Below are 525683 nucleotides of genomic sequence, written 5' to 3'. Positions count from 1 at the left end.
AGCAATAAAATAAATAAATAAAACAGGTTCCCAGTAGCTCTTTCTGAATGTAACACATTGAGTAAATAGTATTATTTACTCATCATAATTATTGTGTTGCTTTTTTTCATTGACCTTAAGAAACTCTCTGTGATTGTTTTGTGCAACCCTCCTGAAAGTTAGTTCAGCAGGACCACAGTTCTTAATTTTGTTTCATATTACCAACCTTTAAGTTTATATTTCTGACTCATTTCAGCTTTCAAGTTGGTTATGAGAGTTCACTGAAAGCCATCCTCAACTCCCCCACCCCACCCCACCCCTGGGTTCTATGAGACTATAATCACAACAAAGTTCATCTGGATTTGGGCCAACGCTTATAACATAGGGATGGGCATGGTGATGAGAGGACACTTGCCTGTAGCTGTTCATTTGAGAACATTCCTTCAACAAAGAAATGTTTTGCTATAATTTATTTCTATTGCAAACCACAATGTTACATAATTTCTAAGTATATGGAACTTAGGGTTGCCACCCATCCCTAGAAAATTGGGATCATCCCTTTTTGGGACAAAAGTGCCCCTTGTTCCATTTGGACTTCAAATGGGACACCTTCCCATTTTTGTGCTCCTCCTCCTCCAAACTGCAGGCAGTGGGTGGGTCCAGTGGGAGGAGGAGAGCAAGAACCTGAGCGGGAGTTTGAGAGAGCACATTTTTTCTGCAGGCAGAGAGTGGGTCTAGGAGAGCAAGAGAGGTCGTCTGCACTGCACGGGTCTGTTACAGTGGAGTCTTGGGTTTGCGTGGACAGGGGTGTTGTGGCGGATGGGTCACAGGGTGAGAGACGGGGGTGTGCAGGAGCCTGTTCCATCCAGTGAAAGGTGGGGGAGGAAATAGTTTTTGCTGTGGCAGAGGGGAGGGGAGGGTCAAAGAGCAAGAGAGAGGGGATTTGCACTTTGCATGGGCTATCTCCATCTTATCTGCATTCTGAGTAAACATGCGGAAGTCTACCTTACATTCGCCTGAATGCCACTCCTTACTAACAACCAACTAATTGATAAACTTAGATTGAATTGTCTGATACCAGGAGCCTTTTAGCTGTTTAACACATTCCCTCTCTACTAAGTACCCCTACACCTTTGTTTGATACATTCCCTCCCTGCTAAGCTCCCCTTTACCAAAGTCTCCTGAAGTGCATTCTAAGTTCCTGTAGGCACAAGCATAGATTTGTGAGATCTGTGTTTCCTTATTAAGCCATAGTTGTGAAGAGTTAGCTGGAATCCTATCCTCTGTTTGGATAGAGCTCAGAGTCACCTTGGGGTTCTCCATTAATTTAATAAGAATGTTTTCACTTACACCACCTTTTCTTTTCTTTTTGGCATAATGCTGTGCCTTCACCAGCACAAACATGTCACTATGCCAACATAGATTCACAGGGCCAGTATATATTCTGCCTCTATGGTACAGGGGGATTTAGGAGTGATCCTATCCTCAGCCAGCAGGTGTAACTCAGGATTGAGCAGTAAGCAGTTTTGTGCCAGGAAAAATTGAAACCTTATTCCTTCTCTTCAAGATAGAATTGCCATTCCATGAGATCCAGACCAGACCCTGCTTAGAACATACTTCTTCTAAAAATAGGGGATATCTTATATCTGCATTAAAGGTACAGTGATATTTCATTAACAATGAACACAGTTGCATATGGCATCCCCTATCCCCCCCAACTCCCTTTGGTTATTTCTTGGTTAATTCTTTCAATTAGCAGTTCAGTTGATTGTTGCCAGATAATTAAAATGGCAATTCACTGATTATTACCATAGAATTAAAATTACAATTATATATGTATTTCAACAGACTTCTAAATTGCATAATATGGGCTCTTTTAGACTTAATTAAAACAACAAAGAGTTGCAAATGTGGATAGATCAATTCCCAGCTGGTTTTCTTTCCCTTCTCCCACAAATAGGATTAGAATACTTATCACTCGCTCTCCAGTTCAGATTTTTATCACAGATTTTTAGTTTTGCTAGCTAATGAGAACATGAACTAATTATCTCCTCCTTAAACATACCTGGCCGTCCCCATTAAAAGTGAATGCAAAGCACAGCTTTCAGATGCCATATATAGACACATCTATATATTTAGATAGGCACAGAGGCACAGTTTGCAGATGTCATCCTCATTCACAGCTGCAATGAAAGACAAGGAATGAACCATGTAAGCTGCAAGGTGGGTCTTTTAAGGCTGCAATCTTCCTCCCATTTATCCAGGAATAAGAACCACTGAGCTAAATGGGATTTATTTTGAACAGAAATATATAGGATTGCACTGTGAATATATACTTAGATTCAGTATGCATCAGGTAACACAAGGGTGAAGACGGTTACAGCATATAGAATGCAGGGGCTGGATTTAATGTTTTCCAGTGATACATGTCCAACCATTCTTCAAATCTGCCCTGATTCCCTAATCAGAGGAGGGTATTTTTGGTGATACAGACCAAATAACATCAGGCACAGCCAGCTTCTACTTTGAACTTGCGAAACCACCCCCACCCCTGGAGTTTAATAATGGAAAGCATTAATACAGTTCAGGTTTGGAGAGATTTTCTTTTCTTTTTCTTTTCTTTTTTGCAAGTTACAAGCAGACTTTGGCTGTGCCTGTTGCGAATTGGCTCACTTCCCTAATCCCCAAACATGTTTTGCTTAAAAAAGAGTTTAATTTGCTCCATTCGGTTTCTGATATGCCACATACCCTCCAAGTGTCCTTATTTTCCAGGGACAGTCCCGGAATTACAAAAGCCATCCTGGCTTCTGATTAGATCCCGGAATGTCCCTGTTTCCCCCGCCAGTGCCACTGCTGCCAAGCTCAGGGAGGAGAATGAGCCAGCACTTGTCCTAAACGGCAACGATGGCGGTAGCAGTGGCTGTGAGGCAGCATCCTGTTGTCTCTCCATGACACCCGCTGCCAGCCTCCTCCCTTGGACAGCTCATAGAAGCTGCTGGAGAGCGGGAAAGGAGGAGGTAAAGTTGCGGCCGCGGCCGCCAAGGCCCAGCCCCAAGTGAGATGCCAGTTCTGAGAGGCAGAAAGAAAGGAGGAATCTCTTTTTTTTAATATTAAAAACACTTTCTGTGTCCGTGTCTAATCTTGCCCCTTTCTAAGATTCATTTACAGTGGTACCTCGGGTTACAGATGCTTCAGGTTACAGACTCCACTAACCCAGAAATAGTACCTCGGATTAAGAACTTTACCTCAGGATGAGAACAGAAATCGTGCAGTGGCAGCGGGAGACCCCATTAGCTAAAGTGGTACCTCAGGTTAAGAACAGTTTCAGGTTAAGAACAGACCTCCAGAACAAATTAAGTTCTTAACCCGAGGTACCACTGTATTGGCGTGTGTTTTTCTTTTTGTATATCTACCAAAGAATAAAATAAAATAAAATTGAGATTAAGGTGTTTCCTCAAGACGGTGGAGGGCATGTGTGCTGTGCCTCGCTGGTGATAGTGGCACCGGCACTTGTACTTCTTCTGATAGGAAATGCTCTGCCGAAGGAGGGAACACAAAAATATGGGGGTCGAGGAGGAGTTGGAGGAGTGAGAAATGTCCCTACTTTCATCTGAGGAATGTTACCAGGTATGTATGCCCATAATGTCTATGGTTATCGAGGGTGTGGGCTGAAGGCACATGAAGCCACCAGCTAATTGAACTCAACAGGTCTACTGGTCAGTGCTTGGAGAGGTGACCTCATAGGAACCACAGGTATGCTACTCTGAGTTCAGTGATCACGCAAAGCTGGGAAATGAACACAAGGACATAAAAATGTGTGGGAGGTTTTTTTTATTGCCAGGATCTCAAAATCCCCCATCTTGGCTTCAAGGCTGCTGGCGTCAACACAGAAACACCTATACGTTGTGCCACTCTCTAACGCCCTTTTCATGCCCTCTTTGTGAATACTTCTCTGTTAATGGGAGCAGCTTCTATGCCAAATATGGGGAGGGGGTACTGTTTTTGTTTATTACTATGGAATGTATTGTTGTGTTTTTATACTGTAAACTGCCCTGTGATTCTTGGGTGAAGGTGGTATAGAAATGTTAATAATAAGCTGTTCATCAGCAATATCTACTATACCGTAAATGTGAGATGGTTTTTGAGTGTAACCATAGAGGACAAAAGGAACAGCTACCAGCCTTGATGGCTATGTTTTGCTTCCACTGTCGGAGGCAGTATGCTTCCGAATACCAATTGCTAAGAATCCCAGGTGAGGAGAGTGCTGTCTGAACTTGGGTCTGGCTTGCAGGCTTCCTATGAGCATCTGGTTGGCCAACTGTGAGAAGAGAGTGCTAGACTAGATGGAACCTTGACCTGATGTAGCGGGGATCTCCTTATGTGTTTGTGTTCTTAGAGAGCCGCAATAGTCCAATAAACAACAGTTAGAATTACAGGACTTTGACCATTTTAAGAAATCAGGCTGTTCCTTGAGAGTATTGTTATAAACTGAATTCGATTGAGATGTGCAGCCATACCTCTCTTTTTGCTACAAACAAGGGGAAGAGAATAATGTGGGAAAGAAAGAAGGCTTGAAAGAAAATCTCTGGGCACATACTGAGTATGAATTACAATTAGCTTTTAGATGCTGTGTGAAGTTGCCTATGTATTGCCTGTGCTATGTTTTTGGTTGATGTATTGTGCAGCAAGGACACAGAGTTACCTTTGAGTGTACTGAAAGATATTATCAAAGTCACACAGTTAAACTCCCTTAAGTCCTACTGATTTCAACTGGGAGAGATTTAAACTTGTTTAGCGTAACTCATTTTCTGAAATTCATGGGATATAAAATTGTTTATATATTTTCTAAGCCCCACATCATTTAAAAGATGTCACGTGTCTTTTTATACCCATTCCAACTTGGATGCAACCAAAAAGTCACCCTAAAAAATCAACAACACCAAATAACAAGCAAAACAAAATTAGTATTATATGCCTACTAGTACACACTTTCTCCAAATCCCCACATTGTCTATTGGTACCATCAGCACAGGCAGGAGAAAGTCCCAGCAGCTTGCACACATCAGGTGTACAGAATAAAGGTACTGGATACAGAACAGAGGCACTGCAGATTTGTGTCACTAAGACCAAGAAAGGCACACACAAATTCCCACGTTCTTCTCTAGATAACAGTAAATATTAGCCAAAGCTACAGTGTTAGTCTTGGTGCTGTGCCAGACCAGTGGCGTAGCGTGGGTTGTCAGCACCCGGGGCAAGGCAAGTAATTTGCGCCCCCTAACCCATGGATTTGCGCCCCCTAACCCTAACCCCCAGATGTTGCGCCCGGTGCGGCCGGCCCCCCCTGCACCCCCCCACGCTACGCCACTGTGCCAGACTACCACATAGTTCAGAAAGGCATTAGCAGCAATAACAATGACTTGCTTAGCAACTTCCTCCAGGAGGAGAAGGCTTCGAGTGGGTTAGCTGGTGAATGAATACCAAAGTTTGGTCAGAAGTGGGCAGTCATAGCATTCTAAAAAGCTGCACTAGATCCCACCAGCAATGATGACCACAATTCAGTTGTGTAAAGAAGAGTAAACTTAATAATAAAAACAAAGGAGAAGTGAGACAATATTTTTGATGTGGCATGAATAAATTGTCCAGCATATGTTATAAAGTAAAAGTGTTTCATATTAAAAACTAATAAAAAATATTTCTAAGAACTAAATATTTTATTTTAAAATATTTTATTTTAAATAAATAAATACTAAATGATAACAACTAATCATTCACACAGTAAGACTAAAGGAAACTAAATTATTTGTTTCTAAGTAACAAAGTGAACCATACTGTTGTTTTAAAACACAGTTTTTGGATTCAACACACATGTAATACAGAGCTACAAAGCAGATTATATGCCTAATTTTAATTAATACAATAAAGACAAAATTATAATAAGACCAGGGTTTTCATCAGCCAGAACTCACCATTGCCATTCTAAGACACCAAGGGAGGTTTTTGTGGTGAGTTCTAGCAACTCTTTTTCTTAAAAAATAGCACTGAATAAGACAACATTATAAGACAAAATTAATTAAAACAAAATATGTGTGTCTACCTGGTGAAAGTCTGCATACTGTAGTGGTTGATTTGTTGGGATAGGACCAGAGAGACTCAAGTTAAAATATCTGCTCAGGCATAAACTTTAGTTAGTGATCCTGGATCCCCAGGATGAAATGAGGTGGCTGTGAAAAGCATGGCAGTTTGGGATATAAAGGCCTGGGATATAAAGACCCTAAGCTGCAAACTAATTAATTATTTAGAATTTTATGGGGAAAAGGACAGAAAATATAGTCCAGATCATCTCATATTCTTTTCTACTGGAATCCATGGAATTCATCTTTTTCTGTTTTGTGACTAATCAATATATTATGTAATAGGATTAACAGAGAACAGAACTGAAGTAAAAACAGATGGGATAACACAATTCTGAAACAGAAAGTTTATAGAAGCGAAAGACACAACAGGGCGGGTGGAAGCATGCCAAGACTGAGACACAGTGTGTCTGAAGAAAGAATGTCATACAATATATAGTTTGGCAAGCAGAGAAGAAATTGTTTGGATTGAAATAAAAAAGAGCAAAGGAATGATGATAGGAAACTATTATGAGACCATCTGGCGCAGATAAAAAGATGTCCAAAGTATTTCCACAGATAAGGGAGACTACGAAGAGTTCAAGACAGGCAACAGACGATTTCTAGATCTGGACTGGGACGGCAATAACCTATGATGTTTTCTTTTATTCCTCAGCAGTGTTGCCTCTGTAATGTTTTCCAGCTTTTCTACAATGCAAGTTATACAACCTTGGCAGTATTTTAAGGTTATAAAGATAGGCTGGCCCATCAGAAATGAAATGCTCCATTTTCTATGTTCTAGGAAGAAACACAAGAATGTGCACTGATAATCTCTTGTTCTTTTGGCTTGCTTCAGACAGATCTCTATAGATACCTAACAATTCAAGCCCTCCCACCCCTGCCAACTACGGGGTTGGTCCATTCCAAAACAAGTTCTCCTGCACAACTCCAGTTTGAATGTTAGAGCCATATATCCTTGGTTCTGTCTTGGGTCCTTTCAACTTCAGGGGCCTTTAGTGCTAATTCACCACAAACAACTGGAAACAGATTTATTAAATGGATTTCCAGTCTGCATTTTTAGGGCACATTGTTCTTGTAAAGCAGCTTACTATATATATCATCAAAACACAACACTACTATTTTTAAAAATACCATTTCAAAGTTCTAAATGATCAGCGGTTAATATTTCTCAGTACAACACATTAATTAACCAAAGAACATAACCATAAAAATGCAAAATATAATTTTAAATTAAAAGCCTATACCAGTTAGTAAAAGAACATTTGGAAATATTTTTATTATAGTCCATGTTTAACTAATTTCCCATCCTGGGTTGGGGGGGAATAACTGGTATAGGCTTTTAATTTAAAATTGTGCACAGTACACAAGGCTATTCAAGTTATTTTGGCACCTGAGACAGAAAGCACACCTTTCCTTCTATGGAATTTTGTTTTAAAATACAACAAACAAATACATTACAATTTGGTGCCTTTCCATGACAACCAAAATCAGCTGGCAGTCTGTCTAATAGTAGGGCCGGACCTAATTAACCCAAAGGCTCATCTAGCCCAATATCTTGTTCTTACAGGGACAAACCAGATGTCTCTGGGAAGCCTGAAAGCAAAACCTGAGTGCAACAGCACACTCCTCGCTTGTGGTTCCGAGCAATGGGTATTCAGAGGCATACTGCCTCTGACAGTGAAGGCAGAACAAACCAATCATGTCTAGTAGCCACTGATAGCCCTGAATGTATTGGTTTGCTTCTGCTGTACTAGGAAAAACAAAATGGGAAGCCTAGGCAAAGCAATGCATCAGCAACCACATCATAAACTGCATCACAGACCACTTATCATCTCAGGTGCATCAAGAGATCTTTGCTGATTCACACAGGACAGGCTAATGCTACAAGTGCATATACTCAAGAAAAACTATCACAGGACTTAAGCAGTAACATAGAAAACCCTAGAACATAGTAGTTTGGCAGTGACACAGTGCCTGAAATCTTTGTGATAACAAAGAATAAATTATATCCAATCTAGAAAAAAATAGCTAGTAAATAAGTAGTCTTACTTCCACAAAAGCCAGCTGGTCATCATTTGATTACATCTTGTGATACCATTTAAAAGTTCTTAATGTTGTCTTTGTGAAGAACGGTTTGAAGGGTGTTTTTAAAGCCAAGCTGAATAATCTGGGAGTAGGGGAATAGCAGACTTATCACAACATGTATTACAAGAACATATGGTTTTTTCCCAGGCAAATAATAGTACTATTTGCAGGAAGATGTGACTAAGAGAATGAGCAGGCTGCCAAGATCTTCAAGCATTGGAGCTGTTATGGCAAGCCACACAATTGTGTACTGATAAGGACAAAAAAACCAGTTCAGAAGTTGCATAATATTACTTGATAATTAAGTAGGCTTATGTAGCCAGGGCTCATTACATGATCTTGCCATACTTTCTCAGTTCCTCACAAAGCAGAATGAAATAGGTGGGGGAAAAGCACTGAAGCAGGTAAGGCAATCATAAGGTTTTCAACAAATAATATATGCGTGCATTTGCCACAGTAAATAAAGCTACAGTTTTAAACTCCGGACCCTGTGCAGTATTTTCCCACCACTATAAGTTAAATATGGTTGTGTAAAATATATTTTCTTGCTAATTTTTATGTTTCCATTCTTCACAAAAACCTTCTACTTGCTCATGTCTCTGTATCCAACATTGGACTGTATTCAACACTGAAGCTCTGCTTGTGCATCAGGACTTCCATGTGCATAACAGATCTGCTGCTGTTTCTCTTGTCCCAGCTACACCCACATGCTCATGCATCTTAAAAAAATCACCTTCAGACAGTTGTGGGGGCTCCTCCAGAGCAAAGTTTGGGGGGCACTCAGTGGAAGGAAAGGAAACAAAAATTCTGTTGCACCAGTGGAACTTCACACCCTGAGTGTTTCCTTTGGGAATTGTCACACCATATCATTGAGAGGAGATACAAACAATGTTTACTGACAAGTGGAAAACACAACTGATTAGACACCTGGGTGTCTCTTCTGAATGAGATAAATTGGGAGGGATGCATTATAATCCCATGATTAATAACATTCAGGAAGGTCTAGAAACACAGAAGGAAGGAAGATATATTGGTTTGCAAAGATTTATTGAATGAAAATGCATATAATCTCCAGACCTCTGCTTTTATTCCACATTTTTGAATGATAATGCAGGAATGTAAGGTGAAAAAATGGCAAAAGGTTATGGATTTTTGTAAAATGGAAAATGGCAAATGATTCAAGGGGAGAAAAACAATTTTAAAATAAGCAGAGTCAATTAGTTTTTCTGCAACTTAATAGTTATATTACTATGCAGCTCAATTATTAGACTTACTAGAGTGCATCAGACAAGATAATTAACACCACTATTATCTTTTGAACAGCAGACTATTAAAATGCCCCTGAACTATTTACCCTGGGCAAGAGAAAAAGAGCTGAAAATATAATTGTACAGTAATGTTATAGTAAAAGTAAATTTGCATGTTTGGAATAAATAAAATCTCCTGCCTGGCAGCAGGATAGTGTAGTATAAAGGAGCGGATAGCAGTTTATGAACCTCTAAGGCACAGCCCTAATTGGAATAAATCGGAAGAGAAGCTAAAATATATCCCTGGGAATCTTATAAGTTGGAGGAGATGGGAAGTACATTTGTTGATCACTGGGAGCTGTATAACTTGAGAAGACTACAGCATTAATCAAAACTAATTTAATTTACTTCTGGAAAATTAATAGAAATAAAAAATGAACAGAGATTATCCATTTTACGTACTGAACTGAAATAACACTACAGAAATCAAACAAGCAAATACTGAGAAGAGGAACAGTCTTTAAAACAGAGAGCAGCAGAGTCAGTAGGGATAAGTTATAGAAAAATATTTAAAATTAATCATGGAATTTTCTTTTCAGTAAGATTATTACTGTTGAATGTAATGCAGACTCTCAAGAAAAATCTTCCAAGAAGTATGTGGAAATATATTTGGAAAGCATTTGTCACCAGTGCATTATTAATCTGAGTGAGAACTACTTTAAAGGTGCTTGCTTATTGATACTGTGAGCATTGAGGAAAATCCTAGTGTTGCAATGCTGCAGTAGTCATTTGTACTGGTAACATATTTTTTAAAAGATGCGAGATGACTTATATAGAAATAAAAGTAGAATTAGTTAATGTTAAAGAGCTTGGATTTGAACAGAAAGTAGAACTAATATGTATTGTAATTTATTGGCAGCTGTTATTATTGTGGTTGCACAACTTTCTGAGGGTGGAGGGAGAGCAGAAAGCCAGACAGTCAAGAAAGTCAATGGAAAATATAACTTGGGTGATGATTAGCAGTGTGAAAGTAACATGCATGTTACATTACAGAAGATAAGAAATAAAGTAAACTGAGATCATGCAGGGGATGGTTTGCAGTTTACTTTGCTTATTCAGATAGGAACAATGGAAGTGGAACATTTGAACAGATATGCTGCAGCGATAAATAACTATGAAGAACAGATCAGAACTATGATTATAGAGAGTGGTATATTTATACACATCTCATATTATCTGATTAGATTATGGGTTGTATTTGGTGCTAGTCTTACTCAAGGTAAACTCCTTTAAAACCAATGAAACCAAGTTATTGTTTGTTTATTATCCACACTTCACCCTAAGGTCCCACGGCATGTTATAGCATTAGAACACAATATTAAAACAAAACAACTTACAATCATAAAAAGTAGGTCCCGGAACCTTACACATTAATAGCAATAAAGAAATGGGCAGAGATTATCCATTTTAAGTATTGAACTAAGAGGAAAATCACAACAGTCATATACATTAATTTCAATGGTCTCTTCTGAGTAGGACTAGCATTGGATACAATCTGATGAGCCAAATTCAACTAAATAGTTGTGCCGGTGGGAACCAGCGCAATGATCCCCACTAACACAATGGAGCATCCACACGCTCTCCTCCACATACGTGCCTCCTGCCCACCCCCCAAAATCAGCTCTGGGAGGTCAGGAAAACCTCCAGAGCAGCATATGGGGGAAGACAGGGGAAGATTGTTCCATCTGACAAGCAGAAATGCTTGCACCGACGAAGCAATCAGAATAGCGTGATGTGGAATTTCTCCCTAGATGTATTTAACATAGGGCTGCCATGCGTCTTGAATTTCCCAGACATAGCCAGGATTCGGCCCTCGGAAACAGAGTCTGGGTGAAAATTGCTGAAATGTCCGTGAAAATCCGGAAGTATGGCAACCCAGATTTTCACTTTTTGAAATACGGCAGCCCTAATTTAATATACAGTGGTACCTCAGGTTACATACGCTTCAGGTTACATACACTTCAGGTTACAGACTCCGCTAACCCAGAAATAGTACCTCGGGTTAAGAACTTTGCTTCAGGATGAGAACAGAAATCGTGCTCCGGTGGCGCGGTAGCAGCGGGAGGCACCATTAGCTAAAGTGGTGCTTCAGGTTAAGAACAGTTTCAGGTTAAGAACGGACCTCCAGAACGAATTAAGTACTTAACCCGAGGTACCACTGTGTATATGTATTTTCTTTTGTAATTTTATGGTATAAAATAAAAAAGGATTAAACAAATTTATAGAAGCTAAGGCTATCAATGACTTCTAGCCACAATGCTATGTTCTACCTCTACTGCTGGAGGCAGAAGGCCTCTAAATACCAGCTACTTGGAATTGCAAGAAGGGAGAGCACTGTTGAACTCAGGTGCTGCTTGCTATGACAGTAGGATGTTGGACAAGATGGGCTATTGGATTTTATTACATCATGGTTTAAAATTTTCGTAAGCTGCCCACTGGCACTACATGAGTGGGAGAGAAATCACTAAACAGATACAGTGGTACCTCGGGTTACAGATGCTTCAGGTTATAGACGCTTCAGGTTACAGACTCCGCTAACTCAGAAATAGTACTCAGGTTAAGAACTTTACTTCAAGATGAGAACAGAAATCACACAGCGGTGGGAGCCCCCATAACTAAAGTGGTACCTCAGGTTAAGAACAGTTTCAGGTTAAGAACGGACCTCCAGAACAAATTAAGTTCTTAACCTGAGGTACCACTGTAAAATAAAATAAAAATACTGTACCTTTTGATAACTCCTGTTTTTCCTGGAACTGAAAAAAGACGGGTTAACTGCATCCTAGTGAGCCACCATAGATAGCTGCTAGATTTTGTTTGTCTTGATGGATCAGAAGTTTATGAAAGGCAGATTCAAAATACTTGATTTTCTTTTTTTAGACATTATTGATTGCAGTTCGACACAGACAATTTCAGTCTCATTTTCTATTTTTGTGTAATAGGGAAAGATGTCTGGTTCATTAACTCTCCCATTCTCTCCTGCAGGAAGTAAACCATCTCAGCTAACACAAAGTCTTGTATGCTGAACATCTCCCTTAGGGTATTTGACTCATCTAAGTACAGCAGAAACTGCTTCGTGGCTGGGTCACATTCTATAAGTATTCCTTTCAAAACACTCACCATCTTCCCAACAGATTTTCTGATTTGTTTTATATGACCAGCAACATTGCCTTTTGATATTTCTATGAGATGAACACTGATGCAGGATAACACAGGCTGTTAAAGGTCTTGGGGCACTTCTGTAACAGCAGGATGGGGTCTCTCCACACTGATTAACCAACCAAAATTTACCACTGCAATTCTCCTTGCTTAATGCTTCTTGAAATGCCTGCTGAAAGATCCATTCAGCATATGAGTTCTTCCTTCACATGCTGCCATTAACTGCTGTTGACTGACATGGGAGTGTCAAGCAGCAGCTGTGTTCCACCCCAAATTAGGTGATATTACTGTACGGGTAGATATTTTATATTATAATAAGCTTTTGTCAGTCCAATCTGGCAGGTGGGATATACTGTACACTTCAATTAGCTGACATTCTTTAAAAAATTGCATTCCTATGGAAGATGCTAAAAGAGTATACATCTTTTAACCAAAAATAATACTGTACAGTGGTACCTCGGGTTAAGTACTAAATTCGTTCCGGAGGTCCGTTCTTAACCTGAAACTGTTCTTAACCTGAAGCACCACTTTAGCTAATGGGGCCTCCTGCTGCCGCTGCGCCGTTGGAGCACGATTTCTGTTCTCATCCTGAAGCAAAGTTATTAACCCGAGGTAATATTTCTGGGTTAGCGGAGTCTGTAACCTGAAGCGTATGTAACCTGAAGCGTATGTAACCCGAGGTACCACTGTAATAATGTTTGCTGATCACATGGCAGATTCAACAAACAAACACATACATACATACATACATACATACATACATACATACTACCGGCTTTTATTAAAAGAAGTTATAAACTTCTAGAAATAGAAAAACTGAGGTAGTCTCATTTGTCTTTACAATGTCTGTGCTTTTTTACTGGCTCAGACACTTACCGGTAAACACACACAACTTTCCTTGTTTCACATACAGTTTCTAGAGATATTGAGCACATGCAGTACAGGAGAACATAGTTTTCTAGGTCCTAGATTATTTATGATCAAGAACCACATTTCCTATTATTCAAATTTCTCTGGACTTGGAATGATTTGGTCCCTAATGATAAATTAAGCTACTCTTGGGTTCTTTTTTGGCTGCCTTGTACTCAAAGAACTGAGCATGAGTTTTCTACACATTAGAGTGTAATCTGAGGGCTACACAAAAAAAATCTAAGACTAAGATTTCCTGCATTAATAGGGTGGGGGTAGCTCACCTCTGAATTGGGTACTCCTTCCTTTCAATCAGGCAATAAATGTTTTCTTAGAACTGGGTCCCACAACTGCAGAATCCCAAGCACAAGAACCGGCACTGTAAATATAAAATTATAAACACACAAGAATGGCAATATTGGTATTATTATCTTCCATTTTTCTTCTTCGAAAAAGCAAACGGGACAAAGCAAGAATTAATAAAAATGAAAACCCATGTTGCTCCCATCTAACTAGAAATGGAAAATAGGCACTACACTATGAAACTTGTGGCAGATTAGAGCTAGAACAGAGCTAGCATGAGAGTTTTTAAAGGTCTGGAACAGATTAATCCATTTTGCATTACAGTGATACCTTGGGTTAAGAACCTAATTCGTTCTGGAGGTCCGTTCTTAACCTGAAACTGTTCTTAACCTGAGCTGCCACTTTAGCTAATGGGGCCTCCTGCTGCCGCAGCGCCACTGCAACACAATTTCTGTTCTCATCCTGAAGCAAAGTTATTAACCCGAAGTACTATTTCTGGGTTAATGGGGTTTGTAACCTGAAGCATCTGTAACCTGAAGCATCTGTAACCCGAGGTACCACTGTACTTTCTATGGGAAAGCACACCTTGGTTTTGGAATGCTTTGGTTTTGGAACAGACTTCCAGAACGGATTAAGTTTGAGAACCCAGGTACCACTGTATACAATTATATTAGCATCTGCAAATCTTTTGTGAGTATGTGTCCTCTTTTGGGGTACTGCGTTCCCTCTCCCTCTCTTTCTGGCAATGTGCAATTTGCCAAACTAGTCTGAGTTGCCACAGGCAAAGAAGAGAATGTACAAAACGGCATGAGTGACAGCAGTGCTGGCCTCCAGCATAAGGTTTGGCATGTACTTTAATAGGGCACTGATCTTACCCTAGCCTTACAAATAGCAACCTAATTCGTCTGAAAAGAAGGAAAAGCAATAGAGGCAGTTAAGAATTTTTTATTTTTTTTAAAGGCTCTTAGTCTTATTAAACTAATTGCAACATGTATGCAGAGGAGGACATGAAGATGTGCACCCCCTCTGCTGGCCTCCTCTTGATATGCACATTAGCAACTTTAAAAATAAATAAAAATAAAGGATGCACAAAGATGCAAAGGCGAACAAAGGCTCTTTTTCAGAGTGCATGATGAGCAACGAATCAGGATGTGGTAATGAGACATCCTATTAAACTCAGATGGAACTTTGTCTTTTGAAAATAAAAGAGTACAATACTGGCATATAAATGTGGTTTTTCTCAAAGACAAAAGGTGGGTGGTGTAAGTACGAGTACAAAATGAAAGAGCCATTCATCTGTGACCCACAACAGTCTACCTAGGATCAAGTAATTGAGTATCTCCACTCCATTTATGTCTTAATGGGGGTGGGGAAGGTACGTCACAACCATCTGTTTAGGGCCATTGTGTGAAGATGCATTACAGGAGAAGATTGCACAAGGCAGCAAAGTTTACTGTCAAGACAATATGGGATTATTTGAGAATATGTCAATGCTCTAACGCAAAAAAGGATCTGCTCCAAAAACCAGCCAGAGATCAGCAGAGAGGAAGCGTGGATATGTCTCAGACTATGAAATATCAGGCCACCCAGCATTTGAAACTCGAAATACTGTCCCAAGTGAATGTGATTTCTACACGCAGTCTTCTTTAGGCAGGCAAATTCATGTTAAAAGTAAACTCACAAGGTTCTATCCAGCTATGGCATACTCAGAGTGGACCCAGTGGAAATCAGTGAACTTAAGTGAGTCAAGTGAGAGAGAGGACCCCAAAACCCCATTTTTTTTTAGGGCAAGATCTTGGCCTGATATCACACGAGAGCAAGGAGCCCAAAATGGCCGCCATGCTCTTGTGGGGGAAAACAGGATGTCCCAGTTGACAGGTATGAAAATTATCCATATCTCAACCCTCCTTTGAAACTGGAAGATGTTAATCGTCCACTAGAGGATCATTTATGAGTGGATAAAAAGAGCACCCTGCAGAAAGGAAGGACAGAGCACTGATGTAGCCTCTCTCCTGAGATTATTTATTACATTTGTATCCCATCTTTCCTCCAAGGATCACAAGGCATACACTCCCCATGTTTAGTCTCACAAACTCAGTAAAGAAGCCTATTTAACAAGCAAGCAAGCAAGCAGGTATTTGAAAGCATTCAAATATGACTACTAGAACATAGAAAAACATTTTGAGAGTATACAAGCCCTGATAATAATAATAATAATAATAATAATAATAATAATAATAATAATGTATTATTTATACCCCGCCCATCTGGCTGGGCCTCCCCAGCCACTCTGGGCGGCTTCCATATCACTAATGTCTTCCTGATAAATTCCAGCCTCCCTGAGCCACTTCAGGTTGCCAGGGGCCTGCCATGCTGTGACTAAGGTAATTAGGCACCCAATAATAAAAAACAAAACAAAACCCCAACCCCAATGTTGTAAAGGCTTTTTGCAGCACAATATTCCCAGAGTTGTCTTCATAGTCCAGAAGATGCTTCTGCTTTTCACACACTAAAGCAAGCTTCCTCAACCTCGGCCCTCCAGATGTTTTGAGACTACAATTCCCATCATCCCTGACCACTGGTCCTGCTAGCTAGGGGTCATGGGAGTTGTAGGCCAATAACATCTGGAGGGCCAAGGTTGAGGAAGCCTGCACTAAAGCATCATTATCTCGTTTACTGCATTTTACCATGGAAGGAAATGAATTAAAAATAAAATGATAATAGAAGAGGGAGGAATAAGGACTGTGCCTTAGCCCTCTACAAGTGAAAAAAGAGGTATAGTGCTCTACTCAGCTATGTGCAGGGGTAAATAGTATAGTGTGCTACTGAGGCTGTGAGGAGCCCAAGGAAAATCATATTGGGTGGAGTGGTTATATATTTATACCCAAATGGTTTAACTGCAGCAGAGTGAATGTGGAGGGCCAATCATATCGCCAGCCCTGAATGAAGTTGTGACAAAGGTGAAACAGGTCACTAGTAGAGCATGTGCCTTGCATGCAAATGGTTCTTAGTTCAATCCTTGCCATCTCCAGGTAGGTCTTGGAGAGACACTCATAACTAAAACACGCATAAAGAGATCTCGGATAGCTACAGTCAGTCAGTGTAGAAATACCACTGATCTGATTTGATGAAAGGCAGCTTCCTATGTTCTATCCAGCAGACAGTGGGTAAGTGATTACATTCATGCTGGACCTTATCTGCAATGAGATTAGCCACATGCCCCCAACTCCTAGTTGCCAGGTTCCCTCTGTGTTTCTGAATTTCCCCAGAATTGGCCTTGTTAGATAATCTGTTGGGGCTGCTCCATTGGCTCCAGAGACTCGGCCACCCAGAAATCCAGAAGGAGAGAGGAGGGCCCACTAACACAAAAAAGAAATCCTTCTTTAATTAGTGCAGCCTGGGCTGTTGCTTCTGGCAAGTCCTGCCAATATGGCTGCCAACCAGAAAAAAACAACAACAATTGGACTGGCTGGATTCTTTTGCTTTCCAGTCAGCTGGCAGAAAAGCAAAGGGTGGCTGTTTCCTCCCCCGTTTTGCCCCACTCTTCCTTATCCTTTCGTCCTTATTCTTAAAGCTCCATACCTAGTAGAATAAAGCTGGAATACACACACTCACCTGGGAGAGTAAGGTATAGTGAACTCTATTGGACTTATTTCGGGTTAGATATGCACAGGTTTACACTAAGATTTTGTACTGGCTACTGTCTCTGAATCCACTAGAAGCCACTCTTTATTTTATTGTAGAATAGCAAGGGGGAATCTGTGGCCCTACAGATGTAGGACTCCAAGCTCCTGCCAGTCACAGCCAGCATAGCCAATGGTCAGGGATGTATCTTTGGTTACAAGGTAGCATTCAAATGCTTTTAATCAACGCCTTGGGTGCAACTAGAGCCTGCCAAAACCTGCTCAGGCTACATTCCAGGATCTTTTCTTGGGCCAGCTCTTGATCTGTTCCAGGATCTGTCCAGGTACCAGTGTTGTTGTTGTTGTTGTTGTTTTAAGTAAAGCAACATACAAGCATTGGCCATCCTACTTGCCAAGCAGGAAGGGAAATCAGGACCAAACTGTGTTTGGAATTATGGGAAGGAGGAGGAAAAACCCTCCTTTCCTTTTTAACCTTGGTGCAATCTAGGTCACCTCCAGACTCTCAGTATTCTGTGGGATGGATTCAAGCACATGCCAGAAATTTTGGCTTGCCCAATTAAAGTGGATTAAAGCTCTCTCTTGCCCTGATGTAACAAATCCACTTAAAAACAAGAAGTAACTTTTTGAAATTGGGATAGTGTCAGGGAAATAGACTGAAAAGTATGGAATGGATGATCGATCGATGGGAAGGTCTCTAACTATGTAAGCAAATCAGGATGCATTCAGAATGAATATTCCGAACAAATGCTCAATAAAACCAGACACTGGTTTTGAGATGTGTCTTTTTAGGACCCATCCTATTTTCTTTAATGACTGTGTTCTTTCTTATTTTGAGTTTTTTAAATTTTATAAATATTGTTTATTAGATTGTTGTAACCTGCCCCAGGACCTTAAGGTAAAGGGTGGGTAAACAACAACAACAACAACAAGTCTATCATAAGGTTTGTGCAAGTGAATCAGGATGAATGCCTAATGAACAGGTTGTCTGGAGTCCCAATTTTTTATTCTTCTCTCAAGAACCTTCCCTTCCATGACAAAGAGTATGTAAGGTAGAAGCTAAAAGTAAGGCAAGAAGCTAGGAAGGCAGAGGGCTGATTTCTCCTCAAATACAAAGCTGTGGCTATGGGAGAAGCAAGGTCCTCTTGGGGTGTTAAGGCTGTGAACCCCTCCACTGTAGGCCCAGGTTGTATATCTCTGTGAATAAACCATACATCATAAAGACACCACTGTCTCTGCTGTGGTAATTGAACCCTGGGTAAGTGCCTGGAACCCCTGGAATCTCACATCACTCAGAGATTGCTTACAGTATGTTTACACAAATAAGACATGACTCACAAGTTTCATGATGAGGATGGCAACTGAGGAAATGTTAGGCTACATTGGGCACATCTGCTTGTTAAGAAAGCTTGGACAATATTCTCAGCCACATCCTTATGCTGTTCTCTGACCAATGCATTAAACACTTCCAGTTTAACCAGGCAGGATGTAACAAGAGAGAGAGAGAGATTCATCAGCTATGATAGATTAAGATGGAATTAATTAGCTCTTTTTTCAAAGTATATCTTCATCAATAGCAGTGCCACACATGTCAACCATGACTATATACATGGGATGCAATGAGGGATGCCGAGAAGCTTATAATTACTTTGCATTAAATCAGATGGCAGATCTAAATGTGCCTTTACCTCATTCTCAGACCTGATACAGCCTCCTCTTTGTAGTCTACCTCAGCACTTGTACAGTGGGAAGGGACCAAAACAGAAGGGACATTAGTCCAACCCCCTGCAACGGACTATGTGCTATACAAATTCTCAGTCATAGTATAGTTATGACATTTTGGAATTAATGGTCCTATGTGAGAATAAGGGTCCTCTCTGGATCATAAAGTGTATTCCTTCCCTTCAAAATGTGATAAACTGGTGCATGCTGCACCTGAGTGCCCTTCTGCTGAATGGGGTCCTGTATGTCTGCCTCAAAGCCCCACACTCACAGCCCCACTGCTCCTCAATCCCAGATATTCCTAGCCTCTGAGTAGTCTTCATGAATCTTCCTGCAACTGTGAGAAAGGAGAAAGGGCTTATAGGGGCACCTCCCCGACCTGCATGTCAGCTAGGGTCATGGTTTCCTGGGGCACATTTCCTCCCTCCGATAACCCTGCCTCCCTACTCATTTCCCTCATCTCTTAATCCGACCTCTTGGTGAGAAACAAATAGTAGTAGGATTTTAGCCAGCTACTCACTCTTCTCTTTCAGGCACCTCTTGCATTTTGAAGCACCAGTAAAAGCAATATAGGAACCAGCACACCAGCTGAAGATAGGATATGATCCCATGATGCAACAGCACTACTGTTGTTGTTTTTTCACAATACAAAAAAGAGGAGGGACCACATGAACTAGAGAAAACAGTGAAAACCATTCTGAAGTGGGGAGCATGATTCTGAAATCTATTTTGCTGAGCGTGTGTAAGTAAGAGGTCTGGTGATTCTGCATCCTTGTACTGTACTTCATGCTGTGGAAGGATGGGATTACACTTTGTGCACAGTCTTTAATAATTATCCAATATTAAATTTGAGTCAATTTCCAGTGCTACAAGGGCGCTTTAGGCACTTTGTGCTTATAGGAGGATTTGTTTCTATTTAGCATCAATCATTTGCTGGTCTCCATTATTTTCTATCTTTGCAAAAGTGGAAATGAGTTCCACATGGATGTTCATTGCGGAACTGATGCTGTGCATTCACCCAAGTTTTTCATTCTGTTCATCAGATGTCACCATTATCAAAATACCAGCCACCACCTTTCACTTCAACTACTAGAAAATCACAGTTTCTATCACTGTGGCTAGGGTGTAAGTTCAGGTTTAGCTATTACCGTGCTTTTTAAAAATCTTTTTGAACATTATGAGGATTTAAAAAAACAAAAACCCAACCTCATGCAATTCTATTTTTTTGGTTTTTAAATTATTGTAAATCCTCTTGGAGCCCTTAGGATAGGGTGGAGAAAGAACTAATAATAATAATAATAATAATTAGAGAGAGAGAGACTTGCAACATCCTGTATATTGTTATGGTTAAAATATGCAATGGATTTCACAATTTATTCTTAAAAACAATGGTAATAAATTCCTCAGCCTTGGCAAAACATTGTTTCTTAACACAGATGGTCTCAGTTACGGTCACATGAAAAGCAGAAAGAATAAGCTCAGTTGTATTTGTTTATGTCTGGGGTGGGGTTCTGTGGCCCTGAATTCAAATCTTGCATTGGCAGCTAAATAAAACATTACCCTTTAAAGAACATTTTGATTTGCTCTGAGGAACCAGATTTAATATCCATGATGCTTTATGGAGCTACTTTGTCCTGGAATATGAAAACATTATACAGAAGGAGGGATGTCTGACAATATTATTCAGCACTATTTAGGATTACCCCTTGGGCCTAGCCTCACTCCCCCAATTTATAATAATCATTTAAAAGTGATGCACATTTTCTAGGGATGGATAAAAGCTGTGGCAAATAACCTTGTATGATTTATGCGGAGAAATTGAACTGTGTGCACCACAGTAGGATTATTCCGTTACCTTATCATAGTACTGATAATAGCTGTTAATATATGATAGCCTGTGAAAAGCCACGGGAATGTAGTCATGGAAGAGAAATGTGAGGTGACGCAACTGCAGGACACTTTTTCAGAGTGTAAGTGATGTGATCATTTGCCAGAGCACTTGAGCTGAGCATGGCATGCATGGGTGTGGGGCACCCCACTTTATCCTCTTAATAAGAGCTCTGTGAGGTAGACTAGTCTCAAAGACTGGACCAAGTTCAGCCAGTGAACTTCATGGCCAGCCAGGTCTTCCCAGCCAAAGTCCAACATGCAAGGTCCTTTTTTGCCAGTTTACCATTTTATGACTGCTAGCTGACCAGAATAAATTGGATATTATGCTAAATCAAAACATCTGAAGGGCACCAGATTGGAGAAGGTTGGACCACAAGTTCCTTTGGCAAACCAGCAGGGATGTTGGAATTGTAGCCCAGAACATGAGATTGGGGATGACCATGCTATATACTGCACACAAATGTGCAATTTATATATTCATCTCCTACCCCCTCACATACACATACACATACACATACACATACACATACACATACACATACACATACACACACAAACACATGATCAGTGCATCTGTTTGCATTTTTTGAAAGGCTATGAACTCTCCCTGGAGGTGTTCATCCTAAAGATGCTCCTGCACTTCAAAATCTACCACTGCACCTCTGGCTAAACAGGTTTACATGCTTTACTGCTGCAATGTCTGAAAGGGAGGTGTACATCAGTCAGTACTTGGACCCACTTCATGACAATTTAAGTGTCGTCCACAGCACATTTGGAGCTGTGTGTCTCCCTTCCACAGGGCACATGTAGAGTCAAGTGGTTCTGTCTGGACTGAGTGGTGAGCCCAGATAAGCTTTCCTTTAAAAAAAGTTGAGTTCAACCTCACATTTCCTAAGGATAGCTGGTAGTGCCCCCTTTCCATTTCCTGCTGCTGCTGGCTGAAGGCTTGAGCTGTTTATCCTGCAGCCATTGGGACTGCTGCAGACAGCCTTTCTTCTTCTTGTGAAAACTTAATCATTTAATAATAACCCTGGCAGAGTTCAGCAGAGCTCTTCCTTTGCCAGCAGCTCTCTCCTCTTCCACACTCGTTTCCACCCTGCTGTGACACTTCAGACAAAGCAGCTGGCCTTTATTACTTGTTGAATCAAATGTCTGTAAGAAGTGGCACAGAAATGTCTCATTTGCTGGCTTCTCTCTCTCTCTCTTTCTCCTCGCCCTATTTTCCTTTAATAGTAGTTCTTATATAAAAAGTCACTTTAGATCATTGTGATGAAAGGTGCTATTAAGTGAAAATGAATCTGAATGGAAAGTATAATGAATGCAAACCTCAACCACCACCCCTCCAAAAAAACCTGGTCCTTTTTCACAGGAGCACATCAGCCAAGGAAGGAAGGAGTATCACTTCCAAGTCAGTCTGAAACCTGGAGCCCAGAGACACACACCGTACTTCTCAAAGCAATGTGCCTGTTAAAACAAGGCAGACAGATGCTAAGATGATAGCTGTGGAATTTAGCTGAAGCTTTCACCAGCAGCAAGGGAGTATGAGGTCCATTAGAAGTCAGTTATTGACTTACGACATGTACCTTGGTCAATGTGTGCCCTTTTTCATCACGCCTACCATGCAGTTAGGGTGGCCACTTATGTATCCCCATGAATCATTAAAAAAAAGGCAGAAGAGGAAAACATTTGTATCAAATTTGCATATGCTGATTCATACGCAGCGCTGCAAATTCAGAAATAATTACAATAAATTGAAATAAATAAATTCCACAGATTTGGTGACCTGCGTGCTGCCCAAGTGTTAACTGTTAGCGGGCAACGTGAAGACCTCTGCTCTCCAATCTTAATGGCTCTTCATCTTTAAACTGGTCTTCCAACTGGACAGCCCTTTAAATATAGCACTCCTCCAAATAAAGGCCTGTCCACTGTATGGTAGGATATGTGGTCAGCCTAAATGTCATGTTTTGCCCTGTTCACACAATCAAATATAGGGGTAGGCATTCTGTAATATACGGATTAAACAAAGGTGAAGGCGCTTAATCATTCCGACAGACAGCCAAAACTTTCTGCTCCTACAAACAGATCTTCAGGGGAGAGACAGCGTCTCTGCAATGTTGTTAAGCTTACAGAGCCCAATAATCCACTTCTGTTCTCACAAAGATCCCCAGACTGCATCTGCTGGGAGGTGAGAAGATTCCCAAACACACATTATCTGAGCCACTGCTTATTATTCTGAATATTCTGCAACACTTCTGTATCAAAAAGTCACTGTCTAACCATTAGTACCTACGGAAACGTATCACCTAAACTTTTCTAAACAAAAGGATTTGTCTGAAAACTTTGCCACGAGACAGGGAATGTTTACTACACCATACAGGAGGAGGGAAAGGTGTTGAAAGCAAACAAACAGTAAATAGTCCAAGAGTGTTTCAAGTCAATTGAAGTCACATCAGATCAAGCCGTTTTCACTTTAGCTGCATGCATATTTTGAATGGGGAAGCCCACTCACTGTTTTCCCCCCAGACGCATCACCTTCAGGATGTGGGGAACTTGTTTCCTCTTGGTAGAAACTGGCTGTGCATAGCATTGACCGGTCAGAACTGATGGCAACATCTCCAGCCCATTTCTTCCCTCAAGCATTTTGTGATTGATTCTGCTTTTTAAAGGGGGATGGAGGTACATTCAACTGAGAGAAGCACTTTCAAACCAGCAGGTGAACCCCGAGGAAAGAAGAAACCTGTGACATGTCTATCTATCACAGGGAACGTAGCTCGAAGTTGGACTTACCTCTGGAAGGAAACTCTGTTGTCCAGATATTGAGGGGTCTTGTATTAGGTCTTGTTCACAAACACTGGTTCTCTGAGGAGCACAGACTTCTGGGTAAAGAGGTGAGCGCAGGAGAGAGCAGTTTTTCTCTCAGCAAGTTGCTCTCACTCTCGTTAATTACACCTGTGTTACTTAGTCAGCACCAGGGCTTCAAGGCTAAAGAGGGCTGGTATGCTAATTGGGAAGAATTCCACAGCTGTGAAGTTACACTTACATCTGGAGTTACTCTCAGCTCTGGAAAGTTGCAGCCTAGGCATCTTCTGATTGGCTGGGGAGAGTCAAGCTAGTCACTAGGTGAAAGAGTGTAAGTTAGCCATATGCCAGTGTGTGAGGCCTCGCCTTTTGTCTTTCCCTCCTTGACTGGCACCTGTGTTCCATTTTTATGGGGTCATGAATTCAGTGGCAATGTATTAGGCAATAGGAATAATAATAATAATAATAATTTATTATTTATACCCCACCCATCTGGCTGCATTGCCTCAGCCACTCTGGGCAGCTTCCAACACAAATAATAATAATAATAATAATAATAATAATAATAATACATCAAACATTGATAGTAACAATCAGATCCTATATAAAAAGTCACAATAACTTTAAAATAAACAACTTACAACAAACAAAGAAATATCCAATATTCTACTAGAATCCAACAGTAAATGGCAAATTTAAACAACAGCAAATAATAATTGAACGGTTTACACTTATCAATTGCAATAAAGAATCACTAATCTATAATCAACAAAATAACAGCAAATCACAAGGCACAAAATACTGTACAACAAAACGTACAGAACCATGCAAAAGGATGCACAACTTATCAGGTTAGCTCCTCCTTCATATGTTTTCAAGCATTCCCCCTCTTTTTTCCCTTCACAGTCTGCTTCTATTCTGTTTATCTTGCCCTGAATCTAGTTTTGATGACTAGTGAGCCAGCTAAAGGTCAGAGCCCCCTTAGTGCCTGCTACATCGCCCTGCATGTGTGCACTTTCAAACACCCTCTGCATTCCTCAGCACTATCTGACCAAGGTACTTGGGTTTTCTTCAACAAACCTGCCATCATCATTAGTCACATCTTGTCAAGTTGTTATTAATCCTCACAGTATGCCTCTTCTCATCAGGTCATTATTACCATGTCAAAACAGAAACACTCTCATAAATGTAGAGTGGGGGAAGGAAGAGCAGAGTAGGAGGCTCTGCGTCTGTCAGATCTCGGAAGGGCTTTGCGGTAATCTTAAAAGAGGGTTACTCATATTGTTTCAATGAGCGCTGCCTCAAAATCTGTCCCCCAGTTTCTTGGAAGTTTTCTTCCTCTGTAAAAGAGCTTTCCATTTATCTGCCTCATTCTCGGGGCATTTTAGAATATTGGTTGATATGCGGACTGGAAGTTTCCTTATGGTTTTAAGCAGTGTGTTTTAATGGCATTTTATTGTACATTTTATTTATGGGTGCTTATTTTAATGCTTTGATGAAACTGTTTTATTGTTTATTTTAATTATGTGGGGCCAATACTTTCATAACTGGTTTTTATACTTGTAAGCCTCTTAGAAGCCATTTTGGCAAGTAAGCAGTATATACAGTGGTACCTCTGGTTACGTACTTAATTTGTTCCAGAGGTCCGTTCTTAACCTGAATCTGTTCTTAACCTGAAGCACCACTTTAGCTAATGAGGCCTCCCGCTGCTGCCGCATGATCGCTGTTCTCATCCTGAAGCAAAGTTCTTAACCCGAGGTACTATTTCTGGGTTAGCGGAGTCTGTAACCTGAAGTTTATGTAACCTGAAGTGTATGTAACCCAAGGTATTACTGTACATGGATTGGTTTGTTGAGAAGTCCCTAGTATGTGAGTTTGTTTTTGACATACGCTGTGCAGGGTGCAATCCTGAGCTGAAACAGAGGGAAGTTTTAGCACTGGCTATAGTGGGGGGTCAGGACTGCATTTAAAAGGGTGGGGAATGGAGCCACTAAGATTTAACACTAAATGCCTTTATCTGTGAATAATATCAAGTGAACCAACTTTTTTTACCTTATGTCATCCAATTGAGAGACATCAAAACTAAAAACACCAATCTCTTAAGAGCTTCATGGGCTTTAATATGCTATGTCACATGGTGGACTTACTTTAAGTTACAAATTTTTAAGTACAAGTGATTGAAAAAAATAATATGAGTTTAAAAATTCAAAAACTTTTTATTGATTATTTAACATTTCTAAGAGCTGCCTGCAATATTTCATCTGGGGATCTCAATGGGATCACATTTTTTAAAAAATATTTTATACATACATGTCTGCCTTATTGGGTGCTATTTAGGATAAATGGGTCTTCTTGGAGTAAAATATAACAGAATAAACAAGATTCCAAACTATAATATCAGTTACGTCAGACATTTCTTTAGAAAGTCATTGAATTAAAAAGCATCTGAAAAGCTAGCCAAGCTCTTTAAAAAAACATGTTCCAAAGCAGAGTGTAAATTGGATCACTTGATATTGACCTGACTCAAATGTACGTCATTCAGTGATTTCATAGAGTCCTGATCACTGTGGTACATTTGTAGCTATGGGTGGGGGGCTGGCCAGGATTTTTTGCCCCAGGTGAAGCCTCCCGGCCTATGTGTGTATGTACGCAAATGCACATGTGGGTGCAAGATTGGGTCTTTCACTTGGGTGAAATAAAGCCTGGTTTACCCTGGGTACCCTGTTTATTTCCCTTGCAACTTCCAGAGTGTTTCTCCTATTATGTATATGCTTTTAAAAATATTTTATTTAATAAAGACGTTAAATAACTTTTCAAATACCAAGTTTAGATGCCATAATTCTTCACAGGATCCAACACTTAACAATATTCTTTAGATGTATTTATGTGTGTGTTTTTTTAAAAAAATTTGAGACGGTCCTTCACTTGTAAATTCCATCATACTGAACAAAACATCCTTTCCCACAAAAAGATGCACTGTATTGTGTTAAAATGATTAAAAAAACCTTTTATAATTAAGAGCAGGAAAACGATGATAACTGGCTTCAAATCAAGCAATTACAAATGGCTTATTTCCTAAGAGGAATAAAAAAACCTGTTAATTTCACAGTGATATAGTGCCTTCTAGAGGACATTGAGCTGAAGAACACTACACTGCAATCCAGTTCTCACTGCAAAAGAAGATATAAGCCCATAAGTGATATCAGTGCATTTACACTGGTTTCCTTCATGAAGGGATTTCTTCATATTCTTTATCCATAAATAGTATTGCACCCAGCTACACACCAATTTTGGTTTTTTACATGATTACTGTATGGGGCTCTATTCTAAGGTATGGGTGTCTATTCTCCAAGTAATGGTGAAACTTAAAACCACCATTTCTTTTTAAGCATGAGAAGCAGAATCATGTATGCTTTAGTGTGCCGGGTTTAGGAGGCCAGGCTAACCTGCCTGCTCCTATAAGTTCACATAGGAGGGAGGGAGGTTGCTCTATGGGTCACAGAAATGTGGTGGTTCAGCTCATGGTCTCCATTTCCTTTAATGTAGTAGCAGCACTGTCAGAGCCAGCTGCTGCAAAGCAGTGAATTTGCGGGCATTTCCCCATTCAAACAGTACCTGCCAATATAGCACCCCTCCTCTTCACATACAAAACATTGCAGTCAAAACTCAACAGCGCACCAGTCAATATAACTGATCCAGTGTGAATCGCTTACGGTGTGATTCTGTGCAGATGTCTCTTTTTAGGAACAGGCTGTTAAAGTTACGGCATGAAACTTCATCAACTGGAGAGTATGAGAATGCTGAAATTGGCAAAATACCAGCATGCTTCACCACGTTTGTTCGTCCCCATGCTGAGGCCAGTCACAGTATCCAGGAGTGTCAGGTAAGCTCAACTGACTTACTCTTCTCACATTCACATTGCTGGGTTTCATTCGGCAGAGCTGCTACTTGCCTATAATCGGTTGGAGCACTTAAAAAAAAACCCCACCACACGCACAAAGAATATGTTCTAAATGGTCCCAGATGTGCATGTGGAGCCCTGCTCAGCTTGACACTTTGTTCTTCCCACGTCCAAATCCTGGCTATGTCCCCTCTTTAAGCCTCACGATCCCAGAACTCATAAAAAAGGCCTGCAGTAAAATAGTGCCTATAAAAATGCACAGAACGGAAAAGCCTGGTTCTGCTCACAGAGTTAATGATCATTTGCTTAAAGCCTATTTTTGATTAAGCACTCCCGATGGCTCTAGTACTTTGAATTGAGAAATCTGTGATAATACTATCTTTTAAATTTGGAACTATCAGCCCTGTACTTCAAGGTAATTATCGCAGCACAAGATGCACTCAATAAACAGGCCTTGCATAGGACAAAGCACTTTGATGACCAGAGGCCCTAGCAAGCTGTTATTCTGAAAATATAATGTATTTATAGGGCTGTAGTTTCTGGTAATCCTGGCTGAGATCACAGCCCACCCAAATTAGGCACTGCACAAGCACATGGTGAGAGACAGACTGTGTTGTTGCCAAAGGATAGCTGCCCATAGGAAGGGAGCAGTGCTGGAAAGCTTTCCACCACCCAAGTCACTGGGTGGGGACATTATGACCATGTATGTCCAATCACGGCCATTCCTGCTGCGTACAGGAAAGACAAGGGTGGCCAGAACTGGCTGTGAATAACCTGACTCATTTCTCTCTCACTAGAAAGGAGATGAGGAAGAAGTGGTATATGCATATCCCTAGGAACCAGAGGCGAGAAGCGAAATTCAGTGGGCCCCCTAGTGATCAGTGAAGGATGCCTATCACTCCCAAAGGCATGTTGCACCAGGCATGTTGTATCATAAAATAATAATAATAATAATAATAATAATAATAATAATAATAATAATATTCTTATTTACACTCCACCCATCTGGTTGGGTTTCCCCAGGCACTCTGGGCAGCTTACAGCACATATAAAAACAGTAAAATGTCAGACATTAAAAGCTTCCCCATCTTGTGATGCATGTCATCCTCTCACCCTTCTGTCTCCTTTCCAATGCTCATCAAATCACCCTGGGATCTCAGACACAAGCCTTAAGGCACAAGCCACCTGGACAAACCCGATCAAAATGAATGGGAGTGGCTAAGAGCAGTCAAGTGCAAAAGCACATCGACTCAGGTTTTAAGGACAGAAAAAGTTGCCTTGGCTGTCATATGGGAGAGAAGTGGGAAAGGACACCAAGAGTCTGGTATCATGGCTGGCTGATGGGTGGCAAATGCAAAGGTTGATATATATTCTGTGTCTGGGGCTTGTGTGGCTGGTAAATGCTGTACCCAAATGTGTTATCCGGGCATCAGATTTTCAGGTGAAAGCAGAAAGAGGGCTGTGCCTCAGAGCACATGGGTTATATGGGGACAAGAAACAGAGACATGGAATAGTAAGAGAAATTATATTTTCTAACCATTAGTAGGGTCAGGAATAGCTAGTAAGTCATTATTAGATAAGGAAATATGTTGACAAGGGTACAGTGGAAGAAGCATGGATTTCCTCAGTTATGTTCTTGACCTGCTGAAGAAAAATAGGAGCAATGATGAAAATGTTTCTCACATATAATGAGCTAATACTCCTTCATTTATGCTCACAAATATATATGTTGATTTTTATATGGATGATATTATAAAAATAATAAGGCTGGACCTATGGCTGGCATGATTTTAGACTGCTTTACACCAAAGTTGACTTCAGGTCAGTAAAACCCAACAACTTGATACCAAATATAGGGATTTTGCTGGAGTCACAGGGGCTGGAAGGTATTGTTGGAAGTTTGCCACAAGTGACCAGGTGCTACATGTTTTATCACCTATGGAGCAAAAGATTGCATAAGATGAAAACTGACTAATGTACTCAAAGCCGGAGGTTCCAGGTTCCTCCAAACTTTTAAGTCTTTGGAACATCCCCCTAGTCAGCATACTCCATTCTAACTAAGCTTAAGTACGTGCAGTTGAAACAATCCCATGCTCTTCCCCTTTCTATCTCTGCATTCATTTGCCTCCCCTTTCTCTGGCTTCACTTCATCAAGCATCCTGCACATAGTTATATGCCCAGGTATTAAAATAAATCACAACAGCAGCACCACATTGGTGCTAAAGTGTGCGCACTTCATTTGTAGTCTTTATCTATAATGAAACACTTAAAAATACCCCAACCAAGGCTTACATGACCCACCATCAATCTCTGATCATCAATTTGTCAGTATTCACAGCCTCATAATATAGAACTTTGGGGGCTGTGATTCAGGCAGAGGACCCTTGACTATGAGAACATGCCACCCACTTATTAAACTGCACAGTTAATATGCAGATGATCTCCTTCATATTAAACTGTACAGGGTCTGGTTAATGGCTGATCCTACTGAAACAACAATATTGCTCTCAACCTTGATTACATTAGTGATTGTAGTTTAATCCAATTTCATGTGCTCAAGACTTGCAGACCACATTACTAGATCTTCCGCTTCCTTCTCCCATTGCTCCTCGTCCTGGCTCCTGTTCTTAGACTCTCTACCAGAAGTATTCTGGGATCCAGATGCTTTCATAGTAGGAATTATGCAAAAGGAAACAAGAGAATAAATGGTTTTTTGTGTGTGTAAAACTGTAAGTAAATTGGAGCACAACATTTGTGGTTTTTTTAAATTTTAAAAAGTGGTATGCTATATTAACATATGTGCTAGATAATTTTTCTTATATTTCAAAGAACTCAAATGGTGTTTTAGTATATTAGGAGTAGGGTAGTTACTTTGAAGTGACTTTTTATGATCATTTTGAGAAATAATATGCATATAATTATTTGTTTCTGGAAATATGGCTTAAGATGGTAGGACCTTTGATTTGGGTTAATATTTATTGTTTTAGGTATAAAATTTGTTTTGTTTATGCAAAAGTCCATCAGGTAGAGTGTATGCTCAAAATGTTTACATGTTGGGTTTTACAGAAAAAGTTAACACATTTTATAGAAATCTGCCCTCCATGCAGATAGTACAAAAGAGGAAACCAGATATCTTTATGCTACAGAAGATATGATTAAAGGAGAGTACAATAACATTTTCCATATGTTGAAAATGTACTCACAGGGAAGATTGAGGTTCACCTTTGCCACTCATGCAAGGACAAGAGGCAGCGTGGCAACAATGATTTAAGCCGCATATTATGGAAAGAATTCTGTCTTGCATTTCTGGGCCATAGACCTGACTGCCTAGGGAGAATGTGAAATCATCCTCTGGAGGTGTTACAGGGAAGACTGATAAGCATTTGTCAGGGATGGATCATTAAGTTTTGGGAAATATCTTCAATCTGGCAGATCATTCTTCTCTGTGATGGCTTACTGTTCCAAGCCAGGCTATGAGCCCTCCAAGCATTAAGCCACCACCTGGAAGGTCTTCATTTGAGGTTCCTGGTGCAATCCAGAAAGGAATTGGAATGGCACTCTCCATGTTTGTGCAGCAGTAGTTTGGTGCAAAATAGGAGGATTTTGTCCTAGTCCTAATAGGACCCCCCCCCCCAAATGCTCTTCACAAAGTGTTTAACACCTATACACCTTTTCATTCATCTAAATGACATGATCTTCAACAGTGAAAAGAGATGGCTATATTTTTATATAGTATATTATAAAATCAGTTTAGCTCTAAGTTCACAAGCAGCAGTCCCAATTACTTCAGGGAAAGTTGGCTATTTCTTCCGCCTACACATGTCGCTTCAAAGAAAGTAAAAAACAAAAATCTTGGAGTCTGAGAAGTACCTGGAGATGGGCTTAGCAGAGGATGATAACTTTTCTTGCTTTCTACCAATCTTTCTCTCTTTTGGTTTTTGATAAACTCAGAGATTAACAATCGATGCCTGAAATGATAAAGAACCAAAAAGAAAATGAGCACGGTTGAACGTAACTTGGGCCATGAACAGAAACATGGGCTTGTTTGCTACAGTACCAGAAGTAAAGTCTTAGAAACCGAATTGATTTTCAGTTAATCTTATCTGCAGCAGATGGCTTTCAGGTTAGGGCTTCAGAATAGTTCAAAGTTAATTCTTATCTGAAAAAAATACTTCAGCATGCATAAAAACAAAACAGCTGGGGGCAATGCTGGTACAAGAGATTGCATTGCTTGACCTGAGTGGCCACAGCCTCCTCACCTCTGCCCAAACTCCTCCTCCTCCTTGCCACTAGTGCCACCTTTTCCTTATCTCCTTCCTCTAGCCCCTGACATGGCCACCTACTCCACTTCCTTCTCCCCCCACTTATCCTCTTCCTCCCCTCCCTGCCACCATGCTAATGGTGGAAGCACTGGCATTCTCTCCACCTCCTCCCTACACTGCTCTGAGGAAGGGCCAAGGGGTCTTTTCTCAGAGCAAGGCATTCTGGGCAAGGTGACTGGGAAAGCCCCTGTACCACCACTGCTGCTTTGCTACTGCGCCTATATGTTGTACTTAAACCCACAAGGCAAGCAAGCAAGCAGAGGTCTTGGGGGCACCCATTTGCCAACCCCAGCTGAATGCAGCAATTGTTTCAAGCTTGCCTCATGAAAGTGTGGGCAGGTCCTGACTGGGGCTTTGCTCTTCAAGATATTTAGCACTTTACCCAACTTTCAGCAAGATAACAAAGCAGGTTCTTATCTGCTAAGCATGAAAGAGACCCTTTGAAGTAGGATTGGCAGGATAACCCACATTCCCAGGCATGCACTTATGGACTCCTGCGGACAAGAATGCGTGTGCCTCAGCACCTCACATGCTCTCACTCACAACAGCAAACACAATTCCCAGAATTCATTTACTTTTAATGCTCTGCTCATATTGCTTCTTTGCATTTTGTGCCATTGTTTTCAGAGCAATAAACATTATTAACAAGATGCTTTTTGCTATACCAATTGCAGTTGTTCACACCAGAATCTGAGCAACGGACAGCATGCGATGTAAAGTTGAATACTTGAACACTGTATATATTCCAGTGGAATAACTCTAGTTATCTGCCTTGGCTGTGGCAGAGGGAAATATGCACCAGATGTAGTCAGCATGGTGCCCTCCAGATGCTCTGCAGTTGGACTACAACTCACATCAGCTCCAGCCAGTATGAACAAGAGTCAGGACCAATGGGAGTTGCAGCCTACAACATCTGAAGGGCATTTTGGCTATCCTTACTGACTGTCGCAGCTAAAACAGACCTAACCTTGGAAAGAAATAGTACTCCTGTAATATTAGAAAAGCTATACCCTTACGCATCACAAACAATATGGAAGAGTGGTAACATTAAAAAAACTAGACAAAACATGGAAAATGACACTTTGAAATCCAATCAGATCTCCCACAACATGTGTTCTTTGGTCCTAAAAAGCAGATATGATGAATTATTCAGTTATCATTATTTTTTTGCCTACCCACACAACCATATGGGTGGATTGCTCAGAGTACCAATACAGCCACAATGAAAGCAAATTTAAAACAATACCACCCCCAAATTCTGGAACCACGTTCACCCTTTCCTTAAAATTAGACAACATTACTAAATGCTCTCCAATGCTACAGAGAGGGGCAAACAGATCTTTCAATGGAAATATACTTTTTAAAAAAGTTAGCAAGAACTTAATTATTTGCAGAGCAATGCTGCAATGGGGAGGGGTTAACCTTGAATTTTTCACTCTTTTAAATGGGTCACATAAACGCTTTAGTAGTATTAGTCTTACAGGTTCCTCCCTTATTTTTTTTTAATGTAAAAGTATTGTTCAGGCATAGAGAGGGGATTGAGTCTTGTGACACTGTTAAACAGATGTCTATGACAATCACAAAAGTTAACACACATACACTAAATTCATATATTTTGACTTCAGTGGTTTCTGGTGGGAGAAAATCTGTTTTGTCCAGTGTGATTTGTGGTTTGCTTGCCACCATAACTCAAATTCTACTTCCTGACAATGCATAACCTAGAAGGAAATCAACCCAAGAGCCCCTTGATCTTCTGAAAAATGAAAAGTCTGTATAAGCTCTTGATTTATCCATTCTCCTGCTCCCACTGACAAAACGGGGGGGGGGGGGGGAGTGACTTTCAATTAAATGTAAACTTAATTTGGTTAAATGAATTCTCCTTTCAGCCACATGGGGGCATAAATGGTTTAGATTTCCACAAAGAATTGCAGGGGACGTTTCTTAAAAATGTATTACATGCTCAAAGTGTTTCAATGATCATTAAGCTGGTAAAATCCCTGTGCTCTCTCTCAATCTGTTAACTGAATTTAAGGTACCCTTCCCAATATTAAAAAAAATAACCATTTCATCTTCATATGTACCTTTCTCGCTATTATTCGCCACTGCTGTTTTATACAAATAGTTACAAACTACATTGCCTGGTGCATATGGATAAATCAAGGGGAAACAAACAAAATCTAAGCCTCACTTCGCTGCAACAAGAATTTAGTTTAATGTCCTAATCACCACCTGTTCCCCAATGTGTCACCAACTGGAGCCAACTAACTTTGCCCCACAGTACTCAATGGGAGCTTATTAAAAAATGAGCCCACAGTTCCTTGTAAAACCTTATTCAGCATTTCTTGTTCCTGCTATGACCATGGGGCAGAAGCTGCCATATATATGTGATATACTTCCTTGCGGAAAGTCCAGTTGCCTAACATAGGACCTTCTAAACTTGCAAAAGCTGCTCATGAATGTCACCTGCAGAATGTCAGAACACATGACAACACACTAGTGTTCTGGGGATATTACCCAGTCATTGCAGGAGATATCCCAGAAAGAAGAAATATTTAGGATCAATCACTATGGCTATGAAGCATTTTGGTGCATAATGTTGCTTACTAGGTCTAGCAAAATGAGACTTGTGATGTCAAAAAGAGAGCAGTTTTTGTAAGTGAAGCTAGCGACTGCTTTGAAGCTTTTTATTTTCAAACAACTCATTTTAATTGCAGAATTCAGAAGAACTCTGTACATAGCAGAAGCTTGCATTCTGCAGCAGAGAGACTAGTTCTGTAATAAGCATTGCCCTAAGTACTTTATGAAGTATCCGTGTGTGAAATCCGATGACCACTTAACATGTGCTTATCAACTTAAACCCACCCCCACCCCGCAAGGCAACTGTAATTGCACTGAGAGACAGTAATCTATAGGCTCCAACTATTTAGTGAGCTGAATGGTATTCTCATCCTGCCCAACAGATATGGAAAGTCCACCAATGGCAAGGCAAAGCACACAGGGCCTCCAGAAAATGAGGGCCTTCAGACAACTGTTTATTTACATCCTTCAAGCTGCTACAGGCAAAGTTTGCAGTGGTGCCCACAAAATAGGTGGCTGACCATTCTCACCACAGTTTGTAGGAACAAATGCTACATAAAAACAGACTTATGTGCTGTTTTAAAATGTTTTATGAATTCAGCTTTAATCACAGAGATAAAATTACTGGTATATTTAGCGGAGCTGAAATTATGACTATCACTCTGCTCTTTTCTTCCTATCCAAATTTACATGTTAAAAGAGAAACTGCAAATGTTCAAACTTACTGTTCCCAGCTCTAACCCTGCGGAAAGCCATCTAATTAGACTTTAATTTGATTTTGACCTGTTTTTAGGAGGTAATTTAATTATTGTTTGATTTTATACCAATGTTATATATCTGATGTTAGCCGCCCTGAGCCCGACTTTGGCTGGGGAGGGTGGGATATCAATAAAAGTCTGTTGTTGTTGTTGTTGTTATTTATTGTTTTGCACAGAGGAAACAGCACAAATCCAGGGCCACGTCCACGAATATGTATTTGGGGAAATTCCCATTTCTGCATGTTAAGATGTGATCTTAATTGTCAGGGGAGTGCCTTATGTTCCTAAAAAAATATAAATCTAAAATCTTCTTATATACATTATACACAAAATATTGTATAAAATTAATATAGTCAATATACTAGCAAAACATTCAAAATACATGCTTGAGTGCTTCATCCTTGAGCAGAGCTTACTTAGAAGCCTGTACTGAATTATTGCTTTTAAGCACTTAGCTCAAGATGCCTATGACATATCTCTGCTCATGCTGAAGTGCTCCTCAGGCAGCCAATGCCACCTCAAGGCATTTCCTGCCTGAAGCGGAACCCAATTGGCACCTCCCTGCAAAAGACAACATTCTAAGATGCCTTGCTACACCATTCAGACGCCAATCTCTGCCTTCAGGTATGGCTTTATGCTGTGACACAACAGGGTCAGCCACACAGACAACTTTTTCACTACAAGCAAAACTGGATTGCTGCCGTCCTCATCTGGACACGCAATAGTTAGGGGAATCAGCTTTTTGCCAACCAAAAGAAGCAACAGATAAAAGAGACCAGATTGGAAAGTGTCTGTCTCCTACCGCCAGATGGCAGTGGGAGGTGGCCATTTCACTCAGGCAAATTCAAACGGGTGGAGGGTTCATAGCAAGTTTCTTTCATGTTCCTATGAAGTTAACATGAGAAAGCTGCTCTGATTCACAGCAAATGCTGCTTTCTCAAACAGTTCCAGCCTGTTCATGCTGCATTTTTTTAAAAGTAAAAAATGGACAGATGGGTCAAAAAGGACGTTCTCAGTTTTTTGGAATGTTTTCTTGGGTCACGTAGGATGCTGTGGTGCTACATAATGAAGCAATTATCAAATGCATAACACAAAGAACTTCTGTTAAGGGAAATAAAACAAGGAAGTTGTGTCAAAGAAAAATTAACCCTATATTCCTCGAGTTTCTTCAGAAAGAAAAATAAACTCATTTAGTCCCATAGTTTGCTTTCCTTCAATTTGAACTTCAAATTAGATATTCATAGAGTTTCTGTGAGTTTGTGGGCAAAACTATCTGGTGAAGTGCCTTTCCCTGCCCTGTATATATAAACATATATATGAAATAATTAGTTGCAATCTTCTTCAGCATGTTTCAAAACATACATTAAATACATAGTGCAAGTCAGGTAAAATAGATTCTTCCATATGGGTATAATCTATTCTATAACCTTTAGACATTATAATCAGACTGACTGATTATTTGCTCTGGGGTCAGAGGGACAGGGGTGCACATGCTTCTCTGTCCCCAGAGCAAGTCCCAAATAAAATGGAATGATTGGCCTTTATAATGATGAGGACGCACTCCCCACACAGCCCCAGGATCAGCCCATTCTACATATTCTGTCATATGCAAGTATTGAAAATGACAGGGGAAAATAAGTAGCAGCTAAAGGAGGGCTGGTTGCAATATTGGGGAAATCACAGGAATCCACTAGCAGTCAACTTCCTTGTCCCTTCCTCCTCTCCTTAATGAGACAAAATGTGAAATATTGCAAATTTACTTGGTTGAGTGCTGCTTCCTGACCATGATGATGCTCCTTGTGGAGATACAGAGGCACTAAGATCAGTGATTAGAGACAGAAAAGAAGCAGTAATTGTTATGTGTAACAAAGGAGGACCAGGCTGGGTGACAGGTAGAGTTATTGACAATTTATTTCTCAGATACTCAGTTGTTTGAAGGCAGCAAAACAATACTATCCATTTAGTCCTCTGTGCCACCAAAAGCCATTTTCTATAGAGCCAGTGAACTAAAGAAACACTGAACTGAGTCACAAAAACAAATAAAGGCAAGATTATTTGGAGATCCATAGGGACAGGTATGGGCCTCCTGCAACTTGATAGTCTTCCACAAATAATTAAGAACATAAGAAGGGCCCAATCAAACCTAAGTCCTATGCACCGTATTTTTCGCTCTATAAGACGCACCAGACCAAAAGACGCACCTAGTTTTTGGAGGAGGAAAACAAGAAAAAAAATATTCTAAATCTCAGAAGCCAGAACAGCAAGAGGGATCGCTGCGCAGTAAAGCAGCAATCCCTCTTGCTCTTCTGGCTTCTGAGATAGCTGCGCAGCCTGCATTCGCTCCATAAGACGCACAGACATTTCCCCTTACTTTTTAGGAGGGAAAAAGTGAGTCTTATAGAGCAAAAAATACGGTAATTCAGCATTCTGTTCTCACGGTGGCTAACCAGATACACATAGACCACAAACAGGACATGAGTATTATATCCCCAGTACCTAGTATCAGAGGCATACTGGAAATTCAACCCTCTTCTCCCAATCCCAAACAGACACAAAGAAGAAGAGAAGATTTTAAATCTATTTAGGAGGCAGCAACCACACACATTGGATAAAACAATAAAGAGAATTGTCCCCAAAACTAATTCTGAGTCAAACATGTCATTTCAGTTTTCTTTTTGCTTTTACTATTGTCAAAAGGTGCCTATATTTTCAGTGAGTTTTCAGCAGCCGCTTGACATGAAGGAACCCTACCCTAAGAGTCTAACTAGGGTGACATGGACTAATGAAAGGGTTTACAGAAAGAAATTATAAGGAGACCCTGTCAAGGTTTTGCTCATTTGGACAGACAAGTTCAAGGATTGCTGAGCTCCCTTGCTCCCAAGGCTCAGGAGCTGCCTCGAGATGTGCTGTAACTTAAGAACTCAATAGTTCCCTAGAACAATTAGCACCTAGGACTGGGATGAAAATAGAAATGAAATTTTGAAGAGCAGTTAAAAACTTACAGCTCATGCATATCCATAATCTCCTTTTATATTTTGACCCAGAGAAGACCTCTCAAGAAAACAATGCTGAATTCATAATACACCTGAGCATTATAAGCGAGACAAATTTGCATTCTGAACAACAGCATTATGAACTTTTGGGAACCCCTGCTTCAAACACCCCAGAAGTTTGTTTGTTTGTTTGTTTCTTTCTTTCTTTCTGCTGTTAAACTTTCACAAAAGAGACAGGTGAACTCATTGCTGATGGAGACCTTACACCGTATTATTATTATTATTGCTACATGATTACTTGACCCTGTGGCTTCATAATTCAAAGCATACATTTTGATTTACTGCGGATACCCTCACATTTTGCATATATAATCACTATAACACCAAGACCCCAAATTTGGCACCATATTTTGCTGCTGCTTCTAGATGTGCACAATTTGTATTTTCATAAGATACCTACGTAAGACTATCCCATTGTCCTTTGTCCACATTTTCTGCCCTCCATCCGTAGCGGTTTCCTATGAAGTTTGGGTCTTCAAACACTAGAAAGATAATTGCCAACAGTTTCAACAGGAGAACAGTTATGTTTAGTGGAAACAATAAGGGTCTGAACGACAAGCCTGATCCTTAAACATACTATGTCTTTCAGCATAGTATGAAAGCTGAAGGAATGCTAAAGGAAAACTTCAACGAGCAACATGAACCCTAAATAAAATCCTATATACAAAAGTGAAGTTAAGACATGTTTCATGGTTTCTTCTATGGGTGTTTCTGCCAGATGACATTAGGAAGACAGCAACCAGGAAAACGACCTTCTCAGTGTTTGTGTCCCACTTGTAGAATAACTGAGCCACCAACCTTTTATTATTCAGGAGACAGGGTTTAACCAATTTTCATAGACACTGGTGACTTCTATGCCTTGCTGTATTACTGCTGCTATTTTAAATTCTAACTTATTATTAGAATTGTTCTGTGTACACGTTTTTTGTTTTCAAAAATTCTGTTTGGGGGAATGGCAAACTGGTCCCCTATCTACCAGCCCACCCACCAGCCCTGCTGCTGCTGCATCAGAGCAGCAAAAAGCTTCGGTACAACCCCCTCTTCCCCCTGCCATGCTCTGAGGAAGAGCAAAGGCATTTTGAAAAAGGTGACTGGGAGAATGCCTGTGCTGCCATTGATTGGCAGCAACAGCTAGAAATTCTGTTTAAACTTAAGCGTAGGTGCCAACTCCCTGGGGCCCTGGGTGTCCAAGCACCCACAAAATTCCCTATGAAGGGACTGGGCACCCACAAATTCCAGTGCCAGGACCATGCACACTGCATGGCATCCACAGCCCCGGGCATCCATGGTCGCGGGGCCAAGCTGGCACTCCTGAACTTAAGTTTAATGTAACTAGTTGAAGCAAGGAAGGGGTAACAGTGGCAGCAGCAGAAGGGAAAGGAGGAGGGGAACTGACAGCAGAGGTAGAGGAAATGCGGGGGGGGGGGCAGGATGATGGCCACTGTCTGCCTCAGGTGACACAATGTAGTGCACCAGTCTTGCTCCTACATATCACTTGAGCATTTCAAGAGCACACGGTGGGTGAAAAATATCAATCATGTGGTACTGGCACATACATGCAACTTTAAAAAGAAGGTAGCTACGTTTGTCCATAATAAAAAAAGCAACTGCTCCAGAAGCTACAGTATTATAATACCTTTAATAGGACTAACCAAAATCTCACAAAGTCATGAGCCAGCTTTCATTCAAAAATTTCCTTAGTGTATGGAATAGCTCCTGAAAGTTTGTGCGGCCTGACTTAAAACTGCAGCTGCCGTACTGGGAGGTCATGAGAATGAGCCCTTGCACTTACTCAAATCTAGCACAAGATCAGAATCAGGCTTGCTATCTTTAGTTTTTGCTAAACCAAAAGCATCAGCTTACCTGGGCTTTTAAACTCTTCTGCAGCTTTTGATGTGGCCAATTTATACCATGTCCAGTAATATTCTTCATACGATATGGATGTAACATATCTGAAAACATACATTTGGGAGAAGGATGAGTTTTCAGAGAGGATTATGCAATTAGCTATCTGACACAAGTTTTCTGGCAGAATGTTCTACAAAGCAACAGAATCAGCAAGAAAATGAAAAAGAAAGGAGGCTTGGAAGGACCACATTTCTTACCACTCACTTTCCACACAAAGACAAACAGTATGACTTTAAGGAAACACAAGCCTACATATTTGCACCCAGTTTGAGTGAGCTGGATTGGTTATTTCCCAAATCCCTTTGTATGAATCTCCTGCCCCAAAACTAAGAAAAATGACCTTATAACTTGCTTAGGACAACATCAAGAGAAATAAGCCTTAAAAATTCATATTAGGGATGTGTTTAGCAAAGTAAGTTCACATATGAACCAACCATTTTTTCCTCAATTTTTTTCCTCTCTACACAACTCACAAACCTCCGTGTGAATCAGGCTGCTAGCAATCCAGACTTTTTTTTTTTTAAAAAAAAGTGGTAGCATTTTTAAAATTTTGCAGGATGGCAATATCTATGGAAAATCTGATTCATATTCCTGCTTCTCAACATGATCCTGTTTGTAGAAAGAGATCACATAAAAAAAGAAAAGCAGTTAACTTCCATCTGTGATCTGGTCTTTGTTTTTTAAAAAAAATCTAACACAATAAATACTGAATTCATCTTAAATCAGAAACAATGGAAAGGATGTATTTTGAGTCATAGAACAGAACCAGTGTTGGAAAGGACCTTGGAGGCAATTTAGTCCAGCCACTTGCTCAATGCAGGATCCGTAATGGAGAATCTGTAATGCAGCATACAACCGAAGCTTCCCTGAGAGATGGCAGTCCAGTTTCTGTAAAGTGATGGACAGCCCACATGAAGTAGATGGTGCCACAAGATCAGGGCCAGCCTTACCGTTAGGCAAACTGAGGCAATCACCTCAGAAATGAGCATGGGAGGGGCAAGTTAGCATCCCACAGGCCTACCTAGATTTCCCCCCACCCCCCACTTTGCTGAATTAAGGACCAAGAAGTTTATTCCACAGAATGAAACATTCTGGGTGCAATGGCTGTGAGATTGCCTGTGCTTTCTCTGTGAGTTGTTGTAGTGGTGATGATGCCAAAAATTAGTGTGGGAGGGGGAGTTTATAAAGATACTGAAACTTTACATTTTCACCCCTAATGATTGCATTTAAAGACCCCCAGAGCTGCACTGAAATTCCAACTGAAAGCTTTTCCCTCTTCCTCTGATACAAGTCGTCAGAAACACACCAACACACTTGGCTATAACACAGGGCAGGTTATGGCTTCTCAGAAATTCAGAAGCAAGCTATGCTGTGCTGTGCTGTGCTGTGTTTAAAGAAAAGTATAATCATGTCATTCATTCAAACAAACAAACAGACAAACAAACAAACAAACAAACAAACAAACAAACAGGTGAGAGCTAGGCAGCGGGCTTTTTCCTGACTTTCTGTCTGGTGCAAATGAAGAAAAAATGATGGTCTCTCTCTCTCTGGCAGGGGGACACTATGAGAAAGCAGGCAGAGTTGTATGCAGCCTTTGTATAGCTTAATGCCTAGGGCGTTCAGTGTCTTATTCACTGTTGGACACACTTCAATAAAATAGGCCTATCACCAAATCAAATTATTGAATAATTAAAAATAAAAGCAGCAGCATAATTTTATAAATAAGCCAAACAGAGGGAGCCATGTATAGGAGCTCCAAAAAACCCTCTGGGCGTGTTACTACCACAGATATTTCAGCAGGCTTCAAAGAATTCAAGAGGAAGGAGACCAGCAACGTACTATCTTATAAAATGACAAGAATATTGAGCACAAAGAACATCATTATTCTTGGTATATTTGATGTTCCTGCCCTGCTCTTTCCTCCACTTTTGTTTCTGCTGTCCTGTTAAGATGTTAGCAGCTGCTCTCCAAAGACTTTATACTTCCCTCTTTATTTAAAGTTGTGAGAAACTGTTCAACTCTGAACCTTCTTCAGCCACTAACAACAAGGCTGACACCTCTATACTTTCCTAGTACCCTCAACTCTAAAGCTTTTTGCTCTCCTGCCCCATAAAACTGTCCCAATATTTTTCTACCACACAAATTCTGGTGGGAATGGATGGAGTTCAAGAAGGGGCATGTTTGTAGCTTGAGGGTACTCCTGGAACCAATACTGTCACCTGAGGCCCAGCTGGCCTCAGTGGCTCGGCTGTTTCTAGATACATTTGGTTATTGGCAATGGCCCCCCAGGACAGAGATGACTTGGACACAGTATTCCAAATCCAAATTCCAAATCCAGTAATCATTAAAGCTGGATTATTGCAATGTGTTCTATGTAGGGCTGCCCTTGAAGACAAATCAGAAACGTCAACTGGTTCAAAATGCAGTGACCAGGTTACTGGATAGGGTTGCCTTTAGAATTCGTATAAACCTTCCTCTAAAACAGCTGCATTGGCTGCCGGTTCATTTCTAAGCTTAATTTAATGTGCTCACACTAGTGTTTAAAGCTCTAAATAACAGGTCCAAAGTATCCGAAAGCTCACCTTTCCTACAGACCCCCTTGTGTTTTCAGTTACTTTTGTAACAATATGTAGTGACAAGCAATGAATTGTGGAATGTGATACTGAATCACAGTTCAATCCTTCTCCCAGTCACATGGGACGAAGGGAGTGGGGAACATTGCAGCCTATGGCTTCACTTGGGCTTGCAGAGGCTCGTGTGTGTAACACTAAATCATGGTTTAGCTGTTACACACAAACTCAGGCATAATAAACAGTTATTATTATTATTATTAATGTTTTATCCATCCTGCTAAATATTTATGGTTTTGCTCTAATGCTTCTTCCACTGTTTCAACTTATAGAGGTTTTATATCTTTATTGTTTCTATCATTTTATTGTTATCCTGATTTTTTCCCCTGAAGGGTGGTTTACAAGTTTTCTAATTAACCAACCAACCAGAAATATACAAAATGAGTTAATTTATACAGTTATCCTAATTTGGATAGTTATAAAATTGGAAGCTTTTTGTGGCCCATTTACAGCCTCTTAATCATAATTTATTACCTTTCTTGGCCATATTCTTCATCTTCCTGGGGATGCCTGAATGTGCTGAGAGATCTTTCCAAACTGATAGCTATAAAAAGAGCAACTTTTAAAAATATGTGATTTGCTTATCCTTAATGTTCTGGGCACTTACAATCCTATCATGCCCCCAAAGGGCACACTAATACATAGTTCAGATGCAGTTGAACCCAGCGCACAGGAATGTCAGTGGTCTCAAAACCTGGCCAAAACTACATGGATGCAATGGTTCTGTGAATTGGTGTTTGCAAGTGTGAGGTGGACATGCAACTGCTGCAGTTTGCACAGTCACTGCAGCTTGAAGAAGTACTGCCATGACCATTCAAAGTGCAGTGGCAAATTGTCTACATACCATGTGCAACAAGTGACTCATTTGATCCTGCCTGGCTTTTGAGGCTACCCCATACTTAGTGCCAACCCATAGGAAATTGTATCGGGTCAATGAAGACCTCAACGGATTCTAACTTGTCTGAACAAACCCATTCACATCACAGGTGCAGAATTAAAATGATGTCTTGACTCAGGAGGCCTGTTGTATAGTGATAATGCTACAACTACCCTAGCTGAGAACTGCATCCTCCAGTCAAACACAACCTCAAGGAAAGAATGCTCATATAGGGTCTTGCCATATGAAGACCAAACCACCCTTGTGCTCAGCCTTTTTTAATCTTGGGTCCCCCTATGTTCTTTAATTGCAATTCCCATCATCCTTGACCACTGGCCATGCTGAAACGAAATGACGCGAGTTGTAGTCAGTGCTATTTTTCTAAAAAAAGAGGTGCCAGAACTCACCATGAAGGCCTCCCTCGTTCTCTTAGAATGACTGGAGGTGCTGGAACCCACAAGAGAGGTGACAGAACTGAGTTCCAGTGAGTTCCCACTGAAAAAAAGTCCTGGTTGTAGTCCAACAACATCTGGGGACCCAAGGTTGAGAAAGGCTGCTCTTGGAGGTCCAGTGAATGTGGCCTATTGTTACACATATTTTAACATGTCTGAATTATATTACACCTTTGATCTGCTCAGGTGAGATCAGAATACAGGGAAGGTGCAGGATACATCTCAGTTCCAATGTCAATATTTACTTGGGCTCAAACCTTAATGTAAAGTAGTAGTAAAATAGTGGCATTGCTATGTGGTTACTTTTCATTGTGGGTGATGCTGTAGGGTAAATGTGGCATCTAAAGAAATCACTGGCTAACAACTCTAACTTTCTCCTATTCCAGTGTTGCCCTTGCTTCATTTCCCAGCTCATGACCTCTGCACAACCTCTGAACACTGCCTGGCAAATATGCTTTGTGAGATCATAGATCTGCCTAGAGAACCCATACTCAAGTTACATTGCCAATCACACTAATTAAAATTTATTGCCTTGTGTAAAATAGTGGTTTTTTAAGAAAGCCATTTAAACGGGTTCTTCTAAAACTCCCCATGGTGCTCAAAGAATATATTTATGACTAAAAGCATAAAGCATGGAGGTTTATTACCTTCTAGGTGCTGGCTAGTTTTGACACACTGTATAACTTTTTTCCTATACAGGGGATAATTGTTCTTCAGCAAATTAGCTGCCTCCAAGTTCACTGGATTTTTCAGAACTGGAATAGAGAGCAAAACCTGCAGGAAGATACATGTGCGTACCAGTTTATAAAGCTTTGTGAATCACCAGAATTCAGAGAAAGTAAAAGCATTTCATGACTGTAAAGAAGGATACAAACATTTGCTTCTTTGGCAAATCCTGCTCTATGTATGTATGGACAAGGAAAACAGTATGGTCAGCCTACACCTCCCACTGTTCTGCTCTGTTTGCCTCAACCATGCCACTCCTGACTGCCATGGCTGAGTGGCAGAAGTGGGGTAATTGGGGGGGGGGCAGTGGAGTGAGCCAGATCTCTCTATGGCTAAACCAGTTAACAGGGAAGCGACTTCGCAGCCTCAACTTCCTTACAGCAGTGATTGCTGCCAGTCCCACCACGAGAAAAATCTATGGGTGAATAATTTGCGTGTGCAGAGCGTTAGGCTGCACATACACCATACTTTTAAAGCACATCCAGCCCCAGATGGACTCCTGGTAACTGTAGTTTGTTAAGGGCAGCTTTGTGAGGGGTGCACTACAGTTCCCATGATTCTTTTTTTGGTGTGTGTGTGTGCTTTAAATGTATGGGGAGTGTGCAGCCTAATACTCTGCACACAGAAGATAGGAATTCACTCAAAGCTTTTTCTCAGGGTTCCCCAACAAGATTCAGCTGGGTGTCTTTGCACAGCACCAAAGAAATGTAGGCACATTTTGTCCCAGAACACTCAAAAATTCATGATGGAAAGTTAGCCATGTTGATTACTTTGCCCACACTGGTTTGCTTGTGAAAGAGTGACAGAAAGAGCCTTAACATATGAAAGATAGAACTGGTAAAAGCTGCTGCTGGGCTATTCATGTTCACCATTAGAACTGTCTGAAGTTCTGTCTGAAACATACCGGTAATTCACATACAAATTAAATTCTTATCCAAATTAAGAACTGTTGTTACTGCTACAGCTTTTAAAAGGTGGCCTTTTTCTGCTTTTATTTTATTGCTTCTCACAACAGTTTTGTCCAAGCTGTTTCAGACAAGGATAATAAGGAGTAAGTGAAGCACATGAGCAAAATGAGGTGAATTAACAAAAGATGAACAAAATGAAAATGTGAATTGAGTTTCACATTTCATAGCTTAATTGGAAAATGGGGCCAAAGAAATGAGTTTGTACAAAACTGCTGATATATTACATCCAAAGCAACAACTACTTCTTGATTGAAACAGATTTCCTTTCTTTTTGGGTTTCATGTTTTGACTATGAAAATCAATAGCAAACTGCTATGGCGTTCAATGAAACAAATATATGAATAACGGTTCCTGCTTCGTACAAATACAATTTAGGTTTGAAATCAATACTGTGACTGGAATCCAAAAAACTGAGAAAACAATTCTTTGAAGCTGGTGCATGTGTTCTATACTTTTCTTCTTATAGGCCCTCTCTCCTACTAACCAGCAAGCTGATTCTGAAACTTGTAAAACTGAGGGAAGCTTCATAAACAGTTTGTGCTATGGGAGGGAGAGTGAACACATTTTCAAATGGTGAGTGGTGGCAAGGACTTCACTGGACTCATGGAAACCTATTACATGAACCTAAGTAAGCTATTTGAATCCTGGCATCAGACCCCAATTATCCTGATAACAAAAGAAAAGTAAGATAAATTATTTTTTGCACAGTTCTTTACCTGGATACAAAGTAGGATACCAGTCATTGTAAGTTTGGTGTCCCATTTGGTAGGATCATCTAGAAAATCCAGACAAGGTCTTCCAGTCTTTGGGTCCACTTGCATGGAAGACAAATCATTAATGTTCAAAATGGAGGTTCATACACTTACATGCCAATAAGACAGTTGAAACTTTATATCAGAATTATGCTAGATAGGTTATGATAAGTTTTATTCCCTACAGCTAGACAATGAAAGAAAGGTGTCTAAAGATCTAACTGAGTTATTTTTCATTTAAAATTTGTATCTAGCTTTCTATTAAATGATTCAAAGCGACTAACAAAATTGTCATAGCAATGAACAAACAACATAATAAAGGCAAAAAGTACACAACACCAGAAATAAAATAAAAATTGAAAGTGGTTGCAAATGTATCAGCAGAAGTAATCTATACAAAAAGAAGAAAGACAACAGAGTCACTGCACCTATGGCCTCCTTAAAAAGACATACGCTGACCTGTGGGTCTAAAGGGAGGCAGTAATACTGGCCTGGGGATCCAGTTCTATGGAATCTGCTCTACTACTAAAAAAGGATCTTCTCCTACATAGTAAGCAAACTTCAGCTTGTTGGGGTGGGAATGGAGCAGGACCTCAGATACTTTAAAAGTACACGAAAGAGTCTATATGGAAGAAAGCTATACTTAATGCATCAAGGTCCCAAAGCCATTTAGTGCTTTAAAAATGTGTCCCATTACCTCCAGTTGAGCTTGACAACAAACAGGCAACAACCACAGACCTAGCAGTGTCTTTTTGTACTAGTTGAAATTTCTAGATGCCTTTAAAGAGCAGCACAATTTAGAGTGCACTATAGAAGCAGCAATCAAGTCTACTGGGTACTAGATCATGAATTATAGTGGCCAGGTCTGATTTGGAGGAAAGGGCAGAACTGTAGTACCAGCTGAAGCTCATAAAGGACAATCCTAGTCATCACTGCCAGTTTGCAGGATCAATGGCGACTCCCAAGCTGTGAAACTGAGTCTTCAGCAGGGCTGTAACTGCATCTGAATCAACCTGTACACCTCTATCCGTATCAGACTGTCCACAAACCAACAATGTTTCTGCCTCATCTGGTTAGTGTACATATTCACAACACTTTTCTACACTAGAAGCTTAACTATCAAATAGATAATTATTAGAAAGCTATAACTGGTGAAATGACTACAGCTAGCTTTGGTTGGTTTTGGCAAGCCCACTTTATAGGGTTGTTTGAAGCTAAAATGCAGCTCTAAGGACCTGAGAGAAATGTAGCAAGTGAATAGATTCCTATCCTTAAGGAAAGGCTTTAGCATTTGAATTATGTGTAGCTGCTAAAAAGCACTTTGAAGTAGAACCACTCTGAAATCTAGGAGCATGACTGGGTCAAGGACACCTAACCTCTGCTGCTAAGCAATCACCATGGGAAGGACACCACCATCAGTGCCATCCTTACCATTGGGATGGAACGGAATAGTGTTGAAAGTGATGCTTGGAGGGACTCTGTTGTACTCTTCAGTGTACCTTAATGATAGTTGGAGTTCAGCTCCTAGTACAAAAAATAAATAAATCAGAACATCTAAATGCACGTGTAGCCCCAAATTGCATGCATTTACTTGGAAATAAGTCTTGCTGTCATCAATATGCCTAACTTGCATGTAAGCATGCACAGGCTGTAGCCTTATATTGGCATACTTTTAGAAATATTTTTAGCTAGAGTTGCTACTTTGCAATGCAGACACCGGATGCAAACCTTTTAATCTAATGCAGCAATGGGAGATAAGGCAGCTGCAGCTCCTCCCACCCACTCTCTTCCTGGTCTTGTTGCCCACTCCTTCCCTCTCCTGCTGTGGTGTACAGGACTTCAAATGTGTGAGAGGAAAGCAGATGACAGGAACAGAAAGAGAACGGGCAGAAGGAGCTTAAGGTGCATCAGGGGATTTAGAGAAATGCATACAGTGTCACATTTATACCTCTAAGATAGCCTTCTCTAACCTGGTGCCTATCAGATGTGCCACTCTCTTCTGCCACAACCAGCATGGCCAATGGTGAAAGACTATGGCAGCTGCAGACCCAAACAACTAGACCGCATCAGGTTGGGGATGGTAGCTGTATGGATGGCCACCTCTGAATTAGGAAATACAGTGGTGCCCCGCAAGACGAACGCCTCGCAAGACGGAAAACCCGCTAGACGAAAGGGTTTTCCGTTTTGGAGGCGCTTCGCAAAACGAATTTCCCTATGGGCTTGCTTCACAAGACGAAAATGTCTTGCGAGTTCCTGTGGGGTTTTTTCCCTTTCCCCTCCCTTTTCCTAAGCTTATCAGCTGATCCGCTGATAAGCTGCTTATCAGCTGATCCGCTAAAAGCCGCTAAACCGCTAATAGCGCTAATCCGCTAAGCTGTCAATGGGCTTGCTTCGCAAGACGAAAAAACCGCTATACGAAAAGCCTCACGGAACGGATTAATTTCGTCTTGCGAGGCACCACTGTAATAGAGCAATGAGCTTGAATTCATTGTGTTTAAAGTTTATATGCTATTCCATTCATTACATAAAGATATAGACATATTAATGCCTATGCTGTGATATTTCATAGTTCCAAAACATCTGCTTTTGAAAATTTGCAATACATGTGCAGTCATTTCAAAAGGTTACTGAAATCTTGTTTTTTTTCTTCTTTCAATCTTTTTCTACATCACAAAACATTTCAGGGAGGTGACCTATTATTTCAAAGATTGAACTCACGATGCAATATAAGAAAGCACAGGAGCAGTTATTTTCACATATATACTTGCACCGAGCGTGTGGACTTCATTCCACGTAATGGGAAAGTCTCTGGGTAGTGCTGGGAGTGTCCCTTGTCTGAAACCTGGAGAGCTACTAGCAGTCAACGCAGATAATACTGAGCTACATAGGACCAATGGTCCAACTGAATCTAAGGCAGCTTCCTATATTCCTATGTTACCTAACTGTAGTGAATCCACTGGCACTGTTCATGTAGTTAAGGACTGTCTACACACCTAATGACACTCATATATGCTTCAAATCTGTGTTGAGAAGCACTATATGACATAATAAAGCTATACACTGTATTCACAACCCAGTTTGAACTGTTCATTGGTGTTAAAATCAGACAAATATTTACAACAGGAATAAATATTTTATTGGATTGTAAAGAGTGAAAGGAGTAAAATTATTCTTGAAATGCTACTATTAAGATATTGGACTGAGATCTGGAAGTCACTGATTTAAGTTCCACTTCCAGACTGACTGGGCAATATAATATAATCCCTCAATATACTGCAAGGTTATTGAAGAGAGAACACAATAGAGACTGCAAAGCATTTATATGTAAAGGGTTATATATTTGGCAAGCCGTAGTAACGGTACATTAAAAACATTACATTCGTAATTGTTTTGGCAGTGCAATATCACAGTGCGACACAACATTTATAGGAAACAGTATGGCTACCTTCCCATAAGGTATCCTTCAGGCCTTCAATTTCAGCTACCCATTCCATCAAGCTGTCTCCCACAGGAGCAACAGTAATGCCCTGAGAAAAGAAAAGAAAAGCAGCCCAATTCAGACTTGATGGGACGATCACTTTACTTCTCCTTTCATGGGCTAGAGGAGATCATAAGCTTCTGATTTTAAAATAACCACAGTTCCCTGTGATGTTTGAACTTGGTGAACTGTGGTTTGATCAGATTATGACTAGTGACAACAAACTAGGATCTGAAACCACAGTTTAATTCTGGCTTATTCTCACTAACCCAGTTCCTTGGGTTCAGATGCAGTTAGTCTAAAATTAGAAGCAGAAGCTTCCCATCTCCTTCCCCATCACATGAAAGAGGAAGAGAAGATTGGGGTGGGGGTGCGCAAATCCAGCATTTGGACAGGCTCCATTCACAGACAGAATGCTGTTAGCCTATGTAATGGTCACTTTAATAATTGTTTTGTATTGCTATTAATTATTATATGGCTGTACATTACCTGGATATATATATATTGTGTGTGTGTGTGTGTGTGTGTGAGTGAGTGAGAGAGAGAGAGAGAGAGAGAGAGAGAGAGAGAGAGAGAGAGAAACATGGTTTCCTGGTGGATCTGAATCATGTTAATGTGTACATTTTCATTCAAAGTATGTCTGTAAGTTGTTTTATTGCAGTTTTTATCTATCAACATACCTTGTTTTATGCACACATAAATTCACCTAAATCACTTGTGAAATTAGTTATTATTTATAGATCCATTTGAGTTGATAGGGCATGCGCCCCTGTAGGCAAGGGGTGTTTATAATATTTTAAAAGTTTCCTATCATGTACATCTTTATTTGCCTCCTAATAAGGAAAGGATGGAATCCACATTCTTTGCAAGATCCATTCTTTCTATGAACAGATGTTTTAGATAAAATAATATTTCACACTATGCATTCTCCCACCATTTCCCTTCATTCCTACTCAAGCAAAACAACTCATCAACACAACTCACATACTGTATTTGGTTCATTCCTCTGTGTTCATCTTAACTCCAGATTGTTCCACAGTCCATTCCTTATTCTAAATTTATTACTTTAAGGACAGGTATGTAAATTATCTTCTCAATACAACATTCTTACTCCCCCCTCCCCCCCAGAAAAAAACTCAAAGGGATATATAATAAAAACCCATCCCTACATTGAGAAGTAGTATAGCATATACCGTTACCTTGAACTAAGGAAATAATAATTGCTTGGCTACTATTGGGGGGAGATGGGGTTCATCAACCTGGAAAGGTAGCCCATCTAGGAGAAGGAAAACTCTGATCCTAAGCCTCTGCTGCCTTATGCTGCCTTATGGGATATCTTTGAGAAAAGAAAAGGCTAAATAATAAACCCTACACAAATCCAGAGTGGAGTCCCTAAGGCGGTTGGATGACGCCTTGTATGCCTCCTTCTGGTGACTCCTGCAGCCAAGCTGGTGCCAAATGTATTGATCTGCTTTCCTTTGGACCACATCAGTGAGTGAGGCCAAGAGGAGGTCTTATCATCTGGGCAGCTGAGTACCTCCATACAAGCAGCCCAGGTTTGCACCCCGGGGAAGTCACTTCGGAGCTGCTAATGCAATGGTTTGACTTCACCCCCAGAGGTGCACTCCATTGTCTCTTGAGAGAGATATCATATAGAAAATATTGCAGAACCTCAGGCCCAGGGACTGAATGTGGCCCTTGAGGACCCTCAATTTGGCTCTTGGGACTTTCAGCCAGTCATGTCCCCTTCCTTGACATCACCCCACAATGGTCCAGCTCTGTGACCTTCAAGTGTTTTTCTCTGGTTGGATTTTTAAAAATGATTATTATTTTATTGCATTTATATTCCATTTTGCCTCCTAGAAGGAGCTCAAAGTGGTACACACACAGTTGTCCCCTTACCCATTTTTTTCTTTATAACACCCTTGTGAAGTAGGCCAAGCTGAGAGAGACTGGCTCAAGGAACCTTATGCCTGAGGGGGAATTTGAACACGGGGCTCCCCAGTCAAGCCCAACACACTAACCACCACACTACACTGCAATAATGCCTCTTGCTTGCCTGGAGGAGAGAGATGTGGGGAGGGAGGGAGAGGCGTATTCTGTACACTTTTGCCTCTGTCTCCTCTTACCACTGACATGGACCCCCTGGAAATGCAGCCCTTGAGCTGATAAAGATTAGTTGTCCCTGTATTAGAAGTTGTCCCCACACAAATGAAGGGTAGGTGGCTGCTACTGATCTGGCATTGCTGGAAAACTCCTACATGGCAGCAGGGTCACTCTACGACTTTTTCACTTGGGGTTGGCACAGGTTAGCTCTCCTGTGTTTTTAACTGCTGAGTGACCACGGTGCAGAGGATCAACAGGCAAAACGTCCCTTGCCATCCCACTGCTGTGCTGCAAAAGGCTGTACCGGTAAGGTTTCTGCCTGTCATGAAGTTTTTTAAGATGGCAACCTTATTCTTAGGAAATGGAGAAGGGAGGGCTGGTCTGTTATGCACCACCCTAAGCACTTTAGCAGAGAAGCTTTGAGACGCTAGTAAACTAATTCCCAGCATTACAAGAAGTATGAGGAATAAAGTTAGGTCTTTTTCAGAGAAAAGTGGGGAAAGGGTCAGAAGCTCAAGTTCTGCAGGTAGGAGCACCCTGTGAGCCAGCAGAAATGGGGAGATGACTTTCATTGACCTTATTTCTTCTCCCTGGAGCCCCTTTGTCCCTCAAAAAACTGTTCTAGGAAATTGGGGGACTCTTTGAACCACCATATGTGGCAGTATAGGAAGGAGAAATTGGCAAAAAAGGTGTCATGAGTGGGAGCGTCTGCTAGATCCTTCTGACCTCTACAAATGGAAGAATCCTCTCTATATGCAGAGGATCAGTTAGGATCCAAGTCAGAAACATTTTTCATCATTTGCTTACAAAATCAATGCACAACTCATTTAAAAAAAGAATCATAATAAACTGCCCTCTCTCTGTGTTTATTATTTAGAATATTTCTAGCCCACTTCATCCAGTTAGGCTCTTAAACATCACTTACCATGTGTAACATTAAAATAATAATAATAATAATAATAATAATAATAATAATAATAATTCTCTTGATTTATGGAACAGTAGAGAGGAGACATTACAGTACATCCCTTATTAACGATGAGGAGGGTTATGATGATGATGGATACAGTGTTATACTTCAGTCTTGATCTTGACCACTGTAAACAAAGTTGTAGGGGTTGGGGGTTGGGAATCCAGCTGTACTCACAAAGATCTTGGCTTCTTCATGTTCTATAAACTCTCTTTCCAGCAACAAGTAAGCTCTCGAGTGCATATTCATAGTACTCATGTTCTCCCACAGAATCTGTCCTAAAGACCACAAAAATAAAAGGTTAGAACATTTTGCCTTTTCAAACTGTTGAATTGAATTGAGCTGCGCTCTGCCAACACAAAGTTACCCTGGCAAAGCAATCCTGATATAGAAGAGCTTTTAAGCGGCAATTTATTTATTTATTTATTTTAAGACAGACAGACGGCAGAGCAAAGAAGTCAACCCTGATCCATTTCTTATTCTTAAATATAAGGTCAGCTACTGGCATAGATAGCACCCATAGGAAGGGGAAACTACAAAGGCAGAGCAAGAACTAGGCCATACTCTCTGTATGGAGTGTAACCTAGCAACAGCAGCGTGCCTTCCCTCGGCTTGGTTCATTAGTTTTCCCTCGTCCAACCAATCAGGACAAGCCTTTGTTTGCTCTTTTGTCCTCCCTCCAATCAGAAGCAGGCTTTCATCCAGACCTTGAAACTACAGTTCTACAACTTCTGCTGGGATCAGATTACAGAAGCGGGGAGGCTCTCCAAACGCAGCAAGTATTAAAAAAGCAACGGCGGGGCGGGGCGGGGCAGGGGGAGCAAGTGCTTTAAAATGCTATGGGGCGTGGAGGCAAAACGAAGGGGCTAAGCAGCCCATGCCATTCCCTTACTAACCCCCTTGGCCACATCCCTCAGACGCCTGCTGCGGGGCAGAAGCACAGATTGTAGGAGGAGGAGCCAAGGGGTTGGTTAAGGTCCAGCGCATCAAGAGCAGGCTTGGTGCCTCAGAGCAAGTCCTGGTACAGTTCCCAGGTGTGGGTTTGTCTGGAAGTCAGTGCTGGATTTATGTATAAGCTAAACAACTATAGCTTAGGGCCCCACTCTCTTGGGCCCCCCAAAAAAATTAAAGGGAAAAAAACCTGGATGTACATTTCCAAAATATAAGATAAAAAACAAAATAAAACCTACATACAGCAACAGTGTTTTTTGTGTTGTGTAGGCTCCTATGATGCAAGTCATGGGCCCCTCCTGCTAGCATGCTGCCTAATATAACACTGATTTGCTCATTTCTATATATAGGGTGCCTACATTCTGCATGTGCAAATGGCTTTAGATACCTATTAGGGCCATAAATTACCATATAGCGTGTATTCAACACAAAAAACAGCGACAATTTGTTGTTGACAAAGGACAGCTGGACATACAGTGGTACCTCGGGTTACATATGCTTCAGGTTACATATGCTTCAGGTTACAGACTCCGCTAACCCAGACATAGTACCTGAGTTGTGACAGAGTGTCAAAGCATGCATAACTGCATTTTTGGTATGGGCCACTGGCCAATTTAAAGTTTATAAATTGTGGCCTTCTCCCAGTTTTCAAAAGCTTTCACATTTCATCCTTGCTATGATTTCCCTCACTTAGTAGTTTATTGTAGTTTTTGTCATAAGCTAATGTTGAATGAAATGTTTGGATATAAGTGTGTCATCTCTACCCTAAAGGGGATGTAGTATTAGTCATAAAACAAGATAAAACTACTCCTGTAAGACTTGCTTCTTTAAATCATTCTACTGGCCATTAATTAAAGTAATTAAAGTCAGTGTGTGCCAGTAACATTTGCAAAACTATGTTCTCAACACTACGGCCTTTCTGCTTTAAAAGCATTTTTTGCAAATGCAGCACTAGAACGTGGGTGCTTTATTTTCATGGGACTGTGATGAAATCTGGATGCAATTTCCAGATAAGGAAAAGGATCCAAATAATTCTGAAGCTAAATCATATAACAGCCAGATTCTGGATATAAAATACTTTTGGGAGAGGTATGAACAGAGTGCAACTACACAGGGTGGGGGGGGGGGGGAAAGAGGCCAGCAATTCAACAATTCAAAAAACAAGATGTTGTCACAGGGCCTAAGCAAATATAGAGCTCCTGGGATTAACTTTGCAACAGACTTCTTTTGCAGATATCCCCACCTGCATGAGCTTGCTTTTACAGATCTAGTATAGATCTATATCCTCTATATCTCATGGTGGTTATACTCCCACATCAGTGGCAAGATCCTGCATGCTGTTCTGTGGTAGAGAAGCTTTTTTAAAAAGCAAAGATGGAGAAGTGAAAATGAATTCAGACTTTTTTTCTGGACACCTAATATTTCAAATATTCTGCAGTTGCTGTTCAGAGGAATCTCTCAGGATTCAAACAGGAACATAAATTGTTCTGCTGGATTCCTCTACTTTAAAGGTCCCTTGTTAATTCACATCCAGATTCATGTAAAGATTATATTTTATCTCACCAACCCTTAGCACAGCTGTGTGTGCAACAGCTCTTGTGTTTGTTTGGGTGGAATGCATTTGATTTTGTATGTAAAAGCTTTCATCTCACGTTTCTTTCATTGAAATTGCATTTGTTTTGCGTTTCCTTCATGTGCTCATTTTGTTATTCAGTATAGTTTCAAATCTCCATTGAAATTTCCCCTCCCCCCTTTTTTATTTATCTATTTATTTTGTCTATTGCTACACTAGAGCAGATATTGGAAGCCACCACCTAACCCCTCAGATGTTATCATGCAACATCATTCCGTTGCATTTTCAGCAAAAATTAGTAGCCACCAATGGAAAATGTGATAATTGCTGCAGCTGATGCCATTTTATCTTCCCAGGTATCCCAGAATTACCCTGTGTTGGAAGCTTCTGGGGAGATGGGAGGCTGCCGAGCAGCTACTGCTTTCTGCTCTGCTGCCAGCAAAAACATGTAATCCCCACCCACTGGAAACCTTTAACAGTGCTTCCATTCTTCCATGTTCCATCCTCTGAGCATTGGGATAAATGTGATCTGGACCACTAGTTGTTTAGTTTTCCATTCATCACAAAACATATGCACACCCCTAGATGCAATTCAACTGTAATCTGTCAGAACAGTTGAAATCCTGCTACTAAACACATGCATATTTAGCACTACTGGAATAAAATGGACAATTCCACTCAGAAATGAAATTGGTTTGAAATCAGTTGTCCCACTGCAGACATAAAGATTATTTTGATGATTCAAAGTTGTTCTTCTCAGAGACCAATTCAATACATAGTCTCAATGTGTAGTGTCTTGTATTTTCAGCATTTTTTACTACCTCAGCAATATAAATGTTCTTACTTTTTCAAGCTCAAACAAGAATATGATTGGGGTATATCAGCTGAATGAATCATCTACCCTCATAAAAATATGAAGTTATAAAAATTATTGCAGAAAGTTGCAGCTGCCCCATTGTGAAGTCAAAGGGTTTGTAGGCCCACAGAGAGACTGGGGTTTTGGTGAGTGATGATCCTTAGCGATTGAAGATCCAGCCAGAAGACAGACCTTTTCTGAGAATCAATGGATGTGGTTTTATGAGTAAGAGCTGCATAACCGGTCTCCAATATCATTAAATCTTTATGCTATAGCAGTGCTTTGCATGTGCAATGTAAGAGAATGTGACTGCTTTATTTCCTGTTGATGGAGGGAAATATTTGGAAAGGGGGGTGGGTAAATGTGCATACAGTGTTTTATTTATTTTTTCTTGCTCTGGGCATCACACATATGTTCTAAATAGGCTCTTTAAGTATTGTATTTGTTCATTGTTTCTGACACTTTCTTGAAGAGTTTCCTTAACCAGCTTGCAAAGCTGAAATGGTTGCTAAAAGTGGAATACCACTGAGCCAAGCAATTAGTATTTGTACAACCCACATAGTACTCTCTGGAAATTGTTGAATTCACCTTAGCCAGTCTTAGCCAGTATGGTCAGTGGTCAGGGATGTTGGGAGTTACAGCCCAACAACTGGAGAGCACCGTACTGGCTATCCCTGCTCTAGGCTGTAGTCCACACTCCCAAGGACTTTCCGGTTCATGGGTCAGTTGGTTAGTCAGTGCATTGATCCAGCTGAGCTATGTGAAGAAACAGCCTGCCAAAATAAATGTGCAGTTGGTAAAGTTGTTACTAGCGAGCATGCTGTTCACACATACCCATGAGTTTTGGAATGCACTGTTTCACTGTGTATGTAACATCAAGCCATAACCCCTGATTAAGCAAAAAGAGCCTGTGCATACAGCTTCCATTTTGTTCATTCCTCCAGTGAGCAAACAAACCACGTAGTGGCTGGCTTAGCATTAGTGGCTGGCCCAGGAATTGTTTCTCCCAAACAAGTTACAATTGAGATTTGGCTTTAGATTGTGGTTTGCTTGGAGCTAAACAAACCACAAGTGTTGGGTCAGATGTATATAGTAACAACTAGCCACTCTGTGGTTTGTTTGCTCACTGGAGGAAAAGAAGTGCAATGCGGGAGACTTTGAGCTGCAAGCACCAGCACATAGCTTGTACACAGCATAATTTGCTTAGCCATAGCATATGGCTCCGTGTTGCACCTGAATGTGGCCATAGTGGCCTCAATTTTATTGCTAGCAGCCTCATTGTTCCTTGGGGCACAACTGCATTGTATAGTGACTGGGCTGATAATATAGTGACTTGTGAAAGGTCACACAGTGAGCTTCATGGTTGACCATCCAAACTTAATTCTACTCACTGCATGAATTATTTTCTTGAGCAACTAACAACATATGTGAGAACTCATAATTGTCTATTCAAGGGGTAGCTAACTTGTGGCCCTCAGGTCGCTGGAGTCCAGATCCCACCAGCCAGCATGACCACGGTGAACAGTGATGGGAGTTGATGTCAAGCTACATCTGAAGGCCCACAGATGCCCCATCCTTGTTTACCCCACTGAATGCTTAAATGCAGAACTGGGTACAAGTATAGCTCCAGGTCCAGCAAGAGATTTGGTCAGTAAGTGTACAAGTCTTCTTGCATGTATTTCAAAAATAAAATCCTATTTTGCTGGTTTGTCAGATCCAAGAACCATGCAGTATTCAGACCTGTCACGTTCATTGTCATATATTTATTTTCAGTCCTTAACTCACTGCAGGGCAATTCCCAGTTCCAGCTGTGATGCTTGCTTTGTAAAAGTGCCCCTCTATTGAATCTTTGTGAAAGGTAAGGAAACTATTAAACTGTGTGAGGTAACCTTTAAATTAGCTGCTTTTTTCTGTTAGCAGGATTAGACAGGTTTTTGTCCTTTAATTTCGCTGTTTTTCTGAACTTACATTTGCATCTCTCAAGCTTCATAAGGTATAGTTTAAAGTATTATTATTTCATTCATGAAGGTTTGTGACATTTCTTCCTCTGTATGTCCAAGTTGCAGAAACCATATTTTCACCAGAGTTTGCAAAATGTTGATTCTTTAGCAAAGGTTCCCCCCACTCATATTATCCAATTGATAGTGTTGAACTGCTTTCTTGTCTTCATTAGCTCCTTTGTGAATTCCTGTTCCTATTTAAGTGTTGTTGTTTTTTTTAAAAAAGCACACAACCTCTACCTTGTGCAAGAAGAAAAAGATTTGATAGTTGGCATTAACAATTTTTTCTATTGCGCAAGACAACTGGCTCAGTTTTTCCTCAGAGCATGGTTTTCACTGCCAGTATTCTATATTTAAGAGACACACAATTGGCTTGCATTTTGAAGATGCTTAAAGCATCCACAAATTAAAATATAAGCAATTTGGCTTGTCATTCAGAATACATCTCATGAGAACTTTTGATCTGTTTAGCAATAGTGACTAGAACAGTAATAATAACAGTAATAGAAGAGCCCAAGGGGGCTTTTGAATTGTTTTTCCTCAGACAGGAGTCTCTTTACCTCATTGCATGGCAAATAACTCTGGAAAATGACGGGGATATTTTGTAGAGTCATGAAAGTAAGCAGTACACATAAAAACATAAAATAGCCCACTTTGTGAGATTGATCTGGGGACAGTTTGGGGATGGATGATGATTAACAATAGTCTCAAATGACTAATAACAATAGTCTCAATTGACTTATTGTATAAGGAAGGCTAGCAGGATGTGGCACTTAATCCATCTGAGATTTTCAGAACATTGATTATCATTCCGAAAATATGCATGTTCTTCTTTAAAACCATGTTTTAATAACCAGCAGCATATAATAATCAGAGTTTAATATCACTCTGGTGGTGTCTGAAATACAAAAATGCACTGAGCTTCTGCATAAAGTAGTCTGTGTTGCTACGTTTACATGCTTACCTTAGTGCAACATCCTCAATGAGTAGATTAATAAAGTAATACAGTAATCAAATGCATGCAATGAAAACAAAATATGTATTAAAACATTGTCTAAATGTCACCTTGTATATTTTAAAGACATATCCACGTAGTTAAAAAATGAGAAACAGACAAGAAATAAAAAGCAGGATGTATTTTTCACTTCTGCTATACAAAGACAACATTATTGTGCAAAAGATTTTGAAAAAAAGTACCGTCAAGTGTCTGAAAGATTTGTGTATATAATCCATACAAAAATTATTTTAATAAAAAAGTCTGAGAGGTTGTAATTTACACAGTATTTTTTCAAACATTACAGTGGTTTCAAAATAATCCAGATTGATTACACCTGAATAAAATTCAGTAATAAAAATGCAATTTTCTAGTAAAAAGTTAATTCTAATTCACATTATTTGAAATGACATACAAAAGTTATCATAGAAAATTTCTAAAAAATTGTTGTGTACAACTGATGGAATGTAGGCTTCCCATTTCAGGGTTATCACTACAAAAGCTATTTATTTTACTTGAAATAATAAATATTCTTGGGAAAACTGATTGTCTGTTATAAAATAAGAATTTAGAGTTTTCTTTAATTAAAGGGTTGCATAGCAACAAAGGGATACAAAAATTCTATTGCAACTACAGATATAACGTCAAGAAGTATAATTTTCACTCACTTATTGTATGCAGTTCCAAGAGGGTTCTATCGCTTGTCCTAGTTTATGCATGAGTTTGGACGTATCACTAGACAGAAACTGTTTACATACTCAAAACTGAATATGTCTGAACAAAATCCTTGCCTAAAAAGGAATTGTCATTTTGATAATATGTTGCACATCCACTACACTTCTGATTTGTGGATGCTGTTTAAAGGGGGGAAATAATAAAAGTCAATGCCCAATGTGTGCCATTAGAATGAAATGCAAGCAAATTTATCACGGTGTTTGGTTTCACCCTATCTCTGGATCAGGTCTTGTGGTGCCCTCAAACCACATTAGACCAAAAAAGAGTACAACTTCCATTCTACAGGAGCATATTTAATCGTCCTCAACATTTGTCTTAACCACATTCATTCATAAAAGTGACCAATATTAAAATGGGTTTAGAATAATAAGATTGCTGAGACAGAAATTACGGAACTGTGATTAAATAAAACGTATCACAGTTAATTTTCTTTTTCACTCACACACACACACACACAAATTTCTTTCTCCTTGGTAGCTGTAAAATAAGGGTTCACCCAAGATATTGAGTGTAAACTCCATTTTTGAAAAATACGGTTGGCACCTCTTTATCCTGTTAAGCACAAATAAACTTCACAGAAGATACTTATTGCAAATACCTCTTTATACAGCCAGAAGAATCTCCAATAAAATATTTGAATATAAATCTCCTCTAAAAACGTTCTATATTCCATATTGTAAATAGGTTTATTTACAAAAGTCTTGTTTATTTACATCTCTGCTGAAATCACGGTCTCATTATGTCCATGAATACTGGAATCTCCTAATAGAGATGTCTGTTTGGAGTCAATTCTGTAGGGTTTTTGAGTTTTGTTTCCAAAAACGGTTATACTAATCCCACTTGGATGACTCTGCATAGACATATGAGACAGCAAAGGAATATTTGCATCCTGATTAGATCCTGAAGAGGGTAAGCTAGTCACGTGCCCAGTGCTGGTTGATCCACTTGCACTACTTGGCGAACGACTCTTTGGTGGAGGACAGTGCTGAATTACTCTGGGTGGGCCTGCAGGCTGGTAGTGAGCAGCTGGGAAAGCAGCATATCCAGAAGGAATTGGATATCCATTTATAGGAATAAATCGCTGGTTTTGAGGTATTGGTGGGCCAATAAATCCAGCAATTTGGCCTTGTGGTATACCCTGTGCTGGAAACATGTAGTTAGGGTACCTAGGGTTACTCAGGTTGCTAACTGGGCTTGCGCTGAGAGAAGTTGTCTGAGTGGTAGCATTTCCACCAGAAGGAGTAGTAGAACTAGTGTGACTTGATAGCCCCTCCCAAGAACGCAGCCTAGCATGGATATCTTTAAACCTTGGTCTCCGAGATGGCAGCTCATGCCAACATTCGGTCATTAAGCTGTACATTCTGGGAGGGCAGTCTTCAGAGCATGGCAAAAGTTGTCGCTTCCTAACCATTTCTATGACCTCTTGGTTACTAAATCCATAATAGGGCTGGAGACCAAAGCTGAAAATCTCCCACAGGACAACACCAAAGGACCAGATGTCTGAATCGGAAGAGAATTTGCCATACAGAATTGCCTCTGGGGGCATCCAACGAATGGGTAAGAGGGACTTGTTTTGAACTCTGAAATAATCTGCAGAGTAGATTTCTCTTGACAGTCCCAAATCAGAAATCTTCACGTGGAGCTGTTCTCCAATTAAAATATTTCGAGCAGCCAGATCCTTGTGAACAAAAAAATGACTTGATAAGTATTCCATCCCTGCTGCAATCTGGACTGCTACATGCAGAAAATCTCCATGATCTAAGCTAGATTTAACAGTACCATCCTCATCGCTGCTGCACCCAACATCTGAATGTGGTGATCGCATTATAAGAAATTCATGCAGGTCCCCTTGATTCATGTACTCAAAAAGCATGCAGACTGGCTGCTCTTGAGTCACAACGCCAAGAAGGCAAACGATGTTGGGATGATGCAGTTCTGCCATCAGAGAGGCTTCCTGCTGGAACTCTGCCCACTGTTGTGGATTGTTGCAGTCCTTTAGGGTCTTAATTGCAACCAGCTGAGCATGGTCCATGCCTGGTAGATAAAGGTGTCCCTTGTAGATTTTGCCAAAGGCACATTCACCCAACTCTTCCATAAAACGGACAGCAGATAGAGGCAGCTCTTTGGCTTTGCTCTGTTGGAAAGAAGACGACATGTCAACAATAACTTTGGATGATGGCTAAAATCTCAGTGCCATACGTCTGATACTGTAGGAGGATACTATAACAAGAGTGGTGTTGCAGTGGTTTTCAAGACACCCCTTCCCATTTCTTTACTTTATAGATACAGAGTTAAAAATAATTCCATCATAAAGCATGTGAACTTCAATGTTTCCATTCATGAAGTAGGTGACAGTAATTGAGCGGGGAACTCAATGTTCAGGACCTTTCGGAAATTAAATTTTCCTTTACTTGAGATCCTTGCTGCTCTCACTCCAATTTTGCCAAAGCAGTATTGCAAACAAAAGAAGAAAAAGAAAAGGGGAGGAGCAGAAAGCCCCAATGCACTTTATTATCATTTGAAAGTGACACTCAGGACTGAATTCTAATTTTCCTAACCATTTACAAATTTTAGATAAATACTGTGTGAATTAATATATCGCAGAGGCATTTAAACAAGCAGCCAGTTGACTGTGCAGTGATGGCAGGAAATTAGCTGTATTGTTGAGACACAGATGGTTTATATTATACAAATCCTTTAGGCTAAAACTTGTTTAGGTCTGGCATATTGTAAATTATATTTTAGTAATGAAAGTGAAATGACCTCTGTCTGACCTCATGCAGGATTGTCTGTTTTAACCAACCTAGTGGAAAAGTATGAAAGAAAATGAAGTCATAAAGTTTTAGCAGGAAAGGGGTTCATTTTAAGTTAAGCAGTTATAAATCTGCTTAGTTTTTGTTTGACGGGTATTTGTCATATGGTGGTGTACAAAATGCAAAGAAGTGTAAAACACATATGAGGCACCATGCCAACGTAAACCAAGTACAAAGGAAATTTGTCAGGGGACACTTTATCTCTATCAGTTGCTTCTATTAAATGAATGACAAGAGCAGACACAATTTATGATATTATACTAAGCATGTAGCAAGTGCCTTGAGTTAGGGATTACTCGGTAGTAAATGTGCTTAGGATGGCAGCCTAACAGTGCAGTCTTATACATAGCCACTCACATGTAAGTCTCACCAAGTCCAATAGGACTAAGCTCTAAGTAAATGAGTACAGGATTTAGTCCCATGTACAAAACTGGGAATTTGGTTTATTTCTTGTTTTTATTGAATCAGTTAGCATATGTCCAAACTCAATACAATTTAATATTCACAGAAGAAAGAATATTTTATGGAGTGGAAACAATTGTAATATTGTCCTACTAGTATTTGTGAAATGCAGTCAGCTGGGATTGACACATCATTAGGAAAACTATTGCACCCAAAAGAGCTGGAAGAGACCAAAATAGCAAAGGTTCTTTGAACTAGAATACTAAGTGGAAACATTTCTCTTTTATGACATAGGCATATATGGTAGATTTCACCAACAATACCTTTGGTTTATATGCATTCAGCATAGACATCTCTACGTTCTGTCCTCTGACATGCTTAGGCTGCCTTTGCACTGGAGGCGAAGAAGACTTCTGGTTGTTGCGGCAAATACAGATGAAGAAAAATAGTAAGGCAATAGCCAGGGGAATTGTAACACTTGGCACCAATATATAGAGGATTTCCATTTTATTCTTTTCCTTGGAGTCTTTTGTGTCTAATTCAGAAAAAGAGGTGTGGGGAACAATGGGAAGAAAAGCATAAAATCTCATGCTAAAGAATGCAGTTTTGTACATGAAATAAAACACAAGTTTTGTGTGCCACATGAACTGTTTCTGATGACTGTTCTATTTCTTGACTGAGCAACAATAATACCAGATAGTTGTGTGCTATTAAGTTTGAGTGCAGTTCATTTGAAGGCACTTCGAGCTTCCAGTGTATAGCCACAGATCCTATTTGGAAAAAAGCCAGCTAAATCCAAACCATTATCATAAGAATTTATTCAGAAACCATGGGGTATGAAGTGCACTTGGAGGAACATTTTTTAAATCCCCAACAAATAATTATATTCACATTAGTGTTGGATTTCATGCTTCTCTAAAAGGCCTGACACATGGCAAAGGTATTCTTTAGGAAAAACTTGACAGCAGATGACAAAGAGTTGAGATAACCTGGACCAAAAAGATAGATACCCACCCAAACTGGCTATGGTTGCCCTGTAATCGGATAGATTAGACATTAAGAAAAACAAGAGCTTAGTGCATAGTTAATTGTTTTTGTAATGCTGTATTTTGGCAGAGCAGCAGTTTTGCAGCTCAAAACTGCCTTAATGGGGTGAGGGGAACCAATTGTTTTCTCTGCAGAGAGTGGGTTTACGTAAGTAACATCACAAAAATGTCCATCTGTGGTGCCAATGCTATAACCCATAAATGGGCTACGTGCCTCTCAATGCCTTCCACACACACAAAAATTGGCTGAGACTTTTTGATTATACTGAAAAGTTGCCAGCATATTTGGGAAGCCAGACAGGTATACAATGCCTTGGCCAAACCAAATGGGGTGGAATGTTTTCCATATCTTTTCAGAAAAAGCCACATAGATAATGTATACTATTTCAGAGAGCCAACAGATACTAGAGTTTAGAACCCTGAAGGAATGAGGCACTGCATTATCTTAACTGTGACATGAACTTCATTCCTAAAATTCAAGTGCAGGCTAGTTCTCAAATTTCTTTTAAGTAGTTCTAATTGTGCTTTTCTAGGTATGGGTAAAAGTACAACTCTTAATCTCTGGCTCTCTGATTCATTAGGATTTTTGTGTGCCATCCATTGGGTAATTAGTGGCACTGTTTGAATGTGACAAGTGCTGAGAAAGAATGGCATATAGGCTTCCATTGTATACATCGATAGGTTTATATCTCCCACTCTTGGGTGTGTTGTTCTTTTTAAAATATTTGAAAAAACGCCAAAGGTGTTGAGTAACATTCTGTGTAGAGTTCAGAAGACCCTAATGCTTCATGGTGAGAAAATGGAGCTGCTTTAGGACAGAAGGAAGGAATGGAGGATGTGGGGGGGGGAGAGAGAGAGAGAGACAGAGAAAGAGAGAGAGAGAGAGAGAGAAAGAAAGAAAGAAAGAAAGAAAGAAAGAAAGAAAGAAAGAAAGAAAGAAAGAGAAAATGAGACAGGTGACAAGAGTTGAGAGAGCCTACTGTTGTAGGTGGCATTTCGGACTTTTCAAGTGTCCAAGTGTGCCATAAAGCCCACTTAGAATAGGTCAACCTGGTGCTCTCCTGTCTTTTGCAATTGAGTAAGCAAGCCATGCAACAGAGAGAGAGAGAGAGCCACTTACATCTGTTGTAGGCATTTTATGTCTTGCATACTAGGTATAAGGGCCAGATGAAGGAAGGGAACACCCTGAAAGATCCTCTGGGAAGGATGGTAGTGGTGTGTGAATGTTATTTTGCTGTTGTTTAGTCGTGTCCGACTCTTCGTGACCACATGGACCAAAGCACGCCAGGCACTCCATTTAGTCCTCCTTAATTATTAATCTTGTGTTTTTATATGGCATATTTCCTTTTTGTTTCTGGTATTCTCAACTCCTAACTGCCCCCCCAAAAAAAAAACCATTGGAAAGAAAGAGAGGTGCATGTAGCTATTATACTGTAATAGGAGGAGAGTTGCTCTTATTTGTTCTTGATCATGCACACTTTGGAGTGTGGTGGGGAGGAAGTTAATGGAAACTTCCCTCTCTTGTAAGATGCTTGTTTGCATAATACAAATGTATCTATTTCCATTTTTAAAAATGCCTAAGGCTGTGAGTTTATCTTTTTAATTTCTCCAATATTAAAAGATAACGGTCTTCTCCATTCTTGCAAGAACTTTAACCTCACGGGGACTACACATCACTCCTGGATTGCAAACAGCTGATCACTGCTGACACCCACCACCCACTCACTCCTGAAGCAGCCATAACAAATGCTGGCCACTAAGGCATGCTGCCAAAAGAATTGGGGGTTCCATCCAGAAAAACCAAATGCTGGTCTAGTTCAAGCCCTGCCCAGAGAGGTGAGTGGGAGCTTGAACATTAGGCTGACACATCTTGACAGTAAAGTCAGACAAGTCGGAAGAGAAGATGTGAACTACTAAATCAAAGAAGCCACATGTACCAAAGTGATGAAAGATGAGAGAGACCAAGACCATCACAGCCATTTGATGAATCTTTCAAGGATAAGAAAAGAACAGAGACTCTGAATTTTTGGCAGCAAAACCTGTAGTAACATTTCACCTCTTTCCCTCCTTGTTTAATAACAGAAAGAAGTACATGATAGGAGGCATATGCTGAAGCTCAAGGAAGTACATGTTTCGAAAGCATTTTAAGTTCAACTCTAGCTGTATTTGACATTCCCTTTTATTCTGCCCTGTCATATTTGAAGGTTTCAACAGAAGACATCTGAAAAGTCTCAAGGACAGTGTTTCTGGAATGATACTACTGTTTTGTGATAGCCAATATTTTTCATCAGCCAATATTTTTCACAAGAATATGCAAATAAGATCCATGCTACGGATCAGTGCTCACTAGTAGAGCTTTTAAAATACTTTCAGGGTTGCTTTAAGGGCTGTGGTGATTTTATCCTTTGGATAAATTATAACTGTAGGATCGGAAGTTTGTTAAACATATTCAGGAGTTTATCTTGTAGAGAAGTGTTCTGGAAACCTATTGTCCTAGTTTGAATGTAACGTTCTCAGTTCAGCAATCTGTGTTTTGATGGAGCAGAACTGAACTTCAGGGGAGGTTATCGAGGGCTACTAGTCATGATGGCTGTGTACTACTACCTCCAGTATCATAACTACGCATTGCTGGGGAATACAGGTGAGGACAATGCTGTTGTACTCATGCCCTGCTTGTGTGCATCTAGTTGGCCACTGTGAGAAAAGGATGCTGGACTGGATGAACCTTTGTTCTTGCAATTGTATGATTTCCTGGTTTGTTAAACCATGGCTTGCAATAACATCTGGACCAAGAAACTGGTTTAAGTGCTCACAACAAACCACAATTGCAAACCACAGTTCGATCTTGGTTTGTAGAGATCCCTTTAAGTGATAAGGCAGTTTCTCAGTTCAGAAGTCATGGGAAACTGTAATTTAATAAACCAGAAGTCAGAGGTGTGTGTGGGAGAGGTGTTCAAGTTCACTGCTTGTTCCTGCTTTAATAAATGTTTTTTCTTGGTCTGGCAACTTCATGTATGAACCAGACCATAGTCTTACCAGTCTTTAAAACACACATTAGTTTCATATATTTAGATGTAGTAATATATATCGGTATGACATGAAGGCGGGCAAAAGTATGTATGCCTGCTAAGCTTAGCTAACGTATGTAAAACATACATTTCTAGGTACGGGTTGAGAAAAGGAGAGAAAAATCACTCCTTATATTCTTGCTTTCCCTTTTTATATAACTTCACATCAGAAGGTGGCAGGCAGGAGCTGCTTATGGTTAAAATTAGCTAGTACTGGTAGATATAATCGTAACACTGTACCTTAGCTGGCAGCTTCACATCTATTTCACAACTTCTTGGGCCTACTAAGAAGAGTGGAACTATAAAAAAACTAGAATACTGAGGGGGGGTATTCTCCTCCCCTACCTGTCCTTGGTGGCTCTTTTCCTTAGGGAGGAAGCAGAAATTTTGGGAATACTTCTTCACCACCACAGTATCATAGTCATGTTTGCACCTTTGCAATCTAAAATATCTTACTCCTGCTATTGTACATCAGGAGTCTCCAGTCAAGGTGAGATTATTTTAGTGTCCTTTCTTCTGAAGCTTCATGCACAAATTATTCACCAGTTATGTAGAATTATAATAATACCACAAAGCCTTGTTAGTTCTGAATAGATCTCAATCAAGTGAGTTTCCTTATTCAATCGGCCACCAATTCTGAGTATTCTGTTTAGGGGCATTACAGTCCTAAGATACGTCACACCAGTAAATGCTGAACAGTGCAACCATTAATCTGAAAATTCTCCAGCCCTAAGTAATATACTTTTCTGGAACAGAGAGGCTGCTTTGCATCTTACTTTTTACATAGCTATTTTTAGTAACATCCAAGCTGATAAAATAATAATTGAAGTCAGACACATGCACTATAGACCTGATGGGGAAATGGTATCAAGCTGCAGAATTCACAACAACATGGGTGGTAAAACTGGCATGTCAGCAACAAGAAGCAATTTCAACACAGCCCATGGGCAACTGTAGAAAGTGAATATATTTCTTTGTATGTGTATGGGTCTCTTTTGATAAGCAGGCTGGTGTGGTCTCACAGTTCCCAGAACCTGCCAGCAGCTTCCATAGAGATCCAATATGTTTCCCATCAACGCAGGAATTGTGGATGCTGCTTAGTATTAAGAAAGCTTCCCTGCTGCAAACTCTTTGAAGTCCAACAATGAGAAGATAGACATGATCCATCAGACACCTGTAATTATAATGAAGCCTGGATTGTCGCTTGCCTTCAGGCCTTTGTGTTCCTCATCCACACCTCTCCTGATGATTGCTCACCAGCAGAATATGAGTCCTCCTCAACTCTCTGCTCCTTATTCATCTTAGCTGTAGGGCTGAACCCTCAGCATGGCTCATCATTGTGTCAACTGTGGTTTTTGAGAATTCCTTTTGCTACACCCAGACTTGGATTTCCCTTTCAAAATGGGAGAGTTCTACTACACTTACCACAGGCAGGGATGTCACAAAGCTCAGATTTAAAATTTTCATCTAAGGTGAAGCACCATGGAGCCTCCTTCTGATTCCCTGGGTTTCGACAATAGGAGTGTCCCCCATTCAGCTCTGGGTATCGCACAGCGGTGAACGTGTGCGTGTGGGGGTACTGAGAATTCCATGGCTGGCACTGTCGCCCAGACTTTGTGACACTCATTGTCCCTCGGTAGTCTGCTCCTGTGCTGTTGTAACATTTGTGATCTGTAAATGACAACAGCAGTTCAATTGTGGTGAATCAGAGGGGAATTGTGCACATACTGATTGGTGTAAGAACATGAAAGTGAGAGAAAGTATCATTCTGCTGACCCGTGTCCTTCAATTTAATTCAGGTTCTCAATTTGCAGAGGCCATAATGCTAGACTTGCTATTCATTCATATACTTGAGAACATACAAAGTTTAGGTTTCAGGAATTAAATAAAAAAACACTTATCCCAAATATTTTAGAATAAAAGACATATAAGAAATCAAAACTGCCCTGGAAACCTGAAATTAATCCCTTACTTTGGCATGAAAGTAAAGAGCAGCTGTGAGATCCAATTGTTGTTGCGCTATCTTAGAAATACAGCCATTTGATATTATGTTAATTCTAATCAGTCTGTGATCTAACATGAACTCTACTCAGTGTCTGGAGTCAGGCCTACTAATGCAGCAAAGAAGCACTGCATAGCAACCTTTGGCCCTTTAAGAAGTCTTTACTTACCATTAGTAGTGCCATTTACTTTAATGGAATGGCTAATGGGGATTTTAATGAGCAAGGCTTGGGACGCCAGACACTAACTGGTGTAAGAATAGTACAAAAAGCAGTTCAAAATATAATAATGGTTAATTTATATTTTGAAATGCACTACAGTGGTACCTCGGGTTACAGACACTTCAGGTTACAGACTCCGCTAACCCAGAAATAGTACCTCGGGTTAAGAACTTTACCTCAGGATGAGAACAGAAATTGCGTGCCGGCGGCAGTGGGAGGCCCCATTAGCTAAAGTGGTACCTCAGGTTAAGAACAGTTTCAGGTTAAGAACGGACCTTCAGAATGAATTAAGTTCTTAACCCGAGGTACCACTGTATTCTAAATAATCAGCTTGCAAACTAAATCCAAACAAATGGGTGGGTGCATTGGAAGATGGATTCTGGAATAATGAGTGGGGCTTTCTACCAGGCTGAAAATATGAACTTCTGTGACCACAAAGCATATTACTAATTCTTATTGACATTTAGTCCTATCCAGAGATGGGTAGGATATTTTGTATGCAATACATCACGTTTATAGTTATCACTCACTCTTGTTGATCGGATCTGCCATAGGGATGCCAATGCGGATACAATTTACAGCTTCTGGGCTATCAGGCTGTGGAAGATCTTCACAATTAGGCAGCTTTAAACGCATCAGAATCATTGGGTTGGATCTTGCAAAGATGTACTCAGTTTGGCAAAGGACATTTTCCAGAATTTCACACTCATCACGGCACAGATCCCGTGGCTTTGCAGCTGAAGAAGTCTCATCGCAGTATGGGAAAGCGTAATGGCAGAGTGAAGGAATGGCAAACTGGGAACATTTATCAGATAAATGACTGGAGGTTCCAATCATAGTGAAGGCAGCTGTAATATACACATACCAAAAAAGTTTAGGCAATACAACGTGAAGTGACATATTCAGCACCATAATGCTTGTTCATAGCCTAACCAGGGGTAAGCAAACTTTTTTCAGCAGGGGGCTGGTCCACTGTCCCCAAGACCTTGTGGGGGGCCAGACTATATTTTGAAGGGGGAAAAAATGATGCAAGAGCACCATGAGCCCCGGTGGCTGCTTACCTGTGTCTTGCAAGTGGCAGGGGCTGGCAGTGGGGGGAAGATGAGCAGCGGACGATAGGGCTCCGGAGAGAGGCTGCTTAAAATGGTGGCTGCTCAAGCGCTGCTGCTGCTGGCACCAACAAAGCCCAGCCCCCTTCCTCCTCTAGGCAGAGCAGGGAGAAGCCAGGAGGAGAGAGGAGGCGCTGCCGCCGTGTGAGGGAGAGGGAAAGAACGCGTGCTGGTGGTCCACGTGGTGATTCCTGGACCGTCCATGGGCCGGATCCAGAAGGAAATTGGGCCTGACCCAGCTCGCAGGCCTTAGTTTGCTTACCCATGGCCAAACCACTTTCAAAATAAGATACGTAATGGGAAGTCTATCTATGTGGAGATGAAAGTCTGTTTGAAATTTTCAAAAATTATTTCACATTGAATATTGACAACACTGCATGAATTGTGACCTGACCATGCTGAAGGTCGCGTGCTATAGACTCCGTTCTCCTTTTGCTGCCTGTGTGGAACTGAAACAGGGTAGCTGTTAAGCAACTAGCAAGTTACAATACAAGGCCTGAGTTTGATGGGCTGACTGACAAATTGTGAAGCCCTGCTTTAAGGGACACTGGTCTATAAAGCAGGCATTGGGTGGAATCCAACTGATGGTCTTCACAGGGCTTTTGATACTGTGGTCACCTTCACTAACAAAAGAACCCTACAGCTGCTCCGTAGAAGGTTTTCTACACTGTTCTGAAGGTTTCTCCAACTTTCTGGAGCTGATGGAAGGGAGTTACTTGGGGCCTGCAGGGAGGAGGAGTAAGCAATAATAATCTCCCATCCTTTTCTATTAGCAGATGTGTTCACAGGAGCAAAAGCCCTTTTGTAAGTGCAGGGGCACCAACTGGACTTCACCCCTAGTGACATTGAAGACCCCATTAATGCAGCTGGAGTTAAGTCATTATAAATTTACTATTCTGTTTTCGATAGAACTTAAGCACCACTAACTTTGTCTGTAGCCTTTGTATATATTATAAAGTTAAATGGTTGTAAAAATACACACACAGTTGATAAAGCTTAAAAATATATACAAATATATTTTCATTTTACATCTTTTTAAGCATCAGTTTCGTTTTCATGATAGTGTTTCCAAAAGTTGTAATGTTTCTTTCCTTAAGAATATATTTACACAGAGCTAACCATATATTCTGCTGCCTATGAGTACATTAAACATACTAAATCCCAAGCAAGCTTGCTATAGTGTAGATTATGGTAAGGTCAATAATGATGGCAATCTAGCTGAAAATAAAAGCAAACTTTACATACCAGTAATCTGATTTTCTATTTCACCCTGCATATGCAAGGACTCCATATAAATGGTTCGGTTTCCAATAAACCTTGCACATGCTATTCCTCTGTATGGCTGACAAAATCCATCTTCTTCATATTCATCACTAAAATCAAATAGGCACAACTTAATTACACTCTGATGAGCACTGTAGAGGCTGTTCTCAGTAAAGAAGGAGAGTGTCATGGAACCTTAAGGACCAGGAGAAACTAAGCAGCATATAGAAATATACAGTGTGAGTAAACAATAATATTCAAAGATGGAAAGATCTACAGTTGCCTCAAGCTTCGAGTGCCATAGAAAGTCTGGGAAACAGCATTTCACAGCAAGGTTTATTTCCGTTCTTTGGAATCTCCAGCCTTTCTAACTGAGGAGCTGGGTCCCATGGCTACTGGAATTTATGGCTTGGAAGAGGACCTGAGTGAAGATTCCAGTCAGCCATGTCTGACTCCCACTTCCTGCTCCAGGGCTGCCCGCTATTGGTCCAATTTAAGGGTGGACCCAAATTCAAAAAATCTGTGGTTTCTGGGAGAGGATATGACATCTCCCATTGGCCATTTGGGAGATGGAAGAAGTGACCTGGAAATGGCAGCGAGATGCGCTAGGATGCAAATGCTGCGCCATGCCAGAGAACGCGAGTGGGCTTTAAATTTAAAAGAAAAAAATAGAAGGAACTTTGAGAATAAATGCATTCATTTGATTTACAAAACTGGAGATGAAACGAGTGGCAAAGAGTCTGTTCAATTGGGTAAGATTTTTATGGGCTTTCAGATAGGTAATTTTAATGTTATATATAGCAGAACATACCAACACACATGTATCAGAACCATAAGATTTATTTTCATATTCTTAAACTGTCTGCCATATTCTGTAATGTTGTTCCAACTCTATGTGGAGTAAAATGTAAAAGCTTTTGCTTGGCAAGAAAACATTAATGCAAATGGATAAATAATATTCCGTCATACTTTCCAAAAGAGTACAAAATGGTTACTTGTGTCCAACTTAAAACAAAATACATGCTCACTCTGTTTCATGAGAAAAAATTGGAAATTCAGAGCTTATATTTTACTTTGGAAGGGGAGAGAGAAAATTATCTCAGATACTGTTTTTGTATTATTTGAAGTATGCTAATATGTGGCCAGGGATTCTTTGAGAGGAATGGTGGGATATAAATCTAATAAACAAACAAATAATATTAAGATGCAGTTCTGAAACTTAGGTTTTTGCTTTGTCCACTTATAAATTGATATTTCTAAAGCCTGCATGGAACTACATTGTCTGAATGCATGTTGTACCAGGTACATTAGACAACACTTTTGTAAACTGCAAAAATGTATCTTTCTGAATGTGTGGTTGCTACCAAATCTACTGTCCACTGGAATCTTTTAGATAATGACACAATCCCATAAGTATCTCATTGTTATTGACTGAAGATGCAGGTAGTTTCACATGAGTTATCTGAAGCAAAAAGCAAAATAAAGTAATAAAACAGCTATAATAATGCTATGTTGACGTAATTTAATGGCTCATATGATACCTTAGAAGAAGAGATAATGAAAAATCCAATTTCTCCAGTGAACAAAGCAAGGTAATTTCACTGCTAAAGCATCCATGACAGATGGCCAACACCTAAATATGTTTATTTGAGATTCCTGCATTGCAAGGGGTTGGACTAGATGACAAAATCCCCTCTAAGTAACGGTTTTCAGGATAGTGCCTTGAATTCACAATTCTGGATGGAAGTTTAGCATATAAAAATATTTTGGGTAAGCTCTTGGTCATAGAGACGAGTAGGCTGTCCAGGTTTTCGTAAATACAAACAGCTCTTGCCACTCTGTAGCCATACAGCCAACAATTCTAGATAACAAACCCAGTGCTGGTAGTGAGAACGGGCCAAATCTAGCCCTCTGAAAATAACCTCCTTCCTTGCATATTAATGTTTTGCAGTAATCACTTCCTTTCCAGAAGTGGTTTCCTTCCCATTTCTGCATGGAGGCACAAAACTATGGTAGCTGCTGTCAGATCAACAGCAGCTGTTACTAGTTATGGAACAGCATTGATAACACTGCTTGGATCTTTCCTGGCAGCTTTCTTACATCATTTTTGAACGTGAACTACAGCTCGTAAGCTCACATTATAAAAATGGCAAGAAACACCTCGAATTTGCCTTTTTTGTTTGATGGAGCTATGCTGGTTTCCCTTGGAGAATGGCTAGCCTCCCAAACTTAGGATAAAGAAATCTGTACAACGGGTGTATTCAATGCTATCTCTACTCAGAGTAGATCTATTGAAGTTAATGGACATAACACAGGTTCATCCATTTTAACGGGTAGAATTCTAATGAGTAATTTAGTTGGCTACAACTCAACACGAGGATTAGACAAATAGGCTATGGCTATCAATGCTGAGCATTGTGCATGCTACTGGATTTTGTATTTTGTACGAAAGCCTCTGTATTTCATGCGCTTGCTGCATCAGCACATGAACATTAGCTGCTGGGATAGCTCAGTTGGTACAGCATGAGGCTCTTAATCTCATTTGGCATCAGGTGCAGAAACTGATATTCTGAGAATCTCAGTTAAGATCTAAAAACAAACAAAAATCCAGAAAACCAAAACTACAATAAAAGCTAGAAACAAAACCTGAAAATTTCTAGTTCTTATGATGGCCTGGATAACCTTGAAAACAGGTTGGGCAGTCAGGGCCGGCTCAAGTAATTTTGGCACCTGAGGAGAACCCACCCACACCCTGCCAGGGAAGAAAGAGTGAGTGAAGGTTTATATCAGGAACAAGAGCAGGGGGAATAAAGATCTACATCAGGAACTGCTGCCCCTGTGGATCCTGCTGCTTGAAGCAGTTGCCCCACCTTGCCTCATGGGTGGGCCAACCCTGTGGGCAGTATATCTGGCAACATCTTAGAAAGCCTAAACAGACTGGACTGGAGTTCTGGTTAGAGTGGAGCTTCAGTGCTCTGTAGAGCTCCTTGGCTGACAGAACCAGCATTATGCAAAAACAATCAGTTTGATTTGTTCGCACAATATATTCCAAGTGCAGAACTTAGGCTCCACTTGCTACAGTATTTGTAGTAAGAAAAACTCTTGCTCAGACAAATATTTTACTGCTCTATTGCTGTCTTCACCTAGCTATATGGAACTCTCATAATTTGCTCTGTGGGTTACAATAAGAACCAATACCAGTCTTATACTCAGTGTTCATTGATTTTACAGCTACAGATAGTAAAAATGCAGCTGGATTTGGTGTTACTTATCACCGGATAATCACGCTCAGTTGTTAGCCCAGGAAGTCGAAGTTAAATCCCAATTAAATTGAAATGTGAGAGGAAAGAACTTCCCTTATGGAACCAGCAAAGCTTTAGCCCTTAGGTTATTTTTAAAACTCTTGTTCTACCAAATTCCTTTTTAGCTGATACTTGATACCTTTTTAACATGAGCTTTATTAACAGTGATGAAGTGCAACAACTTCACAGTCAAGCAGTTGTATCTGTGCTGGCCACCCAGACAGCCACCCTTTCATGGCTTTGTTGTAGCTTTCTAGCATAAATAATATAGGTCTAATGTATCTGAGGTCCTCCTTAGTAAAACACTTCACTGTTTTTGCACATACAAAACCTATTTATCTGACACATTGGACCAGGAAGCTGAGATTCTCTAGAGGAATGCTGCACACATATATTCTTTGCCATAAGTAGGAATTATTATACGCACACTTTAACACAGTATGAGCCTTAAACTTTTTTTTTTTAAGCTTATGAGGTAGAGAACAGGATACTTTTTACCTCTTAGTATTTCTCCAGAATGATATACATGGCCATAAACATTGTGCCAAATCCCAAAGTAACTACTTAGATTCTATACAATCCTTAAGACAGAAGTCCTTTATACGTAAGATTTGGTCTACTGTTCTTTTTGCTGAATACCATGTGTGTAATGGACTAGTTATAACTCTAAATACTGAAGATAATGATGGCATTAATGAGGCAAACTTGGCATATATGAACTGCCTTTCTTTTCATAGGCAAGCCAAGTGATCAACAACTGAGACAGCAACGAACTCAATCTCGATTTCTTAGAAGGTCCCACGTCTCTTTAACAAGTTCTTCTTACGGAACTTGAGGCAATACATATGTTATTAAACGTAAATCAATAAGTGTATTGTAAGCATATCAGTAAGCCACATGCAAAACTATGCCTCTAGATATTAAGTTATATCCAGCAAAGTCTTCCCATTTGCACAAGGAATTCTGCTTCTGCAGTGGAACTTCGCTTGCTTCTCCTCCCTCTGTCTCATACCCAAATCTGTTCTGGATTTCACCCCAACCTCCCAGAGCAGAGTTGGTGGGGGTGGGCACAGTGTCACGCAGGGAGAGGAGAGGGAGGGGAAGTTCCACTGTGCACGCTGATCTCTACCACCAGTCCTGACTTCCTATCTAAAATAAATACATGTAGCTGCATTTAGAACATAATCTTGCTGACAATTACTTTTCCATCCATTTCCGATAGTGCCCACTTTGTAACTTGCACACTTGCTGGTCAAATACTTTGTATCACATGCTGGAGTCTACACTTCATTATAAAATGCTCATATGCTTTGCTGTGCTATTGAAGTCTCCAAATTACTTAACACTGGTATTTTGACAGAAACCTGAGGACAATTTGATATAGGGTGAGGAGGAGGACTTTTCCCACTTCTGTCCCAAATGGCAACAACATCCTAGCCTACCCAGCCACTTGATGTATCTCTGCTTTTCTGCATCACCAGATAGAAAAAGAGTGAAGGGCCCATAAGTGATCTAAAAGACGAGGCAGGACTGGTCCAGGTTTTTATTTTGATCTGTTAGACAAATAGCTCTTTGATTGTATGCTGAGAAGCGTAACAATCACATGTAACCATCAAGGGTTGATCAGGATACGATTTGCTCATATTCATTTGGAAGATCAGTAATTCAGCAATCACACTATGGTGCTGATCATTATCTTGACTACAGAAATCCCTTATCTTACACAGGGGTTCAGTTCTAAGAGTTACACAAGTATACACAAAAATCACACATAGTCAAACCCTTGGAGCCACCCCATGGCTAATGGGAGAGGAAGGGAGCATCCCTAGCACTGCCAGAGCTGATGTGCCAAGCTCAGCAAGCAAGGTGGAGAGCTTCAAAACTCTTTTTGTGCTTGGTCCACTTGAGTTACCTGCTGTGAAAGCAGCTTTTAAGCTCTCTTGCAGACTCTGGAAGGCCAGGGATGCTCACACGAGATCTCATGGGAAGTCACACTGTCTCACAGGAAGATCCCAGAGCTTTCCAGAGTTGGTATGCTGATCAGGCCTTGCTCCACAAGCAAGTCGGAGAGCTTAAAAGCTATTTCCATAGCAGGCAAAAAAAGTGTTTTTAAGCTCTCTCCTTTGTCTGGGACTTGACTTGCACAATTTCAACCAGCCCACCTTCATTGATGAATGTTTGAAATTCCACAAGTCAAATGTGTGTAAGATGAGGGATTACTGTAAATACTATCCTGAGAATCCTCATTTTCATCATTAACTAGTAGAATTCCCTTTTCACCTATGAACAAGCAATGCAAAAATCTGTTGAGCACCAAAATGGTAACAGTTAACCTTTAATTCAACAGAAGAAAATGGGAAAGTGCATCTTCTTTAGGTGCAAATGCCTGCAAATGTCAATTGAGGACAGCAGGAAGGTCGGAATGTATGGAGTGGTGGTTCTTGGAATGTGAGTGTCCTAGGCTTGTCTCCATGCTTAGCTGGCTGTGGATACTATACCTGGAAATGTGCAGTCTCAAAATAAAGAAAAGTATACAGAGTATAGTCTCACTACTTATTTCTTAAAGGTGGAGATTTATATTTATAAAGGTTTTCACTAACATTTCAATAGAATGATGACATACTATTTTAGTGGTGTCCCCAATTTTTATTAAAAAATTTTTTTAGAAGAAAAGCCAAATTATCCCATGTTTTATAAACAAAGGCAGCTTATCCATGGAAACCAAACCTCTAAAAATAAACATACCTTTCTGTTCTAAGTTTTCTTCTGTTCCTGCCAAAAAGAGACTGCTTTAGTTATGAAGGATATGAATATCTGATTATGTCACTCTCCAGGGGATGTTCTCAGGGGCTAGGGTACTAGTTACAAAATATATAAGCTTGGTACTCCAAAGTACTACAAATAAGGACAGGGTTGCAGATTCAGCACATTTCAGGAAAACAAAGGTCAAGCACAGAGAATCAGTCTAGGTTCAAACATCATCCAGAAACAAGATGGGGAAATAGTCCAAGGTCAGTACAACAGGGAGGTCAGGCAAGGTGCAGTAAAACAGAGAACCTAGAATCAGGAACAAGGAGCTAAAGACCCATGTTGCTTCCAACAGCTAGACAACTCAAGAGGGATGCCTTATATACTGCTAGCTGTGGAGTAACAGGCATGCCTTACTCACAAATAGATCCCTTACTTACAAGGAGGCTAACTACTCTGGGTCTGCAGACACATACTGCACCATTGTTCTTTGGCCTGGACCCAAATACTTTGGTGATCTTCCTCTTGAGGAATGCAGGGTTGCTGCACCTTCTGCTCAGAGAGTTCCAGGGGTTCCTCATCAGGTACCGATCCATAGAGCCCCCCAAGGGGATCCTCACCATTAGACTTAGAGGACCTGTCCTGCTCCTCAAGGTCCTTGTCTTGGGGGTGGGGTGGGGTATGCAGATTGTCATCCAAGGACTTTGTATCAGGTCAGAACATGGAATGAAACCAGTGGTTTCATCTCTTAGAAAGAAAGCTCAGGCTGCAATCCTAACACTACCTATGTATGAGTAAGCCCCATTGAATTCAGCAGGACTTACTTTTTGGTAGACATGATTAAGCTGGCACCATCAGCATCACTGGTGCCCTGCCTTAAGGGGGAAAAACACATAGTATAATAATATATTACTATGGCTATATGTTTAAATAAATATTGCTCTTGGTGAGCCAATATTACAAATTTGAGCATGATGAAAAACAGACTGACCAGATCTAACTATTAAATGAAAAGCAAAATACTCTAATTGACAAAACTTAAGATGTGTATGTTGGCTGGTTTCTAACGTAATACATATTACTAATTGCAAAAAACCAGAAAAAATACACTAACAATTCTAATTGAAGTCTACTGGAAAAACAGCTTTAAACTAACTCTTATTCTATGCCCCCTTAAAGTGTTTTCCCTGTGCCAAAAGTCTCTTTTTATACATAAAGATGGATGCAGTGTACCAGCAAATCTCATTCTACTTGGTCTTCTCTAGAGGTTGGCCACCCACCACCTTCTCCCCCTCCCTTACTCCCGTTGATGAAGTGCCCAGAAACAAATGACCTGAGATGGAATAAAGTGTGCCACTTCCATTTCATGTACTCAGTTGCAGAGTCTTTCTTTTTGGGCACGCTTACCCACACCGCCTGTGCCTTTTTGCTCAGTTCCCTCCTAGTTGGTGAGGAAGGCTTAGAAAACCCATGTGGTCTCTAGTGCAGGTGGTTGTATGTCACCAGTAAGCAGATCCTCTCATGTCTCTGTGCAGTCCCCTAGTACAAAATGGTTCACTGCCTTATATGGAGGGGGCTCCTGTTATTGTGATAAACTTTGCAGAACTTTTCATCCCAATGCAACCATCTGATTTGACTAGCAGACCTGGCACACAAACAGCCCCTATTCAGCTGTTCTTCCTCCCTCCTTTCCCAGCATGAATATTATCACATAAGGGGAAAGCAAGGATGAAACTTATTGTTCCCGCAGGCCCCCAGATGTTGCCGCCACCCCCCCTCCGAATATCTGCCTGCTCTACCCAGGGTTCTAAATCACTGAAGTAGAGCAAGCTTCCTCAGTAAAGATGTTCAACCATCAACATGTGAAGAGCAGTGGGAGGTAAAGGTAAAGGGATCCCTGACCATTAGGTCCAGTCATGACCGACTCTGGGGTTGCGGTGCTCATCTCACTTTATTGGCCGAGGGAGCTGGCGTACAGCTTCCGGGTCATGTGGCCAGCATGACTAAGAGCTTTTGGCGAACCAGAGCAGCGCACGGAAACGCCGTTTACCTTCCCGCCGGAGCGGTACCTATTTATCTACTTGCACTTTGACATGCTTTCAAACTGCTAGGTTGGCAGGAGCAGGGACTGAGCAATGGGAGCTCACACCGTCGCAGGGATTCGAACCGCCGACCTTCTGATCAGCAAGTCCTAGGCTCTGTGGTTTAACCCACAGCGCCACCTGTGTCCCCAGTAAAGATGTTTAACCATCAACATGTGAAGGGCAGTGGGAGAAAGCAAGTCTAAAAGACTCACCACTGCACTAGGACAAGGGAAGTGATCTTTCCCAGTTTCACGGGCAGAAATACACTTGCTTATCTAAGAGTATTGTGTCATCTTTCCTCCTTGGTATAGTGTTAAAGCACACCTGAATGATCCAGACCATCAAACTGCCAAAAGTTCAGTTTTTATAGAGGTGGGCACACTTGCTGATGATCAATTAAGCAAGGGCATTTTATTAACAGCCCCTGTCCGCTACTTAGCCTCTTAATTCCTATGGAAGCAGTAAGAGTGTACTTAGTTTTTCACACATGATTTCTCCATCTTGGCTTTATTTCTGTTAAATAAATCATGACACGGTATAATATGTCATGTGTTGTTGTTCATCTGAGGTTGTATTTATCTATTTTAAGACCTGCTAAGGAACAAGTGATTGCTATTATGTCCTGATATGTAAAATCACAGAATTCAAATAGGGTGCACTTTATTTTCCCCATGGCTGTACGTGAAGGAGAAATGTCAACTTTGCTGCTGCTAAATTATCTGGGGTTTGTTTGGTTTAGAGCCTTGGCTTTCTAACATTATTTGGGGCAGCTGTTGAGTCCCAATGTCTTATATGCAGTTACTCTTAGTTAAAATAGATGAAGTGGTTTAACAACTGTGAAAACATTAGCAGTTCACATAACTTGTGCGCCTTTCATAAATTCCACTCCTGATAGACACGTATAAATAGAAGCTATTCACTGGGGAATAACTGGTCAGCTTTAAGAATCTCAGGAGCTATATTAAAATGGTGTCGGAAAAAGTTGGAAAAGAGATTACTCTTGAGATAAGAAACTGATTCCTAAAGCAACAAACATCTATGGACATGTGCTTCATTGAAAATTAAGACCTGCCACTAACTCATGCCAAAGAGTAGGTGTATTCTTCAAAATTACCAAATTATACTTCTATCACTTCTAGTAAGTCTATGAAGGTGTGGGAGTGTGGGGAAAGCAGAAAGTAACTTATCATTCTCGGGGACAAGGAAGACCACCACTATAGCAGGCACCCACAACAGCCCCCAAGTTGAAAGGTATTTCATTCTATGTCTCAATTAGAGGGGTTTTTTTGTTTTGTTTTTTTTGTAAATGATGCTAGCTCCTGACTTTGGATTTTGGGATCTTGCTTCTTCATCAACAAGGAAAAGTGAGTCTTATACTTTGAAGCAAGGTGAAAGTCAGCACCACAGACAGAAACTTCAAAACAAGCCAAGAGCCACACACCCCTCCAAACACAAAGCCTAAAGATGGACATTTAAACAGTTCCTACATATGTCAGCCCCTGCTTTATTTTAAAACTTTTGAATTTTTATATTTCAGGACAATGTTATTTTTAAAGACCATGAGCAGAAGTCACAATATTACTAGTCATGTAGCCACACACTGATTCCTTATTAAAACCTGGTGGAAATGTGGGGCCGGCCTGAATGGCTTGGTAGATGATATGAGTCAGGGGAATGGAAGGAGTGGAAGTTATCAAGTGCAACCTTTCCTTCCCCCATAATATGCCTGCACAGTCCCAGTGCAGGGCTCTTAAAAGAGCAATGGCTCTTAACCAAAGTAAACTTAAATCCAAGCCATTACAATCCATATTACAATTTCTGTCACGAGCATGCAGTGAGAGTTTTGAAGAATATATATGTAAATATGCTAGTGAAATTGAACTTACAAAGACGTCAATAGCACAAAAACAATTTTAAAATGTACCAATAACTTGGAATGTTTAATACTTTATTCTGAAAAAAAACCTTTTCTCCAGCCAGCCATCTCTGTAGTTCCCTTATTTCTAGAATCTTGCCTAATTTCTTCTCTGCTTCCCAGGACACAACATGCTATTCAAAATGTTAGAGATCCTATCATCTGATTGGCCTAAGCAAACCTTTTGAGTTTTGGGCTACATAGAGTAAAATATACAATCACTGTGAAAATAATTCTGAAAGCCATTACCCAACATGGTGCTCACAGGTGTCCAGGATTTTTAATCCTAATTAATCTGTTTTTGTTGGCATCCCGTTATCATCTTAGACATGGGGATAAAATGTACTATACAGCACAGGAATAACAGCAGTGACCAGGTGACTAGTACAGCTTTGTTCAGTCCTGAACAGTCCTTTCTACTAGTCCTTTTCTCTCTCCCTACCTGTTTCTTCTGCACCCAATGGGCTGCCAGGGGAGGGCAAAATAACTGTTCCTGTTCCATTTGCAAAGAGCTTTGGAAATTAGGCCAAAGGCTGCATACAATTAGGCCTAGGTTGCTGATCCTCTGGGTTAAGGAAACCACGTGTTTCTGCCTTGTCTTTGGTTATGAAAAAGCTGTATGGAGCAGCATGTGTCCCTGCCACACCACTGTCTAGCTTCCTTTGTCCCTCAGAAGATACCCCAAGTCTTATTAGCTACATGTGGATTTCATGTGAGTCTGTCCCTAGTATAATAGATGCAAAAGGTTTGAGGATGGCACAGTAATGTTTCCCCATTTTTTTTACATGTTATGTCAATATTTAAAGGTTTCTTTTAAAAATAGCAAGGACATCATCTTTTTTTTTAAAAAAGTAAACAGTATGGCTAATGTCCTTCTGTAAAACGTTTTATGACAAGGTCAATTTTTAATGATATTCTAAGTAATGCTACAGATAAACCTGTGTGCATTAATCATTTCATTTATCTGACTTATTGCTGAAAAATTATTACCTGAGGTTACAAAGATGTTTCAAAGAAGCTGTCTAAGACAACCCTGTTTTAATAAACTTGGCTATGGCATACTTGTGTTGTTTTACTTTATCAAGTCCAAAAACTGGAATCTAAGGCTGGCTAGAAAGCTGGTTTATATCAAGCAAAACTCTTATCATGGGCTTGGTAATAGAAAACATGCATTTCAGAAATGCATAAAAAAAACAGCTTCAGCCAAGTATTGTTTAAAAAGATGCCTATATGCTACCAAAACAATGAAGCAATGTTAAATTTATGAGCAATATGCTTTGTATGTGACTCATAACATACAATGCCATGTCCACATCACTGGTTTTGTTAATGGACAGTTGCACTTGATTTTGGCATAGGTAGTATCAGCCTGTTCTTACAACAAAGGAGCTATCTAAATTAATACAAATGTGGAACAATTCCAAATGATAATAGCTGCTGTGCCTTGACATGGGTAGTTTAATCTTTGACCTCTGGGTATAGGGCAGTATATAAATTCAATAAATAAAATAAAAAATAAATCTCAAGTTCAAAACTAGGCAAGGCTGTCAGCCTATAGTGTACACAGTGGAGTTGGATGAGCCTCTTTTGAAACTTGGGGGAATTTGAAAAGCTATTGCTGATACAGTGCAAGGACCTGTTGGACCTTGTTGGAACTAAGAGAATAGCTCCCACCACTATGCAATCTGAACAAAAATCTTTCAAAACAGGACATGAACCTGAATAAGGAAGGTGAAAGTAACTTGCCCCTGGAATTGCATGGGATATAAATGAAAACTGGTGGCATGGGCATTAGTCGACTCAGAACTGAAAAACCATCTAGATAACAAGGGAGTGGATAAATGTTTTGCTTTCCCACAGAAATAACCATGCACATTTTTTTGCTGTTAACAAGATCAATAAACTCGTCACATTGTGAAGTCAATGTTTAACCCCGTTTTACAGCAATTGACTTCTGATAGGAACTCCTACCATTACATTTCTGTCACTTTACTTACTTAGATATGGCCAGCACTGTAGCACTGTATATGGTTTTAATTTTCGGAATAAATGATGTAACACCTTATAATCTTTCTTCTGCACCCTTAATGATTTTGTGATGAAGTAATATAAGTTGCAAGTGACCTCTGTAACTACCACTCAAGACCATAATATACACACTGGCTATGCAAACTATATTATCTTTACCTCTAAAAGTCCTTTCTAAATGTTCTATGGTTTATAGCAGCAGTGAAAGGCAGTTCAGGTCACCAGGGATTTATTCCCCTTTTTAATGTTTTTACTAGACTGAATAAACACATTCCCAAAGATTGAGACCACTGGCTACTCCAAAGATCGGTGAAGCACAGGGTAAACTTGTTTAAGTTGAAGTCTGCAAGATTGACACTTCTTCACAACAATGGGCAGCTTTGTTAACTTTAAGTGGAACTGGTTTGGGCCACATAGCTTACAATGTGCCCTGTTCCATCGAAAGCAATAAATGAATCTGGCCTTACTGGATTCATATTGAGTTTCAATGTCATCTTCTTCACAAGGCTGTCTGTTATAAAATGGTCTCATTAATACCATGAAGTCACCCTGCCCTGAGCCCCCAAAACATTGGTTGCAGTATAATGATTGTTTTCAGTTTCTTGTAGGCATCACAGAAGATAGACACTTTGGCAATGAAGCCAGACTAAGAAGGAGAAGTCAGCAAGCTTTTCTCCCATGGAAATAAAACTGGAATTTTTGTGGTGTGGAGTGAGAAGGGTGTAGAGCATGTGGCTTTATCAGATCAGCCTCTCAGTTCCGATATTCAATCACAGATAAAAGGAGCAAACCTCAGACTTTGCCTCAACTGGGTTGAATCAGCAATCGTTTTAAAAATTCAATAAAGTCTCCCAACTCTTTCAAGTCCATGGTATATGCATGACAGAGCAGGATTAACGCTGGACTTCTTGCATAGAAAACATATTTCTTGTCATTTTTGCAGTCCTTACCAAAACGGCCATCTGCATTAAGACACCCACAGTGGACTGAGTGGTTTTGTTTTGGGGGCTTTGAGTATTTGTTGCTATGATTCCCCTCACCCCTATGAGGAACTTGTTTGCTTGTTTTATAGCCCACCCCATTCTGAAAATTGTGAGTAGAAAACAAAATACAAGGATCCTATTTTTATCTATCGATAAAATTCCACAGTTTACAAACATGACCTGGCTTTTGAAGGTCTATCTGCCCACTGTGGGCAAGGCAGGATTTTGCTGTAATGGAAATTCAGATGTAATGATGCATTCACAGTTTCCGCCCTTCAGCCCTGTGGCTTTCTTGGCTACCCCCGAGTTTAAAAACTATGCATCATGAACCGATCAACTTTCCAGAAGGGAACACCCCAAATTGCTCAGCTTATTACTTCCTCCCACTCCCACACATTATTAATGAAATTCAGCCCTACACTCTCAAGTGCTAACCCCTGCATGAATTCTGCCAATCTGTTGAGTTCCTAGGATATCCAGATTTAACTGTTTTTGGCCAGCACTAGAGTGGGTTTTCTAATGATTGTAACTTTTTAGAAATGCTTCTAAATTTGAAAATGCACATGGTGGAGACATACAAGATTTGTGCCTTTTAATGAAACCTAATATTAAGATTTTGTATTGGAGAGCCATTCTTAGTTTAATTTAGTTTAACTCTTAGTTTAATTCTATGGCCAGATATCCCTGTGTGTTCCTCTTAGGTACAGCAATGTAAAATCCTTCAAAGCTTTCAGTGAGCTTGCTTCTGATTTATACTGGTGTAAGTGCACCATCAAGTCTAGGATAATGATATAAGAAGTGGGAAAGGAGAGGAAATGACATGAAGATGGAAAAGGCTAGAATTTCAACCCATTTTCCCAGGCTAAAAGTATTTTCTCCCCTTTTAAGAAATCCTCTTATCTCTTGGAATCTGCTATGCCATGTCTGCAGCTGCTGCTGCTGTTGTAGCACCAGACTGTTCTATCTCTCTTCTGACTGCTGATCCATCATGGTAGCAGCCAAACAGCTTGAAGATTAAGGAAGTAATACAGTTCTAAGGCCATTAAAAGAGTAGGCTGTCTCTGGGTCATGGAAATTATCTCAGATTTCAATGCGTGCCAAATGGATTACTACTGGGATATGATTTTAACACTTTGGGGGTCAAGTCTATTTCTTGGTAGTTAGAAAGATGCGTCGGCATCATCATCATCATCATCATTTTTATTTTAAAATGGCTGCCTTACAGTGAAAAAGACCAATGGTTATTCTACAGTGAAATCCTCTACATGTTCACTAGGAAGCAATCCCACTAAATTCAGTGATGCTATTGGACTCTAACCTTAACCTAGAATTCAGGATATTGTGTTATAAATGTATCATCCCTATATTAGTACACCAGAGAAAGAAAGCAGGATCAAGTAAGGTATACTATGACAAAAGTTGCTAGCAGCAGAATAGGAAAAGTAAAATGTTCCCATATGGCTTTATAAGCAGATGAACGATACATAACATACTACTTGGGAAAGTCAAAGATTTCTACATGAGTAAGTGGCAATTGAGCCACACTGCTTGCCTCATACCAGTGTCATGCTCACTCTCCCAACCTGGCCCTCCAACCTCTGTATGTTGAGCACAAAGATGCCAGCTTCTCCACATGACTGAGGCAGCCTCACACAATGCCTTGATCCAGGCAAGCAATTATATTTAAGATCATTTTTTGTTATTTTTACTGTTATTTTAATATGTTTGTATTTTAACGTTATATGATATTTAAATCTTATTTTTGGCACAGTTGTCAGAGGTGTAGCCATATTAGTCTTTTTTGTTTTTAGTCAAAAGCATCTTGTGGCACTCTGAAGAACAAGTTGGTAAAAACTTCACTAGATTCATGAAGTGTTATCTTCAATTAGCAAGAATACATATGCATGGTTTTAGGGTGTGTGTGGAATGTAGCCGGTGTGGTCAGAGGAAAAGGAAATAGTACAAAAAAAACTAGACAATAAGTAAAGATTAAATGTATGTAAAATAAGCACAGTGACCAGTCCTGAAGCATTTTGATGGTAACACAAACATCCTGCCATTGCTAGCTAATTAATTTTTTTTTTTTTACATAAAATGGTTATCCTTTTTTTTCATTTATTCCCAGAAAATACATGCATTGCTAGCTAATTAACATACATACATTGCTAGCTAATTAACACCTGCAGTGGGATTTAAAAAAACTTGTTATCTCTGTTCAGCTGATAGAATTGAACTTGTCCATAAGTTGTGATTTCATTCTTCTTTCAAGAATTCTCACTTTAAGGTCACCAACAGAGTGTCCTGGGAGGCTGAAATGTTCTCCAACTGGGTTTTGTTAGTTGCTTTTATAAGATTGTTTTAGCACTAAAGAAAGGGAGAGGAATGGTGCTAAGTATATCTTTCTGTCAGCATTTCTGCTTGTCTGACAGAAAGATCTCCAATCCCACCTAATTGCTTTGGGGGTTCTCCCAACCCTGTATAGTGAATTTGGGGGAGGCACAGAGTTTGTGCGGCAGAGAGGGGAGGGGAGGGGAGGGGGGGGAAAGCCCTGTTGTATAAGCAGGAATGGGTTAGTTCAAGCCAGCCCAATGATACAAATGCTAACAATTCAATGCTGTCATAACATTTCTAGTCCTGTTCCTCTGTCATATATTTCTATTGCTGGTAAGTGGCATCACAATTTCTCCACTCAGCCAAAGGGAAACCATATAACTGTGCATTAATACATTTGTGCAAGCACTCTTGCAAACATTTAACACCAAGCAAGATTCAATGTACATATTACTTGTTGGATCAGAACCTACCAGCACAAACTAGATGCATATCAGGATATGGGCACTATCTAGTTCAACTGAATTACTTTCACTTGGATATCAGTTTTACCTGGGAAATCAGCCATATGACCAGGTCTATGCTAGGTTCTAGGTGTGCAGACCTCATTCATATATTATGCCCTCATGAACAGCTGCTACTGTGGGAGGCAGAGCATGCATCTGGTGGGGATGGAGGTATTAAGGTTCTCTCTAGCTTCAACTCTTCATCACACATTTGGGGAGCTATCAGAAAAAGTACTGACTGATCTGCCACGTAACAATATCTAACTACTGCACTTTGGCTTTCTTTCTCTTAAAGCCATTTGAATGGGTACTTATGGAAAGTAATACATCATGTTCATTACTACTGAAATCCATGATTTATTATGGCTTAACAAACCTCTCTCTTTCTAGCTTGAGACCTTGAGAGTTCAAGGACTTGGAATGAGGGCATTACAGTTTTTAACTTTGTTCCAGTCTGGACACTCACTCCATATTTAGCACCGTTTCTTCCACGCTTTATCCATTAGCCCAATAAGATATGTGACTGGATTCTCAGCATTTCCCTTAAATGAAGCGGTGGGGTGAGGTGAGGCTCTAAGCAAAACCAAGGAAGCAGCACAGGAGGTGGGGGTATTTAACCATTTCATCATGCACCCCAAGCACTACTATTTGCAACATGGGGGCGGGGGGATACAGTCATCATGCAGGTGTCTGCATTATAAATGCAGAGCAAATGGTAACCTCAGAGTGATGATGGGGGGCGGGGAAGCAGACTAGAAAAGGGTTACATGTTATTAGCACTCACACTGCTCCCAGTGACAGATCTCCCTGTGCAATGTGTACTTTGGCCCACAGTTGCAGAGAGAGAAAGTGAGAAACCAACATTTATCAACTCTGTTATGCTGCAAATTCCAGAAGAAAACTTACTCAAGCAAAGTTTAAAAAAAACACCCCACACACAACTCCCAACCTTTAGTTTAGTTTTACTCATTTTTCATGTTCCTTCCCGCTATCAATCTACCGCACCTTGATTAACAGTAAAACTTAAAGTAGACAAAGGCAATGCATAACATGACAGAAGTTGTGCCTCTTCTTACAAGTCTCTTCTGGATGGTCAAAGCAAGCAAGCATATACCGGCCATGGGATTTTTGTTCAAGGCCATAAAGCTAGAAGAAGGTATGCTACTAAGTAAAAAGAAAATGCTTTAAGTAAATTGAATACTTTTATTTATTTGCTTGCCTAACACCTATAGGTGCATTTTTGTGATTTTTCATTAGAAATGATAGCAACATCTCACTTTCTTCTTTGACAGCCTTCCCCAGACTGACACAATTGTATTGCAATAGATCCTTGGTCCACTTTGCACAACACCACCTTTACTCAAAGGTAAGTCTCTTTGAGAATTGCAATCAAAACATTCCTTAGTCTCCACAATGTATTTAGCAGGCCTGACAGCATGAATTGTTTAATCACAGATTAAGAATGGGAATATTTAAAATCAGAGTTGTCCCACAGAAGATGCTGTTCAGGGCTAATTAACCATATATATTGCCTACTTCAAGCAAAACAATTTTGTTTTCATGTTGCTAAAGAATTTAACAGCTTCACATACTTTTTTTAAAAAAAATGCTAAAAGGATTATCCACATTGCAGTATAGTAATATCATTATTAGTGTTACATCGTAAGTAAAGATAGAATTATTATGTGCAAAACCATCAAGCAATTAAAGCTGTAATCCTGTGCACACATAATTTGGAGTAAGCCCTATTGAGGTTTACTTCTGAGTAAACATGTTTAGGATTGAGCTGGAAGCTTAAGTGCAAATACACAAAACTAGGCTCTGTTAAAAATCAGCAGGAGTTCTTAGAGAGTTAAAGTGAATATGATGGCAAAACCATTGTAACAAAAGTTTTCAATCATGGACAGTTCCCTTTTTCTGCATATCTTTTTTAGATTTTGAATCAAGTTGAGATTCCTTAATAGCATGAGTAGCTTAATTTTACTGGTCAACCATAGCTGCCATAGTATAAACAGGACAGTCCATTTGAATCTTATGCAGGGGTTCAGGTCCATGCATATGCAAAAATATGTAAACTCAACCCCTCACCTTGGAACCACCTCTGTGTGAGCATCCCTAGCCTTCCAGAGCTGATGCACTGAGTGAGCCTTGCTCCCCAAGCAAGGCAGAGAGCTTAAAAGCTCTTTTCATGCCAGGAAAACCCACCATAAAAAGAGCTTTTAACTCTTTGCCTTGCTTGCATTTAACTTGCTGGTTTTCAATGAGCCGGCCTGTAGCTTATTTGGAGTTTTGGACCATACTAGGTCCCTTGTCCCTCAATGATCATCAGAAAACCCTGCAGCTGAGTTCATTCTTAGGTCCTTCGGCTCAGGGCCTGTCAGGAAACCTAGATGGATTTCCTCAGGCACAGCAACAAGTGAAAGGTCAGGAATCAAAGCTTTGGACAACACACAGTGTGGTTAACAAGGGTGGCAGTGCTACCTGGTTCTGGCTCCTCCAAGACGAAATCTAGATCATTCCCCTCCCATTCAGACTGAAGTTAGTTTTTTGGGGGGGAACACATCAGAACACAGTATTTCACAAGAAGCAACAGGAGAAACAAGATAATATGGGTTGTGTACACCACTTCTCAAACCAGTAGTGGGAGTACACTGGATTCAGAGTCAGCAGGGAGCAGGGGGTTGTACACAGCCAAAGCCTTCCTCTCCTCTTGCATTTGACCAAGGCCAGTGTGATAGTAAACACTATGGGTGTTATTAAATTAAATAGTTGTGCAGACACAACAATCAGTACTAGCGCAAAAGGGTTTTCCTTCATGCACCCTGCAACATTCCCAAATCTGCTCTGGAGGACTGGGGGAACCCTGTGAACAGATTTAGAGGGTATGTAGTGGGAGGAGAGGGAGAGAATGTTCTGCTGCGTCTTCAACTGATTATAATCCTGTGTCTATAGAATTGGATTCTAAAATACTTTGAGATGTAGTCTACATTTTCCTTTGCCTGCAGCAAAGACTAAGAAAAAGCACAGTCTCTGCAAGCATCTGTCAAAAGTGGGTAACATCTCAGGTCTGTCATCTGCACTCTTTCCAAACATTCAGGAGAGTTAGGGTGGATTAAGGACCATGGAAGCAAGCAAACAATTTGATTTTACTGACGGAAGAAGCAGTGTCTAGCTTGGGCATGACCCACTGTACAACTCCTAGTGTGTGCATGCATGTGTGAATATATACATATAATGAACTTAAAATGATACCACAAATCTATTCTTAATGTTGAATTCAGAGCAGAATACATACGAACTATAAAATTACTTTTTTAAAAACATTACAAAATTAACATAGTAAGTATTTAACAACTCACGATGTTCCTGGACTTGCTGTTGGCGGAGGACCTAGAAAAATGAGAATTTTTTAAAAAAAAGAAGAAGAGGATGAGTTAGTTTTTACTAAGTTCACAGCAGGAAATTTTTTGTTTTTGCTGAAGTCAATTTTAATCTATTTTATTGTTCCAAATTTCTAATATAAGATTCAAAGCTATTGCTATGTATTTCTCTGCTATCAATAGGTATACATTTTGCTCTTACATCACTTAATATTTTAATGAGTGCATTCTATAAACAATGATAGACAGTGTGTGTTCGTGTGTGTGTTTAGTACAGTTTGGCTTTCACTCTGATCAGTATTGTAACCCCAGCATATGATATGAAGGCACATGAGGCAACTACCTTGCTAAACAGATTTGGGTCTGCTCAATGCCTGAATGGGTGATTGTCTGGGAACCATATGTAAGGCCAGCTTGGATTCCATGGTGGAAGAAAGGCAAGATATATAACAACAACAATAACAGATTACATGTTCTCATGCCCACTGGCCAGCAGTGCTAGGGGGAAAACAAAATGTGATGTTAAATGCATGCAAACAGTTTAAGGGCACATTTTGAAATTACTATTTAAATCTAGCCTGCAGAGGTTGGGGCCTCAAAGCAACATCAGGATGGACGTATCCTGGGATTTAATTCTTTTGCTGCATTTTGCATTTAGCCATGGGAGAAAAGCTTCCATTGGCACTAACAGCATCATATGTGGGAAATGGTTTCCCTGCCCAAGCAGGACAGCAGGAAAAGAAAACATTAAATCCCTGCACACCAATATCTCAGTGCTATCCTAGCCTGTGTGGCTGATATTTAAGTAATAAAAAATGCTTACACATTTAATATAACATGTAGTTTGGCTCTTAGTTATGCCTGCCTCCAACACTGTTTGTTTAACAAGCTGTTTATAATGTAACAATATCACAAGATTCTCCATTGCAACGGCTTGTATTAACATCAATCAGATTGCAATGGCTTGTATTAACATCAATCAGATGTAATCTGAAAAGTAAATAATTGAATAAAGTGATAAATCTGCTTGCTTTGTTATTCTGAATATGCAGTTTTGTTCAGCTACGTTCTGTGTTAACTTGGTTGGGCATGATGGGGAAACATTTATCTTTGCCTCCATTTTACCCAACTTTTCTTGAAAGAGGAACTTTTCCAGCAAGAGGGACTTCTTACCGAATTTCACAAACAGTACCCCAGTGGTAGAAACGGTTTTCTTGCCATTTGTTGCCACGCACTGAAAGTAGCCGGTGTCTGTGGTATCAAGGTTTCTGATTCGTAATCGGGATCCATAGTTCGTCGCACGGAAAGATATCCTTCTGGGTTCCTGTACGACGGGAGCATCATTTTTCAACCAACGCACAGTTGGAGGAGGATTCCCAGAAACCCTACAGTGCAGTTCTGCCGTCTGGCCTAAGGTAGTGGTGATATTGTTCATGGGCTCATCAAGCTTCAAGAAATAATCTGTAAAATACACAAGGAAGAGGGATTAGACAAAACAACTGTTCACTTGGCCACAGTTTTAAACAAATCAGTTTCTTGCACCCAAGAAATTCCTATTCAAACATAAATAATGTATTCTAGCATATCAACTGTGAATGAATCTCTTTTTCCTATCAAGAAAGATTAGTGGATGTATATCTATTGCTACATACAACACATACAAATATGTAAAGTAGTATAAGGGAAAGTGTCACAAATAATCTACTGAAGATGCTGTCTTACATTTAGATGTATACTCATAAAGCTGACTGTTGGAAGATCTGTTCTGTCTCTTTCGCATTCCAAATGTGCTCGTGGTTATGTTATTTAGACAATATAGATAACGGCTCTGCATTGCCTTATATAATATTTAGCTACTTCTGTCACTGTTCACCCAGCACACTTATTTCATTTTATTGCTATATGATTATTATCAGATTTCTGAAAGTGGAAACAACTTGAAATCATTTGAAACTTACATTTGGTACTAAAGCTAAGCTTTTCTTCAGTAAGTTTAACAACCAACATATTGAGTATGCATTTATATCTATCTGTATTTTGGACATAAAATATTGTGTGAATTGTCTTCTTAGTCCAGCAGATGAGTTTCAGGTGAAGGCAACTACCTAATTTGAAAAATTAATTGTCTTTTTTTTGGTAGCTTTTTATACATACTCACCCTGTTTTACCTCTGTTATGGTAGCTTTATTTATCCAAGCAATGTTGTTGAAAAGGTAAGCTGCCTATGGGAAGCCACAACTAAGTTTTCTAGACCAGATAAACCCAACTCTCTAGCAAGTTATGCTAGCTTGACCTAGGGATGCGGGTAGTGCTGTGGTCTAAGCCACTGAGCCTCTTGGGCTTGCCGACTGGAAGGTTAGCATTCAAATCCGCATGACAGGGTGAGCTCCCATGCTCTGTCCCAGCTTCTCCCAACCTAGAAGTTCGAAAGCATACAAGTGCAAGTAGATAAATGGGTGCCACTGTGGCAGGAAGGTAAATGGTGTTTCCGTGCGCTCTGGCACTTGTCATGGTCCTCCGTGTGCCAGTAGCGGTTGGTCGTGCTGGCCATGTGACCCAGAAAGCTGTCTGTGGACAAATGCTGGCTCCCTCATCCTGAAAAGTGGGGTGAGTGCCGCACCCCATGGTCACCTGTGACTGGACTTAACCGTCCAAGGGTCCTTTACTTTTTTTACCTTACAAGCTTGACCACTCATCTGTATATACATTAATATAATTTTATGGTAGCTGTAGGCCTTCACACATAAATGAGTAGCATGAAGTAACGCTGGTACTTTAACAACATTTAGCAAACACTTTAATATTCCCAATGTTCAGCTAAATAGGCACGTATCTCTGGATCTGGTCAGAAAACAGGTCTGTTGGTTTCTTTCAAGAATGAGTTTCTTAAAGAAAATAAACTTCTTCCCCCTCTTGAACTAGAAATCTAACCGCTTCTGATGTTGATGCATGTATTGGTTTCATTTCCACAAGACCTACATCCTCCATTTTTTCTAGCTTCTTTTTTTTGCATTGCATTAGGATTCAAATGTCCATTATTGGATCTATGTTCCATTTTTTGGCTATCAGTAGTGCCAATGTTTTCTTCCATGCAACACAACACCAACTGCTGCCTATCTCTATTAATTTCCTTCAAGTATGGCACGTTTACTCTTTAAATCCAAATTTAACCAGCTTCTCTCTTCAAAGGGCCACCTTTTCCTATCCAGATGTTCAGATTTGGTAGCCAATAGCAAATGCTGTTCCTGGACATCTTTACTAAAATCCAACCCACCTAAAAGTCAACTCTCAAAGTACAATTTTGTAAATATATGTGCTTTCAATTACAGAGCTACTGCGGAACTGTAATTTAGAAGGCAAAGGAGGTGATTAAAGAGACCTAATTTTACAAGCTTTTAACACCTTAACACAATTTTGCCTATGTAAACTTTGGTTAGATGTTTAGCTTCATATCAAAGACGTTGCAATATCATGAATACTGTGGGCAAAGAACTCACAAGGGGCTGGCAGTATCTATGATCACCATTTTACTGAAGAAGGTATTATAGCAATGAAGACAGTTGACTACAATTTTACAAGTGAGCAAGGGGAAGTGGGTTCACCACTCACTTAGGGGTCCATATAATCTGGCATCATGCTTTGAACACTTAAAAGAAAACTCATTGTTAAAGTATAGCCTGAGTCAGATCATACATTCTTGAATTCCCACAAAAATCTGCATTTAATAAAATCATACTAATAGTGCACAGCTTCTGAGCAACCGCATTCAAATTTTAAGTATTAGATTTCTTTACAATGCTGAACTTGATTACACTTCAAAGAGAGTAATTTAGCTGCTTTACAGTGCAATAGAGTCAAAGAGGGAAATATTAATTTTTCTATGATCGTCATGCTGACAAGGGTACAGAAAACTAACACAGAACATACAGTATTTCCAAAGAAGCACGGGTGAGGAACAATTAACAGGGTGCTGATTTATTTCTGACACGTCGATAAATGGATAATTTAATATACACTGTTATAATATGGTTGCATCATCACAAAAACACAGATATAAATTTTACAGAGATGTAGCTGCATTTAGATGTCCAGATATAGATAAAAGGAGATGTCATACGGAATCAGACCAATGCCTTACCTAGCCCTTTGTTGTGGAAGAAAATGGTTGCTTGCTGTATATCAGCAATGGGTAAGGACAAAACAACAGGGATACCTATTTTTGTCACCCCCTTCTCTCTCACACTTTCATCATTCATTCATTCATTCATTCATTCATTCATTCATTCTTACTTTCACACAAGCCCCCAACCCACAAGTCATCCATTCACACCCCAAGTATACACCCCAGCCATCCATCCATCATTCATTATCTTACTCTCTCACACACACATCCATTCACACACATTCTTAAGTTTCCCTCCCATCCTTTGTCTGCCTCTTATAGTTCCTGTAGTCTGAACTTATATAGGTTTACTTCGACATTAAGTCTCAAGGAGGCATTTCTGAAGCATCTTCCCAACACCACTGTAGAGTTTTCCTCGTTTCAGGACTGCACCAAGAAGTGTGGCAAAGCACAGGGTTCCCAGTGGAAATAAAATCTTCACAAGAGGAGCAAGAGGAGCTTCTGGATCACTATGTCACACCTGTGGTGTGTTGTGGGAGGCCATGAGAAGTCATCACAGAAGGCAGTAGCAAGGGTATCTTCCCTCTCCATGAAGTGTAGCAGCTAGAACATATTTCTAAAGGATGTTACGCTGCTCTGTTAGGCTGAGTCTCCAAGCTCCAATGCCACTGCAGGGTTTATGGAAAGGAAGGGAGATCCCTGAGTGCTACCAGATGCTGCACACATAAGGCCATGGATTACCCACCTGATTACAGCGTCAGGAAGATGCATTTTCAAGTAAAAACAGGATTTCCCAATTGGTGTGTAGAGGAAAGGGTGGGGCAGCACTGAGTAAACCTGAGTTTTGCTACCTAGGCCACTGTGTGCAGAGGGGGAGGGAGAACCATAGTATCAAGATGGATCCTCAGAAGGACAATTGTTTTATTACTGCTTCACCTGTTCTTGACATGAACACTGTCATTGAAAACAGGTTGCATAATGTAAATCCTGACCCAAATTATATCATCAACCCTTTAATATTTTTTTGGCTATGGCACTCAAGCTAATTGCTACAGAATACACCAATTATATGTCTGAATTTAGGAGGATTTAAGGATTGTACCATAAATCAGTTAGCATTTTCTTCATTTTTAAAAAACATATACCGGTATTCGCCTTTGTTTGATACCAAGCATGTATGACGACGCTTTCAGAAAATACTTTAATGTCAGAAATTTTGAGATGAAACCAGAAATCTAAAATTTAGACCACATATAATTTGATAACAAGTCAATTTTACTTTTCAATTTGTTAAAACAATCTGTTCCCAGTCTTAAATCCTAAATGCCAAGTTTCAACCCACAGAGACTTTTTTTCTTTATGCTCAAGTTATAAACCACTGTAAAATGCTGACAGACCCTTACTGTAGCAGGCCTAGTGGGTGCCCTATAATGAACTTCTAAATTACTTGAGATAATATCTAGAAAGCTTGGCCTTAAATATGTTTCTGGTTTTGAGGCATTGCCAAAGAAAACACTGCACATCATAAGTCACCTTCATGAGTCTAAGAGTATAAACTGGAGACAAAGAATGCAAAAACTAAATATTAGGTGTCTTTATTCTGCAACTTTCCCCCTCATTTTTTCATTATGGAATAGTGCTTTAATACACAGTTAAGTTTAAGGAGTTCTGAAACCACAAAATGTGCATTGTAAGAAGAAATATGTGCATTGTTAAAACAGGAAAGCTTTCAGACTATTTACTACTTTAAGTGGTGGCGTCCAGGTGCGTTTTAAAGTAAAACTGGCAAATTCTTGCAAAGGAATTTGAATATTTGTAGGATTATTCTAACTTAAACTTAAGTTGCAACTTATTCTGATGAACATTTGGCATGCTAAGGCAAAAGCAAAAAGCTCATTATCATTGCTAATGCTGCTGTTAGTACTACCAGGATGTCATGCTAGAATCTGTTCCAAGCCATTCAGCTGCAAAAATAAGAATTGAATGCAAGTAAAGAACCTTAGTTCCTCTTTTCTTTTTCCTTGGGGTAATGAAGATGGCAGCAAAAGAGGATGCAGGAGTGTCTTGAAAATGAATCATTTCATCATATTGATTAATAAAAACAAGGAAAATGCAAATTGACATTTCAGACAACAGAATAATGCTTTTTTATTATTTGGCAACCCACATGAAGCATATCAAAAAGTTAAAAGAGACGTGAATGGAAATATTTGGTCATCAGCATTTCAAGCAGGAAGCAAAGGCCAGCAACTCATTTTGCTCAGCCAGCTTGCTTTTATTTCACCAAAGTTCTCAATGAAGCATTCATAGAAAGCTTTATCCAAACACATAGTGCTGAATGGATTGTGTTTTCTCTTTATTGTTCCACTGCATATATTCCTTTCCGAGTTAATAATATACAGAAGCAGGCAGTAGGCATTAGGGTGGATATTTTCTGAAAGCTTAGCCATTTTCTTTCTTCCTTTTTTTCTCCCTTCCCTCTTTCTCTCTCTCTCTCTCTCTCTCTCACACACACACACACACCAGAAGCTAGACAGCTTTGCAGTGTCATACATCTCTATCAGCCTTTCTGATTTATTTAGACTACCAACACTCAAGCCACAGGATGAAAAAGGAAAAGACAGTGTCCCTTTGCAGCCAGCATATCAGCTTCTGGGGTTCATTTATTATATTTTTGTCACCCTTCAATTTAGGAGCTTAAGGTGGCATACATGGTTCCCTCCCTTCATTTTATCACAACCCTTTCACGTACATTAGACCAAGAGAGAGAGAGAGAGAGAGAGAGAGAGAGAGAGAGAGAGAGAGAGAGATGGGGACCGACTCACAGTCACCCAGTGAGCTTCATGGCCAAGTGGACAGTTGAATCGGTCTCCCTTGTCCTGGCCTGGCACTCAAACCATATACTCTAATCTCACTGTATGTTTTGGGAGCAGAGAAACTTCCTTATGAAGTTTTCCATTCTTTAAGTATAATATCTCCATTGGAAGCCCTGCTCTAAGTGCCCACACCTTCAAACGTTAGATAGGTGGCAACTCAGAACTGAATTTTCTCAGTGCTGGTATCCCAATAATGAAATGCTCTTCCTAGAAACTCATCTGTTGCCTGCTCTCTGAACTTCAGGTAGCAGGTGAATACAGTTTCCTTCTTCAAAGCTTTAAATGGATAAGTTAATTTTGCCTTTTCCTGTCAACCACTATTGCTTCATTGAGTTTTGTTGTCCTGGATGATTTATGATGAAAATCAAGTTTAAAGAAATGTTTTAAATAAATAAATGTCAATATTTGAAACAGGAAAGGAAGCAGAATAAAATTCCATGAAACCCCAGTCTCTGACCCCCACTGAAGGGAAAAGGCAGTAAAACAAGGGCAAAAGTATTTTAATAGTGCATTCCAGACAGCACATTCCTAAATGTATTAATTCAATTCAATAATATCCCCTTAGCACACAGTCAACTGTATAGCAGCAGAGTAACAGGCATGAGATGAACACACTGAAATTTATTTAAAAGTTAGAACAAATATATTTATATTTATTCCTAATTTTCATATAAAGAAAGTTAACGATACATGATGCCATATATGATTGGATGAATAATAACTCTTCACAAAAACAAAAATAAACAAAAGCAGTTACTCTTTGAGTGACTACCATTCTGAAATATTAAATGAGATTTCAAAAATGAAACATGACCAAACTTTAATGACATTATTTATTAATTTATGCTGCATCTTTTAAACTGAGATTTACTCTAGAACGGCCTTCAATATTTTCGAAGATGGTAAGGAGAACAAGCAAACTTTTAGCTGTCAATACAAAGTGGATTTTCTACCTGACTATACTCCTTTCGACAGTTTTAGATTTTTCATACTGCTTTGTTTCTGAATGCATTTTAAAATTTCCAAAGAGCTTTAGTGACAATTTTGATAAGTGAAAACTGGTGTGGAGGAATTACATTTTTCTTTACTTGAAATCTGGTTTGTAAAACAAGCAGGAGGTCTACACACTTGTTACTAATTTATAAAATGTATCAGTTCCAAAATGGCCCAAAGCAAATGCAAAAACTATAACAACAATTATGTTGTTAGCGGTACGTACACACACACACACACACACACACACACACACGTAGCATTTACAAATGTATGATTAAAGTACCAGGTTCAACAACTGTATAAAAAAAGAAAAGGAAATCACAGTCTAGAAAAGCTATGTGCTACAAATTATTGTTTATAACAAATAAGTAATTTGTGACTAGCACACAGAAATCCATATCATCTTGTAACCTAAACTACTGAAAAACATCAAGGAATTTTGTTGTCATTTTAGAAACCAAACTGTGTCTTATTCCAAACCTCAACTTGCTAAAAGTGTGTACAAATAGGTATATATGTAGAGGTCTCCTCTATATGTATATAGATATATATTTGCATGTGTAGATATATCACACATACATAAAGGATGGAGAATAGTGCAATGAAGTGGATTGTGTGTGTATATATATAAATAAATGTATGTGCCTACCCATCTACGTGAATAAAATGGCTGAAGAGTAATGCTATGAAGTCAAAGATAAGCAGTTATTTTTGACATTTTGACATACAATCACATTAGAATCTGCTTCTTATTAGCCCTTCCTTTGCCTGTTAAAGGTCTATTTTTTAAACCCCAAATGTCAGGAAATCTGGAACAGAAATGTACAATAAAACACGTCCCTTGGCCCTCTGATCTATTAATCTTTCAAATAAACCGAGATAGCTGGATGAGCCAGGGCAAGGTTATTATATATAGCTACCTTGTGTGTAACGTCAGACATTCATTATACACACTGGGGTTTATAAGGGGGAAAACCCAACCAAAGTCTGAAATAAGTTACACATTTTCTGAAACAGTTTAGCAGACTGGTGAATGGTACTTAGGTCAATTTCTTTGGTACCTTTTGTTGTACGACCTTCACATTTTACGTCCTATATTACCCATAAATGAGACATTCAAGAAACACAAATTCTCAAACAAAAACACACACTCTATCAGTGGAAAAGCAAACAAAAGAGCTAATGTGCTGTAACTAAAAAAATTCTCAAACAAAGTCATAGTAATTTACTGCCTCAGCTACTCATGGGACCCCACAAATAGAAAACACACACACACACACACACACACACACACACACACACACGTCCCATAAGGGGTACTTGATTTACTGAATATCCCTGTATAGCAAGAGAAAATGAAAAGGTAAATTGTGCATGAATATGAAAGCTGTAATTTTACCTCTTTTCACCACATGAAGCAATTTCACATTTAAAGATTTTGTGAGGAGAATCATGGATAATCTATGAACCATCACATAAATGAGTGACCAAAAGCATTAGATTTAGTAGAATATTAGAGAATCTGAACACTGGGGATTTTGACCCTCTCAAAACCAGCATTAACAGAGCCATCCTCAGCAGTACACCAGAGTAAGTGAGCATAGGATTCAAGCATTCGATCAAAAAGGAAAGGGAGCAAAAACTGCAGGGAGGGAAAGTTTGAGCAGTGACAACGATTTTACAGAATCCCTGCTGCTACAGAATTTTTATATATTAAGGAGTACTCTATCAGCTCCAGTCATCGTTGGAAGACTTTTGAAGAATGCTTGCCTGAATAGCAAGGTTTTCAGAAAGGGTCTGAAACATATCATGTTGCTGCTTGTCTAAGAGAATAGCCACTATCATCCTAAAAGCCCTACTCCTTATGATGGCGGAGCAGAAAACAGGGGCCATGAGGGATTACTAACATGCCCTTCCTAACAACTGCAGTTATTGGACAGGATCATAAGCAGTTAGGCAGCCAGTTCCTAAGCCATGCTAATACCATGTTGCCTATAGTTGGTATCCATCTGTCTCAAGATGGAGTGTGCTTCTAGGGGTGAAGTCAGACTGCTGTATTAGCAGCACTGAAGTGACCTTCCCAGGGGGCAAGCCCAGGCTGTATGTATGGAAGTTCTAAGCTGCTCAAACAACTGATGTAGTCCAAAGGAAAGGAAAGCAATACGTTTGGCACCAGCTTGGCTGCAGGAGTTGCCAGAAGATGCAAGATGCAATCCAACCATCTTAGGGACTCCACTTCAGATTTGTGTAGGGTTTGTACCTTAGCCTTTCCTTCTCCCAAAGATATCCCGTAAAGCAGCGGAGCTTTAAGACCAGAGTTTTCCTTCTCCTAGATGGGCTACCTTCTTAAGTTGATGAGCTCCAGCTCCCCAGGACTTTGTATATTAGCACAAGACACAAGAAACATAAACTTGGTCTGGAAGCATATTGGCAGCCAGTGCAAGTTTTTTCCTGCAAAGCCCCTTCAAGGATCAGCTGGCTACAGAGCTCCCCAAGGGGAATTAATAGTGAAGCTCATCCCAGTTGGCTCAATTTCATTGCCAATCAGCTGACTGGCAGTAACAGGAAGTCTCCCTTGCCAATACATAACAGTGTGTGTACTGTAAGGCTCCTGATGGTGCACTGGCAATCCCTTATTATGTCGGTTGTGTAGCATATGGGTGTGGTTTGGAAGAAACAACATTGTGGGCCAAATTGGGATCTGTACCATGCCTAATTAGGCATGTGTGCCGGAGGTCCCCCACCCCTGCTCTAGCCATGATTGACTTGTATATATGAACTGGTGCTCTGCAATCACAAGATCTTGTGTCTGTCCTCTCAGTAGTCCTAAGACAATCTATTGTTTCTTCATAACAAGACTCTATTTTCCCCAAAAGTCTGTAGACTCAGATTTCTAATGTGCAATGCCCTTTTGACAACTGTTAAATTCAGCAGCAGCAACAACATAATAATCTCTTCTCTGTAACAAATGTCTGCTGAAAAGTAGGAATAGAAACAAGGGTGGTAGGTAATGCACTTGATTAAAATGATTTTTTAAAAATGATTTTTTTAATTTAAAAAATGCAGCATTTATTTCTCTTTAAAGTTTTGGTGAGAAACCACCACCTCCCTGCTGCATCAATTGCTGCTTTCAACAGGTCTTCACGGGTGGTTGCGTCCCTTTTAAATTTCATTTCCTGATAAAAAGGATAAACAGGCAACTGTTTAATGCTGCCAATTTAGCTTATATAATCAAAACTGAAAGTTGAATGAGTCTCAGTTGGTAGACAGTCACTGGAGAAGTAGTCAGGTTGAGGGCAGGGGAGACAGAATAACAAGTTTGTTGTTGTTGTTTTTTAAAAAAATACTCATTCAGTTTTACAATAATTTAATAAGAACATGAAAAACATACCCAATGAAACACTGAAGTGTATACATTTGTGGAGTTGTTGGGGGAGGGAGTGCTTCTGAAGAGTGGCAGGAACTGTGAAGGTCACTGAATAGGGACATCTGCTTAATTGGGAGTGCTGGCTGGGAACCAATTTACATGAGGCGTTTAACAAGCTTTAAAATCCGGTTTATATGGATGCTTCTGAGACCACATGCCAGTTCTTGTGGAAAACAGGTGGAAGTTGATTTCTTTAAGCTGTATGTTTGCATGACCTGTCATTTCTCAATGCACGTTTAAAAACACTGGAAGTTCACTGTGGGCGAACTACTGACCTTGCTATTATATTTAATAAAACCATGGAGGCAAAAGCCCAGAAAAAAATTAAATATGGATACCAAATGGTTGAAATATTATGACTTATTAATAGAGGAAGAGGAAGGCTATAAATTAAGACCATTTGAGCAAATTAAAGATAAGTTAAATTGGCTACATTACCACCAGATTAACGAATTGTATAAACTGGATAAGAAAAATGGTTTTGCCTTGGAAAAATCTAAGTTGGAGATGGAGTTGTTAGATACTGAAGGTAAAAACTTATCTAAAATGTACAAGCTTTTGCTGGACTGGCATACGAAAGATGAACAAGTTAAATCGGTGATGATAGATTGGGCAAGAGATTTAGGACATAACATAATGTTTGAGGACTGGGAAAGATTGTGGAAGAAAGGGGTGAAGTTCACCGCATGTACTTTGTTAAAGGAAAATATTATGAAAATGATGTATAGATGGTATTTGTCCCCTGTAAAATTAGCAAAGATGTATCATAATTGTGATAATACATGTTGGAAATGTAAATAAAAGAAGGAACATTCTTTCATATGTGGTGGACCTGCTCCAAGGTGAAAGACTTCTGGGAAAAGATTTATAATGAATTGAAAAAAATGTTGAAATATACTTTTATAAAGAAACCAGAGCCTTTCTTCTTGGAATAACAGGTTCGGAATTGCCCAAGAAAGATGTTAATCTATTTTTGTATGCCACAACTGCGGCTTGTATTTTGTTAGCTAAAAAGTGGAAAACTCAAGAACTACCAACAGCAGAAGAATGGCAGATGAAGATGATGGATAGTATGGAGCTAGCCGATCTAACCGGAAGAGTCCGTGACCAGAAGGAGGAGGAACACCACGAAGAATGGAAGGAATTTAAAGATTATTTAGTTAAATTTGTTAAGCTAAAATAACTGGAAATAGCGTCCAGATACTTAAAGGGCTTAGGATTGTATCTATGTTAACTGATAAAATAATATGTTTAATACAAGAAGGAGAAGATTTAAAGATGTTAATGTTTAATTTAAAGAGAACAGTGGTGCCCCGCAAGATGAATGCCTCGCAAGACGAAAAACCCGCTAGACGAAAGGGTTTTCCGTTTTTTGAGGTGCTTCGCAAGACGAATTTCCCTATGGGCTTGCTTCGCAAGATGAAAACGTCTTGCGAGTCTTGTGATTTTTTTCGCTTTTTTCTCCCTTTTTCTAAGCCGCTAAGCCGCTAATAGCCGCTTAGCCGCTAATAGCTGCTAAGCCGCTAATAGCGCTAATCCGCTAATAGGGTTGCTTCGCAAGATGAAAAAACCGCTAGATGAAGAGAATCGTGGAACGGATTCTTTTCGTCTTGCGAGGCACCACTGTATTAAAATTGGCATTTGGAAAACCGTTATAAGGATGTGCAATGAAATTCAACTAAGGGGAACGAGGAAGTCGTTTTACAAAGTAAATAACTGTTATTTTCAATAAGGTTATGATTTATGTTTGTTATGTTTTGTTTGTTTTATGTTTTTGTTTGTCATTGATACTGTAAAAACTAATAATTTTTTTTTAGTAAAAAATAAAACCATGCTTTGCAGTACTTTAAAGGCCAGATAAGAGATTGGCAATCCCACCCCAGAACTGACCATTGGAAAAGCACATGTTCTGCATGTTTTAAACCTGGTTAAACTTTGTTTTTATAAAATATTTTAAAGAAAGGGCTAGGTAACAAGTGATGAGAAAGATCTCTGTCTGAGCCTTCCAGTAAGGGTGGACTGGAGAGGGACAAACTTTCCAGCCCAGTACAGTGGTACCTCAGGTTACATACGCTTCAGGTTACAGACTCTGCTAACCCAGAAATAGTACCTCGTGTTTAGAACTTTGCTTCAGGATGAGAACAGAAATCGTGCTCCGGCAGCACGGTGGCAGCAGGAGGCCCCATTAGCTAAAGTGGTGCTTCAGGTTAAGAACAGTTTCAGGTTAAGAACGGACCTCCGGAATGAATTAAGTACTTAATCCGAGGTACCACTGTATAAGGCAACTTCCTATTTTCTTCCCATCCCTTTGGAAGGGCTATAAGGCAACTTTCCCCGACCAGAAAGTGAAAGAAAGAAGGGTATTTTAAGAGGCCAAGAATTCCACCTTCCATGATCATATTTCTAAGCAGTGGAAACACACTATCACCAAACAGAAAAAGAAAAAAGATGCTTTGCATGGGTGAAGCTAGATGAGAAGCAAGAGAAACAAGTGTCAATACATTTTTCCCGGTGGAAGAAAATGACAGCTTTGGGAATGTGGGCAATATCTCTGTGTAGGACTGGAATGAACTCCTGTACATGGGTGTAGCCAGGATTTTTAGGGGGGGAAGCCACGCCAGATGTTTGGTTTCCAAAAATAATTCGAAAACCAGAACAATCACTTCCGGTTTCCAATCGTTCGGGAGCCAAAACGTTCGAGTTTACAGGTGTTCGGTTTCTGAGATTCTACTGTATTGATTATACACATATCTCGAGTTTACAGATATGTTTACAGGTGTTCGGTTTCTGAGATTCTACTGTATTGATTATACACATATCTCAGAAACTAACAGCCATTTGAAGACATGGAAAACAGGTATGCCAGAACAACTTCACGTTGTGTGTGCATGGGAGACTTGTTTCTCATGCAAGCACAAATGAAATTGCAGACCAACACATGCCCACTGTGTGTGTGTATTCAACATCCTAATTCTCTGCATGCTGTATACAAATATTAAAAGATTTTTCATTCCTCCTCCCAGTCCAGCAACTAACTGATTGCCTCCAAATTTCATAGCAAAATGTGCATGCAAGGCTACTTAGACCAAAGCTTGTTAACATAGAGTCCAGGCAGGTAATATTGAATCCAGATTCCAAGAGGCACAGATGAAATGTCAGGTAGGTCATAAACTGCTATAATTCACATCTTGACATATTTTCTTAACATGTGGAACGTGTTACTTGAAGTAAGAAAGGGGAGGGAGTGAATCCCAACATTCTTCAGAAATCACAAACTGGGGTGTAATTGAATATCAAATGATTGCTTGGCATACAAAACAGGTCTCAATTCCTCCTTCTTGTGACTTTAACAGCAGATTTTGATATGATCAAGCACAAAACAAAGGAACTTTAAGAATGGCTTCTTAAAATCTAGGATGATTTTTAATTCCTCTTTCCCCCCTGCATTTACCTTTGTCTAGTTCACTTGACACATTCCATGATGATGTAGGCATTAAATCAGCAGCAGCCGACACATTCATTGCTGAAAGAAATCAGAGAGGGGGGAGAAAGAGTTAATACAAGCTGTAGCCTATGTAATACCATAGATGGTTTTGAAAAGTATTTGGTATTAAGATATCCTGAGCAGTGCCAGCATTGTTCTGAATGCAAAGACAAGCATTGTTCTGAAGCACAAGATTGTTCTGTTGAAAAAGCAGGAGTCATGATGATGATGATAAGCAGGGCAGACTCAAGACACTTTGTTGCCTGAGGTGAAGGACAAGATGCCACCCTCCCCCAAGGCACATACAGAAGCCGGTTGGACTGGCAGTTTAATCATACTCCAATACTGGTGAAAGGGAAATACAGTCATACCTTGGAAGTCAAACGGAATCCGTTTTGGAAGTCTGTTTGACTTCCAAAATGTCCTGAAACCAAGGTGCGGCTTCTGATTGGCTGCAGGAAGCTCCTGTAGCCAATCGGAAGCCGCAGAACCCATGTTGGACATTCGGGTTCCAAATAATGTTCGCAAACTAGAACACTCACTTCCAGCTTTGCGGCGTTCGAGAGGTACAACTGTACTTGAGGGCAGAAGGCCAACCTAGGGGGTACAAGGTAGGCCACATGGCACTCACAGATCTGCCTTCCCTGCCCCTCAGCACGTACCACCTCAGGCAGCTGCCTCACTCTGCCTCGTCATAGAAGAAGAGGAGTTTGGATTTGATATCCCGCTTTATCACTACCCAAAGGAGTCTCAAAGCGGCTAACATTCTCCTTTCCCTTCCTCCCCCACAACAAACACTCTGTGAGGTGAGTGGGGCTGAGAGACTTCAAAGAAGTGTGACTGGCCCAAGGTCACCCAGCAGCTGCATGTGGAGGAGTGGAGACGCGAACCCGGTTCACCAGATTACGAGTCTATCGCTCTTAACCACTACACCACACCGGTGGTCAAAGGACCACCCCTGACTATGAGATTCCATACAAGCTAAATCTTCAGGGACTAATCAATGTGTGTGTATGTGTTTTTGTAGCTTTTGAGGAGAAGATTATTGCAATGCCACACTCACACTCAGTAGCTTAACACTGTATGTAGAAATGTAGAATAGGATACAAACAAAATAAAAGTACAGTGGTACCTCAGGTTACAGGCCCTTCAGGTTACAGACTCCGCTAACCCAGAAATAGTACCTCGGGTTAGAAATTTGCTTCAGGATGAGAACAGAAATCATGCTCTGGCGGTGCAGCGGCAGCAGGAGGCCCCATTAGCTAAAGTGGTACCTCAGGTTAAGAACAGTTTCAGGTTAAGAATGGACCTCCAAAACAAATTAAGTTCTTAACCCAAGGAACCACTGTAATGTAACATAAGAGGTTTCAGCTCAGGTAGCCATATGGCAAGCTATAATCTTCTACCGGAGCTTCCAAGTCTCAGAGTCCCTTTCCACTTCCTATAGCGCATCCTCATGACTTGCCAAAATTTGAAAAATGTGATGTGCTTTCAAAGGTCTTGAATGTTAATACCAGTTTTAAGACCAAAAGACAAAAGCAGCTGTTCAAACTACACAGGCATCCATGCTTACTTGTGTGTGTATGAGCACAAACAAATTATTGGCACAGTTGACTTTGAAAATACTAGGAACTCCTGCTAGTGTAATTGGGCTTCTCAACCCACCTTCCCAAATCTGCTTTGGGGGATCAAGAGAAGCCCTACGACAGCTTGGCAGTGGCAGGGTTGTGGGGGGAGAGACTGTTCTGTCAGCCAAGGAGTAATGTTTTTGCTGATTGTGGCACTGAATTCCACTCTGCTTGTATTAAAAAAGTTAGGTTTTAACTGAATCAGGTGTTTGTGTAAAGCCAATAAAGTCATGCATAGTAAGGACACTACACTCTCATTGTAAAAAAAAAAACCCCACAAACACATGAACACACACACACAAAAGGGAAAAAAAGTTCTCTTTCAAGCCCACCTGGTAGTAAAGTTTATTTAAAAGTCAGCCAAGTATTCCCAATGTAAACACAGAGGCTGAAAGCATTATAATTCATCCATAAATGTTTTCATGGAACCAGCTTTTAACATACATGGCACCATGAAGCCAAGAATTTTAAGGCAATATAAATGATATATTGTCTAAAAGAGGTACCATATAGTCAGGTAATCTGAATGCCAAAATTTCCATGAGATTTAGAAACAGGGAAATTGTCTCAGAATATTTTATAGGATTAATATTATATAAAAGTGTTTTGGATGGCCAGTTGGCTGTTGAAATAACTGAAAATATGCAAAATCAAAATGTTGTATGGATATTTATAAATATAAATGTAGATTCTGCTTATAAAACAATGCACATTTATGATGAAATATTTTTGTTCCTTGTCTATTGTTTGCTTTCTAGTAATAATAAGATAATACAGTTCTTTTGAGAGTCTGCCAATAAATAATGTGTTGGATGCAGGCTTTGAGTTCCATGAATGGAAGAGCTTCTTATAAAGTTATTTTATCCAGTGGGGGCATCTTGCAACTTGCACTCACACAGAGAAATCTGCTCTGGAGATTTAACCTTCCTAAACAGATTCTGGGATGACACAAGCAGCTGCAGGAGGCAAAGGAAAATCAGAAGAAAAAAAAACACCTCAGCACCACACACTCTTCTGAGCATATCTCTCTACAAGGGATGCTTGATCCAAACCACATTGCTCATTCTGTTTTTTACTTTTGCTTCAGCTTTGGCCAAAGCCGTACTCCCATGTTTCTCATTGCATTGCTTCTGTTATTTATTTACTTTTTCAAATTAGAATTTCTTGGTCTGCAGAAAGGTTGCAGAACCTCCAAGAATATCTATATACTTGATGCTGTACTATGGCCTGGGGCACACAATTTTCATAGCATAGCCCTTGTGCTGTCTGCTAATTTCCCCCTAAAAATTTACCAGGTAAAGGAGCCCTTCTCAGCAGCCAGGCTTAAGGCCCATAATTCTCATAACAGGATAGTGGTTTTGATGACAATGCCAGTGCTAAAGAAAAAAAAAATGTATTAGCATTTTTTAAAAGGTCCACAATTTTTTTTGAGAAGTACTGTGCTAGATTCCTTACAAGTTTCCAGTTAATTCTTTTAAAACAACATTTTGATTTTATTTGCTTTCAGCTTCATAAATATCTCGGTATTGTTTAACACTTGCGTATATATTTTATATATCACTTTTTAAATTAAAGAAAATGATTGTAAAATACACACTGATCATTTTTTGATTAAGAATTATGGGTTGTATCTGACTAAGGGTGGACCTACACACAGGAGGGGAAAACCCACTATAAATAAGTCAGAAATTAAATTGTTATAACAAAAGAAAAAGAAAGCTATGGAAGATCGCTCAGAATTATTATTATTATTATAATTATTATTATTATTATCCAGCGCCATCTGGTGTTGCATGTTTATAACATTCAAAACGCTGTTTTTTACTAATGTAGCTGAGTCTTACATGATACTTAGACACTTAACCCATTGGGATCAATGGACCAAATCTAGTTACACACTTAAATTCAGTGATCGTAATGGGTCTATTCAAAGTTTACTTGGTCAGATACAAAGCTTCCTCGCAGCATTAATAATAGAAAGTAACATGCATTTATTCCAATGGTATTTGCTTTAGAGATAATTATATTATATATGCCTTTCAGTGGAAGTCTGGTTTTCAGTATGGATATAATTGTCATTGCAATGACAACTCAATTGGAGTCTTGGCACTGATGAAACCAAAAGTGTTCATCTTTCATCACCCAGCACTAGATACGCCACTCAAGTGAGTCATCTATCTGAGACTGTAAAGAAGATTATTCTTTTGTGGAGACACACTAAAGAGTTATATTGATCACCTTGAAATCTCTGTTTTATGAAGAAGCCAAGACAGAGATGTTACTCAGAAAGAATCAATGGCCTAGAATGAGATAAGAATCTGAAGAAACATTGGGAGGCAAGATCTTCCACCACTAGCTCTTCATAGAGTATTTATCGAATATCTTTCTCCCTGCACTGCAAACCATAACTTTATTACCTTTTCCCTCTGTATAGCCACAGTAATCACCAGGTTTCTGTGTTGAATAGGTGAGGAAAGCACTGAAAGCCCACATATTTAGTTGATGTTTTTGCAAACTTCCCTGCATGTCTGATTACATATACATAGGTTCAAACACTGTAAAAAAAAATGGCATGGTGAACAAAGGCCTGACCCAGAATGGCACGTTGACAGGAACGGCTTCTTGGTAATAATTTGCATGTGCATGGCAAGTCAAAATTCTAAATCCAGTCCTCATGCTCATGTAAATCAAGGCCAGGAAGGAATTCCTGTCAATGAGTTTGCACCTGCCCAGATGTTATTTCATCCCCATGTCATGCCCGCTGGGATACTCATGGTTGTACAGAATGTGAATTTGACCCTAGTCTTGAGGTGTTTCAAACCCTCATATGCATGCCCATTTCCTGAAGTATACAATTTCTTAATCTAAACTTACCACTCACTGTATCTTGGGCCCATCAGCCAAATTCATGTATTACCTGCATGGGATATTTTCCGCTTCCTCTTGGTCCAAGTTGCTCTAATAGAGTTTGAAGGCCAGAAAGTTGTGGCCAAGCAGCTCATAATGGTAGCACCACCCATGCTAGTGTCCCATCTTATCTAAACTGGCAACCCTGTCATAAGCAGTAGAAGTATTATCTGCCTGTTCTATAGAATTCTAACCTTCAAATATTACCAGGGTGATAAGTTAGTTGGAGGTAAACATCATACTTCACTGATAAAATAGCAAATCAATTGGGCCAGCTTGAGAATAATTCTACATAGTCCAGTGGTGCTTCAGTTTGTAATTCATAATGTGCCATTTCTTCAAGGTGAGAAGCAATTCTCACCTTGGGCCTAATTAGACCCACCAGGCCTTTCCATTTGGCCACACCCACCAGTCCCAAACCTGATATTCGTATATGGGGCAGGTGAAGATAGGATTGGACAAAACAGGCTTTTGCAGGCAATGTCAATCAGCTGATTGGCAGTGCCTTCAAAGCCACTTGTGCAGCAATTCCCAAATGGTATCAGGTACGTTTGGGAAGTCTTATGCTCAGCACTTCTGTTATGCTCCACAGTGGTCATCTAACAGCTCACAGGGTTCACCCAACATCTTTGTGATGTCAGGTAACCGACAGGTAGGCAGAGCCTGAAGGGGTGTGTGGAGATAAGGATCTGGCCCACCTCCCAGATCCAGTCCCCACTCCTGCATTTCAGGGCTGGCCTTCTGTTCATTTAAGGGCCAGGCTTGCACTTCCCTGTAGTATCACAGAGAATAGGCAATAGCATGCAAATTTGATCTATTTGCATCTCTAAAACCCGAAGGGTCCATTCTCTTGGGGCCACAGTGTTTTCAAAGTGCAGTTCTCAGGAATCTTGATAGAAATCAGAATCAGTATTTTAGAAGAAGAACTCTAATCAGGTTTGAGTTTTCACCAACTATTATGAAAAGCAGGCTAAGGTTATATTTTGCTTAGGCTTTTGTTTCAGATTGGAATTTTTAACCCAAGAGTGGGAACACACACAGAGAACTGGGCCTTTTAAACCTCACAAGCCTCCACAAAATGTGAGTAAGCTTGGGGATGTGCTGACTGGATAAATTCTGTCAGTCATTTATTCTTGACATATATAGAGAAAGGAACTTGGCAAAACAGTCCTGGTTAAACCTCACTGCCATTTCCTTAATCCATACCAGGTGTGAAGATATTAAAAATGCTTGGATGGGATATCAGAAAGCAAGTCACATAGTGGTATATATTTTGTGCTCTATTTATGCTTGTCCCATGTATCCCACCGTTATGGCTGCTGCGTCACTCAGGGGAGTAGGATGGGTTACCCATTCCTTTAAATTAATGTAAGTTTTGGAACCAGTCATCTCACACTCAGCATAAACACTTCAGATTATAAATAAAGTTCTTGTTATAGGACGTCAATGCACCACTGAATGAATGTCTACTAAATCACATTGGGGAGAAAACTGTTGATAGTTCGTAAAGGTTTTTGTTCTCAAAAAACCACCACCAAAATATTCATCATACGGGGAAAACAAGGGTAGTTAGCGTTGTCAGATTTGACAATGATGATCACTTTTAGAGAAGGGAGGGAGTGCCTGGAATTTGTCCCTCTACTTTCAAACTGACTGGTGTTTGATGCTATTACTGCTGACAGGCCACTTGTCTGTTTAGTGGTGTGTGCATGATAGATGCAAAATCTTTCCCCATAACAGAAGTGGACTTTTCCTATTCACAACATCCTCTAATGCATCCGATAGGGATGAAGCCTGTTTCTGAGTCTGGACTGCCAATGCAGAATATAAAAGCTACGATTATAAAATATAGACTATAAACTGCTGAACATTAAATATAAAATGGCCATTGGCTGTTAAATATATAATGCTGTCAAATATCAAATAAGGGACACCAAATATTAAATCCCATTAGATATTGGATGTCAAATGCTAAACAAATACTCAACATCAGAATTTGTAAAGATAAATCCCTATGAAAATATATGGGGGGAAAGTTACTTTGAGGGAAAAGTTTAGTGGAAAGTATAGCAAATATGTGTTTGGCTACTTCAAAACAGGTTGCCATTTAGGATTATATAGTTAGTACATCAACACTTATTTCTTACGCAGCTCAAGGAAAGCGATTTTTCTATGGAACAGAGAGAGAGAGACTTTCAAAGCTGGAATTGTTGTTTTAAAGTGATTTGCAGGAGGATTTGAGACTAGGTTTCTTTTTTACCTCAGAACAAAGAACATGAAAATGTCTTGTGCCACTGGAGATGTTAAGTAAATCTTCTAAACAAACACACTTTGCTTGGGGAATTTAAGGGATACTTAGTTTCAAATAAGCATGAATACTAACTAAACATCACTAATTAAAAACCTAAAGAGCTTTTAGTGAACTGTGAAATAGGATAGAATGCCCATAAAAACAACTTTTATGTTTAAAGTGTGCCCATTCACCAGTGTGAAATAAAAAACTACCTTCCAGGGGCACCTTCAGATTTCAGTGGGAGAAGGAAATATATTTTTAGCAAGGAGCAGTAAGCTCCAGCAAGGTCAAATCTGAGCTCTTGGACACATTCAAGGTTAAACAGCAAAGAAGCAGTGTGTTAAGGCAATTTTTATAAATATCAGAGTAGCTATAGAAACATTGCCAACACAGGACTGCCACACCTTTTTAAGAAGCCAATAATTTGAGCATTTGGCATGCATTCCTTAAATTGTACATAGCACATTTAATTGTTTTAACATAATGCACTTAATTGTTTTAACATGGTTGCTTTGTGTGAAGTTAGAACCACTGAGAAATAATCATGTGTGCAGCGCTAAGGAGGGAAATCCCCCTCGCCCTCTCTAATTGACACCCAGGGCTACCATTGCACAGCAGTTTTACACAAAATACTAACTGGATTTACAGACAGAATCTGGAACAGAGAAATATCTAGAAATATTCTTTGATGCCTTCTTTCAGAGATAATGCTTTAGAGTCCATTGTAACCAACACCAAATTTCAGATAACACCACCGGTAAGAAAATGCATAACACCTCAAACCAAACTCCACAAACCTCACAGATTGGAGGCTAAAGCCAAGGTCTTAACAGATGTGCACTGTGATCAGCAATGATGCTATGCAATATCACAAAATGTGCTTGCTTACAACTTACACTCCAGGCATCCATGCTTTTCCTTTCAGGCCCAAATTCCAAATGAGGAGGATGGAGTGCTTAGGACAAATAAAGATGACTCATGTTGTCCTGGGCCTGTACTGCATTATGAAGCATCGGGACATTACTGTACTGCTAGGGGAATCATCCTGTGATTTCACCCATGCCTCTTTGCTGCTAGCCAGCAGGATGGGTTAAAGCAAGAGTCACCAACCTTTTAGGGCCAGTGGATGCATTTGGAATTGTGAGAAACTGCTGAAGGCTCCAGTCAAAAAATGATTGTCATGGGAGTGTGGTGTAACACAAAATGGCTGCTATGGAGACATGTAGAAGAAGATGAGCCAGTGCAAACAGGAATCTCATGCATTGTGGAAACCAAGACATTTCACAGCTGCTACAGGAGTTATTGGTGGACACACAGGCAGCCACAAGCACTACATTGGCATCCCCCTGGGTTACAAAGTAGGAGATAGGGACTCCTTTGATACATTAGGAACAAGACTGTCACTGCTACCAATGACTCTGCATGTGGTGCTTTTTGCCCTGTTTCTTACCACCATTAACATTTGATGGTTGTATCATGTAAGTTTCAAAAATACCGCACTCATTTAATAGATTTTAAAGAGCCAACAAAAAAGGTGCATCTTGGCAGTATGGAGGTGGAGAACCCACTGGTTCACACACATACTGAGATCTGCATCCTGGAACATAGGATTCTATAACACAAAAAATTATCCCATTCTGTTGTAAACGAATAAGCAACAAAAAGGCAAAACTTTGAGGATAGAAGACATGACTTGACCAAGATGGCATCTCTCATTTTAGAGAACAGTCTTTAAGCCTGAGCTTCATGGGGTCAGAAAGCAGAACCTTCTATACAAACTTTAACTTCTGCCCCTCCGAGTGTTAGATCCCTGCCAAGAGAAGATAGCAAATGGCACAGCTGCTGAAAGAGTATTTATGCCAGGGTCTTCTCCACAATGGCACCACGGGTCTAGAATTTCATCCCTTGGCTTGGAAAATACATTTCACCCCTTGTGTCTCTTCTTTTTGATGGTCACTAATAAAGGACACCATTTTCTGTATTTCGTCTTGAAGTTGCTGTGTTGCTCCCTGATTCTGTACTTTCACTGTTTTCTTATACAGTGGTACCTCTGGTTACGTACTTAATTCATTCCAGAGGTCTGTTCTTAACCTGAAACTGTTCTTAATCTGAAGCACCACTTTAGATAATGGGGCCTCCTGCTGCCGCTGTGCTGCTGCTGCACGATTTCTGTTCTCATCCTGAAGCGAAGTTCTTAACCCAAGGTAATATTTCTGGGTTAGTGGAGTCTGTAACCTGAAGCGTATGTAACCTGAAGCGTATGTAACCCGAGGTACCACTGTATTACAATTTAAAATAAAATAAAAATTGCTTGGAATTGTTATTTCTAATTGTAATTGAATAAAATGCTATTCACCCTGTGGGAAAGGGTTTGTGTGTGGAAAAGTGGCATAAAATCCAAGAGGAATAAATGGAAACGACTAACAACAATACAGGAGTCCCTTTTAAACTAACAGACATCTTCCTCAAAATATTGGGTCAATTTGGGGCACATAAAGAAAAAAACACAGCTGTAATAGTATCCATGAAACAGAACTATGCCAATGCATAGAATTCAAGGAAGCTGTTGTGAGAAAAATGATGCTCCATCTGGAATTTACATTGTGAAGTCAAAACAGAAACCTGTGTGCCAGCCAATCCAGTTTCCAGTGGGAACTTGATCAAAAGTACTTCAGGGAAAACCTGTTCTTCCTATCAGACCAAAGCACCTCTTGTGCCTGACTGATTCAGTTAGTTAGCTATGCCTGTAGGCACACCAGCCATTTAAACATAGTTATAAATGAGAACAGCAAAAGTACCATTCTCTATATTTAACCCTGCACATTAACAATCTGCATTCTGGTTTCCACAATCCACGAAATGAATTCATAAATACTTTTAAATATGCCATGAAGTCCCTTTGTAGGATGCCAAGTCAATTAACTGAAAAACCAATTATTTCAATATCATGCGCTTCAATCTGAGCGACAGCACTGAAACTATCTACATGAATGTGGTGGTTGTGCATTTAAGATACTTGTAAAGGAAAATATGAGATTAATATATATAATATCGCTTAAACAATGACAGCTAATAATTCTGGTTTGAAAACAAAAGGAACTGAGAAATGCAATCTGTGGAATGCTTAACTCTTCAACATCTAGGATTTAGAACACAGTTTCCAAGTCAGTGTAAAAATAAATAAATGAAAGTTTCACAGGCAAAGGACAAGATATAAAGAACTGCTCCATACCTTTCGTTGGACATAAAATTAAAAGCAAAATATAAATGGTAAAAAAGACCCCCAAATTTAGGTGAGTACAAAGGCTTACAGTAACTCAGTGTACTTTTTGACTTCTTTTATTTTCTTCCTTTTAACACCAGACACACTCCTTAGCTTTGCAAAACAACTCTGTGGCCCGGGCAACTGTTGTTTAAGAAACAGAAAATCCAAATATCCATTGGTAGCACAGAACTAGTTGCATGGTCCTTTGAATATCAGCCAAAATACCTACTTTATACACATTTAATGAAATATATGATGAGAAATTACTCTTGACTAATGAGACACAACTCTAATTAAATACTTCTTGGTAGTAAGCCAACTTAGTCACACACACACACACACACACACGAGAGAGGGAGAGAGAAGCTGGCTCATATCTAACTTTATTGATTTATTGCATATGCGACATAGGAGTTTCATGTGTGATCAAATCTGATGCAGCCTTTCATAATCAAACTATTTGTTGTATTGGTCTTCTCTCCCCCACCCCCACTCCAATAGCTACAAATTTACTGTCCCAGGTCAAAACAAGAGAGATGGGTCACAATCTAGACAAATCTGTACGCACACAGGTCAAGCAAGAACTTTTAAAAAGCCTATTCATTTTTGAACATCAGCTCCAATACACATCATGCTACAACACAAACAGATTTTTTCAAATTCCCTAAGTTTCAAAAAAGAAGCTTCAAACACTTCATGGAGTGTTTTCAGTGTGTGATGGGTGACTAAAAACTGTTGTTTAGTTCTCTGGATTGTGTTTCAGCATCTAATTCTCAAAAAAAAAAAAAAAATTAATGTGTGATGGACTTGAGAACAGGTTCATCAATCTTCTGTGCTTGGTAACATGCACTGGGAACATTACATGCACTCAACACACAGAAATGTTAGAAGGGTATTAGAACTGCATCAAAGGAAGAACTGTCAGATTAACTGTCTATCAACTGTCTTGGGTAGCATCTCCCTAGGTTCATTAAGCATCATACTGCCAACTCACTATGCATGCAGAAGCTGAGAAAGGGATGCGCTTTTTAGTGTGGTGTTATGCCCTATAAATAGAAACAAATGGTGAACACGTATACTTGTTGAACTGTCTATAATGAAGCACTGAACTGTCCATAATGTGCAACCTGCAAAGCCACCTGCTCAACCCATCATCTGCCTGCTGAAGTTCATCAAATGGAATCTCCCTCATGTGACTTTGGGAATAGGTCACTTTGGGAAGCCCAATCATCTCCCATTACAAGAGCTGGCATCAACCGGAGCCAAACGTAGATGAATTCACAACATACTGTACGTACTGCTGTTAGCCTTTGTTGTACGGCATGGCAAATGACTAAGCCCAGCTAGAAACTATGTTTCCATGGCAGATATGCCTCTCGCATGAAACATGGCCCTGGAATAGCTTGTACCAGAATGTCGCAGAGATTCAGAACTAGCTGATTACCCCTGCCCTAGAGGAACAACCTGAAGCACTTTGACCAAGAAACGAGCATAATGCATCCACTATGATATGTGCTACTCGAATATCACTTTGGTCTCAGACTGAAATCTGAACATGGACTTTCAAGACCTGAGTTCAAAACCAGCTCTGCCATGTTTCACTGTGTAGCCGCATCTGTAAACCCTTCTCCTCCTCCATCTATAAGGAGATGGGAATAATAGTGAGTTGTCTCATTCAATGAAATTTGGAAAACAATCTGCAATGGATGTGCTAATTTTTGTAACTCTAAAGGGTTTCCACTGCACTAATTTTGCGCTTTGAATTTCAAACAGGTTAGAGTGTCCAGGCTGCTGAAACAGTTAGTAGTGGTTTTAATAGATCTTTTCAATAAGAATTCACTGAAATAAACGATCCATAAAGTTATACACTACCCATAAAAGCTATAATGACGGCATGGATACATATTGTTACCTTTGATTAATCAGGAACTGTAATTATTATTATTATTATTATTATTATTATTATTATTATTATTATTATTATCATTTATTACTTATTATTTATTACCCATCTGGCCAGTCCTCCTCAGCCACCCTGCAAGGCTCCCAACAGAATATTAAAAGCACGATAAAACATCAAACATTAAAAACTTCCCTAAACAGGGCTGCCTTCAGATGTCTTCTAAAAGTCAGATAGTTGTTTATTTCCTTGACATCTGATGGGAGGGTGTTCCACAGGGCGGGCACCAGTACTGTTATCCCTGCTGTATAACACTACATTGAAGTTCAGACAATTATTTATTTATTTTTTATTCGTGGAAATATTTATATGCTGCTAATTAGTTTTTTTAAAAAAAAATCAGAGTGGTTTACAACAATTGTACCATTTCCCCTCAGGTTTCTGGATTTAATTTTACAGTTTATACATATCTTATAGACTTTATCTGCAGGGTACAATGGTACCTCAGTTTTCAAAAGTTTCCGTTGACGAATGTTTCGGAACTCAGCCGCCATAAACCCGGAAGTAAATGCTTCCATTTTTGAACACGCCTCAGAAGTCAAACAGCTTTCGCTGAGTGTATATATTATTGTTTATAAATTTGCAGACCGCCCTTTGCGCCTCGGTTTTCGAACATTTCGGAACTCAAATGGTTGTCCGGAAGAGATTATGTTCGAAAACCGAGGTACCACTGTACTACGGCACACAAGTAGAATCTATCAAAACACCACTTAGAGCCCACATCGTTAGCTAGCATTATAAGCTTCCTTCCCTGTGAATCTGAATGGCAGCAGACTCCCTATCTTAATTTCCAGAACCGGGACAAAGGCAGCAGTGCTATTACAACCACCACTACTGTACTTACGGCACATCAGATTAAACTATCATTTTATCTTTGCCACTGGGGCTTTCACTTTCATGTACACGCTAAGCGGTAACTCCATGCCACTCTTTGTTGTAGTAATGCCTAAAGCCACTGAGAGTGATGAATGAGGTGTGGAACTTGTTGATGATGAGACATCACAGACTGACTATCTAGGCTCAGCACTTGGGGGGTAGAATGGCAAGATACCAGAAGATTCTGGGCACACTGGTTTAATCTTTTGCAGGCCTGAGTTCTCATAAGGTTCTCTATTAAAGTCAGCAATATTATTATTAGACGAAGTAAAAATTAGTCTCAGAGATAGGACGTAATGATTACAGTGAATCCCGACAGAGCCAACACAACTCTAGTAGTATTTGCTCTGCGAATTTACCTTGGTCCAGGGATTACTTGATCAGGGTATATTCAGCCAAGATGTTAAGTGTCTAACTTAATAGAAAAAACAGTTGTCATACATGGCACACAAACAGAGGTGCTGTGAGAGCAAGTGAATCTTGATACACATTTAAGCAACTTTTTCATGAGTGGAATTCACACCTCATGATTTACTTATCTATTTTTAGCAGCTTGGTCTTTTAGTTAAGGTCAGATATAAGATCAACTTTAAGTTCGAAAACACATCCTATCAGTGTAAACAACACTCTCTGGAAGGCGAGATAGCTAACATCTTTCTCATCTCTGCAACCGAAAAAGTTGCATAAGAAAAAAATTATGCAGATCAACTGAAAGCTTTCAAAGGATATACTAAGTACATATATTTTCATATGACTTCATAAACTATGGAGCTTTGTTACAAACATCTTGCTGCAACAGAGCAATATTTCAAGTGATCCCCAAAATGTAACTAGTTCTTACTGGATGCTAGAGTACCCTAAAACATTGTTAAGGACTTTAAATGCCAAACACATTCACAAAGAAGGGACGCAGGTGGCGCTGTGGGTTAAAGCCTCAGCGCCTAGGACTTGCCGATCGAAAGGTCGGCGGTTCAAATCCCTGCGGCGGGGTGCGCTCCCGCTGCTCGGTCCCAGCGCCTGCCAACCTAGCAGTTCGAAAGCACCTCCGGGTGCAAGTAGATAAATAGGGACCGCTTACCAGCGGGAAGGTAAACGGCGTTTCCGTGTGCGGCTCTGGCTCGCCAGAGCAGCGATGTCACGCTGGCCACGTGACCCGGAAGTGTCTCCGGACAGCGCTGGCCCCTGGCTTCTTAAGTGAGATGGGCGCACAACCCCAGAGTCTGTCAAGACTGGCCCGTATGGGCAGGGGTACCTTTACCTTTACCTTTTTACATTCACAAAGACCCAGAACCAATTTGGGGCTATTATAAGGCTACTTACTGCAAACATTTGGCAGCACACAACATTCAAAAAATGTTTGGTCTAGGACTTCATGAACCTATTGGTCTATAGCAAAAACCTGAGCCACTGCCAAACATGATTGACACTTCAGTTTGGAATGATTAAACATAAGCGGTGCAGGGGAAGAGAACAAAACAAATCAGTCAGCAGGTAACAGGTGTGTGTGTGTGTGCACACAGAGGAAATAGAGATAAAAAGCTCTCATCTTTGAGAAAGGTGCAAGCCCTACAAAAACCAGGCTTCATCTGCCATCTATGTTTCACAGGAAGGAAAAACCTTAAAGGGAGAGAAGATCAACATGAAGGAGTGAATCCAGGGATACTGCTAGAATGAGCAACCTGGTACTTGTACTAAATTAACCCAGTATCAATTTGCAGCCTTGATAACAAATGGACTTTTGATGACAAACACCCTAACTTGGGAGTAAGCCTCAATGGGCAACAGAAGAATAGCTCCAAGTAAACATTCATAGATGTACAGTTTTAATGTGTGTTTCATTAAATATTTAGTAACTTTAAAACATTGGTCAAAATCCAAAATAGAGCTAATCAATTTCAATAGGTTAAGCATAATTAATGTTGTGCTAGATTGTGGTCACTGTGTCCAATGGTGATAATTCTCAAATACATGACTAGCACCCAGAAGGAACTCTTTCTAGCATTGTGGCTGCAACTGAAACACCAACTCCTGATCATGTGAATGGAAATTTGCTAGATTTTACTGACCTACATAGGAAGCAACATATTCCATGAATTCCAGTAATCAGAAGGTATAGATAATTAAAAGTGGAACAATACAGAAGGTTCTCTATTAAACACAATCTAAAAAAGCTTTGTAAGAAATCAGGAGGGAGGGAGGTGGTTAATTTTCTTTGGACCTTCCTTTACAGACACCCAGGTGACCCCACGGAGACAGTGCATTTCAGATAGCTTAGCTCATATTTTTAGAAACCAGTGCACAGCGATAAGCAAGAGTATCACACTAATGTGACAGGGAGCACAAGTCAACGTACCCAGTACACCCATGTTAAGACATTTGTGAAACCTGATGCCCTGGCATCTGCCAGTGAAATTTTTGATATACTCCAGTCCTCTGTAGAGAAGGCTTCTCTTTTAGCAACTCATAACATGCAGAACATTTGACTTAATTCAACTGCTACAGAGGAGAATTACATAACTTTTAGAAATTTGCTTTGGCACAGACTAAGGACACAGTGGCACCGTTTGTGTATACTTAGCAATTTCAGCATCCAAGGATTTTTCAAGCTTGTTGGCAATCTAGCAAGAGAATGCAACATGTTCCTGGACTGGCAAAATGCAGCAGGGGAAAAAATGGCTACTTTTTCTTTTTTATTATTTAGGTTGCAGTCCTATATACCCTGTGAGGAAGTCCCACTGAACACAATGGGCTTCCTTCAGAGTAGATAGGCAGTTTTTAATGTTGGAAGCTGCCCAGAGTGCCTGGGGCCATCCAGTCAGATGGGAAATAAATAAATAAATAAATTATTATTATTATTATTATTATTATTATTATTATTATTATTATTATTATTACAAAGTGACAGGAGGATTGAAAGTAGGTAAGGGTGATGATGGCCCTCTATATCTCACCCCTTGTGACTGGGCCATACAGAATGACATTTTTGTGAACATTTTCCCAAATATAAGAATTGCTGCCAAACTGCTACTTGCCACTGCCTGGCTATTTTTGCCTAGTTAGAATGTGTGCTGGATCTCTGATGGTGCCTCTTGTTTGCCGAGATTGAATATAAAGATGTGAGTTTGTACAGAAACTAGGCTACTGCACAAAGGTAACATAAATTTTGCTTCTGACTATGTATAACTTTGCTTCTGTCCCTGCTCACCATTGCCATGTGGCCCCTGGAAGGTTGCACAGAAAGGAGTGTGGTCCTCAGATTATTTTTTAAAATTATTATTTTTTATTTTTTTACGCATAAGGGGCTTTCTTTTTAATTAAAAAGTGAAAAGAAAAAGAAAGAAAAGAATATAGTATACCACTGTAACAATTGTTAACAGTCAACAATTACATTTTTTAATCTGCTGCATTTTGTATAAATGATTTCTAAATTTCATTATACTTCTCCATGCGAAGTCTACTTCTATAAGCAATCTGCTCCTAGGTAGCAAGTACAGTCATGCCTTCAATCCTTTGAATAAATGGAACTGTAAATTTATCTTTCCAATGCAGGAATATCAGTCTTTTAGCCATAGTAAACTTTAAGATGGCTCCCCATTTCTGATCTAGATAATTTAGACCTAATGAATCAATCTAGCATAACATGCTTGTAGCTAACTATCCAGCACAGTCTCTCAATGTGTGCATGTGCTATATGTACCAGGGGTATTTGTTTTTCTTTATTTTTTCTTTTTTTATTATTCAAAATTAAAACAAAACATATTTTCCAGAAACATATTATCCTTATTCTCCCCCCCATTTTTCCTCCCTCCCCCCACCCTCACACACAAAACCCCCCCACTCCCACCCCCCCGACTTCCCTCAGTTCCATTCTTTGATTTCTCTGAGAATGCTGATTTCTGCATGTTACAAAGTTGTATAGATCCTCAAAGGGGTATTTGTTTTTCTACAGAATCAGCAGCCCTCCCACCCTAACCTCTACAGGCTAGTTTGTAAACAGCTTTTATAAGTGCTGTCTATGGATCAGTTGTGAGGGTGGGTGACTCAATAAATGAACAAAAAACCTTGGATACACGCACATGTCTTGTGTACACACAATGCTCTTGACCATAGCTATGGATTCTGTTATCGGCCACATGTGGTTCTCTTTACTAAGGTCAAAAGAAGAAAGTGCACTGAACGAAGACGTATTTGCAAAATTCTGATTGTTAACAGAATGGTTTTAAAGAACAAGCGTGCCATCATTTTGTAATACACGAAAACTAAAGCACCTAATCTCCTTTAAAGAGAACTCTGTCTACTGTAGGTGATGTGGAAAATGCCTGAATACTAAGTATGGGAGCATGTATTAAGGGTGCATTGTTGGAGTGTGTGTGTGTGTAAAAGTGTCTGGTCATGTAAGGCGATCCGAAGTATAGACTATTTGGGAGGATTAGAAATACAGGAGCTTGGTTTGCTTCCAAATAAGGAGATTAACGTCAGTATTTAAGAGAAAGACAAGCTGCTGGCTCAGAAAAGGAAACAAAAATTTCAGTCATTTGAAACAAAATACTAGTTCGCCTCTCTATGAAAGGATTTGTCAAGACTGCCTTTGATGCTCTTTTTTTGTTGGTGGTGGTGGTTGTCATATAACTGTGCCCTTTCCAAAACTTTGGGGCGGGTGGGGGAGAGACACAGTCTAAACTACAGGGAGCGGTAAATAAGCAAGTCAGAATCTGAGCAAAAATCACACTGTTCCTTTGTACAGGAGCTTTTGACTACTGAAACTGCATCAAATGGGCACAGCACTTTACAGAGCAGCAGCTTAAAACCTTTAGTTTATGTTGGATGATAAAATCCAACGGGCCAGAGTTTATGCTCACAAAGCTATAAACACTCATAGCCATTCAAGATGCCTTTTGCTGGTTGGCAACTAATTTTCAGCATGGGCCATATTTTAGATGAGTTAGAGAGGGTGGAACAGCAACACTGACATCATCCCCATTCAAGCAGAAAAAAACAAGCAATGCACCTCTTTTTGTTGTTGTGTTCCACTGCTCACGTCCTTTTAATCCCTTTCTAGTACCACCCACCCCCATTTTTAAATTGTCTCTTTGGATAAACTCATTAAACACCACGATTTTACCCATAAAGGGCTGCTATAAAGCCCTTAGTTGAAAGTGTGGGGAACCTAGTTAGACCCACGAGGCTTCCCCATTTGGCCCTTAAAGCCGTTTCAGCCAAGCCATGCCCACTTGCCCTACAGGTAAAAAACCCCATTGTTTTTAGGTAATGCACATGTGTTACAGTTGGTAGAAGAGGCATTTCTTCCAGTGCAATAAAAAAGAGAAATGCTCCTCCTAAGGAGGAGCAATTGTATCCTGCAATTGTATAAGCAATTGTATCCTGGTGTTTTTCTTATCTTTTAATAAACCACCCAATTAATCAGTGGCACTTTTTTAGTCAATTAAAGGTTTTTAATTTATACATCAAATCAAGTAAACACTGGCGCCCTACTGATTTCCTGACCACAGTCACTTCCTACCTGCCCATTCTTTCCTTTATCTCTGTGCTACAATCCTGCACACCCAAATTTAGCTTAAGAAAACTTCCTTTATCTAGCCCTACCTTTAGGCACAGGGATTGGACAACCTCAGGCAAATCTTTAGTTATTTAACTCATTACTTCTGTACTCCCCCCACCCCTAGAAAGAGATACAGAGGAGTGCTTGTGACAAATTGTCAGCACTTTGGAGAGATGCCATTTTTTGTTCTGCCTCAGTCAGCAAAATATTCTGGGCCAGCCCTTTCATGAATTGAGGAGATCGGAACAAAACACAATATTTAATTAATCATTGCCCTGCATATAAATCCTGTGCAAATGCAACATAAAAAGTTTTCACTGGTGCAACACCTAAGAAGTATCAACATCAAACTCTCATTCTTTTATCATGAAGGCAAGCATTCTAAATTATTAATAATATATCTTGCACTTCAGTGCCGGCTGTTCGCCGTTCCCGTCAGCACACCCACCCAATGCATGGATGAACATTGTGATTTCAGTAAAGCGGGAATACGAGTTATACTTTTTTGAATGTCATGCTGAACTATGCAGGCAATGATGCACGGCTTATTAGTAGATTTAGGATTACAGAGGTTTGGTGGGAATGCTCCCAAACTCAAGTATGCTTTCCTTGGCTCATATGTCCCATTAGATGCTATTTTCCCTGACATTTTAAGAATTGTTTTATGACTGCACTTTCTATAAGTAATATCCATAGAGGTCAAAAAGGAAATTACTGTTCCAGGAATACTCAGATAGTATCCACAGCAGCGCAAAAACTCTTGAGTTAAATAGTAGCATTCTGACTAACCTGATGATGTGATGATTAAGAATCCTTTCTAACAGTCACCAGCCTGAGGCTGGGAATGTTCCCCACATGGCCTTTTCATCAAGCCAACTGGGTTTTGGGGGACATTTTTGTGGTTCAGCATCCCGTAGGAGACAGCTTTTCCCAGTTGCTTTCCTTGTTGTACATCTATTTTCTTTTACATTTTATTCATCACTGCTTTGCATGAAAGAATTTGAATCCCTGGGCAAGAAAAGGGCCCAAATGCAAAACAAAAACCAACAACAACAACAAAAAACCAACCCCAAAGCTTCTCCTCCCCCCTTCTTAAATAGATGTTCTTACTTGAGATTTTGTAAGAACAATGAATGAATGTCATTCATGATTAGGAAACAGTTCACAATGAATTTGTGAGGTGAGAAGATTACGCCATAATAAGACACAAATGAATCATAGCAAAATTAAAACTAAGCTTCTCTAAAACCTGCTTTTGAAATTTTCCCATTTTCCAAGTTCCAGTACTATTCTAATGTCTCAGCTAGGCTTTAGCAAAAGGAATTTGTGCCTAATATTCTTTGGAGGAATAACACCAGCAAAACAAAGGATAGAAATATTGAATAGCATAGTTACACTTCCCATATTTTATGCTCCAGGATTACCGTATTTTGGATCTAGGGCATTTCTTTTAGGTAACATTTGCTTAGAGTGCAGCTTGAGGCCACAGTTGCACTATACAATTAAAGCAGAATCATATCACTTTAAACGGTCATGGCTTCCCCCAAAGAATCCTGGCAACTGTTGTTTGTCAAGGGTTTTGAGAATTGTTAGGAGACCTCTTTTCCCCTCACAGAAATGATCGTAGTTCTGAGGAGATTTCACCCCTCCCATATCCAAGAATCTCCTGATGAGTCTGCTGATTCTCCAGAGAGGAGGGGCGGTGTTCTGCTCTCTACTTATTCTGCTCCAGCACCAAATCAAAGAGTCAGTCAGTGTGTCGGAGAGAGAGAGACTGAGTGTTACAGATCGTGTGTAGAGATAAGGTTGCTGCTAAGAGCAGCTGCATACACTCGGTGTAGTGCAGCATTCATTTATGCTTAGACCTCATTAAGCTCTGTATATAGTTGTATAATAGTTGTAGATAGAATAAAGAAGATATTCTACAGAGCTGCTCTCTGAATCATTTATACTCTGCTATACTCTGCTGTGCAACGACTGTCTTCTTGTTGGAGTGAATCCGGTGCTCACAACTCTAAGCTGTGAGTCCACAGCACTTTGACCTGTTCCTGTGCAGAAGGTGGTCTCTGGAAGTGATACCCAGCTCGCCTAGCCCAGTCGGGGCTGAAGTGGATGAGTCCAGTTAGTGGCACTGGCTCAAGGGCGATGCTGACAAGTTCATCAGCCAATGCCTCTTCCTGAGGAACTTTCTGAGGAACTGTAGTTCTGTGAGGGGAATATGGGTCTCCTAATAACTCTCAGCACCGTTAACAAACTACAGTTGCCAGGATTTTGAGGGGGCAAGACATGACTGTTAAAATGGTATAATAATGCTTCAAATGTATAGTGCAGATGGGGCCTGATCCACTTGTTCTGAGTAGTGCAGAATGGTCTCTGTACCTATGTATGCTATGACCCAGGCTACGCTAGATGAATCATGGCAAGTTGTATTGTAATACGTTTGGTTTGAGATCAATTGTTGTAGCCTTTTTATCCCCTGTGACACTCTTTATTCGGACTGGTCAAAGTTTTCAAAGAAATAGGTTCAAATGAGCCAGGTCAAGATCAAGATGACATTGCAACCAGGAGATGTTTTAATGAGGTTTGAGCTCAGTTATACCGTTAGATTTAATCTGGTCTTCTGCCAATTCTTATAGCAACTATTTTTGCTAGAAAATTGATATTCCTGGCTTTTTGCGAAGTATTTGCAGCAAACTGTATATGTGAAAAATATGAGCACTACAGTTTATCAAAGACCCAATGAACACCTAAGCACCCCTCTGATAAAGGATAAAACAGATCTCTTGCTTGTAATGAAGTTTATAGGCTAAACAGATAAAACAGGCACAAAGAAAAGAAAAGGATTCAACACTTAAAGAATATGACCCAACTAGGCTCATGTTTTATTAACTGCATCATTTTCCGCATGGGTCTCATTTCCGTACCAAAGAAAAAAAAAACGCTGCTCAATAATGTGTAATGCAGAGAAAGAGGGGAAATGACAAACAGATTTGAGGAAATAGTTTTTATATAAAGAGAGAGAATCAAGCGTGTGAAATGTAGTTATTTTAAAAACATTTTCTCTGCCTCTCATCTATTTCCCTTATCCTTTGCCCACCTCAAATCAGTATGCACGATCAAAACTAATTTCTCATGGATTCCCCCTTTGCATCACTAACCATTAGCTTGGAGAAAGGTTAACATTACAGATGTAAATAAATCACTTAACAAAATTACAAAGGAGGTTAATTCATCCCACCCATTCCGCCTGAAACTGCAGACACTGCAGACACTGGGGGAAGTTCTGCTTTTGTAAGTTTTAGTTTGTTTCTCTTGCATAGTCTTCAAGAGTACTTGCTACAATGAGGCCATTTTGTTCGCGAAAAGAGGTGCATTAAACTGCTGCTTATTGCAATTCCAATACCACTCCACTGGAAGTGGATTCCCCACCCCCCCACAGTAAAAGAAATACTGCAATCCTTTGCAACTTTGCTTCTATCACTGTAAACCACCCAGCCTGAAAAATATTAAATTTTCACCCCCCAAGTCTCTGAAAATACCTCCTTACTTTGATGGGATACAAATGGGCCCATGAAACTGGAAGAGAGAGGACAGTTACTAATGTATGTCTCGATCGTGTGTTCATGTAGAGCACAGAACAGAACAGCCTACTGTGCTGAATTCACAATGAATAAAGCTTACTTTGTTGTTAAAGTCCGAAGTGTTCCTGTGTCCGTGATATAACACTAATTCATTACAAAAGCCGACTATAATGTATCAGGTATAGCTTTCAGATGTCATAATGCCCATAGGAAAGGCCTTATTCATTTGCAGACCTGCCCTTGTCAGCCCACAACTGTACTCACTTGGCTTTATATGATACTGCTGGGTTGCAAATGATATTAGTGTCAATTCAGTATGATCCATTGCTGGAATATTTTGTATTGGCTTCCAACTGTAGCAAATAACACCTAGTCATGTAGTTATGATTCTATGGCAATGAGCGATACTCAGGTCTCAGTTTTGGCCTACTGCAACCTTTGCCAACCTCATACCATCCCAGTTTTTGTTTGGGATTATGACTTCCATCAAGGATGTGCTGACCAAGGATGATGAGAGTTGCATTCCAAAACATCTGAAAGGAGGACATAACTGAGATTTGAAAATGTAAGAGTAGTTCAAGGACAATGACCTTCTTTCCTATCAGTAGGAAAGAAAACAAGGATGGAGAGATTATTTTAAAAAATCTAAAACATATGAGTTGGAATTCAGCAGTGTTAAGGAGATTGTTGTTCTTGCAAGACAGAATTATCTGCCCTTTTCTCTTCCGCTACCTTCTGGTGCTGATGTGCTATTCTAAAGATTCTCCTCTTCCGGGTCGGCGCCATCGCCGAATGGCGGACTCCCTCCGAGCTCCGGAGGGAGTTGGCTGGGTAGGGGTCGGGTCCTGCCGTGCCGGCGACGCGGGGACCCTCAAAAACCATGGGCGGAGATGCCCATGGACTTGGTGACTCGGCGGGCACCGTTTGCGCCCCCCCGACCCGCGAAGGAGCCTTTTTAAAGGCTGCGGAGCGGGTGACGGGGGGGTGTGGTGCTGTGAGTCCAATGCTTCCCCTGCCCAGCGAAGCCGCATGCCATTCGGCGGAGAGCAACGACTTCTTCTTTGAAAATTTCGGATTTGGACTAAAAGGAACAACCCGTGAGTAAATTGATTGGACTTAAAAGGGAAATTTGATCTTTGAATTTGGAGCGAGCGGGGGGAGTGCAAAAAGGAAGTCCGCCCCCCCTGTTGTAGATGGCTCAACGCAAGGATTTGACAACTAAGATCGAGAGATGAACTTGTTTACCTGAAAAAAATTTTTAACTTCACGAAGGGAAATTACAATAATTGTGCTGGAGGAGAAGACTGATTTGTGGGAACTAAAATGCAACCCCCCCGGGAACCGGGAACGATCCGCTATGAGAGACTGGTGAAGAGACACAGAAACTTTGACAGCTGTCAAAGTAGCTGTCAAAGCAGGAAAATAAAAGAGAACTTTGTTACGATGGCTTTGCTGGTTAGATTTGTTACAATTTGGACATAAATTATTGGAAATAAAGGCAACAAGTTATTTGACTTTTGGGTCTGATTTTGAAAGAAATTAAGTTACCATATTCCCTCTAGAGGGAGGCTGGGGCATTGCAACAGTAGCAGCAAGTGGAAAAATACTATGCATTTGAGCAGGATCTGTTATCTCTTGGGAAAGCTGCAAAAACGAAGCATTATTTTGTCTACAGAGGTTTCTATACTAAAGGAGACAATGGATTTATCTATTGAAGAAAGGAAGGGACTTGACGCAAGTTATGTTCCTGAATAACAAAAGCCTCTGTGGAGAACAAGAAGTTTCTGAATTAGAAGGTTTCTGCAGCAGAACAGGAAAAAGCAACCTGAGGAATAAGAGCTGGACCAAATTTGAAGCCAGAGTATTTGGAACATCCAGACTTTAAAAGGACCAAGAAATAGAATTTAAGTTAGACTCTTAAACATAGAGGTCTGGATGGAAGAACAATGACTTTTTCTGAGAGTTTTTTCGAGATTGGACTTTCTGAAATTAAAAGCTATCAAAAGACGGCAAAGTGGAGTTGAGATATAGACATGGATACACCAGGCTGGCAGTAGACAATGGATGAACTTTGGGGATTGGAACCGGGGAATGGGGGGGGGGGAGATTTGGAATCCAAAGGCTGTAAAATTATATATTATTTCTTTCTTTTCTTTTTTCATGTTTGTTGTTTGAAAATAGGGGAATTCGTGGAAGGGAAATGGGGTCGATCTTAGGGAATTATAGAAAATATAAGGAGAAATGGTTCATTAAGATAAATAAGATAAATTAATTTGGAATAAATGGGTTATTTAAAATTACAAATAAGGTTTTAAAATTTGGCGTAAGAATTTGTGGAATCAATTTAAGGGAAATGGAATACAAGAGGGGGAGGGGGGGGAAGTCCGGGAAAGATGCCACTGAAACCAAGTGTTTTTTCTTTCTTGCTTGCTATCTTTCCTTTTTATTCTGGAAAATTTTTAATAAATATTATTATAAATATATATATATATATATATTCTAAAGATTCTCCTGACCCTCCAACGTGAATTTGGTGGAGGCCTAGTGGTGGCATGCAGGTAGGATGGGGGAAAGCCTCATCACACTAGCGGCGGCAATCCTTGTGCTAGCTTTCACTTGCAGAACATGTTAGTTGACCCTGTCTTATAATAACCCATAAGGGGCAGTTACTTTACATTTGTTTCACTCTCAGTTGAGTGAGCCAAATACCTTTCGTCCCAATGGTCCTGTAAGTTTTGCTCAAGCTATGGTGCATAACTTCACTTTGTAACATAGTGCTAGGCCTTATTCAAGTACGGGCAAATTCACAAAAACATTGCAAGTTGTCCTATTGAGTAACAGAAAAAGATTCTGACAAGTTTCTGGATTAGACAACAGTGCACAAACCAGAAGTCTTAATGATGGAATCATGAATACAGTTGTAAAACTCTGAAACACCACTAGTGGCTGTGTATGACAACCATACTTCACCTCCAATAGAGATCATCAAGGTTCAGCAGGTAGCTCAACAACTAAAGCAGGTACATGACAAGCCTAGATTACAATATAAAGAAGTACCTCCTAGTCCTATAAATCTCCAAGATGCAGCATGATGTTCATTTTGTAAAAAAAAAAATAATCGTGAGAAAAGGAACATGTTGCAAATCACTTAGAGGTGGTTTTTATGATGCAATACATAAAGCTATACAAATTTATTTACTTACTTACTTTAAAGTATTTTCACCCTACTCTAGTTAAAAAGGCTCCCCCAGGGCAGCTTACAAAGACAGTGCCTGTCTTTGAGCTTACTTTTTAAAAGACATTACCTACAAGAAGATTGGGGTGGGAAAGGAGGAGGGTTAAAACAAGCTCAGGCACTAGATCTTGAACTTGAAAGAGTTCAGGTAGCTCAAGTCAATGGTTGCTGTGAAGTGAAAGCCGAGGGAGAGAGCACACTGTAGCTCATGAATCTGTTGGTTGTGCTGCATAATCTCTGCTGAAAATCATTAGAATTGTTATCTGAAAGAAAGGTTTCAGGTTTATTTGTTATTTGCTAAATGCCACAGGAAAATTAAGTGTCCATGCTTACTGAATAAGAAACTCAATGAAAACAATTCCGCAGGATCTATATGTTATTTAGAGCACATGGTTACCACTAGGAACATAGGAAGTCAAACCCTTGGGTTCATCTCGCTCAGTATTATCTACACTGACTCACAGCGATGCTTGAGGCTTTCAGGCAGGGGACGTTTTCGGTCCCACCTAGAGATGCTGGAGATTGGGGATTCTGTGTGGATGGCAGATGCTCTACCACTGAGCTACAGCCCTTCCCCTGTGAGAACAGCCTCACATTCCCTTCTCATCTTCTACCCAATGGCATGCAGTGCTACAAAATGTGCAACACAATGTCATCACGTTTCAACATTTCCTGCCGCTCACTCCAACTCACTGGCTGATATCATGGGTGGGAAGTTCAAAGCATGGTGCCATCATGTAATGTATTTTGTGGCACTACATGTTTTGACTGTTAGCATGTAACATGTAGGCACTGGTAGGGGTTGGTGGAAACTAGTCTAAAACATCTGGAGGGCACTAGGTTGGAGGGAGCTAACATAAGGCCTTGAATCCTATCAGGCAATTGATGCGAAGGATTGGTAAACTGACAAGGGAATATAAAAATGACTTAGTAGTAGCCGCAGGAGTTTGGATGTTTTTGTAGATGTGCAGGTCTGGTTCATACATTATATTTCTGTAATCTTAACCTTGACTCACACAAAGTTGCATCTGGGTACAAAACTGATGGGAGAACCATGCTTTCCTTGTCTCTGACAAATCAAACATGATTATTATATATGTACGTCAGTTTGATGCTCAGAAAACAACTCAAGGTACATATATCTTATTTGCATTTAACTTTTATTCAGATGAGACAAAGCCCCCAAGGTGCTATTTAGAATGAAATTCCATCCAGACACAGGAGGAAATGTTGGGGACCAGCATCTTATTGCAAGAGACAATGAGAAATATGTTGAACAATTTTGTGTGATTCAATTCAGGTCTTCTGCATAAAGAAATTGTTTATGTAAGCTGTTGCAAGATTGTTCTGTCAAAGGAACAGGATATAATGGGATTAAAAGACTACAACTGCATAGCTTGTCATAGAAGAAACTAATCATATCATAAGACCTTGTTTCTTTAAGCAGTTTTCAAACTGGCATCCTACATATCACAAATTCAGTCCATTTGCCAAGTTTTTTGTCTACTGTTCTGCTTTTGAACATAAATTACTGCAACAGTCACAAAAAGGGAAACCCATGGGCAAAAGTAGAATAAATGTTGCTGCATACAACTGTAACAAAAAATGTTAACATCAAGTAGTTGTACTGTGGCACTGCTTCATTCATCAAAATAAGCTCAGGTACATTCATGAGTTTACAGATAAACAAGAGAACATTTAGGTAAGTTAATATGTGGGCAGTAAAGATTTCCATGTAGTTTACTGGAGATTAAAAGTAATGTCAGCACTTTCACATTTTTCACTCCACAGTGCTTTATTAAATTGCTAAATTATTCACTAAGGGACTCTCTACTGCTTTCCATATTGAGAAGACAGATTTTTAAAAGACCTGCAAGCCACCCACAAAACTGTGGTGATGCAAAGCAAGTATAGCTACTGTTCCTTTGCAAACAACAAAATTAATGAAGTATTTCAGCTTCTTTTAATTCAATTAAACAGCTGGCAAAGTAGTTGTAAAGCTACCATGGTTCCTGGCCACTGAAGTCAATTGGCATCATAACAGCCTTTGGAAGAAATCAAATGTCTTTTGATCAGCCAAGACAAAAGTTGAAGACTCTCTGGATTAAATTAATTCCCCATATCTCTGTATGGCAGGAGGTTTTTTTCAAACTTAAAAAGCAAAAACTCATAACTCAAATTTTCTCAAGAGAATTAAAAATTAAAAGTCTTATTTTAAGACCAAGAAACACAATACCCATATAACAGGTTTTATTTTATGTTAAGAAAGAAAAAGAATTGAGACAGATATATTTATCTGATAGCTAGATCAGTAATTATAGGCAGGACTTTAGACATCTAACCTACAGCTTAAAGTTAATGATACGTTGTAAAATCAAAAGCAAAACATTGAGAGCAAAATCTGGCTTACCTTGACATGTAATTATCTCATTGTTTATGTTTGATCCTATTGTTAAGCAAACATCCATATTTAGAATATACAGGTTCATAAGAGGCACAAATCAGATCAGATAGGCACATAAGCACAATTGAATGCTTCATACATGCAAATATATATTATAGGTAAGATGGTTACATTAGGTGGGTCCACAGATCTCTAGAGGCGGAGCCAGGCAGCATTTCCAATACCAGAGATGGGTCAAGCAAACCTTCCAAGTGTCCCTATTTCCCAGGGACATCCCTGATTTAGAGAAGCTGTCCTGGTTTCTGATTTGATTCCAGAATGTCCCCTATTTTCACTGGGGAAATGTTGGAGGGTATGGAGTTATCCAACCCCCGAGCTGTATAACCCCCGTATAGAGAAGGTTTTTTTAAAAAAATGTGCAATGTTTTACTATGTTTTTTATGTATGTTGGAAACTGCCCAGAGTGCTGAGGCAACCCAGTAAGATGTGTGATGTATAAATAGAGAAATTATCATTATGGAATTGGATGTCTCTATTTTCATTGGAGAAATGTTGGAGGGTATGGTCAAGGCCAGAGTGTGGTCCCACTTCCCAGCACTCAAGCATAGTGTCCCGTTCACACATGTAACATGAAAACTGAAACTGGTGAGAAACAGTTTTTATTTCAGTTTTCAGATAGGAGGCCCAGAACTACAATTGAATCCCTCCCTGGAATAGTCTTTTCAAACTTCTAAGAAGGAGAAGAACTGACAAAGCTGTGAAACTGACAAGACATGCCAGCTCTTCACTCAGAAACAAAGGAAGTATAAGTTCAAAGCTTCAAGAAGTCTCCAACAATCTGATGGGGTCTTGGAGAAGCTCTCTCTACAACCATCCCACAATCATACAAAGACCAAGTATTTTCTGTTTTAATAAACAACCACAGTCTACTCACAATCAGCCTCTTCACAATCAACCCAACTAGAAAAATAGCACTGCTGATACGTACAGAACTGGGAACTTTTGTCTGAAACATGGCAGGTTTGATCCTTTGGAGGTGTAGTAGCATGACTGAAAACATCTGTAGCATTTACATAGAAAACATCAGAGTTATGAGCAGTGGAATAAAACACAGGGTAGGTCACCATCAAAAGTAATAGGAAGTTTATAGACTATATGGCCCTTTTGAACTGTATGTAAAATGGGCTCTCTTTGTCCAATCTGTTTGAAATTTATCAGGTTTTAGGTCTAAAGGGTGGGGGCAACAGAATGCCTGCAAATGCTGAAGGCCACAGGAAGGCAGGGTGGAAATCTAATATTGTCCAGGGATGTTTCAAGCTAGGCCCTTATCCTACAGCACCTCCACTCCCTGCACTGGAAGCTGCTGTTCATTTCCTAAGCACAGCTGAAACTCACCAGAGAAGACGAAGCCCTGGGCTTCCTCCAGAAATTATTCCAGTCCCCATCAGAAACTGCAATTCTAGCCCAGATTTCAGTAGGGCAGTGCTCCAACCTATTAAAATTCACTTTGTATGTGGAACTACTACCACAGTCTGATTTTTGATGGTTAAGTGAAAACTATCTGCAATAACAACACAATCTTGTTATTATGGATGGATGGATATTCCACCACCCTTCCCCTGTCTTAGTAGATAGACCCAATGCAGAATTTATATGGCCATATGATATTCCAGTGAAAGAACACACACCAATATTATATGAGAGGAAAAGGAGTAAAACAGATTCAGTATATTTGGCATTAGGAATGTATGAACAGAGTTATATGAACACTGGATGATAAATATCAGTGAGTTTTGGACAACTCTCCATGACTATGAATGGTACTTTACAACTGTTCCCTCTAAAGTGCTGAGCTTAGTGATTTTTTTTAATGAATCACAGCAGAGGGTTAAGAACAGACGGTTTCATATGAAATAAAGTCCAACAGAAAATTATATATGGAGATTTCCCCCATGTAATTTCCTAAGTTTTTTTAAAAAAAAAAAATTAGCTAGACACATTAAGTATCAGCTATCCTGCTAACTGGATCTCATTTAATGAACACACAATACACATCCAATACTAATATTGATTACCATGTGCTATGAAAGTGTGCCCATCACTTTAAGAGAAGGAATGTCTTACATGGGACGTAAGAACCAGAAGAGAAGGAAGTTGCAAGCTAGGAAAATTTGAATTTTAGAACAATTTAAATAAGACTGAGCATTTTTGCAGGAACTGTTGAGATTTTGGAAAGAGATACATCTGAAGAGCGTGCTACTTGAATTGCAATCCATCCCTGAGAAGAGCTGTCCCACCCACCCACTTCCTCATCCAATGGCAACAGACAGGAAGGCAAGAGTTTCATACTTCCTCCTCCTCGGTCACCTTCCCTGGTACTTTGCATGCAGCTGCTGCAGCGGTAGCAGTACAGTGGTGCCCCGCAAGACGAACGCCTCGCAAGACGGAAAACCCGCTAGACGAAAGGGTTTTCCGTTTTGGAGGCGCTTCGCAAAACGAATTTCCCTATGGGCTTGCTTCGCAAGACGAAATGTCTTGCGAGTTGCTGCGGGTTTTTTCCCCTCCCCCCCTTTTCCTAAGCCGCTAAGCCGCTTATCAGCTGATCCGCTGATAAGCCGCTTAACAGCTGATCCGCTAAAAGCCGCTAAACCGCTAATAGCGCTAATCCGCTAAGCTGTCAATGGGCTTGCTTCGCAAGACGACAAAACCGCTATACGAAGAGCTTCACGGAATGGATTAATTTTGTCTTGCGAGGCACCACTGTATTTCAGGCACCCAGGAGAGTCAGAGTGGAGTCAAAAGGAAAAGACAGAGAAAGGGAAAACAGAATTCCTTCCTCCTGTCATGGACCCAGCTAATGCCAATGCAGCTAGATATGTAGCTTTGGAGCTTCACACAAAGGGATGAAGGAGGAGTTCAGATCTTGTTAGACTTCTAGCGTAACCAGTGGTTCAAAATTAATCAAGCCAATTTCCAATTTTAGAGAAAATAATAGTTTGTCCAATTCACAATTGAAATGAGTGGTAGGGTCCTGCCTCCCAGTCTGTCCTTCAAGCCTGACTATTGGTTTTGTCCAACAGTTCCTTGTTACCAGTTCCCACACAACATAGGGATGAGAGTGAACCAATGCAACTCCGACTTTCCCTTTGTCCATTCCTGTTGGTTAACAAATTGCCAGATTCACTGCTAGTTTCTCTAGTAGGCAATGAAAGGTTGCAATGAAGTTTGGATGTAGAAATCAATCCAGGTATGGGCTCAGAAGTAAGCAATTATTTATCTTTATATCTCACCCTTTTTCTCAAATGGAGCACAGAGCAGCAAAAAACAAACAACCCCCCCCCCCAAATGGGACATTAATAAAAAAAACCCATTTAACACATCAAGTAGATCCTCATCCATACAAATAGCTAGATTTTAGATAGATAATATCACCAGATAGATAGATAGATAGATAGATGGATGATAGATATCACCAGAACACCACATATTTCCAAAAGAACAAATACGTGAGGTATGTGCCTAAACATACCTAGAGTGGGAAACAACCTAGGAGGGGGTGCCATAAGCTGAATGCTGTCACCAAGAATGCCCCGTCTCGTATGTCTTCATCACCACCTTCACCAATGGGTTATATGTTCAGAGACTTGTTTATTAAAACAGAAAATACTGGTCTTTGTAAGTACAAATATGCGGCTGTGAAGCCTTGACCGGTGTCACTAGTAGGGAGCCTTATGCTCACTTAGCAATTGTGTCTCCCCTGCCCCCAGACTGTTTTCTCTGTGAGCCAGACAAACTGTACCACCACGTCCATTTTTGTCTGCTGCAGTAACATGCTGTTATCAGTCGCACAAAGGTGGTTGTATTTTACAGGGTGAAATGGGAAAGGGTTGTCAACCAATCTGCCCTTTGATCTTTAGGTTGGGAGGCCCATGGCATCCCCAGTACCTATGGAGGTTTCCCCCTGGACTATGAGCCCCTTCAGCTGCTCAAAGGCGAGCTCTGAGTGATGAAAACCTTTCCATTTTTTTATTGGCGCTCCAAAATAGCAATCAGACAACACCCTCAAGAATTAAGACTACTTAAGGAGTAAATTTATTTTTAAAGAGAAGGTAAAAAGTAGTTATTCCCCTTTAAAAATTCAATTCATCATGAATTATTCCTCCTGCCTTTAAAAAGAAACCTTTAAAATTAATGAGTACTCTGTGTACACCAATAAATTATTGCTTGGCTCCCTCCTTACCCTTTGATTTTGATTTTATGAAAAAACTAACTATGGGGCCTGGGCTAACTGCCCTTTAAATTGTCAAAATGCTTGAGAGGCATGCAGCTGTGCCTCCTATACAGCAATGTCAATAAGCCAGACTCTATCCCTCATGCCCCCAGGTCTTTTTAGATCCATACATCTCCATTTCAAAGGCTGGGTGGAAGATGTCTGCTAGTGTCCTGTTTAATCATGGATTCTTTTTCCAGGATAAAAATTCCACAGTTATTAGACCAGCCCAAAGTACTATTTCCCCCCCTTTATTCCAATTAGCCTAGATTTACAGCCATTAACAATGTTCACGTCATTATATGAAAACACTCAAGACACAAATGGCTATCAAATAAGGCCTGGTTTAAACATGATGGCTCCCCCAAGGAAATGCCATGTCAATATCCATGTGACAGCTATGACAATTCAAAAATAAAATAAAATACAAGACTACTGTATAGGTGCTGCCGCTAACAGACCCATACAAAACCACCATGCAGGCTCTGTATGCTAAGGGCCTGTGCAAGCTGTTAAAAGTATTTTAATTTACTACAACCCTCATGTGGAATGCCTTGCCACCACAAGGTAAGTTGTTTTGGTTGACCTCCATGTGGAAGTCGTCATGTTTAAACCACGCTTCAGGCTATTTTTTGAAACAGTAGCTACTGTGGAATTTACTGTGGGTTTTTATAGCTGAAGTGCCCATAATTTGGGGTGCTTTTCTACATTTCCCGCAATGGGCTTTAGACTACTGCAAGGAGGTCCCACACTAGTTCAAATCATTCCAAGTGAACTGCGTGCGAAAAGCACCAAATGCAGCCAGGAAAAGCAGCAGCAGCAGGACTCGGGGACCTGAGCCAGGCCAGCAATTATTTATCCATCCATCACAGCATCTCTTGTTCTGGCAACAGGTAGAGACACCATGCATGCCCTTGTACTGTCAAAGGATAAAAGAAACTGCTTCATCCCAGTAACATGAAAGAGGAGCAGGACCAATCCACCCACTCATCCTGTATTGTCCTGAAAATCAGGTTAGTGATAGTAACAGATCAGGCTCTACACTTGCCTCCCACCCTGTAGGAAGGAAGGAAAGCAGGAAGGAAGGCAATCGCCTAACTGGATCCCACTCTGCTTCTCTTATTGCAGATACTTTTGTACTGTGCAATTATATCCAGGTTGTGTGGGGTGGGGTTTTTTTAGCAGGATAGCAGCTGCCAAGGATTTGATTAGATACCTCTTTCCCACATTAAGAGGAGTGAGGGGGCAGGGATAAGGAGATCATCTAATCAGATCTCCCATTACTTGTCCTGACCAGCAGAAGACAGCTTGTAATGCTGTCTTTATGGGGAATGTTCTGTTCCAGCAAGCATGCTTCCTAGCAGGATACGGTATTCCCATGTCTAAGCTACTGAAAAATGGCAAGAAGCTGCCTTCTTCTGGTGGCCAAACAAGCAGAAGCAGGGAATTGTACCTACTCTCAAGAGGTGAGTATAGAAACTGATCCCAGCTTCTGCTTTCCCGGGCACCAGGAGAAGGCTACCCATATTCCCAAGGTGCCATTAATTGTTTGGCACAAAGGTATTTGGAATGCACTTTCCACAGACATGAATACCATATGGGCCTGGGCAGTAGATTCATCTTGCATCCTTCTTCCTGCACAACGTCTTAACCAGGACACTGTAGCCTGCCACATGATCTGCTAAATTCAGATACGATTTCCCCACGCTCCAAGAATGCCATCTAAACATTTAAACCATGCTTAGCTGAGACAAAATGGGCAGCGGTGGGCAGCTTCTTTAAAACTGGCTCAGCCCATCAAAGCTTCTAGAGCTGCTGACTGTGTGAAAAAGTGATCTTGCTACAGCCAACTATAGACAAACCCTAAGTGCCACAGGCTCAAACACCTGTGCAAATGAACCTAAAATGCCTCAAGTGATAGTTAATCTAACATGGCACCCCTGAGTATGGAAGGCAATAACACAACTACTGAGAAAGTAATATTCTAATAGGCTGCAGCAGAAAACCCAATTCAGCTATGTCTATATGATTGCTTTAATTCTCATATAAAATGGTGAGATAAATAAAAGAGGAGAAAAAGAATTAGGATTGAAGTATCTAATACTGATAATCTAGACAAGTTAGAAGAACATTAGACATATGCACAGTGCATGTGTATGCATATGTATGTACACACGGATTTTTTTACCTTTGTGAGGAATATTTTCATCAAATTTCATATTAGTTTCTCTTCCCTTCTAAACAAAATCTTCAGATCGTGCTAGAATTCATCACTTCCCTCTCTAATATTCCAACCCCCTTCCCAAAAAAAGTCTTTGTAAAATGTACAGAAAATTATTAGTGTGCCTCTGTAAATAAACTTGTGAACAGACAGAAGAAAAACTAATTATAGGTTCAGAATTCAGAACAAGCATACAAAGCAAGCCTCTCACCTGGATATATAAACGAAGTCATCATAAAAGTTCTATGGGAAAGCAACACAAAAGAAAATGCTGATCATGTGGATTGTAATAACCTACAGATTAATAGAATGAGCAATAACTTGTTCAGGCAAAATGATCCTACATATTTAGTTTCCCCAGTGCCACCCTCACTCAGTAGAGCAGAATACAAAAGGAACATTCATTCAGTCACACATTTCTCATCAGGGTCTAATAAATGCAGATGATAGAGGGGCACAAGCTTGTTGGGAGGAATTGAAAGGAGGGAGGGCTGACAAATGTTTAATAACATTGAAATGTGATAGCAACCTACAACATACTGTCTTGAACACGAACAATGGAATCTCAGAAATGGTTCTGATTTGCAAATAAATTCATTGTCATTAAAAAAAAAACCACCAGGTTTGATTTTTCAATTAAATAAATGGTCTTAGGTTTACAAGCCCAGAAAGAAAATTAATTTTGAGGACAGCCTGACAACAGTGTAGCTACCTTGACAAGATCCTCTTTGTCATGAATGAAACATACATTTACCCAGTCTATGCGAAGATAAACTGAAGTCAGTCACTCATTACAACAAAAGCTTCCCCCTCGAATGCTTCCCAGATTTAACCCTCCAGCTCAGACATTTTGGTTGGGTTGTGGGCACTGAAAAGATATCCTGGCTACAAAATTACTCTTGGGGTCTGGTAATGCCACTCACATCAATTCTGTGAAGGCGTCTGATCCATATGAGATTTCTAGATATTTTGACTCTATGGTCTCATTTACTTACAGAGCTCCACCATCCACAGCATTCTCATTCCATGGCAACTGTATCAATTTCTAACAATATAAATCCATAGGTAAAGGAACCCCTGACCATTAGGTCCAGTCGCAGACAACTCTGGGGTTGCAGCGCTCATCTCGCTTTACTGGCCGAGGGAGCCAGCGTACAGCTTCCGGGTCTTGTGGCCAGCATGACTAAGCCGCTTCTGGCAATCCAGAGCAGCGTACGGAAATGCCGTTTACCATCCTGCCGGAGCGGTATCTATTTATCTACTTGCACTTTGTGCTTTCGAACTGCTAGGTTGGCAGGAGCAGGGACTGAACAACGGGAGCTCACCCTGTTGCGGGGATTCGAACCACCAACCTTCTGATCGGCAAGCCCTAGGCTCTGTGGTTTAACCCACAGCGCCACCCGTGTTTCTACACACTGTCATACACCCCTCTATCATTCATCCAGACAAGCAAGAAGTATTATCAGAGTTCAAGGACACATTCTAGCACAGCAAAAAATACTTGAGCTGTGGTTGAGGTGTGTGTGCCTGAACAAGAGTCTCAAGGACTAGACAAAAAGGCCTGGGCCTGAGGTTCCTCACCCGTTATCTATGGCATGTAAAATTCCAGGCTAACGGGGGGGGGGGGGGGGTTGCAGGTGTTGTGGTTTTTCTTTTAATCCTCAAACCACTAAACTAAATATGGGTGAGTGGGAAGGCTTGTAAAACTTATTTGTGGACCAGTAACTCCTGTAGACTGGATGTGGCAACACCAACAATAATGGGTCCCGCATGTTCACATATAAAGTGACTATTCCTTGTGGTATGTTTTAATAAGAAAAGAAGTGCACAGGAAGTACACCCTGCTTTTCGCAATTGAAAGGGATTTGCACGCGAGAGAGAAAATTATGCATCTACCACTGTCCACATCAGGCTTATTCCTTATTTGAATGGTAACACTGTTATGTTACCCAAGATAAAGAGATAAAAGAAAGAAACCAGAATGGAAACAAAAGCAGGCAGTGATCTAGTTTACAAAACAATGCTTGATACTACTACAGTGAGAGAAAAATACAACTCAGTTCACATCTTAAGGCAATATCACTCAATTTGCATGTCCTGAAACAACATGCAAATCTGCACAGAGCTATCGCTTGAAATTTGCACCTTTCCAATTTTGTGATGCATTTCTTTAACCAAATAATGTGCAGAAAGATACATACACACACACACACACACACACACAGAGAGAGAGAGAGAGAGAGAGAGAGAGAGAGAGGAGAGAGAGAGATAGATAGATAGATAGATAGAGAGAGAGAGAGAGAGAGAGAGAGAGAGAGAGATTTGGAGCTGCTCAGAACAGCGTGTTGATTCTAAGCTGCACTTAGGTTCCATCTTTAACGAATAGGGCAAGTATGTAAGTCATGACTTAAGTTCCATTCCTTGTTATGGGAACTAAGCTCAACTAACTTTCAGTCTAAAGCAAGCCTCACAAAATTCTCCCACTGAGTATTCTAAGGGATAAAATTGCAGCCCTAAACTGGATCCAACCCAGAAATGTTAAGTTCATAGAAATAACTTCATAGCTCTTGTGTTTTCTCTATTGTTTATTCATTACTAAAGGTCAAGGTAAAGGTACCCCTGCCCGTACGGGCCAGTCTTGACAGACTCTGGGGTTGTGCGCCCATCTCACTTAAGAGGCCAGGGGCCAGCGCTGTCCGGAGACACTTCCGGGTCACGTGGCCAGCGTGACATCGCTGCTCTGGCCAGAGCCAGAGCCAGAGCCAGAGCCGCACACGGAAACGCCGTTTACCTTCCCTCTGGTAAGCGGTCCCTATTTATCTACTTGCACCCGGAGGTGCTTTCGAACTGCTAGGTTGGCAGGCGCTGGGCAAGCCCTAGGCGCTGAGGCTTTAACCCATAGCGCCACCTGCGTTCCTTTATTCATTACTACTTTATCTAAATCTTCTTTTGAGGGTTTCCTCATTATATTGTGTCCCAAAGCAAGTTGCACATAGCATACCAAGGTCAGCCACTAAGAGCACAGTGCAACTGTTGCTCAAAAGAATTAAATCCATGGAACACACACATCTAGCTTTCTGCAGAACCATACAAATAAACTTCCTCTGTGCACTAACAAATCCATAAGAGAAACACTCCCTAATGCTGATATTATCAGATAATCAAATCCAGCAGCTGAGCATCTTTAGTAGCAGATGAGACGGGAGACACAAACCAAACAAGGATACAAAGACAAAACAAACAACTGAAAATAAACAGGATAAACAGAACCACAACATGCCTTCTAAGAGCTGCTGAAAAAGCTACTGCAGCATCACAAAGACTGTGTGTGCTACAGGGAAAACATTTTCTACATTTGGAGTTCAATAATGGGCATAGATGAAATGCCAACGTTAATACGGAGCTGGGAGGTAATGCTTCTGTTGAATCCCTGTTCCAAAACCAGACTTGTAGCAGCCAGAACCAATCCTATATGCAATTATTTCAGTTTTGAAAGCCCTTAATGTGCTTTAACACCGCTTTTGTTATAAAAGAAAGACAACTTAGGTAAGAAGGTGAAAAGAAGTGTGTGAAATAAATGTTACCATAGTAACCTTTACCTTTGCCAGAATGCCTCTGGCTGCCGTACAGAGTGGGCAACCGCTTCCTATGCAGAATGTATATAGTCAAATTCATTACAGAGAATGTTGAGAAAACAGTGTAAGCCACTGATATATCCACCCAAATGACCTCCCTAAACTTGATCACTGTTGAAATACACAGAGAGCTATTCTGGGGTTGACAATTCTTAGTTGAGGGTTTCCCCTGGATATTTTCTAAAGCCCAAAACTGGCTTTGAAGCCAGGCTGTTATCCCATGAACACTTATTTTGGAGTAAGCCCTACTGAACTTGCATCTGATTAAACATGCACTGAATTGCACAGAGACTACATTTTGCAAAATGCTGAAAAATCCACTTCATGAAAAGTGATACACCAATCGAAGCATTTTGCTGATCTGCTTTAATACCACAAGCTTCTGACCCTGCTGGGACATTAGGTTTAGGGTTATTAGGCTTATTAAATGTTATACATCATTTCCCACTGAAAAAAAGTCCCAAAGCAATTTGCAACCAAGGTTTGAGTATAGTTTTGATGAAGAATCATTTCCTTCAATAAAAATAGCCTTCTTCCTGTTATCATAGCATATAAGAAATGGTTCTCCTTATGTGATCATCTGTGGTATTTAAACTGTGTACCACTGACAATATGTTACCTCATGAACTTCACTTACTCATTTCTTTCACATATTAGAAACATTATTCTGCACATTTTATGGTGTTTTAAGATCTTTTATTCCCTACGCCTTCAAAAAACCATCTGCAATACATCTAACAAAGTCACATTCTGCAGCAGAGAGCTGAATATCCCCAGTTGCTGCTGAGCTGGCAGAGAAGGGCTCAAATCCTTCTCACGCAGGGGTACAATTTATTTATTTATTTTGTGTCAAATTCTCATTCTGGGGATTCGTGTAAGCATCCATTCACCTATCCAGTACTCTTCTTTTATGATATCGCCATGATCTCCCACCTCTGCTTCTCTTTACTGCCTTAAAAATAATAGTAATAATCTTTTCAACTCCAATATTGCACACTTTTCAAAGGGTAGCATTAAGTTGCCTTAACCTTCGCCTCAGTTTTAATATTTCTTCATGTCACCTCCTTTCCGTGGATGGTTCTGGTGTTTATTTAGGGGGTTCTGAGGCTGCCAAGGGGATCTGTTGTATCTTCACCAATTCACACACTATTTATGCAACTGCTAATTTCAACATTTTCGAAACTCACTAGTTCTCTGTTGCTACACGGAGGAGGAATTAATAAAAGTTCTGATACTTTCTGCTTACATTAGACTTGGTTTCAGGTTTTTTTAAAATATGAACTCCTTCACAGCCTTTGAAGTTTTGGAGCCCAGCAGTAGTGTTGCCTTAGGTCAGTGGTTCTCAACCTGTGGGTCCCCAGATGTTGTTGGAGTACAACTCCCATTATTCCTAGCCAGCATGACCAGTGGTCAGAGATGATGGGAGTTGTAGTTCAAGAACATCTGGGGACCCACAGGTTGAGAACCACTGCCCTAGGTAGACCCTAGTTTGTTATTACTGGGGCAAAAACTAAGACAAATGTGGAACAAATATCCTTTGGCAGCATCCATCACTATAGACCTCCTATCATATGCATCAAACCTGATATAGGATATAGATGCATTTGACTAGCAATAGGGCCAAGTTGTCATGCTGAGTAAAGTAACATTCTATAAGTTCTGGAAATTCAGTGGTGCTTGTCAGGGCAGATATGCAGTTCTGCATAGTTACAGATTACCTGAAGTATGTTGAAATTACTTACCTTACTGCTTCACTTCCAAACCGCTAGGCAGCAAATCAGTTAGGTTTGTTATTAGAAATAATTGATAGAGCATTATTAATTGTAACTTTATCTGGTTTGCAATCACAACCATATGGTGATGTGATTATTACTACCTTTTTACAGAAGAACTAAGACTAAGAAAATGTGAATGGTCCGAGCAAGGCTAAGTAACGAACTCGTAACAGAGGTGAGACCCGACTTCCCAGTCCAGGTGGAACACACTAGCCCCTCAGCCACAATGGAAGTGACAGCACATTACTGAATATAATCCTTATGAAGCAGGAGCATCTTGTATTCAGAGGAAGCAGTACACAGAGATAAACTAAGACCACATAAGGAATGTCTAGGAAAGTAAGAAACTGAATCTTTTTTTAAAAAAATATTTAATCAAGTTTTTGATACAAACATCAACCGTGAAAGGCACATACAACAAAAACCATAATAACAATAACAACACAATTTGACAATTCAGATTTGGATACATTGATACACCTATGACTCCACCTTTTTAAACAATATTTTCCCACCCCTCTCTCCTCCCTCTACTTCCCACCACTATTCGCCTTATCGCTTAAATATTCGTTCCAGATTTCTTCATATTTATCCATTCTTATTTTGTGTCAACATGCAATTCGTTTGTATGTAGCTAATCTGTCCATATTATCAATCCATGTGCACAATGGAATCTTTTTGCAGCTCTTCCTAGTCATCAAAACAAGTTTTTTTGCTTCTATTATAGCACGGTACATCCATTTTTTCTGACCCCTTGAGATCTCCCATGTTTCCGGAATATAATTTAGAATTAAATTCAGTTCCCCTAAATAACAATTTATTTTTATTACTCTTGATATAAATATCCTCACCTCTCACCAAAATGATCTTATCATTGGACAGTTAATTAAGTTCACATTTTTACTCCCACATCTCCAGCAATTGTCTGCACTTGTTATTTTCTTCTGGTATAGTTTTGCTGGAGTCCAATGGACTCTGAATATTATTTTCTGTTGAATAAGTCTTAGTCTTAGATCCATAGAGGCTATTTCTGTTGATTTTATACTTGATTATATATCATTTGTTATCTGTACCCCTAACTCTTCATTCCATTTTTGTCTATCATACTCTAAATCATATTTCTTCCTGTTGAGTAGGGTTTTATATAGAGTTTTTTTGTTTTTGTTGCAGAGATTAAATCTTGTAGCAGCATGGGTGTTTCCGATGCTGCTATAGTGTCAGGGCCAAACTGCCTTTCCAACATATGTTTCAATTGAATGTATTGCCATTGTATAAGAAACCGAATCTTTATTTCTTACGTTTCAGTCTAGTCAAGACCCATTTTCCTTCTCATTTAAGTTCAAACTGCTGAAGGCAAACTTGTTATGACTGATCTAAATAATCCTTCAAACAAAATAATGGAAGTATTGGGGAAGAGGGTTGGAAAATACAGAGATATATCCAAAATGGTGGTATTTGCCTACATCTTGCTGGTAAGTTGCATACTTCTCTTCTTTCAACACCCCAGATTATTCCTGTATGCTCCAGAGACCATTGAGGAGGCCTATAAATATGATGAGCAGAATAATGCTCTTAAGCCTTTTGAAAAGTAACATTCTGTCAAGAAAGAAAGCAGTTTGGCTTATAGATGAAGAATTGCTTCTTCCCTAACTTGTCGACATGGGAATTTTGAGGTTTGGATATGTACAGTCTTGCACTACATGCAGATTAATTGCTATTCGTAGGATTTATGCCAACTTTTCTTTTTAAACTTTCTGAAACGTGTAATACACTTACAACATAAAACTCAAAGCAGTGCAGATAATATCAATTACTTAGAAGAACCTCGGGGATAGAATGAGTGATTGGGCACAAGGATTAGGAATGTCACAAATGCCGGATTTCATTTATAAAAATACTATTTAGGCTAACTGATATAAATACAAGTTTTTTGTTGTCCTGCCTAAACATTTGTTTTTTTCTGTTTTAGTTTGATCTTGTAATCAAATTCTGAATTCCATAGAGAACCTAAGACATATTGGTATTAAAAAAGCACATACAATAGTATTTTCTAAGGTATCCTAGATGGAGGGCTTAAATACTTATAATCAGCACCCGTGATTGGGACCTCTCATATTAATTAATTAATTAATAATAATAATAATAATAATAATAATAATACATTTCAGAATAGCTGTCTGAAGCAGTCAATTTGATCATGGAAGTAAACTGGTGTAAGGGAGTGTTAAATCTTTTCCTTGTGTGCCATTTTCCTGATCTAAATTACCACCGCCACTCCTTGCAGCTTCCATTAGCTAAACAGAGGTGGAAGATGCAGTCTTGAATTCAGCAATATAAAGTAATGTTTTTCTTTTTTTTTTGATGTTTGACAATTTAAAATAGTGCATATTATTTTATGTAAATAACATGGCAGTAAGCATGAAAACAAATTTTAGGAGATGCAGTATTACGCCACCTTATTTCAAAGTTATTTTAAAAATTACATTTCAGCAGCCAACAATGTAGCAAGCCTTTTTTTTCTCTTCATTTGTGTTTATATATTACAAATTATCCATCATTTCAGGCTTTCAAATAGATGCCTCCTGTTTGAATCCATTAACACCTGAAATCTGTATAATAAATATCCAAGTTAGACATCCGTCCTTACTCTGACAGTGAGAAAACACAGATTCCTACCAGTAGTGCACTTATACAGGGCTTTTGAAGCAGAATGTGGAATGTTTCTTCCTCTGCACTTCAAGTAGTAGATCATTCTTAATATGGAGGTTTCCACACACAAAACCTAAGATGAAACAAAGTCCACCAATCTCTTGGTGTGGTTTATTGCTTTTACTAATGTATGCACCTGTGTGAGCTCAGAGCAGCAGTCCCTCAAGGCCCGACACATGATTTATATACTCTTAACACTACTTAAACATTTTTGAAATGATGTATTTTGTCTTTGAGGCATCCGCCAATTTAATAGGAGCAACAACAACCAAAGACCGCATTCAAAAAGTCTGTTTATTCAATAACAATCAAAGACCACATTCAAAAAGTCTGTTTATTTATATGGCACTGGTTTGATTTCTTAGACCAAGTGGGCAGGGGAATTGGCTCCACAGGTGCATTTTTAAAAATTATTTAATTAATTAGTTTATTTAAATATTCATAAACTGCACTTTCACATAAAATACTACAGCGGGTACAAGAATTCCAAGTGTACTTCCTTTGGATGGTAAGCGTCACCTCCTCCTTTGGACAATAAATACTAATCGGCCTTCTGGAACTTAAAAATGGGTGTGTAATTTAACTTGTGGGCACACAAAACAAATAAAAGATTGATATATGGAGGACATCTCTGAGTCGCAAATTCTTGGGTGCTCATCAGAGTCCTGTTTTTCCTCTTCTCCCTGCCTTACTGCATGCACTAAGGTACTGTTGCAAATGTTTCTTGATTTTATTGTTTTATCTTTTTGTAAACCACTTTGAGCTTTTTTTGTTCTGTTTTTTCAATCTATCAGTGTGCAAGTAAATAATATGCAGGAGGTGCAATCCTCTTGATTCATTATACTGCCTACACATACATACACATGTCATTTGGGAGGATTGGGGGGTATAGGAGAAGTGGGACTCAGTTGAGCCCTATCTGTATCCTCCACACACAATTATTGCACATACAGTGCAAGCAGACCACAATCTTCTTTTAATTAATATGAAATAAGGATCCTCCATTTTTAAGCACTAAAATTACAACGACTTGGTACTACTATTACAGTGGTACCTCGGGTTACATACGCTTCAGGTTACATACGCTTCAGATTACAGACTCTGCTAAGCCAGAAATAGTGCTTCAGGTTAAGAACTTTGCTTCAGGATGAGAACAGAAATCGTGCTATGGCGGTGCGGCAGCAGCAGGAGGCCCCATTAGCTAAAGTGGTGCTTCAGGTTAAGAACAGTTTCAGGTTAAGTACGGACCTCTGGAACGAATTAAGTACTTAACCCGAGGTACCACTGTAATTTCATATGGTATACCTCATGAGCAATAGGGCTGATGATGGAAAAAAGAAAGTTGATTACTGGGGACTGTAACTCATACAAGGAGGCTCAGACAATAAGCAGTGGGTAATAATAATAATAATAATAATAATAATAATAATCATTTACAGCCTACTCTCCCCAGCCAAAACCAGGCTCAGAATAAAATCCAATCAGATGGCAACTCGCAAATTAGGGTTGGGGACTTTAAATGCTCACCAGGCCCAACTGTTTGTGCTGAACTTATATAAGCCTGTGAGAAAAATTGGGAGGCCGCTTTCATTCACGTTCTTATGAAAGGGGAGGTGGAGTCAGACTGAACCCCGACCAAAGGCCTGGCGGAACATGGTAACATGTTTATCCATCTACTTCAGAAAGAGAAAGGAACTGGGGGGATGCAACTGTGCACTAACTTATTTCAAAGTATATTTTTCTCTGAAAGAAATGACACAAACACCTGCTTTTGTGTGTGTGTGTGTGTGTGCGCGCGCGTGCGTGCGTGCGTATATATATATATATATATTTCCTCAACCACTGTGGGAAAAAATATGCACACCTTGACTGTGGCAATTTTACAGCACTATAAAGTTAGCAGTCTCCAATATCCAATTAACAGCTCACCATATAAAATTAAACCAAAGTCACATACCATTGTATTAGTAGGAGGCTGAGGTAATACGTCTGTCCTCAAGGTGACCTTCCACTGCACACTAGCTTATAAACCATTTTCCTCAGAGAACTTGAAAAAGGCCAGGGAAGATTTATCATCAAACAATAAGGAAAAGTTTCACACAGAAATAGGAATTCACTGCTGTAATAACCTACAATGTAATATGAGAAGGAACTAGAATGTTAAGGGTAACATTTGAAAAATAGTGTGCCGTGGAAGCTGCTTTTCACCCAACATAGTTCCTATGCTGTTATGTGTTCAGTAGGGTTTATAATAGCCCTATTTAGGTATCCAATGCCAAGCACATGAAGGAGAAAGTGGAGCCACGTTTGCTGGCCCAGCCCCTCTGCTACATCCCCCTCCCTCTCCACACAATGGAGTTAAAACTCCATTCATGAAGGCAGTGTAGCATGAGCTGAGAAGATCTCTGTCTGTAGCCCCTTGACTACTCTGTTCAACAGAATGCCCAAATTATGCACACTCATGGTTACTTTTGGTCTTACTTGCAATCATTCAATTAATGACCATGGTTGGCCCAATGGATCATAATCAGCCAACCAGTTTTTTAAAAATTACACAGATAAAATGCTTTTCTCCCCAACGACCTCCCACAGAACTTTGTGATAGGTCTCGGCAGTCTGAATTGGATCCAATGGACTGTCTTTATGTGCCCCTCATTGATCCACAGCTCTCTGGTTCTAAATAATATCACTTAAGGTAGATTTAGCAGTTTTCCGTATGTTTCCCCATCACCACCACCTCAATGTGTTTTCTTTTACTAAGAAAGTAATTATTCATCTTGTTGTCATTTATCACCAACTGCCATAAAAGTTGAGTGTATTTTGCCAGTAAATATATAGTCTCAATTTACCGGAATATTGCCTGCTATGAAGGCAGTTTTGAAAAATATGTTGCTGATTCAAGCAACAGTCACTTGCTAACCTCACAAGTGAAGTGTTTTACTGATGCTATCCCTCTAGTAAACACACTCTCTCTCACACACAAAAAACTTTGGTCACTGAACATGCAAGCTGAAACCTTCCCTTGGTGTCAGACAAATCTGTTACATCAGTCATCCCAGGTTATTTCAATCATATGGTGCCAGGCTCCCAAGTTATGGGATTAGATATGACAGCTAGAGCCAAGCTGATCGTGTTGCTTGTTACAAAATGACATGGCACTTCTGAGTTGGGTTCTTTGAGTTTAAGGTGCTTGGAAAAGGCATCCTCCGCTGTGAGACAGAGAAGGAAGAAATGCCTAACATCCATAGTTTGTGTAAGTTCCTGTACTGAATATAATTTATATATTCAAGAACATGTTTGTTTGCTTTACTAGGGTTCACTTTTTTTATTAATTTAACCAACTAGTCAATTTAACACAGCAAATTTAATTAGTAACCGAGGCTTAAGATTTATTTTTATCTGCCTAGCTGTACTGGATCAGGATAAGAATATCCCTCAGTATTTGAAGCTGACCTCCATTGACGAACACGAGATATCACATGCATAAAGCCGCATAGCTAATAGAAGCACCAAATTCTTTTGCATGTAACACCAGAAATTCATGCTAATCTATTATTAACACTAATTGTGCTTTTGGCAAACAACTCTCAGTATATCCTCCAAATCATGATCAAGTAACATTGTACTTGGACCTCTGACAACTTTCAGGCCAAAAGGGAGAACGGGAAGGAAAGACATTTTTACCCTTGTATGAGATGGAAAGGGGGCCAGTTTCAAGTATCACTGTGAAGGGTCAGAGAAGGTTCAGGAATCTTTTACTGCAGCACAACCAGAAAGGGCCCCGTCTATGAAGCCAAAAACTAAGAGAGGTGAGTACCAGGGGCAATTATTCTTCCACATTGTATAAACACATGCACTAGTTACTTTGAAAAGACTAACTGCTATTTTTAAAAAAGCCAACAGCATCAATAGAATAATGCAATGAGTATTTAAAACTTGCATTATTGCCTTAGTATCTGGTATGTGAACACATTTGATCAAGAAAACACTCTCTTATGAGCCACTATCCAGTGGGAATATTCAGTTTTTCACTTTAAATAGCAGGTGCTCACCCCATATTAAAAACTGTTTTGAAACTGAAGGTAAAATGCAGATTAAAAAAGAGAAAAAAATATAATGAGGATACTAATAATCTGTAATCTAATTAGAACACATATAAACCCCTGCATTTAGTTCTGAACTTCCACTCAATACTGTAGTGTAATTGCATTATTCGTTAATTTCCTGCATAAGAGTAGTTTAAAAGCTATTCAGGAATGAAATAGAGCAATATGTCATCTTCTGCACTCTTTACTGGTCCTGTGGCAAAATTGGAGACTTTCCACAGAACCTACAAATCTGTCATGGTCACACAAATTCAATGCCTAGGTTCCAAGGAGCCATCAATTAATTTTTTTTAAAAAAACCCTGCAAATGAAGATCCTCGTGTAATACAGTGGTACCTCAGGTTACATACGCTTCAGGGTACAGACTCTGCTAACCCAGAAATAGTGCTTCAGGTTAAGAACTTTGCTTCAGGATGAGAACAGAAATTGTGCTCCGGCGGCACGGCAGCAGCAGGAGGCCCCATTAGCTAAAGTGGTGCCTCAGGTTAAGAACAGTTTCAGGTTTACGGACCACTGTACTGCAAACTGCTTTGGAACCTATCTTCATTTTGAAAGTTCAGTCAGTACAGAATAGGACTCTTAATCTCAGGGTTGTGGATTTGAGCCCCACATTGGGCAAAAGATTCCTGCACTGCAGACGACTGGAATAGACAACCCTCATGGCCCCTTCCAACTCTACAATTCTATGAATCTATGAGTAATTCCTTGGATGGGAAGAACGAGTAGCACATTTCTTTCATCTCTAAGCCATAGGTCGGGAACTTGTGGGTCTTGGCTTAATTTCATGCAGGTGTAGGGAGCCTTGAGGGAGGGCAGGAGTGGGGAAGGGGTAGCCAAAACTGATAGAGCAATAGAAGACGGATAGGAAACCTTGCAAGAAACCAGTTCAAATTTCTAGCAAGGATGGAAGCCCAACTGAAAGGTAAGGGGAAAGCTCTTTTCACAGCATCAGTTCAAATGTTTGGCACAAGTCCAGGTAGCCCACTTGGAAGGAAGGAAGTGTGGCAAAAGAAGGAAAGAATGATAGGATAAGGGAGGTAAGGGAGGTCTCCTACACCTAATCTAAGTCAATGTGCATTATTCATGGGCTATGCAACATAGCAATCATCTATTTTTCAGAATTTGAACCCAATGTGAAATAAGCAACTTTTCCCACCGGGGTGCCAGCTTGAATAAAATATTGTGGGGCCCGGGTAAGCCCTGCCTCACATAATCGATCACATGACACAGCGCACACACACCATTTGAATGCCCATCAACTTTGGGGGTCCCTGGCCCCCTCAAGTATTTTATTGTGGGGGCCAAAGTGCCCCCCCCGGCCCCTAGGAGTTGGCTCTTATGTTTTAACACACTTTATTCAAACACCTCTTTTCCACACAGCCAGCTGTAAAATATGCTATAACCCTGTAAAGGGTGAATTTTCAGTAACTGAAGGCATGTGTTTTGTCCTGGAAGTAAAAGTCTGGGTTTAAGGCAGTCTGAGTTTCATATCTGGATTTTAACATTGCTCTAAATAAAAATATATGTCTGTGTTTTAAGCTATGGGGGTAATATTTTGGCCACTAGACCTATTTTGACCACAATTTGCTGATTTATTAGTACAAGGAGATATGGAGCAAAGCCAACAGGATAAACTACTCCGGGTTCTGATGGAAGAACCAGCCCACATGTGACTAACCACACAGCAGTAAGACAGAGAGCTGCATAGGACACAAGAAAGACAATATGCGCCTGTGAGTTTTATGAACACTTTATTTTTGAATAAAGTGTGTTTTATGCAGCCTACTACCACTGAGGAAAAGAATCAGCAAATATATCGAAACAGAAGTCTAGTAAGAAAAATGTATAGAAGGCAAATCTAATCCCCTTTGCCTGAAACCCTAGAGACGGAATAGCAATTAGGGGGGAGTGGCAACAGCGGAAAGGGGGGGGGCGTGACAAAGCTGTGGTTAAGCACAGATCTTTGCTCTGAGAGATCCCCTCCTGAAGCTGCTTTTGCCTTGCAGAAGTAACGTTGTGGTTTTGCTACACACGCTTGTGTGTAACTCTAATGCAAGCAATACAGACCTGAAAACACAGAGCTAAAAGCTAATACTATGAAAAAATACAAACCACAGAACAAGCGCAAGAGTCCTAGCTTGCAATTATGCATAACCATTCATGGAAAATCCAAGTTCCAGCTACTGAAAACTATTGAAGCATTTTCCAACAACATGGACTGAGGCATTAGAGCGCAATTCATTAAATGAATTCTGAGGACCTTTTGGGAAAGTGAGACTCAAACCATTCATTTTTTTTTAAAAAAATAACTGCTTTGGGCATTTCCTTCACCCCCTTGTCCTCCTCAGCTCAGAGCTCTTGAAAGTATCTGTGTGTCAATGGCCTGCAAGTTTACAGGTGATTTGTCACAAGAGGGAGGCCTGTTTCCAATAAAATAGGGAACTTATTTTGTATTGTTTGAAAAAAGCTAGTGTTTATTTGGGGTCTCTTTCGAGTCAGTCTGTGCAGGAAAATGAGAAAAGCCAGACTTTTCTTCACACACACACAAATTGTTCTCTTTCAAATATCTCTCTCCTCCCCCATTAGATTATTTTCTTGGAAGTAAAAATTTCCTTAGTTTGGAATAATCCAGTATTCTTCAACAGCTAAGATTAGGAACTCATGATCTTTATTTATAAGGAAAGCATTTGACCGAAAGAGTAGAAAACTCTTGCTTCATCAAGTCCTAAGGTTAGATCCCTACCAGACGACGAGTCTCCAAACAGGCAGGGAGAAGCAGGTACATAGTACCAATTCACAGCAGTGTATCATTGGTACGTGGTTTAAAGTCCTCCATGAGTTTGAGGGAAAGGTCTGCAGTGGGCAACTTTCTCTTTATACTTTATCACTTTATACTTGTTTAAATTGAACACATTTGACACTTTACTGCCCATTCACCCTGTTTGAAGAGATCCCTCTGGAATTAATTTTTGTTTTAACCATCTTGAAGGATTTCTTGGCTAGCTCACGGCTCAACACAAACTTCTGATAATCAATGGACGTGATAAAAAGTACTGGTCTTAATAATGATCCTTGGGTAATTCCACTTTCTATATCTCTCCATTAGAGGAACTGGTATCAGTTTCCATTATGTATGGCACCAGATCCCTATTTTATTTTACTTTACTAAGGACACCTATCAAGGGACTCTTCCCCCCCCCCCTAGATTGGGTAGACTCCATGAGTAGATAAGCGTTCCCACTGCAGACCTTTGCCCTCAAATGTATGGAGGGCTCTAAACTATGCATAGATGGCATGCCAGAGGGGGCAGCGATTGGTAGTCCCACCCCACATTCCTCCTCATGTGTTTTTTTTAATGATATTTATTAAAAGTTTAAAGATTACAGAAAGAAGAAGAAAGAAATTTTTTTTAAAAAAATTAAGCAAAACAAATCAATACATTACAATACACAAAAACAAAAACAAAAAAATACATCCAAAACAAAAATAAAAGCAAAAACAGTTAAAAACATCCAATTTTCCATTTCTTTGTCTTTCATTTATTTGTTTCATCGACCTCCTCACACCTCCCTTTTTTGTATTCTAGTTATTAATTATTTCAGCAAATCCATTCTTATCTTAATTTATTTTAACCTTATCTTACCATTAATACCATAAAACTTATTTGTACTTAACTCCTTATATCATTTCTACTAAAGCCATGTAATTTCATTCCAACATTTTTCTAACACTCATTAATTTTCTCCGCGAGCAGGGGAGGCGCAAAAGGTGCCAGCCGAATCCCACGTCCACAGGCTTCTCCCGCCTGTGGTTTTTAGTGGGTCTCCGCCTTCGCCGTGGCGGTCAGACCCTAAAATCCACGGAGCAAGTTCCTCCCGATCAGAGGAATTTAGCCATTGCCAGAGGCGCTAACCCGGAAGTCCTCGTGTGTTTGTTTACACACAAAGAGAATCAATGTCCAAGTAGGGCTACAGTCTCAAGATTCAGCATTAAGGCTAAAGTAGGGTTCATGCTGCAAAAGAAGAAATGCCCTCAAGAACATAGCTGCAATGGAAAGCTTCCATTTCCCCATGTCTTCCCTTGCCTGAGTCACTTGCTCTCTCCTTGAATGTATCTGGGGTCATAGGAAGCACAAGTGATTTTGCATTTTGTTTTTTTTCCTTCCTTCACTGTAATATGTCAAAATACACACACACAAAAAAACTTCCTGCAAGCAAAATGCCAAAAAAGCACAGAAGTGTAAAAACAAGTGCAGGCTGATTTGTGCATCCTCTTTCTCTAGTGTGTCTAACACCCAAAACCACTCTTGGTTGAGCAGTCACCTCTTTTCTCAACAAAAAGGTGAAATTCTGTCAGCATGGTAGTTTCAAAGACCCTTGAAGATATGTATCTGAAGTGCAGACAATAAATTAGGTCATTGTTTGAGAAAGCCTATTAAAATAAATGGTTTGCATTAAGGGTTAGACATCTTAAATGGTCTTGTATACTTAGCTTGTTCTTGCTCCTTTCATAACTCTTATCCAAACAGACCTGACAGCTAAAGTTGCAAGACTTCTGCAAACACTGAGAAGGTAGACCAAGTATGGAGGGTGATGACAGAATCATAGATTGCTTGTGGCTACTGTAAGCACTTTTAATTCTTTTCAAATTTATAATAGGTGAATAATTAGATCAAAAATTTTCTGGATTGGCTCTGTACTCTTCCTTAAGAAAAAAAGATGAATGCTTAAGAAGCCTTTCCTGCCCAGGGCTAGATTAAGCCATTGCGGGATTTCTTTGTTAATCCACATTCAGAGTCCCACACCTTTGCCTGTTAATCACACTATGCCCTGTGCCAAGAGCCATGCAAAACATGTTCATAATATATTTTTCTTGAGTGCTCAAATCACTTCATATAAATCATCAGAGTACAGTTGCAACACTCCTGTGAAACAGGCCAGCAATTACAGTTTTCCATATTCAACATGGGAAGACTGTAAGATAGCAACTTGCCTACAAGAAGGAAGTCGGTCCTTTATCAGATTGAAATCTCAACTGGGACTACCAAATCCATCAATTCATGCTGTTAACCACTAAGCCATAGCAATGATATAGCAGGACCCTACACTGTAGCCAACATGTTAGCCGTTCACTGTTTTATACTACAGTACACACACAAAGGCATGTAATACTCAGATCTGAAATTCACTGTGCTGAACGGACCTTTTGACCATTTAGCACTTTAAACTGGGAATGCTCTAGGTAGTTATCATAGTTGAGAAGTTGGTCACATTATTTATTTAAATGCATTTATAGTCCACGATTCACTATGGACAGTTTACATACAGCTCAGTGCAACAATAAACCACGCAAGACGTAAACATATCATATCAACATGAGTTAGAAGGAGCAACAAAACTATGACAGGACAGATGTTCTGATGTTATCCTCCACCTGCCAAGATCTGTGTAAAAGGTTTATCTTGTCCTGATGTCAAAATGTATAAGCCAAGCAAATAGCTGACCCAGCATTATAAACTCAAATGACTCTTAGTCACTTTCCCATTGCCTCTCCTATACAAAAGCTGAAATCCTATGAAATGATTAAGGAATTTATCACAGGGCTTGTCCAAGCAGCAGTTTCCCTTGCAGCTGGCCTCATGTTGCAGTGCTAAAAAGAAAAGAAAAAGCCAATTCTGGTTTATCATTGCATTCCCTTCTTTCCATTTTAGTTCCGTACACAAATATTTACCATTTGATGTAGCACTGCTGGCTGTAGCATAGGACTAATTCTGCAAGTCCCCATGCGGACTACAGGTGTCAGGTGTGTTGACACTTTAAAAAAACCCCACACCTTCCACCTGTGAAACAAGGATTTTAAACCCTTAAGTGCATCACTTTATACTTGTTTAAATTGAACACATTTGACACTTTACTGCCCATTCACCCTGTTTGAAGAGATCCCTCTGAAATTAATTTTTTTTTAACCATCTTGAAGGATTTCTTGGCTAGCTCACGGCTCAACACAAACTTTTGATAATCAATGGACGTGATAAAAAGCACAGGTCTTAATAATGATCCTTGGGTAATTCCACTTTCTACATCTCTCCATTAGAGGAACTGGCATCAGTTTCCATTATGTATGGCACCAGATCCCTATTTTATTTTACTTTACTAAGGACACCTATCAAGGGACTCTTCCCCCCCCCCCCCAGATTGGGACATGCTGGTTTCAACCACATTACCAGGAACTGAACTACTCTTCTCTCCAAACCTACAGCTGTCACTTGGCTCAACCAGTTATGAGACACTCTTGGTGGAACCCAACCTATCATCTGGGAATTGTCCAGTTTTATATTACTTATCTGTAAGCTATTTCAGGCTGCTTCCGACTCCTGATATTTGTGTGGGGAATTCATCACTCCTTCACATGTCTGGCAAAGTCTTTCAGTTAAAGGGGCACTTACACAAAAGAAGTTATCCAGAGAGAACAAGGCAGGGCAAGTTTCCTTGATCTCACCAGTACAGAACCGTTAACAAGGGACTCATAGTGAAAAATACTCACTGCACTTCCATCATTCCTTTTAAAAGCATTAGAAATGTCAAGCACATTGAAGAGTGTAACATTTCAAGGCTGCCCAAAACTCTACTCCCTTTCCCTTCACACCTGCATGGTGATGAACATGTGGTATGTGTATCCAGACTGCCTCTGGGATTCAAAAACTGAACTGATTCTGCTCCAGTGGTTTTAAAATAGGCCTCTTGGGGTGGGCATGGAGGTGGAAGACAGGTTATTACATTCCTTTTGGGCTATAGCTTTTCTTGTATGTATATATGTAAGAGTAAAATTGGTATTGGCAAACTTTAGGAAACATTTGGAAGACCACCTCCCCTTCATCTTTAGGTCAAGGGAGGGTTTGCAAGCTATTATTGCACAGAAAGGCTGGGCTGGATGAATCCCTAGCCGGAATTAAGATTGCCGGAAGAAATATCAACAACCTCAGATATGCAGATGACACAACTTTGATGGTAGAAAGTGAGGAGGAATTAAAGAACCTTTTAATGAGGGTGAAAGAGGAGAGCGCAAAATATGGTCTGAAGCTCAACATCAAAAAAACGAAGATCATGGCCATTGGGCCCATCACCTCCTAGCAAATAGAAGGGGAAGAAATGGAGGCAGTGAGAGATTTTACTTTCTTGGGCTCCACGATCACTGCAGATGGACCATAAAGAAGGCTGATCGCCGAAGAATTGATGCTTTTGAATTATGGTGCTGGAGGAGACTCTTGAGAGTCCCATGGACTGCAAGAAGATCAAACGTATCCATTCTTAAGGAAATCAGCCCTGAGTGCTCACTGGAAGGACAGATTGTGAAGCTGAAGCTCCAATACTTTGGCCACCTCATGAGAAGAGAAGACTCCCTGGAAAAGACCCTGATGTTGGGAAAGATGGAAGGCACAAGGAGAAGGGGACAACAGAGGACGAGATGGTTGGACAGTGTTCTCGAAGCTACCAGCATGAGTTTGACCAAACTGCGGGAAGCAGTGGAAGACAGGAGTGCCTGGCGTGCTCTGGTCCATGGGGTCATGAAGAGTCGGACACAACTAAATGACTAAACAACAACAAAGCTTCCATCCCCAACTTCTTACTGAGGAGGGTCCCACAGTGTAAGGATCCTAGATACAGAAGAGAGTGCCTAGCAAATTTGGGTACACTAGTTAATTTCACAATCTGTTCTGTTTCTAATTTGAATTGATTTGGCTTCACTTAGCCATTGAGTTTTTATAACAACCTTCTCTGCAAGAGCCTGTGAACAGCCATTATTACAGAAGAAAAGAAAATGAGGGGATAATGATGATGATAAATTATGACATGAAACTATTGTTTTAACATAAATGCATCTGGAAATTGCATCTTTTGCAATTTTTAAAAATATGGAATCAGCAAATCTGCATGTTATGGGTATTACTAATAATGCTTATATGGAAGCTTCTTAGGGGTGATCATGCAATGCCACATATTCATTTATCATTAAAATATGGATCTTGGACATATTTTTGCTCCAATAAACAAAACATTATGAGGAAATGTTGGGGAATGAAATGTGGCAAATCCATTTTTTGAAAAAGGAATAGTATTTTTGGTACTCAGGTTATTACATTTGCAGTACATAAACTTTAATATATATAATACAGTTATTACCACTGAAAAGAGGATGTCTCTGTGCCTGCCACTCTGATATGAAAAAGTATAAGCTGAATGAGAAAATGGGATACAATCACCTTAGAATATGAATTTCAGTATCTGATCTGTGCATAGTAAAATTCCAAATATGTGTTTTATATATAATTTGTTAACAGCAAGAACTGCAAATAAGGAAAAGAACTCCTAGACATGAGTTTGCAGTTGGGATTCTCAGTCATGCTTGCCCTCTGCTTCCAGAATCTGGAAACTGCCAGTGCAGCAATATATTTAACATTGTCAGGATTTGTATTATATTTTCCTCCCAAGAATTTCAGAGGGGGAAAATAAATGCATTCTCCAGAAACTGAATAGAGGCGTTGTTTTTGGACATGAACACAGAATCTGGTCTGAAATTCCATTGTCAGCTTTTCACCATGCTTAAATTAAGATAGTATCCTGCATCTGACATCCTTCCTATGTGTGCTTACCACCCTGGGCTCCTCTGAAAGTAAGGGCGGCATCATCATCATCATCTGAGAGAAATCCAGTCCAAATCCAAAAAGCTACTTAGGCTCACGCATACGATTTGTGCCAACCTAGTGGAATTTTAAAGCCCCTCCCCCTTTTAAGAGCTGATCCCTTTTAACATAACTGCTTTTGAAATTTCCTTTCGCTTCAAAAGTAGGTTGGCATGTGAATCGTTCAAAAATGACAATCCCATATTTGTTAACAGAGTGAGCTTCAATGTTCTTTGCAGAACCTTCAAAAGTTACAACAAGGCTTTCCATGACAAGGCTTCGCTATGAAGCATATGGTACCTTTAGACTAGAGTTGGAGCCCCTTCCAACTCCATGGGTCTATGATTATATCTGTTCAGATGACTGGAAAAGAGGATTCTTTTTCATAATGGAGTATGATGTGGTGCTGCCTTATACCCCATTAGACTACTTCTCCAGATAGTCTAATAATAACAACAGGATCAGGCCCTTCTCAGATTTCTCCCCACACCTCTCACTGACTTCTTCACATGCCTTGCTAGGTTTAGCGCCTCGTTCTTCCCTGCAGCTTTTCCAATTTTGGCTACTGCTGATTATTCTCAACTTGCTGTACCTATTATTTGTTCCAGCAATCAGTGTTTGAAGTCAGAAGGAAATGAGGTGTGGTAAGTGACAGGCAGATCCCACTGTGGGAGAAGGTAAGACAAACACAAACTCCACAGGTTTTTTTCCTTCTGAAATTCAAAGTTCACCCACCCAGATAACCATCTCTAGTCCGCAAGCCTTGAAGGGGGACTGGCTTAACGTGGTGGTCTCAAACACTCTGGGTCGTCATATACCTGACTTGGTATTTCTCTGTGTTCCTCTGCAAGATTGGGAGAATAGGAGCCTAAACTTGGCAGCATCTTTTCACAGTTAAGGGGTGGTGCTTCTGCAACCCAAGAGAGAAGAATTTGCCTGTCTTCCACAGTTGCTTGTCTAAATATTCAAAACTCTGCAATAAATGCAACATGTAACAAAAATATACATTATTATCTTCATTTTTGTGTTAACAGCCTTAGTATTCATTGAAGTTATATCCAAACAGCAAAGATTTGATTCAGGCCAAACGAGAGAAAAACTGAACTGAAGGGTGTTAATGTATTTATTTGAACCGTGAACCTGCCATCAAAGAGCTCTACTCTCATATACATATTTTGTCACCAGAATGTTTTAGGCACAAAAAATAAATGATGAAGCAGCTGTCTCATTTTTAAACATAATTAATACTTATGCTGCTCAACTCAAATAAAAATGCAACTTTCTGGAGCCACGTGATTATATGAAAAGTGCTGATTTAATTAAAACAGAGGCTAATTTCAAACCCACACAGTTACAAAGCAAAGCTGGAACATACAACACAAGCCTGCCCTGAAGGCTGAGAAGTAAATGGCAAATTACAAAGAGCTTTTTAAAAGCCACGTGACTTTAAAGCTGATCTCATTATTTTGGACAGCAGACAATTTTATATGCATTGTCAGTACCGAAGCTGATCACATCCTAGTTTTAAGCACTGAACATTAAGTTTATCACACAGTTGTTTTCAACACACCTTTTGTAAGCTGCCCTGGTACTTTCTCTCTGACAATTAGTGCTTAGTGTCAAAGGCCCGAAGGAAAAGTGACTACTAGGCAAACCCGTACAATATTATAAGTATAGTCTATGATACAGCTGTATGTTTTGCTATGATAGGTCAAGCCATGGTTTACTGGGATGTGGGTGCTCCTAGAGAACAGTTCACAGTTGGTTTGCTCCTCCCTCAGTCTATTTTACTCTCATACCATATGTGAGCTAACCCAAGATTTGGCTTAGTGTATGTCATCTGAAGCCAAGTTTGTGGTTAAGTTCTCTCCTCCTCAACCAAAAACTGTAGCCAGTGTTTATTTGTGAAGAGAGCACTATTGTACGCAGCTCCTGCTTGTGTTTCTCACAGCATCTGGCTGGCCACTGTGAAAAGAGAATGATAGACTTAATGGGAGTTTGGCTTGATCCAGCAGGGCTTTTCTCATGCTCTTGGCTAGAAAGCTTATATTTTCCAATTTATAAAGCATATGCTTTTCGGTATTCTTTTCTAAGCTCACCAAGTACCACTGCAGTCATTAATGAAGCTGTCCTAATATAGATACACTCAAAGGTGGAGGTAGCCTACATTGTATATGTACATTCTCCAAACAGCAATCAAAGAGAAGAGCTGTGTTAGAAGCTCAGATCAAAATAGGAGACTTGCTTGTTATTGGATGAAAGGAAAAGGAAGCAGCATCTGTCATCTTAAAGAATACAAAATAGGATCGGGCCATTAGCGAAATAATTGCTGAAACGAACCTTTCAATTCACTAATCACAAATTCGTGAGTTGTGAGCTGATGACAATATACTAAATAGTTTAATTCACTGCCTCTTGCAATGCATTTAGGATAATTCTTTAAGTAAATTATTCATTCATTCATTTAGCTTATCCATTCAAAATACACTTGCCATCATTAAATCTCCCAATATATATTTCCTGCACTGAGATTGATTTATAGATTGATTTATTAACTAAATACTTAAAATCAAGGCAAATAAGAAACTAAGTGAAACCTTTAAACTCAATTGTGATAGGAAAATGAAAGTTAAAGCATGTGATGCATATTTCAAGGATACAGAACGATGGTGAAATTTTAAGTTTAGACTATCCTTTGAAGTGAAAGGCATGTCTCTGACACATTAAATTAGGCAGGATGATTAAGAAATGCTTTAAAAATTGCGTCATGCCAACCTACCCTGACCTTTACTACAAACCCTCAGGTCTCCAATAAGAGCTGGGTGCTTTGTCAAAGCAATTTACCAGACATCTTATTAGCTGTGTCAGGGGGTCTCACTCTTTAATTTGTTGAAACTGTTTGTGAAGGAGTTCTGTGCAGCCTTTGAAGACAATGTATGCAGATGAACTTTCTAATTCGTTTCCCCTCTGAACTAGAGAGTCATCTGTTTTCTCAGAAACAATAGCTTTTGCCAACTGTCTCTTGTGGCACTCTCAGAAAAACACAGGTGTTCCCTCTGGCCTTCAAGGAAGAGGAAATACCATACTGATTAAAATTTGGGATGCACTAACCAAGGGAGACTTGAGCTTCTTCCCCCACTTTCCCATCACCTAAATAAATGAGTAGATATGTGACATGTAGCCTGCAACAGGCTTATTCTCAGCGTTCAAACACATAATTGGATAACCCCAGGTGGAAGCCAGAAAGATTATACCAAGGAGGCCAAGGAGGAAAGCTGTTCTATTCCACAGCAGCATATGCAGCAGCCTATAAAAATCATAGCCAACATGCTTCATATCCACATTCTAGTTTTTTCCTACAGGACTCTATTGCTTAATACCATTTAAAATGAAATGAAAAGCGGAGCCAAGAACACAAGGTGTAAGAGCCTAAGAGTTTTGCCACTGGCTTCTCTGCAATCAGAATTTTAGCCCTAGTTTCTATGCAGTTGCTTTTTTCTATTTTGATGAGCAGCACAGTTTTTTTGCACACATACACTTACGTGTATTCCAGCATTGCCTCATTTCTTTCCATCTAGGCTGAAACACACCCTTGAGCATGTAACAGTGAACACACCCATGGCTCGTAAAAACACTTTCCAACTCTCCTCCCCAACTCCTTTAACTATGAATCATCTGTGCCATTTACTACCAGGATCGACTAATGGAATTTTGCCTTCATGAATTCCTCTCCTGGATCTAGAAATCACTGTGACTTAGTACTTTGAGCCTCACTGTCCCCAGTGAATGCTACCTACAGCCAATGACTCATCATCAGGCTCTCAGTAAGTCTGTTGACTTGAGAATCACTGCTGCAGAGCTTGTGTCTTCAGAACTTCAGATATTCCTTGTCAGGATCAATCAATCAAAAGAAATGCAAAGTCATTCGTGCTAAATCTCTGCGGCTCTCACAGATCTTAAGAGGATGTTGAAATTTCATAGTGGTGAAATGTGTCCACCAGATGTCATCATCAGAAAATGAATCCATGAGCAATATCTACAGTACAAGATCCAGTCTGGACACGTGTAAGTGGTTTCTCATGCTTCCGGTACAACATATAAAGTGAGGACCCCTAATCTTGTTTCAGTGGGATGCACCTGTTGGCTTCACACTTGGCCTCCATGCATGTGCATGGATGGGCTCTCCAAGAATTAGCAAGTGGTTGTGCAAGGTGCTGTGTAAGTAGCCAATGTATGTACAGTGATATATGCATAGAAGCCTCTTTCACATTGTGGATTATTGGCTCAGAGTCTGGGAACACAGTTAGCAGATGCCGCCTTGATCCTCACCCCCCATATTCAGTGTATGTATTGAGGGAATTAGGAAGAGGCTTATGGCTGTCACTCAAATACACAAACTTAGCAGAATCATGTTATTTATCAGTCTGGAATCCTTGCATCTTGTAAACATCTGAATTGACTAGCCCACACTGCCAAAGAACCCAACTCCTTTTGAGCATCCTAAACACCTGAGTTCTCTTTTATTTTCAAATAAATGCCCAAGTAACCATGTTTAAGCAACACTATCCTCCATCAGCTGTTTTAAAGTACTGCCAAAAACTCTTGTTTGGAATCAAGGTTTTCGCCCTGGGCCCTTCCCAAATACCATAAGGTCTAAACTTCATCTTAGTGAACACTGTCATTCTGTTTCTCAAGGTTTCAGATGGGATTACAGTGTAAAAAACTCACATCTGTATGGTGGTTTTGAAAAAGGTCAGATGCGCATCCAACCTCAATACCTACACATGCCACCTTGGTCTTTCATGAGCCCCATCTATTCACAGCCAGAAATTACAGAGCCCATCGGCATGATATAATGCAGGTACTGTACTCCATACAAGAACAGAACTGATCTTTCCAGTGTTTCGGTCACTTCTTGCCCTTCCCATTCGGTGTTGGAGAACTCAGATTTTATTTTTCTGTTCTGCATGCCATCCATGTTTAGAAATAGTGTAAATAATTAAGTTATAACAGTGAGCCACCATAGCAATTAGAAAGGAGCAAATCACAGTCCTATCTTAAAACAAGACTGAAGGAATACATGCCATTACCTGTTTCTTTGCCCTTTGATAAACCACATGAAGGGTAAAGCAAGTTAACAAATGCAGTTCACCAAGCCAGAGTTTGTGCAAGTGTATATTTCCATACTTTGTCTTCTATGAAAGAGAACATTTCCACATGCCTGCCCACTGATACACAGACAGCAATGTCAAATACAGTATTTTTCAGTAAAAACTGCATCCCAAAAAAAGTCAGAGACCAAGCTGTGCACTGGGCCTATCAATGTTTCCTTTATGTGAGAGCCAAGTTAACATTCTTTGATAACAGTTCCATCTCTCAAGAAGTATAAATCACTATCTTATTAAAACCGTTTGAAATAAGGAAAGCGTTTTGGGAGCCAAGCATTTATGTAATGTTAAGTGTCCTGCAACTGTTGATGGGATTCAAATGCCTCTCTTTTACTGGCTTTAATTTAGAACTACTACATGAAGCCTATCCAGCCTTAAACCAATTTGTTACTCGCATAAACATATTGAAGCAAGTGCTGCATCTCACTTCAAAAACCCCCCTGCAACTCTTTAAAGCTATATGAAAAAGGAATTGTTCAAACACCCTTGCCTAGACTTTCCAGTTATCAGCATTTTACCCGGGCATTTTAGGTCAGCCCACTTTCATGGTCCTAAGAGTTTATGAGAATCTCAATCCGCAAATACAGTACAGTGGTACCTCAGGTTACATACGCTTCAGGTTGCAGACTCCGCTAACCCAGAAATAGTGCTTCAGGTTAAGAACTTTGCTTCAGGATGAGAACAAAAATCGTGCTCCGGCAGCGCAGCGCAGCGGCAGCAGGAGGCCCCATTAGCTAAAGTGGTGCTTCAAGTTAAGAACAGTTTCAAGTTAAGTACGGACCTCCAGAACGAATTAAGCACTTAACCTGAGGTACCACTGTACATAACGGTGCTAAACACAGGGTCGAGAAAGGTTACCGACCCTATGAATATGTTAAATTCTGCTTCTTGACAGGTCATTTTGTATGGGCAGTAACAAAACAAAAACAATGCTTCCCCCCAACCACCCCCGGTTCCACAAGGCAAAAAAGAAATCCACAACATCTAAAGACAGACAAAATGCCACATCACTGTAAGACACTTGCAATTAAATCTTTATGATGTAGAAAATATACCTGCCAGCATTTGTGTAGGCAGACACCTGCTATTCTCTGCCAGCACATCTTGCTTTCATTTCTCAGCTGCACAGCTCTGGAAGGCGGCAAGCTGAGTGTTCAGTTCCCCATCCGACCTTCTAATTAACAGGCACCAACAGCTAATCTCTACTTGCAATCACTGTATTTGCGTTCACAGTGAAAGTTGCACCACAACTCCCTCAGGAGATCACTGGTTTCAACCCTTTCAGAAGCTGTAAACTCCACAAGGGCACCCCAGATTTAAGAATAGGGAGCTCCTGCAAAAAAATAAAAAAATGGACATGTGAACATAATTGTTTGTACCAAACAGGGAATAACAAAGCACCTTAGGCAGCAGCCACCTCAGTTTTTCTCTAGGCATGAAGCATTCATACACTGTAGACCTGGGAAATCTGGGCTGAAGTCCCAACTCAGCCTTGAACTCACTGGGTGGCCTTTGCTAAGGCATTAAATCACAGGCCCTGAGTCTAAAACTAGAATAATGAATGATCAAGGTGTGGTTGTATAAATAAACATGATAAAAGATTACAAGGCACTAGTATGCTGATCAATAAAATTCTCTTGGAAGTTTGTGTTTATGATAACGCCACTGTGCACTGGCTCATTCCAGGTGAGCAAAACATGCTGAGGCACTTCACTCTGCCTAGGGTTTAGCTGTGAGTGATCTGTGCAGATCTGTGTGCAATATTTGTGCCCTGTCCCAATTAATGCTCCACTTGCAGGTTTTATGGCATGTTAACAAGCACTTTCTATATGGTGTCGTGCATTTTTTATGGTCTACTTCATCATTACCATTGCTCCAAGATTTCACATTCATCGCCCCTATGTTAAAATATTCTTATGAATTGTGGGGGGCAGACTCCCCCTCCCATAACCTCTACATTCAGTGAAGGGTTAGAATGTGAGCAAACCCATAAATTCAAGAATTTAGCAAGGCCTGGAAATATTACCTGCTAGCTTTTTCATGAGGCCAGCCTGGCAACAGCTCACTAGGGCTGGGTCACTGAAGAAACAGAAGGTTGATAACGGCCTGGTTTGTTTGATAATGGTAAGCCATCGCAAAGCATCTCACGACCATGCCTCATTCCAAAGGAACACAAACATTGGTTAAGTGCCAAGACCCCTGTAATCTTGCTTTGTTGTTGTTTAGTCGTGTCCGACTTTTCATGACCCCATGGACCAGAGCACGCCAGGCACTCCTATCTTCCACTGCCTCCCGCAGTTTGGTCAGACTCATGTTTGTAGCTTCGAGAACGCTGTCTAACCATCCTGTCCTCTGTCGTCCTCTTCTTCTTGTGCCCTCCATCTTTCCCAACATCAGGGTCTTTTCCAGGGAGTCTTCTCTTCTCATGAGGTGGCCAAAGTATTGGAGCCTCAGCTTCACAATCTGTCCTTCCAGTGAGCACTCAGGGCTGATTTCCTTAAGAATGGATATGTTTGATCTTCTTGCAATCCATGGGACTCTCAAGAGTCTCCTCCAGCACCACAGTTCAAAAGCATCAATTCTTCGGCAATCAGCCTTCTTTATGGTCCAGCTCTCGCTTCCATACATCACTACTGGGAAAACCATGGCCTTTACTATACGGACCTTTGTTGGCAAGGTGATGTCTCTGCTTTTTAAGATGTTGTCTAGGCTTGCCATCGCCTTTCTCCCAAGGATCAGGCGTCTTTTAATTTTGTGACTTCTGTCACCATCTGCAGTGATCATGGAGCCCAAGAAAGTAAAATCTCTCACTGCCTCCATTTCTTCCCCTTCTATTTGCCAGGAGGTGATGGGACCAGTGGCCATGATCTTTGTTTTTTTGATGTTGAGCTTCAGACCATATTTTGTGCTCTCCTCTTTCACCCTCATTAAAAGGTTCTTTAATTCCTCCTCACTTTCTGCCATCACCAGTAGTTGATGCATAAACTTGGATTACTGTGATGTTAAAAGGTCTGCCTTGGATTCGTATCGAGGTCATTCTATCATTTTTGAGATTGCATCCCAGTACAGCTTTTGCCACTCTTTTGTTGACTATGAGGGCCACTCCATTTCTTTTATGGGATTCTTGCCCACAGTAGTAGATGTGATGGTCATCCGAACTGAATTCGCCCATTCCTGTCCGTTTTAGTTCACTGATGCCCAGGATGTCAAATATTTATTCTTGCCATCTCACTTTTGACCACATCCAACTTACCCAGGTTCATGGTTCTTACATTCCAGGTTCCTATGCAATATTTTTCTTTACAGCATCGGACTTTCCTTTTGCTTCCAAGGCATATCCGCAACTGAGCGTCCTTTCGGCTTTGGCCCAGCCGCTTCATCAGCTCTGAATCTACTTGTACTTGTCCTCCGCTCTTCCTCAGTAGCATGTTGGACGCCTTCCGACCTGAGGGGCTCATCTTCCAGCATCATAACTTTTATATGCCTGTTGTCTTTGTCCATGGAGTTTTCTTGGCAGGGATACTGGAGTGGCTTGCCGGTTCCTGCTCCAGGTGGATCACGTTTGGTCAAAACTCTCCACTATGACCTGTCCATCTTGGGTAGCCCTGCACGGCATAGCTCATAGCTTCTCTGAGTTATTCAAGCCCCTTCGCCACGGCAAGGTGATCCATGAAGGAGGTAATCTTGCTACCAATAGGCAAAATTTGGGGTAGCTTGCAACAATGTTTGAATATGCAAGTTTATGCCCTGGTAGACACTTAATGTTGCTTTTGCGGAGTTGGAGGCTAGATAATGTTTTTCTGATAATGAGTAGCAACAGTAGCTCCAGCTGCTGTATAAGAGAGAGTTGTTAAAAATACTTCACTCCAAGTAAACAAACATAGGATTGTGCTGGAACAAAAGGACAGAGTTCTGGTGACCACAGATTTCGGCTTTACTACTACTATGATGAGCCACTGGTTATGTGTGAGCACAATTACCACTTATCTGAATTTAGTTGTACCTTGGATCCCGAGCTCCTTGGTACTTGGACATTTTGGCTCCCAAATGCTGCAAACACGGAAGTGAGTGTTTCAGTTTGCAGAGTCCAATGGGGCTTCCACGGCTTCTGATTGTCTGCAGGAGCTTCCAGCAGCCAATCAGAAGTTGCGCTTTGGTTTCTGAACGTTTTGGAAGTCGAACGGACTTCCGGAATGGATTCCATTCCACTTCAAAGGTACGACTGTCATTCCGGAGGTCCATTCTTAACCTGAAACTGTTCTTAACCTGAAGCACCACTTTAGCTAATGGGGACTCCTGCTGCTGCTGTGCCGCTGGAGGCCAATTTCTGTTCTTATCCTGAAGCAAAGTTCTTAACCTGAAGCACTATTTCTGGGTTAGCGGAGTGTGTAACCTGAAGTGTATGTAACCTGAAGCATATGTAACCTGAGGTACCACTGTATAGGGAAATTTACTAATTTTTGATGTTTTATTATGCTTTACATCTGTTGGAAGCCACCCAGAGTGGGGCAACACATATATTATTGTTATTGTTATTATTATTCAGTTCCCAGAGTTCGCCAGAAAGAGGGATGGGTTATAAAACTATCCAGAAATAGGAGGAATGAGAAATTTCTAGTGTAGATGGGACCAGAGTGGCTAAAGAGACTTGAATGAAAACAAAGCTATCTGGTTTCCTTTTCCTCTGATATTCTTGTGGCAAAGAGGTTAGTAGTTTTGCAACAGCACTACTGCAACTGGTAGTTGCTGGTGTTGACTTCACCACAGTCAATGAAGGACAATCAATGAGGAGAAAGACTGCCCCAGTCTTCAAGGAAACCACGTAGAAGCTGAAACAATATTCAAGCAAAGATCTGACTACAAGGGGATCAAATGCTAATGCAAATTGTTACCTCTGTTACCTCTGCCTGCAAGGAGGAATCTGATCTCTTATCAGCAAATTGGACTAAGTTACACATTCTGTCTAGACCTAAGTGACATGTGGGTGCAAAACAAAATACAAAAAAAGGATTTGAAACGTACACCTTGTGGCTGCAGTGCTGTCAACTATTCCCTTCCTATTGTTTAACTATTTCCTTATGCAAGTGATAACAAGATACTGGCTTATTATTCAAAGCTTGCACCTTTACATAATTTAACATAATTGTTCACAACACTTATTTGGCTACTTGTGTCTACATGATGTTTATGGCATGTGAATTCCATCTTTTCATCCAAGGTCATCTTAATCTGTTTTAGTATTTTAACTTTTGTACTTTTAAAGTAGGGGGTTGTAACTTCTTCTTGAATGTAGTGTTTTATATTTTGTAAACTGCTTTGAGGGTTGTTGGGTTTTTTTACCATTAAGCAGTATATAAATTTTATGAAATTAATAAATACAAAAATAAAACTAATATCTACTTTAAGGTGTATTGTTCAATTTCTGATTTATGGTCATATTTTTGTAAATATCTATCCAATTTGGACATTCCCTGCATCTAATTTTAAAAAAATGAGTTGGTTAACGAATATGCCATGTGCTTGAAATAGCTGTGTGTGATTGTTACCATGTTTTGTAATTTCTGGCTTTCTTCTCACTAGACCCCTCTCAGCACTTCACCCATCAACATTCAGCAATGGGTACAAGCTTCACATTCCCATTGTACTGAAACACAGGTGTAAAGATGAATGTGCATCCACGCCATAAAATATGAAAGGGGTTTTCACATTGCTTGATTAAAAGTACCCATGTGCAAACTAAACCTAGAAAGGCTACAGCTATCAATTCAATCCTGATACGGAATGAAGGAAAAACATTTCAGGTGCTCTTTTATTAAGAGGCTTGAAGAAAGATAAATCATTTCATGCATCCCAAACACAGTCAGAATCCACATTCTGGAAAACTTGTTATTCTAGTAAACTTCTCTCTCTCTTATGCAATGTTTTGTGCCTATAAGGCACAATGGGTACATTTCAACTAGGTAAGCAATCTACAGCTTCTGGGTTACCTGGAGGTTCTTTGGAACTTAATTAGAATCCAAAGAAACTTCCCATGCTATTCTTGGGGTATGTGTAGAGTTTGTGTGTATTTTTTTTCCAGGGGGGTGAGGGTTGTTTCCATGTGTTCCCAGTGTGTATTTGCTAAAAATGCATCATATGAAACAAATTTTTGATTTCCTATTTGACAGATGGGAAACATGGGCCTTGGCCATGCATGGCAATCCTTTAATAAAATCATATGGCATTGCAAGCAACAACTGAACCAACCCCCCCCCCCCAAAAAAAAGTTAACTGTGAGTTTGCCTTTAATGGTGGCAAATGATTAAAAAAAAATAGAACTTGACAGTTTTAAATCATTTGGGTCTGACAGGTTGTGCTTAGACACACAGGTGTTCCGCACTAGGCTGACCTTACTCTCAGGGTACATATGTGCCATAAATCATTGAGCATCTTGTAAAATCAATTACAAGGACAAGACATTGTGGATCTGCTCTTACAAGAGAAAGAAAGAAAAGAACTCTACACCTGCGCTGCTGAGAGCAGAATCAAACGCACAATGACATTCTTCTACCTTCCATTCATCCTTCTGATTTATTCTTGTCATTGAAGAAAATTCCCCCATTGTTTCATATTAAAGAACAATGGTGGAAACCAATAGCTTGCAGAACCCCAAGTCTCATTCAAATTCTCCTGCATTTGAGGTACTAGTTTCAACGAGCACTGCATAACACAAACAAACAAAACCCACAACATGAAATGAATGTCTGATTAAAAATCACGTGCCGAGGCCCAGGTTACTAAAAATGAAAGTACTGTTGTGATGAAGCAAGTTCAGAAAGCATCTTCAATTGGATTTGCTATTACAAAGGTATTGCTGTGCAATAAATATTTAATATTAACTTTCTGGATCAGTCTAGGCTGAACCAAACAGTGAGCATGGAATATTTATGACTAGTCAGACTGCTGGCTCTTATGCACCTCTTAACTGACATGGGAAAGGCCTTTCTGGTCGTGACCCACATTCCATCTATGAAGAAACATGGTTGGACAATGGCCTTGGTTGGGCTGGGTTATAAATAAATTACTGAGATTGCAAAACAGTTACATTGGTCACATCTTTTAAAACACAATAAAAAGAAAGCATTTAAACTACCTGGGCATACTTCTTGATTAGGGAAGGTCAAGCCAGTTAACACCCAGTTAACAAACAAACAGGTTTAATGTTATACATGGGTAGTGGTGAGGGGTGTTTCCTTAATTTTGAGTACCCCAAAATAGGGGGCGTCTTATACATGGGGGCATCTTATACACGGAAAAATACAGTATACATATATATCTATACATATCTATATTTTGCAGTCTTTCAAAAAGAGAGGGGCTGGAAACTAGTGTGTTGATATACTGATATGAAGAGGATACATATCAGTATACAGAAGCAGCTAAGTTACTATAAAAGGTAAAGGTATACCCTGCCCGTACGGGCCAGTCTTGCCAGATTCTAGGGTTGTGCGCTCATCTCACTCTATAGGCCGGGGGCCAGCGCTGTCTGCAGACACTTCCGGGTTACGTGGCCAGCGTGACAAGCTGCATCTAGCGAGCCAGCGCAGCACACGGAACGCCATTTACCTTCCCGCTGGTAAGCGGTCCCTATTTATCTACTTGCACCCGGAGGTGCTTTCGAACTGCTAGGTAGGCAGGCGCTGGGACCGAATGACGGGAGCGCACCCCGCCACAGGGATTCGAACCGCTGACCATGCGATTGGCAAGTCCTAGGCGCTGAGGTTTTACCCACAGCGCCACCCGCAGGTTCTATACTGCTTCCTATTTCGCCTATTTCATTCATTGGCAAGTTAAATATGGTGAGGGGGAATGACACAGTCCTGCAATGTCAGCAGGTCTGCCCCAATAGAAAGTGACCTGAGAAAGTGCTCTCGGTGTACATATGCATGCAGGAAGCGCTTGAGAAGTGCATTCTCGTCACAAAAAGAATTATAACCATTCCAGCAGAATGCACTTTAGATTGAGAAATAATATAGGATGCGGATGACATGGCAATGATATCATTTGTACAGGGTTCCAAAAAGGTGCCTCCATTCTGCACTGAATGCTCTTCATCATACAGTGTGTACATGTGCTCTTAATCTGCCTCTGGTTCCTGCTAATAATAATAATAATAATAATAATAATAATAATAACAATAATACAAAGTAGAAGTCACAAATAGAGCTATATTGCCAGGACCTGATAAGTTTTGCTTTAAAACAGTTGAAAACTTTTAAAGGGCCTCTTAAAACATGAAATGCCAGAATACCTTTATTTTCAGTTTTAGCTGTGCTAAGCTGCGCCGTCCAAATGTTTGTTTCTTTTTTAAAAAAAGTTTGGCGGGAAAGAGGAAAATGATAGATAGCTAAGAAAATTATGCAAATAATTTACAAATGGAAAAAGCAACAAAGAAATGTTGCTCCCAAGGGGAATTCAATTGAAACCTGGAAACTTGATTCAAGAGAGGATGACAAAACCAATTCTATACATTCCCTTAAAATACTCTATACTTGTTTGGGGAAAGTCTTCTAGGGATTCCATCTACCTTAATGAACAAGAGATGTGGAAAAGCAGGCTGGATTTTCATGTACCGTATTTTCGCCCTATAGGACGCATTTTTCCCCCTCCAAAAATGAAGGGGAAATGTGTGTGTGTCCTATGGGGCAAATACAGGCTTTCGCTGAAGCCTGGAGAGCGAGAGGAGTCGGTGCGCACCGATCCCTCTCGCTCTCCAGGCTTCAGGAAGCTCTGCGCAACCCTCGGGATACCGGCGCGACTTCGCGCTGGGCTCTGGAGGGTTGCGCGGAGCTGCCTGCGCTCCAGGGCTTGGCGCAGCTCCGCACAACCCTCCGGAGCCCAGTGCGATTGTATACAATCAAGTTGCATACAATGAAGTTCGCACCGGGCTCCTGAGGGTTGCGCGGAGCTGCATGCGCTCCCGGGCTTGGCGCAGCTCCGCGCAACCCTCCAGAGCCCGGCGCAAAGCCATACCAGGCTCCCGAGGGTTGCGCAGAGCTGTCTGCGCTCCAGGGCTTCCCGGAGAGCTGCCTGCATTCTGAAGCCTGGGGCGCGCTGAAGAGCGCGCCCGGGCTTCACGCAGCTCTCCACAAGCCTGGGGAGACTGGCGCGGCTCGCTAGGCTTGCAGATAGCAGGCTGTTCTGGGGGCTGGGGTCGGGGGAAGCTCGGGCTTCCCCCATGCCAGCCCCGTGCCTGGGGGGGGAATAAATTTTTTTTCTTTATTTCCCCCCCAAAAAACTAGGTGCGTCCTATGGGGCGAAAAATACGGTATTCACACTCTTGCTTTAGAGTTGTTATCCTTTGCATACAATCAAGTTAGCCCAGGATGTGCAATATTTACAAGATATGTAAATCAGGATTCTCTTCACTAAATATTTTACTTTAAAAATTTATGGGGGACAGCAATTTCATAATAATAAACAAGAACTGAATTTATTTTATGTTAATATAGGCACTTGAGAAATTTACACCACACACTGCAAAATGCTCACAGCATATTCAGAAATGTCAGGGACTGGCAGAGCTCTGAAGCGTGTGTGGTAGAGGCTGGGGACCAGGAGAGTGACCCAGGAGAAGGCACAAATAATTTATGGAGTGTGATGCCACCCAAAAAGCAGGAGTCAGGGGGAGGAGGGAGAGTCAAGGCAGGAGGAAAGTACACAGGATGTGTTAGAGGGAGAAGGGATGGGTCATGTGAGGAACGGGCCAGTATATCCCCCACTGTCTCCTAGAACCAGGAGCGGCTTGAAAAGGGAAGAGCAGTGAAGACTTCCATACAGGAGTAGTCTCAGGTTGTAAGCAGGCAACTCGACAGAGGAGGGTATATAAGCCAAAATAGGGCAGGGGCCCTCTGTTGCTGCAACAGCTCCCTACAGCTAAGACCTGTGGACCGCTAGAGGCTAAAAGTGTGTGTGTGCATCTGGAGCACCGTGGAACCTGCTGAAGTGTTTTTCTTGCTGATAAAGAGTAAACTAACAGATGTGTGCTTTTTCCTTATCAGGGATGGGCCATGACATGATATGATATGGAATACTAACATGAACCAAGTAGCAACCTGCTTAACATAACCATTAATGATTTTGACAGTTCATTTGATGTAAGATGTAAAATTTGATGTAAATAATTTTGCCACAACAGAAGTTAATTAACTTACATTTACAGAAATGTTGCTTGCAAACTCAGTTCCACCAAACTGAGATACTTTGAAGTAAAGTGACTGATTTGGCTCCAACTTTAAAATGACTATTGAATAAAACAGAGAGAGGCGGGAAGAAATTCAAACAAAGCCCAGCAAACCTAAGTGATTGCTTTGTTGTCCTGCGAGAAACATTGGCTTAGTTTGAACAATGTTAACATACCCTATTTTCATGCTGCCCCTTCTTTCCATCCATTTCAGCATGCTGCAATAAGCCAGGAAGTAGTCAATCAACCATAGTTTGCCATTTTGACCTAGCGATTATGGTAACCAGGTTTGGAACAAGCCAGTTTCCTGGTTGGATGGAATAGGAATCTATGGTAACTGCTGGGTTTAATTAAGGCATTATTAGAAAGGAAGGAGGGAAGTGCTATATGTGTAAGCAGAAGGCTCATACATATATTAGTTTATAAAGCTGAGATATGATTTCCCCAATGCTCAAACTAAGTGACAGGCTGCCACAATAGGAAAAAGTATGAATTGTTACCCTTCTTTCTGGCTTTCAAGTATGAGAATTTGGGATATCAGAAATTAACCCTTAGTGACATTTAATGGTTGATTTAAAACAAAAGCAACAACAACTCCAGCAGGATTTTCTAACAGACTGCAAACTCCAGTTGAGTTAATACAGATACTGATGTAATGCATAACAGGATTTAAGAACAGCTAGAAAAATGAAGCTGGGCAGAAGAGGGAGGCAGATTGAATAAATACATGATACCATAGTCTACTCTTAATCTCTTATGACATCCCAGTGTTAAATTAGCACTGATCCTAACAGCCTTCCTGCTATTATCATAAATTCTAGTAAGGATAACAAGCCTTTTACTGGACCAGTCCAGCTTCTTGTGAGACTATGCCATAAACAGCCAAGTCTGCATTGCCTTTGCCTTTTCTTTTTGTTGTAGACAAATTCATCAACTCAAACAATTAAAACTGCACTATGTTTATTTTTACTGCAACATAATCAGAGCATCCTTTTGTTTTTTCAGGACACTATCTAAAAAGGGAGAAAAGTTTTTAAGAGCAGCAAGGTATTGTTGTGTGTGCACTATACATAGAAAGCTGTGACCCTTGAAGTATGAAACTATGCAAACAGTTGACTTAGAGTATTTCCATCATAAACATTTTGACAGCAGGAATTTTTAGGAAAGATAGCCCTGAAACAGTGTACTCTATGATTATACAAAAGGAAATTAGAACTTGTGTGTGCTTGGTTATAAGAAGAGCACGAAATAGTCACTAAAGTAAACCTTTCCTCCAGTAACAGTGTATAATAGAATCTACCTGGCATGTGACTAGTAGTGCAAAACAATTCATTATTCAAATATAAATTGTAATAAATAATTTCAGCTTGTTCCCAGCCCTAACAGTGGATCACACGCCCACCTTAAAAACAAAATGAAACACTCCTGTAAAGGAAATTAAGTTGTGAACCACCTAGTCCAATGAGAAGATACACAATTGAAGGTGTGAGGGTTGGACTGATGGCCCTACTCCTACTGTGTTAAACCTGGGCTACTCCATGACTGACGTACACACACTGAATAAGGACACCTGAAGAGAAACCTCTACACCATGCCCTAACAAAAATACCTTCACTGAAGACCTTCCTCACTGTGACCCTGGGCTTCCAAGGTCAGCAAGAAGCATGACAATAAAGCCTTCATTGACTTTCAAAACCAACACAAGTTGTCTGAGGCCAAACTAGACATGACACAATCCAAGCAATTTGGGTTGCTGTGTATTTGAATGGATTGTGATTGTTGGTAGGAGGGTAGGGGAACACTGACCCACCTATCAAAGTAATCTCATTCTTGATAGAGGGAGCCTTCCTCCTCATGCAAATAGCTGCCAAAAGCACGTCAATCCAAATATTCAGTATGTAAATTTGGCAGGAGCATGACACCTGAGATCTGGGACACAATTCTCCATACTGCTCCCATCTTGAAGAAGGAGGGGGCTTCAGACATATCATGGATTATCAGGAAACTAACAGTAGGTATTAAAACACTGCTTTGCAGCTGGTTAAGAGAAATTCACTTCAAAAAAGTCAGTGATTGAAAGAGGCCCACAAATAAAGACAGAATATTTCTGACAGATTCCATAAGCAAGAGCTGCAAATCAATACTTGACACAATTTTGTGACATTTGCAGAAGGAACATATAGAATATGGTCCAAATCCAGTATCCAGCATTTATCCTGGCTTCCTTCTATTTAAGATGGAAGTATAACCAGCTAGGACCTGAGAACATTTTTTATAGCTTCTTTGTTCAGTGCTTGAAGTAGTGAGGACAGTTTAAATGTTTAGTGCGGACATAAAACTAAAACAATATCTCTGTGCAATTATTTCAAGTGTTTTGTATTACTTACTTTAAAAAGAAAGAAAATCAGTTAACTTTCAGAAAGTAAACAATGCAAAACTCCTTCAAATAACTCCTTAAAGCATTGTTCCAGAGTTTTAAACATCATTCCAGAACTCTGTTTTAGAAACCCTTTTATTTCTTGGTTTTTTCCCTCTCCTCAGCAACCCAATTTTCATGCCTGCAAATGGCATCAGTTGATGAAAAGCATTTGTTCCTTTTCAGTCCTAAGTAAAACCAGCCATGTTAAAACAGGTCAGGTAAAACACATACAGCTATTTGATGAGAAAGAAAAATGTTTTACTGTGCTAAGTTAGAGTGACAAGAGAAAATGTCTACCAGCTTGAGGCTACACTTCCTTTTAATAAAGTGTTCTGTATTTATTTAATTAAATAGACAGGAGTTTCCTTCATGGCACCTTACAAACTCATCTGAAAGGAAAGCAGTAATGATTTGAACTAAACTGTGTAGATGTTTTAGGTACTTTGAAAAGTTCGGGTTTTTGGAAGCCACAGTCTCATCTCGCAATCCATTATTTTTACATATTTTTAGTTCTTCAGTCACTCCAAGCAGGAAATCTAAGAGACTCTGAATAGTGCTTTTTGTTCCATATAGTAAGAATTTCAGCAATCTGCCCACCCACTCAAGTATAGTTAGAAATTTAGTCCAGACGTGAAGAATTTCTCTGTCAGATCTTGTAAATGCCAGCAATTTAACATTTGAGGGCACTGAGAAAACATCTGTGGAGCTCTGAAGCAGACTAGGTTGGTAACTTCCCAGTTTTTATTTGTAACATGAGGGCGCTGAGGAGACATCAGTGTAGTCCTGCAGCACACAGGGTTGCTAACTTCCCCATTCCTGTGGGGGCACTGAGACCATCAGTAGAACCCCATAGCCCCCTAGGGACTTGTGACAAGGTTGTTAACTTCCCATTCCTTTTTCCCTACAGTAAAGTAAGAAAGAGGTCGCTTAGAGAATAAAAAGCACATGTCCTTTAAAGCAAGACCTTAAATTGCCATGTCATATCATGTACCTCCAGCCCATTTCACATTTGAATATGAGAGCATTCAAAGCAGCTTGAAACAATATTTTCTTTTCCTTTTTTCTTGAAACCTGATCATAGACTGAACCAATTACTATTTCTTCTATATGATCTCGCACTGGGAGGGAGGGAAGGTCGCATATTTTGAAAGCATTACTGAAAGGAACTCTTACTCTCATCTCTATTAATACACGTTAAAAAAATGATGAGTTGTTCATCATTTTTTTAATTAATGGGAAAAGCAACAGACCAAGGCAGCAAGTGATTTATTCTCTTACTGTGTCTTTCCCAACACACAGCATTGTGGGACCTGAGAGCACTTTGCAAGTGAGAAAGGGCCACGAGGCCTTCATTACACATGGCTTCAATGTAATGCCTAGTGTGCCCCTCATTGTGCAAAGACCTGATATCAGGTTCTTAATGAAGATCACTTCTTCTCTGTGGACACAGTCAAAACAAATACAAAATAATACCACCATGTTATCACAGCTGGTCATACAAGTTACTCATCCCTCAATTTATTATGTGACTCCATCATTCTTCATGGAAAGAATCCTCGGGAGTCACCGACTGAAGTTGTGCATGTTTCTTATTTCATAAATTGTTCCATCTCAACCTATTCATCAAAGTAGGTAGTAACCATATATGAACCGAATCCCAATATAAAACAATTACAGGTTATTGAAATAATCCTTACTTATCTCTGGCAATTAAAGCCTATCAAAGTCTCCAAAAAGTGTTCAGACAGATTTTGGAAAACATTCAGAGAAAGAGTATGGACCATTGGGCTGAATTTCACTGCATGTAATGCTTTGAAAGAAAATGTAATGAAAATGATATATAGATGGTACATGACCCCAGTCAAACTTGCAAAAATATACCACTTGTCTGATAATAAGTGTTGGAAATGCAGGGAAAGTGAAGGAACGTTCTTTCACCTCTGGTGGACTTGCCCTAGGGTTAAGGCCTTCTGGGAAATGATATACAATGAGCTGAAAAAGGTATTTAAGTATACCTTCCCTAAGAAACCAGAGGCCTTCCTTTTGGGCATCATTGACCAGAGGGTGCTAAGGAATGACCGAACATTTTTTATGTATGCAACAATAGCAGCAAGGATACTCGTTGCGAAGCATTGGAAAACCCAAGATCTACCCACACTGGAAGAATGGCAGATGCAACTGATAGACTATATGGAACTGGCTGAGATGACTGGCAGAATTCGAGACCTGGGAGAGGAGACGGTGGAAGAAGACTGGAAGAAATTTAAGGACTATTTGCAAAAATATTGTAAACTGTATGAATGTTAAGGAGGATGCTTGATCACAAACAACTTGGCACCATTGAATTAGATAAACTGAACTATGAAGATAAGCTAAATTTAGGAAAAAATCAATTTTTAGATAATGATTAGGCTAAACTAAAAAGTTTTAAAAAGTCAAAGGAATACATCTAAAATTTAAGATATAACATTGGAAAATTAGATAAGGTGGGGACAAGGTGATAAATTGCTGAATTAATTTTTATATTTTGGAACGTAGGAGAGGGAGATGTGAGGAAGTCCAAAAAGGATAAGAAAATATGTTATGAAATGTAATGTTTTTTGTATGTTTTATTTATTATGTTATAATTTAAAAAAAAAAACTATTAATAAATATTATATATATATATAAAAAAAGAAGATTCTTTCTGGATCAGGCTAAAGGCCCATCTACTGTGCTCAAGAGAAGTCTTGCATTTCCTGGCAACTGGTATTCAGAAGCATACAACCTACAATAGTGGAGGCAGAGTGTAGCCATTTGATAGCCCTGTGCTTCATCATTATCATAGAGCAAGGAAGCAACCACTTGTTGTTGTCTAGCTTATCATACGGATATTATACATGGGACAGGCAATGACTGAGAACAAAAACTGTGGAGCCAGGTAAATGAGCTGTGCCATTTAGGAGTCTGCAAATCAAAACAAGCATCTTGAATTGTACCTAGAACATAACAGGAAGGCCAGTGCACTCACTGGAGCACTTACATAGTGTACTCCCTTCCAGATATCCACCAGGAGCAACACTGTGATATTCTGCACTATCACTAAATCACACTGAGGCAGCATAGTCTTAAGAGGAGCCCTACTGGATCAGGCCAGAGGCCTAACTCACCAAGCATCATGTTATCCACAGTAGACAGCCTATGGGAAGTCACAAGAAGGACATGAGGACGACTCCCTTTTCCCGGGAGGCTGCAAAGCAGGCTGGGCAGAGTCTCACGGGCCAGTTAGAGGGTTCCATTTGGCAACTGGGCCTTAGGTTTCCCCACCCCTGGCTTATAACAAGGGAAACATCACAGCAATAGTCTGAGGGCACATATGTATGACAGCATATATAATGCAGCCCTTAAAAAGTCCATGTTGGCTGTGGCTGGAAGGTTACAGGTTAGCCACCTCAATATATAACATTCAGTGAACTGCTCAGGCATGCCTTCTTCTCCCATGAATTAGGGAGCAAAGCACGGAAATTATTATGCAGCTCTGAAGACCAACGCGGACATATGGTAATACTTAGAAATCGCTCTCATGCAAGGCAGTAGAAAAGACTGAAATAAAAGGATGGTATTGCACTTTTTATTTTACAAAAGCAATGTCTCTCACAACTATTTTGTGCTTGGTTCAATCCATGTGTGGCAAATTTAGTAGGCTGAAACACACTAGTGAATGTGCCAACATATGCACAGATTGCAACTTCTTTGGAAAAAAAAGCGTTTTAAATCAAAACATAACTACTTACCAACTAACCATCTCATCATGTATATCCATTACTACAATCAACTTTTTTTACAATAGAGATGTTTTATTTCAAAGCTGAAAGTACTTGCATGTGCAATCAGTATTTGTAATGGGCATGCACAATCAGTGTTTGTTACAACACTACTGTGTTGGATACACACTAAGATGGCATTTTCCCATTTGGGAAAAGTTGAAACTGCAAAAACATATTTATGATGTGGGAAGAAATCTATTCTTAATTTGTATGACAGTTATACTGAATAATTAATTCCCAGAGGAGAATTTAATATGGTTGTGAATGTAAAGGAATTCAAGTTCTCATAATCTCAGAACACAGCCAGCCAAACACCATGAAATTTGCTGAGAACGTAACTTCGGGTCCTATAGACTGCATCTTCAATTTTTAATAATGATGGTGGTGGTGATGATTTTTTAAAAAAACAAAAAACTTTTCCAGAATATACAAATTGCTTTTTAATGAAATGATTTTCATTCTAAACACATGCAAATAAAAATAGATTGCCAAAGCAAAAGAAGTGCTTCTATAGAATATTTCCCCATAAACCTAATGCTTAAAAGTCTCTAACTCAAGATACCATCTCATCTCACAATGTACAATAGCAGGAAACTATTTCCATTCGGAGCCAGACTATTTATTTAACAGAATTTGCATTAATCATAAAAACCTCTAAGAAGTTTACATAAAATATACATTAAAATTACTGATATTGTAAAAAAAAAATGACCTAAACATTAAAATATAAATAAAATCAGCAATTAAAAATACACATTATAAAATAAAGTTACATTCACAGCATATTTACATATCTGGGTAGGCTTGCCTAAACAAAAAAGTTTTTTTGCAGGTGTCAAAAACAGTACAGCACCGGCCTAATGTCAATGGGCAGAGAATTCCACTTCTCCTTAGAGGTGCAGAACAAACATTATGTGCTGCTTGTAAAAGTTCTGGTTTTGCATACTGAAGTGGTCAAGTGAGATATGGGGGAAGACAATAATAAACTCTGCCCACTCCAATATATCAGAAATGTTCAGAAGCAGAACAATATCCATCAATCCATCCATGATGGTCCCCTAAAGGTAAAGGTATCCCTGACCGTAAGGTCCAGTCGTGGACAACTCTGGGGTTGCGGCGCTCATCTCGCTTTATTGGCCAAGGGAGCCGGCGTACAGCTTCCAGGTCATGTGTCCAGCATAACTAAGCCGCTTCTGGCAAACCAGAGCAGCGCACGGAAATGCCGTTTACCTTCCCGCCGGAGCGGTACCTATTTATCTACTTGTACTTTGACATGCTTTTGAACTGCTAGGTGGGCAGGATCTGGGACTGAGCAATGGGAGCTCACCCCATCGTGGGAAATCGAACCGCCGACCTTCCGATCGGCAAGCCCTAGGCTCAGTGGTTTAGACCACAGCGCCACACTACTAAAAGTGCTTACATAGAGATGCCCTCTGAAATCTGGGGGAGGGGGTGTTTCAGAGGACAGGGCTCTTGTATCATATGTGTTAAAAACAGTAAACCCACAACATGATTTACTTATGTGATTGCAGCTTTGCACAGGTGGCAGGAAAATAAAGAAATGGAGAACAGCAAGAAACAGCCGGAAGAGGCCATCCGAGATCTTGCAAGAGCTCATGAAGACCCCATGAGATTTCATGTGACCTTCCCAGAGCCTAGTAAGCAAGGTAGACCTCGGGAATGCTGTGGGTGGATCTCTCAGGAGCCACTGGCTTCCAGAGGCCTCGTACAACCTTCCCAGAGCCTGCTAAGGTTGGGAGTGGGCAATTCTGGGGTCTTCCTAGCTTTGTGTGATTTTTGCCTTTGCACATGAACCCCTGGAACATAACCCCACAAACATTTTAGCCTACTGTTCAGTTTGTGGTGCTGGAATAAGAAATGTATCTGCCAAATACCCTGATCTACCTAGCAAGAAGTGCAGGAGCACTATTCCTTTTTAAAAAAATTGTCACTGTACCTGAAATTAAGAAAGCTATTTTTTTGCATAGATCTTGTTTAGGCTTGTGTTGGAATAGTCATTTGGAATATGGATACTATGCTCAAGAGTACTCTGTTGTTAATCTGGAATGTATGAAAACACAATATGCTGGAGCCATGGAACTAAGTGCAGAAAGGAAATGGATGCAAATAACCATTTGACAAGCATCATAATACATGGGCTCTATAGCAGTTCTATTAATGATACTTTTACAAGAGGTTGCACAAGCTCTTGAGCCAGTGGAAGGTCATATTTGGATTTTGTTTCATTTTTCCTCCCACAACAAGTTGGCATGAGTTGAGTGGAAGACACTTTCTGCATGCCGAAGAATACCTTGGATCCAACCCAATACTGCTGTGATAATTAAAAGATGTCTCCTGATAAAAGAGAATGTCACTGAGGCAGTCTGCCATCAGAAAAAATATATATATAATGTCTGAAAGCTATCAAAAGCATGGGGCAAAAAACCTTCAAAATATATCTGGATAAGTGAAGCGTTCACAGATTTCTTTCATTCCTTTTCAGTTCACTCCTGTGTAGAAACCTCACTATTACTACACAGAACAGAAGCAGATTCATCCCCAGCACAATTAACTTCTCTGTTTAAAGAAGTGCTAATGACACTAACGAAGTTTGCCAGCTCAGCCAGCTATCAATTAGCTACTGTGTCTGGGGACACAGTCATAAAGCCATTAACACAGTGCCCACTTTAAGCTTTGAACTTCCTCTCTGCCACCCCCCTCTCCAAACCCAGTAAGAGGGGAAAAAGAAATAGAAATATTACTTTCCTCAAAATGTGTGCCTAAAGTTACTGCACCCATATTGAACAGGTATCTAGGTTAAAGCCCTGCCCTTATCATAATTGTTATTTGGACTTCCGAGACCATTATTTAACCTATAGACGCAAAGGCTGCTTAATGTCCAAGACTCTGCTGATTTTTAAAGGAACACTGCAATAGATAAAACCAGTTTGCTTATTTTCAAAAACATATTTACTTCAGCAGGCATGGGTATTACTAGCTTACTAAGCTCTCCTACATTCTACATAGGAATGGGCACACTTGTGTGTGTCATATAAATAAGGACCGCATAGCCAAGAAGTGGACAAATAATTTCCACAGTCGAATGGCTGTCAAAGAATTTTTGAAATATTAAGTTTAAAATATCCATACGCAAACATTCTTTCACATATTCTAGAAAGCATGTACAATGCTTCATTTGTAATATAGAAATGCTTTCAAAATTCAGCAGATTTGAGCATAGTTATGTGATCTAGACAGGTAGAGCCGTCTGGAAGGCAAGTACTGTAGAAGTACTGTAATAGGATTGCAAAGGGTGACCAGTGAAGGCTTACACAATTCCCCAGGGCAACTATGTATAGTAAAAATGTATAACAGTATCTAACACAAACAAACTTCATTTCAGGTGAACTAGTTTGCCAGCTGGATCCCAAAGCATGAGAGATGAGTTACCGGTACTACTTTGGTTTATGGCGGCAAAAGAGTAGATAAAACATTTGAGCAACAAAACTTTTTCCCAGGCTAAACAAGATGTAGATAACAATGTAAAGATTACATAAACTGACTGATGAACTGTGTAGCACCCACTACAGTTCTATAACATTAATCAACTTTATTTGTTTTAGATTTTCCAGCCCTGCCTTATATACTTCAGAGAGTTCTCAAGGTAGGCTACATAAATTACCTATGACACAGTGGGGAACCTTTGACCCGCCAGATGTTGCTGAACTACAACTCCCATCATCCCATTGGCTATACTTGCTGGGGCTGATAGGAGTTGTAGTTCAGCAACTCCTAGAAGGTCATAGGCTGCCCAATCCTGGCCTATGGAATAAAAACTATGATAGAAAGGCAAACTATGACAAAAAAACCCCAAATAACTTAACATCAACCCACAGCAACATTCAAGTAGCTCAGATCAAGCAGGAAATATAAGCCCCCAGAAAAAACCCATATCAGATCCACTTAGGAAGCACATGCTACAATAAGGAGGCAGTCACCAAGGCAGCCTTGTGTGTTTCAGCCATCCATCTCACTCCTGAAAACTTGGCATTTTGATCCCTGTTTGTCCCACTGGGGACGAACAGCTAATCATCAAATGGCACAGAATACTTCATGCCTTCCAACACTTCAATTTTAATTGACACTGCACAATGCCACATTTGCGACATTTTGGTGTCATCCAACTTTTTTGACATTTCCCTGCACCAAGACTTGGGAACTATCAGTTAGCAGCAGGCAGCCAAGTTAACTGGTGATTCCTAAAGGTACACAATATTCTTTATCATAAAGAGTATTTAAAAAGAAAGGGGGGAAAAACATACACCAGAGCTGCCTCAAGGAGTCAGAGCTACAACAGATGAAGAACTCAACAGTAGTTGTGGTCTTTTCAGAGGCATGAACAAAAGTGACACATGGAGCCAGCAGGGGGCCTGTAGCATTTGATACACAACCAGTAAGAGAAGCATAAGAAAAGAAGCATAAGAAAAGCCTTGGTGCTTTGTTGCCGGAATCAATCTGCTGCCCCAGGACAGAGGAAATGCTTTCCTTCTTTACAATGTTTTAACATCTATTGCAAGCTGGCTTAATGGCATCTTAAGAATAAAAAAGAAAAGATTCTCCTTCAAGTAATAAAAGTTTAATTTCATTTCGTCCCTTTAGTTTGGGTCATGCTTAATACAACTGAGAAGTAGTGAGTCAAACTGAATGAAAGCAGAGCAAACAACAACAATGAATGGTTCCAAGTGCGCTCTGTATCTCCTTTTTGGATTATCTGCTTTATATATATAGATTTCCACTACACAAGAGGCCTTAGCAAGTCCAACCACCCTCCTCTCCACAACTTACTTTTAACTCCTACATGCACAATTTTTGTGTTTTGTGTTATTGTGTTTTGCTGCTGCTCAAAGTGCTACCAGAGGTCTCTGAGAAACCCAATAAGATTTTTTAAAAGATTTTGGACACAATGATGGAGGGGGGGGATAGAACTCCCCCCCTCCACACTATTTCATTCCAAAGTAGAAACAGGAGACTCCCTGATCAGCAGATAGCTTATCATGTCTACAGAATACCTGCCTCCACTTAACCCTCTGGGGCTTTCTGCTTCAGCTGGTCCTTTCAAACAGGGTTTGTAGATCAACAGGTACTCTAAGTTCTTCAGAAACAAATACTCTCTCTTCCCTTCCCCCACTAAATAATGTCTTAGCTAACAACTTTCAATTCTAATACAGGGCTTCCATCTGTAAGGTTTTTTTCCAAAAGGCTCCAAATGAGGGCTCACAGCAGAGTTGGAACAAGCCAGATTTGTTTCTGTCAGTTCAGATACCCTTTTTTAATCTACAGAAGGGTATCTGTGATGGGTCAAGAGTTACACAAATGTTCGAAGCACAACACTCTGTTTGATGTTATGGATCCCTTTTATCATGGGCCTTCAAGGAAACCTGATGTTCCAGTCATGAATGTGTCTGCATTTTAGAGATTTTTCACAAGACTGTGAACAATAATATAAAGTTAAACAAACATATAACAGTAATTTTTTTTAAAGTATTCCAATGAAACACAAAAAGTCATTTCAAAATAGTCATAGATAAAATAATAAAAGTCAGCAACTAATAAAACAAAGCACCAGTCCAAGATTACCAAGATATAGCGGAGCCAAACAGTAGAAACCAAAGCCACCAATTCAGCTCTCCTTCAAAGAGGAAAACTTTGAAAAAGGCAAGTCTTCAAATATTTCTGATTTCAAGTATTCACTTCCTATTGTGTCCAGCATTCATTTTCTTTTTTAAAAAAACCCAACATGCAGCACAATGCTTTCATTTGAAAAACAAATAATTTGCACCATCAAACACACACATTATTTAGCAGCACACATTTTCATGTGATCTTCAAACCACCCACTGCATTTATCTAAGAGTCTGTGTATAGCCCCTGGAGATTAGCTGCCTCAGCACATTGGGACCAGTGAAGGAAAACATCAATAATTAACTGTATCAGTACAATGGCATTATGATGCCATCACAGGCAGAGGCACCAGCACTAATGTTAAGGCAATATATTACACAGCTTCATGACTCTACATATGTGTATTGCCACTGTAGGTGCCAGCATTTGACTTGGATTTATTTTCTTAGCATGCAACAAGAATATTTTAAATCTCAGCTGCCTATGAATGTTTGAAAATTCACTTTCATTGTATTATATACATTAGTTAATGCCTTCTGAAACGCACCAGCCCAAGTTTTGAAAGAAAGAGAAAACAGCAAAGGGAAGCAGTATAAATGCTGTTGCATAGAAACTGAATGTTTTCCAAGTCCCTTTCCCCCCTATTCTGACAGAAGACAGCATTATAGAAAGCTGGAATTAAAAGTACAAAAGGTAACAGAGCTTGGTGGGAAGTTAAGATGCTTGACTAGCCTGTTTAGAGTGAAGCAGAAAAGCTCTATTAGCGCCCTGCTGTTTCTGCCAAACCAGGCCAATCGCCCTGTGGGAAGACTTATCATTGTTAACTCTCTTTGTGATGCATAACATTCAGTTTGCTGCAAGCTGAAAGGGTGCTCTAAGTGCAGAGTTTTAATCACTTTGAAATTAACCATTTATTTCAAGGCAAATAAACATGACTGTGCTAATATCAACATAATGATATTTTAAATGCCCATAAAAGCTGTGTAGTTCTTGTACTATATAAGCCATTTTGAGCATTGGTATGTACAGTTTTGGCACATTTCTGCTACACTCACCACTGAATTCAGTGGGGCTTACTTTTGAGAAAACATCTATGCAATTACATTGTTCTGATCATGTACTGCTTAAGAGCATGTACCGCTTCGATTCCCTGAAGACCAGGATGTAGTGTCCTGTGTCCAGGAAGAGAAGTTAGAAGTTATCCTGTATTAATCAATGCTGTACAAGAGACTATCCATTATTTGACCCACCTAGTGCTTGTCTATAGAGATGAAGATGGAGGTCTGGCTGTCAGAGGTGCACTGCCTAGCAAATGCCCTTTATGCATACAGCGTGGCAGAAAACATTCATCAACAGAACAGGGCTTGCATGTGAATGAACATTTACTTATGTGATGAGACAAAAATATAGAACTTAACCAGTGCTGACATTAGCAGGTGACCATAGACATGAAAGTGAGGGCCTTATGAACATGGTGTCTGAGGAAGTGGGAAAATGCATTACAAGGGTAGCTAAAGGTGTTGTTTAAGATCTGAATATATTCATAGTCACAGGATACATTGCTGAATTTTTGTAAAGTCATTGGCCTGTTTCACATATAACACTAATTCATGATTTGATCTGTCATGTATGCTTTACTTGAGATTCTTGCATTGCAGGAGGTTAGACCAGATGGCAGCTCTACAATTCTAGGATTCTATGGTTAAACCATAGTTTGGTACTATGAGTGAACCTTCCTAAGTATTGCCACTGTGGTACGTTTACTTCCAACAAAACACAAACTGCAACCATGGTCTGTAGTCTGCTCATGAACCTTGGTGTATTATGTACAAACCCAGCACCCTTTTTAAAACTGTGATTATTATTATTTTGGCTACTCCATCCCAAATGCTTATTGAATTATAAAGGCATTGGGCAAGACCACCTGGAAAACAAACTCTGGAGAGACAAGCTCTGGTTTGTATGATCTTCTGTGGGAGAACCCACGGATAAATTGTGATTTGTTGAACAGCTCATGGCTTTGTATTATGTGCAAACCAGGCCACAGATCAGAATGCATAGACTGTTTGGCCGATACCATGATATCATTTGAATTTCATTTAAAAAAATACATATTCCAGTATTCACTGGGGGGCGACTGGTGAAAAATTTTAAACTGCCGTCTGTTCTTGTTTCTCTCAGTGTTTGTATACCAATTTTTAAATCAACCTTGTTCTGCAGAAAGAGTGGGAGGGTGAACCCTGAATCAGTTAGTGTTGACCTACATAATGTAAACAGTTTAATTTTAACAAGGATTTCAGTTTATATTTCATGGGTAGCAACTAATCTTTCCTTCTTCAGTTGGCAGTAACCACCTCTTCACAGGTTTGGGAATTTTTCCTCTCTGGCAGCATGACAGAGCTGTCTTTTGGCTGCAATTCCATCATCTGTTTATCTCCACCACCACCATCACGAAGGTCCAGTGCAAGGCTTTTTTTACTGCAAAGTCCAAAAATTCAGACTCCACAGCACTCTATAACAGCCTCCCCCAACCTTGTGCCCTCCTCATCCCTGTTGGGAGCTGTAGCCTAAAACATATGAAGGGCAACAGTTTGGGGAAGACTACTGTAGAATGTTTTTCAAATTTCCCTCTGTAGGGAGTTGTCCGCCAAGTAGCTCTTTTAGAGCTACTGAGGAATCCCTGGGTATTGTGTAGAGGAGTGTTTCTCAGTGGAGAATGAACCTTCCCCTCAACATGAACTGAGATTTTGATAACAGTGGGTGGGGGGAGGCTATGTCTGTATTTAAGAAAACAGGAGTATGTAGCTGCTTGCCACACATCCATGTGACATGTATTTTGAGCCTGAGAATTTCTGCTTGTGCAACAGCACATTCTCACCTTCTCCCCTACCCACCCCACCACAAATCTGTTCTAGGGGTTCCTCCAACCCTCTGGGGCAGATTTAGAGTAGGCATGGTGTGTATATGGGGGGAAGCGGGGTATGTCCCATTGTACGCTCATTGGGATAGTTATTAAAATACTGCCCTATATTTGACACACCTCTTAAAGGTAAAGGTAAAGGTACCCCTGCCGGTACGGGCCAGTCTTGACAGACTCTGGGGTTGTGCGCCCATCTCACTTAAGAGGCCAGGGGCCAGCGCTGTCCGGAGACACTTCCGGGTCACGTGGCCAGCATGACATCGCTGCTCTGGCCAGAGCCAGAGCCAGAGCCAGAGCCGCACACGGAAACGCCGTTTACCTTCCCGCTGGACACACCTCTTACCTGTTGCTTATTGCAAATGTAATTCAGTGGCATGTTGCAATTAAAACAAATATAGCATACATAGTGCAATGGTACTAGAAAACAGGAAGGGAAACTACAAATAAATAAATTCCGGAACTAAATCTCAACATAAGCAGGTACATGCAACCCCCAATTTATGCAGGGATTACATTCCAAGGCACCATGCATTTAAGAAACATCAAGTATATTCAAAACACTATTGAGAAAGCTTGCAAAGAGCCTGTTCCGCCCCTTATTGTGACGTTTTGTGGTCATTTCTAGGTTCAGCACAATGCATGCATGTGTGGTCCTGAACATATCAGACACATCTAAAATGGTCGCTGCCTGTATTCAACCCTTGTCAAAAACTGAAAAGAGTAGGTGCTAACTGTATCCCAGAGGGAATGCAGTCGCAGAACTAGAAAGGCTCTCCCCCTGCTAAAGATGGCACAGCTATGAGAGGCTCCCTGGCAGATCTTAGCAGATGTCCCAATATGCAAATAGTCACAGATAAGTTATTTGTTTAAAAATGTGCAATTTAAATATGTTAAACAGCATAATTATTAATACCATTTTACCTAGAATTGAGTAATAACTGAATAAACATTTCTCCACAATTTGATGGTCAACAATTTTACAGCCTTGTTGTTATTTGTTTATTATTATGGTATTTTTTGTGTTTTTATATTATAAATCACCCTGTGATCCTTGGATGAATGGTGGTATAGAAATTTAATAATAATAAATGATTGTTTTGACAACTTTGCCAAGTATTTTTTTTTTATATATAGTTTTCTCTGCTGAAAGTAGAAAGAAAAACACCCTACTAATTGTATTCACATTACACAATATCAGCCAAACCTGTTTCTGGATCTTTTCCAAGACCACCAACATGGTTCAAATTACTTTAAAGCATGCTAAAGCAAAGATAGCAATTGAAAAGTATTTAAAACATGTAAACAATAAACATAATGTATGGGGGGAATTAACAAAAGGGAAATTGGAAGTGTCCTACCTCAATAATTTATATTTTCATCCCCAAGGTAATAAAAGAACTGCTGAGAGCATATTTTGTTGATAGCTAGCAGCCTGAGTTATCCATTATCTGTTGTATATTATAAGTGGTTCCCATTGGAAAATTTCACATTATGAATGACCTGCACTCATATTTATGCAAAAGAAGATAAAGAAATGAGAAAAACACCTGTAGCTGTAGTTCTGCTTTACTACTTTCTGGTAATTAAAGACTATGAACAATCGCAGCAAGGCAGCCACCTAATCAGCTGTACCTTCTGGTTACAACTCAATTATATGTGTGTTTGACATTTTTGATAATGAACATAGTGTATATTAATCTCCGGTGTGGTCTAGTATGTAGAACATAGCCTTGGACCAAAAAGCTCTGGATTCATTTGCCATCCACTGAGTAAAATAAAACAAGCTTCCTATCTCTCCCCTCTGTAACTGGATGTACAATTCAGGTCATAAACCCAGATGCCAAACACTAGTTCAGGACAAAAACTTACGGATTGAGTGTTAAGAAAGCAAAAAAGAAAAGAAAAAAGGTGTACGCTGGCAGGATACTGATGACACTAGTTTCCAAACAGGTGTGTTAAACAATGGTGGCAACACTGCTAATCTCTGTGGGACATAACACAACACCTAAGTGAAGGAAATTAATTAACAGATCAATTCTAGATCTGTTCTTGGAATCTTGCAAAGTGCAACATGTGCTCTGCTAAAATCCAGTGGTCCACTATACATGCCAATATCCAAATCAAGGTAATCTGCCAGCCTCCATGCCATGTCCAAGCCAGGATGTATTATTTAATGGTGCCTGGAACTGTACTACAAGCACCACCTCAGTTATTCCACACATATATGGCTATTTGTGAATTAATGAGGAAACTTCATCGTGGGAGAAATCCAAGGGTAAAACTATCATGTCATGTGTTCCTGTTTATAAACTGTCATAGATGCTTTACATCTATTTTTGTACTTAAAAATAAATCCTGTATCACAGCAATCATTTATAGCATGTCAGTTATGAAGAGTACTCATGTGTGCAATTATAACCTTTGCATGCATGTTTGGAAGCAAGTTCCACTTTTGACAAATAATAGTTAAGAGTGGGCTGTTGGACAAAACCCAGTTCCCTAAGCACAGTTGTTGGAGCTGCAACTGATAGACTGTCAGTATTAACATTTCTTTCTGTACCTGTGGGTAATTTTTTTAAAATTACCTAAGGACTTCAGAGGTTTGCTTTTTTGCCAGGCTGATGATGTTCTGCTAACAACCAAACCTTTTCTTCTTTTTAAAATGTTCCTATTCCAGAAAGGTTTTTGGTTTGTTTGTTAACAATTAATCAAATCAGCCACTTGAAAATGATGACGTATCAAAATATTGTAATAATCTCAGAAAGGGCTGAAAAAGAAATGCAGGTTTGTCTCATTGGCTTTTCGCTTGCTAAGAGAAACATTCAGTTGTCGTAAAAGCTTTGTAGTGCTGGAAATGTTTTAAGTCAAAATGACATCAATTATTCTGACCCCAAATGGAAATTAAAAAGATCCTTTCTCAAGCTTAAAAAGACACTGGATGATAGTAGCCAGATAAGTACATATAGGTAAGCATTACAGGTAGAGGAGTTTCTGTGCTAAAAAAAAATTACAAAGAAAAGCAGAATCCTGTTTTTTAATTAACTCTTCTTCACACCTTAAAGTCTGCATCTCCTGTGGGGAAGAAGTGGAAGCTGAGAAACAGAGCTGATGCTATTATCTAAGAAGCAAAACATGCAGGAAACAAAAGAAGTTCTTTTTTTTACTTCATTTAGTTGTATAGCCTCCAACTTGGATCCTAAAACTAATTATTTTGAAAGCAGGTCCAACTTATTTTTAAATGTAACTGATTTTGTTTGAGTATGCATATGATCACCATATAAAATTCTACAAATGATGTAGCAAGCCTGAGGCTGTGTTTTGAAGTGTTGCTGAGAACATCTTTTTGTCTTGCACATTTTTGTTTGGAAGCTGTTTTCAGAATTTCTTCCAGAGGAGATAGTGCCAATTCACAGTTTATTCTAGAGTCTGTAGTGTAATTGTTTTTAAGATGTTTTAAATATGTTTTTACTTATTTATAACTTAATGTCTGCAATTGGGCTCTTCTAGGACAAAGGGCAGAATATAAATTTAATAATAAATAAAATATATCCATAATTACAAAGTAAACTATGAATTGTTGCCTCCTTATTTTAGGTTCAGTGTTACAGTTCAATCTTGTTAAAACAAAGTTAAAATCTTGCTACTGATATACTATCAATTTACTCACCCCAAATACATTTAAATGTATTTTCCCAAGTGTTCTACACTGATCTCAACTTCAATCTGTGTAAAGCAAAGCAAAGCAAAAAGGGAGGGTAAATTAATATTCTTGTTATAGTTAATAGCTAGAGCTGGGTGATATATCAATATGATCAGAACAAGATGTAACTTTAAAAAAGGTTTTAGTGACTGCATGCAATTTGAAGTATTAATTGTTGGAACACGCCTGGGGGGCACACACAGACCCCGGAATGAGACAGACCTCTCCGGGCGTCTTCCTGATGAAGCGCAGCCTGGGACGTTCACAAATCAGTCCTGGTGCGCACCAGCAACACATATCAAATGATATGTGCACGCTCAGCAGAGTATAGCAGAAACGATCGTGGAGCATGAGTGTGTGCATTCTAAGTATTTATTAAGCAATATATACAAGGCAAAGCAATCATGGCGTCCTTTCACTTCTTCTCCGAGAGAGAGAGAGAGAGAGAGAGAGAGAGAGAGAGAGAAAAGTACAGAAGTATAGTACAGCGGAAGAGAGATAAGACCAGTTTCTGTTCTTACATTTTCCAAGCCTAGAAAGCATACACAGACATGTGATGTAACAATCACACATCCAGCAATGGAGGAGTGAAATGCTGACATTAATATCAACACTCCTTTGTGTAAAGCTGTCTTTCGGTTGTGTCTTAGCTACTGGCAAATCCAAGTTCTCATCTGTACCACAAGGATAGAACATTCTGATGCTCACTTGGTCAGATCATGCAAGTCAAGATTTTGGATCTCCACCCACCCAGGAAGAAATTGAGGGCAAGTGGCAGGCATTGTACCTCACCAAATGTGGACTCTTAAGTATGTCTGCTGTGTGTTCATGAATGTCTCCAAGGAGCAGAAACTCAGGGTTCCCAATTGTCTGGAGACAAATATACACACAGGCACATTAGAGATGTGGAGGGCTGGAAAGGAAATATAACGCCAGCCTCTATCAGCGGTTCACAACCTGTGGGTCCCCAGATGTTGTTGGACTACAACTCCCATCATCCCTGAGCTCTGGCCTCGCTAGCTAGGGGTGATGGGAGTTGTAGTTCAACAACATCTGGGGACCCACAGGTTGAGAATGGCTGCATCTAGATGCATTCAATAAATATGTAGAGGAGAACCTGAGCTTCAAAAATAGCTCCCAAGTCTTGTACAGAGTCACACCCACAGCAGTGTCACATTAGTGATTCTTAAAGAGGTGAACTTACTTGATAAGATAAGCATGTGAGACAATCTGAGTCTTAGACCTACAGTGTGGCGAATTACAGGATGCTGGAATTGAGAACCGATACACAACATGTTTTGAAAGTTGCTACAGACATTTGGTCTGTGAGTCTGTCATGCTCTGTCAAAATGAAATCTAGAATCTTGGCCATGTAGTATTAACATCTCATTTAATTGGAAGGAAAAGCCAATAAAGATTAAAAATGATGTCATAACTTGGGGAAAGTATGTTTTTTTAAAAAAATACACACATTGTCCTCACTTTGACTCCCTTATATTGTAGGAGAGCTTTATAAAATTCAGTCCTCAGTACTGATAGGACCCTTAATAAGTAAAGCCTCCAACAAACTACACAGCATGGTAATGATACCATAGACTCTTCTGGGACCTTGCCAAATTGTAAACAGCCTCAACATATGTAGACTTCCAACAGGAAATTAAATAACTGCCGTGCTGGAAATATAAACCAATTTACAGTGGTCAAATGTGAGCTTTCCAAAACACTGACAGCATTTAAGGAACATAAAGCTCTAAGAAAATCAGAAGGAAACTAAATTAATGATCAGCCTAAATCGTTCATACACATTTTGCACCACCCTCTAGATTAAGGCAATTAATGCATCATGAATCTTTATGAACAAATGCATAGGGTAGACATATAAAGTCATGATCTTTGCTGACGAATTAACAAGCCAGGCATGGGCAATTCTCTCTGCCAACATTTAGATTAATGTTTCAAATTCACCATGATGCAATATTTGACACTTATAAAGTCCAATTTCATATACCTGCATGAACCATTACAAACAGAACTCCAGTGACCATTATAAGTATCATGTGTAGACTTTATTAGTACAATTCTTTTTTCCATCTTTACAAATTTGAGCTTCCATCCTAAGCTCACTTAACTGGAACTCTACTTAATACAGTAGAACCACTTCCAAGTAAGCAGGTGTAGGACCAGTCAGAGAATTCATTTTAATGTCCTCTTTCCACATGCACAATCCATCCATCAAAATAAAATTATAATTTTAAGAGTAGTTAATCTTACCAACTGCATGCAAGTAAGTGCATTCTCATTTGGGTGCTTGAAAGACGGTTAATTCTTCCAGCACTGATATAATGCATAGCCTCTGCTAGAATCTAAACCTTATAGCAATAAGGAGTGAAAATACAACCTCAAGGTCCTAGCAAAGGCCAGCATGCCACACAATTTTAGTCACGTGTTTAGGATATTTATATGTATACATGAGCACATATATGTATTAGCTCCTTTGGGAAGAAGGGGAGAATATATATTGAACTAATAGTAATAATAATTAATGATTAAATAATAAATATGTGAGGCTAGTGAGATATATGCACATGCACAAACACGCTGCCTTGGATCCTAACTTTCTATGAAAAGAACAAAATTCACATTAATGAAACACAGCTTTCCCCTTCCTGTGCCCCCACAAAAATCTGCTCCTAGGAGTTGGAGGATTCTCAAGAAAGGTGTAGGATACGGTGTGAGGAATTTGTAGAAATCACACATGTACTTTATGTAAAAGGAGAAGCAATTTAGGATCCAAGCATTCATCTTTTCTCTCTCAAAACACTCTCCTGCCCCGCTCAGTCAGCTGAACTTTTAATAAGTCTGCAGTACAGATCCTCCTCCTCCTCCTCTAGGGAAAAATGTAAAAGACTTCTACTGATTGCTGGTCCATAATTTTTCATGGCCACTAAATCATGTAAAATAAATATTCAAAAGTAATAACTGGAGACAAGAAGAAACAGGATTTCCATCTATTTTGTTCATTTTTTCCCAGTTTAAACCTTTTCTCTTCCTTTACAAAGGCAAGACCATGTTGTTCTCTGCTAAAACATTTTGCCTATTTGCGAAATAAACCGTTAACCTGCCCCATGTAGTCATTAAGTTTTTTCTCCATGTGAAATTATTAATAATGCTGCCTTGTGTTTCTTATACAGAAGCACCTTTCATAGATTCAAGGATGTGAAAGTGTGTTGCACAGGTGGATAAATATTATTAGTGCCCATTTTACAAATGAGGAAGCAAGAAACTTAGCCAAGGTCACATAGCAAGCCAATGACAGGCCTGGAAGGAGAACTCAGTTTGCCGGATTTCCATACTACAGGCAGACCCCATTCACACATCACAATAAACCAGAGTTAATGGTTTACCACAATCGAGCAACATGCTTTGGTCCTGTCCTGGCACAAGTGGAAGCAACAAGTCATGAAACTTAGCTGTATGTTACAACCAAACTGGGATGGCACTAACAAAGCACAACCACCAACAGCTATCCTTGGCTTCTTGCAACCACTGCTATAACACCCCTAATGGGAGGCATCTAGCGTTTCCTTAAAACCTAGAAAGAAGCAGAGTCCACCACCTTTCAGTGCATCCTGTTCCACTGTGAAACAATTCTTACCATTAGGAAGTTTTTCTGTTTAGTCGATATCCTCTTTTCTCATAATTTGAACACTTTGGCTTGGGTCCTACCTTCTGAAGCAACAGCAAACAAAGTATATCCATCACATATTTGGCAGTCCTTTGAATATTTGAATATGTCTATCATCTTACTTCTTAATTAGGAGGTTTGGGCTGGGTGTTCATCAGTATGCAGATGATACCCAGCTCTACCTCTCTTTTAAATCAGAACCAGTGAAGGCGGTAAAGGTCCTGTGTGAGTGTCTGGAAGCGGTTGGAGGATGGATGGCGGCTAACAGATTGAGGTTGAATCCTGACAAGACAGAAGTACTGTTTTTGGGGGACAGGAGGCGGGCAGGTGTGGAGGATTCCCTGGTCCTGAATGGGGTAACTGTGCCCCTGAAGGACCAGGTGCGCAGCCTGGGAGTCATTTTGGACTCACAGCTGTCCATGGAGGCACAGGTCAAATCTGTATCCAGGGCAGCTGTTTACCAGCTCCATCTGGTACGTAGGCTGAGACCCTATCTGCCTGCAGACTGTCTCGCCAGAGTGGTACATGCTCTGGTTATCTCCCGCTTGGACTACTGCAATGCGCTCTACGTGGGGCTACCTTTGAAGGTGACCCGGAAACTACAACTAATCCAGAATGCGGCAGCTAGACTGGTGACTGGGAGCGGCCGCCGAGACCATATAACACCGGTCTTGAAAGACCTACATTGGCTCCCAGTACGTTTCCGAGCACAATTCAAAGTGTTGGTGCTGACCTTTAAAGCCCTAAATGGCCTTGGCTCAGTATATCTGAAGGAGCGTCTCCTCCCCCATCAGTCTGCCCGGACACTGAGGTCCAGCTCCGAGGGCCTTCTGGCGGTTCCCTCACTGCGAGAGGCCAAGTTGCAGGGAACCAGGCAGAGGGCCTTCTCGGTGGTGGCGCCCGCCCTGTGGAATGCCCTCCCATCGGATGTCAAGGCGATGGACAACTACCTGACATTCAGAAAACATCTGAAGGCAGCCCTGTTCAGGGAACTTTTTAATATGTGACATTTTAGTGTATTTTTCATCTCTGTTGGAAGCCGCCCAGAGTGGCTGGGGAAACCCAGCCAGATGGGCGGGGTACAAATAATAAATTATTATTATTATTATTATTAATTACCTGTTGGGGGTAACTGTACTCAAGCCCTTCAACCTTTCATCTTGTTCTCTTGGCAACTCATCATCTTTGTTACCCTGTTCTGGACACATTCCAGTTTGTTAATATACTTCTTGAGCAGCTGTGTACTGCACACAGTACACCACGTGAGATGTGATAAAAAGCAGAATACAGTGGTACCTCGGGTTAAGAAATTAATTCGTTCTGGAGGTCCGTTCTTAACCTGAAACTGTTCTTAACCTGAGGTACCACTTTAGCTAATGGGGCCTCCCACTGCTGCCGCACCACCGCTGCGTGATTTCTGTTCTCATCCTGAAGCAAATTTCTTAACCCAAGGTACTATTTCTGGGTTAGCGGAGTCTGTAACCTGAAGCGTCTGTAACCTGAAGTGTCTGTAACCCAAGGTACCACTGTATGGTATGATACCACTATGTTTCATGATCTGGATACTATACTTCTGTTGATGCAAGCCATAATCACATTTGCCTTTTTTATTTATTTAACTAGATAAAGGTAAAGGTACCCCTGCCCATACAGGCCAGTCGTGTCCGACTCTAGGGTTGTGCGCCCATCTCACTTAAAGAGGCCGGGGGCCAGCGCTGTCCGGAGACACTTCCGGGTCACGTGGCCAGCGTGAAGAAGCTGCTCTGGCGAGCCGGCACCAGCGCAGCACACGGAAACGCCGTTTACCTTCCTGCTATAAAGCGGTACCTATTTATCTACTTGCACTTAGGGGTGCTTTCGAACTGCTAGGTGGGCAGGAGCTGGGAGCTGGGACTGAAAGACGGGAGCTCACCCTGCCGCGGGGATTCGAACCGCCGACCATGCAATCGGCAAGCCCTAGGCGCTGAGGTTTTACCCACAGCGCCACCCGCGTCCCACTTTTTATTTACAGCTTTGTTACAATAAATGAGTACAGCAGCCCAATACCATATTTTTTGCTCTATAAGACTCACTTTTTCCCTCCTAAAAAGTAAGGGGAAGTGTGTGTGCGTCTTATGGAGCGAATGCAGGCTGCGCAGCTATCCCAGAACAGCAAGAGGGATCGCTGCTTTCGCTGCACAGCGATCCCTCTTGTTGTTCTGGCTTCTGAGATTCAGATTTTTTTTTTCTTGTTTCCCTCCTCCAAAAACTAGGTGCGTCTTATGGTCTGGTGTGTCTTATAGAGCGAAAAATACGGTAAGTCCTGTCACATTTGCCTTTTTATCCTCTTTGTCACACAGACTTTGTTTTAGCTTGTAGTCTACTAAAAACAAAAGCCCCTGTATCTTTGCACATGTAATGAACTGTACAGACTACCTATAAGAGTGGGCTGCCCACTGCTAAATGCATAGCAGTGCCCTGCATAACTATGTGGAGGTCAACTTGGTGAATAGGCAGGACGATAAGGCATCCACTTTAACCTGGTATGGTTAGACCTCAGTTTTCTTCAGAACTCAAAAAGAAAAACCAGGGAAACATTGTTTGGGAATTCCAAGGGGTGTGCGTGCTTAGATTTCAAAGAGCTTGAGCTCCCAAATAAAATGAAACACAAAATATCAGATGCAGTTATTATCAGATGCAGTCATTTTTAGAAATACAAGATATCCAAAGTCAGTGTGATACACTGTTAGCACATCAGACTCACAGCCCGGTTTCATATCCCCACTCAGCCATAGAGCTCACTGGGTGACCTTGTTGCCAGTCATTATCTCTTGGCCCAACTAACCTATCTTTGCACAGTAGCTGTGAAAATAAAATGTTGCCTTGAGATCCTTGGAGGAAAGGTGGGGTAGAGCAGACGTTTGCAGCCGAATCTTATTGTCTACTCAGAAGGAAGTAAAATTCCAATTGTAAACCTGTAAGTGTAGTATGTGTAAAGAGAGATACACTCTGTTTACTAAACCCCTTGTAACTATTCACCCCTCACAGAGGAAACAAAGCTTCAAAAGCAAAAACAAAACAAAACAAAATCTTGGCCAGGGATCAATGTTCATCTGGTGACCGCATGTTTCGGGCTCAGATGCATTACACAAGAAGATGAAAGCTTAGAAAACGGCTGCTGTTCTTCATCCGCCACAGCATAAAATATACATTATTGGCATGAAAGTTGTCACTTATGCTCAGCAAAGAAAGTCACAGTGATTTGGATAGCAATCCAACCCGAAACACACACTATGGAAGGATTCTCCCAGGGGCATATATTTTGCAAAATGGTTGACGGTGTCATAAAAGATGAGCAGTGACACGAAGGGGGAGGGGGGAGATATCTGGTTACAAAACAACCTAGAGATTTAACAGGCCTCAAAGTTAACATATTACTTTATTACACCTCAGCCTTCAGCATTTGCACTGCCATATCTGCCCATGACAGAAACATAATAGGAGACATTACAATGTCGGAAATTAGTCCTAATGTGTTACAGAAGCTTATTTCCAGGTAAGTGTGTATGTAAATGCTATTTAGCCTTAGACTACAAAGATGATAATGGATTTACCTAGTTTTCAGTATACTCCTTCCAAAATACTATAAATTAAATCAGACCAAGGCTTCAAACATTCAAGATATCACATGAGATAGGCTCAAACATGCAACTTCTGCAGTGGGTCAACAGAGGCGCCACAATGGAGAATTCTATTAGCAAAGCATTGGTAACTTGGTGGTGAGGTCATGTCTGAAACTTGTGATTTGTTCGGTGTTGCTAGTAAGGGACACTGTAGGCCAAGGGGTTGACACAGACCTAACAGAGTTGTCAGAATATCTCATCACAGGTGTCCTAATTTCCCCCCATCCACTGAGTTTCACATATTTTTAATAACTACAGTATTCCTTCAAAGTCTTGACAAATTGAAAAACATTAATCAGCTAAGTACCACTTAATACAGGATCCTAAACATTGAATTTCACAGGACAGTTTGGTTCTCAGACAGGGACTACCCATAAATTGTGCAATACTGTATGAATAATCATCACTTTGAAACACAATAAAACCATTTTACTTTGAACAAAACCATGAAAACTCAAAAGGATGCAGAAATAACCTCAAGGCTATAGTCAACAAACACATTTTTGCGGACTAAAATGAATCTTTTCACTGAACAAATTGTGAGCAAGCCAGTATAAACAAAAAGGCCACACAGACAAGCAAAGAAAGCAACCATTTCCCATTCAGGAGAGCAAATTCCCTGAATTAAAATAACTTGGGTTTGGTTTTTCTATCATCCCCCCCCCTTAAAGAATAAAGCACAACGACATTTAGAATACTATCCACTTGTTCCACCATAAATATGTGACTTATGAAATAATTTTTTAGAGATATAGGTCATTTAAAAAAATACTTCTTTCAAGTTTGCATTAACTGTATGTTGTTTTAGTAGACATTATTTGGATATACTGTACAGACTGTATCTCCCTTACTGGACCAACCAGTACTTTAAAATGTTGAAAACCCAGATTTAAAACTAGACTGCATGTCTAGACTGATTATGGACACCTGGTTGACTCTGCTGTTCTTAGAACAGAAAAGACACAATCTCAAACTGATTTTTTAAGGTAATATTTCCACAGAATGTGAACTCTCCTCTAGCAAGAGCAGAACAATTAAGGGGGAGGGAATTAAATAGGAGCTAAGGGGACTTTGGGGTAACTAGACTATATTCCGCCACTTCTTCCATGTTGCTCACTCCAAGTATTATTATTGTCGGAAGTCAGGTGATAACTGTGCATGCAACATGTATTTTATGATCATGGAATAAAAGCAAACAAACAGAAAAAGAAGGTGCAGTGGGTGAATTTAAGTTGAGGAGGTGAGAGCCGTGAGAGGGCTCTTTGGGTGGTGCCACCCCAATTGTTGCATGCCTGCTCCAGAGCGGCTTGCCTGGCACTGGCCTTTTAGAATTGCTCCTTGGTATTCTGAGGAGCTGAAGACTTGGATCATGACTGCAGCACAGGCAGAATGGCTTTCATAGTGAATATCACTGAGCCAACATTGGATTTAGGGTGGTGTGGGGGCTTCCCCTGCAAAGAGCTCCAAGCTGAGGGGACACAGAACAGAAGGCAAGAGGGAGCAGAGCATGAAAATAATAGTTGTTGTTTTTTTAATAAAATTTTTATTGGATTTTCACATTTTACACACACACACAAAACAAAAACAAAAACAAAACATGTATAATTTCATATTCTTACTTTCTTTATCCCCTTTCCCTGACTTCCCCCCACCCCCTCTTCATACATCCCAATTCCAATAATTAATTCAGCAAGTTCTTATCTCCCATCTTTAACATATTATTATTATTTTTTAAAACTTAGCTCTTTTTACTTATCCACATTTAACTTATCCAATTCTATTATAAACATTAAATCCTTTTTCTAAGGTCGACCTAATTTCCCTTCCAAGAATTTCTCCCTTCGTATATTGATTAATTATATGTCATAATGGCCGAATGCAAAAATCATACAATTTTGAAATTCTATTCTCCCCTCCCTCCCTACCCCAGTTTCCATCCCTTCCCAAGCAAATATCCCCGAAAACAGTTCCTAGCCCGGATTCCTCACATCCGAGGCCTTCAAGTCTCTGTCAGTCTCTATCTGCCGATTTTGTTGATAACCCTTTTTGTTGGTCCTCAGGTCTCGAAGGAGTTCTGTCACAGTCACATCAAATTTTCTTCCATCCAGAATATTTAAAAGCAATTGCTGCAAAAGGTCAGCTGATCTCCCATATTCAAAGAAGTCCCAATCATATTTCTTTATTCTTTTAAATTCCAGTATTCCAAGGACTCCAGGGACTTCCTCCTTCATCTTTCTCATCTTTCGCAGATTTGTAATCCGAAAATCTTCTTCTTTATTTCCTGACAATATAGGCTTCTGATTGGTATTTTCCTGTAGTTTTTTCACTCCTTCTTTCCTCTCCACCAATTCCAAAAACGTCTCTTCTGGTTCAGCTGCAGATTCCTTATCAGTCAAATCCTTTATGCATTCAGCAGAGTTGTTTGTTTTAGAGTTCAAGGTCATAAGTTCTTTATTCATAGCCGTACTCTGCTCCTGCAGCATTCCCACGAGAAAGAACATTTTTTCTATCTCTGCCAGTAATTTTCCCTCTGCAGCCATTGTAATGTCTCTAGTTCCCCCTAGGGGGATTCCAATTACTTGATAGTCCTTTTTCCAACAGTCCGTTACTTGTTGTTTATAGCTACGTTGTTTCCAACCACCTCAATTCAAATGCAACACTTTTAATTCAGAGAGTCATTAAATAACAAAGTTCTTAACTTTAGCCGCCCGTTTGACAGCTCCTTTGACAGCTGTCAAACTCCTTATTCTTTTTCCTCCGGCTCACACACAGGACGCTCCCGGGTTCGGGGGGGGGGGGGGTTACACAAAAACTTCCAAAATTCCTCACTTTCTCTCCAGCACAAGACTTCTTCTGTCAAATTCTTGGAAGTATCTTTTATCTGACACCAAAAACAGTACTCTCCACCTTAGTTCTCCGATCCTTGCTTTAGATCATTTGTAGGTAGGGGGGGTGCGGACTTCCCTTTAGCACATCCCCCGGTTGTACCGAATTCAAAGGTATAAATTTTAAAGTCCGAATTCCATTCTACTCACGGGTTGTTCTTTTTCCAGTCCGAATTTTGGGGAAAAAGTCAGCGCTCTCCGGCCATGGCTGCGCGGCTTCGCTCCACTGAAGTAGCGGTCTACTCACAGCACCACGCCACTCCCCGTACCCTCTCCGTAGCCTTTAAAAAGGCTCTTCGTGGGTCGGGGAAGGCGCTTAAAGGTGCCCGCCGAGTCACCAAGTCCGCAGGCTTCCACGCCTGCGGTTTCTAAGGGTCCCCGCGTCGCCGGCGCGGCAAGACCCGTCTTCAGCAGAGCCGATTCCCTCCGGAGCTCGGAGGGAATCCGCCATTAGCCGATCGCGCTAACCCGGAAGTCGCATGAAAATAATAGTTATTAGGGGTGCACCAAATTTCGTCCTCATTCAGGGTGACATATTACCAAAGTCCACCCCTGACTTGAGAACAGTCATGAGTGTGTATAATCAAGCCTATTACATGGCAGCAGCAAAGAGAGCTTACTTTCCTGCCACCACTGCACCCTCAAGTTGACATCCGGCTGAACTTTTCACAATAGTGAAGCAGCTGGTAGGTCCCAGGCTATCTTCTGGGACAACAGAACTTTCTGAGGTCAATTGTGACAAAAGCTGCAAGGAACTTTGAGGACAAAAGTTGCTCATATTTACTATTAACTTGATGGTGCTGGAGTTGCAATATGCAAAGTGTCCAAGGTCTTAGTACTGTACAAGGGATCAGTTTCAGTTCTTATGGCCAGATTATGTTGACAAGGCACTTGAAGGAGGTCAACCCACCCCTGCTCATCTTAGCTTCTACGAAGTAGCTTGAAGGGATTGACTGAGTATGGCCAGGGAATTGTAAATGCACCTTACAGAATGTGGTAATGATGACCTTGAAAGGGATGTTGGTATGCTAAAGCTCTCCCTGAACTGTCAGGAGCTGAACACATACCATCCAGTGGTGAATATTCCCTTTTTAGGTCAAGTGGTGGAGAGGACAGTGGCTGTTAAATCATGCCTATCACCTAGTGAGCTTTGTAGGTGAGAAAGATTTTTGGGTTTCCCATGACTAAACTAACACTCTAAACATTACAAACATAAGAAATTAGTTCCCAGGATGAAAATTATACACCACACAACTATTGAAATCTGGCCAGCTCATTAAGAGTCTCCACTGCAGTCCTTTCAAAGTATGAAAAAATGGGGAGGGGGAATTTAAATTTCACTTGACAAGGGGATAATATCAGATCTTTCCATTGCCAACTGAAAGGAAAGAATTCAAGATAAGTTAGCATCACATACTTAAGATCATGAGCAGTTTTTCCACTTCAACCATGTCTTTAAAGAGAGAGTTACATTTATATAAAAGCAGAACAAAAATAAGAGCGTTGAAGGTGTAACATATGCATTCTCTTAAAGATCCAAATAGTTCTAACACTTGCTTTGACAGGTAACATGTGTAAGTTTAACCTCTTAAATAATTACATTTAATAGATACACCCGTAATCCCCTTACTTAGAAAGACAGGATTGTTACCCTTAGGTCTTTTTATCATCTTATGGGATTATCTGAAGTAATTCCAAGAGCAGCAGAACTGACAATAAGCCATGGTTTGAAAAATGGGCTCTTCACAGACTTGGCAATAAGCGGCGGGGTGGAGTGGGGGGTTGGATGCCATGTAGGCACACTGCTTGCAATCTCCCTCACTGGAAACCTGCTGTTCTTATTCTGAGCATTTTATTAGATTTGGCTCTAAAAATGGTTGAAATGGTCTTTTGGCACCATGTGAACCAATCTCAATCACTTTACCTTGCAACTGGCTTGGTATAATAGTTGCTTAGAAACAGCTGAACAAATTCAGTTGATCAAAGGATGTAACAAAGCTCATCTCTTCAGTTCAGCAAAGACAGTTTAAGTATTCATTTTGAAGTGGCCAGTTCTTAACTTATATATTTTTTATGCACAACCCTACATGAAACCTGAGGTGGTAAGGTCCCCTGTGCAAAAATTGTACAGTGGTACCTCAGGTTACATACGCTTCAGGTTACAGACTCCGCTAACCCAGAAATAGTGCTTCAGGTTAAGAACTTTGCTTCAGGATGAGAACAGGAATCATGCTCCGGCTTCAGGTTAAGAACAGTTTCAGGTTAAGAACAGACGTCTGGAACGAATTAAGTACTTAACCCGAGGTACCACTGTACTGCCTCATTACTAGCCTACAGTGGCCTAAGCCTAACATAAGATAGCACAGGAGGAGGAAGAAAGAGGGTGGACATATTCCATGGGTACTCCTTAATTATGGAATTGTTTTCTTCTGGATTCTCAAAGTACAATACATTATTATACACATTAAGCTGTGAGGAAATGGTATGTTACACATCCTGACAAATTATAATCAGAACAAAAATGAACCCAAATATCTCACCTAAGTATTCACTATGGGCACAAGAGTAATTCTTTGCAAGCAAGTAGACCATTGCATGAGCAGTTGAAATGCCAGAAACATCACCACTGTCCTCCACAGAATCCTAAGTGACTGAAGGGGAAGGCAGAACACCAAGAGTCAGTATTAATAAGGATTAATGCTACAGTTTCAGGAAAGGAGCCTATCCATTGTTCAGACAGCTGATGAAGAAAATACATATGTAGTTCTCAGTGAAATGCATTTAGAGGATCAAAAAGTCTTGGAAAACACAAGAGAACTTGCAAAGCTAGCAATGAAAAATAGCTTCCAATGATAGCAGAAGTCAAAGCTATAGCAAACAGTCATTATAGATAGTGTATGAGCCACACTGATCTCATGTAGCAACTCCATAAGGTGGTAATATATCTTAGTAGGCCTACAGGTTCAAGCTATTACCAGTTTTGTCTTCTTAGAATATACTGTAAATTTGTATCTCTTTATATTTTAATGCAATATTAAATTCTATACAGGCAAGCAACCCCTAACCTTAAATAAAACCCTCCAAGTTGTTGCAGCCAGCAGGAGGAAAGATTGGAATGCAACATACTTAACCTCATGGGGATTTGCTCAGTGAGGGTTTAATTCATCCAGGGTTTATCCAGATGTCTGCAATATCAGAGATTCCAGTGATTAGCAATTCTATAACATGCTTATATTTGCATAAAAATGCAGTATGCAGACTGGCTTCTATTAGCCAATTATCATCCAATGTATAAGATTTCACAACAAAAGCTTCAGGAATGAAAGTAAGAGGGAACAAAAACAATCTGCTTTAACACCACAAGAATTGCTTCCTGCTGCAACCCCTTAGGCCACAGAATTGAGCTTCATTTCTCAGCTCTTTTCACCAGTCAAAGGAATCCAAGCTTCACTACACAAAAACCATTCTAAAGGACATCGCTGGTAAATTGCTGCTTTCTCCCTATACCCACACAAAGTTTTAATAGCCAAAGGGTGGGGAGAGTGGCTTAGAAAAGAGGCAGTGAATTATGAGGGTTGATCCCTAAACCTATAGTGGCTATAATGCAATACAGCCAAAGGGTTCCAGCATAATCCTAAGCAAGAAAAACTAAGCACCTCTTCTGTAGCGATCATCCTGATGTATCACTTAGAGAAAAAGCACCAATGCAATACTGTATACCTTAGTAGGTCCTTCTCTCAATGGGATACCAGTTTTATTACAGAAGGATATGAACATCAGATATGAAACACAATTAGCACTTCTAGGCTTACAGTCTAGATTGCAGTCTCCAAGGTCATTCAAAAGCCCTGGGCTATCCAACTGCTCTGAGGGAATATTGGCAGAGGGAAAGTGCACTGCAATGAATTTGAACTGCAGACATAAGAAATGAAAAAAGGAAAAATCAACGGCCTTGCCGAACAGTCAGGGGTCTGACTTAACTGGCATCACTGACATATGAAGGCGTGAGGCACATGACAGAAATACAAACCCAGAGTTTGGCAACAGCAGAAGAGGAGATGGTGGAGATTGCTTGCAAGCAGCAGATGCCTGATATGGTCAGCCACTTTCATTATTATGATTGACATGAGAGTAGGGCCCTTCTCCTCCACAGCTGCACCTAAACAGAACTCTTTTCACATCATCACTTCTCAGCTTTAAATGCTCTCCAAATTACTTTGATGTCTGATTTCAAGTTTATAAAGGGTTGGAGTTTTTTTAAGGATAATCTATCACATGATAAGCCCATGACACCTAGATATATATAACATCATGACATAGGAATGCTATAATTCTATGCAAATTACTAATGTATGGGGAGGCTCCATGATGGGAAAGTATATTATTTGGGTGTGTTGGTGGGAAGAGTTCTTTATGAACCACATATTCAGCACTGAATCAAAGGGGGAGGGGGTTTGAATGGGGGAACGTGTGCCAGACAGCAGTGCATTAAAACTACCAGACTGATAAAATTGAAATCATCATTTTACTTAATAACTGCCCACCATAAACTGAATTCTGTTTAAGTCTCCCAAAATTCAATTAATATTTATTACAGTTTGTAGGAAATGGGGAATACCATAACGTCAATTTAAGTAACCCTCATTGTTAATTCTGATATAATTATTACATGCCCAAGGGGCTGGCCATCAATATGGTAGCACGTAAAAATAGACATGTTGCATATGCTTATGACCTAAATCACTGTCCAATCCACAATGAGAACCTTTGTGACCGAAGGGATGAGACTGAACGGAACCACCTGGTGGCAATCTCAGGGTCTAGGCCAGGCATGGCCTAACTTGGCCCTCCAGCTGTTTTGGGACTGCAACTCCCATCATCCCTAGGTTACAGGGCCAGTGGTCAGGGATGATGGGAACTGTAGTCCCAAAACAGCTGGAGGGCCAAATTTGGCCATGCCTGGTCTAAGCAAGCTTGCATGCAGCAGGGGCAGTCCACAAGGACTTGGGGTCCCAAGCCATGCAAGACTCCATAAGTCAAAGAGAGGCATAGCTATGGGTTGGCGAAGGCCTGGGCACCCCCATATCAAACACTCCATACATGGAATGCACGATGTATGGGGGGGGCACACCGCCACAGTCACAGCAAGATCAAAAGCTTCTCATACTTATCACACCGCAGTATGTGGGGTAAAGTGATATGAGAGGGGTGGGAGGCACCAATGCATCTCCTTGCCAAGGGTACCCTAGGTTCACCTCTGAAGTAAAATCAGCCCTTTGAATACTTCATTTCAAAAGTTGTGGAGATTCCTAGCTCTGCCTGAAACATCACTTTCTATTTCAGCTGCTTTACAATACCAGAATATTTAAAATAGCTAAATAAGTATATCCATAGCTTTTAAAGTGATAAAAATGCATTGTTTACCAGTTTTCTTAAGCAACGAGAACACACGACTTTGCTAACTCTGACAAGAGATATGCTTTTATTCGACCGATTTCACAGTTATTTGTTTTTATTTTGCATTAGGCAGCTTTATAGATATTCCTGGAATGCTAGATAACATCTGTGCAACAAGCACCTGCTTTTAGTTAGAGGTTTTTGAATCATTTTCAACTGTGAGATTTTTATGGTCTCAAATGGCCACTGCATTTCTCTGCCTGTCTCTAAAGAACAGTATCCAGTGTCACACCTCAGGGAAGGCATTTTTTCTCCAGGTTTATGTACTCACAAGTGATCTTCAGATGTCGAATTCTTGCTTGGGAAAGTTTAATTTAAGTTACCCAGACTTTTTTGTGAGTATATAAATCAGCACATACCTCCCAGAAGACATTTGTTAAAGTAACATGTGAAGATAATACTTCCTTAGGAACAGTTACTATTCCACCCCAATAGGTAGGGTAAAAATGGAACAAACAAGTTAGCTCAGTTGCTAGGGGTTGGACAACATTGCCCTCATGGTCCCTTCCAACTCTATGATTTGATGATGGTAAACATAAAAGCAAGGTCAGGGGTCAGCAACCTTTTGCAGCCATGGGCCGGTCCACCGTCCCTCAGACCTTGTGGGGGGCCGGACTATATTTTGGAAGGGGAAATAATGTACGAATTCCTGTGCCCCACAAATAACCCAGAGATGCATTTTAAATAAAAGGACACATTCCACTCATGTAAAAAACATGCTGATTCCCGGACCGTCCGTGGGCCGGATTTAGAAGGCGATTCAGCTGGATCCGTCCCCCAGGCCTTAGGTTGCCTACCCTTGAGCTAGGTCAGGGTTTGAACAAAAACATGCTGGGTGAAAAATCCAAATGCAACTTTTCACAGTCTTCTGGAGCTGCCTTGCTGTTAAGAACGTTACAGCTATGATTGTGGCCAGATCTGTCTTCCACTTTGCCACCATTAACAGTGCCCAAAATTTGTTGTGTAAAGTGACTTCACCACCATGCCTTATGCTCAGATAACCTCTGAGTCTGTTCCCATTTTCCCTTTGGTTGGCAACTATTAATGTAGATTCAGATGAGGACTGTACTACCTAAGAGACTGTCAAGGAGGCCCTGTAACCCCTTTTTTAATTTCATTTTCTTATATAGGCACACGACCTTTGACACCAAAAACATTCCAAAGAAGAGACAGTGTACATATTGGTCCACAGTCTGCACAGTTCTTTTCCTGAGGGTATGTTCCCCACTGTTAACTCTCAAAAGTCTCAAAATTTAGGGAAGACCTCCTTATTTCTTTATCCACTCCAGTGTGATAACTTTCTTCACATATTTCTGCCCTTGTTGATGACATCCACAGCAAGTACAACATGATTTATCCCTTCTATATGGGTGGGGGATTTTTTATTTTTTATTACAAGGCAAGGCAAATAATGCTCCAAACAGGATATAGGTTCAGAAAACTCCTGCAATGAAAAATGACTTTGTGTGGCCCATGCACAAGCCCCCTCAGTGTGCACCAAATATGTTCTTTTCATCATGGCAAACAAAAGCAAAACTAAGAGTTTAGATCCTTAACCACCATCACGGCTGGTTGGACTAGGCTGGAATCTACACACATACAAAAAACGTTCTGAAAATGCTTTTTTAAAAGAGTTTTTCAAAATACATTGAATTATCCATAAGGCTTACCATCGCCATCTAGTGTCACATTGTATATTGCACATAAAACACACTTAAAACGTTTTATTTGCAGCTCTCTATTTTAACCGAGCAACGATTAAAAAACGTTTCTCCACCTAAGACAGTGAGGTCAAGCTGGTCAACTGGCATCTCAACACACCCACCTTTTCCACTGATTGTCTTCTTTCTCAAAGGATACGGATCAGAAATTGAACCCTACCACTAATATTAAGAAAAGGGACGCAGGTGGCGCTGTGGGTTAAAGCCTCAGCGCCTAGGACTTGCCGATCGAAAGGTCGGCGGTTCAAATCCCTGCGGCGGGGTGCGCTCCCGCTGCTCAGTCCTAGCGCCTGCCAACCTAGCAGTTCGAAAGCACCTCCGGGTGCAAGTAGATAAATAGGGACCGCTTACCAGCGGGAAGGTAAACGGCGTTTCCGTGTGCGGCTCTGGCTCGCCAGAGCAGCGATGTCACGCTGGCCACGTGACCCGGAAGTGTCTCCGGACAGCGCTGGCCCCTGGCCTCTTAAGTGAGATGGGCGCACAACCCCAGAGTCTGTCAAGACTGGCCCGTACGGGCAGGGGTACCTTTACCTTTACCTTTACTAATATTAAGTGTTAAGTGTTAGCACCAGGAATCAAGCTGGTAAAAGCAAGAGAAATTGTAGAAAACCCTCTGCTGCACCAATCCTCAGGCCATCAAAGCTCAAAGAGGTGGGAATTTGGCGAGGTAGGTATTTTTACTTCCACATTAAATCCCCATCTTCACCCTGAAACTCCTTCTGAACAGCCTATGGATCTCACAATCTCCCTTGCAAAGCTGAGGCAGAAAGACTTGCACCAGCCAACACAAGCTGTTAAGATATTTGGGTTGTCTCCTTAAAGCATTTGACATGTGTCTGCTTGTTTTCTTTTGTTCCGATCTACTTTCCAATAAATACATGTCCCCCCTGTGAAGTTTCCCCTTTTGAGGTTTCCTGTCAATGTCACCAGCAATTAAGGGAACTCAAGGTTTGCAAGATGAAATATATTTCTTTTAAAAAAATGTAAACTATCTAAGCACAATCTTAAACTAGCATTCACTGTTGGTGCTTTAAGTTGTCTTCTATTTTCACCTTTAACAAGACACAAATGTGATCTGAATTAGCAGAACTATTAAAATACCATATCAGTTTATTGGCTTTACCCTTCACCTTGGGTCAAAGGGTGAGGAGCTCAGGGGTCAGGGACAGAGAGTTTCACAGATGGATTTTTAGGTCAACAGAAAGCATGTAAATCCACCTGTTTGGGATTTTGAAACACTGACAGGTATGCATCTATGGAACAGATGAAACTCTAAAGTTACGGAGGGAAAATGGGTCTGGGTCAACTCATGGAACCAATAAATGTTCATCACAAAAGGAGTATATTATGGCTACTTCCTTTCTGCATAGATAATAGCAAGCAGTCATATATGTACCACCATGTATAACAATTATATATACTTAGCTAAGCTGGAAAACTGCAGCTAACTTATCACTCCTGTGTTCCTATCTCAGTTTACTAAACCATTACAGTGGTACCTCGGGTTAAGAACTTAACTTGTTCTGGAGGTCCATTCTTAACCTGAAACTGTTCTTAACCTGAAGCACCACTTTAGCTAATGGGGCCTCCTGCTGCGCCGCAGTTGCACAATTTCTGTTCTCATGCTGAAGCAAAGTTCTTAACCCGAGGTACTATTTCTGGGTTAGCAGAGTAACCTGAAGCGTATGTAACCCGAGGTACCACTGTACATATAAATGAGCTTTTTGCCTGTACATGGAACCCCTTTGCTTATCCCTTCACAGCACAAGCAAACCAGAAGTCTTCAATTAACCATAGTTTCCTGGTTTCACACTGGTTACCTGCTTCAGAGCAAACCAGGGTATTAAACAAAATTCAAACCATGGTTTACTATCCTGGTTTGTTCCAAAACTGGTAACAAGAGCTTCACACTTTAATTAGAGGCCTCCTAGTTTAGTTATGGTTTGCCTGTGTGTGCAAGGAAAAGGCTTGTTCATAACTTGGCTGACGTGGAAGACACATGAACAAAGTGGAGAGAAGATTCACAAGCTTAGTGATATGGGAGTAACTTCAGAAGCAACAACTTCAAACTGCTAAGATATCACAGATGTCTTCTAAAAGTCAGATAGTTGTTTATTTCCTTGACATTTACTAATTGAGAAGTAAAATATTTTGTAATATCTTGTGCTGTATTTTCAGTGCTGTGGGTCTAGAATTATTTAAAAGATTTAATTTAAAGAACTACAATTAAATGTTTTTTTAAAACATCATATATATATATAAAATTAAAATCAAACTGGATAAACTTTATGTTACTACCTGTTGCAATTTCCTCCTGGCTAGAAATTTCACATGTGTAACATAAGAGCAAAGCTGCATCAGAGAAAAATAATTATTGACATTATTATCTCTGAGTCCTGCTCTGGTTCCAAAAGAATAACAATGCACCGTCTAACTTGGAATGATATTTTACAGAAGAAATATGAAGGAATGCTTGGAATCACAGGGAAACTCTCCAAATTTGTCTCTTAAGAGACAGCTTGGTTATAGTATTTTACAAGAAGAGTGATAGTGATGTGAAATGTAAAAACTCAGCAGAACATTATCTAAATACTGGATTAAATGTTTAAGCCTTCAGAAAGATAAATTATAGACTTAAAATTCCACAGAAGATATTCCTAAGAATAACCCACTTATTAGCTTTTACATTTTTCTCTGCATAGTATTTTCCAAAATAAAGTGATATTTTACTCACCCTTCCACATTAAAAGATGCATATATAATCATATTAGATCAGTATTGCACATGGCCTCCCAAATAGGAAATTCTTTCTTACTCCCTAATGTAAAAATCTGTAGCAACTAAAGTTAGTTGCCAGCACACACTTCAGCTGAATCAGAGAACATTTGCAAGCAACTAGTCCCTTAAGAATATTTCTAGCTATCTACTTTGCTTATATATGGCTATTCCTGGACTATTTCCGTGCCGTGATAACCTCACATCTAGATTACTGTAACACACTCTATTTGGGGCTGTCCTTGAGGGCAGTTCAGAGGCTGCAGAATGCTCAGTTCCTGAGACTTTTACACCTATTATCTGTGATCTGCACTGTCTGCCTTTTTGCTTCTGATTCTAGTTTGGATGTTTATATTTAAGCTCCTAAATAGCTTGGGACCCAAATACTTTCCTGAGTGCCTTAACCAATGTGGCACAGTCCAGCCACTGATCCTTGGGGGTAGGCCATCTCTTGAGACTATCTCTAGACAATGATGGTCTAAGTTAGAGCCTTCTTAGTGATGGTGTCCTCTTTATGGAAAACCCTACCTCTGGAGATATGTCAGCTAGAGGTCAAACTTTTGCAGAGGGAAGCCTACTGTACTCAACTCCCTGCAAGTTTCAGAATCCTGATTTTCCATGTATTGTGGAAAGAGCAAAGCCTGAAAAAAGTTCCAGCGATCAATGTTTTTGTTTGACACTACAAATTTAACACCACATACAGTGGTACCTCAGGTTACATACGCTTCAGGTTACATATGCGTCAGGTTACAGACTCCGCTAACCCAGAAATAGTACCTCGGGTTAAGAACTTTGCTTCAGGATGAGAACAGAAATTGGGCGGTGGCGGCGCGGCAGCAGCGGGAGGCCTCATTAGCTAAAGTGGTGCTTCACGTTAAGAACAGTTTCAGGTTAAGAACAGACTTCCGGAACGAATTAAGTATGTAACCAGAGGTACCACTGTATAAGATTTTCACATGACCTAAGACAACCTCATGTGCAATGTTTTCTAGTTCACACATTCAGCTGGCAATCATAAAGCATATAGCAATTAATTAATGCATGTGTGAAACACATATTATAACTATAGCGTCTAAGAATGTCTCATACAAAGCATATACATAAAATCACCCTCTTGTGCTCATCATTAACCCAGAAAAGATAACAATCCCAAGGTTGTCAATCACATTCAGTGACATATAGTAGAAAGCCTTACTTCACCCATCAAGCATTCACAGAAAGGATTGACTGTGATTAGAAGAGTAGTTGGATATGGCTGAGGTAGTAGTAACTGATTTCTGTTATTTATGCAGTGTTATCAAGTACATTGTCTTCTAACAGGGACAGAGGGAGAGAAGAAAATAGGTTCCTGCCTGCAATTATCAGACAGAAGAGACAAAGGATAGTGACCAAGGGCACATGCTTATACTTATGGGTGACACTCCTTATCAGGGGACCAAGCTATATATTTCCTCATGATCCAATTCCCCAGCTCAGCCAATGAGGCTTACTCCCAGGTAAATGGGGTCAGGACTGCAGCCTCAGTCACCTCTCTCAGCTTTTCACCTCCCCTCCTCCCATCCTTCAGGAACAGTTCCAATGAATCCACAGGAGCAAACCATCATCCCTTTCAATTATGTACCAGCCCAAAAAAGAAATAAAAGGAAGCCCTGAAATGCTTCCCACGGAGCCATTAGTAAGGCCTGGGCTTGCCTTATTAATTTAGCTTTAAATGTTGCCATTGTGCTTTCTTGTCTTTTCAGTGCCAATTCAGATAATGCTTAGGAATCCACAGATCAGCCTGACTAACCAAACAGTTACCATTAGGCTCTGCAGATGCTGTGCTGGCCTTTACAGATGCATGCACAGATCTCACTGAGCTCTGCTACAAAAGTGCGAAAACGGGTGAGCAATAAAGTAAACAACTGCCGAGTTCCAGGCTTTTGTTTATTCAGATTCACGCATCGACCTCCAGTTTCATTCAACAAAATGCAAACTCTTGCAAAGAGAGAGAGAGAGAGAGAGAGAGAGAGAGAGAGAGAGAGAGAGAGAGGATGGGGTTGAGGGGAGACACTCGGGTGGTTCCTGGCAAAGCTCTTCGAGAGGGCGAGAGAGCCAAACAAACGGAATAGGACGAGGCGGGAAAAGTCGAAGGAACCCTGAACAGCAGCGACTCCGAAGTGGAGAGACCCCTCCAGGCAGACACGGTCCTCCAGCCTCAGATTTTGTTTTCAGCGCCTGCTGTTGGAAAATGTGAGTTGCTTCTGAGCATGTACAGAGTATCTCCACACACACACACACACACACGGTCACTGAGTAAACACAACCACCCCAAACATATCTGGTGTTGGGCAGAGGAGACTCTCAGCGAACTGGGGGCTCCGGGACCTCTTGTTTTGCAAGTTAAGCATGGGGCAACGCCCACCCAATTCAGCTCCTGAGGAAAACAACTATAGGCACTCGGAGTTAGCAGGCACAACGTCAGCAACCGCGGAGGCACTTTGAACGAAGGAGCATCGTAGGAAAGGGAAGTATGTGCGTATAAAACGACTTATAGGTTCATTTTTGCAGTGACACATACCAGGACTCAAACCCTAGTTTTCGCTTCTCCCCACACTGGGAGAAACTGCTTTCTGCACATGTCCAGAGGCAACACTCCTGGCCCGGACAGGCTCTTATGCTCTAACACTCCGGGAGAGACTGAATCCTTGCTCCCAAGTTCTCAGAATCCGACCATCCATCACCCTCACCACACAGCAGACTTATTTGGAGGGGCGCCCCACGAAAACCCCTTCCCCGTGCGAGCGCGCGTGGGTTCGCACCCTAATGCCGCTGTGAATTTCGTGTACCAGGGGGATCCCCTGTTCATCTGCACTGGATCCCGGCGGGGTTGGCGGATCCAGCGCCTTGCAGACTCCGGAATTTCTCCTGCAACCCGCAGCTTGGACAAACCGGCCCCTAACTCTCTCAGCAACAACTTGGAGGAACGGAGAGAAAAGAGCCAGGAGGTCAGGCATTTGCAGCGCCGCCGAGGCAAAGGCAGAGGAGGAGAAGCGAGAAAGGAGGAGAAGAAGGGGAGGGAGGAAATCCCCAACCGGCGCATCCTCCAGCCCCGCCGAGAAAGAGGCGACGCCTGGGCGGTGGGGGGCCTGGCTTCTTCTTACCTTGGGCTGCGGGCTCCGCCAGGCTCCGCGTGTGCAGCAGCCACAAGAGCAGCTGGAGCAGGAAAGGGCTCCTCTCCCAGCCGCGCGGCCGGAGGTGCCGCTGCATCCCTGAGCCGGCTCTCCTCGCCTGCCCTCGCGCCCTCCACCATCCACGGGATCCGGAGCCGAGGTGCTGCTGCTGCTGCTGCTGCTGCTGGGACGGCGCTTGGGCTGCCCCGTCCCCGCTTCCCTGCCCTTCCCCTTCGCGGGGTTCTGCGCTGTGGAGCCGGCTGCCTCGAGGTGGCTGCCGCTCCCAGCGCGCTCTCTCGCTGCTCTCAGCCTCCTCCGCTTGTCACTTCCCCAAAGCGGCGCTCCAGGCCGACCCATCCCAGGCCGAGGCAGCCCCGTTGGCTGGAGGCGGCCGGAGAGGCAGCCCTTGTGCTCGGCTCACCAGCGGCCCCTGCTGGGCTAGCGCGGGAAAGCGGCGCGGGAAGTCCCTCGTCCCCCTGTCTGTGTGAGAAGGCCCAACGAGGCTCTGAAATACTTGGGAGTTTAACTTGTAAAGCACGCACACGTTCAAAATTAGTTTTAAGGCCGCACAGAAGGAAATAAAAATAATAAAAAAGGACAGCTCTCTAGTCGTGGTTTATGGGAAAGGCTGAGGCAACTAAGGGAAGGTCCTGCTATTAGGCAGAGGGAGGCAATGGATGGAGTAGGTGAGGGGTAAGAACAGAGCTGGGTGCTCACAGCCTGCCCTGCGCCCCCTAAGCTAACCTGCTGCTCTGGGGAGCTGTGGGGGATGCTGTTCCCTCACCAAGCTGCCAGTCTGCTTGGCTTCTGTATGAGTAATGGGGGGGGGGGGGTTACACGCGCCATATTGCCCTTTTGCCTCAGGCAGCAAAATGGCTTGAGCCAACCAGGAAAAGAAATGAAAGTAAGCTAACAGAAGACTGCACTTACCTAAAGTGGGTTTGTGGTTTTACCGGCCGAAGCAAGAGAAAAGTAGTCCGCTCCTGCTGAGGGGCATGGTGTTAAGTTTTGTTAGGAAGGCAGAATGAGGTACAGTATAACATGTGTATGGTTAGGGTCATGGGTCGCTGGATGGCACTGGGCTTTATTTGACTCTGGGTGGAGTCAAGACTTTCCTGTTTCCGCTTTGTTCTTGTTGGAGAGGAACAATAAAGTTCTTGTTTAGGTTCTTGGCTGGTATATCTTCTAAGTGTTCCCTGTCAGCAAGCTACTTTGAGCATGCCAATATGCCTACCAAACATTTTAGGCTGTGTTAATTGATTTAAGCTGCAATCCTATCCATACTTTGCAGCTCTGCTCCTCTCATTTTAGGAGTATGACATATTTTGGGGCCTCCTCAAATTATAATGTGACCCAGGGGCCCTATTCATTTTTAGTCTCATTCACATTCTGCCTCAGGATGAAACACATGGATGGAAAAGAAATAGAACTAGAAGCCGTTTCCTATTGGAAGTCTGTAAGGTGAGGAACCTTAGGCCTGGGGAGCAAATGCAGCCCTAAAGGCCTCTCTCTAGCATTCAGGCCATACCTCTCACTGGTCTTGCTCCATTCACACTCTCTTTGAATGTCTTTATGGGTGTAAAATAACTCTGATAATGCCTCTTGCTTGCTTGGATGAAAGACAAGAAAGAAATGTGTGTGTGTGTGTGTGTGTGTAGAAACTAGTCTACAAAAGTAAAATTCACATTAATTGCTCTGCCTACTTCCCTCTGGCCCTGCCCACCACCAGAATATGGCCCCCAGAAGGTTGTCTAAAATGGAATGCTGTTGTCAAACAGAAAAAGATCTCCAAGCCTGGTTTAGGCCTTATGCCTTGCTACAAATGGAGGCAACCTATGCTCCACGGGGGGGGGGGGGACCTTTAACAGGGACCTAGTGGGTGGGGCAACACAGGAGAAAACCCAATCCATTTCATTATGGCTCTGTATCTAGTATCACATTCTCAAAATTCTGCAGCTAAATCTGAGCTAGAATACTGTCTATTTATTGACACATCATTTTAAATAGATACAAGAGGATCAAGTTTACTCACCCATATCAGGATGTAAATTGAAGTAGAGGAACTTATTAGTACAGGAAAACATGTCTGAAATTGCTGACCGAAAACATTTCCGGTACTGGATGAGTCGCTTACCTAAGAAGAAGCAGCAGGGGACTGAACCCCTGAGCCAAGTCTGTCACCTTTAGAGACAATTTTCCACTGCTGCATCAGGGGCAAGAAAAAGGACCAGATTCATGAAGGATATATGTCTGGAATTTCCTAGATAAAGCTGGGATTTGGCCGTCAGAAACAGTGTTTGGGCAAAATTGCTTAAATGTACAGGAAAATCTGGATGTATGCCAAAAGTGTAGATTTTGTTGAATTTCCTTTACAGTAGCTCAAAATCTTCTCTTTTTTTGAGATTTTGCCCCCCCAAAATTTCAACAACTTTTGTTTCCAGATTCTCACTTTATGAAATATGGCAGCCCTAATATACATCCTTTTTTTTTGAAGGTACTGTTTTAACACTTTGCTAATTGCCGCCTAGGGGTCCTTTGGTAGGGATACACAACTATTATCATTACAGTGGTACCTTGACTTACAAACGCCTCAGGTTACAAACGCTTCAGATTACAAACTCCGCTAACCTGGAAGAGTTACCTCAAACTGAGAACTTTGCCCCAGGATGAGAATGGAAATCATGTGCCAGCGGCGCAGCGGCAGCAAGAGGCCCCATTAGTGAAAGCCTCTAGTTAAGAACAGTTTCAGGTTAAGAATGGACCTCCGGAACGAATTAAGTTCATAACTAGAGGTACCGCTATATTATTATTTCACTCCGCCTCCTTATTTAGGAGTGTGCTCTTAGTGCTTCCTTTTCATTCTATTCTCTCTTAGCAGGGCCTGCCCAAGACCTTTTGGCCCCTGAGGCAAACCACAAAATGGTGCCTACCTCCCCACCAGGGAAGAACAGGTGAGTGAATATCTACATCAGGTAAAAGAAGGAAATAAAGATCTGCATTGGTATCTGCTGCCCCTGTGCATCCTGCTGCCTGAGGTGGTTACCTCACCTTGCCTCATGGGTGGGCTGGCCCTGTCTCTTAGTCATGAAAGATGGGGGGAGGGTGGATTGTGGAAATATATGCTATTAATTGGTTTAGCACAGAAAGTTGACTGGTGCCTTGATGACAACTCTGTTGGAAAGTACTGCAAAAGTGTAATGCAAAACTGATCGATAGATTAAATGCACCAGATATATTCTGTTTGAGAGGCGGAACAAAATAATTTACAGTAATAAAACATAAAAACATTATTTTTAGCTCCCCATCTGCCAAGCTGCCCACAATTAGCAAATGCAATATACTTCCTGGCCTACAGAATGTTCTTCAGAGCACATCAATGAAAGCTGAAACACATGCTTGGGGAATACATCTGCTCTTAATCTGCAGCATTCTGAAGTCAACACAAATATTTTTGCTATTTTCCCCTTAACTCTCAACAATCAGAAAGCCTGTGGCATGCTACAGCGGAAGAGCTGAAAACCAAATGAGACTGCAATTCGATATACACTTACCTTGGAGAAAGGTCCATTGAATTCAGTGTGTCTTACGGGAAGACAAGCCCAGTGAAGCAGTGTAAACCTGGGAAGTAGTAGAAAGTAACAAAACGAGACCAAGTTAAAAAAATAATGATAATTAAAATATCAGATATCCAAATAACTCTGTAATGATATAGAATAAGTAAGACTGAGACCCCACCTGCACTATACATTTAAAGCAGTATCCTAACACTTTAAATCAGAGCTTTCCAAACCATGTGTCATGACAGGTTAGTGTGTCAGCTGCAGTGTGTAGGTGTGTCGTGTGAATGCTCCTTGGGCTCCTCCCAGAACTGGAAAGGAGTTTGTTTAGCATCCGGTTTGCTAGTAAAACTGAATTACTGTGTGGCAAAATGTTTCATGTCTAAAAAGTGTGTCACCAGCATGAAAAGTTTGGAAGGCTCTGCTAGTCATGACTTCCCTAAGGGATCCTGAAAACTGTAGTTGGTTAAGGGTGCTGAGCGTTTGTAGGAGACCCCTGTTCATCTTATAGAGCTACAATTCTCAGAGTCCCCTAGAAAGAGGGATTGGTGATTAAACTACTCTGAGAATTGTAGCTCTGTTAGACAGTCTCCTAACAATTTTTTGCACACTTCACAAACTAGAGTTCCTCCTTCCTGGGGCTCTTTGGTGGATGCCATGACTGTTTTAAATCATATGATATTGCTTTAAATGTATCAAAAAGACGGGGTCTCAGACAAAGGCAGACCCTGGTATAGCGGTTAGATTTCTCATATATAATTTACTGGAATTCGCTGAGACCTTATAAAACTATCAGAGGAAAAAAACTATGTAGGAAAAGCCTTAGAATTGTGTATTCCAACATTCTTTTCTGAAACAACAAACGGTTTTGTAGTTGATCTCCTTAATTAATTCCAGTAAGAAAAATTATGCATGACAGACTACTTTTTAATTGTTTTTTAAAAAATGATGATAATAATAAGAATACTATCTGGGAATAATTTGTAAAGTGAATGTAACTATGTGGAAGCAAATGTTGCAATGTGAGAAATTGGCTTCCCATAGATGACATTGCACATTTGTTGGTCACATAGGCTTACAACCACATTGCAAGAATGTCTGTATATTCCTTCCAAAATATGCCTCCCGCTTCATACTTTCCAATTATACTAATAAATAGTGTAATTTATGGACATTTTCCCCAAAACATCTAGTACAGTGGTGTCCAAACTTTTTTCAAAGAGGGCCAGATTTGATAAAGTGAAGAGCCGTGAGGGCCGACCAAAGGGCCAACCAAAGTTGTTGACCTTTTTTTACCCCACAGTTGTTGAGCTTTGGACATGCCTGATTTAGTAGAAAGATTCCTCATTCTTTGTCAAACATGCTTCTGGAACTGGAAGGAAAGGGAGAATAACCATGGAGGCAATGTGCAGCAAGAAAAAGTGCAGCTGCCAAATGTTTAAGGCTGTGCACACACCATGTGCAAAACAAAAAATAGAATTAAAAACACTTTTCACTACGCTCTGTGCTATGAAACTTTAATAAAACACTATCATGTGGTGTACTGCTGCCCCTAACTCCTACAAATAAAAACAATGTTGTAACACTTTAAGCATCCCATTTCGCCAAGCATGGCTATCGCACGAGCACCAGTGAGATACAAGGAGCATTGCACCCTTTCCACACATACTCCATTACCATTTCTGGAACGCTCACCACTCTGAAAGTAATGCTGTAAAAGAGATCACCATAATTCCTGCAAAACGGTGACTGGCTCAAGGCCATTGAATGAGCTACCCCCTCTTAAAAAGCAAGGCTAGCTACAACATTCACACACATATATTCTGGCCCTTGAGTCCAGTCCAAAATATTTATTCTGTAAGTTAAGATAATAATTACATCATTGTTCTCTAGCTGGATGAGACATGGGATACCATTCTTTCAAAAGTGGATTGGGGTGGTGGTGAAATTATTTCTATATTCATTATTGCCCCTTGAATGAGAAATGTTATTTCTGTTTATTAGCAGTGGAAACATGAGGTTTTCAGTTACAGTTGCAATCCAGAGATATCTGAGCTGATAACTTTTTACTTTTTTTTAATAAAAGGGTTTTAGTTATCACAAAGTCTTGCTATTTGATTTCTACAAGACTTGGAAGTTTTGCTCCCCGCTGTGTTTGAAGCCCTCAGGTACTGCTCTGTTTTGCAGCAGAAATGTCAGAGAGAATATATTCAGTCAGCCGCTGTAGACTGAATTTCATTTTGCTCTCCAAATGAATAAAGGCAAAAAGTGCAACGTCCGCTGGGTCATACACTCTGAAATGTGAGAGCCATCAACTTCTTAATTGAAGTTTATAAGAATGAAAAGGAAAAGCCTCTTCTAAAGAGTGGGGGGGTGCTGCTTGCATCAAGCGGAAACAATGGAAGAAGTGTATAATCTTGAGGGCTTGGGATCTTAGAAACTGATGTGACCATTTGAAATAATGTTGGCTTTGCTGTGGTGAGATACAGTCAGTCATCTGGTGAGCAGCACTCAAGATTTATAAACAAGGAACAGAAATAAGGGATTGGGGGGGAAGCAGACTCTTTTTAATCCTCCATCCTCTCCTATTAATCCCTTTCCTGTTGTTGTTCTCTGGATTATAAAAGGAGGAACATTAAATGGGGGGCAGGGAAGCATTATATAATGCTTCTTTAAACAGACTGAGAAATTCCCTCCCAACTCCCAGCACATGCATCACTTACCTTTCCATTTGAGAAACAGTTGCATGATTTTATGTTTCTTTTCATGTTTCTTTCACTTTATACAGTATGTGACAAAGTGGCTTTCCAAAACTTTTGATTGTTCTTTAAATACACCTTATCTGTTGTCTATTTGCAGTTTTTGTCCAAAAACACACACCTTTGTTTTCTGAGGTCACAGTTTGCTTCAAAGGGGTATTCTAAAAAACGGAAAACTTTCCCCCTTAATCTGTTTTACTGCATACTCTTAGGCATTATTCTGGGCTTGGTGGTTCTGCAATATTCAATCCTCTCCCATATTTTGTTGTTTTCAAGTTGATGGTTGTGTTAAAAGGGCACAGGGAGCAATTTACACCTGAGTTAAAATGAATGGTTTGTGTGTGTGTGTGAGAGAGAGAGAGAGAGAGAGAGCATGAATGCATGAATGAATGAATGAAACACCACATGCCTGCACTCTTGGAGTTTAAACTTTCATTCAAGTATTCTTTGCTCCAGTATTGAACAGCAGGGGCACAAGGAGCAACCCAACCCCTGGAATTGCATGCTCTTCCCCCACCATCTCTTGGGGCTCCCAAAACCACACCCCTCACTAGCTCAGCTTTACACCTATCTTAAGCACCTTTTGTTTGACTGGAATGGGCCCCTGAATTGTAATACTCTTGTTTGCCTGGATTGGGAGGTTTGTGTGCGAATGTAGCAACTCTGACTTGTGTGGCTGGAATGTAGCAACCTCTGACTTGTGTGGCTGGAACATAGCCTACTGTACAAAGGTCAGAATCTCATGCATTACTCTGCCTACTTTTGCCTCTGGCCCTGCAGACATTATCATGCAGCCCCCTATATATTATCTATGGGGGAATGTGCTGGAAAAGACTCCTCTAAATCATCTTCTAAATTTTGATTAACATTTATTAAACTGCAACCTTCATTAGGGTGGAGAAGTGGTAACAACATTCCAATAAACATATATTTTGAAATAAAACTAGCATATATTTTGAAATAAAACTAGCATATCCCTTTTTTTGTTTGCATATTTTATTTTGAAAGGAAATGCATGAAGACCACCACCCTAATGTTAACTTCAAATGTTATCCAGCATAACAATTACACCCGAGCTACTAGCTGGTTTAGGCGAACAGTGACAGTCAACTTGGTTAGATTGTTTATCCAGGAGATTTCAAAATAGAACAGAGCAAAGAAAGTCATTTGGGATAATTAAAATGTGTCCAAAGAAGTCTTCCTTGCAGAATTGGAAAGCAGCATTTAAGTTCCATAAATCAGTTAGATTAAACAAGTGAGGTTGCTATTTTATAAGATTCCAGCCTTTAGAATAGCAGCTGTTAGGCGCTTTTGAAATGTGTCAGTAAAATTTAAGGACAAATGGTAAAGGTTTCTTACCAGTTGGGAGCAGCAAAAAATGTTTACAGTTTTTCCAAATGTTTGACTATTTCAATTACATCAGCACAATTCAGAAAAAAAGCTTTTGCCTTTACTACAGAGCAGAATTAAAAGCTCAGGGTTGTTTAGAATCATGTTCTTTCATTTTGTGCCATGGATTTTAATAGCTGAGAGTCAGAAAACTGCTATTATAAAACTTTCTTCTTTGAGGCATTATAATTACAGAGCAACTTAATGCTTGTAGCTTCACAGCATGTGGAGGGGTGTGTGTGTAAATTTGTAGTCACTGTCTCCTGATTTGCTTTCAGAGTAGAAGGTGTATGTATTAAATATTTGCAAACTTTAGATATGAAGAATTTTCAACAAACTTTTCATTATGGTATTGCTGGGGGGGGGGGGTTCACCTTCCTTTGTTGGACCTTCATACACTAGATAGCCAATGTGGCCCACCACCTAATACACAGACCAGTGTTCAGAAAAGCCAAATAAATTAAAACCTGCAAACAGCATTATTCAGCAGTGTGATCCTTTGCATATGTACTCAGAAGTAACTCCCATTAAGTTCAATGGGACCTACTCCCTAGTAAGTGGCTTACTACTTCTTAGTAAGCCTTAGTAAACATACAGTGTTGTTGTTTGTCCAAGATCCTTTCCATTTATATTTCAAAGCCTATCTTCTTGTTTCATCTGCTGCCTGGTACCCAAGTACACAGAGCAAAAGGGTAGCTCAGCTTCTCCTCAGGCTGATGCATTACCTCTGATAAACAGCCATACACACAATCTTCTAATTTCCCAGAGACCTGCTCATCATTTGTGCTTACTCAATATGGAGTGCTAAAGTCAGTGAAGAGTTTTTGCAGTTCAGCACAAATTAATTCAATTGCTAAAATAATAAAATAAAATAAAATAAGCCTGTTTTGTCGAATATGCAGTTATCTGAAGAACTGAATTCAGACTAAGCCCAATCTTCAGCTATTGTCAGAGTAAGTTTTCAAACCAGCCTTAATCCAATTAACAGGATAGAGCCAGAATCCTCTTGCAGATACAAATGGCTTTAGCACAAATTCATGCCACATGGGTTTCAACCATAGTCTAGTTTATCTAGTCTTCTCCTCCAAAGATTGATGAAGGGCAGGACAGTTAAGTCAAAATTCTGTAGGTGCTTCTGATCTCTTTTGTGGGGTTCCAGAAAACATACAAATTGCATCCTGGGATCCTATATTTAGATTTATGGGCAGGAGAAAATGACTTCAGTTATCACCGCAAGATTAACAGATGTTCTAAACTACCACTAATGGAACATCAAGGCATGTTGCTCCATCAGATGACTGCTATATCTGAACACTATCTAAAAATCTGATTAATAAAGTGTTTAGTTAAGCATCGCCTCATCAGATGGTGGAATCTACTAACATCGCAGAATTTTTTAATTTATTTTGGGGCCATATATTGATTAACTGCTTTGTTAAGGATGAGAGCAAATGTGTTGCCTACACAAATGGATTTCCACAAATTAAGCCTTGTGGTTGTTCAGCTTTTTTGCCATACCAGTCAGATATATTAGGTGCAGTTGCAAAAGGGGGGTGGGGAGGAAGACAAACACAAACTCCCAAACATCTGGATCTAATTTGATTCTGGTGGGATGTGCAATAGCCGGTAAGGAAAGGAAAGTGTGGGAGGGATTGCTCAACTGCTCTTTTGCATAAGGAAATTAGGCCTTTGTGAAAATATTTATTGCTATCTCAAATCCAAACTGGGACTAAGTGTTGCATAAAACTAAAGATGCAGAACTCTATGCCATTCACTCATCACAAAAAAACTAACTAATAGCACAATGCATCTAGAGGCTGGGGCAGATGCAACCGGCCATTGGAATTAGCTTTCCCACAGCAGCTGCCCTTTCCCTTCACACCCCTCACTTGCACCATATAAGATTGCTCTACACATTAGTTGCACTTAACATGCATCAAAATCAATGGGACTTAAGTGGTGACCAACTTTTCATGGTGATTTCACTTAGATCTTACTGCAACTAACCAACCCAAATAATCACACGATTCACTTTCAGGTTTTTTGTGGGGAAATGTCCTAATATGGGCTGTTCGATTTGTTTTCTTCATTTTCAGTCTGCGCATTGCATTGCAATTTGCCACAACACTCTCCTGACTGACTGTCCAAGCTTTCTAAAATCAGATCGGTAGCTGCACAACTGTTTCCATTCAGGAAACAGTCAACAGAGAAGCTATGCACTGTCCCCATTATTTTAAATGGCCAAGATACTTTCCCCCTGTGCTTCCATTTCCATAGCTGAAAATGGTATTGTAGGGCTCTTTGGTGCATGTTTCCCAGCTCTGAGTAGGCATCCCACTCCATTTGATTTACGTATTAATGCTGTGTGCTGCCAGTACAGTAGATCTGGTAGGCTGAGGCCACTGGTGACATAGTCATATGCTGCATATGTGACCACTCTAGCACAATGCGCTACTAGAGGGCAGTGGTGATGCAGCACTGCCCCCGGGATATGGCCCAAGGCATACCTTGTGAGACCCAAGGCATACTCAGGCAAGTCTGGGATGGGATAACTAGAGATGAGACCTAGGAACCACATGCATAGCTCATTGCGTTTCATGATGGAAGACAGGTGGGACATAAATGTAAGGAAATGTAAATGTATTTGATTTAAATAGCACTTGAGCAAAACACTGCCTCTGCAAGAACTTGGTCATTTAGTGTGGCACCACTGACACTTTGGAACTCCCTGCCTATTGAAATCAGACAGTATTCACTGTATTCTTTTTGTTGCCTGATGAAGACATTCATATTTAAACAAACCTACCGAGATGTTTAGAAAGTTTATATGTGTTTTGATCTGCTTTAGTCTATTCTATTGAAGTTTTAACTTTCTGTATGTTTTAGATTATGGTTGTAAAAAATATTTAGTGATAATTTTATTGTTTTATCTTCTTTGTAAACCACGTTGAGGTTCCTTTTTTTCTTCCACAATTGAGCTATATAGCAATTTTATGAAATAAACACGCACTAAGCTGCTGCTTTTGTCAAGGCATGTCAAAGGTTTTGTCATAGTGACTAAAACAGAGACAGAAGAAACTTCCTAAGTCAACTAAGGGTGTTTGCAAACAGTCAACAAGTTTGCCTATGATTTGTGTCAGCATGATGGGAATTGCTACGTTTTGTGAAATAATTTAAAATAAGCATGCAACGTGTGTCCAATGCAAAGGCTATGTGCAGCTTGAAAAGCATTCAGCTATTACTGACCCATTTCTGCCTATAGCAATCTTTCTTGCCCCATTCAGGCATCCAGACCGATTGACCTGAATTGCAATAGTCAGTGGAAGCACAAATGACAAATTGTTTTTCTCTGCTCTCCCTCCCCCTTTGTTGTGTCAGGAAAGAAGTGAACATGTGGGCTATGTTAACTTTTGCCTCGCAGTGCTACAAGGGGAACTGGAAAGTAGTGTGTGTGTGTGTACCCTTAGCAACAAAATAACCAGCAGCACTAATTGCAATGCATATTTGTGCAGTCTGAAAATGAAGAAAACAAATTGAACAGCCCATATTAGGACATTTTCCCACAAAAAACCTGAAAGTGTATCGCGTGATTATTTGGGTTGGTTAGTTGCAGTAAGATCTAAGTGAAATCACCATGAAAAGTTGGCCACCACTTAAGTCCCATTGATTTTGATGCATGTTAAGTGCAACTAATGTGTAGAGCAATCTTATTCATGCTAACTCAAAAGAAAGGCCCAGTGTGTTGCTCCCAGATTTATGCATGGAATTGTGGACTTGATCTGGATCTAACTCCAATATGTTCATATGTGACCACTGCTGATGCAGTATAGTGGCATGCAAAAGGGAGCTACTTTAAAATTCAAATGTACATTCCAGCTTATGTAGGCTATCAACATGGGGGTGCAAATAGCACAGAGATTGATGGATGGATTATATTTCTATGCCGCTTTTCATTCAAATGAATCCCAAATAGGCTTAAACAACAACAACAACAACAACAACAACAACATGATAGAACATAATACAACATCACATAAATCACATAGAATAATTAATAAATCATCCCTGAAACAATTATGATCTATCAAACACTATTAACAAAGCAGCAACTAACAAAATAAGCTAAACATCACACTTAAAGCAAAAGTCATATTCTATGCTTAATAAATCACTACAGCATTTATAATCTATACAACAATATTAACAACGTCTAGCAACCAAAATCTAAACTAAGCAGCATTAAGTTCATACTCGCAGCCTCCACACCATCATGACTCATCATCTTTTACTTTTTTCAGCTCATTCAAATACACATCCACATAATGCCTATGGCAGCAACTCTCTTCTGAAGGTTCTTCAGGCTGGAGGTGGTGCATCGGAGGTGAAACAAGCCACCCACTGAGGGCAAAGAGAGCATCTTTCTCATCAGTTCTTCCTCTGGAAACAGGTCCCTTCTGAAGGCACCTAGGGCTGGAGGGTGGGGCAAGGCAGTGGGAAAAGCAATGACTTGCTGGCCAAGGTGAACACAGTGGGCAGGATTCACCTAACAAACTCCATCACAGCTTCCGTTTGCTCAACAGGGGTTCCCCCATCCTCCCACTGCACCTCTTCCATTGGCTTGAGGGAAGGGGGGTGTCAGGATAAACCCCAGAAAAGCATGTGGGGAGAGGGGGATAATTCCATCTGGCAAGCTGATATGCTTGCGCAGACATAATGTTGAATTCCACCCATAGTATTGAAAGTAGACTCAAAGCAGAATACTTCTGTATCCCCCAGACCCTGCATGTGTAGCGTGCAGGATTATTTTGGAAGACTTGACATGCTTGTTTAATGGGACAATTCTTTGCTTGTCACCTTCACTAACCCCAAATCCTTCTTCACCACCACTTCCACTATGAGCCTCGCTGTTTGCACTGCTGACTTAATGATGTGTCAGTGGAAGAGGTACCTGCCTTTTGCAAGGATGTATCCCATTTCTGATGTGAACTAAAGAAGGGAGCCAACAAGGGAGCATCTCCCTTTTTCAAAAATCAGAACTGATTGCATTTTCTTTTTTTAAAAAGGAGGGTACCTAGATTTTACTTTTAGTTATAGAGTATTATAATTTCTAATCGTTTTGCATGTTGCTTCATATCAGGATGAGCCCTTTGGGACGGGAGATAAGTACAGAGAACAAAGCACTGAATTCAACAGCGAAATGAGTACATGCTGTCCTTCTGTTCTTCCGCATAATCTTCTACTGTTCAGCTGCTCAGAGGATAATGGCAAAACAATGCCAACTGCATATCCACAACAACTGGGGAACAGCTGTAACCACAAGGAAACTCATGAGCACCTGGGCCTCATACGTGTTAGCTTAACATCTTGCTGGCTGGTACTAGCAACTCATACATTTATAGGCAGGTTTGGTTTTGTCCTTTGCCTAAAATTAGACACACAGACGCACCTAAGGTAGATTCAGTTGACAAGCATCTGGTTGCTTTAGATCCCACTGTATGGAAGGTTATTTTAGCCCTCTCTAGAGGTGCATTTTGACAGCAGCCATGCTTTTAAACATAGTGACATTTTCAATTAAATGTCTCAACACATGAAAACTGAGGTCTACGCTAGATACTATAGGCAGAGGTGTGTAACATTATCAGGACAACAATTTCAAATATTGAAATGTGGCTTCCAGAGGGAACAACAGAGATCACAGAAGTGGCAGGGGAGGGGTTACATAATATTTCCCCACCTGCAACTCCCCCCGTGGATTTCTCTCTGCAGAATACCAAGTATGTGTTATTATTTGGAATCCTGATCTATAAAGATCAGGAGAACCGCTTTCATGCCCAATTTGGAATTCTGCAGGGGGAAGCTTGGTGAGTATGATCTGAAACAGGAAATAGGGGGGGGGAAGGGTTAAGTTTCCTGTTCTCCCCTGATGCATCTCTCATCCTGATCAGAGATTCTTGAACTTAGAAGTTGCTTACCACATACAGGGAGATTTTGGCCTCTTTACTCCCAGCACTGAGCTTCTTAAAGTCTGTCTATGCACATTAGTTTAGAGCAGGGTTGGTCCAAGACATTTTGGCACCTGAGACAAACTGCAAAATGGTTCCCCCTCTCCGCCGCCAGGGAAGGTCAGTGAAGATCTACATTGGGAATAAGAAGGGGAAGAAAGATCTACATACAGATCTGCTGCCCTTGTGCATCCTGAGGTGGCTGCCTCACCTGGTTTAGAGGGTTGATGGCTGTATTTCAGAGTTGTCAGTGATCATTGTTCAGTTGCAAATGACTGTTCCGGTTTGCAAACTATTTTTGGAAGCCGAACGTCCGACGGGGCTTCCACGGCTTCCAATTGACTGCAGGAGCTTCCTGCAGCTAATCAGAAGCCACACTTTGGTTTCCAAACGTTTCAGAAGTTGAATGGACTTCTGGAATGGACTCTGTTTGACTTCCAAGGTACGACTGTACTTACATTCACATTGTATGTCCTGCCATCGTCACAGGAAGATCTGGTTCTGGAAGTTTTTGCAGCACTTTAAATAAGTACTTTGAAAAAGCTGAAATCTAGTACCATAACCAGTATTGCAGCAGTGCTGATAATGGCTTTCAATAATACTCATGATAAGGAGTCCCCTTTCTTCAAGGTCCAGAGCACTTTTGGAACTATTTTTAGCTTTGCATAAGAGAAAATGGGTGCATATTTGCAAATTTGCTAAAGGAGCCCTTACAAAAGAAATCAAAAGTGCATTTTTCCCCTTAACAGTTCCATTGGCTAGACTAGGTGTTATTTGCAATCCTTTCTATTACCCTTTTATTTATTTGAGCTAGACAGAGAAGCTGAAATCAGGAATTAGACAAACTGAGTAAACAACTGCACCCACCTCCGCCCCAAAGAAAAGTTCCCCTTCTTTCATCACAGTGGTCCCAGTGATCAAATTACTGACACTGGATCACAACGGTTGCCATGGAAGTGTTATTGGGGATGCTGCTTCTGTTTATTTAGAACACTGTTAGTCCCCAGGGGTCAAGAAATGTCTATTTACCAAAGTAACAAGATGTGTAAACATTTTGATCAAATCTACAATATGCCTCTTCTGCAGCGGCAACATTTTAGATTCCTGTATCATTATGCAACAAAACCTCATAGCTTTAATAGTCTTAACAAAATCAACTGCTCAGGTATATTAAATATACCTTTATCTCCTCTAAACAGAGTATATAGAGAAATAGTTGCCTGGACAAAGCTAAGATTCCTGGCAACTTTGAACATTCTGACTGCACAAACCCAGGAGGAAATGACCAGATTCTTACTGGAAGGAAATAATAATAGGTAAAAAGGTGGTAAAAGTGATCCGTGCCTTTTCCAGCAAGTAGAGAGAAACTCATTCAGGAAGAAGTTGCCCTGAAGAACTTGCCTAAAGGTAGGGGAAGTCAAAGGATCCTTCATATATTTTTGTCTCCAGAAAGTTTTGAGTTTCTGGTCTGGACATCCATATGGAACAGAGTTCTGTCTGTGCTGTGGAAGATGAGGTGAGGTGAATTTGAAGGAGGGAAGCTGTGCAAGTGAATAGGTGGACAGGCCTGCATTTGTGCAGGCTCTCTGTGTATTTGTGAATACTAGTCAAGTCAAGTAACTAGGAGGCAAGCAGAGTTATGGGTCAATGATGCATAGAGTCTAGCGCTACAACTTTTAATAGATTAATTGGTTTTAAAAACCCAGTAAAATAGTAACCCCCGTTAGTTGTGAAATATACTTTTATATTATTATTGCCTAGTGTATGCATAAAAGAGGCTGCTGGATCAGGCCAGTGGCCCATTTAGTGCAGCATCCTGTTCTCACAGTGCCAATGAAAAGCCCAGTATTTTATCATGGAAGCAGTTGAGCTGCCAAGATGCTGCCTTGAAAAACTACCCTTGATGAAAGTTGAATCATTCAGTCAATTAAGAATCATAGCATTCATTGGCTTAGATTTATTTAATTGGCTGGCAGCTCTAAGTAAGAAGCCCATAATCTGCTTTAGCATAATGCTTTAATCCACTTCTGCCTGCTAGTCTCTCCTGTCTCTCAGGTGTCCTCCACAGCCTCTTGTAAATTTTGGCTCCTGGTTGCCAGCCAGTGCCCAGTCACTGAGAGGCCACCAAAAGATGGTGAGGAAAGATTACAATGCTTGGAGCTTTTGAGGTTTGCGGGGGTGGGAAGCTGAATAAGGAGGGATTTGATGGAAGTCTATAAAATGATGTGGGAGGGGGAAGAAAGTGGATGGAGAGAAGTTTTTCTTCTTTGCTCTCATAAGACTAGAGCCTGTGGTCATCCAATTAAGTTGAAAGGTGGGAGTTGCAGGACAGATAAAGGGAAATGCTTCTTCACACATCATATAGTTAATTTGTTACCACGAGGCTGCAACCAGCTGGGAAAGATTTTAAAGAGGGGTTCAGAGAATTTGTGAAATATGGGTCTATCAAGGACTACGTGTCACAGTGGCAATATATAAGTTGTTTTAAACTGTTTTCAGTACAGTGGTACCTCGGGTTACATACGCTTCAGGTTACAGACTCTGCTAACCCAGAAATATTACCTCGGGTTAAGAAGTTTGCTTCAGGATGAGAACAGAAATCGTGCTCCGGCGGCGCAGCAGCAGCAGCAGGAGGCCCCATTAGCTAAAGTGGTGCTTCAGGTTAAGAACAGTTTCAGGTTAAGAACAGACCCCCAGAATGAATTAAGTTCTTAACCCGAGGTACCACTGTACTGTATTGTGCTTTAATGTTGTAAGTACTGTAACTCACTCTGGACCCTAGAGTGTGGGCAAAATTAATAATAATAGTAATAGATTGGCTCCAGTGTCAGAGGCATATTAGCTGCTGGAAAACATGAGCAGATTTCTTTTGTGAAACTCTCCTACTTGTGAGCTTCCCATAAACAACTGGTTGGTCTTTGTGAATGTTGGACAAGAGCAGGACTTTTGTTCTTGTGTTCTTATAAAGTGTATCACATGCAAAGGCCTGAAATTCGAGTTCTTTAAGGACCACAGTGACCTCTACAGGCTATGAACCATGTTGGCAGCCTCTACTAAATGCATCTTTCTACAAAGTAAGGAATAAGGTGGAAGAGATGGAAATATTATTATTTTCGTATGAGCTAGAGAAAAGAGCGATACTCCTAACTGAAATTGCACTCCTCCTTTTCCCAGAGAATTTCACTTCTGTTAATTGTGGCTCACACTTTGGAATATGTTTTGATCTTGCTCAATAGAAACCTAAGCAAAGCTTCACAGACCACTGAAGCTCTCACACGAAGGTTTTACCGAAAGCTACCCACACATTAAGTACTGCTTAAAGTCCAAAATAAAGGGTGAAAAAATGGAAAGGGATATGCTGTTGTTTAGATATGGTTCCAGCATATTGATAACACCACTCACCTTTTGATTTGAGAAATATTTATTCCAAAATCCACTGTTGGGCAATATAGTTATCAGAGCCAACCAAAATGTCACAAAATAGCTCAGATTTTTCTAGATTTCTTTTTATCAGGTTATATGTTACCCAAACTGGGTGGGTCAGACCCCACCCTGCAACAAAAGAAAACCACATCCTAAACTTAGGCTGGATGTTGAAGCCTTGAGGTCTGCATTTAGATGAAGTCTGAAGATGAAGACTGAATTAGACTGCTGAGTGCTTGCAGGTATCAGGTTACATGTAGGATTCAAGGTTGAAGAAGCAATGGCTGATGCCCGTTTTTTAAAACATACAGCTATTGTTCAGAATGTTAGCTAAAAGTCATCCATAGAAACAGAGGCTGCATTCTACACACATTTACCTGGGAGTAAGTTCCATTGAACACAGCAGGAATTACATGAATAGCACTGGTCTTCCTCAAAACTCTGAAAGGATATAATCCTAAACATGGCTTCTAGGAAATAAGTTTCACTGGGAATTATTTTGGAATAGACATGCTAGAACTAGGCTAGAGAGGACTTACCCATATTTGCAAAGCAATTCCACCACAGAACTGCAATGGATACACTCAAACTGGCATGCTTTGACCAAAATAAGTTTAGCATGTATTTTAAAGAGGGGTGTTTTTAAAATGCACCCAGATAGTGTGTTGCAATCTAGATCAGGGCTTCTTTTCCTCCACATCACACCATTTGCTGCTATTCAGGATAAACAAGGATATATATTTCACTATTAAAAGTTTGAACTTGTGTCACTGAATAAAAGCGAGAGCAAATATTTTCCTCCTTCCTGGGACTTGGTATTTAGAAGCTGTCATGTCCAATTATGATGGTAGTTTTCCCATTAAAAAGGGTAAGGGAGAGAAGGAGACACCCAAAAGTAATTTGGAGGCCTCATTACGTGCTCCATCTGGGCTCTTTTGGCTGTGGGGACGGGGCTTGCAGCATGATTAGTTTTCCCAAAGCCACAGCAACTGCTTACGTTAATGGTTCTTGACACTTGCAGGAAAAACTGTGCAGAGTAGATTATTGGGCTCCTCTGTTAGTGGCAAAGTTCAGGCAATTTGAATGCACAGCTATTAGAAGCCTTAGATGAAGGTCCTGATCTGTTTATCTCACTCTAACTTCATGTACATTTGGGACATGCTGTTAATGAAGATGGGGAAAGGAAACAGGGGTGCCTGTCAAATAACAGCGGATAAAAAATGTAGTCTAGTTGGAAAACAGCTGCCAGAGATGCTCGAAAATATATCCTGATTTAACCATACAACTCCTAAGGCTTCTGTACTTTCTGATCATTAACACAAGACAAGCCTGCTGGATCTGCCACTGGCCTTGCTAGTCCAACATCCTGGTCTCACAGTGCCTAACTAGATGGCTGCAGGAAATCCACAAGCAGGACCCGAGCACAAGAGCACACTTTCCTCCTGCAATTTCCAGCAGCTAGTATTCAGAATCATACTGCCTCCAACTATAAATCTCTATGCAATTCAGGTGAGGAGATTGATAAGTGATCTTTTTTAGGTTGGTTAAAAGTACGGAATTATTAGGTCTAGTCCAGTGGTTCCCACTTAGCTAAGAACTGCGGGCCCCAATTTTCAAAAGCCAAGCCATGGACTTTTGGAAATTCTGATTTCTCTATAGTAGCTTTTGATATGTGAATGGTGCCACGGACCACTGGGTGGGGGTGCCACAGACCCCCAATTGGAAACCACTGGTCTAATCTATTCTCTTGTGGTAGCAGGTCCCACACACATACTAGCACCCATCAGAACTTGGTGACTTTCCCAAGAAGAGAAACACCTGCCTGAGCATAAAGAGAAACATTTTTGAGAGAAGGGCCGATTTGCACTCAAGCTAGTTAGCCATCTCATTTGTGTATGATGGCTCTTATGGAAGAAATTCTTACATAGCTTAACCCTGTGTGTACTTTGTTGCACTGATTTCCAAGTAAGGATACTATTGAATTTATGTTTTATATTGTCTTGAACCTGAGGGTATGGATGTCTTCATTTCTCATCTATGATCCAGCTCGCAGCGCAGCTTCACAAGTGCTTTCCGATCCAGCTGAAGAACCTCTCTGCAACATTCCTTACTGAAATGTTGAAATGACAAGGGAAATCAAAGCAAGGACATTTGCAAACGTTAGAAGGGAATTTTAACTGCTACTTCCAGACTACCTGAAAGGAACTTCAGCTAGTGGTGGGGGCCACACCACCAGAGACATATTCTTGGCTTCCACAAGATCCTTTTCAGTGCCAGATCCTTTTTAATTCAAGAGTGTGGGCTGTGACAGCATTAGGAATTATGGTAGTTGGAGAGTGACAAAGGAAATGAGACACGGCTGAAAACCATGTCTCATCTAGCAAAGCATAGTGACAGAATTGAGAGTCTGTGGGCAGGAATGAGTGATGTCTTACACAAAACTGTACAGCGCCTAGAGCATTGACTTTGTGAATAATAAAATGATGAAGAAGATGACTGGAGCGAGTAGGGAGCTGGCATTCCAACAAGTATAATATAGAAATATATAGTAAAATGCTAATAATATCTTACCTAGTTTGGGGTTGGGGGTTTGTTTGTTTTTGCTCTACTTGCAGCATGACTATATAAGATTGCTATATGAACCTCAGATAGCTGATAATAAAAATAATCCATAATAAATAAAACCACTCCACAGTGATACTGCTTCATTTCTTTAATCTCTTGTAACATTTGTATCAATGGTGAATTTTGTGCAGGGCTGGCAGTGCAATCTGTGTATCATGGGACAAAGTTCAATTGATTCTTTGGGGTTCTTGTTTTTCTTTTGGAAACAAGACATTCCATGGCGATTGGAAAGACAGCTGTTCACAGTGATTGTACATTTTGTTGCACAAAGCTAAAAAGAAAGCCTACACATTGCCAATAAAACCAAAGAAAACCACCTTTGTGCAGAGGATCTCCTGAGAAAGGAAGAGTAATCTTTTTCCAGGCTTTACTCCCATTGTTGTTTTTGTACAGCCACATCTTACAATTCCTGCTAAACCAAAAGGCAGTGTATACTAAGTAAGTCCATTGCACGAATGATAAAGGTAACAGGTGACATTAAAAAGACAATGTATATCAGCATACACATAGTGTAAACTTTAAAAAAATATCACATCTATCCTTTTATAGGGCTTTTAAATACAGTGCTAGCTAGCATTTTTAGGAATAAACTTGATAACAGCAAGTAAAACTAGCTAATTCCAATTGACAGCTGCCAGTCACTCCATGAAACCTGTCCCAAATGGCTTCATGTGTTACATTTATGTGATGACTGTGGGGCCGGTGCGGCCAGTTCTCTCATGAAGCTGTGAAAGTTTCAGTGCAATGGAGATGAGGGGAGCCAACATGACCTGCAGTGAGGGGAAAGAGGCAAAAATTAGAGAAATAAGTCAAAATCCTAGAAACAGTGCAACGTTTATTATTTCATCCTATTCAGAAGCACTGCAAAGATGGATAAAGCTAAAAATCTAGAAACCTTCATGCAGTGGCAGACTTTGGGAGTTCAAATTTCAGTGGCACCCTGTGCAACACCAAAATTTGGGGGGGCCCTTCCTGCCTCTCACCTTCTGTTCTACATCATTGTTGTGGTATCCCCTGAGGCATCTTCTCGACTCAGCACCCTAAATCTTCATAGAATCATAGAGTTGGAAGAGACCACAAGGGCCATCGAGTCCAACCCCCTGCCAAGCAGGAAACACCATCAGAGCACTCCTGACCTATGGTTGTCAAGCCTCTGCTTAAAGACCTCCAAAGAAGGAGACTCCACCACACTCCTTGGCAGCAAATTCCACTGTCAAACAGCTCTTACTGTCAGGAAGTTCTTCCTAATGTTTAGGTGGAATCTTTTTTCTTGTAGTTTGGAACCATTGCTCCGTGTCCGCTTCTCTGGAGCAGCAGAAAACAACCTTTCTCCCTCCTCTATGTGACATCCTTTTATATATTTGAACATGGCTATCATATCACCCCTTAACCTCCTCTTCTCCAGGCTAAACATGCCCAGCTCCCTTAGCCGTTCCTCATAAGGCATCGTTTCCAGGCCTTTGACCATTTTGGTTGCCCTCCTCTGGACACGTTCCAGTTTGTCAGTGTCCTTCTTGAACTGTGGTGCCCAGAACTGGACACAGTACTCCAGGTGAGGTCTTACCAGAGCAGACCTCTGCTTCATGGCTATAATCATCCTATGCAGTGCAGACTCAATATTGGTTTTAACATTACAAAATGAATGACAACTTTCTAGCACTCATAGTTACACATTTAATAAGCTTTGGTACTTTGTATGCCTCATTATGACCCCTTTGTTCAGAAATATGCTAATATATACTAGCATCCCTGTTTCTTTCATTTCTGATGAGGACAGTCTATGCTTCCTTTTTTCACCTCCCACAGTCTTCGCTACAAATAAATAAAAAATTGAGCACATTTATGAAAATCTGTATCAGTTAGTCTAATGATGAGAATCTAAGCACTCCCACCCCAGGAAAGGAGTCTCAAGGACAGATGGAATAGAATGAGGTCCAAAATGTGGCAATGAAACCTACCTGTGGATCTTCATATATTTTTGGGGCATCCTTTTCATAGCTATCAATATACAGTCGCACAGTTGCTCCAGCACTTCCTGTACCACTTAGTCTGAAGATGATGCGAGAGCCATCAGCAAAGATCAGCCTCAAACCCTAGCAAGAGAAAAACACACAACAACAGTTTTCCTGGAAGGCCACTCCTTTCAGATTGCAGAGATACAAAAAAGTGTGTATATGTTTAGAAAACCACATCCGACAGCTGGTGAACTATCCTCTTTGGTGACCCTTGATATATTGCTGTTTGGGGGACAAGAGTCCCAAATATTATTTTTTGCTGAACAGAGCGACACATGCTTAAAATGATGCATAAAAGAAATAATATTATGTATGCCATAAAGTTATATCTCTTGTAGTTCCTTTGTCCGTTAATTATTATCCAGCTAAATGAACTACTTAGCTATGTTTATAGGAAGACTCAGGGAAGGCAGACACCACACAAAATAGAACTGGACAAGAAAAGGGCAAAGAAACATTTAAAGAAGAGCTTCTAGAGGGGCTAATATAAAGGCTGAGGCCAGTGAAACCAGGGCAGGCAAATTATTTCCAAGTGAGCTTAACTGCACCCAAGCAGGACAGATGATTTTGTCAGCTTCGCCTTTGAGCCAGTGCCACCGAATGGGCTCAACCTCTTCAGCCCCGACTGGGCCAGACGAGCTGGAAAGCACTTCCAGAGACCTTCCATGCAGGAAGCAGGTCTAAGTGCTGTGGACTCACAACTCAGAGCTGTGAGCACCAAAGTCAGTTCCAGTAGTCAGCCAAGCACAGCAGAGCATGAACCACACGAATGACAGCTTCTGTAGAATAACTTCCTTTATTCTCTACAGCTACTATACAAACTATCTACAGACTAAATGGAGACGCTGGACTGCACTGAGTGTTACAGCTGCATGAGCAGCGACCTTATCTATACACAGATAACACTCAGTCTCCCTCTTTGAAGTCAGGCTGGAGCAGAATAAGTAATGAGCAAAAATCTGCCCCCTCCTTTCTGAAACATCAGCAGATTCTTGCAATGGGAGGGATAAAATAATCCTCAGATTTCATAGTTCCTAGGGAAGCAACCCATTTTACTATTGTTCATTAAACAGACAAGCATTGTGTCACTTTAGCTCTGAAGTATATTTGCCTTCAATATGAGAGAAGCTCATATTGAATCCTAGAATCATACAATTGTTGAGTTGGAAGGGTCCCCAAGGGTCATCTTGTCCAACCCTCTGCAATGCAGGAATCTCAATATGCAGTTACCCATCCAATTTAAAACCAGACCAGACCCTGCTTAGCTTTGCAAATGTGCTAGCAGTTTTATTGCTGTACCACTAGGAGGATATGGCACTCTTTTTGCACAGTCTGCAACAACTATTTAGATCAGATGTTTTGAGACTACAATTCCCATCATCCCTGACCACTGGTCCTGCTAGCTAGGGATCATGGGAGTTGTAGGCCAAAAACATCTGGAGGACCGAGGTTGAGGAAGCCTGATTTAGATGATCAAGAGTCCAAAAGAAATGTTCTCTTGCTCTTCCAGATCAAGTCAAAAGGACCTCAGGAGATGGAGGGCAACATAAGAGGCATTCATTCTTATGACACTTTCCAATAGAAATTGTGATTATAAGGCTCTAAATTGTGCGAGTTATTGTTTAGCATAATAGCTCCTTGTAGCCATGGGAAGAACAAAGAAGTCTGATATGGCTTCTATGCTTCCCACAGGTGACCAGGCATGGTCTTACCATTACAAAATGGAACTAAATACAAAATTAATTTTTTTTTCTCTCAAGTAAGCTGTGTACATGTCTAAGGGCATCATTATAAATTGATTTATAAGCCAAAGCATATCTTTCTAGGAATTTAAATCTACAAGTCCGTCTTTATTCTACCTGGTTCCTTGAGATGCTTCCATCCACAGGATCACTGTACTCAAAATTATCAGCTTTCTCCACAGTGTAAGATTTGTCCCCCGCTGATAACTTCTTCCCCACAAAAGAACGGTCAAAGAACATCGTCTCTAGATCCTTCATCATCTTGTTGGCACCATCAGCATCCACTTCTTCATAGTCATACCTAGAAGTAGTCAGGGAGACTTTAATGAGACAGAGGGGCAAATATGACCAGTAACCACCACCATCCTGACATGCCTTTTCATGTTTAGCTTTTTATACAGTCTCTGCTGGGTGCTTTACTAGTAAACCTTCTTGCGCTGGATTAAAAATAAGGGGCAGTAGGGAGAGCTCTCTTCTTTGGTTCCTACTTAGCCACCCCAGCTCCTGAATCTGTAAAGTGGCTTTTGGTCCCCCTTCCCAAGTGCCACATTCAAACAGGTTGTTTGATCAGTATTTTAACGTTTGGTGCAGAATTTGATTCTCCAAATTTGCATATCAGTTCCTTTCAAGGAATATGGGGCTATGGGAGTTCTGCCTGTTCCAGCTAACCACATATAAAATGTGTGGCACTGCCATGACACAATTCTTACATGAAATGTGCTAATCCTCACCTTGTGAAGAAGTTCCGCCCATATTTTTGCCAGTGGTCTTTCAGGATCTCTTCCACACTCTGTTTACGGACAGCGATGATTGACAGCCATGCCAAGACTGCCCAGAGCCCATCTTTTTCACGGATATGGTCAGACCCTGAAGCACACACAAATCAGACAAATGGAAGAGCAGAAAAAACGGAGAAAAACTTGGGTTAACCATAGTGGGGGAAAACAATGTCTAATCTGCAACTCACAAAACTTGCACCTTGCACAAAATACAGGTGGTTGGTAGATGGCTGCACTAAAAGCATAATAAAGAGTAGGCAATTAATGCTTCACTGACTGAGAAACATGTGTTATGATCAGAGGGCTGAAACAAGTATTTTGCATACTAAGACCTCTCTCCGGTAAAAATGTTTTGTTATCTACTGGTTTGTACAGAAAACATAGTCAACAATAAGTTTGGTTTATAAACTTATTATATTAAGGGCAGCATGCAAATGAATTTCCCCTTCTACAACTTATTCTTCTTTGCTCTCCCCCCCCCCATCTGTTCTACCCTTAATCCTCCTGAACAAATAAGAGGTTTCATGGAGGCTGCAGGAGAAGAGTAAATTATGTTGCCCCAGTGGAAGTCCACTGTCATTGATGGGCGGCCACAATTAGATGTCACCCTAAGAGTTTAAGAAAAGAAAATCACGGGGTTCAATCCAGACCTCTGCTCCTGCTGGCTCTAAACTAGATTTCTCTGCTTTATAGCACAGTGATATGCATACCTACTCAGAAATAAGCCCATCAAGGAGAATGTGTCTTACTCTTACATAAATGTATATGGGATTAAAGCCTTCATGCTATGTCTGATGGAATGGTAGTTATAAAGCGGGCATACTTAGAATCATAAAGCGGCGGAGCTATCTTGTAGAGTGTCTTTTTGAGTGTTGAGATACTTTTGACTAAAGTATGCATTGTATTTTATAATCCCCTTTTTATTAAAATATTTGTAAACAGGAACTGATTTACTGTTTATGCATTTTGTATGGTGTCTTAACTGTTATCCCCCCCCCCCCCGGCAAGAACTGAATTTACATTTTATAGTAGCATTTTTATGTTTTAAACAATTTTTCATGTTGTTTGGATGTTGCTTTTTATATTATTGCAGTCAGTTTGGTATGTTGTGGTCTTCTGTTTACAATATATAAGGCGGGGTACAAAAATGGAAATAAAGCAACTGGATATTGAGGCTGTTTACTTACCAGTACCAAAACTCTCTTCTCCGCAGAGGGACAGTTTGCTTGCGTCCATCAGATTTCCAAAGAACTTCCAACCCGTCGGAGTTTCATACAAAGCAATCTTTGTCGCTTTGGCCACCCTGCAAAAGAGGTCAAGAGAGAATCACCAATGTTTTACTATAGAGAAGAACAGCTGTTATTGGGCATTCCACTTAATAAACCAGAGGTGCAAGCCTCATTTCGGAAGTCAGCCCCTTTGGGCCATAGCTCAGTGGCAGAACTATTTCACATGAGGAAGGTTCCAGGTTCAGTCCCCGGCATCTCCAGGTAAGGGTAGGAATGTCCCCCATTTGAAAGAGCTGCTGACAGTCGGTGTAGACCAGAGGTCAGCAAGGTTTATCTTGCCTTGGCTGGATCGGTCCTGCGGAGATCCCTTCGTGGGCTGGATCGTGTGTGTAAGCGCACGCGCCTGCGATTTTCAGCGTCTACATCTGCGCAGGTGTGATTTTCGGTGTCTGTGCATGCAGAGACGTGATTTTTGGTGCCGCGGAAGCGAGTCCCTGCACCGCGCTGTGCCAGTTTAACACAGCGTGCAAGTGGGTGGCTCGTGGGCTGGTGAAACAACCTCTGCAGGCCGCTTCCGGCCCATGGGCCTTAGGTTGCTGACCCCTGGTGTAGACAATACTGAGCTAGATGGAGCAACGTATAAGACGTGCTTTTTAAGAGCATGCTTACCTTACTCAAGCATCAGCTAGGAATGGATGAGCTGGAAGTCATCAGATTCCAACTTTTTAGACAAAGGGGGCCTTGAGAGCAAGGCCAGGTCCCAAAGGTCCAATGCAACTTGATCTGTGTGCTGAAAGGGGCTCTTTGGATTTGGTTTCCCTAAATAAAAGCCCCTCATGCTGCATGACAACACACTTTTAAAATGGGAGAAGAGTCCCAAAAGTAGCTTGCCTGGCAGATTGGTTGTTTATATAATAATATAGTAACAACAACCAGAACCTTACTAGGCATGTCCAGTATCTTGAATCCAAGCCAATACTGCTTGCATAACAACAATGAAAAATACACTAAAAAACCCAACAATTTCTCGTGTGTTCAAAAATTTTATCCTCCCCCTCAGCTAACAGACTGGTCACTGAAATGACACATACAATAAAGCCAATTAAAAACTGTTAAAAAACAAATCCATTTAATAGATGCTGTAATAATAATCTAGCCAACAGTTAAGAACCACTATTTTAAAAGAACATGCATCAGTTAAGAAAGTACCATCTTAAAGAGGAATTAGGGATGCTATAAATCTATTAATTTGGTTTCAAATCCCATGACTTCAAAGGAACCTTCAGTTCATGCGACCAGTTCTGTCTGCACACAGATCATCCTCACTCCTGTTATTACATCATTCAATCCCTACAAGCGTTCCCAGAGCACACACAGGAAAAGTGGGTAGACAGTGGCTCCCAGACATTTCATAGTTGTGGAGAAGAGTGAGTTTTCAACATGAGTAGTTTATCAATCAAGCCACGTCAACTGAAATTCTCTCTTGTACACAGCTATTAAAGGTGTCAGAGCCCTGTTCTCTTTTGCATATGTTCACCCTAATAGAATACAATGTGAGAGTGTAAAACATATTCATTCCTAGTCATGGTTCACCCATAATTTACATGAACCATCCTTGATAGTCAACTGACAGAATGGAGGAGCCATCCGAAGCAAATGAATCAAGCAGAAGGCCTTCCACATGTAGAATCTTACCTGTCAATTGCTCCACTTGTTGGCATGCTCCGGGCAAATCCTCGAACACCCGTCTGCTGAAAGTAAGGAATACTGAAGATATTTGCAGCGATAACAGCGACAGAGTCTGAGGGATTAACAAAGAATCCATGTTTTCCAAGTATCATGTTGCGATCCTAATGAAGACAGTAAAATAATAATAATAGTGGTAACAGATTGTTACCTCGTTGATACAAATGGCTGGAAGAAAAAAATCAAAAGCGTACTCCGCATAAACTCTGAGTGTAAGATCAAGTTTAAAACAGACTGACAATACAATCCAGGATTTCAAGAGAGAGAAGGTGGCAAGTGAAAAGCACCTCGGAACCTGTCCTAGCTGGACTGTCCCTTTCCACCTCCAGGCCCCCAGCTGTCCTGTGGGAAGGACTGAGAATCTCTATAAACATTGATTTTGTGGTTTTGAAAATCTGCATTTTGATGTTCCTTGCATAATGTGAGTAGGATGTTTATGCTCAGTTTAGCACCACGTTCACCTGGCACTCTCCAGATATTATGCAGGAAGATTGCCACTATAGAGCTTTGCTCAAAAAATAAATACAAATTACAACCCTCTAGCTTATAATTATTCTATAAGTAGCATACAGTCCTGAACAAGTTCCCCTTACAACTCCAGAACATAGCAAGTAATTCATCCTAGATTTCAATATACCATATTTTTTGCTCTATAAAAGCACTTTTCCCCTCCTAAAAAGTAAAGGGAAATGTGTGTGTGTCTTATGGAGCGAATGCAGGCGGGAGGCTCTACTCAGTGCTCCCTTTAAAGATCCACGTGGAGCGTGTGTGCGGCTCTTGGGGGGTTTTCCTCAAGGAGGGAGAAGGGCTGCCCTTCTCCCTCCTCAGGGAAAAGCCTCCAAGAGCTGCACACACGCTCCACACATTCTCTAAAGGGAGCACGGCTCTTGGGGGAGCCTTCATCCCGCTGCCCAGGAGAGGCTGCACGCGGCTATCCCATAAGCCAGGACAGCTTCTGGGATTCAGAATTTTTTTCCCCTTGTTTTCCTCCTCCAAAAACTAGGTGTGTCATGGTCTGGTGCATCTTATAGAGCGAAAAATACGGTAAATTCTGCCAATGATAGGTCTAGTCCAATTCTTCATGTTCCACATGTTGTCAGGAACAGTCCTATCCTCTCTTGAGAGAACCAGGAGGAAAATAGCTCCACATACCCCATCTCCATCAAAGGCTGCTCCAAAATCATATTCTCCTGTCTTCATGGTCTGGACCAGATCAGCAGCATAGGTTAAGTTTGGATCAGGATGGTGACCACCAAAGTCCTCTAGGGGTACGCAGTTCACAGCAGAATTTGCTGCTGCTCCAAGTTCTTCACAGAGGATCTTTTTTACATACGGGCCGACAACTGATTTAGCAATGAATGGACAGATAAAACAGAAACACGTGTAAATTACTGGCAATCAAAAGTTTATTGTATTCTTTTAAAGATTTTGCTATAAAATGCATGTGGTTAAGGAATAGTTGACTGCTCATACACGTTAAAGAGGTATTGATATGCTTCACACAAGGGTTTCAACAACATTTAATATGCACAAAATTGTTTGGGTACATGAAGTTCAAGAGCAGCACTGGAGCAAGACATTTTGCTGCCTGAGGCAAGATGGTGCTCTCCCCTTCTACAAACAGAGGCCAACCAAACTAGAATTTTCCTTGAACACTAGCAACGGAACATCTTCTTTCATTGCACCTGACAGCAGCAGGCTAACTCTGAGGGTGCAAGCCAGACACACAACTCCATTCACTCTGTGACCCTCAACACCTGTCTCACTCTGCCTAATGGTAGTGGCAGCCCTGTTCAGGAGAACTTCAGCTCAAGCTCATGGAACAAAGAAGAGGAAGGTGGAAAACTCGAAAGTATTGTAACACAAGTCCTTTTTTAAATGGCTTCCTCAAGCTAGTGATGGTGCTTGGAAAAAACAGTCTCTCTTTTTTTAATAATATTTTTATTAGTTTTCCAATTTTAAAACAAAACAACAACAACATAAAAACGTCAACAAATACAAACAAACACAGAAATATAAGTTCTTAACCTCATTTTCATAAGCCTCCTTTCTCGGACTTCCCCATACCTCACCCTTTTTGCATCCTTATTTTACATTTTTTCAGCAACCCTTTTAGCCAATTAAATTTAAATTTGTTATCTTTCTCAATTTCACCTTAAATCATCAAACATTTTCAGCTGTAATTCTGCATCTTCCTTCACCTTGACATTTTAGCACTCATCAATATTATAACAGTTCTTAAGATAAGCTTTGAACTTCTTCCAGTCTTCCTCCACCGTCTCTTTCTCTTGGTCACGGATTCTGCCAGTCATTTCTGCCAGTCCCATAAAGTCAATCACTTTCGTCTGCCATTCTTCCAGTGTGGGGAGTTCTTGTGTCTTCCAATACTTTGCTAGAAGGATCCTTGCTGCTGTAGTGACGTACATAAAAAAAGTCCTATCCTTCCTTGACACCAATTGGCCGACCATGCCCAAGAGAAACGCCTCTGGTTTCTTGTGAAAAGTACATTTAAGTACCTTCTTAATTTCATTATAAATCATTTCCCAAAAGGCTTTAATCTTTGGGCAGGTCCACCAAAGGTGAAAGAAGGTACCTTCAGTCTCATTACATTTCCAACATTTATTATTGGGCAGATGATAAATCTTCGCAAGCTTAACTGAGGTCATGTACCACCTGTAAATCATTTTCATAATATTTTCTCTTAGGGCATTACATGCCGTGAATTTAATACCGGTGGTCCATAACTGTTCCCAGTCAGCAAACATAATGTCATGTCCAATGTCCTGTGCCCATTTAATCATGGCTGATTTAACTGTCTCATCTATTGTATTCCACTTCAGCAACAAATTGTACATTCTTGATACATTCTTAGTATTGGGTTCTAACAGTTCTGTTTCCAATTTCGATTTCTCCACCTGGAAGCCAATTTTCCTGTCTTGTTTAAAGGTTTCCATTATTTGGTAATAATGAAGCCAATCTCGCACCTTGGGCTTTAATTTCTCAAAACTCTGTAGTTTAAATTCACCGCTTTCTTGTTCTAAAATTTCAGAATATTTTGGCCATTTGGATTCCATATTAAGTTTCTTCACCTCCTTAGCCTCCATAGGTGATAACCACCTAGGAGTTTTATTTTCCAACAAATCCTTGTACCGAATCCAAACATTATATAGTGCTTTCCTAACAATATGGTTTTTAAAACCCTTGTGAACTTTAACCTTGTCGTACCATAAATATGCATGCCAACCAAACTTATTATCAAACCCTTCCAAATCCAGAATATCTGCATTCCCAAGAAGTAGCCAATCTTTCAACCAGCAGAAAGCTGCCGATTCATAGTACAGTCTCAAATCCGGCAGGGCAAACCCCCCTCTTTCTTTTGCATCAGTAAGTATCTTAAATTTTATTCTGGGCTTTTTGCCCTGCCAGATAAATTTAGATATATCTTTCTGCCACTTCTTGAAACAATCCAGTTTATCCACAATTTGTAATGTCTGAAACAAAAATAGCATTCTAGGCAATACATTCATTTTGATCACTGCAATTCGGCCTAACAAGGAAAGCTTCAAATTCGACCATATTTCTAGGTCTTTCTTTACCTCTGTCCAACATTTATCATAATTGTCTTTAAATAAGTTCACATTTTTAGATGTCATGTTAATCCCCAAATATTTTACTTTCTTTGCCACCATTAACCCAGTTTCATTTTGGAATCTCTCTCTTTCAACATTTGTTAAGTTTTTTTCCAGAACTTTAGTTTTTTGTTTATTCAACTTGAATCCTGCCACCTGACCAAAGAATTGAATTAACTCTAAAACTCTTTTTGTACTAGTGTCTGGCTCTTGTAAAGTCAATACTAGGTCGTCTGCAAATGCCTTCAGTTTATAGTGTTTAGCTCCGACCTGAACTCCTTTTACCAGCTGGTCCCCCCTGATCATGTTCAACAAAACCTCCAGGACTGATATAAAAAGTAATGGGGATATCGGGCACCCCTGCCGTGTCCCTTTTTCTATGGAAAGTTCATCAGTAACCACGTTATTTACAATTAACTTAGCCTTTTGTTCAGAATATATTGCACTTATACCATTTTCAAACCTTTGACCTACCCCCATCCCATGGAGATTCTTCTTCATGAACTTCCAAGAGATATTATCAAAGGCTTTCTCCGCGTCCACAAAAATCAGGACTGCCTTCGTGTTAATATTTACAGTTAGCAGTTCCATAATATCAATTATGTTCCTTACATTATCTGATAAGTGTCTTCCTGGGAGAAAGCCTGCCTGGTCCTTATGAATCTCCTCCATTAACACCCTCTTCAGCCTTTTTGCTAAAATGTCCGCAAATATTTTGTAATCCACATTAAGTAGTGATATAGGGCGGTAGTTCTTAATCTGGTTTTTTTCAGTTTCAGTCTTTGGTATAAGTGTGATGAAAGCTTCTTTCCACGATTCAGGTGCCTTTTTCCCCTCTAATATTTCATTACAAACCTCCTTAAGCGGCTGTACTAACCATTCTTTCAATGCTTTATAATATCTGGAGGTTAGTCCATCTGGTCCTGGAGATTTCCCTAGTTGCATATTTTGAATGGCACCCCCCACTTCTTGGTCTGTTATTTTCTCATTTAAAATCAACATACTTTGTTGCGAAATTTTTTGTAGTCCATATTTCTTAAGAAAATCTTCCATGTCTCCTTCATTTTCCGGCCCTTGTGCATATAATCTCCTGAAATAACTCTGAAAGCAATTGCTAATCTCATTTGGTTTAAAAATGTTCTTTCCATCCACCTCCAAGCTTGTGACTGTATTTCGTTTCTGTCTCTTCTTCAATTGCCATGCTAGAAGTTTCCCACATTTATCCGCTGATTCAAATGTCCTCTGTCTCATTTGCTTAATTTTCCATTCTATCTCCTGGTTCATCAATTCCATATATTGCATTTGGTAGAGCTTAATTTCTCTCAGGATTTCATGAGACTTTGGTTTAGACCTCAGTTTCTTTTCTCCTTCTTTTATTTTTTCCAGAATCTTATCCTTCCTTTCATTTTGTTTCTTTCTCTTTAAAGAGTTCTGTTGTATCAGAAAACCTCGCATCACGGCCTTACTTGCATCCCAAATCACTCTTTTCTCGACCTCTGTCCTCAGATTTATCTCAAAGTAGTCCTTCAAGGTTTTTTGGGCCTTTTTGTAAATCTCCACCTCTCTGAATAGGGTGTCATTCATTCTCCATCTGAAGGATCCAGCTGTTGTTAGTTTCATTTCCATCTTCACTGCGTTATGGTCGGAGCATGTCTTTGGGCAGATTTCCACCTTTTTTATCCTTGGAGCCATTCCACTAGTAATCCATATTTGATCTATTCTTGTCCATGTCATTTGTGCCTCTGAAAAGAATGTTCCCTCTCTCTCAAGAGGGTTTCTTGTTCTCCAGATATCAATCAAATCTATATTTTCAGTCATTTCAAAGAAGGTCTTAGGTAGTCTCCCATCCTTAGAGACCACCTGTCTTTGTGCTTTATCCATGTTTGTAGAGACCACGCCATTCATATCTCCTAGTAAAATCACCTTATGATCCAAATAGTCCATTAATGTCTCATGCAATTTCTTGTAAAATTCTGCCTTCCCTTCATTTGGTGCATAGATGCCAACTATCAAAAGTTTTTCTCCTTGGATTTGTATCTCAATTGCCAAAGTTCTTCCATATTCATCTTTAAAAATCAATTTTGGGGCCAATTTTTCCTTTGCATAGATCACCACTCCTCTTTTCTTAACTTTATCTGATGAGATAAATTCCTGTCCTAATCTTTTATTTATAAGTAGTCTTCTATGTGCCCTTGTTATGTGGGTTTCTTGTATACATATCAAATCCAATTGTTCTCTTTTCAAAATATGAAAGACCTCGCGCCTTTTTCTGGGAAGGTTGAGCCCATTACAGTTCCAGGTTAAAAATTGCAGAGACATTATTAGTTAGTTGCCTCCAGCTGCTCCCTGCAGCTGTTCTTCTTCCGTAGGTGATTTCAGTCCAAATGTCAAGTTTCCAAGGTCTGTATCAGAGGTCGAGTCAAGCACTCCTTTCACAAGGTCCTCCTCGTTTCTGTCTAGGAATTGTTCTTTATCTTGCACTGTTCTTATTTTGACTTTTTTTCCTTTGAAGTTAAAAGACAAACCTTGTGGAAATTCCCACCTGAAAGGCATGTTATTCTTCTTCAGCAGGTCAACCAGATTCTTAAAATAAGTTCTTACCTCCAGAATGTATTTTGGGATGTCCTTGTAAATTTGAACAGAAGCATTTCCAATCTGAAGGGTTCTCTGGTAATGTAAATTTAGAATTTTATCTCTTTCTTCTTTGGATCTCAGAGTTATCAGACAATCCCTTGGGATCTTCCTGCCTTGCCTTCTGCCCAGTCTGAAGGCGGTTGTTATCTTAAAGTCGTCTTCCTCTGAATTTACCTGCCAAAATTCTGATAATTCTTTTGTGAGAAAGTCCACTAGGTTATCCCCTTCACTTTCAGGGACCAGCCTAAGTCTCAAATTCCTCTCTTTCCTCTGCATCTCCCACAAAGACAAGGCCGCCTCATGTTGGTCCAACTTCTTGCAGACTGGTATTAAACTTTCCTGTGTGTTTTCAGCAGTGGCTTTAGCCTCTTCTGCAATTTTTCGAATTGTAGCGTTTTCTTGAACCAATCTATTTATGGTTTCTGTATTAGATGTAATACTTTTTGTATTCAAGTCCAATTTTGTTGTAAGTTCTGTCAGTTGTTTGGTATTCTCCGTGCTCTGCTTGGTCAAATTTTCTAAAGATTCATTTATTTTGAGTAATGCTTGAGTCACTGATTCCATGAATGCGTTTATTTCTTTCTCCTGTCCAGCTAAGCCTGATATTGAGCCTCTTTTCTTTTGTGCAGCTTTAGCCTTAGATCTTGTTGTTATGTCTTCTGCGGAACCACTCATGTCCCAAGGTCGTTCCCACAGGAACAGCTCTTAAGTGGAAAAATCCAGTGACTTGTTTTTATTTGACAGTCTATGTTACAAACTGTAGCCTTTCAGCCCTCTAGAGGGAGCAGTACATTATATCCAATAAGCAGAAGAAACAAAGAAACCAAAAGCCCTCTTGGAGAAGGAAGCTTTCAGTCTTCCAATTGCAACAGTATTTATTTCTGTAAAGTCCCAAAAATTGTATCTGTAAAGTCCCAAAAATTGTATCTATTTAAGCTCTCCACTTTGCATCAGGTTCTATCAGACAGTTCCTGTCAAAGCGCTTCACCCAGGCAGTCCGTTCCCAGAGTCAGAGACAGCAGAAATTAATCACTTAAATTTCCTCTCACGCAGGTTAAGCCAAATTTCCTTTTCTTCCCCCCCTGCTCCTGCTTGCTGGAGGGGTAGTTAAAGTTCAATGCCAAAGTTAGGTAATTCAAAAGTTCAAAGTTACTTTTCCTTCAATTGCAGCTTTCCAGTTCCGTTGCTTTAAAAGCCATGCAAACCGGGGGAGGCAGACTTCCTTTATTTACCAACCCCGTTTTCAGCCAAATTTCAAATGCTTTTTTGTAATCCCAGTAGGTTTCCCAATCCTACTGACGGGTATTTCAGTTTCAGTCCAGATTTCAGGAAGGAATCGGCGCTCTCCGCTTATGGCGACGCGGCTTCACTTCACGGGCTGGGTAGCGACTCAGCACCGCACGATCCCCCGATGCTCCTCCGAAGCCTTTAAAAAGGCTCTTTTGCAGTAAAGGGGGGCGCAAAAGGTGCCCACCGAGTCTCCTTGTTCACAGGCTTCCGCGCCTGTGATTTTAGGGGTCCCCGCTTCGCCGTAGCGGTCAGACCTGAACTCGTGAAGCAGCCCTCTCTCCGGAGATCGGGGAGAGAGCCGCCATTAAGCGCTGGCGCCGACCGGAAGTCCGGAAAAAACAGTCTCTCTTCCTCTCCTTATCAAAATATGAAATATATCTTCAAGCAGTTTTAGAGTAGAACATTTGTACTTTTTCAGTGGAAGTGTCCCTATGTAATCTTTCTTACCTCCATGCATAGCATCTATCCGAATCTTTAGATGGTTTTGACCTGAGAGTAGTTCTTTCAGTGCACTAAAATCAAAAATATTCCTCAGCATGTTAGCATAAGCTTCTACTGAGTCCACAATTTCAACTGAAAAATAAAACAGAACAACCCACAATTATTTGAAGAATCTGATGATATAAAAGATACTACTAATTCAATACAAGTAGATACTTTAATGATCATTCAGCAACAGTAATAAGGGAAACGCCCAAGAGATGTGCTTACTGTATACAAATATGGAACATCACCACTTTGAGGGAAGAGTACAAAAGATGCGCAACGTCAGGAAACAATCCTCATCTTTCCAAACTTGTATGTGTTAATATAACCCCAATGGAAAATACTGTTTGAGATTTACAACTTGGTCCTTTGTGAAACTGCCCAACATTTTTGTGTACAAACCCACTAGAACAATGCCCCATGGCAATATTTCACAATTACCAAATTGTAAAAGTGGGATATGGACGTAAGAGGCAAACTTTGATAGATCAGTTGGTAGTTCAAAATGGAACCGAATAACTTAGCAATTTATAAAACCAAAAACATACAGGTATGTGTCTTTGTTGCCTGGGCTGATTACATGCCCTCTTGACTACTGTAATTCGCTCTACGCGGGGCTGCCCTTGAAGCTGTCCCAGAAACTCCAGCGGGTGCAGAATGCTGTAGTGAGGCTCCTCACGGGGTCTCTGCCATGGGAGCATATTCACCCAGTGCTTTTCAAGCTGCACTGGCTCCCGGTGGAGTACAGGATCAGATTTAAGGTGCTGCTTTTGACCTTTAAAGCCCTTCACAGCCTAAGACCCTCGTACCTACGGGACCGCCTCTCCCGGTATGCCCCACGGAGAGCCTCAAGGTCCATAAATAGCAACACCCTAGTGGTCCCGGGCCCTAAGGGAGTTAGATTGGCTTCAATCAGAGCCAGGGCCTTTTCAACTCTGGCTCCGGTCTGGTGGAACGCTCTGCCTCATGAGACCAGGGCCCTGCAGGATCTGATTTCTTTCCGCAGAGCCTGTAAGACAGAGTTGTTCCGCCTGGCCTTTGGCTTGGAGCCAATTTGATTCCCTCCCTCTCTTTCTTTTTTCTTTTCCTTCTCCTCCTGCGATGAGGCTACATTTTAATATTTTAATGTTTCAATATTTTAATGTTGTATTTTTAATTTTGTTTTTAAGTTGTAATCATTTAACTTGTTTTTATTATTGCTTGTAAGCCGCTCTGAGCCCGGCCTTGGCTGGGGAGGGCGGGGTATAAATAAAAATAAAAATAATAATTATTATTATTCAGGAGAATATGGGTTGGATCCAGAGTTTAGTCACGATTATCAGTAAGTCTACTCTAAGCAAGGAAATAAAGTAAGTCAAGCATGTCTGAACCCAGTCCAATGAATGTTTCCTTTTCAGACTTTCAAACTTGAAATAATACTACAATATTTAAATTGCTAGCTATTGCAAGTGAGAACCTTCATTAATAAGAGGAGAAAATGGATTTTACTTGCCTGTAAATGGTTTAAACTTATTCTCCAAGTCAAACTGCTGCTTTCCAATGGTACTGAGGTCTACATTTAGATCTGGACATATAGCATACTCTTCAATAGTCTTGCTAATTTGGAAAATTTTATCAGTAATTCCTTCGGGAGCAGGCCCTAGGGGGAAAACAGATTTTTATGGCAAACTACAAAAGATATGCTCAGATATGCTCTCAGAGTCAGAGATAGAAGAGTGTGCCTCTGGAGATAATGATAAAAGGAGGTAGATTTAATGTATGCGCTCAGAACATTAACCCAAAACTGTTTGCATAATTCCCAGCACATCAGTGGTAAAAGAAAGCTACAACGTCCTACAATACAAGAGGTGTGTATGTATGTGCATGCGTGTGTACACACACACACAAAGAGAGAGTTTTGTATTTAAATGGACAAGTCACTCCTGTCTTCATATAAAATGAGAATGTATTGGCAGTGTAGATCACAGAAGAAACAACACCTTAAATGGAGTTATATTATTGTTTTTCTTTAAGGAAAACCTTGTTTGTTTTTTAACCCAAGCAAGACGTGTCTGGGTAAAAAAGTAGTAAATGCAGCATTATCTTAAAACAAGGGTAGCCAATGTGGTACCAATGATTACAACTCCCATCATCCCTAACTATTATCCATGCTTGCAGGGACTGATGGGAGTTGTAGTCCAACAACCTCTGGAGGGCACCTGATTGGCTATCCTTGCCTCAGAACATGTATTGCTGGGCCACTGCTGAAACTAAGTGTCGCATTCTAACTGCACTGCTCAATTTCTACAATTCCTTCCTGGTTTCCCCTTCAAACTCCCTCCCTCTCCCTTTTCCTCAACTTCTGGTCTACCCTGAAGCAGGCCACCCAATGGATTTAAGAGTAGTCAAGAGGGAAGTGATCACAGCTGATGAGTGGGATTGGCGGTCAGAAGTACTCACCTCCATTTGAAGTATTGAATTTAATTCCAAAATCCCCATTAGGTCCACCAGGGTTGTGGCTTGCTGTCAAAATGATGCCGCCAATTGCTTTTATTTTTCTAATAATGCAGGACACGGCTGGGGTAGAAAGGATTCCATTCTGTCCAATGACTAAATGGCCAATCTGAAAGAACAATTCAAGGGAAGGGAAAACAGCAGTGCATTAGAGACATACAGCTTGTGAACATTAAAAAAAATGGTTGCTAAGCATCAGGGTAGCGAACATTGTGCCCTGCAAAAGTAGGACTATAGTTCCCATCCTTGATGGGAGTTGGAGTCCAACAACATCTGCAAAGCATCATGCTGGCTAACACTATATGAGCAAATCCTTTCAAAGATTCTTAGAAATACTGTGCTGCATTTTTTTAATTTTTAAGGCAGTTTTCCATGCACTAAGTAGAGTGCAGCAAGTTTGTTTTGAGCTCTAATATTCCACCGTAACTTTTTTAAGATAGGTTTTATTTATATGAAAGTTAAAATTATAAAAAATAAATACTTACAAATAATCAAAAAGAAAAGGAAAAAATTCTCCATAGCTTATGACTTTGTTCTTACTTAATTCATATATATTTGTATGGTCACATTCTATGTATTTGAAATGCCAAAAGACTTCTGATTACTTCTAGGTAGCCTCCATTGTATTACTGCACGTATTTAGGGCTTATCCACACCTCCTCTTGTCCTGGTGATTTCCCTGGGGAAGGAGACTGCTCTTTAGCATTCAATTGAGCAAACAATAACTGGGTTTTCTGCAGATTGCAGTTTGTTCCTATTTAGAGCTAAAGAATGCATTTTTGCTGGGAAAGGAGCGGCCAAGGGGAAAACCACTTGAGGTGGTGCTTTCAAGGCAAGCAGAAGTGTGGACAAGCACTGAGCGTATCTTGGGTGTTTCTGTGCTGCTTAAAGGAAGTGAATTTAGCAGTTGTCACTGTACTTCTTTTCTATTAAATATTCTCCAACAGAAACTTTAATGTACCTGTTTTTCTTTTGCAACCAGTGGCTTTTCCCTTATTAAGTAAACTATACAGCTAAGTTTTGGTTTTCACTAATATATACTTTCCGTTCATGTCGCTCAAGCCAACAAGTCAGCTCAGTTGGTTAGTGTGGTGCTGATAACACCAAAGTCATGTGTTTGATCCCTGTATGGTTGCATATTCCTTGGACTAGATAATCTATGAGTCTATGATTGTAAAATTTATCACAGTAATCCAGTATGGTTCATCAAGTTGCCTCTCACTACCAATGAAGCCAAAGAGCCATTGTACTTTCTTCCAATAAAATATGAGTTTGATCCAATCTTGCTCTTCCACAGACAGAACTCCAACTGTTATGGGAAGGACTGCAATCCAGTGAGGGTCTCCACTGGAGGGATGCAAGTCATGTTCATGGATTCCCCTTATGCAACCCCTCCCACAGTTCAGGAGGATCACCCAACTCTATAGCAGATTTTCAGGAGAGAAAGGAAGAATTCGTTGAAAGTATCCCCCCCCCCAATACATACAAACCTTTTCTCCAGGGGAAAGGTTTTGTGCATAGAACTTGTTCCCTGAAAGTCTTTATTCAATCCTTTGTATGTTCGCAAACATCTGCCGCCTTATCAAGACCTTGACCCATCAGAAATATTTGACCCATTTTCTCCCTGCCTCTGACACTCAAAAGCATGTAAAAGAGGAAAGAGAAGGCACCTGCACCAGCCATGGGGACTTATAATGCTGGCTCCAGAGAACATCTGCCACGGATTCTTACCCAAGCATCCTGGGTCAGAGTCAGAAATCCTGAAGAGTGGAGGCATGTTAGCTACCCAAGATTGTCCAATGGTTTAGCAAGAATTATGCATGTAAAAGCATGGAACGAAAACTATGAATCTCATAAGGAGGAATCAGTCAGGAGGGCATGGGAGCAAGTGACAATAGTCATGTTAATAATAGCATTAAAGAAGCAGGGGGATTATAAAGAAAGACTGAAGAAATGGAGGTCAGTTGCGTAATATATAAGCAAGCAACTTTGAATAGCTGTGGATGGGGCAGATCAACTGCGTAGGGAATGGTGTAAGTGTAATACTTTAGCCTTCTCTAAAAGTTATGTTATTTAATATTTGTTTTTCATTCTTTATATTCTATTTAAGACATCTGTATATGACTTATTTTAAATAATTGGAATCAATAGGAAATGCACTGGTAACATGAAAATAAATGCTGCTATATATAAATATATTATAAAAATGAATTGTTTTAAATATTGTTCGCACAAAAAGGGGCTAAAGGCTCAGCAGCTTTTACTGATATCATGTGCTTTTGGGGCAATCTTTTGGCTCACGCCCCAATTCTGCTGTTAATGACATATCGTTAACATACCTAGGGAATACCATGAACATGCCATCAATAGTAGTTAGCTATTTCGAGCTATGTCACTGACCTGGTTTAAGGATTAGATACTAACTCTGACCCCTTTTCAAAACTAACAGGATCATTTTTTATCTTTTAACACAGAACAATGCAACTGATCTCATCAATACTCATCAACAATGCAACTCATCTCATCAACACACTTTCTCAAGTCCGGCAACATTCTGATGTTTTCTGCCTGCTTTTAAGATAAATAGGGCTGGTACTTTTCTCCCCACTTAGGTATTCTGGTGCTTTCCTATTAAGAGTGAAGAAGAGCTTTGTGTCTCTCTTCTGAGCCCTTGGGGTGAGAGCTATGTGAACTTTGACTTAGCTGACCATATTCAGGAGCAGTAAGTATACTGATAGCTTGTTGTGACTCCTGTGTAAGTTCATAGGAACTTGCTCAATTAGGCCGCGACTGAGAGGGAGGGAGAATGGGAGAGGGCGGAAATTGGTGTAAGTTACAACTCAAACATTAGACATGCACATTTCAATCTCATTTCCTGCAGCTATCCAAACAGCTCATTTGTACATCCCAAAGGTAAAGAATGTCCCTTAGCAGAACATAACCATGAAATCATCCATATATATATATATATATATATATATACTCTCTCTCTCTCTCTCTCTCTCTCTCTCTCTCTCACACACACACACACACACACACACACACACACACACCACTGACAAGTCACTACTATCTACATTATAGCATTTTCTAAGCTCCAAGAAGGAGGGTTCATCATGTACTACACAAGAGTTCTCTGTAGATCAAGGAAAAATGTTTAAGCAAAACATATTTCATTTCCTGCATTTCCTAAAGTGGAAAATAAATTGATTATTTGAAATACCAATTCAAAATAGATCCATTTATACAACCTGGATGGATTCTGTCATTTTAAATTGCATTGTGTTACCTATGTTCTTAATCAAATTCATGTCAGAGCACATCTCCATTTTTCTTTTCACATGGCTGGCTCTTGGGCCCTTAAATAGTAAAGATCAGATTCCCCAGTCAAGCTAGTTGCTGTCTGTAGTACCATTTTCTTCTTTAGAACATCTATATGACAGGAAGGAAACCGGAACGACACATCAGCAGTCTAAATGTGGCTTCTACGGCCCTGTAAACCATCCTATAATTACAAGTCCAATTATAGATATCACTGCCTAGGCATGCCAAGTCAGGGAGCTACTAACGTATTAACTTCCCTTAATTAAATTAAATCATCATGTAAAAAATGGAAAATACATTACTTAACTGACCAACCATTTACAGTAGTGTAGTCCCATAGGAGCCAGTGAAAAATAACCAGAATAAAAGGCAATGAATCACTTCTCAAGTATTTGTGGTCTTATTTGGAAATCCTTTGGAATCATCATTCCTAAAGAGGTAATTGTACCTGCCTCTATCACCTACCACTGCTCACACCTAAGACGTGATATGTTCATCTCATAAGAAGTTTATATTAGCAGATGTCCTTGGAAGCATATTTCATTTAACCCCCACAACTACTGATGAATGAAGGCCATAAATATATTACCAGATGTTTAAAAACATTTCACAGAAGTAAAAACATTTAATAACATTGTATTTAATGTATGACACTCACAAATAATGTGAGGTGATCCTGGTCTTAAATTCCATGACCTAAAACACTGCTAAATTAAGAGATTTCTAGAACTAAAGCCACAAGTGTAGCAGCTGTGTACTAAATTACTTGCACAAAATAACCAGTTTCAACAGACTTTAAACAAGTGTGCTATGAACTAAGTTGCAGTCTAGTTATCATTTGGATTAAAAAGTCCTGTTTTTGGTTTCTTTGTTCTGTTATAGTTGTAATTTTTGGCAGGGCTCTTTTTCAGCCAGAATTCAGTTACGGCGCCTCTCAGGTGGGCACCATTGCCATTATAAGAGAACAAGGGAGGTGTTCCCGGTGAGTTCTGGCACTTCTAAAACAGCACTTATTTTGGGTGAGATGGAAAAGTAACCCTTTAAAAAAAATGTATCATGCTTTTTCAGTTGGAAGATACCGTATATAGGATTTTAGCCAATACTAGTCCGACTCAGAGGAGGCCATTGGAGTTCATACACATGACTAACTTAGGTTTATTACTTTCAATGGGTCTACTCTGAGTAGAACCTAGATGGATACAACCCTGCAGGAGAAGTCAACATAACACTCTTCCAGTCGCAAGCATTTCAGTTCACCTGATGAAATGACCCCCCCCCCCACACACCTCTCCTCTCCTTCTCCCACATGCTGTTCTGGTGGTTCTCCAGACCAGCTGATAATTGGGGCTGACTAGGGGTCCCATTGCACTAGTGGACGCAGGTGGCACTGTGGGTTAAAGCCTCAGCGCCTAGGACTTGCCGATCGAAAGGTCGGCGGTTCGAATCCCTGCAGCGGGGTGCGCTCCCGCTGCTCGGTCCCAGCGCCTGCCAACCTAGCAGTTCGAAAGCACCTCCGGGTGCAAGTAGATAAATAGGGACCGCTTACCAGCGGGAAGGTAAACGGCGTTTCCGTGTGCGGCTCTGGCTCGCCAGAGCAGCGATGTCACGCTGGCCACGTGACCCGGAAGTGTCTCCGGACAGCGCTGGCCCCTGGCCTCTTAAGTGAGATGGGCGCACAACCCCAGAGTCTGTCAAGACTGGCCCGTACGGGCAGGGGTACCTTTACCTTTACCTAGGGGTCCCATTGCACTAGTGGGCCTTGTTGCCCTGGCTCCTGCAAGCACACCTACTTAACTGAATCCAGTCCATAATGGCCAGTGTGTGTAGGTCTGCCAAGATAATTGGATCTGGGCTACTTTACTGACAGATTTGGAAGCTGAGCTCAAGAAAGTTAACACACCTAGTGGCCAATACCCTGAAAGAAAGACTAAAAGTAAGCAGAAAGGGGCCCAAATGAACAAATGAGCAGAGCAGTGGCAAAAGTGTAGAAGAAATGGCATGACAGTGATGGAGTAGAGGGCGGAGGGGGAGAGCTCTTCAATCTTTAAGAATAAATCCCACAAGTACAAGACATTCTAAAATTTGTTGACAATTGGTGCCAACTGCAGCACAACAGAGCAGAAAGGCCAAGTGTGGTTAAGTGAGGGAGTTTGTATCATCCAATGGCTACTGCACAATCTTTGTACAGCAAGCATAGGGTGCTTATCCCCAATCAGCTGCACAGAAGCACGGGATGGGGGGAAATAAACTGTACAAATTGTTGCGTCAGCATGGGGCAGGCACGGGCTCTGGAATTCTCCACCAAACAAATTCCTGCCGTGGCAATCAGAATTAAGTACTGCTTCACACGTGAGTTTTCTACAGTCCTATGGTCACTTTAAGGCTTGCTACAGAAGGTCTTAGATGACTGACATGCTCCCACGCTGAATAGCTTCGTGTTACAATTTTACAGTAACTCATTTCTGTTCCATTTATTCTCTTGACCTATTTGGCCTTTGTAAATCAGTGCAGACTTGAGTGCACTTTAGTTCACTGGGTTAGATCTTTGCCAGGCTTGGAGTAGAACTCGGTAATTCCCATTTATTTCAATGGAGCTACTGAAAGCATGGCTAAATCTTGATCCAATCCATTGACTTTAACATGATTAAAACACACACACAAGCTGTTCACTGTGAACACATCCTATGCCCCTTTTAAAATGTGTTTTTTTTTTTGGGGGGGTGTTATTTGGTTGTTGTTTTTATTTTGATTATGTATTTTGTGGTTTTATATTCTGATTTTATTCTGTACACTGCCCTAAGACCTGTGGGTATAGGGTGGTATATAAATTCAATAACATTAATGAAATGAAATGAAATAAATGCTCACAGCCTGTGGGTCTAAATTGTGAGAAGGAAACAACACACTTTCATCACTTATTTACTTTCCTAAACATTTTGAGATTCAGAGATGGGAGAGAGAGGGACAGCTGCAATTATTGAGTTTCTAACCATGGTTCCTCCATACTGCTGAAAACTTTAAGAGAGCCTGTTCCCTGCCCACCAACCTCTTTTGAAGCACAACAATCCTAAGAAGAGCCAGCTGGATCAGAACCATGGCCCATCCTGTTCTCACACACTGGCCAACCAAATGCCTATAGGAAGCCCACAAGCATTGTATCATGGAAGCTTTTGACCTGCTAAGATGTTGCCTTTAAGAACCACCCTTGGTAATAAATTGCCCTAATCTAAGGTATCATTTGGACAACAATGTAAAGTTCATTTCCCTGATTTTGAGTAGATACCTCCAAAATATTTTATTTGGGTTATCCCTTCACACATCACATTGTTATACAGTACAGCATTCACTGCCACAAGACACAGTGATTGGTGCCAATCTAGACGGCTTTCAAAAAAGGGATTAGACACATTCATGAAGGATAAGACTATCAATGGCTACCAGGAATGATTGATGTATATTGCCTCCAGGATCATGCCTCTCAATACCAGTTGCTAGGAAATGACAGCAGGAGAGAACTATTCCTCTTGTTCTGTTTGCAGGCTTCCCAGAGGAATCTGGTTGGCCATTGTGAGAACAGAATGTTGGACTAGATACACCTTTGGAATGATCTTTCTACAATATACATACTCAGCCCCCCCCCCAAGTTTACATGTGGTTTAATAAGCAGTTGCAATTGCCTGATCCTGAGAACTCTGAAGCCAAAACTGTCTGCATTAAAATGCAGCATTATATGAGAATCACCTACACCCTCTTATGCCTTGGGAGGGGGCACAGAAGTCTGAGGCTCCCTGGGGCTTGTTCTCAGCATGCTAAACTATGCTTGTGTATGATATCCAAACACAACCATTGTTTTCTACATGCCCTTATGAATTACTTGATATCAAATTCTGGTGAAAAACTATTAGTTTTAAAATTGAATTAACCACCAATGCCAGTTTTCAGACATTCGTGTATGGAAAAGCTCCATTGGCTAGAATGTATATTGATTTCTCTTTTGAGTTAACAATATTCACATGTACACACCAGAGGTTCAAATGCAATTTTAACATTATCCTTCCAAACTTACCAATCAAATCAAACGAATGATTTAACTGCCCTACACCAAATCAGTGTTTGAAACTCCCATTGTTCTAGGCGCATTTTGTGATAGGGAATTTCATTAGTGTGAGCTGTTTCTGAGCTCTGGGCACAGTACTGCACTTAAGATTTCAGATCAAAACTGCAGAGTGGAAGGAAAGGAGGACCTTTTTCTGCCTCTCCACTTCTAGCTACTCTGTGAAGATTGGAGAAGAGACCCTCTTAAGAATATTAGGGGGGTGGGCAGGGGAAGGAGTAGACCATGTGAAAAGTGAACATAATATTTTAGCTGCAGTTCATTCATTTTCAGCTTTGTATTCTTGTTTTAAAAAAATCACGCCTAGAGATTCTGTTGTTGCGTCCATAACCCAGGTTTAAGGTGCCATTTAGCTCCTAGCTTTCATATCTCAGTTTCTAACACTGTACCAAATGATAGAAATAATTCTTAACATAAGGATTTAACTAGAATGGAGGCTGACTCTGCATCGCTCTAACTTATCCAACACCATGGTTTTACAGCAATTCTCATAACACAGCTATTTATATCCATTGAGAAACTGAAAACATGCTTTGTCGATTCATCTACTGAGTAGCTCAGATGGAGAATGACAGAGCTTTGGCTACTCTAAGAAGAGCAGAGGAGGGGGATGATGACACAAAATCCTTCTCTCAAGCAATCATACACTTCTTACTATACTATACCGCAATATTTGCACATGTTAATCTAACACTGAAATCCACCGAACAGCCAACAATTTGATGTTGACAACACGGAAACAATAGGAAATATTTCTACGTTTCCATCAAAACCCAACTTTTCAAAGCTAGACTACAGAACAACATAAATTTATAGTTTCCAAGACTGCTAAGGCAACCCCCACCCCCCACATCCCACCAATCACCATATCTGACCCTAAGTAGTCAATCAGTAGCATCCAGATAAAAATGTGTTATTATTGCATTACAAAATGTTGAGAACTTTTAACACGTAAAGAGTCAGCACATCAGAGAGCTGTTAGGTATTAGAGATGCAATCACATTTATGATATACCAACCCCATTGGCAGCAGCCATCTGAACTATCAGTGTTATTGCAAGCTTATTAAAATATCTCCCATCTCCTCCAACTACCATAGTAGATCCTTGTCGATCTCTTAGGTCTATGGAGAAAAATATACTCTGGATAAAATTGTGCAGGTAGTTTAGGTTGGTCTGAAAAACATATGTCTTCTTCCGTAATCCACTAGTTCCTGGTTTCTGGTCATAGTAAGGTGCTGTTGGCAAAGTCAGGATTGGCAATGGACTGTCTTCCATGATCCTTTTTCATATAAATGCATTAAAAAATAAAGTTAGAAAAATACAACAACAGTGAAAAAATATATTTGAATCAGCCTTGATACTGGTAATAGCAGATCTCTTGGTTAGAGGTTCAGTTAAGTAGCTCTGTACCCTAAAATAGCTCCTTGAACCTTCTGCTGAATGTGGTTTCTGTAACTGAAGAACTTTTCTTGCACTTGCTCTGAAAGATCACTGTCAGAGAGAATACATCCAATTCCACACTGCAGTCCCTGAGGAAAAATGGATGTTGTAGAAGTCTTTAAAGCCTTTTGATCACGACAGCGGCAGGGCTCTGAGCTCCTGGTTGTCACCACAAGTGGGATTTAAACGCAATGAAATCTGTATGACATTCTTTTTTGGGTAGAGGAGATGGGGAGAGAAAGCTGTTTAGTAGGTCAGCTCCTCAGTCAGAAGCATTGATTGATTTGTCACCAGGCTGAGCTCTCTAAACCAATGCGAAGCTAGAATTGTTTCAGCCAGATAAGCAGGTTTATAAATTGACTGCCTGGTTTCCAGTTGTGGAGCCTACTTTAACATCGTCTTCATCAAGAGGCAAGTATGTTGAGAAGGTAAGCCCTGTTAGAAGTGTGGTAATGTAGTGCAAAAGTTATTTTGTGGAGTCTAGCATGTAAAAGGTCACTCTTAAAATGGAAGTCAGGACTTCTCAGTTACGTACAGTTTCCTTAGCCCTCTGTTATTTTAATAACTAGAAAACTCCAGTGTCAAAAAGGATTTGCTTCATACTGTAAGCTGAGCTAATATAACAAACAGAAGAGTTACTGGCAATGCCAAATTTTGCACCCAATTTTCAACCTTTCTTGGATAAAGTGCAGTATAATTGCTTTGATTTCAAACACTTCATTCCTGATACACCTAATTTTAAGCTGATCATAGCAACTTTATTAAAAATGCCATTTGCTTGACTACAATGCATATGACAATCTAAGCAACCCATGTGCTTTAACATTCGTATTACAAACAATTAAAAAAGAAAACACATCTCCATTCCATAGAATAAACCTGAAACATTGATCTTAAAAGACAGAAACACAATGCCTTTTAATGGGTTTTAGAGAGTTGTGTAAGGAGCTCAAAATATTTTGCACAAGGAATTAGGGCAACCCTGTAGCAGGTAAACGTAATAATAATAATAATAATAATAATAATAATAATATATTTATACCCCCCATCTGACTGCGTTTCCCCAGCTACTCTGGGCGGCTCCCAACAGAATATTAAAAATACAATAAAACATCAAACAGTAAAAACTTCCCTAAATAGGGCTGCCTTCTGATATCTTCTAAAAGTTGTTTCTTTCCTTGACATCTGATGGGAGGGCGTTCCACAGGGTGGGTGCCACTACCGAGAAGGCCCCCTGCCTAGTAAGTCCCTGTAGCACCACAACTTCAGTCCCTATATTCTGAACTGCTATGATAATTCGCCTTTCATGGAGTTTATTCCTCCCATTAGGGTTGACCAGACATGTGGCTCACAAGCCATGTATGACAATGGGCAGATGAAGTACAGTTTTGCAGGGGCAAAACTGGGGAAAAGGTAGAAAAGACTAGGAGTAGCTCCTAAACTAAACTGCCTGGGGGAAATGGCCCCTAAATCAGCACCAACTAAGCCAGAATTAGGTGAACGAGATGCCACAACTAACAAATCCAACACATAATTCCCCAACAAATCCAGAGCATAAGGTAAAGGTAAAGGTACCCCTGCCCGTACGGGCCAGTCTTGACAGACTCTGGGGTTGTGCACCCATCTCACTTAAGAGGCCAGGGGCCAGCGCTGTCCGGAGACACTTCCGGGTCACGTGGCCAGCGTGACAAAGCTGCTCTGGCCAGAGCCAGAGCCAGAGCCGCACACGGAAACGCCGTTTACCTTCCCGCTGGTAAGCGGTCCCTATTTATCTACTTGCACCCGGAGGTGCTTTCGAACTGCTAGGTTGGCAGGCGCTGGGACCGAGCAGCGGGAGCGCACCCCGCCGCAGGGATTCGAACCGCCGACCTTTCGATCGGCAAGCCCTAGGCGCTGAGGCTTTAACCCACAGCGCCACCTGTGCCCCATTAATCCAGAGCATACATAAATTTAAAAAGTCTTAGCCTGTTTTGATACCAGTGGGAGGCAGCACTCTTTTATAAGTGGATTTTACCATCTTTCCATCTCCTTTTAAGATGTATGCAAATCAGTAATTCTATCTCCAGGATGGAATTATATATATTCCCTCACTGTAGCCTCACCCTTGGGAAAATGACCGGCCCAATATATAGCATGGAAAACATCAAGTTTTAGGTAAGGGAAGAAAGCAGTGTTTTGTTTTGTTTTTTTGTAAAAACCCTGTCTGTATTGAAAATTGTGGAACACATGCACTTGAACTTTGCAATGTGGTTAAATTCATAGGCAGAGGCTTTCCTCTTGTGGTACATACGTGCAAGTGCACATCCCAAAGGGAAACTGTACATTCCTAACATAGAATAAGCTCTCCTTTCAGATTATTAAACAGCTAAGAATCTTGTGGCCACAAAAACTTGTGCCATAATAAATTTGTCAGTTTATAAGGTGTGACCAGACACTGTTGTTTCTGCCCTTCTGGAAACTATTTCTGGTTAATGTAGGCCAGAATTCAATTATGAAATCTTTGGTATGGTTGAAGCCAAAACTTTGGAAAAAGAAGTTTCCCCTACTATTTTCTATTAGCACTGGAATACTTTAAAAAAATCTTCTCTGTCACAAAGGACAGCATCAGCAATGACTGGAAGGAACAAAAGGAGAAAATCTCTGCTTCTGTTTAGAAGAAGAAATACTGTAGTCGCAATGTGATTTTTTTAAAAAAAAAACAAACCTTTTTTTCTGAAGTCACACTTTATTAAATTCTGTCACAACTTAACATTACTGCTGGCATTTCTGATATTGGCTAGTCTGCATTAAACACTACTTCTGAAGTTAGGATGGCTGACAAGAAAAAGAAAGGCTAACATTAGGATCCTTAAAACAATTTCATTGCAATCCTCCAAGTCTGAAGGTGCAGAAGTGTTTATCTCACTAAAAATAATTTCCACATCACATTGGGTTATGTATTGCATCTATATGCTAACTGTTGCAGCAATCTGCATGTGTTCATAATCTCATTATTTTCATTTTTCAATAACTTGGTTCATTCTACAGCTCCAGAATTTTTTCTTTTTAAAAGTTCTTGGCTTTGCAGTTCAATTCCCACAATTTTTTATTTAAAAAAGAAAGAAAAGAAAGCAAGGAATCTGGAACATATGGCTTACTGTCCCTGTTGTCCCCACGTCCTACAGACGCCCCTGATTACTAATCCGGATACAGCTTTGCTTGATTCAGAAAAGCATCCTCATTCAACTTGTAGAATATAACTTGACTCCCCCTGGTGGCAGTCCTAGGTGCTTTTTGAACAGGCCTCTCTTTTCTCAGCAGTAATGCAGTCAGGGTGAGTAATCTATCCTAATGGCTTTCAAGAGAGTTGTGGTGTCACTGGTTCCCACCCACTCCCTGGGTGGTTTAAAGCTTCCTGTGGTGTTTGAGGTAGTGGAATTAGCTCTGCCTCTGTTGTTCCTGGGAAAAGGAAAGAGCAGCTCTCCTGAAGCAGCCTGCCAAGAAAGCCAACGTAGAGACCTTTGCTGTCCAAACATGGCACTAATTAATTTTACAAGGATATTCTTGGTTTATATTAAACATTACAAATAAAAGGGACTGAGGGGACACTGTGACATTTTAGGTAAGTTGTGCCATTTATGGTTTAGCAGGTCAAGATCCTGCATCTTGAACTGTTCTGGAAGGTATTTAGTACATTTTACATGCATTCACAGCCACAAAATCAGCCCTAACAGAGAGGGCAAAACAGAGCAAAAACAGTGCTTAGCAATCCTAGAAGCCTTTGCAAGTGCAATCCCAGGAGCCCTTGCACCAACCGTTGATGTCTGTGGAGAGTTGGTGTTTGAGCAAGAAGGTTTGGAGAGAGTGATTGTGCTGTTTGCAGGCTTTTTCAATGGTGTTCCCAATATACACACTTACACTTAAGTACACGGTGCTTTGGAACACAACCCCAACATAAAATGGCCATTGCCTGTAATGCATGTAGATTCTGGGGCATGTGTTGTCAGTGCCCAACTACAGATTCTGCTTAGAATCAGTCAATGGATTCTGCAGAAGCTAAATTTCCCAAACAACTGTCAAAGCCAGTGTCATATAGCATGCCATTAGCAATATCTGATCAAAGCAGCTATGACTGTTAAACACCAAGTGGAACTAGTGAAAGGCATCCCTAGCCTTTAATTCTAGGCATAGTAATGAAGCCAGACTCATTCTGCTATGTACCTCATTGATGAGTGGTGGTTTCCCACCTCACTGTAGGCCAATTTTGACAGGAGGGTGGGATTGCCCTCGTGGAAATCACATGACATCATTATGACATCAGATGACAAATTCAAAGGGGCTTGTTCCTTTGAAGGTATGCTGTCAGCACCAATCAGCAGAAAAAATATCTGTTTAGGTCTGTAGAATGAATCCAAGCCATGTCTGTAAACAGACATCCTTCCTCTCTGTTTACGGTTGCCTGCAAACAGTCTCTGACGGTGCACTGTCAGGCAAAGATTGTTGGTGCTTGCAAAGGCACAGGGCTTTGCAGGCATGGTAGATCAACACTGCTTTGTCCTGTCTTTACCCTCCTTACCACTGATGCTATATATAGTGCCAGGTATGGAGGAGTTGGGCATGGCTTAGCAAAGGCAGCCTTGTGAGCCAAATGAAGAGGGAGGCTGGGCTTAATAGGCCCTCTGGGCAAAAGGTTTCCCAACACTGGTCTGTGCAGCCTTAGGCTACAATTCTTCCCTGGAATTAAGTTCTATGGAATTCAGTGGGGCTTCTTAGTAGGTATTACAGAGCTGCACTGTTAATACACAGCACTATATATGTCTACTCTGAATTCACACTGAGCACAATTGGAATTGTTCCTAGGTAAGTGGGTAAAGGACTGCAGCGTGAATTTATTTTCAGACACACTAACTGGACACAGATATCCCTTAGAAAAGCATGATCTGCCATGCGCAGAATGCTGATTGACACAGCCACTTTTTTACGTAGTAAAGTTGCTTTAACTTTACCATTTCACTCATTTGGTATGCTGAAATCCTCCTGTGTATATTTCAACATGTGCCCAGTTCCTGCCTCATTATGTGCCAGTTTAGACTTTGAAACATTTGGGAGCAACCCAACCTTGGATGCTATCAAAAGGTTGCATAAGGCCTGTTCAACACTAGAGACCCTGTGAACTATGCTCCCACATACTAAATTATAAGATTCATTTGAAGTCAGAGAGAAAACTTGTCTTAGATTTCAACAGTTCATAATTTGTTTTCGGGATGGTGGGAGATCTTTGCAAGCATAATACCAAAATCTGTGGATTGGCTAGAGGAAAACCATTTCTTTTTAAAAATGTAAAGTTATCTCTACTGCATATTCAGAAATGTGCATGTTTACTCAGATGTATGTTCAATGTAGCTTGAACAGAAATTGCTTCAACACACATTACAAAAAGAAGAAGACTAGGACTCTGTGTGACCTAATTTCTTACTCATCCTTCGCCACTTGGCATTGCTATGACATAAGCAGAGGCACTGCTATTGCTCAGTCTTCTGGAAACACGCCATGTTCCCTTAAGGTCCCCTGGGTATACTTCCAAAATCTGGACAAACCAGCCTTTATATTTAGCTGAAGCCAATCCTAATGCCTGCCCATTTGTGCCCTCCCTTCTTCAAACAGATCTGTATATACACTTCTCCGTGTTCTGAAAACTAATGTTTAAATGTTTAAAATTAGTGCTGTGTTGTACTACTAATCCCTTTTCGTCTAAAATATTACTCTTTCCTTTCTAAAAACTTTATTCTAGAGCAAGAGTGGGGAACACCCCCTCTCAAAAAACAACAAAAAAACAACAACAACAACAACACAAAAAACCACACCTGTGTAAGGCTGCATTCTCTCAGGGGCAATCTGCCAGGGTTGGACAAAGCCAGTGTTAGAAGCAGGTGGGGCAGCTTTTCCCTACTTTTCACCTACTTTCATCCACCTTCACCCCTCCTTAGTGCTCACATTAAATTAAACCAAAGGTGACATGAAAGCAGACTGCAGTTTGCTGACCCTGTTCTAAAGCTCTAATTCTGAAGGACCTCTACGGTTAAGGAATAACAAGTTTGCTGTAAGATCATTATACATCTGAGGGGGTGATTGAAATTTAAAGGACAGCACCCCACTTTTATGCTGTGGCTTCTTAATAAAATGCTATTGCTTTTGAGTGAGGGAGAAAAAAAGGGGAGGAAGTGAAGTAGCAGAAAGAGAGGAACAGGTGGCCTGCCCAGTTTTCTTTTCTTCTGTGCCCACCACCTATTCAAGCTCTGCCCATCCCTGGTGTACAGCACCCAAATGAATACTGGCAAAGGAATGCAGTTGTTGGCATAGAAAGGGATTGCCACACCTATTGGATCTTCTACAGAAGGGGTGGAGCATCTCCGGCCCATGGACTCATCTTGGCCTGCCATAGGATCAAAGTTGGTCTCCAAGCCTGCTTCGCCCAAATCACAGCTACCTGTCCATCAGCTGACATCTGGCAGGGTTCAGCCATGCAGGACTCTGTTTTGCCAGCATGGATTGAATTCTCTGCTCATCAGACATGTAAGCACCACTGACTTAAATGGAACATACTCCCATGTAAGTAGCATACAACTGCAGCCAAAAAACTATTCATTTTGGTTTAAAATTTCCAAGTGCTAAGCAAACAATAAAGTTCAGCAGAACTAGGAAGCATACCTCCAAAGCTAACAAGGCAATTCACATTGGTTAAGATCTCTTTGATTAGTCCACCGAGGACAGACTAACCATTTTGGGAAGGTGCATGCATGAAGAGTGGCATATAAATGCCTAAAATAAAAACAACACACACAACATAAGAATATCCATCTGGATCAGGCCAATGCCCTCTCTTGTCTAACACCCTGTTCTCACAGTGGCCAACTGGATGCCTACGGACAGCCAGCAAGCAGGACCTGAGTGCAGCAGCACACTCCCCACTTGTGATTCCCAGCAAATGGTATTTAGAGATATACTGCCTCTGACTGTGAAGGTAGAATGTAGCCATTGTGGCAAGCAGCCATTGATAGGCTTGCTACCAAATATTCTGTCAACAGTGAGTTTCTTGCTGAACACACCTGTAGAATCCATGCGCTTCCAAGCCCGTACTTGTGACTTTCAAACTTTGGACTTAAAACATCCTAGGGGAGGGAGCAGCTAACCCCAAGTTGGGTGGGGACTGATCCAACCCCTCCAGTTTGTCTGCCCCTGCTGCCTGCTTCCAGCAATTTTGGCAGTAGTGGCAAGGGGAGTGGGGATGATGTAGATACAACATTGAGGTTGTAGATACAACACTGGAGCTCAGAACAACTATTATTATTATTATTTGTTAGCCACCATATCTTGCCCATGGCAACTGTCCACCGATACATTAATACCAAGAGGAAAAAGAAATACATTAAAAACATCCCACCCACTTCTAAATGGCCACAAAAAAAGCCAAAGGCCTTTCCCAGTCAGCAAATCGTTCATTTGATGAGCAGAGTAGAGGCAGTAACCCTGGATCAGCTGAGGAGGAGGGGTTGTGTGCCTGTCTGACTACCCACTTTTGACCACACCCATCACTGGCACGAAGCCCCTGAAGGACTAACCAAGGGTTAAAGTGGTCCTCAGACCAAGAAATGGTAAGCACTCCTATTCTAAGGGCAGCACCTTAAAAAACATAGTACAAACTCAAATTTTGAGCCCAATCATTTTAAACCTTTGAAAATTTCAACAATTAGACCATTAAGACTATAAATAATGCAAGTACAGTAGGTATGTAAAGGGAGACAAGAGCAAATGGAGCACAAATGATAAGAGACTGAGCTACAAAACAGTAAATCTCCAGTTCAAATCCCGCTTCTGTAATGAACTCCTTAGGTGGTCTTAGACATGCTACTCTCCCTCAGGCTCAACATTTACAAAAGGGGGGTAATAGGGCTGACTTACTTTAGAGGGTTGTTGTATTGCAACTAGATAACGTATGTGAAACATTTTGAAAGTGCCAAACAAATGTTATTATGTATTCTAGATTAGTTACAGGCATAGCTACACTTTGACTACTAAGTGAAATCACCATAGACTAGAAATGCAAACCCATTACTTTGCAAGTGACACAACCCAGGAGCCATGCATAGTGTCCCATCAAGAGTTCATTTAACGCAGCACTACTGATTTCCTATCTGGGACTGGGAAACCACAAGGATTGTCAGGGTCTGTGAGGCTGCAATGCATGGCTGGTGAACTTTGCACAGGTTGCTAGGTCTCAGGTTGTGCAGGCTTAAGAAGCCCAGTCTTACAAGTTTTATCCTTCTCCCTTGGAAAGTTTACCTTTAAATAGTATTGGGCAATCTATTTACTTTCAAAGGGACAGAAAAACCTACTGATTTATTGCTCATGCCTCATTAGCATTTGTTTGAAATATGTACCTGAAGGATAGTTTCTTTCAATTTATGCTAATCATCATTGTAGTTCCTGGCTGGCGAGAGGCCATTTTCGCTGCTAGGGAAGCGAGTCCTTTTTAGAACCATGCCAAGAGGCCTAGCAATGCACTTGACATTAAAGCTGCCTTCGGGAGAGGGGGCAGGGGTGGAAATCAAGAGTTTTAAAAAATATAAGAAGTGGACTTTTAACTGTCATGAGGTACATAACCACAAGCTTTTGTACAATCAAGGTCTTTGCAAAAGGTCACGCTTGTGCAAACATATTAAGAGGTAACTTAGGTCCATTTGCAAAGTTCCAAAAATCCTACTTTATTTTGAATTTAGTGTCACCTTTCCAGTGATTTGTTACGAGCTGCACGTACTCCTGCAGCAAAGCAAGAGAAACCATATCTCTAATGCCTGAAAGGTTAAGCTAAATGTCAGAGATTGCCGAGCCTTTTGCAGTAGGCAAGAGGAGTGCCATCACAAACACCCCCCTCTAATGGCAACGGATGTGTGTGTAAAAATAATTAACTTACCTAAGCAGTACCTCAATCCCAACTTGCTCTAACTTTACTGGTGTTTCGTTCTCTGTTAGCAGTCGCTACAGTCACAAGAAACATTTTCATAAAGGGCACTCTGAACATATTTTTGCCTAGAGCACATCACTTGTGGTTGTCATTAAGGCAACACAAAACAGAAGAGAATGATAAAAAAACTCTGTAGGCAGGATAATTTTTTCCTTTGAATTTGATACTAGAAATTTGTATTTGTTTTGGGATTTAAGCTTCAGGTGTGAAATTAGTTTTCCCTTCCTACCAACTTAGACAAGGATTTTAAATTCTCCCATGGCTATTTCTCTTGCTTATGACAATGCAATGGCAGTTCCATTCACCAGCAAATCCTGACAACACTCCACTCAAAATAATGGGGAGGGGACGCATAAAAGGAAGATTAGGAAAAATGAAACTTTATAATGATGCATACAGCCACTAGCCTAGTGCACAGAGCCCATCAGAGCGCACAGAACACAACCCAAAGCCTGATTAGCAGGCCCAAAGATGACCAGGAAGCAAGGAGCATGGTTTGTGGTGGCAATGCCTGATCATTTCGTTTTCCCTCGGGCAACGAGTTGTCCTGCGCGCCCAGCTTCATTTCACACGCCTGTGTTGCAGGACAGCCGCGGGGCCCGAGAACGCACGAAGCGAGGGCAGAGGAAGCCCCGAGCTGCGCGCCGAGAGGGAACCTCCGAAGCTGGCCAGTTCCCCCAGCGCGCTTGCCAGGGCGCCTAGAGAGCGAGACCCCCGCGCCTCCGGCCCCCCTTACCCCGTTGGCGGCGGCGATGCGGATGATGAGCTGGATCGCCTCCTTCATGTAGAACCTGCCGTCTCCGCCGACCACCAAGGTGGCCCCCTGCCTCTCGGCGGGGTCGGTGGTGGAGATAATGCTCTGGATGAAATTCTCGGCGTAGTTGGCATTGCCCTGGAACACCTTGACGCGCTTGCGGAGGCCGCTGGTGCCGGGCTTCTGGTCGGGGTAGGCTTTGGTTTTGACGGTCACGATCTTCACCATGGTGCCGAGGGCTGGAGCTGGATCGGGGGAGCTGGGCTGGCCGCAGGGTGACTCTGCCTTCGCCTCTCTCCGCCTCTAGTAGCAGCGGCGGGGCTGGACTTCTGCAGTCACCTCTCACACCGAGCAGCCAGCTCCGCCCTCTTAAAGCCGCAGGCGCCGGAGATGAGACTCCCCTTCCGGATCGCCCGCCTGCAGCCCCATTCGGCGCTTCCCCTTCCCGGCTGGGTGCTGCGCCGACGAAGCCCGAGCCTGTGCTCACTGATTTCATACTGAAGCAGGTAGGGATGTATAAGACGGCAGCAGCCCATAGCCGACAGCGGGAGTACGCACAGATTCGAGACATATTTCATTCATGACTATTTCACTTTGTTCAAACAAAATAAAAAAAACCCTTCCAGCAGCACCTTAGAGACCAACTATGTTTGTTACTGGTATGAGCTTTCGTGCATGCACACTTCTTCAGATACCAAAGGATAAATGGACATAAATCTGATATCAGGACATAAAATGGACATAAATCATATCAGGAATCGCAAGACAGAGAAACCAGTAGGAGAAGACTTCAATCTCCCAGGACATTCTATACAAGATCTCAAAGTAGCTGTCTTATTACAAAAGAATTTCAGAAATAGACTGGAAAGAGACGTTGCTGAATTGCAACTTATTACCAAACTTAAAACCATGGAGAGACCTGGTCTGAATAGAGACATTGGATTCTTATCTCATTATACATGATAAAGCTATTTTTAGCCATCTCACCCATTGCTTTTTCCTGTAAGACCAATTGCAGTGGTTAACAGTCAACAGGTTTAGCACACCTATCAGCCAATCACCCATTCCCACCACCCTTCTGAGTAATACCCCTCCCCATCCTCTCACTATATATAAGGGTCTGGTGACTTTTGTTTCAGTGTATCTGAAGAAGTGTGCATGCACGCGAAAGCTCATACCAATAACAAACTTAGTTGGTCTCTAAGGTGCTACTGGAAGGATTTTTTAAATTTTATCATAGACAAAGTCCAAGCTTTTATTTGTCCATCACCTTGCTCTTTGGGGGGCAAAATGGGGTCTTTGAGCTGTACATCAGCACTGCTAACAAATATATAATCATCAACTAGTTCTCTTGCATATGGGTTACCAATCCACCTTCTGCTAGTGATTTTATTTGCTCACCTCCTTTAAAAGAATCATATCTGAAGTATGGTATAATCCCTTCATTCCAGTTTTAACTGTATCAAAGCATGGTTAAGTGTAACAATCCTATATTACTTCCTTGCTTATCTGTTACCACCTCCCTCATCCCCCATGGTTTGCTGAATTTAAGATAGTAAGCTCCTCGGAAAGGGGCCAGCCCCCTTATACATTGAAAAACACCATGTATACACATACAATGTTAATCTATTTTATTCAATTAGGCCACAATTTTCAGAGAAGGGAAGATGGCTGGGGGGGGGGGGGTTAGGTCAATAATAAAGTCAAATGGTTAAAAACAAGGGATTGTAGCCAATGCTAATTTTACTCAGAGTAGACACATTGATATTAATAAGCACAACTTAGGTCCAGGAGTTCCCATGGGTCTACTCTGATTGGACCTTAGTTCGATACAACCCATTTTGATTTTTTTTAAAAGCTCAACAGATCAAAGCATTCTAAAATAAGCATTATGTGCCACACAAATTGCTTTTGGAGTTTATAGCTCTGGGTTACTGTACACTGATGAGTTCTGAAGTGGAGCTTCTCAAACTGGTTACACTGAGCAATGTTTCCTGAAGTTGCAGTATCTTGGATACAGTTTTTTTCTGGATTAAAATCAGAAGCAAACTTCACTCCACTTTTTAAAAAGTGATTTCTTCATAATGGAACAATGAGCAGTCAGGTAGAAGATTAAATACTGCATATGCCCCAGTTATTTAAAGTATTTTTACCCCACTTATCAGTGGCAAAAAGGCGCCCAGAATGTAATATAAATATAGATATAAATATAAATATAAATAATAAGACAATCCTTGTCCCTCAGGAATAAAATAAAAAATGCACAATATAAATGGAAAAAGAATTGGGATGGAAGAGGGGAAATAAGCCATTTTCATAATGGCTTCTATTGGTAATAGAACGCTGCACTAAACAGACTTTAGTCTGACCCTGCAGAGCCAAGTCATATGCTCTTATGATGATGCTCAATTGTGTGTAGTTTCTCCAGTTTTCTTAGTTTACGAAATGTAGCCACAGATGTAGCTTTCTGTGATGGAAGACTAAGTTGAGTGTGTGAGACAGGGGCTGCTTAACCCCTTCCCCCCAGATATTTCTCACAATCTTCTCGAGCTGTTTTACCTTGCAATGGGGGGGGGGGGGTTATGGTTAGACAAAAAGAAACATGTACCTGTATTTTTGCCCCTCTGGATGAGAGGGAAGAAAGGAGTTTTGTAAGGAACAATTTTAGTAGGGGTGACCCCTCTCCTTATTTGGCAGCTGACACTTTGGCAAATGCATTTTATAAAAGAAGAAACTCAGAGAATAAATACTTGGAATAATAATTTCCCCAAATGTGGGCGTTTTTAGACAATTGACACCTGGGAAAGGTGTTTAATAGTCCTTAGAAGTCTGTGTGTGTCTGCCTAAGCCCTTAGACATTACTTCATGCTCTCACATATGAAACATCTGGTTTGTGCAAAGTGAATGACTGCTTTAATCTAGCTTCAAATAAGCAAGTATTAGAAGAAGAAAAAACTCCACTTACTGTTTGGATAAAGGTTAGAGTTGCCTCATCTGAAGTCATGTAGAGACCTCTTGCAGGTTCTGCATGATGCTGTAACCTGCGGAGTGTGGCATGAGGATGGAGTTTGGAATTATCTAGCAAAGCATTTATGCATATTGTCATAATTTTATAAAAGTCTTTTTTTAAAAAAAACAACTTAATACCATCACTGCTTAAAATTAAATAATTCAGCATCCTACAAACCAAAGTATAAGCATGGTTTTGCAAATCCTATTTGACTTTCATAAAGCTTTCTTTTACTTTAGAACAACAAAAAGCAGTTCTCATTATTTTGCTCTTAAAAATTAGCTTACCAGAGGCTGATGCTTTCAGCTACAGTACAGGGAGGCCCACACTGGCAAGCCCTCTGAAAACAATAATTCTGCCTTGTCTTTGGGTTATATAGAAACTACCAACAATTGTGCTAGATCATGTAGCCTTACTTTATGACAGAAGAGACGTACTTGTTTGGCTTTTTCAGTCCAATATAAAAAGGGAGATGGAAAAATCCATGGGTAGTTTGGTTAGATAATGGTCTGGTAACACCAAGGTCACAGGCTCGATTCCTATATGGGACAGCAGCATATTCCTGCATTGCAAGGGGTTGGGCTCGATGATCCTCAGGGTCCCTTCCAGCTCTACAGTTCTAAGATAGACACCGTGCATGGCAATATTTGGTAAATGGATGCCTTTATTCATGAGCAGCAAAAGGGATCAGTAGATGTTTGGTGATGGAAAAAATTGCATACACACAAAATCACACTATGCTTGCCCTGATGGAAGAATTGCCAAGATTCTTAAGGTATACTGGTACAAGGAAATTTAGGACTTTAAAAATCAGTACCTTGATTTATTATTTTTACTTATTTCTCTATACTTTAGAGGCCTTCCTTATACTTTAGAATACATGGTTCATTTATTATTCCTTGTTTAAACATGTTGTTTTAGCTTCTCTGTTTAAAAATTACTTTCCAAACATGAAGTTTTCATTAGTTCTACAGTTTCTTATATATATATATATAAATAAATATATATAAATATATATATATATACACACACAAACATATATATGAGAACAGTTTTAGATAGACTTAAGCAGGCAGTTTCTGCACTCGACCAAGCATGGTTTAAATTTCATAACTGACATTTACTTGCCTAGTATCCTGTTACGGCATAAGAAGCCAGTCTACAAGAGTGGCTGTGATATAAATATAGCTTTTCAAGACTTCTTGCACTTTCTTAGACAAGGTCATATAAATCTGATCTCTTATTTAAATTATAAGCCTGTTTTTAGTAGGCAGTTGTAACATTTCCTCATAGGCGTTTTGAAACTTTTTCAATTCTCCCTTTTGAAATGTGAAAACCAGAACTGTACACAGTACTCCAAGTGCAGTTGCGCCAAAGATATGTATTGACTCGGTTTTTCTCAATTCTTTATCTAATTAACCCTGACATGGTAATCATTTTTTCCATAGGTGTCATACATTGTGCTGCCATTTTATTGAACTATCCACCACTGCTCCTAGCCAGTAACTGCCAGTTCAAAACTTGAAAACATATACATCAAATTAGGATTTTTTTACCCCAATGTACATCACTTTATACTTGCTTACATTCACTCACATTGGCTATTTTGATGCTCTTTCATCCAGTTTGGAAGGCTGCTTCTGGAGCTCCTTTCTGTTCTTACTGTCATAAACAATTTGGGATCGTCAGCAAACTTTGCTACCTTATTGCTCATTCCTAACTCTTGGCCAAGTTTAAAAACAGCAATCCAAATAATGATCCTATTCTTATATCCCTTCTTTGTAAGAACTCTCCATTTATTCCTACTCTCTGCTTCCTGTTCTGTAGACACTTACTGGTTCCTAACAGGACCTGTCATTTCCCCTAACTGCTTATGAGTCTTTAATGGACATTGATGCACCAGATAAGCTCAGTATAAACTTAATATTGGATTTGTCTTCCCCATAGCAATGGTCACAACTTTGGCGGAGAAGCCATTGCATGAAATTCTTTAAGTTTAGCATCAGGCGGGGGGTGCAGTGGTGCATCAACGCCACCACAGAACAGTGCAATAAGAGGGTACCCCTTAGAGTCTAGTTGGAAGTCTCTGTCCAAAAGCCTAGGTGTATGGCAGATGGGCCACAGAGCTTTCTTCAGTGGCTTGGGAGGGTCATCCGTGTAAACCTGTGTCTTGGGGAGGACTCATTAATCCTAGTCTTGACTCTATCATGTGCCTGCCCTCCACCAGCCCTCCAATGCCTAAGCCAAATCCAGCCTACACCGGGAATCAATAAAGTTGTGGCCTAATTTTAAATTCCAGAACATTGCCCTGTCCAGTTTGTTCAGGGCCACTGCATCAACTGAAATGCCCTCTGTGCACCAGATAAGCTCAATATAAACTTAATATGCCCATTATCTTAGTCGCACTGTTTTCTTCCATCAGAGTCGATGGACAATATGGCGAAGAAGAAAAGACCCTGTATCCACAGGGTGGACATGGTCTTTGAATCCTCTTTGAAATGTCCTCTGTGCACCAGATAAGCTCAATATAAACTTAAAATTGGATTGTGGTATAAGCTGACAGCCCTTGCTTGAATCAGTATCTGAGCAAGCAAACAGCAGAGCAGTGGGAGCTGAAAGTGTTGGCAGCAGGGGTGCCAACTTGAATAACATATGGGGGGGGGCAGGTAAGCCCTGCCCTGCATAATAGAACACATGACGCAGTACACACACACCATTATTATTTCCCCTGCATCTGATGTCAAGTGGATGCAGCTTGGCAGAAATAGTCTTATGGGCTAAATTGGGGCTGAGGAGCCTAATTAGATCTGCAGCTGGAAATTCCTCACCCCTGGCAAAATGACTTGCTAGTGATAGGGGTAGCAATGTGTAAACTTCCTGTTGGTTATTAGGAGGTTATTGGTTTGTTTTAGTTTTATTATATATTTTGTATTCTCATTTTCTGTTGTGAACCATCCTGGGATCTTTGAATGAAGGGTGGGATACTACACACACACCCCATACAATATCTACTGGATATGCTCAGTGTGTTATCATCTCAAAGATCTCTAAAAGGTTAGTTAGACAAGACTTACCCCTTGCAGAACCCATGCTGTTTCTCCTTCAGCAAGACTTATTCTTCCATATGCTTGGCAATCCTAGCTATAACAATGCTTTCCACCAGTTTTCCCATGACAGACATTAATTTCTCTCATGGATGGATGCCCTATGGATCAGCTGATTTGGCAGTTTGTATTTCATCAATAAAGTCTAGAATTTCATCTCTTGTCACCACTGTTTATTTCAGTTCCCAAGATTCCATTCCTTATAAAGTTAGCTAAAGCACAGGGATCTCTTACATCGTTTGCATTCAAGATTGAATTCTTTGTATCTATGCAATCTCCTTTTCCTCCTTTAGCATGTCTTTGACTCCTTTGTCATCCAACAGTTGAACCGCCTCTCTAGCTGCTATCCTCCTTTAATGTATTCAATAATATTTATTGTTGATCTTTTTAAAAAATATATTTTTATTAAACAATTTCAACATAACAAATTATCAGTCCAAATAGTCAATTACATTATTTCCCCCTTTTTTCCTCCCCATCCCTCCCACTCCCCCCCACCAAGGACTTCCATCAGCTCCCCTCTGATTTCTTTGCACATATTGCTCTCTGCATGTTATAAAATTGTACATATCCTTGCCTTATCTATCATGTGTTCAACTAATAAATTTGTGGATGTTTATTCAAAACCTGCCAAGGAGTCCAGATCATTTTGTTGTCTTTTTAGGTAATTTGTAAAATTATTTATTGTTGATCTTAATGCTTTAATGATGTGCTCCTTGAATTATTAATTTGCATCTTGGATTGTCTGCCTGATACTTTTTTCCTCTGTGTGTGTGTGTGGCAAAGTTTGCATTCCTGCATTCCTATATTACTCTTGGGCCCAGTATTGCCACCCACAGGAATTCCATGAAGGAGTCTGCCCTATGGGGATTTCTAGTTTGCTTGACTCAAAATCACTGAGGTACAGAGCAACACCACCTCCAGTGTGCCCTTCCCTATCCACTGTATAGTGTTCGTATCTCATACCATGCCTACCACATTTCCATTGTGCTCTCTGTATTCCTTGCTCTCTTTTAAAACCAAGCACTCCAGTCCACCCATCTTTATTCTAGCCAATCTCTAGCATGAGCATATAAACACCTATGCCAGCTCTCTTTTTCCAAATGCCTCTGGCACATGCCTTTCACCTTATGGCATTTGGTATCATCCTCTCACATTTGGACAATCAAACATTTTCACACACATCTCTTAGGGATGTTTTATCCTGAGCCAATACTTCTCAGCTCCTGTTGGCTTTCCCCAATCAGTTCAAAAGCCACTTTGCTACTTCTTTAGTTTAAGCACCAACAGTCTGGTCCCACCCTGAATGGAAGTACTCTTTAGAATGGAGGGGAAGAACTGATAAAAGTGCACACAGCCTGGTTTATTACAGCTCAGGTGAGCAAGCTTATGCCAGTTTACAATTCTCATATCCCAATCCAATTTAGAGCAAGGAATAGAGCTTGGAAAAAGCAACTTCTCATATATATATATATTCCACATATTAAGACTGTCATAAAAATAGTCATGCTAAATATTGCTTATTGTTGTATTAATTCTCACCACCCAAAGCCAGAACAATTAAAATGTTTTCACATTGCTTCCAAAAGATGGCAAACTCAGGTTTTGGCTACTCTTCAAAAATTTAAGTTAATTTTTGTGGATGAGCCATTGCAAATATTGCTCTGTAAATTCATTCTATATACTCCTCACATACTTGCCATAATCAACTGGACCCTCTTGGTATATCTTAGACATTGTAATATGAGGGGTTAATATTTAAAATATGGATTTTAGCTATCAAGAGCTCTGTAGGCCAAGTCCATCACCTGCAGTAAGGATAGCACAGACAATGGATGCTACAGACAATGCACTGATTGTATTATTCACAAGGCTGAGAATGAGGTGGACCTGCAGGTGCAGTTTTTGCAGAGTCTTCATGACCAGTTGTACACAAACATGCAGCAATAGTACAGGTTTAAGATTATGAATGCATGATTGACCATTTCAGACCCAAATCCCAGATAAAAGGCCACAGCCAGCTTTGCAATCACAGAAAGCTGCAGTTTTGAAAGTGGAGCGAAGAAACTTTGATGTGAGGCATCATCTTCATATTGCACTCTGATGTTTGTCTTTATGCACAGAAATGTCTAGGAATATTAGAACGTGTTTTTTGGATCAGGCCACCTCTGTTAAGTCCCCTGCTTATGTATGAAACTGTACAGAAAGGCAAAGGTTGAAGATTTGTGATAGATTCTTGAAAAGATAACCACAATAATCCAAAATGAGGAACAGATTCTTGGTTTTAAAAATGATGAGATAAATCAAGCCATCCATGTATCAACGTGTAGTGCAAGATTGAATCTTTTCTACAAGGACCAAGAGAATGCCATTTCCTACCTATGATAGCTTAAGGCAAGATAGAATAAACACAGCTGTATATCCATTCTTCTTGCTCATTCTGTGGCATCACATGCTGACAGACCTGCATACAAAAAGCAGAAAAAGGAAATAACAATTTCAAGAGAAAAATGATTTGTATTGTGCAAGGACTATGGAAAGTGTCGATAGTTACCTAGGATATATTAACACACACACCCCATTTATTTTTCTTGATTTGAATGTTTATCCCACACTTCCCCTGTAACTAGTTATAGAATTACATCTATGTTTTGACTTTTGTAAATACGCTAGAGATTTACCTCTAGAATTCTACATAATTACCATATTTTTGAGGAAGCATTGGGAACTGCTGGGGGGAGAAGGAAATCAGCAAAAATCACCCCATCCCTCCACTAGTGACACTTCCAACTAGAGCAAAAGCACAAGGAAGACCAAGTGGATTCCACCCACTGAGGATTACTGGCCAAGCATCCTTTCCCTCCATTATTACACATTGAGAAAACCCTGATCTACTATTGTGAGAAAGCCTAGACTTTTGGTTAATGAAAAGCATGAGAAACATAACTGTTCTACAATATGTGACAAGCCATTCAAAATATACCTCTGCAGCTGCAATGTGTGAAATGGCGGGCTGTGCACTGCATGCTGCCTCAATGCTCATATGCATGTATTTAAGTGGATGTGCACTATGGGTAGTATGCATTCATTCCCACAAAGTGACTGAACTCTAGTGACTCCGTGAAGGGAGCGAAAGTCTGAAAAAATGAGTCTGGCAACTTGTGCTAGCAAAATTTCAAAAAGGGAACCCTCAAGGCAAAAACAGGGAGAATGCTTTATCAAGTATAGTTACCAAAAACTCAGTACTATACCTGGGAACTAGTGACAGCTGGGTCATATGTAATAGGGAAACAGAACAGAAAAAGGCACAGGCATGGACACTAGAGGCAGTTTCTCCATCAGATGTTCTTGTACCAAAACATCCACATTTAGAGAACAGTTTGGGGGTTTACTTTGGAGAGCTCTTCACTGGGGAAAACACTGAAAATTGTTATTGTGAGATCCATGTGTATAACTCTAGATCTAAGATGTGGTGAAAAGAAGTTTATCCTGTACTTGAAAGCATTGTGAAACTTGTAGAATAGGAAAACAAATCTATCAACAGCATGAAATAAATACTGTACACATTTGGCTATGATGATGGACACAAAATGTATTTTCAAAGTCTAGCCTATCACGTTGTCTAGACTTTCCTAAAAATTGACACTTTTTCTTTTCACGTGTTCAAGTCTGCAAGAAAATGTTTTTAAAGTACAGGACATAAATGGTTGTGTATAACGTTTTGTTTACAGCGTATTACTGCACAGCTTTAAACAGCATCAGTTTTGTCCCTGGTTTGTTTGTGGTATTGTTTTATTACATTTGCTGTTTTAAGCTGCCCTTTGGACCCTGACAGGTCAAAAGGCAGGTCAAAAGGCAGAATATACATATCTTAAATAAATAGATGCAATTACCATCATGGAGTTGGATGCTACTTCAATGGCAAAAGTGTTGAGTCCTCTGTTACTGACACAGTTTCTACTTTGCTCATTGTTGAGGTGAATTACTGTTTTGCTTTCAGACTGTTAAGAGAAAAGCAACTTTAGCATAAACACATTTAGAGCAGTATCAATCCACGGGATTAATATTAATGACACTACAAGAAAAAGCAAGACCATTAAGAAATTATCTAAATACTGTCCATTGAAAAGATCATAAACCTAGTATTAGCTATGGGAGTTCTGCTTTTAACTCAATCTATACAGGGCAGTGATTTTCAATCCCCTCGAGGCCCAGGACCCATCTTTAAATTCAACCAGCAATATCAGATCAACTTATTTTTGTTTTGCTTCTTAAAAATTGTGTGTGGCTTTTTATGTCCCTATCTCTAGCCTTCAAAAACCCAGTAAGAAAAATAAAATAGTGGTTTTGACAGTGGTTTGTTCCAGTTGTGTCATGGTCTATCACCAGCAGTTCAGTACTCCCAAAGGCTGGTTTGGGAGTAGACTGTCCAAGGAGATCATGAATGTTTGTGAATGTCATTATTGTGTCTATAGGCCAATAATTCTCAGGCTCCAGGGCTTATTAGTGGGCATCTGTCCACTAATAGGTGTTTTGAAGAGATAGAAACTCACTGCAACAACTTAAGAGGAAAGCAAAGTTGAACTTTAAATTAAAAGTTACTTGGTTCCTCAGTAGTGCCATGGCTGAAACAGAAATATCCAGGCATTAAACCATGTCATGCAGGGCAACCTGCATGGTGGTCATAATGGCCCTGAATAACCAACAAGCATTATTATTATTATTATTATTATCATCATCAATATTGTTTGTTACATTTATTTCCTACCTTCCCTTCAAGGAGCTGAGGACAGCATACATGGTTATCCCCCACTCCATTTTCTACACATGTTCTTCACATCAACAGATTTAAAATAAAAAATGGACCAGATTTATAGCCTAAGGTGGGATTGTTGGCAACTAAGTGGTTAAAGCTGTTGTATAGGGAAATATAGACAAGAGGAACTTTGTTATTAGGACTACTCAGGTTTAAATGGATTGCCATTTGGTATAGCATGTTTTAGTAAACAAAGTGCTTAGAAATATTTTATTATGGTAAGCATATTTTATCGTACACACAAGGTCCTTAAAGTTCATTTGCAAAGAACACTACAGAAAGTTTGGTCTATTTGCTTTTCTCTGTTACTGAGCTAATGTGATATTGATTAGCCTGGATAAATAATTAAGTATAGAGTACACTGAAGACTAGCTGTTTGCCATTTTCCTTTTTTATTTCTTAATATTTCATTGCTTATTTGGAATGGAATTTGTCGGCAATAAAATGTTTCACTAATATGGATACGGAATATATGAAAACTTGCAATAAGTTGAAATAAACCTAGTAAAGATAAATTGCAAAATATACTGTGGAAATGCCCAATATACCAACTTTTCTAGTTCCTGAATATATACACAGAAATCAGGAAGGAGAAATGAAGAGTGTTCATTAGGCCGATTCACGTGATCCATTTGATCCTTAAATTCAAACCGCTTCCCTTTCTTTGCTGTAAACCTAGTATAAATCTGGATATGGTGAACTGGTCATTAGGCAGGCTCCCCACCACCCAAGTCCAGGTTGACAGCATGGTGACAACAATCATCATAGGGGAAAGCCTATCACAGGTTTGCTGACAATCTAGGCTACAAGTGGGGAACTTACCCTGCATCCTACCCAACTTTGAGATGTAGCTGGGGTCAATCACCTGACAACATTAAGATGTCAGGCAACAACTTGAGAAGAGATCACCTATGAAATCCATTTACAAGTGGTTCCAATAACAAGCTGTTCTGCAAAGGGACTTCCAATTGATGCCTCTCTGGGCCCATCAGGTGACTGGAGCTGATTAGTAAACAGGCAAGAACACCCAGTTGTCTCCACTGGAGTGCCCATGAAGCTCTGACCTTGCCATCGCCTTGCCCCACCTTTATCCTGTAAACAGCAGTGACACAGTCAGGAAGGCAGCAACATAGCACTGTCCCGCTGAGCCAGTCACACCTCATTTCCTGGCTTTGCTTGGTCAGAATTTACTGCTTACTGCATGTCTGGCTTCAACGTGAGAGTCCAGCTCAAGTCATTGACAACAAAGACCCTTAACTAGAAGGGTTAGATTGGTCCCAGTCTGACTGTGATAAGCAAATGGTAAAAATACAAAAAGAATTTGTAAGGAAATGCTTATGTAAGGGCTGTTCCTGTTATATATATTTCATATAATACCTTGTTTCCAATAACAGATGTGATCCGTGTATCACTTTTATAAGTGTAAATAACTATATTTTCACTGGCATCCATCGGCTTAGCGTCTCCTTTATTAGCCACACTCATACAAAGGGCTGTCTTAAGTTGCTCACCACCTGCTTCCAGACAAACAGGTTGAATCCTGGGTTTGCATTTTTCTGCATAGACGCGAATGGAAAAGGGGCATGCCTATAAAGAGTGGGGGGGGGGACATTTGTTATATCTATCATTGTAGATATCATATTTTGATCCATTCAATGAAACCAAATTTAAATTTTTGGGTAGGGGAACCTGAAAATGACATTAGACCTGTTCTATTTGATGACCTAAAACTGCAAGATAGGCACAACAGTTGGTTTTAAAAGCCTTGAATGCTCCTTCCCTGGTTAGCTATGATTGTGACAATGCTACATAATGCTCCGCTACAGTTAATGCTAACAATGGAGCAGGGAGCAGCCAGTGCTCCCCTGATGACTGAAATGGACCGTTATCTTATTTCCAAGCTATAACTGGGAACTACTTATCCTTACATGGACATGGACAATATCTGAAGAGGTAGCAAATGCATATGCATGCCAGAGAATATTCTGAGCTTCAATTTTTGCTTCATCTGAAAAGCTGCTTTGCCTCTTTGGCCAAAGGAACTGCTGCAGCAAGAACCACCACCAATTGCCAGCTGCACTGTTTTTGGATTCCATTCCATATTGTCAGTCTCATTAGTCCCTTTTACCTGCTGGACTGGAGAAAGTTTTGGATACTTTCCCTTTGGATAACAGATGTGATGCCTTTACTTTGGGTATCTATATGACACATAAACTATTAATTAATTTGGGGTTCCTCCCAACTCTACAATTCTATGATTCTATGATAACATGCAAAGCTTGAAGCACATACTTACATTACGACTTTGTAACTGGTTCAACTTAAGATCAGCAAAATTGCACATTGTGGCTACTTCCCCCTCACCTTGCCCAACATTGATCATACCTCAGTCAATTCCAATGCTTTGTTGTAGCCCATTGACCGCAAAGTCATCCAGAGACTGCTAAGATCCCTGCCTTGTTGACTGGCTTCCATGAGATTCAGATCCATAAATCCCTGTCTTGTGAGTTCATTGTTCTTCATATCAAAATTCTCTAAGAAAACATAAGGCAAATATTTTCACAGGCTACAGTGGAAACGATCAAAATTGCCTGTATTCAGGAGAAACAAACATTGGATTCCATCCCTTGGCCCTTCCCATCCCTCTTTGCATTTTGTTGTTTGCCACACTTGCTCCTCTCTTACTTCCTTTGTTCACATTGCCTCCTACTGTAAGCTCCTTTAGGCAGGCCTGTGTCTTTTTGATTTGTGAAACTCTGTGAAGAACCGGCACTTTGATGGCAATGTTTGCATCAGTGGTGGAGAACCTATGGCCCTCCTAATGTTGTTGGACTGCAACTCCCATCATCCCCAGCTGTCAAGGAAATAATAAGGGAAGACAGGAGCTGTCGTATATACCAGATTCCCCAGTCCTGGTATATATGTCAGTAATTATAAAGGTTTGATTTTGCATCCTTGTGTTTCAGAAAATTTGTTATGAAATGTATACATGACAAAGTTATTTATTTGGCTTCACGGAAAACTCGACATGCAAGAAATGACAAATTAAATGAGTTTCTCTTGAAATTATTTGAGGCAGTGGGTGGAGTTTTATCAGCAAATCAATAAAAACCTTGGCCACAAATTGTGGTTCGTTGTAAGGTCTCTTATGGCTTTCTTCTTCCCAGGGCAAGCAGGAAAGAGCAAATTGGCCAAGATGGGCATATTCATGGTAAACTATTAACTATGATATACTGTGATGCATGAAAGAGGCTAATGGCCAATCCCCATTTTTGGAAACAGCAACCTAGATCAGTAGTAACCTAGATTTCTTCAGCAACAAGAATAAACACAATATTGGCTTTTAAATTAATGGAAGACAAGGTATTGCAAAGTAAATGAATACAGTATATAAACAATGTCTACAGTTTTCTGCAGTGTATAATTGTGGAGGGGGAACCAAGTGGCAATCCTTGGTATGAGAATTGGATTGATACAAGAATGCCACTATTTGCATCTATGAAATTATCATTCACTTTCATCACTGAGAGAGGATTTTATGTTATGGATGCTGTGAGCTCATATCTTAGATAAGTTTGATTTTTGAAAAGTAATATGGTTCCAATAATATTCAGCAAATTCTTCTAGCAAATTCTTGCTAGAAAACCAGGTCATCAAGCAAATACAAAATTAAAATGTTCTTAAAGCACAGAATATTTAAAAATGGATTTCTCATCTTCATTACAATGCTAATTCTTTACTATGTATTATTTAAAAGAGATTACCAAATGAATAAATCTAAGGGTTCAGGTGCTATTATAAACTGCTTGAACTTTGTTCTCAAGATTTATGAGGTTCATCTGAACCCTCCAGCTGATTAATTGCCAAGTAATCTATTCACAGCTTTTGCTGTTGCTTCCTTTTGATGGGCCGGCTAATGTCTTCTAAGTATTGTTGCTGTGTTTGTTCCAGAAAATGTAAGAATTAATGAGGAAGGGATATACATTCCCTTGTTCTCTGACTTGTGTCCCCTACTCTCAAATATGTAAGAAACCAAATGCACAAAATGCAAAGCCAAAGCTGAGAACTTTATGTCTGCCCAAAGGCTTGGGCATGTCCAGTGAGATTTTTATAATTCCCTTCTTTGAGCAACAGATTTTGAGATCTTCATGGAAGTCCCCTCAATTTCAATTTCCCTTGGGCATATGGAATTAGTCACATGGTCCTTTGGACTGAAGCCATCATATAAAGGATGTCTGAATTTGTGTTCCTTAATGAAAACATAAAAGTAAAGGTAAAGGTACCCCTGCCCGTACGGGCCAGTCTTGACAGACTCTGGGGTTGTGCGCCCATCTCACTTAAGAGGCCAGGGGCCAGCGCTGTCCGGAGACACTTCCGGGTCACGTGGCCAGCGTGACATCGCTGCTCTGGCCAGAGCCAGAGCCAGAGCCAGAGCCGCACACGGAAACGCCGTTTACCTTCCCACTGGTAAGCGGTCCCTATTTATCTACTTGCACCCGGAGGTGCTTTCGAACTGCTAGGTTGGCAGGCGCTGGGACCGAGCAGCGGGAGCGCACCCCGCCGCAGGGATTCGAACCGCCGACCTTTCGATCGGCAAGCCCTAGGCGCTGAGGCTTTAACCCACAGCGCCACCTGCGTCCCAATGAAAACATCGCCACCTGCGTCCCAATGAAAACATAAAAAGCTCTAAAGATTTAGAGATTTAAAGATTTAAAGATTTAGAAAACAGATTTAGATTTAGATTTAAAGATTTAGATTTAAAGATTTAAAGATTTAGAAAACAGCGCCACCTGCGTCCCAATGAAAACATAAAAAGCTCTAAAGATTTTACAGAGTAATATGAAACAGGATCTGTCAAATGCTGAATATTTTAGCTGGAATTAACAAAGCACCACAGCCTTTAAAATGTCTATTTAAGCTGTTGCAAGCCTACTGATACACCTCATTAATTCCAGTTTCTATTTTGTGCTGTAATAATAACGAAGTTTCTCATAAGCATTAATGAATTTACCTTCATATCATCCATGTGCGAGATCATTTATTCTTAGCATGCAATTCCTAATTTGTGATACTGAAGGCCAAATAAGTGACAATAAATTGAACTATGTCTGTGGATTATGAATAGTTGAATGCTTAGATGAAAGTCTCAGAAGGCATGCACAGTCATAGTTTTATCAAACATATTTACAATCTAAAAATTCAAAACTGAGAACATACAGCACTCTGGATGAGTAAGGGCTAATTCAATTCTCTTCCATGTCAGGAAATGCAATTCCTGCCATGCATGAACTCATTACGCACTTCCCAACAGTAAGGAGAATGAGGTGGCATGCATTTGTGCACACATGCTGAACAGACATAGTTTTCAATGTGGTTACGTGAACCTCCTGAAGTTTTATTTGCAATGAAATATATCTACATATACAGGAACATTTATGCAGCCAGATTTTTCCAAAGGCGTGAACACGTTATAAAACTTTTTTTTAAAATGCAATTGACATGAATGAATGAATGATTATTATGATGACCAAGCAGCCAGCATAACATGGGCCCTTTCATGCAAACACAAATCTATTCTGCCTCCCTTCCGCCTCTGAGTGCCAATATCTCAATATTCTTTTTTATGTAATAGAACCTGTATAGCTCATTTGGTTAGAGCACAGGGGTGCTAATGCCAAGGTTGCAGGTTTGATTCCTACATGGGACAGCTGCATTGCAGAGGGTCCCTTCAAACTCTACAATTCTATGATTTTTCCACCCATTTTCTTTCTAAAAGTGGAAGATACTTCAGCTGGATTTCAAAACATGGTGGACACTAGTAGCAGGACATTTATGTGGAGGAGGATGGTAGGTTATATGAACTCTCATTTTAACATGGAAAGCGCTGCCTGTATACCAGTCTAGAAGTAATTTAAAATAAAACAAGCTTTACAAAATAATGCAGGAAATGTGCTGGGAAGTATTTTGGTGAAGTCATGGACATTAATCAATTGGTGCCTGTGACACAAAACCATGTTTCTCCAGAGTCTGGAGTGGTGGCACAACAGATTTGACTCTTACCTTTGTACAGTAGACTACATTCCAGCCATGCAAAAGTAAGAGGCTTATTCCTTCTCTCTCTCTCTCTCTCTCTCTCTCTCTCTCTCTCCATTCATATAAGCAAGGGGCATCATCACAATTCAAGCCAAACAACAACAGTTGAGGAGGGTGCAAAACAAAGTCAGTAAGGGGGTGTGATCTATGAGGGAAGCAAGGTCTGAGGAGTCTGAGGGCCACATTTGGTCCCTGGGCCTGTGCTTTTCTACTCCTGCTCTGCACTGTAGAATATGTGCAGGAAAACATCACATTTTCCCATTAACAAAATATTGCTGCTTGAATGCTGGGGAAATGAAAAAGAAACATTACCTTAGGGCAAAGACATTTAGATCCCCTGCAACAAATGAATAACAACTGTACATTTACTGTGCAATAAAATGACCATCTGGAATGCCCCCCACAACTGACATGAGACTTACTGAAGCTGCAAGAGTAGAAGCCATGAGGAGATAAAGCAGTGGAGGGTTTGCCCCCTTTTTTTTGTTATTCTCCAACATAACCCCCTATTAGGGACATCTTACAGTCTGACCTCAGGCAAGAGCAAAATAAAGCAAAAGGAAATGGGAGAGCTAGCAGGAAGACTGAAAATGACAGTCAGGGGACTGAAGGAGCTGCCTTTGATATTACAGAGATGCACGCTAAAAGAAGAAAGAGGAAAGAAATGAATTTATGAAGTAATAGAAAGACCTCGTAACAACAGCACAAAGCAATAAGGGAGGGGGGAGATGACAAAGCAATATATGTCACACAGAGCTTAAGATGCTGAATTCTATGGTATATTTTCATTAGAAAAATAACGTTGCCCGTGAATACACCCAAACTACATTAACAGTTAGCGAACTATATTGTTCCTTCCATGTAGCCTCATGCTAATAAACTGTGAATCTATGTAATCAGCATTTCTATTTAATCATATGATTATCTGAATAATATTGCCAAAGGCATTCAGATAGATGACGCTGCACTTGGGCATAGAGAGGTTAAATTTGCATATAGATAATTTCAGTGTTACCTTTGCATATGGCCCAAGCTTCTTCATCACACTTTTCTCCACTAGTTCTCATTTCAAAGAAGTTGTTCTCTTCCAGGCTGAGAAAGCCATTCCCATCCAAATCAATCATTTCAAATATTTCTGATAAGGCTGCTCTGAAAGGTTGAAGAGAAAAAGCAGCTCAATAGATTGTCTGCTTCCTTCATTTCATCCCTTGGACTCACTCATCAGTTCATTTCAGAAGACTGATTTCTTTGGGAGACAATTTTTTCAGCAACATATTTTTGTTAAAATATGAAGAGCCTAAATTTCACAAAAGCTGGCCTCCCTTACCGGAACTCTTTGGTAGCTGTGAATTCTCCATCTCCATGTACAAGTTTGGCTTCTCTTCTAATTTGCTTTTTTGATTTTCTGAATCTACAGCCTGTGGTGAAAGGAATTACCCAATAGACACCACCTTCAAGTTCGCCTCTCCAACCAAAAACCTACCACAAAGGGAAAAAATAGATGCAGGATGTTTTAGATTTCTGACCACCATCATTCTTTCTCCTCATACAAGCCCAACAAGTATTTGAGTTCATATCTTGTAGACCTTTCCCACATGTAGATCACATAGATTAAAAAAGGAACTAGAGATAATAAAGTAAGAGCCAATGAAGTGCACCGAATTGAGTTCTGGACTCAGAAAGGAGAAGCCTGTGCTCAAAAGCTCACACAGCATTGCTTCACCCTTTACGAGGCAACCTGGGTACAACAGTATTTGCTGTAATAAATGCTTAAAATGTGGAGGAGAGCTGCACATTCCCACTCTCTATAAAGTAGATTGGAATGCAGTGGATTTGGGCCCAGTTCCCGGACGTGTTTTCTGGAAGTGAGCATATTTTCATGTAAACAAACAAACAAATTTATTTTATTTTATATGTTTATGTACCATTATATACTTAATGCTTAAGATAGTCTCTAAGTAGTTTACAAAGCAACAAATACAATATGTAAAACCTCGAAAACAGTGTGAGCATGGGGAATCTCTCTCACCAATTGTAGTTTTTCAAGCACTGGAGAAGCAGGTTCAGAGCTAACTTTCAATGAGAAAATTATGTGTGGCCTTAGGATTAAACTCTATACTCTGGCAGTCCTTGTACTCCTGCAACTACTTTTTGTAAACAAAAGGATGTGGCCAGTCCTAATGTTTTTGAATCCTATCCTTAAAGTCACATATTGTTTGACCTCGATGAAAAGGGGTAATAATGGCATTATATCACATACAAAACAGAGTACGCCAAATGTGGGGAACACTGCAATGGCCCTCCAAAAGAAATGCTATATTGAGGGAAGACATCAGCACTCTGCACCAGAAGTGGGTTACATATGTATACTTATTGTGCTAAATACATACATACATACATACATACATACATAAATAAATAAATAGATTGGACATAGAAGGCCTTGGACTCCTATTTACATTGGGTTTATAATAAGATAATCCCTCCAATTGGATTGACTCATATCTGGTATGGGAGGAAATAAAAGTAATAAGTATTTGATTTATCTTAGTATTTCTACTACACTCACTTGAGGACAGTTTGGAAATTAAAATGAAAGTTCTGTTGCTTATTCAAGTCCACATTTATGTGTTGTGATGGAAATCAACAGTCTTCTCAGGCCTAACCAACATAAGTAACTTTTTAAAGGGATTCTTCAGATTTTGGCTGTTATCATCTGTTCACAGGGGAAATATTTGGAAAGTATATAATTAACAGTGTATTAATTCTGTTAGGAATAATATTACGTTTCGTTGACTACTTCATTGATAATTTAGCTATTTTCTCAATGGCAAAGCACAAAGTACCAGCCATTTATAGATATCATTATTAATATGCTACATATATAAAGTCAGTAAAGGTAACTTAAAAATGTCTATGACCTCTTTATTTCGTAGCTCAGTGAAGCCGACAAGCTGTATGTTTTCTTCAGTTTCATTTTCTTTGAGTATGTACAAAGCTGTGTCCACCACTAACCAAGGAGAGGGTTTTCCTGTCAAAAAGCAAGCAAAATTGTACTAATAGTCAAAGATCTGTCATTAACTGAGTGATGCAGCTGAATACAGTGGTACCAAAAGAATCCATCGTGTTTTGCCCATTATCATTGTAAGGTCTCACATGCAGTGAAAACAGTTGTAATGCATGTTTGTGATTGAATGCAGCATACAATCAATCAATCAATCAATCAATCAATCAATCAATCAATCTTTATTGTGGTCAAAGACCAGAAATATTAACATTTATGTTTTTGGTTTTTTTTAAAAAATGCTAGAATTAAGAATTTGCAACCCTGCAATGGTTACATTTTATCTTGGGCTGCTCCGTTAATCCTTTGTGCAGTTCTATTACAGGGACATCTCCCAGTTTTCAACCCCTAGGTTTTTTTTAAAAAAGGTATTCCTACCTTCCATTTGGTGAAGGTTCACAGGATTAATGGTAATGCATACTGTAGATCTCTGAGATAAAAACAACTTATATTTATGACTAATTATCTCTCCATTTTCCTCTAAGAAGAAGCATCCTTTGGACTGTGCCTGTTGCCATTCCTAGAGACAAATCAAATAATTAATATAAAAGAAGTTACTTAATTCCTTGTAAGGCAGTGACTTTGCTAGTCACTCCTACCATCTGTTGGCCAAGAGGTTCCTTAAGTCTTAAAAGGTTAGTGTCCGATCTTTTGAAGGTTTATTTTCCAAACTTTATTTACTGCACAATTCTTTGGATAATTGGAAACTGGAACATTCCCCTTCAGAAAATTTGCTTGCGACAACAACATATCTTCTGATACAACTTAGAACAGTACTGCTAACAACAGCAATAATAACACTTATAAATTATATGGCACTTGGAGTGTTGAGAGTATGCTATGTACATCATCCCAGTCATCCCTATAACAACGCTTTAAGGTTTCCAGTTTTATCCCACATTATAGACGGGATTGTTGCAGAGGATGAGAAAACAGTAACTTGCTAGGGCAACCTTGTAAATTCTTAGCTAAGACAATGTTTCAATCAGGGACATCTCACTATTCACTCTTGTTGAGACTGCACTATATTGACTCCTAATATTTAAATGCCAGAGTGGATTTGTATGTCTCAAATAACAGAAAAATTCAGCTGCAATAATTCTGCAGAAAACACTGTCTATGTTGTGGAAAGGATTGAAAAACTCAGAAAAAACCCTAACTCTAGCCTGTTATGCTTCTGAAGAGCATAAGGTGGTGCTACAGACCCTGTATCTACTTGTAAACCAAGATAATATAGCATTCTTCAAACTGATATTTGCACATTGTATGGCTCATTTCAATTTGCAGTGCAGAGTGTGACATGGGAAAGAACAAAATGTTGAATAATAAGGAACATCCACACTCTGAAAACTAAGATTAAATGCTGAAAGTGTATTAGAGAAATGGCCATGGCTTTTTAGCTTTTGGGCACAATCAAATAAGATAAACTGCCATTCATTTTGCCTAAAATTCCCCATATATGGTCCAATTAATTGAACAAGGCTTGTGGCTACAAGCCTACTTACAGTTACTTTGGAGTAGGACTTGATACCATGTATGGGATAAAGCTGCATGATGCCACTGTGTTTGTTTAAGCATAGAATGGCTTTTTCTATATGCCTTGCTAATTGACACTGCAGATTTAAATCATAGGAATGGTTATACTGGAAAAAGTATACTTGTCTATGCCTAAATCCAAGAGAAAAGTTAACCCAAGTCAAGTGACAAATCATAAATGATGGCATCTACTGCTGTTTGCAATGAATTCTGGCATGGAATTCACCAAGTTTTCTGGTTTACAATATTTCAGATGGATTTTGCTTTTTTACATATTCTTCTACATTTATTTCATAACAGCCTATTCCTACATTCACTAGAACACTTCCCATATAAGGGGGTCACAGGTTCTATTGCTCTTTTATATCATATTATTACGGAGTTGCCTATCTTCAGTACAGGACAGTTGACTAAGATGGATATTTTTGCAATTTATCACATACACTGCTCAACTCTATATAGCATAACTGGAAGGGCTCTACTACGAATGCTTTGCTGTTATTCTTATGTGGTAGACTGGAGGCAGGGTGGGGTTATAAGCATATAGATGAATGTTCCTCGTAATTTATCAAGCTTTCCCGATTGTCAGGGATGTCTGCAATTAGAAATTGCAATGGCTTGGAAATTTATCATATATTCCTGATTATTTTTATTTGCCACATAACCTGTGCATGCTGCAATAACCAGTCTAAAGTAGACATCCAAGTTTTAGTTGGGTTTCAGCTTTCTGCTGCACCTTGTGATGGGAAAGGAAATTCACATATATCTCCTATTTTAAGCTGGGAACCACGCAGTTCCCCATGTGGGGAAAGTCTGCTTTCCTTCTTTGTGTATTACATGTAGTGGGAAAACAGTTGAAGTGGAACTGGTACCTAATGGTTTGAGGTAATTGTAGTGCTCAGAAAAATACTGGAAAATATCCAGACACCTCAGCTGATCCTGTCCTTTCTAGCAGTGCCCACCTGTTAGGAAACCAAACCTTGTTTCGGAATACTCCTGTTCTACCTGCAAAAACACCTCATGCACAAATAGCTATCAGCAGAATACTATTAAGAGATACACAATGGGGTGCAAGTCAAAAGAACAACGATGAACTTTTATTAGCAAAAATTTAATAGAAACCTACTCAGAACACTAAACTCATCTTTGGGAACTTCACTATTTAAGCAGGCGGTGGATCACTCTTGTGATGACCAAACTGATCATTCGCTAACAGCTTAGAAAGCTAGTTTTCATTACCATCTAATAGGTTGTTGAAACTGAACCAATTACAACTAGTAGAAAACTACTGTATGTGTTTTTATAACCAACAACATATCATCTTTGAACATACTGGAATTACAGGCTAAATTGCATAGGGGTTTGGATACCTAAACACACAGAAAAAAATCCTTGGAGAGGATGCTTTTAAATTTTAATATAGAACAAATGTCACTGTCTAGCAATGTTAAAGATATAAAGGACTTCAGAGTTCAATAACAAATACAGAGTTGTTATTTGAAACAAAAATGTAACTCAAGAGAACAATCAGTTCAGTCTTCTAGCTGCAGTTATATTATGTGGTCATAACCATTCGTTCTCCCTTACACAGAGGTCTCAAGGTGCACATTTTTAATGTATCTTAGCAGTTTCCAGTTAATGTTTTATATTTCTCTAGCTATTATTTTCTGCTGAAAGAAAACTAGTAAAGGTTGAATCAGGAAAGGGAAAACAAAGGGAAAAGATCAATATTAACACTCTACAAATATTGACTTAGCAAAGTGACTTTGTTGTCTTTCTCCCTTAGGAATGGTTATTGAATGAATGACTTATTTAAAAGAAATTACTTGTAAAACTTATTAGTCTAAATAACAGTCAATATTTTCAGGCTACAGTGTATATTTACCAATTAATGTCTTCTGATCTGGGTACGTTTGAAGATATTTATTTCCAATTACCTTGCCTATAGAGGGTTGTGATATATAATCTTTCAGGCTACTTAAGCATTTAAAGTACTAATAAATTATTCAATTTTGCATTTCTCAAACAGTCATTAACAATTTTATCCAAGAGTGCTTTCCTTTATAGAAAAACATGTTTTGTTCTAGCAAACCTTCACACCTGAAAAATGATCCTAAATAACGGGATGTCAGCAAAACCAACATTATATAAAAATGTTTATAGTGTTTTGCAACCAGAAATCTCTGTGTGCTGTGTTGCTGCCCTTGACAAGCAGTTAATAAAACATAAGCTATAAAAGAGAGAAAAATTGCTTTCTATTTAAAATGCAATGTCTATACCTGGTGAGGGGGAGCAAGAGTCAAACTAAATTAACGAAGTCTACCTTTGCAGCATTTGCCTCAATGAGCTTCGAATGTTTGTTGCTGCTGGCACCCATACTGATAGTGGAAGAAACAGATGCTTTGCAACTTGGAGCTGAGGAACACTGTGAAGAAGTCTTGCAGTGACCTACAATTGCAGAGTTTTATTTATAGCACCTTATTTATGAATATTTACATTCATCAAGTGAGAAAATAGATACAGAATGATAAATATACCTTATAGTAGTTAATCTGGTCTGGTAAACTGATTTGTGTTTTGCTGGGCCAGTATATGCACTGGAAAAATTTGGTATCTGCTTTGATTTGCACTGAACCTGCCAAGTCTACTGGTAATGAATCTCCAACCCAGCAGCTGCCAAGTGATATTTGCACTAAAAGATTAGAGAATCTATCAAATCTATTAATTCAAACATTAAATAACCCATATCACAAAGTTGGTGTCATATAATACTGTGCTAAATCTTATCAGGGTAAGGCCAAATTTAAATTGTAAACTGCCCTTTTATTAAATAGAGTGGACATTCTGCCAGCTTTCAGTGAACCAGCCACTCATAATGCAGGAAAGGTTCATTTGCCAAAACACAACATATGGAAGATCTCTGGTCCAAGGTTTGCTCTTAGCTTATTTGGAAAAAAACAAACTGCAAGTAAGGTTCAGAAGACATGAAAGCCAAACTGTAGCTTGCTTCTTCTGTGGCATTGCAACAGCAGCAGAAGAGTGCTATTGGGATATGCTGTGTAAATGGGGTCACTCAAACATTAATCAGCTAATGCTACAGAAAGAAAAATGCTGAAATGAGGGATGTAGCAAAACTTCTTCTGAGCCTAGGGCTTTGGAAATACCAGAGAGACATTTCTACCATTGATAAAGCAAATATTTTTAGTGAAATAAATGAACACACATTTCAAAAAAGAGAGAAAAAAATCTATATCCAAGGTGTCATGCAGAGGGGAAATGACACTCTATGAAGTAGAGCTTTCTTGTTTGAAAAAATATTACCTCTGTTTAGCATTGGTTTGGATTCTGTTTTCCTTGCAGTTTTTGGTATTGTTTTTGATATTAGTGATGTAGCCAGTTCTGATGAAGTCTCAAGTTGACTTCCAAACTGCTGACGCTTCAGTTTACTGTCAACCTCCAGTTTCTCTAGTGCGTTCTTCAGACATTGCTCATTGGTTGTCATATACAATTTACAAAACTGTAAACAAAACACACACACACCTTGGTCTCTTAAGTATTTTAGAAGGAAAATAAACAAAGGCACTACTAAGCAAGAAATAGATCAACAGATAAAAAATATTTCTTCTGTTAGTACAATCCTCATCTTGCTTTCATGAATCAAACTGACCACTCTCCAGTGGCACAATAAAATGGAGACATGATTCAATGAGGAGATCATACAACTGAGAGAAAATAAAAATGAAAGGTACCCGAAGATAAGATTTATATTGTCTACCAGAAATATTTGTGGACAGACTGGCTTTTTATGTCTAATTTTAAATGAAGGAGTTTTCTTTTCTTTTCTATGAGTCTGGATGGGAAACTTTAATGAACAACATAGTCATTTCAGATAAGGTAAACTCCAAGATTAACAAACTCCAGATAACATAAAATTAACAGTTGCATTTTTTAAAAGAACACTGCTTTAGCTATGGCCAGAAAGATAGTATTGTGATAGATGACACTGCATACTCGGGAAAGTATTTGGAAAGAACAGCCTTTAATCAACACTTATTTTACACATATACATTCCTTATCCTATTTTTCTTTGTTAAAAAAGGGATGTTCATCTATATTCACTGTGAACTCTTATGAGAAAAAGACATTGTCAATATAGCTCGATGGGATACTACTCCTGTTCTGACACTCTCTACACTCCTTCTATTTTTAAGTATTAAGCTTGATGTCTGCCATAAATATATAGTTGTATATAGGGTTGTGTCCAAAGGTTTATGTTTGCAAGCAGAACTGAATTCTGCTCACACAATGGGATATTACCTGCCTCTCCTCCCCCTGCAGTCTTCAAAATCTGCTTTGGAGGACTGGGGGGACGCTGCAGAGCAGATCTGGGGTGTGAGTGAAGTTTGCGGGGAGGAGAGGGATGACTTACTGCATGAGCACAAGTCTGCCAGTGCAAGTTTGGATTTCACTGATACATGTATGATCTAGCTAAGATCCTTGCATTGCAGGGAGTTAGACTAGATGACCCTTAGGGTCCCTTCCAACTCTATATTTCTATTGTTCTAATACACTCAGGCTGACAGTGACTCTCCCTTTAGTAAAAAGCTTCTTCATTTCTAGCATATTGAAAGAGTGTCACATGAAAGAAATGACTGCATATTCAGAGAAGCTCTTCCATTTGCACAAGTTCCTTCTCAAGAGATCCTTATAGCCGACTAGAGTTTCCATGCTACAGCATGTATCTTCCTTATTTATCATGGTTGTCATACTATAACACAACCTCTGATGTACTGTGGTGCCTCACTGTGAGAAGTCTTACACTCCCTTGCCAAGCAGCACATTGAATAGCACCAATACATTTTCTCCCTCCACTCCTGGTACTTTGCATCCAAGACACAGTGTGTGATAAGATATTTATAAGTACTAGCTACATTACCATATTAATAAGCATACTTCAAGGTTGCAAACCTATACCTTTACTTTGTCAAAGGCCAACCACACTGAGCTCTATTGTTCATGTCTGCAACATGAAGAGCTGTTCTAATATATCACAACTAAAAACTTGCAATTTTTTAGTGCCTGACATACTTTTCTCTGAAAGCATGCACTGACAATCAGATCCTCTAACACCTATGTATCACATTCTGAACTGCTGTAACCTCCTTTGAAAGGATTACTAAAAGGTGACCAGAAAACTTTGACACCATGGAAATATCCTATTAGGCGTTTAAGAACCAAATCACTCTCACTTATTCAGCCTCACCTTTTTCTTGTTTAAGCCCCCTGAACAGCATGTCAGGGCTCAGGGGACCTCTAACTATTATAATCTGCTTTCCCCCAATTTTTACCCATTCCAACTCCCAGTCAAGACCTTTCCTGAGGGTTTAGTGGGAAGGAGAGGGCAGGAAATCCCCAATACAAAAGCATATGTCTGTTCAAGTAACTTTAGATACAAACCTATGTAGTCTTATCCACTATACCTTGTAATAATCAAACTTTCCATCACTGTTCACTTCCACCAATTCGGTGATTGCATTAACTTCATCATGGGTCATTTTTTCACCTCTCTGCAAAAAAACAAAAACAAAAAAAAGTCAGCTTCAGATGCAAAGCAATGAAGGAAAAACACTGCAATATTTAGTTATTATGCCTCCCCACAAACAGTAATGATTTATTAAAGTTTAAACATATTTCCCCTGTGGTTTATATGAATTGTTAAAAGTATCAGTCCTAACTACCCTTTGAGGTACTTACAGTTGTAAGAAGTTTATACAGCTCACTATGTAAAATACAGCCCTCATTATTTATATCTATTTTTGCAAATGCTTTGAGCAACTCTGTTTTCCTAACAGGTTCTTCTTGTTTTAAGATGAAGCAAAAATCATCAAAATTCAGTGTGGTGGTTTGCAGCGTCCAGTATTTATTAACTGTCTTCTGAGATGGATTTCTTCCAGCTTGCTGAAGTACTGCAAAATAAAGCCAAAAAAAAAAAAAAAAAAAAAAAAAGCATTTAGTGACACTGACAAGACGGTGTATATATCATTTTCTTAAAACACTCTGTAAGTAGCTACTACTGAAAATTACTCTTTTCTACTCCTGTAACAAGGGATGCGGGTGGTGCTGTGGGTAAAACCTCAGCGCCTAGGACTTGCCGATTGTATGGTCGGTGGTTCGAATCCCCGTGGCGGGGTAAGCTCCTGTCATTCGGTCCCAGCTCCTGCCCACCTAGCAGTTTGAAAGCACCCTTAAGTGCAAGTAGATAAATAGGGACCGCTTACCAGCGGGAAGGTAAACGGCGTTTCCATGTGCTGCGCTGGTGCAGGCTCGCCAGAGCAGTTTCGTCACGCTGGCCACATGACCCGGAAGTGTCTTAAGCGAGATGGGCGCACAACCCCAGAGTCGGTCACGGCAGGGGTACCTTTACCTTTAGCTTTACTCCTGTAACCCCACTGTGCATTAAAGGCCCACCAGCGCAATTCCAGGAGGTATTTAATAGCTAGTATTTGTGCAATCTTTCCTGATGCAGCAGGTGCTGGTGCAAGAACAATGTGACTACCAGGGCTGGTCCAAGACATTTTGGCACCTGAGAGTGAACTACAAAATAACCACTAGCAGGGGGAAAAGGAATGAATGAAGATCTACAACAGGAACAAGAGGGTAATAAGTATATATATTAGAAAGAAGGGTGGGAGGAGACAAAGTATTGCCTCCGATTTGCCAAAACGCTGCTGTAGAGGCATCATGGGGGGGCGCAGCTGTCAAGGAGGCAGCGCATCCAGCCTCCAAGGATGTTCTGCAGCTGTTGCTGATATTATGCTTAAAAGCTTGAAACTGCCTAATGGAACTTTCAGCTTCTTTCCCTTTCTAATGATGAGTAACAAACTACTTTGGAATTCTGCCTATATTCAAAAATAGTTTGTCCGGAAGGTTTTTGTTTTAAAAGTGAAGTCTAAAGGCCTGTTGGGCATTTGAATCTAGTTGCATGGGTTGCTGAATTGTGGTAACTGCCTGCAAGGTACATTTTGCTATGCGGGTGGGTTTAGCTTCTTGGGAGGCAATTTGGCATCCCTCTTCAAGATGATATTCATTTTTTTTCAATTATTTTTTTAAAAACCACTTTAAAACTCCAACTCTCTTGAAATATATTGTGAAATTCTGCTGGTTGGTATATTATTTATACTTACTGGGAACTTAGTACTTTCTGTGAACTGCTAACTAGTCTCCTCAGACTATTTTTATAAGAAGTTCTTTTCTTGTACTCCTTAAATGTACCTGATAAAAAGACTTGGACTCTGATAAGTGTCTACAGAGACATTTTAGCTCAGGACATTACATTTCATAAAATAAGTACAACTCATATAAACAAGAGTTTGAAGAACCAGGTTGTAGATTACAAAGCAGAATCTGTGTTATTAATCAAACACCATACAGTGGTACCTCGCAAGACGAATGCCTCGTAAGACGAAAAACTCGCAAAACGAGTTTTTCGTTTTTTGAGTTGCTTTGCAAGACGGATCTCCCTATGGGCTTGCTTCGCAAGACGAAAACATCTTGCAAGTTTGTTTCCTTTGTCTTGCAAGTTTGTTTCCTTTTTCTTGAAACCGTGCATTCACTTCGCGGAGCAACTCATAGCACGCGGTGTGGTAGCCTTTTTTGAGGTTTTTGAAGACTTTGGTGATTTTTGAAGCTTTTCCAAAGTCCGTGCTTCGCAAGACGAAAAAATCGCAAGACGAAAAAACTCGCGGAACGAATTAATTTCGTCTTGCGAGGCACCACTGTATAACCAATGCCATTCCGGTGATTTTATTCCTAGCCAGAACTGAACTCTAAGCCTCGACACAAATCTGTAATGGGCTAAAATATGTTTGTTTGTTTTTTCTAAAGATCCAGACATCTCGTTAAGAATATGGAAAGCTTGAACTCTCCGTTGTCTTTCCTAAACTGACCTTGAAGTGCACATGGCCTAACACATGCCCTCTTCCCAAGTGACATATGGACAGAGATGAAAGAAATAGCATAGAAAAGAGCAAGTGAGCATTTGTTCACACCATTCATATTTAAAATCCAGATTATCTGATGCTAACAGAGATTTACAAACTGATTCTACTAGCCTGATATTAGAGTCACGCCATATAAGGCTAATGTATAAGAACTTTGCCTCTGAAATCATCAGAGTATTCTGTAAAAATGTAGAAGGTGGGATGTAAAGTACAATGATCCTTTGATGTATATTGATGCCAATATATAACTAATTAATAGCATCAACTGCAAAGAAAGGACATTACAACAGGATGCAGTGTTTATCAATTTTTTTATACTTTTGTTCTCTTCTAAACTTATGCTACCGTCTATGTAACATTCCAATGCACCACCAATAATCTGTTCCACAGGTGAATTTGTGTACACAACCATGTCTTTACTGTCCATTCTGTCTCCTATGTCATTTAGTTTCTATATGAAACCATTGGGAGCTGTCATCTGGGGATTTGGAACATGGTGTCGTAAGTATGCTGATGACATGTGACTTTATTTCTTCATTCCATTGGAATCAGGAAAGGCTGCAAAAGTGTTGGACGCGTATCTGGAGGTAGTGATGAACTGGATGGGGGCCAAAAAACTGAGGTTGAATCCTCATAAGATAGAAGTGCTGTAGATGGGTAGTTCCCATGTCTGGTCATTAAGTGTACATCCTGTTCTGAGCAGCGTTTTGCTACCCTTGAATATGAGGTTTGCAGTTTAGGAGTATTCCAACTTATCACTGGATTCCAACTTGTTAATGGAGTCTCAAATAGCTTCTGCATCTAGGAGTGCTTATGCCCAGATTAGGCTGGTTCATCAGCTACAGCTGCTCCTGGACTGGGACAGCTTGGTCTCAGTTGTCCATGCTATAGTGACCTCCTGCTGGGACCACTGTAATGTGCTCTATGTGTGGCTGTCCTTGAAGATGGTCCAGAAGCTGCATCTAGTACAGAATGTGGCAGCTAGGTAGATAAATGGGACAGTCCAATGGGACCCCAGTCCTGAAAGGACTGCACTGACTACCAGGGAGTTACTGGGCTCAATTCAAGGCATTAGGACTACCATATAAAGCGCTAAATGGCTTCAGGCCCAAGTACTGAAAAGAGCATCTTCCCCAATACCAACCATATCAGACTATGATTGGCAAGCAAGGCCTCGCTGTTGGTGCCACCACTGGGAACTACCTGGTTGGCACTGAGCTGTTGCAGGGACTTTTCATTGGTGATCCCTCAGTTGTGGAATGCCCTGCCTAGTAAGGTGTGCCTGTCTCTATGATTATTAACTTTCTGGAGAAATTTGAAAACCTTCCAAGCCCCACACTGAGCAAAAGATTTCTGCATTGCAGTGAGTTGGACAAGACGACCCCCATGAACCCTTCCAACTCTACAATTCTATTATTCTAGATCATGTTGGAATGATTTTTTTTTTTTAAAAAAAGAAACTGATGTCTTGGTTTAAAATTAATTTGCAACTTTTCCCATGAACAATAAAATTATACTGATTTATACAGCATAGATATTAATCTATGCATGCAGAATGAGTAGGGTTGTGTCCTTTCTGTGTATCCATCAAAAACAGTATGCAAAGTGGCTATTATTTTTATCACTCAGTGGAAATAAACTTACTTCTCCTCACCTCTCATAGGGAGAAGAGAGTTAGGTACAGATACTATTTTCATCACAGTAAGATGCTTGGCCTGATTTTCTTTCCTTGGGCCTCCCTAGCGTGTGTCTCCCTAGTGTGCAGCAAGGGTAGGACATCTGGGGTTCTCCCTGAAGCACTTCAGTGAGTGTCCACCCAACAGTGCTTTGATTATAGAGAAATATGGCACATGAATCGTATCAAGGTTTCTTAGCACTCAAATATATTATCGACTGCTGGAATTCAAGATTTCTCCTAAACTGATCACAACTTTAAAAAATACACTCACCCAAACAGAGTTGTTCTTTTGATTTAATGTTTTCTAAGCTGCTTTTGAAGACAGCTAAATAGGCAGCTCTGCAGTTCTTATAAAATGTCTCCTCTTCATAATTCTGGGATCTTTTTGCTTGAGAACTTTCCTGGGCAGGGGTCTGATCACTGAAGAGGGATGCATTGCTCTCCTGACTGCCAGCCATCCTGTGAATAATGCAAACATATCTAGAGCCTATTTCTTTTATTTGCATATTTCAGTATCACATCACCATCTGTCCATCCCTCTCAGGTGGGAGGGAGTGTTTACTGGACTTTGCTGTGAGCTTCTGCTTCTGCAAAAATGGGAATAGTCTGCAAATATGCTTTGACGTATATGTTTGCATTTCTTTTTAGAATATTTATATACCTTTGATAGCCATCATTTTCAAAGCCATTCACAATAATAAAATCAGATTTGCAGGTGTCTCATATTGCCCTCACAATGACAGACCCAGCATACCACACACTGTCTAATCTACGAAATGATATCGTATGGCTCCTTGTTCTGTTTCTATCAAAAGCTGTGGCAACGAAGGGTGGTCTGTGGAGTGGAGTTGTTTTTCAAAGCCCCCTTTCCCCAGTCCCCGAGGTTTTCTGCAGCCGCTAAAGCGGCTGAAAATTTTGCAAAAAGTATCATTGGCTCCCAACTCTTAGAACTCTCCAGAGAAATGGAGGTTCTCTACCCAGCTCTCTTGCTGGAGTGGTGGTGGCTAAAGGAGGTCCTGGGGAGAAGCTATTTTGGAAACCTGGAGTTCCTCTGAAACAGCTGGGAAATTCTCATTATTACATAAAAGTTTACACATTACACTGTAACACAATATAGATGCAGTGGAGAATGAGGCATGAAGGTGGGATTATTATGGCAGGACATCCCATAATGACTAAGACTTGCTCTGCAACAAAGTATTTTTTACCTTATCTTTTTAAAATCCATCTCATGCCTGGCATGAGTGCATAGTAGGTGCAGGAAAAACACACAAAATTCTTGTACTTGCAAGCTTCCTGAGTTGTGTGCATCTGCTGCCTCACACCAGAATCAGCTTTTGGCATACCACTGAAAATGCCATTTCCCCAGTATCTACCAATGTGCGTTGAAAGATGAATCCTGCATGTGGCTGGCAGGTGCACTTGACCAGCTGCCCACGGGCGAGCAGCCAACATGTGCTGGATTGCCATGTGAATAGGCTTCTCATTCTATTGAAATGGATTTGATTAAACACAAATCCTGGCTTTGATGAAATGTATGAGAATTTCTGTCCCTAGCAAAGGCAACATTTCCACCTTAAGCTGATCTAAAATTGGTGGTTTATAAGGTAGTGGTTTCCAAACTTTTGACCTTCAAGGTACCATTTCCACAGCAACTCATCTGTCAAACAAGCCCTGAACATCCGCCATGAAGCTCCCTGCATTCCAAGTGATTCTGGGGCATGTTCTAGAATAAGCTCAGCTAACACAATGCACTAGTTTACCTTACCATTGCCCCATGCCCTGTACCCTAAACACATTCAACACTTCCCTGTGGCTCTTTGTTGCAGGGAAAGATCTATTCTAGGAAGTTTGTTCACCACTGCCATTTTTTTCACCAAGGAAACCAGATTAACCTCAAAGGAAGCTCAAGGATTCTCCTAAGCATGATCTGAAAATCCAAGGTTTAAATATTAAGGTGTGCAACAGCAGAAGTGTGAACATCTTGAGAGGGAATGGGTAGAAACTACTTCATTAACCTTTACATTCAAGATTCTAACAGGACTCTTCTCCAGGTCGGCTGTGTAAAATCAGGAATTCACCTGAATAAAGAAGGACAATCAGACTGGAACACAGTAAGTGTGTTTAGGTAGACGAGAAGAAATCTAGAACAAACAGGCAAAGGGTAGGTTAATCAGCATTCAGGTGAGATAGGAGGCTCACCAAAATGGAGCAACAAAATAAAATATATGATGCTGCCACACACTGAGTCAGGCCGATGGGCCATCTAGTTCAGGTACCTGTTTTATTTCCTCCATGAGACTGATAGCATCTTTGTGGGGGGATTATTTAGATTAGAAAAGTTGTGATTTCAGAAACAGGGGAAATGTAGCACCTGATTCTATGTACAGCTGACTGAGTGATTAGGCTGCAATTTTATGCATGCTTATATGAAAGTAATGTCCACTGAAATTAATAATATTACTTTCTTCCAAATAAATGGGTTATAGGCATGAGGGTGGCAGTCTGATTGTCTTTGGGGCAGTTTATTTCAAAAGGGCCAAGTGGATTTAAATGCAAGTGTTCTAACTTAATGGGTTTGTGAACTGGGCAGCCCATCACATGCAGTAGCTGCCTGGATGAAGAACCTAATAGCGCAACAGAAGAAAATTGTATAGAATAAAAGGACCACATAAATGCATTTTCTTTTTAAATAATTGATATAATTCTGCACAGCCTTTCCTCACGTATGGTTAGTAAATGTCAATAGTAATTTTATTCTATAACAAAGGTGATGAGGGTTTTTAGAAGGCCATCACAGAGGGGCATTAAATCGTGTGCTACTGTTGGTCTAACAGCCTGCAACATTATTTTATCCAGTGCTGACTTCTGAAAATATATTCCACTATAATAAATTGAATATTTCAAGTTCAATAACAAGACAACAACATAGGTAGGGTCCCCTTCAGGACTCATTGGAGCCTTACTCAGGAGGCCTAAATCACTCGCACCTTCTTGAGTTATATAGGCCTTTTACACTTGGGAAAGAAAGATAATAATCGCTTATCATGAATGAAGTACCCTATTTATAATGCACAGACCGCCTTGCCTGACAGTTTCATATTACAGTGGCATAAGAAGGACCCAACAGGGACACAGTCCAGTTACTGCAAACGGGTGTCACTATAATAATTAAGCACCAGTGTTAGCACACACAAAGGAAAGCGAGTTCTAGCCAATGAGGGAAAAGAGAATAAATGTTAATTTTCCAGTAACCAGTTTTATCAAATATGAACACTTGTTTATGCTCCTCAGTTCTCTCATTACTTAGCCATTTCTTATTTGGGCAGCTGTGCAGCACAGAGATGTTTCCAATATGTTACTCAACGTACAGCATGCAAGAGTTATTTAGTAGAGGGAAGCTCTCTTGCTAAGGTTATTAAAATATAAACTTCACTGATAGTGCACTACAGAAATATAGACTAGGGAACAATTTTGTAGCATCTACTGTTGGTGGCTGTAGACAATATGACTGAATTTTCAAATTCTAATTTCTGTTATTTCAACATAGAATAGATGGCATTAAAATCTCACACCTACAGTTCCCCTCATTATTTATTTAAAATAACTGCTCTTTCCAATTGTACTTCTGTGCCAATGCAGCCAGACTGGAACACACCATACACTTCCAGAAGCCAGCCTCAATTTAAATTGAATGTACTTGGGAGTTAGAGCATGTCCAAATGATATTCTTCCTGGGACCTGAATGTACTAGATGCAGCACGTCCAGTTCCAACAAAGGAAGACTTTGCCAGTCCCCACACCTGTCCACACTTGTGGCATTACAGAATCAGGCAATTTTTTTTACACAGAGGAATACTGAACAACACCTTCCACATACTATGTCCTTTTCTCAAACACTGCTTACTAAGTGCCTACTTCCAAACAGAGTAAACATTCCATAAATGCTTACCGGTATATTTGTAAATAAGTTCAATTAAAATACTTGGGATTGAAGTATACTGCAAAAATATTCACTCTGAATGACCATTTCCTAGACTCCAAAGTCAAAATCAATGACCAGGAGCAATACGCTAATTAGCCCTCAGTGCACACAGAGGAGAAGACTGGGTGATGTGATGAACAGAAGAATAAGGTAATAGGCTGTATCCTAATTTTAATACATTAAATTTTATGGGTAAATGCTGCCAAAATTTGCTTGCATTATTGTGGAAAACTGGCTGCCTAAGAAGAACTCTCCCAATACTTACTGAAGGAAGAAGTTTTCCCTGCTAACACAACTCATTTGTGTGATACTATATTACAGAAGTCCTGAAGACAAACAGTGTTTGGATTATTCTCAGCAGTACACTCCCTCTGAAAAAGCCATGGGCGTAGCCAGGATATTGTTAAGGGGAAGGCTTTTGTTAGTGTGGCAGGCCTTTTGTTGGGGGGGGGCAGGACCTCAGTTTGCTATGTATTTTTATTGATTTGGGGGGCAGCTGTCCCCCGCCTTGGCTACACCCATGTGAAGCCACATTCTTTCAAAAGGCCCTTACAGACCAATCCATGTTGACTCAGAAGTAAGCCCCATAATTCTATGTGATTTATTTTCAGATAATTAAGCACACAACTGTAAGCACACAAGTAAGCACACAACTGCATTCAAAATCCTCTGTGGAGATGTTAAAAATCTGCGTAGAGTCAATGCAGCTAAGGTGGATCAAGCCTTCTATCCCTACCTCCAGCCTCCAGTGTACAAGTTATACATGCATGACTACACGAGTTTCATGTACACAGGAAGTCAACACACAGGTCACCAGGGGTGGGAAAGACAGGGAACAGGGCTTAAATCAGACGAGACACTGTCAACTGCACAGACAATTCCTTATTCTACCATGCAGACCAGCCCCTAAATCAGTGCGCACAGTTGACAAGTAATGCGTGGTTTGGGAGGATGACATACTGAATCATCTGATTCAAGGATTGTAAGCAAATTGTAACCCTAGAGCAGGCATGTCCAACAGGTAGATATGGTAGATCGCGGGGTGTTCCTGGTAGATCTCTGGCACCTCAGTGATCTCCTTCTCTCCCCCCCCCCCAAAAAAAAAACCTCAACAACTCAGGCTTCCTAAAAAAGCTCAAGAACTTTGGTCCATCCAACGACAATGGGTAGATCACTGCCAGTGTTTTTATACTGTGAGTAGATCACAGTCTATTGGGAGTTGGAGTGCCTGCCCTAGAGTAAGACACATCTAGTTACGACTTCTTTACAGTTTCCTTGCCATGCACGGGAAATAAATACGCCTGATCAAAACCTGTAACCAAACCCCAGTGAACCAACTCCTACCATAATAAAAGATGTCACAACATTTTATGGTACTTTTTTTGGGGGGGGGGTCATGTGAAGTGCCCTAATATCTTGTGATGAGGGGCGGTACATAAATGTAATTAATTAATTATCACTAGTGCTATTTTTTTAATAGAAAAAGAGGTGCAGGAGCTCACCAGGAACACTTCCCTTCTTCTTCTCTTAGGATAGCAATGGCGCTCACCTGAGAGGCGCCGGAACTGAGTTCCTGTGAGTTCCCTCGGGGGGGGGGGAAGCCCTGATAATAATAACGACGACTACAACAACAACAACAGGTCTTTAAACTTGGCCAGATGGAGCTCCAAAACCCAATGTCGAAGTCAGGGCTTGGGTTGTGATCTGCATAAGTGCATCTAGGCACCAGCAGAAAAAGCCTTTTCCTCATCTCTGCAGAGGAATAGCTTCCCAGCTACCCCCCCCCCAAAAAATAACATTTTACCTGAGAACATAAGAAAATGCACGCATTCTCAGTTTACCCCCCAAAAGCGGCAAACTACTTGACCGGGACTCTTTATTTGGACCAACCCGGATCTTAAATCCGAATTCCGTGACTTGAAGCCACTTCGCTTTTGCAAGTCATTGACACGCTTGTGAGAACAGCCGTTATAACCGTGGCGATAATGAGAGGGGCGGAGGTTGTGAGGGGGGGCGCAGAGAGAGAGAATATAAAGGACGATGAGACGAGAAGCAAATGAGAAGCAAGTCCGACCTGGCCTTGGGCGTTTTTTTGCGGCCCTGCCTTCTTTGTCGCCGTCGCCTAGTAACCCGCGTCTGCCTTTGCCAGGCCGGGCCGAGACCCGGAGCTTCCAGGGCCCGCCTTCCTCTTCCACGCAGACTGGCCGTGTTTCTACCCGGAGCGCTTTGAGAGCTGCACGGCGGGAATCTCAGTTTCGGCGTCGAGGGCGGGGAAGGCGAAGAAGCGCGTCGGGCGCCGGACATGCCGTGAGTCGCGGGCGGGGTGAGGGGTAGCTGGATAGACGGACAGGACCTGGTGGGCCCACGGGGCATTTCATCCCCCTCAACACACAGCCCTTCCCTTCCTTATGTGAATTTCATTTCAACTGGAGAGAACTAGAGTTTAGCCCTATGCAGGTTTTTTGTATACAGTACCGGTTTAGGGAAGTTTTTAATGTTTGATGTTTAGTCGCTTTTTCTTCTTATTATTAATATTCTGTTGGGAACTGCCCAGAGTGGGCGGGGGTACATAGGTGTCAATGTTTCGCTTTTTTTAAGGGAAATTCCCTTATTCCGAATAGGATTCCTCGCAAGAAAAGGGAAAAGTTGACAGCTATGGCCGGGGTATAAATACAGTGGTACCTCGGGTTACATACGCTTCAGGTTACATATATTTCAGGTTACAGACTCCGCTAACTCAGAAATAGTACCTCGGGTTAAGAACTTCGCTTCAGGATGAGAACAGAAATCGTGCTCCGGCGGCGCGGCAGCAGCAGGAGGCCCCATTAGCTAAAGTGGTGCTTCAGGTTAAGAACAGTTTCAGGTTAAGAATGGACCTCCGGAGCGAATTAAGTACTTAACCCAAGGTACCACTGTAATATATTATTATTTTATTATTCAAGGCTGAGGGCCTCCTTGTACGGGTCTTAATCTACTATTCCAACAAGTTCTTGACGCAGTGGGAGTACGTTAGTAGTGCTTCGGTTTCTTTTGTGGTGCTTCTCCAATTAGGCTACGATAATATATATCCCTTTTGATGTCTCTGAGCACATCAAAAGCAGGACAGAAATATAAGCAGGAACCGTTGTGGTGTGAAAAGCTGTGCGATTTCAGCTGCTGGTTGTTTACAGCGGGATATGCACGGGTTGGGAATGAAGCGGTGTGACTGCTGCCCCCACAAACTGCCATCTTATTGTGCATGCTCAATAAAAAGGACCCATGGAAGGGAACCTTAGGAAGAAACAGAGATGGCAGATGTGCGTCCGAGCCAGAGCCAGCCCCGTCATTAGGCAGGGTGAAGCCACTGCCTCAGGTGGCAGAACACACACCCTGGTGCCCTATCGCCACCATTGGTGCCGATTGGGGGCAAGATCATGTCCATCTCGCCCCAAATTGGCGAGATCTTGACCAGTGTCTGCGCTGATGGTGGTGCCACTTCTCTATCAGTGACAGATGTGACAAAGCTCGCAGCAGAACGGGTGGCAATGGCAGGAGCAGGTAGGTGGGAGTGACAGCAGTGGCAGGGCAAGGCATCACTTCTCATTTCTCCTCAAGTGGTGAAACAGGATGCAGCGCCCCTGCTCTGAGCATATGTAGAGTGTTTTCTGCTTACCAATACAAAGCTTAGTCAGACCCAACAGTGTGTGGGATTGCTTGCTACAGAATGGGTGAAAAGATATGCTTTCCAGGCACAAAGCCATTTTAAGTATGTTTGCTCAGTTGAAAATCCCACTAAGGATACAGTCCTGATCTCACTTTCCTGGGAGTTAGCCCCATTGAATACAGTCTGACTTACTCCAGTCTAGATGTGGTTAGGATTGTGCTTTGAGTTTAATGAGACTTATCCTTAAGTGGGTTTAGATCTGCAGCATTGCCCAAGACATTAAACACAAGTGTATGAAAATACAGAATTAAGAGAATGTAATAAAAATCCTGCTGTTCCATCTATTTTCCAAGTACACCCCCCAAACTTTATATTTTGTTGTGTATTAGTGTTCGTTGAAGCTGTACCTAAATGTGTTTCTCTCATACATTAGTTTTGTTTGTTTGTTTATTATTGATACATGTATCACCAGGCGTTCTATATAGAGCTAGAAAGAAAGGTCCCTGTTCTGACAAGCTTGTAGCCAGACAGAACAATTCAGGGAGCCTGTGGCACAATGGGTCAGTGCATCTGGCTGTTAACCAGAAGGTTGGTGGTTAAGGCCCACCCAGGGACAGCTGTGGGCAGGATTCCTGCATTGCAGGGGGTTGTACTAGATGACCCGGAGCGTCCCTTCCAACTCTACAGTTCTATGTTTCTAACTGGACAGATACAGTTGTGCATAGCTTGTGTGAGGTAGGCTACATCCTAACTGTTCCTGATTATGGGGGCTGGGGTGGCATTGTATACCTTTATTATCTGCCCTTCCATTGTCTCCAATGAATCAGAATAAGGCAGCTGCGTATGTTCCTCTGAAGCAAGCCACCTTAAGATGATAGGAATAGGTGGAATAGTGCATATGGAGGGGTCAATAGACATTTAAGGCATGCTATCTTTTGAGTACAATCGTGGAGATTACTGCTGATAGAAAAGTTGGTCATAACCTCTTCAGGGTATAGTATAGGCTTATAACTTATGAATGGATAGACGGGATGGAAGGACAAAGACATTTCCCCAAAGGTTCACCCGCCATACCGTTCCATGGACCTGGTAAACAGAAGCATTTAGCTGTTGCTCTTCCTGGACTCCTAAGTTAAACAACTTTGTATGCAGTCCTACACATATACTGTGTTTATTTGTGAATACATCTCATTGAACTCAGTAGGACTGATTCATGCCTAGATATGCATAGGACTGCATTGTTAGTCTCTGTCCAACCCAGAGTCAATGATGACTAGAATTCACATTTTCATGCATTTCCTTTGTTAAACTGTGGCAGTCTAGTTTGAATTAGTTTGAATGACAGACTAGTCCATCTTAAATATAATTTATTTTCTGATACTTAAATCCTATGAGGTATAAACAGTGATGTGAAATAAACAAATTCTTCTAATACGACTTTTTTTCATAGGGGAACCTTGAATGAATTTCCTGCCCTTTAAATTGGCACTAGTGCTCCTACCTGCCTCTATTACTGTTAGTTCATTGGGGAGGCAAGCATTTATGTTGCGCACAGTGGTAGTTGGTGCCTGTGTGGACTTGTAGGGTGGAAGGCAAGGAGGCCACCAGTAGGTGGAGCCAGAGCTAATGGCAAGTAGTGCCTACTAATTCTAGTTTTCTCCCCATCCTTTTTGCTGAGTTCCTGCTGCTTTGCCCACCCCCCCCCATTGTTTAGCTGCTGTGCAACGTCACTGTTTTACTTCCAGGTTGTCCAACCCAAGCTTGTGGTTCAGCTTTCCCAGACAAACCCTAAGCTATGAACCACAGGACAAATTTTGATTATCGCTCATGGTTAATCTGCAGAGAGCTAAATCATGAGCCTACATGCTAAACCAAACCATGGTTTAGCCCAGCATGGCACAGCAGTAAAATGGCTGTAATCTCCTCTCCAGGAGCCCATGCATTGTGTGATGTCCAAACCAGGCCTATAACTACTACCAGCCAAAGTCACTGGAAGATTTTAAATAGCATAGTGCTTGACCATTCTGCTACTTTTTTTTGTCAACTCTTTTTTTACCAGGTTGCTATAATTTAATGTGATTTTCATGTAGTTTTTCATTTATCCTAATCATAAAGCTACCTTGAGTCCAGATTCAGCTGTACTTTGGCTTCCAGCTTCCTCTGAAGTCCGTCATAAAAACTTCCATCATAGCATGCCTTAGTATAGCATGCAAATACATGGTCCCCTAGAGCACCTTTGCAGAGTGAATGTATTAGCGTATAAAATGTTTCTCTGCTGCCACTGGGGTGGAAGATGTAATGGAGTCTACATTCCTTAAGCAATATGAGGCACTATATTTAAAAAGAAACATGATGTTAAGAATTTTTGTCAAACTGTTTCAGCTTTGACTGTCCTTTGGCAAGAATGTGGATGGCTTTTTAATATAAAAAATGTAAATCTTGCACAGTATAGTTAGTCTGCTTTTTAAGACAAAAATGTTTTTCAGTGATCTATTTTCAACATAAGATGTTAAACTGGAACTAGCATAGTACAGTCATGTTTCAAATATGCTTTTAAACTTTCTTTCTATGGTTCACCTTGAAGAATGACAAGGTTACAAAAATGCTTTGAGTGAAATCATTTCAGACTGTGGCCCTGCTGGAATGCCAAGCCATTTATGCTTGCAGAATCTGGGCTTTGTTAAACCTTATGAGCATTTTTAGCATTGAGATCTTGGTTACTAAATCAAAATGCCCTATTCCTAATATGGTGCCTGCGCCTTTCTATTCTGAAATGAAATGTTTCTGCAAACCTTGTTTAATCTAAAATAATCTTCTGAAGCTTTTATTGGATGATTTTAAGGGTTTTTAGTTGCTTTATATAAAAAGGCCTTTAACTGTTGTTTAAGATTTAAGAATGTACTTTAAAAGTTGGAGTTGTCTCTGGGAAAAAATAGTCTTAATTTATGTTGACCTTTCCTTCCTTTGAGTATTTAGTCTGCATTCAATAAAATTTTGATGACTGCTCTTTAGAAGACAGCTGTACGATGTAAAGTATTATAAATATTCAGCTTTCCATTCCTAGTGTTGCCATTAACAGCTGGGCATCCAGTTCAGCAGAACAGATTTTACAGAGAAAGCTTGGCGTGTTCCTGAATCAGTATAGTGAAGAACACGAGAAAATAGTTTCGTATGGTTTAGGGACCTGTAAAGACATAGAGCATCTGTTCCCTAGTTAAGTCAAAGTCTAGTAGCATTGAATCATGTTAAGAGCTAAAATGATGAGAAGAACTACTTTTTTCACCTTGAATGTACTGGTGGTTAAATGCCTAGTACATTATTTCTGTGAACAGCAAAATAATTGCAACACCTACACAGAAGGTAAGTTGTTATGCACGTCCGTATAATCTCATTCTTTATCAGTTTTATATAAAAAGCAATTTTTGTTGTTATTTTTTTGGTAGTGTGACATTGGGATAGTGGACAGGTTGGGGGGGGCAATCAGGATAGGATCAAATTTTCAAAGCGTATTCAAAAACTATATGCCATGTATGAGGTTAGTTTTACTAGTGTAAAAAATGCTATATGTGGTCTGATAACCACTGATAAGGTTATCAGTATAAACTTTGCTTTTGAAATATGATAAAACTTGCTCCCCCCCTTTCTTTTCTAGTGCTAAGAAAGCTCTGAAGTTGGAAAGCCTTGCCATGGGAAAAGTAAGTGTGTGTTTGTGTGTGTGTGTGGCGCCCACTATGATTAAATTATTTTCTAGGATATACATAAATGATCAGCAGTTCAGTGAGACTGTCATAAATTACTTGGCAATCTGCAGTAAAGCATTCCTGAATATGGAAAAGAATTGACTGCCAGACGTCTTTGGGAGAAAAACTATTCTTATATAATATTCGGACTTTGCCTACATGAAGCAATTGGCTATAACTGAGGAGACTGCAGTGGTTGTTTTTTATTATGTACACGCCTCTCTCAAATGAGTTAGGGACCATTGTGAAATCATTTATTAGAAATTAGTTCCGTAATTTGTGAAAAAAATGCAGTGCCATCTCTCTGTACATATAACAATATGGGATTATGATAATGCCGTAATCTGCATATTATAAACTGCAAAATTGAAATGAAAACATTAAAGACATTTTTATGTTGAGAATATAATTACCTCTCTCAGCTAATCTAACATAATGAAACGATAAAGTACTAACACTGCAATAAATTTCCCCTACAGTTATCACAATAAAAATAAAATTGTACTGTTGCTGTCCCCCACCCCCACCCCATCTCTCTCTCTGATAAAATGTGGCCATTCCGTTTTTCCAGTGCCATCATGTCACGACATATGCCAGTTTATTATCTTCCAATACCAACTGTGGGCGTTGCTATGAACAATAATGCAGAGGAGTTCATTGGGCAGGTAGCCTTTAAGGAGGCAAAATTGGTGGGGGGAAATGTATACCTAAATGTTTGGTAAATAAAATGAGCCTCCTGTTTTGTTTCTACATACCAACAGTTTCTTTATAGATGGTAGTCTTCAGAGGTCTCAGTGGTACTTAGCAAAATTGGAAACTTGGCAGTGTTAAAAATCTTCTGTATACTTTTTGTATTTAAACAAAGGTGACAAAATACAGCAGGGGCACTAACAAAAATCATTAGCAATTTAATTAGCAATTTAGTTTTCCATTATCCACCTTGTTGTGCTCTGAATACAGCTGTGACTGTAATTTTGCATCTGCTTCCTTGGTTTGAGTAGCATTTTTGGAGGCGAGCAGTCCAGCTTGAAATGATTCTGTTCCACCCTAAAGCTATTTTTCCTTCTGAAATGGAAATTAAAAGGGGAAAAAATGTCTGTGTTGAGAATAACTATTTAGGAAGTTTCTAGTGTCAAAATTTCTTCATTGAAAGCTTGAGGTTTCAGGTTTTCCAAAATTCAGTGATGGAATTAATTTCTAAAGCTGTCTATGAAGCAGAATTATTATTATTATTATTGCTAGTATAAATGTTGTATCCATATCCAGAGTTTTAAGATAATTGAAATAGTTATGTGAAAAAGAAAGAGGAAAGGGAGAAAATGGTTTATTATATGTTTCAGAAACACGCATAGGAGTTTACTATCAGTCATTTCCAGTTGAAACAAAGGTGGCTATTCTGCAGCTCTCCAGATGTTGGACTACAACTCCCATAAGCCCCAGTCAGCATAGCCAGGGGTCAGAAGTGAAGGGAGTTGGAAGCCAATAACATCTAGAGAGCCATACGTTAGTCCTTCCTGCACTGAGAAATGTTAATTGTCACTTTTTACTTTTCCTAACTCTGCGTGTTTACTCAGAAGACAGTCATACTTGGTTCAATGAGGTCTCCTTCCAAGCAAATGAGTGTAGGATTACACCTTAATTATTCCTTTGGTTTATTTACTTATGGCATCTGTATGCTGCCACATAACAATAAACTTTTTGGGCTGGGTTACAATAAATAAGTAAAATCCCTAACAACAATTTAAATACAACATAAAACCATAAAGTAAAAAATATTACAAAATCAAAACTCACTACACACACACACACACACACACACACACACACACACACACACCAAATGAAGACACAGGCTTAAAATTGAAGGGTCCACACTACATAAGTACCTGATGTTGAAAAGATCCCAAAGATGGCTTCAGGCAAGCTTCCATGGTAAGGCTCCCAGGTACTCCCAACTCCATAGTCCTGTGCAAACAGTACTCCAGTATACCTGAACTTGTGATTTTACAGCTGTCTGATCAGTGTATTTTTAGTGTTTTACCTGATTGTCTTGTTGCTAATAGTATATTTCTTTTAACTCAAGTTTGCTTTGGAAGATTTGTTTTAGAATCGGGATATAAATAACACCAATCTATCAGTCTGCAAAATACTTAAATATATATTTTTAACTTACTCCAGGTGCAGCACATTTTCTGCATCTCGTGCCATACTGTTGGCAGGGATTCTTCTGATGAGTGGGTCATTTGGGAAGAGCCATGCCAGTGCTGCACCCCTCTGGTGACTCATGGGGCTTAAAGTGGCTAGTTCCCAAGTGAATCTTTCATTCAGATTTTGCTGATGTGACGTAGGATCCACTGCATGGGTGATGTTTACATTAGGCCTACATCTATGGAGTCACCCAAATAGGCCACAAGCAATTCAGCAGAATATGGCTATATTGCAGCCTTATAAATGAGACCACAGAAGTCACTAGTTTGCAGAAAAAAAGAAAAAAAGGAAAAAGTTTATTAGTCTACTGGGGGTTGGCAGAGGAAGGAAGGCAAGCTCTTCCCTTCTTGCAGTAGCCCTGTGCTAGTCATGAAAGAGGGGATTTCCTTCTCTGGCAGTCCACTTGGCATCTGTGCTCAGCGCAGAGGGAGTGATGAAGCTCTTCATCCTTTTTTCACCAGCCTGCTCACTTGTCTACATGCAGTTTCTTCCTGCCTATTACTTCTAGGCTAGTGGTTTAAATACGAGGTTGCTGTGTCATAAGTTGAGGATTGGTAGGCTAATCCACTAATATTTTCACACCAAACCTAGTATTTATACAAAACATGTAAAGGTCAAGGAGCCTTGGATGGTTAAGTTCAGTCAAAGGCGACTATGAAGTGCGGCACTCATCTTGCTTCAGGCTGAGGGAGCCGGCGTTTGTCCACAGACAACTTTCTGGGTCATGTGGCCAGCATTATTAAACCGCTTCTGGCTCAACAGAACACTGTGATGGAAGCCAGAGCACATGGAAACACTGTTTACCTTTCCGCCGCAGCGGTACCTATTTACCTACTTGCACTGGCATGCTTTCGAACTGCTAGGTTGGCAGAAGCTGGGACAGAGCAACAGGAGCTCACCCCGTCACGTGGATTCAAACCAGCAACCTTCTGATCAGCAAGCCCAAGAGACTCGGCGGTTTAGACCACAGCGCCACCCGCTCTCAAAATTTGGAATCGCCGAGCATTTACAGTCATAGTTCCGGAGTATTAAGGAGCAACAGTGTTTTACTGTAGGGCAAGGATGGGGAACCTGTGGTCTTCCAGATGTTCTTGGATCACAACTTATTTAATTATTGACCATTGGCCATTTGCACTTAGGCTGATGGGAGTTGGAGTTCAGCAACATCTGGAAGGCCATAGTTCTCTCATCCCTGCTATAAGGCAAGTTTTGTGCTATTTATATAGCTTCACCTTTCAGAGTCACCTTTCTAAAAGACCATTTCAGTTGGAACATGAGAGGTAGTTTGCTCATTTAATTTGATTGTTCTTTCCACTAATGTGATAGATGGCCCTGAGTGTTGTAGCTATTTTCCTTCATTAGGAATTGTTAAACAAAAAATTAACATCTTGTGTTAGTCCCTTGGAATAGATGGGTGGGCTTGAAAATCATTTGATTCTTTTTTGTTTGCATAAAGGACTAAACGTGAGACTCATGTTACCAGCACAAGGACTAGAAACATAGTTTGTTCTAGGAACTTGAGCTTTGAAGTGTTAAAGTGTGTGGGATACCTAAAAATGCACCGAGAGAGGCATGATTCCCCACATCTGTTATAGGAGAATTCTATAGCCTGCCTTGACTAGAAATATAAAGGCAGAATTGGATATTGTCAAGGTTGAAAAGGAAAACATGAATGTGCTTTACACTGCATAATAATCCTGTACAGGTTGTTTTGTTACCATTATTTATTATTCTTTAGGTGTCTGCAACACCATTGCCAAGGAGTAAGAAGAATCTCAAGTCTTATTCACCAACAACAGGAACGTGCCCAATCAGTCCTTTTTCAACTCCCAGGAGCAATAATGTACAAGAGCATGGAAATGGTCTATCAAATGGTTAGTTGAACATTCTCTCCTACTTACTGCAGAATTTTTCTGGTTATTGACCAAGTCAAATTCTTGATTTAGTAATTTATGTCTTGCTCGGTAATTCTGAGTCCTTCCACCCACCCACCCACGAATATGAATTTGGATCTTTATGGTAAAGTCCAACTTTTCTGCAGCCTTGACAAACCTCTTCAACAATTCTCCTCTGACTAGTTTTGCTTACTTTTGCTCACTGAGGAGAATCAAGCAGTGGCATAGCTAGCCGCTTGGGCACCTGGGGCGGCACATGCGTTCTGCGCCTGGGGGGCATGGCAAACTGTTGGCAGGCCAGGGCGCGCTGCCAGAGTCCCAGTGCCCGAGCTGCCGTGTTCCGTTTGGGCGCCCTGTGGGCCTGCTTTGCTTTTTTAAGCAGCGCAGAGCCTGCACGGAGTCTGCCCGCTGCCTTCCCCCCCAGCTGGAGGTCGGCTGAGGGGCAAGTGGTGGGCAGAGGCCGGCCCCACACTGCTTTTTTGGGCAACACGGGGTCTGTAGCTGCCCGAGCCACTCCCAGGAGAGACACAAGGGCTCAGGCACGCTGCTGGTTCAGTGCTGCTCGCAGGGCCAGCGCATGCCACTTGCGTCCTTCTCGGCCGCCCTCTGGCAGCTAGGGGAAATGCAGCAGCTCAACACCCTGTAAGCACAGCCCTGGGCTGTGGTGCTTTGGGGAGCAGCACGCTGTGCTCCGGGGCACCTGGACTTGGGCGTCATCTTGGGCTTCGGTGTGCCGCCCCCAAGGTAAGTGCTGCCCTAATAATAATAATAATAATAATTAATAATAATTTATTATTTATACTCTGGGTTTCCCCAGCCACTCTGGGCGGTTTCCAACAAACGATTAAAAATACCTTAAAACATCAGTCATTAAAAACTTCCCTAAACAGGGCTGCCTTCAGATGCCTTCTAAATGTCAGAGAGTTGTTTATTTCTTTGACATCTGGTGGGAGGGTGTTCCACAGGGTGGGTGCCACTACTGAGAAGGCCCTCTGCCTGGTTCCCTGTAACTTCACTTCTCGCAGTGAGGGAACCGCCAGAAGGCCCTCGGCGCTGGACCTCAGTGTCCGCATTGAACGATGGGGGTGGAGACGCTCCTTTAGGTATACTGGACCGAGGCCGTTTAGGGCTTTAAAGGTCAGCACCAACACTTTGAATTGTGCTTGGAAACGTACTGGCCCAGTGCGACCCCCCCCCAGCTACACAACTGGAATCAGGCATTGAATTTAATGGAACCAAATTTCTCACTGTGTAGAGTGGGCAGAGTTTGTTAATCCAGCGAGTTTGTGCTGTTACTAGTTCCCTGCCCTTTGAAACTTGCTATGATAACATTTAACAGGTTTGGCATCTGTATTGGGGAAAGTAAAGAAGGTCTTACCTGCCCTGTACAATGGAACTGAGGGTGCTGCCTTGTGTATAGGGTGACCGTCGGTCCCCCTAGCTCAGTGGTGACTACACTGACTGGCAACAGATCTCCAAGGTTTCAGGCAGGGATCCCACCCAGCCCTGATAAGAAATGGTGAGGATTGAACCTGGGACCTTCTGCATTCAAATTATATGCTCTAACACTGAGCCATGTAATGATGGCTAATCATATTTTAATAATGCTGAACCCTGCATTAATTTGTCTGTGTGTCTGATCTTGTGCAAATCTTCTAACCTTTTACCGTCAGTCTACATCATCATACATGCACAATCTTTTTCAGGCTTATGCAAGTTCTTTACAGTGAACATTTGCAGAACATGGTAGCACAAAAGTTTATATCTCAACTAAGTCATCATTGGTGGGAGCATCCGTTCCACTCATGAAGCACTTCTACAAGCAGAAGGGGAATAGTATGGTTCCCTCTTCTCCCCTCCACTTTTGTTTGTGGAAAATCTGCCCTGAAGGATCTTCCACTTGGGAATCTTTACTGGATCCCGCCTCTCTCTGTCAACAGAAGGCATCCTTCCATTTGCAGATGGCTAGTGGCTATCGAGTGCAATTTGCCTTAATATTGTTCTCTATGCATCTTGGTGTTCAACAAGGCATAATTTTAAAAAAATCAAAACGCTTATCTCATAAGAAAATAAGAAGAGCCCTAGTGGATCAGACCAGTGGCCTGTTTTGTCCAGCATCCTTTTCCCACAGTGACCAACCAGATGCCAAAAGCAGGACAATATCTGATTTGCATTGTTGTTTTCCAGCAACTGGTATTAAGAGGCATGGGGCCTGGGATCATGGAGGCAGTATATAGCCATTGATAACCTTATCTTCCATCTGTTTGGAACCTTTTTTGAAGTTGGTGGGTGTTACTACTTGCGCTAGTTAATTCCACAGTTTAACTTTATATCCCTTTGCTGGGAGAAGTGTCCATTTAGCCTTACTCTCTGCTTCCTGTCCTTCGGAACCAAATACATTTTGCCAGTACTTGAAAACCTAACAGTCTTCTAGGTATACTAAAGTGTTGCTCCTGCCCTCAAATAATTTGGGTGTTGTTGTTTTAGCATGAGATGAGAAATGCATTGTGATTTAATTTCACAGAATAATGCAAGAAAGGAGTTACTGTTGAGGTGAAGAAGAGGAAGTAGAGGACCTGGTTTAGGAATCCATATTACTTGATCTAGATACTTTTAGTGAGACGCTATCTGTATTTGATTGCATATCACAGGCCGTTTTGCAAAATGCAGCCATTTTACACAAAGCAGCCAGTTGCTTGAAGGAGAAAAAACACAATATGACCATTTGTGAAAGCACATCTTTGCTCTGCTGATTCTGCCCTGTTAACTGAAAACTGACTGACATTTTAAAGCAGTGAAGTGTACATACAGCTTGAAAACTACAAATGCTGTTATCTCCCCACTTCCCAAGCCAATCTTTTATTGATGATATTATATGAGTTTTGCTTTCGCTGTTCATATGTGATTCTGTGTTTGTGTGTGAGGGAGAAAGTGAAACAGGAAAAAAAATCTGTTGGATTTTTTTCACATGCCATTTCTGACAAAAAAAAGGGGGGAAATGCCTGAAGGAGTAAAACGCCTGTGTGCCGGGATGTCAAAGGCAAAGGTGAGTGTGTGCTATATTTCCATATTGTAATTAAATATGGGCATAAGGGAACAGTCCTTTTGCACATAAAAAGAGAGATCACGTGTCCGCAGCTGACATTTAGATGGATAATTATTCAGTAAAGTAGGAATAGCTTTCCTTTTCTAGTTTCACCAAGCTACAAAATGGTGGTAAGGACGTAGATATCTGAGTTGTCTCCTATGTATTTAATGTTTTCTTTTTATCTTGCAACAGTGTTTACACTACTTTATTGTTGATAGATGTATAAGTGCAATTATACAAGTTGCACTTGTTATTACACTAAATGTATTTTGACCTGAAACACATACACACGCACATATATCCCCATATCCCTAAGGGCTTTTTCATTTACACTCTTTGTTTTGGTCTGTCCTCTATCCTTGAGCCTTCGCAATGAGATCGAATACAAAATCCAGTTAAATCTCATTCATATATATATATATATATATATATATAGTCTTGTTGAACATTGATATGTACAGAGAACAATATTAAGGCAAATTGCACTGCATAGCAACTAACCCTCTGCAAATGGAAGGGCTCATTCTGTTAGCAGGGAGCGCTGGGATCTATTGCAGGCCCCCACTAGCATATTGGGCAAGGATGGCATCCTCACTCTTTTCTCTTGCAGTCCCTTGCACCATTCTCATGTTACTACATAGGATCCTTCAGAGTAGTGTTTTCAATTGTTCTGTGTCTTTCGTGAGTTTGATCTTATGGGGCAGCTATTTAACTTTGGTTAGTAAAGAAATAATTTCAAATGGAAATTATAGTGGCTATTGAGCATGTTCTTTCATATATTTTCATATACCTAGCATCCAAATTAATAATACATAATATATTGCATTTGCCAACAATCTTACATTGCTATGGAGTGAAATGAATGTTGGGAATTTTTTAACCTCTTAAATCTGTTAGTAGTAGTAGTAGTCGTAGCATTAACTTTACCATTTCTATTTTTGTATTTGTAGCTTTCCTTTCTAACATAAGATGTTTATAATGGAAACGCTGTAATTAATTAAATGTCAAGTTAAAGTGCATTTGTAATCAAAAGGGGGTGGGAATAGAGAAAATAGTTAATGTTTATCTTTTGTGCAGAAGATGGTAAATCTTTATACTATTTTGATTTTTATCTTCAACTACAGGATGGTTATAGTGTGTTAATTCTTATTTCTTGATTGTCTTATTCCTAGGAAACAGAGAGAAACGTAGTAACTTGCTAATCAGATCTCCCAGAAGGGGGCATCCTGAAATGGAAGATTATGAAAAGTAATGTTACCTAATTCTATAGTTTAAACTAACCATGGAGAGGCACAAATTTAATTGCAACAGAGCCTCTGGGAAAGCTGTTTCTGCTGTAGCAATATTGGGGAGTATTTTTTATTTAGTCCTTTTGCAATTACTAATTATCAACAAAACTGAGTTTTAAAAAACCTTAAGAAATGTTTGTTTTCTATCACAACGTTACACAGGTAAATGCAGATTAACATAAAATCACAAAAATTCTTCTAAAAATAATAATCAAAACCTACTTGAATTTGTTTTTGTGGGAGGTAATTATTTTCCTGACAGTATTTTAGAAATGGCAGCCAGTTTTCCCAGAATTTATTCTATACAGTTTGTCTGTCTATTCAATGAAGTGCCTGGTACCACGGCACTGCTTCAGTTGTTTCAGGCTTATGCCACTCCAGTTAAGATCTGTTCTATAAGAGAAAAAGTTACATTGCTAGTTAATCTGCCTTCATCCTTTTGCTTTATTTATTCATGCAATCTTGTGCTTCTGGTGCACTCTCTAGCCTTTTTGGATGATCCTACTGGTTTTTCTACTTCTCTCCCCCCCTTCCATTCATGATCTGCTTTTTACTGTCTCCGAAAGCAAGGCTTCCCAAACTTGTGCTCCAGCCGTTTTTGGACTACAATCCCCATCATCCTTGACCACTGGTACTGCTAGCTAGAGATGATGGGAGTTGTAGTCCAAAGGCCTAGGTTTGGGAAACCCTGTCCTAAAGAGTCCCATGTGTAGGACTGGGCTGGGCTGGAATCTTCTGCAGGAATATTGATGGGTTTCTTTGCACTATCCATGGGAAGTGGGTGGAACTGACTCTCTGTGCTGGAGTTTAGGGAGGAGGTAAGATAATGATGGGAAATTAGTATAATTAGACATGCTAGAAATGTGTGCATTTCGCTAGTGGCTGATGTACGATAAACCCTAGACTTATTTACCTGTTATATACCAACAAGTTACAGTATTTCACAGCCTGGGGAGGGATGTTGCCGGCAAAGCTATATCACTGTTACTTGGTTTTTATTCATTTTTGTTCTTGTTTCAGAAATTATGCCATCAATTTAAATAATTCCTTGTTTCCCTCTTTCCTTAAGACTATTAATACTGCAGTCTGAAGTTGAAGATTCTGTGGCCAGATTTATGAAAATCAGACAAAACCTAACCAATTTACAGGTCTGTTCTCCCCCATCTTGATCCTTGATTCTTTCTTTCTTTCTTTCTTTCTTTCTTTCTTTCTTTCTTTCTTTCTTTCTTTCTTTTTCTTTCTTTCTTTTTCTCAATTGTTGCAATCTTCATTATAGAGCAGGGATGGGGAACTTCTGGTCCACCGATCAAATTTGGCTTGCAAGGCTGTTTTCCCTAGCGTACTTTTCATATGTGACATCATGTGCGGGGCAGGTAGAGATGCAGCTGGATCATCTGTGCAGCTGACAACATGATTGTGCAGCTTATCTCTGCAGAAAGCCCTTGCGCTGCAGTCCCCAGGCATCCGACAACCACCTGGCAGATGGGCACTTGGAAAGTGTTATGCAAGAGACTTTGACAGGTGGGTGGAAGTTAGCCCTCGGGACAGATAACTAATTGGCCTACTGGGCCAAAAAGTTTGCCCACATCTGACAATACCTATATTTTTATTAGCTACTGTTGTTCTCTCAGGTCAGTCTCCACCCCGTACCCAGCAAGATAGTTGGTTTTCTGATTCCACTTTGAGGATAAAACTAGGTGTGATTCTGGAGTTTGATCATGCATCTCCCACAGTTTTTTTTGTTTGTTTTTTGTTTTTTAAAGCGTGTTAACACTTTCCCTTATATCTGTTTCCTGGTTTAAACTGCCCCTCTTCAGCTGCTATTTGCCCCACGAGGTAACACCTATGAGTATCCTAAGGGCACCTGTTTTGCCCGCCACTCTGTACCTGAATCCTGGTGGGGTCATGTCCTAAGGGCTGGAAAGAAAGCAGAGGTGGTAGACTGGGATGGATTCTGTGGTCCAGGCTAGAAGCCAAAGTCAGGGCAACACTTCCTTTGATTGAAAGGCATGGCCGGATACAGAGTGGTTGGGGTAAACTAGGGGAACTGACCAGGATTCAGGCAAGCAAACAGTCTGAAAAGGCAAAGTGGCAGCCTGCTGGTGTCCTTCAGCGATAATGTGCTCAGATTGTGGGGATGCGACAAGGCTTCCAACTTCACACCTGTTGATCGTACTGTGCATACAGAAGCATTCCATTTCTAATATCAAATGTTAGTAATATAGAATTTTTTTCAGCCATTTAAACTAATGATGCAGAAAGAGTGGGAGGTTTTAAGAGTTCTGTTTTGTTAGAAGATTTGGCATTAAGATTTAGCTTTTTTTTAAAAATTTTTTTTTTTCAGGCTTTAGAGGGCACCAGAGAGCTTGAAAATATTATCGGTGTTTCAGAGACTGCTGGAAACTTGAAAAGCGAAGTGAGCAAAACCAGAAAGCTAAGTAAGAAGGACTTTTCATAATTTCCTTTTTTGTGAAAGAATTAATATGCATCCTTTCACATATTTAATCTTTGTTTTACATGAGCATGCCTAGGTGTCCTAGAAATATTACGTATTGCAGAAATACAGTTTCCATATTGAGTACTTCATATTAAGCAACATAATTAAGCAAACAAATAATTGATAAGTGGTAACAATACAGATGACTCTTGGTATAACTCAAGTGAATTTATATTACAGGTCTCTATATCCAAGTTACTATAAGCAGGAGTAGGGAGCCTGAGGCCTAAGTGCCAAATGTGGCCCTCCAAGCCTCTGTCTGGCCCTCTTGACTCTCCCAAAATCATGCCCTTGCCCTTCAGCCTGTTTCACATCCTCTTTGAGTGTTTTGCTTGGCCTAGAACTGATAATTAAGTGATCAGTCTGTGAACACTTAGAAAAGGATGCTATGATTATTAAGACCCAGAGTGGGCTTCTCAAAAACAAGTCATGCTGGACCAATTTCATTTCTTTTTTCTTTTTTTGATGGCATTACAAGCTTGGTGGATCAGGGGAATGCTGTGGATGTAGCGTATCTTGATTTCAATAAGGCTTTTGACAAAGTCCTGCATAATAACATTGCAGAGAAGCTGTTAAAATGTGGGCTGGATGAGGTAAGTGTTAGGTGGATTTGTAGCTGGTTGACTGACTAAACCGACTTCCCACTAATGGTTCCTCATCAACTTGGGTGAGAAGTTAGGTGCTACAGTGTTGTGTCCTGAGCCTGTTGTTCAATGAAGGTATTGAGGGATATCATTAGTTTTACTTTTGGCCTAACAATCTAGTGTGTCTTACTCAGAAGAAACTGTATTCAATGGGACTTGCTCCCTAGTAAGTGTGTTTAGGATTGCACTCTGCTGCTAGCCATGTCCAAAAAGATTTAGCAGAACTTTTGTCTACAGAAGTGTGTGTGAGAAAAAGGGAGGTGATTGTTTTCTTCTGATTTTTCTGATGTAAAAAGGTTTGCAGGGGAAAGGGAGAGCAGAGATCTGGGAGTGCCCTATTCTGGGAGTAGAACTCTGCTTGAGGAACTATGAATTCAATCCAGTATTTTCTTTAATTGAAAAATTTCCTGGAACGTTAGAGAAAAAACACATTTGTACCATTTTTCTATATTAGCATCACATGAGTAGAGTTCTCACAATGTCTAAATATATTTTATTCCTCAGTAAAGCAAGCAGGAAAGCTGCTAAGACGAACCAATGCAAGACAGCCTGCCCAAGGTAACTCCCCCATATTATTTGTTTTGATGGCAAAGAGTTGTCAAAGGGGTCCATTTAGCAAATTTCTTCTGAAAGACTTGAAAAGGCCCTTTGCAAGAGACCGTATCAGATTTGTGTTCTTTTCAGCAAAATTAGGTCTCTTGCCCTCTCTTTGGTTGTATGACATTTAAGCTGTTGGCAAGATAAAGACTTCCCCCCCACCCGCCACTTTCAGATTACAAAAGTGCCTAACTGAACAAACTATGCATTTTAAAAATGCATTTATTTGATATGTTTTTATATACCACCTTTTTACTGAAGTCTCCCGGTGGTGTTCATATTAAAAATAAGCAAGATAAAAATGATAAACTATTAAAAAACACAACAGTATACAGGCTAAAATTCAGCTGCAGTAGGCGGGGGGGGGGGGAGTAAGAACAAAAAGTGGAATTGCACATCTTCAGAGTCCTGGTTAAATAAGTGAGGTTTAAAGAGATGCCGAAAAAGAATAAAAGATGGTGCCTGCCTGCCTACGTTCAGGAGGAAAATGATTCCATATAAAGGGTACAATTGCAGAAAAGGCATGGCTCCAAGGGGGGACATCAGTTGCACTTCTGTTGGCTGTGACACCAGAAGGAGCTGCAGTGGAGGAGAACCAGCCGTCTGCCATAACGGGTGACAGATACATACCTCTCTATTTTGAAGTGTTTGCAAAAGATAGGAAGCCACAATTGCTAAGTGATTTGCTTGCCTGCACACAAGGTGAAATGGACACCAGCATTTATCTTATGTTAAGGTGTTCATACAGTGTCCCTAAGGGGTATTTATTAATTCGCCTTCACCATTAGCTCAATGAAGCAGCTTTGTGGGCAGTTCACCAGCAACATATCTATTCTGTCTTTCTGGCCCAGAACCAAGAACAAATACTCAAATCCAGATCCAGAGCATACTGGCCTTGTGGTGAGAATGATGGAACTCTTGTGGGTTATGTCAACTCCTCGCTCCCCCTCGGTCTGTGTGGGTGTTGCACTCAGCTCCTGGGAGGCAGAGCTATCCATGCATGTTGGACAGAGTTATCTATGCAGTGGTTAGGAGAATGCACTCTGCAGATGTTCTGTTCTCTCCTTTTTCCCCACATGGTTTGGCCTCAGCTCTGGCTTTCGGGAAAGGTTGAGCCCCATTACTGGGCACAGGATGGTAGTCAGAACTGTTCTTGGTATTGGCATATGAGCACCCTACTAGTTTGAGAAGAATCCTTATTTAACTATCTGGATATGAACTGCCTCCATGTTTATTTTATTTTTTATTTTTTTACATTTTCTTCCTTATCCACATCCCCTTGTCTTAGGTGTAGGCTTTTGAGTGAACTATAAAGCCTTGATGTATCTCAAGGCTTTAATAATGATAATAATATTTCTCTAGTGTCTATTACCGGAGGACCTGAGCGTACTTTGCAAACATTTATGAATACAGCCTTGCCACATCCCAGAGACATATGATCTCTATTTTACAAAGTCCCATTTCGGCGAGGTGCTTAAGAACATGCCTTGCATTAAACAGAGGAAGCGCATCATTGACGTCACGGCTTGTCTGATATGGGGCATAGGCATCTCTTGGAGAACAGGCACATTATGGTTTTGGTATTCTGCGAATGAGTGGCTTAGAATGAGCTTTCGAGCAGATTAAATATACCAGCTACTTCCATGAAATCCTGTGGAACACCGACCCCTTTGGCAGATTTTTTTTTTTAAGCTTTTAAATTAAACTTGACTGAGTTTCCAAAAACACTTTTCTAAATGCGCATTGTGTTATCATGCAACGCACCAGCCTTGCAGATGAGTTTACAACATCCATGCCATTTTACTGTTCTGCCATGTATACCGGGGTCATGTAAGTCAGTGGCTCTCCCAGGAGGAATTGTTCTTTCCTCTGTGCGAGTGGGTAACTCTGTCCCATTGTAGCCTTTCCCCAAAATGTTCAGAAATGTAGTAACAAAGCTCTGTAGTAAAATGAGAGCTTTGGCACTGTGCCAGCTAGGTAAGCACATTTGGGGTATGAATATAGACCAGCCCACCAGCTGGTACAGAGAAGGTGCCTGTGTGTCTTTTACTACAAAGTTGTGGTTAAATGCTGAAAAGATGAGTGGCTTGTCTGCCCTCCCAGGTAAAGTATGAAATGAGACGACAGCTGACTCCTGGTCCTGTGCCTTAAACTCAAGGCAATACTTCCTCCTAAGCTTGAAGTCATTTAGCATTTATATCGATATGAAGTGAAATCTCTGTAGCTCAGCAGTGTGTTCTTGATGCCAGACAGGCAGCCACACATCTTGATCAAGTAGATTAATTTTCCCTCGTGGTTTATGATTTAGTTTTTAAAAGAAGCAGAATAAAGGACATTTTAACGATGAAGACTTAGCTTGCCAAGTGTCAGTTGTGTTGAGTGGTGTTTTCTCATTCTTTATCTTTAACATGGAGTAAACAAATGACTTTCTTTCCTTGGTTTCTCCCCACCTCCTTATTATGTACTTTTAAAAATTGCCTTGTATCAGTTCATAGGATCGTTGAAAAGAGCTGTTTCTCTCTTTAATGTAATATATAGACCTTAGTTATTGTCTTCTTTTTTTTAACTTTGAAGTTTAGAACATCACAGTGGCAGTTACTGCCTCTGAGTGGAACAGAGTTGAGTTTATGCAAGACTACAACTGGTTAGGGGAACAAAATTGCATTGGGCCACATACCAGGCCTACTTAATATCTGTTGGAATGGTGCCTGTGTATATAAACCAGAGCTATGAGATTATTGCTTTTAAAATCCAAGGTAACAATTGCACATATGGATCTAGGTATGTAAATGATAGCACATAGAAGCAGTACTTTCCCATTTCCATGTCTTTGTAATACGAGGGGTAGGTCAGAATAAACATATACAGGTTAAATTCAAATCTTTTTAGATGAGTTGATCCAGTGAAAGAGAGGGGAAGGCCATTTTGCTGATTTGCCCTGCAGCCCCTACTCTTTTCGGAGGATCCCCTAACTATCAGAGGGTGCAAGCAGAAAGAATAATCAACTACAGTCCCCTCTCCAGGGCCGGCCCAGGACATTTTGGCACCTGAAGCGAAGCACAAAATGGTGCTTCTCCCCTGCCAAGGAAGAAGGGATGAGTGAAGTGCATGGGAACTAGGAACGAGGGTGGGAGAAGACCAGCAGCACCTCCTATTCGCCAAGAGGCCACTGTAGAGAAGGCACTGGGGTGGGGCTGCTGAGGAGGTGTCAGATCCAGCGTCCAAGGAGTATGCTCTATGTGTTGTTGCTGCAGCCACAGCAGTGGGCAATGCATTCCTTGGAGGCCAGGTCTACCCCTGTGGATCTTGCCCCTGTGGATCTTGCCACTTGAGGCAGTCACCTCACCTTGCTGTATGGGTGGGCCAGCCCTGCCTCTCTCCCACTTTCCCCAAGTGAACTCCATGCAGGGGATGAGCTTGCTGATGGGAGCAAAGTCTGGATCCAAGCTACTGTCTGGAAACCAATCGCTAGAATATCCGTGACCAATTTTAAGCTGGGAAATCTAATCTTGGTCACATACAAGAATCCTTACAGCTGCAAGTTTAGAAAATCGGTTAAGTTGGGCTGCAGAAAACCAGGATAGAAGAGCGAGTTTGCTTAAGGAATTTTCATTTGGTGGAATTCTTACTCGTTCTGAAGTTGGTTTCGCTTACAAATTCTCCCACTCTCTTCTTAGCCTAATGAAGCCCACAGAAACCAGTGCCATAGTATACTAAGCATCTCTTTAGTTGCTTTCTAAGTAAAGCAACCATATAGCCTTATTTGTGCTCAAGAACAACAGTGAAACATGCTGCATCATAATGTTTCTTCAATTTGTAACACTAATGACCCAAGCAGTGAAAATTTAGTATGACTCTGAAATCATATGGGTCAAAATGACGCACTTTTAGCATGTTAACAATATAATAAATACTTCTTGAATGGGAACTTTGATCCCTTCTGCTATCCTAATGAAAATAAAGGCTGGAGAAAGACTGTCTTCTTTATTTAGCTTTTTTACTTTTGGATGTGGTTTTCCATAATTATTTTTAATTAGTTACGCTCAGGACATGAAACCTATGACTATTCTTTGGCTTGATACAGATGGAATGTCACATTATCATCACATGGTAAGGCATGAAATTTATTTACTTTACATAAACAGCCTCTACTTAAAACAACTTAATTCAGAACATTCCTTTGTCAATGGGCAGCATTATGTAGATCTTAGTATATCATTCTGCATTAGCAACATAAAAAATGGCCCCATTGTTTGCCCATGACTAGCATTTACAGTAAACAAAATGTTTTTTGAAGAGAATGTAAGCAAACTTGAGAGCAGCTGCCAGGAGATGAAATCTAGTCATGTTGCTGCTGTCCAAAGCATGCTTTATGTGTGTGTAGGTTGCACTCTGCATATTTCAAAGGGGAACTTTTTAACAGTTTTAGCATTTTGTGGGAGTGAATACAAACAAAACGAACCTTTATCCTGCTGGTTCTTAGGCAGGGTTTCAGTAAATGCTAGATCTAAAAGAGACTTTTTACTCAACTCTTCCCTAATCAACCAGGATTGAAAGATTTGTTTACAAATGTTTTTGTTCAATGCAAGACAAAGCACCAAAGTTCTGCAGGCTTTAAAAAGTGCTGTTCTCTGTTACACAGCTTTGATGTACTGCTTCCAACCTGATTTGGTCCAGCTTGTCCAGTTTCCCATCATCACCCAGTGTAGATCAGAGGTAGGAAAATGAAGGCTAGCGGACTGTATCTGAGTCTAAAGTGTTTTTTTTGGGGGGGGGGTTGTCCGGGCTGCTGCAACCATGTAGTGACTTGGTTCCAGTCCAGTTGTCCCAGAAGATTAAAAAAGGAACAAAAGATTTTCAGCGGGGAAAAATTGTGGGATGAATTGGGAAGATATTGCCTGACATTTAACACGGTGAACAGAGCTAATAAGTGCTCTAGTCCTGTTAGTTACTACCTCATCCCTTGCACTTTTTAGGTGCTCTTTTGTGAAGAACAGAGGGATCTGCCTTATACTGGCTGTGTTATGATGACATGATAAACTATGGTTTGTTGTGATGGGGATGACCTTGAGCAAGCCTCAGGCTTTGTGTCCACTCCTCTTCCAGAGAGCTGTCTTTAACAGCTGTGTGGCAGGTCAAAATTCAACAGGTGAAGCCTTTTCTGGTATGGAAAAAAGCTCTACCTGTTCACATTCAGTCTGTCAAACATTTTATTACTTGTGTGACCCTAATTTGTTTTGGGGTTGTCCAACCAAACTGCAAATTAGGATACAAAGCTTAAATCAATTTGTGTTCTCTTTTGCAAGAGGGGGCATAAGGCCTAATCCACATAGAGTGCATTGGACCCATTATACTGCTCGCACCCTGGACTTACTCGCAGTGTAAGATTGCAGCCTTGGTTGCCTCGAAGGCTGTGCCACTCTTGAGATTATTTTGTAAGAGACAAAGTTTTGGCTGTATTGATTTTTGTGGGGTGTTTTTGCTTCAGGTGAGACTTTAATCTGTCTAGTAGAGAGATACTACTTATTGTGAAGAAAAATGGTCAGAACTCAGTTATTCATTTGACCTACAAATATTGCACGATTAGATCTTTTTCTCATCTCAACAAAAAAATGCTTTGTTTCCCCAAAGACACTTATGTTAATATGTGGCTGTAATTAGGGTGTGAATTTTAAAATACAGCTTTTGGCATGTTTAGCATCACAGGCCGGAGCTACAAGTGTGATAGATACTTGGGAGGCAAACTACAAACTTCTCCAATTATTTACTATCCTATGCTATGTAGATGAAATATTAAGCTATTAACTTTGGTGGCAGACATAGAAATGCATATGAGACATATGACTATAAAGCTTCAGATATATATACACAACCAACCATACAGATGTGCACAAACATTCACTGACCTGTCAAACTGCACTCCTTATATGAAGGTCTACCATTCAGCCATTGTACATGAACTTTGATGCATTACTTTTACAACGCGTTTTTCTTGCAGATCTCTTCCTACAATGCTTTTTACAAAAAAACCAAACCCTGACATTAGATATCAGGTGAAATGAAAACTATTAATTATATAAGTGTTATGTATAGTAATTCGTACATTACTATAAATACTCCTAAATATGTCTTCTTTGAGACGTACAATAGTTATTTTAAATAATAAAAAAGGAAAGGTGCATTGGTTTGGAGTCACTTAATAGCAATTACATTTTAAGAGGTGTAAATAACTTGCTATCCAGACATTACAAATATCCAGGTGCTCTGTATGTGCTGATGACAACAAAATTGAAAAGAAAGACTGCAATAATTCTGACTGGTTTTCTCTGCAGAAGATATTGATTATTTGTGTGTGGTGAGAGATTTGGAAAATTCAATTAAAGGAGTTGTGCAAAGGTTTCATAAATTTTCCTTATACAGCGTGTACACAGACACTGTTGCGTATTAAATCAATGCAGCACTTCACAATATATTTTCTTTGAAACATAAAAATAAATAACATTTAAACAGTTCTGCTTACTACAGAAACAAGTTTTATTTTCTGTGAAGCATTTAGTCATGTGCTATCACTGACTCATACACATTTGCCAGCTGTAACAAATTTTATAGACATTTTCTCCAGAGACATAGCTCATGTACTATGAATTTTTAAATGAGCAAATGGTGAAGAGGGGATGTCAGCAATATAAAAATTGATCAGTTAAAAGATAAAAGCATAAGTAAAGAGATTTGTATGGTAGTCTTAATAGGTTTTATTAAATAAAAATACTATAAAAGGACAGTAATGAATAGACTGAAGGTTTTAACTGTAGTTGAGGTGGAGAAAAATTATTCTGGCACATTTAAGAGAAGATTGGTTTTATATCACCAGACAGGTGGCCATTTTTTCCTCTCTCCCTCTCCACTTTAGAGCTGTTCATGGTTTAAAGCATTTAAATTTGCACACACATGCATAAAAGAGAGTAAACTTTCAACTAGATCATGACCTTTCACTGTGCTGGTGGATGGGTAGAGGAACAGAAGATTCTCCCCCACTTTGCACAAGCAGATTAGGGTGGTTCTCTAGAAAGACTTGTGTAACGCCCCTTGACCTGGGCAGGTCTCTTGAAGTTGAATGGCAAAGTTGATTAAGGTCAACTGTGACACAGCGTCACAGTTGATTTTGATTCAGCTCAAAGCCCCTGTGGTGCAGTGACCAGAATCTGTAAGAAGGGCTGTAGCTCAGTGGTAAGAGGGCATCCATAGCATGGCCAGGGTCCCAGGCTGAATCCCTGGCATCTGCAGCTGGAGCTGGGAAAGAGTCCTGGCTGCTGGACAGTATTTACAACACTTACTTAGATGGACCAACGGTCTGACTTGGTATAAGGAGCTTCCTATGTAACCCCAAATCCCCACTGACCATTGAACACTCTGTAAGACCCTGGGAAAGCCAGTATCTTGACTAACTTGTTGCATTGTTGGAGAAAGGGCAAAATGGAATGGTAAGAAGCCCACTGTGGGGCCTGATATTGTTACAATAAACACAGGACAAGACATAGACAAGAAGACTGGACCTTTGTTGGTGAGTCTCAGATCTCCGGCTTGTTCCTACACACACACACACACACACACACACACACACACACACACACTGTGTGTGTGTGTGTGTGTGTGTGTGTGTGTGTATATATATATATATATATATAATCACTGACTTTGCAGTGGGCACATCCCATAAGCAAAGTAGTGTTCCCCAGTACTACCATCTTCATTCTCCAGGGATGTTGTTGCTTAGTTGTGTCTTCGTGACCCCGTGGACCGGAGCACGCCAGGCACTCCTGTCTTCCACTGCCTCCCGCAGTTTGGTCAAACTCATGTTAGTAGCTTCGAGAACACAGTCAAACTATCTCATCCTCTGTCGTCCCCTTCTCCTTGTGCCCTCAATCTTTCCCAACATCAGGGTCTTTTCCAGGGACTTCTCTCTTCTCATGAGGTGGCCAAAGTATTGGAGCCTCAGCTTCAGGATCTGTCCTTCCCGTGAGCACTCAGGGCTTATTTCCTTAAGAGTGGATAGGTTTGATCTTCTTGCAGTCCATGGGACTCTCAAGAGTCTCCTCCAGCACCATAATTCAAAAGCATCAATTCTTCAGCCTTCTTTATAGTCCAGCTCTCACTTCCATATATCACAACTGGGAAAACCATAGCTTTAACTATACGGGCCTTTGTTGGCAGGGTGATGTCTCTGCTTTTTAAGATGCTGTCTAGTTTTGTCATTGCTTTTCTCTCAAGAAGCAATCTCCAGGGATACCTATACATATAAATTAGCTTGTGTCATGGGCCTCAGCCACAGGGCCGTTAAAGTAGCAAGCATCAAGTCCCCCCAATCTTATGTCCTTCAAATGCCTTGGACCTTGTAAGCTCTCATGCTCTCCAATTGTGGCCTGTACTAGCTGGGGATTATAGGGGTTGTTGTCCAGAACATCTGTTGAGCACCACGTTGGGGTAAGGCTGACCTAGCAACATGCCTGACAAAAGTAGCTTCCTGATGGTCAGCAGAAGAATGTGTTGGTGGTAGGCTTGGAGTTCTTTCTTACCTCAGTTTTTAACTTGCCAAATCCTAAGAGCTTGAAGTTCTAACAACCCACTGAAACCTTTTGGGTAAGCCTCTGTTTTTGTCCCTATTGTTAAAATAAAATCTTCAACATTTGTATTAACTTGTGTTTAAAAGCAATTTGTGTTCCACAAGATGAATGCATCCCAATGAAAACAGTGGGCCCAACTACATGTTAGATTGTGTCCAGTGACTATGTTAGATTTTTCATTTTCTATACTGTAATTATAAACTGCAATATATAATTGTATTGGTTTTCTTGTTATGTGGAAAAAAATGTTCTTTGTTTTACAGACTATCTCCAACCTGCCAACAGCTTTGAGTACCTTAAGTCCCTCATCAACTGAGGTGAGCAGATCTTCATGTTTAAGAGACAGGATTGAAGTCTGTAATTGAAAGTACAGTTAAAATATATGTGTTTATTGGAAGCTTTTTGAGGAATGGTAGATTTGTGGAACTTAATTTCTAGCACCCCTTGATTAATGGGGGGGGGGAACTATTTTCACTGGTGTTCACTTAATTTGAATGTAAATGACTCTGAGAGTTAATTATTAATATTTTCTCTGCAAACTGATGATTCTTTAATTCCCAAAATGTGTATTAATCAATATGCTGGGCTAGTTCAGACATAATGTCTTTCAAAAGGCATTACTTAGCACACATGTGTAAGTTTATATATCAGAATGTTTTCCAAAACAGTTTTTTGTTTGTGTTTTCATTCATCCAAAGAAATATTTGCTGGGATGATACCACATGAAATGCGTTCTATTTTTGGCACGGCATCAAAGCAAACTTAGCAAGTATTTGAACCATTTTTGTTTCTTGCTAGCTCAGGAAATTCTAGTTTACTTGAGAGCTCATGAGATGTAATTTTACAATTGCTCAAAATAGGATGACTTCCAACTTTGACGAGGTTCCCTTGCGCAAAGGCAAAATTTACTCTGAAGCTCTACTAAAATCATGTTGTTTTAATTGCCATTTTTCTCCAGGAATATGTGTGCTGAATCCCGAGATGAGACAAGTTTCTCACTTTCGAGTACTGGCATTTCCAAAGCCCAGCTCATCTTAAAACATGCAGTTATGTGCAGTGGGACATGAACACCACACCCTCCTCCAAGGGCCACCCCACATTCATAAGCTGCATGTGACAAAATGGTGTTTAATGCACCATTTAAATTGAGTAGGTCTGATTTGTGTGATCTACTCTTTCCCCAACTATTTGAGCAGGAAAAACTATTGCATCAGCTGGGTCTACATATACTGAACTTTCCTCCTGTAGACCTTTTCATTCCAGCATTGTATGCAACATGTGGCCCAGAGGATGGGTTGTGGGGGGCAGCAAGATCCTGTTCCTTGACTTAAAGTAGACAAGGAATGTGTGGTTAGGACACAAGTCCCCAGACAAACAAAATTAAATTATCTTGCTGCACAGAGCTATTCCATAGCATAATTTTTAGAAGAATGCCATCCTTTCTGAAACATAATGAAGATATTCCAGGTCTTGCCTTGCAGGCAAACATTAAGTTCATTGAGCCTGTCCAATATGTCAGCCAAGAACCCTAATCAAAGCTAGAAAATGTTTGTCAAGGAAATGACAAGCCCATCAAAATGTATGGCTCTTGTTTCTGAGTTTACAGACTCCTACAGATTGTCACTTTTTATAAAATCTGCAGTTTTTCCACACATGTGTTAAGATCTACATTAGCTGCATTTAAATTTGTTTTTTGTAGCTAGTACCTGGTCCTTCACCCATTCCACATGGCCAGTGTTGTGTCTGATAGGATGCCATCTCTTCCAAACACCTTCATTATATTATTAGCTGAATGAGAAGTTTTGAAAAAAGAATTGTTAGCGGTTCTTAATGTCAGTCAGTGATAAAATAAGGACTCCTGCTCAATCTCAGGTGACCCAATCTCAGTGCAGCAAACATAAGCCATCCCTTGTGCATTCCTGGTGCTGTTTGCATTGTTATACACACACAGTGCAAAAAAGGGACTTGGGTTCTGAGCATCAACTGCCATATTGGCAGTACTGCAGCAAATTCTGGTATTGGACAGTAAATACTTAGCTGTATGGTATACTACAGATGCTGCTATTTTTATTGCTGCAAAGCACCACAATTTTTTTGCTGAGGGAACAGACATGGCTGCTTTGTTCTTGCCACAGTACAAAAGACACCATCATGCCTCAAATAATCTAGAAAATGGAAATAAACTCCACTGAAGTTAGTGAGGCTTACTTCTGAATATGCGTGCAATGAATTGTGCTGTTACAGAACTCCCTTTAAAAAAAGAAGAAGTTGATTGCAGGATATCTTTTACCAAATGGCATTTTAATTAATGATTGCTCAATTATTTTAATCAATGGTTTCATACTATCATGATATGATGGCAATTTTGCCTGTAGACAAAGATGTGGCTGTTCTTTTGAAATCAGAATATGAATCCTCACCTCTTGCCAAACAGGCAGCTCTTTCGTTGCCCTTCCAGCTTTCTCCCACAGGAATCTGTTTCTGGCCTTCTCCTCTACCCCCTTATTCCTGTTTCCCACCTTCTCTAAGTTCTAACCCTCATTTACTAAACTGCTGCTAACCTTGGCCCACTAACCATTTAGATCAGGGTTCCCCAAACTTGGGTCTCCAGCTGTTTTTGGACTACAACTCCCATCATCCGTAGCTAGCAGGACCAGTAGTCAGGGATAATGGGAATTTTAGTCAAAAAACAGCTGAAGACCCAAGTTCTGGAAGCCCTGATCTAGAGTCCTCTCTCCAAAGCCATCTCCTACACCCACCAGTCTTCTTGGTTCATAATTTCAAAAGTACAGTGAGTCTTGAGAGAGAGTAGAGTGTCTTTCTGCAAGATACAGCGAGCAGAAGAACCCAGCTGTTGAAAGATCTATCAGTTTAGAATCACATCCCTCTGATTGGACCTATGACATGTACCTCCAGGTGAATGGAGGTGACTTGCAGAAAGATCCAGGAGTTGCCACTCCTGCAACACTGCTTAGGTGACCGTGCAGGTTTGCAGTAGCAGCCATGCTCCTCCAAGGGAAACGTTGGCGCTATGGCAGGCGGCAAGAATGTGAAAAGCAGTGCATTAATATGGCTTCTTGCTCCATGGCATAAAATGCACCAAGGAGGCTCCAAACCTAGCGAGCACAGCAATAGACTCTCTAGCATCTGTCACAAGCATCTAAAAGTAACGTGCTTATGTGTAGCATTTCCCCTCCCCACCCGCCTCCTGAGGTGCTACATGCACATTGAGGGCATGCACAGTCTCCTTTCGATGCTTGCTAATGGACACCACCCTTTAGGATGCTCATGCCAGGAAAGCAAGCTGAAGTCTTAAGACTTGGTCGATGGAAGCCAAAATTGTAGCCAACACAGCTGGCATAATGAGTTGATGAACTGCCAGTTACACAAAAGGCAAAGCTCTTGCATGTTTCTTAATTAGAAAAATCACCTCCCGTTATTCCAGAGCAGCTAGGAAAGAAACAGGAGTTTGCTGAAAGATAGTCACAAAACAGAGAACATATTCAAACCCAAGGATGCTATGTAATATGTCTAAGTTTATACTTCTTTATTCTAATCCTTTATATCCCTCCTTTCAGGAAACAAATCCTTTGTAGGTTGAAGCTTTCTAAACTGGCTCTTGGTAATAGCAACCAGATCAATGTATTTGGGGTTTTTCATTATATATGTCCCTTGAGATATTAAGCTGACACATGAAGTTGCCCCATGTTAAATTGTGAACTAAAATAATACTGGGAAGCATTTGTATTTTAACATCCAGGATGCTTTCAAGGAAGTGGGGTATTTTGTTTTCTAGGTGTTCTGTATATACACAGGAAAGCTAGAGCTAAACCACAAATAGTGTGTTCAAAGGGCAACATGGATGCCAAAATTGTCGTTTATTTTAATCATTTTTTAACCTACACAGGCCATATCTGAAGAATATATTCTGCTTGGCTGCAAGATTCTACAACTGCCTGATCCTACTTAAAAGGTTGAAAAGAAACGCCTGTAAATCTATCTCCCCAGCAAATACCAGCTAAGGATTGCTCAGTGCACTAGGCAGGTGCACATCTAGATACAGTTTCTTGCGTCTAATTTAAACTTTACAATCTGCACAACCAGATAATCTCAATGTAAATAATACACTTCTCCATAGCTCTTTTATGCAAATGGGTAACGGCACAAGCTGAATTTCTGCACCAGGCCCCTATGCTTGCCCCACCTTGGTAAAATGCCTCTGTGAGCTTTCCCCTCATGTTTTGGGAAGAAGAGCTGTGCTTAAGGATGGACACTATTTCCCAGGCCTTCAAACAAACTGTAAATTTCACAGTAATGATATGCTCCATGCTTTCTCTGAAGGAGTGCCAGTTTGACCACAAACAATGAAGATTGCTTGCCAACATGCGGGGCATTGTTTATGCAACTTATCAGCACACCCAAAAGGAAGCAATTTTCTATCTATCTTTGGCTCGCTACCATCATTTTGCTAGCAAAACCTTATGTGCCTCACATGCAACATTTGCAATGCCTTTTTAGTTACTTTGGTTTACAAAAGCACCACATAACTTTAGTTTTGCACTGCTAGCAAAGCTAGCAGTATGTTCTTCTGCTTTGTGGTGCCTGAATTTATGCTGCAAAATCATTAAAAAGCAACACCATAGAGATTAATGTTTCTTTGCAATAGTACCTGCAGGGACAGGAATCAGTAAAACCTATCCTAGCATGTACTGAGATCCACAAATGATATCACGTTTCAGTCAAAATAAATGGTAACTATGCTGGAATGTTTAGAGGGCCAAGTACATCTTTAATAACTTTTTAACATAAAGATTATTTTTAATGGAAATTTAGGTGGTGGTGAAGCTGAGGCATGTACCTTCTCAGATGACTGACACTGAAATGCCAGCTTCACCATTTTGAGTGTAAGCGAAGAGTGGAGCCTTAAGAATGTGCTTGCTCATCTCTTCTGTATATATACCCTTTATGATGGTTTGAAGACACTACATAGGGAGGTTTTCCTTCTTGCTTTGCACTGGGTCCCCTTCTGATCCCCCAAAAGTTAGAAGGCTCTATACAACAGGTTTGGGAGCTGCAGAAGGGGTGGGAGACAAACAGGTAGAAATTGTGGAGCCCTTGCTCCCAGTGTGGAATGTAAGTGCCTTCTGCCCATGCAAGCAGCTTTTTGCAACCAAGCAGACAGTAATAAGTTGTTCGCCATGTACCAATTTCAAAACTGAAGTTGTCAACTATAATTGGGTCACAATTCTTTTTATAGAATAAAACTTTTGAAGGATAATTTGGTGTTGACAAATTGTTTTAAAAAAGTGATTTGCTTAGACATTTCAGTGTAAAGAGTACAGGTTTCAGTTCAAGGTATTTCACTATCAGTGCTAGTTACTTCAAATATATGCATATGCTTTTAAGTAGGAAAAGGTTGAGGGACTTTTTCTTCTCAAGATGCAATTGCTAGTCAGTTTCACTTACACAGTTTGAGGGACTTTATTGGGGCAACATCACTGCTGCCTCTTCATTTGTTTGCGGCATCATAACTCGGTCCCAAGCATGTTTACTTACAAGTAAGTTCTACTGATTTCCTTGGGACTTGCTCCCTTGTAGGCTTCTTCAGAATTCCAGCCTAAGGCTATTAAAGTACTGCTTCTCAGCCACTTGTACTAAGCTTTTTCTCTTTTCAGAAACAGCTGGGTCTGTTAAGAACCATTTCCTAGTTCTACATAAGGTAGATCAGATAACTCACACTTTATCACCCTTGAAGGCCATCTGAAGGACAAAGAAAAGAGATACACATAAAACTAATGTTTTTCTATGCTGGGGAATACTTGCTCCGGGCTTCTGATGACTACAAGCAGAAGAAATGGCTAATGGAAATGTGAGATCAGTGCTCTGTCAGCAAGAGCGACTGTTTCACACTCTCCTTCCCTGAGTGATTTTTGCAGTGCTTCAACATCTTAGAAATATTTTACCAAACTGTATTTGGGATGCGGGTAGTGCTGTGGTCTAAACCACTGAGCCTAGGGCTTGCCAATCAGAAGGTCGGTGGTTCAAATCCCCATGACGGGGTGAGCTCCCGTTGCTCGGTCCCTGCTCCTGCCAACCTAGCAGTTCGAAAGCACGTCAAAGTGCAAGTAGATAAATAGGTACCGCTCCGGCGGGAAGGTAAACGACGTTTCCGTGTGCTGCTCTGGTTTCGCCAGAAGCTGCTTAGTCATGCTGGCCACATGACCTGGAAAAACTGTCTGCAGGCAAATGTCAGCTCCCTTGGCCAGTAAAGCGAGATGAACACCGCAACGCCAGAGTCGTTCACGACTGGACTTAACTGTCAGGTGTCCTTTACTTTACCTTTTTAACAAATTAATGAAGTAAATGAAAAGCCACACAATCCTCATTTTGGAGCAGTTCAGTTGCTGATAGCACTTTAGAGACTGAATATGCCCGCTCTTTCCCATCTGCGGCTCTAGACCCGAGGGAGGTAAGGCTGGCACTAGGCCCACGTTGCTCCATACTTTGAATTGGCTTTCCAGTGGTTGCGGTACCTATGCCTCTTGGGAGGAATAACTGCTATGAGAAAGGAGTAAAGTTAAGCTTGGTAGTATTTAATAAGGGAAATGTGGAAGTGATCCATAGATAAGATAGCCCTTTCATATGTGGAGGCTAGGAGGCTTAGTTTGGTCAGAACTGAGTATACACATGCAGAGTTAATGTTACATGCATTACTTCTGGTAAATCAGTATCAGGGCCGTAAAAATTGTGTCCTGGGCTTTTTAGACTCATGTATTATCTGAAACCAAAGGAGTACATTGGTTGCCAGATTGGGGGGGGGGGGGAATCAGCTCTATCACCACACTAATAGCTTTAAGAATGGGGTAGAAACAGACTATTGTTAATGTCATCATTCAATAAAACATTGGGTTGGAACCAGACAACAGTTTGGAAAATTGAGATTTCCTACCTGGTCCATGAAACATCACCCAGCAATTCCCCTTACATAGCCCTGAGAATCCTAGAGGATAGCATGGGAACTGTTGTGATGAAGTGGGGAGGTTCTGCCAACTATCCCGACACACCAGTTCCTGCTGGTGCAAGGCATCTCTGAATCCAACTCGCTGCTTAGGATTTAACTTTCATTACTATGTGTGACTAGGCTGCACATTCAGCACATGCTATCCTCTTCAGTTCACAATAAATATATCCAAATTGCATGGGAACGCTGGGCCTCCACTCCAGGGGAAATTGCACACACCAGTGGGTTTCTTTGCACACATATCTGAGCAACAAGCCATCCAACAGATGGTCAACAGTGAAGGAAGTTTGGCTGGATTTGGGGCACACCCAAAAGAGAGGCAATTGCACCATCCAGGCTGACAGAGCCAACCATCTGTTTGGTATAATCTTTGATCCAATATTGGGAACCTGGAGTGCTTGATATAGACTGACAGGAACTAAACAAACATTTTATGCATGCAGTTTCTTTCAGCACACTGGACCTTTGATGGATTGATATACAAAACTTTAAAGGATACAGTTTGAAAGTCTATACGGGTTTGTATACTTGAGACTTAGAAGGCTCACTGTAGGAAAAATACAAGTTTCATTGGTGTGAGATATCATTCCCTTTAATACAATAATTTATGTATTACTGCTCTGTGGCAACTTTACTTTTAATAATCTTCACATTCCAGCACAATGTTTTAATTTCAAGTCCCCATGATTGAACCTATGCTCTCAGCTTCTGGTCATTTTCATAGAGCATAGCAGGGCCATTAGAAAATAGAGAGGAAGGACATCATTAGCATTTGTTTGCATAATAGATTGTAACTGTGCATGCAGAATTTTGGCTTCCTGGCACAAGATACTAGGCAGCTTGAGCTTTGTAAAGAGCTACATTCAGATTATGTTGCATTTTGTATGGCAGCAAACCAAACCATGTACTTGCAAACTGAAAATCTGTATCAGAAATATGTAGTACCACTTTATCCCATTTTGAGGGCTTTGTCTTATTGCTGTACATGTTTTCAGAACAGCAGAAAGGAATAAATTTGGGTGGAGCTGACATGCAATAGAAGCATGTGATGATAAGTGTATAGTGTCTTGTTGAATAAGGTGCTAAAATATGGCAACAAATCAAATTAAATCAGAGGCTGGTTGAATTTTGTATTTAAAATGAATACTCAAAATCAATGTGTATTGAATGTAAGAGTTTGGCTAGGAACAATGAACTAATTGTTCATGTCCATGATAAATATGTGTCAAATACAGCAGAAATGTCAAGTCTTCGTAAGTGGCTGCTAGAAATTGGTCTAATTCTTTATACGCCATGTATACTTTTGTCAGTGCAGGCAGATGGCATGGAAACAACCATCAAGCACCAAAGAATTCCAAATGGATTTGAATTCGTGCAATAACTTCATTTTTAAAAACCCAACAATATTTGAATTGCAGGCTATTAAATATCAAGACTATTACAAGAGAGTGCTACAGAAAAAGGACTTTGCACAATTTGAGTTCTTAGAGATCTGCTGCATTAGAATTATAGAATTAGAATCCATATAGACTAAAAATGCTATTTTGGTTATAAAATTTGCATATCGCTGGGAGGTTTGCATGTTGATGTACATTAAAAATAATGTTGGCCACAACAGCGCCTTGGAACTCTTGTTATGGACTTTTAGCTAGTATAAAGGTTAATACTGAAATAAGACTGTCATGGAAGCATGAACCATGACACTGAGTCATGAATATTAGTTCGGTGGCCTTGATGATTTTAAGCATATCATAGAGAATAGTGAAATATTGTACAAGGCAGCTTAATGTATGTAATCAAATAGGCTAGAAGAGACAGCATTTAGTAGCAACAGACAAGATACGCCGTAAAATATGGTTCTGCATCCCCAACACATTTCATTTGAAGTGCATTAAACTGAAACTCATACTATTAAATTAATTTGGAAATTTTATTCAAAATAAGCCAGTAAAGGTGGCCAAAATATTACTTAATTGTTTTCAAGGTACCAGTAGCTTTCCATCTTCAACAAATAATCAAGTATGATGTTTCCCTTTTATTGCATACAGAGGACAAAGAGTCCATTTCAAACCTCTCTTAATAATGGCTATTCACATTCCTGAAACAGCACAAATTGACATGTAAACATTTTTGTGTGGCTTTCCCCAGCAAATACATAAAATAAGAAAGCAATTTATACCTCACATTACATATGATTTAAGACATAGTTCTATGAAAATATTAAAAGGTTTCCCCTCGCTTTAGTCATTAGTTTTGCGGGTTGGCACTTTGACCTAATTGGTTTTTTTCTGATTTCGGCTATCTCTTGATTCCCATATTGCAATGACATTAAAATATAGCAAGAAGAATAGAAAGTGCAAGCAGGATACAGCAGAGACAGCTAGAGGAAATAAATCTGGTAGCCTTTGTGGAGGATCCAATGTAGCACTCATTAAAGTCAGGATGCCCATCAGAGTTATTGAGACAAGGAACTGAAAGGAGAGAGAAAAGGTACACTGGTTATCACTGATTTACAATGTCCAATAAGTCGTTTCATTGCTTAGGTGCTCTGTTTTCATCATCCTTATGGAAGATATTTCAGAAAATACAATGTGTCTCTAACATGACATCTTATGTACTAATTGCCAGGGTTGATGCAAACATGGTCATGTCGTCCATATTAGGATGCTGAACCTAACCATGGTTTAGTGTGAGGTGAACAAGCCCAAATGAGCTGGATCAAACTTCCTATTCACATCCTTCCCTCTCCTCTTTTCTTGATGCTTGTTTCCACGTTAACCACAGTTGGTTGGTTTGAACATAATAGCCAAACCGCAGGGTTGTTGTTTTTAAGTGCAATCCAAGGCATGCTGCAGCTTCTTCATGCCACACTAAAAGTGTCAGATGCTGCCCCAGATAACTGCTTAAAATGTTCCAGCAATTTTCTTCACCAGCAGCATCTGCACACGGTGGGAATCATGGCAGTGGTGTGACTGGGGACCTTGGCAGCTATACAGTAGCTTATGTTTAAAACACATAAACAAAAGGAAAGCATCTCTACCCCTTAGACAAATCAGTGCACAAAAGACAAGGTTTTTGTAAGAGTTACTTACTGAACTCCTAATAACCTTTGCGAATGTTCTGAACCATGGCATGCATCGTCTAATGGAAGTGGGGGAAAGCTTTATCTGCATATCGTCTTCAGAAGTATTTTCAAATATTGAGAAAGAAGTTGCACACACTGTGAGAAAGGCCAGTGTTGTCACAATATATGGCAGGAGCAGGCCATCCTTCAGGAGAAGGGGGAGCATGCTGTGGAGAAAGAGACAACTTAGTTCATGCCCTATCATGGTTATTTGCCCAACAATATATAAGGGGGTGGGGAGTCCTCAATAAACTCAAGTTAGAATTATATAGAAATACTAATATTCAAACTCACCTGAAGGTTGAAACAAGTAGAAACCATGTAGACATAAAAGGAATTTCATGTATAACTAAGCAGACGGGTCTATGGGGAAAAGCAAATAAAACCTACATAAACATTGTCAGGGTAACATTTCAATTAGTTGATAGCGGAGCTGCTGCATCATACATTATTTTTTTATTTTAACAAAAGTGACGCAAAACAACAGTAAGGGGCATTTATTTAGAATACAGACCACAACCACATTAATACACAATACATAACAATAGTGGCCAAGCAGCCTATTAGGGCAACAGAGTAAAATAAATTGCACATGGAGATTGTTTATGCACCTTCCTATGGGGGTAGGTGAAGTGTTAACACCACTTACTATTCTTACAATCATGTATATATAGCAACAGAAAATCCAAATGGTAAGTGCCACCAGAACTGTAACCCAAACAAGGCCACTGAGAAACCAAGATAAAGGTATTAGCAATATTTAGTAAGGGGAGAGCTGAGGATGCACAGTAGCTACTGAATGTGAGATGTCAGGGGATGAGGCATTGGCAAAGGAACCAAAGCAAAATATAGTGAACCTAGAAAATGGAAGAAAGCTTGGATAGCTGGAATATTCAATACTGTCACCCCCACAAGTCAACATTCTATTGCAAGTCCCACTCTTTGCTACTACTTGACTCATTTTTAACACAGGAAGCTGCCTTATACCAAGTCAGACCATGAGGCCCATCTTGCTTAGTAATGTCAATGCTGACGGGCTCCGGCGTTTCTGGCAGGAACCTTTTCCAGCTCTAACTGGAGAGACCAGGAATTGAACCAGGGACATACTGCGTGCAGACGTGTTCCATCATTCAGCCATATCCCTTTCCTTGTCAATAAGAGCAATTCTGACAGACCCATGCAAGCAAATACAGTGGTACCTTGGTTTACAACCATAATCTGTTCCGGAGGTCCATTTGTAAACCAAAACAGGTTGTAACCCAAGGGGCGCTTTCGCCAATGGGGCCTCAAAAAAAAAAAAAAATTAGTTTGCAATCCCCCAAAAATGGGTTGTAATCCAAAAAAAAGTTGCAAACCAGGACACGCACTTCTGGCTTTGAAGTGTTTGTAATCCAAAATATATGCAAACCAAGAAGTATGCAAACCAAGGTACCACTGTATCTGAAAGTAGTTAACTGAAGGGCTTGATAATGAAGATAATGAAAGACATACTGATAACATTTCAGTTTCAAAACAAGCCAGCTTTAAAATCATGGTTTCTGAAGCTGGCTGGTTTAACTACAGTTTGTCGGTCTGAATAAAACGAGACAATTTCCAAAGAAGCTGGAAAGTAAATACGAGAAACATCCTTCCAGCTATGCAGGAGGAAAGGAGTAGCATGCAAGCCTGAGTCTTGCTCAGATTCATTTCAGCTGAAGCATGTACCACTACACCATGGTTTAACATTCTGGGCAAACAGACCTACAGATGCAAAAACTGCTCTTCGGTCCCAAGTAAATCCCAAAATATCAGATTTGACATTACTGTGATATAGGAACGTGGCTCTATGGTTCCTGCTGAGCATGTGACTTCAATGCATGTTCAGCATCTTGTGACCTTGGCAAAAGCCAACTCTGAAGCATGTAGATCAGTTTTAAAGCTGTCACTTTTTCCACCTCCCCACACTTTAAAAATAAAAGAGGATGGAAGACAACAATGCATTCTAAAACATTTAGCTTTTCAAAAATAAGACATAGAAGGGACCTCCTTTGGCCAGGTATACTAAATACCCTTTCATGCATCCTGGGCAAAGGGAATGATGTTATTTGGTTGAACCAATTCTCTTGCGCTTCTGCACATTCAAGATTTACCCGTGCTGGAGCCCTATTCTAGATCAGATCCCATGATCCACTTCATCAGATGTGCTGTTTATTTACTACCCATTTCAACAGATAATGATGCATTATATTTTTAAAGCGGAAAATACAACTTACATTGAAACTAGAAGAATAGATTTTTCATGCACTTGGAATGAGAACAGGAAGAAGGATAATGCACAGCTAACCTGTTAAAAACAAAGTTAACAAGTGTTAACACAGAGGCAACAAGTACTGTTTATATTTCCATCGACAGGAACGTGTAGAGGATGCTTTTGCTATTCAGGAACAGCTTACATGTATCCATAGAAGCAGGCTTTCCCAACATGGTGTTCTAGATGTTTGGACTACAATTTCCATTGCCAATGGTGAGGGTTGATGGGAGATGTAGCCCAACAATATCTGGAGATCACCAGGTCACAGGATTCTGCTTGAAATGTCACTGTGCTTAAGACCACTTTTCCTTATTTTCAAGTACATTTAAAATGGGTATGTTACCATAACTAAGTGTATGAAATATTTTCAAGTTGCAGTATTCGAGAGAAAAGCACAGTCCCTTTTTAAAGTTATTGCAATAATTACTGTTATTTTTTATAAGTAATATTGATCTGGAAAAAAGCAAAATAAGAAGTGATCACTCATCCATACAAGGCTTTTTTCAGTGGTGGAACTTGAGATCTCAAATTTCAGCGGTGGCCTGTGCAACACAAAAAATTACCCCCCACCCCGCCTTCCATTCTACATTATTGTAGAATGTGACACACACAGGACACTGTGCCCTGTGTTGCTGGACCAGTCACACTTGCTTAAATCCACCTCTGCTTTTTTGCGTGATGTTGTATTTTGAAGAAAAATTATAGAACAAAAAATTAAAGGCATTTCCCTTCCCTTCAACAATTAGAAGAATACCACTTACGTATTGCTGGAGGACTGCTATAATCGTATTTTGTTTAAAGTGTTTAAAGTAATTTTTAAGAAATACAAAGTAGCGCAACGGAGTAACTTTACTGATCCTTTTAAAAGTACTGTGTGACTATTTAGGCAAAACTTCAGCATGCAATGACAGATAAACTTCAAAATTTAAGTAACGGAGACAAGGGTGGCTGTTTATCAGAGATTATTAACATAAGGCATAGGTCAAAAAAGAACCTTGAGCATCGCAATACAGTGGCTATTCTCCAAGCCCGAAATATTAGTCATCGGATTTATGAGTCTTTTTGGGCAATTTGGACCAACAGGCCTACTAATGGGATTGCAGTTGTTTAGGCTACCACATAGTTGTTTAATTAATGAGGCTTCCTCATTCCCAGGAGGTGGAGTTGGTTCTCCTTAATCTAGATTAATATATAATGATCCATGTGACATGAATAGATGAACTCCACTGCCCAAATAACTTTTAAGTGTACTACCTTGCACAAGTAGCATGACTGATCATGTATCATCCATCAGGTCTGATCTAGTTGAGATTCCTGCATTGCACGGGGCTGGACTAGATGATCCTTGGAACCTTTTCCAACCCAACAATTCTGTAATTATATCTATGGTGAGAGGTTAGGAGTTGTGGTTCCAAGTTGGTCAGGAAATACCTAGCTACTTTAGGTGAGCTAGAAGTCTTTAGAACCAGATAAATTGCATCATAAGCTTTTAAACAAATTTGTTCTCTGCTGTCCCAAAGGGCAGAACAAGGGTGTAATAAGCATAACTTACAGGAGGATAGACTTCAGAAGTTTCTCAACAGAACCAATTACCTTGAGAGTAGTGGGCTCCCCCCATTAGAGGAATTCATGCAGAGGCAAGACAGTCATCTGCCAGGGTGACATTGCTCCAGATTTCCTGCATAGGCCAAATGGTCTATATAGCAATTTCTGTGCATATTTTGCCACCTCATCCTAATTTCCATTCTGTGATATATTTTCATCCTATATATGATTGTGTGTGCATGCATATGTACATATGTATTTGTGGGAGGAAAGCAATAAGCCTTCTGACGTATGGATGATTCCAACTTCATAATCTGTTTCTAGAGCACCATGTTTTGGTGCGCAAACAGGAATAATGAGCGGTCGGACTGGTCTGAGATACAACACCTATGGTCACTCAGAATGGCCAGGTTTGGGGTTTCTTATTGGAAGAGATCATATGGTACATATATATGTTGTTCTATGAAACTGAACAGAGTGTGAATGGAGAAAGATATTTGTTTCTATTATAAAACATACAAACATTACATTAAATAAAATAAAAAACACTTACCAAAGCATATTTAAATCCTTTGATAGAAGGCTGCAGAGTTAGTTTTATGCAACTGGGAAGTGCAGTCAGGAATGTTAAGGCAAAGCTGAACATAAAATAATGTATTAAAAATGCTATCTCAGTAACAATGGATTCACCTTCTTAAAACTATGGATCAAACCTGCTTTTTTCATACCTGCACTAAAAAACAAATAAGGTTCCTGTTTTGAATTTCCTAATTTTAAACTTACAAATTAAACAAGCAGAAAACATCCACATGACACTACTGTTTAAATCAACTCTGTTTCTATGCAGATGGTTGAACCAGTGCCAGAATCTGACATTTAATGTATTTATTATTTAAAAATATGTATAACCTGTCCTTCATCAATACAGATTCAAGAGTAAAGTACAGAACACAAAATGAAATAAGCACCAACCAACTAAATCATAAAACAAACAATAAATTGTAAAAGAAACCATCAAAGCAGTTAGAAAAAACAAAGCAAGTTAAATAGCAATCAACTTGCAAAACTTAAAAATGCCTGGGCAGATATAAGTCTTCAGCTGGCATTGAAATGATAACAATGTTGGCACTACTCATAACCATAAGGGGAGGGCATTCCACAGACGTGGGAACCACCATAGAGAGGGCAATATTATTACATTGTTTTAAAATACTATCTTGTGATCCTACCAACAGTGTAACATAATTCAGACTTGAAAGTTGCTATGGACTTCTATTCTTACTTACCTTAGTTTAAGTTGAGTTTCTGCTGACAGCGCTGCCTTTACTTTGAAAAAAACACTTACGGTGCACCAAACATTGGCCACTTTATCCTGAGAAGATATTTAAAGTGTTGCATTATTTTTTGTAGATGGGCCTTATTTATACATTGAATGGCAGGGATCTTTTTGCATGGATGTATATTTGATGCCGAGATTAAATGCATCTGTGTGACCTTGGTTCAAAATAGTGGGCAATGTCATTTTGATTAAAACAAGCCTTTAATTAACAGAGAAGTACGTTACTGAGTACAAGAGCTTGTGCTAGAAAAATCTCTTATAACAATACTGTAGCATATTAAGTAAGAGAAATTTGAAACTTTTTTTTGCAAATGTGAAGCCACACTATATTTTGCCACATTCTGCTACTAGAACATATTTAGCTCTGCTTGCTAGTAGCTAGCAATGACAGAGTTAACCCTAATAAATCAAGAAGTCTAAAGACATTAGCAGTTGTGCTAGGATCACTTTCCAAATTAAATTTGTAACCACACAGCTAGCATGCTCATGAAACTCATCCCTAAACAGCTGCTTGAATCACAGCTGTGTAGACATAACAGCAAGAAAGCTACTACCAACAACTGAGACATCCCTCCTTGTTCACTTACAAGTGTACAGAACACACACTGCAAATTTGCTGAAGGTGACAAGTGCTTGGCAGCACCCACAAACATATAAGATGCCTGTTTAATAGCCAGAGAAGTTTTACAACTATCAGCACTTGCAGGCATCTCTGTAAATGGGAACCAATTCAAAGAACCTGTCACAGGCAACCCAGTATAAACTTACCGTGCACTGCTTACGTAGACAGTTTCTCAGTTTATCCAGATTAATATCCAAATCAGTCACTCCTCTGCTCAGCTCAGAAAACATTTCAGCTAACATTAGATCAAAAATCCCTGAGCTATCCTGGATAAAATCGTGTGAAGTTTCTTCATTGTAAAACATCAGTGAAACCTAGCAATGTGTATCAAAAAAATACATATCCTGCCTCCCTAAAAATACACATGTAAACGCACCAAATTACTTGACAGTTCTTTGGCTTGTGAATTTCTATATACCTCACACTTCGTGTAAAATGTCAACATACAAGTGAGCCTAAATTTTTCTACCAATGTGCCAGCACCACTACCAGGGATGTTAATGATTTTCAGAAGTAATTCCACTGATGAGTTGTATCACTATTTCTCACTCTCTCTTCCCCACACCCTCTCTCTGGTGCAAACCACTTAATAGAAGTCATATCTGTAATAAAATCATATACTTTATGCTCAACACCTTTAGGCCTTACTTTAGCAAAGCAAGATGGCACTTTCCAACACAGCAAATTAGGAATCTCAATGCCTTCTAAAGCATGTAACATTTTAGCATCAGTCCAATGACTATTTTAGAACAGTAAAAAAAGAGAATCCAGTATGTATTCATTTTTTTAGACCCTCTAGATAAGATTGAGCAAGGACGCTGTTAATTACTATGGAATCTGGTCAAACGGAAAAATGTACGTCTGAGCTATAGATCTGACGATGGGATAAATGTTGTCTACTCATATAATATCCTGGAAGATGCCAGCTGAGCTAGGGGTTAAACGCTGGATTAAATAACTGGCAAGAAATGACGGTCAGAGAAGCCAGATCATATTCCTAGCCTTCTGGTGTATCTTCCACATGAAATCCCTAAGGGTCAAAGTGAAGGTTTCTCAAGGGAGCTAAAAATATAAAACATTTACAAGAAGCTTGTCAGGGGGCAGGGCAGGGAAGATGAGGCATACCTCGAACAAACCTCGATCAACTGGAAAGAGCCTTCTGAGCACTTGCAAAATTTGTTCAACGTCTGTACAAAACGGGAGCCAACAGAGAGCAAAAGAAACACCTACGGTAAACCCCAGTTTCATTAACAGTAACAGCCTGTAAGAAAAAAAAAATTAAAATAATCCAAGCCCTGAAGAAGAAGTGCTCATGTAAAAGAAAATAGTAATGTTTGTGTGCTCTCAAACATAAAGCTGACTTAAAGTACCGTGCATAACAGCAGACATTAAATAACCTAACGTGAGATAGCTAACAGGAGAAGAGATCAGGGATAAGAAAACTGTTAAATGTTAAAAAAGATATGCTAAACTCTTATCTTCTAAATCTGGGTGTCCATTTGTGACCTGTGCTTAACTAATGACAGGTGTTGAAGAGAAAAGATAGTCGTGTGTATTTTGATACACTATGGACACTCTTAAAACTATTTAGTATGTTATTTAATGACTTAGGAGAAAATGTTCTTCTGGGGGAGGGGGGGGAGTAAAGAATTATAATGACATGAATCCCTTCTCCAAAAGCTTAATCGAGAAATGAATGACATGCACAAATTCCCAAGGCAAGCCTGCCTAAGTGCATTCCAGGACCATTTTCTGGATGTCAACTTTTAAAGATACTCACCCCTTCCCCACCAGGCCTTTTTTGAAGCACTTTCCCAAGAGATAGCTGAAGAAGGGCAATGAATGGTACAGCTCCATTTGTTTGTAGTTTAGAGCCAAGCAGAATGCTATTGAGCCCAAGAGGTCAAAATCATAAGACAGGCAAAGTACTCCCCACAAAGCAAAGCCAAGGCTCACAGAATTATATATGTTTTTAATGTTAAGGACAAAACAGATTTAAAAAGTTAAGTTATAAATGAAATACTTCAGATGGTCTCCTCTTGCCACCATAATTGATTGCCCATGCCATAATGGGAGAGATTTCAATGGGAGAGATTTAAGCAATTTGATTTGAGGTTTAATTAATCTTCCAGTTGAAATAAATGTGAATTCAAAGTGCTTACCTGTGAGGAGATTTTGCCCTGAGCTCTCAAACACCAATATGAAAGAACCTGAAGGAACGACATCATCTGTGTGTCTCTGTTCTGGCATTTCCCGAAACTCAAAAGCAAGCAGAGCTGGGGAGCGGTTCCTACACTTCTCAAATAACATAAAACAAGGACCCTGAAAATTTGTAGTTTGCCCATACTGGCTGCAACCATCATAATGATGTGCAGTTTTGTTACCTTTCCATAAAGATCCATGCAAAGTACATTCCTTGAGGATGCACAACAGAGCCTATGGATTGCCTCCACCGAACTGCATTTTGAGATAAGGACAGGTGACATCAAATTGTTATCTTTGCTGTTAAATCTCCAATGGCTGTTTCACACATACAACTTTTATTTCTGTCATCTTGAGATAAATATGCCTATGTGAACTCACCTTCGGGTATTTATACCACGTACTTCATACTGAACAAATGTGTATCCACACATTCAGCATAAGAGAAGAAACCCAGATTGCGCAGTAACTGTTGTTTTAAATGTTTAGCTGCGCCATTAATACCTAACAGCACAATCCTATGCATGTTTACATTGGGAGTTAGCTGCTCTTATTCTGAGGTAAGCGTGCAGCGGGCTGTATCCTTTATCTGTATCTTTTTCACTGCTCTTATAAACATCTTATGCAATGAACAGGAATTATTCCTCCTTGTTCACATACTTCCCCTAAACCATTACATCTCTTGTTGCTCTATAGCAAAGAGATTGGTGTTGGGTTAAGAGGATCCATTGAACTGGTAAAGTGTAAAGAGATGACATCACAGAATAGGCAAGGATACTGAAAATGTCCGTAATCAATCAGAATGAGTCCTGGATAAAGCAGTATGCAGAGAGCACTAGAAATCTGGGAAAGAAAGACAGACATTCTGCATTAAAAGAAACACAAATAAGCTAATTTTGTAATAAGTCATCACATACTAGAACAAGGGTGGGGAACCCTCAGGCTTGGGGGCCGAGTGCAGCCTCCAAGCCTCTCTATGTGGCTCTCGGGCCCTCTCCTCAGCAGCCCTGGTCTGTATCCTCATTAAGTATTTCTGCTTTGCTGGAATGAGGCTTTGAACTGTGATGGCGCTTGCTTACTTGACTTGAGGACAGATGGAAAAGGGGTGTGTGACTTTTGCAAGGCTGGAATGTAGCCCTACTTGTAAGAATACAAAGGTAAGAGGCACATCCATTGCTCTTCTGCATTTTGCCCCTTGTCCTGCTGCCTACTGGTATGCAGCCCAGGCTGCCCATGAAAAAATGTTTTCATCCCCATGCAACCTCAAAAGAGTATGTGACCGTAAACACGTTTCACTTCTCCCAGATGAAACAATGCATAGAAGGCAACAGAGAATCCACTGCATCACTCTACAAACATATCTTGTTCTACTGGCCAAAACTGTGATTCAGCCATCTATTCGTGGCTATTAAAAGGGCCAGTCTAAATGTTTAATGTGGGATTCAAAAGCATGAACTGAATTTACCCCCAGCACACACAAACATTTGACTGCAGTAAGATCTGTGACCTGCATTGGGCAGAGACATTGGAAGTGGGCGGGGGGCATCTAAAGTACAAGTAAGGCTAAAAAGAAAGTCTCTTCCAATGTCTCTGAAGTAGAGGCTCTATGTGTCCTATCAACATCTGAGTGGTGTTTGGAGATGGCCTGGGAGAAGGCTTTTCCTGTGGCCATTACCAGATTGTTAACAGCCTACCCAGAGAGGCCTTGGGCATTTTTAGTGGAAAAGCAGGGCAAAAGTATATAAGTATATATTATATAATTATATAATGAAGAAAAGCAAGTCTACAATCCTATGCGATCTTACTTGGGACTAAATTCCACTGAAGTTAATGGGACCTACTTCCGAGTAAAAATATAATTTGCATTATGCTGCATACTATGTTTGTTTGTTTTTGCAATCCTTGTTTCTTAATTATACAAAAAAGTCAACATTACTTGCAATACATTTTGTTTTTGCAAGGCTTTCCAGTAACTGAGGTCAATGTAACATTATTAACTATAAAACGATCTAGCAATTTGTGCTATCAAGTTTATGTTAGCAGAAAATATTTTCTGATTTTGTAGGATTAGGTAGCCCCATCCTTGCCTTCCATTCTAGATGAAAAGTTTTCACTGTAAGTCCAAAAAAAGAAAAGAAAAATAAATCATACCAACCTTCCTCTTAGCTGAAGTCTCTTTTAAATAACAACAGTACAAGATTACTGCAGGTATGTAAACTAGTATATCAGCAACAAAAACTGAAACATAGAAAATATATATATATGTGTATGAATCAAACTACTATTGTTTATTAGCCAACTGGGCTATTGATTATTCTGCTTCAAATATTGTCTCCTAACTGTGACAATGCTATTATTCTTGGCCTTCCCCCAGAACCATTTCCCCATCACCTGCATCTGACATATATTTGAATTATTTAAAATATCAAAAGCAGCCAAGATTAACTCTTATGTGCTATGGACACAATAATTCACTACACACATACAGTTGAACCAGATGTAAGTCTGCACATACACTCAGAACTGATTTAGGGATAATATCCTTTTCCAAGATTCTGTGGCCACAAGAAAATACAGGAATCATGCTGTGGTTGACAGATCCTCAACCTGAGAGAGTGTCCAGTCTACACCTTTAAATCAGGGGAGAAGAATGCCAGGTCTGGGACTGAATGTGGCCCTTCAGACATCCTTATATGGCCCTCGGAACTCTCCCCAGGCCACACCCCTCACTGTCTCTTCGTGCCCCAAGTGCTTTTGTCTGGCTGGAATGTGTCCCTGAATTCTATTGCTTGTCTAGATAGAAGACAGAGGAAAGTGAGAGACAGAAGAAACTAGGCTACTGCCCAAAGGTAAAATTTATCTTCATAACTTTCCCACTTTTGCCCTGCCCACGTCTGGACCCTGAAACCTAAATACAGCTGAAAAAAGATCCCCATCTCTGCTTTTTTAAATGCTTTAAGGTGCTGAACAAGGACACAGTCAATATGTCTCTCACTTTGGTCTTCTTTTTCCACTCCTTTTGCCCCTGCCTGCAGGATGGTAAACTGGACTCCTTGTGCGGTAGGCAGGGGGGAAAGGTATGTAAAGGAATCAATGGGGAAAACAACATAGAAGCTGTATCATCTCTTAGTGCTAGAGCTTCTAAGTGTAGAAACACCATCTCCAAGCGAGCCCCCGGCAAGCCTCATTTTCATACAGTAATGATATGTGCTTCAAGGAGCTACCTTAAAGCAGTTAATTTTTTTTTGGAGTCATGTCTTGTATATAAGGCATGAGCAGTTTCTGGGATTACTATTTTAAACATAAGTCATAATACTGTCAATATGGTAATATCAGAAACCAGCTAGCCTCAAGGCTAGGAAAACTCTACAAAATTTGATCCAGTGGCATCATAGGGCTGCTACTCATAGCTGATAATGAGTTCTCATAAAACCAAGTGCTTCCTTCAGAAATGCTACCAAAGAGCTGCAAGAAGATCAGCCCAATGCCACTCTTTTCATTGAAATCTGCTTAAAGTTTTTATGACATGTTTAAAATAGTAATCCCAGAAGCTGTTCAAGCCATATATACATGAGTTCAAAGAATGAACTGCTTGCAGGGCAGTTCCTCGTAGCAGTTCTGAAATCAAAATGGATTGCTTTCTTTCTTTTTCTGACTCACTTCATTCAGTTACATTCAAAGAATGCCAGTAACTTCCCTAAATGTTTAAAATTAAGCATTTATAATTAAAATGTCCTTGACAGAGTTAAAGCTGAACCCTTCAATCCTGCACACAGGCCACTTCAATTCCACTGAAGTCAATGAGATTAAAGATGACTTAACTCTACATAAGGACTGTAGCCCATGTGCTCAGAACCGTGTAAGACTAGAACCCCAAATTCCTCCAAGATGACAGAATATAACCTTGACATTTCTTTTAAGATGTAGAACTGAAATGATACCTTTATTTGCACCCATTATATTCAAAATGCTAGAAGAGAGTGATACAGAACTCTTCTTTAGATTACAGGATTTCAAAGCAAAAAATTTAGGAAATAAACACACAAACACACCAGCCACCTGGAAAATGATGCTGGGGTGGTATAAACCCAAAGGTTTGGAGAGCTCTTCACAACATGGGCATTTTTGAACAGACTACTGTTAACTATTTCAAGCCAACTGGAATTGTCAGTAGTGGAAAGCCCTCCCATCAGATATCCTATTTTTAAAAGACATCTGAAGGCAGCCCTGTTTAGGGACGTTTTTAATATTTAATGCTATATTGTTTTTAACACTCAATTGGGAGCCGCCCAGAGTGGCTAATAATAATAATAATAATAATAATAATAATAATAGATCATTTAGAAGTATTGCCTTGCCTCAGAAGCTCTATACTATTTGTTCTGGAAGCCCAACACTAAAGAGTTATTCAGACAGAACAGTAAGCCATCCTGGTTCGTGGGCAATACCATAGTTTACCCAGATTGGGGGGGAAATGGTAAACTATGGTGTGCCAGAAATGCGAAAGTAAAGGTGGGGACCACAACACAATAAGGGACAAAAGAGTGTCTGAGGTCAAGGCTCTTCAGGGTTCACTCATGAAATGCCACATCATGGTGTCTGAATGAGCTCCGGGACTCCTATGGTTTTAATTTATTTGGCAAAATCTGTTGTCTGTGCATGTGCTTCAGAAACAGAGAGAGAATCTTCTAAAACATCTAAAACTAATGGTCAACATTTAACTGTATTGAATTTTGTAACCCTGGTGCACTCATTTAATGGCAATTGTTAAAAAGAATGTCTATCCATTTTCTTAGTTTGTACATCAATGATTTGTCAAGCGTGTTGATTTGAGCATTATTAAAGACCATTTCAAGGGTAATTTGGTTCTAGTGATTTTTAAAATATAATCAATTACTAGAGACCAGATGGAAAGGTTTCTGGCCGATGCAAGAGGTGGTGTGGAGGAGTGTCTGCTTCTGCCCAGGATAATCAGCAATAAGACAATGCTGACACGTCATAAGAGATTTTTACAGGACTTCAGTCAATCCTGTGAAACAGAGGATGACTGAATATAAGCCAATAAATGCATTGTCTGGGCTGCCTGATACGTTACTCTTGTGACAATGCTGTCCATGTTTTTCTTCACTGACCACCACGTGAACTATCAATTGATATGCATCTGAGAATTATCATTGTCGTTATCCTCCATTTGGTTTAGCTGTAAAGGCAAATGAACACTGAACTTTTAGTTGTATATTGGAACTTTTTTGAAGCCTGGGAAAAGCTACTTTACTGTATAATGATTCACAGCACCTATAAGCATTTGATTTTGAACATGCGTAATAACACCTTCTTCATTCCAATGTTTCTTAAAAATATATAATTTCATTACTTCAATATTAAAAATCCCTGAGCATGACAGCCCTTCCAACCGCTAAATTTAAAAACTAACAGAAAAGAACTATGAAATTCTTTTTTTAAAAAAACAGACAAGCATAGGCTATAGTTAATAACTGACATGAACTTCAGAGTGCTATCAAAACTTAACCTTATATAGTAGGAATTGGCAAAACTATTATGTCAAATAGGTAACTTCTCAATAAACTGCCATTACTGTAGAATATTACCGTGTTACACTGTAGAACTAAGTTCATACAAGGCAGTTATACAGAAACAAAAAACCCTATAATGTCCAATTTCCAATAATATATAAAACCACAGATTAAAACAATTCACAGTCAGCAGCACACTGGCATATCTAAAGAATTAAAAACTATATTCTCCACAGATCACTAAATAGTTTAACATTCAGCCCAGCATATCAACTAAATGGTTGGATTTTTGAGACCCATTTTAAAAAGCATGAGCTAATGGAGCCATGAAGCACATATTCCATAGGTATGAGGTCACCACTGAAAAGATTCTGTCTCTTATGCTCTTCTAATTTATCCAATTTATCTGAAATATTGGGTCATGAGCAGTGGCTGTCAGTTGTACCCCTGACTACTCATTCATGGCCATGGAACCCATACCTTGAGCAATCTCTCCCACTATAGTCTTTTATCAGCATGAAATTGCTTTAGTGTTAGGGGGCTGAGGCCATTCCCAGTTAGAATTATTTATCTCCTTGCATCATTACACCTTAAGAACACCCCTTGTATGGGTAATCTGCAATGCAAAAAATAGAATTGGATCAGGAACATTTTGAACTTATGTCGAAAAAAAAGGCTATTTTCTACCTGTTGCCCGCATGAATAGCTTGTGTGGCTGACTCTCATACCCACGAGATGTGTGCAGAGCAATCCAATCTGGATTGATTAACTTCGCTCTATAAAACAAAGTATCAAAACATTAAAAAGTAGACTATTCACACTGCTAATTGCTTCAGCTTAACAAATGCAGATGACACACATAGAACCATCATGAAGAAACTGCTTCAATTTCAATTATAATTAAGCACTTATCAGCAATACAGAGAACTGAAAATATTTTATCTTTTCACATACAGGCTACGTTTGTGCACCACAGAAAACCATATTTAATGTGTGCTGATGGCTCCCATTTCACTCCCCACCCTCCCAGTGTGAGCAGCAACAACAAACTACAAAATGTGCTTCAGTGTTTTGTCCAAAAAGACAATCATGGATAGTTTTGCTCCAAACAAACCATAAATGCTGGTTCTTTGCTTCCTGATCATAGAATATGTAAAATAGACCACAATCTCTGCTTCAGGCATAACACTAAGGCAGAGGAAGTCATGCCACATCTTCTGTCACAATGCTGGGTATTTCCTTACCACATAATATAGGCAACTAACAATTTACATATGTCCAACTGACGCACAATCGCACATGCATCATGTGACTTTAAAAATGGCAAAAATAGCCCAGAAAGGGCAAACAACACCTAGCAATCCCATGAGCCTTTGCAGGTGCAATTCCAGGAGCGCTTGCACTGACCTTGGAGGCTTGTGGAACGTCTGAGTTTGAGAAAGGAGGTTTGGAGGGAGTGACCATGGTGGAGTTTGGCACCTGGTAAGTGCTGCTGGTATTTTAAAGGGTTTTTTCAGGGAGTTTCAGAGGTTTAGAGGTTGTCTGCAGACTTTTACAATGGCGTTTCAAATATACGTGATTTCACGTAAACACGTGGTGCCTCGGAATGTAACCCCTGCGTAAATTGGGAGTTGCCTGTACATAGAAACTTTGTTGTTGTTGTTGTTGTTTAGTCGTGTCCGACTCTTCGTGACCCCATGGACCAGAGCACACCAGGCACTCCTGTCTTCCACTGCCTCCCGCAATCTTCTCTTCTCTTCTCTTCTCTTCTCATGAGGTAGGCATAGAAACTTAGCCAACTACAAACCCCCTTTTATCCACTAAATAATCAGGAGAGACAGAGCTGCCTCATCTGTGATTGTTTACCACATAGGTAAGCACTCCCACGTGCTGCTTATGTGTACACGGTCATAAGTGCGTAATCACCACACTTATTGTGAATGGGGAATGCTGTAGTTGTGCATCAGAATTCCCATACCTGGATCAGCCTGCATTTTTCTATTTCTTCTAGCAAACGAAATGCATTTAAAATAATGCTCACATATTTAACTTACACATAAGCACACAGAAGACTGTGATAAGCAGTAAGAGGTGGATAGTCAAGGCCCCAGTATTGCAAGTTATTGTCAGTGGTGTTGAAGTACCTGAAAAAGAAAAGGAAACCCTGAAATAAATATGTCTTCAGAATGCAGCTCACACAGAATGCAGATCTTCCTCCTTCCCTTTCCCCGTTGCAGTAAGATCCCCCTGCTCAGTGCTGTCCAATTCCCCACTTGCACTGCAGCCCAGTAAACCACGGTCCTTATTGTTCAGAAGTGTCCCAAACCCTATAAGGAGGGGTTGCAAGGGATACAGAGTACTTCAGGAGGGAAGAAAGGACAAGACAGATTGGTTATACATGTTGCATTCCACCCAGGCAGCATTCTACTAGCACAACCAATGGATGATACAACCCAGGGTCATGTTGGTTTTCTACGAAGCTGGACAGCTTCAGTACAATAGTAAAAAAAATAAATTAAAATATGGCTCTTACTGCATTTTTGTTGTAGATTCTTTTTTAAAATAAAACAAAGACTTGCCTGAGTTTTTGGATGCAGTTGTTGATGTTTGTGTTATGGCAGAATACAAGACATAAAGAATCTGAATGATATAAAATTTGTGCCTGTAACCAGCTGATATTGTTCTGGGAAATACATTTTCATTTCTAGGAAACAAAGCTAGAATAATTCAAAAATCTACTGGGTTATGAAAGGTAATTATTGTTCCAATTGCCATGATTCACAAGATCTGATTCATCAGTGCCATTAATTTCACTTTTTCAATATATGTGAGCAGCTCCAAAAATACAAGGCTCTATTCCAGTCAGCCTCTATATTCGTTGGACGCTTTTCCTGACCTGACCAGCCTTTCTCCAGAAACCTTCTGCAATCACCTTCAGCTGAAGATATGTACCCAAAGACCCTTCTCTAACAAAGTCTGTGGCTTTGACAAGATGGTGTTTTCTAAAGCGTCAACAGACAACTTAAACAAAATATTAAAGAAATACAGAGTTTCATATAAAAATGTTACAGTAATACAAAGTCACTAATATAGTTACTGACACACTCTCCCTCTAAGGCTCCGGATTCTAACCCAGGGTTCAAACAAACTCTCAGCTCACCCACAAAAGTGGTTAGAGCATTACAGCCTTCAAGGTCTTGCAGCCTTAAGCACAATTTTATCTAAGGGATTCTAAGATCCAACACTAGTTCTCCAAAGTCACAAAACCCAAACATCTGAGCTAAAAGAATAATTGGCTATTCTTGTGAGCTAACAAAGTACTGAACCTGAGCTGCTCCATATCAACAGTATCCAAATAGTACTGCTGGCTTTCACAAGAATTAGGAGGTGCTAAAAACTAAACTCTGCTTAATTACAACAGTACCAAGTTGTCAGCACAATAGATGACAAAGGTCATGATCCTGTTCAGTCATACCAGTAACAACAAATTCAACAGGCCCTCTAAACTAGCCCAAGAAAGTAACCTCTAGAGGACAATAAGAAAGCGCAAAGATAAAGGAATTTCATTCATACGACTTTTCTGTACTTATGTTTCTGTGGAGAGCAGTCAGAATTTAGCCACATCTTCAAGTTGAAAGGAAGAAGATTTTATTCAATGAAAATAAAAGTTACAAAAATAAGACATCAGAACCTTTAAATCTCAGTGAAACAGAGTGACTAGTATTTTATAATTGCCAAGGGGCAAGTTCTTAGCTTTCCCAGTCTATCCACTCAAATGCAGCCAATTTTTGACATTTATTACAATAAATGATATTTCTTGAATACCTTATGAGCAGCCTGAAGTATCTTATGAACAATTCATGATAAATCATATTTCTTAAAGCTGCATCTCTGCCCCTTATCCCACCATTTAAAATTTCTCATGCCAGGATAGTTTTAACTCCTTTCATTTGGATATTGATGTCTTGCGATTTACTAGTAAATATCTCATTCAATTCCATGCTCTTATTTGAACTTAGATTCCAAAGAAAAAGTTTGTGTATAGGTGTGAAAAAAAGGTAAGAACTGTCACATTTCTAACATGCAATATCAGAAGAAAAAGATGCTGTCAAGATTGTCTTTGATAAATATGCATGGGCTCCAAAGAAAGATAGAGAAGGCAGAAATATTTAAATTTGTGCCTCTGGCTCAGAAAAACTACATACAGGAAAACTACATACAAATCACATTTCTCATTTACTGCCTACCTTTTTTAATATACTTTTTTTCCAGAACAAAGGAAGTGAACATGGAGTACATGATAATACCATTTGAGCACACCTGAATAATAATAGTAATCATTGCCTTTTCAAAGGCAAAGACTTTAGGGGCAAACGTTCAAAAGATGCCACCTTGCACCCAGTACAGGGGATCACAAATTTGTTTGTTACCAAACAATGAAATCTCATCCCATTACACTGCTCACACTGTTATACTATACAGCAATATATGCAGAACAAATTGTAAGTTTCCAAATTTAAACTAAATTGGCTAATTGTAGTACAGTATTTGGTTTTGATGGCAGACATGTGCAAATTTATTGGTTAGCATTCCATTGGCTGTAAATTTTAATGCTGCTATCAACTTCTAAAAACAGCTAATTTTTAAGCAATCCTTTCCCCCTTTCTCACCAATACCAATACCAACCACACATTTTATGACAAATACATTCCTGCAATTAGGTCATGTTGCAAACAGTTTCTCTCTTTACACTCTCTCTCTCTCTCTCTCTCTCTCTCCACACACACACAGTAAAAAACCCAACATCATCATTACTATATACAGCAAGAGTATACTCAACTTACGAGCACATACAAAAGGTAAGTTATGACTTGACCATGTGGTAAGGAAGCATCTTCTGCACATCAGAGTGGTCAATTTATTACAACTGGAGGACACAATGTAATGACAAAATATGCTTTAAAAGACAATCTTGTAGGTAAACTGGTTCCAAGCTGTTAAGGGCTTTATAACACCTTGAAGTTGGTCCAGTAGCAAATTAGCAACAGAACTAGAGGACCCAATGTGCACTGCAAAATAAGCCTCCTTCTTTTTTTGCAGCCTCACTGCCACATTATAGGCACGACTGTGTGTTCTTAGCAGTGTTCAGTTGGCTTCAGAATGAGACTTGCGCCACCTCACTCCAGTCTTCATCCGGACTGTTTTACAGTCTGGAGCTCCTGAGAGTACCAAGAACTCCTTGGGCTCGAAAATGCCAGAGAGAATGCTCAGCAGTGATTGTGTCTACTGCCCGTTTCCTCTCGCCACTCCATAGCGACGAGGTCTTTGACAGGACCACCTGCTTTCTCCACTGGAAAATTGCCCAGAGCATTCAAGAACATATCTGGTCCCATCAGTCTCTGAGAGCGGGCCATGTGAATGGGCTCACCACCCTTACAAGTTGAGAGGTGTGGAAACCAGGAATCTACTGCTTATGTCTGAACTCCAGTTTTCAGAGAATTTGTATCACTTACAAATCAGTACTGATAGTTGTAAAATATACTTAACTGGACAAATTGGAAAACATTTTTTTCAAATATTAATTTTGCTAAAATATTAAAATTGGTGGATCGCATCTTAAAGGCAGATGACAGGAATCATTATACGATATATATATTTTGTTACATGACTAAATTGTTCTAAAACATTTTAGATACAGGTATTATATAGATCTAAGTAGCTCTAGAATGAGATATTTCAAGGGAAACAAAAATAAGTAAAGGAAATGGTAATTGTCTGCAATGCTATGTACACTTAACTGGGGCTTACTTCTTTGCAGCCTTATGTAGGGTTACACTGCAAAGGGCTGTGTAGGCAGGAAGGTTTTATGCACCCCAAGATTATAGTCTTTCCATAGAAAAGGGAATAAAAAATTTCAAAATTAGGCATACCACTGTTTGACTGGCAGATTGTAGGTAACTTCTTGCCAATGTCTTTGAGCTTCGTAGTCTCCATACATAGGTGGTTTTCCTGCACCTTAAAAGAAAGAAAAAAGATGGGAAACTATATTTATCAGTTGTTAATTCATGTATAAATTAATTTTGCTCTACTAATGCCTGCAATTCAATGCTTTGCCTGGAAATTAATATACCCTCTGTAGCAAAAGTGTGACAGGTATTTGCATGTAACATTCTTTTACAAGCAACTCTGTCAGGAAGAGAAGAGGTTCTTGGGGTAGTATTAGACGTAGGATACATTTCCATTTTCTGGATACATCTTTTATTAATATTCTTCTTAGTTCCCTATTCTTTCCTCCCCCCCCCCCTTCTTCTCTCGTCAAAAATTCTTTGTTTTTTCCTGTAACTTTTTAAAATCAGTACAAAATTTGCATGAGTTTCTTCTTTACTGAATACTACAGAACAAGCCAATTGTGGCAGTATCACATTAAACAATTAGGCACACAGATTATTCATTTCCTGTCGTTCCTGATTAGCTATTGAGAGCACACACTTATTTCTATGGTATTGACTCTAACTTCATGGAGATTGAAGAGTTTCTTTTAAATATAGGAAAGCTATCTATAATTCTTTCATATGATCTATGTTTGAGCAATTCACACAAACAGCAGAGAAGGACATACCGTAATCTGTCCTTTTGCAACACTGAGAGCAGACAATTGCTACAAGAAGGATATTAAGAGGAAAGGGTTTCAGATAGGCCAGTGCTTCTACAAACAGAAGACTCCTCTATGGACATTTGGGAAGAGAGTTAAGAATATGTGCCAAGTGACATGTGCAATAACTTCCTTCTGCCCATTTACCAACATAATGGATGAATACAGAGAAATAGGATTGATTCAGCAAAAGAAAACATTCACATGGCAGCAGCCCATGCTCTAGGTACAGGGCACAACCAAAAGGATGGGAAACGTTCCTACAAGGGTCCTACTGATTCCACAGAAAACAATAATGTCTGATGGAAATGCTTGATATTTGACCACTGCTGTCTTTTACTGCAGATCTATATCTATCACTATTATTTACAATGCTGGGAAGACTGAGAAACCTACAAAAATTACCAACCAGTGATAGCTTCTCCTAGGAGGAGTTTATGACAGTGTTCTTCTCACTACAAAACCAAAGAGGAACTGACGTCCAAACAGCAAAATATATAATACAAGACCAGAATCAGTCAAAACTAGGCCCGTTAAAATTATCAACTTTGAGGCAGCAGTGAAAGTAAACAAAGCAAGGGCAAGCATTTTAGCATCTGCTGTGCTTTGTTGTTGTTGTTTTCCAAAATGAACCAAGCAGAATGCATTGAAAAAAATTGGTACCCATTTCTAATTGTTTGGGGTTTATTTGTACACATGATGCAAAAGGGTATAGGTTGATGTCGCAAGGCAAAGTAGTAGTGGTGAGTAATTAAATACCAAACTGATCAGCTAAACTATTTGGTCCTTTCTTTTTAGTTTTTGCACTTTATATTTTGCCTCGGGTTGCTATTCTGGGAAATTAGGCTGCAAAAGCACATTGTAATGAGTGAGCCTTAAACAGCATGTGTGCAGTATTGAAGCCATGGGCTGCAGGCAATGAACTGCTTCCAAAGGGGACATTTTAATTCCGTACACCTTTTGCAAGGGAGGCAAAAGCTGTAAAGTATAACATTTTAAAAGTTATTACTAAGCAGATCCTCAAAGCAGCATACAGTACTGCTTTATTATAGTGAACAAGATGTGCCTTTGAAGAACAAGAGGTTCCCAAATATAAAAAGTATAAAAAGTTGCCCTAAGATCAGTCAAAGACCAGGACATTCTCCATAGCTTTTGATGCAACCCATATATAGAAGCAACTAAGACTTTGGGCAGCTTGATGACACAAACATAAATTTCTCACACACAAAAAACCAAATTTAATTCCTCATATTAATAATTCTTCACCTTTAAATTGTACTATATTATTCTTAACCATGAAAAAAATTGAACCAGTAGTGTTCAATGCCATTTGTTAGCCACATTCACTAATGCTAACTAGTTCAGCAAACCCACCTGGAGGAAAATATATGGTGAGAAAAGCAAAAGCAAAGTAAAAAAAAAGCTTGATGCATCTAAAATATAGTGGACTCAGAGCAGAAGTAACCTTCCTATATCTGGTCATCCACACCTTAAGTTGGAACTATGTTGATTTAGAATAGCTGATATCAGCCTTTCGATCTCAACTGCCATTGCACTGGGCAGCACCTGCATACATTTTGAGGGTAACCAGCAAATTGGACACATAGTTGGATTTTATGAATGAACATTTGGGGTTTTGCATCCAAGTCTTCTACAATGGTTTATGCTACTACTGTACCTATTTAGAAAACATGTAATGTGATTCATAAGCAGTTTGTATTAATACAGGTAACAAGTATAAAATGTAGATTATCTCTACCATCATTTCATCACCACTTTCACCTGATATATGTACAAAAGAATTGCCACCCTAGCCAACTGTAGGGGAGAGGGAGTATATCTGTCCATCATAGTGCCTGATCTAACAAATTACTCAACTGCAAGGAATTGTTGCTTGTCCCCAGTGAGCGTCTAACAATACATACATTAAACAAAAAGTGAGCAGGTCAGCGCTATGCATTACAATACACAAGGCATACAGTACAAGTTGCAATATACACAACTACTAACAGCTTCAACTTAACTCTCCTTTGTATGTTGAAAGTTTGTTAAAGTGTTGGCCTTTTTTGTTTTTGTTTTTTAGTTCTTAGATGTTTCCGTCAGAATAGGACAGTAGTTGTAACTTAATATTAAGACACTATTGCATCTGGAAAGTTAATTTTGTTATACCAAAAAACATAACACATTAGACATTAGACATAGCAGAATCTTAATTGCTTCCTCTTTGTTCTGTTAATTTGAACAGGTGAGGGTACAACCAGAATTAAATACCAATCTTCCCATTTTGACTTCCACATCATGGTAACTAGATTATAATAATGTGAAGGGAGACCAGAGTTGTGCTTTTGGGACCCACCTTCCCACCATCCATGTATTGTTGAGGAAAGGCTGAAGAAAGGAGCCTGTTCTTGTGTAGGCTCCCCAAGCAACATGATCAGAAGGATTCTAAGCTGCACATGTGTAAAGCAGGTTCCTAGAGTTGCAGCAAAGCAGGTGGGCCAGGAAGAACAGCTACTCTCACTTTCAATCATGTGAGAGGTCAACACCCAGACAGAGCTCAGATGTTGTTTATCACAAGAACCTAAGGTTCTAATCTTGTACTTGTTTTTCTAAATAACTACATTAGACAGCTACTGTTGTCACTACATTTGCGTGACAACAGTAATATTTTCTTCTGTTCTCTTTTGTATTTGGCTTAGATTTATAACAAGCTTAAATGATATAGATTTAATCTTCATCAAATTGAAAGTAAACATGAAGTGCTAAGATAGTTATGCGTAAGATGTGGCGGAACAGGGAATGGGAAGATAATACTACTTTATTCTAATAGTTATAGCTATGGTTGTAGTGCTGTCAGGAAATGAAGGAAATTCTTTATTGCATTTTAAATTTTATTACATGTGAAAATTCTTCAGTTTGGTTGTGTGCTTTTTGATGTGCTTTATTTATTGCTTATGACAACTTTTATGTTTTTAATTATGTAAATAGTTCTATGCAGTGCTTTTTTCTTTAAAAATGTTTAGGGGTACTCTCATTTTCCTACTCATATTGAAATGCTGCCCCTCAATGAGGCCAAACTTGGATTAACAAAATGTTTAGGGGTACGCATATCCCTACATCCCCCCAGAAAAAAGCACTGCTTCTATGTTGTAAGCCGCCTTGAGCATAGTTTTAACTATGAAAAGGCAGCATATAAATAAAATAATAATGATGAAAAAGCAATAAAATACATTTTTTTAAAAAAAGAACAAGGCTATTCAGAGTTGAGAACATGATTATTATACACCTTTCATTTTTAACTACTATATACTTATTTCCTTTTAAGAAACTTCTAACAGTAATTTCACTACAATAGTTCATATACATTCAGAATATTTACTACCTGAGTAAGAACCAAGGGACACAGTCCAACGGACAAGAAGGCCTAGTAATGCAGTAATTGTCATTAAGCTCCATTTTTCCATAGCTGCTATTCCGAAATCACCTTGAAACAAAAACAGAAACAATGATGTCACAAAATTCTGGCTTCTGCCCCTAAAGTTTATATACAGAGATAAATCCACAGGTAGGACAGTGAGCAAATGCAGCCTTTTTGATTATGCTACTATGGGAAAGGCAAATCCAGCGAAAGCCATTACTGCATCCAGCAAAATAATCTTTAGAGCAAATAATTCTCTAATGCTGCCAGGGATATCAGCAAAATCAAATCTTTAATCAGTCTCTGTTCACAAGGAGAATTTAGCTGGACGGATTAAATTGGCAAAAGTGCAGATGGGTATAGTACCAGGAGATGTCAAAGAAAATGTAACTTCAGCCAATCATAAATTTTGAAAGTGTAATCAAAGTAACCAATCCAATTCTACAAGCTAAACCACCACTATTTGGGAAAAGGCCAATAGAATAGAGCTGGACTAAAGGAATCACAGCCATGATCTAAGTTCTATGCATGTTTACTTGTATGTTCCGCTGCTGATTTACTCATGCACAGAGCAACACTTATTCTCTTGGTTTAAGCAGATAGGGAGCTATAATCCCACATGGCCAGAAAAGATTGAAAGGTCCCACAGTTTACATTTGACAATCAAACAAACAAAACTGCAAGCCTGTCCCCAGATATCCCCCTTTAGTTCTGTCTCGTGCTAGGCCTTAATGATAGTCTAGAGTAGAGCATGAATAGGGAATCTGCAGGTCTCCAGGTGTTGTTGAACTCCAATTTCCATCAACTCCAACCAGCATACTCAAGGGTCAGGATTACAGGAGTTGTAGTCGAACAACCTCTGGAGGTCCACATGTTCTTCATCTGTGCTTGATAACAAGGATAATGCCTGGTTGTCAATGGTCCATGAGTCAAGCAGTGAAGAATTAAAATGACAACATGGTACAATTCACAAACCATTGTGAAAACAAAAGCAAATCATGACCTAGAAACTCAAAGTGTTTGTTTTTCTTTTCTGAGGATCTGACAGAAGCCAGAAATTATAAATGCATAAATCATGCATATCAGGAGCTGGAAAAGCTCAACCAAAATGATAAAGGGGATGGAGTAATTCCTCTCTGAGGCAAGGTTGTAACATGTAAGCGTATTTAATTTAGAGAAAATGCAAGAAAGAAGGGAGATGTATACAATTATGCATAGTCTAGAAAAAAACATCAAGAGATCACATATATATATATCAATAATATCACATATTATTAGCACTCATGAACATCCAGTGTTACTGAATGTTAGAAGGTGCACAACAGAAAAAAAGGAAATATTTCTCTGCATGATGAAGTTAAACCATGGAATTCACTCCCCAAGAGGTAGTGATGTCTGCCAGCCTGGATTCCTTTAAAGAATTAGAAAAATTTGTGGAGAAGGCTATCAGTGGCTGACTGCCACAACAGCCATGTTCTACCTCCACCGTTGGAGGCGGTAAGCCTTTGAATAGCACTTGCTAGCAATCACAAGTGGGAAGCATGCTTTTGCACTCAGCTCAGGCTTGCTGGCTTCCCATAAACATCCGGTTGGCCACTTTGAGAACAGAATGCTGGACTAGATGGGGCACTGGTGTGATCCAGCAGGCTCTTCTTCAGGAGAGTTACAGTGCAATCCTATTCATACATACTCAGAATTCTGCTGAGCTTAACCTACACCAAAACAGAAGTCAATTATTAGACCAAAACAGTTGGAAACTTTATCCTGTATTTTCCAGCACAATGGACATTCAAGGACTAGGTTTAATTTAATCTATCTGGGGCTCCTGATGTTCAATGGCAATAGTCAATACCATGTAATTAAGCCATAGTTTAATTCAGGTTTATAAATATTTAAAACTGAAGACTCTATTTGTCAATATTATTTCCTCTTATTCCATGCTGCAATTGCAGGTGTGTATAGATCCCTGCTCCCGCCAACCTAGCAGTTCAAAAGCACGTCAAAGTGCAAGTAGATAAATAGGTACTGCTCCAGCGGGAAGGTAAACGGCATTTCCGTGTGCTGCTCTGGTTCGCCAGAAGCGGCTTAGTCATGCTGGCCACATGACCCGAAAGTGTACGCCGGCTCCCTTGGCCAATAAAGCGAGATGAGCGCCGCAACCCCAGAGTCGGCCACGACTGGACCTAATGGTCAGGGGTCCCTTTACCTTGATAGGTTTTAGCAATAAAAATAAAAATAGACAATGGAATTACTAAGCATAAATTACACACCAGACCTGCAATGTCTAATCTGTGAAATTGCCACTTGCGTGGAAATAGGGCAAACCTCTGTTGCTCTGCAGTTCTGTAGAGAAAGGGCTATCCCAAGAGGTTATTTCCCCCCCCCCACCCACCCAAAAAAAAACAGACCCAGAAGCGTTGTGGCAGGCGCTTTTTCAAAAGCTCACTTGCCTACCAAAACACTCTCCACCTCCTGCCCCCGCGCGAGGGTAGGGATGCTCAATGGCTCAGCAGAGAAAGGGAAAGAAGCTTTGCACACGCCTCCAGAACATGTTTCAATAAAACTGACTACTTCACATAACTCAGGGCCGAAACGGGTTCTGCAGCAGCCGAGGCGCAGCATCTAAGCAAATCACCTGAGAGGGCTGAGTAGAACCAGGGTCGCCCCTTTTGCTGACAGGGCCAACAAAACACAACCCCGGGAAGAGAAAGTCGTTGGAGTGACACCCTGTCCAAGGAAAAGGATGGGGGCGGTGGTTGGTGGTGGTGAAGCAACGCCTCCTTCCAGGACGAGCCTCTCCCTTCCCTCCCTCGAGTCGGGCGCAGCTCAGAAAGCCCCCCTTTCGAGTTTCCAATAGAGGGTCCCGCCCGCTTCGCTCGTCACCTGCAACCCTCCTACAACTGCCCGCCCCTCAAATCAGTTTCTGCCAGCCGGGAGACGCCGCGCTCCCGGCTCTGGCTCAGCTCAGGAGCGCGCTCCCGATGCAAAAGCCCGCCTTTTTTCTCTCCCTCGCTCAGCCCCCCCCCCCCTCCTCGCCAGTCCAACACGTGGCGTGTCCATTCCTTTCCGCGCGAGGCTCCCCTGCCTCGGACACTCTCGAACTCACCGAGACTGACAGGCGCGAAGAGGAAGTTGAATAGGCAGGCGCGCGCCCGACCTGCTTTTCATCCCCGCCTTCGTTGGTCAAGCACATGCGCAGAAAGTCCTCCTGACGCGGCAGCCGCGCGCGCGTCGTGACGTTACCGTCCCGTCCCTTCCCTTTCCCCGGATAGGAGCGTTCGGCTCAGTCGAAGTGTTGCCTCTCATTCGGAAGCGCGCCACGTCGACTGGGATGGTAGCCTAGGAACTAGGGCGATCTCTAGCAGAGCCAGGCGAGCCTTAGCCCTGCACGAGGTCGAGTTTGAACACCGTGTGGGTTTGCAATTGCAGCTCTAGGTAGTTCCTTGATAGGGCGTTTGTTACTAGAGAAGTTGCAGCGCCGTTGGCAGAGAAGAAGCAGGCTTGAATTCTGAGGGATGCTGCGCTGCCTACTTTCTAAACAAAGGCTGCCGTTTGTAGCACCACAGGCCGCAAAAGTTGCTAGGCTGCAAAATACTTTTATAGGTAGCAGAAGCGAGAGGGAGCACGCTATATCAGGCAGCCCCACTTCGTTTCTGTGCTGGGCATAAAATGTAAAGGACCCCTGCACGGCTAGTAAAGTACCTTTACCTGTGCTTGGCGTGAAGCCCTGATCTTCAACTGATTGCAACCTGGTCCAAGGTGGGTTGCAACAGGAGCACTACCACGGTGGAAATGTCTGGTAAAGGGTTAGGACATGGGTCCTCGGGTGCATGCAGGCCCTGTGCCTGAAAGGGTTCCCACTTATGGCAGCCTGCTTGGTTTTCCATGCTGGGTGGAGAGTGCTGTGTCCCTCCTCCACCATCCCAGTTCTCTTGCCTGCAGGCAATTCCTTGCCTCCTTTGGCTACCAGGTGGGTGCTTAAATACAATGCTGGAAGGACATATACAGTGGTACCTCAGGTTAAGAACTTAATTCGTTTTGGAGGTCCGTTCTTAACCAGAGGTACCACTTCAGCTAATGGGGCCTCCTGCTGCCACCGCACCACCGCCGCACGATTTCTGTTCTCATCCTGAAGCAAAGTTCTTAACCCAAGGTACTATTTCTGGGTTAGTGGAGTCTGTAACCTGAAGTGTCTGTAACCCGAGGTACCACTGTATAAAGAAGGCAGGTCCCTTCCCCAAGAAGATTGCAGTCTAGATTTTGAAAGTGCGGAGGCGATGGAAGGAAGTCTCCAGAAGAAGCAGGGTTTCAACACGCTCTCAATCCCCAGGCTTGGCTCATTAAGAGAAGTAATGGGCAAGGTTGTTGTGAGGATAAAATGGGGGTGAAGAGAACCATAGTATAAATGTGATGGATAAATGAATAAAATAATGACTGTTTCAGCCAGTGAACTTCATGGCTGAAAGGGAATCTGCATATTTGTGGTCTCCCCCCCCCCCCCATTTTGTTCTGCTGTTTTAATATTTTGCTTCTGTTTGTTTTATTTTAGCTTGGTGTTTTTTTATCCTACTCTTAACACACCCAAAGGACATTTTTTATTGTGCAGTGTACAACTATCACAAATAAATAAATAAATCCGTCCATGTTGGCTTAAAAGAAGCCCCCTCCATCCAGACACTAAACCTGCTTAGTTGCACCTAAGTTGTTATGTCATGAACCTTCAGGCTGCACCTTAGGATCAGGATATTTTATAGAATGGGAGCAGGATCTGCTTTGTAGTAGATTGGCAAGAAAAATTAAAAATCTGCCAGTGCCATGGCAGGTGTTGTACCTACCTCTCACTTACCTCTCAGCCTAAGTGTTCCTTGCCTGCAGAATATTAATTATTGATCAAATCCTTGGAAAGTTATGCAGGCCAGGTATAAAATGTTGCATTCAAGTCCCACCCTGATCTGTCATTCAGAATCAGATTTGTACTTGTACTATAATATGCAGGTTGTCCCCATGTGTTGCTCATGGAATGGGGCAGACAGTTGGTCCTGCCATCTACCACTATTTTGAACCTGGCTGTCAGTTTTTTCAAGCCCGCCCCTGTAGTAGAAAGAACTAACAGTGCAATATTAAGTACGTTTACTTAGAAGTAAATCCTATTGAATTCAGTGGGATGTACTCCCATTTTAGTGGGATTAGGGATTAGGATTGCAGAAGAGCTTTATAACTTGAGAATTTTCTCCCTAAATTTACACAATAGGCCTTGAAACTCAGAAACCAGCCTTTCCATTAGACTAGATGAAAGCATGGCAGACAGTCAATGCTGCTCACCTCTAGGAGGAAATGTGTGCTTTGCATTGTCTCTTGTTAATATCATTAAAGTAAGTATCCTAAGCAACCTCCTGCACACTTTTAGTCTAAGAGCTCCTTCTAGTATCAGGCCAGCTAAATACAGAAAAGGAGAGAAACAGAAAGATAAACTGCCATGTCTTTAACAAATTGCTTGATTGGTTTTCATTTATAAGACATTTTAAATTAATAGAATTCAAATTCCTCCTCATTGAAATCCAATTTTAATTAGTGGAATCAATGCCTGGTATTCTTATTTTGAAAATAAGTGAGCCAAATGGTGAGCTCTGAATTAGTCTGCAGCCACCAGATGGTGACTACATATTGGGGTCAAGGTGTACATATTGATGCAGATGATGTTTGCATATAAACTCTGTTAATACAGTCAAATGTTGTTGATGGATGGATGCAGAGGTGGATGCAGAATTTGTTACTCCATGGAACTGCTCAATGTCTCCCAATTGTCCATGTTCTGTGTACACATGTTCATCACACTGATCCTAGGGACTTTTATGAAGTTCGGTTTTACTAGTCCTAAAACAGTTAGCGTTATGTACTTAAAAGATACAGAGCATTGGTATTACATCCACAGGAAGTATTTTAGTCAACGAGTGTGTAATGTAGCAGGTAGGCATGAACTTAGCACGTCTCTCCAGATAGAAAGGGGAATGGCCTCACCAACCATAAAATGCACTTAACAGTCTATTTAATAGTGGCAGGGTCCTTGAAAATGCAATATCCATGCTAATCCAGCCTATGCTATATCAGAATTATTATTTTTAAAAAATAATAATAAGCCAGTAAGGTAAAGCCTCCCTCCCTCACGTTCAGTTCTGATATTTAAACAGCTTGAGTAAACTCGATTGATTCTGCAATTTGAAAATTAAAGAGGTGACACACACACATTTGATTGAGACAGGGAAAGGAGATGTAATTGAACTTAAAAGTTCAATTAAATCCCTTCTACCCCCTGAAAGGGGGCGGGGGACACACCAGAAGCAAAAGGAAACTTCTTTCAGTTAACACTGAATTAACTTCTATTCTTGTTGCAAAGGTGCCAAAATGTTACACACACACACACACACACACATTTTCTGGTTTTAAGATCTTACCACCAAGATCATTCACCCTCCCATTTAGGTGGCAGTTAGCCGCAAACCACTACTGTAGTATAGTGGTAAGAGTGTTGGACTAGGACCTGGGAGGCCTTGGGTCAGTCATGCACTCTCTCAGCCTAACCTACCTAACAGGATTGCTGTGGGAATAAGATGAGGAGAAGTATGCCATCACCTTGAGCTCCTTGGAGATAAGGTGGGATATCAATGTAGTAAAATAAAACACTGTAAAAACTTTCATACAGGTGAGGCTAGCAAGAGATTTGTTTCTCTCTCCATTATCAATGCATTTCTGTAGATGTAGAGGGGTACATCCTAAATCCACACAAGTGGTTGTTTCTTCAGAACCAAGGAGAGCAGGTGCCTGTAGCCAGGTTGTTGAGACTCAGGCTGCAGGACATGGAGGGCAGCCTGGGAGAGCCTACAGTCTTTCAGTGATGAACTCTACATGTGTGAACTCCTTCTTTCTTAGACAATGTCAGATTTTCCTATTTGAGCGACGTATATTTGGCCAAAGAGAATTTAGCAGTATATTTAAATCATACATACATAGATATCAAATACATCTCACAGATACAGTCAAAGTAGTATTTTTGTGTCCTCATAGAATAGAATCCTGTGCATGTGTACTGAGAGGCAAGTTCCATTATGTTCAATCAATCCTAACCCCAGTTAGATGGGAATAAGTCTCATTGAATTCAATGGTACTTCTTAGTAGACATGGTTAGGATTGCAGTCTTACTTCTTAGTAAGCATGTTTGAAACTGAACTCAGTGGGACCTGTTTCTAAGTAGACATAGGACTGAGCTATCAATGTGATGAGTTTATCGTAGTTTTACCTGCCCCAGCCCTTCTTGATAAAAGAGTTTGCAAATTATTTTTTTAATACATTATCAAGTCTAATTTGGAGATTCTTTTTTTATTTTAGCATGTCTTAAAATTCAGCAAAGTTAGTTGTGATAAAATCCCATCGAAAACAAATGAATGTGTGGGTCACAGGGTCAAGACCTGTCGCACCATTTCTGGACTGTTGCCTTTGAACAAACCTTTGAAGGAAGGGAGAAAAGTTGGCTGAGAAACTAAAGACACTGAGTAAGTAACTGTAGTGCCCTCCAGCGTCGCTAGACCACAGCCCCCATCAATCTTGACCATTGGCTGTACTTGATGGGAGTTGGAGTTGGAGTCCACCATTGCCTGTCAACCGGTTGGCTAACCCTGCTGATCCTTTTGGTAGCTATTCACCATCGATTGCTTTCTATGTGCCTCAACCCCTAAATTAAGCACGCATTTCATTGGGAGGAAGCCCCTTTTACACCGACGCGGTGCTTCCTTCCCAAGAAAAGCCTTAGGGGGCGCCAAGTCCTCCTTTCAGTCCGCCAGAAGGTCTAATACTGTAATAAGCTCACCTAGAGGAAGGTCAAGCTGGGGCTCTTGCAACTGAAAGTAAGGCACATATGAGCGCTGCTTTAAAAAGCCACCACCATCACCCGTTTGGATTTCCAATTTCATTCTTTTGCACCCCTCAGCCCATAGACAACTCCTTTCTAATTCATGGAAGAATTAAAAATGCTACCGATTTCTCTTCTCCCCGCAGCTCAGAAAAGATCTTGGTGTTTTTTTCTGGCTTTCTGGTTTCTTACGGATCGTTTCATCCAAGGTCTTCATCATTGCCCTGGGCGGCAGGCCAGGGAAAGGAACGGGTCCACAGAACCGTCCAGCTCGCCAAGGGTTAACGTGAGGGTATTGATTCATAGACTTGTACAGCCTGGAAGGGGGCACAAGGGTCATCTTGTCGAACCCCCTGCCCCGCAGGAATCTTTTGCGCAAGGTGGGACTCGAACCCATGACTCTGAGATTAAGAATCTCATGCATACCCAGCCTTCCCACCTCCTCCCGGATCAGACTGGACCCGTCCAGCGTCCTTCCGCGCGTCCTTAACGCCTTTCCCAACCACTGATCTCAGCAGAGCTGTCAAAGTCACGGCAGAAGCGTCACGGAAAGAGGCTCTCGACGGCCGGCGAGCCTTGGCTAGCGGAGCTCTCCAGGCAGCCCTCCTCTCCTGCTGCGGGCGCTGGAACCAAGCGCCGTCGCAGCTTTGCAGCCTGGGACGGAGCAAATCACGGCCAGCTCCCAGAAGGAGCTGCTCTCTGCCTTTGATAAGGGGATGTGCAGCGGCAGGGTTTCCCTGCTGTTAAATGAGAATGAATTAGGGGCAGGGAAGGCTAGGGGAAGTCCCTCTCCTCCGCGTTTCCTGCCACCTCTCTGACTTGCAGCGCAGTCCTACTCGGAAGCAAGGCCCACTGCGTTTCATGGGGCCTCGCTCCCAGGAAGAAACGTGGAGTAGGATTGCGGCTGCAGTCGACGCATCAAGGCGAAGGGTTCCAGACTGCAACCCCTGCTACACTCGCTTCTTAGGGAGCGAGGTCAGTTGAACTCGGTGGGTCTCTATCCTAGGCGTGCATAGGATTGCGAGCTTACTGCATTCATATCCCAACTTTTCTCCAGGGCGCTCAAAGTGGAGCACGGGAAAACTTTCTGACAGTAAGAATGGAACAATCTCCCTCGGGAGGTTGTGGACTGCTTCCTTGGAGGTTTTTAAGCAGAGGCTGGATGGTTATCTGTTGAATGGTCATCTGAATGCCTTACCTGAGATTCCTGCATTGCAAGGGGTTGGGGTCCCTTCCAACTCTACAATTCTATGATTTTATGATTCTTTGGTTCCCCAGCCCCTCTTCTCATTTAATCCCCACACAGCAACCCTGTGAGGTAGAGGCAGCAACTGGCACCCAATGAGCTTCATGGCTGTGCAGGGATTCAAACCCTGGTCTCCCAGGTGCTAGTCTGTGATGTTCTAACCACTTTCCCACCATGGCTCACTTCGTTAGTCATCAACCAATTAATTGAGGGAAGGGGACCCCAATGCAGTGGATAGAGCATAAACTTTCCAAACAGGTTTAATATCTGGTAAGGTAAAGGTAAAGGACCCCTGACAGTTAAGTCCAGTCGTGAACGACTCTGGGGTTGCGGCGCTCATCTTGCTTTAGTGGCCAAGGGAGCCGACGTTTGTCCACAGACAGTTTTTTTGGGTCATGTGACCAGCATGACTAGGCTGCTTCTGGCAAAACCAGAGCAGCACACAGAAAACCGTTTGCCTTCCCGCCGGAGCGGTACCTATTTATCTACTTGCACTTTGACGTGCTTTCAAACTGCTAGGGTGGCAGGAGCAGGGACCGAGCAACGGGAGCTCACCCTGTCGCGGGGATTCGAACCGCCGACCTTCTGATCAACAAGCCCAACAGGCTCTGTGGTTTAGACCACAGCGCCACCCACATCCCTTTAATACCTGGTACTTCCAGTTAAAAGGATCAGGAAGGGAAAGGCCACTTGCCTGCCAGTCAGAGTTGACCAGGTTTCCACCAACTTGGGGCACTCCATCTGTTTTGGACCATAATTCCCATCACCTGAGCTGGGTGGAAGGGAGTTGTACTTCAGAGCCAGAGTGTGAATGTTGGGCTAGATAGCAAATAGTCTGACCTGGTTGGATAGCTCAGTTGTTTAGAGCGTGGTACTCATAATGCCAGGGTTGCAGGTTCAATCCTTGTATGGGACAGCTGCATATTCCTGCATTTCAGGGGGGTTGGACTAGGCAATCCTCATTCTATAATATAAGGCAGCTTTCAATGTAATCAATAGAGGGAAACATTTGCACATGAAGAAAAACAATAGTTCTGAAGGGGGGGAGCACATTCCATGTATATCACCTCGTGGTTTGTGGCTGATACAGCTGACCATGCTGATACTGGGGGGAAAGTGTGCAAAAGTGTGCCCTAAGTAAAAGAGGTTGGCGTAGCTCAGGCACCCAAGGATCAATGGGGCTTTGGATCAAGGGGACCCAAAATTATTGCTGCCCCACCCTTGAAAGCTCAGTTGGGAGTCTCTGTGCCCTACCCCCTGCAGGAGCTTACCACCTATCATGGACTTCTACAATGGAAAGCAAACGGGTGTGGATAAGGTTGGAATGCAGTCTTCCATTCAAGCCCTTGCTGCACCCACACCTCCAAAGCTGCAGCTAAACAACCATAGTTCAAAGCACTATGATACCCTTTACTTCAGTAGTGGCTAAAACTGTCCTGTAAGGATGGCGAGTATTATTATTCCCCTTGTTGGAGAAGTCAGTTGTGAAGTCAAACACATATGAAATCCAATGGGAGGAGAGAGGCAAGGGGAGTTGGAATGGAAAAGCAGTGGGTGGGAATGGGGTTAAGCACTCCTCTGCTGATTCTCTGCTCCAACCCCACCTCCCTTTCATTCACAAACAGGGCTATCAGGCTCTTAAGCATGTTCTTAGGTCCTAAAGTAGGGGTAATAAACTATTTTTGACCCAAGTGCTGCATTTACCCCGGTCCACCCACCCGCCACCTGCCATGTGTGGATGTGGCTAAAAATGGGTGGTCACTCCACATACGCATGTGCACACAGGCAGATAACCCCCCCCACACACACACACAAACGCAGCTGATCCACTTCCATTCATCAAATGATTAATCTGAGGAGGGTGGCGATTTGTATCCCCATTAGGACACTTGGCTCAGCCTATCCCAAGGATTTACCTACCTTAATATTCTGTAGTGGGTTTTTTTTTGCTGCAGCCGCTCAAATTGGTTGAGTATTGGGGCTTGCAATATTGCAGGTGCACATATAAATATATTTTTGAACATATTTAGCATAGGAGATAACTGCTTTAAACTGAATGCTTCTCTAAGCCTCTTGATAATTTCGCCTTCCCTTTCTGTACCTTTTCCAGCACTGCAGTCGCCTTCTGTACAAAGTGTTCCAGATGTGGATGTGCCATCAATTTGCACAAGAGAATATCAGCAGCGAGTTTTATTTTCCCTAAAGATCCCTTGCATGGACTTTGCCTTTTTCATAAGTACTTTTTCATAGAGCCATGACCCAAATTGTTTCTTTCCTGATTAGTTCATAGCTAGTTCAAACACTATCAATGTATATATGTGAAATTCATGAGGGTTTTTTGCCCCAGTATGATCCACTTATACCCAGCTTAAGTTGGCAATTCACCCAGTTTGGGGAAGATCCTTTTGCAGCCTTTCCTACCCCTTTTGGTTTTTCAGACATTCAGGTATAAAATCCCTCCACCTGCAGCCTAAAGTGGTACAATCCAGGAAAGGTTTTTTCACTCGATTATGCAGATCGTATAGGCCAGGCTTTTAATATCTGGCAATACAAGCAAAAGATGTAACTTAACAGAGTGGGAAGAGGCTGGCTGTTGCTGTGGTAGACAGCATGTGCTCTGCATGAACAATAAGGTCTGAGGTTCAGCCCTGGCATCTCCAGGCACGGCTGAGAAAGGCCCCTTCCTGCCTTCCCAGAAGGCTGAGCTAGATCGACCAGCAGAGCCAGTGTAGTGTAATGGTTAGAGTGCTGGACTAGGACATGGGAAACCAGGGTTCAAATCCCTGCTCAGCCATGAAGTTCAATGGGTGATCTTGGGCTGGTCACCATCTCCTAGCCTAACCTACCTCACAGGGTGGTTGTGAGGATGAAATGGGAGGGGGGAACCATGTCACACCCCCTTGAGTTCTTTGGAAGAAAAAGGTGGTATATAAATATAATAAACAAAAATAAATAAAATAGCCTGACTCAATATGAGGCTGCATATTGAGAAGACTGCACAGAAAAGTTGAGAGAGGTGGCTAAATGCGCCTTCCTTCTATGAATAGTGTGTTTCATTACAATTAATGTTGGTTTTTTTAACGGAATAGCTGCATAAATCTGAGAATAATAAAGCCACCCCCTGTCCCAATTATTATTAGCAATAATTATTATTAGTATTGATTCCCCCCCAACATGCATACACACACAACTCTATTAGTCTCTATATACAAGTTCCTCCACACACCAGCTGCCCCCCGGGGATTGACCCTAGAGATGTAGGGCAGCAATGACATTTTGCTTTCCATATACAGTACATACTAAGAGCTGAGGTTCTTGGGTGGCATGGACTCTATGAAAAATGCCATAGCTTTCCCCATCAATTTGTCCCAAAGTTTGTACAGGTGGGGCAGCAGTAGCCTCTTTCCAAAAATTACAAGCCCTCCAAAGAAGCCTCATCCTAATGTCTCTTTACTTCAGTTGCTGAGCCACCAGGTAAGGTCTTTCAGCTTCAGCGCAGGAGAATCCATAAGGGAGAAATGACTAAGACACAATCCATCACCAATTGTTGGCCCAGCCAAACCTCCCCCCCCCCCATTCGCTATAATGTACAAAACCCTAAATGGCTTGGGAACAGGCTACCTGAAGCATTCCCTTCTCCTGATGAAATCTCCCGACTTTTCGACAGGTAAACTCCATATTATTTAAACAGATGTTTTGCCAGTGAAGTGATGTGTTTTTCTTCAATGCTCTATGGTTAATCTGCATCCTTGCTATAATTGTTTTATTTAACTGTGTCTGCCTTTCCTGTGAGAGTTATTGGGATGTTGCTGACTTATTACCTGTTTGGATTTTATTGTTAGCAAGATGATTCTTAATGGAAAAGGGGGATATACGTAACAAAATAATAATAATAATAATAAACAACTAAAAGGGTAGTGTTCAACTAAGTCTTACTCAGAGCAATCCCATTAAAATTAATGAACCTGCCTAAGTTAGGTCCATAAATTTCAATTGGTCTGATCTGAGTAAGACTTAGTTGAACACCACCCATTATCTTGTTACTTTGAAAATGCTCCAGAGGACAGAGTGTCATGTCTGGTTAAAACAGGCGTTTGTTTTAGTTGAACAGTTGGGTGTCTGGAGGATGGCAGAGAAGAGAAAATGGAAGAACAAGAAAATGAAAAATTCTGGTATTCTGATCATTTGGATCGTGGCATGGGCGTAGCCAGGATTTTTGTTAGGGGGGCTGGCCTTTTCTTAGGGGGCTGGTGGCGCTGCTGGAATTGGGGAAGAATTTGCCTTCTCTTTTGCCGCCATAGTTCTGGGCAGGAAGGAACGGGCAAATCCTGGGAATGGGGTCCGAATCGTGACCAAGATACTACTGTCTCTATCGCCCCCTACACCCGCGTTTACTATACTGCAGCAACCAACGAAAAGAGCCGAATTGGGTTGTTTTTGTTGTAACTACTACTCTTTCACAGCACTTTTTTTTTGGGGGGGGGAGGGTGCATCGTGATGCATCTACTCACCTAACATTCCTTCCCCAATTCAAACCAGATGAAACACAAACACCCAGGGACTGTGTCTATTCTGAAAAATATGACGTCCTTATTGACATTGACTGACGCTTCAGAAGGGTCAGAAGGCAAACGGGCAAATATTCTGCGAAATCAATGCCTAGCATTCGAGATCTATTATCTGTTCCCCAGAATTCCCCTCCCGCCTTTCTCTCGCCTGCCTATATATCCGAGCATCTGCCCCACTATATCCGCCTCCTCCCGTGTCTTGCACATCTCCCCAGTTAAGCCGCGTAAGGATGACCGTCTTTGAATGATCACAACGATAGTCATCTTCTCGTGGCTTTCCCTGGGATTCTCCCCTAGTTTAGCCCCTAAAATGAAAAGTTCTCTTCCTCCTCTTGCCATGATATGACGACGCCCCAACCCAAGATTCAAGGATAAAATGAGGCATGTCTCTTTCTGTCCCAGTTTTCATTCAATGGGCCTGGAGGCTGGAAGGCAACGATCCAAGAGAGCGGGAGAACTCTGAGCACGGCAAAAGCCCCCTAGAGGCGTCACTCTGCCACTACAAGGCTGTCATCCTTCCAGAGTCCAGCTTCACCTGCCTGCCTCTTCTTCGGACTTTTTCTCCCCGGATTCCTGGCGTTGACATCAATGGCCGCCCTCTTCCCTTCCTTCCATCTCTCTCTCTCTCTCTCTCTCTCTCTCTCTCTCTCACACACACACACACCCACACACCCACACACCCACCCACACCCACCCACACCCACACACACCCACACACCCCACCGCTCCTTATGCCCAACACTAATAATTGCAAATGCGCTTTCCTGTGGCTTTCAGCACAGGCACCAGCCATTGGGGGGTTTTAGGTTTGCGAATGCAAATGCCTAGCTCTTAACGATTCCCAGCAGCTTGGACACAACCTAACTCCGTGGAGAAGGATTCAGTTTAAGTCAAAGGATCCACCTCTGAGCTGGTCAGAGAGCGGGGATCCCCTTAAGAAGGAGAAGCGCCTCGATCTGGATCCCCGATCCTTCCTGCTCGGATCAAGGAGGTGCTCTGATACACGCAGAAGGAGAAAAACAGAGAGAATACTATAATTCCTGTTGAAACTGGAAATTCCCCTAACTCTACACCTTGGTGCCTGGTACCCAAGCAGCAATGTCCTTCCAGATTATCATGCCCTATATATTCTCTTGCACGCTACGAGACAAAAAAAAAAAAAAAGTCCAAGCAGAAAAGAGAAAAGTCTCGATGTTTTTCTCTCCCCCCCCTTTCCTTTCTGTCAAGCGGAGCCAATTGGGCAGAAAGTTGACGGCTCTCTTTCCCTTGCCCTCCCTCCTTCTCTTCTACCTCTAGATGATGCCCGGGGACGCCTTTGGGTGTATTGCGTGGACCTTATTCTACTTTAAACCAAAAGGCTTCTGGTGACCCTCAACACACACACACACACACGCACGCACGCACACACACTCCCTGCCCTCCGCAAGGGCCGCGAGGTATTGGAGCTATGCGCGGAAATATGAAGGGAGTAATTTTATAAGTAACAAAGGATCAGGGCTGGAATGAGCCCTCTGTTATCCAATGTCATGGCGAAGGCCTGGCTCAGCAGCAACGGCGAGCCGGCCCGTGAATTCAAGAAGAGCCCCCTTCCTCTTTTCCCAGGGGTATCAGCTAAATATAGACCGGGGTTTTGCACAACCCACGGACCATTTGCTGTTTGTGTAAAAACCGATTAGCCAGACACAACTGTGAAACAACTTGTGACTTTTATAGCGGCAGCAGGAGGAGAGGCAGCAGCGCACCGAGCAAGTTAAATCCGTTTCTCTGGCCTTGGAAGAAAAAATAAATAAAAAGAAAAGCGAGAGAGAGAGACAAGCAGAGAGATTTTTTAAAAGGGAAAAAAGAGAGAGAGAGAGAGAGAGAAAGAGAGAGAGAGAGAGAGAGAGAGAGAGAGAGAGAGAGAGAGATATTTTGGTAAGGGGGGGCAGAAGGGAACGAAAATGGGAGGCCACGGCGGCCCCACGGGGGGACACACACACACACACACACACACACACACACACCCGGTGCTTCCATGTAGGGACCTGCTTGAAAAAGCGGCTGATACCTAATCGCCCGCTTGGATGAGCTGCTTGTTTGCCTCGGAGTGTCAAATGATTAGCAGGTCCTTATTTATAAAGTTCAAGCACTCGCTCTCCGCCTCCTCCCGCCGCCCCCCCGTCACCAGGCAGCTTACTTTATTTTCGTCCACATATCCCGAGGTCTAAATGTTTACTTAGGGTGGAATAATATTTATGGTTTATCTGGAAAACAAATTGTGCACCAGGCAAGGACAGCGGCCCTCCTTAAAGGCGCATCCAGGCGAGTATCCGGCCTCTTGCCTGCGCTAAAGGAAACTGAGCAAGGCCCGTTCCTGACCAGGGACAGAGCAGAACGAAATCCTTGCCTTCCCTCAACTGACAAAGCGCATGTTTTGTTCCAAAGAGAGAGGGGTCATTTGCACTTCCACTGCCATGTATATATATATATATATAATACATAGATAGATAGAGATATCAGATATATACCCGCGCGCGCGCCATACCCATATTTCCTACCCTTTGAAGCTTTCGGTTGTCTCCTTTCTTTCAGAATGCAAACAAATTCGCTCCAAAATGGTTATATCACGCCATAGGGTGGGATCTACATTCTCAGAAAGTCAAGGAGAAAGGCGCCCATTGAGTCAAATGGCTCCCCTCTCCACCTCCTCGCCAGGCCCTTCCGTGACTTAAAATATGATCCCAAATATCCCCATTTCTCTAGCCACAGATCTCTATCTACAAGGCTACTGATATATAGGAATAGCTATAGAGACGTCTTTACCCGATCGGACATAGCAAAAAGGCACGATTTCCTGCTTCAAGACATTTTTTTTTTTCGTCGATGATCGGTTTGTAACGCACACCTTCTTTTTTCCATGGCGCCGCAACCTCACCGCGTAGCTGCTTGTTAAAAGAGGAGCTTTCATTCACAAAGGTGAGTGCCCTTTGATGCCAGATTCTGGGTTGTGTCCTACACCTTTGTTTCTATTTCAGGAAGGGGAAAAAAAAATCAAAAACCGTTCCAAGCCTTCAGTTCGAAAACCTGGAGTTAAACCCCAGTATTCCCAGACATCGCACAAAGCGACCCACACCTTCAGAGTCGAGCAGGTGAGAAGCCTGGCGCCTTTTCCTCTGCTGTAAAAGCGGGAGGAAATGCATTATTTGGGTAAGAAAAAGGAAACTTGGCGGAGAATTAAAGTTATCCGGTTATTGGATGAGAATGGAAAACTTAATTTATTTTTTGTTAATGCTGATTCCGCATTTAATTCGATTTCCTCTCCTATAGCTTTGTGGGGGGAGGGGGGTGTTGTCCTTTTACCACCACCACGGAGAAACAATTTGGCCTCAGCGAACAACCCTGGTCCAGCTTGCTTTATTAACGAAGGCATTTTCAGTAACCTGAGACCTTAAAATCTGTAAATAAGATCCTTTGCGAAATTAAAACTCGCGCTGCGTAATTTTGCAGGTATTTAAATGGGAAGTTGTCTTTATATGTTTTCCATCATCATCATCATCATCATCATCATCATCATCATTATTTAAAAAAATGTTAAGGGCGATATTTTTCGTGGAATCTGTGATAGCTACCCTTTGCCTATTCCGTTTTAAGGCATCGGAATGCCCACCTTTGCGGGGAAGCGAATCCCAGCGATTTAAACTGAATCTTCTCCCACCTGAGGGCCTCGACTTCCTACCTGAAGCCGCGAAATTGTTTTTCCACGGCATCCCCTCTGCCTCGAGTGATTTCACACGCTCCCATCAGTAGGAAGTCAACAACCAAAAGCACCGTTTTAAAAATTTATTTACAAAGCTGTGTACAACACGAAGGGATAACATTTAGAATACATATATTCATTCATATATAAACAGACTTCTATAATAGAACGATAGGGGAATTCCCCTATTTCATTTTTTGCTCGATTTCTTTTTGTTCTTTTCTTTTTCTCCCATCCAAAATCAAAATGCCTCCCCTCATTATTCAGGTGCGTGTTCGGGCTTATTTTTCCCCTGCCGACCGAGGAAACGACCGAGGAGAATAAGAACCTTCAACAAAAGTGAAAGTTCGGGGCTCCCAATCCCTTGCTTGCGCGTGTGTGTTTCCTTTATTTCCCCCCCAAATGTGGCTCATTTTAAAAAAATAAAAACCGCAAAAGGGAAGACAGTCTTTTGCCTCCCACTTTCGCCCGAATACAAATATGTACAAATACTTTGCCGTGGGGTTTTTGAGCGTTAGGCTTTTTTTTTTTTTTACCTGCACAGACAGACACAGCATTCCTTTTTGTACGTGTGAGCAGGAGCGCGAGAGTTTTTAAGCTCTGGAGAAGCGTCCGTGCAACGGTTCGGCCTCCAAGAGGGCGCCGTCCAGGAACCAGCGACTGGAGTCCCAAGAAGTCCGTGGACTTTGCCGCGTTCGGTTCTTCTTCGGAGTCTCTGCTCTCTCCGGAGACGTCGGGTAGAAAATCTTTAGACCGTTTCTTATTATAAAAAACCCCAAGAGCCGCCCTAAGAGCAGGAGCGCGAGAGGGGAAGCATCCCGCGGGGCCCCCGTCGAGCCTACTGCGCCGGCCACTTGGCCTGCACAGGCGCGGCAGAGGCGGCGGGCTGCAAGAACTGTCCCGAGATAATGTTCGTGGGCACGCTGAGGATGGGCGCGATGGCCGCCGTGCTCCGCGCCAGCGAGAGCGGCTGGTGCGCCAGGAGGCCCGACTGGACGGTGACCGGCGGCCGCAGGAAAGTCTGCGCGCTGGCGGCCGACGACGTAGCGGCCGGCCCGCCGACGCAGCCGATGATGTTCTCGATGCTGAACGACGGCCGACTGCTGGGCTCGGCTTTCACCCCCGACGAGGCGGCTGCTGCTGCGGCGGCGGCTGCAGCGGCTGCGGCGGCGGCTGCGGATCCGGCGGCGCTGAGTCCGCTGAGCTGGATCTGCAGGCTGGGGCTGAGCTGGGAGTTGAAGGCTTTCCGGCTGAGCTCGCTGGACGGCAGCAGCGGCACGGCGGGAGGCAGCATGGGCCCGACGGGGGGGATGTAGGGGTACTGGAGGGCGGCGGCCGGGTGCGGGTAGGCGCCGTGGGGCAGGCCGTAGGCTCTGCCGTAGGGCCCGGCGGCGGCGGCCGAGGCGGCGGCGGCGGCCAGGCTGTAGGCGCCGAAGCTGTGCATCATGAGCGCCGTCTGTTCGCGCAGCTGCTCCTGCTGGTGGCGCTTGAAGCGCTTCCTCCGGCGCAGGAAGGAGCCGTTGTCGAACATGTCCTCGGACTGCGGGTCCAGCGTCCAGTAGTTGCCCTTGCCCGGGTTGCCCGGCTCGCGGGGGATCTTGACGAAGCAGTCGTTGAGCGACAGGTTGTGTCGGATGGAGTTCTGCCAGGCGGGGAACTTCTCCCGGTAGTAGGGGAAGCGGTTGCTGATGAACTCGCAGATGCCGCTCAGCGTCAGCTTCTTCTGCGGGCTCTGCAGGATGGCCATGGTGATGAGGGCGATGTACGAGTACGGAGGCTTCACTAAGCTGCTCTTGGGCTTGCCGCCGCTGGAGGCAGCAGCAGCGGCCGCGGCGGCCCCCGACGACACTCCCCCCGACGGCGCTCCCTCCTCGCCGGCCAGCTTCTCCTCGACGGGGCTGCCGCCGTTGCTGCTGCCGCTGGTGGTCGTCGTCTCCGCTGCTTCTTTGGCCAGCAGCAGCTCTGCAGCGGCCGCCTCGTCGAGGGCCAGCTGGACTGGCAAGCCCGACGACGCGGCCAGTGCGCTGGGGCTGAAGCCGGCCTCGCCGTCGCTGGCCCCTCCGCCGCCGCCGCCGCAGCCTCTCTCCTCCAGGCCGTCGTCTCCCTCGCCCACCACGTCGATGTCCACATCTTCGGCCGTCAGCACCGCCTGGCCGGACATGTCGCTGGAGCTCAGGCTGCCGGACAGGGTCATCACCGCTGGCGGGAGGGTGGCGGGAGACGGAGAGCGGGGATTAATAATAATAATATCGCGGGTAATACTACTACTAATCTTTTTTTAAAAAAAGCAAAACAAAACGAAGAAGGGTGGGGGCCAGCCAGGCGCCCGGGAGCCAATCCAGTCCCCCTCCTTCGAAGATCCGTCTCCAACAGGTAGCGGAGCTGGCAGAGGAAGAGGCTCCCCCCTCCCTCCTGCTCCTCCCCCCTCCTTCTTCCTCCTCCTCTTCTTCCTCCTCCTCTAGCTGCCGGCCTCGGCGCCTTCTTCTCCCCGGGCAGGCATCTGGGAACAGCTCCAAGTCCTCTCGGAGCGATCTCTCAGCCGGGTCTCCCTCTTTCTCTCCGATCAAGGATCAGGATAGCGCTGGTAGCGGCGTCGGCGACGGCGAGGGACTCCCCCGCCAGCCCCTCCGTAAAGGACAGCGACGGCAGCAGCGACGGGGCGGCGGCGAGGAAGAGGAGGAGGCGAGGAGGGTGGGGAGGGGGGGCGTCGGGTGGGAGGGGGAGGAGGAAGGCGGCTGAAGCTGCTCTCCGCTCCAACTCCTCGCCTGGCTCCTCTTCCGGGCTGGGATCACTTCAGGGGTTCTTCCTCGTCGGGGAATCGTCTCCGCAGGCGGCGGGAGAGCGCGCATCGGAGCGCCCGGGCGGCGAGGCTGTCCCCGGCCGAAGGGATCGCGCGATCTGCTGCTGCTGCTGCTGCTCGCAAGTCATCGGAAGTGCCGCCGGCGCTGCAGGTTAGATCCCTGTCCAGCCGCTCTCCCCATCGCGGGGCTGGGAAGCTCCAGACGCGGCTCCAGGCTTTGACTATAACCCCCCTACTTCTCAATAGACACCTCCTTTCCTCTCCTCTTTTTAGGATCTTTCTCCCTCTCTCTTTCCTGCCCTCTCCCTCCTTCTTTTCTTGCCCCCTCCCTCTAAAGGTTTAGGCTGGTGGTGTTGCGGGGGGGGGGGAGGTGGTGTCTTTGCAGCCAAGAGAGAGAGAGAGAGGGAAGGAAGGAAGGAAGGAAGGAAGGAAGGAGGGCGGGGGAAGCGACGGGCGTGAGGAGGAACTCGTTGGCCACTTTGAAAGTCCCTTTTGAAAAAGGCTCGCCTGATAGATTACTTTCCCCGTGCAAGATATACTAGGAGGCGGGGCCACGTGGTTCCCTGACGTCAGCGCAGCCCCGCTGGCAAGCCAGGCAAAACTCAAGTTGTTGCGCGGAATTGTCAACAAAGGGACAACAGCGGCTCTCGCGCCCTCTTGATCAGTGCAGCCCCTTCAGGGAGGCTCTGGGGGTGGCGGGGTGAGGAGAGAGAGAGAGAGAAAGAAAGAAAGAAAGAGAGAGAGAGAGAGAGAGAGAGAGAGAGAGAGAGAGAGAGAGAAAGCACCTTTGCCACGTGAAAAACACACAGAGACCCTCACAAGCCCCCTCTTCACTCTGCCTTCATTTTAACAATCTCGTCCGGCAACTTTCTTCTGTTGGGAACGAAAGGAGCGCTAAAATTATTCCATCTACGCATCTGTCAATAGAATAAAAAATCAAAAGGCTGAAATTTTGCGAAAGGCGGAGGAGTTGCTCTTTTTAAAAAGTCCATGCTTTTTCTGACAAAGTAAATAAGATAATATAAAATAAAAGGAGGGGGAGGAGTCTCCAGCTGTGCTAAACGGGCCGGGATCAAATTCTGAAGGGATCATCGCCAGGACCAAGGACCAGCCACTGGTTTATTAATTTATTTTAAGTTATTTTGAGAACACGCGCGCGCGCGCGCGCACACACACACACACACACCAACAGCCACCACCAGAACTACTTTTGGTCTGTGAAAATCACACTCCACCATTGTTTTTGTTTTTCCTTCCCTTCCTCCCCCAGCTTCCCAAACAACGGCAGCATCTGCTGGGAGCCGAAGATAAGAAAATAGCTATTGATTAATCTATTAGGTCAGTTGCAGAGAAGGAATAAAACAAAAAAAGACGTACAGTAAAATAAAAACAACAACAAACAGAGAAACAAAAACAAAAACCCGCACCACGAAAGAAAAATCTTTAGCTGGTGTCTTTGTTGTGACAGGTATTATTTTGCGAGGTGCTAACGAAGTAGAAAGGATGGCACTTTAGCATATGCAAAAGTAGGAAATGGGGTAGGCGGGGGGGGGAAGCTGTGTGCGAATGAAAAAGCTCCAATCAGCTCCGATCTAGGTGGTGTTTCTCCGAAGGAAGCAGAGAAGCTGGGGGGGGGGGAGAGAGGAGGGAGTCGTCAAAGTTTGTTGCAAATTCCTATTTCCTTTTCTTGTGTCAGCGATGTCAATGGAGAGCAATAACTTCGGGTTTAGGTAGGAAACAGCCCGCTCCGTGGGTGGCTTTGTTTTGTGTTTGTTCATCCTGTGTATTGTTGCAATAATCACCTGTGATTTGGGAGGCGATGTGGATAACAAACACCAACAACCGTCACAAAAAAGGGGAATTGGATGATGGGGGAAAGGACAGCCTTCAAACAGTTCCAAATAAACCAGAAGGCGATATACAGACACAAATTTAATTTAGATACATAGAGATAGATAGATGATAGATAGATAGATAGCACCTTAAAGACCAGCTAAGTTAGTTCTTGGTATGAGCTTTCGTGTGCATGCACACTTCTTCAGATACTTTTGTTTTGACTATAGCTATATAGTTATAGCTATATACATATTGTATATGAATATATACAAAATGTATATGAATATTATTTTGCAGACAAACCAAACGATTTCCGCCCCATATATATATATACCCATTATATATATATGGTTTATATAACTCAGTGGCGTTATTTCTTCCAGCGCAGTATCTGTCATCCAGGTTAGCCTATAAAATGTGGGTCAGTCTTTGTAAGGACACGGGGAAGCTGCTAAGGTGAGGGTGTCGCACTGGGGAACTAAACTGGGGGATAAAAAGATCGAGGGGCGAATATTACACGCGTGGCACTGGGAAAATACATGATTGATTTATTCCGTCCTCCCTCCTCCAACAAACCCAAAGAAACCGGGGAGGGGGGAAGCCATAGGAGTAAATCTAATTTTCGGTGTGTATGTTGCCTCTGAATTGTTTGTTCACACGAGAGGGGATAGGCGTTCGCTGTTTCACCTATTCGGGAAACTGGGGCAATCCGAAGTTTTCGAAACTGCTGAGCCCTTGGCTCGCGGGGAGGTGGGGCTGATTTTCGGCCGCCTAAAAGGGGTCTCCCTCTCTCTCTCTCTCTCTCTCTCTCTCTCTCTCTCTCTCTCTCTCTCTCTCTCTCTTTCAGCGTAACTTGATCTGCTAAATGAACACGAAGGTAAAAAGAAGCCGAGCTGCAGGGCATAGCTGTCAACGTTTCCCTTTTTTAAAAAGGGAAATTCCCTTATTCCGAATAGGATTCCTCGCAAGAAAAGGGGAAAGTTGACAGCTATGCTTCAGGGTCCTTCTTTGCGTCTGGGTTTATTTTATTTTTTTATTATTTTTGGTTTCCCCCCCCTTGCAAATCGCTCCCCCCCCCAATTTCTGTAAAGGACAAGATTTAAAAGAAACTCCTCTGAAATAAGCCAGCAGCCACCCCACAAGCCCTCATCACGCGCTTTTACTTCTTCTTTTTAATAAAGAGAACTCAAGTACGAACTTGCACTCTGGGTCGCGGTGGGGAAAAGGACTGGACGTTGGTGTATTTCTAAGTATCGATCAAAAACAGTGGAGAAATGTTATCTTTTCGCTGAGGTGCTGATCAGGGCGGCGAGGTAATGAGATGCTTGCTTGGGGGAAATCCGTAAGGGGGGCGGGTGCGCGTGAAAATCCGCCGTGCTTCGCCCAATTCCGCATACCCCTTTTCTTTTGGTGAGGATGACAGTCGTTTCTATTAATTTCCGTTTTTGTGTTTTTTTTTTTTTTAATTTCCTTCAAATGATCACAGTTTTAATGTTGTCAGTCCGGTCCATAAACTCTCCCTTTTTTTCTGCGAGGAATTGGAGTTAGCCCATTTATTTTATACCATCTGCGATCCACACAACAGGATTCCTTTTAAAGAAAGGAATAATGAGCTCCTAAGTAGGATCTCCTCGTCCTCCTCCTTCTTCTTCCTGGGGTCTTTAAAATAAAAGTTGTCCCTTTGGCTGAGCTCTGCCCAGAGTCTGGATGAGCTCTCTGAGCTGGGGATCTCCGGCAGAGAGATGCTCTCTCCCCGAAATCTCTCAGGGAAATGTAAACGGGGAGGGAGACTGGAACAAAACAAAATGCGCCCTGACCCGCGCTAAAAGCCTCGCTTTCATTTGTTGCGCTTTTCCCCCTTTCGACACAATAAAAGTCAAATTAATTGATTCATACCATTAATTACGGTGCTTAGCGTGAAAAGAAACGTTTCCCCTCGATTAGAGATCTATTGTGCTAATCTCTTGTTCAATCAGTGTTACCATCTGATGCGGGGGGGGGGGGGGAGAGAGAGAAGGCGCAGGAAAAGAGAGGAGGAGAAGGAGCGGGGGAGGGAAGAAAAGAAAAGATAAACCCCCCCTTTTGGACAGAAAGTTTGGGTCTCCCTTTGGCGTTGAAGGGAGCTCTGAGCGGGAAGGCTGGCCGCTGTCGTCTCAATCTCCTTTTGCCATTCATTTCCATCAAATGACTGTGGGGTTTGCGGGGGGGGGGGGGGGAGGCGGAGTGGAAAGGATTTGTCATCCGGACTAGGGGTCACTCTGAATATGGTGGCCACGTTGGGGGCTGTCTTGCCCTCCTTGTCCAGCATGACAATACAATAAAATAAAATAAATGGGGGAAAATGAAAAGCATTGCTTTAGAAAGCAAAACCCTAAAACATCACCCCACCCCCGCTACTCCAATAAGGGTGGAAATGGGTGATATGGTGGGTGGGGGTGGGTTGAGGTGTGTGGGGAGGGGAGGCGAGAAAAAGGAAGGTCACCGTCGAGAAAGCGCCTCTGCAACGGGCCAGTCCATCTGACAGTGCTCGGGTGTTAAGTAAATCCTGTTTTAAGCCTAATTGAAGTTTGCTCTTAAAACCCACACGTCTTCAATCATCAGCGCTAAGCTGAGCTGGGATGTCGGGCGGGCAGGAGGGGGCGAGAGCCAGGGAGGGAGTGGCGGGGGGGGGGAGAGAGAAAGCCTTTTATAATAATAAGCAAACTTTCACAGGAGGTGTGTGGGGAGGGTACTGAGAGGCACCCAATTTGGAAGAGTTTAGGGTGGCTGCCCCAGCCCCTCTATATCTATCTATCTATCTATCTATCTATCTATCTATCTATCTATCTATCTACCATATATATTGTGGTTGGGTGAAGAAGAGCTGTTGACCTTACTTGAGCTACCAGAAGTAGAAGAGGTTGTGTGCATGTGATATATACGCACACAAAAGATTTAGCAACGAGAGGCAAGGAAACTGTACAGCCTAGATCGATAAGGAGTCAGATAGAGACATAAGCAGCATCAAAGCCGGGAGCCGAGGTTGCGGGTGGGGTGGGGGGTGGAGAAGAGAGAGGAGCAACTTATGATGGAGAGGAGAAATTAATTCCCGTCCCCTTCGCTTCTAATGCGACCAAAGCGAGAGAGTATCTGGCCGGGGAAGCGAGTTGAAGATGAATCCGGAGACCAGGTGGGACGGGAGGTGGCGGAGGGGGGGGGGGGCTAGAGCGAATCGCAACGCTGGACTCAGATCCTCTCTCTAATCTTTTTAAGGGAAAGGAGGGACCCAAGGTGTCCTCTTTCCTCTCCTTAACCCAATTACTTTCCTTAATTAGGTATATACATCCCTGACCTGCATTATCGGGTGGCTGGTGGGGTTTGTAAGAAGAATGTACCTGCTGGGCTTTTAAAAATAAAGGCAAGGAAAACAGAAGAGGGGGATACTTTAAAATAAAACGGACACATATTTCCATTTGTTTCCAAAGAAGCGTGTCGACCAATCGGAGTTGCGGGGGAAATTGAGAGTAGAAATAGGAAAGGACCAGACGTTCTGTTCTGGGCTGAAATCTTTGGTGGCTGCGTCGGAAGTGGCCCGGATTTGGTGCGGTGGAGGCGGCGGGGAATCGCCTCTTGTGAGCCCCCTTGGACCGTGTTTTTGTCGCCACTTTCCCAGGTTTCCTGCAAGGCCGGAGCGGGCTGGGAGAGGAGGTGATGGAGGCGCCGTCCTGATCCAAGCGAGGCTCCTACCTCCACCTCTCCCTGCAGCCACAACCTGGTGTGGCCCCAACCCTAAGCAGGTTTGAGAACAAAAGGGAACAAAACACCACTTTCAACACCTCTCTCTCGTTTTCATTCATATATAGATGATAGATAGAGAAGGTTCCATAGAACCAGGATAATAATATTAATAATAAAAAGCAAATTCACGAAATAGCAGAAAAAGAAGCAAAAACCAAAAGAGCGAGTCCTGTTTCCAAAACTGGATATATTTGTCCTGGAAATGTACAAACATTCATTCTGCAAAAGGCAACACGTTTAATTAACGATGAGAGAGCAGTTAAGGGCAGAAAGCTAGTAAAATTGTGTGATAAATTTATGGCATTGTTAGCGTGCTTTTAATTATGGCTATTATGTTAATTATTTCACATTAGCATGGAGTTATCAGCAGCATGTCAGATTTAATCAAAACGGGCCTTTCTCTCGAAAATTGTTCTTTTCATCCGCCGTCAGGAAAAAGGGGAGGGGAAGGAGGGAGAGAGAGAGAGAGAGAGAGAAGGACGCAGGAGAATCCCAGGCCAGAGCTGTCTCGATAACAAAACAAATGACTTCCCCTTTTGAAAGGAGCGGCTTGGACGTGATCCTGCGCCGACTCCTCTCTCTCTCTCTCTCTCTCTCTCTCTCTCTCTCTCTCTCTTTCCCTGCAGATCCCCTCCGGTCACAAAGCGAAGAAAGGAAAGGAGCGCTTCGGTCTGTTTTTTAGGGATTCTCCATTTTCGCGACGCCCGCGCCCCCTCCCTCGGAGAAGGCGCTTCATCATCCTGGATCACTCTGTCAAACAATATGCTGTGGCTCATTTTTATCTGTCCCGTTTTACAAAGCCCCCTTTCACACACGCGGGAAACCGGCCAGGGCAACACTCAAGAAGCAGGGAACCGCGGAAACACAAACAAACAAACAAACATCTGAAACCCAACCAAACGCGCAACGACCAGGGAGGAAAGATGGAGATGGGCAAATATATATATCTGTTTTGAAAAGGGTTTTGTCTCTGTGTCGTCGTCGTCGTCCCTCCATCTACCAGAGATGGGTGCAGCCTTGAACTTGTCCCCTGATGTTAACCCTCAAACTGACTGGAAGTCAGTCCCAGGTTCAAATTCAGCCACCTCCTTCAGCCGCCAAGTCCTCTGCATGGCTTTGAAAAAGTTATTTTCTCTCTCTTTCTCGTAGTCCGGGCTATCTGACCCTCCCAGACTTAGTTATAGCAGAAATAAGATGGCTAAGCGTTTGTGGCACCGCCAGAGATGCTAACCAAAGAACCAGGATAGTGCCCCTTGCAGTGTTCTCAATAGCGAGGCTTAGAGAAGCTTCTTTCCATTCCTGGTCCTATTTTGTGGCTGGCGGAGCATACTCCCGCGTATTTGTTTGTTGCGTTTGTATTCCGCCTTTCCTCCGAGGAGCTCAAGGCGACTTACAGGGTTTCCCTGCCTTGTGACAACACCGTGAGGTCGGTCAGGCTGAGGTCACCCCGTGTGCTTCATGGCTTGAGCCGGGATGCAAGCCCGGCTGGTCTCCCAGGTCCTGATCCAACCACAAACAGGTCCTCCCAGCGTAATCTTATGTATGTAAATTCATTGTGTTTCAGTGGGGTTTACTTCCCATATACAGGATCGCTGTTTTAGGGACCAAGGCTACAATCCTAACCCTACTTACCTGGGAGTAGCCGCCACTGAATTCAACTGGTCTTGCTTCTGCGCAGACACTCTTAAGATGCTTAGGAATGCAGCACAGCAGCGCAAACCCGGACACCTTTACTCGTAAGTAAGCTTACCTCAGGGCAAGTGTGCCTGGCACACTAATGTCAGAGGCTGACATTACAATCCCGTTCATGACTACACAGAAATAATAAACCCCATTCTTCAACGCAGTTTAACCCCTAATAAGCGCGCTTGATATTACTGGTCTAGAAGTCCTGGATTCCAATTACGCCTTTGCCATGAGCTCAGGCGAGGGCGGTAGGGAGGTGGAAAAACCTCTCAGTCTCCACCGCCTGCGATATGAAGACGATAATAATACCGGGCCTACTTTGCAGGGTTGTTGCTGCTGTAAGACTAACAAGATAATGTACGCACAATGCTTCCAAGACTAAAGCCTCTCTACAAATACACAATAATGATTATTATTATGATAATTCGTTAATTATAATTACTCTAGATTTGTAAGCGGATTAAGGATCTTCCGTCATCACTCTTCCAGGTCGGGCGTCCCCTAAGGCGGGACTGAAAGCTCACCACGGCTTCAGGGCCAGGTTTTAAACCCCTGTCCGGCCCTCTCAATTCAGGCTGAAGATCGGGGCTGGCCTGATCCGCATCGAAAAAAAGAGAAGACCAGTACGTATGTGTCAAGAAGGACACAAAGATCGCTTGATCCTTGATATGCTAGTTTTTTTATGTGGAGGGCTGTTCCTCTCCCCCTTTCTTTTAACAGGCGGTGGTCGTTCAGTCTTTGCGACCCCCCCTTACAGTTTAAAGTACAGTGGTGCCTCGGGTTAAGTACTTAATTCGTTCCGGAGGTCCGTTCTTAACCTGAAGCACCACTTTAGCTAATGGGGCCTCCTGCTGCCGCCGCGCCACCGGAGCACGATTTCTGTTCTCATCCTGAAGCAAAGTTCTAAACCTGAAGCACTATTTCTGGGTTAGCGGAGTCTGTAACCTGAAGCGTATGTAACCTGAGCTACCACTGTACTAGAGCAGGTTGGGGCGAACGCTGCCAGAAGAGCGAGGTTCAAGTTTCTAGTCCCTAACCGTCGACTGCTCCATATCCCTAAAACCCTCCCCGCATTTGTGCCATTTAATGAAACGGCTCGTCCATTGGGGTGGGGGAGGTCAGACTTTTATTTATTTTGACCTTGTTGGTCTATTTCTCTCGCTCCCCCCCCCCCCGCCCCGCGCACTATCTCGGACAGTCCCATTCCTCTGCTCAGCTAAGCACTCTGAGTAAGGTCAGGTCGATACCAAATCCTCGTCTCGATATTCTGCGCTTAGATTCCATCCTGCAGCCCTTGACTTGGAATCAGACACCTTGAACTTCAATGGGACTAACCTCATGGGCAGACACGCTCGGGATCGTGAGGTTAATGCTTCTCGCTGAACCTCCTACCCCGGGATCCTAAACATAACACTTGCTCGGAAAGTCGATGCCCATTTGATTTCTATGACACCCAAGGGAGCTGGGTATCCAAAACGAGCACTTTCAAACCCTCCTTCCGAGCTGCTCCATTTCAAGCTGGGTTCTTCTGAAAGCCCCCAAGCGAGCAGGTGGGCGAGGCGGCGAGCGACCCTCCATTTCCTCCCCGGGAGCCTGTCCAACCAAGTTCACGGCTGTGCGCATTGATCCGCACCCCTCCTCCTTTTATTTTGGAGCTAAACTTTGGAGAACCTGTTTTCTCCCCGGTTAAGAGGAGGTTAAGGATTAGGGGCAGCTGTTGGGTTATTTTTAGAGTGACCCCATTCCCCTTGTTTAAATTTAGGCTGATTGATTAATTCTTTAGACCAACACCCAGAGCCCTAAATTCACTCCCGGGGAAAGGCGGTCCATAGCTTTTCCAAACGAAGTAGGATGGCAAATTTTTACGCAAGGCAATAGCAGCAATACGTCGAAGGAGACTAATCGTAGCGGGAAGCTCTTGCCCCGAATTCTTGTCTCTTGTAAGCCACCACCACCACGATCCAGCTTTACGGTGTTAAGAGAGTGGTGAAAAGCTGGGATTTAATTCCTCCCCTTTCCATGGGTGTTTATGGGAGAACTGGAGGTTTTAAATCAGGATTAGTAATTGTGATTATAGAACCGAAGGCGCCCTTAAATGTTATGTTATAAAAGCGAGACCTTATTCACGTGGCATCACCGAGATTTAAAAAATAGACTTCAGGGGGTGGGTTATTTCCCAGTTTTGCACGCCTTGTATAGGGTCGGTTCTGCAATCCTATTGAAATTACAGGGTCTGATTCCTTAAAAAAAAAATCCCTTCTACAAGGCGAGGATTGTAAAACGTCACTGCCTGGTCACTATGGATGCTGTTTGTGAGGACGGATGGAGTTTAGGCAGGAGGGTTCCCCCCCCCCCGCGCGTTGTAGACTTCACTTTTTTTTGGGGGGGGGAGGGAAATCACGATTTAGCCTGGTAGATGCTGGGTTCAAGAAACTGCTTGGTTATCCCTGAAAGGAAAGGAAGAACTCAATAGTAAGCAGCGTTTTCTTTTCCGAAACCTCACGGTTCCTCCAATTCCTTTGCTTGCAAGAATTGCAACGCTAACTTAGGCAGAAGATGCGCGGCGGACCCCTTTAAAACAATGGGAGGGGATGAGCTTGGAGGGTGGTTTCTTTGTACATAACTAAAAAATAAAAATAAAAAAACCTTTCGAGCATATAAATCTGGGCAGTGCCAGATAGATTGTTTCTGCGATCCTGTACACAGAAACCGTTCTGGGAGGCAGGATCCGAGTCCTGCAAACAAAACAAACAAAAAACAGAAACCAACTTTCAGTTTTGGAAACGAGGGGGGCAAAACTTCACTTTCCCCGCCCCTCCCTTCCTATTTCTCCCGGGGAATCGTATCGGGTTATACTGCTAAAAGAGGGAAATCCGTGGCTCTGCATCTCACGCGTGGCTCTTTTTCTCTGTCCTACTACCAGGAGACAGCACCGGAGGCAAGTGTCCTCGCCGCAGCAGGGAAACGCGCTCCGCCCGGCAGCCCCGCCGCCACTCCAGGAGGTTCGGTTCGGTTGACAGGAGAACTTCGCTTCCTTGCAGGACAGGAAGAGGAGATTTCGTTTGGAAGGCCCGGGCATTGTGGGAATGCCAAGCACACATATTGATGATAGACAGATACAGTAGATAGATATTCCAGTGGCTTCCAACGCAACTTTCTTCTGAACTGGAGGAAGGTCAATGTCTTCATAGCTCTTTAGGTTCTCATTCCCATACGTTGCGGGATTCATCGCTTTTTTTCTTATAGCGTCGTAAAGTTGTCAGCATTTTCTTTCAAGTGTATTAGTTTTTTTAAAAAAGAAAGAAAGAGAGAAGTTTTCTTTCTTTCTTTCTTCCAGTTGGTGCAGTTGGTAATTTTAGACACTGGATTGAATGCGGTACTTATTAAGCCCCGTCCTCTGTTTAGATGGCGATGCGTAGTGTTTCCCTTCAAAAGGTGGGGGGTCCTCCTGCTCATTCTGCCCCAGATTTCTGCTCCAAAGTCCTGCCGTGATGGCGCCAGTGCATGTCGCCATTGTGTGTGTGTGTGTGTGTGTGTGAAGACTCACGTCCCGGTGTGACTTTATTTTAACTCTATCCAGGATTAATGCCTCTTCGTTTGGGATTCTGCTCAGGATCATTTATTAGTCATTCCGCCTTAGCTGTCCAGCTTGCACTCAGGAGCCTAAGATGTGCTAAAACCACAGGCCAGTCCATCCATCCCTTCCCACGCTTTTGGAGCTCGGTCCTTCGTGGGTGAGTTGGCATTCTAAAACGCGCTTCTGGTTGTGCGTAAAAAGAAGGGGGCGTTGCCGTTATCCCAGACTAATTAACCTGGGCTATTAGGATATGCTTGGGCGGGTCTGGCCCCACCCCGTTATTTTTCTCCTGTCTCTTCCCCCTCTGACCCCAAGGCTTAACGTTGAAGCCAGCAGTTAGAATCCCACGAAGGTTTGCTCAGTAGTCAGATCCACTGGATTCAATGGGACTTGTTCCTAGGCGCCCCACCCTGATCTTGCTGCTCCTGTTCCTAAAACTAACCAGATTCGCACTATTTCCCCTGAAATAAAAAGCAAGGAGGACCAAAAGAAGCAAAGGCTTCCGGAGTCCATTACTCAGTCCTGCTTTTTAAGGGGTGCGGCCGTTCCGAGCACACCTCTCCCTAAACGACATTTTAATGGCATATAATCCTAATTGTTTAACTTCAGGTTGGCTTTTTGGAAGGAAAATCGCTTTGATTTCTGCATTGCAGGGGGTTAGACTAGATGAGCTTCCGGGTCCCTTCCATAGCGGTCAACTTTTCCCTTTCTTTAAGGGAAATTCCCTAATTCCGAATAGGATTCCTCGCAAGAAAAGGGGAAAGTTGACAGCTATGGTCCCTTCCATCTTGACACTTACACACTATGTCTGTGACTTAGCCATCCTCTCCTAGGCAGCGAGGGCTGTGCTGGGCTTATGGAAGGTGGCGAGTGCAAACCTGCAGAGGTCCCTACCGGGTTGAATGAGTGCCGGGGCTGGGAGTGATGACTCGGAAGGCAAAGCAAAGTGGCCAGACAGCCAGGAAGCGGTCAAGCACCTGCAGCGGGGAAGCAGCGGGTTTGTCTCGGAGGGACCCTTCCTCAAACGGTCCCAAGCAGCGCTTTGGAGACCCACCGCCCCAGGAGACTATGCGCCGGGTCCCTTTCCAGCAGGGTGGGGGAGAACAAAAAGTTTGAAAGGGGAAATGTAGTAATCCTTGATGTTAGCCAGTGTTTCCCAAACTTGGGTCTCCAGCTGTTTTGGGACTACAACTCCCATCATCCCTAGCTAGCAGGACCAGAGGTCAGGGATGATGGGAATTGTAGTCCAAAAAACTCCCAAATTTGGGAAACACTGGTGTAAGCAAAGTGTGATCTTTACATATGAAACACAAAAGGGACCAGCTTGGAGCACAAGGTCTGAGTTTTGGTGGACCTGCTTCCTTCCAGCCCATCCTGGCCATTCATGGCTCTTGGCTTACCCTCTTCTCCCAGCCTCCTCCCCTTGTTCACAGTTGCATTTCCACTCTGTCTTGCCAGCTGTTTTCAAAGGCGGCAGCAGGGATCAAAGCAGGGCTCTGTGCTCCTGCCGCCTTGCTTCAGCTGGCTCTCTGTGTATGACTTATCGCAAATCAGCAGCACAATTCATATTTGAATACCCAGCACCAGTTTTGCAGGGGCACAGAGTAATTCATGAAAAAATAATCAAGCCAGATTGAAGGGAGGCGATGACTTGTGAGGGTAGCCGCTACAGGAACAACTAAATCATTGATTGCAATTTATTTGCTCTCCTCCAACCTAAAAACTAGTAGATGGTCACAGATTCTTAAAAATAAAAATGAAGAGGGCAGGAGCTGCTCCACAACACTGTGAGAAGCTTATGCCCCAAAGTTATGAACAGGCAACAGAAATATTAGGAATAAGGCTGGTTTGAGGCTTGAGGCCTGTAACCCTACATTTTTTATAGTCCCAAATTCTTTTGATTAGGGCCTGACACTTAGGCTAGTCTTGTTGGAGTCAGTGTTGCTGTGCATTTTTGAGAGCTGCCCTCATTCAAAGCAGCGAATGCCACATATCAGCTCCCATGGCAGTCACCTGGTCTGCAGAATCAGGAAATGAGGTGGGAAAAATGTTCCTAGATGCTACCACTTTAAAGCTGCTGCAGGGGGGGAAATTGCCATAGAGAGGAAACTAGCATGTCAGAAAGGAGACTTGGATAGAATCCTTCTCGTACATTGTTTTTCATGGGTAGGAAGGTTTGTTTTTTTAAAATGCGGGGGGAGCATTCAATCATGCAACCTCTTCCTTTACTGCAATATAAAGTGATACAATCCAGGAGCAGTCTGATTTTTCTTGAAGCTGGCTTGTTGTTAATTTGTTGACACAGATGTGGCCATGATGGACTAGTTATAGGTGAAGATAATTAGAACTATAACTAGAACTAGAACTATAAGCAACAGTTCTCCTTATCCTGCTTTATGGAAGTTGCCAGCAATGTGCAACATTTCATGCCATTCAGAAGACACTCTGTGTGTGCGTTTGGGCATTTATGAAAATAAATAAATAAGGGCTCTCATCAAATTAATAGCAAGCATGGATTTTCTGTATCTTCGGCGAGGAGGATAGAAATTATTGGAGAAAACTAATACATCAAGAATGGTCAGTTTAATTGCTGTAGTGACTCTACCCAAATTAGAGACATGACAATGACTGAAAATCTTTACAAACACACAAACAAAAAACACCACTTTGGACAATTACTGGAAATATCTTAAAGTTCCATCAACTTTTGAACTATTAAGGAAGGTTTTTGATTTGACAAACATGAATGGTCTGCCCACTGTCTTGATAAAACAAAGAACAGGGTTTCCATATACGTAAGTGGGATCCATGCATATATTTCCCCCCATATATGCAACAGAAGTATTCCAAGGTGGCAGATGTGATGTGACCATGGGAAAGACACTTAACTCTTTCCTTGCTGACATTTTCTCTGTTTTAACCCCCCTTACCCCCCCCCCTTGGCTACAGCCATGCCTCCCTCCCTCTTTGTGAAGTTCCAAAGTGCTTTACTGTGCAATCCTAAAGCCCTGCTAGGAGTTCTGTGGGACTCACTTTAAGGTACTGAATGTGTACCTAGGATTGTAGCCCCAGAGAGTGCTGTAGACCCTTCCTCTGTAGAAACTAAATTACATTGTCGGTGCTCAGAGATCCTCATGATATTTCAAGATTGGCTTTAGCTGGCTTTCATCTCCCCTCCCCTCCTCACTGGCCCTTTTCCTATAGCCAGCCCCCACTCCTGTCAGAAGCAGGAGGCCAAAGTTCCAATGCAGGCAGCTTTGCCCTTTCACATGTTCCCTTGTTTCCATGGGAGTCAAAGGAAGCTTTGTGTGTGTTTTTCCAAATACATTTTTTGAGCCTGTAGCAAGGCCACATGGACAACATCCTTGGTTGTTGGTTTTTTTATTGCTCAGAACAGAACATGTGTTGAAATGCTAAGTCCATAAATAGAAGGATTCTGAACATACACACAAACACACAAGGGACACAATACGGTCAATATTAATTCATGCCGAGTAAAAAGATTTCCATGCGCACAACATCAGCTCCAGGGCTGTGTCTCTCAAACTCTCACAACAAAGCTTCATTCAGAAATGCAGTCTGATCCTCTGCATGTTTACTCAGAGGTGTCCCATTGTGGTAACTGGGATGTATTTCCAGAAAAGTGTGCTTAGGACTCCTACAGTCCTAAGTTACTTTACTCAGGGGCCAATCGAGAGAAAGTCAGTTGCACTTAAAGTCCTATTGAAACCATCCCTTAAATCACAGCAATCCTGTGAGCTTGTTCAATGCTTTCCTCAAGGCTATTTTCAACCCATTTCTGTGCATGTTCACTGGGAAGCCAGTCACAACAAATTCAAGCACACTTGAGACGGATGGATGCCAGCAGTAAATTCCCCAGGAAATGTGCATACGATCACAGTCCTTATATTATTATTTTTAATAGGTTCCCACATCCAACCTATGCATATTCCTGGTCAGGAATTATTTGTCCTCCTTTCAAATATGCTTAGGCTCTGATGGTAGGGACACGGGTGGTGCTGTGGTCTAAACCACTGAGCCTCTTGGGCTTGCTGATCAGAAGGTCGGCAGTTCGAATCCCCACAAAGGGGTGAGCTCCCATTGCTCTGTCCCAGCTTCTGCCAACCTAGCAGTTTGAAAGTATGCTAGTACAAGTAGATAAATAGGTACCGCTGTGGCGAGAAGGTAAACGGCATTTCTGTGCACTTTGGTTTCTGTCATGGTGTTCTATTGCACCAGAAGCAGTTTAGTCATGCTGGCCACATGACCTGGAAAGCTGTCTGTGGACAAACGCTAGCTTCCTTGGCCTGAAAAGCGAGTTAGTGCTGCACCCCATAGTCACCTTTGACTGGACTTAACTGTCCAGGGATCCTTTACCTTTACCTTTTTACCTAGGCTTTGATGGCCATCAGGAATGAAAAATGGGTTCCAGAGATGTAGAGGAACCACTAAGGGTTGATTTTAGTAGTTGCAAAAGAGGGGAACAACTAGTGCCTGAGAGCTATTCCACATGTGCCTGGAAGTTTGCACGTAACTCTTTCAACAAATGATTCACAATATAGAGAGGTTTCTGAAGAAAGAGATACAGTGGTACCTCGGGTTACATATGCTTTAGGTTACAGACTCCGCTAAGCCAGAAATATTACCTCGGGTTAAAAACTTTGCTTCAGGATGAGAACAGAAATTGTGCAGCAGCGGCAAGGCGGCAGTGGGAGGCCCCATTAGCTAAAGTGGTGCTTCAGGTTAAGAACAGTTTCAGGTTAAGAACAGACCTCCGGAACGAATTAAGTACTTAACCCTTGGTACCACTGTATAGGGATCGAGGCTCCGCTACCATAGATGGCTATCCTAGGCTGTTTCTGAATAACAGGACTGAAGTGTTGAAGGGATTCTGATCATTGGGTCCTGATAAGCAAAAGGGAATAACATCCGTCTGTGAAAACTGCAACTTACAGAGTTAAGGCACATTGTATTGTGGGAAATACTACACTAGGGAATAAAGGGAGCTAGAAAGGGAGATTTGTTTTTGTTTTTGTTTTATTATGTATTTTGTATTCTCATTTTGTATTTTTCTGTTGTGAATCGCCCTGGGATCTTTGGATGAAGAACAGTATACAGATGATGATGATGATTAGTGCGGATGTGGGGGGAAGTATTTTAGCTGCAGGTATTGCCCAGCTACCTCTGAGTCTGAATTTATTTTGTAAATAAATATTTATTCCTGAAAATGAAAGACCCTCTCCATCCCTGCCCACATTGTCACCCATTTTAAAAGTTTGTTGAAAACAATTAAGGGATGGTGTTCCAAAGCAGACCAGCTGCTGCGTTATGTCACATCCCACAAGTGGGAGCAGTGCCAGAGGAAACCATATCTGCAGTCCTGGCTTGATGAGAAGAAGGGCTGTAGCTCAGTGATGGAGCATCTTCTTTGCACACAAGCAGTCCCAAGGCCCTGGCATCTCCAGACAGGAAAGGCCCCTGCCTGAAACTGCAGAGAGTTGTGCTCAGTCTATGTAGACAATACTGAACTAGATGGTCCAAGAACCTGACTCAGGGTAAGGCCTTTTCCTGTGTTCCTAAGCACTTCCTCTTTCCACATCTGACAATTCCCTCAGGCCCAAACGCCCTGAGTGAGTGTAAGGGCAGTTTGTTGTTTATTAGTTTATTGCTATCTCTATTTTAACTTATCTCGGTCTGTGGTTTGTTTACAGTTTGGGTGACACAGCTTTATATACCCCTGACCAGCTGCCCCCTCTTGGTTGGTACTGCCTTTTGGTGTATTGAACTGGGAAACGGTGGTTTCACCTTGAATAAAGATGCTTTGATACTGTAAGAGAGGGACAGCGGCCATCCTAAAAACTAGGAAGGCACAGCACTAGAGCACTTGCATTCTGTGCTTGGATCTGCCTGCAGCTGACCACAAAAAGTCTAGTGGGAATCAACCTGAGAGGCCCAAGAGCCTCTCACCCAGTCAGCTCAGTAGCTGTTTCTTAGCCTGGCCTACCTCAGAGTGTTGTTGTGAGACTGGAACACCGTTGGGCTCTCTCCCAGAAAGACATGATACAACTTCAGCAAATCACAATACTCAGTTCTAGTACTCCACCTGTAAAATGGGAATAATAAAACTATACAAATGATCGTTGTGGTTCCTCACCCCAATTTATGGTGTTAGATCTGTGTTGACACTATCACATATGTAAGCAATTACTTAATGATGCAGCTATCAAGTGCATGTGTATACCACTCTGAGTACCTTGGAGAAAAAGAAGCGTATGAATGCAATGCATGCATGCATAAAAGAATAAAAAATACATTTTCACCCTTGCTGATTGATTTCCCCCCTCTTTGCCACCACACTTTTTCTCTACCATCCTTGATTCAGATACCCATACACAAATACTGTCATAGAAGAGCTCTGCCAGTGCAGTCTTTGAGATAATGCCACGTGAACCTCTAGAGATCAGTCCAAATTCTGCCCTGATTGCCAGCTTTGTGTCCTTTCCTTGGCCTTGCGCACAGGTACAGCTTGATCTTGGGGCTACTCTGATGCCATTTGGGAAGACAGGGATCATCCCTGGGACCTTCCATATGCAAAGAACTGTCCTTCTTGTGGAGAGCAGCAATATTGATTGATTGATGCTTTAAATGAATAACAAAAACAAACAACCTACACACATGGTCTTGTGCATTACATAAGGTTATTCACATTGACCCAAATAAAGTTTGCTCATCATGGGCAACATGCTAATTTATTCTAAATACAAGGTGTCCGCAGTTTGGGTTGTATCATCATACCGCTCTGGAACAAGTCAGGAGTGTGCAGCAGGCTCTTGTGCCAGTTACACTGGAGTTGATAGAAGCAATAAATCAAAAGCACAACTGCCTATTGAAACCCAATCCTTTTCATAGCAGCATCCTAGCTGCTACAAGAAAAAAAAAGGCAACAATTATTTTTGCAACACTTTAGGATTGGTAGATATGGGCAGGAAGGATATAGCAATTTTAACAACCAGATGTTAACAAGCAAAGATCTTCCTAGGTATAGAAGGGATTTTGGTCATGCTAGTTTGAGGAGTAGAAAAACAATAAGGTAGGGAAACTGTTAGATAAGTTTTAGTAATGGTTAAGAAACGTTTTCATTGATTGAGTTCTTGAAAGGCTTCCCTATTGGTATGAGATGATTTTTGCCATGTTTTTAAACAGGTTATCCATGGTTATCATACTGAGTTCTTGTTCTGTGGATGTTTCTGATTATCAAACTCAAATACACAACGCATTGTAACAGGGTGGTGTGCACAAAAGTTGATCCAAGTTGTGTCAGTGTGATACAAAGGGGAAGCTGCAGTTCAATTTATAGTAAACTTTCCTTCACAATGGAATTGATGGGAAGAAGTGTTTCAACTTATCTAAATTTAAGTAGTCAGATTAAAGATAGATTCATCATGTCAATGTGATATGATTTGTGCCTATTATTGACTTATATGTCGAAATGCCAGGCAATCAGTCTGAACCTGAAAGGATATTTATTCCCTGCTTTGACATGAGACTTTATACGCCAGTCTCTGGGGGTCCTTTTCAGTTTGATCACTCCTCAGCTGTGTTTTGTACCTCTTGGCCGGTTCTTACAGCAAACAGCTTATTGGCACAAGAGCAGGAGGATTTCATTTTTTTGTTGTTATTTCCCATAGACAAAGTGACACTGCATTATTTTCAGATCAGTCAAGCAACCCGGTGACTCTCCCATAAGTTTTGCTTTTAAGTTTTTTTTACACAACTCAACGGTGTATGAAAAATAACAGAGGATGGAGGGTGTGTGTGTGTGTGTGGGGGGGAACTCCCCAGGGGTGGAAAAGAAATAATTAACTTAGAACAGAAAAAGAGGAGATGCAAAGGATCAAACATGGGGGTCAGCAATCAAACAAATAGTGGGGACATAGAACTGATGATTTGCTGCTGAGTATTGATCAAATCGGGGACGCGGGTGGCGCTGTGGGTTAAACCACAGAGCCTAGGACTTGCAGATCAGAAGGTCAGTGGTTTGAATCCCCGCGACGGGGTGAGCTCCCGTTGCTCGGTCCCTGCTCCTGCCAACCTAGCAGTTTGAAAGCACGTCAAAGTGCAAGTAGATAAATAGGTACCGCTCCGGCGGGAAGGTAAACGGCGTTTCCGTGCACTGCTCTGGTTCGCCAGAAGCAGCTTAGTCATGCTGGCCACATGACCGGAAGCTGTACGTCGGCTCCCTCAGCCAATAAAGCGAGATGAGCGCCGCAACTCCAGAGTCGGTCACGACTGGACCTAATGGTCAGGGGTCCCTTTACCTTTACCTTATTGATCAAATCAAACAAAACAGAGAAACTGTTTTAGCAAAAGCCATCTTTTTCACAGCTATTTATTATGATGATCTGGACCCCATCTTTCAATAAAAGGATCTTCAAGTTAGCTTACATGCAATATGGAATAACCGCGGGGGGGGGGGGGGAGCAACAACCCCCAAATCATACTGACTTTCCCAAGTCCTCTGGCAGATGTTTGAGAACAGAGCATACCTTCCCTTAGGTTCTGAAGCCAGACTGTTTTGTGTCCTAGGCAAGGCTGTTATGTAGTGAAGTTTCACCCTGGGCCAGCAGGGGGATACTGTATATAGTTTTCACTCAGGTCTGTAGATAGTTTTCACTCAGGTCCACGTCAGTTATTTTAGGCGGGAAACGCTGGGCTGTTGTTGCTACAATGTTGACTGCCTATAAAAAGCAGGCCGGCTGAGCTGTTTGCAGTTAGTTCTATTCCAGCTTACGAAATAAAGAGCTACTTGGAGAAATCGCTGTGTCGTCTGCTATGTCAACCCACAACTTAACAAGGCTAACTATTTGCACTCCCCCGGCTAACTTCAATATTCAAAAACAGATATCCTGTAGAAAAAACGAAAAGCACAACACTTGAAACTGCTGAACTTATTTTAAATTGCAGGAATAAGTGATTTTCACAATATGCGATGTTCTTCCTCAAATGCAAAAGAAAATGTTTTCACACACAAACAATTTTGAATAATCTTGTGAATTGTCACGTTGAAATTTAAAGTCTATTAAAAGATTCAGTTTCAGGCACATCAAAATCTCCTTTGCAAATTCCGTCACTGATTCCTTCAGAACAAGTGCTGGTGCTTAGGCATGTTCAACTGATGAAGCTGCCGAGCCAACTAGTCTCTTTTGAAACATTGCTGAGCGTATGTAACTTTTTATAAGTATGAACTTTGAGAAACTGCATTCAGAACTTGCCACTGACATGGGACGTGTGAGAAAGATCCTTACAGCAACAGAAACAAAAGGCACATTATCCAGGAATTTTCATTGTACGTAGTATGAAGATAAGCATGTGGTGGCATGGACTTTGGAAGTCTTTGAGCTATCACTATACGTTCACAGCACAGATCTTTAGCATCCATATCTTTGTTTCCATTGTGCATCAGTGATTTTTCCAAATTCTCGCAGGCCTTAAGTACATCTTCAGCAGATTTTTTGTTGTTGATACAGTAGATATATCATACAGAAAGTCAAATAGGGAATTGAACTAATATAGCTGTTTGCTTTCAACAGATTGCATAGCCATGACTAAGACAGCAAAGTAGAAAGCTACTTTCCAATTTCAGCTTTGGATCTTGCACAGCCTCATACTCAAACTGCTGTTTCTTTCTCATTTTTTCTAACTTGTTCTGTCTCAAAGTTTGATAGCATTTCCAGCTCCTTTGCAAACTCAGTACCATCTATCAAAACTTGTCTATTTCATAGATTCATTTTTTAAAAAATATTCTGATACATGGATTACTTCAAATATGATAAAATCATCAAAATATAAAATAAAAGTAAAATATCAGAAATTTATAAGATATCACAAAAGCCAATCTGCATGAAACTGTGCCCCTCTGAGGTCTGCATCTTAGGTGGCTGCCAAGTTGGTCTAATGATAGCACTGGTCCATTTCAGAAGGCAACTGTGTTTCTTGGCAGCATGGTTGGCTGGGTGGGTGGGACTCCCGACTCCCGACTCCCAACTCCCGACTCCCGACTCCCGACTCCCGACTCCCTAGAGTTGCTCTTTTCAGGCTGATGGATGGATCTGGATTGATTTCCTTCTCGTGATGGGAGCCAGTGGATGTAGCCTCCCTGTGACAGTAAGTGGCCCTAGTGGTCACCAAAGTAAAATAGGCAAGGAAAGATTTGCAACTAGGGTCACCTTCACACTCTACATCTAAAGCACATTGCTTCCCCCTCAAAAATCTTGGGAATGGTAGTTTCTTAAGGTTGCAGGGAATTCTAGATCTGAGGGGTAAAACTACAGTCCCCAGAATTCTTTGGGAGAAGCCATACGCTTTAAATGTGTGGTATGGAGGTGGCCTAGATCTTCCTGGGCAACACTCTAGCCCAGAGCTTTCCAAACCTTTCGTGTTGGCGACACACTTTTTAGACACGCATCATTTCGTGACACCGTAATTCAGTTTTATTTTTAAAAAAATAATTTTTATTAGGTTTTCACATTTTAACAACACACACACAGAAGAAAATGAAAACAAAACATGTATAATTTCATAACCTTATTTTCTTAACCCCACTCCCTGACTTCCCCCCACCCCCCCTTCATACATCCCAATTCCAATAATTAGCTCAGCAGGTTCTTATCTCCCATCTTTAACATATTATTATTGTTATTTTTAAAATTAATTCTTATTACTTGGCCAAATTTTAATTATCCAATTTTCTTATAAATATAAATCCTTTTCTAAGGTCGACCCAAATTCCCTTCCACAAATTTCCCCCTTTTTATATTAAATGTAAAACATAATAGCCAAACACAAAAGTCATAAAAATTTTGAAATTCTGTTCTCCCCTCCCTCCCTACCCCGGTTTCTGTCCCTTCCCAAATAAATGTCCACAAAAACAGTTCTTAGCCTGGATTCCTCACATCAGAGGCCTTTAAATCTCTGTCAGTCTCTCTCTGCCGGTTTTGTTGGTAGCCCTCTTTGTTGGTCTTTGGGTCCCGAAGGAGCTCTGGCACAGTCTCATCAAATTTTCTTCCATCCAAGATACTTGGTAACAGCTGCTACAAAAGGTCAAGTAATCTCCCATGCTCAAAGAGGAAGCCCCAATCATATTTCTTATTTCTTTTAAGTGTTCCAGGGGTTTCCTCTTTCCTCTTTCGCATCTTTCGCAGATTGGTAATCCCAAGATCATCTTCTTTATGTTCTGACAATGTAGGCTTCAGATTGGTACTCTCCTGTACTTTCTTAACGCCTTCTTCCCTCTCCTCCAGCTCCAAAAATGTCTCCTCTGGCTCAGCTGCAAATTTTATTTCAGTTAAATCCTTTATGCATTCAGCAGAGTTGCTTGTTTTAGAGTTCAAGGTTATAAGTTGTTTGTTCATAGCCATGCTCTGCTCTTGCAGTATTCCCACGAGAAAAAACATTCTTTCTATCTCTGCCTGTAATTTTCCATCTGTAGCCATTGTAATGTTTCAAAGTTTCCCCTAGGGGGATTCTGGTTACTTAATAGTCCTTTCCCAACAGTCTATTAGTTTGTTATTAATAACTGCTTTGTTCCCGTGCACTTTAATTCAAAAGTAGCAAATTCAGTCCAGAGAGATGTTAAACAATAAGATTTTTAAGTTTAACTGCCCGTTTGACAGCTCCTTTGACAGCTGTCAAACTCCTTATTCCTTTTCCTCCAGCTCACACACAGGGCACTCCCGGGTTGGGGGGGGGGGGTTAGACAAAAGCTTCTAAAGTTCAACTCTTACTCTCCAGCACAAATCTTCTTCTGTCAAAATTCATGGAATTAATATCTTTTAACTCGAAAAAAAAAAGAGATCTCTCCACCTTAGTTCTCCGATCCTTGCTTTAAATCTTTTGTAGATTGAGGGGGTGCGGACTTCCCTTTAACACATCCCCCGATTGTACCGAATTCAAAGGTAAAAGTTTTAAAGTCCAAATTCCATTCTACTCACGGGTTGTTTCAAGTCCAAATTTCAGGGAAAAAAGTCAGCGCTCTCCGGCCATGGCTCACGGCTTCGCTCCACTGCTGTAGCGGTCTACTCACAGCACCACGCCACTCTCCGTACCCTCTCCGTAGCCTTTAAAAAGGCTCTTCGTGGGTCGGGGGGGCGCTTAAGGTGCCCGCTGAGTCACCAAGTCCGCAGGCTTCCGCGCCTGCGGTTTCTGAGGGTCCCCGCGTCGCCGTCGCGGTAAGACCCGTCCGCAGCAGAGCCGATTCCCTCCGGAGCTCGGAGGGAATCCGCCATTAGCCGATCGCGCTAACCCAGAAGTCGTAATTCAGTTTTACTAGCAAACCAGAGATTAAACCGGGAGGAGCACAGGGAGTGTTTGTGTGACACATTGCAGCCAATACACAGCTTGGAAAGGTCTGCTCTAGCTACCATTCTGCAGTGACTCTTGCCAGTCTATGTTACTTCACGAGGACAGATGATGTCTTCCTACTTGCACAGGGAAACCTGGCTTCTCATCTTGCTGCACCACCACCACTCCATGCAGCCCACTGCATGCCTTCAAAATCTGCCCTTGTGGCTGCGATGGGGAGGAGAGGAAGGAGAAGCCCCACTGCAGAGCAGAGCCTGGTGCAGGTTTCATGGAAACCTAGGTGTTTTCACTACATAATAATCACGGATGAGAAACCCACGTAGGGTGAGCAGGCTTCCATCGATGACTAGAGAGGACTACATGATGGGCCGGGGTTTCTTCCTGTGTCCTGGCCTTGCACAAGTATGTTTATTTCCCATCTTTCCCATCGCTTCCTGCTAAGTTTGGTTGAAACAGAACAAAAGAGTCTTTTGAGTGGCTTTCCTAAGCGATTCCCATTCTGCCAATTTACAGGCTGGTCTGTTGTCCCTCTCATGGTACTAATCAGCCCGGAGATTGCTATTTGGGTTAACAAACTCTTAATTCCTGACACAGGTAACTGTCACCTTTTGTTTCATTGGAGGCTTTTATTTTTCCAAGCACCACAGCTGACCCCCGAACTCAATTTGCACTTGCCTATTGATGCATAAATATCTATAATATCACAGTAAATTAAATTCCATTTTAAAGGGTTTCTATTTAACACTCTGTCAGAACTTTCACAGCATTTGATTTCTGGTTTCCTCTGTCCACTGGCAGGTTTATCTCAATATGGTGTGATTAATGGAACCTTATATTTAGGGAAAGCATACCTATCATTACCATAATCTCTTAATGCTTGCTTAGGCAACATTGTCTTCTGCCAGCAGGGCTCCAAAAACTTCCAGCCTCTTTAGTTCTAGCAGAACAAGCAGGAAAGATTAGCCGGGCTCAGAGAATGTGCAGGATTGTAATGCATAGCTATCTGATGGCTTGCTAAATTATACAACTTTCCACTTCAATGGGACAGGCAAAGCACCTTGGAGGTGTTTGTGGGTTTTTATAAAAAGCCATCTCTCTCTCTCCCCCCCCAAAACAACCAGGATGTTTAAGGGGGACAGGTCTTTTTCAAAGTTTAAGGAGTTGGCCCTGTCATTTTGAGGCAGAAAAAACAACAGAAACTTGTCTTGTATATGCAAACCTGCCAATGACTTGGATGCTACATCATGGCAGTGGAGTTTTGTCACTTTTTAATCAAGCATTGTGGTAAGAAAGGGGTCACTTTGGAAACTGCAGGTAAACAGCCAATGTTAGTCCTGCTCAGAGCAAACCCATTGAAGTGAAGGAACATGACTCCCTTAGGTTCTTTAATTTCAATAGGTCTACCCTGAGTAGGACTAATATTGTCTACAGCCCAGGGCGCTCACTGATGCAGCGCCAAAAAAGAGGAAATGCAGCCCCCCACTCCAAAAAGTGAACACAGGTTTGCATAAAATTTGTGTATTTCAATATATATCTGTAGGGATGCAAATTTAGAAAGAATGATCACAATTTAAATAATGCATCTCACTATAGTGGGGAAGGCTCCCTGCTCCCTGCTATTGAGGTGCTAAGCATTGATGGATCCACCTGTCTTAAGATCACTTATTCTTTCAACCAGACCAGGACTGGCAGTCCTGCCAATTGAGGATTGACCTACATAAAGTAAGGCACCTGGTCACCCTATTTGGAAATGCCTTGGCATTGTCAGTTTAATTCACAAATTACTCACTGTAAGCATTCAGGTTTAAGGTACAAGCTACACATTCCATGTACTCCTTCTTCTTCTCACACGGTTTGTTTGTCTTTTACAGATATTGTACAGAACAGGAACAATAGATGAGCTTCCTTCCACCCACTGTGGTTGTTTTTCCTGATTTCAGGTCAAGAAGAGGATTGTTTGTGGTGCTTGTGGTTGTGTGTGTGTGTGTGTGTGTGTGTGTGAGAGAGAGAGAGAGAGAGAGAGAGAGAGAGAGAGAGAGAGAGGGAAGTACTGTTAAAATATTTTCCTTACCAAGTCTTTTCCTCAAAATCAGAGTCCATTTTTTTTTTAAGTAAGTAAGAAATAATGTTGGGACACCATATTTTTCACCTGTGGGTAGAAAAGATATGGAGAACAACTGATTATGAGGAGAAAAATGACCAGGAAGAAAAGGGGTTAAACAACTCCTTTCTCCCCTGCCAGTATTTTACTCAACAGGAAGCTACCAATAGCTATTTTGTTTCCCCCTTGGATTAAATATCTAAGTTTGTGGTTGGTGCTAATGTTCATTGAATATTTTGTGGTGGTGTTTTGTTCTTCTAATATTGCAATTTTTACCCTTTTGACACTTGAGATGTATATTTTTAGGACCCACTTTGTTTTTTGTAATTTTGAGTTGTTTTAAACTCCTTTTTATAATATTGTTCAGCACTGTGCTTTAATATGAATGTTGTGTTCTAGTTTTGGTAACCTACCATGGGTCTTTAGAGTGAAGGGCAGGCAATAAATGGCAATCATCGTTGTCATCCTCATCCTCATAAACAACCAAAACCACAGAACTATGTGAAATGTATAGTTTGGTCTGAAAAGCATCCTGAGGAGCACTAAAATGCCATACAGGGGGATTATAAAATCTTTAAAGATAAAAGAAAAGGATAAAGTCCATGATGTGTTAGAGACCTTTTGTAGTGGGTGAATATTTTTGGGTGTGTGTGTGTGTTATTCTCTTCAGTGCCTTAATAGTATGATAGGAATTGCTGAGTTACCAATGCTGAGAAGGGCACAAAGTGCAACAGGTGGCAAGTAGAGAGGGTTGTGTCACCTGTCATTAGTGACACACCGTCCAATAGCTGCCCATGGAACTGTGGAACTTGTGCAAGCCACAGTCCATGGATCCCTCACAATGGTAATGGAGGCTTTGGTTGGGAAGTGGCGACAGATAAATTGTATTTTAGTGATGGCATTCTGATGCAAGGACTTCCGCTAGCACAACGGGGCTTCTCCCACTTCCCCCCTGCATGCTCCCACACCACCCCAAATTAGCTGGCAGGTCGTGAAAGAAACCCCGGAACAGATTGTGGGAGGAAGAGAGGTCAGAACGTTCCACCAGGCAAGCAGAACTGTTTAATCATAGAAACATAGAATCGCAGAATTGTAGAGCTGGAAGTCATCTAGTCTGCCCCCTTTCAGTACAGGAATCTCAACTAGAACATACATGAAAGGTGGCTATCCAACCTCTGCTTAAAAGCCTCCAAGGAAGAAAAGTCTGCCACCTCTTGTGCGAATCTGTTCCACTGTTGAACAGCTCTCATTGCATGACAAGGCCCCAGGCCCTGTAGTTCCCTTATATAATAAACACACACGGACACGGATAATTTAGCTTAATGGGCAAAAATAGGCCACAACTTTATTGGTTGCAGATGTGAGTGGTTTGGCATCGGGTGAACTAGACTATATCCTGACTCCTGCCTGTCTGCAGGAGTTTCCTAAGGGTAAACCACCTATGGGGTGAGCCCGATGATATACATCAAATCAGGGCACCCCCAGGGTCCCTGGTGGGGTCATGGCATGGACCTAGCCCATGCTCAGGCTTTGGAAATAATATACACCCCCGGATCCCTTTAACAGGATACCCTTGTCGAGGAGGGGCAGGCGGAGGCTACAACCACCCCTCCCATCACAAAGGCAACCTGGTGAAGAGGCGAAAAGGAGGCCGCCTCCTGGTCACTCCACAGTTTAAACATCCTGTGGCTATGCCCCCTGGATGCCCCGATTGGTTGGCTGGGGGGGGCGGTGGGGTGACGCGGCAGGGAGTCTCAGTGACATGGGCAGCATCCCTCTGCCCCCAGTCCGGGTCACTGGGGGTCCCGGATGCCAGTCTGCAACCCACCCCAGGGAAGGGGAGTGGACCTGCCAGAAAGTTCTTCCTGGTTTTGTCCCTGGCCCCATCAAGCAGGGGAGGATTGGGGGCAGTGTGAGTGGTGTGGGGATATGCAGAGGGAGGGGATAAGCCCTGTTGTACTAGTGGAGGCCTTTCATAGGTTTGTGCTGGTGGGGCCAGTTAGCTGGATCCCATCCAATGTCTGCATAATAGACTGTAATACTGAATAAACTATCCCAAGTTGACTACATCCATCCATGATACCTGATATACAAGACAGGCATTAAATATTTTGTATGTCCCTACAGTTATCCTGATGAAAAACAAAACCTCACATGTAAGATGTTTTCTGGGGGGCACGTACATGCTACAATACCCCCCCTCCCCTGGGGAATCTGTGGTGTGTGAATTGACATTTACAATCAATAAAGTCAGTATTCTTCAATATCAAGGCCATACAACAGCTGCCACCATACTATTAGATATCATATGGTATTTCACTAAAAAGAAAAAAAAGTTTTTATGTTATTCTAGAAATAGTTAATTGCAGCAAAAAGGAAATACCTTCCTTTCCTGAAATAATTCCTGTGAAAAATAATGTAGTTATTCTCCAGCACGTTCCTGACTTTTGGGTTGTTTCCCACCCTGCTTTTTAACCTTCGCCAACAAATATTGTTGTATCATGAAGACAGCAAATCCAAACAATTACATATGTAGTCCAAAGGCATACCCGAGAAAAATCAATATTTGACATCTTTGCAACTCCTTCTTCAGAACAGCGTTCAATAGCCTTTATTCATTATACACTTATATCTCTTTCAGATTTGCCTTTGTCACTAGAAACCCATTTTTTCTCTCCTTTGACTTCCACATAACTTCTTTGCCCTGTACTTTTACAGATGCCTTCTGGCTATAAATACTAATGAAATCTCTTTGCTTAATTCAATTTTGCTGGTACACTTGCAGTTATGACCTAACTTTCCCACGAGAGAGAATGATTGAACATTCCAATACCTTATGGATGGGAGCAAACATTCTACAGAACTGGACTGACAATTTCCATAATTATAGAATTCACAGCCTAATGACCTTAAAAAACAATAAAAAGATCTCTTGTTAATTCCATTTCTGTTACTGACATTCAAGATATTTCATTTTTCACAGGACAACAAATTTACTTTTTACTTTCAAAAGAGCACTCTATCCTTTTACCCTAGATTAAATTTTCTGAATGTTGAAGGATTTCATTGAATATTTAGCATTTCTTTGTCTTTTAAAAGTTAGAATATTTATGATCCTTAGAATGCGTTTGACTGATTTATAGCAATCAATTATAAGAGTGCGTTTTCAAATAGCCCCTTTAAAAATGAAGAATAGAATAATTAAAAAGATCAGAAGTCCTCCTTTGCATATAATTATTTCATTATGTCATTACAGAGCAGAAATTGTTTTTGCTGACTGTGAACTATTTTAATTGAGCAAAAGCTGTAGTAATATACAGTAGCAGGCAGTTCTTTTTGAGAATTAAGATCACTAATTGCTTAATTTTTTATGCAGCACAGCTATCCACATTGCATATAAACCTAATGGCTAGGTTCCTTTCCCATGGTATAGACAGACTCAAAGCATAACCTTGCAGTACAGTTAATTGATTTCTTGAACAGGTTTATTGCTTTATTAAACATTCGTTTGGGTGATGATTCACAGTGTATCCACCACAGAGAGCAATCTATGACTACCACCCAAGCAAAACATCCTCTCCCCTTGCTACATATAACAGAATGGTAAAATTTCCAGATTGTAAACAGACTTCTGGGGTAGTACCTTACTTGTCTCTATGGACATTGTAACAAAATGTCAGTGTCCTATTAACACACCTAGTATCTAATCTAATCTAATCTAATCTAATCTAATCTAATAATCTAATTTAATCTAGTCTATCCAATTAGTGGTACAGATGACTGAGTTATCCATAGCCATTACAAGACCAGGATCCGAAAAGTAAGTATAGTACTGTAAATGCAAGGTCAGGCTTGGCCGCAAGCTTATCCCATATTTTCACCTGAGAGATCTGCATCATGAAACACCAAGTTTAAAGGCTGAACTTCTTGGTAACACCTGAATCCAGGCACAATTCATCCATCCAAAAAGTAAGGAACTGGGCATGGTGTGGAGCAGGAGTGCCAACTTGACCCCGTGACCATGGGTACCCAGGGCCGTGGGTGCCATGCAGAATGCATGGCTCAGGCACCAAAATTTAAGGGTACCCGGCCCCTTCATGGGCAATTTTGTGAGTGCTTGGGCACCCAGGACACAGGGAGTTGGCACCTATGGTGGGGAGGTCTAAAGAACAGAGACACAGAAAGACAAAAGCTTAAGCAAGCCTAGTATACAGGTGGGTAGGAGTTTAGGGAATATATATCCATGGGACAGCATTTTTGTGAAACCATAGGGTTATGCACGCAAGCAGGCCAGGTCAACATCAGCACCTGCCATCCTTAGGCAACTGCTGGAGCTCCAGAGGCCTGGCAGGGCCTACTACTGGTACTTGTTGTGAGTCCTGCTGTAAACATTTCCCCCCTCATCCTGGCACTCCGAGTAACACTAGTAGGCCAGTCTAGGTGGCTTCTCACAAAGCTGCGGCTGTAGTGCTGCTGTGGGGCATTGTGGGAAATTTAAATATCATCTAGATCCGCCCATCTGCTGTTGTTTGGAGCACTGCCACCTTTGCCTCCAATGCTCACCATCATCATCTGGTAAGCCTTCCAGTGCCCGCTGATAGAACGGGGAGATCCACTATGGGGCTCTTTGCTCAGAACCCCTTCAGACTTGCACTGCAAGTAGGTAGAACTGAAATCACTGCAATTTCACGTGGACACTTATCTCCACTATGTCTATTCCCACCCATCACTTTATGCCCAGTGTGATGTGACCCTCTAGATGTTGATAGACTCCAGATCCCATCAGTCTCAGCCAGTATGGCTCATAGTCAAGGATGAAGGGAGTTGGAGGTCTAGAGCTCCCCTGCTCCTGTTTTATACCATAGAGAACCAGACTTGAGCTTGTGTCAAGTGATAGAACTCGAGACTGACCCACATCACTGACCTTTGGTCTACTAGAATGCTGAGATTTGCTTAGTCTGATGAGTGAATTCTAGGCAATGGGCTGTGTTGACTGAGCACCATGTCACTTCTACCTCTTCTTTTTGCTTTTCCTGCAAGGCGCTGCAGGCTGTTGGTCTTGGAATCCTGCAAGGCATGTGGAGCCTCAGTTATACTCCAGTCTAATCTTTTGTGGTGCTAACCCCCCATTCCTGCCACCAACAAACAATCCAGCCTTTCAGAAATGTTGGCATTTCTGCCTTGGTGTGCACTGCCAGGATTTCATCAGTGGCCAGGATCATCTCTACCAGGACCATTTCCTTGCAAGCTGTCACTCCTGGGACAGCTGTGGCCAGAGTGCCTATTACAAAGAGATTTAGCTGCCATCTGTGGCCTTTGTGCATGCCCAGAGCTTCTCTCCCCCAATGACCTGGAAGATGGGGAAGCTTATTGGTCTCACGTGTGTTCCCTGCTGTCAGTGTTCTCTTCAATAGCCCTGCTGCCTGGCAAGTTTCTCATTCTCTAACTTCCCATTTTTAAAACAATCATGGAAAACAATTGTCACAATTATTTCTTTTAATACTTCAGGTGAGTACTTTCATTTGCTAAAGCACCTTACAATGTTGACCTTGTTTGCACTTCCAACAACTCTTATCATGTCCGCTCTATATGTACCACAGCAAAATAAGGGTGATGTGTGGCGAGTTCATAGCCATGCCAAGTAGTGTGCACCCAGGTTGCAGGGCCAGGTTTTGTAGTCAGTAGTCTCAGCCTGCATAATTTTAAAATAAGTGACTTTTAGGGCCTGAGCATTATTTTGTCCAAACCATAGGTCCAATGCTTTCAATTAGTAACAGATATACATCTAAGAAGGACAATAAATACACAATATGTTTTGTGTAAGGATCAGTTATTCAGATGTATAGAAAGGATGTAGAGGCAAATCTTGACTTGTGTTAGACTGGACATATAGTCAACTACTGCAAGAGCAGCACAGTACATGGACTGTACCTCAGTGGTAGATGCAGAAGGTTGCAGGTTCAATAATGATGATGATGATGATGATAATAATAATAATAATATTAATTTATTTATATCCCGCCCATCTGGTTGGGTTTCCCCAGCCACTGTGGGTGGCTTCCAACAGAACACCAATAACAATAATAAAAAAGCAACAACATCAAACATTAAAAACTTCCCTAAACAGGGCTGCCTTCAGATGTCTTCTAAAAGTCAGATAGTTGTTTATTTCCTTGACATCTGACAGGACAGTGTCCCACTACCGAGAAGGCCTTCTGCCTGGTTCCCTGCAGCTTCACTTCTTACAGTGAGGGAACTCCCAGAAGGCCCTCGGAGCTGGACCTCTGTCTGGGTTGGACGATGGGGGTGGAGACGCTCCTTCAGATATACTGAGCCGAGGCCATTTAGGGCTTTAAAGGTCAGCGCCAACACCTTGAATTGTGCTTGGAAACATACTGGGAGCCAATGTGGGTCTCTGGCAATCTCTGGCATCTCCCAGTAGGGCTGGGAAAATGTCCTGCCTCAGAGCTGTTGCTACTAAGTGCAGACAGTACAGAGCTTGATAGGTTAATGTTCTGATGCAGCATTAGGCATCTTCATATTTTCCTGTGTACCCTTATCCCTTCCCACCAAAAGCCAGCATGAATAATGCCAGTCACTTGTGGGAACTGTGGGCATTATTCTTACTCCAGGTGTAATTTCAGTGGGGGTTGTATTCAACTAACTTCTACCCGGAGCTGAAATCAATAGTCATAACTAAGGTTCATTAATATCAGTGGGACTTCTCTGGGTGAAAGGTAGTTGAATGCAACCCAGTGAAGCTTGAGCAGACCAACTTTTCAGAGGATTGTGTTTTTAAGCCTAACAATACTGTTTTGTTGTTTAGTCGTGTCCGACTCTTTGTGACCCCATGGACCAGAGCAAGCCAGGCACTCCTGTCTTCCACTGCTTCCCGCAGTTTGGTCAAACTCATGTTTGTAGCTTCGAGAACACTGTCCAACCATCTCGTCCTCTGTCGTCCCCTTCTCCTTGTGCCCTCAATCTTTCCCAACATCAGGTTCTTTTCCAGGGAGTCTTCTCTTCTCATGAGCTGGCCAAAGTATTGGAGCCTCAGCTTCAGGATCTGTCCTTCCAGTGAGCACTCAGGGCTGATTTCCTTCAGAATGGATAGGTTTGATCTTCTAGCAGTCCATGGGACTCTCAAGAGTCTCCTCCAGCACCATAATTACCTGCCTAGTAAAGGAGACCATTTAGTAAAGGGCTAGAGTCATGGTATTCACAATTGGCAGGGTAGATTTTATTGTTTTGGATGGTGCTTTGAGGCTGCTGTGTGGTCTCAGCAGAAAAAACATCCTTGGAGTGGAGCGGACATCTCTCTCTCTCTCTCTCTCTCTCTCTCTCTCTCTCTCTCTTTCTCTAAAGGAGCGGATATCTCTGAGATCTTTAGCATGAGTAAACCAGTGCTGGGCTCTGCTCTCCAACTGTTGAAGCCTACCGGTTCCTGACTACTAAGCCTCAATGATGTGTGAAAAGAGCAACCGATTAGCAGGTCCTCAGTGGTGTTAGTGTCTGGTACACTGCTCTGGGGGCACCAGCCTGGCTCATTTTGAATGCAAATGGCTCCCTTCACCTCCGCTTTGTGAAAGCAGGCGGGTGGGCAGATTTCAGGAAGTGTAGCCTTTTTGCATCCCTGTTAGTCAAGTTTATTCTGTGGAGGGATATTTATTTATCAGTCACTTTTTTGCACTCAAATGCCTCTAAGTGACTTCCACAGGAAAAACAAAGGAACAAAGACATTAAAAGCATATGAAAACAGCAAGAAACAACATCCACACTAAAATACTCACCAGACAATGTATTTAAAAGGAGCAAGTCCTACCCAATCCCACTTGAAGGACACAAGTCCATCTCCACTGGAAGAAGGGAAGAGAGTTTGGACACAATACATACTGATATAAAAAGCTTGGAAATACTGTCTGGTTGTTTCAGGTGCAAATTAAATATTATTCATCATTTCTAATATCAACATGCGTAATGTCTAAAGTGCATTATAACCTGTCTCTTCAAAATAATCTGTGAGGGAATAAATTATTGCTCAGCTTTTATAAAATGAGAGATTGAGGCTGAAAGACTGTTTGTCTCCTTAGACTAATCATATGTCCATGACTGAACAAAATGTTAAAAGCCAAGCTTCCCTTTTTGACTTTATTCAGGGATATCGTGTGGAGTCACTAATTAGCAGGGGTGAGGTGTTTATCTACTGAGGAGAAATAAATTCAGCCCCAGTAAAGAGGTGCTAAATAATGGTGCCAATAGCTGTTCTGATCAGAGAATGACTAATGCCCGTTGTCTGAACTTAAATGGATGACCCTCTGCAGGAACCAGGATGGGGGGGTGCCCCAAAGGCTAAAATGTCCCAGTCGCCATCCCATATTGTTTGAAAACTATCCAAGAAAGTAAGAGGTTTTTTTAAAAAAATATTGGGCAACAAAAACTGCTTTAAAAATTATTTGCATCTTCAGTTCTGTGCATATAGTACAGTTCTGTATCTTAGGATATAAAGTGAAGATTTGTTATAAAGACATTATTTAACTAGTTAAAATACTGGGGGAAAGCATAATGTCACTGAGTACTAATAAAAATGAGAAAGATTGAAATGAGAATCTCATACTTCCAGGGTGCTGAGAAACTTTGGGTGATTTATATCACACTTTACCTATGCTCTTATTATTTGCCACTGCACCTTGGTGTGAAAGATTCTTTCTGTGTGCTTCCACTTTATTTACATGATGAATTTCTTACTCCTCTTTTCTCAGCTGCAGTGAAATCTGGGCATTCCAGAGACCGCCGGGATTCATGGTTCTCCACACGAGTAAAATCCATGACTCTGCTTTTTCCTCAATCCACTTGTGTTTCTGTGTAATGTGTGAACCTTCACTGAACAACTTTCCTATCTACAAGACGCCAGTTACTGGTGAATATCAAGCTATCGGTTGGGAAAAACTAGGCCAAGGAAATCGTTGTTGAAGAATTGTGTCTTAAATCCCCTTTGACCTAGGAGAATGTTTGACATGATGTTGAAGATCCATGATGAGGATCTATCATGTCTTTGAAAGAAAAATAAATAGCAGGGAAGGTGAGGTGTGCAGTTCAAATTATGACAGTGAGTGGTACAGGGTGAGGGGTAAACCTGCTTTCCCAATTAAAATTTGCTATTTGCTCCATGGGGGGACGGAAACGGGGACGACAACAACGATTTCAAATTATTCATATGAAATTCTCCCTTTCTCAGTAAATAGCAGCAGTGGAAGTGATTTTAAGTGCGGAACAACCTCCTACCCCAGTGTAGTTTAGTATTTAGTAGTTTAGTATTTAGAGCGTTATTCTAGAAGTAGGGAAACCTGAGTCCACTTCCCGAGTCAATTGCAAATCACAAGTACAACCTTAGCCAGCCATGACCTGTCTCTGTCTTCCTCACAAGGTTGTTGTGTGAATAAGAGGTGGGTACAGAAAATAAAAAATCACAGAATGAACATCTTACAAAGGAAAAGAAAATATCCTTTTTATAACAACATTTATGTGGGCCAAGCAATTGGTTGTAAAAATAAGAAGCAATCTGCATCCTTACTATGGAGTGTGAAATTGCAGAAACAAATCCTTTCAAAGTTACTAGTTTGTGCACTTTGTTGCAAAAAAAAAAAAGAGAGAGAAGCTCTGTTGGAGAAATGTTTTATGCAAATAGTTTTTAATATTTAAATATATTTTACAGTGACAGTTTTATTACATAACCAACCAGGGGTTGGGAAAGGGGGGTGTTGTTTGATTATGTTGAGATGATACTCTATTATCTTATGATACAGGTTGTATCTTTTTTATAACAGAAAATGGAAACAACGGCGTCCTTGACCTTCAGAAGAAATTGACTTGCCTAGCTTAACTATTCAAACAAACAACTGTATACTGTCTGCAATGCCGATGATGATCTTGATTTACTGTAAATGGGGTGACTTTAATGAACTAAATTACGTTATTGAAATGCATTTAGTGAATGATTCCACCATTCTCTCCTAAGCATTCTTTCTATGCTAAAGTATGCCGTAAATGATATGATATGGAACATATGTGCTGTATTCATAATTTAACTGTTCCAAGGTATGCCTACTTATGATGCTGTGAAGAACGAGTCTTTATTTACCTGCTGAAATGAAAGTGATTTTTCAGGAAATTTCTGTGACTCCCTGACCTTGACAGAATTCCGGTTTTCACATGGATGAGCCGTTGGAATGATTTACAAAAAAACAAAACCTGAATGGCATAAACAGAGAGTATCCCTTAGCATCAGTCACATACTCTGTATCTTGACTCCCTCCTCGCTGTCTCCATTGAACTAACATTTTGTAACACTGCTACAGAAATAATTTGCTTTTAACGATGGTCATCTTTGTCTGTCGTCAACAGTTGGGAGGGGGGAATCTGTGCCCCTCCAAATATTATTGGACTGCAGCTCCCAATATCATTGACCATTCTGGGAGAGCGTGAGGTTATTGTGAGAACATCTGGATGCCAATAACATCTGTAGGGACACATTTTCCCTACTCCTGCTCTAAGAACTGGGATGCTGAGTCATATACAGAGCAAGTAAATACGCATATTTACTCAGAGGGCAGTACCAGCCACTGAGCTTAATGAGTTGAATGTTCTTAAGATATTAGACTTAATTTTTTGGAATTCAGCCTTTATGACTCCCAAATCCTTTATTTACCATTGTGGATCCATTTGAATAACATGGAGAGGCATGGGCAATTTCTTATTTTTTTTCTACTGGAAATCAATCCCATTTTCTATTGGGCAATTAACTGAACCAATGTAGGTGATATAGCTTTAAAGATTACTGTCTTAAAAGTTATTGCAGCTACCTTGGTTCAATTACCTGCCCAGTAAGGAGGTACGAGAGAAAACCTTTCCATAGATGGACTGGATGTGGTCCAAATTGGAAGTCATATGGCTCTGGCAACTTTCAGAGATACTTCCCTATTCTTTTCTGCACTGGTTCTTGTGGAATTCTCTCCCCAGGGAGGCTCGCGGAGTGCCTTCATTGTACATCTTTAGGCGCCAGGCGAAAACTTTCCTCTTCAATCAGGCCTTTGGCTGATTAACATTCAATGTCCTTTTCCATGTGTTTGTGGAAGGGGCTGTTATGGGTTTGCTATGTTCTTGTTCTTGTTTTTATTATGTACTTGGTGTTTTTATTTTCTGTTTCTATGTTGTGAACTGCCCCGAGATCTATGGATCTACACATTTAATAAATAAGAGTAACAGTAAATAAAATTAATTTCCTGATGTGGATTAACATGCTCCTTGCAATCTGACATATTAGATGTCTAAGGAAGATATCTGTAATGGCCAATTAGCTATTGGTAAACCTACATGGAGCCTCCAGGTGTAGAACAAGTATACCTTTGAATACTAGAAGTTGGATTACTTCTTTGTGCCTTGCTTATGACCCCTTCTGGAGGCATTTGACTTCCTGATGCTGGAAACAGAATATTAGCTAAATGGAGATTGATCTGATCCCAGAAGAAATTTATTATGTTCTTAAGTGTCAGTATTACACAAAGGAAAGCCCTGTTGCCCGTCAACTGACAATAGCAGAAGTCCATGTTTCCACAGCAGTTGCTACCATTCAATATGGTGACTAAGATTTTGTAAAAGCAAGAATCTCCTCTTCTTTTTAAGAAGTGGCTTTTGGATAGTTGCTGTGCAGCTTATCACCAGCCAGATCCTGCCCCAGAAATGTCAGTCCCTGCTTGGAGCAGACAGAATAAGCATAATTAGAAATACGCTGGCAGGATATTTTAACACTGATGGTGACAATGTTTAAATTTTTAATCAGGCATGTAACATAAAAAGCACATCACGTGAAACGGGCAAAGAAAATGGGCAAATACTGATGGGCTGTTTGACACTTTATTTCGCTGATGGAAACGAACGTCGATAAACATTATTTATCATAAATGACAGAAGAGGAGGTGAGTTACTAATAAAACCTACATAGTGAAAATGGTGATTCTCAGAAACAGTGCTTCTGTTAAGGCAGTTTTGTGCAAATCAGCAAAGGGGGAAGCTTTTTCATGCTACTATAATATGTATGTAGAAGATGTATTCAAGTGAGAGAGAAGCATGTACACATACTCTCTGTACACCTATTGAAATCAATGGATTTAAGTTAGGCATGTCTGAGAATGACTTTGTTGGATTCAACCCTCAGCTTGGATAGCTCAGTTGGTTAGAGCATGGTGCTGATAACACCTAGGTTGCAGGTTCAATCCCCAGGTAGGACAGCTGCATTTGCCTGCATCGTAGGGGGTTGGACTAGATCAGGCATAGGCAAATTCAGCCCTCCAGATGTTTTCAGACCACAATTCTCATCATCCCTAGCTAACAGGACCAGTGGTCAGGGATGATGGGAATTGTAGTCTCAAAACATCTGGAGGGCTGAGTTTGCCTATGCCTGGACTAGATGATTCTCAGGGTCTCTTCCAACTCTAGGTTTCTACTCTTCTAGAAGTCTACTCAGAAGTAAGCTACACTGAGTTCAATGAGACTTACTCCCAGGTAAGCAAGTAAAGGATTGCAACTTATTCTTCCCCACCCCTTTTAATGCTCCAGCCAAATTCTGTACCCAAAAGCTTTAATCACTTACTGAGATTAGGCCAAATTGCACAGACTAGATGTAATGTTGAATGTGCCTTTGCTTCTTTAATAAACAGAGTTTAGAATAATAAATATATCCACGTTGGTTTACTGAACAAGAAGATGCTACTTAAAATAAGGGCAGCAGCATGATTACGAGAGAGGAAATAATCAAGTAAAGGCAGAGGATATTTGGGGAAAACTACAACTCCCACCAGCCACAGCCAGCATAGCTAATGGTCAGGGATGGTGGGAGTTGTAGTCCAAACCATATGGAGGGCACCAGGTTGGGAAAAGTTGTCCTAAGGTTGCAATCCAGTGCCCATTTCCCTGAAAGTATATCTCACTGAAGTCAGTAGGACTTCAGAATCAACAGTGTATATCAGTGATGGGGAGCCTATAACCCTCTAGTTGTTGCTAGAGGACAGTTCCTGTAATCCTTGACAATTATCTGTGCTGGCCAGCGTTGGTGGTAGCTTGGGTCCAAAAGCATCTAGAGGACCACAGATTCTCCTGCCCTGCTGTAATCCTTTAGTAGACATTGACATCTCACCAAATCCAGGAGCATAAGAGGATTTCATGAACACAGTTGTAGGCTGAATTAAGAACTAACAAATCAAAGTTTAAACCAGACAAGGCAGATATGATGATAGTAGACTCACCTCAAACAGATGGGGCTGTAATCTTGCCTGGTCAAGATGTATTACAAGATTCACAGTTTTGCGGAAATCTGTACTCTTTGGTAGTAGTTGAATTTCAAAGTACCTTTTGGTGAAATGCAGCAAACTGTAACATTTGGTAGAGAATTACCACCTGAAACTCCCTACTCCCATACAAACCTGCCCAATCTTGAGATAGGCCTGTGAGGCCCTGCTCTCTAGTCTGTTCATATGTAAGATCTTGCAGATGGAAGCGAGAGACGGGGCTTTTTCGGTGGTTGCACCACAATCATACCACTTCTTTCCAGTGAAGATTCACCGGGCTCCATTCATCAGGCATTAAGTGTGATGAAAACATGTGAGGAGGTGCAGTGGTGAGGTAGCCTGCATACATAGTTGTTCACATTGAACTTAACTCAAGGAGGGTAAAGGTGTTCAGCAGATAGTCTGTACTGCTGGAGGCTCTCCCCATGGTTCAGAACCCTGGAAAATCAGGGTTCTAAACCATATGGAGAGTCTCCATGAGGGTAGGAGTGTGATGAGTTGAGTGTGATGGAAAAAATGATTGGTAGGGTGAAGCTAGTGTGCTTATCTCTGTTATCCTTCTCATGTGTTTTCATAGCACTTAATGATAATCTCTGAACAGGACTCCTCTCTTCCCATCTTTTGATGGATGGTAACACTTTTAAAAATTTAGGCTAGCTTTTAATCAGTAGCCTGTTTTATGATGCTTGTGATGAAGTTTTAGTACCGCTGCCTCTTGATAGTTTACTACTGATGTCTTTCTATTGTTGCTCTCTTTTAATGATGCATTTTTAAATTGTTGTTTATTATGTGGTAATGTCTTTTTTTTTAATTGTAAGCTGTTTGGTTATTATTTCAATGCACAAAACTGACTTCAGAGAGACACAGGGATGGTGAACATCTTTTGAAGTCTTGGAGTTCCACATTCCACAGCCCTGCATCTTTATATGAGGAAAAGGTTTTGAATCTTATGACTGTGTGATGTCAGAAACGAAGATTTCTGGAGGGCCAGTTTTAGATGCTCTAACTTTATCTTGTTTTTGATGGCATTGAGAGGGATTGCTCTGGTTTCTTCAAAGAAACCACTTAGCATCCCCATAACTATTGTGATCAGGAGATTCAGGATTACATTGCCCTTCTTCCCTAAGGGAAAGTTCAAAATTATGAACCTCTGAGTTATCATCGTGCCTTCCTTACCATTAAATTGTAGTTGCTACATAATCTTCCTCCAAATTGTCTAAGGTTTCCCCTACATTGAGATAAGATTTTTAATTTTAATTGCGACCTCAACAGACTGCTTTGGAAGCTCATAATTAAAACACAAATTAACAAAGCACCCTGATGCATATCTGCTCAAAAGTAGGTGCCATTCCATTCAATAAGGACTTACCGTACTTCCAAGTACAGTAATTATATATAAATTTCCAGGCTATGGCTGCAATCCTATACACTTACCTGTGAATAATTCCCATTGAGCTCAATGGGGTTTATTATTTCTGAGTAGACATATTTAGGCTTCTCTGTAAATAACAGAATAGAATTGGAATCTATGACACCAAGATTACCAAGGCAAATGAATAATAAATTTATGTATCTAGAGAAAAATCCTGAACTAAACAGCAAACTTGATCATAGAATCATAGAATCATAGAGTTGGAAGAGACCACAAGGGCCATCGAGTCCAACCCCCTATGATGCTGACAAAGTCTCAAAAAGATTAACACATAACGTATGAAATGAAGGATAAAAACCAAAACAACAAAATGGCTAGAAAATCTCCACCTTATTGTACACTGTGTGCGCTTGTGTCCAAATCAATGTTCCTGAGCAGATTTGATATCCGATTCAGTGGCTCACTGAAAATTCATGTTCGGTTTAGAAGCAGTCTCAAAGGGCTTGACCATGCCAAGTGTGTTTGCATATAGGCCACTTATTGAACTGAGGTCCATTTCCATGTGCAGTCTTCAGGTCAGGTCTAGCCAGCTCATTGTAGAATCAGGCAGATACGGTGAGGGATTAGTGAAATCGTTAAATGAAGTTTTCCAATATATACTCAGAAACATTATTAATTTACTAGGACGAAGGCTGCGGGAATCTAATTTACAGTAGAGGCAGACAGCCCTTATTACAGCCCTTAGGGAGAAAAAATAAAGTTTCAATCCCTCATAGCAGCAGAGGAATTCTAAAAATGTACCCATTTTCTTTTCATTTTCATCTTCGTTTTGTTTTGTTTTGTTCTAAAGATCTGGAAGATCAATTGGCCAAGATGGTTCATTTGGGTTTTGAGAGTTTAACACTCTGCATCCATCGAACATTTACATATGCAGCTGAAGAAAAAAACCCATGTTGGGGGAAATTAAAACAACAAAACTTGATTGCATATCATGATTTCATATTTTGCAGATGTTAATATTTAATCATATGCAGAACCATTTAGCTTAAGTACATTAATGTAACTCATTTAAAAGAGACCCGTAATGGTCGCCTATTAACTCCCAGTCTGGATGTTATCCATGTTGCCCTGCTGGTGAGGCCAGAGGGAGTGTATCCTATTGGCACCCACTGAGATTGCTCTGATCTGTTGAAAATCCTGTTAAAATCTAATTACTCAAGAGAACCATCCAGTGAATAGCTAATGAGCTGCAGGAAACCCACCAAAAGAAATTCTCCTTTAATACAGAATGAAACGTCTTCTGTCTTTCAATTACAGCCATCCCACATGAACATAATTATGCTCTTATGGAATGTGACTCTTATTTGTTGTTTTTAATTACTGGTACATGCCACTGGTCACATGCAAAAAAAATATGATTTAATTTTCCCGTCCTGGGTAAATGTTGGTGAAAAGCTTAATACTCAAGCGCGTTTGATAACGGTTTATAGTTATCTCTACCTTGTTGGATGACCAGATGTTAAGCACATCAAGGGGCATGGAAGGGAGAAGGAAGTGGAGAAAAAAGCCAGGCCCACAGCGCATGGTTTTAAGGATGCTAGCCTTGATAATGACAGCCTTGGAAAAGGGTTTGTGGGAATATGATTTCTGTAGTTTTGCTGGATCATATATCAGCCTAAGTTTTCCGTGTGCAGTTATTAAAATATGACTTCACAAGAAAAGAAATGATGAATGTGAATTGTATATACTTGTGAAGAAGAGCAAGGAGATGTACAACATAAAACAACCCCCCTCTAAAATCCAGCGTCTTTCTTCTTTTTTCTCCTGAAGGCAATTTTACATGACCAAAAGGCATGTTGCTGTTGCTGCTATTTACCTGCCCTCTACCCTAAGATCCAAGGGACGCGGGTGGCGCTGTGGGTTAAACCACAGAGCCTAGGGCTTGCAGATCAGAAGGTAGGCGGTTCGAATCCCCGCGACGGGGTGAGCTCCCGTTGCTCGGTCCCTGCTCCTGCCAACCTAGCAGTTTGAAAGCACGTCAAAGTGCAAGTAGATAAATAGGTACTGCTCCGGCGGGAAGGTAAACGGTGTTTCCGTGTGCAGCTCTGGTTCACCAGAAGCGGCTTAGTCATGCTGGCCACATGACCCGGAAGTGTACGCCGGCTCCCTCAGCCAATAAAGCGAGATGAGCGCTGCAACCCCAGAGTCGGCCACGACTGGACCTAATGGTCAGGGGTCCCTTTACCTTTACCTTTACCCTAAGATCCAAGGGGAGATAACCACAGTTAAAACACAGTATTAAAAACAGTTTAAAACAACTTACAATAATGGAGTTAAGGTGAGTCTGCCTTAGGTATCAAGAGTGAGGGTAAATTACAATTACAATTAATTTCATGTTGAGCTTCTGGGTTTGGAGAATCTATATGGATCTTGGTATCTAACATAGTACAGAGCAGAAGTCCTTCTTGTGGGGTGTACTGCTGTTTTCAGCTGCCTCTGAAGACTGGCTTGCATTGACTCATGACACCATGGGCTTCTTTATGGCAGGAGTGGGGCCATACCTTCTTTGTGGACAACTTTCATGGGGCCACATTCCCTTGTGATAGGTAGAGTCATAGGCATAAAGTGGGTGGGCAATGGATGTGACTCCTACCTTTGTAGAGCAGGCTTCATTCCAGCCCTGCATGATTTAGTCACGCGCTCACCCACACCCACTTCCATCCAAGGTAATCAAGAGGCATTATTATCACAGTGAAGAACATAGTCCACCCAGGCAAAAGCAATCAAGGAAGGCATGGAGCAGGGCCAGTGAGGGATGTGGTATGGCCAAGTGAGATTCCCAAGGGCCAGACAGAGTGGCTTGGAGCACTGCATTTAGGGCCTAGCCATGTAGGTCTTCACCTCTGCCCTATAGGAATAGAAGATTGTGTCTACACTGTGAAAAACCTGCCCAATAATAATAATAATATAATAATAATTTATTATTTATACCCCGCCCATCTGGCTGAGTTTCCCCAGCCACTCTGGGCGGCTCCCAATCAGTGTTAAAAACAATACAGCATTACATATTAAAAACTTCCCTGAACAAGGCTGCCTTAAGATGTCTTCTGAATGTCAGGTAATTCTTTATCTCTTTGACATCTGATGGGAGGGCGTTCCACAGGTCGGGCGCCACTACCGAGAAGGCCCTCTGCCTGGTTCCCTGTAGCCTCACTTCTCGCAATGAGGGAACCGCCAGAAGGCCCTCGGCGCTGGATCTCAGTGTCCGGGCTGAACGATGGGGGTGGAGATGCTCCTTCAGGTATACAGGACCGAGGCCGTTTAGGGCTTTAAAGGTCAGCACCAACACTTTGAATCGTGCTCGGAAACGTACTGGGAGCCAGTGCAGATCTCTCAGAACCGGTGTTATGTGGTCCCGGCGGCCACTCCCAGTCACCAGTCTAGCTGCCGCATTCTGGATTAATTGCAGTTTCCGGGTCACCTTCAAAGGTAGCCCCACGTAGAGCGCGTTGCAGTAGTCCAAGCGTGAGATAACCAGAGCATGCACCACTCTGGCGAGACAGTCCGCGGGAAGGTAGGGTCTTAGCCTGCGTACCAGGTGGAGCTGGTAGACAGCTGCCCTGGACACAGAGTTAACCTGCGCCTCCATGGACAGCTGTGAGTCCAAAATGACTCCCAGGCTGCGCACCTGGTCCTTCAGGGGCACAGTTACCCCATTCAGGACCAGGGAATCCTCCACACCTGCCCGCCTCCTGTCCCCCAAAAACAGTACTTCTGTCTTGTCAGGATTCAACCTCAATCTGTTAGCCACCATCCAACCTCCAACCGCCTCCAGGCACTCACACAGGACCTTCACCGCCTTCACTGGTTCTGATTTAAAGGAGAGGTAGAGCTGGGTGTCATCTGCATACTGATGAACACCCAGTCCAAACCCCCTGATGATCTCTCCCAGCGGCTTCATATAGATGTTAAAAAGCATGGGGGAGAGGACGGAACCCTGAGGTACCCCACAAGTGAGGGCCCAAGGGTCTGAACACTCATCCCCCACCACCACTTTCTGAACACGGCCCAGGAGGAAGGAGCGGAACCACTGTATAACAGTGCCCCCAGCTCCCAGCCCCTCTAGACGGTCCAGAAGGATGTTATGGTCGATGGTGTCAAAGGCCGCTGAGAGATCCAGCAGAACTAGGAAACAGCTCTCACCTTTGTCCCTAGCCCGCCGGAGATCATCAACCAGCGCGACCAAGGCAGTTTCAGTCCCATGGTGAGGCCTGAATCCCGATTGGAAGGGATCCAAATGGTCCGTTTCCTCCAGGCGTGCTTGGAGTTGTTCAGCAACCACCCGCTCAATCACCTTGCCCAAGAATGGAAGATTTGAGACTGGGCGATAGTTGGCCAAATTGGCCGGGTCTAAAGATGTTTTTTTAAGAAGCGGTTTAATGACCGCCTCTTTCAGCGGGTCTGGGAAGGCTCCCTCACAGAGGGAAGCATTCACCACCCCGCAAAGCCCATCGCCCAGCCCTTCCCGGCTCGCTTTTATCAGCCAGGATGGGCAAGGATCAAGAAGACAGGTGGTCGGTTTCACTCGTCCAAGCAGCCTGTCCACATCCTCGGAGGTAACAGATTGGAATTGATCCCATATAACAGGACCAGACAGAACTCTAGCACTCTCCCGCCCTGGCCCTGCTCCCACTGTGGAGTCTACTTCCTTCTGAATCTGAGCGATTTTATCTGCAAAAAACTTTGCAAAAGCATTGCAGGAGATCTTGGGGTCCCTACCAGGCCCCGGTGGTACAGGTGGTTCCGATAAACTGCGAACCACCTGAAAAAGTCTCCTGCTGCTGTTTTCTGCAGATGCAATGGAGGCGGCGAAGAAGGCCCTCTTCGCCGTCGCCATTGCCACTTGGTAGGCTCGACGTTGAGCTCTAACCCGTGTCCGGTCTGATTCAGAATGAGTTTTCCGCCACCGGCGCTCTAGCCGTCTCAACGATTGTTTCATCGCCCTCAGCTCCGGGGAGAACCACGGGGCTGTCCGGGCTCCATGCAATCGGAGAGGGCGCTTCGGAGCCAGACAGTCAATAGCCCTGGTTAACTCCGCATTCCAGCGTGCCACCAGGGAATCAGCTGAAAGGCCATCAGCTTGGGATAAAGCATCCCCTACCACTCTCTGGAAGCCAATTGGATCCATTAAGTGGCGGGGGCGGACCATCCGAATCGGTCCCACCTCCCTGCGGAGGGGAAGGGTTGCGGAGAAGTCCAGTTGCACCAGGAAGTGATCTGACCATGGCACTTCTTTTGTTTCGCTTTTAGTTAATGTCAGATCACCAACATCCGTAGAGGTAAACACCAAGTCTAAGGCATGTCCGTGGCTATGAGTTGGGCCAGACTTATTCAGGGACAGCCCCATGGAGGCCATGCTTTCCACGAAGTCCCGAGCTGCCCCTTGTAAGGTCGTGTCGGCATGGATGTTAAAATCCCCCAGGACAACCAAGCTAGGTGTCTCCAGGAGCATATCCGCCACGACCTGAAGCAGCTCGGGCAGGGAATCCTTGGTGCAGCGGGGAGGTCGGTATACCAGTAGGAATCCTGTACTGCCCCTATTGCCCAACTTCCAGAACATGCACTCAGAAAACTGGGTCTTCCCAATAGGACGCCTGGTGCAGACTAATGACTTCCTAAAAATCACTGCAACCCCCCCTCCCCGCCCACATGACCTGGGTTGCTGTGCGTAAGAGAAACCTGGTGGGCAAGCAGCGGCAAGGACAGGCCCATCTGCCTCATCCAACCAGGTCTCTGTCACACATGCCAGGTCAAATCCTCCATCCACAATCCCTTCTTCACTCCCGCCTCATTCAGTGATGCTGATTTTCTCCCTATACCAAGCTACCAACACCATAAAGGTAAAGGTAAAGGGACCCCTAACCATCGTGGGCGACTGGGGTTGCGGTGCTCATCTCACTTTACTGGCTGAGGGAGCCGGCGTACAGCTGGTCATGTGGCCAGCATGACTAAGCCGCTTCTGGTGAAACCAGAACACTGCACAGAAACACAGTATACCTTCCCGCCGGAACGGTACCTATTTATTTACTTGCACTTTTGACGTGCTTTTGAACTGCTAGGTTGGCAGGAGCAGGGACCGAGCAACGGGAGCTCACCCCGTTGTGGGGATTCGAACCGCCAACCTTCTGATTGGCAAGCCCTAGGCTCTGTGGTTTAACCCACAGCGCCACCCACGTCCTTGGCTAACTGGCTAACACCATAGTGTCAGTCAATGCATTGAAGCTAGATGGCAGGACAGTGGCCAAGGATAAGGTGAGTCCATTGCTGCACTTGCTTCACAGCTGCCCCAGCTTTTAACTAAACCTATGTTTACTGTACTGGTCAAAGCTCCCCAAAGTGCATCCTAGTTCTCACAAACGTAAGTGGTGCAGGTTGCTATGCTAGACCACCATGCTGGGAGGGGATGGTTGGAGCAGCTTAAATTACTTAAAGATCCACCATATGTAAACATTCTTTATATAAAACATTGGCAAAAGAAGGCCCTTCTCCCTGGCATCTTTTATTTTTATGTGCAGTTACACCCCCCCCAAGATAAATGCCCACAAGTTACCACCCCATATGTTGTTTGTGAGAATTAGCATGAGCTCTAAAGAGTCACAGGAAATTTGGCTTATTGCATTGTGAAGCATTCACACAAGCGCACAACCACTTTACCCACATTCTTGGCAGGCAAGCTTTGTCCTGTAAATGAGCTCTTAATTTTGTTTGTCAAGTTCTTCATCAGGCTAGACTTGGGTTACCTCAAGTAAAGTGACATTTTCGTTAAAAGGGCTGAGCTATTTAATCTGCTGATTACATAGCTCCACCCATGATTTGATATGATGTTCTTGCTAGCATTCAGCATAAAAATAAAATAAAATATAAAATTAAATTAAATTAAACAGCTGGGCTCTATTAGCTTAATGATCTGGATTGTCTGTTTGCATCCCCTGTAGTTCTACACCAGTTGTAATCATATCTGATTAATCTCTTCTCTTCAGTGCTTTGATGATCAGAAAAATGTTTATCTTTCTCTACACCATTGAGAAAAATGAGGTTGTGTGCTACAAACTGCGGTTGTATCAAGAAAGGTCTGGTGTTATACACATGCACTGCAGATTCTTACAATCAGAAATTGGATATGTAGGATTTAGTCCAAACCACTGCATGGCGAACCAACCACTTTATTGAGAGCAAACTCTGACACATATTAGGCATGAAAAAAGCCTACCAGAAATCTATCTTTGCAACTGCTCCTAGCTCTAGTCTGTGGAGCTCTATAAAACCTGGAATGGAATTGCTCCAGAATCTGGTGAACAGGAACAGGGGGGTGTAACTGCACATAAAACATGGAGTGGATTATCTTAACATTCCAGGATGCTGTTGCCATGGTGACTTTGTTTAAAAACTTGCATAATAATGCCTATGCTCTTTAAATGTTTGACAGAGCTGAGGGTGATTCTGTTGAGATAAGAATGCTCAGCCTAATCTATGCACATTTATGTCAATGTAAGCTTCATTGGGACTTAAAGGTAAAGGTAAAGGTAAAGGGACCACTGACCATTAGGTCCAGTCACAGATGACTCTGGGGTTGCGGCACTCATCTTGCTTTATTGGCCGAGGGAGCCAGCGTACAGTGGCCAGCATGACTAAGCCACTTCTGGCGAACCAGAGCAGCGCACGGAAACGCGTTTACCTTCCCACCAGAGTGGTACCTGTTTATCTACTTGCATTTTGTGCTTTCGAACTGCTAGGTTGGCAGGAGCAGGGACTGAGCAACAGGAGCTCACCCTGTCACGGGGATTTGAACCGCCAACCTTCTGATCGGCAAGCCCTAGGCTCTGTGGTTTAACCCACAGCGCCACGCGCATTGGGACTTAGGTAAAGGTAAAGGGACCCCGATCATTAGGTTCAGTCATGAGCAACTCTGGGGTTGTGGCGCTCATCTCGCTTACTGGCTGAGGGAGATGGCGTACAGCTTCCGGGTAATGTGCCCAGCATGACTAAGCCGCTTCTGGCGAACCAAAGTAGCGCACAGAAATGCCATTTACCTTCCCACTGGAGCAGTACCTATTTATCTACTTGCACTTTGATGTGCTTTTGAACTGCTAGGTTGGCAGGAGCACTCATCTCGCTTTATTGGCACTCATCTCACTTTATTGGCACTCATCTCACTTTATTGGCCGAGGGAGCCAGTGTACAGTGGCCAGCATGACTAAGCCACTTCTGGCGAACCAGAGCAGTGCACGGAAACGCCGTTTACCTTCCCACCAGAGTGGTACCTGTTTATCTACTTGCATTTTGTGCTTTCGAACTGCTAGGTTGGCAGGAGCAGGGACCGAGCAACGGGAGCTCACCCCGTCGTGGGGATTCGAACCGCCAACCTTCTGATCAGCAAGTCCTAGGCTCTGTGGTTTAACCTACAGCGCCACCCACGTCCCTTGCATTGGGACTTACTTCCAACTAAATACGCGTGGGAGTGCTAATTTTTGACAGTTTGGGTTTCATTTGGTTAAAGGAAATTTGGCAAGCCCCTGAAAAGTGCGGGGTGAAATTGGATCACAAAATGTGTCAGAATGCTTACTGTCAGAACTGCTAAGGGAGACAAAGGTGCTTCAAGGGTGATGAAGTACCACACATTCTCTAAGACATCTTAAAAGATGTAAATGTTCACAGGTAAAAGTTGCCAGAAAGATGGCAGCCACATGGGTGGCAGATGGGTTGCCAACTTGCCAACTAGGTCTTATATCAAAAAGATTACAGCATGGGCTTTAAGGCATTCATGTTGTTGCTATTGTATTTAGGACTAGGATGTAATGTTGAAGCGCAGGAGTTCTTTTCCCTCGTGCACAAAGAGAAGCACTCCACATAGAATAATGCATTAGGATCACCTGACAGTTACTGTATAGAATAGTTGTGAGCTGGGGAAAAGGTTGTGTAGTGGCTAGTATACTGGAATCTAGCTGGCAAGACCAAGCCAGGGCTGGCTCAATACATTTGGACACCTGAGCCAAACCACAAAATGGTGTCCTCCTACCAGGGAAGAATGGGTGGGTGACGATCTACATTGTGGTAGTGGGTGATGCATTCCTTGGAAGCCAGATATGCTGGCCCTGTGGATCCTGCCTTGCCTCATGCGTAGGCCAGCCCTGTGATCAGCCCTGTGGCATTACTGCAGATTCATATAGGATATGTTTACAGTAGCGTAATAAAGTGATGATAAGGACAGACTGCTCTTTGCCATACAGGTAGGAGCAAAAATAATGGAATCAGACTTTATAACACTGGATCTATAATCTTGGATCTCAATAAAGTTGCCTCGATTCTGTGACTAACAGGTTCTCTAATGCAATGCTTTCTTTCTTCTTCTTCTTTTTTAAAAAACACCTATTTATGTACATGCATAACTAGCCAAAGTAATTATAACATTTAAAAATAAATTGCTATCATACTCTTAGTACCATAAGGAACCTATAAAACTGACCTCAATGAATCCTAACAAATTAAAAGGTTTTATTAGTCTATAATTTGAAAATTATTGCTGCGATTATCGTAGGGATGATAATTACGCTGGAGGGAACAACTTAACTGGGTCAAAAGTGCCTCAAACTTTTACAGATTACAAAGGAATATGTGTGTTCAGTGTCAAGTCACAAGCCTAGGTTGGAAGACTCTAGGCAGAAGAACACCCTTTCCTGAGAAAGCAAGAAATCTGCTCTGTTGCATAGATGCCTTTCTCTGGTTTTAAAACATTTGATGGTTTCAGGAATCAGTGAGCTCCTTGCTCCAATCCAGAGCCCCACCTGCACATACAGCACACAGAAAGTTCATGTGTTTGCAGACCCCACCATGCTTTTCAAATCTGAGAGTAGCTTGGACACGCATCTGTTTGTGCTCATGGTGGCTCAGCACCACTGAAATGAATCAAGATTTTTGTATGTATGTATGTACACACACGTACATGGGGACGCGGGTGGCGCTGTGGGTTAAACCACAGAGCCTAGGATTTGCTGATCAGAAGGTCAGTAGTTCGAATCCCCACGACAGGGTGAGCTCCCGCTGCTCGGTCCCTGCTCCTGCCAACCTAGCAGTTCGAAAGCACATCAAAGTGCAAGTAGATAAATAGGCACCACTCCGGTGGGAAGGTAAATGGCATTTCCGTGCACTGCTCTGGTTTGCTTGAAGCGGCTTAGTCATGCTGGTCACATGACCCAGAAGCTGTACGCCGGCTCCGTCGGCCAGTAAAGCGAGATGAGCGCCGCAACCCTAGAGTCGGTCATGAATGGACCTAATGGTTAGGAGTCCCTTTACGTTTACCTTTATATGCATGTATGTACAGTGGTACGTTGGGTTACATACGCTTCAGGTTACATACGCTTCAGGTTACAGACTCCGCTAACCCAGAAATAGTGCTTCAGGTTAAGAACTTTGCTTGAGGATGAGAACAGAAATCATGCTCCGGCAGCGTGGCGGCAGCAGGAGGCCCCTTTAGCTAAAGTGGTGCTTCAGGTTAAGAACAGTTTCAGGTTAAGAACAGACCTCTGGAACGAATTAAGTACTTAACCTGAGGTACCACTGTATGTACACAGCTATATATGCCATCATGCACTTGCAAGCAAATAGTGAGACTGGACCACCTCTGCATAGCAATAAACTTTTTTCCTATCTGTCGAAGAGGGATTTGAGTTGCTCTTATATTAGATCTAATCTGCTAAGTTTTCCATATGCATTTATATTTCACTACGGTGGTGCCAGAGTCAACAGGAATCCCTGATCATTTGTAAAGCTTTTGTGTATTTCAGACCACTACTGTAGTTTTCATTGTGCATTGTTTCACATGGGTGGCTTCCTCAAAGGTTTTCAAATTAACTCTGCCCTTTCTTCATTCTGGATTGCTAGGCATTGTTTGGTTTGGGCTTGTTCTATTTGTTAGACTAGGCAGGCACCATTTGTGGAGAAAACAACAACTTCATTCCATTTTACTATTTGAATCATGATCTCATAGACCATTCCTGGACCTTGGGCTACTGTGGTTTAAGAATTATTAGCTTAGGGCTGGAGGAAATGGATCCTACTAGTCCTCTGGAAACATGAAATTTTTGCAATCAAAATCTAATCCATTCAACGAACAGAATGGAGAGGTTATTATCATGAATGGAGAGCGACCACACATCCTTTTTTGGTGCAGTTTCTTCTAGTTAGCTTTAGGATACAAACTGAATACGAAGCTGCCTTGAAGAATCTAGGGCTAGGATAATGTTGTGTGACCACCTACTGTAGGTGGAGGTGGAGGGGAAGGACAAAAGCTACCTGCTATCTCATGCCTTAAATTGATCAGTTGCACATTTGATTGCAAGGGTTTCTTCACTGATTTCACCCTCTGCTTCTTGCAAGATCCCGCCTACACCCTGGACTGTCTACTTGAGCTGCTTGTGGTTTGCTGTTTCTTTTACTTGGACCATTGTTTTTCCTTTGTATGAACTGCATTTCTTAATGAAACTCAATATAAATAATGTTTGAAAAAGGTGTTGTTATATTTAACATGACTGTACTTCAAAGCAAAAAAAATATAAATAAAAATTGCTGGTGTTGTGAAGCCTGGTCTAAGCTGGGACCATAGCAGCCACACCAAAAATTCATTCAGTGGCCCAACTTACAAGGTGACTTCACCACTAGGCTGAATACCTGTCATTGCCCATCTGGCACTGTTTAGGCCAGGCATGTCCAAAGTCCGTTTCAGGGTCCTAATCCAGCCCACTAGTCGAATAAATCCGCCCCCTTGTGGCAGTATATGTCGAGGGGAAAACCCTAAAAAAGCTTAGCAAGTTGAATCCTAAAGAAGTTCAACAACTTTGGGGTTAAATCCTAAAAAAAGCTCAACAACTTCAATCCAAAAAAACAACTTTGGCCCTCTTTGAAAAAGTTTGGGCACCCCTGGTTTAGGCAAATCACAATGCTGCTGCTCCTCCTCTTTGCCACCCATCTCATCCGACTCACCCAATCACCCTTGCCCTCTAAACTACAAAGTGCAGCTGCAACAGTGAGCCATCTGACAAAATCACTGCTCAGTGGGCAGGTGACAGCTGTGGCCCTGTATACCTGGAGCATCTCCAACCTCATAGAACCAATTCCTAGGGCCTGAGGTCCTTTCAGGGTGTCCCTGTGCAGTGTCATGTGATCAATTATGCAGGGCGGGGCTTACTTGGGTCCCCCCAATATTTTATTTAAGTTGACACCCCTGCCCTTCATTCAGCTCAGACACTGAGGTCCAGCTCCAAGGGCCTTCTGTCAGTTCCCTCAGTCACAGTGATAAGTAAATTTATAGGGAAACAAGCATAAGGCCTTCTTTGTAATTGCTCCAATCCTGTGTAACACACTCCCATCAGAAGTCAAATAGAAAACAATTATATGACTTTCCATGGACATCTGAAGGCAGCCCTGTATCGGGAAGCTTAAAATGTTTGATGTCTTGTTGGATTGTTTTATATTCTGTTAGGAGCCACTCAGAGTGGTTGTGGCAACCCAGTCAAGTTGGGTGGGATATAATAATAATAATAATAATAATAATAATAATAAGTAGTAGTTCTCATTATTAGGTGAATGGTGGTTGATGTTCCCCCTCACCTTTACAGTTGGCTTCCAGGGGCTCAGTAAATGGTGGGATCCTGGCCAGTACTAGAGCCCTGGCAGATGCTTGATGACTTCTGCTAGTGAGCCTGATTTCAAATATACCCACAACTGTTTTGGGATTCCTTCTTTTGTATAATGTCCGCAGGTATCTACACGGAGGCAACCCATCTCCATGTTCCTCCACGGCACAGCCAAGATAAGTGCAAACATTTTAGGTCAGTCACTTAATTACAGAGAATCCAGTTTCACTGATTGAAACTTAAAAGTGCTGATAAATTGTGCTCAAATTAATGATGTGTATACGTGCTGTGTATGTGCAGAAGTATTGTGTTCATTATAATACTTATTGCTTAATACCTGAGTGAATAATCACCCCTCATTTAAATTCTGGGTACCTTCCAGTTTTAATTTAGTTCCAAGAAAACCAGACAGAAAACGCAGATGTAAAATACAGTAGTTACCGTAAATGTAAAACTGCAAATAAAGTACATATAGATAAAATTAGAGCTGTGAAGTGAGAGACTCATCAAAGTAAAAGTAACTGTGACTAAGGAGTATGAAAATAAAATGGAATTAACATATGTGGTGATGGGGTAATTAAATCCTTAGTGTTTTCACTGTAATGATTTTATAGCTTCTTCTTACGCTTGCCAGTTTGGAGGGTGCCAGTAAATATTTTCTTAATCACAAAAAGAGACAATATGTGTCCCACTGTTTCATTCATAACATTTGATTAACTTGAGAAGGCTACATTCTTACATTAAAGAACAAAGAGCTTGAAGTTGACATGTTATAGATTTGAAAACGCATCCCTGGAACAAATGATTAACCAGAAATTTTACTGCAAGGAAGGATAAATGAGGGAAAGAAAGGAAAAGAGAGAAAGGAAAAGTCGACTTGTCTTGACAGAATAGCCTGATCCTGTAATAAACCTTCCCAAAGTCAACAGTTCATAAAGTCTTTTGTTCTAGTAAGAGGGTCTTTAATTTTTAACACAAACTCACACTTTGGGTATGCACGAGCTTAAGTAAAATTAGAAGACATGTATATAATAGGATTTAATGGATTATCATCTGCATTTTCCAAAGATGTCAGCTTCTCTCAGCTCTGATGGAGTAGCACTTAATGTAAATTTAATTTGAAGTGATGTATGGAAGGCTTGAGGTGATACTCTGTGATTCCCTAACTGCCTAGAGAGCCTCTGTGGGTAGCATCTGGATTTGGCGGCTCCACATGCCCAGCAGCATAGACTAACTAGGATTAATGAGATGGCCTGTTCACCAGTGATCCAAAGGAGGTATGCTACATTTACTCCCAACAATATGAAGAGGAGGGCGAGTTTCCTTTGGGGGCACACACTGTTTGATGAAACTTAATGATGGTCTTGCAATAAAGTGCAATAAATACACAGTGTTGAAAGCTTTGCTGCTCAGTCCAATTTAAATGCCTTTTTCACCATGAAATCGTGTTTGGGATGGAAACTCTCTCTCTTTTTTTAAAGATCTGAATTACAATTATCAATGGATTGTTGTTTTTGCATAGTTATGAAAATGTGATTTTTGAACATAATTGTCCTAATTATGTAACAGATAATTGGTTTCTTTCTTGGGAATTTGCTGAGATGTAGACAAATTCTCAAGCTGCCTGTTTTGCAAAGTTACGGGGATTCCTTTGAGATTGGGGGAAGATTGGGGGGGGGAGAGAGAGATAAAAGAAACTCAGACAACCTCCACATTATTAAGTGTATGTGTCTTTCTATTTTATCTAAACGAGTGGCTATTAAGTTAGACAAAACTTTTCCATGTGGCCTCAGCTTCATTTAGGCATTTGGATTGCATTTTGCCTTTGTATCTCACTGAAGCATTGAGTGAAACCTCGGCTAATTTCAAATTCCCTTTGTCATCGTGGTTTCCAGCCAAAAGTCTATAATAAATGGTCAGAAGATGAGCTGAGACTGAATGAATAGTGAGTGGTATTCATCAGCCAAACATAGAGTCCAGATCCAATTATATGTATTCATTAAGTGATAATGATATCATGGTCTTTAACTAGGAAGAAAAGAGTGTAATTGAATAATAACAGTTGTACAATCCCAACGGAACACACTTTCCATCCCAGCACAGCGACCCTTGGGGATGATGCAGGATTGATGGAATTCTATTACTCTTTGATAGATTTATTATGAAGGGCTGAGTGGAGTTGCTGCCCCACTTTGTCACTCACACTAATCAGTATCGTAAGGCCCCGAGCGTGCAGGCTTTTGTATCCCTTTGACAAAGACAAGGTTAGGGGAGGCTGACAGACACCCAGACCTTTACAAACCCATACCGCAAGATGAAATGGGCCAGCTGAGCTCTGTGCTGGGACAGAATTTTAATTTGTTTATCAATGGCTCACATGGGCAACACCATAAGGATATTTGTCAGAGGAGTAACACTGAGGCTAAACTCTTTTGTTTGACAGGTGGAGCTTGGGAAAATATTTATTGAACTGTAAAAATCAGGGGGAAATGAAAGAAAGGGTGTTTCTTTTCTTTTTTTTAAAAAAGAGGAAGAAGTCTGAGTGGAAAATAACTCACATTACTGTGCATGAAATTTAAAGATGTTGGTGTTTCTTTTCTCTCCCCTCCCCCACCTCCGTTAAAAGCTTTTATTTGCCACAGAAGGCAACTTTTACCCTATGCTTGTCACTTCCGTGCATTGCTAATTTAGATATTGTTCGGGACTTTAAAAACATGAATGGGAAAATGGGAGGGAGGAATTTTAGGATGTTTCTGAAGCCAAATTTTCAGTTCTAGTTTTCAGCCTGTTCTCAGTAAATTGAAAGAACGAATGAACGAAAGAAAGAAAGAAAAGATGTGTTGTAGTTCCAGCAAGAAAATATGGCATTTGCCTACACAGCTTAAGATGCCTTCTCTGTATGTGCATAACATGGTTCCCTCTCTCTCTCTTTCTCTCTCTGCTCCTCTGTTTTGAAATTCAAATGCAAGCCATGGTCTTTGTCACTTTGGCCTCCATCTATCCTCAGCCCATATGAATCAGCAGAAGAGACAATTTGTTGTGCTTCTGATCAGAACAGGATCTGCAGCCATGATTGGCATAAACAAGGCCCCTGCATAAGCTGCAGCTGCCAGGGTTTGTTTTTTGTTTGTGTTGTTGAGTGATATATATTTGAATCCTCCTTTTCATGTTGGGATACTTCCCAGCCTATTTGCAGATGAAGAAGAGGCTGACAGATTTGACTCTGGCCGCTGGAGGTTCAGTGTCTTCTGTTGGCTGCCCTTAGGCTAATCCATTCTCCGATGTGAATGGATTAATCCAGTCCTTCTGCAAATGGAAAAGTCCACAGTGAACCTGGCAGGTGTCAGCCAAATATTTTACAGCAGGTTCATCGGGGCAAGTTCTTGTGCAGTGTTGTGGTGAAAAGAGGGCAATGCAGCAGCTCCCTGGTTCAAACATCATCTGCATTACAAACTCACTGTTGGCAAGTGACCAAGCCTTAATGCAGGAGTAGGCAACCTAAGGCCCGTGGGCCGGATGCGACCCAATCGCCTTCTCAATCTGGCCCACAGATGGTCTGGGAATCAGCGTGTTTTTCCATGAGTAGAATGTGTCCTTTTATTTAAAATGCATCTTTGGGTTATTTTGGGGGCCTGCCTGGTGTTTTTACATAAGTAGAATGTGTGCTTTTATTTTAAATGCATCCCTGGGTTATTTGTGGGGCATGGGAATTTGTTCACCCCCCCCCCAAATATAGTCCGGCCCACCACATGGTCTGAGGGATGGTGGACTGGCCCACGGCTGAAAAAGGTTGCTGACCCCTGCCTTGGTGCTTTGCAAGGTTGTTGAAAGAATTAGAATGTGTGTGCCGGTGAAGTACTTGGAACATTCTATAGTGTGCTGTATAGACACTAAGGCTGTAATACTACTTAATCTTGGGAGTAAGGTCCATTGAACACAACAGGACTTATTTCTGAGCAAACATGTACTCAGGATAGTACTGTAAAGCTGGGAGCAAGTCTATAGACATCAGTGGAATTTACTTCCAGGTATACATACTTATAGTTGGCCTGGATACAGGTACAGGTAAAGGTAAAAAAGGTAAAGGACTCCTGGACAGTTAAGTCCAGTCAAAGGTGACTATGGAGTTGCAGCGCTCATCTCACTTTCAGGCTGAGGGAGCCGGCGTTTATCCACAGACAGCTTTCCAGGTCATGTGGCCAGCATGACTAAACCGCTTCTGGCGCAACAGAACACCGTGATGAGTGCCAGAGCGCACAGAAACGCCGTTTACCTTCCTGCCACCTATTTATCTACTTGCATTGGCATGCTTTCGAACTGCTAGGTTGGCAGGAGCTAGGACAGAGCAACAGGAGCGCATCCCATCACAGGGATTTGAACCGCCAACCTTCTGACCGGCAAGCTCAAGAGGCTCAGTGGTTTAGACCACACACATCCTAATAGGGTACAGCAGAGTCTTCAGCACTAGGAAAAATATACCATTTGGCATAGCAGTACTGTTCTCTATTTTGCTCTGTGAAACCTTAGTGTGATTCTTAGTGCCATCTTTTCACACATGCTCATGGTACTCTTTTACATTTTCAAGTAAAAACTGCTTTAAAAGTTAAACTTTAGGATAACATCAGGGACACAGATGAAGGTCAAGCCTTTATCGTGTGAGTAGTGCTTTCAGTTTATATGTACTATTTATTTAATTATGTTCTGACATGCCATGTTTTATTGGGTTTTATTATTTCACAAGTGATATGGCCCCAAATCCTTGGAGGCAGACTCCTCCGATGATGGCATCCCCGAGGAGAAGATGAATCCACTCCCTGTTCCACATGGAGTTGAGGGCATCAGAGAACTGGATCCAAAACAGGATATTGCAGAGTTGGAAAACATTCAGAAAAAGGCAACCATAATGATCAAGAGAAAAGTTTTTCTCCCTTTCCCATAGCCCTGGAACTTGGGGACATCCAGCGAAGCTAATTGTTGGAAGATTCAGGACAGGTAAGAGGAAGTCCTTCTTCATACGGTCATTAAACCGCTTCTTAAAAAAACATCTTTAGACCCGGCCAGTATGGCCAACTATTGCCCAGTTTCAAATCTTCCATTCTTGGGCAAGGTGATTGAGAGGGTGGTTGCTGAACAACTCGAGGCACGCCTGGAGGATGTGGACCATTTGGATCCCTTCCAGCTTCATCTGGTACACAGGCTGAGACCCTACCTGCCCGCAAACTGTCTTGCCAGAGTGGTGCATGCTCTAGTTTTCTCCCGCTTGGACTACTGCTATGCGCTCTACGTGGGGCTACCTTTGAAGGTGACCCAGAAACTACAACTAATCCAGAATGCGGCAGCTAGCCTGGTGACTGGGGGAGGCCGCCGAGACCACATAACACCGGTCTTGAAAGACCTACATTGACTCCCAGTATGTTGGTGTTGGTGTTGACCTTTAAAGCCCTAAACGGCCTCAGCCCAGTATACCTGAAGGAGCGTCTCCACCCCCATCGTTCTGCCCGGAAACTGAGGTCCAGCACCGAGGGCCTTCTGGTGGTTCCCTCATTGCGAGAAGCAAAGCTACAGGGAACCAGGCAGAGGGCCTTCTCAGTAGTGGCGCCCGCCCTGTGGAGCGCCCTCCCATCAGATGTCAAAGAGATAAACAACTACCTCACATTCAGAAGACTTCTGAAGGCAGCCCTGTTCAGGGAAGTTTTTAATGTATGACATATTAGTGTATTTTTGTTCTTTGTGGAAGCCGCTCAGAGTGGCTGGGGAAACCCAGCCAGATGGGCAGGGTACAAATAATAAATTACGATGATGATGATTATTATTATTAAACCATGGAACTCTCTCCCACTGAAGGCAGTGATGGCCAGAAACTTGGATGGCTTTAAAAGAGGATTAGATAAATTCATGGAGGAGAAGGCTATTGATGGTGTTAGCCATGATGGCTATGCTTTTTCTCAATGGTCAGAGGCAGCAGTGCTTCTGAATACCGGTTGCTGGAAACCGCAGAAGGGGAGAGTGCTTTTGTGCTCAGGTCCTGCTTGCAAGTTTCCCAAAGGCATCTGGTTGGACACTGTGGGACCAGGATGCACCCCTGGCCTGATCCGGTAGGCTCTTTGTAGGGTCTTATATGTTCATATCACCTTTCCGGAACTCCAAAGAGATATTCCCAACACCAAACTCCATGGACTGCTCTACAGATTCATTGGAGGATCAGGAGATCCCTGGGGTGATATCCCCAAAGGCTGGAAGCCTAGAAGAAGGCAATAGCTATAGAGCCTTTTTGCTGGGCAGATGCAGGATTCACTGGGTAGGACCTCTAGTCAGTGAATACCTAGCCCAGGTTATAAAGTTCTGCCAGTTGCTCCACAACATGACCGCTCCTGCCATGAGTGCTGGAAGGAAGGCTGCTCCCTGCTGCAAGGCCAATTTCTACTTGGCCTAGGGGGCAGGGCCCAGACTAACCCTGAAAGAGGCTCCTGGGAGGCACTGGGACATGGCTGGAGCAACTCTTGGGTTTGGGCAACTAACTAAAATGTTTTACAATGTTTTAAATAGTTCTAATTTTGGTTCCTCTGTTTTGTTTTTGTCGGGTTGGTGTTGGTTAAATGTTTAGCTGGAGTTGGTGGTTATTTTAATATATAACTGCAAACTGTTTATTATTATTGTCATTGTTATTATTAATATTACAGTAGTACCTCTGGTTGCAGATGGGATCTGTTCTGGAGGTCCGGTTGGATCCTGAGATTTATGCAAGCTGAGGACCACTTCTGCGCATGCACGCATGGCAGTAGAGAGAAGCGGTTTACCGCTTCTGTGCATGCGCGCACGGTGAGACCCGGTCAGATACTTCCGGGTTTGCTGCTTTCATAACATGAAGTTTACATAACCAGAGGGTTACGTAACCTGAGGTACTACTGTATTGTAGTTATTCTTGATTTCTACTGATTTATTGGTTGGTTTGTTGCTTATATAGGATTTTTTAAAAAAAATGTTTGATGGTTTGTTGTATTTTTATATATGTTCTAAGCCACCCAGAGTGGCTGGGGAAATCGAGCCAGATGGGCGGGATATAAATAAAAAAAATATTATATTATTATGATATTATGCCTCAGCTGTGGAGTCACTGTGGTCCTGAAATCCACACCACAGTCCCTCTCCAGGGTACTGATCCTGCCTTGCCTTCCTTTCTGCCAGGAACTACTGGTCTCTTCTTTGCTTGAGCCATCACCTGTCTGTGGTCCTGGTTATCTCCATGGCCTGGGCTGAGATGTATTATTGGTGTTATTGCTATACCTAACTTCAGCTGCCTTTGAGAAGAGCAGTGGCCGATAATTAACTAACTTATACTTATACAACTTATACTTTACATTATCTCAGAGGCTCATGTTGCATAGGACCACAATAGGACTGTTCCAATGTTCATCTGATCACTCACACAGAATGGGGAACTGCATTACTACCACTGGCTCTGCCCTCACTTCAGTGCTGGATTTATGTATAGGCTAAGTAGGCTGAAGCCTAGGGCCTCTAAATCTAGGGGGCCTCGCCAGGCCGCCCACTCCCCAGCGGGCAGTCTCCCTTCTCCCAAAATTGCAAACCCAAGACTTCATGTCAGGACAGAGCAACTCGGGCTTCTAAATCTAGGGGCCCTCACCAGCCTGCCCTCTCCTCAGTGCCGCAGTCTCCCCTCTCCCAAAATGCAAACCCAAGACTTCATGCGAGGGCAGGGCAACTCAGGCCCAGTAACTATGAGACTCAGGCCTAGCCAGTGGGGTCCAATTGGAAGCAGTGGGGCACAACTTTGTTGTTGTTTTTTGTAGGGCCCCAATTCACAGCAAAAGTCTGCAAAATCTTATAAATAAAACCCATCTAGATTGCCCTAGTGTGGGCCCCCCCTTAGGAGCAGCACATGGGGCCCAATTTGGCCCAATTGCTTCAATTGCCTTAAGGTCAGCCCTGATGAGACTGTGCAGGGGTTGGACTGACAAGCCCTGCACCTTCTAGGTCCCTGGTGTCACTATTCAGAGTACAGACTCAAGAACTTGTTATGGAAATAAAGGGGGGCACTTATTGGAAATCAGTTTTGTCACATCTCCCCCACCCCAGACCCTGAGACAATGAGCCCAGCCACCTTTTATTCACAGTCGCATAAGCACTACACTACAGCATGGCCATAAACCTGTACGTTCAGATCCTACACATGTACAAACCATATGCAACCTACTGTTCTGCTTTGGAACAGGACTGCCTTCTTCCTCTGCTTCCCTGTGAGCCTATGCCAGCTAAAGCAAATAATGGCAGCCCAGCAAGATAACTTCAGCAGAGCTTTCATAATTCCAGCAAACGTTCTAGGCAGTGCTGGATCCACCAACCCACATCCCTGGGTGGTGAATAAATCCTTATACTGACTCATTCTAAGTAGCTAAAGATGAAGTTGATCAAAGGCTTATATCTCAATGGTTGACTGCCTGCTTTTGAAGACAGAAGAATCTCTGATATCTTCAGGCAGGGCTGTGAAAGACCCCTGTCTGAAGCCCCAGAGAGCAACTGCCCGTCAGCATCAATAATACTGAGCTAGATTGTCTGACGTGGTACAAAGCAGCTTCCTGTATTCCTAAAATTTAATCAGATTGCTTTATAACTGAAGCAATCTGCAAAGTAAATTTCCAGACATCTTTCCTACAAAGGTGAGGATTTAGATCTATCATGTCTTTTCACTACAATGAAACCTTTGAAAACGCAGACAATCACCACACTGAAACTCTGGAGATTGACAGAATAAGACTTTCTCAATGGAGATCTCCTTTTCAGCATGAGCCTTGCAGCTGTTCTCCTTGTGGTTCCTATAACGACTGCAGTGCAGATGAAGGCAGAATCCATCACCTGTGAACTCAATGTGGATCCAGTCTGATGCCAGATAAAGTATGAGTGATTGAGAGGTGCCCAGTCCAAACCCACACAGATGTGCACACTTGTAGGTTGGCTTTTTCCATGTGATTTGGTGTCCCTGGGCACTCAGTGGGAGAGGACAGCGTGGTGGAGTGATGCTGCTCATCTAGCCTCTAGGTGGTTACATCACTGATGGTTACTAGGAGGCAGAGGGTGAGATGGGCATGATGAAAACAAGCTGGCAGGAGCACTGGGTTGCTCTACTGGTGCATTTGCACCATACCAACCTAATCATCTCTTCCATTCCATGCAGCAACATGACCAACTAAAGTTGAGTGGGGACTGGTGCTGTCCCACCATGCTGTCTGCTACTGGCATATAGTTCATACATGCAAAAGCTCATTCAGACACTGTGCTCCAGAGGCAAAGGACAGGCTGGCATCACTGAGCACCTGCAATCCTGCTCCTGTCTCTGCACATAGAATTACAGAAGCATTGAATTGTAGATTTGGAAGTCCAGCCCTCTGCAATGCAGAAATCTTTTGCCCAAAATGGGGATCGAACCCACGACCCTGAGATCATGACTCCTCATGATTTCTACCGACTGAGCTATCCCACATATGTTTATACAAATATCAGAGGGGTGCCATTAGTAAAATCTGCACGAGACAAAGCATGGCAAATGAAGGCATCAATCTAGCCTCCGTTTTGCTTAACAAAGGCCACCAAATGCCTCCTGAAGCAAAATTTTTAAAAAAGTTCTGCATAACTCGCTATATCTGCTCTGGCTCAGGTTCTGGAAAATAGAAGCAAGCTCCATAAATGCGACGTGTACAGCAAAGCTACCTCTGTGCGTGTGTGCCTTTGATAGAGGTGATGCTGTGTGTTGACGATCCATTCTAGTTTCACAAGATTTGCGGCACACTGGCAGCCACCAATGCCTATCTGTTTCTGCTCTGTTGCCCTTGCCTCTTTTTCGAATGTACACAGGGTACATAATGGAGGTAGGGCCTGTGTTACCATTAGCCGCATAGAGAGCCACTTCTTGCAGAGCAGATGTCATTGGTAATGTTGCAGAGACTGCCCATGTAAACCCTGCCTCAGCTGGCCAAAGAGCTAACCAGCTTGGAGGAAGGATGCCTTACAAACAGATGGGCATGAATAAAGGCAGGCCAAAGGACCACACGAGAACATGAGGTGACGCTGTGGCCAGGAACATCAATGTGTCTTTCCAGGCTTTCCCTACCATGGCAAAGGCCCATGCAGAAAATAGGCAAGCATCGGTTGGCGATGGATGTGGAATCAAGTGGAGATGCTGGCGGCAATCCTAAACTTACTTTATTTGGAAGCAAATCCCATTGAAATCAATAGGACATACTTCCAAGTAAACATGATTAGAATTGGGCTGCCTATCTAAAAGTAGAGACATGTTTATTTCTGTGCTTCCACCGTTGTTTGGCCATTCAGGTGAAAAACTGGTGGGAAGAGCCAGAACAACAGTGTTTGAGCCTGGCTGAATTTAGAATGTTTTGGCCAGTTCTGAAACCTGTCCTATGCAGTTACTCAGGACACAATGACGCATATGCATACATCTCTAACTGAGCCAGTTTATAGGCAGAGGCTGTGGTCTCTAAGCCATTTACTGCTACTTGGAGGGAAATGTATTATGCAGCTGTTTACAAGAGGGAAAACTGATTTAACTTTTAAAAAACCCCACACAAAACAAATACAGTCTTGTTCTGGCTATGATATGGACCTTGCTCTTCCTTCCTATGCTTGCTAGTTTTTGTGCAGGACAATAAACAGCATTTCTAAAAGTTACCGGTACTTTTCAAGTGCACTTATTATGAAACAAAAAAGCCACTTACTTTTTTTTAGTGCAAGAATAAGAAGGTAAGAGGAACGCGGGTGGTGCTGTGGGTTAAACCACAGAGCCTAGGGCTTGCCAATCAGAAGGTTGGCAGTTTGAATCCCCACGACGGGGTGAGCTCCCGTTGCTCGGTCCCTGCTCCTGCCAACCTAGCAATTTGAAAGCACGTCAAAGTGCAAGTAGATAAATATGTACCGCTCCAGCGGGAAGGTAAACGGCATTTCCGTGTGCTGCTCTGGTTCATCAGAAGCGGCTTAGTCATGCTGGCCACATGACCTGGAAGTGTACGCCGGCTCCCTTGGCCAATAAAGTGAGATGAGCGCTGCAACCCCAGAGTTGTCTGCGACTGGACCTAATGGTCAGGCGTCCCTTTACCTTTTTAAGAAGGTAAGGACATAAGAAAAGTCTGCTGGATCAGACCATTGGCCCATCTAGTCCAGCTTCCTGTGGGAAAATCACAAGCAGGACCTGAGCACAAGAGTGTTCTCCCCTCCTGTGGTTTCCAGCAGTTGGTGTACACTGCAATCTTTCTTTATAGAGGAGTTAGTTCATCCCCTTGATCATTCTGGTTGACCTTTTCTGAACCTACTCCATCTCTACAATATCATTTCTGAGGTGAGGTGGCCAGAGTTGTACACAGTAATACAAATGTGGTCACCCCATAAATAATCATATTATGATATCAGCTGTTTTATTTTCAGTTCCTTACCTAATAATCCCTAACATAGAATTTGCCATTTTCCCCCACCCCACAGCTGCTGCATAATGGGTCAACAACTTCATTGAGCTATCTACTAAAACCCCATGGTCTTGTTCCTAGTCTGTCACCACCATTTCAGGCCCTATAAGCATATATGTGAAATTAAGATATTTTTGCCCCAATATGCACTGTGTTACACTTGTTTACATTGAATTGCACTTGCCATTTTACTGCCCATTCACTCAAATTGGAGAGGTCCAAATTTGGAATTCCTGCCTGCACCCCCTAGTCCCAGTATCTCTAAGTGGGTTTTGTGAACCCTGCCAATGAAGTATCGCTGGATCTATTTCTTTGTGTATCCTGGGGATTTACTTCCCCTAAGACAGCAGAGTGTACACTAGCTGACTTATCTCTGAACCATGGCAACAGTTTGAAAAGGTAAAGCAGAGAGTACACCGAAGAGCCATTTGTCAAGAGCAATTGCAAGCAGTCCAAAAGTGCAGGCAGAGTATATGAATCATGATGTAAAAATGGTGAAAGGCAGGCACTTAGACCAGTTGTGGTAATACTGGGACAGAGCCTAGCTGTGGCATGATTTACTAAAATTGTGTGCAGAGGGACAAGTGCAATGGAAAAAGAATTAAAGTTTGCCTTTGTATCTCATGAGGCATAGGGAATTTAATTTGACAACACACACAATTCACAACTTTGGGTCGGAAGGAAATGGTGGCACAGCAATTGTAAGGCCCCTCCCCTCCCCATTCCTCCCAGCCCTGCAAATGAAACATGGACAAATGTAACATGGACAAATTAGCAAAGTTATACCTACACTACTGGTGGGGGCAAAATGAAAGAGGGAAATGGGATCCCCTCCCCTTTCTGATTACTGTGTGCGCTCTCTCTCTCACGTCAAGTATGCTCAACAGGGATTGTTGTTGTTGTTGTTTAGTCGTTTAGTCATGTCCGACTCTTCGTGACCCCATGGACCAGAGCACGCCGGGCACTCCTGTCTTCCACTGCCTCCCGCAGTTTGGTCAAACTCATGTTAGCAGCTTTGAGAACACTGTCCAACCATCTCGTCCTCTGTCATCCCCTTCTCCTTGTGCCCTCAATCTTTCCCAACATCAGGGTCTTTTCCAGGGGGTCTTCTCTTCTCATGAGGTGGCCAAAGTATTAGAGCTTCAGCTTCGGGTCAACAGGGATAGCTCAATACATTTTGCTGCCTGAGGCTCAGGATAAGATACAATGTACAGAAGTCAACTGGACTGGAAGTTGACTCTACATTACTGGTTCACTTGTCTAACAATTTTCTCAGGTGCCAGGCATGGGGAGCAGCACACTGGTGCTGCTCTGGGCACCCTGCTCACTTACCTCATTGTCTGCCTGACCCTGCTGCTGAGGTCATTCCACACCCCTGGTGAGCACCTGTGTTACCACTCTTGCCAGCTTTGCTCTGTGACCTTTGAATGAAGAAAGTTCCTCTGCAAGCTTGATTTCAAAGGTGCAATTAGGTAATTTTAGACTCTAGACTTCATGGGTTTATGGGAGCCCCTTCTTAAGGTGGGCAATGTGCATTACCTCAGAATGTAGTAAGGCAGCCCTGCTGCCCTGGAGGAGCCCTCTTGCTCATTCTTCTGAGTAGAACCCTAGATGTCTTACCCAAGTCTTGCCCTGACGACACTGCACCACTGAGATAAATGGGAGCCACACAAGGGTACCACTGTACACTTCCCATTTATTTCAATGAGGCCGCAGAAGAGTACATCCTGGTGGATTGTGCCCACTGCCGTTTCAGCCTAATGTACAGTAAACAGTGGTTAGTCAAAGTGATTTGTTTATCCTAACATTGAAATAGTGCCTCTTTTGCCGCAGTCAGTTTAAATTAAGTGACTCCAGTCCAGATTTAATTTTCAATTAATAAGAGTTATTACAGGATAATTAGATGCCAATTGATTAGTAAAAATGTTGCTGGAATATAACAACTTCAGTTATTATATTTCAACCAACATATTTTTATAATCAATTGGTATTTAGTCTTGTTACATGTAAATCAAAGCTATTTAAGACTGGGTGAACAAATATTCTGTTTCATTCCATAAATCCATAATTGTTTTGCCTAATAGCCATTATGCTAAATAAATGTAATGGAGTGGATTTTCTGGGGCTTGGCTGTCAACAAATTTATTGATAGAGGTTCACGGCACAATTCTGTGTAAGCCTGCATACGCAGTGTTGGCTTGAAATGCAGCTGTGCCATTCTTTTCTTCCACTTCGACTGAAGCTGGTTTTGGGGAAAATGCATGAAGAACACAGTATTTCATAAGAAAATACAGAATAGGTATGAATTGTGGCTAATGTCGTGTGTACACCACGTCTCAAACCAGCGGTGGGAGTGCAGTGAAATGTGTACACAGCTTACAAGTGCTCAGAAATAAGTACCACAGTGCTTACTTGGACTTCGTCCCATCTTCTTATGGGCTATGTTGGCTAAGTCTGATGGGAGCTGGACTCCACTCATCTGGAGAGTCTGGAGAGTCACTAGTTCCCCCATCCCTGCATTTCCTCCTGTAAAGAAAGACATGCCTATTCCATTTCTGCTTGCCAAACAGCAAGTAAAGGGACCACCTCTTTATTAGGAAACAAGGTGTGATTTGGTGATCCTCAAATGAAGCAAAGTGGCTTTAATAAGGTAGGGATATTCAACATAGAAATTAATTTCCATCATCAGGTGAACAGGTTATAGAAGGGTTGGGCTTCTATTCCTTGTCTCTGAAGACAAAAGTTCTACCAATGACCACCGATCATACCCCCTACCTACACCAATGGCCACTGGAGTCTTCCAGCACCATTTCTGAGCCTTGTCTGTGAGGCAGCCCTGTACAAACAAACTGGCCTATGCATTATTAGATATAATGCAATTTTGGCAGTATTGCCAAAATGTTTTCTTAATTACAGATTCAGAGAGCATGCATGAGATATTAACAAGGAGTAAGATGTTGAGTCCTGGAAGAGGAAATCTTTCCCATATTCTCAGGAGGATCACTTTCCCCCCTTGAAATTTCATGGAGGTTTAAATGGCAGTTCTCTGTAGTTTCCAAGGCCTATAACACTTTCCCCTTCCATTTTATTTGAACAACTACAGTAAATCACCATTTGCTGTGACTGGAGCTGCAGGGTTTGTAAGTACCATAAAACTCTCTCTTTTTCCCCTGCCCAACAGAAAAAAGATCAAGGGAAAATCCAACACATATATCAAAAATAATCTTTTCTTTTCTTTTCTTTTCTTTTCTTTTCTTTTCTTTTCTTTTCTTTTCTTTTCTTTTCTTTTCTTTTCCTTCCTTCCTTCCTTCCTTCCTTCCTTCCTTCCTTCCTTCCTTCCTTTCTTTCTTTCTTTCTTTCTTTCTTTCTTTCTTGTCAAGGTACACTAATAAGGTGAGCTTAATGCTGAGGGAAATCACTGAAGTGATTTCAGAAGCAACCAAGTAAATAAGCCTCGATGATCTCAGTGACCCAGCTGTTCAGTCCAAATCATGGGATAAAAACAGCTCTTCGCAACACTGCAAGCTAGTCTTTATTGTTATCGAAATGAAGGAACAGCTTTTGGGGAGTCATAACAATAATCTTCCTTTTCAAGCTATGCTTTGCAGTTCTTCACAATCATTTGTTGCTGTTTTCAACCCAGGGCAAGGTGCTTTTTTTAAAAAAGAAAGACTGTCATTTAACTTCTGAATGAGATTTCTGTTTCAGCTTTTGAAGACAATGTTGCCTTGTTTTTGAAAAATAACTCCTTCTGCATTGATTTAGGTAATGTTACTATTGAAATTTGTTGGTCACTTAATTCTCCATTGGCAATTTTCCACGTACAACAATAAATGGAAAACTTTCTTCCATTATTGTCTTGGGGAAACTCAAATAGTCGAGTGTCTTCTGGCCCATGCTCCACCAAAATTTGTTGTACACTATCATGGCATTTGTTCCAAAAATTAGGCCAAGTAGCAGGATACCCTTGCCTGTGCTGCATAGGGGAGCACACCCTTAAAGTAGCAGGTGTGCTTTGGAGATGCTCCAGAAGCCATCTTTGCCACATGAATTCCAGAGGCTAGGAGCACATTTTACCAGATTTGCCTGGTATGCCATTTACTATTGTTCCTTGACAGAGATAGCCTTGCCACTGTAACCGGTAGCAGACTTTGGGCTCTAAAATTTGGGGCTCACCACCTCTTGTCCTTCAGTCTAAAGCATTGTTTTGGTGCCCCTGCAGCATGGCAACGGCACTGGTCAAGCCAAGGGTGGATCTACTATGAAACTAATGAAGCTTAAGCACAGGGTCCCTAATCCCATTTGGACCCCAGAAGTGGCCTCAGTCCACCTTGCTTAAAATTTGGATCCAATCTGAGTCGAACGACTCAAGCTGATTACTTTTTTGTTATATATATTTCAACAATTCCAAAGTCTGAGAGTCAGTAGCAGAGACGTCATAAAGGTGGAGTGTCACGGTAAGTTCGCTGTTCTTCTGTGGCTAAGGTACCTCCCCCCCTTTTTAACAGAGGTCAAGACCCTTGAGGAATAACAATGAGTTTTCAAAAGTACTTAAGTGAATACCCAAAAATGCAAACTCGTGGAAATTTGTGGTGAACTGTCGTGGAACAACCCCATTGAAGAAGATAACAGTGGTTACCCAGACCTCACTGCTGGTCGTGAAGGGGCCCCCATGATAGTTCAAGCTTCAAGACCCCCAAAATGTAAATCCACCACTGGGTCATGCCACCCTAAAACCGCCTCTGCTGTTACTCTTCCACTGGTCACCTTGAGATTCCAATACTGCTCTGTGTGGGCCTGCCCTTAAAGCTGGTTCAGAAATTGCACCTAGTACATAATGCAGAAGCCACCTACTCACTGTTTGTATATTACGCCACTTTTGAAGGAGCTGCAAATAAGCTACTGCATCAGGATTAATGTTTCAGTGTTAATTTATAAAGCCTTAAACAACTTGGGTGTAGTTTCCTGAAAAAAGCATCTTCACTTATTACCCTTAGTCACTGCAACCAGCTGATGAGACCCTCTTGGCTGTGCAACAGCTGACAGGACTTTGCTTGGCAGCCACCAGGGGGAGGGCCTCCTTGGTGGTGGTGCCCTGAACCAGCTCATCCGTAAGCTCAGATGGGCCCCAACTTTAAGAGCTATGTACCACCCCAACACTTATTTTTGAATAAGAAAATTCACACATATACAGGGTTACACGTTTAATGTAATGTGTGCTTTGGTCCTTAGACTAAGGACCAGGGCCAATAAAATGGCCGCCTCATGGAGACAGCCATCACATGGACCTATTCAAAATGGCTTCCATGGAGTGACTGGTTTTGGGGGCACTAGCCCTAACTGCTGCTGTTGCATCAGTAACCTAGACTTTGTGTACCAAGTTACAGGGGCAGGATGGCTCATAATGAATGTGGAATGCTTCTGTGATAGTTATTATAATGGTACTAATCTTATGGTTATATTAAAACATCCTTGTAAACCAGGTATCCAATTAAATAAATAGATCACAGCCACAAATCAAGTCACCCACTGTAACAATTCTAAATTGTACCTGGAATAAGAAAACAGTATAGATAAAAGTCATAAAAAGTGCACACTATTTGATTAGATTCAAGCCAGTGGAATCAACTGGCTTTGCTCATTTAACCTGTCTTCTGATTGCAGTACTGCCGTCATATCGCTGCAGGGTGGATGTGTTCATACTGAACTATTAATCTGTTTCAAAATGCCATAACATTTCCATGAAGAACTTCCTAATTTTTTTTCAGAAATTAAATGTCTGTTTAAAGTTCATTCCCTCCTGCTGCAACTAATTGAAATGAGATTTGGTTTATCTTTATGACATGAAAATGGGATAGAGTTTCATAATAATAACAATAATGATAACTCTATAGATTTTAGGACTAGTAGTTAATAATTATAGTAGATGCGAAGATTAGACAAGAGTAATGCAGCATAAACACACCGTCATTATTTGTTGGGAGGTGTGATTGGGTGTCGCTTCGTTAACGGCTGCTTCTTAATTTTTCTGCCTATTTTCAGCTCTCATCGAATTTTTATGGAATGCTTTAATTTATAGAGAGCCAGTAGAAAAATAGTTTGGGAACCCGTTTGTCAAACCAGCAAGCATTGCCATGGGAAAAGAAGTAGGCTGAAAATGCCAATGTCCACACATAAAAAGGCCAAAACCCCAGGCGAGGACATAAAAAAATGTACTTAAACCACTGTGCCTAGTTAGTAGGTGGAAGAGTTAATGTTGTAGATAGAAATCCCAAAGCTTCCTATTTCTCAACTGTTTTTACTCAGCTGATTCATTACTTACTCCTCCCAGTTCCTTGTATACTTCTCCAGCAGGGGTCAATTATTTTTGACCTAACTTGCTAGAAATGTTTACCGAGGTATCTAAGGTAGCAGGTAAATGTCAGCCTTATAAGTGCCTTTTGAGCAAGGGGAACACTTAGTAGAGTCCTAGCAAAATGCAGAGAGAGGAGGTTCTCCCCCACCCTGCTATCTTCCTACCTTTGTTTGGTAAGGCAAAAAGCCTAGAACACCCTCTAGCAACCAGGCGTCATCTCCAAACACCTGGAGGGTCCTGGGTTGGCTGGCTTCAGAACTTTATTCCAAACTACTCAAATGGAAAATGCATGTACATTGCATCAATTGTGAATAATGAATGCAATATCCACAGCTTCTTCCATTCAAAGAAGACAGTTTTGTTCTAAGGGAGCAATAGGGCTTGCTGTTTCTATAAAAGGAAGGGAGAGATAGCAAATGGTGGACCCAAACAGTCTTCTCAAAGAATCAGCACACTTTAGACTTACTTGGGCAAACCCACACAAAGCAAGAGCGCGAGAAGTCCCCTGCTCTCAGTTGTGTGCCTAGGCAGCAGCTCTGCTTTTAATGGCTTACCTGTGTACTTAAATTTGTTTCCCATAAAAGGACTGTGTTATCCCTAAGGCCTATGCATGGAGCAGCCCAAACACACAACTTTTGTTTGAAGGGGAAAGACTTGTTACTTGAGCAGTTTGGATGCTCATGAACCAGCTTAAGCAACCAGTGTAAGATGCTTTCCTGATGCAAGCGTGTAACAATACAGATTTCCATGCTAGCGTCAGCATGAAACCAAAGCAAAGAGAAGGAACTGCACGCTTGTCCCAATTGCATGGAGCTCCCGTTGATTGTCTAGGATTCTAAATAGCGTGGGGAGCCACATTCTTACAGGAGGGCTCCCATCTGCATGAGTAACCCTTAAAAACACAAGAGGTGCATGGATAGGGTGACAAGGGCATGGCAGAGGGCCAAGAAACATGGCTCAGCTCTTTCTTTCTTTCTTTCTTTCTTTCTTTCTTTCTTTCTTTCTTTCTTTCTTTCTTTCTTTCTTTCTTTTCCCTAAATCATTTTGAATCTGATTCTACAAATATGAATTTATAACCATACCAAATATACATCCATGTAAAGAGATTACTCTGAATCTCGGGACTTTCCCCCATCCTCTCCATGGGTCCTATGGTCAACACTTTGAACTGCATATTTTTACGTAATCTATATTTTATGTCTATCCATATTATCTATAGTATTTGTTACATTACAAGTAAGATTAAAATCTTGCTAATGTTTTCATCTGCTTACAGTGGTCTCCTAAATAAATTATAAACCTTTCCTGTTCTTTCTTGAATTTCTTGTCTTCTTGGTCTCTGAGTTTTCCGGACAGTTTTGCCATTTCAGCATAGTCTTAGTTTGCCATTCCCCTCTGGCAGGGACTCTTTCTTCTTTCCATCTCTGGGCTACTAGCATCTGTGCTGCTGTTGTCGGTACACATAAAAAGTATTTTCTGTTCCTTTGGGATGTTGGTACGCATAATTCCTAATAGAAAGGCTTCTGCTTTTTGGGGTTTTGTTTTACAAAAGTTATTTTAAACATTTTTTCCAGTTCATTATATATCATTTCCCAGAAAGCCTTTATTACCTTACATGACTACCACAGCTCAGCTCTTTCTTTTCATGTGACTGTAAATGCCTGACAGGGAGTAACAGAATATGGCTAGTATTTCTGAGTCTCCTTGGATCACAAATAGATACACTCAGTTTACTTTGCATTTCAAGGGTAGATTCCAATGGCGGCTAAGTAGCAATGAGTAGCATACCATTACACTTTTGAGGAGCGACCAGATTAATAATAATAATAATAATAATAATAATAATAATAATTTATTTATACCCCGCCCATCTGGCTGGGCTTCCCCAGCCACTCTGAGTGGCTTCCAACAAAATATTAAAATAGATATACTACAGTCCCCTCTCCTTCCAAAATCTCTATGGCTTTCTGTTGATTTAGATTTTTCATCTCTAAGGTTCTTTTTGTTGTTTACATGCTCAGCCATCAAGAGAGAATTTCCTATGTCTTGTCCTGGAGGGCACAACAACTGTGAAGGAAAGGGACTTGAAGGAAGGAGGGGGGTGGAAAGGAAGCTAACTAGGGAATGAAGATGAAAAGAAGGTCTCCAAGAGAGATGAAGAAGGCCTTCACAGGAGGGAGGGGAAGGGGAGGGATTAGTTGACACAGTACACAATAGACAGTAATGGCTCTTTCAGCTGACTACTGTTTTATTGTGTAAATACATGCCTAAGGGCTCTTTAAATTGCAGATTAGATACCTAGACACTGTATTTAGGAGGCATGGGTGAAAGAATAGCATTGGCTCCGTGGATGGAACATAACTAATTTTTTTAAGAGCTTATGGTGCAGCATAGTAAGATGAACTGAGGAGCTTTTAGATGAACTGACTGGAGCTGTTAGGAACTGGATGTTCAAAGTGTGGATTCCTTCTATGCTTCTGTGATAGGTCAGAGTGCGGAAAAAATCTTGATGCACTTGCTACCCCACAGAGTCAAAATCCTTATGAGAAGTGCTTGTAATTCTCATATTAGTTCATCCCTTTCTGCAGAGCCTATCTCATTCCCAAATTTAGTGTTTGCTTGCTAGTTAGTTAGTAAGTAGGTGTTAATGCCTTTTTGTTAAGCAGGAAGTCAGAGGAAGTTTGAGGCCTTCTGCCTGTTCCTTGAATTTTACCGAATCTCTGCTGACTGACTATTTGAGGGCATTTATAAAAACAGAGACACTTACCTAAGTACCCATGTCTGATGTTATTTTATTGGACCAAGTGCAGCTAAATTCTGGTTTAGTTTTAACTTCTTGCTCTGCACTATTTCTTCAAATGTCTGCAAAAGAGGCAGGTATAAGTAGTGCATACATAAACTAATATGATATCACAATTCAATCACTCAAAGAGACTATTCCAAACCTCAACAAAGTTTCTCCTTGTTTCTCCTGCGACAGGAATGGGGAAACTGTGGCTTTTCAGATGTTGGAATCCAATTCCCATCATTCCTGAACATCAGCCATACAGACTGGAGCTCTTAGGAACTGGATCTCAACAATGTATCCAGTATTAGAGGGCCCCAGTTTCCCCATCCCTGACCTAAGAATGAAATTTATATCGGAGCCACAGAGGCAAAAAGTACACTTGTTGGCATCTGTCTGTCTCAAGAGACAATGGAGTGTGCCTCTGGAGGTGAAGTGACCTCGTCAGGCTGCAAGCTTGGGCAGTGTGTATGGAGGTACTGGGCTGCCCAGATAACAAGACCCTCCTCTTGGCCTTACTGATGTGGTCCAAAGCAAAGCAGGGCAATATGTTTGGCACCTGAAGATATCCCATAAAGCAGCAGAAGTTTAGGGTCTGTGTTTTCCTACTCCAGATGAGCTACCTTCCCAGGTTGATGAGCCCCATCTTCCCCCTCAGTATGCTCTATAGCAGTGTTTCCCAACCTTGGGCCTCCAGCTGTTTTTGAACTACAACTCCCATCATCCCTGACTAGCAAGACCAGTGGCAAGGGATGATGGGAATTGTAGTCCAAAAACAGCTGGAGGCCCAAGGTTGGGAAACACTGCTCTACAGTACATGTAGAAACCGCCTTCTTGATCATTGGATCCACTATTGGTCTTGTTCACTTAATCTGCTAGAACCTGTCTTCGCATGCATCACCAATGATTAGAGACCCATCGGCTCCCCTCACCTGGTTTAGCCTGCCAGTCGAAGTCATTTCCTAGGGTGTGGCTGCAGTTGCATGCTGACAGCTTCTATGAGCCACAGGTGAGAGCTGAGCACAGGGTAGGGGAAAGTATTTCTCACTCTCTAATAATGCCATTTATTTATTATAAATCTTTCTCCTCCTCCCCCCCCCAATGTGGTCAAGACGGGGTACATGCTTCTCCCCCTCCTCATTTAATCCCCGCAACCATGCTGTGAGGTAGCTTAGGCTGAGAGGCAGTAAATGGAATCAGGAATGTATAGGCAGCCAGTACAGTAGTGCCAGAACTGGTGTTATATAGTCAGAACACTTTGCTCCCATCAGCAGTCTTGCATTTTGCAGTTTCTGAGATTTCTTCAAAGGCAGCCCAACATATCGAAGCAATATAATCTAGAGATCACTAGAGAATAGAACAGTGAGGCAACTTTTATACTGTGCAGATAGAAGTGTAGCTGGGCTACCAACCAAAGCTGATAGGTACTGAGATCATCTGTGCCTGCAGCGATGGTAATGGATCCAGGAGAATCCTCAATCTACAGACCTGTTCCTTCAAGGTTAGTTCAACTGCATTTAAAACTAGCTATGCAGCAGTCATCTTCAACCATTTCAAACCAGGGACCCACCCTTAAACCAAACATGTATTTGGGAACCCATTAAAATTTATTTAATATATCATCTATTTTCATGGAGGTAGTGCTCCTATTGCGATCACCTTAGATCAAGCCATGACTCAATACTGGGCCCAGCCCACCTGTTGAAGACTGATGCTGTACATCACACATCCATCCAGTCCATCACAGTGATGAGGCACCAGTTCAGCACATCAACCACCTCACCTGCAGAGGACGGAAATGTGTGTCATTAGCATATTGATGGCAACATGCTCCAGAACTCTGATGAAGCTCACAAACTTTGCCTGTACAGTTGTACCTCGGTTTAAGAACTTCGTTCTGGAGGTCTGTTCTTAACCTGAAATTGTTCTTAACCTGAGGTACCACTTTAGCTAATGGGGCCTCCTGCCGCCGCCACACGATTTCTGTTCTCATCCTGAAGCAAAGTTCTTAACCTGAGGTACTATTTCTGGGTTAGTGGAGTCTATAACCTAAAGCGTCTGTAACCCGAGATACCACTGTACATCCAAATCATGTAATTTACTCTCCCTATCCCACTGAGATGACGACACAGTTTGTTACTTATTCAACTGACCTTACCATTTAGTTTCATGAACTTACGACACTTAGAATTGAACAGTTTTCACTTTTAAAGGTCCTTTTATGTCTAGGAACATTGGTACCTTGCTTACAATGTCAACTAAATCATACAGTGCAGTACAGATAAGGTGGAGGCAATGAAAAGCTCTTCAGCACTACCACTTGTTTATGTCATTGTTATTTTAAATTGTTGTTTTAAATGCCAAAGCTGATGCATGTGGAATGGACCCCCTTCATAGGCATGTGCTAACTTAAGAGACATGTTAATTTGCCCTAAAGCTTTCTCCATGTATTAGAACATGCAGCCAATGCAAACTTGGTGAGTAAATCTTTCAGACAGCAATGTGGAAACCCAGAAAATGGTTATTTCCATTGTCTCAGAAGTCTTACTTGTTCACGTGGTGTGGTAGCGTCTATCATGATAAGGGATTTAGACATTTTAAAGCTGTAGGTGCTTAAACAAAGGAAAAAGAAATATCTTCAGTGCTTTTGTAATGCTGCATCTTGTAAACTGCTGCATTAAGTACATGTTTAATACGCTTGTGAGCAGAATCCCCTGCATTCACTCAAGATTTCCTAAAGGACAGATTCTCTGTAAATTATTAACTTTTATTGCCATCTTCTCCAGATTCATTTAGATTAACATTTAGCATCGTTACTCTTGAACTGACAAGCCATCAGGGTGGTTTCCCCCCCCTTTAATAAAAAAAGGGAGATGTACCATATACGTTGCTGACCTTTTGCTTATCTTGTATTTAAAACAATAAAGAAGCATAATGGCATGTTGGAACCTGACTAGTTGATTGTGGTGTAAGTTTTCATGGGCAGCTTCATGGCTTTGATAAAGGTGGAGGATGTTGCTTACAAGGGATGCTCATGCTGCAGTAATTTAGTGATGGGGTATCTGCATAGGACTTTTCAGGAATTGCCTATTATGTGTTGTACATTTTAAAAAAACTGTTGTCTAGCTGCACCATACATGTAGGGTGAAAAAGGGCCTATCTGAGCTGTAGTGGTTATATGTCCCAAAGTATGATGTTTGTACTTCTGCTGCAGTGTGAAGGCATCAGACCATGAGTGGAGAAGAGTCATGTAGATGTTCTTTTCATCTTTGTTGGCTTTAAAGGGGAATTAGACAAATTCCTGGAGGTTATCAATGGCTATCAATGGCTACTAACTGTGCTGGTTTTGTGCTGCTTCTAGGATCACTGGTAGCATGCTTCTGAAAGCCAGTTCCTGGGGAACAACAGCGGGAGTGGAGTGTTGCTCTCTTGCCTTGCTTCCCAGGGACATCTGCTTGGCCACCATTGGAAACACGATGGGCCTTTAATCTGATCCAAAAGTAGTTTTATTATGTGGAACCCCAGTCCTCCAGTGCCCAAGGCAATCTGCCTGAGAGAGTCTAAAGATTGCTTTGGACCTTACAAGGGGAACCAGGCAGATGTGTGAATGACTGACATTTCTGATTTTGACAATTCTACAGAAATATTGGAGGAGGAGAAATGTGCATCTGAAGACTATGTATTTCATCCACATCTTTTCCATGTGCATGTTCTCCATTGGACTTCGCAGCACAAATAACAAAACGGAAGGCATTTATGTTTGGCTCCTAATCTGGCTCCTTTTCCATAACTTGTATTTTAAGGAAACAATTCATATTATAATCAGCAGTCCGTATGAAGACTGATTATTGTTTTTTCTTTGCTTCTTAACTTTAACTTATAGTGTGTTATAGAATCAATTAAACCGATAAGGAGGGATCTTCTTGGTCACAAACAGCACATAAATGCAACATTTATCTTGAGCCCATAAACCATGTCCAGCATGGTTGTCAAGAAGCGCAAGCTGAGCGACAGGGCAGAGCTTTTGATGTGGTGAATAAAGGTAGCCTTGCAGGCCTTATTGTTTTACTAACACCACAACACTCTTCTCCACAGTATGTGGTAGCATCCAGAGGAGTCACAGCCTCCTCGCCGTTGCCTTCACTATGCAGCAGTCACTTCAAACACAGTTTCATGAATAGGAGCCCATTTGACCCTTGACACAACCAGCCTCTAAACTGGCAGACAGAGAATCGGAGTAATTTGTATCATTTCAATTAGTTACTAGCTGCATAACAGGGAGGTCATGGCTTTCTGAGGATGATCATTGCCCATGGCAACCAAACTTCAATGTACAATCCGTTTCCAAATACTTTCACTTAATAAATGTAAGTTCATAAACAAGGCCCAATTGTTGCAAGGGGACAACAAAGCTAATTATCTTGTACTGCTGCTGAATGAACGGAAGATGACATAATTTTGTCGGCAAAATGCTTTTTATTAACACAAAAAAGTCCGGGTGGTGGTGGTGGAGAGGATGGCAAATAAATGGCTTTAATAATGCCAGATGAATGAGAGGTATTGATCTCCGGTTATGTCCAAATGGTGAGGAGAAGCAAGTTTATATAAGAGCACTGTTGTTGTGCTACTGAGAGCGGGCAGTTTTTGTTCTGCAGTTTGTTCTGTGCACCAAAATTCTAAAATCCTAAAATCAATGTTGCCATTGTTGGGCCAAAACAGCACACCCGGACCCTAGACAATGCAAAGAATGTCAAAATATAGATAGCTCCCTGATACATACAGATCGGACCGCGAGAAGCTTTTGGTTGTTTTTTTCCTCCCCCCTTCTCAAAGAAAGGGCGGCTTGTTCCAGGCCGCACACAATGGTGTGTCTACACTGCCTTCTTGAAGCCCATGCAATAATTCAAGCCTTTGATTTGAAAAATGTTTTCTGTGCCTTCCTCCACATCTGCAAATACCTCCATTTTCCCTTGATGCCAGCCAATAGTTGTTAGCCTCTGAAAGTTTTCCACTTGAGAAAGGGGGAAAAAGGAAGGGAGGGGGAAAAAAAGAGGACCAGTGTGTTGCTGGGGCGGAGTGGGTGGTGGCGGACGGAGGGGAGAAGTTAAGCACGTACCTAAGTTTTGCTATTTGGCTTTTGTTTTTTGATTTAAAATAAAGGTTTCCTTCTCTCATGTCACAATCTATTAGCCACAGGGAAGCCTGGTATCACAGTTCTCTCCCCTTCACCCCTGCATGTGTAGCAGATTTGACGGTGTGTGGAAACTAACATAGCCACTGCGCTGTGACCGCGTCGCCTGCAATCAGCCTGTGCTGCTGCTAAGATTAATCATGACAGTAGGCAATATTTCCAACATTATTAGAAGAGAAACCTAATATTTTGGGACATCAGGGATCTCTGAGCTGTTGTCCATCAAAGTGAGGACCTTCATTTTCTCCTCCTTGGATGGGTAACTTTACGTATTAACCATTTGATGGGTGGAAAGCCTTGGTGCACAGACCCATCCCGCTGCCTGCAAAGGCTCAGGCGGAGGATAACAGGCCAGGTGCCTAAAGTTAATCTTGGATGCTTTTCTGCGGTTCACGCCAAATGGCTTTTTACATTACTGCGCTTTGGGACACATCGGCAGCTTCTTGAATCTGCCTTCCCAGCATGTTTAAGTGCGTCCCAGTTCAATCCCTTACCTCCTCATCCATTTGCTAATTTGTTTATAAATCTGTGAACATTTGCAAGACATAAAGCCCAATATTAGTGTTTGGTTAACATCTGTCCCTTCTCCTGTATATGGCACAAGAGGGAATTTCTTTGCTTCGCCAATGATATCTCAAGTGCAAATTTAATGAGCTGCACTGAAGGTGCGTTTAAATGTAGAAATGTTATATTATGCAGGAGGGCAAGCACAGTGTCAGATTTAATGAAACTGAGCTTTGGCTGTTTGGACCACTGGAAGAACACAAAGGATAAAGAACAAAGATATGGAAGTATTTGCCTGCAGCCTGGAGAGCTGTTTATTTGTATCAACAGTGGTTGGCTCCATGTTTATGCTTCATGGGTAAGATCCGCTGCCCACCCACCCCTCCTGATCTACACTGAAATAAAAGGGGGCTGAATGGAAGAAAGCTTGATTATTATTTTTGGGGCCAATTTACATCTATTGTTCATTTCCCCCACTTTGCAAATCTTGAATTTAGCCCAATGACAACATTTCAGTGAAGATCTGATTCCTTCATCCTTTACAATAGGCTCTAGGTGACCTAAATAAAAGTATTTGTTGTTGTTTAGTCGTTTAGTCTTGTCCGACTCTTCGTCACCTCATGGACCAGAGCACGCCAGGCACTTCTGTCTTCCACTGCCTCCCACAGTTTGGTCAAACTCATGCTGGTAGCTTCAAGAACACTATCCAACCATCTCGTCCTCTGTCGTCCCCTTCTCCTTGTGCCCTCCATCTTTCCCAACATCAGGGTCTTTTCCAGGGAGTCTTCTCTTCTCATGAGGTGGCCACAGTATTGGAACCTCAGCTTCAGGATCTGTCCTTCCAGTGAGCACTCAGGGCTGATTTCCTTAAGAATGGATAGGTTTGATCTTCTTGCAGTCCATGGGACTCTCAAGAGTCTCCTCCAGCACCATAATTCGAAAGCATCGGTTCTTCAGCGATCAGCCTTCTTTATGGTCCAGCTCTCACTTCCATATTTCATGTAATAAAAGTATTACATGAGGGCAAATATCACGCAATGAACACTTGCACGAGAAACTAAGAATGGAGGGTTTGTGTTCTTCGTGTACTGGGGTGTGTGTTTTATTCGAACATGTGAATGTGGCTAACAACAGCACGTAACATCAGAAACAAGATCTGCCTCGTCGGATGCACCATATGTCCTCTGCCGCCACTGAGGTCTGCCAGCCTGGTGGGCCTTATGGGCAGGCCCATATGGAGAATTGCTTTGAGAGCAAGTGATGTGGAATAGATGGTGCATGAATTCAAAATAAATAGATAAAATATAGGCGTCAGTTGACAGGGGTGGTCATCATTCTTGTTCTCTTGTGAATGTCCACAGGGATTTGGCTGGACACCAGTAGGCAAAATGTCAAACTGGGTGGTCCCTTTAAGCAAGGCAGTCACCTGTTCTTTCAAAGATGATGATGATGATTTTGATTTATTAACCACCCTTCACCATAAGGCAGGTTACAGCAATGTAAAAATCCAATATTTAAAAAAACCAGTTTGAAACAAATTACAGTCACAAGAATAGGGTGAGTCCATATGTCTGTCTGTCTGTCTGTCTCTAAGATAAAGAGGTTTATCTTCAACATGTGAGGGAAACTATATAACTAAGGCAGTGTTTCCCAACCTTGGGCCTCCAGCTGTTTTTGAACTACAACTCCCATCATCCCTGACTAGCAAGACCAGTGGCAAGGGATGATGGGAATTGTAGTCCAAAAACAGCTGGAGGCCCAAGGTTGGGAAACACTGAACTAAGGTGTCAGGCCCACCTCTGTTAGGAGGGAGTTTCACAGTTTAAGAGCTGCCATAGAGAATGCCCTCTTCTGCCTCCCAGAAACTTCTGAGGGCAGTGGAACTACCAAGATCTTAACACCTGAGAGCAGTGATGGCCAAACTTGGCCCTCCAGCTGTTTTGGGACTACAACTCCCATCATCCCTAGCTAACAGGACCAGTGGTCAGGGATGATGGTAATTGTAGTCCCAAAACAGCTGGAGGGCTGAGTTTGGCCATCACTGTTTGTAGGGGAAATATGCATACAATTGCTTCGTGCAGTAAGTTGCTGAAGTTATGCACTTCTCTCTTCATTTCAGGTCTAGATGTGCATGTTAAACGCTACTTAAGAAAGTCAGCTTTAGGTACTGGTCAACAGAGGGAAAGGAGAACAATGACCCTCCTTCTAGACAGATTTCTTTAGTATCCACACTGCAAATGGGCCACTTTTGGGACAATGAGACAGCACACCTGGGAAAGTTTATTTAGAAATGAAAGAAGGATATAAAAAATGGGTGCCCAGCAACTTTTTGTAGGAAGTTAAACCTTTGTAGCTTCCTGCTACAAAGGTCCATTCTGCCCCTCAGACGTTGCTTTGACCAAGAGTACAACATATTTAGTTGTACTCTATTTTCTCCATATGAAAAAAATAAATAAAATAAGATTAAAAAGAGAAGGGTTTTTTTTTTTTGCTGGATTTTACTTCCAAAGCTTTTCAGCACTCCTGGCTACTAATCCCACTGGCCCTATCCATCATCCATCTTCATTGATGCTTTGAGAACTAATTCATTTATCACATTGCTCTAACTTTGTCACCTAGAGCTTTGGCTACATAGACCCAATTTCTTGGATTTGGTCTTTCATGTGGCCTCTTTCCTGCTGGCATCCACTCAATCATTCCTTTTGCCATCTGAACTTCTTGTGAGCTGTCCATATGTCATACACTTCCCAACCACCTGGTGGTTGTGCTGGCAATATCTACTTTTTAGCTCAACTTCCTTGTGCGCTCTCTCTCACCTTTGGTATAACAAAGAGGCTATAAAATCCAGTGATTAAAAAGGCCCATAGTCTAATCAGAGCCAATTTTGTCATAATGAAGTATTCATGGAAGTGTACCAAATATCTCCATTTCAGACTGTGGTTTTTCTTTTGGACATTTTGATTCAGAGCAAATTCTGGGTTTAATGCCTGGGTTTAATGCACCCTGCTCCCAGGAGCTCCCTATCTGTTCTCTCAAACCTGACTTGCACATGATGAGAAAATGTCCTCTTTCCCAACCCAACCTGGGACTGGGGCATTTCCACTGGTTTTCAGCAGATGTCAGGTTGGGGGTCTCCTGAAGATTTGGTACCCAAGACCAAGTTACCATCCCATGTTATGGCCTGATGGTAGAGATATCCCTTCAGTAACATTGGACTGTAGTAGTGGTAGTTTCCTATTTTAGGAGTGGTTTTATGAATGAAATTTTCAATGAATCTAATTTGCACAATTTCATATCCTAACTTTCTGAGTGCGGTGCACAATATTTGGTTACCATTGAATCCTGTGTAATACAGGAATATAGTAGCTGAGTCAGCCCATCTAACTCAATATGGTCCAAACTGACTGGCAGCAGCTTTTTAGGGTTACAGGCAGGAGCTTCTCCCAGCTCTACACCTGGAGATGCCAGTGATGGAAGCTGAGACCTTCTGCATGCAAGGCAGATACCCTGATCCCTAATCTACAGCTGTGTCCAGCAAGCTTTGGACTGGGCAGTGTCAATGCAAGCCATGCCTTTGAGAGACTTATGGTGGCATGGATAAAAATGGCTCAATCCATGAGACAAACTGCTGCACACAAGTGAGAATAGACCTAATGAGGCTGGGGAAAGTAACTTGGAGAGGCTTTCACATGGTTGGTGTTTTGTATGCACTTCTGGCCATTTGTCTGGAAGGGAACTGCTTTCCAATATCCCTTTATATTCACCTGCTCTCCTTTCTGCCAGATATGGCTCCATTACCATTAATATTCCTTGCTGCAAGGTAGAATCATCTTCTGCATATTCCAGTTAACTGCCTTTTGCTCTCTGACCATTACTCCCATATAACTCTTGATATGTTAAAGTAGTACCGGCTAGCATTAACCTTATTACTAGTGATGTTTTGAGCAATCCTATAGTCCTGGGGTATCATGGAGCTATCTCACTAATGGGAAAGCCACTTTCCATATAAGATTAATTCTTCTACCACTGACCTTTAAGCTAGGAATTGCCTCTTTTAAAATTCGACATTAATTTCTGTTACTTTTTGTTTTCTCTTTTCATTCACCTGCATGTGGGCTCTTCACAGTATGTGGGTATATTGATGAAATATGTTATTGGGCCTAAGCTCCTGTATCCCTTAAATGTCACTTGAGTATTATGGCTATGGAGGAGGCCAACAAACCTGGTTAACACTGATTCCACCCCCCCCCAACACTCAAAATTGATGAAATTTATATGGTTATCATGGATATGTTAATGGAACTACAGTACACTGTATTGTCAAGTCTGAGCACACATCAAATTAAGGTAAACTAAGAGCAGAGTTGACTCAAAAGCACAGCTGGCTTGAGGCAAAGGGCAAGGTGGTATTCCAGACTGGTAGCTGACTCTTACTTGAACACTGGTGATGGGAGAACATCCTCCACCACATTCATAAAGTAATCAATCAATCAATGGATCAATCAAATGAATGTTCACCTCTATGATAGATTAAACAATATGTTGCATCTACAATACCTATTTACATAGGAGATACTGTAGCTCCATTAATTTCAAGGGGACTTACTTTGAGTAGACTTGTTCTGTAAACAAGTTAGCAATCACAGATCCTCTCAAATAGCCAGTGCAGCTCTCAGCAGGACTGGGTGTTCAGGAGATCAGCCGTGAGGGCTAAATTTCAGAAGGTCTGCAACTGAGAAAGAACTACCTCAAGAACTATTCTCAGATACTTGGGTGACCAAGAATATGCTTTTCACAAAATGTTTCTGTTTGTATTTTTCACTGATAATTTTAAAAAGTTTCCACAGTGGTACTGTAACACAAGTTGAGCCTTTCTCTGCTGACCAGTCCCTGTCCTTTCCCAGACTCGTCCTCTTTTACAGTAGCATTTTCCTTTGTGTCATGCACTCATTTATCAGATGACGAAATGGTTGGGTGTGTGTTGGATGACTAGTCAAGAAAGGATTAGAGTATGCGGTTGGCAACATTGTGTTGTGTATTCCAAGGAATAAAATGTGAATTAGAAAAGTTCCAGGCAACTGTTCTTTTTACTGTTAGCTGCCTTATTGTGAAAGAGATGCTGGAATACTAATGTACTAGTTTGACTGTGTACAGCCTGCTGCCTTATACTGTACAGGGCTTTCCTTCCCTCTTCCCTCTGATGATGTCTTGATTCACCATTTGCACACTCTCCCCAATATCCCTGAGTGTTTCTTTGCATACTTTTAGCCACTTTTCAGCACGTGCTCTATCCACATGTTTGGGAGAGAAAGCCACCAGGACGATCTCCTTCCCTGCAGGAATGCTTAGCCATTCCTCACCCCCCCTTTGCTTAATCACTCCTGCCAGCTTCATCCTGCAAGTACAAGATGATGGTCAGATCCAATTTAGCCTTTCTGAAAGATTCTAGTTTTGTACCAAGAGTCTCACTCTTATTGTCACACAATTAGACCCTTCATCTGAAGTCTAGATGAGCTTCTGCTGTGGCTTCTGTTGCAGGCACCGCAGTTAATACCATCCAATGGCTCTTCGATAGTGTAGCTTGCCTGAACCTAAAAGGAGGATATGTTCATAGTCCTTCAGAAGTAGTGGCAAGGATCCTTTCCTCTGCTTCTTCCAACTTTTCCTTTGGGTTTGCCATTCTCTTGGACCATTGACAGTACAGTGGTAGCTCGGGTTACATACACTTCAGGTTACATACGCTTCAGGTTACAGACTCCCCTAACCCAGAAATAGTACCTCGGGTTAATAACTTTGCTTCAGGATGAGAACAGAAATTGTGCTGCGGCGGCACAGCAGCAGCAGGAGGCCCCATTAGTTAAAGTGGTGCTTCAGGTTAAGAACAGTTTCAGGTTAAGAACGGACCTCCGGAACGAATTAAATACTTAACCCGAGGCACCACTGTACAATCAAGTGCCCAGGGTGCTGGACTTGGTCTAGAAAGACCTTTATTCAAATTGGTTCTCAATCACAACTGGACTCATTTCTTTATCTACAGCTACACAGGGTGATATCCAATGATAGTCGCACTCAGAGAAGATCCACAGAAGTCAATGGATGTAAGGAATTTAGCCTTTGTTAAAACCCATTCTCAGTTACATTCAGTTTGTAGAATGGCTGTGACTGTCAAGACATTTCTCCTAATGTTCAGTTGAAAATCTAGCTTGCTGTAACCCGAAGCCCATCAAGGAGCGTCTGGAAGGAGATTCTGACTAAACTTCAGGAAGAACTTTATGAGAGTAAGAGCTGTTTGACAGTGGAATGGACTCCCACAAGAGGTGGCGGACTCTCCTTCCTTGGAGGTTTTTACGCAGAGGTTGGCTGGCCACCTGTCATGGATGCTTCAGTGGAGATTCCTGTACTGCAGGGGGTTGGAGTAGACGACCCTCAGGTCCCTTTCAATGGCTACAATTATATGAGTCTATGAAACCCCCTTAACTGGCATAACAGTTAAAAACAACAAGAACAACCCAGTACCGAAAAGTCTGCCATGTTCTCTGCAGCAGAAAACAAAGAACAGCTATATGCACTTGAAGGCCTGGGGCTATTAGCATGTCATTGTCAAAGACAGAAATAAAGAAAAGAAATACAAAAGTAAAAGAATTCTGGAAACCTCCAGACATGAGTCAGGCAGTAAAAATCCCTCAACACATTGAAAAAAGCTCTTTGTCACAGTCCCCAAACACAACATTTTAAGTGTTTTCCCTACTGCTTGACATCCCGCTATTGCAAGAATATGGCTAATTCTGATCTGAATGATACCTATTATTCCTGTGTCCTTCTAGACTGAGCCGGATATGTTCCAAATATGGCCACAACCCATCTTAATAGAGTGCAGTGAAATCAAAAGAATAAGATAATTATGTTTTAAGGGTTAATGGTATTCACTCCCACTCAGTTTGAATCACTGGACAAAAGGACCAGTGTTGCCTATTCTAGGCAGCTGTGCTGAATAATAAAGATTTGGAGTCCTTTGTAGGCAGGAGGAAAAATAAGTCTTTGTCAACTTTTACTTGGGATATTCTACCCAACACCCATGTGTAACAGTAAAGACATTTGGAGTTGCAACAGGCTAAGGAAAGTTTGCACAGATAAACAGAGTTATTCTAAATTTTGTGCCTACTAAGGACTGACTCACGAAGTGCCGTTGCATTTCATTTAAAAATGTATGTGCAAATCATCTCTCCATTAAGTAGGCCTATTGTGTTTGGTGGCTTTATTTAGTCATATGAAAATGCTAATGTCAAAAAGCAAATCACAAGTATATTCATCACCATCCATGACAGTTTAAACTGGAGAAGGCTTTAGTACAAAATTGTCAGCTATTTCTTCTTTAGCAGCATTTTCTGGTAAGTTTCCTCAGGTGTAAGTGTCACTGAATTCAAAGAAACGTATTCACAAGTAAGTGTGACAAAGGAAGCTGCCTTATACAAGGTCAATTTTTTGTCCATCCAGACAAGATTAGGCCTTTAGATAAGAAACACATAATCAGAAGGCTTCCTTATTGAACTGAACCTGTTTTTAGTGCTGATAATAATAATAATAATAATAATAATAATAATAATAATTTATTTGTACCTTTTATTTTATTATTTGATACTGCATATATAATGCCATTGCGCATCTTGTTCCCTCTGGATTGTTGCCCTCATGGAGGGCACAATGTTAAACAACACCTGTCCTAATGCATCATGTTGGATGATGATATTTTTTCTGGCAAGGGCTCTTGGGAAGGAGAAGGGTGGAGCCAAAACTCTAGGCAGAGGCCATGTGGGGCAGAACCATCTTGTTCAGGATGCCTTGGACTCTAGTGCTGGACTGCTGTGGGGAACAAGTGCCCCTCTTAAGATGTGATGCTTTGAACTCTCTCCAGTATTTTGTAGTTCCATACATTAGAAACCTGTCAGGAAATGTGGACAGTCCTGGATTAGTCAAGGGCCCTGAGAGAAACGAAGAAGCAACTACCGGTACATAATCTTTGGGAACAAGCTGAAGTGGAGTGGAAAAGATGCAATTCTGAATTCATCCAAACAACCCCGTCATCTCATGAATTGCTCCTGGTTTTTGGTCAATTGTGCTTTTGTTGGGCATCTTCAGATGCACCCAAGAGTCCACATGTTGCCACAGCAATGTGTTGAGTTACAAATGACTTCCCGTTCTAAAACAGATCCGTGGTTCTACAGTATCAGAAGAAAACAACGAGGATTTTCCTCTCTTTTCATGCATTTCAGTGTTTTCTCAGAATGAAATAGATGAGATTCAGAAACTATAATAACATTTATTCTAAATGGTTCTTTATGTCTTACCATTTTATAAAATGACAAAAACATAATTTGGATTTTTTGTGACACTATTCCACAAACAGAGGGTCCTGTCATTGGACCAATTTAGCTGTCTAATCAGATATAACTGTTGACTTTGGCACTCTACTCTAATAGCTTACGCATGTAGTGTTAAGGTGAGTTTAAAATATGAGATGATCCATAACAAATTAGGCAACCAAACCAAGTCATAAGCATGTATTTATTGGAAGCTCAAATATTTTCTTTATAGACAGATTTCAGAGCCAAGTTTGAAAGACTACTATTATTGGACTAAATGTAGAGTATTGACAAATGAGGTTTCTAGATATAGGAATCCATTTTCCAGAGTCAATCCCATTCTGACCTGCAGGCAAGTTTTCTATATCCCTAAAGCTTGACTGTCAATATTCCAGCTTTAGTCCAATAAAAGGTATTACTCGAAACTTGACTCTACATTTTGTCTCACCAATAATAAAGGCAAGTAATTAAAAATATCGAGTTAGCTAACAAGACGCACAGCGCATTGTGATGCACTGGTAACCACATTCTTTACAAATGAAATGATCTGCTGTATTGCTCTCTAAAATACACAATGGATACAAACAAACAGAAACTTGTAAACTGGAGAAGGAGAAAGAAGCAATTTCCAAGTGTAGTTAGATAAGCAAATATATAAAGGAGCATAACATGTGAGATGCATTCAGCGGTCTCTCAGTTCTGTTCCTTGACACCTGCAGTAATGCAGGAAGACATTCCCAGAAAGGATATTACTCAGTAGCAGCAGGCCTGGAATACATAAGGCCTGCTGGAGTGTTACTCTGTTGACCCTGAGAAGCCTATGCCCCTTTGCCCCAGTTGCAAGGGCAATATGCAGATAGAAACTGGCCTCTTTGCATCTGGATACAGCAGTGTGCAGGGGCAGAGAAGACAACCTCACCCACCAGAAAGTATTCCTTTTCTTCAGAAAGGAGATTCATACACGGAACTCTACAAAGGCAGAAACCTTTATTCTAGTTGTATTTTCAGGAAGAATGTATATTGTGTGTTTTAGAATGAGAGACAATTCAGCAACCCTGACACACCTGGAGTGGAATTTGTGATATTATGTAATGGCACGTGGCTGCTGAATGAATGTCATTCTTTAGGTGTCCAATACAGTCATACCTTGGGTTGCGAACATGATCCGTGCGGGAGGCATGTTTGCAACCCGCAGCGCCACGTCTACACACGTGCGTGATGCGATTTGGCGCTTCTGCGCATGCACGAGTCCCAAAACCTGGAAGTAACCCATTCCGGTACTTCCAGGTTCGGCGCAGTCCGCAACCCAAAAACACACAACCTGCAGTGTTCGCAACCCAGGTATGACTGTATATGTTTAGGCACTAAATATGTCGGGTTGTTGTATCAAGTCCCTCTTATACACACCCAGGAAGAAGCTTGGGGTAACCAGCTTTTGTAAGCCAGTGGTTTTTAAAGGGTGTGGCACAACACACTGGTGTGGCAGGAGAGGAGGGCAAGTGTGGTGGACAATCAAAGAAATATTTAAGCCTTTCAGTGTAATATAGTATCATTTTTTTTTTTTTTTGCAGAATATGGATAGATTTCCTTTCAAAATCAAGCACTGCTGGGAGTTTTTTCTTCCTTTTTCAATGTATTTCTTATCAATAAAAGATTCAATGTAGTGGAAGCATCCCCCCCTCCCTGAAGGTGTGGCCCAGAGGGAGGAGGGGGGGGGGGAGAACCACTGTCCTAAGCAAATTCCCTCATACGCTTCTCTGAATTTTCTCTCTCTCTGAAGTCAGATTGGCTGGTATGTGGGTTAGGCCTTTTCTGCTCATAGCACCTTTTACTAGAACTCTTTTCCCTTAGAGCAGAGCTTTCCAAACTTTTCATGTTGGTGACACACTTTTTACATGGGCATCATTTTGCAACACAGTAATTCAGTTTTAGTAGCAAACTGGAGGTTAAACTAACCCCTTTCCAGCCCCGGGAAAGGAGTGTGGGGAGCATTTGCGCAACACAACTACACACTGCAGCCGACACACAAACATGTTGTGACACCCAGTTTGGAAAGCTCTGCCTTAGAGGCTCATTACTGTTATGTGTGGAATTCCATGAAAAATCTGATAGTGAAGTAAACTGCATAATACATACGTGTTCTTTCTCTGTAACCAGCATTGCCACTAGGGACTAATTTAGATGCATTACACAGTCAGTGGGAGTTTTGCCATTAAATTAGATATGTTTTGTACATAATGTATAATGAGACAAGGAACAGCATCTATAATTTTCCTTACCCTGCTAATTAGTGCTTTCACACATTTGAACAGCACGAAATATATTTGGCCTGCAAAATGAAATTCTCAAATTTGGAATCAGCATGCAACCTTGGTGCCACAATCTAGTAGAGAGTTTAAAGGACTTAAGCCCATTAATATCAACTCTGTGTTGAGTTGTGACCCTGGCCTGTAAGTGAAAATCTTGACTTTTAAAAGAAATATTGGCAAAACTATTTGCACTGCTTCTAACCAAGTGTATCAATAGACCAGCAAGCCAGCCAAGCTCCATACTCTGAGTTCATTTTACTTTCAAAATGAAACTGACTTGTAACTAAGGGGAAGATAAAAGTTACTTAACACTAAAGCTAACAGAAAAATCTGTGACAGGGCTTTGAAAGTATCATGTAGGAAGGACAACAATGGCAAGCGAATAGAAGACGCTTTGTCTGTTTTGTTAAAAAACTTCATTTTTAAGCAAAACTTAACCATCAAAATATTAGAATACATACACAAGAAGCCATTGTCTCTAAAACTAATTAGTGTTCTGCTGTCTAATGCAAAAGCCTACATGATGTCTTGACCTTTTTACACTATTGTGTCTAAGGTTGTGCCATAAAACAGAGGGATCCGCAAAGCGCCTCCAGTGAGCCTCAAAGGTTTTTTTCTGCCTTTAAGTCATTCAATTGATGGGAACAATGTGAGCTGTGTATGGGACGCTTTAAAAGGTGCTCTTTATTAGATCTTGGCTATCAGGAAAGTAATGCTATGAGGAAGAAAAATTATGTCCCACCAGTAAAGAGCTACAACTAGAACAGCTGACTTTTTCAACAATAACGCTTCCACATCAAAAAAAAATCTTATGTAACCTTTACTTAAAAAATAACAACCTCTGTGAATTAAGGGCTGTTTCCCACAGAGAGGTCCATGCTCTCTCTCTCTCTCTCTCTCTCTCTCTCTCTCTCTCTCTCTCTCGTATGAATGCAACTGCATTTTTTTTTAAATAGGTGCAGCTGGTTTCAGATTTATTTAAAAATATCTTTAGGCTGCCTCTTAGGGCGCACAGCCCTGACAAGATGGCTTACAAAAGGAAAAACATCAGGCCACGTAAACGGCTATAAAGCAGAAGCTTCAACGCAACAAATTCATAGGACCAGATACCATAAAGGTAAAGGTAAAGGGACCCTTGACCATTAGGTCCAGTCGTGACCGACTCTGGGGTTGTGGCGCTCATCTTGCTTTATTGGCCGAGGGAGCCGGCAAACCAGAGCAGCACACAGAAACGCTGTTTACCTTCCCGATGGAGCGGCACCTATTTATCTACTTGCATTTTGATGTGCTTTTGAACTGCTAGGTTGGCAGGAGCAGGGACTGAGCAACGGGAGCTCACCTTGTCGCGGGGATTCGAACCACCAACCTTCTGATCGGCAAGTCCTAGACTCTGTGGTTTAACCCACAGCACCACCTGTGTCCATACAACAACAGAATTAAAACAGTTCAGAACCCCGCAGCACTGAAAACCTTGAATAAAAGTTGGTTGCCTAAAACAAATGAGTTTCAGGGCACATTTTAAGGCCTGTATGTGGGGGTGGGTGGGTTATGTTCTGTTCACTTGGAAGTGGAGTTCCATAACGGGGGGTGGGGGCCATTTCCAGAAAAGGCCCTGTTTCTCATACTTGCCTAACTTACTGGCAAGCTTATGAGGAAAATATCCAAAGCATGCCTTAATGCACAGACAGGACCTTCAGGTGTCTATTGGCCTAAAAAGGGGGGAAATATTTACCATAAGTTACGCATTTAGGCTGCAATCCTAAGCTCATTTATTGGACTCAATAGGATTGACCTTTTTTTGGGTGGGTATGCATAGGATGACACTGTTAATAAAATTTCTTGCCGCAGCACAACCCCAAGTATGATTGCTCAGAGGAAAGTCAGTTTTAGTATTTACGTAAGTATATTTGGGATACAGCCTTGGTCTCTTTTCCAGCTTGAAAGTGCTCAATGCCTAACTGATACGACACATTAGAAAATATATGCTGTTGCGTACAACGTATGAATTTGGATCAGTGTATATGAAGCAGTACTGTGAGTAGCAGCTTTCATTGGGCTAAAGGAGATTGTCCCCCCCCCTAAAAAGAGATAACATGGGGATATTCAAAATACATGTGAAATATAACATGAATATTGTTCTCCCATGGTGATCTGACAGCTGTTTAGTTGTTTCTCCTACAGATTACCAGTTCTGAGTATTAAGATTAGACTCTAAGTGAGATTAATAGGGAAGTATCTTTCAAGTCAGGCGGATTTTGCTCCCATAAATTTTTAAGCAATGCTTTGCTACAGGCTAATGCAGTATTATGGCAAGGAGAAAAGAAGATCATCACACAAGTCACTGGAAATTGCACTTTCCCTTCACATGTTTAAAACATACCAGAATGTTGTCATCTCAGATTCAAGAAAGTTCAAAGGCAGAATTGGTTTTTAAGGTCCCAAATGGAAACATAGACATTCTAATTAATTAGTATAATTGTCAATCAGATTGTGTTACTGTACTTACCGAAAGGCAGCAGTAGCAGCAGCAGCAGCAGCAGCAGCAGCAGCAGCAGCGATGCCTCTTTATGTGTTGAGATGCAATTACACACTAGCAATATGTTTGTGATGTAGTGACAAAGACACCAAACAAAATAAATAATGAATAGTTTTCAAGGACCCAAATTGACCACTGTAAATTCCCACCCCCAGAGGAATCAGGAAATGGCATGCAAGAATCTTGAGGAAGGGAGAGAAAGGGTGTTTAAAAAAGAAGGGAAGTGGGACACTGAACCTGAAAGTATGAAAAATCAAGTCAAATCTGTTGGTCTTTGGACCAGGACAACTTTTCCACATGAGTTAGTAGAGATATTTTTGAATGGCAGACAGGGAAGTGAAAGTGGATGGAAAGAGCTTCAATGGCACCCACAGCCGTTAGCAATCCTAAGACTAAAAGTGGTTGCTCTGTTTTAGAACCAGAAGATGAAATAAGCCTCTGAATGAAAGAAACATGCAGAAAGGCTGCCTTCTGAGATCCTACAGAACAGAAAGGGAGGTTCATGAGGAGAAAATATGCAGATATCAGTCCCGGGATTAGTACTCGGAAGCTATCTTGCATCCTGGTTCTGTGGTATGTTAGTTGCAGACTAAAAACTGCCCCTGGTCACAACTGTCAGAGAAGTATGCAGTGGTGGACCCTGGGGCTCTCAAATTTCAGCTACAGGTAGGTAGCTATGTTGGTCTGCCGTAGCTGAAACAAAATAATTCCCCCCCTTCCAGTAGCACCTTAGAGACCAACTAAGTTTGTTATTGGTATGAGCTTTTCTGTGCATGCACACTTCTTTAGATACTTGAAAGCTCATACCAATAACAAAATTAGTTGGTCTCTAAGGTGCTACTGGAAGGAACTTTTTTTGTTTGTTTCAAATTTCAGCAGCACCCTGTGCGATGTCAAAATTGGGCACCCTCCCACGTCTCACCTTCCACCCTTCATAAAAGTTGCGAAGCCCCCAACAATGCCCCCAAGGCTCCGCACCCAGTGCGACTGAACCAGTTACCCTCCTAAATCCACCTCTGAAGTATGTAGCCACATTATCCTGCTGCGGCATGCTGATCATAGTGTAGAGTCTTATGCCCAGTTTCATTACGGCACAAGCTTTCTTGAAATGCAGTTGATTTTATGGGCTCTAGTCCGCAAAAGCTTATGCCCTAATAATGTTGTTAGGAATTACGGAGCTACAAGGCCCTTTGTTGTTCTCTATGGTCAATTACAGAACTATAACTCCTTACGCCATTATCATTTCCACCGTCAGATCCATTTTCCTTGCAGCTTCAGCATTTGAGACTGCTAAGCTAGTCGGCTTTGAAAATTAAAACCTAGCCATTCTTTTATTGACTGCCTAATGCAAGCCTCAGCATTCCCTTAGTCGGAATTAACCTCTCAGGTCAGAAAGGCTGAGACTGACCTAAATAAGAAGATAATATTTGCAATTATGTAATACTGCAGGGTCAACATTACATATTTGTTAATTATAAAGGGTGTGCAAGTCATGTCAAGCCCCCATTTTTGTTGTCCTGGGAGTTAAACCGATCCTTTTCTGGCAGTTAGTTTTAAGATCATTAAATGATCCTCATTTGCAATATATTTGCAGAAGATTACAGCCCATCTAAATTGACCCTGAAGGAAGACTTATTTCATTAATAGGCTGTCCTGTGCTAATGCATAAAGCTAGAAAAAATATATCTATTAAATTCTTAATGTCTAAATGATGTTTCTGGCTTTCTTCTTAATTACAAAGCAAAATGAGCCTGAAGTGCAGTATGCCTAAGAAAAAATGATCAATTTAATCTATCTTCAAGGAGAAAACTAAAAAAAAAAAAAAAGGGGGGGGGGAGGAGAGCGGGTCCAAAAAGACAGACATGCTTGTGCTCCAGCTGTAGAGTATTGTTGAGAAATGTGATAAAAACGTGTCAGTCCAATTTGTATTCCCCTGCCTCTTCGATTAATATTCCTTGTGGAAAAGATGCCTGTCACAAGCAGAGCAATTTGACAAGAAAAACATCTGCTAACAGTTTTCAGTCCCCTTCCCCAAATTCTAAGAAGAGCCAATGGCCCAACTTGCCCAGAATCCTGTTCTCACAGCGGCCAACCAGATGCCTGTGGGGAATCCAACCACAAGAGCACGCTCCCCTCCCCTAGTACAGTATTCAGAAGCAATACTGCAGAGCATAGCCATCCTGGCTAGTAGCCATTGAGAGCCTTAATCTCACATGAATTTGTGCAATCCTGTTTTAAAGCTATTCAACTTAGTGGCCATCACTGCCTCCTTTGGGAACGGCTTCCATAGTTTACATATGTGCATTATACTGCGATGGAAATCCTGGATGAGCAGAGTTCTAGAAATGAATGATGTCATAGTATTACTGCTTGATGACATGCACTTTGGTGACATGATAATAACAAGTAATACTGCTTGTGCAATACTAATACAGTTGTACCTTGGATCCCAAATGCCTTGCTACTCGGACATTTTGGCTCCCGAATGCTGCAAACCCGGAAGTGAGTGTTCCGGTTTGCGAAAGTTCTTTGGAATCCGAATGTCCAATGGGACTTCCGCGGCTTCCGATTGGCTGCAGGAGGGAAGCCTGGAGGGAAGGGGGGTCCCAAGGCTAATCTGGGGAGAGTCCCAAGGCTAAACAGAGAAGCCACCAAGCCTGAGCTCCCCACCCCTGCTGTAGAGGGGCTGAGATGATTACATATATTGGGATATGTCAACTTGAGTTCGTATTTGGAGAAAAAAACAGAACTGAAATGCTATAAACGAATAACCTCACAGTCCTCTTTGTCTGTCTGTTTTCACCACCCAAATTAAATGTATACATTGGTATTTTAGGCTGTATTTCTCTACTCATGTAGTTGAGAGCAAGCCCCCTTAAACTGAAGTGGCTTACTTTCAAGAAGACATGTGCAGGATTGTGCTTATTTACAGCACAATCCTTTCCACACTCACCTGGGTGGGAGTGAGGCCCATGGAACTCAAGAGGATTTACTTATGACTGAGCTGTGTATAGGATGCACTATTAATTTGGGGCAAATTCCAGGCAAGGCACGTTGCTGATTTACCAAGCCCGACAAGTTTATGTTACACTTTCCTGTTACATTTTGTTGTTGTTTAAAGAAAATGCATCTCTGTGCGTTTAAGGCACGACAAACAGTTGCCATCTTCTTATAACATAATCTGGGTTATATTTAAATGATCCATACTGAGGAAACAAGAATGGTGTGAGGAAAATCCTCAGTGTTTGTTGATGCCCTTGGTAGGTCAAGTAGAGTATCGCTGAAACCAAAGATATCACAACATGATTCTGCCAGCGGAAATGAACATTATACCACTGATACTAACGAGTACATTTCCAAAGGGACCAGAGGTATTATAAGACTCCAAACAGATGTCTCTGAACTTAAAATACACTTAATTCCCAAGGCTTGTCTTGTAATTAATTTACCCAATATAGAATCCAGGAAGAAATTGCTGGTCACAGTGTGGCATTGCTCACCAGTTTGAAAACCTTCATGGAACATCATGATAATTGAATAAAAAGCTTTTTTTAAAAAAAAAAAGTCACTCAATTTTCCGCCTTTATTTCCATCAGGGCTGTGTATAGCAGCGCACGTCAAAGAAAACATTTCACAGTTCATCATTAATCTCCTGCAAGAAAAATATCCCATCTCCTATAAAAGGCCAGCGCGCATATAACCCACATCAAAAGGATATCACTCATTCTTTAGTTTCAGTTTGTATTCCCATTAATTTGGACTTCTGGTATGCAAGCCTGTAAACAGCCTATTAGGCATATGAAGCTTACGACTTGACTGTTTTAGCAACATGTATTTGAAGCAACAGTTTTAAAATGCCTCCCACTTAACACAGCTTGTATTTCATTAGAAACTACCAAATCTCAGCTGTTATGTGAGAATTGACAGCTGTATTTTTCTAGCATTAACTAACGCTAAGGAAAAAAATTTGCCAGCGTTTCCTGAGCTTCTGTCACAAGTTTGTTGGAAATATGGCCTCCCCTCGAATGAACTATGCAATATGGATATTGCCAACTGTGTGCTACAAGCTGTTTCTTCACTGTGATTCAAACACACACACAACAATAATGCATTGGGGTTGGTGTGGTGGAAAGCGCTGGAAAGACAAATGATCAGGCAGTGATATACTGTAGTCAGTTTCCTTTCCAAGGAGGCCCAGGCTCTAAGCTTTGCAGTGAGCCTTAGCATTGTGGTTTCTTTCCCATGATATGGGGTGGTATCAGCCTTAGTTAGGTAAATAGAGTTGTATAATGGGACATTCCCTTTCTCTCTCTTCCTTGTGCCCCCATTAAATCTGCTCTAGGGGGTCCCCAACCCGCTAGAGTGAGGGGCTGTAGGCAATAGGAGGGGGGCTTTCATTGCACAAGCAGAAGTCATGGCTTCCTGATCAGTGCTAGAAAATCATCTGCATATGGGAAACTCCATGCTCCATGCCCAGTGCACATTCCACTGGGTACATTAAAACACACATGTGTGTTTTGGTTTCACTTGCTATTTTAGGCATCAGCCTAAAAATATCTTTCTAAAAAATACTGCAGGCAAGACTATGGTAAATTAACATAATATAAATCAATGTAATTATCTTAATTTGATCGAAGTGCAAAATCTGGGCTTTTGCAAAATATTGCAAACATCTGAGTTTAGAATGGATGCTGGAGAGCATTATGCAGGAGGCATATTTGTCTTAATTCAGAAATTCAAGAGTGCTGTTCGAGTAATATTGTTATAGTATTGAAATGTGGTTTTTGTGTGTATTATCATATGGTTTGGTATGTTACGAAATGGTTACTATATTATGGTTTTGCTATGTAATGCATTTATTTTTGTAGTGTTTGTCTGAAATGTATCCCTGGTTTGTTTTTTGGTAAGCTACCTTGAACATGTTTCTTTGGGTGGAAAAATAACATTCAAATAAAATGAAGGAATGAAATTCTTTTACCTATCTGACAAGTGTAGGTAAAGGTAAAGGTAAAGGTACCCCTGCCCGTACGGGCCAGTCTTGACAGACTCTGGGGTTGTGCGCCCATCTCACTCAAGAGGCCGGGGGCCAGCGCTGTCCGGAGACACTTCCGGGTCACGTGGCCAGCGTGACAAAGCTGCATCTGGCGAGCCAGCGCAGCACACGGAAACGCCGTTTACCTTCCCACCAGTAAGTGGTCCCTATTTATCTACTTGCACCCGGGGGTGCTTTCGAACTGCTAGGTTGGCAGGTGCTGGGACCGAGCAGCGGGAGCGCACCCCGCCGCGGGATTCGAACCGCCGACCTTTCGATCGGCAAGCCCTAGGTGCTGAGGCTTTTACCCACAGCGCCACCCGCGTCCCATCTGACAAGTGTAAGCCATACCAAATTACTTCTTGATTTTGAGTATTTGGGAAGATATGAAGACCAGCCCCAAAGTCTGACTTCTTACAGAGGACGCTTCCGTAGTTATATTGAGTCAGACCATTGAGCCGTCTAGCTCAGATGTGCCTACACTGACTGGCAGTGAATCATCAGGATTTCAGGCAGGAATCTTTCTCAGTGCTACCTGGAGATGCCCAGGTACCTTCTGCATGCAAAGGAGATGCTTTTTGTCTAAGCTAGAGGAGAGAACTTCAACATGGACTAGAAGGTGGTCCAGCTCAGAGGGCCTTCTGGCGGTTCCCTCACTGTGAGAAGTGATGTTACAGGGGAGCAGGCAGAGGGCCTTCTTGGTAGTGGCACCCGCCCGTGGAATGCCCTCCCACCAGATGTCAAGGAAATAAACAACTATCTGACTTTTAGAAGACATTTGAAGGCAGCCCTGTTTAGGGAATATTTCAATGTTTTATGTTTTATCATGTTTTTAATATTCTGTTGGGAGCCACCCAGAGTGGCTCGGGAAACCTAGCCAGATGGGCAGGGAATGAATGAATGAATATTGGGAAGTATACCTTTTCTTGTTTGCAGATCACCCTCACTGAATCCGTGTGCTGGCTTATAAGTTTTTAAACTCAAAAACTCAACCTCACAACCTAGATACTTGCTTTTCATGTGTGTGTTTTAAAATTAAAGCTCCAACCTTTGGGATTCTCTCTCTATATATCTATTGTACTTCGCAGCCAAACATACCCAGATCAACCTTGCAATCACCAGTCCCACAGTGGTGGCCTTAATTGAACAAAAGAATGCTACATTTAGGTTAAAGGATAATTGGGCATTTTATTTCCTGCTTAGTAACTCAAGAAAAGTGCCTTAAAGCCATTCTTCACAGCCAGCTGGCCTAAAATATTCATTTAAAGTTAGATCACGGGTGCTGGGCTCACAATCATTTACATGTGGAATTTTATACTAGGTTTCATTTTATGTCTGGCTGTGGAAATGTGAGAAACAAATGGTAAAATGCATGAAAACTATTTAAAAGGCAGCTTCACCCTGTTTTGTGTCTTGTGGGGTCAGCTCAGACTGGATTGATAGTCTGAACAAGTCAGCAGATGTCAAAAGAATAACCTCTCCGTTTAATGACAAATCCGAAGTGTTCCTTCAAACACATCTGCTTAGGTTTCATGGAGGTCTGTGGCTGATGACTTAATCGCAGACAAATCTGAATTGGTGCTTTTCTCTTCTTCATAGCCTCACACTTCACAACACTGCTGGGGTAAGGTCTGTGATCTGTCATAATACGGAGCTCAAACAACTTACTTTGGGAATGGTCCCACTAAGGTCAAGAGGTCTTCTGAAATGAGCCACTGAAGACTGCAACTTTGGGGGCCGGATTCAAGCACAGAATTGACAGTGGATAATTTGCCATTGAACACAATGCTTTGTTTTATAATAGGTAGCTGTATCCTTTGCAACACATGTAGAAAATGAAATTGCATATATGTCTAGCAGAACATTTACGTGATTTGCCTTTTAGTGGCAAACAGTACATGGCACAGGTGACTGAAACTCACAATGTCTTCTTCTCACCCAGAAAAGAAGGAGTCTGATCTGGCTGTGAACCATGGTACAGGAGAGGGGAGTTTAAGCCCCAACCTCCAAGTTAGTTCTCTGATGCTGATCTGCAACCAGCTGTTATTAACCATGGAGAAGAAAACATAGAGGCAGATGCATTCTATCCATATTGAAAGCAAACACATTTTGCTGAGAAGACACAGCTTTCCCGTTTGTACGTTTGGGAAGATGTGAATCACTAGTCCATTCTCTATAGCCTTTCTATAGGACTGTGCAAAGTTTCCCCTCATTCTATAGATAATAATAATAATAATAATAATAATAATAATAATAATAATAATAATTTATACCCCGCCCATCTGGCTGGGTTTCCCCAGCCACTCTGGGCGGCTTCCAATAAAAGACTAAAATACAGTAACCTATTAAACATTAAAAGCTTCCCTAAAAAGGGCTGCCTTCAGGTGTCTTCTAAAAGTTTGGTAGTTGTTGTTCTCTTTGACATCTGGTGGGAGGGCGTTCCACAGGGCGGGCGCCACTACCAAGAAGGCCCTCTGCCTGGTTCCCTGTAACCTGGCTTCTCGCAGCAAGGGAACCACCAGAAGGCCCTTGGAGCTGGACCTCAGTGTCCGGGCAGAACAATGGATGTAGAGGGGCTAGGACATCTTTTGGATCCAGGCCAAACAGCTGCCCAGTGTGGTATCAGAATGATTACTAAATTTAGCTTGAGCATTGCAACAACTCTATTTGTGAAAGTACTTTTAAACATGTTTGCAGGAAGTCATGAAAAAGTAACCATTATCTGATCAGTTTTATTCAATGCAAACAGCTTAGTACAGGATTGTGCCACTCTCTTTGGCCTTTGGGTCTTAGTCCCAGCCACACCTATTTCCCATATCACTCCCCCTCTCACTGACCACACACTGCCCCCTTCTTGCCTGGCTGGAATGGCAAGCTGAACTATGATATATTTCAACATTTGAAACTGATCTACTGCATAATGATGCTGAATAAGTTTCTCTTTGCGGTGCAGTATATGGTGCCCATATTTAGATGTGCAAGAATCTTTATATCCAGGAATGGAAAACCTGTGACCCTCCAGGTGTTGTTAGACTACATGTTCCATCAGCTCCGATAGCAAATGGCAAATGGTCAGGGATGATGAGATTAGGAGTCCCAACAACAATAGTATGGCCATAGGCTCCTCACTCTTGCTCATATCTAAAAATACTGTTTTAATCTGGGTGACTCTTTTTCTTTATGCAGGGCAAAAGTATTAGGGCATGACCTTTCACTTAAGATAGATAAGAGAGTCCATTTCTTGCTATAGATTTCCAGAAACCAACAAACGAAAATCCCATTCCACTGATTTGTGTGATACTGGAATGTGAAATTTATTGATAATATGATCGAGATTGTTTTTCTTTCTTTTTTGCAATTCAGAAGATTTTCTAAAAAGAAAGGGGGTGTTTATTTCTATTTGTCAATGCTTTGATAAATCAGACATTTTTAGTATTTTATCAATGGCAAAAATCTAATTGCCTTCTGATTTATTTCTTTCCTTACTTTCTTTGCATCTGCTGTGCAACAAATGAGTCTCCAAAGAGAGATATGTTATGATACAGTGTCAGTGAAATTAATCCTGATCAATTTTAAAGTTCACATTCTTATTTGATGACTTCCTGGGGATCTCACTAAAACTGAGATTGACTCAGCCTCTTCTTTTGTTGCTTAAATATTGTTGTCTGAACACCCTGAATATAGGAGGAACTGTTATTGCCATTCTAGTATGACTGCACTTCTAATATATAAAATCAGCCTGTGAACTGCTAATGGATAAACAGTCACTAAATGCTGCCCTTTCTGAAATCCACATTAGCAGTTTAAGCTTCCTAGGTATTTCACATTCACACTAATATATTGCACTTATAGCTTTATACAGTATTCAAAACAAAAAAAGCCTATAATTTTAGCTTTCTGCCATTATTATGGCAAATTTGTGAGATGGTGATTTATGTTGCTGTAGGTAATCATAGTGGCCTTTAACTCCCTGTTTAAAATCTGTGACAGGCAGTCTAACTACATTTTCCTGATTGGTGACAAATCTTGACTAGAATGGCATATTCACAACTATGCCCATTCCACTTATAATCGTTACTGGGTGAGATTATAGCATGATGCCATCCAGATGTTGTTGGATTCCAGCTCTTATCATTCTGGCCATTGGCTGTGCTGGCTGGGGCTGATAGGAGTCTGATGATACATTGAGGGCACCTCATTGGCTACCCCTGGATTACAGGACAGCCACATTTCCTGTTTTACATAAGAAGGGACCATTTGTGGTGGCCTGAGGACCATCAGGCAAGATTGTGACTTGGCCAACATGAAGATGTCCTTTCTAAGAGTCAGTGCCTTCACATGGGTGCTGTATATATGGCCATAATATAGCACTCCTATATCTGGCACTATCATGGACACTGGGGTAATTCTAGATATTTGTCACCTGCGTTGATATGCTGGCGATACACAGAATCACAAACATCACATATGTATGGGGTGCCTATAAGCCTAATGGCAGCTTCACACATCCTCAGGGCAATTGTGCTGGGACCATCTCATGTGCAGAAAGCCCCTTTTTAACATGGAAATTAATGTGCCAGTAGATTGGGATGTAGCTTGCTTATTTGTTTGTTTCATAACTATCATACACCGCTTGACTGTTAACAAACAAACAAAAAGCTCAAAGCATTTTACAAACATGTTGATTGGAATTGATAGCTATTTATGCTACTGTATTTGTATTTGGGGTGTGTGTGTTCATATCATTTAGAAGAGCAGAACTTAGTCCATCAATAAATGGGATCAATGTATACTATGCTATATAGTTTGATAACTTATGACACTTCTATATAAAACAATTATTTAAACTCATTTTTGTTAAGTTAACATCTATTGCTGCTTTTCATAAGATGGTTCGTATTAACAGGTAAACCAACATAGCTGACTCCTGTAAGTTCTCCTGGCATCCATCACTGAAGCTTCTATAGGAAAGAGAGCTTTTAGTGAAAAGTTTAGTTAGAATTTCATCATTCTGATGACCTTCTTCTCCACAGGTCTCCCCAATATTCTTAGGCATTTGATTGTGTGCACCAATGAAAACCAGAACCACAACTATTTTTTCATTTTCGTGAAATATAAAATTTGATCACTTTAATGTTATTTGTTATTTAATGTTATTTTGGGCCAGAAAAAATAAAACCGAGTGAAAGAAAAGAGTGTAAAATTTGAAGCCATAAATAAAATTATCTATTCAGGAAAATACTGATGGTTGGGCTTCTTCTACTTCTGAACTTTAAGAAAGAAAAACCAACCTCTTCCAAAATACTTATGGGAAAGGATGACATTAACTTGTCAGGAACCACAGAATTGCCTATCTTTTCCTATTTTCTGTAAATGAAAGAAGGTTGAACGTGAAAGAATATGATAATTTCCTCTTGATAGTAGCAACATATGATTGGCATTGCACTGGAAGTCATAAGCAAGTTTCCCTAAGAGGCTGTGATCCTTTGTACAACTTGTTACCTTAAAATCCCATGGAGGTCAGTGGGATTTACACAGATGACCCTTCTGCATAGGATTGCAGCCTGCCTTTGTGTAAATACATCTCTGGCTTCTGTGTTGAAACCATATTTTTTATTTTATTGGTAATGTCAAATAAACATTTATTTCGGGTGCAAAGCCTTGGAATGTGTTAGTGGAAACAGGGGGCACTGCTTACTGCCCACTAAGTGGGTGGGAAAAGGGTGTTCTGACCCTTTTACCCTTCCCACCAGTCTCCCTAACAGCTTTGGCCTTCAGGTCAGCTCAATTTCCCCTCCACTGAGTGGCCATTACTGTGCAATGCCATGATAAATGCTTTCTCTTTTTCCCTCTTTGGTAAGAGACTGTATTGCCATCAGCAAGCACTAGGGACATAGGTACCCTGGGCCAGGCGACGATGCCAAGAGACAGATAGGCGAACATGCCTGTGCACAGAGGCAGCCGTTACTTAGCAACGGGGTGGCGATTTCAAAAACAAATAAATAAATAAAGTGGAAAAGTAAAAATAAAAAATGAACGGGCGTACAAACAAAAATGAAAAGGAGATTAAAAAGTGAGAGAAGGGGGGGGGGAGTCTGCAGAGCTCAAAGGTTAATATTCCTCTGTCTAATAACTTAGTTTCAGAAAATTGCATTTTAACCTTTTCAAAACGTTCAGGAGGGAGATTTCTTTGGAATTAAATGAGATCTCATTTGTATCAAATTGGGGTGGCGGCAGCTAAATGAAGAATTTAGCTTTCTTCTTACTTTGCTATTTTTGTTATTGCGTTCCCTCCTGCCCCACCCCTGCTCATGACTACCAGCTTCCCAATATTTTGGAGTACCAACGCTAGCCCAAGGTCATGACAGCTGCATTTAAGTGTAAAGCTAATCCCCTCCCCTCCGACCTGTCAGACGGCTGGGAAGAAATTTGTAAATGCAGCCCACGAAGTTTTAAACCTGTAAGCTTAAAACCAATCAGAACCATTAAGACTTTGTGCCCCATAACTGTAAGTGCACCTAAGCCCTCTCTCTACAGATGTTTGCTCTGTGCATGATGGGAGAGACCTGGATGAAGTGTGTGGTGTACAAGTCAGGGATACTTCATATAAAATATACATTGAAACTGAGGTATTGTACATGATGTACAATGCAGCGAACAATGTCTGAAATGGGCTAGAGTAGATGCCCCACTCTTGCTTTCTGTTGAATATCAGTTTGCCCACCTCACATTTTCTAGCCCAGCAGATTCTAGACTACCATTTGTTGACTGGGGTTTGTTTCATAGGTATGTGTGAGTGAAGGATCCTGAGTTATTGTAAAAGTCTGTGTTTCCCTTAGGTTTCCATCCAAGCCTGTGATTACAGCATGGTTGATGTACATATCGGAACCAACAATGGATTTATAAAGCTGAGGAGCAATGTGGAAACCCCTTCTCACAACCATGCAGATTTTTTTTTGGTCCTAGACTTTGTTATTTTCCTTGAAGAAATATGTGAATCATTTTCTAGTTTTCACATTCCAATGGTTCAATTTCAAAGTTTCAACACAATACCCAGTGAAGAAGCCAAAAACAGAACATTGGGAACTGACCAAAAAGAGAGAGCCATCTCTTCTGTTTCATCTCTGTTCTGTTGCAATGTCATATAAAGAGCATTTAAAGGCAAGTTCAGTGAGTACGAAGGATCCCCAAGAACTCTAAGAGAGCAGAACTTTTTTCTGTGTGTCACAAATTCCAAAGAGGTTTCTTGACTGGTAGTTTCTGGTTATGAACATCATATGCTTCTGCATTTCACTGCTGCGTGTCTTTTATCACCCACTTGCAACAGGCTTTTGTGCAGCTACAAGAACCAATTCATGTGTTGAAATTTGTTTCTGTAGCAAATTACATTATCTTGATAACTGCAGATGGAATCAAGCTATAATCCTAATGCGTTAATGAAATCCCTTGTGTTTGCAGTTGTTACATTTAATTTCAATTTTGCCAGCGTTTGGTGCCTCTTGGGAGTGAATTGGACAATGTTGGGTTTTGGCTGAAAGCATGACTCTGTGGTTTAGGATGCCAAGGGCTCACTTTGTGAAAAAGGCAGTGAAACTGCCAAACGTTGCAGGGGGTCTTTTGCCAGCGTTTGGCACCACTTTGGAGTGAATCAGACAACATTATATTTTTGGTGTGTGTCAGGGGAGGAGGAATTGTGGAGACCGCCTCCCCAACCCTTCCAGTAGGAGAAAGAGGACGACAGTATAGATTTACAACAGTGTTTTGTGGCAGATGAGGGGAAATAATGGGAGAGGAGCAGCAGGTAGAGCCAGAGAAGCAACTGGCTGACACGTTGTGGTGTCTGGTTTGGTTTCTCACGCTACTGTGCCATTGACCTGGAGCTACCAGCTCATCGAGAGCAAGCTACCTTAATAACATTGTCATTGGAAAGCATTCCAGGCCCATCATCTCCCAAAAGCCGGTGAGCCTTAAAAGTAGGAGAGCAAAGAGCTCAAAGACAGAGGGCATTTGGCGGCACCCGTAGTGGAGGTGATGAGGATGATGAATGAGGAAGTGGGAGAGACGGGGATTGGGTGGAGATTCACTCGGGACAATGCCATTATCCAAGATGTTGGGTTCTGTAGCCTCTCTCTGTGAAGTTTGAAATAAAAAAGGACTTTAAGAAAAATGTCCTTGTTTTTATACAGCTCGCTTCAGCTCTCTGGATCAAATTCTGAAGGTGCGTGGAGGGCTGCAAGAGAGAGGGGAAGAGGGGAACGTTCTGTTGCACTACTGGAACAGCAGCATTGGATATGACCCAAGTAAACCTGGCATTCTTGCATTCCCAGTTAGTTTGATTACTCAGAGAAGCAGCCAGGTGAATGGCTTCTGTTTATTTTCTCGCAAAATACACGGGACGTGGGTGGCGCTGTTGGTTAAACCACAGAGCCTAGGATTTGCCGATCAGAAGGTCGGCAGTTCGAATCCCCGCGACAGGGTGAGCTCCCGTTGTTCGGTCCCTGCTCCTGCCAACCTAGCAGTTCGAAAGCACGTCAAAGTGCAAGTAGATAAATAGGTACTGCTCCGGTGGGAAGGTAAATGGCGTTTCCGTGCGCTGCTCTGGTTCACCAGAAGCGGCTTAGTCATGCTGGCCACATGACCCGGAAGCTGTACGCCGACTCCCTCGGCCTGAAAGTGAGATGAACGCCGCAACCCCAGAGTCGGCCACGACTGGACCTAATGGTCAGGGGTCCCTTTACCTTTAAGAGCTACATACTGATAAAAGTGATGATTAACCATCAGCTTTACTTAGGCATGGTGGAGTTTCTGGTTCCTGTGGAATTTTTCATCTTTTTTAATTACTGGCACAGAAAGAGCTCAACCAAGCCTAAATGTGTATCTCACATAGAAGAACTCATCTTTAATTTCTTACCAATAATATCCTATAACAGCAAGTCCTAGAGAGCCAGGAATGGTCTTAAATTTGAGCTGTTTCCTTCCTTCCTTCTTTCTGTGTGTAATAATCTAGGAGATAACAAATGGGCTTGTGCTAATTAAAAGGCTATAATTCCATCATGGAGTTGCGATGATGATGAGGCAATAAACTCTGAGAACAAAGCTTGAGGGGCTTAATGACTCATCAGCCCCTTGATGGAAATTTAACCTTACAATCACTATCCATTCGTTATTATCTGTGATATATGTTACTTTGAACACATACACAGGAAATGATGCCTCTTTCATTATGTTCTCCCATAGGGGGAAAGAGTCTGTATTTTTAGTTCCAGGTATGCCAGCTCTCAAGACTGGAATTCTTAAGGAACATCTTCCTTCTTGACAATCTGAAGGGTGATCTATTTTATTTTAGTCAGTCAGTGGTAGATCATACAGTATCTGGCATGGCATCTAGGATTCCTGGAACATTTCAGAGAAATAAATAACTATGGTAGTTGTAGTATAGTACTTCTGGGAGCTAAAGGATGCTTCAATGGTGGGCACACAAAAGCTGAATCAGCTGATCACCTGTCACATTAAATACCAGAATGGAGCATAAGCCTTTTGTTGGACTCCAATACCCAGCTGCCCAGTCTGCTTGATGAATGGTCAGGAATGATGGGAACTGTAGTCCAACAACATCTGGCAGGCTGCTAGTTCCCCATCCCTGGCCTATCATCTTTGAAAAGGACTCCCAATTTGTGTGCTAGATTGAAACCCTAAAAATAAATTCTGGTCATCAACTTTGAACAGGGCACATGTTATGGGCTCTGCTGAAAGTGACCACATCATGGCAAGTCATGCTGGGAATGTGGAGTAGAGGCATAGTGGCTCACAACACAATAGTGCAGCAGCAACAACAACAATCCATGTGCTGTGTATCTGAAGTCATTGCTGTTGGGATGGAAATGATGCAGCCTTCTCAGAGATTCCAGTCTGAGAATTCTTTCACAGTAGGAAAAACAATCCAAGCCAAAACAATCTCTGTCAACATACCCACGTTTTGGCTGTGGCACCCCCACATTTCTGAGCAAAAGCCAATTCAAGGTGGTTCACAACCATTTGAAATAGTATCACAAAAAGCCCTTAATGACCCATTATATTCGAGACTTTGTTGCCTTGGTTAAGTACCTATGTCAGACTTGACTATTCATACATAGTAAGAGTATGGCCCAGAATTGTGGAATTCCCTTCTCAAGGAAGCTTTCCATATCCTTGCCCTGAACCTTTTTTGAGAGGCTGGCTTTTGTTGCTTAGGTTTGGATTTACATATATAACTCTTTTTTATTTATGTTTAGCTATCTATTTTTATGAATAGAAGCCTAAGACAGCAGCTACTTTTGAGATTAGTTGAGAGAGGCAGGCAGTGCTAGGTAAAATGTGTTTGCTGAACACTTCAGTCTCCTGTGGCACCATGTTATACAAAGCTTGTAGCTAAAATATGACATTGTCCAAACACAGCATCCCCTGTCTGAACTGAATTCTCTGCAAGGGAAGGAGGAGAGAGGCAATGTAGCAGGAATGCAGAGGCTAAAGAACTAAGAAAATATTCTGAGATAGAGGAATATATAATATCAAAACAAAAGAGCCTTGAAGGATCTGCTGAAATTCTGTTCCTCCTTATCTAAACCTTCTGACATGCAGAAGACATGACTGCCTCTGTCCCTCCTGAGATGCCCATAACTTAATTTTCTATTGTATTCAAAACTATGCATACAGATAGATAAACTTGATTTATGAAAATAGTTGGAGAAAATATATTTCAAACAGGAAAGGCATCCTGAATGTTCATTCGCCTGCTGCTTAAAATAAATATGTCAAAAAATATATAACTATCAGCCTTCACACGTCTTAAAATGTTTGGGCCTCTGATTATGAAGAAGGAAAATATTTTTTATGCTGAAGTAACTGATTTTTAAGGATTTCATTTTTTGTTCTTGTTATATTGCTAATCAGCAAATGTAATTAAGTGCAGGCTGATGGTACATCAGGTGCTCCTGTTGCCTCTCATTACCATTCATAATTTGTCTTTGCTATAATTCACATCCCTTTACCAAATACCAACATATTAGTTAGCGCTTTTAATTAAAGGAGGGGGAGCAGACCACTCAACACCTGCAGGTGGGAAAACACAGATGGATTTGCTTTCCCCTCAGAAAGACAGTTTCATGCGAACTTGCCACAGAGTCAAAGTGAAAATAGGTGTTAAAATAACACTCCTCTCTTCATAGGGACTCCATTCATTCCTGCAGATACAAACATACCTGGCATGTGTACACAGCTTGTTCCACACACTTTACCACTGGGTTGTGTCTTTTGAAGACAGTTTACAGGCTGTCTTTCTATCAAAGGCCCAAGAAGACCAAAGGCAAACTTGGCTTTGCAGAAGAGCTGGTGTCTTAGTGTTGGAGGCGCTGTTTCTTTTTAACCTTTAGACTTGAGATTCATGGAAGACGGGAGGCTTTTACACTTTGAAAATTGACCTTTTATTTCATGTGATCTCAAGGCTGAATTTCCTTGTAATTTTTCAGGGAGTTCACCCAACCCCTTGGATTTAAAGATATTAGCCAAATTAAAATATATTAGACGCACATACGGCAGCCCTTCCTGTTCCCTACCCCAGAGACAAAAGAGATACAAATACAAAGTTAAATTACCCGCTCCAGTAAAGGAGATGAGCCTTTTTTAAAAATGTTCTGAGTGTGAGTGTTGTTCCTTACATAGCAAAATGGTATCAGGCGTGCACAAGAGCGAGAGATCAGCAGCCTTGGGGGGGAATCCCAAGGTTTTCAGGAATACACAAGAACCTTTGGGGGAAATATCAGTGGGAGGAAGCACCAAAACAGTCCAGAATAGATTGAGCATGTTGGGCAGCTATAGAACACTGACTTTTTTGGGGGGGGGGATGAAATCAGGAGGAGAGAGAATGGAATGGAGTTTTGTTGCAGGCTCCACTTGAGTGTTGCTCATGCAGCTACAGATGTTCAATGGCCATCCATGCCCCATTATGTATTTCTGCATAATGAAGCCAATACCCTGGACCAGCATCAACACCTAGCAACCTTTAACAGTTGCTGAGCTGCCAGCAGCCTGGCAGGGCCTATCACTTATACCTATTTTGATCCTCTTCTTTTGGATACTCCCATGACAGCCAGGCAGTTTGGAGATGCCATTTGTATTTTACAATGCCCCAAGGAACATGTTATATTGCAACTGATGTATTTTAGTGAAAGGTGCAAGCAACCAGGGATTCACTGGAACACCATTAATGTGTTCCCACTAGGGCTTTTGGGGTGGGGCACTGAAGAATACTGTGCTGAGGGCTCCCTCAAATCTGAAGCCAGTTCTGCCTGCATCCCAAGAGCTAGAATTCATTGACCTTGACATTGTGGTATCCTCCAAAAATCAAACTACACATTACACTTAATATGTAGTAGGCAGCTAGATCCCATTTTTAAAAAAGCTAATTAAAGCCTTGGGGGGGTTGTTATCAGGATTTTGGTGTGTAGGTAGGGTAGTTTAGTCCCATGTCTCCCCAATCTGCAAGTCCACCACCCAACAAGGATCAGCCTCCAGTATTTGCAGCTGGGCAAGGAAGGGATAAATCTCCCTTCCATAAAATCCCAATAACAATCCACTCACAGCTGTAATTAGTTTAAGAAAACCAAGAGATCAGGGCTTCTTCGTTAGACACACCAGACAAAGTGCTGCTCTCTCTCTGTGAACTGTCAGCATCTAGCTTCACAAAGCATTTCCATGTCTTCTAGCTGGCTCATAGAGGTGAAAAATCAGGTGTTTCCTCTCCCACATAATTACCTAGACTCTAGACTCTAGTAGCAACATTCTCACACTGATTAGGAGCAGGGGCATGCAGGGGAGGGTGGCAAAGTGCCATTGCTCCCTGTACCATGCACTCAGCAACTTAGCTGAAATACCACCTATTTATGTTTATGATTCACAGAGAAAAGTAAAATATAAATATATGGAAACAGATAATATTACATTAACATCCAACTTGATGACATATATTTCTTAGAGGAGGAAGGCCTAGGAAATCCGGGTCTAGGTTGGTACCATGGCAGACTACAGATCAGGGCTTATATGACTGGATATTGTTCCATTTAAAAAAAAAATCCCTTCATGCAGAAAATCAGATGCTAGGGAGAAAAGATCTAGTTTTCTATAGGCAGGGGTTGCTTTTTAACTGGAGGAGCATGAAGCCATGTGCGTTCCCGCCACCTGCAGTCTGAAGTAGTACGACCCAGACACAGGTTTCCCCTCTTTGGTGAGAATTCAGACGGCAGTGTTAACACTGAGAAACTCTGGTACACCTGGGGCACCCATCAACCATGCTTCTTATATGTAATTGCATAAGGAGGGGGCCCTAAATATATAAAGGAAGGACTTTGTTTCACTGCCCATTTTGCACTTGTATTCTTCCATTGTCGCATTAAAAAGAAAAGTCTGTTGGAAAAGCTTCCAGGAAAGAACAAAAGCGTCTCATGCATGCGAGGCAGTGTTAAGGGTGAAGTCGGTGGCCTCTTCAGTCTATTTAGCAAGCTCTGAGATGTGTAAGTACATCATCTGCAAGGCTGGTAAAGAGCGCTTAGGGAGGATTTGTGGGTTTGCGAGAAGGACAAAGAAAAATGTTTTCTAATAAATTATTCACCGTCTCACAATCCCTTTTGGGCAGATTGTTGCTCTGTTTGCCCCGGCCCTTCCCGTCTCGTCGCTCAGCATCCGCGCTCATGGAGCCGCTTCTCACCTCCAGAGAGCAGCAGAGATCGCAGGCAGGCTGCTGCAGCTAATGGCAGCAATTAATAACTTGTCATAATCCTGAGGATGAAAGGGAAGCCTCAGCATCAGCAGTCAGGTCATGGCGCTCCGGCAAAGCAAATGAGGTGCAGGTGTTGTCCAGATTCGAGAGCTCGGAGAGGCTGTCAGTTGTGCACCGCGGTGCCAAGTCGACGGCGGGCAGAGGATCGCCCTACCTGCTGGGCCACTTTTCAGACCCCAGGTGCCCACAGGGTGTACAGCTTGCCTGGGCTTGAACAACAACAACAACAAAATAAAGCCCAGTGTCCTTTACTGGAGCTGAGGATGAGAAATCCCAGTTGGAACACGTCTATATATCATAAGCCAGAGCACTTAAGGCCAAATGGGTAATTGCAATTGGGCTATACATCTGGAAGGGTGAAGGGGGGTGGGGGTGGGCAGGAAACACACACTGGGAGGAAAACACACCCCACAATTCTGCATTTGTAAACAGGAATGTGTTTTTAATCAAACGTGTTTCCTTTCCTTTTAATTGAATGTCATGGGCAAAGTGTGGCTCAGCTTCCCTAATGACATTTTGGGGATTGTGTTTTGTAGTCAAGCTTGAGAGGATGAACTCTCATTATGCACTCTCCTTCTCTCTCTCTCTCTCTCTCTCTCTCTCTCTCTCCCTCTCCCCGTTATACTGTAAACTACAGAATAACTTATTTTTAGACAGCTCAGCTGCCTCTTCTCTTTTCTCTTCCCGTGGGGTCAGTTCTGCTTGAAAAGAACCAAGTTTACAAATCTCTACTGGTTTGTACACTCCTATTATGCATACTAGGTTATGCATTTGTAACTGTCACACAAGTCAGGGTGATACAGCACTCTCATCTGACCCTATTCATTTAAATGGGTGCGTCTTGTTGACATTGATTCATGCTATAAGTGATATCAATGCATTATAATGGTTGCATGTCACCGCCGCTGGTTATCTCTGGGAAAATGGGGCAAATAAACGCCGGCAACGATGGTCAGCAGGATTTTGAAACTCTTTTAAGGGCTGCGAAGTACATATAAAAGTCCCGGGTCACTGCGTTATGCTCCCCCTTGTCTTCTGGAAAAAGGATTAGCATGCAAAGTGCTCTATTTCTATGCATTCGGCTGGCCAAGACGCTGCCTCCCAGCTTATTAAATAATTTGGGACCAGGCATTCTCAAGGTGCAGAGCGCCAAACCAAAGGGATAAGTAAACACCATTATGCATGCATGTAGGTCTTCATCAAGGTGTGGTTGATAATGTATTAAAGCGGAGCGATCTCTCATGAAAATAGCTCCCCTTAATAGCCTCTGTCTCTTTATTGTGCTTCTTAGCGAAACATAAATCACTAATATGTTTTCAGCTGCAAAGTACTCTCTTTTCCCATTGTATTCACAGATTTAGTGGCATTTCAAATAGATAAACACAAGCAACATCTATCAACTCTACAAAAAGGGGGCCTTAATCAAAGCTCCAGGTCCCAGGTCTCAGCATCTCCATTTACCTTGAGATAAATCCATTGGTGTGACCACCACTGCGCAGGGTGACAAATCACCCTCGTCAGCTGAGCAGTGCAAGGGCTTATTGGCCTTTCTTTAAGTGGTCTTACCCTTCAGTGAAAAGGATGGTGCTTGTCAAGCGGGACCAGATTAAAGTTAGACAAAAAGAAATGATCTGTTATTAGAAAACTGCGATTGAGAATCACAAAACAGGGAAGAAATATGAATGAGAATTTATAGTCAGGGATGGCTGACCTCCCCCAACTCCAATCCAAATGGGGAATTAACTGTAATTTCATGTACGGTTCAGTGTGTTAGGTCCATCAAGATAATGAGGCATTAACATTAAGTAAATATGCAACTGGAGAAATGATGGTTGCTGTGGGTGCTGCAATGCAGTTTGGTCTGGAATGTTTCGGGGGCACCCCTCTATTGCTTAGGCTGGCACAGTCCACTTTTATCACATCCCTGTTCTGCTACAGCATGGGTACAGCGAGGAGGCATGTTCAGGCTATCGAAAGAACCAGCTTATATAATTGTGTTCCTTTAGTCTGTCATTTGCCACTTAACAGAGATGGTTATCAAGCAACCTATCACCAAAGGGACCTGCGATCCAGCAACAAAAACAAAAACAAAAAAGCCTTTTTTGTGAGTGGGAACCCTAGCAAGATTTTATGCAAATGCACTGAACTTGGAGGTTAAAGTGCCTGTGAACCTTTTTGGGGGCATTTGGTGGCACAGAAACATATTATGCCTATATGTCTCTATTTAGAAATAATGACTATGGAGTTCTATAAAATGTACTTTCAAAGAAGTGAGAACAAGATTACAGCCGGCAGTTAAGTTCACACATGCATCATCTTCACTCGCTGACTGCAAGCTCATGGGATGACCTGTGTGTATGAAATAGCCACCAGAGATTTAATATAACGGGTGGGGTTTTCATAGCAGCTGAAGTCACCTCTGACACAGACCTGCCATATGAGGGCAAAAAACATGTCCAGTAAGCCACTAAGAGGGAACATACTGAGTGATGTACATGGGCAGTTGTAAATTTGACTAAAATTTGGTTTCAAAATCTCGGTTCGAAAAGTAATCATCATCAGACAACAATTACCATGCTTGTCTTTGAAAGACATGCACTTTCCCACTCCAACTTAAGATGAATGGAGATCACCAAAACACTATGCATATTGGTATCCTGAGCAGATAGTGGCCATGTTTTCTGAAACAGTGGAAACTGTTGCAAAGTTTATCTGCCAGGAATTCACTTATCTTTCTCCTACTGTGGAAGTGTAGGGATCAAAACATGTAGATTTGCAACTGCATATCACTTTACATTGACACCGAATTGCATTTGCCTTGTTAGTGTCCATTCACCCAGTTTGGAGAGATCTTTTTGCAACTCTTTGTAACCTTTTCTTGTTTTGCCCACTCTGAACAATTTTGTATCATCAACGTAATTACCTCATTGATCGCCACAATTCTAGATTTATGAACTAGGTTATGAACATCTTAAAAACCACAGGTCCCAATACTAACAGCATACAACATCACAGTTGTCCATAAAAAGTCTGTGGAAAAGATGTCTGTGTGAGTGCCAGGTGGACCTCACTAGGAAGAGCAGTCCACAAACAGGGAGTCACAACTGAAAAGGTCCTTTCCCTTGCCAAACTCACTCAAAAAGGGGACACAGAGAAGAGCCTCAGTGAAGATATAAGGGTTCAGGTAGGTCCATATTAGGAGAGACATTCTAGAATATATTGCAGTCCTGGGTTTAAAGAGTTTGATAGGTCAAAATCTATTATCTACTAGCCATATGTTGTGGGTGGACATGCTAGAACAAAGTAATCTGGATGGGGTTGGTGGTATCTGACTAGAATATACCCAAATCCTACATATCCTTCTAAAGACATGGCAGAGAGCTTTCCTTGGTTAAATATATACAGAAACTAGAAGGGTTTAATCTGGCATCCTGTTCTTTTCTTCTTTTGGAAACATCCCTGTGATGTGATATCTGCAGATGTGAGATTACACTTATACGTTTTCTACTAAAGTGTTCATTTTGTTATTTCATCCTCTCACCTGCCCCATTTATCAGGTTTATCCAGCTGTCATGTCCTCTCTGAAACACAGACCGTAAATTCTGGCAAAGGGTTGTCTTTTTTGCTCAATATCCTTTCAGTACCTAACCCTTTGCTAAGAGCTTGTAGGTACCCAAACAAAGGTTTTGGTGATCCTACCACAGAAACTTTCTATTATTATCAGCAGTACACATAAAATATCAACAGGGCACAGCAGAGGTCAAGCTCTGATACGGTCTTAGATGATTAACTACTGAAGAAATATGTTCTCCTAAATATTATTTCAACCAGCTGCTTTCAAAGTGGTAACAGATATTCAATGACTTTAAAAAGAAAATTATGAACTGTTTTAAAGCAATATTGTATTTCAATATAATATAGCTCAGGGGTCAGCAACTGAGGGTCCAAGGACCAAATGGCGCTCTCCAAGTCTCACTATATGGCACTTGTAACTCTCCTCTGTCCACATCCCTCCTTTGCCTTGCACCATCTTTGAGTGTTTTTGTCTGGCTGCAATGTTTCCTTGAACTCTGATCATGTCTCTTGCTTGTCTGGATGGAGAAAAGATTGGTGTGTGAATGTATACAGCACAGGCTCCAGGTTCCACCCAACCTTTTGGGGGCCCCGGCATACACATGTGGTGCCATGTGGTGGGAGGAGGCCTGATGGGGCTCATCGCAGCCACAGGGAGGCCCAATGGAGCCTGTCGCAGCTGTGGGAAGGCCTGGTGAGGCCCCCTCCAGGCTGCAGAATATTGAGGGGGCCTGACCCCCTCACTGAAAATTTTTTGGGGCTCTCAGCCCCCCCCCAGATGGTGCCCTAGTATATAAAAACTTTGTTGTTGTTGTTGTTTAGTCATTTAGTCGTGTCCGACTCTTCGTGACCCCATGGACCAGAGAACGCCAGGCACTCCTGTCCTCCACTGCCCCCCGCAGCTTGGTCAGACTCATGCTGGTAACCTCGAAAACACTATCCAACCATCTCGTCCTCTGTCGCCCCCTTCTCCTTGTGCCCTCCATCTTTCCCAACATCAGGGTCTTCTCCAGGGAGTCTTCTCTTCTCATGAGGTGGCCAAAGTACTGGAGCCTCAGCTTCACAATCTGTCCTTCCAGTGAGCACTCAGGGCTGATTTCCTTCAGAATGGAGAGGTTTGATCTTCTTGCAGTCCATGGGACTCTCAAGAGTCTCCTCCAGCACCATAATTCAAAAGCATCAATTCTTCGGCGATCAGCTTTCTTTATGGTCCAGCTCTCACTTCCATACATCACTATATAAAAACTAGTCTACTGCAAAAAGGTGAACAGAGACATACCTCTTTACCCTGACCTTTGACACTTGAGGTGTATGTTTTCAGGACCTATTCCTGTCACTGGAATTTGTTTTAACTGTTTTCACTACTGTATTTTAAATTGTAACCTGCTGGGACTTGCTGGTGTAGGACAGACAATAAATTTAGCAATAGTAGCATTAACAACAACAACAACCAAACAACAACAGCAATTTTAATTGTTGTTTCACCCACTTTGGCTTCTGTCCCCACCCATCACTAGCATGTGGCCTTTGAAAAGGTTGCACAAAAGGAAATCTTCTCCTCTTTTGCAATCATGAGGAGGAGATCGGAAACTTCCACTTTTGTTTTTGAACTAACCAGAGATCCTTGTTGTGTCTGAATGCAGGGTATTTATTTTAACTTAAATAATGGCTAGTTGAAACCAAGAATGGTGAAGCCACAGTGCTATGTCCAGGAGATAAACTAATCCAACACTGAAGCAATAAATTGGACCCACTAAAGCCTCTAGTGTAAATAAAATGCTGCAGAAAACTGGAGAAGATAGGAACAAGGGCTTGAGTTGGACTGAACTGGAAGAAGAGCAGATAGGGTTGCCATATTTTGAAGAGCAAAAAAGAGGACACATTTGCCGACTTCTGCTTTTAACTATGGATCTCTATGACGACTCTCATTTTGCATACCTGTGAAAAAGAGGGTGTGTCCTGGAAAAGGAGGACACATGGCAACCCATATATCTGATATGAGGTTTCTGTCAACAACATTTCATCATGTGTCAGATTAGGAATACAGCACCAGCATTTTACTGAAAATTCCTCCTAATAAGCAGTGCTATTTTTCTTTTTTTAAAAAAGAGGTGCTGGAACTCACCATGAACATCTCCCTCATTCTACTAGAATGGCAATGGCGCTCACTTGAGAGGTGCTGGAATTGAGTTCTGGTGAGTTCCTGCTGAAAAAAAGCCTTGCTAATAAGCATATATCACTTTGGACATATATGCAAATTTTTGCATGGATTCTTTCCTAATACAATGTATTTTTGTAAGTTATTTTTATTAAAATATTCATTGATATGCAAGCTTTGTCATGATATATGCTTTTTTGTACAAGTTGCTTGGCCAGAGAGCAGCATTGCAAAATTCAGAAAACTGTAAATTTCAAAGGATGGCTGTTTTGGAAAGTGTGCATTTGTAAGTTTGCCTTTGAATGTGAACTGAATTGAATTTCTTTGCCATCCCTGAGCAAACATAATACCTCAGTCTTGTCTGGATTCAATTGCAGCGTATTGACCCCACATCCAGGCCATTACCACCTCTGGGCAGCAGTCCAGAACCTCAACAGCCTCTCTTGGTTTGGATGAAATGGGGAGATTGAGCTGGGAGTCATATAGAGGTTTCATATAGGTGTTGAGCAATGCCAGCAACAAAATGAGCACCACATGTTAATTCCCATGGCACCTAACCGTGACTCCCCAGCTGCTGGATATGGTCCTGTAGGTAGTGCAGAATCAAAGAGAGACACTTATGGAATTTTCGACCTCAGGTGTCAAGGCAGCCTTGAGTATCATGCATCCGAACTTGGTGGTGATGGGGTGTAGATCAAAGAATAAGACCAATTTACAATGTTTTCTAGGAATTGGTACTTACTTAAAGGTAAAGGGACCCCTGACCATTAGGTCCAGCCGCGGACAACTCTGGGGTTGCAGCGCTCATCTTGCTTTGTTGGCCAAGGGATCCAGCGTACAGCTTCTGGGTCCTGTGACCAGCATGACTAAGCTGCTTCTGACAAACCAGAGCAGCGCACGGAATTGCCGTTTTACCTTCCCGCCGGAGTGGTACCTATTTATCTACTCGCATTGGCATGCTTTCGAACTGCTAGGTTGGCAGGAGCAGGGACCGAACAACGGGAGCTCACCCCATCGCAGGGATTCGAACCGCCAACCTTCTGCTCGGCAAGCCCTAGGCTCTGTGGTTTAACCCACAGCGCCACCCGCTGTACTTACTTAGCAGTGTTTATTTCAGCACAATCCTATGGATTGCTCAGAAAAATAAGTCTCACTGTGTTCAAATGTTTTTAAGTGGAAGAGATGCTATTGAGCGCAATGGAACTTGCTTCTGAATATATATGCATGGATTTTCATGGTTAGTCATTATTGCCTAAAATATTGTGTTGACCAAATGTCAATCTGTGAAGCTTCACTCAAGCAGTTAGCCATGTATATACAAAATATATGACTAAATAATAAATACTACTATATTAATTACATATAATTTTAGCATGTAATTTATTTTACTTGTGATCTTATTATGTGTAATAGTATAATATGACCCCTGGTGTCTAGATCAGACAGGTATTCCCACTGTTACATATCATCTGAAAGCCCTGGAGTGGGTTAATCAATTGCACAATGGGCCTTCTTCATGACCCAGGGCTACTTTGGATTCTATTATATTATAATTACAAAAACAACATGTGGTACGGATTAAGGAAACTGAGAAGAAAGCATTGCTCCCTCTACATAGGAAACTGCCTTAAGCCAAACCAGTAGTCCTACCTAAGATTCTTTTCTGCACTGCTTTCCAGTTGGCTCTTCAGAGTTCCAGCCCCACCTAGAATGAAACTGGAACCCTTTGCAAGGAAAACATGTGCTCTACTGTCCTTCCCCATCATTCAGACTGTTTATTTTTGACTACCAGTTAACATACCACTGGAAGGCAATCTAATCCTCAAGCATGTTACTGCAAATAAACCTGAGATAGGTGCTTCATATAAAGATAAGCAGTCCTGGTGGCTCTGGTCAGTGCCTGGTAACCCTATGGACACCATCTTTCATTTCATCATGGAGAAAAGGAAGGATATAAATTTAAGAGTAGGAAATATTAATCCATTAGGTCACCTTTTGGAATCAACCCACTGGGTAGAAGCAGAAGCAATGCAGCATCATGCTCACAACTCCCATCACAAACAAGAGATCCAGAAGTAGATTGTGGTCAATGGTCTAGAGTACCCTGAGCATTGATTGAATCCAGTATTAGTCGATATTGTCACCTTCCTCCCAAAGTCACCTAGTGTTCATAAATGAAATGATATGGTGCATCAGTGATGTATTAGTCTCAAATAAAGATTTAGGGTACATAACTTCGCGACAGTATGGAATCTTTTGAACCACACACTGTACAAAAATTGAGCCAGGAATCTAATCTAATATAATGGTGTGTTTTTTAAAAATAAAAAACCCCACAATAACAAGAATAAGCAGTTTCAGGTTTAAGAATGGCCTGACGTCCAAAAGAGCATTGTTCATCGCAAGCTTATTTCATTGAATTTTACTCTTATATGCTAGATTAACATTTCATTTGCATACAAATTACACTCCATAGTAACTTTGTCTGAATCTACACTGTCAGCAGTATCCTCTGCTGCCATAGGTGTGGCTTTGTGGCATTTTAGAAATTTTATAGTTGCCTGCATAACTTTTAGTGAAGCTGCTTCTTCAAGTGGTCCAATAAGCAGTGTTGTCTGAACATGGCTCGGAGGATTTTAACTCTTGTATTGGGTTATTATTTCTTTCACGTTACATTGGAAGAGTTTCAATGCACACCTTATGGACACCCTCCAGCCAACAAATTTTGAATGGTGTTGATACAACGAGAGGCATTTAAGATTGGACTTAACTCTCATATTAAGAGAAATCTGTAGGATTTAGAAATTCTGTACCGTGGCTGAGTTGTGAAATGTCTATGGGTGGTATCCAATCACTGACAGAAGGTTCTTTGTTCTGGGCCAGCAGAGGCTTCCATGAACAGAAAGGGGGTTGATTCTTGCTGATTCACCCTTCCCTATGCATTGCCCTCCAGCAACCCAAATCTGCTCCAGAAGATTGAAGGATGCTTTGAAATAGCATGAGAGGCAGTGTCTGCAGAGGAAAGTGGATTTCCAAAAATCTCCTCTTCCCTCTTTCCTTCCATCACTTTTGGTACATGTAAGTTCCTCCTTGGGCTGTATACACACCATACATTTAAAGCATGTCCCCAAAGAAACCTGGGAACTGTAGTTAACCCCTTACCCCTTGCAGATCTATAATTCACAGCACCTTCAACAAACAAACAAAAGTTCCCAGGATTCTTGGGGGTCGGTCTACATGCTTTAAATGTATTGCAATCCTCTTTCCTTCTCTCTCTATAGGCCCAGACTTGCAGTACAGTTTTTAGGCACATTTTTGTTGTGTTCTTGTTTGTCCACAAACCACCAAGTAAAATAAGAGATTTTCCAGCATCAAATCTTAGCTGAAGAAGCTGGGGGTGAGGGTGGATAGTGTGTGTGTGTTGGGGGGGGAGCACATATGATAACCTACAGGGCCAGAGTGCAAGATCCAATCTCTCTGCATGGCTGACAAGAGCATGTCAGACATAATGGAATATTAAGAGAAGAAACCCTCTGGCAGGCTCAGGGGACTCTGGTAAGATAGCATTAAAAACTTTACTGCTATCGAACCTGAGGAAGCAGCAGATCATTTTGCACTGGGATAACTGAGCTTGAAATGGCTGTGGTTGCTGGTGTGGTTAAAAAATGCTATCGAGGAAAATAACTGCTCAGAAAGAATTCCTCAATAAAACTGAAACAATTGGGACTAGATCAGAAGCTCCTGCAAAGGAAAACATCATTTTGCTGAGAAGATTGGAAAGGTTCACTAGGGCAGTGGAGTTTGGGGACTACCAACAGGTACTGAGGGTAAAGAGAGAGAAAAGCCCCCACAAAAAACTATAGAGACTTTATTAACTGCTACAGATGGGATTAGAAATAGGCTTCTTTGCAGGAGGGGAAAGAGTCTGAGGGAGCCAAAGGACCATAGCTCAGTGGTAGAGTATCTGCTTTGAAAGCTTAAGGTCTCCGGTTCAATTCCTGACATCTCCTGGTAGGGATGGGAACGCCTCCTAACTGAAACACTGGACAGAGTAGGAAATACTGAGCAAGATGGACCGATGGTTAGTATGAGGATGTTTTCAATGTTCCTAATAGCAATAAATGCTCCATATTAGTTAATGGCGGTAGTAGCAGGTAGAAGCTGTGGAAGCTCCTCAGAATGTCTTGCAATTTTGAGAGGCAGGACTACTGGCTGCAAGGACAGAACCAGAAGTTGTTGGTGGTTGCACCAGATTTAATTAATGCAGATCTCGAGGGTGGGATTTCGTGAATGAACATTACACATGGGAGGTGACCGAGTAGTCCTCTGACTGGAGTGATCCTAAAGCACCTGGTTTCGATCAAAGAGCTGCTCGCTGTGGGGTGGACTTGGGAGTCTTGTCAAATCCCTCAGCTCAGAATCTGTTCTGATCAGGAAGCCAATATGGCAGCATTTGTTGGATTTTGCCAAGCAGCACTGAGCTTGACCATCACCAAAACTAGCAAAGGTGTCTTAAAACATCAGTTCCCATCTTCGACTGCTCAGTGAAACAATGATCCTTTTTATTTATATTTTAATCCTTACTATTTTTAATCATCAAAGCTGTTTTGTGAGTCTAAAATAATAAACCAAACCAAGTCAATGGAAACAACAGACACCTTCCAAACACATTTCCATTCAAAGGAATATCCAATTAAATAGTGGTCTATAAATTAGTTGCACATGACCTCCACCATCCATGTGGTGGAGGCCTATGTGGACAGGGAAACCACAAAAGTCTTGTGACAAGAATTCTATAGACAAAATTCTATAGACAAGAATTCCTTGATCTTTCTGGGGAATCAACCATGCAATTTCAGATAGGCCATGTGAATGACTGCTGCGGCAGCTCTATGTGTATGGCTGGACTGGACCTCTAAAGCAAAGTCTGGCCTGGCTTTCACACTGATTATGTAGCTGTCAATGAGAGGGAGGAGGAGTATATATACATTGGGATTCACCAGTCAAAATGGCGGCCTCAAGCCTCTAGCTGAGTTGTTTCTCATCCTAGCAAGGCTATCCACCTCTGCAGCAAGGCTGGTGGTGCTAAGCTTTCTAAAGGGCTATAAATGGCATACTTTATTTTCATTGTCTGAAAAGCCCCGTATACTTTCCTAACAGTTCCATTTGCACTTAGAAATGTAAAAAAAGGAACGGCAATTTGCATAAAACAAAGTACTTTAATGAATTGCACATAGACTGCAAGTGACGATAGACAGAATCTGATGGTGTGAACAAAGTATATAAAAAGCCTGCGTGCATATACTGTTTATAAATCAAGTTCTTACCCAACACTCTTGGAATAGAAATCCAAAGGAACCTATCAAATTACATGAAAGGTCAGTGAATGTAAAATACTTGTAGAGACTGTTATGGGATCATTTTTTAATCTTTTTTCATCACCTAAAAAACTTGGGAGGGAGAAATTATATTTAAATACATTGGAAGAGCTAATGAGAGTTTTTTGGATTATAATACCAAAGTCAGGAGACATTTTTTTATCCTAAATACCTAGCACTTGCTAGAAATTCTATCCAATTACTGAAGACATTTTGTGGGAATTAACATTCCACCTGAATTTTTTATGGACTGTCAGCTTCCCCCCATCTCTTTCTTTTCTAAATGAAACAAAAGTTTTTTTAAAAAAAGTGAATAAAAACACTTAGCTCCTTTTTACTTTCAAAGTGCTTTGCAAACACTCTTCATCCTTCTTGTCCTAGCTTAGCATCACCTTCGTTTTAATAATGATGAAGCGTGAAGAGCCAAAGAAGAAAAACCAATGCATTCAGACATGGATCCTGGAATCTGAACACCTAGGGATCAGGGAGACATGCTGATTTGCATTTAAAGGCAAATCTACCTAACTTGAACCTTCCAAAACATAATGCAAACTGAATCACAACCATTATTTGAAATTAATTTATTCAACCAAGTAATGGGTATAAATATGCATATATTCAGGTAAAATGTGAATACAGTGGTACCTCGGGTTAAGTACTTAATTAGTTCCGGAGGTCCGTTCTTAACCTGAAACTGTTCTTAACCTGAAGCACCACTTTAGCTAATGGGGCTTCCCACTGCCACCGCACCACTGCTGCGCGATTTCTGTTCTCATCCTGAAGCAAAGTTCTTAACCCGAGGTACTATTTCTTGGGTTAGCAGAGTCTGTAACCTGAAGCATATGTAACCCGAGGTACCACTGTATATTAGTGAAAAGCACATACAAAAATGTATTACATTAGAGAAAACTGCTTTGCAAAAATGTCTATATTGGGCAAAATTTCATGCAAGTATATTTCTGTTGGGTGAAATTTGCACTAAAATGCTGGTGAATTTTCATGAGGACTTTAAAATATATATACATATCACAAACTGCTGTGGAAATGTGGAGAACTGAACTTATGATTGGAAAAATGAGAGAAACCAAAACTGACATATTCACTAACTACTTGCTGAAGGGACCCATCAAGCACCCTTCACTCAAGGGAAGGCTAACAAAAGAGCCTTTCTTTAAAGAGAGACGGAATTTCTTTGCCCCTGAATTTGCTGCCCACCTTTACATTTCCCTAACAGAAAGGAGGTGGCTAGTCTTTAATGTTTCCTGTCCCTTCGACTCAACCACTCTGTGACATGTTGATGGATCTTAAGCAACATAAATGACCTAAGCAGATGTGTCTTATCACAAACCTGATATGTCGTCCCCCAGAGACATGACAAAATGAGAAGGCATGGCTTTGTGACACATTGTGGTGGAAAATGAAAATAGTTTTTGGAAACAACGGTGCTTTAAAAAGAAAATCTAGGCCTGGAATGGTACATGCTGTAATTGAGTATGACAATATCCTTTGTTAGCCCTCTGTCTGGATTGAAGATGGAACTGGAGGATCATCTTGGCGCAGTCACCTCAAGAATTCCAGGTGACAGAAAGTAAAAGATTCTGGTCTGACAGCTAAGCACTAATTTTATCATTAGTAGCTCTTTGTAACGTCCACGTTTCACTTTGTGCGAGTTAAAATGTCCAGATTTGAATGAACAAATGCCATGTTACATATACTGAGCCGAGACTGAATAATACCCACCGATTAATTGTAAATAAAAACCCCAGCTTGCTTTCAGACAATCAGATCAGTTGACCCAACTTTGTGGTGGGAATGAGGGAATCATCAGATTAGCAGCACCAAAGTGACAGCTCTGCCAGGGCAATAAGATGAAGACCAAGGAATCAGAGTGAGGATACAGGATTATGTTAGAACTGCTGAGCACTACTGCCTTAGCAGAGCAACACACAGGGCTGTCTTTAAAAGCCTCACTTCAAATGTATTTATCTGCTAGCATGCGTGAGAGTTTGTGTGTGTTCCAGTAACAATATATAACTGTTTTGCATTGGAGGGAACAGGCAGACCCCAAAGATCACTACATTTTGGTTAGCTTGGACTGACTGCCCTTGAGGGCCTTCTCGGTGGCTGCCCCCAGTGGCTCCCTCCTTGTTGTCCTTCTGTGGCAGGTGAAGACTTTATCATTCCAACTGGCTTTGGGGAACTGACTAGCTTAAATGAAAGGGTTGGTGCCATTTAATTTCTATGTATACCACTCAATATATTAAAAAATAATATCTCTAAGCACCACAAAGAAAATCGAAGCAACAACAGAGCCAAAGAATGGGGAAAGGAGCCCCTTCCACTCACAGCTCTCTCTTTACCCTCTGTCCTCTCCTCTTCCTCCAGCTGTAAAGGGTGCAGCTCAGAATTTCCAGCAGGGTGGATCTTTAGCAAAGATGGCCTCTGGCCTCTTCAGCAGCCTCAGCTTTTGTACCCGGAGTCAGCCAAAGAAGCAATTCATTAAATAATGACTATAAAATGACCAGGACGCAGGTGGCGCTGTGGGTTAAAGCCTCAGCGCCTAGGACTTGCCGATCGAAAGGTCGGCGGTTCGAATCCCTGCGGTGGGGTGCGCTCCCGCTGCTCGGTCCCAGCGCCTGCCAACCTAGCAGTTCGAAAGCACCTCCGGGTGCAAGTAGATAAATAGGGACCGCTTACCAGCGGGAAGGTAAACGGCGTTTCCGTGTGCGGCTCTGGCTCGCCAGAGCAGCGATGTCACGCTGGCCACGTGACCCGGAAGTGTCTCCGGACAGCGCTGGCCCCCGGCCTCTTGAGTGAGATGGGCGCACAACCCCAGAGTCTGTCAAGACTGGCCCGTACGGGCAGGGGTACCTTTACCTTTACCTTTATAAAATGACCGCCAAATAATGTGGCAATATGCTTCTTTTGGGTTGTGTTTTCAATGTAACATTTCATTAAACAAAACAAAACAAAACAAAATCTTGGGCTCTGGATTGGGATTTAGATCAGCACTGGAAGTGACCTTGCCCTTTTGGTATGAAAATTGTGATGTGAATCAAGTCTCAGTTAATCTTATGCCACCTGGAAATCTAGTAGCATAGAATCTCAGCCTAAAAACTCTTGTCCGCTACTAGATTTCCAAGTGGCATAAGATTAACTGACATTTGACAATTTTCATCCCAGAAGGGCGAGGACACTTCTGATGTTGATCTTAAATCCTAGTTCAGAGCCCTAGACTTCTCCATTTAACTATGCCCATAGACTTGTTTTGCATTGCATTACCCAATTGCGGTCATCTGAACTTTCTTACTCAGTGAAACTTTTGAGCACTGTCCATGTAAGAAAATTCAGATGACTCTGATTGGGTGAGGCAATGCAAAACAAGTCTATGGGCATAGTTAAATACAGTCCTCCATTTGTTAACAGTAGAACTAAGATAATTTTAAATACAATTCAACATTGCTCCATTCATGCAACTGAGCTGATTTTATGATGAACGAGACAAAATGCGTTATTTTCAACCTGTGATAGAAATAAGTTTAAGAATACACTGACAAAGTGTCCACTAACAAAGTGTCCATCTCTTGGGAACATTGCGGTTCTCACTTCCCCTTTGACTTCTCCCAGTAAATTAAATTATTAGCTGGCATGTATTTTTAATGAGGTGAGCAGCAACCTCTGCTGGTGTCTGTGTGCAGAGAAATTCTCCCAGAGCTCTTCTTACATATTTGGCATTCGTGCCTCTCTTAATTGTTTTCCTTTTGCATCTTAAATGGCAATTATTGTGCTGGCAAGGCCAGGAATGGCATTCAGAAGGAAAGAATCCATCCATGCACAGTGACAAACTTTCTACCCAGCTTCTGGGAGATGTTCCAGGCCCCACTTGCAACCCCACATCCCCCTCCCCCAGCAGAGGAAAACAAAACCCATACAGAGAGAAACATTAAAAATGAGTACAGTGGTCTTGCATTTTCATTAGGTTTGAAGTTTAAACAGAGCTGCAGTTCATTAGACTATGTTCTGGGGGGCTTGATAAAAGACAGAGATTGCCTGGTCTTCTGGTTTCATTTTCAGAGCTAAGCCCCAAGACAACTATTATTACTAATAATGTCTTGAAGCATATACAGAGTGCCTTTTCTTCACCAGTGAGTAACAACAGCCAGTCACCAAACAATGGGGAGGCAAGACTATCCGATGGAAAGAAGTAGTCTCTAGGCAAGCTTAGGCCCAGCATATACAAGTAAGATCAGAAATCATTATCAAGTATTCAGAATGCTTTCTGCTAACAAATTATGTAAATTCTAAATACAAGTTCCTAATGTCACAGTACAGTAGTTTTATCTCCAGTGTTTCATTTTAGATTCCTGTGTGTTCTTTTGAAATCCTGGGAATAGAAGATGATGTTGGACTACAGTTCCCATCATCCCTGACCATTGGCCATGCTGAGAGAGCTGATGGGAGTTGGAGTCCAGCAACCTCTGGCCAGAAAAAAGGTCATCCTTTTGAAAATTAAATCAGAAGATTGAACAATTTCCATTACTATGAGGATGGAAAGTTCCCCTCTTCCATGAAAAATGAGTATTTGACAGAAAAATGCTAATTTTCTTTTTGCAATCAATTCCATTTCAACAGGGACTTCCAGTTACCCAGGTTATTGGAGTATGGTTTCCTAATAGTATTTTTCTTTCAGAATTAAGGGGTCAAGGGTGGCGCTCTAAGCATGTTTCCATAGAAGTAAATCTTATTAAGTTCAATGGGACTCCTTAGTACGTGTGCTCAGGACAGCAGTCTAAGGCTGCTATCCTATACTACTTTACCTGGAGAGAATAAGGCCCACTGAACTCAATGGGGTGACGTCTGAGTACACATGTGTAGGATTTGCACAGGAAATCATAGTTTAGAGTAAGAAAAATTACACCAATACGTGGAAGGTATTGCTTTTCACATTTAGAACTTTCCTCACCCACCCCAGACACAGAAACCTGGATCCTGGAGAACTTAACCAGATTTCAGTCACATAAAATCAATGGATCAAAAGCCTTGTGTGTACTTTGATGTACACAATATCCCAATAATAGGAATAGATCACCATGTGTCAAAAAGCAGAGGTCAGTTCTTCCCATTTAAATAACAGAAGAACTTGTGTGCGCATTGGACCTTCTGCTATACCAGAGGCAAATTGTTCAATCGAGCCATTTCAATATGAGGGGGAACATCATCTGCCCTTTGAACCAACAAAACAAGAAAAAAAATGTTAATTATAACTTTCTATGTTGGACCTTAGAGATTCTTCTGCCCAATGAATATTTCTAGGTAATTAGAAATCATGTATGCTCCTAACAACAACGGAAGTTGGTCCAATAAAAGATATTGCTTTGCCTATTTTACTATTCCTTAATTATAGTTTTGAAATGTCTCATAAAATACCTGATCAGTTTTATTGACAAATATGCTTCCCGGCTATGAGCAATGCATGTGGATATAATCCAAGGTTTAAATAACATTTAATCATGCATGCGATGTATTCTGTGTTTTATGAATGCCAGAATTTCGGATACTCTAGGAAGTCTTAATTGGCTGAAAGTGGTTCTTAAAGGAATAGCAGGTACTATGCTATGCCATTCTGACTAATCACCCCTCTGGCATTATGAGCAAATGCAGGTTAATGGAGAATCTTTTAATAATTTTATTAAATTAAATTAAGTATATTATCCTAATAACTCTTTAGTCAATTTTCCCACACTTAAATAATGACTAGAATTCACTAAATGACTAATAACCAATAATGTTTTGGGGGAGATTTACAGCCTAGTTCTATGCCTGTTTACTCAGAAGTAAGTCCCACTGAATTAAGTGCGCTTGCATTCAAATTATCTGGGATTAGCACTGTAATTTAGCTCCCCTTTCATTTCGTATGTTTGTTAAACTAAAAATGAACTGAAAATACATATTTACATTATTTTGCTCAAACAAAGATTGAAATAAACCTCATGACATAGTCAAATCTGATATTCAGTAGTGCAGGTGTAGAGAACCTTTAGTCCTCCAGATGTTGCTGCACTACAACTCCTATCATCCCTGGGCATTGCCCATGCTTGCTAAGGCTGATGGGAGTTGTAGTTCAGCAAAATCTGTGGAGGCAAAAGTTCCCCACACCTGCAGAAGTAGCTGAGTTCCAATTCAAATGCATTTAAAAGGCCAGGTTAATGAGAGATGGAGTCTCACACCAGGTACTAAAAAAAAAGTACTAATACATGGTTATGGGTATAATTCCATGTCACGCTATTACGAACAGTACACCTGTGCAAGCATTTCAGTTTGCCAGGCTGAAAGATGCACCTCTTCTCTCCCAATGCTGTTCTGGGGTTCTGCTGACCCCCCTGTGTCAATTTTGGAGGGCACACAGAAGGAGGAGATGGGCATGGGAAGCCCTGTTGTGCAAGGCGTCTGCTGAATAGGGTTTATTAGCTAAATCCCACCCTGTTTGGACAAGTCTGTTTCTTTTCAGTCTGGAGTTGGCATATCTGCGCTAGAGGAAAGCCCGTGGGTTGTAACCAGTGAAGTCCTTCCACTCATGCAACAGAACTTCCTCTCCCTCTCACGCCATAGTGTGCTTCTGTAGCCCACCCTTCAAATCTGCTCTTCAGGTTTCCCCCAACTCTCTGGAGTGGATGGGATTGTGTGTGTCAGACAGAAGGAAGAGTGGAAGGGCAAGTTTCATTGACTTACTGGAAGTCGTTCCACTCATGCAAGGACTTCATTGGATGCAACCCTTAGTAGACAATGTGAGTTTTGTAAAGATATAGAGAAAATAGCATGGATAATTTCTCCTTTTATAGTTCTTCTATAGTTCTCCTATAGTTCTTTTATGCTTCTTCAAACTGAAGAAGTACCTAGAAGTGATTAGAGTCACATATTTGGTTATACAGAATTGTACTTTCATATATATATATATATGTACATGTATAAATCAATACTCCAAACACATAATGTACAAAACAACCTAATTTATGGGATTTCTAAAGCAAAACAGAAAATATTCTAAGAAGCTTTTGTTTAGTAGCTGGTAGATTGCAGCAATTTAAAATAATTAAAGAAAAAAATTCCAATTAAATACATGATTGCATATCAGGCCTTTTTGATCGCAGACTTCATTAAAGAAATTGAAATTGTGAGGTATTTGGTTACCTAATATTCAGTCACATTAATCACAGAGATAAAGACTGCACTTTGCTTGAGTTAATTTGGAGCAAAGAATTCCGGTTGAACCAATACATTTCAGTTTTTAGTTATAGCAATTAATAAACTAAATTGTGTATCTAACTTTTCCCCTGCAATATTGATTCGAAAAATAATTGGGTGAACAAACACATTGCAAATATATTCTCTAAGACGCATAACATTCAGCTTTAGTTTATGTGTGTGTGCATATTACACGCAGATAAAAACACACACACACCCTGATCTGGTCCAGAGTGACCCTTCTGCAAAAACAGAAGAAGAGGAGTTTGGATTTGATATCCCACTTTATTACTACCCGAAGGAGTCTCAAAGTGGCTAACATTCTCCTTTCCCTTCCTCCCCCACAACAAACACTCTGTGAGGTGAGTGGGGCTGAGAGACTTCAAAGAAGTGTGACTAGCCCAAGGTCACCCAGCAGCTGCATGTGGAGGAGCAGAGACGTGAACCCGGTTCACCAGATTACGAGTCCACCGCTCTTAACCACTACACCACACTGGTTCTCCTGCGCACACCAATTACCCTTCTGGATTCCCCTACCTACCTTTTAAAAGACCTTGCCAGGACAGGGTGATATCCATCTCTCCAGTGTGTTATATTCTCTATATAGGTTGCATTCTTTTGCCTTAAGAGATGGTTGATGGTATGAGATCCGTTACAATGGATAACCAACTCAACTTGTCCATCCACCTTCCCCAACAGATGATCAGCAATGGGGGATCTAGTAGTGCGGAATGTCTATTGATATGTTTTTATATAGACATTGACATTAAATCTGCTTTGAAAATATATATATTGGATCAGACCAAGGCTCATCTGCTCCACCACCCTGTTTCCGACATTAGCATTTGGTTGACCACTGTAGAAATTATAAGGGATACTAAATGGACTTTTGGTCTCATCCAGCAGAGCTCATCGTATACTGCTGTGCACATAGATCTTTAGACTGTGGGGCAGGGACGCGGGTGGCGCTGTGGTCTAAACCACTGAGCCTCTTGGGCTTGCCAATCAGAAGGTTGGCAGTTCAAATCCCCATGATGGGGTGACCTGTTGTTGCTCTGTCCCAGCTCCTGTCAACCTAGCAGTTCGAAAGCATGCCAATGCAAGTAGATAAATAGGTACTGCTGTGGCGGGAAGGTAAACAGCGTTTCTGTGCGCTCTGTCACTCATCATGGTGTTGTGTTGTGCCAGAAGCAGTTTAGTCATGCTGGCCAGAAAGTTGTCTGTAAACAAACGCTGGTTCCCTTGGCTTGAAAGCAAGATGAGTGCCACAACCCCATAGTTGCCTTTGACTGGACTTAACTGTCCAGGAGTACTTTACCTTTTATCTTTAGACTGTGGGGCAAGATCTCTCAGCTGGACTTGTTGTAGCATGTTTGGACAGAAACATTATGCTTTTAATTTTTCTGTTGTGTGTGTTTCTTGAATTAAAAAAGCCTAATTGTGCCGAGCTGTTCTAAGATTCATAGAATCAGAACTGTAGAGTTGTAAGGGGCCACCAGGATCATCTAAGTCTGCAATGCAGGAATCTTTTTGCCCAGTGTGGGGCTCAAACCCACAGCCCTGAGATTAAGAGAGTCTCATGCTCTAACAATTGAGCTATCCCTTGAGATTGTTTAAAACTCACTATCATTCACATCAACATCATCATTATTTAAATTTTACAACATAAAACTATCACATACCAACAATACTCGTTTTTCCATACAAACCAAATATGAGCATGTTCTTCAGCAGTTGCCCAAGATATCTGTTTAAGCAAAAGGAAAGGACAGGAGCTACAATAGCCTTACAGCTGTTTTCAAAAGCATGACACTCAGTCAGAGTTCAGTAGGGAAAGTTTTAATGAATAACCCTGGTAAATTAGAGAGCTCTGTGGCACAGTGATTAGCTTTCGTTTGTGCGTTAGTGTTGAAATTAATTAAAATACTTGAGCCATAGGAGGTAGGTTGCCATTTCGAGACCTGACTCTGCCCTCTGAGTCAGTGTAGATCTAGCAGTGATTCATCTTGGCTAAGATGAGAGGGGGTTAAAAGAAAAGAACAGTTGGGACAAATGTGTTTTCAATGGTACTTAACAGCAGGAACACCACTGAGATGTCAGCGCAATGCTACTGAAGTGTGACATGATAATACAGTATGGACATTGTTTTGTGTTTGAAAGTTTGCTAAACACTGTGAAAGAGAAGTCATTGTTTCCCTCCCCACACTTAACATCTCCTCCTAAATTCAGGCTGCATTTTAGCCAGACGTAACATACCGGTAGTTGATTTCCAAACCAAATAAATTCTGTAGATTGTATTGATTTCTAGGGCAGAGTTTTAAAAGTTAAGCCTGTCCCATGACAGCACTCCCTGATTCATTAAAAAGACTATGAGCAAGTAATACGCTTTTATGTTATCAATATTACCAATACAATCAATGATATTGTTGATGAATTGAATTACATCTTACATTAATTTCATTCAAGATGAAATAAGATGAATTAATAACTTTGAAGTGAAGCTGGTATTAAAAATGTTTTGGTGTCTTTTATAGGTTATTTTTTTCAACACACACATATTCTAAAATTGGACTTTCCTTGAAATAAATCCACTCTGTTTCTTCCTCCAAGGAGCAAGGCGTCTGCGTTGCCTCCCAGAGATATCCTTGCTTGGGCATTGGTGCAATTACAAATGACAGCCTGTTTTATAATGGAGAGAGTCTTTGTTGACAGTGCAGCAATATCACACGAGTAACAAATGGGAAAATGTGTCATGCAACACAGTGCTTGTTTTCAAAGGGTCAGGCCAGGCCAGTTATTAATTTTGCATTGGTTGGCATTAAAGGGTTTGGGGTGGGGTGGAATTTAGCCTCTAAAATATTGGGAGGGGGGGAACCAACCCTCTAATAGCAACGGCTGTTGTTTGGTATAGATCTATAGTCATAAACTTTAAAAACTGGATGCCTTACCTATTCCTCCCCCCTGTCCTCACTCTCTCTATAGATTTCTTGTCAGCCAAAGAGTCAGAGGTCAGTGTCAGAATGCCCCTTTGGCACCTATTAGCTATAAGTAGCAAACTTGTTCAGTATTGATCCACAATGTCTAAATATCTATTATGTGGGATATAAAAGGTGGTTTCACATCTTTCTAAAACAGATAATTCATAAAGGCCAAAGGGTCAGCTCTAGTGATATATTATTGTTTCACTATATCGGAGATCACACAGGAGCAGAGGGACAGCATAACAGGGTAGGAGAAGTGTCAATGAACTCTTGAAGCAGAAAGTTCCGTGTCTGCTGGAAACACCAACTTTCCGGACGCAGAGCACAATGT

General features: G+C 41.3%; 7 protein-coding genes and 3 long non-coding RNA genes across 33 annotated transcripts; 4 read left to right on the top strand and 6 right to left on the bottom strand.

Moving 5' to 3' along the window:
- Positions 1 to 29334: 29334 nt before the first annotated feature.
- UBE2U (ubiquitin conjugating enzyme E2 U) lies at positions 29335 to 54009 on the bottom strand. Of its 4 annotated transcripts, none has more exons than XM_079981943.1 (12): positions 53768 to 53958; positions 53578 to 53678; positions 50292 to 50373; positions 48278 to 48370; positions 46811 to 46908; positions 45048 to 45174; positions 43546 to 43615; positions 40397 to 40485; positions 38934 to 39015; positions 31694 to 31791; positions 30345 to 30487; positions 29335 to 29467 (listed from the first exon to the last, which is right to left on the bottom strand). In XM_079981943.1, exons 2-11 carry the CDS (start codon positions 53656 to 53658, stop codon positions 30360 to 30362), a joined length of 948 nt encoding a protein of 315 aa, XP_079838069.1. In that variant the 5' UTR covers positions 53659 to 53678; positions 53768 to 53958; the 3' UTR covers positions 29335 to 29467; positions 30345 to 30359. The 4 variants fall into 4 exon arrangements, with proteins under 4 accessions (XP_079838069.1, XP_079838068.1, XP_079838070.1 ...); XM_079981942.1 differs by having other exon boundaries at positions 29335 to 29464; XM_079981944.1 differs by lacking the exons at positions 29335 to 29467; positions 53768 to 53958 and adding an exon at positions 53965 to 54009 and having other exon boundaries at positions 30341 to 30487.
- A 1455-nt stretch (positions 54010 to 55464) lies between these two features.
- Positions 55465 to 64247, top strand: LOC307219304. 3 transcript variants are annotated; one of them, XR_013840364.1, is made up of 4 exons: positions 55465 to 58427; positions 58554 to 58638; positions 61955 to 62066; positions 64019 to 64151. It is a non-coding gene; the product is annotated as an uncharacterized lncRNA (long non-coding RNA). The 3 variants fall into 3 exon arrangements; XR_013840365.1 differs by having other exon boundaries at positions 55465 to 58431; XR_013840363.1 differs by having other exon boundaries at positions 55466 to 58431; positions 64107 to 64247.
- Positions 59902 to 220017, bottom strand: ROR1 (receptor tyrosine kinase like orphan receptor 1). 3 transcript variants are annotated; one of them, XM_079982396.1, is made up of 9 exons: positions 219905 to 220017; positions 106583 to 106654; positions 92883 to 93170; positions 91689 to 91719; positions 72415 to 72542; positions 70591 to 70908; positions 69264 to 69509; positions 64048 to 64259; positions 59902 to 62643 (listed from the first exon to the last, which is right to left on the bottom strand). In XM_079982396.1, exons 2-9 carry the CDS (start codon positions 106650 to 106652, stop codon positions 61219 to 61221), a joined length of 2718 nt encoding a protein of 905 aa, XP_079838522.1. In that variant the 5' UTR covers positions 106653 to 106654; positions 219905 to 220017; the 3' UTR covers positions 59902 to 61218. The 3 variants fall into 3 exon arrangements, with proteins under 3 accessions (XP_079838522.1, XP_079838520.1, XP_079838521.1); XM_079982394.1 differs by lacking the exon at positions 219905 to 220017 and adding an exon at positions 218966 to 219626; XM_079982395.1 differs by lacking the exon at positions 219905 to 220017 and adding an exon at positions 167944 to 168055.
- A 183-nt stretch (positions 220018 to 220200) lies between these two features.
- On the top strand, positions 220201 to 238658 carry LOC307219305. 2 transcript variants are annotated; one of them, XR_013840367.1, is made up of 4 exons: positions 220317 to 220435; positions 221853 to 221925; positions 234035 to 234815; positions 238116 to 238658. It is a non-coding gene; the product is annotated as an uncharacterized lncRNA (long non-coding RNA). The 2 variants fall into 2 exon arrangements; XR_013840366.1 differs by lacking the exon at positions 234035 to 234815 and having other exon boundaries at positions 220201 to 220435.
- A 144-nt stretch (positions 238659 to 238802) lies between these two features.
- Positions 238803 to 275703, bottom strand: PGM1 (phosphoglucomutase 1). Its single transcript, XM_079982400.1, has 11 exons — positions 275389 to 275703; positions 256719 to 256881; positions 255772 to 255918; positions 254241 to 254366; positions 247393 to 247583; positions 246190 to 246344; positions 244453 to 244568; positions 243218 to 243353; positions 242604 to 242787; positions 240688 to 240822; positions 238803 to 239499 (listed from the first exon to the last, which is right to left on the bottom strand). The coding sequence occupies exons 1-11, from the start codon at positions 275632 to 275634 to the stop codon at positions 239410 to 239412; spliced, it is 1689 nt and encodes a 562-aa protein (XP_079838526.1). The 5' UTR covers positions 275635 to 275703; the 3' UTR covers positions 238803 to 239409.
- EFCAB7 (EF-hand calcium binding domain 7) lies at positions 256888 to 312998 on the bottom strand. Of its 11 annotated transcripts, none has more exons than XR_013840356.1 (19): positions 312767 to 312998; positions 308789 to 308851; positions 306979 to 307166; positions 302784 to 302995; positions 302510 to 302596; positions 300351 to 300546; positions 299353 to 299477; positions 295872 to 296013; positions 295351 to 295460; positions 293757 to 293908; positions 293445 to 293578; positions 288722 to 288870; positions 287714 to 287923; positions 285414 to 285521; positions 283900 to 283984; positions 281491 to 281871; positions 280013 to 280078; positions 278372 to 278447; positions 256888 to 260204 (listed from the first exon to the last, which is right to left on the bottom strand). XR_013840356.1 is itself a non-coding variant. In XM_079982399.1 (16 exons), exons 1-15 carry the CDS (start codon positions 312994 to 312996, stop codon positions 283910 to 283912), a joined length of 2181 nt encoding a protein of 726 aa, XP_079838525.1. In that variant the 5' UTR covers positions 312997 to 312998; the 3' UTR covers positions 280089 to 281871; positions 283900 to 283909. The 11 variants fall into 11 exon arrangements, 3 of the variants coding, with proteins under 3 accessions (XP_079838525.1, XP_079838524.1, XP_079838523.1); XR_013840358.1 differs by lacking the exon at positions 280013 to 280078 and having other exon boundaries at positions 256888 to 259760; positions 259898 to 260204; XR_013840359.1 differs by having other exon boundaries at positions 281755 to 281871.
- Positions 265078 to 346569, top strand: ITGB3BP (integrin subunit beta 3 binding protein). 6 transcript variants are annotated; one of them, XM_079982401.1, is made up of 12 exons: positions 265078 to 266079; positions 303559 to 303686; positions 310745 to 310842; positions 317988 to 318030; positions 322022 to 322157; positions 326439 to 326514; positions 327625 to 327703; positions 328900 to 328993; positions 330201 to 330254; positions 334378 to 334403; positions 339178 to 339231; positions 342822 to 346569. In XM_079982401.1, the coding sequence occupies exons 2-12, from the start codon at positions 303660 to 303662 to the stop codon at positions 342882 to 342884; spliced, it is 750 nt and encodes a 249-aa protein (XP_079838527.1). In that variant the 5' UTR covers positions 265078 to 266079; positions 303559 to 303659; the 3' UTR covers positions 342885 to 346569. The 6 variants fall into 6 exon arrangements, with proteins under 6 accessions (XP_079838527.1, XP_079838531.1, XP_079838528.1 ...); XM_079982405.1 differs by lacking the exon at positions 334378 to 334403 and having other exon boundaries at positions 265082 to 266079; XM_079982402.1 differs by lacking the exons at positions 265078 to 266079; positions 303559 to 303686; positions 310745 to 310842; positions 334378 to 334403 and adding exons at positions 268939 to 268964; positions 334936 to 335009.
- A 1277-nt stretch (positions 346570 to 347846) lies between these two features.
- ALG6 (ALG6 alpha-1,3-glucosyltransferase) lies at positions 347847 to 375861 on the bottom strand. The gene is made up of 15 exons (XM_079982407.1): positions 375768 to 375861; positions 372626 to 372727; positions 368522 to 368606; positions 364646 to 364735; positions 363279 to 363367; positions 359213 to 359295; positions 357836 to 357900; positions 356636 to 356821; positions 355981 to 356116; positions 354181 to 354266; positions 353448 to 353532; positions 351312 to 351382; positions 349354 to 349422; positions 349028 to 349226; positions 347847 to 348406 (listed from the first exon to the last, which is right to left on the bottom strand). The coding sequence occupies exons 2-15, from the start codon at positions 372705 to 372707 to the stop codon at positions 348209 to 348211; spliced, it is 1524 nt and encodes a 507-aa protein (XP_079838533.1). The 5' UTR covers positions 372708 to 372727; positions 375768 to 375861; the 3' UTR covers positions 347847 to 348208.
- A 14950-nt stretch (positions 375862 to 390811) lies between these two features.
- On the bottom strand, positions 390812 to 393577 carry FOXD3 (forkhead box D3). Its single transcript, XM_079982225.1, has one exon. It carries the CDS (start codon positions 392306 to 392308, stop codon positions 390953 to 390955), a length of 1356 nt encoding a protein of 451 aa, XP_079838351.1. The 5' UTR covers positions 392309 to 393577; the 3' UTR covers positions 390812 to 390952.
- Positions 393578 to 419160: 25583 nt separating this feature from the next.
- LOC307219224 lies at positions 419161 to 429462 on the top strand. The gene is made up of 5 exons (XR_013840332.1): positions 419161 to 419299; positions 422007 to 422071; positions 423292 to 423759; positions 427008 to 427165; positions 428073 to 429462. It is a non-coding gene; the product is annotated as an uncharacterized lncRNA (long non-coding RNA).
- The last annotated feature ends 96221 nt before the right edge of the window (positions 429463 to 525683 follow it).

The sequence above is a fragment of the Podarcis cretensis genome (genome assembly GCF_951804945.1).
Source record: "Podarcis cretensis genome assembly, chromosome: 6".
Classification (NCBI taxonomy): domain Eukaryota; kingdom Metazoa; phylum Chordata; class Lepidosauria; order Squamata; family Lacertidae; genus Podarcis; species Podarcis cretensis.
The sequence above is the reverse complement of the archived record's forward strand: the minus strand, read 5'-3'. Positions and strand labels throughout refer to the sequence as shown.

Bases quoted from the DNA above. Each gene is read 5' to 3' on its own strand.
- PGM1 (XM_079982400.1), bottom strand. From the start codon at position 275,634: ATGGTGAAGATCGTGACCGTCAAAACCAAAGCCTACCCCGACCAGAAG. The intron at 256,882-275,388 runs GTAAGGGGGGCC...TTGTTCTTTCAG, and splicing joins GCATCGCCGCCGCCAACGGG to ATTGGCCATTTAGTCATTGG. The intron at 246,345-247,392 runs GTATGTGGAGCT...TGTCTTCATTAG, and splicing joins CAGCCTTTGATGGAGATGGG to GATCGCAACATGATACTTGG.
- FOXD3 (XM_079982225.1), bottom strand. From the start codon at position 392,308: ATGACCCTGTCCGGCAGCCTGAGCTCCAGCGACATGTCCGGCCAGGCG.
- UBE2U (XM_079981944.1), bottom strand. From the start codon at position 53,658: ATGAGTACTATGAATATGCACTCGAGAGCTTACTTGTTGCTGGAAAGA. The intron at 43,616-45,047 runs GTAATAAACCTC...CTCTTTTTATAG, and splicing joins AACTAGCCAGCACCTAGAAG to CTATCAGTTTGGAAAGATCT. The intron at 31,792-38,933 runs GTAGGTATCTTA...TTATCATTTCAG, and splicing joins GGACAATGGGATAGTCTTAC to GCATCGATTGTTAATCTCTG.
- ITGB3BP (XM_079982401.1), top strand. From the start codon at position 303,660: ATGAAGATCTACAACAGGAACAAGAGG. The intron at 322,158-326,438 runs GTTAGTTGAACA...TCTTATTCCTAG, and splicing joins TGGAAATGGTCTATCAAATG to GAAACAGAGAGAAACGTAGT. The intron at 328,994-330,200 runs GTAAGAAGGACT...TTTATTCCTCAG, and splicing joins GAGCAAAACCAGAAAGCTAA to TAAAGCAAGCAGGAAAGCTG.
- ROR1 (XM_079982394.1), bottom strand. From the start codon at position 219,071: ATGCAGCGGCACCTCCGGCCGCGCGGCTGGGAGAGGAGCCCTTTCCTG. The intron at 72,543-91,688 runs GTGAGTTGTTAA...ATTTGATTTTAG, and splicing joins ACAGCAAGTCCAGGAACATC to TGATGAATATGAAGAAGATG. The intron at 64,260-69,263 runs GTAAGTGTAGTA...TTTCTGAATTAG, and splicing joins TTGTGACATCCCTGCCTGTG to ACACAAAAGACTCCAAGGAA.
- ALG6 (XM_079982407.1), bottom strand. From the start codon at position 372,707: ATGGAAAAATGGAGCTTAATGACAATTACTGCATTACTAGGCCTTCTT. The intron at 363,368-364,645 runs GTAAGTTAAATA...TTTGTTTTATAG, and splicing joins AGTCTTCTGTGTGCTTATGT to AGCGAAGTTAATCAATCCAG. The intron at 357,901-359,212 runs GTTGGTATGATT...TTTCTTTCCCAG, and splicing joins AGACTTCAGCTAAGAGGAAG to ATTTCTAGTGCTCTCTGCAT.
- EFCAB7 (XM_079982399.1), bottom strand. From the start codon at position 312,996: ATGTCCGGCGCCCGACGCGCTTCTTCGCCTTCCCCGCCCTCGACGCCG. The intron at 307,167-308,788 runs GTGAATTCCTGA...CATTATTCACAG, and splicing joins GATTGTCCTTCTTTATTCAG to GATGGCTGGCAGTCAGGAGA. The intron at 283,985-285,413 runs GTAATTGCATCT...TTTTGTATGCAG, and splicing joins TAGCATCCAACTCCATGATG to GTCTGTCAGCATGTGATGCC.